General features: G+C 42.8%; 2 protein-coding genes across 3 annotated transcripts in view; both read right to left on the reverse strand.

The window, feature by feature from the left end:
- Nucleotides 1–2,295, reverse strand: part of GRB10 (growth factor receptor bound protein 10) — a 106,801-nt gene extending 104,506 nt beyond the window's left edge. For both annotated transcript variants that reach the window (XM_075271133.1, XM_075271134.1), the window contains exon 1: nucleotides 1,999–2,295. The gene's annotated coding sequence lies outside the window, so the exon portion shown is untranslated. The remainder of the gene's footprint in view (nucleotides 1–1,998) is intronic.
- A 209,212-nt stretch (nucleotides 2,296–211,507) lies between these two features.
- COBL (cordon-bleu WH2 repeat protein) lies at nucleotides 211,508–452,856 on the reverse strand. Its single transcript, XM_075271170.1, has 16 exons — nucleotides 452,712–452,856; nucleotides 450,673–450,821; nucleotides 356,733–356,933; nucleotides 342,929–343,139; nucleotides 335,918–336,146; nucleotides 306,291–306,385; nucleotides 302,594–302,677; nucleotides 282,876–283,070; nucleotides 266,463–266,583; nucleotides 261,018–261,191; nucleotides 240,955–241,222; nucleotides 229,007–229,116; nucleotides 222,397–224,510; nucleotides 221,664–221,771; nucleotides 221,206–221,463; nucleotides 211,508–212,030 (listed from the first exon to the last, which is right to left on the reverse strand). The coding sequence occupies exons 2-16, from the start codon at nucleotides 450,699–450,701 to the stop codon at nucleotides 212,004–212,006; spliced, it is 4,224 nt and encodes a 1,407-aa protein (XP_075127271.1). The 5' UTR covers nucleotides 450,702–450,821; nucleotides 452,712–452,856; the 3' UTR covers nucleotides 211,508–212,003.
- Nucleotides 452,857–455,007: the final 2,151 nt, after the last annotated feature.

Raw genomic sequence — 455,007 nt, forward strand, 5'->3', positions numbered from 1 at the left:
TCATTGCCACAGACAGATCTGCACTTAGTGATGTTCTGTGATCCACACACCAGAGGCCAACGACCCCATGCACCATATGTATTCCATAAGTTTCTTTAGATAAGATAACTTAGCAGAATTGGCAATATGGTTTGTCACAATGATTGTCCACAGACATCACTTATGTTGGTTGCTGGATATGTTAACAATGGACACCTGTCACACCTTACAGATTTTATTGACCTTTAGCAGGGTCTGTCAGATTCTGAATAAGACTGGGTTCACACCAGTGCTTGAAGTCCATTTGAGGTTTCCATCCCTGAACCCACTTCAAAAAAATAAATAAAAAAAATAAAAAAAATGGAGAGAAAAGCATTGCAACACTGGGTTCACACCAGCGCCCGATCTCCGTAGTCAGGTTTCTGTCTTCTGCCACAGCTGGACAATTTTCAAATGAATGGATTTGAAAAATGACTGCAAGTTTCCATCTCCTGTCCAGTTTCAGGCAGGAATCAGAAACCTGCACAATGGAGACCAGGGTGCAGATGTGCCCTAAACAGCACTTCCCTCCGCATTCCCCCCCCCCCCCTTTCGGACAGAAACCTGCCAGATTCCATTATAGTCTATAGGATCCACAGGTAACTAGTTTAAGCAAGTTAGGTTTCTGTTCAGGGGCTCCCCAAACGTACCCCTGAATACAAGTGTGAACTAAGCATTCGTGCATCACATTCCAATGAAAATGGGTTCTACATTTGCATCAGAGACCGCATTCACACGTGTGTACCCCTGAATCCATATAAGACATTCCACTGGCTCCTGCTTGTACTCCTCAGCATCACAAGCTTTTATTTGGGGTATCGCTCACTTCAACATGCGACTAGGCCCACATTGTTGACCCCACCACCACCTTTCAAAAAAAGCCACCATGCGCCTTCATTTAAGTTAACACAACTACAGGATGAGTAAAGCAAATTGCAGGTGGAACATATCAATATATAAAGCTATCCTCCAGGCAACATCGAGTTACATAGTCCAATAACGCCACATTTCTAGGATATTGGCAGAGACGCCCGCTCCCAGCACTGCTTACGAGGTTTTGTTACTTGACACCATGGTTGTGCATTTGGGGACTACTATATGTCACCATATCAAGTATTTCTATGTAAGCGGATTGTCAGTAGCCTAAAGGACCAGAATAGGTGGTCGCCAGGAGCATGGAGGGCACAGCTGGGCCAGTCACACTTGTTTTGAGCCTCGCCTTTCACGTGCTGCTTGTATATTTCATGGCACCAGATCCTGCAGCCTGTGCCCTCCTCTCTCCCCTCCCTGTGTACAAGACTTGGCAGCCGGGACAGCCATTGAATTTCCTTAAAATAAACCATTCGAGCTGAGGAGACTCCCACTAGTCTTCCCTTCCTCTATAAAATTCATGACAAAAATTCTACAACCTCGGCCCACTGGTGACTCAGGGAGGGAGGAGGAGAATGGGAGAACGTGAGAGGGGCTGCTAGGTCAGGTTCAGCCAAAAGAAGAGTGTAAACAAGTGAACTTCATTCTCCCCTCCACCCCCCAATGACACAGCCAACAGCCTGCGCTCCCGCCTCCCCATTCCTCAGCTCACATTGCAGGAGTCGTACAGGGGGGCAGTGTACGGCTGTGTGGAGAGCGCCACACGGTAAGGACACGGCAGCACCGACTGCTCATCACGCCTAGTCCTCAGCGGGACCGCACACGTGGAGAGGGCTGTGCCGTTATAGCAGCAGCTGCTACACGGACTTTTCCTAAAAAGCAGGAGCTGGCAGCTGAATCCATCCGCTCTTCCGCCCACGGGATAAGTGACACCAAGTAATGCCCGTACTGAGGAGACGCGAGCGCCAGGCGCCGTGTGTGAGGAGAACGGCACGTCCACACCGAGTAAAGCCACTCAGTGACCGGCCTAGAGCCAGGCGACTCCAGGACGCGTGATGAGCGCAGGACTCCCGAGCCCAGAACTTGAGCACACACCGTTATGTACAGTACCTGCTGGAAGGCTTGTGTCCGCCAGCTCGGGGATCCTGAAAGAGTCTTTGCCTTAAGCTCTTCCAACACTTTACACTTCTTGTGCCCAACTCCAGCTAGTGCCAGTAGCTCCCAAGCAATGAGCCCACTGGGCAGCACGTCCCGACAGAACCCGAGGAGTGATGTAGTGGCGCCACGCTGCCCGTCACCTCAATCCGTACCACGAGAGGTCGTGTGTATATTATCTCATGAAATCCGCGCCGCACAACGCTGTGCTCTGCTGCTCCACTCAGCTGACTCCCGTCCTCAGGATGCAAAGCCTGCCACCTCCCCCCGCTCTCAGCCCGGGGCCTTATAAACCCTCCCTCTCAGCTCACTACTAAATCGGGAGCGAGCAAGGGGGTGGGAAGTTCAGTGCACAAGACTGGGCAAGGAGAGTGAGGAGAAGCTGCCAGCGTCTGGAAGGACAGGACATATTGTAAATACAGGGACGAGTGAGGAGGAGAGCATCACATGCTGGAGATTAGGAAAGAGCTGCACACACCTTACACTGGGCTGCATGTACATCATTCTTATTACTATACAACTGCATGCAATGTTTAATAGCAGGAATGAGTAGCAGATGTCACTATATACCGTATTTCATTATATGTCATATTTCACTATATACCGTATTTCACTATCATATTTCACTATATACCGTATTTCATTATATGTCATATTTCACTATATACCGTATTTCATTATATGTCATATTTCACTATACACCGTATTTCACCTGCATGCTAACAGCCAATAAATGCAACACCTCTGTTGTACTGGTCTAGTAACACCGTGCTACTTACTACTACACTTCAAGCTTTTTAAAGCGGTTGAAATGTATTTTTTCTGTTCAGGACTACCCATGTCTTCAACGGAAGCTGAACTTCAGTAGTGGCATCTATCCGCTTATACAGGGATTGCAGCCAAGTGTTTCCTGCTCCTCTACTGTGTATAATACAGGTTTGGAAGTAGCCCCAAACAGCTAATCCATTTGTGGACTGCCTGTCACCCAACACTGAAATCGTGCAGCTGCTGAAACGGGGAGCCAGTTGTAACTACAACTGGAGCTCCCATAGAGAAGGCAGGGAAGGTTTATTACCGTCCCTGCCTTTCCCATCGCTGTGTACACAGCACTCAATGAGCGCTGTATACACCGTTATGGGCTCCGCCCCCTCTGACCCGCCAGTCACATGATCTGCCGGGATCAGATGCTGTAAGAGCACATATACATATAAAGGACCCAGATCAGCTTTGTAGGTATGGGCAGGACACTGTGTTTCTTCTCCAACCGGGGCTAAATGTACCAGCCCCAATTATGGGGGAAATCAGCCTCCCGCAGCCAAAAAAATTGTGATCAGATGTCCCCAAAGGTCTATTATGACCTTATGGGGATACAATGTAAAAAAAAATGTAAATAAAATAATTAAACAGTACATAAATCAATTAATCAATTACAAACCCTTATTACAGGTTTTAACTCCACCCCGACGACACCATTCAAAATGAAAACACATTCAAACAACATAAAAAAAAGCTCTACGTGTCACCAAAAAAAGATACAGAAATTAGTTGAATAACCAAAATGATAAAAATGTCCCTCAAAATGGAACATACAAAAAAAAAAATTATGTTTCTGGTCCTGAACCACAAATTGGCCTGGTATTGAAGTGTTTAAGTAAAAAAAAAAAAAAAGCATCATGCAAACCCTGCCTTACACTATGGTCACAAAATTGTAAAAGTAAAATGTCCATGGCGGATCGTTAAAATGTTCTTTTAAAAAGACAAATATGTGAACTGCCTGATGTATTCAATCTGATAGACTTGTTATACTAACTAAAATAAAAACTAATTTAGTTGCATATAACAACCAATCACACACACAGCTTTCATTACTGTTTTTAAAAAAAAGCCTCATTGTGATTGGCTGCTATAAGAAATAGTTTAATAAATCGTCCCCAATGTGTTATTGAAACAGCAATCACACAACCATTTTTTGAAAATTCGGTTTTATTCATTCTTAAAGTATTAACACATAATAACCACAACAATGGGAGGCACAGCTCCCCATTAAGGATCTGAAAAACTATGACTCACATGGGTACGAGGAGAAAAGGAATGGGAAAAGTCCAAAAACCAACAGTGCAAAATGCACCATCATATACAGTGGGTACGGAAAGTATTCAGACCCCTTTAAATTTTTCACTCTTTGTTTCATTGCATCCATTTGCTAAATTAAAAAAAGTTCATTTTAATTCTCATTAATGTACACAGCACCCTATCGTGACAGAAAAAACAGAAATGTAGATATTTTTGCAAATTTTATTAGAAAAGAAAAACTGAAATATCACATGGTCATAAGTATTCAGACCCTTTGCTCAGTATTGAGTGAAAGCACCCTTTTGAGGTAGTACAGCCATGAGTCTTCTTGGGAATGATGCAAGAAGTTTTTCACATCTGGATTTGGGGGATCCTCTGCCATTCTTCCTTGCAGATCCTCTCCAGTTCTGTCAGGTTGGACGGTGATAGATATTTTTGCAAATTTATTAAAAAAGTAAAAATGAAATATCACATGGTCATAAGTATTCAGACCCTTTGCTGTGACACTTGTATTTAACTCACATGCTGTCCATTTTCTTCTAATCCTCCTTGAGATGGTTCTACTCCTTCATTGGAGCTCAGCTATGTTTAACCCCTTCCCAACATCCGCCGTAATAGTACGGCGCATGCCCAGTGTGTAACTATGGCGACCGCCCCGGAGCCAGGTGGCCGCCATAGCCATCGGGTGTCTACTGCTTTAAGCAGTAGACAACCGGCGCTAATGTCTTCGATCGGTCCCTGGACTGATCGGAAGCATTAACCCCTCCGGCGCCATGGTCGGAGGCGCCATTTTCCCGGCGGCGCATGGGCGACGGCATTTTGCTGGTGATCGCCGGCTCCTGGAGCAAGCTCCAGGGCTGACGTCACGTTGCCATACCAGCCGGGAGCCTTGTTAAAGGCTCCCGGACGGTCTGCAATCTCTTTCTTTTGCAGGCTAGTCTATGCAGCCTGCAAAAGAAATGATGATTTTTTGCACTGCATTAGCATTGCATTAGTGATCTAATAAATGCAAAAAAAAAAAATTAGTGATCTAATAAATGCAAAAAAAAAATTTAAAAAAGTAAAAAAATTTTTTTTAAAAAGTATAAAAAATTCAAATCACCCCCCTTTCGCTAGAACACATATAAAAGTAGTTAAATACAGTGAAACACATACATGTTAGGTATCCCCGTGTCCGAAATCGCCCGCTCTACAAATCTATAAAAATATTTTTCCTCTTCGGTAAACTCCGCAATGGGAAAAATAGTCAAAAGTGCCAAACCGCCGTTTTTTCACTGTTTTGATTCTGATAAAAATTTGAATAAAAAGTGATCAAAGCAATAGCATTTCCCGAAAATGGTAGAACTAAAAAGTACACCTGGTCCCGCAAAAAAGACGCCCTATGCATCCCCGTAAATGGATGTATAAAAAAGTTACGGATGTCAGAATATTGCGACTTAGAAAAAAAAAAAAAATTTAACACAGTTTTGGATTTTTTTTAAGGGGTCAAAATGTAAATAAAACCATATAAATTTGGTATTCCTGGAATCGTACCAAAACACAGAATACAGGGGACATGTCATTTTGGCTGCACAGTGAATGCTGTACAACCGAAGCCCGTAAGAATGTCCCAGAAATGCATTTTTTCTTCAAATCCACCCCATTCTGAATTTTTTTCCAGCTTCCCAGTACATTATACAGAATAATTAATCGTGGCATCATGAAGAAAAATTTGTCCCGCAAAGATTAAGACCAATATGGCTCTGGGAGCGGAGAAATAAAAAAGTTATGGGGTTTAGAAGGAGGGGAGTCAAAAACGAAAATCAAAAAATGCCATCGGCGGGAAGGGGTTAATTAAACTGATTGGACTTGATTAGGAAAGGCACACACCTCTCTATATACAGTAAGACATCACAGCTCACAGTGCATGTCAGAGCAAATGAGAATCATGAGGTCAATGGAACTGCCCAAGGAGCTGAGAGACAGAATTGTGGCAAAGCACAGATCTGGCTAATATTACAAAAGAAGTTCTGCAGCACTCAAGGTTCCTAAGAGCACAGTGTCCTCCATAATCTTTAAATGGAAGAAGTTTCAGACGACCAGAAATCTTCCTAGACCTGGCCTTGCAGCCAAACTGAGCAATCGTGGAAGAAGAGCCTTGGTGAGAGATGTAAAGAAGAACCCAAAGATCACTGTGGATGAGCTCCAGAGATGCAGTAGGGAGATGGGAGAAAGTTTCACAAAGTCAACTATCACTGCAGCCCTCCACCAGTCGGTGGTTTATAGCAGAGTGGCCCGAAGGAAGCCTCTCCTCAGTGCAAGACATATGAAAGCCCGCATAGAGTTTGCCAAAAAACACATGAAAGACTTCCAGACTATGAGAAATAAGAATCCCTGGTCTGAGGAGATGAAAATTGAACTTTTTGGTGTTAATTCTAAGCGGTATGTGTGGAGATAACCAGGCACTGCTCATCACCTGCCCAATACAATCCTAAACAGTGAAACGTGGTGGTGGCAGCATCATGCTATGGGGGGTGTTTTTCAGCTGCAGGGACAGGACGACTGGTTGCAATTGAAGGAAAGATGAATACGGCCAAGTACAGAGATATCATGGTAGAAAACATCTAGAGTGCTCTGGACCTCAGACTGGGCCAAAGGTTCACCTTCCAACAAGACAATGACCCTAACCAGGAGTGGCTGGAACAACTCTGTGACCATTCTTGACTGACCCTGCCAGAGCCCTGACCTAAATCCAATTAATCATGTTTCTAGAGACCTGAAAATGGCTATCCACCAACGTTCACCATCCAACTTGATGGAACTGGAGAGGATCTGCAAGGAAGAATGGCAGAGGATCCCCCAAATCCAGATGTGAAAAACTTCTTGCGTCATTCCCAAGAAGACTCATTGCTGTACTACCTCAAAAGGGTGCTTTCACTCAATACTGAGCAAAGGGTCTGAATACTTATGACTAGAGATGAGCGAGTACTGTTCGGATCAGCCAATCCGAACAGCACGCATGCATTGAAATGAATGGACGTAGCCGGCACGCGGGGGGTTAAGCGACCAGCCGGCGTCAAAGCGGAAGTACTAGGTGCTTCCATTCATTTCAATGCGTGTGTGCTGTTCGGATCGGCTGATCCGAACAGTACTCGCTCATCTCTACTTATGACCATGTGATATTTCAGTTTTTCTATTTTAATAAATTTCCAAAAATATCTACATTTCTGGAGGTTTTTTTTGTCAAGATGGGGTACTGAGTGTACATTAATGAGAAATAAAATGACCTTTTTTGATTTTTAGCAAATGTCTGCAATGAAACAAAGAGTGAAAAATTTAAAGGGGTCTGAATACTTTCCGTACCCACTGTATATCATATCATACAGTGGCTTGCAAAAGTATTCATACCCCTTGAATGTTTTCACTTTACAACCCCAGTCTTAAAGAGATTCATAATTTTTCAGGTTATATCACGTCGAAATAGCCTTCAGAAAGGCTGTTCGCCCCCTACCTTTATATTTCTGCTCTGTGCCGCTGTTAAATTGATATACCATTTTTTCCTGGTATGCAAATGAGTATCCAGACAGCACAGGTGGCATTTCCCCTGTGGTCAAACAGCAAAGGGGGCATCCCCTATGCTGTCTTAAGACACCTCCACCTTCTACATTTGCATTTCTCAGCCGCGTCCTTCGTGTAGTTTTCTTCCCGTGAGCCTGCATTCGGAATGTTGCAGCTCAGTAGTAGATTCTGCATACTTGTAGTTTGATGAAGCTGGTCCCATAAATGTTCATTTAGCCATAAATCTGGCAACTGAGCTGGCCAAGGAAGTGTTGCCATCCGGCAGAGACATTCCCGTTAAATTCTTGCTGTGTGAGGGTTAACCTATTGTTCAGTTGAAAATGCTAGTTGGAAGTACTGCAATGAGATGTAACCTACAGGTGCATCTAATAAATTAGAATATTATCAAAAGTTATATTTTTTTAGTAATTCAATTGAAAAAGTGAACCCCATATATTATATTGAGTCATTACAAACAGAGTGAACTTTTACAAGTGTTTATTTCTGTTAATGTTGATGATTATGGCTTACAGCCAAGGAAAACCCAAAAGTCATTATCTCAGAAAATTAGAATTTTATATAAGACCATCTGTAAAAAGATTATTTAACACATAAATGTTGGCCAAATGAAAAGTCTGTCCAGTAAATGCCCTCAATACTTGGTCAGGGCTCCTTTTGCATGAATGACGGCATCAATGTGGCATGGAGGCGATCAGTCTGTGGCACTGCAGAAGTGTTATGGAAGCCCAAGTTGCTTTGATAGCAGCCATCAGCTTGTCTGTATTGTTGAGTCTGGTGTCTCTAATCTTCCTCTTGACAATACCATAGATTCTCTATGTGGTTAAGGTCAGGAGAGTTTGCTGGCCAATCAAGCACAGTGATACTGTGGTTAGTAGACCAGGTCTTTGTACTTTTGGCAGTGTGGATAGGTGTCAAGTCCTGTTGGAAAATGAAAATCCATCTCCAAATACCTTGTGGGCAGAGGGAAGCATGAAGTGCTCTAGAATTTCCCGGTGGACGGCTGCACTGACTTTGGTCTTGATAAAACACAGTGGACCTACACCAGCAGATGACAGGGCACCAAAACCATCAGTGATTGTGGAAACTTCACACTAGACCTCAAGCAGCTTGGATTGTGCTCAGCCTCTCCACTCTTCCTCCAGACTCTGGGACCGCGATTTCCAAATGAAATGCAAAATTTACTTTCATCTGAAAACACTTTTGACCACTGAGCAGCAGTCCAGAACTTTTTAATAATATTCTAATTTATTGAGATACACTAGTATATACAGCCATAACTGCAGTCATATTAAGATGGCCAAGGACCCCAAAAGTCAAACAAAGATACCAGGAAACTGCATACCTACAGGTTTTGCCAATGAAGGCTTCCTCAGGAATTGTAACATGACAGAGGCAGATGCAAAATATATATAGGGGATATACAGTAGATGAGGTAAGCAATACGCACCTGAGATTATGGCGTCCCGGGAGTTGAATCGTGCCGGTCACATGATTGCAATGACGTGACCAGATCACATCGCAGGAGCATACATCTCATCAAAAAGATAAGTATGGATGGGAGGATCTTGGGGATGCTTTGACAAACAATGGAGTAATTGAAAGGTTACATAGGCTATTATCGGCACACTGAATACCAATTAAACTGGGCATAAATAGAAAGGGAATATCAATGACAAAAAAGCCCATATAAAGACAAACAGGCACAATAAATCCAATAAAGATTGGCCAATAATACTGAAAAATTATCGATATTACATAGTATGATAATTAAACTGACATATAGCGAATGGCCCTTATAGAAATAAGTTAGCATAATAGATAGTACATAGAACCCCAAGCAATATATAGAAACTCATTCAATATAATTAACTGGATGATATAAGGAATAGCAATAAATCAAATATTCAAATGAAGATGGAAATAAAAAAAAATATTAAAATATTAATAGAAATAAAAAATAAAAAGCAAAAGAAATCTAAAAATTGAAAATATATAAATCTAATAGTGAAAAAAAATATAATAATAAGCAAAGTGAATGTGAATAGTACACACAGATAAAAAAAACTGTGAAAAGTTAAAAATATACCAAGAAAAAATTCATGTAAAAATTATATAATAACTACAATTAAGACAGTAAAAATACTGAAACAGTGATTAAAATGTGACAGAACACAAGTGAATATATATATATATATATATATATATATATATATATATATATATAAAGAGAGAGAGAGAGGAAGTGAAAACCTCAATTGAAAAAATAAAAATACTGAACACAATATAAAATAAAAAAATTTATTTTTAAATATGTCCAATATCTTTCCGAGTTCTGATGGTCTTCAATTTCTTACAGCCACGAGTTCCATAGTCGGCATGACATCCATTAGCTGTAGAACAGCACCCAAGGAATGCCAGGAAAAACAAAAACTATAAAGAATACATAACAAAATCAATAAGTATCACAAACATAAAAAAAAACCCAAAGAGACACAAACTGCTGTATAAAACAAAAGGAACCTGATAATATCTGGTTTATAAAAAACGAACCGAAACATACCACTTTGTTCAAACCATGCAGGGACGCAGTATGCAGAGTAACAATCCATCGTGTTTCTTTTTGTAGTAATGCTCTCTTAAGATCACCAACACGTGAACCAAGATGGTTAGGAGAACTGACTTTTGTGATTCTACAGGTCACAACATTACATGCAACACCTCGGGCATTATTTATTATGCCACGTATCCATGTGGCCTGATATACATTGGCATGATAACTAGGGTCCTGAAAGTTCGCATATCGGAGCATGTCAGCAGGATTAAAGCTGCGGCCTCATCTATGGAGCTGGGGAAACTACAGCGCAATCCAAGACACTTTAGTGAATTTCATAATTGCAACCCAAAGGGATTCAAAGTGTATGTGATTGATCTCGTCAATTTATGTGATAGCAACATGTAAATGGTTGTCCTCTGACTTTCTTTGACTCGTGTGGGGAAGGTAGCTCAGTATGAATCAGTGGTGCGGACCCAATCAGTCATATACAGGGACACAAATCTTGCTGCATCTTTATTTCAAGCACAAAAATTAGCAAAATAAAATACGGCCTTAACTTTAGGTAAAATAACGTCAAACAAAAACCTGCTCATCTGAGCACTAACTAAACAGAAAATACTAACTTACAACCAGCCACACAAATCAACCAAAACAACACTGTACCATAAACACAAGTGTTAGGGAATTGCTAGGACAGCAATTCCCAGTAACTGCTTAAACCCTAGGATGGGGCACAAGGGACAGTGAGCCCTAAGCTGAAGCCCCCCCTCTTTCCCTTCCTATTGCCAGACCCTATCCTAGGTAATAGGCAACAACCACGAAGACAGTCCCTCCCTGAATACGTGAAACACAAAACGCAGACAAGATAAACAACAACAAAGGGAGGTCAGCTAGCCAGGGTTCGGATACAAGAGAGCGATGCAGTGCCAAATCAGAGTCCAAAATAATTGTCAGTAGGGAATCCAGAGGTGAAGGATTGGAATACAAGTAATTAAACAGCAAGAGATACCAGAAAGCAAGAGGCAATAATCAGCACCAGTGTGACTGTGAGCCAAGACTAAATAGGGGAGGAAGAACCTGCCCTGAACCTGATAGGAAGGAAAGCTGTCAATCACAGGGCAAGGTCAGATTAACCATTAGAGGGTCAGAGCAAACTGAAGGTGAAGGAGATGGGTGTGGTGTAAAATCAATTACAGAACTAGAGCTGAGTTCACACAGTGCGGCTAAAAACTTTAAGCAGATTATCAAACTGCACACGCCTCCTGCGCAGCAGCACGCGAGCAGAGGGCGGCGCAGAGGCCCGAACAGGCAGAGATGTTACAGTACCCCCCCTTTTATGAGGGGCCACCGGACCCTCACCAGACCAACCAGTTCTAGAGGGATTCTGAGTTTTCCCTGCCTTGTATTTTGGTTCTGCTTGAACCACAGACGCTTGAGAACCAGGCAAATATTTTCTATTCATCCGGCGTTTCTGATACCACCAGGTTTTAATACCGGAGGGGCGTTCCCAACTTTTAGTAGCTGAGATCTTCTCCTCAGTGACACAATCTACAGATTGTAAAGCCATACAGTGGGATGAGCACTGATCTCCCCACTTTACCAACTCCTTTTTACCCCAATCCAAAATAGGGTTATGGAGCTTCAGCCAGGGGAACCCCAAAATAACATCAGCAGAGAGATTCTCCATAACAAAAAGGCTTATGACCTCTGAATGTGTAGAACCCACTTGCAAAGAGATTAAGGGGGTTTTAAAACTGACTTTACCCCTGGCCAGTGGAGTAGAATCCGCTCCAGTAACAGACATAGGTGTATCAAGTGGCAAAAGCTCAATGCCCAAAGATTCAACAACTGAATATTTAATAAAATTTGCTGCAGACCCAGAGTCAACTAGGGCCTTGCCAGAAACAGATCTGTCCCCAGAGGACAAAGACACAGATAACATCATCTTATAGTTATTTCCACCAAATACCTGGTTGCCTGAGTGGTTCTTCTGATTACCACTCAGGCACTGAAGTCTTTTCGCAGGTGACAAGGGTCTGATAGAGCAGTCTCGGATGACATGACCGGGGGAACCACAGTACAGGCACAGGTTATTCCTGAGACGATGTTCTCGTCGTGTTCTGGCGTCCACAGCTCCCAGTTGCATGGGTTCCTCACCAGAAGTGATGGGAGGAAAGGTAGTTTTTTCGGAGGAGAGAGAGGAAGAGACAGAAAACTTGGAGGCAACAGGCCCTGCTCTCTCTTTTAAATTTTCTCGGATCTTACGGTCAATACGGACCGCCAAAGTCATGGCCTTCTCAAGAGTCGGGGGATCTGGGTGACCAACCCAGAGCTCCTTAACACGGTCACACAAGCCTTGCTTAAAGTGAGCTTTTAGCGCTGACTCACACTAACCTGCCGTTACACTGTACTTACGGAACTCAGAGCACGACTCCAGCACTCTGCCTGTCACCTTCTCACACTTTAAATGAAAAATTAAGTTTAACGAAGAGCATTGTTAATATATTTTTTCTACATTGTTATTGCATGTCAAGGATTCCTCTCAGGTTAAATTCACACCTGCACTGGGATAGCCATACTGCTAAAACTATAATGGGGTCCGTTGGTTTTCCACAGTTTGTGTGGTAGAGTCTCTAACGCAGATGTGAACCTAGGCTCAGTGTTAATATCTGGTTTTCTGGAAACAATATACCATAGCTCTGCTTCATATTGGCATCACCTTTTAGTTGTCTTTTTATTTATTTTGGACATTAGAATGCTTACTAATGTAACTGCAATTTTCCAGGTTTAGGGTGCATTCACACTACGGAACGCCAGCGTGTATCACAGCCGTACACGCCGGCGTTACAGCAGGGCTGCCGGACACTTCCCATTCATTTCTATGGGAGCCGGCATGCGAGTGCTCCCCATAGAAATGAATGGAAAAAAGCAGTCCATTCATTTCTATGGGGAGCGCTCGCATGCCGGCTCCCATAGAAATGAATGGGAAGTGTCCGGCAGCCCTGCTGTAACGCCGGCGTGTACGGCTGTGATACACGCTGGCGTTCCGTAGTGTGAATGCACCCTTACAAGAAAATTTCCCAAAATAATTTTTAGTGACCACTTCAGTTCTAGTAGCCCTCATAAATAACTTAATTATCAAAACTACACCTTTCAAATAATTCAAAACAGCGTTTGGGAAGTTTGATAGCTCTTTAAGACTTTCACAAGAATTAAAACAATGTGAAGGTGATATTTAGACATTTACTATTTTTCAATACTACTGTACATTCATTTAGCCCTACAATTAACACATTCATAAAGGGTTAAAGGAGAAAATGTATCTCACAGTTTGTTATGCAATTTTTCCCAAGCACAGAAATACCCCACATGTGGGTATAAATTGATGTTTGGGCAGACGGCCCTGTGTGGAAGGGAAAGAGTGCCACAGGGCGTTTCAAAAGCAGATTTTACAGGAATATTTTTCAGGTGCCATATCTCATTTGCAGAGCCCATAGAGTACCAAAACAATGGAATCCCCCAAAAACTGACCCCATTTTAGAAACTACACCCCTGGCAGAATGTATCAAGGCGAACAGTGAGCATTTTGACTCCACAGCCATATCACAGATTTTATTAACATTGGGATGTGTAAATGAAAAATTACTTAAAAGTCACTTTATCCCCAAATTTTTCATTTTCATAAGAAGATAAAGGAGAAAAAGTTCCTCAAAGTTCATTGTACAATTTCTTCTGAGCATGGGAATACTCCATGTGTGGTTGTAAACTAATGTATGGTTACATGGTGGGGCTCAGAATGGAAAGAGCACTATTTTGCTTTTGGAGGGCAAATCTTGCAGGAATAGTTTTCAGGTGCCATGTCGCATTTGTAGAGCCTCTAAAGTACCAGTACAATGGAAATCCTTCAGAGTGACACCATTTTAGAAACTACACCCCTTCAACAAATTTCTCAAAGGGTATTATCATTTTGAGCCAAAGAATGCTTCCGAAAAAATAATCTACAAATTGAAAATTTTAATTTTAAAGAAATATGCAGTTTCAGTGCCCAATACGTTGTGCCCAGTTAATATCATGTCAACTGCTGCTTGGGCACACAGCAGGGCTCAGTCGGGAAGGATCAACGTGCTTTTTAGCTTTTGGAGTATAGATTTAGAGGGACTTTCTGGATGCCACATTGTTTTTGCAGAGCCCTGGAGGTGCCAGTAAATTGGAGTTCCCCAAGAAGTGACCCTATTTTGTATAATTCATTGAAAAAGGAGGAAGTGACTATACAGTAAAACTTAACCTTTAAGTATAATATTATTATTATTATTATTATTATTATTATTATCATTAAAATTAGGAAACCCAAAATGAAAAACCCTAAAATAAGACAATAGTGACTAGTGCCATTACTTGATGATAATATTCTTTGATCAATATAGTCACTAATGAGGGATTGATTGGCATCCAAGTATAAAATGGATGGCAATAATGTAGGACAAGTATAATAAATTCCCAAACATACATCCAAAAAATATATGTTCATATAGATAGTTTCCACACAACTGATGTTTGGTATGGACAAAAAACAAACTATAATCAGTGTCTGCAGATAGTACATTAATGTGTATACAGGATGTATAGATAGATAACACTAATTTCAAACGTATTGTGCTGGTAAAGCACAATATACAGTACAGACTAGAGATGAGCGAAAAGTGTTCTATCGAACTCATGTTCGATCGGATATTAGGCTGTTCGGCATGTTCGAATCGAATCGAACACCGCGTGGTAAAGTGCGCCATTACTCGATTCCCCTCCCACCTTCCCTGGCGCCTTTTTTGCTCCAATAACAGCGCAGGGTAGGTGGGACAGGAACTACGACACCGGTGACGTTGAGAAAAGTAGGCAAAACCCATTGGCTGCCGAAAACATGTGACCTCTAATTTAAAAGAACAGCGCCGCCCAGGTTCGCGTCATTCTGAGCTTGCAATTCACCGAGGACGGAGGTTTCCGTCCAGTTAGCTAGGGCTTAGATTCTGGGTAGGCAGGGACAGGCTAGGATAGGAAGGAGAAGACAACCACAACAGCTCTTGTAAGAGCTAAATTCCAGGGAGAAGCTTGTCAGTGTAACGTGGCACTGACGGGCTCAATCGCCGCAACCCAGCTTTCCCAGGATCCTGAATGGAATACACTGTCAGTGTATTCCCGTATACCCGATATATACCCCGATACCCGTTCCAACGGTGTGCCCCCCCACCTTCACCCCAGAAATACCCTGCAAGTCCCCTAGCAATAGAATTGGGGCTATATACACCCACAATTTTTACTACTGGTATACAGTGCCATTGTCTGACTGGGAATTCAAAGAATATATTGGGGTTATAAATACCCTCATTTCTTGCTACTGCCATATAGTGCCAGTTTCTGACTGGTAATTCAAAGAATATATTGTGGTTACGTGCACCCACAATTTTTACTACTGGTATACAGTGCCATTGTCTGACTGGGAATTCAAAGAATATATTGGGAATACAAATACCCTCATTTCTTGCTACTGCCATATAGTGCCAGTGTCTGACTGGGAATTCAAAGAATATATTGGGGTTACGTGCACCCACAATTTTTACTACTGGTATACAGTGCCATTGTCTGACTGGGAATTCAAAGAATATATTGGGGTTATAAATACCCTCATTTCTTGCTACTGCCATATAGTGCCAGTGTCTGACTGGGAATTCAAAGAATATATTGGGGTTACGTGCACCCACAATTTTTACTACTGGTATACAGTGCCATTGTCTGACTGGGAATTCAAAGAATATATTGGGAATACAAATACCCTCATTTCTTGCTACTGCCATATAGTGCCAGTGTCTGACTGGGAATTCAAAGAATATATTGGGGTTACGTGCACCCACAATTTTTACTACTGGTATACAGTGCCATTGTCTGACTGGGAATTCAAAGAATATATTGGGAATACAAATACCCTAATTTCTTGCTACTGCCATATAGTGCCAGTTTCTGACTGGTAATTCAAAGAATATATTGGGGTTACGTGCACCCACAATTTTTACTACTGGTATACAGTGCCATTGTCTGACTGGGAATTCAAAGAATATATTGGGAATACAAATACCCTCATTTCTTGCTACTGCCATATAGTGCCAGTGTCTGACTGGGAATTCAAAGAATATATTGGGGTTACGTGCACCCACAATTTTTACTACTGGTATACAGTGCCATTGTCTGACTGGGAATTCAAAGAATATATTGGGAATACAAATACCCTCATTTCTTGCTACTGCCATATAGTGCCAGTGTCTGACTGGGAATTCAAAGAATATATTGGGGTTACGTGCACCCACAATTTTTACTACTGGTATACAGTGCCATTGTCTGACTGGGAATTCAAAGAATATATTGGGAATACAAATACCCTCATTTCTTGCTACTGCCATATAGTGCCAGTTTCTGACTGGTAATTCAAAGAATATATTGGGGTTACGTGCACCCACAATTTTTACTACTGGTATACAGTGCCATTGTCTGACTGGGAATTCAAAGAATATATTGGGAATACAAATACCCTCATTTCTTGCTACTGCCATATAGTGCCAGTGTCTGACTGGGAATTCAAAGAATATATTGGGGTTACGTGCACCCACAATTTTTACTACTGGTATACAGTGCCATTGTCTGACTGGGAATTCAAAGAATATATTGGGGTTATAAATACCCTCATTTCTTGCTACTGCCATATAGTGCCAGTTTCTGACTGGTAATTCAAAGAATATATTGTGGTTACGTGCACCCACAATTTTTACTACTGGTATACAGTGCCATTGTCTGACTGGGAATTCAAAGAATATATTGGGAATACAAATACCCTCATTTCTTGCTACTGCCATATAGTGCCAGTTTCTGACTGGTAATTCAAAGAATATATTGGGGTTACGTGCACCCACAATTTTTACTACTGGTATACAGTGCCATTGTCTGACTGGGAATTCAAAGAATATATTGGGAATACAAATACCCTCATTTCTTGCTACTGCCATATAGTGCCAGTGTCTGACTGGGAATTCAAAGAATATATTGGGGTTACGTGCACCCACAATTTTTACTACTGGTATACAGTGCCATTGTCTGACTGGGAATTCAAAGAATATATTGGGGTTATAAATACCCTCATTTCTTGCTACTGCCATATAGTGCCAGTTTCTGACTGGTAATTCAAAGAATATATTGGGGTTACGTGCACCCACAATTTTTACTACTGGTATACAGTGCCATTGTCTGACTGGGAATTCAAAGAATATATTGGGAATACAAATACCCTCATTTCTTGCTACTGCCATATAGTGCCAGTGTCTGACTGGGAATTCAAAGAATATATTGGGGTTACGTGCACCCACAATTTTTACTACTGGTATACAGTGCCATTGTCTGACTGGGAATTCAAAGAATATATTGGGAATACAAATACCCTCATTTCTTGCTACTGCCATATAGTGCCAGTGTCTGACTGGGAATTCAAAGAATATATTGGGGTTACGTGCACCCACAATTTTTACTACTGGTATACAGTGCCATTGTCTGACTGGGAATTCAAAGAATATATTGGGAATACAAATACCCTCATTTCTTGCTACTGCCATATAGTGCCAGTGTCTGACTGGTAATTCAAAGAATATATTGGGGTTACGTGCACCCACAATTTTTACTACTGGTATACAGTGCCATTGTCTGACTGGGAATTCAAAGAATATATTGGGAATACAAATACCCTCATTTCTTGCTACTGCCATATAGTGCCAGTTTCTGACTGGTAATTCAAAGAATATATTGGGGTTACGTGCACCCACAATTTTTACTACTGGTATACAGTGCCATTGTCTGACTGGGAATTCAAAGAATATATTGGGGTTATAAATACCCTCATTTCTTGCTACTGCCATATAGTGCCAGTGTCTGACTGGGAATTCAAAGAATATATTGGGGTTACGTGCACCCACAATTTTTACTACTGGTATACAGTGCCATTGTCTGACTGGGAATTCAAAGAATATATTGGGAATACAAATACCCTCATTTCTTGCTACTGCCATATAGTGCCAGTTTCTGACTGGTAATTCAAAGAATATATTGGGGTTACGTGCACCCACAATTTTTACTACTGGTATACAGTGCCATTGTCTGACTGGGAATTCAAAGAATATATTGGGAATACAAATACCCTCATTTCTTGCTACTGCCATATAGTGCCAGTGTCTGACTGGGAATTCAAAGAATATATTGGGGTTACGTGCACCCACAATTTTTACTACTGGTATACAGTGCCATTGTCTGACTGGGAATTCAAAGAATATATTGGGAATACAAATACCCTCATTTCTTGCTACTGCCATATAGTGCCAGTTTCTGACTGGTAATTCAAAGAATATATTGGGGTTACGTGCACCCACAATTTTTACTACTGGTATACAGTGCCATTGTCTGACTGGGAATTCAAAGAATATATTGGGAATACAAATACCCTCATTTCTTGCTACTGCCATATAGTGCCAGTGTCTGACTGGGAATTCAAAGAATATATTGGGGTTACGTGCACCCACAATTTTTACTACTGGTATACAGTGCCATTGTCTGACTGGGAATTCAAAGAATATATTGGGGTTATAAATACCCTCATTTCTTGCTACTGCCATATAGTGCCAGTTTCTGACTGGTAATTCAAAGAATATATTGTGGTTACGTGCACCCACAATTTTTACTACTGGTATACAGTGCCATTGTCTGACTGGGAATTCAAAGAATATATTGGGAATACAAATACCCTCATTTCTTGCTACTGCCATATAGTGCCAGTTTCTGACTGGTAATTCAAAGAATATATTGGGGTTACGTGCACCCACAATTTTTACTACTGGTATACAGTGCCATTGTCTGACTGGGAATTCAAAGAATATATTGGGAATACAAATACCCTCATTTCTTGCTACTGCCATATAGTGCCAGTGTCTGACTGGGAATTCAAAGAATATATTGGGGTTACGTGCACCCACAATTTTTACTACTGGTATACAGTGCCATTGTCTGACTGGGAATTCAAAGAATATATTGGGGTTATAAATACCCTCATTTCTTGCTACTGCCATATAGTGCCAGTTTCTGACTGGTAATTCAAAGAATATATTGGGGTTACGTGCACCCACAATTTTTACTACTGGTATACAGTGCCATTGTCTGACTGGGAATTCAAAGAATATATTGGGAATACAAATACCCTCATTTCTTGCTACTGCCATATAGTGCCAGTGTCTGACTGGGAATTCAAAGAATATATTGGGGTTACGTGCACCCACAATTTTTACTACTGGTATACAGTGCCATTGTCTGACTGGGAATTCAAAGAATATATTGGGAATACAAATACCCTCATTTCTTGCTACTGCCATATAGTGCCAGTGTCTGACTGGGAATTCAAAGAATATATTGGGGTTACGTGCACCCACAATTTTTACTACTGGTATACAGTGCCATTGTCTGACTGGGAATTCAAAGAATATATTGGGAATACAAATACCCTCATTTCTTGCTACTGCCATATAGTGCCAGTGTCTGACTGGTAATTCAAAGAATATATTGGGGTTATGTGCACCCACAATTTTTACTACTGGTATACAGTGCCATTGTCTGACTGGGAATTCAAAGAATATATTGGGAATACAAATACCCTCATTTCTTGCTACTGCCATATAGTGCCAGTTTCTGACTGGTAATTCAAAGAATATATTGGGGTTACGTGCACCCACAATTTTTACTACTGGTATACAGTGCCATTGTCTGACTGGGAATTCAAAGAATATATTGGGGTTATAAATACCCTCATTTCTTGCTACTGCCATATAGTGCCAGTGTCTGACTGGGAATTCAAAGAATATATTGGGGTTACGTGCACCCACAATTTTTACTACTGGTATACAGTGCCATTGTCTGACTGGGAATTCAAAGAATATATTGGGGTTATAAATACCCTCATTTCTTGCTACTGCCATATAGTGCCAGTGTCTGACTGGGAATTCAAAGAATATATTGGGGTTACGTGCACCCACAATTTTTACTACTGGTATACAGTGCCATTGTCTGACTGGGAATTCAAAGAATATATTGGGAATACAAATACCCTCATTTCTTGCTACTGCCATATAGTGCCAGTTTCTGACTGGTAATTCAAAGAATATATTGGGGTTACGTGCACCCACAATTTTTACTACTGGTATACAGTGCCATTGTCTGACTGGGAATTCAAAGAATATATTGGGAATACAAATACCCTCATTTCTTGCTACTGCCATATAGTGCCAGTGTCTGACTGGGAATTCAAAGAATATATTGGGGTTACGTGCACCCACAATTTTTACTACTGGTATACAGTGCCATTGTCTGACTGGGAATTCAAAGAATATATTGGGGTTATAAATACCCTCATTTCTTGCTACTGCCATATAGTGCCAGTTTCTGACTGGTAATTCAAAGAATATATTGGGGTTACGTGCACCCACAATTTTTACTACTGGTATACAGTGCCATTGTCTGACTGGGAATTCAAAGAATATATTGGGAATACAAATACCCTCATTTCTTGCTACTGCCATATAGTGCCAGTGTCTGACTGGGAATTCAAAGAATATATTGGGGTTACGTGCACCCACAATTTTTACTACTGGTATACAGTGCCATTGTCTGACTGGGAATTCAAAGAATATATTGGGAATACAAATACCCTCATTTCTTGCTACTGCCATCTAGTGCCAGTGTCTGACTGGGAATTCAAAGAATATATTGGGGTTACGTGCACCCACAATTTTTACTACTGGTATACAGTGCCATTGTCTGACTGGGAATTCAAAGAATATATTGGGGTTATAAATACCCTCATTTCTTGCTACTGCCATATAGTGCCAGTTTCTGACTGGTAATTCAAAGAATATATTGTGGTTACGTGCACCCACAATTTTTACTACTGGTATACAGTGCCATTGTCTGACTGGGAATTCAAAGAATATATTGGGAATACAAATACCCTCATTTCTTGCTACTGCCATATAGTGCCAGTGTCTGACTGGGAATTCAAAGAATATATTGGGGTTACGTGCACCCACAATTTTTACTACTGGTATACAGTGCCATTGTCTGACTGGGAATTCAAAGAATATATTGGGAATACAAATACCCTCATTTCTTGCTACTGCCATATAGTGCCAGTTTCTGACTGGTAATTCAAAGAATATATTGGGGTTACGTGCACCCACAATTTTTACTACTGGTATACAGTGCCATTGTCTGACTGGGAATTCAAAGAATATATTGGGAATACAAATACCCTCATTTCTTGCTACTGCCATATAGTGCCAGTTTCTGACTGGTAATTCAAAGAATATATTGGGGTTACGTGCACCCACAATTTTTACTACTGGTATACAGTGCCATTGTCTGACTGGGAATTCAAAGAATATATTGGGAATACAAATACCCTCATTTCTTGCTACTGCCATATAGTGCCAGTGTCTGACTGGGAATTCAAAGAATATATTGGGGTTACGTGCACCCACAATTTTTACTACTGGTATACAGTGCCATTGTCTGACTGGGAATTCAAAGAATATATTGGGAATACAAATACCCTCATTTCTTGCTACTGCCATATAGTGCCAGTTTCTGACTGGGAATTCAAAGAATATATTGGGGTTACGTGCACCCATAATTTTTACTACTGGTATACAGTGCCATTGTCTGACTGGGAATTCAAAGAATATATTGGGGTTATAAATACCCTCATTTCTTGCTACTGCCATATAGTGCCAGTTTCTGACTGGTAATTCAAAGAATATATTGTGGTTACGTGCACCCACAATTTTTACTACTGGTATACAGTGCCATTGTCTGACTGGGAATTCAAAGAATATATTGGGAATACAAATACCCTCATTTCTTGCTACTGCCATATAGTGCCAGTGTCTGACTGGGAATTCAAAGAATATATTGGGGTTACGTGCACCCACAATTTTTACTACTGGTATACAGTGCCATTGTCTGACTGGGAATTCAAAGAATATATTGGGAATACAAATACCCTCATTTCTTGCTACTGCCATATAGTGCCAGTTTCTGACTGGTAATTCAAAGAATATATTGGGGTTACGTGCACCCACAATTTTTACTACTGGTATACAGTGCCATTGTCTGACTGGGAATTCAAAGAATATATTGGGAATACAAATACCCTCATTTCTTGCTACTGCCATATAGTGCCAGTTTCTGACTGGTAATTCAAAGAATATATTGGGGTTACGTGCACCCACAATTTTTACTACTGGTATACAGTGCCATTGTCTGACTGGGAATTCAAAGAATATATTGGGAATACAAATACCCTCATTTCTTGCTACTGCCATATAGTGCCAGTGTCTGACTGGGAATTCAAAGAATATATTGGGGTTACGTGCACCCACAATTTTTACTACTGGTATACAGTGCCATTGTCTGACTGGGAATTCAAAGAATATATTGGGAATACAAATACCCTCATTTCTTGCTACTGCCATATAGTGCCAGTGTCTGACTGGGAATTCAAAGAATATATTGGGGTTACGTGCACCCACAATTTTTACTACTGGTATACAGTGCCATTGTCTGACTGGGAATTCAAAGAATATATTGGGAATACAAATACCCTCATTTCTTGCTACTGCCATATAGTGCCAGTTTCTGACTGGTAATTCAAAGAATATATTGGGGTTACGTGCACCCACAATTTTTACTACTGGTATACAGTGCCATTGTCTGACTGGGAATTCAAAGAATATATTGGGAATACAAATACCCTCATTTCTTGCTACTGCCATATAGTGCCAGTGTCTGACTGGGAATTCAAAGAATATATTGGGGTTACGTGCACCCACAATTTTTACTACTGGTATACAGTGCCATTGTCTGACTGGGAATTCAAAGAATATATTGGGGTTATAAATACCCTCATTTCTTGCTACTGCCATATAGTGCCAGTTTCTGACTGGTAATTCAAAGAATATATTGGGGTTACGTGCACCCACAATTTTTACTACTGGTATACAGTGCCATTGTCTGACTGGGAATTCAAAGAATATATTGGGAATACAAATACCCTCATTTCTTGCTACTGCCATATAGTGCCAGTGTCTGACTGGGAATTCAAAGAATATATTGGGGTTACGTGCACCCACAATTTTTACTACTGGTATACAGTGGCATTGTCTGACTGGGAATTCAAAGAATATATTGGGGTTATAAATACCCTCATTTCTTGCTACTGCCATATAGTGCCAGTTTCTGACTGGTAATTCAAAGAATATATTGGGGTTACGTGCACCCACAATTTTTACTACTGGTATACAGTGCCATTGTCTGACTGGGAATTCAAAGAATATATTGGGAATACAAATACCCTCATTTCTTGCTACTGCCATATAGTGCCAGTGTCTGACTGGGAATTCAAAGAATATATTGGGGTTACGTGCACCCACAATTTTTACTACTGGTATACAGTGCCATTGTCTGACTGGGAATTCAAAGAATATATTGGGAAGACAAATACCCTCATTTCTTGCTACTGCCATATAGTGCCAGTGTCTGACTGGTAATTCAAAGAATATATTGGGGTTACGTGCACCCACAATTTTTACTACTGGTATACAGTGCCATTGTCTGACTGGGAATTCAAAGAATATATTGGGAATACAAATACCCTCATTTCTTGCTACTGCCATATAGTGCCAGTTTCTGACTGGTAATTCAAAGAATATATTGGGGTTACGTGCACCCACAATTTTTACTACTGGTATACAGTGCCATTGTCTGACTGGGAATTCAAAGAATATATTGGGGTTATAAATACCCTCATTTCTTGCTACTGCCATATAGTGCCAGTGTCTGACTGGGAATTCAAAGAATATATTGGGGTTACGTGCACCCACAATTTTTACTACTGGTATACAGTGCCATTGTCTGACTGGGAATTCAAAGAATATATTGGGAATACAAATACCCTCATTTCTTGCTACTGCCATATAGTGCCAGTGTCTGACTGGGAATTCAAAGAATATATTGGGGTTACGTGCACCCACAATTTTTACTACTGGTATACAGTGCCATTGTCTGACTGGGAATTCAAAGAATATATTGGGAATACAAATACCCTCATTTCTTGCTACTGCCATATAGTGCCAGTTTCTGACTGGTAATTCAAAGAATATATTGGGGTTACGTGCACCCACAATTTTTACTACTGGTATACAGTGCCATTGTCTGACTGGGAATTCAAAGAATATATTGGGAATACAAATACCCTCATTTCTTGCTACTGCCATATAGTGCCAGTGTCTGACTGGGAATTCAAAGAATATATTGGGGTTACGTGCACCCACAATTTTTACTACTGGTATACAGTGCCATTGTCTGACTGGGAATTCAAAGAATATATTGGGAATACAAATACCCTCATTTCTTGCTACTGCCATATAGTGCCAGTTTCTGACTGGTAATTCAAAGAATATATTGGGGTTACGTGCACCCACAATTTTTACTACTGGTATACAGTGCCATTGTCTGACTGGGAATTCAAAGAATATATTGGGAATACAAATACCCTCATTTCTTGCTACTGCCATATAGTGCCAGTGTCTGACTGGGAATTCAAAGAATATATTGGGGTTACGTGCACCCACAATTTTTACTACTGGTATACAGTGCCATTGTCTGACTGGGAATTCAAAGAATATATTGGGGTTATAAATACCCTCATTTCTTGCTACTGCCATATAGTGCCAGTTTCTGACTGGTAATTCAAAGAATATATTGTGGTTACGTGCACCCGCAATTTTTACTACTGGTATACAGTGCCATTGTCTGACTGGGAATTCAAAGAATATATTGGGAATACAAATACCCTCATTTCTTGCTACTGCCATATAGTGCCAGTTTCTGACTGGTAATTCAAAGAATATATTGGGGTTACGTGCACCCACAATTTTTACTACTGGTATACAGTGCCATTGTCTGACTGGGAATTCAAAGAATATATTGGGAATACAAATACCCTCATTTCTTGCTACTGCCATATAGTGCCAGTGTCTGACTGGGAATTCAAAGAATATATTGGGGTTACGTGCACCCACAATTTTTACTACTGGTATACAGTGCCATTGTCTGACTGGGAATTCAAAGAATATATTGGGGTTATAAATACCCTCATTTCTTGCTACTGCCATATAGTGCCAGTTTCTGACTGGTAATTCAAAGAATATATTGGGGTTACGTGCACCCACAATTTTTACTACTGGTATACAGTGCCATTGTCTGACTGGGAATTCAAAGAATATATTGGGAATACAAATACCCTCATTTCTTGCTACTGCCATATAGTGCCAGTGTCTGACTGGGAATTCAAAGAATATATTGGGGTTACGTGCACCCACAATTTTTACTACTGGTATACAGTGCCATTGTCTGACTGGGAATTCAAAGAATATATTGGGAATACAAATACCCTCATTTCTTGCTACTGCCATATAGTGCCAGTGTCTGACTGGTAATTCAAAGAATATATTGGGGTTACGTGCACCCACAATTTTTACTACTGGTATACAGTGCCATTGTCTGACTGGGAATTCAAAGAATATATTGGGAATACAAATACCCTCATTTCTTGCTACTGCCATATAGTGCCAGTTTCTGACTGGTAATTCAAAGAATATATTGGGGTTACGTGCACCCACAATTTTTACTACTGGTATACAGTGCCATTGTCTGACTGGGAATTCAAAGAATATATTGGGGTTATAAATACCCTCATTTCTTGCTACTGCCATATAGTGCCAGTGTCTGACTGGGAATTCAAAGAATATATTGGGGTTACGTGCACCCACAATTTTTACTACTGGTATACAGTGCCATTGTCTGACTGGGAATTCAAAGAATATATTGGGGTTATAAATACCCTCATTTCTTGCTACTGCCATATAGTGCCAGTGTCTGACTGGGAATTCAAAGAATATATTGGGGTTACGTGCACCCACAATTTTTACTACTGGTATACAGTGCCATTGTCTGACTGGGAATTCAAAGAATATATTGGGAATACAAATACCCTCATTTCTTGCTACTGCCATATAGTGCCAGTTTCTGACTGGTAATTCAAAGAATATATTGGGGTTACGTGCACCCACAATTTTTACTACTGGTATACAGTGCCATTGTCTGACTGGGAATTCAAAGAATATATTGGGAATACAAATACCCTCATTTCTTGCTACTGCCATATAGTGCCAGTGTCTGACTGGGAATTCAAAGAATATATTGGGGTTACGTGCACCCACAATTTTTACTACTGGTATACAGTGCCATTGTCTGACTGGGAATTCAAAGAATATATTGGGGTTATAAATACCCTCATTTCTTGCTACTGCCATATAGTGCCAGTTTCTGACTGGTAATTCAAAGAATATATTGGGGTTACGTGCACCCACAATTTTTACTACTGGTATACAGTGCCATTGTCTGACTGGGAATTCAAAGAATATATTGGGAATACAAATACCCTCATTTCTTGCTACTGCCATATAGTGCCAGTGTCTGACTGGGAATTCAAAGAATATATTGGGGTTACGTGCACCCACAATTTTTACTACTGTTATACAGTGCCATTGTCTGACTGGGAATTCAAAGAATATATTGGGAATACAAATACCCTCATTTCTTGCTACTGCCATATAGTGCCAGTGTCTGACTGGGAATTCAAAGAATATATTGGGGTTACGTGCACCCACAATTTTTACTACTGGTATACAGTGCCATTGTCTGACTGGGAATTCAAAGAATATATTGGGGTTATAAATACCCTCATTTCTTGCTACTGCCATATAGTGCCAGTTTCTGACTGGTAATTCAAAGAATATATTGTGGTTACGTGCACCCACAATTTTTACTACTGGTATACAGTGCCATTGTCTGACTGGGAATTCAAAGAATATATTGGGAATACAAATACCCTCATTTCTTGCTACTGCCATATAGTGCCAGTGTCTGACTGGGAATTCAAAGAATATATTGGGGTTACGTGCACCCACAATTTTTACTACTGGTATACAGTGCCATTGTCTGACTGGGAATTCAAAGAATATATTGGGAATACAAATACCCTCATTTCTTGCTACTGCCATATAGTGCCAGTTTCTGACTGGTAATTCAAAGAATATATTGGGGTTACGTGCACCCACAATTTTTACTACTGGTATACAGTGCCATTGTCTGACTGGGAATTCAAAGAATATATTGGGAATACAAATACCCTCATTTCTTGCTACTGCCATATAGTGCCAGTTTCTGACTGGTAATTCAAAGAATATATTGGGGTTACGTGCACCCACAATTTTTACTACTGGTATACAGTGCCATTGTCTGACTGGGAATTCAAAGAATATATTGGGAATACAAATACCCTCATTTCTTGCTACTGCCATATAGTGCCAGTGTCTGACTGGGAATTCAAAGAATATATTGGGGTTACGTGCACCCACAATTTTTACTACTGGTATACAGTGCCATTGTCTGACTGGGAATTCAAAGAATATATTGGGAATACAAATACCCTCATTTCTTGCTACTGCCATATAGTGCCAGTGTCTGACTGGGAATTCAAAGAATATATTGGGGTTACGTGCACCCACAATTTTTACTACTGGTATACAGTGCCATTGTCTGACTGGGAATTCAAAGAATATATTGGGGTTATAAATACCCTCATTTCTTGCTACTGCCATATAGTGCCAGTTTCTGACTGGTAATTCAAAGAATATATTGTGGTTACGTGCACCCACAATTTTTACTACTGGTATACAGTGCCATTGTCTGACTGGGAATTCAAAGAATATATTGGGAATACAAATACCCTCATTTCTTGCTACTGCCATATAGTGCCAGTGTCTGACTGGGAATTCAAAGAATATATTGGGGTTACGTGCACCCACAATTTTTACTACTGGTATACAGTGCCATTGTCTGACTGGGAATTCAAAGAATATATTGGGAATACAAATACCCTCATTTCTTGCTACTGCCATATAGTGCCAGTTTCTGACTGGTAATTCAAAGAATATATTGGGGTTACGTGCACCCACAATTTTTACTACTGGTATACAGTGCCATTGTCTGACTGGGAATTCAAAGAATATATTGGGAATATAAATACCCTCATTTCTTGCTACTGCCATATAGTGCCAGTTTCTGACTGGTAATTCAAAGAATATATTGGGGTTACGTGCACCCACAATTTTTACTACTGGTATACAGTGCCATTGTCTGACTGGGAATTCAAAGAATATATTGGGAATACAAATACCCTCATTTCTTGCTACTGCCATATAGTGCCAGTGTCTGACTGGGAATTCAAAGAATATATTGGGGTTACGTGCACCCACAATTTTTACTACTGGTATACAGTGCCATTGTCTGACTGGGAATTCAAAGAATATATTGGGAATACAAATACCCTCATTTCTTGCTACTGCCATATAGTGCCAGTGTCTGACTGGGAATTCAAAGAATATATTGGGGTTACGTGCACCCACAATTTTTACTACTGGTATACAGTGCCATTGTCTGACTGGGAATTCAAAGAATATATTGGGAATACAAATACCCTCATTTCTTGCTACTGCCATATAGTGCCAGTTTCTGACTGGTAATTCAAAGAATATATTGGGGTTACGTGCACCCACAATTTTTACTACTGGTATACAGTGCCATTGTCTGACTGGGAATTCAAAGAATATATTGGGAATACAAATACCCTCATTTCTTGCTACTGCCATATAGTGCCAGTTTCTGACTGGTAATTCAAAGAATATATTGGGGTTACGTGCACCCACAATTTTTACTACTGGTATACAGTGCCATTGTCTGACTGGGAATTCAAAGGATATATTGGGAATACAAATACCCTCATTTCTTGCTACTGCCATATAGTGCCAGTGTCTGACTGGGAATTCAAAGAATATATTGGGGTTACGTGCACCCACAATTTTTACTACTGGTATACAGTGCCATTGTCTGACTGGGAATTCAAAGAATATATTGGGAATACAAATACCCTCATTTCTTGCTACTGCCATATAGTGCCAGTGTCTGACTGGGAATTCAAAGAATATATTGGGGTTACGTGCACCCACAATTTTTACTACTGGTATACAGTGCCATTGTCTGACTGGGAATTCAAAGAATATATTGGGGTTATAAATACCCTCATTTCTTGCTACTGCCATATAGTGCCAGTTTCTGACTGGTAATTCAAAGAATATATTGTGGTTACGTGCACCCACAATTTTTACTACTGGTATACAGTGCCATTGTCTGACTGGGAATTCAAAGAATATATTGGGAATACAAATACCCTCATTTCTTGCTACTGCCATATAGTGCCAGTGTCTGACTGGGAATTCAAAGAATATATTGGGGTTACGTGCACCCACAATTTTTACTACTGGTATACAGTGCCATTGTCTGACTGGGAATTCAAAGAATATATTGGGAATACAAATACCCTCATTTCTTGCTACTGCCATATAGTGCCAGTTTCTGACTGGTAATTCAAAGAATATATTGGGGTTACGTGCACCCACAATTTTTACTACTGGTATACAGTGCCATTGTCTGACTGGGAATTCAAAGAATATATTGGGAATACAAATACCCTCATTTCTTGCTACTGCCATATAGTGCCAGTTTCTGACTGGTAATTCAAAGAATATATTGGGGTTACGTGCACCCACAATTTTTACTACTGGTATACAGTGCCAATTTTTAACTAGGAATTCAAAATGCGCAAGGCTCCCGGAAAGGGACGTGGACGAGGCCGTGGGCGAGGTCGGGGGAATGGTTCTGGGGAGCAAGGTAGCAGTGAAGCCACAGGGCGTCCCGTGCCTACTCCTGTGGGGCAGCAAGCATTGCGCCACTCCACAGTGCCAGGGTTGCTTGCCACATTAACTAAACTGCAGGGTACAAACCTTAGTAGGCCCGAGAACCAGGAACAGGTCTTGCAATGGCTGTCAGAGAACGCTTACAGCACATTGTCCAGCAGCCAGTCAGACTCTGCCTCCTCTCCTCCTATTACCCAACAGTCTTGTCTTCCTTCCTCCCAAAATTCCGAAGCTTTACAGAACAATAACCCAAACTGTCCCTGCTCCCCAGAGCTGTTCTCCGCTCCTTTCATTGTCCCTCAACCTGCCTCTCCACGTCACGATTCCACGAACCTAACAGAGGAGCATCTGTGTCCAGATGCTCAAACACTAGAGTCTCCTCCATCTCCGTTCGATTTGGTGGTGGATGACCAGCAACCCACCCTCATCGACGATGATGTGACGCAGTTGCCGTCAGGGCATCCAGTTGACCGGCGCATTGTGCGGGAGGAGGAGATGAGACAGGAGTTGGAAGAGGAAGTGGTGGATGATGAGGACACTGACCTGACCTGGACAGGGGGGATGTCAAGCGGGGAAAGTAGTGTGGATGTTGAGGCAGGTGCAGCACCAAAAAGGGTAGCTAGAGGCAGAGGCAGAGGTCAGCAGCTTAGGCGAAGCCAGGCCACACCCGGAATCTCCCAAGATGTTCCAGTTCGTACCCAGCCCCGAAAAACTCCCACCTCGAGGGCACGTTTCTCGAAGGTGTGGAGTTTTTTCAAGGAATGCGCCGAGGACAGATATAGTGTTGTCTGCACAATTTGCCTCTCGAAATTGATTAGGGGCTCTGAGAAGAGCAACCTGTCCACCACTTCAATGCGCCGTCATTTGGAATCCAAGCACTGGAATCAGTGGCAGGCAGCAACGGCAGGACAAAGGCCGCCTGCCGTTCACGCCACTGCCACTGCCTCTGCCACTGCCTCTGCCTCTGCCACTGCCACTGCTGACTGTGCTGGCGATGCACTCCAGAGGACGAGCCAGGACACCACTTCATCTGCCTCCGCCACTTTGTTGACTTCTACCTCATCCTCCCCTGGTCCTGTCTTATCTCCTTCTCCTGCACCATCAAAGGCACCATCAGGCGTTTCTTTACAACAACCCACCATCTCTCAGACATTGGAGCGGCGGCAGAAATACACTGCTAACCACCCACACGCGCAAGCCTTGAACGCCAACATCGCTAAACTGCTGGCCCAGGAGATGTTGGCGTTCCGGCTTGTTGAAACTCCCGTCTTCCTGGACCTGATGGCAACTGCGGCACCTCGCTATGCCGTCCCTAGCCGTCACTACTTCTCCCGGTGTGCCGTCCCCGCCTTGCACCAGCACGTGTCACTCAACATCAGGCGGGCCCTTAGTTCCGCGCTTTGCACAAAGGTCCACTTGACCACCGACGCGTGGACAAGTGCATGCGGACAGGGACGCTACATTTCACTGACGGCACACTGGGTGAATGTAGTTGAGGCTGGGACTGCTTCCCAAACTGGCCCGGTGTACCTCGTCTCCCCGCCTAACATTCCTGGCAGGGACACGAGAAGAACACCCCCCTCCTCCTCCTCCTCTACCGCCTCCTCCTCCGCCACCGCCTCCTCCTCCGCTGTTAGATTGACCCCAGCTACGAGTTGGAAACGTTGCAGCACTGGCGTTGGTAGACGTCAGCAGGCTGTGCTGAAGCTGATCAGCTTGGGGGACAGACAGCACACTGCCTCCGAGGTGAGGGATGCCCTCCTCGATGAGACGGCAATATGGTTTGAGCCGCTGCACCTGGGCCCAGGCATGGTCGTTTGTGATAACGGCCGGAACCTGGTAGCAGCTCTGGAGCTTGCCGGACTCCAACATGTTCCATGCCTGGCCCACGTCTTCAACCTAGTGGTGCAACGTTTCCTAAAGAGCTACCCCAATGTACCAGAGCTACTGGTGAAAGTGCGGCGCATGTGCGCCCACTTTCGCAAGTCGACAGTAGCCGCTGCTAGCTTAAAATCTCTCCAGCAACGCCTGCATGTGCCACAACACCGGCTTTTGTGCGACGTCCCCACACGCTGGAACTCAACGTTTCAGATGTTGAATAGAGTGGTTGAGCAGCAGAGACCTTTGATGGAATACCAGCTACAAAACCCTAGGGTGCCACAAAGTCAGCTGCCTCAGTTTCACATCCATGAGTGGCCATGGATGAGAGACCTTTGTGACATCCTACGGGTCTTTGAGGAGTCCACAAGGAGGGTGAGCTCTGAGGATGCGATGGTGAGCCTTACAATCCCGCTCTTGTGTGTTCTGAGAGAATCCCTGATTGACATCAGGGATAACTCAGATCACACAGAGGAGTTAGGGATAGCATCCGATCCGTCACAGCTGGAGAGTAGGTCCACACATCTGTCCGCTTCACTGCGTTTAATGGAGGAGGAGGAGGAGGAGGAAGAAGAGTTGTCCGATGATGTGATGGTGATACAGGAGGCTTCCGGGCAACTTCGAATCGTCCCATTGTTGCAGCGCGGATGGGTAGACATGGAGGATGAGGAGGAAATGGAGATTGAACTTTCCGGTGGGGCCAGAGGAGTCATGCCAACTAACACTGTGGCAGACATGGCTGAGTTCATGTTGGGGTGCTTTACAACCGACAAGCGTATTGTCAAAATCATGGAGGACAACCAGTACTGGATCTTTGCTATCCTTGACCCCCGGTATAAAAACAACATCTCGTCTTTTATTCCGGTAGAGGGGAGGGCCAATCGCATCAATGCTTGCCACAGGCAATTGGTGCAGAATATGATGGAGATGTTTCCAGCATGTGACGTTGGCGGCAGGGAGGGCAGTTCCTCCAGTAGGCAACCAAGTTCTCACCGGTCCACACAAACGAGGGGCACACTGTCTAAGGTCTGGGACACCTTGATGGCACCCCCTCGCCAAAGTGCCGCCACGGAGGGTCCTAGTGTCACCAGGCGTGAGAAGTATAGGCGCATGTTGCGGGAATACCTTTCCGACCACAGCCCTGTCCTCTCCGACCCCTCTGCGCCCTACACGTATTGGGTGTCGAAGTTGGACCTGTGGCTTGAACTTGCCCTATATGCCTTGGAGGTGCTGTCCTGTCCTGCCGCCAGCGTCCTATCTGAGAGGGTGTTCAGTGCAGCCGGTGGCATCATCACTGACAAGCGCACCCGTCTGTCAGCTGAGAGTGCCGACCGGCTCACTTTGATAAAAATGAACCACCACTGGATAGAGCCTTCATTTTTGTGCCCACCTGTGTAAAGCACCCCAACATGAAACTCCATGTCTGTACTCAACCTCTCCAATTCCTCCGCATCCTCATACTCATCCACCATAAGCGTTGCACAATTCTGCTAATACTAGGCTCCCTCCAACATGATTTCCCCCAACTCTGCTGGTTAGAGGCTCCCTCCACCCTGATTTCCACCAACTCTGCTGGTTAGAGGCTCCCTCCACCCTGCTTTCCCACAACTCTGCTGGTTAGAGGCTCCCTCCACCATGAATTTGCCCAAACTGGGCTGGTTAGAGGCTCCCTCCACCATGAATTGGTCCAAACTGGGGTTTTTAGAGGCTCCCTCCACCATGAATTTGCCAAAACTGGGCTGTTTAGAGGCTCCCTCCACCATGAATTGGTCCAAATTGGGGTTTTTAGAGGCTCCCTCCACCATGAATTTGCCCAAACTGGGCTGGTTAGAGGCTCCCTCCACCATGAATTGGTCCAAACTGGGCTGGTTAGAGGCTCCCTCCACCATGAATTGGTCCAAATTGGGGTTTTTAGAGGCTCCCTCCACCATGAATTGGTCCAAACTGGGCTGGTTAGAGGCTCCCTCCACCATGAATTGGTCCAAACTGGGTTTTTTAGAGACTCCCTCCACCATGAATTGGTCCAAACTGGGGTTTTTAGAGGCTCCCTCCACCATGAATTGGTCCAAACTGGGGTTTTTAGAGGCTCCCTCCACCATGAATTGGTCCAAACTGGGGTTTTTAGAGGCTCCCTCCACCATGAATTTGCCCAAACTGGGCTGTTTAGAGGCTCCCTCCACCATGAATTGGTCCAAACTGGGTTTTTTAGAGGCTCCCTCCACCATGAATTGGTCCAAACTGGGGTTTTTAGAGGCTCCCTCCACCATGAATTGGTCCAAACTGGGGTTTTTAGAGGCTCCCTCCACCATGAATTTGCCCAAACTGGGCTGTTTAGAGGCTCCCTCCACCATGAATTTGCCCAAACTGGGCTGTTTAGAGGCTCCCTCCACCATGAATTTGCCCAAACTGGGCTGGTTAGAGGCTCCCTCCACCATGAATTGGTCCAAACTGGGGTTTTTAGAGGCTCCCTCCACCATGAATTGGTCCAAACTTGGCTGTTTAGAGGCTCCCTCCACCATGAATTGGTCCAAACTGGGTTTTTTAGAGGCTCCCTCCACCATGAATTGGTCCAAACTGGGGTTTTTAGAGGCTCCCTCCACCATGAATTGGTCCAAACTGGGCTGTTTAGTGGCTCCCTCCACCATTAATTGGTCCAAACTGGGCTGGTTAGAGGCTCCCTCCACCATGAATTTGCCCAAACTGGGCTGTTTAGAGGCTCCCTCCACCATGAATTTGCCCAAACTGGGCTGGTTAGAGGCTCCCTCCACCATGAATTGGTCCAAACTGGGGTTTTTAGAGGCTCCCTCCACCATGAATTGGTCCAAACTTGGCTGTTTAGAGGCTCCCTCCACCATGAATTGGTCCAAACTGGGGTGGTTAGAGGCTCCCTCCACCATTAATTGGTCCAAACTGGGCTGGTTAGAGGCTCCCTCCACCATTAATTGGTCCAAACTGGGCTGGTTAGAGGCTCCCTCCACCATTAATTGGTCCAAACTGGGCTGGTTAGAGGCTCCCTCCACCATTAATTGGTCCAAACTGGGCTGGTTAGAGGCTCCCTCCACCATGAATTTGCCCAAACTGGGCTGTTTAGAGGCTCCCTCCACCATGAATTTGCCCAAACTGGGCTGGTTAGAGGCTCCCTCCACCATGAATTGGTCCAAACTGGGTTTTTTAGAGGCTCCCTCCACCATGAATTTGCCCAAACTGGGCTGGTTAGAGGCTCCCTCCACCATGAATTGGTCCAAACTGGGTTTTTTAGAGGCTCCCTCCACCATGAATTTGCCCACACTGGGCTGGTTAGAGGCTCCCTCCACCATGAATTGGTCCAAACTGGGGTTTTTAGAGGCTCCCTCCACCATGAATTTGCCCAAACTGGGGTGTTTAGAGGCTCCCTCCACCATGAATTTGCCCAAACTCTGCTGGTTAGAGGCTCAATCCACCCTGATTTTCAAAACAAATGTTGGTGCCAACCTCAACTTACTACAAGGGCCAAATTCACTGCTGGTGACAAGCTCTCCTCACTGCAAGTGCCAAATATACATGTTTCAAGGTGTTTTCCTACTGTCAGAGATGTGGTATTGAGTGTGTAAAGTGTGTAGTTGTTAGGCTGTGATGTTGGGGTAATAGAGGGTCTTTGGTGTGTTAGATGCCCCCAGACATGCTTCCCCTGCTGTCCCAGTGTCATTCCAGAGGTGTTGGCATCATTTCCTGGGGTGTCATAGTGGACTTGGTGACCCTCCAGACACGGATTTGGGTTTCCCCCTTAACGAGTATCTGTTCCCCATAGACTATAATGGGGTTCGAAACCCATTCGAACACACGAACATTGAGCGGCTGTTCGAATCGAATTTCGAACCTCGAACATTTTAGTGTTCGCTCATCTCTAGTACAGACCAAAAGTTTGGACACACCTTCTCATTCAAAGAGTTTTCTGTATTTTCATGACTATGAAAATTGTAGATTCACACTGAAGGCATCAAAACTATGAATTATCACATGTGGAATTATATACTTAACAAAAAAGTGTAAAACAACTGAAAATATGTCCTATATTCTAGGTTCTTCAAAGTAGCCACCTTTTGCTGCTTTGCACTCTCTTGGCAATCTCTTGATGAACTTCAAGAGGTAGTCACCGGAAATGGTTCTCACTTCACAGGTGTGCCCTGTCAGGTTTAATAAGTGAGATTTCATGCCTTATAAATGGGGTTGGGACCATCAGTTGTGTTGTGCAGAAGTCAGGTGGATACACAGCTGATAGTCCTACTCAATAGACTGTTAGAATTTGTATTATAGCAAGAAAAAAGCATCTAAATAAAGAAAAATGAGTGGCCATCATTACTTTAAGAAAGGAAGGTCAGTCAGTCCGAAAAATTGGGAAAACTTTGAAAGTGTCCCCAAATGCAGTTGCAAAAACCATCAAGCGCTACAAAGAAACTGGCTCACATGAGGACTGCCCCAGGAAAGGAAGACCAAGAGTCACCTCTGCTGCGGAGGATAAGTTCATTCGAGTCACCAGCCTCAGAAATTGCAGGTTAACAGCAGCTCAGATTAGAGACCAGGTCAATGCCACACAGAGTTCTAGCAGCAGACACATCTCTACAACAACTGTTAAGAGGAGACTTTGTGCAGCAGACCTTCATGATAATATAGCTGCTAGAAAACGACTGCTAAGGACAGGCAACAAGCAGAAGAGACTTGTTTGGGCTAAACAACACAAGGAATGGACATTAGACCAGTGGAAATCTGTGCTTTGGTCTGATGAGTCCAAATTTGAGATCTTTGGTTCCAACCACTGTGTCTTTGTGCGACGCAGAAAAGGTGAATGGATAGACTCTACATGCCTGGTTCCCACCGTGAAGCATGGAGGAGGTGGTGTGATGGTGTGGGGGTGCTTTGCTGGTGACACTGTTGGGGATTTATTCAAAATTGAAGGCATACTGAACCAGCATGGCTACCACAACATCTTGCAGTGGCATGCTATTCCATCCGGTTTGCATTTAACTGGACCATCATTTATTTATCAATAGGACATTGACCCCAAACACACTTCCAGGCTGTGTAAGGGCTATTTGACCAAGAAGGAGAGTGATGGGGTGCTACGCCAAATGACCTGGCCTCCACAGTCACCAGACCCGAACCCAAGTGAGATGGTTTGGGGTGAGCTGGACCGCAGAGTGAAGGCAAAAGGTCCAACAAGTGCTAAGCATCTCTGGGGACTCCTTCAAGACTGTTGGCAGATCATTTCAGGTGACTACCTCTTGAAGCTCATCAAGAGATTGCCAAGAGTGTGCAAAGCAGGAATCAAAGCAAAAGGTGGCTACTTTGAAGAACCGAGAATATAAGACATATTTTCAGTTGTTTCACACTTTTTTGTTAAGTATATAATTCCACATGTGTTACTTCATAGTTTTGATGCCTTCAGTGTGAATCTACAATTGTCATAGTCATGAAAATACAGCAAACTCTTTGAATGAGAAGGTGTGTCCAAACTTTTGGTCTGTACTGTAAGTAGATAGGAGAGCTGTGGAGTGTATGATAAATGATGAGAAAAATATATAGCAACTATAATAACAAATTTTCTCCTTTAAGATAAATCAGAGGATTCAGCAACACTTTCAATTTATATAACTGTGTCTGTAAATATAAGTCACAGATCCTTAAAATACCATAACGGTAGATCAACCTTCCCTATATGGTAGTTTTCTGACCAAGATACCCTGACTTCATCAGCTGTGCTAGCCCTCACAAGTAACAATTTCAGTGAATAAGAATGAGCAGTATTATCTACATGTAAGATATAAAAATTCTCAACATTATAATGGCCATGTGGTTTCCACTCGATTTCCTCACGAAACATGCAGAAGAAAAGTCCTGCAAGCAGCATTTTTCTCTCTGCATGTTTCATGCAGAAACTGAGCAGAAACCACATGGACGCCATTATAGTCTATGGGGTCCACAGGTTTCCTTCAGGTAACCGCTTTTTAACCCCTTCCCGCCGATGACATTTTTTGATTTTCGTTTTTCGTTTTTGACTCCCCTCCTTCTAAACCCCATAACTTTTTTATTTCTCCGCTCCCAGAGCCATATGAGGTCTTAATTTTTGCGGGACAAATTTTTCTTCATGATGCCACCATTAATTATTCTATATAATGTACTGGGAAGCAGGAAAAAAATTCAGAATGGGGTGGATTTGAAGAAAAAATGCATTTCATGCATGCGTTCCAGACATAACAAATTTATATGGTTTTATTTACATTTTGACCCCTTAAAAAAAAATCCAAAACCGTGTTAAAATTTTTTTTTTCTAAAAGTCGCCATTTTCCGACAGCTGTAACTTTTTTATACGTAAGTGTACGGGGATGCATAGGCCTCTTTTTTTTGCGGGGCCGGGTGTACTTTTTAGTTCTACCATTTTCGGGAAATGTTATTGCTTTGATCACTTTTTATTCAAATTTTTATCAGAATCAAAACAGTGAAAAAAAACGGCGGTTTGGCACTTTTGACTATTTTTCCCGCTACGGCGTTTACCAAACAGGAAAAATATTTTTATAGATTTGTAGAACGGGCGATTTCGGACACGGAGATACCTAACATGTATATGTTTCACAGTTTTTAACTACTTTTATATCTGTTCTAGGGAAAGGGGGGTGATTTGAACTTTTAATACTTTTTATATTTTTTTATATTTTTTTTTACTTTTTTTTTTTGCATTTATTAGACCCCCTAGGGGTGTTGAACCCCAGGGGGTCTGATCTCTAATGTAATGCATTACAATGCTAATGCATTGCAAAAAATCATACTTTCTTTTGCAGGCTGCATAGACCAGCCTGCAAAAGAGAGAATTTGCAGACAAGCCTGGGAGCCTTGTAAAGGCTCCCGGCTGTCATGGCAACGTGACATCAGCCCTGGAGCATGCTCCAGGAGCCGGCGATCCTGGGCAAAATGGCGGCGCCCATGCGCCGCCGGGAAAATGGTGACTCCGGCGCCTTTGACCGCGGCGCCGGAGGGGTTAATGCCTCCGATCGGTCCGGGGACCGATCAGAGGCATTAGAGCCAGTTGTCTACTGCTTAAAGCAGTAGACACCCGGCGGCTATGGCGGCCGCCTGGCTCCCGGGTGGTCGCCATAGTTACAGACCCGACATGCACCATAGTATTATGGCGCATGTCGGGAAGGGGTTAATGCATATAGGTTTCTATTCAGGGGGTTCCCAAGCAGACTCCCCGAACGCAGATGTCAACCGGGCATTACGCATGCTCATACCAGAGTTGGGTTAAGATTAATCAAGTCATTCCATTAAAAAGCAGTATGTCATCTTACAATTTCAGCACTTAGAAATTCAGTCAAATAAAATGAGCTAAAACGCATAAAGAAAAGCAGGTAAAAAAAAGTAAGCAAAAAAACCCCCCTCAAAAGTATTTAAATATATACATGAAAAAAAACAAGGTCAGAACAGGTAGGTGACCTAAGTTGGGATACTAAACAGTTTCATGATCTCTGTATACATAGAAGAACAGGGAGTATTTGGTATAGGTGTCACCATTGTGAGTAATATATCAAATAATATATAAACTAGATAAACATAGAAATGGTCCTAGTTAAGCTAAACAAATTAAAGGTGAGCAAGTCTCCGGGTCCATACGAGTTACACCCACAAGTACTAAGATTCTCTAATGACTGATATAGTACTTTTTGTTTTGGTAACCACAGCATTTCAACTGTGCGTATTTTTCTGCATTGTGTGGGTGATATTCGCTAGAATCCCATCCTCTTTGCACTGACTGTAAAACACAGTTTACTTCATATGGGTCCCCGGTGTAAATACACACATTACCCAGGTAGGAAAACCTAGAGCAGGGGGTGGAGGATACAATCAGCTGCTTGTGTAGCTCCAGGTGCAATCCACCAAGTTGAAACCACTTAACAAAGTGTAATCTTTCACCCATTTAGGTTAATTTACTAGCAGGGCCAGTTTTAGATAAACTGTGACCCTGGGAAAGAATTAAAAGTGGGGCCCCCAATGGATGATATACCAACAACGCCATCATATTTCCAGTGGCAGCCCATTAATGACGCCCCCTTTCTGTTCCCAAAACAGTAACAACCACTCCTCCATATGCCTACACACAAATCCAGTAACCACCTTTGTACCACCTAATAGATTTTTGCACCCCCTCATCAGTTATTGTAGTGCCTCATTATAAATAATAGTTCCTGAATATAAACAGTGCACCATATCAGTAATAGTTCTCCCTTGGGCCACACGGTGGCTCAGTGGTTAGCACTGCAGCCTTGCAGCGCTGGGTCCTGGTGTTCAAATCCCACCAAGGGCATAAAACCATCTGCAAGGAGTTTGTATGTTCTCCCCGTGTTTGCATGGATTTCCATCCCATATTCCAAAAAAAAGACATACTGATAGGGAAAAATGTACATTGTGAGCTCTATGTGGGGCTCACAATCTACATTTAAAAAAAAAAAAGTAATAGTTCTCCCTTATCAGTAATAGTTACTCCATAAATAATAATGCTCCAATAGAAGTAGTCTCCCTTATTAATATAATATATTATTATAGTCCTCTTATAAATAATAGTTCACCTTAGTAATAATAGCCCCTTTAACAATACCCTCCTTATAAAGTTTTCCTCATATAAATAAATGCGACCATATTATAATAGCTGGATATTTATATAACATATATAATAATAATAATAATAATAATAATTGTTGATAAGAACTTCTCTCCTTTTCCTATTTATTAGAATAAACTGTTGGCGTTCGGTTAGCCCACGTGGCGTAACTAGCGCAGTATAGCAAAAGCCGTAAACTTTTCCATTCCCTGTAAAGTGGATGAGATTCTAGCTAATCTCATCCACAGTTTGCAGAAGAATATACACAGTTGAAATGCGTGACATTTTGGGAATTGTAATGTCAATTATACCTATGGAAACACTGGCGGTTTCGCTATTGGTATAATTAAAGCAGAAAGTCCACAGAGGAAAACTCTGTGGACTTTCTGTGAAAAGCGCTGCTGGAAAAACTGCGATGTGTTTCTGCCGTGGGTATTCCCACAGCACTTTTTTGCTGTTCCGCTAAGGTGGATTGATTTTTAAGAACTCTTAACGACTGGTGGTTTGAAAAAAATGTTTGCTGGGATTTGATTTCTGTCATACAAATTCTTGCATCTATTGGAATGGATTTTGTGCATACTGTGGGAAAGGTAGCTCAATAGCAGCAATGGTGTGGACCCAACCAAGGAAAGGAACATAAATGTCTGGTGCAAACAGGTTTATTTGGGAAAAACAGCAAAATAAATAAACCTTCACTTCAGGTACAGAATAAGCAAAACAAAATACAGCCTTAACTTCAAGCAAAACGGTAAACAAAACCCTGCTCGTCTGAGCACTAACTAAACAGTATAATACTAACTATATGTGTGGCTTACTACCAACCACATAAACAAACAAAATAGCAAAGTACGGTCTCACCAAGTGGCGTAATTAGGAATGGCGGGGCCCTGTGGCGAACTTTTGACATGGGCCCCACCCCACTGATGGCGAAAACCCTGACTGACCCCCCCCCCCCCCACTCATTCCTGCGTGCTCTATTATGCCCCATAGTGGCCCTTGCATACCCTATTATGCCCCATAGTGGCCCCTGCACACATTATTACGACCCATAGTGGCCCCTGCACACAGTAGTATGACCCATAGTGGCCCCTGCACATACTATTATGTCCCAAAGTGGCCCCTGTACACACTATTACGCCCCATAGTGGCCCCTGCACATACTATTACGCCCCATAGTGGCCCCTGCACTTAATATTATGCCCCATTGTGAACAACTCTGAACAATTATTATACTCTGGGGTCTTTTCAGGCCCCAGAGTATAATAATCGGAGACCGGGGGAGGGGGGAACCAACATTAAAAAAACACTATCACTTACCTATCTCCGGCTCCGCTGCACTCCTCAGTGGTGCCGGCCATCTTCAATGACGTCCGGGACATCACATGACCTGGGACGCAGGTCCCGGTCATATGACGTCATGGACATCACACAACTAGGCTTGAAGCCTGCCCGAAGAGGTAAGTAAACACCATTTTTTATGTTCCCTTACCTCTTCCGGGCCTCCGATCATTATACTCGTGGGTCTGAAAACACCCCCGAGTATAATAATAGTGTTTGTGGGGCCCACGGCGTAACTTACAGATCCCAGTCGCTGCCAGGATCGATAAGTAAATAGGGCCCGTTACCGGCTGGAGTAACTCCAGTAGGTAACGGCCTATTAAGAAGAAAAAAATGCAGTGGTAGCGGCCGTCGCCGGGCCCCTAATGTCCTGGGCCCTGTGGCAGCCGCTACCCCTGCGACCCCAGTAGTTACGCCCCTGATCTCACCAGACTCTCAGCATTTCAGGACAGAACCCAGGTGCTTCCTCTCACTCCCAGGATCTGCCCTGAGGTGTAGGCTCTGCAGCCTTTTATGGTCCAGTAATGAGCCCATGACCCACACCTGGGGTTGAGGCCTATTCAAGACCCAAACTGTACCACACATATGTCAGGAATCTGGGGGAGATATGCTCGGACTCCAGCACTGTGCCTGTCTTCTTCTCCCAATGCATTTACAATTAAAGATCCCATCTTTAGTGCCAATGACTTTAGTAGGAAAAGTAGTCAATGTGATTCACTTGTAAAACAAAATTACTAGTTTCAAACTCAGCTGGTGCAAAGTAAAGAAAAAGATTGAGTTTGGATCTGGGAGTTCAATGATTCAAACAGAATAGAAAATATTGGTTGATTTTTCAGGATGTATTTCCAGCTTTAGTTATAATGAACCTAGCTGTATGGGCCCAAATAAGAGACTGGCCAAGATAAATCGTTATGTTACTGTAAAAAATCTGATCATTTGTTTTCTAAGAATTGCTTAATCTGTATAAAAACAGAAGACTAGATTTTAAAAATAAATTCTAAAAATGCTCCTGATTGTTTACAATATTCTCTCTAGGAATTGCAGAGTGCACTCTGTATCTTTTATGGCAGTCATTCACGCTTTTTATTTTTAGGGAACTGAAAACTAAAACAGATGTGAGAGAGTTCTTTTTGTTTTGAAATCTGTTTTTATCCTGTCATTAAACAATGTTTTTTTTATGAACTGTTGGATAGTGTTTTAGCTAACTCAGGCCCCCTGTATGCATGTATACTGTTCTAGCTGAATAAACAGCTGCCAGACATCTTTCATACCGATTATCTCCCTGCAACACAAAGAACTTGACAGTTGAAATCTAAAATGACTAAGGCCTTTTGCACGCGACAGTGATGTTTTTGATGGGTCTAATATCCATTAACCCCTTCCCGCCGATGGCATTTTTTGATTTTCGTTTTTCGTTTTTGACTCCCCTCCTTCTAAACCCCATAACTTTTTTATTTCTCCGCTCCCAGAGTCATATGAGGTCTTAATTTTTGCGGGACAAATTTTTCTTCATGATGCCACCATTAATTATTCTATATAATGTACTGGGAAGCAGGAAAAAAATTCAGAATGGGGTGGATTTGAAGAAAAAATGCATTTCTGCGACTTTCTTACGGGCTTTGGTTTTACGGCGTTCACTGTGCAGCCAAAATGACATGTCCCCTATATTCTGTGTTTCGGTACGGTTCCAGGGATACCAAATTTATATGGTTTTATTTACATTTTGACCCCTAAAAAAAATTCCAAAACGGTGTTAAAAATTTTTTTTTCTAAAAGTCGCCATATTCCGACGGCCGTAACTTTTTTATACATAGGTGTACGGGGATGCATAGGGCGTCTTTTTTTGCGGGGCCGGGTGTACTTTTTAGTTCTACCGTTTTCGGGAAATGTTATTGCTTTGATCACTTTTTATTCAAATTTTTAGCAGAAAAAAAACGGCGGATTGCCACTTTTGACTATTTTTCCTGCTACGGCGTTTACCGAACAGGAAAAATATTTGTATAGATTTGTAGAGCGGGCGATTTCGGACGCGGGGATACCTAACATGTATATGTTTCACAGTTTTTAACTACTTTTATATCTGTTCTAGGGAAAGGGGGGTGATTTGAACTTTTAATACTTTTTATATTTTTTTATATTTTTTTTTACTTTTTTTAAATTTTTTTTTTTGCATTTATTAGACCCCCTAGGGGTGTTGAACCCCAGGGGGTCTGATCACTAATGCAATGCATTACAATGCTAATGCATTGCAATGCATTGCAAAAAAGCATCATCTCTTTTGCAGGCTGTATACACCAGCCTGCAAAAGAGAGAATTTGCAGACTGGCTGGGAGCCCTTAACAAGGCTCCCGGCTGTCATGGCAACGGGGGTCGGCCCTGGAGCATGCTCCAGGAGCCGGCGATCCCTGCCAAAATGGCGGCGCCCATGCGCCGCCGGGAAGATGGCGCCTCCGGCGCCTTTGACAGCAGCGCCGGAGGGGTTAATGCCTCCGATCGGTCTTGATAAAACACAGTGGACCTACACCAGCAGATGAAATGGCTCCCCACACCATCATGATTGTGGAATTTTCACAGTAGACCTGAAGCAACTTGGATTGTGCACAGCCTTTCCACTCTTCCTCTGGGACCTTGATTTCCAAATGAAATGCAAAATTTACTTTCATCTGAAAAAACACCTTTGACCACCGAGCAACAGTTTAGTTTTTTCTCTCCTTGGCCCAGTTAAGATGCTTCTGGCGTTGTCTTTAGTCATGAGTGGCTTGACACATGGAATGCGACATTTGTGGCCCATGTCCTGGATACGTCTGTGTGGTGGCTCTTGAAGTACGGTAATGACTTCAGCAGCAGTCCACTACTTGTGAATCTCCCCCAAATATTTGAGTGGCCTTTTCTTAACAATCCTGTCAAGTCTGCAGTTATCCCTGTTGCTTGTGCACCTTTTTCTACCACACTTTTTCCATTAATATGCTTTGATACAGCACTCTGTGAACAGCCAGCTTCATTAGCAATTACCCTTTTGTTGCTTACCTTCCTTGTTGAGTATGTCAATGACTGCCTTCTGGACATCTGTTAAGTCAGCACTCTTCCCCATGATTCATCAGTCAGCCCTAGAGTTGGAGTTGGAGTCTGGTAAAAAATAATATTTTGGTGGTGGTCCTCCTAGAAGAGGTGAGGGAGGGGTATTATTGACTATTATTATTTTTCTAGTAAAAAAACAGAGGGGTCTTTCAGAACTATTATAAACGTGAGGAGGCTAAATCACTTCTTCGTCCCCAAAAAGTTCAAGATGGAAACGTTCAGGTTAGGTATACAATTATTGTTCCCCAATTGTTGGATGGCAGTAGTTGATTTGAAAGACGCCTATTACCATGTCCAGATTTCTTTGTCTCATCAGAAATTCCCGAGGGTAGCATTGGAAATAAAAAGGGGGAGGGGGTCTGTCACTTCCTGTACCTTGCACTTCCATTTGGGATATCTATGGCCCCCAGGGTTTTCATTAAATTAGTGGCAGAGATGGCATCGCATATCAGGGAGAAGGATATCATCTATATCCCTTACCTGGACGATATCCTGATTGTAGCAAGGAAGAGGTTGAAGCAAATTTGTCCCATTTAATCCACAGATCCAAAAAGCGATCAGACTTCTCAATAATATTTAAAGGGAGTCTATCGTTGCCCACAGATACTATAAACCGCTCCCATAGTGCTGTAGATGCTGTTAGCAGAGTAAACACCATACCTTTCTTATGTTTCAAAGCCTCAGGGTGATGTAGAAATAGCACTTTTATTCTATATTCAAATCCTGCATTCAGCTCCTCCCCCTGGGCAGTGTGAGAAGCAACTGACACTAGGAGGATCAAATCCCACTGCCCAGAGGGAGGAGCTGAACGCAGGATGGGTGAGTTTAGTGATGATGCAGCAGTGCTCACTAATCGAAGAAAACTCCCCCTGTGATCCAAGATTCTGATTTTAATAAAGAATAAAAGTCTTTTTCTCCACATCCTAGGGACTCTGAAACTTAAGAAAGGTATGGTTTATATTAAGCTAAAAGCATCTACAGCACTATGAGAGTGGTTTAAAGTAACTTGGGACAATGCTAGACTCCATTTAACATTCTTGTGAGAGAATCTTTTCTTGTAGCGACAAACAACAGAACGTTGTGTGGACAATATTATTTTTCCTTCTTTCTCTCTTTTTACTCACTATAATTCCTTACACATCCTTTGATGTTCTCAAGGCAATAGCCAATGGTTCTAAAAACATTACAAGAAAAATAGTGATATTAGAATTCTTCATCTGTCACCTCTAGAGACGGCAAATGAGTCAGACATTTATTCATTTATTCAGATCTTAGCGATGGGGTTGTTGAAGCCAAGTCTTTGTGTCAGGATTCGGGGACGCCGTGGCATTCCTGCTATGCGGCGCATGCCCCGGAGGCGTGTCAGTGACTCCTCTGGCTGTTTTTAGTGCACTAAGGGGTTAAGTTGCCTCCTTAGTGTCAGTTTGACTGGCAGGCTGTCTGGCCAGTCATTCCCATCTGTGAAGGGTGGGGTTTGTGATGTTGTTATAAGTATGTTCTGTATGTTCTGTTCTGCTTACTTATTCTGCTTTGTCTGCCTAGCAACAGTGAGGTAGTAATGGAGGAGGAGCTGAGCTTAGGGGGAGGAGTTGTTAGACAGGGAGCCATGATGGAGCATGGAATAAAGTGTTCTGATCTACAAGAGTAACCATCTCATAGTGGACTTATTCCAGAAGACCTCCATCCTCACTACAACACTACAGGGTTGTATCCCTGTTCCTATTTAACTCCACTCACCCATCTTCATTTGCCTGCTATAGGTTCTATATAGTTTGGTATTTCCAGTTTCTGTATACTTGTACACTTGCTACAAACACTTAATCTTTGTTTTCCCTTCCTGTTCCTTGCCTGTTTAGTTTTCCTGTTTATTTCAGTACTCTACTTCTTTCCTATACCTACTACTGGTCTAGCTTGAACTCTGTACTGCTATTGTTCTCTGTTACCTGCCGCTACTAGTAATTCTCTGTTTACATCTCAGCCCACTGGTAGGGTAATTATAGGGAATCTATTTAGGTTCCTGTGAGGGGCGCCCTTGTAAGGACGTTACTCTGACGCTAGGCAGGTTCAGTCAGGGGTTCTTATAGGGAAAGTTTCCCAACCTGCTTCCACCCACGTTCCAGGACTTGCACCCAGCCGTCACCAATCCAGGTCAGTGTCTTACACTTTGCATAGTTTTCCCATTCTACTGTATCAAAAGTTGTGACTGCATCCATAGCCAAAAGTGAATTGTAACTGCTAGCACAGGCTTTGGGTCTGTATGGCAACAGGCTGCTACTGCTACCATAAGGCTTTGGGCCTGTATGATAATGCTCCAGACGTCTGGTTTCTCCCACGGATGTCCCGTCTAGCGGCATTCAGGGACTTGTTTTGGCAGAAGTCCTAACGACATGTGACCACTGAGACCATTCAGCGGCCTAAGGAAAGGACACAGGACCTCACAGGTGACATATGTGAGTGTTATCCCACTCCCTTTCCTAAGGGTAAGTTCACAAAGGGTTTTTTGGTCCGGAACCAAAATACGGGTAGCCACGACTGAATGCTAGTGCACTGCATCTGCATCCAGTCGCGCACTCCACTCCGGAATAGGCCCAATGAAGTTGCCTAGTAGGGAGAGGCTTCAAGCCGAATCGTGAGGTAAAATGGCCTAAAGACTGAGCATCTCGCTTCTTTTTCAGGGAGCCGGAACAAACCGGCTCCCGGAAAGTAGACCTGAGCAGCTCCCATTGATTTCAATGGGAGCCGTCTTTTTGGTTAGGATTTTGAGACAGATACGGCCTCAAAATCCTGACCAAAAAACCCAGTGTGAACTTACCCTTAGGCTGTTGAGGCCACTGATTGGCCTCAGTGGTTACATATGGCGAGCACTGCAGCTAGAACATGCCCCAGGGAGCTGAAAGACCAGTCAGGGGACAAGTGAGTGTAGATTTTAATTTTCACCTTCCTCAGCCTCCTTACAGAAGACTGTAATTCCTGGACAACCCCTTTTAAAGATTAAGCCCAACACAGTGAAAACACAGCTAAAAAATACTGGAGAAAAAAGCAAAAATGTTGGGGGGGTTTTCCACACTGTTTTTCATTGAGCTTTGAGGCATTTTACGCTGCATTTTCTTCCCCTATTAAATATATGTGGAAATGCTCACAGTTCTGCAGCTAAAATTAACGTTCTGTGGATGAGATTAAATGATGGCATTTTATTCGCTTTGCTGGCTTATGTAGGATTTAGCTGTCCGCTTGAAAAATCTCAAAAAGAAAAGAAAAGAGACACTGAGCAACCCATAGTGCAGATCGTACTAATAGTGATAATTTCAGATGACAAAAAACAGGCTCACCTTTTAGGTTGTGTGTATACACAACTGTTTTGGTGATGATGGGATCACTTGGCCCAGGATCTCTCTTAGGATTGGACACAGCTGCAGGGTACCTCACACCTCACGCTTGAAAAATCGGACATCTTTGTAAATGGACACTTAAGGACACTCACGGACAGTAAAGGACACTACATGATATCCCATTTAAAATAATTCAAATTGTAACGGACACAGCTAGTGTCCGATGCTAAAATCTTGCGCGGACATTAGCATTGGACATTAGCTGTCGGACACTGACGCTAGTGTGAACGCCCCCTTACAAGTTACAAGTAATACAAGTCATTTTCAGCTCATAGTTAACGCGACCGCAAACATGCACCATCAAAATCGCAGCGCAAACATCCCGTAAACGCGGCACATTGCATGCCGCGTTTACTCCGTGTGAATAGGCCCTAAGGGCTAAAAATATACAAAATCTTTATAAAATAATTAAAATTCAAGTTTAAAAAGTGCTCCCAAAGAATAGAGGAACAATTAGATCACCATCACCAAGAACTTTATTTTGTCATTGTGATGGTAATGCTATTTATTGAGGGCAGGTCAGCAACAAAGGTGTATATCTAAAAGTAACCTCTATATCCTCTATGGTGCAGATAGGGTATTCCCCCACTACTGCTTCGATGCTAATAGAGTTGTAATAGAATACCATTAAACTGTCACTTTTCTTTTTATGAATACACTATACCGCCTTTGTGCTATTCATATCGTACTATGCGGGGCATTCATTTACACCATCCCCCCTCATTAGCTTCTAATTCACCATTTAGGAGAGTGGCCTGCCTGAATAACTCTGAACGCTCTCTCAGACAGAGTATAGTTTGATACCAAAGATACCATATTAAAGTAGCTCACATAGACGCTCACTTATAGAAGCGTCAGTGCTTAACTCTTTAGGCACCTTTGCGAGGGAATACCTATATATGTCCCATTCTATTTGTAGACATGAAAAGAACAAAAACAAATCAGACAAATATAGACACCAAAATAAAACAACAAAATGACAAAATGAAACTAAAAATGACAGACAAACACTGGGAATTATAGGAAAGGTTTGCAGCTTACTGCCTCATTGAGGGCAAAGGGAGAGGCAACAATCCACCTGTCTTTAGGCAAGAGAGCTTTTTTTACATCCCCCCTCTTACCCCTAATTGTACTCTTTACTTTGGGTTAAAATTATGAAATTCTCTAAAGTGTCAGGAATTGGTTGCAGTTTTTCTAGGTCTGGAACTGATGCTGCTGACAGGATCTTAGTCACGTGTTCAGATACACAAGTGTTGAGGGGTCTAGTGGTCATCCCTATATAGATGATACCATGAGGACAAGTGCAATAATAAATTACAGCCAGTGTTTTACATTTGATATTATGTGATATCCTAAAGTTCTTATCTCCTGAAGAGTCACATAAGTGTCTGGATCTTGACATATAGCAACACATGCTGCACTTCCCACATGGAAAAAAGCCCCATTTATGACCTCTTCTTCCAAACTAGTTAGTTTATTGTTCAGGGACACCATGACTGCTAGTCATAATATCTTAAAGATTCTTAGATCTCCTCCAGGTATTACGCAGGTACTCATTTAGAAAATGAACAATATCACTGTTTGTCATCAATATTGACCAGTGCATTTGCAGAACTCTGTATATCACGCCATCTTGAGTTGTACATGGTAATAAACCTGAGGTAAGTATAATTCTTATTATATGATTTCCTATTATTCCGACTTAACAGGAGGTTTTCTCATGTTTTCAATTAAACCGGCTGATAAGTGAAAAAGCTGAAGATAGACAGCACAGTAATCCCAGAACTCTCACCTCCTTCTCCCCTATATGAGGAGCTCTGTTGCTTGTCAGCCCCTCCCTCTCACCCTGAGAGCAGGCAGCTACAATACTTGACAAATGAGCAGATAATCTCAAGGGCCAGTGTCAACAATGAAGTGAATACATTAAGATAGCGGCCAAACAAAGCAGTTTTGATAAAGCAATGTATTTAGGAAAAGTCTTATATCCACATAAACTAGCAGTATAGATAGGATCCTTGTTATGGGACAACCCTTTTAAGGAAAAATGTTGACGCTCATACTCTGTGGTCATCTTTAAAATGATACCAAGGTTTTTATGATAGAATTTATAGTTTTGGAGCAATTCACTGTTGAAACACAGTTGGGAATTGAGATCTGCAGTTGGGTCTCAATGCCAAATAGTGTTTTCAACAGTGAATTGCTCCAAAACTATAAATTCTATCATGAAGTCCTTGCTATCATTTTCATCTCATCTTTAAAATTAATGTTAAAGCATCAAGATATCTTAATGCAGTCCAGAGATATCAGCATTAGTAGGGAGGACATTTTAGCTACATCCTCTGCTACTGAAGTGCCACTCTGGGAGGACGTAGAGCTGACATCCTCGGCCAGAAAAGGGTTAAACGGATCCTATCATTCAAACTCATTTTTTTCTCACTAACACATTGGAATAGCCTTAAGAAAGGCTATTTTTCTCCTACCTTTTGATGTCTTCTCCGTGCCGCCATTCACTTGAAATTCCGTTTTTTTGTCGGTCTGCAAATGAGTTCTCTCGCAGCACTGGGGCGTCCCCAACGTTGCGAGAGAACTCCATCTTCTTCAGCAACGGCCTCTTCACGCGTCTTCTTCTGGTGCACGAGGGTGTGTCAAAATTCAACGCATGCGCAGCTCTGTCAGCAGAGCTGACTTCACATGCCAGTGGCCATTTTTTGTGGCCGCTTACGTGAGCATGCACAGTACGCTCCTGTAGTTCTATGGCTGCCCACATGTGAAGTTGGCTCTGCCCCGAGGCCTGCTGGCAGAGCCAACTTGCGCATGCATTGAATTTTGACCCCCCACGCGCCGGAAGAAGACACATTAAGAGGCCATTGCTGAAGAAGATGGAGACGGCACTGGAGAGAGTTCTCTCACAGCAAGGTAATTACACAATGTCTCCTGAACACGGGAATATCTCATATGTGGTTGTAAACTTTTGCAGGGTACAACAGGGCTAGTAATGAAAAGAGGACTGTTTGGCTTTTTTAGGGCAGATTTTGCTGAAATAGTTTTCAGGTGCCATGTTATATTTGGAGAGCCCCTAGAGTACCAATACAATGGAAACCCCCAAAAGTGACCCAATTTTAGAAAATACACCCCTCAAGGAATTTCTCAAGGGGTATTATCATTTTGAGCCCAATAGTACACTCCAAAAATGAATGTGCAAAGTAAAAAATGTAATTTTTAAAGAAATATGCCATTTTAGTATCCAGGATATTGTGTCCAGTTTGTATAATCAGAGACATGTAGAGACTAAAACTATACAAAGAAGTTGTATATGTGGGTGTAAACTGCTGTTTAGTCAGGGAATGGAAGGAGCACTATGCTTTTGGAGTATAGATTTAGAAGGACTTTTTGGATGCCATGTTGTTTTTGACTTGTCACCAAATACAAAGCTGTACCAATAATAAATGCACTGCAGCAGAAACTAACACAGAATCCACTAAAACTAACACAAAAATGAGGAGACAAGAGAAGATGTACAATCACAGGTCAAAACCAGGAGGGAATGCAATATACAAAATTGGGAGAGAAGAACAAAATACAGGAAACAAGGTAATAGCCACAAATCCAAATGGCACATCAAAGGAGAATTAGGAGGTACACAGGAAATCCAGGGAGCAAGACAGAGGTCAGTAAGTAAACAGATACCGTATACACAGACAAGATGGAGAGCCAAACTAGGAAACAAACAAATTAATCAGCACTTGTGTTATGTTATGTGTTGATGACTTTATAAGTATTTAACATTATTCTAGAGGGATTTTTTTTCCAGAGTTGCTCCAGTTTGTTAGTTTGTTGAGGTTTGCATGTATATGTTTATGCCCAATTTTCTTAGCCCTGTAAGGACACCACCTACAACTAGCTTAAGGACATGGTCTTATTTTTCAAATCTGAAAATAACTTTGAGATGCTTTATCTTACCCAAGTGAAAGTGATTTTGGGAATGTTTTTCATGGGACATTGTACTTCATATTAGTGATAAAAATTGATAAATATTTTTTGCATTCATGTAAAAAAAATTTAAATGTGAATTGCTCTGCTTTTTAGAAAGATAGTCATAGCACCCAAATGTGTTAATAAATATTATCTACCATATCTCTGCCTGCTTTATATTGACATATTTTAGACATTAGAAGTCTTACAAATCTAACAGTGATTTTCCAGATTTACAAGAAAATTTGCCAACCCCAATTGTTAAGGACCACCTCAGTTCTGGAGGGAAGTGAATTTTAAAAGACTATATATTATAAATCCCAATAAGTCACCCAATTTTCAAAACTGCACCCCTCAAATTATTCAAAACTACATTTTTAAAGTTAGTTAATCCTTTACGCATTCACAGGAATGAAAACAGTATGAAGGGGAAATACAGTGCATTGCAAAAGCATTCATATCCCTTGAACTTTAGTGTAATTGAGATTTTAAGTGATAGACCAATACAACGTAGGACATAATTGTGAAATGGAATAAAAATGATACATGGTTTTCAAAATAAAAAAAAAAAAGAATCTGAAAAGTCTGACGTGCCAAAGTATTCAAAAGTATTAAGCCCCCTGTACTTTGATACCCCTAAATAAAATCCAACGCAATCAATTTCCTTCAGAAGTCACTTAATTAGTTAATAGAGTCCAGCTGTGTGTAATTTAGTTTCAGTAAAAGTACACCAGACAGGTCAGACATAAAGTTGTGGGGAAGTTTAAAGCAGGATTAGGGGGCATTCACACGGAGTAACGCCGGGCGTGTATCACAGCCGTACACGCCGGCGCTACGGCAGGCTGTTGAACACTTCCCATTCACTTCAATGGGGCTGCTCGTAACGGCAGCATTACGAGCGCTCCCATTGAAGTGAATGGGAAGTGTATGGCAGTCTGCCATAGCACCGGCATGTACGGCTGTGATACACGCCCGGCGTTACTCCGTGTGAATGCCCCCTTAGGTTATAAAAAGATAACCCAAACTTTGAGCATCCCAAGGAGTACTGCTCAATCTATCATTCAAAAATAGAAAAAGTATTCTACAACTGCAAACCTACTAAGACATGGTCGTCTACTAAACTGACAGATCGAGCAAGGAGAGCATTGGTTAGAAAGCAGCCAAGAGGCCCATTGTCACTCTGGAGGAGCTGCATAAAGCCACAGCTCAAATGGGAGAATCAGTCCACAGGCGAACTATGTCGTGCACTCCACAAACTTGGCCTTTATGGAAGAGTGGCAAGAAGAAAATCATTTTTGAAAGCCATAAGAAGGGCCGTTTGCAGTTTGCCACAAGCCATATAGGGGATACAGGTGCTCTGGTCAGATGAGGCCAAAGTTGAACTTTTTGGCATAAATGCAAAGCGCCATATGTAGCAGAAAAGTAACACTGCTCATCACCCTGAGCACACCATTCCCACTGTGAAACATGGTGGTAGCAACATCATGCTGTGGGGAGGCTTTTCTTCAGCAGGAACAGGGAAACTGGTCAGAGTTCATGGGAAGGTGGATGGAGCTACATACAGGACAATCCTCGAAGAAAACCTGTTGGAGGCTGCAAAAGACTTGAGACTGGGAAGGAGATTCTACCTTCCAGCAAGACAATGTCCATAAACATATAGCCAGAGCTACAGTAGAATGGTATAGATCAAATAATATTCATCTGCTAGAATGGGCCAGTCAAAAGTCCAGACCTAAATTTCATTGAACATCTGTGGCAAGACATGAAAATTGCTTATCACAGACACTCTCCATCCAGTCTGTGTGAGCTTGAGCTATTCTGCAAAGTAGAAAAAGCTACTTTGTCTTGGTCCATGACTATAAATCTCAATTAAAGGGGCGCGTGGCCAGGACCCCAATGGAGTAGGATGCACAGCCGGGGAGCTCCTACCCTGCCTGCTATATTCCGGGACCTTCTGCTACACCAGACCTTCTGATGGGTAAGAAACCCCTCAAACCAGCGGCCTCCTCCATTCCTACGTCCCCTGGTCAGCCCGGCCAGTCTACCCTGTCCTACCTTTATCCTGGGCAGTCTGCTCTGCGCTCCTCCAAGAGGCAGCGGCCATTTTCTTCCTCAGCGCAACTTCCCTCCAGCGCTACAACGGCACCCCGACCTCCTCTGCAGGCCTCTCCACTCCTCATCGGTGTCTGTAGGTGGGAACAGCACTTGCAACACCTCAGCTGCTCCACAGCTCTCACTCCAGTGCTTTCCGCCCTAACAATCCATGGACTCATGGAGCGCAGGCTCTACAGCAATGGCGGACCCTTCCCCGCTCCCCAATTGCACCTCTCCTCCATCAGCAGGCATGCATCAGCACAGGGCTTTCTCTGCTACTCTGGGGCCTGTTGCCTCCCCCCCCCCCCCAGCAGAGACACAGGATGCTGCCAGCTCTCACTGTGCTCCAGAAGGACCCTGGCCACACTCTCTGGTGCCTCCTGCCTCTGGCCTGGACTTATCCTCTTCACAACATCACCTGCCTGGGGAAACTGATATTGGGGCAACGCCATCACTGTCCCCCTATGTGGACCTCACACAGCCTTCTCCTCCCCCATTGCCTCAATCTCCTGGTGTTACCGCTAACCCGCCAACATGGTTGGAATTTCTTGCTCACCTGCCTTCCAAAGAGGACTTTGCCTCCCTGGTTACTACAGTTACAGAGGCTTGCAGTGCAGAAATACGTACGGAAATCTCTACCTTGAGGCAAGACTTTCAACACATTGCACAACGGGTCGATACCCTTGAGGACGACTATGACCAGACCCGCTCTTATGTCTCCCAGCTTCAGGATACGGTCCTCTCCCACTTCCACGTGGTTAACGACATGCAGTGCCACCTAGAGGACTTGGATAATTGAGGCAGGCACAATAATATGAGAATTAGAAGGCTGCCAGAGGCGTCGCAGGAAGAGAACTTGCATACTGTCTTGGAGGGGATCTTTAACACTATTCTGCAGGAACCTCCTTCACATAGGATCAAATTGGATAGGGCTCATAGGGCCCTGCACCCTAAAAGCACTGGGTCCAGCCCACGTGATGTTATTTGCTGTGTGCATAATTTTGCGTTGAAGGAGACCATCCTTGCTAAAGCCCAGAGGCTCAAGGACATAGATTTTGGTGACGCTAAGACTCAGCTTTACCAGGATCTCTCCTGGATTACACTACAGAAACGGAGCCATCTCCACTCTCTTCTTCAGGTTCTTCGAGATCACCAGGTGCCCTATCGTTGGGGGTTCCCTTTCGCATTGACAGCTAGATCTAATGGCTGCTCAGCTACCCTACGTGTATATGCTGATTTGGAATCCTTCTGCTCTGCCTTGGATATTCCTACTCCGGACCTGCCAGATTGGGAGCTCCCTGCCCCACCGCCACCACTTCCTCCAGTCTGGACTGTCCAGGGGCCTAAGAGGCATCAATTGCCCTCCCCCACTGCTCTCTCCATTAGGCAGAGGATGGACCCTCCTCCTCCCTGACAGCTTTTCCTTTCCTATCTAAGCTAGGATTGGTCCTGCGGCCTTTCCCTTTGATATTGAGGGTCTCTACTATTATTATTGTAACTTCATGGCATTTATTGATTTGTTCCTTGTGTTGCATTTTGGTCTCTTTCCCCTACAAGTGTTGTTATATGTTTACCTCCGATATTGCTCTGGAGTCTCTGCCTCGTTTCCCCTCCTCTGCCTACGACCGGCTGCTCTCCCTCCCTTTGGGAATCCAGCTGGTGCCTTTTGGAGTGGGTGAGTCAATGGTTAAGTGTGTGACGATAAATGTTAAGGGCCTGGGCTCCAATGCTAAGCAACACCTTGTTCTTAGGGAGCTCCGCAACCTACGTGCTGATGTGGCGTTTCTGCAGGAGACTCACTTTGACCATATGGGGACGTTTAACTTTGCCAAGCATTACTTCCCTTTGCATATTCTTCCTTCTATGACTTTGAAGATGAACTTGTAGCCTTGAGATTGCTCATGCTTCCTCACAATTTTGCTTCTCAAGTCCTCAGACAGTTCTTTGGTCAACTTTAATCCATTTCAACTGGCTGCAAGTGTGATTTAGTTATTGCCACCACCTGTTAGGTGCCTCAGGTAAGTAATAGGTGCTGTTAATTACACAAATTAGAGAAGCATCACATGATTTTTCAAACAGTGCCAATACCTTTGTCCACCCCCTTTTTATGTTTGGTGTGGAATTATATCCAATTTGGCTTTTTGACAATTCTTTTTGTGGTTTTCCATTGAAGACAAATTAAATGAATATAATAATACCAAAGAATTTGTGATTGCAATAATTTTCTGGAAGAAAATTAGTATTATCTGATAGAATTGCAGGGGTGCCAATACTTTTGGCCAACACTATACATCAGGATACACCTCAAATTTAGAGCTTACAAGAGAAAAGACACCAGAAGTGATCCCCAGTGTGCCCTCTACCCCACAATCATAGGAGCTACTATGGATATAGTAGAGAATTTGGTATTCCCAATGTACTCCACACAGCTTACATATTGACTGTTCACCATCATGCAGTCACATCTGGGATACTAATGCCCACTACAGCCCTTGATAAGTTCTTTGAGGGATGCAGTTTTCAAAATGGGATAATTCCCTAGGGGATTCCACTTTACTGGTACTTTAGAGGCTCTGCAAACATGACATGTCGTCCAGATACCAAACATCTAAATATACACTTCAAAAGACACGTAGTGCTCCTTCCCTTCTGCGTCATGCTGTGTGCACAAACTGCAGTTTATGCCCACATACTGTATATGACACTTTTGTACCCAGGATAATGTACTTAATGTCATATGTGGTTATAAAGTGCTGTTTTGGTCTTTTCCCACAGGTATGCAGGTGGTACTGGGCCAAATAATTTTAGCAGCCAGATCCATGATAGTGAAGCAATGGAAATTTGTGCCCTGCTTGACGGTAGGCGAACTAATTCACCATGTAGACTTGACCTTTACCCTCGCTCCAGATGGGCTCTTTGGTCCTCCTTTATGGAGAACAGGAAGGGTGCCGTAGCCCAGGCCCCACGTCCTCCCCCTGACACAACTCCCTTCGCACGCTGGTTCATTATTACCCTAATAGTCTCAAGCGTTTGCTTATTCCTCTGTGCGTTGCTTGTCATGCCAAATTTAGAATGGTATCACCTTGTCCTGAGTACGCGGTACCTTACATACATATAGAGTCACTGGTTTACTTATGTTATTTGTGTGTTTTGGTTTTTTGTTTCTTTCCCTACATCCTATACCCTTTTCTGTCTCATTTCTCTCATTCCCGCCCCCCCTCCCCGCCCTGTCCTAGGCTCGGCTCTATCTGACGTTGGACGGCGTTTGTGAATCGATACAGTCGATATTTTCATACATTGTACTTAATGCTTGTACTCTTTTTTTTGTTTATGTTATTCTGACAGCTGGTCGTGAATTTGCTCCCTGTTCTTTTCTTTTGTATGGTCTGACCGGGCCACTGTTTCTGCACCCTTATTTTGTTGTTGGACTTTATACGTTGAAAAATTTTTCTCAATAAAAATCTAATTTAAAATAAAGTGTTGTTTTGGCAGATCCAGGTACAGAAGGAAAGGAGTACTATTTTGGTTTTCAGAGCACAGATTTAGACAGTTTTGTTTTGGGATGCCATTATACTTTTGCAGAATCTTGAAATGCCAATAAAGTGGAATCCCTGACATGTTACCCCATTTTGGAAACTACACCATTGAAAGAATTTATCCATGAGTACAGTGGGCATGTTTAATCCCCAAGTGTTGCATTAATTAATTTTCCAGAAATTAATATACAGCTGATGGTGAAAGGTGAAAATGACAATTTTTCCAGGAATACTTCATTTTAGTGTGTAATATGTTGTGCCCGGCTTGTATCAGAAATGAATGCTCCAAAAGCTGTTGTGTCCGGGATACCTGCTCAACAGTTCTTGAAGTGTGTGTCTGCCGATACAAGTTCAGCACAACATATCGGACACTGAAATGGTGTGTATATATATATATATATATATATATATAGAAAAATTGCGATTTTTCACTTATTATCAGCTGTATATTATTTTCTGGAAAATTAATTAATTCAACGCTCAAGGGTTAAAAATGCTCACTACCTCACTTGATAAATCCCTGGAGGAGTGTACTTTTCAGAATGGAGTTATGTATCTGCAGGTTCTATTTATTACCAATTCAGGAGTAATGCAAATGTGGCATAATGTCCAAAAACTAAACTGTGCTCCAAAAACCAAAATAGCGCTCCTTCCCTTCTGTGCTCGGCTGTTCCCAAAAAACAGTTTATACATATGACATTAAGTATGTCATCCTGTGTACAACTGTATCCTACATGTGGGCACAAACTGCTGTTTTGGCACACAGAAGGGCACAGATGTCTAGGAGATCTATGTGTTTTGGACCACTAATTTAGATTGTTGTTTTTTGTTCATGTCACCTTACACCTTCACCTTACAAAATGGGGTATTCCAGTTTACTGGCACCTCCAGGGCTCTGTAAAAAAAATATGGCTTCCAGAAAATCCCCCTAAATTTGTACTCCAAAAGCCAAAAAGCACATTGCTCCTTCCCTTCTGAGCCCTGCTATGTGCCCAAGCAGCAGTTTATACCCATATATACCGTAATAAATAAACAATAATAATAATAATAATAACAACAACAACAACTTTATTTATACAGCACCAACATATTCCGTAGCACTTTACAACTTCTTTATTCTTTGGATATCCCACTTAATAGTTTTAGGACTGTATGTCACAAACTGGGGGCAATGTATTGGACACTGAAATGGCATATTTCTTTAAAAATTTAAGTTTTCATTTTGTACATTAATTTTCAGGAAGCTCTCTTGGGCTCAAAATAATAATACCCCTTGATAAATTCCTTGAGGGGTCACTTTTTTGGGTTTTTTCGTTGAATTGGTACTTTAGGTGCACTGCAAATGCGACATGGGACCTGAAAACTATTCTAGCAAAACCTGCCCTCCAAAAGCCAAATAGCATTCTTTCCATTCCACCATGTACCATACAGCAGTTTACAACTACATATGGGGTATTGCTGCTTTAGGAGTAATTGTGTAACATACTTTCGGGAGCTATTTCTCCTTTATCCTCTTGTAAAAATAAAAAATTTGGGTCTAAATTGTAGGTTTATTGGAAAAAAAAAGTAATTTTTCATTTTCATGTCCCAATGTTAATAAAACCTGTGTAACAGCTGTAAGGTCTAACTGCTTAAAAAATTGGGGAGTAAATTGTCTGTTTACTGGGAAAAAAAAGTAATTTTTAATTTTCACGTCCCAATGTTAGTAACATCTGTGACCCTGTAGGGTCAAACTGCTCACTATATGATAAGTTCTGTAAGGCATGTAGTTTCCAAAACGGGGTTACTTTTGGGGCTTTCCATTGTGTTGGTATTCTCTTGAGCGTCTCTTCCCCTTCATTACTTTTCATAGTAGAAGAGAGGAACAAAACAAGACTAGTTAACGCATTCACTGTTATACCCAGGAAAAAAAGAAAGGAGGCAGAATTAAAAAAAACTTCACGTTATGGAAAATCTAATTACCGATAAGTAGTTATCATTTTTTGTGTCTCTGAAAACCAGCTTGATTAAACACAAACCCCCATACAGTAGGGGCTCTGCAAATGCAACATGGCACCTGAAAACTATTACAGCAAAATCTGTGCCGTGTTAAAACTACTAACACAATTTAAATCCCTTTATTTTTCGTTTGCTTGCACCTAATTGAGGGGAGGGGTTATTGTGCCCAGATGCTTTAAATAGAAGCAAAGAACTTACTGGGTTTACTCCATTGAGTAGAGTTAAAAAGCAGGAATGAACATTTCTCTGAGTAACTTAATTTAACTACTTTACTGTTTATTGTAATTTGGTTAATGGCTAGCAAGACTGGCTATTAACTTAAGTGCATAGTCAGTTATACAGTATGTATGCACTACTGGAGCAAGAGTTCCAAGGTGAATAGCACATGTTGCTCATCTGGAAGTTCGAATTAGAGATCTCAAAGAGCAGAATGCAACACTGAGGGCGATTAACAATCTTAAGCAGAGCATGCTGCTCACAGAGAATGCAGTCAGTGGGTCAGATATGGAGAATGGAGAGCTGGGGGGATATCAGGAAGACCAGGCAAGCTGGGTTAATGCAGAGAAGGGATAGAAGAGGATCAAAGAATAGAAAGGCCACTTCTGTTTCTGTTCATCCAAACAAAATTCCCAAAGTCGGGTGATGATGTGAGGATATCAGTGTCAGAAATGGTAGCTCTAGCGAATGCTGCTCGCTCTTACAGCTGGGAGGGTAGTCCAGCTAGTAGTGGGAGGGTGACGGTAGTGTAGGTAGAGGAAGGAAGTTAGTGGTTTAACTGGATTCTATAATCAGGAAGATGGATAAAATAATTTGTCATTAGGACTGCCTCAACCAAATGGCTTGCTGTCTTCCTGGTGCTAGGATTCGGCATGTGGTGGAATGGGTGGACAAATTGTTGGGTGGAGTTGGGCAGAACCCAGCTGTCGTGGTTCATGTGGGTACCAATGACAGAATAAATGGTAAGTGGAGGCTACTTAAGAATAATTTTAAAGAAGTAGGCTCCAAGCCTTGGAGGGAAGGACCTCCAAGGTTGTATTCTCTGGAATACTGTCTGTGCTATGAATTACACAGGAAAGGAAGTGGGAGCTTAGAGAGTCAAATGAATGGCTGAAGTCTTGGTGCAGGAAAGAGGGGATTGGATTCCTAGAGCACTGGACTGACGTTTCATTGGGTACAAACTGTTTTCCACTTGCATCTGAATGGAAGGAGGATCTTCTGGAGGAGGGACACGGGGGGGGGGGGGAGACAAACAGATATAAGGGTAGATAGGTGTTAGGATTGTGCAGTAACTGCGGCCATGATCTGGGTGTCGCTGTCTGTTCCTCACAGTCCAGGGTTGCAGGGGTTAACCTGCCTTGCAACAGCCGGGTGTGGTCGAGTCTTTGATGGACTGGTGTGTCGACCAATGGACGCTCGGATTGGGCAGCTGGGCTATCTGCTGGTGACTGCCCCTTGCCTATATAAGGGGGCTGGTCTGGACACTTGGTGCTCTATGATCACATTCTAAAGTGTGTGTGTGTGTGTGTGTGTGTGTGTGTGTGTGTGTGTGTGTGTGTGTGTGTGTGTGTGTGTGTGTGTGTGTGTGTGTGTGTGTGTGTGTGTGTGTGTGTGTGTGTGTGTGTGTGTGTGTGTGTGTGTGTGTGTGTGTGTGTGTGTGTGTGTGTGTGTGTGTGTGTGTAAAACAAAAAACAGGTATTTAAAATATATAGATCCAAAGGGTCAGCTGCAGCCTTTGACAATTACAAGGCACTTAATAAAATCTTTAAAAGGTAAATAAAATCAGCTAAAATACATAATGAAAGGCAGGTGGCTATAGAAAGAAAAACTAACTAAAAAAAACTAAATAAAAAATTCTTTAACTATATAAATGCAAAAAAATAAGGACAGAACAAGTAGGTCCCCTAAATAATGGTAATGTAGAGTTGGTCACCAAGGATCAAGAAAAAGCAGATCTACTAAATGAGTTCTTTGGCTCTATGTATCCAGAATAAGGCTAGTTGCAGACTACCTTGGGTATTTTACAGTCAGCAAACTAGTAATATGTGTTCAGTTTTTGCAGACAGAATGTCTTCAGTGTGTTTTCAGCATTGTGCCATCAGTGTATGATCCTAGTTTGCGGATCCACCATAAAAAAACACAGGAGACATCTAATGATGTGAAAATGGACAACACACTGATGACACATGGAGTACATCAGTGTTCCGTCCTAGGTTTTTTGTCTCCTGGTTCACATCCTGATTAATGAAAAACATGGTCGTGTGCATGTACCAATTGAAATGAATGGGTCAGTGTGCTGTTCGTAAAAACATGGAAAGCACACGGCTCTCGCCCACGATCGTCTGCAAGGGGCCTAACATGGGATAGTTGATGTAGGTGTCACCAATGCTGGTACTGCATAAACATGGAAATGGTCCAAGCCAAGCTAAATAAAATAAACGTGAGCAAAGCTCAGGGTCCAGATGGATTACACCCAAGGGTAGTTAAACAACTTAGTCCATTCATTGCTGTACTCCTATTCTTAATTTTTAGGGATTCTCTGGTGAATGGTACATTGCCAAATGTAAAGTTATGCATCTGGGTAAAAATAATCCACATGCAATTTACGTCCTAGGGGGAGTAAAGCTGGGAGAGTCACTGGTAGAAAAGGACCTGGGAGTACTTGTAGGTCATAGATTAAATTACAGCATGCAATGTCAATCAGCTACTTCTAAGGCCAGAAGGATACTGTTATGTACTTAAAGGGATAAGGAGTCACGGGACAGGAATGTAATATTACATATTATATATAAATCATTGGTGCGGTCCCTTCTGGATTTTGCAATTTAGTTCTGGGCACCAGTTCATAGAAAGGATGTCATAGAGTTGGAAAAGGTTTAACAGAGGGCCACAAAACTGATAAGGGTAATGGGGGACCTCAGTTATGAGGAAAGAGTAAAGAAATTAAATCTGTTTAGTCTGTAGAAGAGACATATAAGAGGAGATATGATAAACCTATGAAAAACTGTTCCATGTAAAATCTTCTGGAAGGACAAGGGGACACTCCCTCTGTCTGAAGAAAAAAAGGTTTAGTCCGGGTTCACACAGGAGTTTTTTGGACCGGATTTTGACGCGGAGGCCGCCTCAGAATCCAATTCAAAAAGCAGCTAGCTGCGACTGGATGCCGCTGCAGTGCATACAATGCACCGGCATCTAGTCACTGCATTGCGCTCCGGATTAGGCCTAAATAAATGGGCCTAGTCAGGAGGAAGTGTCTGACAAGGTTTTTCCACTGTAAGCACTGTGAATCTGTGGAATAGCCTAACACAGGAACCCAGGAATTGATCATGGCAATCACAGTTGACAGCTTGCCTTTTTAGATCAAAATAGCATTGATGATTATGTATAGACTGTCATGACGTTTCCCATGCCCTAGTTTAACTTGATGGACGTGTCTTTTTTTAGCCATACTAATTATGTAACTATTGCAATATATAGATGATATGCACTTGTGTATTGCAGTGACTTTATTTTCTCTCGGCACAATCAACTAGGTATGTGGCACAGGCAGGAACAGGGCCACTGGTCAGACACCAGGCTGCCCAAGATGGGTATCTGCTCCAGCTGAACTTGCTGTGCAGGATCCGATGGGGACCATAAATCTGAAATCTGGAATCCTCTTAGTCATGTTTGACCACGCATCTAAGGGTGCATTCACCTGGAGGAAAATGGTGAGGAATTTGGTGTGGAATTTTTTCATGTGGAATAAAAAGCCTCTCATTGATTTCAATGGGTTCTGCTAGCTTTTTTTTCCCACTAGTGGAATTTTCTGCTAGTGGAAAATATTGGACCTCCCCTATTACCCTCCTAGAAACCCTTCCAAACAAGTTAGGGCCCCTTCACACGGCGTAAGCGCTCAGCTCATTCTGAGCCATACACGTGAGCACTTCTAAACACTTCCCATTCACTTCAATTGGAGCGCGCGTAAAGCCGGGTTTACGAGCGCTCTCATTCAAGTGAATGGGAAGTGTTTAGAAGCACTCGCGTGTACGGCTCAGAATGAGCCGAGCGCTTATGCCGTGTGAAGGGGCCCTTACGCTTGTTTAGTCTTTTTGTAACTGTACTGTCATGAGACTGAATATTTAATGTACTATTTCTGCCCTGTAGATGTTGCTCTTTGGCTGTTTGCAAGTTCTCTGAACATTGCATGGTCTGACTTTGAAATGGATACGTTGAAACATTCACTCCTGGGAAGATTATCATATGTCTTGAATGTTTTTCCACTCGTGATTAATCTTTCTCACTGTAGAATAATGGATTTCATATTGTATGGAAATGGCTTAGTAACACTCCCCAGATTGATGGGCAACAACAATTGCTTCCCTAAGATCATTTCTGTTATCTTTCTCCTTTAATGAGTTAACACAGACATGAATGCTCCAGGAAACTAACACAACATCTGCGTTTATAGAGGTGATCAATGATCGATTAATAAAGGGCATTTGATAAACAGCAGATGACTATGTTTTTAATTAATATATAGACTGAGTTTGTACAACACTTTTTTACTGCATCCAGTTTTAATTGCAGTTATTAGTAGCACATGCTACTAGTCCAGTAAGGCAGGGGTGAACCTGCCACTTTTGCTGCCCGAAGCGAACGACAGAAAGCCGCCCCCCCACCGGGGGAGGAGGGGGCGTGATGGAGCGGAGGGGGCAGGGCTTAGTGAAGGGGAAGGGATTAGCGCAGTTCGCAGGCAGAGAGCAGGCACGGAGAAGACCTGCTCTCTGCCTGAGCGTGAGGGGAGGCTGCTGGAGCAGCGCTGCTCCAGTGGCCTCCCCAATCCACCGCTCCGTGCTAAGGTAAGAAAAAATGCCGCCCTCCCTGGGGCCCTGGCATAGCGCCGCCTGAAGCGGTCGCTTCAGGTCGCCTCATGGGAGGTGCGGTGCTGCAGTAAGGCTGCATTCACATCTGCACTTGCATCCCATTCAGGGATTCTGTCCCCCATTCTGCTTGAAAAGTGCTGAGAGAAAAGTGCTGCATTTTTCAGGTGGAAACTGGGTAAAAACTTGACAGACGCAATTATAGTCTATGGCAGGGGAAGGGAACCTTCGGCTCTCCAGCTGCTGTGAAACTACAACTCTCAGCATGCTCCATTCACTTCCATGGGAGTTCCCAGAACAGCAGAGCCAGTATGCATGCTGGGAGTTGTAGTTTTGCAACAGCTGGAGAGCCGTACGTTCCCTACCCCTGGTCTATGGGGTTTGTGAGTTTTGGCGGGTAACTGCTTTTTAAGCGGATTGGGTTTCCACTTTTTGGGTCCCCAAGCGGATCTGAAGAACGGAAACCGCTGGAAAATATATGCAGCGGACATGCTGTGATTTCCAAAACCATTACAGTTTTGGAAATTACACATGTCAATGTGAAATGCGGACTTTCTGTGAAAAGCACCGAGGGAAAAACCGTAATGAGTTGGCGCTGTGGTTTTTCCCATACAGTTTTGTTTGTTGTGACCTGCTATGTGGGGCTTTAGCCTCAAGCAGTTAAGATATACTTAATTTATAACCGCTTCTGTATTTTGGTCTAGTTTTTGTTATATATGCGAAAGGGGTTTTCCAGGCAAAAAAATTTTTAGTTTTTTTTTTTTTTTTTTAAAGGTCTGTTAGTGCTATTAATGGGTTAATAAAAGCACCCATATACAGGGCCGCTGATAGGCCAGTACTACTGGTACTGGCGTCAGGGGCCCGGCAAAATTGAAAAATGGAGGGGGCCCGGTTTTGGCCCGCCACCGTGTGCTGGCGCCCGCAGCAGTCATTCAGGGCCGGCGTCAGCACAGGGCATAGTCGGGCAAGTGCCGGGGTCCACAGAGCCTCTGGGGGCCCCCCGGCACTTGCCCGCCCCAGCACTTGCCGGTCCCGATTTACATACGCGATTAAAGCAGGAGCTGTGACAGCTCAGCTCCTGCTTTAAACGCTGCTGCCCAGCTCAGCGTGTGTAGGCGCGATGACGTCATCACATCGCGCCTACAATTATGTCAGTGGAGTGAGCAGAGAGAGGAGCGTCAGGGGAGCGATGGAAGAGGTAAGTGTAAGTGTTTGTTTTGTGTTTAACATTAAGATGGAACATAATGAAGGGGCCCATGAAACTGTGGGGCAAATGAAGGGGAGGGGGGGAACGGCATGACACTGTGGAAGATGAAGGGGGGGAATGGCATGACACTGGGGCAGATGAAGGGGGGGGGAGAATAGCATGACACTGGGGCAGATGAAGGGGGGGGAGAATGGCATTACACTGAGGCAGATGAAGGGGGTGGGAAGAGAACGGCATGATACTGGGGCAGATGAAGGGGGTGGGGAGAGAACGGCATGACACTGGGGCAGATGAAGGGGGTGGGGAGAGAACGGCATGACACTGGGGCAGATGAAGGGGGTGGAGAGAGAACGGCATGACACTGGGGCAGATGAAGGGGTGGGGAGAGAACGGCATGACACTGGGGCAGATGAAGGGGGTGGGGAGAGAACGGCATGACACTGAGGCAGATGAAGGGGGTGGGGAGAGAACGGCATGACACTGGGGCAGATGAAGGGGGTGGGGAGAGAACGGCATGACACTGGGGCAGATGAAGATGGGGAATGGCATGACACTGGGGCAGATGAAGGGGGGAATGGCACGACACTGAGGCAGATGAAGGGGTAACGGCATGACACTGGGGCAGAATGGCATGACACTGAGGAAGATGAAGGGGGGAATGGCATGACACTGGGGCAGATGAAGGGGGTGGGGAGAGAACGGCATGACACTGGGGCAGATGAAGGGGGGGGAGAATGGCATGATACTGGGGCAGATGAAGGGGGTGGGGAGAGAACGGCATGACACTGGGGCAGATGAAGGGGGTGGGGAGAGAACGGCATGACACTGGGGCAGATGAAGGGGTGGGGAGAGAACGGCATGACACTGAGGCAGATGAAGGGGGTGGGGAGAGAACGGCATGACACTGGGGCAGATGAAGGGGGTGGGGAGAGAACGGCATGACACTGGGGCAGATGAAGAGGGGGAATGGCATGACACTGGGGCAGATGAAGGGGGGAATGGCACGACACTGAGGCAGATGAAAGGGTAACGGCATGACACTGGGGCAGAATGGCATGACACTGAGGAAGATGAAGGGGGGAGAATGGCATGACACTGGGGCAGATGAGGGGGGGAACGGCATGACAATGGGGCAGAGACGGGGGGACATGAAACTGTGTGCAGTTGAAAGGGGGAGAACAGCATGAAACTGGGGACAGAGATGGAAGGGGGGCATATAATTTACGGGTGACTGTAGGAGGATTATACTGTGTGGGAGCACATGAAAAGTGAATGAGAATGGGCGGAGTCAACAGAAAAGTAGGCGGGGCTAAATTTTGTTGCGGCGCGCAGAGCACATTTTCTCCCTCTTTCTCCTCTTCAAAAGTTGGGAGGTAATACATAATTGGTATGTCATAAAATAAAGTAGTTTTAAAATGGGGGGGGGGGGGGCAGACACTTGGGCCGTATGGGGCCCCAAAATTCCTGATGGCGGCCCTGCCCATATACCTTTAGCCGTGTTTCTGGCTGTCTCTGGGAGCTCCTGCTATCTTCTACATTTGTTTACTTGGTTTAGCTTCCTGCTATGTAACTTCCATGCTAGCTACCTCTCACCTCACTCCCTCTCCCCTTCCTCTCTCCCTCTCTCCCTCCCTCCCATAACCCCCTCCCTGTGTCTCTAGCTATTCAGCTCCCAACTACTAGCCCTTCTCTACCTACTTAGCTCAACCTCCGACCCCATTATATACTTACCTCTCTTCCTTCCAGTCTTCCTCCTGCGGGACGCTCATCCTTCTTTTCTGACTGCTATAGACCCAGCGCTGCTCTGTGGCCAACGATCCACCTCTGCTGTGCAGGTCGTTGATTCTGCTCCCACCAATGCACAGTAGAGAGAGATAATCGACTGCATAGAGCAGCGCTGGGTCTATAGCGCGGGCAGATGCCACAAAAGGAGGAGGAGCCGTAGTGCAGGATGAAGTCTGGGAAGAAGAAGATAGGTAAGTATGATAGACTGGATTTGGGGGGGAGTAGTAGTGACGTTCTGTTTCCGGAAACGGGAAAACGAATCATCACCGGATAACCAGTAAATATCCCTGAGGCAGACACATGACCACCCCAGGGATATGGGTAAATATACATTAATAATTAATTATGGGTAAATTAATTATGTTATTTAGAAATTAGGAGAGGGAGGATGTTTAGATTAGTGTTGGGATTTCCATGTTTATTGGAAATCCTGCATCGCTTTGAACAGAAAGTTCACAGAGTTTTCCTCTGACTCGGACTTTCTGTTATCATTATATCTACGGGAAAGCCGCCAGCGTTTCCATAGATATAATTGACATGCTGCGATTTCCAAAACCATGCTGGAGTCCGTGCTGTGTTATTAAACGCAAAGTGGGCATGGGATTCCTATAAATCCCATCCACTTTGCAGATACTGTAAACGCTGCGATTTTTCCCGTGGCGTTTGTACCGCAGGAAAATTGCAGCGTTTCCGACCCATGGGGCCCCGACCTTAAGGACCACATGTTTAACCCCTTCCCAACATCTGTCGTAATAATACAGCGATGCTGGGAAGGATTTCCTACAAGTCACTGTACTATTATGGTGATTTTACAGGGTATCCCACTTGGGAGCACAACTGTAAAAATGCGAATTACTCAAGAACGCGTGAACGTAAAGGTGAGCTGTAAGAATTGAATACCTTTGTATTTAGTGGAAAACAAGTCCACATAAAAAAGCTGCTGAAACTGTCCTCCCCCAACGTCCACGCACAAGGAAATGTATTGCTCCATATTTGAGAATGTCCTCTGCAACATGTCACTATTGATGGCAACACTTCAGATGTGATGCGGTATGACTTGATTTCCCCTTTCTTGGCAGCTCGTTGACAGGTCGACTTTGAATACCCGGTTTCTTGACCTAACCGACGTAATGATTTTGTTTGGGAATTTTTCAAATGGTCCGTAACATCTTGCACAGTCTCATCCGACATCTGAGGTTGTCATCCAGAATGCTGATCAACCAGGCTTCACGTCACCTTCAACTTTTTGGGCAATTTTGTGATGGTTTTGAAGGTTTTCCTTCTGACACTGTTTTGCCGACCCGGTGACCGAGTAGGTCTCCACAATGAACACTCTTTGTGGTACAGTATACTGCATGCTTGCTTTCTCCACTCTGGATCGCCATAGCAGCGCCAGTTATATAGTGCCCGCCTCTTTATGACACAGATTCAAATCTTCATTAAATTAGGAATATTTTGGACCTTGTTGCATGATAATACATGCACACCTTGCAGAGTAATTCGCTTTTTTAAAGTTGTACTCCCGAGTGGGACACCCTGTATAAACAATATGTGGCTGTTTATGTGAAAAGGGCCCACATTGTCGATATGGAGTTCTTGGTATCATTGTAACGGTTATGGTGTAACATTGTCCGAAACAGCAAAAAAAAATTTATTGAAAGCACAATTGACATATTTTTAAATAAAATTTTTGCATAAAACAAAATTGTGATTTTTTTTGCCCAAATATGTTTTGGACTATTTTCTCTATAATTAGTATCGACGATCTGGGCCCTTTTCACGTAAACAGCCACATATGTGGTGCCCAACTTGTATCAGAGATGAATACCCCAAAGCCTGTTATACCTAGGATAACCCACTTAACAGTTTTTTCTTTGTGTATTTCTGTTCCTACAAGCTAAACACACTATACCTGGCACCAAATTTATGTATATCTGTAAAAATTTAAATTTCAACTTACTGTACATCACTGTACATTTATTTCTGGAACTTAAAATAATGCAATACTCGAGTGGTAAAAATGCTCGCTATGCCCCTTGACAGGGCCAACTGCAGGTTTGCATCGGCCCTTGGGCTACAGAGCCCCAGTGGGCCCTTTTGGAGTAACTCATGTACACTGCAGGAAAAAAAAACTATTTAAATTGTGTGTTTTTTGCTGAGGGAGATCTACTGGAGTGCAGTGTAATATAGTCAACTCCATACAAGTAGCTACAACCTGTTTGGACATTGGAAAGTAAAGAGGAATTTGAGGAGGACATCTGCCTCAGATTCTTCTTTATTTTCTGCCCTCGGCTCACGGTGCAGAGAATCAGCATTCTGTTGTTGCTTTCCACCACTGATTAGGCCCAAATGAATGAGTCTGACCAGTGGGGAGTCTCAAGTCGTGGCCTCTGAATCAGCAGAATCTGGGGCAAGATCCAACAGGACGCTTTTTTTTTCCAGCTTCCTGCTCCAATTAGTTTCAATAGGAGGCAGAATGAGGGAGGAATCTGCTGCTGATTTAGGTGCGAAATCCGCTGCAAAATCAGTGCCAGATTTCACCGTGTGAACAGGATACAGTTAATAGTGCCACTTCTCCGTGGCCCCTACACAGTATTATATGCTGCATAGTGTCCCCCAGACATTATGTGCTCCATAGTGGCCTCCAGACAGCATTATGTGCTCCACTGTGGCCCCCCACACAGTATTATGTGCTCCACCGTGACCACAACTCAGTATTATGTGCGCATCAGTGGCTTCCAGACAGCATTATGTGCTCCGCCATGGCCCCCACACAGTATTATGTGCTCCACCGTGACCCCCACACAGTATTATGTGCTCTGCTGTGACCCCAACAAAGTATTATGTGCTCCACCTTTGTCCCCATACAGTATTATGTGCACCGCTGTGGTCCCCACACAGCATTACATGCTCCAGACTGACCCCCACACAGTATTACGTGCTCAGCAGTGGCCCCCATACAGTATTATATGCTCCAGAGTGACCCCCACACAGCATTATATGCTCCGCAGTGGCCCTCACACAGCATTATATGCTTTACAGTGGCCCCTACACAGCATTATGTGCTCTGTAGTGGCCCCCACAGCATTATATGCTCCGCAGTGGCCCTCACACAGTATTATATGTTACACAGTGCCCCCCCACATAATATTATATACTGCACAGTGGCCTCTACGCATTATTATATGCTCCACAGTGGCCCTCACACAGTATTATATGCTGCACAGTGGGCCCCCACACGGTATTATATTCTCCCAAGAGACTCCCACCCCAGAGCCGGTATTATTATTATACACTGAGCTCTCCTCAGACCTCAGAGTATAATAATCAGAGGCCTAGGGGAAGTGATTAAAAATAACAAACACATACTTACCTTACCTCTCCTGGGTATGTGAAGTTTATAATCATGTAATGTATAAAAAACATTGTTATCCTTAAAAGCTGAATGCTAAATATAGTTGCTTATGCTTGGAACTGGGATATAGTGATATGTTGAGAAGAAGCTGGCACCTGCAAGAAAAAAACAAATGCTTGGCTTGCCACCAGAAGACATCTCCCAAGGTTACCACGCAGGATCGGGAGCAGCTGGCTATATATGGAACTGCTTAAACTTTCTTTTTCTATTTGATTGAGATGTACTGTACAAATCAGGAATGAATATTAAAATTTATGCTGTTGTTATCTCTGCTATTATTTAAGCCCCGTGGTCTCAATAAAAAAGTGCGTCAGCACACATTCTTTTGCTGAGAGAAGAATGAATACCAACACAGAGTGGTGTGATTTTTTTTTACCACCTGGCACTCAGCCTAATTAATTAGGACGACGACAGTTACCCGGGATTATTGGTCAATTAGTCATAAACAAGACTCTGACCTTATCAGGTATCCTTGCTCCTCTTCAGCCTTAGGGTATGTTCACACATCAGTATGCCATCCGTTTGAATTCAGTTTGACACTTCAAAATGGACTGATACACATACTGATTGTATACTGACACCTTTTTATGCTGATAGCAAACATTCTCCATCCCCTAGAGGAGAGATAAGGGGATTAAAAGTAGCAATTGTAAACAGAGTAGAGATAAGGAGGACACAGGGACATTTATTATATGTCCTTATCTCTACTTTGTTTACAATTGCTACTTTTAATCCCCTTATCTGTCCTCTAGGGGACCCACAGCGTTTGCTATTAGCATATAAAGGTCTCAGTATACAATCAGTATGTGTATCAGTCCGTTTTGAAGTGTCAAACTGAATTCAAATGGACGGATGGCATACTGATGTGTGAACACAGCATAAGCTCTTCAGGCTGATGACTGAGGTCCTGCTCCCCAGGCCTTATTGCTGGGGCCTGTGATTGGGCCTCAGGTCACATGGGGCATGATGATGAGTTTCAGAGTGGATACTGAGCACAGGACAGGTGAGTACAAGTATTTTTTAAATTTTAATCACCTCCCCTGGGCTGCAATATATTGGAAAGGGGCCCAGCAATGTCCACTCCCCTCTCTATTAGCAGTATGTATAACAATCAGGGAACCAGGCTCATGGTGGTTTCCCTTTTTAGTTGGCCACGGGCCCCATACCCTGCACCACTGCTGAGTGGGCCCCTTCAGCAAAAGATTAGGGTCACATGTAGGGCGCTTCCAAAATCAGGAAACAAAGCATAATAAATAAGGAGCTGACTTTTCACAGTGCCATGCGATGGGCATGACATATTGGGCACCATTTGGAAAAATGGAAATTTTTCATTTTGCACCATCTGCTGCGTACTTTTTGGAAAGCATCTCTGGAGTCAAAATGATCACTATACCCTTTTAAGGGGTGCAGTTTCCAAAATGATACTTTCCACTGCATTAGAACCTTATGGGCAAATGTGTCATGGCACCTAAAAATGATTCAAAAGCCTAATGGCACTTCCTGCCTTCTGTTTCCTGCCGTGTGCCAATACAGCAGTTTTCCTCCACATCTGGGGTATTGCTATAGTCAGGAGAAATTGCGTAACTAATTGAATACATTTTCTCCCTTAAAATAATTATTATGGCTAAAGCAACATTTTATTACAAAAAATATAGCTTTTCAGTGCCCCTGGCATTTTAGGGGTTTGCAAATGTGACATAGCACTCAAAGACACTTCTAGAAAGATTTGTATTCTAAAAGCCAAACAGTGGTCTTTCCATTCCAAACTCCGGCATGTACTCATACAGTAGTTTACAACCACATATAGAGTATTGCCATGTTGAAGGGAAATTGTGTAACAAACTTAGAGATGAGTTTTCTCCTTTTACATTTTGTGATAATGAGAAATTTGGGTCTAACATGACATTAAAAAAAAAAAGTGATTCTTCATTTTCACATCCCGTTGGTAGTAATTTTCAGTGAAAAAGCTGTGGATACAAAATTCTGACTATACCCTCAATAAATTCCTTGACGGGTCTAGTTTCCAAAATGAGGTCATTTGTTGGGGTTTTCCACAGTGCTGATACCTCTGCAAATGTGACATGGCTCCTGAAATCAATTCCAGCAAAATCTGCCTTCTGAAAACCTCAGTGGTGCTCCTTTCCTGCTGTGTGCCAACACAGAAATATATATCCATCCATGGGCATTTCTATAGTCAAGAGAAACTGCTTAGCAAATTATGGGGTGCATTGCTCCTCTAATGCCTTTTTAGGAGGCATTAACACGATGTAACGTGGCGTTGATTCTGGCACGTAAACTCATGTCAGAATCAGCGCTGCCAAACATAATCCCATTGACTTCAATGGGTTCCGTTTATCGCGCGTAACACATTGAAATCAATGGGTTAAAAAGCCTCCCTTAGACCGTGCATCGGAAGTGTCTGTGTGCACTGTCTGCTTTGTGTATATATAGCAGAGGCTGCTGTGCTGATGACTCATCTTTGCTGTACATACATATAGAACAGACAGTGCACACAGACACTTCTGATGCACGGTCTAAGCTCATTAGCATATGAACAAAAACGGACTTATTCAAAATCTGCTGAGGCAATTTACATACTAAAGGTATGTGTGAAATAGCGTTCCTAAAGGCTATGCAAGGATGTGCTTATCTAAAAATGACTTTTCCCAATGATAGAGCCACTTTAAGACCTGGTCTAGGGATTAAGGGTTGCCCTTCATAGACAGGGATGGGGGAAACTGTTAAGTGCATCCCCCATACTTTGGAACTCCTTACCAAGACACATAAGACTGACCCCCACAATCACAAGCTTCAAGAAGGCCCTGAAGACTCACTTATTTAGGAAGGCCTACAACCCCCACAGACTGTAAGCTCTTGCGTCAGGGCCCTCTATCCCACTGTGCCAGCCGGTCATTGTTAGTATTATATTTGTTTGTATATTTTGGGTACTGCATGTAAACCCTCAAATGTAAAGCACCATGGAATTAATGGTGCTATATAAATAACTAATAATAATAATAATATCTGTACTCATGCCTCCCCTACTTGTATCTATCGTTTTTTTCATTACAACATGTAAAAACTGCCTGGCTTATTCTGGTCCTGAAAAAAAACACTTCCTAATTAGGAATCTTTTTTTTTTACCTTGAGGCGTTTTTTTGGAGCGTTTTCTGGAGCAGTTTTTGGTAAAAACTGCTTCAGAAAAAGCAAGGCGGTGTTCACCTCCCCTAAAGTGAATGGACTGTAAAAAAACGCTAGGCATTTTTCACCTCCCATTCACTTCTATTGCTTTCCTCAGGCGGAATCCGCCTGAAGAAAGGTCATGTTGCTTCTTTTTTCTGCTAGCAGCAAAAAACTGCTAGCAGAAAAATGAAAGCTAGCGGTCTCCATAGACCACCATTGTATGGAGGCAGATTTTGAGACAAAATCTGCTGTCAAAATCTGCCTCACTGCCCCCATGTGAACTAGCCCTAAGGTTGCTATACCTATCAGTCAAACCAGGGGTGAACCTGCCCCTTTCGCCGCCTGAGGCGAAGTGCAGAAAGCCGCCCCCCCCGGAGGGGTGTGGCTTAGCGGAGGGGGCGTTGCTTAGCGGAGGGGGCATGGCTTAGCACCGTTTGCCAGCAGAGAGCAGGCCCGGAGACTGCCTGCGCTCTGCCTGAGCGTGCGGGGAGGCTGCTGGAGCAGCGCTGCTCCAGTGGCCTCCCCAAACCACTACTCCGTGCTAAGCCAGTCCAGGACAGCTTGTCCTGGACTGGCTTAGGTTAGCAAAAATGCCGCCCTCCCTGAGGCCCTGGCATAGCGCCGCCTGAAGCACTCGCTTCAGGTCGCCTCATGGGAGGTGCGGCGCTGAGTCAAACTCTGGCTTGCTCAGTGGGGTATTTAAACCTTGCTCTGTCACTCCTTTTTTACCCGTAAACTATGTTAATTTTTTGGCTCTGTGCTCTTGAACTCCCAGGATAGGTTATCAGTTTTTGATCTGTCAGGGTCTGACACCAAAACCCCAAACAAATGAGCTGTTCCAGTGGATAGGTCTTCAGTATGAAAAATCATTTTGGGGGTCAGACAATCCCTTTAAGCACAATTTATAAAAATGAGCATGAGGTTCTCAGCATACCAAATGTCTAGGTTGAGCTCAAACCTATGGGCAAATGCACATGTTTTGCATTAGCTGCAAATTTTCAGAGTGAATTCATTGATGGAAATTCCTCAGGAAAAAACAATATCTGTAGAGATGAGCGAACCAATGCATAACAAGCTAGAAGTATAATGGGAGGGGAGGTGCAGAAAATAATAAACACTCACTTATCTACACCTTCCTTGTTATCCATGAGGTTCATAATGTTTGTATCAAAATCATATACACACTGCAGAAATTTTCTGAGCATATACTGACATGCAGTGCAAATTTTAAAATCCACAGATTGTAAATTTATTTCTGGAAATGCAGTGTGAATTTCAACCAATTTTCCACAGTTTTGCAGTGGTATACTCCACGTATGTTTGGTGGCCATAGGCATTATTTACACAACAGTGGCGTTTTCACTGACCTAATGTCTCCTAAGCCGGCCTCTCTTGGGCTGGTTTGGTAGCCCTTGAAGAGAATAGGGAAAAGGGGCAGAGACTGTTGGGGATGGATTTTTTGGGGCAAAGTTGTCAGACATCTTGGTTTTTTCTATGCCTAATGCACCTCACCTCTTCCTTCCGCTTTCTCGGGTGCTTCGCGCCCTTTTTGCAAGGTGAAGGCGTGGGGGAGGCGGAGTTGGGGCAGTGCTAAGAGGTGGAGCTTATTCTATATAACATGTGTACGTGGGCGGAGCCAGCCACCTTCAGCCAGATCGTGGTAGGAAGAACTCCCTCCCACCCTACCCATGCGGTTTTGGTTTGGATTTTTTGTTGCACTTTTTGTTTTTTCCCTTTTGCTGTTTTTCTTTTTCTTGTTTGCAGTTTTGTCACAGCGTGGCGGAAGTTACATGCCCCGCTCCAGGATGATATTAGCCCACATGACTGATGTCTGCAGTGGGCTGGATTTGCCAGAAGTTTGAAAGAAACGGGCGGGTCATGCAAGGGTTAAATTTCATAAAGTATTTGTTTACATTGTTAATTTATTATTAAATATGCTGTGGCCATCCCCAGTTTAACCATACGAAGGTTTTCTGTGTTTATTTCCAAAGGTGTCTGAAGGTTAAGTTTTATAACAGGTAAAATTCCCAATAGTCTAGGCTAAATTAATAGCAAAAATGCCGCCCCTGATAGTGCAGCGTGAGTTGGCTGCCTCGCTTCTCCTCAATAGGGGTGTGCCCCTGACTCAGGTGGTTTCTGATGGCTCCCAGTTCACCTCACCTCACTTAGCCAGTGTTTTACCTCCTCTGGGAGTGTCACAAGTGTCCGGAGGAGTAAAAACAGCAGCAGCCGCCAGGCCCTTGAAGTATCTGGAAATTGATGAACAGGGAATTTTTCAGCCCAACTGGAGCCACAACAGGTAACTTATTCCCACTGGCCGCACCAACAGGTACAGTTGTACCTAGAGTGCACCTATAGTCCAGCAGATACAGTTGTGCTAAAAAGTTTACATACCCTGACAGTTTTTTTTTTGTTTTTTTTGGCCTTTTTTTCAGAGAATATGAATGATAATACAAAACCTTTTCCTCCACTCATGGTTACTGGTTGGGTGAAGCCATTTATTGTCAAACTTCTGTGTATTCTCTTTTTAAGTCATAATGATAACCAAAAACATCAAAATGACCCTGTTCAAAAGTTCATTTAAAAAAAACGGAGGTTCTTCAAGAAACAGCATTAACAAAAAGAACATATTCCTGATTTTCTCTTATGGGGGATGTGCTCAGATTCCGCATAACAGCAAATCAATATTGTGTCTTGCAATACATAGTAAAACATCCTCGCTCATGATCATATCATGAATGGTTTTAAGAGGAGATTGTATAATTTATGAGACTTCTGTGCCTTTGCCTTTTAAGATATGGTGTATCTTGAGACATGAAAGGCATGTTAGTACTTGATAGTGATGTCTATATAGTCACAAGGTGAAATTCACTTTTTTAATCATTTTCCCATGCTACAATTTTGCTTGCAGCAAAACACATTAGAGAACTGTATTTGTTATTGTAGTTGTGGATTTTTTAATTATATTACACATTGAATGGGTTGATAGGTGAGACAGAGTAACAAAAAAGTTCAGTAAAAAAATTGAGGACTTGTATTTAGCTCATGCACAGCGTTTTATCCCACAAAATGAAGAGTTTTTCAAGCTCTTCTCTATTGCCATCTTCTATACGTCATTTAGAATTACCCCGTCTGCATCTTCTGTTCTTTAAAATACTGGCTTTGCAAATGTTATTGAGGCACTTATATCCTGCACCCTACTTTTACCTCTTTCTTGAAATTTTCATTTACCTGCCCCATTGACATATAAAATAAAATCATCTTTGCAGTTTGTCTTTCCAATTGGTCTCTAGTATCTACGACCTCTGCACTTATCCACGGTATCCAATTTGTTTTATCCACCCCACCATTGCCTGAAGAAATACGTCTACACAAGGACTGTGAACTGTATTATTGCTCTACACAACACTTATACCTAGTGTATGTGAAGCCAACTCTGCTGTAGCTATTGCCTAGGAAGATAAATGTAATGTATCTGTGGTTTTTGTAGGCCAAAGAACACACTCTCAGTCTTTAACCACTTCAGTACTGGGCCAATTTGTGGTCCAGGACCAGACACATTTTCAGGTTTTTTTGTATGTGCGGTTTTGAGGGCTGTAACATTTTTCTTGCATGTCTCAGTCAACTAATTTTTGTGTCTTTTTTTCGGGGACACATAGGGCTTTATTTTTTATGTTGTTTTTATTTTCGAATGTGTTTTCATTTTTTTTTTTATATCCGGGAAAATATAAACATAATAGGAAGGAAATTGTGTCTGGTTTTCAATTTATTCATTTATTTTATATTTAATAACACAAAGTGTCACTGAAAAACTTTATAAAATAGTTTTTCCTCTCCATTACGGTAATTTTTATTTTGTATGGTGTTGTTGGCGGTGGGGCTATAACCTTTAATAACGGCGTTTTATTAGCGTATTTTTGACATTATTTTATTTACATTTTTTAAAAAACTTTATTACATTTTTATTTTTTTTCAGATTGTGTCCCCATAAGGTCATAAGAGACCTTTGGGGACATCTGATCACTTTTTTTTTTTTTGTTACAGAGGCTGATTTCCCCTGAAACTGGGGCTGGTACATTTAGCCCCAGTTGTAGGAGGAATATAGCCTCCTGCACGCTGTATACACAGTATACAGAGCTGATCTGGGTCCTGTAGGACCCAGCAGCTCTTGCAAGATGCTGCTCCTGGCGGATTACGTGACCGCTGGGTCAGAGGGCGGCCGCATTGTGTCAGCGCCCATAGCTGTGTATACAGCGCTCATTGAGCGCTGTATACACAGTGATCGAGATAGCAGGGAAGGGAATAAACCTTCCCTGCCATCTCTCTGAGAGCTCCGGCTGAAGTTACAGCCGGCTCCCAGCTTCAGTAGCTGCACGATCTCCGTGCAGCTACTGTGTTCTGACTGGACATACCAGTACGTCCTGTCAAAACTAAGCAACCACTATCCGGACGTATAAAGTCTATGGGCGGTCCGGAAGTGGTTAAAGCAAACTTTTATTACTGAGACATGTTTCGGCAATACAATGGCAAGTATTCTTTCCTGAGACATTAGTTATTTCATTCAGTTCATAAGTTAAGACTTGGTTCACACATCAGTATGCCATCCGTCCGTTTGAATTCAGTTTGAGATTTTAAAACAGACTGATACACATACTGATTGGATACTGACACCTTTTTATGCTGATAGCAAACACTGTCCGTGCCCTAGAGAACAGATGACGCTAGGTTCACACTAGCGTTCGGGTCTCCATTCTCAGCTTTCCGTCTTCTGCCGGCAGAAGACGGAAAGCTGTCAGACCGGGTCCGGCCGTGAGCGGTGGTGAGCATTTTATGCTCTCCGATGTGAAACCTTTTTTTTTTAAAACCGGACACAGAGTACTGCATGTTCGATTTAAAAATAAACGGTTTCGTGGCAGAGAGCATAAAACGCTCACCGCCGCTCACGGCCAGACATCTTTCAAACCCATTCAAATGAATGAGTATGAAAAAGGCCTGCAGGTTTCCGTATCCTGCCTCTGTTTTGTGCAGGAACCGGAAACCAGCAGAACGGAGACCGGGCGCAGATGTGAACGAGCCCTAAGAGGATTAAAAGTAGCAATTGTAAACAGAGTAGAGATAAGGACATATAATAAATGTCCTTATGTCCTCCTTATCTCTACTCTGTTTACAAATTTCTACTTTTAATCCCCTTATCTGTCCTCTAGGGGACGGACAGGTTTACTATCAGCATAAAAAGGTGTCAGTATACAATCAGTATGTGTATCAGTCCGTTTTAAAGTCTCAAATGGACGGATGGCATACTGATGTGTGAACCAAGCATAAGTATGTTACCGTATTTTCCGGACTATAAGGCGCACATAAAAACCTACAATTTCCTCAGAAATCGTAAGTGCGGCTTATAGTCCGGTGCGGCTTATATATGGATGGAAGCGGCGGCAAAGTCTGCGTGCCGCTTCCATACATACATAAAAGGCACCGTAAGGGTGCATTCACACTACCGAACGCCGGCGTGTATCACAGCAGTACACGCCGGCGTTACAGCAGGGCTGCCGGACACTTCCTATTCATTTCTATGGGAGCCGGCATGCGAGCGCTCCCCATAGAAATGAATGGACAGACACTTCCCATTCATTTCTATGGGAGCCGGCATGCAAGCGCTCCCCATAGAAATGAATGGAAAAAAGCAGTCCATTCATTTCTATGGGGAGCGCTCGCATGCCGGCTCCCATAGAAATGAATAGGAAGTGTCCGGCAGCCCTGCTGTCACGCTGAAACAGAACGTGAAACTTACCGAGCGGTGCAGGGCGGGCGGGCATTCAGGCCTCCTCTTCCTCCGATGTCCTGACCACTTCCTCCGGCACTCGCGAACTAATGGCCTGGGCGCATGCGCAATATCATAATGCTTCTACTACTGCGCATGCGCCCAGGCCATTATCAGCGAGCGGCGGAGGAGGAGGACGGAACATCGGAGGAAGAGGAGGCCTGAATGCCCGCCCACCCTGCACCGCTCAGTAAGTTTCACAACATTACGGTTGGGCTCTATCAGCATGATTTTGCTGATAGAGCCCCTCGTTGCCTGCCGAGCGCTTCCAATAGAAGCGGCTGGCACGCGGGGGGTTAAGCGGCCGCTGGCAAAGTCTGCCTGCCGCCGCTTTCAATAACATATAATGCGCACCGGACTGCGGCTTATAGTCCGGTGCGCCTTATATATGAACCGAGACGGACTATAAGGCGCTCATGGGCAATGCGGCTTATAGTCCAGTGCGCCTTATAGTCCGTAAAATACGGTACTTTTGTTGATTTGGAAAAAAACAACTTTGCAGTCTTATGAAAATGAGGCAGTTGGTGCAATGGGGGACAGGCTTTCATCTCCCTGGAGCATTGCTCTTACCACTCAGACCCATACCACCTCCTGCCTTTACTACCCCAGGACTGAAGACCCACCTCCAGTGCACAGCTACCTAATTTACATAAGACTTCTAAGTTGCTTTTCTAAATCTATAAAAGTGCCATACATAATACAAAAAAATCTACAAAAGTGACATAACTGCTTATATAAATTACTTGTGCACTGAATGTAATAACTAATCTCTCAGTTGCGGATACCCCCTATAGGGTGTTAATCTTTCTCTGACTCTCTATGATCCATTGTCTATACTTTGGAAGATGGCAAAGAGGGCTGTGAATTGTAACACCACTGGTCTCGATCTCCCAAAGTGGCATGCAAGCACTTCTACCTATAGAGTGGCCTTACCCAGCATAAAGCAGTAGCTATGAACCACAGAACATACCGTATATACTCGAGTATAAGCCGACCCGAATATAAGCCAAGACCCCTAATTTTACCACAAAAAACTGGGAAAACTTATTGACTCGACTATAAGCCTAGGGGGAAATATGCAGCAGCTACTGGAAAATTTCAAAAATTAAAATGGCCAGAATTTTTGGGTGCAGTAGGTGCTGGGGAAGGGGAGGGGGTGTTTTGGTTGTCTGTTTGCCCCTTCCTTGAGCTTGAGGACTGGGGTTTTTTCCCCCTACTTGGAATTCAGCCTGGCTGAATATAGCGCACCTGCAGAGCTCCTATTAACCCCTTCCCGATGGAATAGGAGCACTGCAGATACACTATATTCAGTAGACCGGGCACTTTCAGATACAAGGATACCTAATGTGTATGTTTCACAGTAATTTTCTACTTTGAGGGCAGGTTTACACCTGCGATCGATCTCCGTTATGCAGGTTTCCATTTCCTGCCCGAGAAACTGGGCAGGAGACGGAAATCGGCAGGCAGTTTTCAAACCCATTCATGGGTTTGAAAAGTGTCCGACGGTTAGCGTCTTCTGTTCTCTGCAACGAAACCGTTTTTTTTTTAACCGGACACAAAGTCGGACATGCAAAAAAGAAAAACCGGTTTTGCCACGGAGAGCAGAAGATGCTCGCCGGCGGACAGTGAATGTTGGTTTCCGTCTTCTGCCGACAGAAAACAGAAACCTGCATAACAGAGATCGTGTGCTGGTGTGAACCCGCCCTTATATGTATTCTAGAGAAAGGCGTGATTTAGAACTTTTATTTATTATATTTTTTTAAACTTGTTTTTTTCATTAGGCTCCTGGCTGTCATCAGAATAGGTCGTCGCGCAGGAGCCGGTCTGCAACTTTTAAGGTATGGGGTCGGTGGGGACCGGTCCCGGGGCTAATTTTAAACTTGGAGGGGAGGGAGGACATCTCCAGAGGGCACCTCCGCTGTAACTCTTATAGCGGAGATGCCGAAGCAGCTCCTGCATTTACAGCGGCAGTGCTGGTTTCTATGGCGACCGCTCTGCAGCGGCACCATTACGCTTATGCCCAATTCACACATGCTGATGTGTTCCATCCGTAAGGGTTCACATGAGGACCCCTACGGACAGAACACAAGCGAAACTGCAAGCGTTGTGCAGTTCAAGCGCATGGGCCCCATAGACTATAATGGGGTCCGTGGGCTTGCCGCGCACTGCCCGAACAAATCGTTCATGCAGGCAGTGCACGGAAAACCCACGGAACCCATTATAGTCTATGGGCTTGTGCACTTGAACTGCAAAGCGTTGCAGTTGTGCTTGTATTCCGTCCGGGAGGGTCCTCATGCAGACTCCTTACAGACGGAACACATCAGCATACAGACACCGGGGCGGGTGCCGGGGCCGTAATATCACCACGCTACTGACCGGAGCATGGTGCTGCTGTACATTTCAAACTGCAGAAGTACTTACGGTACTTCTGCTAGCACGCTAGGAAGCAGACACGCCGGGTGCGGGCCTGAGCTTACGTCACCACGCCACCTGGCATGTGATGGAGCAGTGTGTGTGGGGGGTCTGTGTTTCTGGCCTGCTAGCAGAAAATTACTGTAATGACTCTAGTATTAGCCGAGGAGCACTTTTTCAGCACAAAAACTGTGCTGAAAAACTCGGCTTATACTCGAGTATATTCGGTAATCTAGTAAATCCTGTCCGAAGTACAATGCTCAGCTGTCATAAAGGTACTACTTCTCCTAATGCTAAACTTCTGACTACAAGACAAAAAAAATAACGTACCAAGGGGTTACTGGAAGAAAACTTTATATATGTGAATATAATGATGATATATGTGCATGAGTACAATATTAGAGTGAAAGGTTAATTCTATTGGGGAACACTGCATAGGTGAAAGGAGATTCCACGCATGTCTATCTCTAGCCAAGGTCCATGCTTAGTATGACTATGTCCAAGAAGGGACAGAAGCAACACAATACATAAAATGACAATTTTTATTAAGTGATAATAAATATGAAAACATAAATTACACATAAACAACAGGGGGTAAATGCTTCACAAAGAGGCGGGTGGTGTGTGGTAATAAATAGTATATAGGTCTAGGGTGAAAAAAGTATGTACATCACAGTCAAATAATAAGGGTTCACATGTTGTTGCAAGTGTGGCAGTTCCAAAGCAGATAGAAATATACCATACACAGGACGCGGTACGAGTGGTAGGTACTTTATATTATAACTATGGTCCTAGGCTTTGTGCTTTACCTTCTATGTATATAATTTTCACATATGTCTCTCTGTTGTGCATTCTTACCTATGGGATATTTCTATCTGCTTTGGAACTGCCACACTTGCAACAACATGTGAACCCTGATTATGTCCCTTCTTGGACATAGTCATACGTAGTTTATTTTTGAAGCAGTTGCTTTTTTGTGTGCCTTGTGTTGCAAAATTTTTGTATTTAAGGTCCATGCTTGATAAACACACTTCATTGGGGTTCTCCGCTTGCTGAATCTGCTCTTCCCACAGAAGCTTGGTCAAAAAGCTCCCTCTTGGCTGTGTCCCTCTAGCTTTATTTTTAAATTTATTATTTATTGTGCATAGTAGTAAAATTTATTGACGCATTATTTCTACAGCACAGGGAATATTATGGGAAAAATTGCAGAATTTCAGTTTTTTTTAAATTCCCTCCCAAGTTAGTAAAATGTTTTCAATACATCCTGCAAGCACGGCCCTCAGTCGCATTGTGTGAAGTGACTGTTTGTTTCGTAATGTATCTTTTTAGTCTGTACTTGAACCCTGCAAATTGTACAGTGCTGAGGAATATGTTTTTGCTATATAAATAAAATATATTATTATTACATAATGTTTTCAGTACATTGTGATTCCATAAAAAAATACAAATGTTATGCCCCTCAGAAAACGGTGATGAAAAAGCTAAGAAATACAGCTTTTTATTGCTGCATATGAGTGTCCAAATATAGGCTTAAAGGGGTATTCCCATGTACATAATCATATCTATATTTGTAGATAATTAAAAGTTAAACGTTTTTGCAAATATAAGTAATTAAAAATTCTGCAGAGTTTTAAAGATTTTCTCTAACTTTCTTAGTCGTGACAGTCTTTTATCTTGATTAGTTGCAGGGGCGTAACTACCGTGGTAGCAGCAGTAGCAGCTGCCACAGGGCCCGGGCCATTAGGGGGCCCGGTGACAGCCGCTACCGCTGCGTTTTTTTTTTTTTTTTTTTTTAAGTCCGTTACGGGCCCTATTCACTTGCCGATCCTGGCTGGGCCGAGATCGGCAAGTGACACCGCGGGGCCCACAGAGGCTATCATTATACTCGGGGGTCTTTGCAGACCCCGAGTATAATGATCGGTGGACCGGAGAGGTAAGGTAACATAAAAAACACTGTTACTTACCTCTCCACGATCCTGCCAGGCCTCCGTCATTCGTGTCTGACATCTCTGACGTTACATGACCCAGGCCAGCTTCCCGGGTCATGTGACGTCTGACGTCATTAAAGCTGGACAAGAGCGGCGGCCGACAGGAACAGGTAAGCAACTGTCTCTGTTCTTTTAATGGTTTTAATCCCCCGGGTCTCCGATTATTATACTCTGGGGTCTTTTCAGACCCCAGAGTATAATAAATGTTTATAGGTGTCCACAGTGGGACATATGGGGACACTATTGGGGATAATACTGTGTGTGCAGGGGACACTATAGGGGTTAATACTGTGTGCAGGGGCCACTATTGGGGTTAATACTGTGTGCAGGGGCCACTATAGGGGTTAATACTGTGTGCATTGGACACTATAGGGGTTAATACTGTGTGTGCAGGGGACACTATAGGGGTTAATACTGTGTGCATTGGACACTATGGGGGATAATACTGTGTGCATTGGACACTATGGGGGATAATACTGTGTGCAGGGGACACTATAGGGGTTAATACTGTGTGCATTGGACACTATAGGGGTTAATACTGTGTGCATTGGACACTATAGGGGTTAATACTGTGTGCATTGGACACTATAGGGGTTAATAATGTGTGCATTGGACACTATGGGGGATAATACTGTGTGCATTGGACACTATGGGGGATAATACTGTGTGCAGGGGACACTATAGGGGTTAATACTGTGTGCATTGGACACTATAGGGGTTAATACTGTGTGCATTGGACACTATGGGGGATAATACTGTGTGCATTGGACACTATGGGGGATAATACTGTGTGCAGGGGACACTATAGGGGTTAATACTGTGTGCATTGGACACTATAGGGGTTAATACTGTGTGCATTGGACACTATAGGGGTTAATACTGTGTGCATTGGACACTATAGGGGTTAATAATGTGTGTGCAGGGGACACTATAGGGGTTAATACTGTGTGTGCAGGGGACACTATAGGGGTTAATACTGTGTGCAGGGGACACTATTGGGATAATACTGTGTGTGCAGGGGACACTATAGGGGTTAATACTGTGTGTGCAGGGGACACTATAGGGGTTAATACTGTGTGTGCAGGGGACACTATTGGGGTTAATACTGTGTGCAGGGGACACTATTGGGGTTAATACTGTGTGTGCATTGGACACTATAGGGGTTAATACTGTGTGTGCAGGGGACACTATAGGGGTTAATACTGTGTGTGCAGGGGACACTATGGGGGATAATACTGTGTGCATTGGACAATATAGGGGTTAATACTGTGTGTGCAGGGGACACTATAGGGGTTAATACTGTGTGCATTGGACACTATGGGGGATAATACTGTGTGCATTGGACACTATGGGGGATAATACTGTGTGCAGGGGACACTATAGGGGTTAATACTGTGTGCATTGGACACTATAGGGGTTAATACTGTGTGCATTGGACACTATAGGGGTTAATACTGTGTGTGCATTGGACACTATAGGGGTTAATACTGTGTGTGCAGGGGACACTATAGGGGTTAATACTGTGTGTGCAGGGGACACTATGGGGGATAATACTGTGTGCATTGGACAATATAGGGGTTAATACTGTGTGTGCAGGGGACACTATGGGGGATAATACTGTGTGCATTGGACAATATAGGGGTTAATACTGTGTGTGCAGGGGCCACTAATGGACATAACTGTGTGCAGGGCTTACTAAGGGACATAATAGAGTGCGGAGGAGGGGGTCAGTCGAGATCTTTGGCATCGGTTTGGGGAGGGGGGCCCCATGTCAAAAGTTCGCCACGGGGCCCCGCTATTCCTAGTTATGCCACTGATCAGTTGCCAATGGTTACAACCACTAATGAAGAAACTTTCTATGGTCTGGGACTTGTCAGGAACCCAGCTATGATTTTCTTATTGTAGCTGGGTTATCATGCGGGGACACTACATGTATGAGAAGATATCCCGGCCACAATAAAGAAATCATGGCTGATTTTCTGACCGTAGAAAGTTTCTGCATTGGTGGTTGTATCCATGGCAACCGATCAAGATAACAGACTGTCACCACTAAGAAAGTTAGAGAAAATCTTTAAAACTCTGCAGAATTTTTAATTACCTACATTTGCAAAAATGTTTTACTTTTAATCATCTACAAATTAAAAAAATAATTATGTAGATGGGAATACCCCTTTAACTGAAAAAGTAACACTATGAAACATGGTGGTGGCAGCATCATGATGTGGGGAGGCTTTTCTTCAGCAGGGACAGGGAAGCTTGGCCGGAGTTGATGGGAAGATGGATGTAGCTAAATACAGGACAATCCTAGAAGAAAACCTGTTAGAGGCAGCAAAAGACTTGAGACTGGGAAGGAGATTCACCTTCCAGCAAGACAATGACCCTAAACATACAGCCAGAGCTACAGTGGAATGGTTTACATCACAGAATATTCATGTGTTAGAATGGGCCAGTCATAGTCCAGACCTAAATCCCATTGAGCATCTGTGGCAAGACATGAAAATTGCTGTTCACAGCCGCTCTCCATCCAATTTGGCTGAGCTTGAGTTATTTGGCAAAGAAGAATGGGCAAAAATCTCAGTCTCTAGATGTGCAAAGCTGGTAGAGACATACCCCAGAAGACTTCCAGCTGGAATCGCAGTGAAAGGTGGCACTATAAAGTATTGATATAGGGGGACTGAATACTTTTGTACATCACACTTTTCAGATTTTATTTGATTAAAATTTTGAAATCCATGTATCAGTTTCCTTTCACTTCACAATTATCTGCTACTTTGTCTTGATCCATCACTTAAAATCTCAATAAAATACATTTACAGTAAGTTTTTGGTTATAGGGTGATAAAATGTGAAAAGGTTCAAGGGGTATCTATACTTTTGTAGGGCACTATACAGTTATATACAAACTGCTTCATGATGTTATAATATTTACCAAATATAAAATTTGCCCTGCACAAATCTTAAAAAAAACATTAAGGAAGGTCAAGTTGTTTATTTTCCTCTCCAGTCTGGTCTGATACATGCAGAGTGTGAAGGAGCATTTTTGTTAATCTGAACAAAATATTCTAAATGTTTCTACATATGTGCACATATGTAATTCTAGCTAAATGTCACACTTGGTATAGTAGTAGTGGGGCCCGTGGTTCTCTAGTAGTGCTTCTCCGTTATTTCAGTATTTTTTTGGTGTGTGATCACCCAGTAGAGTCTAGCCTGCACTAATTTACCATTATTTCAGTTGTATTTATTGGTTAATAATTAATCCCTTCATGTCGGAGGAATTTTTTTCATTTCAATTTTTGTTTTTGATTTCCCGTCTTCCAAACCCTATGACTTTGCTATTTTTCCGTTCACAAAGCCATATGAAGGCTTAATGTTTGTGGGACAAATTGTTCTTCATATTGATCACATTTATTATTCTGTACAATGTACTGGGAGGCTGTAAAAAAAAATTCAGAATGGGGTGGAATTGAAGAAAAATTGCATTTGTTTGACCTTCTTACGTGCTTCGTTTTTATGGCGCTCACTCTGAAGCCAAAATGACATGCCAGCTGTAGCCTATACCGATAATATAGCAATTTTGCCATCCTTTGGAAAGAAGGGAAGAGTTCCCCAATTTTAGCTTTATAGCAAGGGTCTAAAAGCACAATTATGCAGTACTCATCTCTTTGCTTCATACTAATAATATGCATGTCATTATGTAGGAAATGAAGCTTGCAGTCTGTCATGCTTGCAAGTGTATGCATGGACTCTGTTGCATGGAATGTTTGGCATTCTTAGCCAGCATTGTTGTTGTCATCGTCACCATCATACAAATAAGGGTCAGCCTCCTGCCCTGGCTGTGAAATATCAAGGTCCCCCTCTGGATCCATTTGAATGTTTTCATCATCCTCTTCCAGTCTAGGAATCCCAGGTCCTCCACCACTTCCATTGTAATACTGTAGTGTACTAGTGTTTCTACAGATCAGGGATTTTTTAAAATGTCTCAGCAAATCTGAAAAAGAAGAGTGTAGGACCTAGCATAGATCCCAAGGGGTAAAAAATTGTACCTACAACCGAGAAGATAGCTAGTCCGCTTAATCCAGTCTGTGACGTGACAAGCCATGTTGTAACCAGACAAACCTGGCAGATTAATGCTCCCTTTCTCCCTAGTAGCCAAAGCCAAATTAAAGATGGTGAAAGTCCCTGGGCAAAATATATGGTTTGAGCTCCTGTAATTTTTTTTAATTTTTTTTTAACCCTAGGCACACGAGGACTTACAGTTACGTGCTGGTACGCTGAAAAAAAACATGGTGACCGCTCTGAAAAAGAGCAGCAGCACTAGCTGCCGTGTCTGCCAGGTTTCATACAGCAGGGACCGGGCAGCTTTGCCAATGATTAGAGATGAATAACTCCCTTCTAATTATACCATTCCACCGTCGAAGTAGATGGAGGTCTGAGCCTGCAGCTCCGTCTTCAAAGCAGCCTTACCCCGACCCTACAGCTTCCACACGCTCTGAAATGGGCAAGCAGAACCGGGATCGCGGTGGTGACCTACCTGGTACGCCGAATCGTAGGTCCAGCTCCACAGAACTTCATAAATTCTTTAAAAAGAAGGCGCCTCAGTCTCCAGTGATGGCGCGCAAGATGGCGCCCGACGACGCTCACTCCGGGGACGCGGCTGAGGAGTCGGACGCAGAGAGCCTGTCTGGAGCCGACACACAAGGTACGGACACTCGCCCTATTACACAGGCCTTCCTCATGAAAGCCCTCGCCCAAACAATAGCTCCGGTCATGACCGAGCTAACGGAGATGAGAACCGAGCTCCAACACATGGGAGGCCGCGTGGATACACTAGAATCAGCTCAAAGAGATATTACGCACCATGCTAATACAGCAGTACAGCACATCTCAAACCATCACAACCACTTAAACCGTCTGCATGACATGATTGAGGACTTGGAAAATAGAAATAGGAGAAGGAACATCAGACTGAAGGGTCTCCCTGAGTCCTTCTCCCCAGACTCCCTGAGGGAAGTAATGTCCGCCATTTTCTCAGACCTCCTGGGCTCAGAGAGGGCCTCTACTGTCCAAATTGAGAGAGTGCACCGCTCCATTAGAGCTAAACCTGCTTCTACAGATCCCCCTAGGGACATAATTTGTGGTCTATTGACATCTGTGGACACAACGGAAATTTTATTAGCGTCCAGAGACAAAAGACCCCTACTATATGAGGGCCATGAAATACAACTATACCAGGATTTGGCGCCCTCCACGCTTGCAAAGAGGAGACTCCTCAAACCCCTACTCGCAGTTCTGAGAGATAAGGGCTTACAATACGCGTGGCTATTCCCGTTTGGCCTCTCCATAATGAGCAGAGGTCGCAGAGTGTATATACGTTCTCCAGAAGACCTCACCGCAGCGTGGCCGCAACTGGGCATCGATCCCATACCTATTCCGTCCTGGGCCATGCTCCCAGAGGACATTCATGATTGGCCTCCCTTACCCACCCTAGAGAAACAAGCACCCCTCCGCAAGCTGAGATCCCCAAAAAGGAAGAAGTCGGTCGTCAGGGGCCTCATCAGCGAATGAATACTTTTTCTCCCTGGTTTTCATGCCTTACTGAGCCTTCTATAATCTCTGGTAGCTGTTTACCTTCAGTACTTCTCTTCTCTCACGGACATATATAGCTCCTGTTCCCTTCCTGTATGGACCGTGCCCTACGCTCATATACAACTTATTCTCCAGATGGGCTGAGGTTAATCCTGACTAAAATGGTCATGACCTTTTTCTCTCATAGCTGCACTTAATGAGACTTTCATTCATGATGGCGTATTATTCTTCTAAATCTCCGTTTGCAGATGAGTCTTCCCCTATACTTGTGACAGCTTACACAAGCAACGAGGGTCTTTTCCTTTGCTCCCGCCCACGGGGTCCAGACTCGGGGCCCGGTGGTCGGGGACGACGGAGTCCCCTCATTCATCTCCTTCCCCCTCCCCCCCCTTGGTCTCTAGGTTTCATTGAACCAGCTCCAGGGCTCCTCCGACTTACTTAGTAGCCCACTCTAAGTCACATCATTCAGCTGCATTGTTCTCTAGTATTAGACATCTATACTGACCCGATTTTTATGCTGTTATTGTTTCCGTAGATGTTTACCTGTTTACCTATGTGACGTATGTTACTCGGAAATGTGTGCTTCTTCTTGATGATACCTTTTATTTCCCCACTTTTTCCTCTTACGTATTCACCCCCCCCTCCACCTCTCATTATTCCTTCCCCCTTTTTCCCCTCCTTTCCCCCCCCTCCTCTGTAAAAGCTTTACTCTACTTTCCGCTACCTCTCTCACCTGCGCAGTATTTTCTACAACTCTCTCTCCTTAATTTCAGACCATTATCTCCTCCCCTCTCTCATGTCAGATCCTGATATTACGATGTTATGCTGTTACTGTTACTGGCATTGATTCACTTTGATACATCTGCCTTCCGCTCCCTGGTTACTAACAGAGGTTGCTTCTATTATTACTGGTTGTTATTGTTATATCCAAAATTGCACTAAACTGCTTTCCTCCTTAGGTCCTTGACCCACAGCCTGTCACCTCTGGGGAATTTCTCCAGAAGTCCCAATCACCATCCAGGTCAACATTTTCCCCCCTCCACTCCTCTTTCCCCCCCCCCCCCTTCCCCCCCATTTCCCCTTCAGTACTCTTCGTCTCCTCACTACCTCCCCCTCCTTCCCGATTCACTCTCTAACATTCGCATTCCCTCCCATTTTTCCCCACTACACCTTCTCCTGGGTCGTCCGGTGGGCTGCAACGATTAGGACCCTAACTCCGCTTCCCTTTTCCCAACTATCCAGATACGGATAGATCTGGACAAACTATTCCACTGCCCTGAGGCGAGTTTTCAGGCACACTCGCCAACTAATTTCCGATCTTATATACTTTTGGTTTCAGTTGACACTGTCAGATATTGTTCTCTCCAAATTTATAACCCTTAATCCTTAACTCCCCTAAAAACCCATCTAGATTCCTCCTTAGCCTATTTTCCAATCCCAACTCTCATCCCCCAATCCTAATTCCCGCTTGATCCTCTTCCCCCCCCCCCTATCTCTCCTTCTCCTTCTTCTTTACTCCCACTCCCACCCCCCACCACCCCCTCCTTCCCGCTTTCACGTTACCTGTCTGGCTGCGGCCCTGACTTGAACACCCATTATGTCCGAACAAATTCTTACCTCCTTTAATGTACACGGGCTAAACTCCCCCAACAAGCGATCACAAATACTCACTGTCTTTAAAAAACTCCGCACTAAAATCGCGTTTCTACAGGAAACACATTATAAAACTGGAAAGATCCCACGCTTCCCGACTAAACAATTCCCACTCTCTTTTCACTCCACAAACCCCTCGGCACACACTAAAGGGGTTTCTATCCTTTTCCACCACTCTGTCCCCTTCCAACATACGCAGACGTATGCGGACTCGGAGGGCAGACTCTTATTTCTTAAGGGCTCAATCGCTTCCCAGAAATACACGTTCGTAAATTTGTACGCCCCCAATAAAGATCAAATCCGTTGGCTAATAGAGGCCCTCAAGAAACTAGAACTCTTTGCAGAAGGCCCAATTATCTTGGCAGGTGACCTTAACCTCGCACTAGACCCCTCTATAGACACGTCCACTGGCACCTCTTCCATATCACAAAAAGCTAGGGGCAGATTACAACAGGATCTCAGCGACTTAAAGCTGATAGACATATGGAGAGCTTTGAACCCTACTACTAAAGACTTCTCCTTCTATTCCAACCCCAACCACTCCTACCAACGCCTAGACTACTTCTTCGTCTCCTCTGACTTACTCCCCCTTGTTTCTAGAGCCAAAATAGACGTGATATCGGTCTCCGACCACGCTCCGGTATGGCTCCAAATAAACTTCTCCCAACTTCCGAGAAAAGATTGGAACTGGAGGCTTAATGAATCGCTCCTGGACAGAGTAGAAGTCACTGACTCGATTAAAAAGCAACTAGAAACATACTTTAGCATCAACGCAAACGCAGACACTTGCCCCACTATTACGTGGGAAGCCCACAAACCGGTGATAAGAGGGGTATTCATCTCTATCGCATCTAAACTCAAAAAAGAGTCTCAATCTGAACTAGACACCATCCTCTCCAACATCTCAAAAATTGAGAGGCTTCGCAAAGCCTCTCTTAGAACTGACTCGGACACGGAACTGCGCTCCCTCAGAGAAAAGTTGAAAGATATCATAAACTCACGCACTGCAAAACAATTTTTACATTTTCAACATAAAGTGTATGCTCACGGAGACAGAAGCGGTAAACTTATGTCCTCCATGATTAAAAAACAAAAAGAGAAATGTTTCATCTCTGAGATAAAAGATCACCTGGGAAACACCAAACGTTCCACTAAAGATATCTCTCATGCATTCCACAAATTCTATACAGATCTTTACAACCTGACCTTACACCGCTCCGCAGCGGACACATCCCTACATACAGAAAAAATATCTGAATTTCTGTCCTCTGTCGACCTTCCCTCCTTAAAGGAGGAAGACCTCCCTTCTCTCCTTGACCCCATCTCTCACGAAGAAATAAAACAGGTTCTAAATAGCTTCCCTAAAGGCAAAAGCCCTGGTCCAGATGGCTTTCCCCTACAATATTATAAATCCTTTCTCTCTACGCTCATGCCCCATTTTGCCCTCTCCTGTAACGCCCTACTTACTGGAAAGGCGCTTCCAAAGCATGCTCAGGAAGCCCATATCACCATACTACCTAAAGAGGGGAAAGATTCTACCGCATGCGGTAGCTACAGGCCGATATCACTGTTAAACGTGGATCTAAAACTATGGGCAAAGATCTTAGCTTATAGAATTAAATCACTCGTCCCTAAACTCCTCCACTCGGATCAAGCAGGCTTTGTTCTTGGAAGGGAGGGTAAAGACAACTCTCATCGCCTACTCCACGCTATAGCCCACGCGAAGAAAACTCACTCAGACTTGATATTATTAGGCCTAGACGCCGAAAAGGCCTTTGATCGCGTAGACTGGCTCTTCATGAAAGCTACCCTTTTGAAATTCGGATTCCCCCCGGAGTTTATCTCTGCTATTTTTTCCCTGTATGATACCCCTTATGCTAAACTCAAAATCAATGGAACCTTGTCTACCCCCTTTCATATCACAAATGGTACTAGACAGGGCTGCCCCTTGTCCCCCTCACTATTTATCCTGACCCTAGAACCCCTTTTACAGCAATTTAGATCCAACCCAGACATCCAAGGCATCAAAATAGGAAAACACATCTTACACACAGCCGCTTTTGCGGATGACGTCCTCATCCTGATTTCGAACCCCGAACTTGCTCTTGCGGATGACGTCCTCATCCTGATTTCGAACCCCGAACTTGCTCTTCCAACTATCACAAAGTTATTGGACTCCTATGGCATTGTATCGGGCTATAAAGCTAACCTCGATAAATCCGAAGTCCTCAATATCACTATCCCCCGTAACCGTGCTTCTTTATTAGCCTCCTCCTCCTCCCTGAAATGGACATCAAAAAAGATTAAATATCTAGGCATTTACTCAACACCAGACGTCAAAGACCTCTATGAAGTTAACTTTCTCCCTCTCTTAGCAGACATTAGGAAAATGTTATTGTCTTATCAAGGTATGCCCTTCTCTTGGTTTGGCAGACGCAACCTCCTCCAGTCATACGCCCTTCCCAAAATACTTTACAGGCTCCACATGCTTCCGATCCGGCTCCCTCCCCAATTTTTCAAATCATTGAAAACCCTCTTCTCCTCCTTTCTTTGGAGAGGAAAATCCCCGAGACTCGCTATGTCTCTCCTGCTAAAAAAGAAACAAGCTGGAGGAATAGGCCTCCCTAACATATTGAACTACTACAAAGCTGTCCAATTGAAACGTTGGATGGACCTCACATACAACTCTCCAAACTCTCTGATAGCAGATCTGGCCCGATCCACCTTCGGCCATCCCGTCCTCTCCGACCTTTGGCTTTCAGGCCACCCTAGCCAAAAAAGCAACGTTACGCACCCATTACTTCAGGGAGCTTGCGAAACGTGGCGACATCTGAGAGACACCCTGGCTCCCCATCCCTCCCCTCTTTTCACACTAGGCATTTTACCGGAGCTTGTTGGTAAGTCGAGTACAGCGAACTTAACGGTATGGTCTCACCTGATACACAAGTATCTTTTTGACGTTATTGGTCCTGACAGAAAATTCGATCCTGAGATCTTTCAATCTCTCCTACCAGACGCTCCTTCCCCCTCTTTTCTTCATACCCTCCATATGGATGGAGTGCTTAAACAAGTACTTGCTCTCGGTAACATCAGGACCTCTTTGACCACCTTCGAACGCTCGGTCATGGCAAAGCAAAAACTCCTCCAAAAAACATCATATGTTCTCTCCACATATATCGACCCACTAGCGATCCAAAAACCTACCTTCCTATCAGCTTGGGAGGAAGACCTCTGCATCACGTTCTCTGATGATCAAGTACAACAAATTCTATCCCACTCACATGGGTTCTCCCCCTGCGTCCGTTTACAGGAATCTCATTACAAACTGCTTACCAGATGGTACCACACACCCGCCTGGCTTCACAAACACAACTTAGCAGATACTTCGACTTGCTGGAGATGTGGATCCCAAGATGGATCCCTCCTTCACATCTGGTGGTCGTGTCCTAAGATTCAGACCTATTGGAACTCGGTTCAAGAAATCATCCGTAGGCTCACCACTCCCTCATTTGAACTGGTGGACACTATGGTTCTATTAGCCCTCCAAACTTCCACCTACAAACCTTCCCGTGCCAATCTTCTCTCTTTCTTAATACTGGCCGCAAACTCCCTGATACCTTTGAAATGGCTCTCCCCCGATCCCCCTTCCAAGGTAGAATGGATTGAAAAGGTAAACCAAATCTCCAGATTCGAAGAACTGTCATCCTGGAAAAACAGAACGCACCATAAATTTGTAAAGATGTGGACTCCATGGAGGCTACTCTGGTCGTAGGCCGCAGTCCAGACAGGTACCTACCCCCCCCCCCCTTCTTTCTTTACGTCCCTCCCTGCTTTTACCCTTTCTCCTTACTCCCCTCTCATCCCTCCCTCCACGCAATCCTACTCCCCCCCTGCTCCCCCTAGCTCTTCTTAGTTTCTCTCTCCCTTTTCTCACATTCCCCCCTTGACACCAGCTCTCTTTCTTTTTACCCCCTCTTCCTTCCCCCCCCTGCTTCTGCTTCCACATCTCGTACCCCCCTTTCATACTCTAAATTTCTCTTCCTCTTGCCCTCCACTACCTCTTGTAGATTGCATGTCTGACAATTGCTAACTGAAACGCCCTCCCCCCCTTCTTCCCCCCCCCCCTTTTTTCTACTAATAATGGTTAGTGGTCATCCCACTCCATAACCTTCTTCTTCTCCATTTCTCAAACCCCCTCCCTCACTCCCTCGACAATTAGCGTCTTGGCTTACGTTCCTTTCCCCACAAAACAGAATCCCCTTCACCCAACTTCTTTCCAAATTCATACCTGCCCCTTCTCACAACTCCTTCTTACCCCCCTCAATATCGACAAGTATGTCAACACCCACCTCTATGTAAAGGTGATTTGCTCTCTAACTATATTGTCAATTCCAAATATTCGCTTCGGTTATTGTTTTACTCCTTTGACATAGATTGTTTTTGATTTGTACCTATTAATGCGTTCATTTACTTTTTGTACCCACTTCCCCCCCCCTAAATATGTTTAATTATGTTCTTATTGCATAATGTATTTTATGTTGAAAACTTCAATAAAAATATTATAAAAAAAAAAAAAAAAAAATTATACCATTCCATAATTTACAAGCAAATGGCAATTTTGGGAAGGTTGGTGGGCAGCTTACTGAAGACTGCGCTCACGAGGTCAAAGAGAAACCCTTTCCTGATACCTATCAGACATTGGTCCCAGCAGAGGCCAATCACAGGCCATCACTGGCACTAAAACAGCTGCCCATCTACCAAAAGGTTAAGAATTAGGTAGGTGACCAATGGGTGTCATTAAATGCATGGGTCTCCTTCCTAAAGATTTAGGTAACACCATTCTTTTTTTCTTCTCTATCTAGTCCAGAACACCATGGTGACTTGACATCTCTTCCCTGGAGAATTTAAAAGGTGTTTCCACAGGACTCCTGCAGATAAGCTGTTGGAAGGGGCAGCACTTCTGCGTCACAGGCAAATGCAATGTACACTGTCTACCAATAAGTATTTGGACACCCAGTAAAGTTCTGCGGAGGTGGAGTTATGGTCTGGGGGTGATTCTCCTGGTATGGACTGGGACCCTTGGTACCAGTGCATGGTAAACTCAACACCGACGCCTAGTAGGGAGGGAGTGTCTTCAGGCAGATAGAGCGAGGTGAAATGGCCCGAAGAATGAGCATCTCGCTTCTTTTTCCAGGAGCCGGAACAAACGGGAGCTGTGTGAATTTACCCTTAGGCTGGGGCCCCACGGACTGGAAATGTTGCAACTTGCCTGCTGCGGAAACGCCACGGGAAAAATCGCGACGTTTTACAGTACTTGCAAAGTGGATGGGATTCATGCAAATCCCATTCCCACTTTGCGGAAAAAATCGCAGCACGGATACGCTGCGATTTCCAAAACCGTTGTGGTTTTGGAAATCGCAGCATGTAAATTATATCTATGGAAACGCAGGCAGCGTCCCCGTAGACATAATTGTAACAGAAAGTCCATGGAGGAAAACTCAGTGAACTTTCTGTTCTAAGCGCTGCGGGAAAAACCGCAATGCGTTCACGCCGCAGTTGTTCCGGCAGCGCTTTAGCACTGTGTTTCCAGTCCCTGCTTTAAAGTGATAGCAAATGCAAGATGTATTGGGAACTGCAGAAAAAAAGCCTCCCATTCATTTCAATGGGTTTGGCTAGCTTTTTTTTCCACTCACGTAATTTTCCGCTAGCTGAAAATTCAGCACCAAATACAGCACCATTTTCCTTTTTTGGCACTGATTTTGATGCTGAATCAGCGTCAGAATCCACGTGGAAAAAACACCTCCTCATAGAGTTCTATGGGTTCCACTCACCTTATTTTTCCACTTGTGAAGAAAAAAGCTTCCTTCAGGCGGATTCCGTCTGCAAAAACCAACGCAGTCAATGGGTGGCGTAAAATCCACGTCGGGCGCAGAATTGGCAAAAACCGCACAGAAAAAAACGCTAGCGGTTTTTTTTTTTTGAGGGTCCATGCATTGTGCTGAAAGAAAAAAAAACAAAAACAAAAAAGACTCAAAAAATGCTCCAAAAACCACTTAAAAAAAACATTCTTACTTCCTGAAGCGGAATTTTTCCTCATCAAAAAACTCGTTCTAGCAGAAAAAAAAACATTGAAGTCAATGGGAGGCTTTTTTTCAGTGCTAAAATTCAACACCAAATTCCTCACCATTTTCCTCCGTGTAAATGGACTCATACTATGACCTGAAGGAGCTGACATCTCAGTAATGAAAACCGCCTCACAGGCAGACTTGTGGAGTTGCCCATAGCCAGGGCCGGCGTCAGCGCACGGCATAGTCGGGCAAGTGCCGGGGCCCACAGAGCCTCTGGGGGCCCCCCGGCACTTGCCTGTCACGATTCCAGCTCATCGGCGTCCGTCCGCCGATGAGCTGGAATACATACGCGATTAAAGCAGGAGCTGTGAGTTCAGCTCCTACTTTAAAGCTCCGGCCCGGCTTGCGTGTGTAGGCGCGATGACGTCATCACGCCTACACACGCAAGCCGGGCCACAGCTAAGCAGGAGCTGAACTCACAGCTCCTGCTTTAATCGCGTATGTGACTGGAGAGAGGAGCGTCGGGGGATCGATGGAAGGTGAGTGTAAGTGTTTGTTTTGTATTAAATATAAAGGTGGAACATAATGAAGGGGGCCCATGAAACTGGGGGGCAAATGAAGGGGAGGGGGGAACGGCATGACACTGGGGAAGATGAAGGGGGTGGGGAGAGAACGGCATGAAACTGGGGACAAAGATGGAGGGGGCCCAATGAAACTGGGGGGCAAATGAAGGGGAGGGGGGAACAGCATGACACTGGAGAACATGAAGGTGGTGGGGAGAGAACGGCATGAAACTGGGGACAAAGATGGAGGGGGCCCAATGAAACTGGGGGGCAAATGAAGGGGAGGGGGGAACGGCATGACACTGGGGCAGATGAAGGGGGTGAGGAGAGAACGGCATGACACTGGGGCAGAGACGGGGGACATGAAACTGTGGGCAGATGAAGGGGGAGAACGTGATGAAACTGGGGACAGAGATGGAGGGGGGACATGAAACTGGGGGCAAAGGAAGGGTGTATATGAAACTGGGGGAGAGATGGAGGGGGGCCATATAATTTACGGGTGACTGTAGGAGGATTGTACTGTGTGGGAGCACATGATAAATGAATGAGAATGGGTGGAATCAACAAAAGTGGGTGGAGCCAAATTTGCTGCAGCGCGCAGAGCGCGCCGCACATTTTGCTCCTCTTCCTTCTCTTTAATAATTGGGAGGTATGGCGTTGGTGACGCCACACTCCTGCATGACGTCATTTGCTTCATCTGCGACGCACAGTGTCTCGACTCCCCCGCCTCCTTTACAAGGGGGCCCACTGAGGCTCTGTCGCCCAAGGGCCCATAAAAACCTGGAGCCGGCCCTGCCCATAGCAACCAATCAGAGCTCAGCTTTCACTTTTACCTCAGTAGCTTCAGTGATGAAAGCTCCTGTATAGTAAGCAATAATGACAATCTTACTATGAGGCAAATTTCGCCTGACCAATATTGCTGCTCAGTAAAGCTGCTTACACACTACAGGAATTTTCACGGGTCTCTGGGCCGTGGATTCTGCAGCTCCATAGACTTCTATGGAGCTGCAAAATTCACAGCTTTGTGCACAAAGAAGTCTATGGAACTGCAAAATCCATGGCCTGGAGGCCCGTGAAAAATACTGTAGTATGCAAGCAGCCACTAAGGATACCAGACGTGTTTTGTCAGTGCGTGTGTGTGTGTGCACATGTGTGGTCAGCGTGTGTCTCTGTGCATGCGTGTGATCCATGGGTATGTATGCGTGTGTGCATGCATGTGTGTGGTCCATGTATATGTATGCATATAGGTGTGCGTGTGATCCATTTGTTTGTGCGTGTGCAGTGCAAGTGTCTATGCATGCAGTAGTTGTGTGTGCTCTGTTCGTCCGTGTGTATAGTGTGCATCCATCCAAGTGTGTTTGCGTGCATGTGGTATTTATGGGGTGGTTTTTTGGTATTTGTGGGGTGGTATTTGTGTTGTGTGTGTCTAGAGTGGTCTGGTGTTTGTGTGGTGTTGTGCTTGTGGGTTGGTGTATGTGCGTTGTGTGTGTATATATGGTGTTTGTGTGTTGTGTGTGGTGGTGCGGCCCCTTTAGCAGTGACTTCATTGCTATAATCCGTCCCTGTCAGTCACAACTGTTGTTTTCCCCTCAGCGCTTTCACGTTCACATTTCCCCATTATATGTATAGGGCCTAACTTCGGGGGCCCCAATCTCATGGCGGGGGATGCTAGCGAGATGTAACGTACGCAGTATTCTGCTCCTGTGCGTGGAGAGGGGATGTGTGCCAAATTTCACCAAAATCGGTCGAGAACTGCGGAGTTAGAAAGATTATGAATGATAATCTGTTTTCCCTTAGCCCAAACAGCAGCACAACTGGGGTATTCCTGCCCCTATGAGCTGTTAGGACAGGTGGAATTTTTAATTACCTAACAGCTTTTGACCCCTATAAGAGGCCGGAAGACTTGCTCCTCCCTTGTGTTAGTAACAAGTATGATATACAGAGAGCAATCTATGCCAAGAGCTACACACATATACACAAAATCTGTACAATAGCACCTCTTAGGGAGGGAGCCTTGTGCTGCTGTTTGGGCTAAGGGAAAACAGATTATCATTCATAATCTTTCTTTCCCCCTACGCCCAACAGCAGCACAACTGGGGATTTAGCAAGTATTATCTCCCCTAGGGCGGGACCTCCTGGCAGGCTGATGCCAAAACGGAGTGCCCAAATGCTGTAGCATCGGCCGTACGCCAGTCCAATCTGTAGTGTTTGGCAAAAGTCAGCTGTGAGCTCCAAGAGGCTGCAGCACATATCTGTTCTAGCGAGAGGAACCGTGTCTCTGCCCATGATGTCGCCACTGATCGGGTGGCATGGGCTCGTAGGAAATCTGGAACAGGAAGATTCTGAGCCCGTAGCTTCTCTGATCCATCTAGACAGGGTTACCTTTGATGCTTTAGCGCCTCTATTGTGGCCAAACACATTAACCAGAAGATTCTCTGATCTTCGGAACGGTGCTGTACGATCCAGGTAGATACGTAGTGCTCTTACCAGATCCAGTGTGTGTAGCTTCTCCTCCTGCTCAGTGGCAGGGGAGGGAAAGAACCCCGGTAGGGTGATCACCTGATTGGTGTTCTGAAGTGTGGGTACCTTTGGCAAGAATCCTGGGACGAACCTTAGCTGTACTCTGTCAGGGAAGAAAGTTATGAAAGGTTCGGAGGCTGCTAGAGCCTGCAATTCGCCAACCCTCTTGGCGGAGGTTATTGCCAACAGAAAGGTCACTTTAAATGACAGGTACTTCCAGTCCACTTCAGATAATGGTTCGAAGGGGGGCACACATAGCCCTTGTAGAACCGCGGCCAGGTCCCACCTGGGGACAGGGGGCCGTACCTGGGGGCGGAGCCTGGCAGCCCCCCTAAGAAACTGTTTGACAAGAGGATCTTGTGATAACCGTGTCTCCAGGAGAGCAGATAGAGCTGACACTTGAACCTTGAGGGTGGCAGGTGCTAGTCCTCTCTCCAGGCCGTTCTGTAAGAACTCTAGGACTGCATCTCTGCCTGGATCGCGGTGGCTGCCTGTACACCAATCTCGGAATATCCGGGCGATCCTTTGGTAGCTCTGATTGGTTGCCTCTGCTCTTGAATGGGCTAAGGTACTTAGCACTCCCTGGGACAATCCTCTGTCTGCGCGTATGGCGCGGTTAGCCTCCAGGCAGTGAGGTTGAATTTGTCTAGGCCCAGGCACGGCCGACTGTTCAGTGACACCAGGTTCCTGACTGGTGGAAGCCTCCAGTAGTTCCCCCGACTCATAAGGATCGGTCGGGGGAAGGTCGGTGAACCATGCCCTTTTTGGCCAGAATGGCATGATCACTATTGCCGAAGTCTGGTCCTGCCTGAGTTTCGCCAATACCTTCGGTATCATCGGGATGGGAGGGAACACGTATGCCAGTTCGAACCTCCATGGTATTGACAGGGCATCCACAGCCAAAGGGTTGTCTTCCCGGTACAGGGAGCAAAACCTTTCTACTTTGGCATTGTGTTGGGTGGCCATCAGATCCACCTCGGGGAGACCCCACCTCCTGGTCAGGTAGTGGAAGATGTCCTGATTCAGGGACCATTCGCCTGCGGTCGGCCGGCCTCTGCTGAGTTGGTCCGCTAGAATGTTCAGGCGGCCCTGGATATGTACCGCGGCCAGCTGGGAGAGGTTTCGTTCTGCCCAGGAGAAGATCAGGTTGGTGACTTGCATGAGCGAGGGGGACCTGGTTCCTCCCTGCTTGTTGATATAGTGGACTGTCGTCAGATTGTCTGATCTTACTTTGACCGCTTTCCCTCGTAGAAGTGGTGCAAATGACAGAAGGGCTCGATGAACTGCGGTAAGCTCGCGCCAGTTGGATGAGTGCGTCCTCTCCCGCTGATTCCATGGGGTCTCCCCCAGATGAGCTCCCCAGCCTGTGAGGGAGGCATCTGTAGTCAACAGGGTCCAGGCGGGCTGGACCGAGGACTTCCCATCTCGCAGATGGGTCCACCGGGGCAAGGTTTGCCGGGTGCTGATGGTTAACTGGATTGGCTTCTGTAAACCTGAAGGACTGTGATTCCAGACTCTCAAGATCTCGTTCTGTAGAGGGCGCATATGCCATAGGGCCCAAGGAACTGCATCTAGGGCAGCGGACATCAATCCAAGGACCTTCATCGCCGTCCTGATGGTGACCTTCTGTGTGGAAGACAAATGATGTGCTGCCCCAGCAATTTTCCTTTTGAGAGGAGAGGGTAGAGAGACCGTCATGTTGAGAGAGTCTAGAATAAGTCCCAGGAACTGAACTCGTGTTGATGGCACCATCACTGACTTCTGCCAGTTTACCAGCCACCCCAGCTTGTCTAGTAGAGCTACGACGGTCTGCACCTGCGTGGTAAGAACCTCCTTTGAATGAGCCTTCAGAAGCCAGTCGTCCAGGTACGGGACTATGAATATGCCTTGAAGGCGCAGGGTGGCAGCGACCGGAGCTATGACCTTTGTGAAGGTGTGGGGGGCGGAGGATATGCCGAACGGGAGGGCTGCGAACTGGAAGTGTGCCTCTTTCCCCTGTATGTCTACGGCAATCCTTAGGAACTTTCAGTGTGCCAGAAAGATGGGTACGTGGAGGTAGGCGTCCTTCAGGTCCAGAGTGACGAAGTGATCTCCAGGGTGCATGAAAGGTAGTACTGACCTTATGGTTTCCATGCAAAACCGCAGCCTGCGGATGAAGTGATTCAGATACCTGAGATCGATGATCATATGCCACTCGCCTGATGGCTTGGGGACCAAGAAGACTGGAGAGTAGACGCCTGTGCCTTGTTCTGCGCGAGGAACCATCTCTAGCGCGGCCTTGTCCACGTACTCCTGAATCAATCTCTCCAGATGAAGTTGTTTGGGGCCCTGAAGAGGGCGGGTTCTTACCATCTTCTCTGGTGGCTGGGAAACAAAATTAATTTTATAGCCTTCCTGGATCGTCTGGATGACCCAGGGGTCCCAAATATTCTGCCGCCAGGCCTCCACATAGTGGGAAAGACGACTGCCCACCCCAGGGGAGGGGGGGGGGAGTAGGAAGGGGGGGGTACTGAGAGGGAATTAGAAGGGGGCATTCTTACGGCCACGAGATGAGCCCCGACCTCTTCCTTTCCCGGATCGCCGCTGGCCTCTGGTGCCTCTTCGAGTGCCTCTTCCTCGAAAGGAGGTACTCCGACCTTCAAGGGGCTGTGGCAGGTTCTTGCCCTTGGAGTCGGCCCAGCCTTCCATGATGTGGTCGAGCTCCCTTCCGAACAGCCGTCCGGGCTCAAAGGGGAGACCACAGAGGCTATTTTTGGAAGTAAGGTCAGCCTTCCAGGGCTTCAGCCATAGGGGTCGGCGAGCCACAGTAGCCAGTGCCATGGATCTAGCCGCCAGATGGGTCTGAAAATGGGTAGCCTCTGTCAGGTGATCCACCAACAGCGTGATGTCGGACACTGCCGCGAGGAGATCATCACGATCCACGCCGGAATCAATGTCCTTGGCCAGGGATGACAGTTCTGCGCGTAAGCCAGTTGCTACCTCATTCGCGACCATGCCCAAAGAGGCCTGGGCAGAGGCGGACGAATATACACGCCTCAAAGATCCTTCGACTCGGCGATCCATGGGGTCCCTGAGGCCCGAGCCGTCCTCTGATGGAAGGATGGAGCGCCTTGATAACTTGGCCATGGCGACGTCCACCTTTGGCGGGGGACCCCATGCCTTTAGTTGACTCTCAGACATGGGAAAAAGTGCCTTGAAGCGTGTGGATGGCGCAAAGGATCTCTCTGGGTGCCTCCATTTGCCCTCCATCAGGCGGAGCATCTCCGAAGAGGGCCTGAAGGTACGAGACCTACGGCTAGAGCCTTCCTCGCCTTCCCGGTCTCTGATTCTTAGGGTCTTGAATACTCTGGACATTTTGACCAGGGGAAAAATCTCCTTCTCCTCCTCCGTACTAGAAGACGACTCCACATCCCTGAGGCACAGCTTTTCCAGAGGCGGCAGGGACAATTCACAATCCAGCCGTGGTCTCTTGGCCAGGGAGACGGCTTCCATTCTTTTCATGGAGTCCTGGACGTACCCCTTCACCCAGGACACCATCTCTCGCATGGGAGTTGTTTCAACTGCACCCCTGACAGAAGCAATATTGGGAGTCACCAGGCAGCGGCACTCTACAAGAAGCGCACGTCAGATGCTTCCTTTTGGAAGCAGCCTTCCTTCTAGGCGGAACAGTGGAGGAAGAAGAAGACATTCTGAGGAGGAAGAAAAAGGATACACTAACTACTTACTGCACTCAGGGATGCAACTCCCTAACCTCCCCCCCCCCCCCCGGCCATGTCCACCAAACCTTAGTCAATGAAGACAGTTCTCCAGCACAGAAATTGACCAGGGAGCTTCACCAACTGATGTGCTTGCAACCGGAGCGACAAGCACTAACTGAAGCTCTAAGGGGACTTAAATAGGCCAGGGGGCGGGGTTTTGCCCGGAGCCCCGCCCAAGGGGCAGGGGCTACAACGGAGCCAGAATCTCCATGAAAAAAGGGGAGGGGGGAAGACAGGGGGAGGGGGATCTGACTCAGGTATGGTCCCAAGGACCGGGGGACCCCCCTCCCGAACTACCACGGCAATGCTCGTGTCTAGGGGTTGTTCTCTTCCCGTCCGCCGCGAGACCCGCGCACTGCGCATGCGCGGCGGACCCTGTTAGACGGCGGACCGGAGGAACCTGAGAAAGGTTCCTAGGTCTAGCGTTCCTATACCCGGGGAAAGCCCCGACCCGGTGCGCCAGCCGGACAGGAGCGCGCACGAGCCGGCAGGGTCCCCGCCGGGAGAAGGGGACCTCTGCTGAAAAAAAAAAAGAGGATGTCCAGGAAAAAGATCTTCCGCTGTCAGGTACCGGTGGGGGAGAGTAGTGGACCCCTATAGGAGGTCAGAACACCTGCTCCCCCCCTGACCACCTGTCCTGTCCCACAGGACAGAAAAAAACACAAGGGAGGAGCAAGTCTTCCGGCCTCTTATAGGGGTCAAAAGCTGTTAGGTAATTAAAAATTCCACCTGTCCTAACAGCTCATAGGGGCAGGAATACCCCAGTTGTGCTGCTGTTGGGCGTAGGGGGAAATATAGAGCAGACTACTACAGAATTTGAGTTTTATATATATAGAAGATTGTCATAATTGTCCATCGTAGATAGATGGAGCTGCAGAAACTTCAGTGTTTACGCTATTACTGATCCAGCCCCTTTTTATGAAAGAAGCCTTTACTGATTTATATAAAAAATATACAGAATGTGGATGGATCGAGAAATAAAAAGCAGACTGTGCCTAGAAAACACTATTTTACTGTGAAAAAGTTTTTTGCCACTTACAGATTTCATGATTTATTTATTTATTTATTTTTTTACATTAAGAATTTTATTGAAGTTGTGCAATAAAGGTGAACAAACAAACAACAATCAAAAACATTATACTGTATATCAGAATATGGGGAAAGGGACAAGAAAATGGGATGTAGAGTGACACTGGGGGGACAACAATGGGGTAAAAAGTACAAGAGGAGGAGGGAATAAACAAAATGCTCTGTCACAGAGTCAGGCAGCAAAGTGAAACAACAAAAACACAGACAATTATGAATTAATGTCTCAGAAAGGTGGTGTTATGCTAACTGATACAGTTCTGAGCCAAAGTGAGAACCAATACTAGATACACTGATCAGTATGGCACCATGTGTCTAACACCCTCCGGGTCGAACCAATTCTAACTCCACAATGGTGTGCACCAGAGTCCCAGATGGTGGGGATGAACTTGGCGGCACTGCTGAGCAGAACGGTATGGGTTGGGAAACGCCAAACACACAGCGCACCACAAATCACAGTAAACCAGACCCTGAGAACTCTTACCAGCAGATGTCTTGAATTGCAGTACAGGTCCAGGGAACCAGAAGTCTGTGGCGGGTGGTCAATGAGTAGCAGCAGAGAGTCAAACGAGTTCATCAACAAGAGGGCAACGCAATACAGTGGGAAATCCAAAGAAGATCAGGCAGGCTGAGTCGGTAACAGAAGTGGTGGAGAAGTACAAAATCGGTGTTCAGTGAAAAGACATCTAAAGGTAACCCGGGGTCATAAACAGGAGCATGCACAGTGCAAAAATGAGGCGGCAAAGGCAAGGTTAGAGGTCAAGGCAAAGGGTCAGAGCACAGGCCGTCAGATGCAGGAGAGAAACGCTTACTATCAGGAACACTAGCAAACACTGAATAGCCAGCAGCAGTCAGAGCCCTCCTTAAAGGGGTTGCTCCATCTCATCCTTTCAGCCAGGCTATATGCAGTGTCTGCTTCTCACTTCCTGTATTTCTCCACTCTCCTCCCTCCTGCTGAATGGGACACACAATCCATCCGCAGGTCAGATAATATGTAGATTCTTGTACAGACTTGACTCAGTGTTATCTGAGTGCTAACTTAAAGGGGCTCTATCAGCAAAATTATGCTAATAGAGCCCCACTATTCAGCACCGTAAATGTTATATAAAATCCCGGTCCCGTTTTTAAATAAAAGCATTAAAACATACAGTGGGGCAAAAAAGTATTTAGTCAGTCACCAATAGTGCAAGTTCCACCACTTAAAAAGATGAGGCATCTGTAATTTACATCATAGGTAGACCTCAACTATGAGAGACAAAATGAGAAAACAAATCCAGAAAATCACATTGTCTGATTTTGTAAGAATTTTTTTTCAAATTATGGTGGAAAATAAGTATTTGGTCACCTACAAACAATCAAGATTTCTGGCTCTCACAGACCTGTAACTTCTTCTTTAAGAGTCTCCTCTTTCCTCCACTCATTACCTGTAGTAATGGCACCTGTTTAAACTTGTTATCAGTATAAAAAGACACCTGCGCACACCCTCAAACAGTCAGATTCCAAACTCCACTATGGTGAAGACCAAAGAGCTGTCAAAGGACACCAGAAACAAAATTGTAGCCCTGCACCAGGCTGGGAAGACTGAATCTGCAATAGGCAACCAGCTTGGATTGAAGAAATCAACTGTGGGAGCAATAATTAGAAAATGGAAGACATACAAGACCACTGATAATCTCCCTCGATCTGGGGCTCCACGCAAAATCTCACCCCGTGGGGTCAAAATGATCACAAGAATGGTGAGCAAAAATCCCAGAACCACGTGGGGGGACCTAGTGAATGAACTGCAGAGAACTGGGACCAATGTAACAAAGCCTACCATCAGTAACACACTACGCTGCCAGGGACTCAGATCCTGCAGTGCCAGACGTGCCACTGCTTAAGCCAGTACATGTCCGGGCCCGTCTGAAGTTTGCTAGAGAGCATTTGGATGATCCAGAAGAGTATTGGGAGAATGTCCTATGGTCTGATGAAACCAAACTGGAACTGTTTGGTAGAAACACAACTTTTCGTGTTTGGAGGAAAAAGAATACTGAGTTGCATCCATCAAACACCATACCTACTGTAAAGCATGGGGGTGGAAACATCATGCTTTGGGGCTGTTTCTCTGCAAAGGGGCCAGGACGACTGATCCGGGTACATGAAAGAATGAATGGGGCCATGTATCGTGAGATTTTGAGTGCAAACCTCCTTCCATCAGCAAGGGCATTGAAGATGAAACGTGGCTGGGTCTTTCAACATGACAATGATCCAAAGCACACCTCCAGGGCAACGAAGGAGTGGCTTTGTAAGAAGCATTTCAAGGTCCTGGAGTGGCCTAGCCAGTCTCCAGATCTCAACCCTATAGAAAACCTTTGGAGGGAGTTGAAAGTCCGTGTTGCCAAGCAACAGCCCCAAAACATCACTGCTCTAGAGGAGATCTGCATGGAGGAATGGGCCAACATACCAACAACAGTGTGTGCCAACCTTGTGAAGACTTACAGAAAACGTTTGACCTCTGTCATTGCCAACAAAGGATATATAACAAAGTATTGAGATGAAATTTTGTTACTGACCAAATACTTATTTTCCACCATAATTTGCAAATAAATTCTTACAAAATCAGACAATGTGATTTTCTGGATTTGTTTTCTCATTTTGTCTCTCATAGTTGAGGTCTACCTATGATGTAAATTACAGACGCCTCTCATCTTTTTAAGTGGTGGAACTTGCACTATTGGTGACTGACTAAATACTTTTTTGCCCCACTGTATATGCAAAACTTACCAAACGTGCACCATGGGCGGGGATAAACGATGCAACGTCAGCTTCGGGCACGCCTGCCTCTTCTGTCTTCTTGGAGCGACGCCCTCTGATTCCGTGTCTTCTGGCTTCTTCTCTTCAAATCCCGTGCCTGCGTAGTAGCGCTTCCCTCTGAAGCGCTACTGCACAGGCTCACTCGCCATTTTACTTAATGGCAGTTTGTGAGTGAGCCTGCACAGTAGCGCTTTGGAGGGAAGCGTTACTACGCAGGCGTGGGATTTGAAGAGAAGAAGCTGGAGGAAGACACGGAACCAGAGGGCGTCACTACAAGAAGACAGAAGAGGCAGGCGTGCCCGAAGCTGACGTCGCATCGTTTATCCCCACCCATAGTGCACGATAGGTAAGTTTTGCATATATGTTTTAATGCTTTTATTTAAAAACAGGACCAGGATTTAATATAACATTTATGGTGCCTGAATAGCCTTTTTAAAGGCTATTCACGCATATGTGGGCCTCTATTAGCATAATTCTGCTGATAGAGCCCCTTTAAAGAGATAACAGACTGGTCTTTATTAGCAAAACTGCAATTAGCTGAAGCCGGCAAGAACACTGAGTAAGTGACTTCACTTGTCCTCTAGGTCCGTGGTTATAGAAACACAGTGTAAACAGTGGGAGGAATAAGGTCACTTACCAGGCAAACAAAGCAGAATTTCTAAAGCAATATATTTAGAAAAAGGCTTCAATTTACATAAGCTATCAGCATAGATAAGATCCTTGATATGGGACAACCCCTTTAACCCCTTACTGATCGGCCTGTTTTGGACCTTAATGACCATGTTTTGGACCTTTAATTACCATGTGTGAATTTATCAGTGAATAAATCTGTAACATTATAGCACATCCAGCAGCATGTTTTACTTTACTGAGAAGGTAAAATTTAGACTGATGTAACTTGTGTAAATTTATTAAAAAACTCGCAAATGCTGAAAATTTTTCAATTTTTTTCCATTTTCAGCTGCGATATCTCACATATACACAATAATACAGGGCAAAAAAGATAGTAGTTATATATTTGCAAATGTTCCTTTTGTCTTTCAAGCATATTTGAAATCATTTTAGCATATTTGAGTAATTTAGACAATTTACAAGTTTATAAGCAAATTTTGAAAATTTTGACTGTGTGATTTTTTTTTTCCTGTACCAAACTGTTTGCAGACAGGAATAGGTGGCATAATGACAGAACTTCCCATTAAATGACCCAATTTGGAAAACTAGACAGGTAATCTTGGAGGGGTATAGTGAATATTTTGATCAAACAAATATTGTTTTGCAAGATTTATTACAAATTACAAAAAAAATTTAATTTTCATTTTCTTCAAATTTGTGTCATTTTAAAGGCAGTTTTTTTTGCACACAACAAAGAAGAAACACACACCAAAACATATCACCCCACTTCTCCCGTGTTTAAAAAATTGTACACTTTGAATTGTACCTTAAGGTATTCATTGAGGGATATAGTGCCCCATACCCCATAGGTTTTGAAAAAATTTGCATCAAACAAAGAAATTTCATATTTTTTACACAAAAGTGTCATTTTAAAGGCAGGGGTTTTTTTTGCACACAACACATGAAAATGAAGAAAAACTACCTAAAATAGATGAACCCATTTCTCACGTGTTCAAAAATGTACATTTTGTGACCTTAATCCTATGTACGGTAGGGCCTAAAAAAAAAGGGAGCACCAACTGGATTTCAAGACGCAATTTTTGCTTCAAAATGTTTCAGGCCCATTGCACATTCAAACAAGATTTGAGTTGCAAAAGCAATTGAAAACCCCCATAAATGACACCATTTTATAAACTAGAGCCGTTTCACAGATTTTACTAACATTGGGATGTGTAGGTTAAAAGTTACTAAAATGTCCCTTTATCCTCAAAGTTTTCATTTTCACAAGGGATTAAAGGAGAAGAAGCCCCCCACAGTTTGTTAGACAATTGCTCATGAATACGGCAATACCCCATATGTGGTCATAATCTGCTATATGGGAACATAGTGGAAAGAGCACTATTTGGATTATGGAGGGCAGATTTTGCTGGAATAGTTTTCAGGTGCCATGGCGCATTTGCAAAGCCCCAAAATATCAATACAATGGAAACCCCTCAGAAGTGACCCTGCTTTAAAAACTGCACCCATCAATGAATGTACCAAGAGGTATTATCATTTTAAGCCTAAAAATGCTTCCCAAAAATTAATATACAAAATGAAAATTGAAATTTTTAAAGAAATATGCCATTTTGGTGCCCAATATGTTGCACCTACTTTGTGTTGTCAGAGACCTGCACTCCTAAAATTATTAAGTGGGCCAACCCGAGGGGCAAAAAAATTATATATGTAGGTGTAAACTGCTGCTTGGGGACACAGCAGGGCTCAGAAGGGAAGGTACACTGCGGTTTTTAGCTTTTGGGTTACAGATTTAGAGGGACTTTCTGGGAACCATGTTGTTTTCGCACAGGCCTGGAGGTGACAATAAACTGGAATTTCCCAAGAACTGACCCCATTTTGTAGGGGCAATTTTAGGGTCTTTGCAAATGTGACATGGTGTCCAAAAACCAACAATCTAAATCTGCACTCCAAAAGCACATATTGCTCCTTCACATCTGCACCCTACTGTGTACCCAAATGGCAGTGTATGCCCACATGTATGACACTGGTGTACCCCAGATAACGTACTTAATGCCATATGTGGGTAGCAACGGCAGTTTGGGCACAGCCAGACACAGAAGGGAAGGAGCGCTATTTTGGTTTTTGGAGCACAGTTTGGTTTTTGGACATCATGCCACTTTTGCAAAGCCCCTGAATTGCCAATAAAGTGGAATCCGCAGACATGTCAGCCCATTTTGGACACTATTTTTAACCCTTCAGTGTTGCATTTAGTTAGTTTCCGGAAATGAAATCACAGCTGATAATTAGAGATGAGCGAACAGTAAAATATTCAATATTCGTTTCAAATAGCCACTCAATATTCGACTTTTCGAACGAATATCGAATTCATTATAGTCTATGGGGAAAAATGCGTTGTTTCAGGGGAACCCACAATTCGACTGAGGAGAGTCACCAAGTCCACTATGACACCTCAGGAAATGATGCCAACACCTCTGCAATGCAACTGGGACAGCAGTGGAAGCATGCCTGGGGGCATCTAACAAGTCCAAGCCACAGTTGTACCCCACCATCACAGCCCATCAACTACACACTTTCCACACACAAAAAAACCTCTATCAAAGTGGGAAAATACCTGGAAACCTTCTTTCCTCCCCAATTGGATGGACAGAAACCCAAATTTGACGCTAAAGAAACATTTCCAAGCACACCTTTAACTCACGCTGCCCATGACAACCACAGATGGAATAGGCAATTGGAAATCCAATAGTACCCACCCTTAACTGTCATTGTGGATGTGTGTGTGTGTGTGTGTGTGATGTGGTCCATAAGCTGAGCTACCAGCAGAGTTTGAGGGCCTTTAGGTGACTTCAGCCTCTTACCAGCAGAGTTTTAGGCCCTTTAACTTAGTTCAGCCTTGCACCAGCAGAGTTTTTTGCCCTTTAGGTGAGTAGAGCCTTGCACCAGCAGAGTGTTAGCCCCTTTAAAATTGTTAGCCCCTTTAAAATTGTTAGCCCCTAAAACGGTGGTTCCAGAACCATCACTCTCATTGTGTTGGATTGATGCAGCGGATTGGAGTGAGGACCCAGACCTTGACCTTGATTGTGATTGTGAAATTGATAACATTTTGGCATCAAGTCCTGGGGGTAAATTTTATTTAGAGGACCGCAAAGGTGGAGAATTGGCTGGAACCATTACTACCGTTAATGGTCCTTTAATATTGGACTCTACATTACCTCTACAGGGTTCTGATCAGGTGTTAATAGTCCAAACAACATGCTCCAGTACTTCACATGTAGATCAGAAACCACTTTCCATTCCGACACCAGATTTTAACCAAGCTTCATCATCATCATCATCATCATCATAATCATCATCCTGCTGAGATGGAGCCACTAAAGGAAACCTTGCCTTCCAAGGCATGTTTTGGAGCTGTGACTGAGCCAAATCTAAACACAGAGTCCTTTCAAACTGAGCAAAATTCACCAGCAGTGTTTTTGGCCCTTAGGGTGCATTCACACGGAGTAACGTGCTGCGTGATGTGGCACGTATACGGCGTGTGAGACTTTGCACGCCGTAAAAGCTCCCATTGATTTCAACGGGAGCCTGGATCGTATACGCTGCATTATTTTGCAGCCGTGATTTTGCTGCTGATTTTGTAGATGTGGAGGCCCAAATACTGGAGAATCCGCCATTTCCTACCAATTTTGTGGTTGTGGACCCGCAACCGGCGTTTCTGGGTCTCAGTGATGATGACGAGACACAGTTGCCATCAGGGAAAGCTGTGGTTATGTTTGGTTTGCAGTAAAGGGAGAGTCAGCAATTGGAAGAGGAGTTGTGGACGACGAGGCCACCAACCCGACATGGACAGGGGTGATGTCTAGTGGGGAAAGCAGTGTAGATGTGGAGGCAAGCTAAGCAGGAAAAAAGGTGGCTAGAGGCAGAGGCATGTCCAGAGTCAGCAAGGCCAAAGATTTTCCATGTACTAGCCACTCGTGCAAAACTCGCCCATGTTGGCAGACGTATGCGAGATCTCTCCGTGTCTTTGAGGAGTCCACCAAGAAGGTTAGCTGTGATGACGCACTCGTGAGTGTAACAATCCCGTACCTGTGTGTGATGCACGAATCCCTCCTCGCCATCAGGAATAACGCATTGTACGCTGAGGAATCGGGCATAGGAGCAGAACCATCCCAGCAGGATAGTCAGTGCACACTCCTGTCTGCTTCACAGCGTATGTTGATTTAGGAGGAGGAGGATGACGAAGTGGCAGATGATCTCATTGTCACTCAGGAGGCTAGCGGCACCCTCTGGCTAAACTACCACCACTGAGGGGCCTAGTGTCACCAGGCGCATGTTGCAGTAGTACCTGGCCGACACCAGCCCTGTCCTCTCCGATCCCTCTGCGCCCTACACTTATTGGGTCTCCAAGTTGGATTTGTGGCTGGAACTTGCGCTATACACCTTGGAGGTCCTTTCCTGCCCTGACGCCAGTGTGCTATCAGAAAGTGTCTTCAGCGCAGCTGGCTGTCAGCTGACAGTGCTGACCGGCTGACTTTCATCAAAATCAACAGCCAATGGATAGACCCATCATTTACATGTCAGTTACATGACAAATTTAGTGCGGTTTGCACACTTTGCAAGTCTAAACTGAGTAGGGGCTCTGAAAAGAGCAACCTTACAACCACTGGCATGTGCCATCATTTGGAAGGCAAGCACTGGGCTCAGTGGCAGAGAGCAAACGCAGGACAATCCTGACCTGACCAGTCCTGACCAGCAGCCAGGAAACCTCCACATGTGCCTCCACCACTTTGGAGACTTCTCCCTCATCCTCCCCTTTTCCTGGCATGCGCTGTCATTTGGAAGGCAAGCCTTGGGATGAATGGGAGAGAGCAAACGCAGGACAATTGTCGCCGGGCGTTGTCAACACTGCCTCTTCAACTGTTTACAGTGCTGGTGCTGCAGCCCAGACCACCAGCCTGGACACCTACACATCTGTCTCAGACACTTTGGGGAGTTCACCCCCATCCGCCCTTTTTGCCTGCACTATCATGCGCTTCTTCCCAGCCACTCCCCATCTCCCAGGCATTTCATTGCAGGAAGAAGTACAGCACAAGCCACCCACATGCCCAAGCCTTCAACGGCCTCATCTAAAAACTGCTGGCCCTGGAGATGTTGGCGTTTATGCTTCTGGATACTCAGGCCTTTTGTCACCAGATAACAGCTGTGGCACCTCGCTATGCTGGGCCTAGCCATTACTACTTCTCTTGGTGTGCTGTCTCCGCCTTGCCCCTGCACGTGTCCCATAACATCAGTCGGGCCCGGAGTTCCACGCTTTGCTGCAAGGTCCACTTGACCACCAACGCATCGACAAGCACCTGCGGTCAGGGATGCTGCTTCTCTTTAATGACAGGCCGGGTGAATGTAGTGGAATCTAGGCCCAGGGTGCAAACTGGGGTGGCCTATCTCCTCTACCAGCCCAAAATTCATGGCAGGGGTTCTCTGAAAGCCTACTCCTGCGCTGCAATCTTGACCCCAGCTACGAGCTGGAAACGCTGTAACACTGGCGTGGGGAGATGTCAGCAGGACATGCTGAAGCTCATCAGCATACATAGCCGGACTGATTTTCTGTGTCTCCAGCCTAGGTTTTGGGGTTACACACCGTGAAAAATTGGATTGAGTGTACATGGCCTGACTGCATTTCTGTGTCTCCCACCTAGGTTTTGGGGGTACACACCATGGATATCTGGATTGAGTGTACATAGCCAGACTGAATTTCTGTGTCTCCCACCTAGGTTTTTGGGGTACACACCGTGGATATCTGGATTGAGCGTACATAGCTGGACCTAATTGCTCTGTATCCCTTTTTTGGGGGGCACCGCCTGGAAAGCTGGGTTGAGCGTATAGAACTGGACTGAATTGCTCTGTATCCCTGTTAGGTGTTTGGGTGGACACCGCCTGCAAAGCTGGGTTGAGCGTATAGAACTGGACTGAATTGCTCTGTATCCCTGTTAGGTGTATGGGGGGACACCCCGTGGAAAGCAGGGTTGAATGTATAGAACTGGACTGAATTGCTCTGTATCACTGTTAGGTGTTTGGCGGGACACCCCGTGGAAAGCTGGGTTGAGGGTATAGAACTGGACTGAACTGCTCTGTATACCTGTTAGGTGTTTGGGGTGACACCCCGTGGAAAGTTGGGTTGAGGGTATAGAACTGAACTGAATTGCTCTGTATCCCTGTTAGGTGTTTAGGTGGACACAGCCTGCAAAGCTAGGTTGAGGGTATAGAACTGGACTGAATCGCTCTGTATCCCTGTTAGGTGTTTGGGGGGGACACTGCCTGCAAATCTGGGTTGAGCGTATAGAACTGGACTGAATTGCTCTGAATTCCTGTTTTGGGGGAACACCCCGTGGAAAGCTCATCTCCTCTCCCTGCAGTATAGCTCTGAAAAGAGCTGTTGTTTTTCTTCAGTTTTTCCTTGCCTACTGGAAGCTAATCCTCTCTATCCCTCAGCAGCACATCTGTCCCTACGTCTACAAGCCTCAAATTGGCTGGCTATTCTTATAAATGGGAGGTCACGTTTTCGGCAGCCAATGGGTTTTTTCAATTTTTTTCAATGCCTCCGTTGTCGTAGTTCCTGTCCCACCTCCCCTGCACAGTTTTTGGTTCAAAAAACGCACCAGGGAAGGTGGGAGGGGATACGAATCTTTACTGCGTATGCCGCGTGGTATTCAATTGGAAACTAACACCTCAAACGGCCTGATATTCGATCGAACGGTGTTCACTCATCTCTACTGATAATAAGAAGTTAAAAATGAAAATTTTCCAGAGATTCACCATTTCAGTGCCCGATATGTTGTGCCCAACTTATGTCAGTAGAGATACACTCCAAAAATTGTTAAGCGGGTATCCCGGGCACAACAGCTTTTAGAGCGTTCATCTCTGATACAAATAGGGCACTGAAATTATGTATTCCTGGAGAAATTGTCATTTTCACCTTTCACAATCAGCTTCATATTACTTTATGGATAATAATTTAAAGTAACACTTGGGGGTTAAAAATGCTCTCTGTACCCCTGGATAAATCCTACAGGGGTGTAGTTTCCAAAATAAGGTCATATCAGCTCATATCAGGGGATTCCACTTTACTGGCGTTTCAGCTCTGCAAAAGTGTCATGGCATCCAAAAATCAAACTGTCTTTGGTCCAAAAACCAAATAACCCTTCTTCCCTTCTGTGTCCGCCTGTGCCCTAATATCAGTTTATACCCACATATGACATTACGTGCATTATCCTTGGTACACCAGTGTCATACATGTGGCATAAACTGCAGTTTGGGCACACAGCACAGCGCAGAAGGGAAGGACCACTATGCAGCTTTTGGAATACAGATTCAGATGTTTGGTATCTGAACGCCATGTCATGTTTGTAGAGCCTGTAAGGTACCAAAAAAGTGGATTCCCCAAAGGAGTGACCCCATTTTGAAAACTGCACACCTCAAAGAATTTATCAGTGAGTGTAGTGAGTATTAGTATCCCAGACATGACTGCACAGCGGATGGTGAAGAGGGAATATATAAGCGGTGCGGAGTACCTTGCAAACACCAAATTTCCTACTATGTTCCAGTAGCTCCTATGATTGGGGGAGTCACTCTGGGGTCACTTTGGGGATCACTTCTGGTGTCTTTTTCCTCATAAGCTCTAAATCTGGGGTGTCCGCTAATATCAGCTCACACAGCTTATATTCTCCCTTCCTGCAGCAGCCAGTTGTGTTCTAATGATTTGGCAATTTTGGGGGTTGTTGTCTCATGTTGTGCAAGCTATATTTTCTTTATTTTTCTGTTGATGTGGCCATATAATGACCTGTTTTTTGTGGGATGAGATGCATTTTGTAATGACAACATTTTTGGGTGCCTACAACTTATTGAATACATTTTATTAACTCTTTTTTTTTTTTTGCCTTGCAGCGTACAGTACTAACATGTTACCTTTATTCTATGGGTTGGTAGGATTGGTAGGATTACGGCGATACCTCATTTATATAATTTTTTTATGCAATACTAATTCTGCAGAACAAAAACACATTTGGAGACAAAAATCAATGTTTTTTGCATCACCATCTTCTGAGAAGTGTAACATTTTTATTTTTTGGTTGACAGTGTTGGTTGTGGGTTGCATATGACTTTTTGATCGCTTTTTATAGCATATTTTGTAAGGTGAGACGGCGAAAAATCACTACTTCTGACAGGTTTTTCTTCCGACGTTCACTGTATACATTAAATATTGTTTCAGTTTTAGTGTACAGGTTGTTGAAGAGGTGACAATACCAAATATGCATTGTTTTTATCAATTTTTAGATTTTTTTTATATAATTCATTTCTTTAGAAAAAGGGAAATTTGGTGGGCTTTATAATTTTATTAATTTTTTTCAAACACTTTATTTTTTTTTTTCACTTTTTAATACAATAATAATTTAATTTAATCAATATTATAGGCTGGGAGACAAAGGCTGCATGTGTCTCCCAGCCTATAGAGGAAGACAGACGATGCACACGCATTACCTGGCAGGATCAAACAGGTAACGGGGACTCAGGGCAGCCTGGGGTCACTGACCAGACCCCAGGCTGTATGTTTTAGATACCAGCACCCCCCAATCTCGCTGCAGGGGGTGCTGATCTGCACAGCCACATTGTGCAACCAGTTGGGTGCGCAATCATAGTTGATTGCAGCACCCAAGGGGTTAAAACCCCTTTAGGGTTAAGGAGCGGGTGTCAGCTGACAGATAGAGCTAACACCCGCTCCATTTACGTCGGCACTACCAGGGAAAGCTTCCCTGACTGTCTGACGTAATTTTACTATAGGGCAGTCAGGAAGGACCTGTCATTGCTGACGTAATTTTACTATGGGCCGGTCATTAAGGGGTTAAATTGGCTCCAGCCCGCCGCTACACTGAATGGGAAGTCACCCATCCGGCTCAGGAGGAGACCGGCAACCCCTCAACATCACTGAGGAGGTTCCTAACTGCCTCCCAATACCCAGAAGCAGGGCACAACAGATGGAAGAGAGGTGGGGGATATCTACCTACCACATTCCAACAAAAATGTGGGGGCAGGGAGGGAAGCAAAGCAGGAAGGAAAGAGAGTACCAGAAACAGAATAGGAAAAGAGGTCAACAGAATAGGTATAGAGATTAGGAAGGTGGAGGAGGGAGGTAGACTGAAAATTGTCAAAATAATAAAAGGTATTCCAGAGGACTCAAGTTTGCCGGTGAGCCCTGTCATCCTGCTTCACTTCTGTTAGTAGGTTTTCCATGCTATGTATGTGGAGGATCTCCTGCAGCCCAGACATCAAAGGGGCAGATAATGAAGACTTCCACAACATAGGTATTACATTTCTAGTCATAACTAGCAGAAATCCAAGTATTTTACATGTGTACTTTTTGAATTTACAAGGGAAAATAGAGAAGAGAAAGGGGCAGGATCATCCTCCAGTGCAATATCTATAACCAGGGTCGAACTGGCCCACCGGGGAACCGGTGAATCACCCGGTGGGCCCTGAGCTCCGTCCTCATTATATGCATTGGTCAGGGGCCGATCGGGATAGTCAGGGGCTGGACCCCTGACTAATGCAGTCAGTGGGAGGTATATCCCGGTTTCAACTCATCTACGTCCTCATCTGCGTCCTACAGTGTTGGAGGAAGCAGGAGCTGTCGGCACAGCTCCCGCTTCAGCGCTGTACTCCGACTCCAGGCGCAATGTGATGACATCACTCACATAGCGCCCGCAGCTTTCCAGAAACTGCAGACAGGGGATCGAAGACAGGTGGGTATCGGTGTTTTTATGTTAAACTTTGAAAAAAAATTGAGGAGGAACAGTAACCTTGGGGCAGAAATGGAAGGGGAATGTTATCCTCGGGGTGGAGATGGAAGGGGAACATTATACTGGGTGCAGAGATGAAAGGGAAACATTATTCTGGGGGCAGAGATGAGGGGGAGCATGAAACTGGGGGCAGAGATTATGGGGGCGTGAAACTGGGGACAGAGATGAGAGGGGGGCATGAAACTTGGGGAAGAGATGAGGGGGGAACATTATACTGGGGGCAAAGATGGAGGGGGGACAATAAATGGGGCAGAGATGAGGGGGCATGAAACTGGGGGCAGAGATGAGGGGGGAACATTATACTGGGCCCCCATCACTGCTCCCACACAATACAATGGCCCCATCACTGTTCTCCTTACAAGTATGGGGGACCAGTGAAAAGGCCATAAAAAATTTGGCCCAGACACTTAAAAGAGGTTGTCTATAAACTGGAGTGATAACTGTGATGGCCACCAGGGAGGTGTAAAAAAAAAAAGTATACTCACTTATCCCCAGCACCCCATTGTCCCGCGCCTGTGTCTGTTTGGTCTCATGGCGGCACCTCATTTCTGGAAATCCTGTACCTAATTGGTCTTTGCAGTCACATGAGTTGCAAGACTGAATGGACATTGAGATCGGACAACAGTGTGCCGGGGACAGATGAGTATTAGAGATGAGCGAACACTAAAATGTTCGAGGTTCGAAATTCGATTCGAACAGCCGCTCAATGTTCGTGTGTTCGAACGGGTTTCGAACCCCATTATAGTCTATGGGGAACAGATACTCGTTAAGGGGGAAACCCAAATCCGTGTCTGGAGGGTCACCAAGTCCACTATGACACCCCAGGAAATGATGCCAACACCTCTGGAATGACACTGGGACAGCAGGGGAAGCATGCCTGGGGGCATCTAACACACCAAAGACCCTCTATTACCCCAACATCACTGCCTAACAACTACACACTTTCCACATTCAAAAAAACCTCTATCAAAGTGGGAAAATACCTGGAAACCTTCTTTACTCCCCAAATGGATGGACACAAACCCCAATTTAAGCTCAACAAACAGTAACAACCATCCCTTTAAATCACGTTCCCCATGACAACCACAAATGGAATAGGCAATGGGAATTCCAAAAGCCCTCACCCTTAACTGTCATTTTGAGTGTGTGTGTGTGTGTGTGTGTGTGTGTGTGTGTGTGTGTGTGTGTGTGTTTGATGTGGTAAGACCTTCCAAAATTCACTTTTCTAGCCCTTAACATGAGCCCTTCCAAACAAAGTTACATGACCTTAAGCTGAGCTACCAGCAGAGATTGAGGCCCTTGGCATGAGTAGAGCCTTGCACCAGCAGTGTTTTTGGCACTTAGGGTGAGTTGAGCCTTGTACCAGCGTGTGTCCCTTAACATCAGGCGGGCCCTAAGTTCTGCGCTTTGCACAAAAGTTCCACATTAACTAGGCTGAATGGTACAAAGATTAGTAGGCCCGAGAACCAGGAACAGGTCTTGCAATGGCTGTCGGATAACGCTTAAAGCACATTGTCCACCAGCCAGTCAGCCTCTACCTCCTCTTACCCAACAGTCTTGTCCTCCTTCCACCCAAAATTCCCAATCTTCTCAGAACAATAACCCCAACTGTCCCTGCTCCCCAGAGCTGTTCTCCCTTCCTTTGACTGTACCGCAACCTGCCCCTCCATTTCGCGATTCCACGGACCTAACAGACGAGTATCTGTGTCCAGATGCTCAAACACTAGAGTCTCCTCCATTCCATCTCCGGTCGATTTGGTGGCGGATGACCAGCAACCCACCCTCATCGACGACGATGAGACGCAGTTGCTGTCAGGGCAGCCAGTTGACATGCGCATTGTGCAGGAGGAGGAGGCGAGACAGGAGTTGGAAGAGGAGGTGGTGGACGACGAGGACACCGACCCCACCTGGACAAGGCAGATGTCAAGCTGGGAAAGTAGTGTGGATGTTGAGGCAGGTGCAGCACCAAAAAGGGTAGCTAGAGGCAGAGACATGTCCAGAGGCAGAGGTCAGCTGCTTTGCCGAAGCCAGGCCAGACCCGGAATGTCCGAAGATGTTCCCTTTTGTACCCAGCCCAGAAAAACTCCCCCATCGAGGGCACGTTTCTTGAAGGTGTAGAGTTTTTTCAAGGAATGCGCCGAGGACAGATATAGTGTCGTCTACACAATTTGCCTCTCGAAATCGAGTAGGGGCCCTGAGAAGAGCAACCTGTCCACCACTTCAATGCACCGTCATTTGGAATCCAAGCAATGGAATCAGTGGCAGGCAGCAACGGCAGGACAAACGTCGCCCGCCGTTCATGCCACTGCCTCTGCTCACAGTGCTGGCGATGCACTCCAGAGGACGAGCCAGGACATCACTTCATCTGCCTCCGCCACTTTGTTGACTTCTCCCTCATCCTCCCCTGTTTCTGTCTTATCTCCTTCTCCTGCACCATCAAAGGCACCATCAGGCGCTTCTTTACAACAACCCACCATCTCTCAGACATTGGAGCGCTGGCAGAAATACACCGCTAACCACCCACCCACGCAAGCCTAGAACGCCAACATCGCTAAACTGCTGGCCCAGGAGAGGTTGGCGTTCCGGCTTGTTGAAACTCCCGCCTTCCCGGACCTGATGGCAACTGTGGCACCTCACTATGCCGTCCCTAGCCGTCTCAACTTCTCCCGGTGTGGCGTCCCCGCCTTGCACCAGCACGTGTCACTCAACATCAGGTGGGCCCTTAGTTCCGCGCTTTGCTGCAAGGTCCACTTGACCACCGACACTTGGACAAGCGCCTGTGGTCAGGGATGCTGCAGTGCTTATCTTTAATGACAGGCAGGGTGAATGTGGTGGAGTCTGTTCCCCGGGTGCAAACTGGGGTGGCCTATCTCCTCTCCCAGGCCAAAATTCATGGCAGGAGTAGACTGAAACCCTACGACGCTGCAACCTCCACCACAGCTACTAGCGGCAAACGCTAAAACACTGGTGTGGGGAGACGTCAGCAGGCGGTGCTGAAGCTCATCAGCTTGGGGGACAGACAGCACAGTGCCTCCGAGGTCAGGGATGCCATCCTGGCTGAGATGGCATTTTTTTTTCCCTGCTACACCTGGGGCCTGGCATTTTTACGCCTGTGATAATGGCTGGAACCTGGTAGCGGCTCTGGAGCTTGCCAGCCTCCAACACGTTCCATGTTTGGCCCACGTCTAACCTAGTGGTGCAAAGTTTTTTAAAAACATACCCAAATGTACCGAAGCTACTGTTGAAAATGCGGCGCTTGTGCGCCCACTTTTGCAAGTGCACAGGAGTCGCTGCTAGCCTAAAAACACTCTAGCAAGGCCTACATCTGTCCAAACACAGGCTGTTGTCCGTCATTCACACACGCTGAAACCCTACAATACCATATCTTGAGCAGGGTGTGTGAGCTGCACAGACCTTTGATGGAGTTCCATCTACAAAACCCAAGGGTTCCTCAAAGTCAGCAACCAAAGTTTCTGCACCATGAGTTTCCAGGGGTGGCAGAGTTATGGCTAGGGGTAGAGGCATGGATAGGGATGATGTCTAGGGGCAAAAGCAGTGTGGATGTGGAGGCAAGCTAAGCAGGAAAAACTGGGGGTACAAGCTAAGGCATGGACTGGGGTGATGTCTAGGGGCAAAAGCAGTGTGGATGTGGAGGCAAGCTAAGCAGGAAAAACTGGGGATACAAGCTAAGGCATGGACTGGGGTGATGTCTAGGGGCAAAAGCAGTGTGGATGTGGAGGCAAGCTAAGCAGGAAAAACTGGGGGTACAAGCTAAGGCATGGACTGGGGTGATGTCTAGGGGCAAAAGCAGTGTGGATTTGGAGGCAAGCAAAGCAGGGAAAATGGTGGCTAGAGGCAAAGGGATGTCCATAGGCAGCAAGGGCAAAGATGCAAAACTCTCCCGTTTCAAGAATTTTCCTGACTTGTTTCCCCACAAAACATTCCTGGGAGGAGGGCTGAAACACCACCCTCCTCCTCCTCCGCTGTTAGATTTACCCCAGCTACGAGCTGAAAACGCTGCAACACTGGTGTGGGGAGACGTCAGCAGGCTGGGCTGAAGCTCATCAGCTTGGGAGACGGACAGCACACTGCCTCTGAGGTCAGGGATGCCATCCTGGATGAGATGGCAATTTGTTTATCCCCGCTGCCCCTGGGGCCAGGTTTTTTAGCTTGTTGGAGGGCTCTGGAGCTTGCCAGCCTCCAACACGTTCCATGCCTGGCCCACATGTTCAATGTAGTGGTGCAATGATCTTTAAAAACATACCCCAAATTAGCTGAGCTAAGGGTGAAAGTGCGGCACTTGGACACCCACTTTCCCAAGTCTACAGTACCTGGAGCTAGCCGCAATACACTCCAGCAAGGCCTACATCTGCCTGAAGCACCTACTGTTGTGCGAGGTCACCACACGCTCTAACCCTAGATACCGTATGTTCAGCAGGGTGTGTGAGCAGCAGAGACCTTTGATGGAGTACCAGCTACAAAACCCAAGGGTTCCTCAGAGTCAGCTCCCTCACTTTCTGCACCATGAGTTTCCATGGGTGGCAGACTTATGGCTAGAGGCACAGGCATGGATAGGGGTGATGTGTAGGGGCAAAAGCAGTGTGGATGTGGAGGCAAGCTAAGCAGCAAAAACTGGGGGTACAAGCAGCCGGTGACATCATCACTGACAAGCACAGCTGTCTGTCAGCTGACAGGCTGACTTTCACCAAAATGAACAGACAATGGATAGACTCATCATATACATGTCAGTTACATGACAAATTTAGTGCAATTTGCAAGTCCAAGATGGTTTGGAGATCTGCGGAGAGGAATCTCACCACCTCTTGCGGGTGCCATCATTTGGAAGGCAAGCCCTGGGCTCAGTGGGTGAGAGCAAGCGCAGGATAATCGTCGTTTGGCCTGGCGGCCACTGCCTCTTCCACTGTTGACAGGGCTGGCGCTGCAGTCCAGACCAGGAGCCAGGACACCTCCACATCTGCCTCTGACACTTTGGGGAGTTCACCCTTATCCTCACCTTTTCCTGCCATTTCTCCTTTTGCCCGCGCCATCATGCGCCTCTTCCCAGCAACTCCCCATCTCCCAAGCCTTTCATTTCATGCTAAAGTACAGCGCAACCCACCCACATGCCCAAGGCTTCAACGGCCTCATCTCAAGAAATCTGGCCCAGGAGATGTTGGAATCCCGGCTGGGGGACACTCTGCCCTTTTTGGGCAGAGTGTCTACTGCGCCACCGCACTGTGCCGTCCACACCAGCACTTTCCCCCAAACATGAGGCGGTCCCTAAATTCAGCGCTTAGCCCTAAAGTTCCATGTGACCAGTTACGAATGGACAAGTGCATGCGGACAGGGACGCTACCTTTCAATTTGGGCACAGTGGTTGAATGTAGTTGAGGCGTGGACCGGGTCGCAAAATGTGGTGGCCTGACTTGTCTCCCCACACAACATTCCTGGGAGGAGGGCTGAAACACCACCCTCCTCCGCTGTTAAATTGACCCCAGCTACGAGCTGGAAACGCTGCAACACTGGTGTGGGGAGACGTCAGCGGGCCGTGCTGAAGCTCATCAGCTTGGGGGCCAGACAGCACACTGCCTACAAAGTGAGTCATGCCATCCTCGATGAGACGGCAATGTGGTTTTTGCCACTGCACCTGGGCCCAGGCATGTTGTCATGTGTGATAATGGCCGTAACCTGGGATTGGCTCTGTAGCTTGGCAGCCTGCAACATATTCCATGCCTGGGCCACGTTTTTAACTCATTGCTGCTAATCTTTTGAAAAAGGTACCCCAATGTTCCTGAGCTACTGGTGAAAGTGTGGCGCTTGTGCGGATAGTTTTTAAAGTGTATAGTTGCCGCTGCTAGCCTCTATGCACTCCTACAACGCCTGTACCTGCTGGAACAACGGCTGTTGTGCGACGTCTCCACACTGCTGGCACTAAACATATCATGTGTTGAGCAGAGTGTGTGAGCAGCACAGACCTTTGATGTAGTTCCAACTCCAAAACCCTCGGGTTCGTCAAAGTCAACTCCCTCAGTTGCTCAACCATGAGTGGCCATGGGTGGCAGACTTATGTGAAATCCCATCCCATCCATTGCACTGGACACGAAACATTAGCATGCGCTCAGCACAACTTCGGATATGGCAGATGCGTTAAGCAGGGTGCAGGGTACAACACAGACCAGGCCCGAGCACCAGGAACAGGTGTTAGAAATACTGCAGCATCTGCCATTTCCTTCCAATTTTGGGGTTTTGGACCCGCCACCGACTTGTCTGGACCTAAGTGGGGATCATGAGACACAGTTGCCATCAAGGCAAGCTGTGGTCATGTGCGGTTTGCAGTAAGGGGGCAGTGCGCAATTGGAAGAGGAGTTGGTGGATGACGAGGCCACCGACCCCACATGGACAGGGGTGATGTCTAGGGGCTAAAGCAGTGTAGATGTAGAGGGAAGCTAAATCAACAAAAAACCTGGGTAGAAGCAAAGGCATAAACTGGGGTGATGTTTAGGGGTGAAAGCAGAGTAGATGTGGAGGGAAGCTAAGCAGCAAAAACAGTTGGTAGAAGCAAAGGCATGCAAAACTCTACCCTGTTGGAAGACTTATTCCTAGGTCTGGAACACGTTAATGGCCCCCCTGGACAAATTACTGCCACTCAGGGGCCTAGTGTCACCAGGAGGGACAAGTATAGGCGCATGTTGTGGGAATACCTGGCCGACACCAGCTCTGTCCTCTCCGATCCCTCTGTGCTCTACAGCCTAAACTTATTTTCTCATCTTTTTTTCTGAACTGCACATCTCTTGCCTGCTTCCTTTGGGATCTTAGAAATGGTGGTCCACTTCCACAGATGGTAACTTCAATAGACAGTGTAACGGGAGTAGCTGAGGGATCGCTGTCTTAACCACTTTTTGGCACAAAATTAACTTCCAAAGCCAAATATGGTGCAAGTATATGATGCAAGGACACCTACACACCTATCTCTGACACATTGGGGAGTTCACCCTCATGCGCCCTTTTGGCCTGCACCATCATGCGCCTCTTCCCAGCCACTCCACATTTCCCAAGCTTTTCATTGCAGGCAGAAGTACAATACAACCCACCCCCATGCCCAAGCCTGTAACAGCCTCATCGATAAACTGCTGGCCCTGGAGATGTTGGTGTTTGTTTATGCTTCTGGAGACCCAGGCCTTCCGTCAGCAGATGGCAGCTGGGGCACCTCCCTATGCTGGGCCTAGCCGTTACTACTTCTCTTGGTGTGCTGTCTCTGCCTTGCGCCTGCATGTGTCCCATAACATCAGTCGGGCCCAGAGCTCTGCGCTTTGCTGCAAGGTCCACTTGACCACCGACACATGGACAAGCGCCTGTGGTCAGGGATGCTGCAGTGCTTATCTTTAATGACAGGCAGGGTGAATGTGGTGGAGTCTGTTCCCCGGGTGCAAACTGGGGTGGCCTATCTCCTCTCCCAGGCCAAAATTCATGGCAGGAGTAGACTGAAACCCTACGAAGCTGCAACCTCCACCCCAGCTACTAGCGGAAAACACTGTAACACTGGCATGGGGAGATGTCAGTAGGCCGTGCTGAAACTGATCAGCTTGGGGGACAGACAGCACAGTGCCTCCGAGGTCAGGGATGCCATCCTGGCTGAGATGGCATTTTTTTTTCCCTGCTACACCTGGGGCCTGGCATTTTTGCGCCTGTGATAATGGCTGGAACCTGGTAGCAGATCTGGAGCTTGCCAGACTCAAACACGGTCCACGCATGGCCCACGTTTTCCAACTTGTTGGTGCCATGTTTCTTTGAAACCTACACCATTGTGCCTGATATACAGGTCAAAGTGGGGCCATTTTCGTAAGTGAGAACTAGCCTCTGCTAGGCAGAAAACATTCAGAGCACACTCCTCTCATCTTCGCACCGTTGGCTGGCGGAGGAAGACGAGGGGGTTGGAGTGGCATCTGATGTCCCTATCCCACACGAGGCTAGAGGGTGCACTTCAGTGCATCCCATTGCTTCACCACAAATGGTGTGAAGGGGAGTGGAAAATGGAGGAAATGGAGAGTGACCCTTACAGTTGGGGCCAGCAAAGGCATGCCAAGTAACACACTGGCACACATGGCTGACTTCATCTTGGGTTGCTTTTCAACACATATTTCACATCATGAAGAACAAATAATACTGGATTTTTTCAAGCCTCGAACCCCGGTCTAGGTCTAATGTCTGTTCCTTTCTTATATTAGGGGAGAGGGAAAAAAAATTACTTCAGTGATACGTTTAGCGTACATAGACTGACTATTAATGTGTATCCCACTTAGTGTTGTTAGGGTTACACACTGTCACAACCTGGCTAAAGCTTCTATAGCTGTTAATAAAGTCAACATAACTTTACGGTATCCAAAAAGACAGCTGGTACCGACAGAGAGCAAGACAAATGTCACCCAAAGCTGTGAGCTCTGAACACCCACAGTGACTTTGGCGTCATCATCATTATAAGGGAGTGGGTGGTAATAAATAACTTGGCAGTGCCTAAAACCCAAAAAGCTTATACAACTATATTTACATTAAGATACACAAATGAAACTTTTCAGTAGCATGTCATGAGACAAGCTGATAAGCTCTTCCTTTGTGCAGTGCTATTTGAAAGTTAAACGCTGCCTTTATTTTAATTCTGGAGAAGGTGCAGACATTAGATTTAGAACATGTTGTCTTCATTGTCCAAATCCTCTATATAGGTAACGCGTTTTTCGGGCCGAGCTGTCTGGGAACGAGCTGGTGCAGCACTGACAAACTGGGTGAATATGGCAAGAGCCTGAGATGTAGGGTGAATGAATCCCCAAATTATTTGTGGAATTCCCAGTGAGACAATGGCACTGTATACCAGTATTAAAAATTGTGGGTGCACATAACCCCCATATATTCTTTGAATTCCCAGTCAGACAATGGCACTGTATACCAGTATTAAAAATTGTGGGTGCACATAACCCCCATATATTCTTTGAATTCCCAGTCAGACAATGGCACTGTATACCAGTATTAAAAATTGTGGGTGCACATAACCCCCATATATTCTTTGAATTCCCAGTCAGACAATGGCACTGTATAGCAGTATTAAAAATTGTGGGTGCACGTAACCCCCATATATTCTTTGAATTCCCAGTCAGACAATGGCACTATATACCAGTATTAAAAATTGTGGGTGCACATAACCCCCATATATTCTTTGAATTCCCAGTCAGACAATGGCACTGTATACCAGTAGTAAAAATTGTGGGTGCACGTCACCCCAATATATTCTTTGAATTCCCAGTTAGACAATGGCACTGTATACCAGTAGTAAAAATTGTGGGTGCACATAACCCCCATATATTCTTTGAATTCCCAGTCAGACAATGGCACTGTATACCAGTATTAAAAATTGTGGGTGCACATAACCCCCATATATTCTTTGAATTCCCAGTCAGACAATGGCACTGTATACCAGTATTAAAAATTGTGGGTGCACATAACCCCCATATATTCTTTGAATTCCCAGTCAGACAATGGCACTGTATACCAGTATTAAAAATTGTGGGTGCACGTAACCCCCATATATTCTTTGAATTCCCAGTCAGACAATGGCACTGTATACCAGTATTAAAAATTGTGCGTGCACATAACCCCCATATATTCTTTGAATTCCCAGTCAGACAATGGCACTGTATACCAGTATTAAAAATTGTGGGTGCACATAACCCCCATATATTCTTTGAATTCCCAGTCAGACAATGGCACTGTATACCAGTAGTAAAAATTGTGGGTGCACGTCACCCCAATATATTCTTTGAATTCCCAGTTAGACAATGGCACTGTATACCAGTAGTAAAAATTGTGGGTGCACATAACCCCCATATATTCTTTGAATTCCCAGTCAGACAATGGCACTGTATACCAGTATTAAAAATTGTGGGTGCACATAACCCCCATATATTCTTTGAATTCCCAGTCAGACAATGGCACTGTATACCAGTATTAAAAATTGTGGGTGCACATAACCCCCATATATTCTTTGAATTCCCAGTGAGACAATGGAACTGTATAGCAGTAGCAAAAATTGTGGGTGCACGTAACCCCCATATATTCTTTGAATTCCCAGTCAGACAATGGCACTATATACCAGTATTAAAAATTGTGGGTGCACATAACCCCCATATATTCTTTGAATTCCCAGTCAGACAATGGCACTGTATACCAGTAGTAAAAATTGTGGGTGCACGTCACCCCAATATATTCTTTGAATTCCCAGTTAGACAATGGCACTGTATACCAGTAGTAAAAATTGTGGGTGCACATAACCCCCATATATTCTTTGAATTCCCAGTCAGACAATGGCACTGTATACCAGTATTAAAAATTGTGGGTGCACATAACCCCCATATATTCTTTGAATTCCCAGTCAGACAATGGCACTGTATACCAGTATTAAAAATTGTGGGTGCACATAACCCCCATATATTCTTTGAATTCCCAGTGAGACAATGGAACTGTATAGCAGTAGCAAAAATTGTGGGTGCACGTCACCCCAATATATTCTTTGAATTCCCAGTTAGACAATGGCACTGTATACCAGTAGTAAAAATTGTGGGTGCACATAACCCCCATATATTCTTTGAATTCCCAGTCAGACAATGGAACTGTATAGCAGTAGCAAAAATTGTGGGTGCACGTCACCCCAATATATTCTTTGAATTCCCAGTTAGACAATGGCACTGTATACCAGTAGTAAAAATTGTGGGTGCACATAACCCCCATATATTCTTTGAATTCCCAGTGAGACAATGGAACTGTATAGCAGTAGCAAAAATTGTGGGTGCACGTCACCCCAATATATTCTTTGAATTCCCAGTTAGACAATGGCACTGTATACCAGTAGTAAAAATTGTGGGTGCACATAACCCCCATATATTCTTTGAATTCCCAGTCAGACAATGGCACTGTATACCAGTATTAAAAATTGTGGGTGCACATAACCCCCATATATTCTTTGAATTCCCAGTCAGACAATGGCACTGTATACCAGTATTAAAAATTGTGGGTGCACGTAACCCCCATATATTCTTTGAATTCCCAGTCAGACAATGGCACTATATACCAGTATTAAAAATTGTGGGTGCACATAACCCCCATATATTCTTTGAATTCCCAGTCAGACAATGGCACTGTATACCAGTATTAAAAATTGTGGGTGCACATAACCCCCATATATTCTTTGAATTCCCAGTCAGACAATGGCACTGTATACCAGTATTAAAAATTGTGGGTGCACGTAACCCCCATATATTCTTTGAATTCCCAGTCAGACAATGGCACTATATACCAGTATTAAAAATTGTGGGTGCACATAACCCCCATATATTCTTTGAATTCCCAGTCAGACAATGGCACTGTATACCAGTATTAAAAATTGTGGGTGCACATAACCCCCATATATTCTTTGAATTCCCAGTGAGACAATGGAACTGTATAGCAGTAGCAAAAATTGTGGGTGCACGTCACCCCAATATATTCTTTGAATTCCCAGTTAGACAATGGCACTGTATACCAGTAGTAAAAATTGTGGGTGCACATAACCCCCATATATTCTTTGAATTCCCAGTCAGACAATGGCACTGTATACCAGTATTAAAAATTGTGGGTGCACATAACCCCCATATATTCTTTGAATTCCCAGTCAGACAATGGCACTGTATACCAGTATTAAAAATTGTGGGTGCACATAACCCCCATATATTCTTTGAATTCCCAGTGAGACAATGGAACTGTATAGCAGTAGCAAAAATTGTGGGTGCACGTCACCCCAATATATTCTTTGAATTCCCAGTTAGACAATGGCACTGTATACCAGTAGTAAAAATTGTGGGTGCACATAACCCCCATATATTCTTTGAATTCCCAGTCAGACAATGGCACTGTATACCAGTATTAAAAATTGTGGGTGCACATAACCCCCATATATTCTTTGAATTCCCAGTCAGACAATGGCACTGTATACCAGTATTAAAAATTGTGGGTGCACATAACCCCCATATATTCTTTGAATTCCCAGTCAGACAATGGCACTGTATACCAGTATTAAAAATTGTGGGTGCACATAACCCCCATATATTCTTTGAATTCCCAGTCAGACAATGGCACTGTATAGCAGTATTAAAAATTGTGGGTGCACGTAACCCCCATATATTCTTTGATTTCCCAGTCAGACAATGGCACTATATACCAGTATTAAAAATTGTGGGTGCACATAACCCCCATATATTCTTTGAATTCCCAGTCAGACAATGGCACTGTATACCAGTATTAAAAATTGTGGGTGCACATAACCCCCATATATTCTTTGAATTCCCAGTCAGACAATGGCACTATATACCAGTATTAAAAATTGTGGGTGCACATAACCCCCATATATTCTTTGAATTCCCAGTCAGACAATGGAACTGTATAGCAGTAGCAAAAATTGTGGGTGCACGTCACCCCAATATATTCTTTGAATTCCCAGTCAGACAATGGCACTGTATACCAGTAGTAAAAATTGTGGGTGCACATAACCCCCATATATTCTTTGAATTCCCAGTCAGACAATGGCACTGTATAGCAGTATTAAAAATTGTGGGTGCACGTAACCCCCATATATTCTTTGAATTCCCAGTCAGACAATGGCACTGTATACCAGTATTAAAAATTGTGGGTGCACGTAACCCCCATATATTCTTTGAATTCCCAGTCAGACAATGGCACTATATACCAGTATTAAAAATTGTGGGTGCACATAACCCCCATATATTCTTTGAATTCCCAGTCAGACAATGGCACTGTATAGCAGTATTAAAAATTGTGGGTGCACATAACCCCCATATATTCTTTGAATTCCCAGTGAGACAATGGCACTGTATACCAGTAGCAAAAATTGTGGGTGTATATAGCCCCAATTCTATTGCTAGGGGACTTGCAGGGTATTTCTGAGGTGAAGGTGGGGGGGCACACCGTTGGAACGGGGATTTGGGGTGTATATATGGGGTATACGGGAATACACTGTCAGTGTGTTCCATTCAGGATCCTGGGAAAGCTGGGTTGCGGCGATTGAGCCCGTCAGTGCCACGTTACACTGACAAGCTTCTCCCTGGAATTGAAGTTATATGTAAGCCCAATATATTCTTTGAATTCCCAGTGAGACAATGGCACTATATGGCAGTAGCAAAAATAGTGGGTGTATATAGCCCCAATTCTATTGCTAGGGGACTTGCAGGGTATTTCTGGGGTGAAGGTGGGGGGGCACACCGTTGGAACGGGTATCGGGGGTATATATCGGGTATACGGGAATACACTGACAGTGTATTCCATTCAGGATCCTGGGAAAGCTGGGTTGCGGCGATTGAGCCCGTCAGTGCCACGTTACACTGACAAGCTTCTCCCTGGAATTTAACTCTTATAAGAGCTGTTGGTTGTCTTCTCCTTCCTATCCTAGCCTGTCCCTGCCTACCCAGAATCTAACCCCTAGCTAACTGGACGGAAACCTCCGTCCTCGGTGAATTGCAAGCTCAGAATGACGCGAAGCTGGGCGGCGCTGTTCTTTTAAATTAGAGGTCACATGTTTTCGGCAGCCAATGGGTTTTGCCTACTTTTTTCAACGTCACCGGTGTCGTAGTTCCTGTCCCACCTACCCTGCGCTGTTATTGGAGCAAAAAAGGCGCCAGGGAAGGTGGGAGGGGAATCGAGTAATGGCGCACTTTACCACGCGGTGTTCGATTCGATTCGAACATGCCGAACAGCCTAATATCCGATCGAACATGAGTTCGATAGAACACTGTTCGCTCATCTCTAATGAGTATGCTTTTTTATTTTTTTATTTTTCACCTCATGCCCGCCACATCAATTGCTCTTCTGCAGATAAGCTTTTTCAGGACAGAGCAGCTACAGGTAATGGTAACAATTCTAGGAGCTATGCTGTTCACTTGCCATCCAGGGTGTAGCAGTAGGTTTGGGTAGTGTGTTGATGCACATGGTATAACAGGTGAGCAGCATGGCTCCCGACATGTTATTACTTTTAGCCGCCCTGTCTTGGTACCAATGGTTTGCAGGAGTTCTGATGGAGGGACCCTAGAAACAATTCCACTGGTAGGCCCTAGATATCCCAGTCCGACACTGCCTGTAACTGTCCTAATGATGCGAAGGGCAATGGTCCAGAAAGGGGGTAGGATCATGCATCCCCACCAAATGTGTAACATCGTACTCCGGTCAGTAGTGCATCTCCAACATCAGTTCAAGGTGGAGGGATAGATCTCAGGAAGGACAGAGGGAACTATGTATCAACGAGAAAAGATTGTTTGCTTTTTACAAGATATAGAGAACTTGTGGCATGACTGGAAAGCCAAGGACTACTTGTCTGGGTAAAACAAGACCCCCAGCTCCTGTTTCCAGCTCCCTGTGTATGCTGGCAATCCATAGGTAGAATCCTCCAACAGCATGCTATAGATGACCAAGATGGAAAAGGTAGAGGCTATGGAAGAGACAAAAGCATTCAAAAGGCAATAGTGCCCTATGATGATGTGATTTCTTAAGAGAAGCATAGAAATGAGAAACTCCTTTAAGCCCTAGTTACTAACTTCAGTAAGCAGCTGCCTTTTTGGAGATGGAGAATAAGGAAAAGCACAACCCTCTCATCTGCTTGTTTCCACCATGTCTGCTATTGTTCAGATACTGTCTAGAAGTACAGACAGTGATGGGTGCATATAGGTAAGAAGCTGACTCAGCTCTCATGGATATTCTTGCTCCTAATGTAGTTTGGAGAGCACAGAGAGGCTCTCATGTTTAATAATGCAACTCATGGTGCTCATGTTCTGGGCTTGGCTGCTGCAGGTCATAATGTCTCTCTCCATAGGGAGCATGGCTCAGAGCTCACATATTGCATACTACTGTATAATTGCAACTTGCTGTTCCAGTGCTGCATTATATACTCAGTGTCATTCAGCTCATAAAAGGAATAATACACACACCATCTGCCTCATGCTGCGGGCTGCCCTCCTCCAGGGAAAGCTCCCATGGTCCAGGGGTTTATACACTATATTTACTAGGGTTGGGGAGTCAGTAGACCAAACCACCAACTCTGACTTCTCTCTTTTACCACAGACCAACTCAGACTTTTTCACAAATGTCAAACATACATAGTCAAAAATAAAATGATATAAAAAATAAGTCCTATGTATCACCAAAAAAGATACAATAAATTATAACCCAAAAGAAAAAATAATGTTAAAGCTCGTAAAAGGACATGAGCTAAAAATCCTAAAGATGTCATAAAGCAGGGAAAGTATTTGGTCATTAAGTGGTTAATAAGCTGTCTTTTCCTTGTTTTTCGCTATAATTTACAGCTTCAGTTTCACTTTTTGCATTGCTTGTATTTGCAATTCTGTAAGTTCATGCCGTCTACTCATGTTAATACACTATCTACCAATAAGTATTTGGACACCCAGTAAAATTCGGCTGAGGTAGAGTTATGGTCTGGGGGTGATTCTCCTGGTATGGACCCTTGGTCCCAGTGCATGGTAAACTCAATGCCGACACCTATTGCACTATTTTAGATAACAGTGTGCTTCCTACATTATGGCGGCTCTATGGGACAGACCAATGTTACTTCCAGGATGACAATGCCAGCTGTCATGTAGCGAGGTCTACCATGGCTTGGTTCAGTGACAGTCAGGTTAACCTACTGGACTGGCCTGGATAGACCCCAGACTTGAACCCTATCGTGCACCTCTGGGACGAGTTGGATCGCTGAACTAAGGGGTGCAGCAGCCAACCAAAATCGGTGAAAGAACGTACCTGTCTTTTCCAAGCTGAATGGAATAAAATACCACCTAGCCGTCATACAAAGACTTGTGGAAAGCATGCCCTGGAGGATTGAGGCTGTAATTGCCGCTCTTGACGCTCAGAACACTGGTGTCCAAATACCGTATATACTCGAGTATAAGCAGAATTTTTCAGTTTCAGCTGAAAAAGCCCCCCTCGGCTTATACTCGAGTCAGCAAAAAAAAAAAAAAAAAAAAATTTTTTTTTTTTTTTTTTTTTTTAGGAGGGAGGGTCTATGACCAGGCACAATATTAATGTACAGAATCTCCCATAAAATAGTGCAAAAGAAAAAAAAAAGATTTTAAAAACATAAAAGTTCTAAAACACTCCTTTTCCTAGAATACATACAAAAGTAGAAAATGACTGTGAAACACATACACATTAGGTATCCCTGTGTCTGAAAGTGCCCGGTCTACTGAATATAGGGTACTAGAGGGAGGACCCGGCTTCGCACGGGTATATTACATTTTATGTGTAGTGTTTAGACGCAAGTATCTAATCCTTGTTGGTGTGGTACTGTGTGCAGATGCACATATCTAGTCCTCCGGCGTGTGGTACTGTGTGCAGATGCGTATATCTAATCCTCCCCCGTGTGGCATTGTGTGAAGAGGCACGTATCTAATCCTCCGGTAAGTGAAACTGTGTGCGGACGTGCATATCTAATCTTACGGCATGTGGTACTATGTGCAGATGCACGTATCTAATCCTCTGGCATGTGGTACTGTGTGCAGACAGGTGTATCTAATCCTCTGGCATGAGGTACTGTGTGCAGAGGCGCTTATCTAATCCTACGGCGTGTGGAACTGTGTGTAGACGTGCGTATCTAATCCACTGGCATGTGGTACTGTGTGAAGATGCACATATCTAATCGTCTGGCATGTGGAACTGTAAGCAGACAAGCTTATCTAATCCTACGGCATGTGGTACTGAGTGCAGATGTGCATATCTAATCCTCTGGTGTGTTGTACTGTGTGCAGATGCACATATCTAATCCTCCCCTGTGTGGTATTGTGTGATGAGGCGCGTATCTAATCCTACGGAATGTGGTACTGTCTGCAGATGCGCATATCTAATCCTCTGGCATGTGGTACTGTGTGCTGAGACGCGTATCTAATTCTCTGGCTTGTGGTACTGTGTGCAGAGGCATGTATCTAATCCTACAAAGTGTGGTACTGTGTGCAGACACACGTATCTAATCCTCCCCTGTGTGGTATTGTGTGAAGAGGCGCATATCTAATCCTACAACGTGTGGAACTGTGTGTAGACGCGCGTATCTAATCCTCTGGCTTGTGGTACTGTGTGCTGATCTGTGTATCTAATCCTCTGATGTATGTATCTCAGTTTGGATATCAGTGTTGTATTGTGCATGTGGAGTGACCGTGTGTATTGCAGTTGGAATATGAGTGAAAGTCTTGCAGGTTTGTATTGGCTAAGGGGGGGGGCATTGTGTTTGGAATGCTGTATCTCAGCAACGGTACGTCCGAGCGAGTTGGAGTCTCGTCTTAAACCTTCCCGGATATCTGAAGTATCTCTGTACCAAATTTGGTGAAGATCGGTCCAGTCGTTTGGTTCGCATTAGAGAACAGACAGACGGACAGACAGACAGACAGACAGACAAGAATTCATTTTTATAATATAGGGAGATATGCCAGTGGCGGATCCAGGGTTTGCGGGGCCCTGGGCAATTGACTTTGGCGGGGCCCTACTCACTGGGGGGTCTCGCACTTCTAACCTGTACTTCCCAACTGTTGAAGACTAGAAAGAGGGAACAAAACGCAGCAAGTTAGGCCCCACCCACTTTTATGTTGACTCCATCCATTCTCATTCAATTTTCATGTGATTCCACACAGTATAATCCTCCTACAGTCACCCGTAAATTATATGTCCCCCCTCCATCTCTCCCCCATTTTCATATACACCCTTCATCTACCCCTAGTTTCATGTCCCCTCCCTCTATCTCTGTCCCCAGTTTCATGCCATTCTCCCCCTTTATCTGCCCACAGTTTCATTTCCCCCGTCTCTGCCCCAGTGTCATGCCGTTCTCCCCCCTTCATCTGCCCCAGTGTCATGCCGTTCTCCCCCCTTCATCTGCCCCAGTGTCATGCCATTCTCCCCCCCCTTCATCTTCCCCAGTGTCATGCCATTCCCCCCCCTTCATCTGCCCCAGTGTCATGCTGTTCTCTCCCCTTCATTTGCCCCAGTGTCATGCTGTTCTCTCCCCTTCGTTTGCCCCAGTGTCATGCTGTTCTCCCCCCCTTCATCTGCCCCAGTGTCATGCCGTTCTCCCCCCTCCATCTGCCCCAGTGTCATGCTGTTCTCTCCCCCTCTATCTGTCCCAGTGCCATGCCGTTCTCCCCCCTCCATCTGCCCCAGTGTCATGCCGTTCTCCCCCCCTCCATCTGCCCCAGTGTCATGCCGTTCTCCCCCCTCCATCTGCCCCAGTGTCATGCCATTCTCCCCCCTCCATGTGCCCCAGTGTCATGCCGTTCTCCCCCCTCCATCTGCCCCAGTGTCCTGCCGTTCTCCCCCCTCCATCTGCCCCAGTGCCATGCCGTTCTCCCCCCTCCATCTGCCCCAGTGTCATGCTGTTCTCTCCCCCTTCATCTGCCCCAGTGTCATGCTGTTCTCTCCCCCTCCATCTGCCCCAGTGTCATGCCGTTCTCACACACACACACTCACCATTCCTCGTTCCCTCGCAGCTCTCTCCCTCATACACATATTGTAGCCGCGATGTGATGACGTCATCACATCGCGGCTACAAATGCCGGAGCTCAGCGTTAAAGTAGGAGCTGAGCTGTGACAGCTCCTGCTTTAAACGCCTATGTATTCAGCTCAGGACGCCGATGAGCTGAAAACATAGGCGTTTAAAGCAGGAGCTGTCAGCTCCTGCTTTAACGCTGAGCTCAGTTGGAATGGGGACATGCTGACCGGGACCATTTTGTTAGGTCCCGGCCGCGCCACGGGGCCCCGCTAAGCGCAGGGCCCTGGGCGGTTGCCCGGCTCGCCCGGCCCTGGATCCGCCCCTGGTATCTGCAGTGCTCCTGTTCCGTCGGGAAGGGGTTAATAGAAGCACTGCAGATACCCTATATTCAGCCAGACTGAATTCCAAGTGGGGGAAGAAAAAACCCAGTCCTCAAGCTCAGGGAAGGGGCAGACAGACAACCAAAACAGCCCCTCCCCTTCTCCAGCATCTACTGCACCCAAAAACTCTAATTTTAATCAAAAACCATTTTAATTTTTGATATTTTCCAGTAGCTGCTGCATTTCCCCCCCATGGCTTATACTCGAGTCAATAAGTTTTCCCAGTTTTTTGTGGTAAAATTAGGGGGGGTCGGCTTATATTTGGGTCGGCTTATACTCGAGTATATACGGTACTTATTGGTAGACAGTGTAGTTCTCTGCAAAGTCAGGTATGGCACCAGTCTTCATTTTTGTGTTTTCGTTTTTTACTCCCTACATTCCAAAAGCCATAACTTTCTTATTTTTCTGTCTATGTTGTCCGATGAGGGTTTGATTTTTACGTGACAAGTTGTACTTCAAAATGGTCCTATTTATTATTTTCTACAATGTACAGAGAAGCGAGAAAAATTTTCAGAATGAGATAGAATTGAGAAAAAAAATGCAGTACTGCTGTTTTCTGATGGGTTTTGTTTTTATTGCTTCTCTCTGCGGTAAAAATACTATGTTAGCTTTATTCTGCAGGTCAGTACGATCACAGTGATATCAAATTTATTTTGGTTTTTTCATGTTTTAATAACTTTATAAAAATTCTAAATTAGAAAGAAAAACTAATTCTTTGAATCACCATATTCTGACACCTGTAACTTTTTTATATTTCAGTATATGGAGCTTTGTAAGGCGTCTTTTTTTTTGCAGAACAATATGTAGTTTTTATTAATACCATGATGGGGAAAGAATGTTGCTTGATCACAATTCATGCCATCTTTTTAGGAAGGTAATTTGACAAAAAAAAAAAGCCAAATCAGTCATTTTGATTCTTTTTCTTGCTACACTGTTTACCATATGGGACAAATGTTTTTAGATTTTAATAGTTTGGGCATTTTCAGACTTGGGGATGCCTAATGTATTTATGTTTACGTTTATATGGTTATATTTATATATGATCTAGGGGAATGGAGGTGATTAAAACTTTTAGATTTATTTAAATTGTTTAAAAAATTTTTTTTTTCTTTTAACACTTTTTTTTAGCCCCCCCTAGGGGGCTTGAACATGTGATCCTTAGATCACCTGTGCCATAGACTGCAATATAACTGTATTGCAGTCTATGGCAAATTTCCTATAGAACTATTGAAGCCTGCTGCACACAGGCTTCAGTAGTTACAAAACTATGGCAGCGCTGAGAGCCTCCAGGCTGCCATGGTAATGGGAATCCTGCTGTGATTGTGCCGCGGAGAGGGACGTCCTGTTACCAAGAAGCAAAGAAAAAGCGAAAGTAACCACTCAGATGCCGAATTCACATTTGACTACGGCATCTGAGTGGCTAAATGTCCATGATCAGAGTCAGCTCTGAGCACAGGCAAAGCTGCCGGGTTTCTGCTGTATGAAATAGCGCAGACCTGGCAGCTAGTGCTGTCACTCTGTTTCAAAGCAGCTGCCATGTTTTTTCACGTGCACTAGGAAATAGCTGTCCATCCTGGTGCGCCTAAGGGTTAAAGGGTATTGTCCATGACCCAGGAAAACTGGATACTCAGTATAGGTCATTGTGATCCAACTTATTTCCTTTTTCCATGGAAAATGGAATAATCTGTGTGACTAATTAGGTGACTGTAATTGGGGGATACAACAGGATACGACCAAACAACAGTATGGGTACGCTCTCCCTTAGAGAAGACAGCCGGGATTAGGTTTATATATGAACAAGGACTTTATTGAAGATAGAAGATGATGCATTTCAGAGTCTTAGCAAAAAAAAAAAAACAACCCTTCATGAGATCTTTGTTGCTGGTGAAGTCAGACGTGTGAATCTCTTGGAAAAAAAAACAACCCCTTCATCAGATCTGTGTTGCTGGTCAGTCTGACTTCACCAGCAACACAGATCTGATGAAGACCCCGAAACGTGTCATCTTCTATATAAGCCTAGTCCTGGCTGTCTTCTCTAAGGCAGAGTGCACCCATACTGTTGTTTGGTGGTATCCTATGGATCATACCAGTCCAGTTCTGCTTTTCGCATCACAGAGTATGAGCTGTTGTAAGGAGCAGATTTATGAAACTGTCTGAAACTTTGGTGCCTATAGCAACCAATCACAGCCCATCTTTCATTTTATATTTTGCCTTTGAAAAATGAAAGTTGTGCTGTTATTGGCTGCTAAGAGGAACAAAGACACAACTTTTTCTTTAGACATTTTCATAAATCTGCCGCATTACATTTTTTCCCCATCTCTGAGCATAATGTTGCTATCCTTGCCATATTGCTTCCCCTGGGATATCAATGTCCATTTAACTGTCAGGATTTTTAATAGTCTATGGAACTGGAAAGTTGTTGGTAGCCTTTTTCTGTCCTCCTGCGTGTCTTATTAATAAATGATCAGATAATTATTTTTTTCCAAATATATTTTTATTGCCTTTTTTTTAATTTTTCAGACGAGAAAATAAAAACTTAGGGGATGCAGAAAGCAAACGTTACAACAGTTCCCTAAAGCAGGGAGAACAGATGGAAACAATGGGGGAAATTTATCATGCTTTGTGCGCTAGTTTTCTGCCATGCAAAGTAAAAAAAAAGTCACGAGTCAGGGAATTACACAAGCATTTGCAATTTTTTCTCTTTCACACTGCCCTTACCACTTTCCTGATATGAGGCGTGACAAGGGGATTTGTCAGATTTTTCATCGTTTAAGCCAGATTACTGGCATACACCACATTCCAAATCATTATGCAAATGATATTTCTCTCTGATTTTCCTAAATGAGCGATGCAAATGACAGTATGTTCAATTCTTTTTTTTTTTTTTTTTTTTTTTTTTTTTTTTTAAATGTAGATTGTGAGCCCCACATAGAGCTCATAATGTACATTTTTTCCCTATCAGTATGTCTTTGGAATATGGGCAGGATGTTAGAATAGCCAGAGCTGCTGTTTCATGTGAACTGCCACCCACTCTCATAGAGCTTTTGCTTGAGGATACTCCAGAGGTTCTCAATAGGGATTAGGTCAGGAGAGAACGGATGACGACACCATGGATGGCTACTTTTATGCCCTTAACAGCCAATGACTCACAGGTATTCTTTGCTGCATGAGATGGTGCATTGTCATGTATGAAGATGATTTTGCTACGGAAGGCGTGGTTCTTCTCTTTGTATCATGGAAGAAAGTGGTCAGTAAGAAACTTTATATACCTTGCAAAGGTCATTTTCACATATTCATGGAACCTAAAAGGGACCTAGCAACTCATTGCCCCTGATTTTGGCCCAAAACATGACTCTGTTTCCGCATTGTGGGGCCTTAGCCTTAATGAGGACCTTTCGTGTCCTCATAGATGTGCAGTGTTATATACTGATACTAAGTCGTCAGTACTCTAAATTCATCCCGCTGTTAGCTTTACTGGTATGAGCCCCACTGCAGAAGATATTGGTGCCACTGCTCAGCATTACTGCTCAGCATCACTGCTCAGCATCATCACTGGGTGGTAGGCAATGACCCCCTGACACTACAAGTCTATGGAAGTGTTTTGTCAACTTTCTAGCGGTATATAATACTGCACTTATATGAAGACATTAAAGGTTCTTTTTATGCTAAGGCCACACGCAGCAAATCAATGAAAAAAATGTTGCGGAAAAGCTCACTGTGGAAATGTATTGTGGTTTATATTGCTTCATTTTTCTTTCCTCTATTTTACCTATATGCAAAGGGCCATAATTTCCATAGGGATAAATGACATGCTGCAATTTACAAAAACACATGCATTTTTGAAATCATAGCATTTCCACTGTAGATTTTTTTTATCCTACAAAGTATGGATGGGATTATCCAGAATCCCATCCACTTTGCAGGTAATGTAAAAAACAGCATTTTTTGCTGCAATGTGGGGTCCCATCCTTAAGTAGGTTTCCTTTGATTGGCCTCACTTACCAAAATATTTAAAGTAAAATACCAAAAAGTAAAATATTAGTTGTGGGGGATCAGTAAAGGGGAAATATACTCTAGGCATCAGTAAAGAGGGCAATATACTATGTGGCAGGGGTGTAACTTGAGAGGGTCCACAGGGTGCAGTCGCAATGGGGCCCAGGAACCTTAGGGGGCCCATCAGCACTGACATCAGATTTGAGATTGCAACTTTCATCTGCCCATAAGCCAAGGAGACCCACAGATTACCCTAACCACACTAAGGTTGATAAAACTCCTTAGCACTTGTAACCATCACTATCAAAAATTCGCTGTAGGGATGAGGTAGGGGGCCCCTGACAAAAGATTGCAACGGGACCCACAAGACATTAGTTACGCCTCTGCTGTGTGGGGTTTAATAAAGGGGGCAACCTATTATGTGATGGTCAGTAAAAAGGGTGTCAAAAACAGCATGATGGCATAATAGTTCATTTGTGTGAAAGAAGGGGAATGGAGGGGAGTGTCCTAAAAATGTAACTGAGCAGGCCTATTCGAACCAAAGATTGCTAGGTCGGGATGGGGGGCCTTTTTTTTTTTTTAGGTCAACTCAGATAGCAGTGATGCTAGGTCACCGAATAATCAGATATTTATGGCCTATCCAAAAGAAAAGCCATAAAAAAAAGTTATCCTGGAAAACCCCTTTAAGTGTAAGTGGGTAGTCACTCTCACTCAAAAGCCCATATATGTCAGTTATGAAGCCTTTGGAGGAAGGTCCTTGTAAGCTGATTCATTCAAGTTATGTAATGTGGGGGACAGGAAGGATTCCCAATGTAGTCCTGCAGTAGTGTATTATCAAAGAATCACGTTTTTTACTTTTTTTTCCCTGGCAGTAGAACTTCTAAAACAACAGAGCCCGTACCACCAGACTCCATGTTTCCTGAATCCAAGTCAATACATGTATAACTCATTGTAATATTTATTTATTTTTATTGTGAAGTGGACTATGCTAAAAGGTGGTTATATAAGGGAGGATGTGGGGACTTGGGTGGGAGGGTGATTGTTATACTTTACTTATTCCTAGGCGCCTTGAAATTTATATACATCATCATACTGTAGTGTGATTGTAACTGCATACATCATACTATTGCACTTTGTGACTATCACTGCCATCTACATGTTTCAATATTGTCCAACATGGTGGGGGAGTAGAAAGGAATAAAGGAAGAAAAGTTAAATGGCCACAGTAAGATACTCAGTGAGATTCCCTCACATCTGGATACCCAAGCTTGTTATGCTCATGAATGTACTTTGATGAACCCAAGAAACCCAAGAAACACTTTAGAACAGACTGTAGTCTGGCTTATTAATATTTATGGACATTTTCTGCTGCATTTTGAAAGAAAACACGTGTTCAATAGGACCCCATTTTCAACACTTATGGACATTCCAGGGATAGTGACACAGGATGTGATTGTCTTTAATATATAACTACTGGGTGAAATTACAGTATACAGGGGGCCACACGGTGGCTCAGTGGTTAGCACTGCAGCCTTGCAGCGCCAGAGTCCTGGTGTTCAAATCCCACCAAGGGCAAAAAAAACCATCTGCAAGGAGTTTGTATGTTCCCCCACGTGTTTGCATGGATTTCCATCCCATATTCCAAAGACTTACTGATAGGGAAATAATGTACATTGTGAGCTCTATGTGGGGCTCACAATCTACTGTAAAAAAAAATTACAGTATACAGATGTCAACAGAACTGAACTCATCAGAAAGTGAATTGGTCTGTGACTGAGGTATGATTTCAGTTGGGCTGCACTGTGGGTACTTTATTGTAACTGAGTTGTAGTATTATTAGGATTTTATACTGACATTAATTCAAATATTTTTTTATAAAGGGCAATATGAAGACTGACTGTGATGGCAGTTTGAGACTGTCACCATTAATTTTACCACTTAACCCTCAGCCCGGTCCGGTATGAATATGAAATGTACTTTTTAGCTTTCCCCCTGTTATATTAAATATGTATGATATATGATTTACCTATACAAATAAGGTCTGGTTCACATCTGCATCGGTAATGTGTTCAGGGGAGTCCGCATGGGGATCCTCCTGAATGGACTACTGAACGCATTGGCAAGCAGTGTGCAGTGAGAGCACAAGGACCCCATAGAGTATAATGAGGTCCGTGTACTTTCCACACGGTCTCCACACGAGTCATGCAGACAGGAAAGCAGATCATGAACTACTTTTCTGTCCGCATGCTCCGTACGGTAAGCACACGGACCCCATTATAGTCTATGTGCTCTCACACCACTTGCCAATGTGTTCAGTAGCCTGTTCAGGAGGGTCCCTATGAGGACTTCCCCAAACGGATTACCAACGCAGATGTGAACCAGGCCTAACCTGTGCAAATTAGCTGAAAAGAGTCCCATTCACCTGTTTTCTGAGGAGATGACTCACGAGGAGAGGCTTGACGGGAAATAACTTCAGTTACCAATATGTTGGTCTCTGTATCACGTACATAAACACTAGCAAATAATATTATCGTGTACAGAACAGACTGCATGTACCCATGTAATAGAAAGAATGTACTTGTCATACAGTGCTCTTAAAAACGTTCCTAATTCTGCTTGTACAGATGTATTAAAAAGCCAGTTCTTTAGGGGTTAAGAACCCAGCCTTCCAGTGCTTTTAATGAGTGCTGGCGCAGCGCCATAAAGTGCATCTGTCTGTGAGTAGTGCTTGTAAAATGAAGATCTACAGCCACTACTGCAGACACAAGTTCAGTCACCAGGGAAAGAAATAGAAGTTTCAGAGAAATTTCCAGAAATTGCAGCCTGATCATGTAACACCATCCTCTAGTTGCACAATGCCATAATGAGATTGATATCATAAATCACGTGGCTTGCTGGGAAATGTTCCTGGTGTCGCTTAATCATACTGTTAGATTTATGTTATTGATTATTGCTGGATAATGTTTTGACACATCAGCTGTTAGTCAGTCTTTGTGGAATTCAGAATATAAGCAGCGTTACTACAGTATTTAACCCTTTAACTACTATGACGTTCCAATAGTTTTACCTCAATCTTACTATAAGTATTGTTTCCATCATTGTGTCACAGCTTAGACCAGGCTATCCTTGTCTGACCTCTCAGTCTAAGGCCTAATGCACCTCCTCTGGTCCTACCGTGCTCCATGACATCAGAACAGAATGCATCTGAAGCCCCCATAGAGGTAAGTACATCATGGAATGCACTCCAATGACTTCTCAGTCCGATTGCTCTTCTGGGTCCTTTCCACTACTAACTCAGCCCCACATCGGACAGCACACTCAGTTGTGTGCATGGAACCTAAAGCCTTATTCACATGACAGTGATGTTTTTTTCTATCAATAGTTTTTTATTTCTTTGAATGAATACAATACAGGAAGTCAAAACAAGAAACACAGGATACATTCATGGCTTCACAATCAACGTGCACAAAAAAGAGTACAGAATACTCGAGATACTACAGCATAAACAAAGATACATAATGAAATAATATTTAAACCCAGTCATTCTTATGTAGCCAAGTATAGCAGAGTAGTATGAAGAAGTCCTAGCCATGAGGGGGAGGGGAGAAATCAGAACAAGTGGGAAAAGTGAACAGGCATAAGGCCTTGTTCACATCTGCATTGGACTTCCGTTCAGGGGAGTCCGCATGGTGACCCCCCCCCCCCCCCCCCCCGAAAAGATTACCGAACACATTTGCAAGCAGTGTGCAGTGAAAGCACACGGATCCCCATAGACTATAATGGGCTCCGTGTGCTTGCCGCCAGATATCAGGAGGGAACATGCGGACAGGAAAGTAGTACACAATCTACTTTCCTGATAACATGACTAGTGCGGGCAGCGCATGGCAAGCACACAGACCCCATTATAGCCTATGAGATCCGTTTGCTTTCACTGCACACCACTTGCAAAAGCGTCGGTAGTCCGTTCAGGGGGTCTCCATGCAGACTCTCCGAATGGATTACCAAATGAAGATGTGAACCAAGCATAAGGAGCAAAATGGAATCAGACCACTCTATAACGACCCGTAAGGCTGATGGTCTGCCACATAGACAACTGGGCTCACCTTCTACCGTTATAAAGAACAAAAACTTAGAAATAGTTTAAAGAGTATTCTAACATTATTTAGATAAAGCGTCCCATAGGTGATTAAGAAGCTGTATTCCAACAGTATTAGAAATGGTCAAGACGTATGGTCTGTCAATGGCACCCAATGGGGAAAATAATATTTGACCATATCTCCCAATTTTTTTTAACTTGTCTAGGTTTCCACCATTACATGCATACATTTGTTCAAATTGGTAATTCAACAACACCACAGAGATCAGCTACATCAATGTCGGACAGGAGGTAGATTTCCTTCTGCGCGCAATAAGTATTATATCAATAATATCAATATCAATAATATCGATAAAATATATATCAATAATGACAGTTCTATAGCTACTCAGTGTCATGTGAATGTCCAGCTGGTGCAGCGCCATCTCAGCTGTAGATCCTACCCCACTGCCACACAGTTTATTTATCAATGAAGAAACAGATAGCTAAAATGGCTGGATGAGTGGGCAGTGCCAAAACACTGAGAACAATGAGCAAGTTCCTCTGTAGCCTCTCCAAGATCAAGAGGGTCAAGAAAGATAGAGCTTAGCCAGATGAAGGGGAGGGTAGTATCAGCGTAACAGCAATTTACTATATTGCTCCCAATGTGAGGCGCACACTGTAGATTGCTTAAATCACCTAACCGCCTCCCACCAACAGTCAACCTCTAAATCTTCTCCCCAGAGACACGTGTTTGTTTTTCTGAAAAGTGCAATCTAAGTTCAAAGTACAATACAGAGTTTTAGTATTATATGTGGCTGGAGAAGTCATTGGATACAAGAGGTCGAGGCTGGCTGCGGCAAGCGTAGATGAGTAGATATGCTGTGGATGGAATACTTTTGCGTTGGTCAATTTAGAAAAAATAAACAGAATTTTGGATGTAATTCTTGCCATCTTGACTCGTGCCATTAATTTAATTGCTTTGTTATACGACCTACAGTAAGAGGCCTTCAATCGTTTGAAGAGTTTTTCAAAATGTTGGGAACTCAGGTGGTCTCTAGCTTTCTGCAAAGCAGCCAATAAGGTGGGGTTAGGGTCAGTCTTATGTTGCTGATCTAGAGTCGCAAGGAAAGTAAGTAGCTTCTTCATTGTTTGTAATCTCTTGCACTTAAAGTGGGAGGTATGCTGTATCAATAGTTCCCTGATAAACGCCTTGTGGGGTTTCCAAAGGCAAAACTTATCATCTACTGAAGAGGTATTAATGTTGAAAAATTCGGTAATATCGATAGTCAATTTTTCAGTTACCGATTTCAGGGACATACCATATATATTATTGTGCCATGACACAGGAGGGGCTACAGTAGCACTAGAGCGGATTGTTAGAATAATAGGCGTGTGGTCGGAGCATGTCAGTTTGGACCAGAAACGTCTATTTGTCACGATATGAAGACTTGTAATAAAATTGTGTGTTTTGCTGGTGGAGTTTGGTCAGGGTTTTGATCCACTGGTCTGGGGTCTTCTGGTTTCCTTGCCATTGGGCCATCTGTTTGGGCACTGAGCATTGGCCTTCAGAATTTACTTGAGGTTTTCAGGATCGAACCTCAGGTGTTGGTTGTTACCATTATCCTATGGGACGATTCTGGGGCCTTTATTAGGAGGAGGGCTGGCTTCACTAGTTGAAGGTTTTCGTTGTTACCAACTGGGATTCGTGGCTCTAGGAGGAGTATTGTTTTGTGGAATTACAACTAACTAGGAAGTGGTGTGAGTGTTGCCTTGTGTGTGAGTCTGGTTTGTCCCTCCACACTTCTACTCTACCCTGTCCTTCAGTTCTGTTTGCCTGGCACTATCTGGTTGTTTGTGAGGTTTGGGTTCCAGTTTGTTTTGCCCCAGTCCTGTGTTAACCCTTTCTTCACCTCTCCACTGTACCTTTCTTCATTCTCTTGTTGCGTATTGTGTTGTGTTGTGTGTCTGTTGTCCAGCACATCCTATCCTGTTTGTTTTGTCTGCAGCTGCACCTTGGTTTCTGTAGGGGTGACCACCTTAGCATCCCCAGTCCCTAGCTCTCTTGTAGCTCTTGCCCTATCTGTCGGCTAGGCCTTCGTGTTAGAGAGTCAGGAGTTGTCGGGGCCAAGGATAGCTTGGGAACAGCTGACCACCACCCGCAGGCAGGGCCTAGCTAGCCGCTGTAGCGTCAGGGAAAGTCTCCTTCCCCTGTTCCCTTAGCAGTGCAGTCTGCAGTCCAGATTCTGGGTCTGGACATAGACACGAACGTAACACTATTCTGGAATAGGAGTGATGCCTGGCACAATAATATGTAAAGTCTCTCGGAGGAATGAAAACACCGTATTCTCGCCACGATAAGTAGAATCAGCAGCATTAGTCTATGAATTAACATTAGTCTATGACTAAGGAGCCCTGGGCTCTGGGCAGTCACCCAAACCACTCACATATAATCCACCATTGTATTTAAATTGGGCTTCTAGGAATCCATGTGTTTGCTGTAAAAAGTTCTGCAATAAATATGCTACATATATAAATCCTTGTTTTTAGTTTGTGTAATTTTTCAGTAAGCTAAACTTGAAATTATATAGCAATATTTATTGAATTATAGTTAACACTTTGGCCCTTACATTTCATAAATTGTTGCCAAAACAAATAGTTCAATTATTGTTGTTTTTATACAGCATCTACTTTAAATATGCAATAATGGACTCCCTGCTGCCCTCGGCCCTTTTCAGTGTTTCCACAGACATCATGTGGGCCAGGCTGGTGTTGTGACTAGAGATGAGCGAGTAGTGAAATATTTGATATTCAATATTCGTTTCGAGTAGCCCCTCAATATTCGACCGAATAACGAATCTCATTATAGTCTATGGGGAAAAAATGCTTGTTTCAGGGGAAGCCCAAATTCGACTGAGAGTCACCAAGTCCACAATGACACCCCAAGAAATCATGCCAACACCTCTAGAATGCAACTGGGACAGCAGGGGAAGCATGCCTGGGGGCATCTAACACGCCCAAGTCCCAGGATTACCCCACTATCACAGTTTATCAACTAGACACTTTCCACACTCAATAGAACCTCTATGGAAAGTAGGAAAATACTTGGAAACCTTCTTTCCTCTACATTAATATTGACAGAAACCCAAATTGAAACCTAAAGAAACATTAGCATGCGCTCATCACAGTTCCTGACTTGACAGCTGCATTAAGCAGTGTGCATGGTACAACGCTGGCGAGGCCCGAGCACCAGGAACAGGTATTACAAGGGCTAGCGGATAATGCTTCCAGCGGCTTTTCCACCAGCCAGTCAACCACTACCTCCAGTCGTGTTCATACCCAAGAGTCTACCCCTCCTTCCTCCCAACATGCCCAATCTTCCCAGCAGAGTCATTCCACCCTTGCCCCCTCCCAGGAGCTACCAGAATAATTTCTTTGTCCTGATGCCCAGGAAATCCAGCTGGGGGCCCAGGCCGAGGTCAAGCTACTGTGGATGCAATGCCTACTGGTGAGGGACAGCCAGCACTGTGCTCATCCACAATCCCTGGCTTGATGGCAATGTTAAGCAGGGTGCAGGGTACAATGCTGATAAGGCACGAGCACCAGGAACAGGTGTTACAAGGGCTAGCAAATAATGCTTCCAGCTGCTTTTCCACCAGCTAGTCAGCCACTACCTCCAGTCGTGTTCATACCCAAGAGTCTACCCCTCCTTCCTCCCAACATGCCCAATCTTCCCAGCAGAGTCATCCCACCCTTGCCCCCTCCCAGGAGTTTTTTTTGGATCCTTTTCCACTCTGTTCAACCACTTCACGAATCCAAGGTGGTAACAGATGAATTTCTCTGTCCTAATGCCCAAACACTGGAGCATCCGCCTTCTCCTGCCGATTTTGTGGTTGTGGCCTCGCAACAATCGTTTCTCGGCCTCAGTGATGATGACGAGACACAGTTGTCATCAGGGTGGGCTGTGGTTATGTGCGGTTTGCAGTAAAAGGACAGTGAGCAATTGGAAGAGGAGGTGGTGGAGGACGAGGTCACCAACCCAACCTGGACAGGAGTGATGTGTAGCGTGTGTAGACAGCAGTGTAGATGTGGAGGCAAGTGCAGCACCAAAAAAGGTGGCTAGAGGCAGAGGCATGTCCAGAGGGACAGGACAGCTGCTTCACAGAAGCCAGGCCACAGCAAGCAAGGCCCAAGATGTTCCCTGTACTAGCCACTCGCCCAAAAGTTACCCATCGAGGCCATGTCCCTCGATGGTGTGTAGATTTTTTAATGTATGCGCGGAGGACAAACTGAGTGCAATTTGCACACTGTGCAACTCAAAACTGAATAGGGGCTTTGAGAAAAGAAACCTGACCACTTCAGCCATGTGCCATCATTTGGAAGGCAAGCACTGGGCTCAGTGAGAGAGAGCAAACACAGGACAATCGTCGGCCGGCGTTGCTGACACTGACTCTTCCACTGTTTCCAGTGCTGGTGCTGCAGTCCAGACCAGGACACTTCCACATATTCCTCTGACACTTTGAGGACTTCACCCTCATCCTCCCCTTTTCCTGCCTCTGCTCCTTTTGCCTGTACCATCATGCTCCTCTTCCCAGCAAATCTCCATCTCCCAGGGGTTTGATAGCAGGCAGAAGTACATCGCAACCCACCCACATGCCCAAGTCTTAAATGGCCACATCTCAAAACTGCTGGCCCTGGAGATGTTGGCATTTCTGCTTGTGGAGACTCAGGCCTGATGGCAGCTGCAGCACCTCGCTATGCTGCCCCTAGCTGTCACTACTTCTCTTGGGTGCCGTCCCCGCCTTGCACAAGCACGTGTCCCATAACATCAGGCAGGCCCTGAGTTCTGTGCATTGCTCTAAGGTCCACTTGACCACCGACACCTGGGCAAGCACATGCGGACAGGGATGCTGCATCTGTGTAACGACATGCTGGGTGAATGTAGTGGAGGCTGCGACAGGCTGCCCCAGTTTGCGACTCGATCTCCTCTCCCTGCCCAAGATTCCTGGCAGGGGTTCTCATAAAGCCTCCTCCTCCACCGTAACATCAACCCCACCTGCGAGCTGTAAACACTGCAGTACTGGCATGTGGAGATGTCAGCAGGTCATGCTGAAGCTCAGCTTGGCCGACAGAAAACACACGGCCCCCGAGGTGAGGGATGCCATTCCTAGATGAAACGGCAATGTCCTTCTTGCCGATGCACCTGGGCCCAGGCATGATCGTGTGTGATAATGGCCGGAACCTGGTAGCATCTCTGGACCTTGCCAGACTCAAACATGGTCCACACATGGCCCACATTTTCAACTTGTTGGTGCAAAGGTTTTTAAAAACCTACCCCATTGTGCCTGATATACTGGTGAAAGTGTGGTAATTTTCATAAGTCTAAAGTAGCCGCTGCTAGCCAGAAAACATTCAGAGCACACTCCTGTCATCTTCTCACGTTGGATGATGGAGGAAGAGGAGGAGGATGAAGTGGCATTTGATGTCATTGTCCCACATGAGGCTAGCGGGGAAGTTCAGTGCATCCCAATGCTTCAGCGCGGATGGTGTGAAGGGGAGTTGAAAGTGGAGGAAATGGAGAGTGACCCTTCCGGTGGGGACAGCAAAGTCATGCCAAATAACACTCTGGCACACATGGCTGACTTCATGTTGGGCTACTTTTCCAGAGACAAAGGCATTGATCACATCATGGAGAGCAACCAATACTCGGTTTTTGCAATCCTCGACCCCCGGTATAAAAATAACATCTCGTCTTTCGTTCTGGTAGGGGAGATGAACAATCGCATAAATGATTGCCACAAGCACCTGGTGCAGAATATGATGGAAATGTTTCCATCAACCCTCGCTGGCGGCAGAGAGGAGATTTCCTCCAAGAGGCTAACAACTGCCATCCAGTCCACAACCACCAGGGGAACACTCTCCAAGGTGCGGGACACGTAATGTAGAAGTTAGACCAGTGACCCTTGGGGTGACTGGAGGCTTCCCCCAGCTGAGGTTTAGTTGAGCTTGGGGAGGGGGTGCAAGTATGCCCCCCAGTTAGCCTTTTTGGTGGCATAGAGCGTACATAATGAACCCTTACTGTCACTTGCTGAGCCACTCTTCTACTTGTAACATCATGATAAAACCTGCGTGTCTATGCTTTCTTTTGAGTTATAGATAGATTGGGGCACCTTCATTTTAAGTTTAAGCCCCATTCTGTTGCTTCAGGCCACAAGCAGAGATTTTTTTTCCTCCAATTCAGCCCTGCCACCCCCAGTAATAATTCTTTCACCCCTTTCTTTGAATTGTGACTTGCCCCAGCAGCGTTTACAGTGTCAGCCCCATTCTGTTGCTTCAGCCCTGATATATACTGTATATCAGTGGTAAGGAATTTCAGCCATAAAAAGTGGTTTTGAGAAATTTCTGCAGGATGAGCCTATAAGCTGATGGTGTTTATAGGCTCATCAAGCAGTGTTGCTGTTTTCCTGCCTAGCAGAAGCTAATATCAAATCCACTGATGAAAAGTGAGATAACTGAACCGCCTGAGGCTAAGGCACCACATAGCGGGCTGGGCTGCAGCAAAAAAACGCTGCGGGAAAAACCATGGAGCCAATTCATCACGGTTTGGCGCTATATAAATAAAATGTATTATTATTATTATTATTTCCCGCAGTGCTTTTCACAGAAATCTCATAGTAGTTTCCTCTATGGATTTTCTGCTTCCATTATACCTAGAGGGAAACCACCAGCGTTTACGTAGGTATAATTGACATGCTGAGAATTCCAAAATTGCAATGTTTTTTTTCAGCAAGGTGTAGATGGGGTTAGGTAGAATCCACCTTGCAGTGATTGTAAAACGCTGCATTTTGTGTGGCATTTACGTTATGGCCTAAATCAGGAAATTTGTCTTTTGTGAATTTTTGTCTATATATGGTGACATGCAAAATAATAAAAAAAAAAGATTAATTTTTAAAAACTGTTCTACCTAAAAATGGTGTAAATAATATGTAATATTTTAATGACATATTCACTATATGATAGTTACATAGTTAGAAAGGTTCTAAATTAAGAGCATTCAAAACAAGAGACCTGTCATTTGGTCTTAGATTTCTCAAGGCCCCGAAGAAAGTGATATCGAAGGAATGACCTGAAAATCTTCCATCTGTCATAGCATTATCATAGTAACAAACACCTTGAGAGTTCTACTTGTGAGTCCTTTCTGGAATGATTCCCATTGGAAGAATACAAGGTATTTCTATAGATGACATACTGGCATTCAATATCCAGGAAGAAAACTTAGATCAGATTTTTTCAGATGTCTTATTTGTGGATAGTTTATGGCCAGAATAAAAATAGTATGAATAACAGAACAAGCTATTGCCCTCTATTCTAGACCTTCTAGAAACCATGCTGAAAAGTGACGTCTGGACAAGTGTGGATGGAGCAGATTTTTTTAAAACCAGCAGATCAGGGAACTGAGCTAGTGGCAATGTTCCTTGTTCACCAGTTGAAACAACAGAGGGAACAAGGCCTGTGCAACTAAAATAGATCAGGATACAAGGTTGATTGTTCCAGAAGAAACTTCTGGAGAACCTTCTAAGTGACTGCCAGAGGTGGAAATATGAGCAAAATTGAGGAAGTTGAACACAGCCATCATACCTACTTCTGGAACTTCTCACCCATTTGTACATGCAGGGCCGGCGTTGGGGGGAGGGCAAACTGGGCAATTGCTCAGGGCCCCATTACTATTAAGGCCCCCTACAGTGGGATACTACTCCTACTGTGGATATAGTATATCCAAAAGATGGGACACAAGCAGCAGCTGCAACATATGACTATATGACATAGGACAAGATCCTAGGAATCCCCCTGGAAGCGCCAAAGATCAGCAGTACAGCACACTGAATTGACAGAATGTGATGGTGTGGTAGGTGCAAAATGTTAGCATTTGAGGACCCACTTTTTCATTTTGCCCAGATCCACACTTTGTCTAAAACTGGCTCTGTGTCCAGGCGGAGATGAAAGTATTTTTGATTCAAGTCCCATTCTGAAGGTCTGAATGTCTTCCTGCTCAGAAGATTTGCTCTGGTTTTCAAGGATCCTTTGAGAATGCAGAGCTTCCAAGTCTAAAAGAACTGGTTCTACCTACTGAACAATCTTCTCGCACTCTGTTGAGAGGCTTGCTTCTGTTTCTGCCCACTTTGTTCAAATAATAAGCTGAAGCCATGTTGTCTGACCTAGGACAGCCTTGTCCTTGATGGAAGGTTGAAAATGCTGGAGAAACATCCTGATGCCCTTAAATTCTTGAACCTGTTTTGACTGATCTACAACCCTTGAACCCAAAGACTCCTAAAGAGTCTGTAGCTACCACTGTTGCAACTGTGAATTGAAATTTCTTCCCCTCTTCTTAGATTTTCCAAGTTGAGGCACCAAGCCAGGTCTTGTTTGGTTTGCGACCTGAGGGTCACCTTTTTGTAGAGATTTTTGGGATTCCATTCCCAAAATTACAGCATATTCTGTTAAACTTCTGTTATATGAACCTTATCCCAAGGTACTGTCATCAATAAATCAAGAGTCTTCATAATGTTGTGGACACTGGTATGTAGCGCTATTATAATAGATATTACGGCTTGAATGAATTTTAAAGATTTTGACATCTGGTAGAAACAATGTCTGAGTGTGAGAGTCTATTCAGAACTCGAGGAACTAAATAGATATTGATGGAAAAATATGCAACTTCTCCCAAATGATGAGAAAGTCGAGCTTCTGGAGATAAAGAGCAGCCACTACTATAATAGCTACTTGCATAGAAGGAGCTTTATTTAAAAACAGAAAATAAAGAATGGCAACTCTCGGGAAATTTCTGCAAGACTTGTGAATCAGAATGAGTAAATTATATGTCCATTAGATCATGTGAAAGAGCACCTGTTACAGTTCATATGTTACAGTTCTGGATGCCTTTTTTGAAGAGAACAATATTACGGGTTATGGACTCTAGATTTTATGGACACGTTGATCCAGGGTTTTTATACTGACTGTCAGATTGGAGTCAGGAAGGATTTTTTCCCCCTGAAATGGGGCAATTGGCATGAGTCTCGTGTTTTTTTTTTTTTGCGTTCCTCTGGATCAACACTATAGCAGATTGTAGAGTTATAGGTTGGACTTGATGGACTGATGTCTTCACCCAACCTCATCTACTTTGTAACTAAATGGATATCAAATTTTCTTTATTAAACAATTCAAGAAACCTAATTATTATTAGTCTTCATTTGCCTCCTAGCTTAGGGACTGGAATAGTCTTGAATAAACACCTTATCCTACTTCACATTCTGGTACCTTCTTTAGTGCACCTTTGTCTATGAACTCCTAAACTAAAAGCATGACACATGGATTGTGATGGTCATTTCAAATGAAACAATTCTGAGACTTGAGATGGAATTCTAGAGAATAACCTAGACATATTAACTGTAACCCCCATCTGTCTGACGGAATTTCTGACTAGACAGGAAAAAATCTTTGTAAGTATCCTCCCACCAATGGCATCTTTCTTTGAAGGTTCTGACTCATCCTATTTCTTCTTAGAATTCTCACAGAGAGAGAACTTGAATTTCTGGTAAGGTCTTCCTTAGTCTGACTTTCTACCTTTTCCTCTATGAGAATAAGAATCGGTTCTCTTCTTGTAATGAGAACACTTGCAAAGTTTTGTTTGCCTTCCACTTTTATTTATTTCATGAAGTTGATCTAGGTGATGCCAAACAGTTTCACGAGCGAGCAGAAAAAGGAACCCATTGAAGTCAATGGGAGGCTTTTTTTCCACACGGATTCTGACGCGGATTCCACGTCAGAATCTGTGCCCGAAAACTACATGTGCATTGACCCTTAGATAGAACAGACGCTCTGTGCACCAGACAGGAGCCTGAATCTCATAATGAGGTACTCATTTGTGTTAAAGGTTGTTTTCTGCTTGTTACTATCATGGATGTGGATGAAATCGTAAATGCCACACAGCTTCAACTTGGTAATGACTTCCTTTCAAAGGGCACTGAAATCAATGACAGGGTCAAAGAAGAATCTGACTCACTCTCTCAAAGAAGGATCAGACTTTGTAATCAGCCCTCTGTCCAAGTTTCCCTTGATGTACAAAGGCATGGCTTGGGTTTGGGCAGGGGCAGGTAATAAATCCTTTTACGAGAGGAGGGCGACACAAGAAGATATTCCACTGGGCAGTCATAGGGTTTATGTCGTGGCAGGGTCTTAGTTTTTTTTTTTTTTTTTACTGAAGGCACCAGTTTATGAGTCATAATGAAGGGGGCTTGTTAAGTTGTGTAGTGCAGTGGACAAAAATTCTGGATTAATCTTCAAAATACAACTGGAGCGGCATACGTAAATCTGTTCGCCATTAACACTGCATACATCTCTATCACTCATATCCTCATCCTTCTGTTCTGCCAGCCAAACACTACAATAAAAATCTTAATAGAGGCTGAATGAGACAAGGTCCCTAAATTTGGAACTTCTCAGTAAAGACACCTCAAAAACATTTCAATCCCTGGTTCTCTAGTAGTGCAAAACGTCAATAAAGAAAATTATATCAGTCAACAGATTTCCTCCATTACTCCAAGTTCATGTTGAAATCATACAACTTTTCTCTTAACCTTGCCAAACAAGCCTATTCCACCGTGCTTATCTCTCTATGCTGTAACTGAAATTACTCTTTCATACTTTCAATCCCTACTTGCTACAAAAATACGGACATCTATAACAGACCTCTAACCTCTATGATAAAATTACCACGAAATAGGTTCCTCTTCTTTTCACCTACTACCTGCATTAGTGACGCTGTTTCCTCACACCTCTTCTGTCTGTACTATTCCTAGAGCACAGGGGCAGCTGCATAGAAATATCCCAATCTTGACAGGGTTTTCAACCAGTGATATCTCTGGAAATAAAATTTCATATGAAATCGGAAGCAAGTTTCTAAGTTTTATAAAGCCTGAGATATAACTGAAGTGATGTCCTGACCCTCATTTTCTCTTCATTACACAAAATAGCTCAGAATATAGAATACAGACTCAAGATACAAATCTCATAGAGAAGCAAAGGAAAGCATACAGAAGTGCAGGATTTCATAGAAAAGAGACAAAACTTGCTCATAAAATATATTACAGAATATACTAATGACACAAATTCTGCCAGAAAATCAAAAGTTGTTTGAAAGTTTATTTATGTTTCTACATTAACCCTGTACTCCATTCAGATCCTCATAGGGACCCAAAAGAAAGAGACCCTATTCGGTTAAAAAGCCTATAATGGGGTCCGCCGGGTTTCTGCCTGGTTTCAGTATAAAATCAGTGGAGAGAAGAATCCTCCTTGCAGGACTTTTCCCTCCACCATCTTTAAGCAGAATGTGTAACAGAGTCTCCATAGGAAACTCCAGCCCAGATGTGAATCTAGCCTTACTTGAGTTGATGATTAATTTAATACTCTATAGTTATTATTATTATTCCTTTTCCTTCCTAGAAAACTCAAAATAAAAAACTACTAGGATCTGCGTTCCTCACAGAAGATATTCAAGGCTCATCAGATGGATTACAATTAAAGTGTTTATGAAATGTCTCAGATAACACGTTTCGGGTGTGTTGCATTGAACAAAGTGCATCCCTTCCTCAGATCAAATGGACATGAACAACACTTAGTACATATAAATAGTTCATATAAATAGCCCCACCTATCAGAGTCAAACATCCTGATTGGTTAGGGGTTGGATCTAAAATGCTTGATATAAGGCAGTGCTTGCTTAAAACATTACATTGTCCACACATTCCAGTCACATTAATGTGACCACCAGAATAACCACCTTTGGCAGAGCGGACCGCTGAGAGACGTGCAGGAAGAGAGGGGATGTTGTGATGATGTTCACTGGGATGTTGAGCCATGCTGACTCCAGTACTGTGTCCAGCTGTGCTAGGTTACGCAGTTGAGCATCCATGGCGCGAACAACCCGATCGAGGTGGTCCCACAAAGTCTCAATTGGGTTCAAGTCCAGGGAATTTGCTGGCCAAGGGAGTACGGCAAACTCATCCTGGTTCTCCTCGAACCACGCACGTACACTGCGAGCCTTATGACATGACGCATTGTCCTGCTGGTAGATGCCATCATCCTGAGAAAAAACAATTAGCATGTAGGGGTGAATGTGGTTCGCAAGGATAGATGCATACTTGTGTTGATCCATCTTGCCTTCCACAATGATGAGTGCAACCAGATGGCCGATGACACATGCCTTCTGCGATTGGTTATTTAATGTTGATGTCAAAAGTAGACAGTGGTCACATTAATATGACTGGAATGTGTATATTTCAGATAGACATGTTCATGCATCAGATAAAAATTGAACACACAACTGCTCAGATGATGGAAAACTGTTCTCTACAAGCGGTGCCAAACAGAAGGCGGGGGATCCATTTGTACACGGACGCCCACACAGGTGCACTCGGAGTGATAGTGAGCGCCCATGCCTCTCATCACCTGTGTTATGGTGTCTTGTTCGATATAGACGTCCGTGCATGCATAAAGAGAACTCTCACATGAGCTGTACAGACTGTTAGTGTCCGGCTACTGTACTACACCCTGAATGATTAAAACTAGCGCAGTATCGGGTATGAGCGCTATGTCAGAAATTCAGTTACAAAATTACAATACATCTTTGAACTGACTAAACGGGACGTTCAGTTTCCATTTTTTAAAATATGGAAGAAAAGGACCAGCCTCCAAAGGAAAAGCCAAAGACCAGCGCTCGCCCATATACAATAAAGGACTTTATTAAGCACGACGCGTTCCGGGCCAGGATGCCCTTTCTCAAGTGCAGATAAATGGCATGACGTGGACACAGGACAGTGGAAAACACAACAAAAAACCGCCTACGCGTTTCAAGGCCGAAGCCCCTTACTCATGGCGATGCATCCACAGTCATTGATGATATGGGGCTGCATGTCAGGTAAAGGTATTGGGGAGATGGCTGTCATTAAATCTTCAATAATTGCACAGGTTTACATTGAAATGGTGAACACTTTTCTTATCCCATCTATTGAAAAGATGTTTGGGAATGATGAAATCATTTTTGAAGATGATAATGCATCTTGCCATAGAGCAAAAACTGTGAAAACATTCCTTGAAGAAAGACATAAGGTCAATGTCATGGCCTGCAAACAGTCCGGATCTCAATCCAATTGAAAATCTGTGGTGGAAGTTAAAGAAAATGGTCCATGACAAGACTCCAACTTGCAAAGCTGATCTGGCAACAGCAATGAGAGAAGGCTGGAGCCAGATTGATGAAGAGTACTGTTTATCACTCATGAAGTCAATGCCTCAGAGACTGCAAGCAGTTATAAAAGCCAGAGGTGGTGCAACAAAGTACTAGTGATTAGAGATGGGCGAATACCATTCGATCGAGTAGGTATTCGATCGAATATTAGAGTATTCGACATATTCGATTCAGATACCATGCGGTAAACACAGTAAAAATTTGTATGCCCTCCCACCTTCCCTGGCGCTTTTTTTGCACCAATAACTGTGCAGGGAAGGTGGCACAGGAAGCAGGAAAACATAGGCATAAAAAAAAAATATATAGGAAAAAGTCATTGGCTGACTAAATCAGGTGACCTCGGATTTATAGAATAGTGTCAGGCATATTCGTGTCAGATGCGTTTTGGTGAGATGGGGAGAGACGTTGTACTGAGGATGAGATAGAGTTTAGCCACTGCTAGGCAGGAAAAATTCAACAGCTCTTTTCAGAGCTAAACTGCAGGAACAATGTATATACACTGAACCTGCCAAAGATGCGTCAGAGTAGCATCAAGAGACGGGAATGAGGACGTGGACATGGAAGTCCACCTGGGGATCCAGTCCACAGTCCAGCTACTGGAGAGGGGCAGCCAGCAGTGCCCCTCGTTATTAGCACACGAGGACAGGGACGTGGACGTGGAAATCCAGCTGGGGATCTAGGCCGCAGTAGCTCAACTGCGGATCCAATTAGCTACTGGAGAGGGGCAGCCAGCAGTGCCACAACGTCAAGCGGACGCAGATCTGAGTTGAACACATACGTGGCTGAAGCAAGGAGCTGACACAGGTCAGCTCCTCGCTTCGCCGCTGCGCGCCTCTCTCGCTGACACATATGCGGCTGAAGCGAGGAGCTGACCTGTGTCAGCTCCTCGCTTCGCCGCTGCGGCCTCTCTCGCTGACACATATGCGGCTGGCTCAGCCGGCTACCCGGCAGTGTAGACGCGATGTGATGACGTCACATCGCGTCTACTACTGTGCGCCAGTAAGAGAGAGAGGCGCGCAGAGAGCAGCGGGGCAACGAGGAAAAGGTAAGTGTAATGTGGATTATGTGGAACGTGAAACTGGGGGCAGATGAAGGAGAGGACGGCATGACACTGGGGGCAGAGATGGAGGGACATGAATCTGGGGGCAGAGATGGAGAGGACGGCATGACACTGGGGGCAGAGATGGAGGGACATGAGTCTGAGGGCAGAGATGGAGGGGACATGAATCTGGGGGCAGAGATGGAGGGGACATGAATCTGGGGGCAGAGATGGGGGCATGAATCTGGGGGCAGAGATGTGGAGACATGAATCTGGGGGCAGAGATGGGGGGACATGAATCTGGGGGCAGAGATGGAGGGACATGAATCTGGGCGCAGAGATGGAGGGACATGAATCTGGGGGCAGAGATGGAGGGGACATGAATCTGGGGGCAGAGATGGAGGGGACATGAATCTGGGGGCAGAGATGGAGGGACATGAATCTGGGGGCAGAGATGGAGTGGACATGAATCTGGGGGCAGAGATGTGGGGACATGAATCTGTGGGCAGAAATGGAGGGGACATGGATCTGGGGGCAGAGATGGAGGGGACATGAATCTGGGGGCAGAGATGGAGGGGACATGAATCTGGGGGCAGAGATGGGGGACATGAATCTGGGGGCAGAGATGTGGGGACATGAATCTGTGGGCAGAAATGGAGGGGACATGAATCTGGGGGCAGAGATGGGGGACATGAATCTGGGGGCAGAGATGGGGGACATGAATCTGGGGGCAGAGATGTGGGGACATGAATCTGTGGGCAGAAATGGAGGGGACATGAATCTGGGGGCAGAGATGGAGGGGACATGAATCTGGGGGCAGATGAAGGATGTATATGAAGCTGGGGGAGAGACGGAGGGGGGACATATAATTTACGGGTGACTGTAGGAGGATTATACAGTGTGCGGGCACATGAAAAATTAGTGAGTGGGCGGAGTCAACATAACAGTGGGTGGGGCTAAATTTCCCGCGGCGCGCAAAGCGCACCGCACATTTTATCCCCCTTTTGGTTCTTCAAAAGTTGAGAGGTATGGGTACAGAGGGCAATGGAAAGATGTTAGAAGGTGCACGGGGGGGGGGGGGGATTGTTGGGACATCGGGTGTGCGGCACTACGGAGAGGGAACTGGGGCTATAATATATAAGTTTTTAGCTGGAGAATAATAATGATGTAGGCTGATATGCTACTATCATAGCAGCCTGTTTGGGTGTGGGACTTTCACTTTAAAGGAGTATTCACGTTGCGTTTTTGGCCTCCCTTGCCAGGATACATTGGTAACCAGTCACAATCAGCTACCCACTTATCCCTGCACGGAGAACTGCAGGCTCCCCTTTTTTTTAATGGCCAGTTCTTCGTGCAGGGATAAGTTGACATCTGATTCTGACTGGTTACCAACGGATCCCGGCAAGGGAGGCCAAAAATGCAATGTGAAAAAGCCCTGAGGATTTATTAGGAGGGCTCTTATAGATGGTGCTGGCTTTCTATAGGGGCTGTCACAGGTAGCAGATTTTACCTGCAAATAGAATCTGATTAAGCCTTGTAATGCTGCTAAATAAAGGGAAATGTAATACATAATTGGTGTGTCGCAAAATAAGGTCGTTTTAAAATGGCGGGGGAGGGGGGGCCCAGACACTTAGGCTGTATGGGGCCCCAAAATTCCTGATGGCGGCCCTGTTTCTATGACCACAGGGTTATATGCTCAGTCCCCAAGTGACGTAGCTGCCTGCTCTCAGGGGGGGAGGGAGGGGCTGAGTGCTAGGAGCAGCTCTGAGCTGTGTATGTCTCTGCCACAGACAAGCAACAGAGCTCCTCAGATAGTGGAGTGGGGAGGTGAGAGCTCCGGGATTTCTGAGCTGTTATCTCCTGCTCTTCCGCTTATCAGTCGGTTTAATTTGGCTGATAAGGGCTGAGATAGGGAGTCCAGTACCTCTGTATGTATTGCAAACTGACTCAAATCCAGCTCTCAGTAATTCATTTACAACCAATCCCTCATTACTGACTGCAAACATAGCAGATATCAAAGCAAGTGAAACCCGGCCCACCAAGGTGTCCAGAGAAAACCAGGAAGTGAAGAGAGCACACAAGTGTGATGGGAATACCCCTTTAAGGGCCTCTAACTTAATTTGGAAGGGCTCACGTGACGGGCCAGAAAAGTAATTTTTGGAGGTCTCACCACATCACACATACATAAACAATGACAGATAAGGGTGGGGGCTGTTGCATTTCCCATTGCCTATGCCATCTGTGGTTGTCATGGGCAACATGATTTAAAGGGGTGCATGCTAATGTTTCTTTACCTTTAAATTTGTGTTTCTGGCCATACTATTGTGGAGGAAAGAAGGTTTCCAAGTATTTTTCCACTTTCCATATTGAGTTTGGAGTGTCTAGTTGATAGGCTGTGATAGTGGGGTAATCCTGGGACTTGGGCATGTTAGATGCCCCCAGGCATGCTTCACTTGCTGTCCCAGTTGCATTCCAGATGTGTTGTCATCATTTGTTGGAGTGTCATTGTGGACTTGGTGACTCTCCTTAGTCGAATTGTGGTTTCCCCTAAAACGAGCATTTTTTTCTCCATAAACTATAATGGGATTCGATATTCGGTTAAATATTGAGGGGCTACTCAAAATGAATATTGAATATTTCACTACTCGCTCATCTCTACTACTCATGTGGAGTGTTATTTTGTTTTATTATTATTATTATTATTGTTTATTTATATAGCACCATTAATTCCATGGTGCTTTATATTTGGGGGTTACATACAGTACACAAAATATACAGGTAGATATAAAACTAATAATGACCGACTGGCACAGTGGGGTAGAGTTGTTTTTCATGATTCCATAATTTTTTCCTCAGAATTGAGTGATTCCATAATTTATTTCCTGTGCTTGCTCTAAAAATCGAACTGTTACTAGCTACCACAATTATTTTTCTTGATTTCTTTTAGTGTTTCTTAAAGCCAGAAAGTTGCCATTTGAAAAGCTGTTCATTTTTTGTCATGGCTGTGATCTGTTTTTTTTTCTACAAAATTAAACAACTGAAGGAACATCCTCAGGGACTGGTGATTCCATAATTTTTGCTAGAGGTTGTATAGTGCCATTCTTAGAGATTTTATTATCAAAAGTTCTTTTTTTATTCAAAACACCATTATCTTTCTCAATAAGGGTGTTATATTCAATAATTTGTTTATTGTGGGGTCTACTGCAAGCATAGTATAATATTCGGTATCCAACAAAATCCTCTTCTATATCTTTGAACAATCTTGCAGAACAATTCATTCTCCCTTATCAGCATTATGGATTACTAAATCAATGTTACGTGATAGATTGGTTAGGGCCTTGCTTTCAGACTGTGTCAAATCACTCTTGTATCCTATAGACGGGTGTTGAAAATTAATCTTTCTAAAAGCATCCGCCACTACAGAGAAAAATGTATCAATATAGTTGCCTCTGTGTTGGACAGGAAAAAAATTTGATTTTGGCCTAATATCAGTTTGTCTTGGGATTGGAGAATTGCGATATTGTAGTTGAAATTTTTCTAGTTGTGTGTTGGGCATGTCAGTCTTTGCCCTTGAGGTAGTAGTTTTTTGGAGTAATTCAAAATGTCTTTTTAAAGGGATTCTGTCATTAGAATCCCATATTATACTACTATCACGTAGGAATAGCCTTAACAAAGGCTATTCTTCTCCGACCTTTAGAAATCTTCGCATCGCCATTCCGTTTTTTTGCGTATTGAAATAAGTCTCCAGACAGCACAAGGGACAGTCAGCCTGAAGACTCTTCAGTGATGCCTTTCTTCTTCTGCAGCCCATGTGTCCTCCTGCGTCTTCTTCCGGTGACTACCTTCACCTGGCTGTGCGCATGTTTTGTCGGCCATTTTTCTGTGGCCACTATACGAAGGGCTATCCTAGGCTACATAGATTATATAAAATCCTAGATAATAATCTCATTTGAGAAAACAGCTGTGTGTCTGATATTGAGAGCATCCATCTGATTTCTGATTTCTTGTATGAGACTGTGTCCATTTTCATATAAAATTTTAAGTAATCCCTTGGCACGGTTATGTAAATGATCTTCCCACTTTGTTATAAATCCAGGATCATTATTGAATTTTGAATCATTTTTAAATCTCAGTCTTAAACCTCTACAGTAGGTTTATTATTATTATTATTATTATTATTATTATTATTATTATTATTATTATGTATTTATTTAACCTCTAGACTTACTCTTCACCATAGCTCTAACATATTTGGGTCTGTAGAGATTATTATACATTCTGGATTTGTAATTCTTTTTTTTTCTCTAAAAATTCTATTAAAAATTCTGAACAAAATTGCAATGTTCCCTAATCCCTAAAATGCACATACATTCATACCAGTCTGTATGTGTCTCAGGGCTATGCTTCTGAGAAAAGGGGTCCTGATATACCTGACCTGACCTGATATAGTAAATGAGGTAATGTACTATTCTTACTGTTATAATACTATAAACAATGCTTTACATGTACAGTATAGATATCAGTGTATAATTCACATGCAATCATGTATTGAAACAAATAGTACAGTATAGTATCTCTTATAGAAAATGAAATCCTATCTGTTGCAGAAAAACATCCATGTAAATGTGGAGATGTATAATATAGCCCATGGAGAGCCACTCAATATGCATCCGTACATATGTATACATATTACATGGAGGGATATGCACATGTGGAGGAGAATATAGCATGGTAAACTATGTAGGGTCCAATTGCATAATCAATATCCCAGCACAAGCAGTATCTAGGCATGAACAGTGTGAGCATCTAAATACACTGGACAACAAAGATTTTGCTTTTGAGTGTTTCTTTTGTAATTTGAGCTGCAGATTATAAAAATCATCTCAAAACTTTCCAATTAAGTACTGTTTTTTTTTTAGAAATCTTCTGTTTTTCCATTTTTTTCTTCATATTTTCAGGCTGTTCAAGTATTATCCACAATATATGTGCTGCACTGGTACATAATTTATAGGCAAGCAAAGGTGTGAATTCCTTGCATATCATTGAAGTTGTGAAACTTCAGTGGAATTGTTACAGACTAGGCACACCTACACACATCGAGACATGTCTGGTTGCTGTCTACAGAGGCTGTAATAGCTGCTTACAAAGATTGTGCAAGTTATTTAAAATCTGAGCAACTATTAACGACCCCAGTACAATCTTATATAGCTAAAATGTCTCGTCAGTGTCAGAACCTTCTGTTACATTTGTGGTTCTCTGATTGGATTTATAGGTGTATACTCAGCTGCCAAGCTCATAATCTATATGTCTGGATCTCTGGATTCTTTCAAGGCTGCTAGATATCTGTATCTGTAATATAAGCATAGTAACAGAGTTTTCTGATATTTAAAGAAAAAATGATGCTAAGGGGAAATGAGTAGAGATGAGCGAACACTAAAATGTTCGAGGTTCGAAATTCGATTCGAACAGCCGCTCACTGTTCGAGTGTTCGAATGGGTTTCGAACCCCATTATAGTCTATGGGGAACATAAACTCGTTAAGGGGGAAACCCAAATTCGTGTCTGGAGGGTCACCAAGTCCACTATGACACCCCAGGAAATGATACCAACACCCTGGAATGACACTGGGACAGCAGGGGAAGCATGTCTGGGGGCATAAAAGTCACTTTATTTCATGGAAATCCCTGTCAGTTTGCGATTTTCGCAAGCTAACTTTTCCCCATAGAAATGCATTGGCCAGTGCTGATTGGCCAGAGTACGGAACTCGACCAATCAGCGCTGGCTCTGCTGGAGGAGGCGGAGTCTAAGATAGCTCCACACCAGTCTCCATTCAGGTCCGACCTTAGACTCCGCCTCCTCCGGCAGAGCCAGCGCTGATTGGCCGAAGGCTGGCCAATGCATTCCTATGCGAATGCAGACTTAGCAGTGCTGAGTCAGTTTTGCTCAACTACACATCTGATGCACACTCGGCACTGCTACATCAGATGTAGCAATCTGATGTAGCAGAGCCGAGGGTGCACTAGAACCCCTGTGCAAACTCAGTTCACGCTAATAGAATGCATTGGCCAGCGCTGATTGGCCAATGCATTCTATTAGCCCGATGAAGTAGAGCTGAATGTGTGTGCTAAGCACACACATTCAGCACTGCTTCATCAAGCCAATACAATGCATTAGCCAGTGCTGATTGGCCAGAGTACGGAATTCGGCCAATCAGCGCTGGCTCTGCTGGAGGAGGCGGAGTCTAAGGTCGCTCCACACCAGTCTCCATTCAGGTCCGACCTTAGACTCCGCCTCCTCCGGCAGAGCCAGCGCTGATTGGCCGAAGGCTGGCCAATGCATTCCTATGCGAATGCAGACTTAGCAGTGCTGAGTCAGTTTTGCTCAACTACACATCTGATGCACACTCGGCACTGCTACATCAGATGTAGCAATCTGATGTAGCAGAGCCGAGGGTGCACTAGAACCCCTGTGCAAACTCAGTTCACGCTAATAGAATGCATTGGCCAGCGCTGATTGGCCAATGCATTCTATTAGCCCGATGAAGTAGAGCTGAATGTGTGTGCTAAGCACACACATTCAGCACTGCTTCATCAAGCCAATACAATGCATTAGCCAGTGCTGATTGGCCAGAGTACGGAATTCGGCCAATCAGCGCTGGCCAATGCATTCTATTAGCCCGATGAAGTAGAGCTGAATGTGTGTGCTAAGCACACACATTCAGCTCTACTTCATCGGGCTAATAGAATGCATTGGCCAGCGCTGATTGGCCAGAGTACGGAACTCGACCAATCAGCGCTGGCTCTGCTGGAGGAGGCGGAGTCTAAGGTCGGACCTGAATGGAGACTGGTGTGGAGCGATCTTAGACTCCGCCTCCTCCAGCAGAGCCAGCGCTGATTGGCCGAATTCCGTACTCTGGCCAATCAGCACTGGCTAATGCATTGTATTGGCGTGATGAAGCAGTGCTGAATGTGTGTGCTTAGCACACACATTCAGCTCTACTTCATCGGGCTAATAGAATGCATTGGCCAGCGCTGATTGGCCGAATTCCGTACTCTGGCCAATCAGTGCTGGCCAATGCATTCTATTAGCTTGATGAAGCAGAGTGTGCACAAGGGTTCAAGCGCACCCTCGGCTCTGATGTAGGAGAGCCGAGGGTGCACTTGAACCCTTGTGCACCCTCAGCTCTGCTACATCAGAGCCGAGGGTGCGCTTGAACCCTTGTGCACACTCTGCTTCATCAAGCTAATAGAATGCATTGGCCAGCGCTGATTGGCCAATGTATTCTATTAGCCTGATGAAGTAGAGCTGAATGTGTGTGCTAAGCACACACATTCAGCTCTACTTCATCGGGCTAATAGAATGCATTGGCCAGCGCTGATTGGCCAGAGTACGGAACTCGACCAATCAGCGCTGGCTCTGCTGGAGGAGGCGGAGTCTAAGATCGTTCCACACCAGTCTCCATTCAGGTCCGACCTTAGACTCCGCCTCCTCCAGCAGAGCCAGCGCTGATTGGCCGAATTCCGTACTCTGGCCAATCAGCACTGGCTAATGCATTGTATTGGCTTGATGAAGCAGTGCTGAATGTGTGTGCTTAGCACACACATTCAGCTCTACTTCATCGGGCTAATAGAATGCATTGGCCAATCAGCGCTGGCCAATGCATTCTATTAGCGTGAACTGAGTTTGCACAGGGGTTCTAGTGCACCCTCGGCTCTGCTACATCAGATTGCTACATCTGATGTAGCAGTGCCGAGTGTGCATCAGATGTGTAGTTGAGCAAAACTGACTCAGCACTGCTAAGTATGCATTCGCATAGGAATGCATTGGCCAGCCTTCGGCCAATCAGCGCTGGCTCTGCCGGAGGAGGCGGAGTCTAAGGTCGGACCTGAATGGAGACTGGTGTGGAGCGACCTTAGACTCCGCCTCCTCCAGCAGAGCCAGCGCTGATTGGCCGAATTCCGTACTCTGGCCAATCAGCACTGGCTAATGCATTGTATTGGCTTGATGAAGCAGTGCTGAATGTGTGTGCTTAGCACACACATTCAGCTCTACTTCATCGGGCTAATAGAATGCATTGGCCAATCAGCGCTGGCCAATGCATTCTATTAGCGTGAACTGAGTTTGCACAGGGGTTCTAGTGCACCCTCGGCTCTGCTACATCAGATTGCTACATCTGATGTAGCAGTGCCGAGTGTGCATCAGATGTGTAGTTGAGCAAAACTGACTCAGCACTGCTAAGTATGCATTCGCATAGGAATGCATTGGCCAGCCTTCGGCCAATCAGCGCTGGCTCTGCCGGAGGAGGCGGAGTCTAAGGTCGGACCTGAATGGAGACTGGTGTGGAGCGACCTTAGACTCCGCCTCCTCCAGCAGAGCCAGCGCTGATTGGCCGAATTCCGTACTCTGGCCAATCAGCACTGGCTAATGCATTGTATTGGCTTGATGAAGCAGTGCTGAATGTGTGTGCTTAGCACACACATTCAGCTCTACTTCATCGGGCTAATAGAATGCATTGGCCAATCAGCGCTGGCCAATGCATTCTATTAGCGTGAACTGAGTTTGCACAGGGGTTCTAGTGCACCCTCGGCTCTGCTACATCAGATTGCTACATCTGATGTAGCAGTGCCGAGTGTGCATCAGATGTGTAGTTGAGCAAAACTGACTCAGCACTGCTAAGTCTCTGCATTCGCATAGGAATGCATTGGCCAGCCTTCGGCCAATCAGCGCTGGCTCTGCCGGAGGAGGCGGAGTCTAAGGTCGGACCTGAATGGAGACTGGTGTGGAGCGATCTTAGACTCCGCCTCCTCCAGCAGAGCCAGCGCTGATTGGTCGAGTTCCGTACTCTGGCCAATCAGCGCTGGCCAATGCATTCTATTAGCCCGATGAAGTAGAGCTGAATGTGTGTGCTTAGCACACACATTCAGCTCTACTTCATCAGGCTAATAGAATACATTGGCCAATCAGCGCTGGCCAATGCATTCTATTAGCTTGATGAAGCAGAGTGTGCACAAGGGTTCAAGCGCACCCTCGGCTCTGATGTAGCAGAGCTGAGGGTGCACAAGGGTTCAAGTGCACCCTCGGCTCTCCTACATCAGAGCCGAGGGTGCGCTTGAACCCTTGTGCAGCCTCGGCTCTGCTACATCAGAGCCGAGGGTGCGCTTGAACCCTTGTGCACACTCTGCTTCATCAAGCTAATAGAATGCATTGGCCAGCACTGATTGGCCAGAGTACGGAATTCGGCCAATCAGCGCTGGCCAATGCATCCCTATGGGAAAAAGTTTATCTCACAAAAATCACAATTAAACACCCGATAGAGCCCCAAAAAGTTATTTTTAATAACATTCCCCCCTAAATAAAGGTTATCCCTAGCTATCCCTGCCTGTACAGCTATCCCTGTCTCATAGTCACAAAGTTCACATTCTCATATGACCCGGATTTGAAATCCACTATTCGTCTAAAATGGAGGTCACCTGATTTCGGCAGCCAATGACTTTTTCCAATTTTTTTCAATGCCCCCAGTGTCGTAGTTCCTGTCCCACCTCCCCTGCGCTGTTATTGGTGCAAAAAAGGCGCCAGGGAAGGTGGGAGGGGAATCGAATTTTGGCGCACTTTACCACGTGGTGTTCGATTCGATTCGAACATGGCGAACACCCTGATATCCGATCGAACATGTGTTCGATAGAACACTGTTCGCTCATCTCTAGAAATGAGGAATAAAATCAGAAAAGACCTGTGAAATCCTCTGCTGTTCAAGCCCAGCCACTGTGTATTCCCCATTGGTCTTAGTTTGCTTGATATAAACTGCTATTTGGGCACATTACAAAGTGCACATGTGGAGCACTATGTGGTTTTTGTAGCACATATTTAGATTGTTGGGTTTTGGAGGCCATGTTTCCTTATCAGAGACTCTAAAATTTTTCCCATAAAACGAGGTCACTTCTTTGGGAATTCCAATTTACTGACACCTCTGAGGCTCTGCAAGAACAACATGGCATCCAGAAACTAGTCCCTCTAAATCTATGCTCCAGAAGCTAAAAAGAGCAGTGCTCCTTCCCTTTTTATCCGGGATAACCCACTTCACAGTTTTAGGAGTGCATGTCTCTTGACAAAAAGTGGGCACATCATATTGGGCACTGAAATGGTATACTTTCAATTTTCACTTTGCATATTAATTTTTGGGAAGCACTCTTGGACTCAAAATGATAATACTACCCCTTGATAAATTCCTTGTGTAGCTTCTAAAATGGCGCCATATTTTGGGGTGACTGATTTATTTGATCTAAGGGCCTCTGCAAAAGCCTCCCAATGAAGTGCAAATATCCAAATTAAGCATTAGATGTGCAAGGTGCTCTTTCACCTCTAATCCATGTGCTATTTCCAGGCAAGAGATTACAGCCACATTTAGAGTGTTTCCAAAATCAGGAGCAAAGCATAGCAACCAGAGAGCTCACCTTTCTCAGAGCCACAAGCCGAGCTTCACATATCAGGCACTGAAATAGCATACATCTGGGAACATTTCCGTTTTCATTTGGCATCATCCACTGCACATTTCTTTTTGGAAACCATGTTTTGAATCATTTATAAAGTCTGTGAGGGGTGTAGTTTCTAAAACTGGGTCAGCTTTTGGGGATTCACATTGCACTGATACTTTAGAGGCTCTACAAATGTGACATGGCACCCAAAAACTATTCCAGCAAAATCTGCCTTTCAAAAGTCATCTAGGGCTCTTTCCATTCTGAGCCCGACCATGTTCCCATACAACATTGGGCGATTTATTGGAAAGAAAAAGTATTTTTTCATTTTCAAGTCCCAATGCTAATAAAACCTCTGAAACAGCTGTAAGGTCACAATGCTCACTATAATAATCGATACATTTTGTGAGGGCCCTATCGTGTAGCCATACAGCAGTTTACAACCATAAATGTAGGGTCAAAATGATCTCTGTACCCCTTGATAGATTTCCTGAGGAGCGTAGTTTCCAAAGCAGCACTTTTCTTTCCACATGTTTCATGCGGAAACCAAGGGGAAACCACACGGACCCCATTAGGCCAGGTTCAAACTGTTTTTTTTTTTTTGGTCCGGAATTTGATGCGGAGGTCGCCTCAGATTCCGGTCCAGAAAATGGCTAGCCATGACTGGATGCCGATGCAGTGCACTGGCATCCAGTTGCGGCATTCCGCTCCGGATTAGGCCCAAATAACTGGGCCTAGTCGGGAGGGAGGTCTCGCGAGGTGGATGTCGCAAGGCGAATCCACCTGAAGAAAGAGTATGTTGCTTCTTTTTTCTATGAATGGGAACAAACCACTCGTGGAAAAAGGAAATGACCAGCTCCCATTGATTTCAATGGGAGGCGTTTTTTTTTTAGCTGGATTCTGATGCAGATTCTGTGTCAACATCTGGCCCAAAAACACCCATGTGAACCCAGCCTTATAGTCTATGGCAGGGGTGGGCAATTAATTTTCCCATGAGGCCGCATAAGAAATTGACACTATGCTAGAGGGCTGTGCCACGGCAAATTTAGCTCCACCCACTTCTACGTTGACTCCGCCCATTCCCAATCATCTTTCCATGTGCCCCCACAAAGTATAATCTTCCTACAGTCACCCGTACATTATATGCCCCCACATTATAATGTTCCCTTCCAACTGCCCCATTAAACAGTGGGGGTAGTTGGAGGAGGGCAATAAATTGACAGCTGGAGCGGGACATGAAACTGGGGGCAACTAGAGGGGGGAGGAAGGAAGGAATCATGTGTACCTTTGTGAATGTTTGGAGCTTGGTGACTCATCTAGTTGCCAATCTTCTGTTTACCTTGGTTGCTGGGATAATGTGTCCTTATTATACATGGTGTCATCTCCAACTAGGGGAGTATGTATTTAGTAAAGGGCACGCGTCTAATGTCTGTTGATGTATTGCAAGTGTACTACTGTACTACATTCACTGCTAGTATGCTATCCTATATCCTATATTTTCATGTGCAGCTACTGAACATTGTTTTCGTACTTGTCCTTTCTTAGTTCCCATAAAATGACTGCAATAAACAAAATGTCTGACCATGTTTATTGTGACAATATCTTTAACCCGTAAAGGGTGCAGGGTAGTTTGTACATTAATGTTCTGCAACTTTTTGCATATTTTCCCTTCCCATCTTCCAAAATACGTACCTTTTTTATTCTTCTGTCCACATAGCTATGTAAGGGTTTACTCTTTGCATGACAAGTTGTAATTTCAATTACCACTATTTGGGGGTACAAATAAGTTTTTAGTTTAGTTTTGATTACCTTTTATTTACGTTTTTTGGGTGTCCATGTGAAATAACACATAATTCTATCATATTTTTTGCATTTTGTTTTTACGGCCTTCATGCTGCATTAATAATGACATGGAAGCTTTGTCCGGTGGGTAATTACAATTACAGCGATACCATATTTATATAGGTTTTTATTACATTTTATAGCTTTTACAAATAGTCACTTTTTGGAAATTGAACAATTTTCCTGGGGTCATCATATTCTGACTCCTATAACTTTTTTACTATACTGTTGACATGTATCAGGGCTCTTTATTTGTGGGTCAAGTAGTACTTTCTATTGGTACCAATGTTTGATATGTATGACTTTTTGATCACTTTTTAATGTTATTTTTTAGGGAAAGAAAAGTGATCACAATACATTAATTTGTACATTACGGTATATTTTTTTGACAGACTTGAAGCTAGTATCTCAGATCCCCTATCTAATGCCCTACAATGCATAGTATTGAAGAACATTAACTCCTGTAGGAACTATGCATAGACACTCAGGAGGCCATGGTAACCCCTCATAACCCGCAATCTTATCGCATGGGGTCCGAGGGATGATGGTGGGGTCAATCTTGCCCCCGGACCCCCCGTATGCTGTGATTGCTATTGACCACGGCATCCAGGGGGTTTATCCAACACAGCCGAGAAAAGGAAGTATTGCCACTCAGCTTCTGTGCCTGCGGCATTACGGCACCGAAACCTATCTGTCCAATTTCTAAGGCAAACACAGCCAAAGTCATATCAAAATGAATGTCATATATATGTCTATGGAAAAATTAATGGTAAACAGAGGATACAAACTCAGAATTTCATCCTTAAACTGCTCTAACAGTATAAGGAAAGCTGCTTGTCTCAATATTTTTTAGTCACAAACTGGTTGCAGTCGTGGCAGTGGTGACAGGCACTAGGCAGCTGTGGCATCATGTGGGGTAGGGCATAATATAAATGACCAGGCCACAAAACATGTCTGACTGAGTGGTGGCAATGTTGGTAGGCCCTAGACAGCTGTGACTACATATGTGACAGTGTATAATGTGATGGCCTGGGCCAGGCCACAGGACGTCTACCTGACTAGTGGCAGAGGTGGTAAGCAGCTGTGGAAACATGTTTGGCAGTGCAACAGTGCATAATATGATGGATCAGGTCATAAGGCATGATTGATTGAGTGGTGGCAGTGGTGGCAGGCACTAGTCAGCTGTGGAAATATGTGAGGCAGTCTGGCAGGGGATAATATGATGGACTAGGCTGAAGGATATACAAGTATGTGTGTCATGCACTGAGCAACTGGATAGTGGTTAAACCGGAGCCACCCATGGGGAATCCCTTTCTAAGGGTATGCTCCTCTTACGTTGGTTGGATATAAGGTCAGCAGCAGCTACCTCCACTAACTGCCGGAGCGTGTTAGTGTGGAATATAGTATTACTGGCAGCCAAAGCGACAACTTAATCCGTGACTGGACCTGTTTTGCCAAAATGTACTGCACTAAGTCTGACTTGTAGAAACATATGCTTTATTGAAAACACACCGTACATGACACTTGTCAGAGCGTTTATGGGAATCGCACTTCTTTCTCAAGTGGTAATTACAGAGAAACAGACAAAGGATCCTAAGAAAGAACATATATAGAATCCGTTTTGGATAACTTCAACAAGCAGTAAATTAGAAGATAGGCAATTCATACGAAAATGTGTAGCCCGAAATGACAAATACAAAATACAAAAATACATGGTCCAAAATAGAAAATACATAATGCGACATACATTTCAATAAAAACATATACAATATATATATATATATATATATATATATATATATATATATATATATATCTTGTAAGCTGATGGCTGGTTAGGTAATGGAGGGGGTGTACATCTCACCCAGACTACTCAGGTGGGTGAGATGAGAAAACTCCAGAAAGAACGTTTCTCAGCAGATAACTATTGTATGCTGAGGGTTATTTCAGAGTTCCGGTTACTGGGCTGGATTTTTAGGAATGGCAGGTTGGTTGGTAGTGGGACCTGTCATTCCACCCCCCTCCAGTCCATACTTTGGGGATGTTCTGGCAGCGACTCAGCTGCAGAGAATCTGCTCATCAAGGGAGGCTTAAGAAGTCAGCTCCAGCAGCAGACTTTGGGCAGAGCTTGGCTGGAGAGCCAACAGAGAGGTCATATTTTTGGAGCTGTGTCCTGAATGATTCTACTGGCTTTTGATTTCTGCTATTATAGGTGAGATAACCTATTCTATGTTTAGTTAGAGCCTAGCCGGGCAGGTAATTATTTTTGTATTGTTTCCTTTTGTTGCTGCACTACCTTTATGAGTGAAAATAAACTCTACCTTTGCTTTGGTATAAAGAAACTAGACTTTTGTGTCTATGCCACCCCACCTAGCAACCCCAGACCCTGACTATATATATATATATATATATATATATATATATATATATATATATATATATATGTAAAGCCATGCATGAATATCAAAAATGAAAAAAACTTAAATGAAGTCATTGAGGCATAAAAGATACATTCAACATGTGGGTAACAATCCATCAATCGATTAATAAATAGATACGAGTCTGAAAACCATCGTTAGTAAACAATTTGTATGACAACAATCCATGTATAAGTAAAAAATAGATAAATAAAGAATCAGTGTCCCAACTCAAAAAAGGGGGGGGGGGGTGTATATTTGAGGTATACTGTCAGGGCTCATAAGAAGGCTATATATTATGAAGACTATATACAGTAGGGCTAGGTATTATGTATACTATGTGTATATTGTACATGTATGTAGGTATACTCACAGTAGGCTTTTACTTTCGTATGATAAGCATAAAATAGAGTTTTGATTACCTGTTCATTGGAGCTGGTGTGCCTCCAGCCACTCTCTAGTGTGTAGACTCTATTTCCCACGTGTGGCAGGGCTATATAGAGAAGTTTTGGCACATGGGGAGAGTATAGGTCCATTCACACAGAGGAAAATGGTGAAGAATTTGGTGTGGAATTACAATGCTGAAAAAAAAAGCCTCCCATTGACTTCAATGTTACAAGGTATCAGGGCGCTAGTGTATTTATTGCCTTCATAGACATCACAGCTCTGCAACTCACAACACACAATCTCATACCAAGCATGTTAAACATAGTCTCTCTAGAGACAAGGGATAAAAAATATGCAAATCTAGTCTCCTGGATGGAATTAGGAGAACAGAGTGCACTCTGTACACCACCCTATAGAGGGCAGCATCCTTAACATCATGAACGACTCAGTTATAAAGTCTTTTAATCATAATGGGGATTTAATTGCTAAATCAGTATTTCTGTCCCAAAAGGAACAGATTCCCAACTATGGACAGCGCTGTTTCGGCCTATTGGGCCATCCTCAGCATAGTGTAGGGATACTGATTTAGCATGGTGAGAGACTATAGACCAGGGTATGGGGGCACTCGTCCACATTAGGGAGAGTGTTCGCCTACATAGGCAGTATGGAGACTTACAAGTCATTCCTGCTCTGCTAGGGATTATGGGTAAAAAATATGCAAATCTAGTCTCCTGGATGGAATTAGGAGAACAGAGTGCACTCTGTACATCACCCTATAGAGGGCAGCATCCTTAACATCATGAACGACTCAGTTATAAAGTCTTTTAATCATAATGGGGATTTAATTGCTAAATCAGTATTTCTGTCCCAAAAGGAACAGATTCCCAACTATGGACAGCGCTGTTTCGGCCTATTGGGTCATCCTCAGCATAGTGTAGGGATACTGATTTAGCATGGTGAGAGACTGTAGACCAGGGTATGGGGGCACTCGTCCCCATTAGGGAGAGTGTTCGCCTACATAGGCAGTACGGAGACTTACAAGTCATTCCTGCTCCGCTAGGGATTATGGGTAAAAAATATGCAAATCTAGTCTCCTGGATGGAATTAGGAGAACAGAGTGCACTGGTGAGAGACTATAGACCAGGGTATGGGGGCACTCGTCTTTAGATGGAGAAATAATTTTTTAGGAACTACTATTCACTGGAATAATGATTCCAAATAATAAAGTGTCTACTGTGGTCAATGTATCAATGTCTTTTATAGACCAGTGTAATTGGCCAGTGTAAATGTAAGAGTGCAAGCAATAACCCGACAACCAGGCAAAATGCTTAAATGTCAGGTGGTTGCATTACTTATGTAAAATATATATTATCAGCAGCACAATATCCCGTCAAAAAGGCAATAAATGCAAACTATAGGGATGAATATTTTTTTTCATCCCAATGCAGTGCTGATGATCTGCTACATTTAAATGGGGAACGAGCATTCCAGAATAATGTCCATTCATGATCATTGCCGCAGAGACAGTCCTTGTAAAAGGACCTTAGGAAGTAGGGGGTTTATGATGATGGAGATATATAGGTCTCCGTATTAACTGGTGAACTGGTGGCTAAACAATCATTCGATTAAGAAAGTTATTAATTCATTGCAGACAGACAACGAATTAGCATGTAGCTGACAAGTGGCTTTGTATGGGGGACAGGTGAGATATCCCAACAGAATGGTTAGATCTAGGAATCCTGAATGACCGAAACTCTGTACATTGGACAAAGGGAAAAAACCAAAAAGGCATATAGGTCATAATTCATATATCACTTGCGTACATGTGGTTGTTGACTTTTAATAGTCTAAAAATGGGCAAAACATCCTGACAGAGTCCTGAGTATCTGAAAACTAGGCTCGGCTGAAATACTTCTGTCGGACACCTCTATTGCTCCTACTGGCACGAAAAAGCAGATGTATCTCAGAGATGAATCAGACTTTCTTCATGTCTCAGGGGCTATCTCTGGATGAAAGCTGGATACTCAAGAGACGCACCAAATAATTCCCTATCTCAGGAACTGTCTCTGGAACGAACCTGGAACAAGAAGACTCCCTCCTAGGTGCTGGACTGGTGTCTGCTGGATTCCTGAGTTCTCCCCCTGCCTCTGCACTGCAGGGCACATGTCTCGATGGCTGCAACAGCTACTCTGTACTGGACTGGACTGTGACTCCTAACAGGGAAATACAGTCCTATGAAAAAGTTTGGGCACCCCTATTAATCTTAATCATTTTTAGTTCTAAATATTTTGGTGTTTGCAACAGCCATTTCAGTTTGATATATCTAATAACTGATGGACACAGTAATATTTCAGGATTGAAATGAGGTTTATTGTACTAACAGAAAATGCGCAATATGCATTAAACCAAAATTTGACCGGTGCAAAAATATGGGCACCTCAACAGAAAAGTGACATTAATATTTAGTACATCCTCCTTTTGCAAAGATAACAGCCTCTAGTTGCTTCCTGTAGCTTTTAATCAGTTCCTGGATCCTGGATGAAGGTATTTTGGACCATTTCTTTCTACAAAACAATTCAAGTTCAGTTAAGTTTGATGGTCGCCGAACATGGACAGCCCACTCTCAAATGATCTGAAAACAAAGATTGTTCAACATAGTTGTTCAGGGGAAGGACACAAAAAGTTGTCTCAGAGATTTAACCTGTCAGTTTCCACTGTGAGGAACATAGTAAGGAGATGGAAGACCACAGGGACAGTTCTTGTTAAGCCCAGAAGTGGCAGGCCAAGAAAAATATCAGAAAGGCAGAGAAGAAGAATGGTGAGAACAGTCAAGGACAATCCACAGACCACCTCCAAAGAGCTGCAGCATCATCTTGCTGCAGATGGTGTCACTGTGCATCGGTCAACTATACAGCGCACTTTGCACAAATAGAAGCTGTATGGGAGAGTGATGAGAAAGAAGCCGTTTCTGCACGTACGCCACAAATAGAGTTGCCTGAGGTATGAAAAAGCACATTTGGACAAGGCAGCTTCATTTTGGAAACAAAAATTGAGTTGTTTGGTTATAAAAAAAAAGGCGTTATGCATGGCGTCCAAAAAGAAACAGCATTCCAAGAAAAACACATGCTACCCACTGTAAAATTTGGTGGAGGTTCCATCATGCTTTGGGGCTGTGTGGCCAATGCCGGCATCGGGAATCTTGTTAAAGTTGAGGGTCGCATGGATTCCACTCAGTATCAGCAGATTCTTGAGAATAATGTTCAAGAATCAGTGACGAAGTTGAAGTTACGCCGGGGATGGATATTTCAGCAAGACAATGATCCAAAACACCGCTTCAAATCCTCAGGCATTCATGCAGAGGAACAATTACAATGTTCTGGAATGGCCATCCCAGTCCCCAGACCTGAATATCATTGAACATCTGTGGGATGATTTGAAGCGGGCTGTCCATGCTCGGCGACCATCTAACTTAACTGAACTTGAATTGTTTGTCCAAAATACCTTTATCCAGGTTCCAGGAACTGAATAAAAGCTACAGGAAGCGACTAGAGGCTGTTATCTTTGCAAAAGGAGGATGTACTAAATATTAATGTCACTTTTCTGTTGAGGTGCCCATACTTTTGCACCGGTCAAATTTTGGTTTAATGCATATTGCGCATTTTCTGTTAGTACAATAAACCTCATTTCAATCCTGAAATATTACTGTGTCCATCAGTTATTAGATATATCAAACTGAAATGGCTGTTGCAAATACCAAAATATTTAGAACTAAAAATGATTAAGATTAATAGGGGTGCCCAAACTTTTTCATAGGACTGTATATACCCTCTCTTCAACCCCACCCAGTGGTCTGTGATTGGCCATGAGGTAGTACAGCATTATTCAAACAGCAGAAAGTGCAAATACTCCAGAAATAAGTGCTAATATTCAAGAAATGGCATATTTTTCACATTTCACACAAAACACAGAAGACAGGACAAACACATACCTCCCAACTTTCGAAGAACAGAAAGAGGGACAAAATGTGAAGCATGCATAGGGCGCCGCGACAAATTTAGCTCCACCCATTTTTTATGTTGACTCCGCCCATTCTCAGTCATTTTTCATGTGCTCCCACACAGTATAATCTTCCTACAGTCACCCATACATTATATGCCCCCCCTTCATCTCTCCCCAGTTTCATGTCCCCCTCCATCTCTGTCCCCAGTTTCATGTCCACCCCATCTCTGCCCACAGTTTCATGTCCTCCCATCTCTGCCCACAGTTTCATGTCCTCCCATCTCTGCCCACAGTTTCATGTCCCCCCCATCTCTGCCCCCAGTTTCAGACTTGTAGGCATGATGTGAGTGATGTCATCACATCGCGCCTACACATCCACTAGCCGTAGCACAGCAGTAAAGCAGGTGCTGAGCTGTGACAGTGCCTGCTTTGCTCGCGTATGTGCTTAACTCATCTGTGTCTGGAGGACGCAAATGAGTTAAAACCGGGACATACCTCCCGCCGACCGGGACTGCGGGACAGGACACCAAATCCATGAATGTCCCACAGAATCTGACAAACACAAAACATATAGCAGCTTGCTCTGGGATATTGCAATACAACCTGGGCTTCTATAACATCTCTGCGGTGCCACAGGCTGATCGCCTCCACGTCACATTGATGCAGTCATTCACACAAAAGGAGCCCCGACCAAGTATTGAGGGCATTTACTGGACAGACTTTTCATGTGGCCAACATTTCTGTAGTACATAAACTTTTTATAGTTGGTCATATAAGATTCTAATTTTCTGAGATAATGACTTTGGGGTTTTCCTTGGCTGTAAGCCATAGTCATCAACATTAACAGAAAGACACTATTGAAAATGTTCACTCTGTAATGACCCAATATAATATATGGATTTCAGTTTTTCAATTAAATTACTAAAAAAAATAAATCCCTTTTTGATGATATTCTAATTTACTGAGATGCACTAGTACATTTCTGTAGAGTTTACATAAACTCCTATGGGGCAGACAAATGTAAAGTATCATTTTACATTCCCATGGCTATTTTGCATCTAGATACCTGTTAGTTTTTTCTGTTTTGTTTTTTTGAAGTTCTAACAAAATAATAGACACAAACACTTCAAACTGGAATCTGCAACATTTTATGGTTTTATTAGCAGACAGTATCATACATATGATTATATGTTTAGAAATGTTTGTACAGAATACTTTAGAAAACACAGCATATAATAAAGGAAAATACATTTTTTTGGCTGATCCATCAATGTGTTTGTGATGCTGGGCAGTAGACTTATGTTTGCGAAGTTCACAAATTTTGAGTGGCCAGCTGACCAATCTTATGTGTATTAGGCCCTCCTGTCTCTCCCCTGATGGAAGATGTTGGGCAGATAAGTCACTACCAGAGGTGTCCCACCACTCTCTCTGTACACCTACACTTCAAACCAGATGGTTGTCCGATAAACAAGTGCTTACCCTTATCTAAGGTATATGGTCATTTATAGAATTTATAAAACCAGTGAGAAGCCGAGTAAGCTTTTTATTGTTAGCATCTTGTACCCAGGCATAGATTAATATGAATGCAAACACGCAGTAAGGATTTCAAGCGATAGTGGTATGATCAGCAATCTGTTCTAAATAGAGTTGGATTAATAGCCAATTTACAGGTTCAGGATATAGAATGATCTCTAATTAAGAATCTTGCTTCATTTCCATGTACATTGCCTTTGTTGGATTAGTCAAGAATGGCTAGACAGTCTCTGCTTAAATTTGTATAGCTGTTTATTCATGTCTTTACTTTCCTTTTTCTTTGAAACTCCACAAAGAATATAAGAAGACTTTCTTAGGTTTTTAATTAAACATTGAACTCTATTCACTAACTTGCGCTCAATGCCCCAATACTTTTCTGCTTATCCATTTAGTGGAGGAACTATCCAGACAGGCTGGCCTGTGAATGAAAGCTCTGTGTATGTTTCAGGAGGGGCTCTCAACATAGTAACCTGTCCACTTAGTACAGTACATTTCAATCTATTGTTTTCTGATTACTTAGGCGCCTTGCCAACTAATGCTGACAAAATGGACTGATTCGACCTGAATCACGCAGAGTTTTAAGAGGGTCAAACCAGGCAAAGAGGTCATAATTCCTTACAAAAAGATAAAATCTCATATGTCTTTCTTTCTTTCTCTTTAATTGTAAGAAGGAAAGAAAGGGAGAGAATAGTACATTGCTGATTTCCATACACATTGTTCTTTTATTATGCTATAAAGAATTATAGCTACTTTATACAAAACTCATGAAAGATAAACTAAAATGCATTTCTAAATGCTTGTAAAATCTTTAATTCCTTAACAATTGCCAATTGACTTTTTTCTAGTGTGCCACCTTTTTATAGCATCTCTTCAGAAGATTGGCCTGCTATGCATGCTCCGATCTCTGGAACGTTTTCTAGAAACCACACCCTGGGTCCTCTGATACTTGTAAATGATGCCTGTGTATGCCATGGTAAATGGTATATATAAAGTATGAGGAGAGTAGGTAAGAAGGATTTAAAAAAAAAAAAAACGATGCAGGCTTTCTGATCTGCTTTCTCTTAAAATTTGTAAACCTAGAGTTCTGATCCTGCAAGAATCCAAGGTAATATCCTGACACAAATGCAACCCTACAAGAACCTCACCGCTCTATCCAAGGCATTTCAGTAGTGCACCTAGAACTTCCTTCGAGCAGTGGTGAACCTAGCCTCCATGCTGCCTGAGGCTGACGATCGGGGGGAGTGATAGTGGTAACATTACAGTGAATACTGTGCAGTAACATTTTGTGACTCACAGGAGACTTCTCTGACTGATCGCTCACTTATCCCGTCTCTTCCCTTTGGACCGCCATGACCACTTCTTCCAACTGGGACTTGTCTCTGTAAAGTTTACAATAAGGAAAATGCCGTTTTTATACCGTGTTATCCAGTGGGTAGGAAATATAAAAAAAAAACAACTTGAAAGTCTTCAGTAGATGATACCTTTTTTAATGGCTAACTCATAATGATGACAGATTATAACATTCCGAAGCTCCCGGCTTCTTCTGCAGATATATCTGAAGAAGAAGCTGGGAGCTTCGAAACGTTATAATACTAAGACTACTGAAGACTTTCAAGTTTTTTGGTTTTTTTTAAAATTTACAACACAGACATCTTTGTCTCCTCACTTCTCCACGCACCTAATATATTTTTACATTCTTGAACTTTTAGGTTTCTGCCTAACAGTTTATTTTTGGATAGTTTTGCACCCTCATGTATTTATGTTAGTAGATTTTTTTCTTCTTCCATTATATTTGGGGATTTGAAACAAACCCCTAAAAGTATTTTATTATTCTTTATTTCTCCCATTATTTCTCCCCATAAGGACTCCACATATTACTGTTCCTCCCAGGTGTCCTTATGCAGAATTGGCTTAAGGTAAGATTTTACATACAAGCAAACCCCTCCCCCTTTCCTATTTATATGCTCTATTCTAAGCATGTTGTACCCCACATATTTATTCTAGTTCCCTGATCTTGTTAGTGAGACTTCTGGCATTAGGGTACTTGCATTTTATGTATTTACCCCTATACCTTCTCTTCCTCTGCCTACTGACTGTGGTCACCCACCTGCCGTGCTCCCCCCCCCCCTTCTCCTTTACGTTGCTTAGTCCTCAGTCCATCTACATTCTTATTGCCCTTCCTCCAATCAGCTGTTTAAATGCTTTCCTACCCATTAGGCATCTCCCCCCCAGCCCTTTCCATTGAGGTGCAGCCCATCTCTACCATAGAACCTGTAGTCCACAACAAAGTCTGCCCAGTTCTCCAAGAACCCAAATCCCTACTTCCCACTCCAGCTCTTGAGCCACTTGTTTACCTCCGTAGTCTTCCACTGCCTTTCCTCTGTAGCTCATGGTACAAGTAGTATTTCAGAAAATACCACTTTGCCTTCAGCTTGCTTAGGCACTTAAAATAATTTTAAGGACCTTCCATCTACCTCTTGCTTTGTCATTTATGCCAATGTGCACCATGGCCACTAGGTCCTCACCAGCCCCTCCTAATAATCTATCAACCTGATCCGTGTCGCACTCAAGCACCAGGAAAGCAACATACCATTTGATGATCTTGGTCTTTGTGACAGATTGTTATGTTTGTTCCCCTAATAATTGAATCCCCCACTACCAGCACCTGTCTAGCCTGCTCTGCTCTGCTATTCCCCTTGTTGTCAGAGGAAGTGTGTTTCTGCAGCAGTATTACCCCTGTACTAATGTAAAACCGCAGCTAATCCCATCCACACATTGCAGAAAAATATTCACAGCAAACAAAAACATTGTGTTTTTGTAAATCGCAGCATGTCAATTATACCTACGGAAATGCTGTTGTTTTGCCGTATAGGTATGATTGAAGTAGAAAGTCTAGTTCACATCTGCATCGGTAATCCGTTCGGGGGAGTCCACATGGGGACCCCCCCCAAATGTACTACTGAACACATTTGCAAGCAGTGTACAGTGAAAGCATACGGACCTCATAGACTATAATGGAAAGCACACGGACCCCATTATAGTCTACGGGGTCCGTGTGTTTTCACTGCACACCGCTTGCCAATGCGTTCGGTAGTCCATTCAGGGGGATCCCCATGTGGATTCCCACGAACGCCCTAAAAAGATGTGAACCAGGCCTTAGTGTTATACCATTTTGTCTAGAACAAATATGAACAGGGCGTTAGGTCTGCTGACTGGAGATATTCTAACAGTTTTTGCACCTCTAAGCATGACATACCTGAAATCACAGTAACAGGATTTTGAATGTTTTAGTAAGATTGTATTTCTGAAGACTCTAGTGTTAAGAGATTTATGAGAAGAAAATACTAAAGCAGCCAACGGTTAAACCAGGTCACCAAGTAACAACGTGCCAAAATAAGAAATTACTGTTAAATTGAAGTAGAACAAAGCTATTGACTAAAACAACCATTGACTATTTTATTGCTGGCAGGAACTTTGATTGATTGTAGGTTAATAAATTAAGCCAGGGAATGTACCAGGATCGGTACCAAATTTTTATTAACACCCATTAGAGTCAAATCCAAAGTTTCTATTCCAACTAGAATACAACTTTGCATTACTAGATTTATAGATAAACCTGTTTATACAGTAAAAGATATTTCATAGATTTATTCAAGTAACCAAGTATGATATAAAAAGATACAGTTAACTGGCATTTTAAAAGGTTTGTGACTTGTCTATGCTAGAAATCTGGCGTATATTCAATAATAGATCTGGCCTACAGTGTTGGCCAAAAGTATTGGCACCCCTGCAATTCTGTCAGATAATGCTCGTGTTCTTCCAGAAAATGATTGCAAGCACAAACTCTTTGGTATTAATATCTTCATTTATTTTGCTTGCAATGAAAAAACACAAAAGAGAATGAAAAAAAAAAGTCAAATCATTGATCATTTTACACAAAACTCCAAAAATGGGCTGGACAAAAGTATTGGCACCCTCAGCCTAATACTTGGTATCACAACCTTTAAACAAAATAACTGCGAACAACCGCTTCCGGTAACCATCAATGAGTTTCTTACAATGCTCTGCTGGAATTTTAGACCATTCTTCTTTGGCAAACTGCTCCAGGTCCCTGAGATGTGAAGGGTGCCTTCTCCAAACTGCCATTTTGAGATCTCTCCACAGGTGTTCTATGGGATTCAGGTCTGGACTCATTGCTGGCCACTTTAGAAGTCTCCAGTGCTTTCTATCACCACCATTTTCTAGTGCTTTTTGAAGTGTGTTTTGGGTCATTGTCCTGCTGGAAGACCCATGACCTCTGAGGGAGACCCAGCTTTCTCACACTGGGCCCTACATTATGCTGCAAAATTTGTTGGTAGTCTTCAGACTTCATAATGCCATGCACACGGTCAAGCAGTCCAGTGCCAGAGGCAGCAAAGCAACCCCAAAACATCAGGGAACCTCCGCCATGTTTGACTGTAGGGACCGTGTTCTTTTCTTTGAAGGCCTCTTTTTTTTTCCTGTAAACTCTATGTTGATGCCTTTTCCCAAAAAGCTCTACTTTTGTCTCATCTGACCAGAGAACATTCTTCCAAATCATTTTTGGCTTTCTCAGGTAAGTTTTGGCAAACTCCAGCCTGGCTTTTTATGTCTCTGGGTAAGAAGTGGGGTCTTCCTGGGTATCCTACCATACAGTCCCTTTTCATTCAGACGCCGATGGATAGTACGGGTTGACACTGTTGTACCCTCGGACTGCAGGGCAGCTTGAACTTGTTTGGATGTTAGTCGAGGTTCTTTATCCACCATCCGCACAATCTTACGTTGAAATCTCTCGTCAATTTTTCTTTTCCGTCCACATCTAGGGAAGTTAGCCACAGTGCCATGGGCTTTAAACTTCTTGATGACACTGCGCACAGTAGACACAGGAACATTCAGGACTTTGGAGATGGACTTGTAGCCTTGAGATTGCTCATGCTTCCTCACAATTTTGCGTCTCAAGTCCTCAGACAGTTCTTTGGTCTTCTTTCTTTTCTCCATGCTCAAAGTGGGACACACAAGGACACAGGACAGAGGTTGAGTCAATTTAAATTCATTTCAACTGGCTGCAAGTGTGATTTAGTTATTGCCACCACCTGTTAGATGCCTCAGGTAAGTAACAGGTGCTGTTAATTACACAAATTAGAGAAGCATCACATGATTTTTCAAACAGTGCCAATACTTTTGTCCACCCCCTTTTTTATGTTTGCTGTGGAATTATATCCAATTTGGCTTTTTGACAATTCTTTTTGTGGTTTTCCATTGAAGACAAATTAAATGAAGATAATAATACCAAAGAATTTGTGATTGCAATCATTTTCTGGAAGAAAATGAGTATTATCTGACAGAATTGCAGGGGTGCCAATACTTTTGGCCAACACTGTATATAGGTGATGAAACACAAAAGGTTATGAAACACAAAAATCGAGTATTGGAGATGTTACAGTACACCACAGCACCATGTGAACAAGGTTAGATGACACCAGCCTTGATGACAGATTGGTATTATTACACTCAGGACAAACGCACAAAACCAACAAATAAGAACAAGTCAACATAAGATGTACCTTATCTTTACCTTGGAGCAAAAAATGAAGACTGTTGGCGAAAGATGGTATGAAGGGGTTCAGACAATTCCCTTTGGAACAGTCTGTGGTCTCCTATTTTGGTGTTCTGTCAACAGTACCAGTACCATTCCAGGCACCTACTCCATATACAATGGAACGCAGCATTTTCCAGACTTTACAGGAACAAGTGGACTCATCAAATCCCTCTATGATGGTATTGTCAGGATACGGAGTTGCCGCGGTCTTCTTGCTGCGCGGCGTCTCCCTGGGAGACGTGTTAGGAGTTCTATTGGGTGTGCTTAGGTCATTAAGGGTTAATCTTTTCCTTGCTCTCAGTCTCCATGCCGTTAGCCATCAGGTGTGTTCTCTGCTGCTATTTAAACCCCACCCAGGCATGGATCCTTGCCAGCCATTCACTTTGGGTTTCCTGGTCCCCCTGCTCAGTCTGTTTCCCTGTCTGTTTGTATTCCATATGTTTCTTGGTTTTTTTGACCCGGCTTGTATTTTTGACTATCCCTTGTCTTTTGATTCGGTACCTTTATTATATCTCCTGGCTCGACCTCTTGCTCGTCTGACCTCGCCTTCTCTTCTGTGTCTTGCTGGGACTTGTGGTCCTCCCTGGTTCCATGCTGTTTAGTCTTTTGTTTTGCATTGCAGTTACACTTTGCTTTCTGTTTAGGTGTGACCCCTGTGACTCCAGTCCCTAGGACTTTCAGGGCCTCCTCTCCCCTTATCCTAGCCGCCGGGATAGAAGCGTAAGGAGTCGTGGTAGGCGCACTTCAATTAGGAAGTGCATGGGTCTGCCTCATCTCAGATACTACAGCATAGTCATAGCCGCAGGGCCTACGACCCCTTTTGTCATTAGTTGCACAGTGTTGCTTTCCCAGCTGTGTCACTTTGCACTGCCTGACCCTGACTCCAATCCTTACAGGTATTGTTCACACAGTGGAATTTGACTTGGATTTGGGGGGCTATTCTGCCCTTGAATTCATGGCAGATTCTGCCCAGAATTTGCCTCCCATTGTTTTCAATAGGAGGCTGAGATCGCAGCAAGACAATGAAAAAATAAGCATACTACTGGATCTTGCCATGGATTCCGCAGCTCATGACTCCCTGTGGATTATTCCTATTCATTTGGACCTAATCAGCAACGGAAAGACGTAACTGAATGTTGATATCCTGCATCGGCTTCTCACCAGAGGTAGCCTAAAGTAGCCGAATAGAGCAGCAGAAAATGAAGGGGAATTTTTCTACATTTTCCACCATGTGAAAGTAGCCTAATACTCCTCCAATAATTGTGAGCCACAAAACGTATTCAATTAGTCACTTACATGAAATCTTATCACTCGTAGGTGGCCACTTTGAACATGGTAGAGGTCCACTTACTATTTTTGCATCCTGTTTAGTTACACAGCTGCGCAGCATGTATGTCCTCCCCTGGGGATCTACTGATAGTACAAAGTCAATGGTCTGCAGAATGAATGATTCCATAGGCTGTGTATGTTCTGTGATATGGTGCCTTTATCACGCACATTATTCTCCTTTACATACAATTTTTTTAGGCTGTCGCCCCACATAGCGTAAACACTGTCCCTTTTACATCTACTTTTACAGTCCAAATGCTGTGATTTCCAAAAACTGTTGCGGAAACAGAAAAACCCGCAGTTTTGCCCACAGCACTTTTGGTTTCGGCTTGCTACGTGGGGCCTTAGCCTTAGAGTGGAATACCTTTGTAACACATTACATACTATAGGACTGTATATCACTGTGATTTACTCCCAGAATTAGAATAGATACAGATATATGAATTAGGTCACAGACTTACTATATCTCAGCCCATCCCAGGGTTTCACCATACTGGCCAGCTTTCTTTTTATTATTGAAGCAAAGATGAGACTGGAATTTGTATTTTTTTGTGCTTGACAGAGAAAAATGTACATAATTTAGTTTATTTTTTTCCATTTAGTTTACGGGCGGTTGACTTTACTTTTGTTAGATTTGGGGCTATGGGATCCTATCACATTTCTAGCCAAATATGTTGAGGGATTTTTCTGATGTATATGCCAACAGTAGTGGTGAGAAGTGAGCCTTTCTTATTGATGTTCTGCTGAGCTGAAGCTACAGAAACTTTACTTAGGAATATATATCTGTGAATCTGACACCTGGGGCTTCATCTTCAGATTTGACCAATTGCATTCTATTCCCTCATATAATGCAGAATATTTATTATATCATAACATAATTCATGACTTCATGTTTTTGCTCCATGGATCTCTTCACATTACACAATATAATGTTTTGTCAAAATCCACATTGTATTTGGCTTCAGTTATAATATTTATATTTGTCCTTGAGTTACAGATGTTTTTATAGGCAAATATCATGATGAGGATTATCTACGAAATATGTCTTTAATTGTTATATTGGACAGTATATACTTATGGGCATTGGGGGTAGCTCTCATAACACCTGTATGTTCAGCCATGGAAACCTATGAAATCTATGAAGCTCCCAACAAGTAATTGTTATGCTGATAGTGGTCATTCTACAAACCAGCCATTCAGTTCAGCAACTAGAATTTAACATACTATACCCACAGCAGAACATGGTACCAATTCCAACCCCATAGAAAAAATTATGTGGATAGGTTACAAAAATCTAATGTATACTGCAAAAAAAATATACCTTCTTAAAACTTAGCTTCCATTATCTTCTATAAAGTATCAGGCCAGTAAATGATAAAATGGATTCAAATTGATGTATTTCACAGATCAAATCTTATAAATGGTGTGAAAGTATCCAAAACTGGGCATGCCTAATTTTCTCCCTATCACGTAAAGGGGTATTCCCATGAACATAATCATATCTATATTTGTAGATAATTAAAAGTTAAACATTTTTGCAAATATAAGTAATTAATAGAGATGAGCGAACACTAAAATGTTCGAGGTTCGAAATTCGATTCGAACAGCCGCTCAATGTTCGTGTGTTCGAACGGGTTTCGAACCCCATTATAGTCTATGGGGAACAGATACTCGTTAAGGGGGAAACCCAAATCCGTGTCTGGAGGGTCACCAAGTCCACTATGACACCCCAGGAAATGATGCCAACATCTCTGGAATGACACTGGGACAGCAGGGGAAGCATGTCTGGGGGCATCTAACACACCAAAGACCCTCTATTACCCCAACATCACTGCCTAACAACTACACACTTTCCACATTCAAAAAAAACCTCTATCAAAGTGGGAAAATACCTGGAAACCTTCTTTACTCCCCAAATGGATGGACACAAACCCCAATTTAAGCTCAACAAACAGTAACAACCACCCCTTTAAATCACGTTCCCCATGACAACCACAAATGGAATAGGCAATGGGAATTCCAAAAGCCCTCACCCTTAACTGTCATTTTGAGTGTGTGTGTGTGTGTGTGATGTGGTAAGACCTTCCAAAATTCACTTTTCTAGCCCTTAACATGAGCCCTTCCAAACAAAGTTACAGGACCTTAAGCTGAGCTACCAGCAGAGATTGAGGCCCTTGGCATGAGTAGAGCCTTGCACCAGCAGTGTTTTTGGCACTTAGGGTGAGTTGAGCCTTGTACCAGCGTGTGTCCCTTAACATCAGGCGGGCCCTAAGTTCTGCGCTTTGCACAAAAGTTCCACATTAACTAGGCTGAATGGTACAAAGATTAGTAGGCCCGAGAACCAGGAACAGGTCTTGCAATGGCTGTCGGATAACGCTTAAAGCACATTGTCCACCAGCCAGGCAGCCTCTACCTCCTCTTACCCAACAGTCTTGTCCTCCTTCCACCCAAAATCCCCAATCTTCCCAGAACAATAACCCCAACTGTCCCTGCTCCCCAGAGCTGTTCTCCCTTCCTTTGACTGTACCGCAACCTGCCCCTCCATTTCGCGATTCCACGGACCTAACAGACGAGTATCTGTGTCCAGATGCTCAAACACTAGAGTCTCCTCCATTCCATCTCCGGTCGATTTGGTGGCGGATGACCAGCAACCCACCCTCATCGACGACGATGAGACGCAGTTGCTGTCAGGGCAGCCAGTTGACATGCGCATTGTGCAGGAGGAGGAGGCGAGACAGGAGTTGGAAGAGGAGGTGGTGGACGACGAGGACACAGACCCCACCTGGACAAGGCAGATGTCAAGCTGGGAAAGTAGTGTGGATGTTGAGGCAGGTGCAGCACCAAAAAGGGTAGCTAGAGGCAGAGACATGTCCAGAGGCAGAGGTCAGCTGCTTTGCCGAAGCCAGGCCAGACCCGGAATGTCCGAAGATGTTCCCTTTTGTACCCAGCCCAGAAAAACTCCCCCATCGAGGGCACGTTTCTTGAAGGTGTAGAGTTTTTTCAAGGAATGCGCCGAGGACAGATATAGTGTCGTCTACACAATTTGCCTCTCGAAATCGAGTAGGGGCCCTGAGAAGAGCAACCTGTCCACCACTTCAATGCACCGTCATTTGGAATCCAAGCAATGGAATCAGTGGCAGGCAGCAACGGCAGGACAAACGTCGCCCGCCGTTCATGCCACTGCCTCTGCTCACAGTGCTGGCGATGCACTCCAGAGGACGAGCCAGGACATCACTTCATCTGCCTCCGCCACTTTGTTGACTTCTCCCTCATCCTCCCCTGTTTCTGTCTTATCTCCTTCTCCTGCACCATCAAAGGCACCATCAGGCGCTTCTTTACAACAACCCACCATCTCTCAGACATTGGAGCGCCGGCAGAAATACACCGCTAACCACCCACCCACGCAAGCCTAGAACGCCAACATCGCTAAACTGCTGGCCCAGGAGAGGTTGGCGTTCCGGCTTGTTGAAACTCCCGCCTTCCCGGACCTGATGGCAACTGTGGCACCTCACTATGCCGTCCCTAGCCGTCTCAACTTCTCCCGGTGTGGCGTCCCCGCCTTGCACCAGCACGTGTCACTCAACATCAGGTGGGCCCTTAGTTCCGCGCTTTGCTGCAAGGTCCACTTGACCACCGACACATGGACAAGCGCCTGTGGTCAGGGATGCTGCAGTGCTTATCTTTAATGACAGGCAGGGTGAATGTGGTGGAGTCTGTTCCCCGGGTGCAAACTGGGGTGGCCTATCTCCTCTCCCTGGCCAAAATTCATGGCAGGAGTAGACTGAAACCCTACGACGCTGCAACCTCCACCACAGCTACTAGCGGCAAACGCTAAAACACTGGTGTGGGGAGACGTCAGCAGGCGGTGCTGAAGCTCATCAGCTTGGGGGATAGACAGCACAGTGCCTCCGAGGTCAGGGATGCCATCCTGGCTGAGATGGCATTTTTTTTTCCCTGCTACACCTGGGGCCTGGCATTTTTACGCCTGTGATAATGGCTGGAACCTGGTAGCGGCTCTGGAGCTTGCCAGCCTCCAACACGTTCCATGTTTGGCCCACGTCTAACCTAGTGGTGCAAAGTTTTTTAAAAACATACCCAAATGTACCGAAGCTACTGTTGAAAATGCGGCGCTTGTGCGCCCACTTTTGCAAGTGCACAGGAGTCGCTGCTAGCCTAAAAACACTCTAGCAAGGCCTACATCTGTCCAAACACAGGCTGTTGTCCGTCATTCACACACGCTGAAACCCTACAATACCATATCTTGAGCAGGGTGTGTGAGCTGCACAGACCTTTGATGGAGTTCCATCTACAAAACCCAAGGGTTCCTCAAAGTCAGCAACCAAAGTTTCTGCACCATGAGTTTCCAGGGGTGGCAGAGTTATGGCTAGGGGTAGAGGCATGGATAGGGATGATGTCTAGGGGCAAAAGCAGTGTGGATGTGGAGGCAAGCTAAGCAGGAAAAACTGGGGGTACAAGCTAAGGCATGGACTGGGGTGATGTCTAGGGACAAAAGCAGTGTGGATGTGGAGGCAAGCTAAGCAGGAAAAACTGGGGGTACAAGCTAAGGCATGGACTGGGGTGATGTCTAGGGGCAAAAGCAGTGTGGATGTGGAGGCAAGCAAAGCAGGGAAAATGGTGGCTAGAGGCAAAGGGATGTCCATAGGCAGCAAGGGCAAAGATGCAAAACTCTCCCGTTTCAAGAATTTTCCTGACTTGTCTCCCCACAAAACATTCCTGGGAGGAGGGCTGAAAAACCACCCTCCTCCTCCTCCGCTGTTAGGGTAAGTTCACACGGAGTAAAATGGAGTGTATTTTGGAGTGTAATGTTACACGTGTAAAAAATTTACACGCGTATTTTGGAGCGTTTTTTTACACGTGGCGTTTACGGAGCGTTTACGGAGAGTTTTTTTGAGCGTTTACGGAAGCGTGTTTTTTTACACGCGTAAACGCTCCAAAAAACGCTCCGTAAACGCCACGTGTAAAAAAACGCTCCAAAATACGCGTGTAAATTTTTTTACACGTGTAAAATTACACTCCAAAATACACTCCATTTTACTCCGTGTGAACTTACCCTTAGATTGACCCCAGCTACGAGCTGAAAACGCTGCAACACTGGTGTGGGGAGACGTCAGCAGGCTGGGCTGAAGCTCATCAGCTTGGGAGACGGACAGCACACTGCCTCTGAGGTCAGGGATGCCATCCTGGATGAGATGGCAATTTGTTTATCCCCGCTGCCCCTGGGGCCAGGCTTTTTTGTCTTGTTGGAGGGCTCTGGAGCTTGCCAGCCTCCAACACGTTCCATGCCTGGCCCACGTGTTCAATGTAGTGGTGCAATGATTTTTAAAAACATACCCCAAATTACCTGAGCTAAGGGTGAAAGTGCGGCACTTGGACACCCACTTTCCCAAGTCTACAGTACCTGGAGCTAGCCGCAATACACTCCAGAAAGGCCTACATCTGCCTGAAGCACCTACTGTTGTGCGAGGTCACCACACGCTCTAACCCTAGATACCGTATGTTCAGCAGGGTGTGTGAGCAGCAGAGACCTTTGATGGAGTACCAGCTACAAAACCCAAGGGTTCCTCAGAGTCAGCTCCCTCACTTTCTGCACCATGAGTTTCCATGGGTGGCAGACTTATGGCTAGAGGCACAGGCATGGATAGGGGTGATGTGTAGGGGCAAAAGCAGTGTGGATGTGGAGGCAAGCTAAGCAGCAAAAACTGGGGGTACAAGCAGCTGGTGGCATCATCACTGACAAGCACAGCTGTCTGTCAGCTGACAGGCTGACTTTCACCAAAATGAACAGACAATGGATAGACTCATCGTATACATGTCAGTTACATGACAAATTTAGTGCAATTTGCAAGTCCAAGATGGTTTGGAGATCTGCGGAGAGGAATCTCACCACCTCTTGCGGGTGCCATCATTTGGAAGGCAAGCCCTGGGCTCAGTGGGTGAGAGCAAGCGCAGGATAATCGTCGTTTGGCCTGGCGGCCACTGCCTCTCCCACTGTTGACAGGGCTGGCGCTGCAGTCCAGACCAGCAGCCAGGACACCTCCACATCTGCCTCTGACACTTTGGGGAGTTCACCCTTATCCTCACCTTTTCCTGCCATTTCTCCTTTTGCCCGCGCCATCATGCGCCTCTTCCCAGCAACTCCCCATCTCCCAAGCCTTTCATTTCATGCTAAAGTACAGCGCAACCCACCCACATGCCCAAGGCTTCAACGGCCTCATCTCAAGAAATCTGGCCCAGGAGATGTTGGAATCCCGGCTGGGGGATCTACTGCGACACCGCACTGTGCCGTCCACACCAGCACTTTCCCCCAAACATGAGGCGGTCCCTAAATTCAGCGCTTAGCCCTAAAGTTCCATGTGACCAGTTACGAATGGACAAGTGCATGCGGACAGGGACGCTACCTTTCAATTTGGGCACAGTGGTTGAATGTAGTTGAGGCGTGGACCGGGTCGCAAAATGTGGTGGCCTGACTTGTCTCCCCACACAACATTCCTGGGAGGAGGGCTGAAACACCACCCTCCTCCGCTGTTAAATTGACCCCAGCTACGAGCTGGAAACGCTGCAACACTGGTGTGGGGAGACGTCAGCGGGCCGTGCTGAAGCTCATCAGCTTGGGGGCCAGACAGCACACTGCCTACAAAGTGAGTCATGCCATCCTCGATGAGACGGCAATGTGGTTTTTGCCACTGCACCTGGGCCCAGGCATGTTGTCATGTGTGATAATGGCCGTAACCTGGGATTGGCTCTGTAGCTTGGCAGCCTGCAACATATTCCATGCCTGGGCCACGTTTTTAACTCATTGCTGCTAATCTTTTGAAAAAGGTACCCCAATGTTCCTGAGCTACTGGTGAAAGTGTGGCGCTTGTGCGGATAGTTTTTAAAGTCTATAGTTGCCGCTGCTAGCCTCTATGCACTCCTACAACGCCTGTACCTGCTGGAACAACGGCTGTTGTGCGACGTCTCCACACTGCTGGCACTAAACATATCATGTGTTGAGCAGAGTGTGTGAGCAGCACAGACCTTTGATGTAGTTCCAACTCCAAAACCCTCGGGTTCGTCAAAGTCAACTCCCTCAGTTGCTCAACCATGAGTGGCCATGGGTGGCAGACTTATGTGAAATCCCATCCCATCCATTGCACTGGACACGAAACATTAGCATGCGCTCAGCACAACTTCGGATATGACAGCTGCGTTAAGCAGGGTGCAGGGTACAACACAGACCAGGCCCGAGCACCAGGAACAGGTGTTAGAAATACTGCAGCATCTGCCATTTCCTTCCAATTTTGGGGTTTTGGACCCGCCACCGACTTGTCTGGACCTAAGTGGGGATCATGAGACACAGTTGCCATCAAGGCAAGCTGTGGTCATGTGCGGTTTGCAGTAAGGGGGCAGTGCGCAATTGGAAGAGGAGTTGGTGGATGACGAGGCCACCGACCCCACATGGACAGGGGTGATGTCTAGGGGCTAAAGCAGTGTAGATGTAGAGGGAAGCTAAATCAACAAAAAACCTGGGTAGAAGCAAAGGCATAAACTGGGGTGATGTTTAGGGGCTAAAGCAGTGTAGATGTGGAGGGAAGCTAATTCAAAAGAAAAAAAAGGGTAGAAGCAAAGGCATAAACTGGGGTGATGTTTAGGGGCTAAAGCAGTGTAGATGTGGAGGGAAGCTAATTCAACAAAAAAAAGGGTAGAAGCAAAGGCATAAACTGGGGTGATGTTTAGGGGCTAAAGCAGTGTAGATGTGGAGGGAAGCTAATTCAACAAAAAAAAAGGGTAGAAGCAAAGGCATAAACTGGGGTGATGTTTAGGGGTGAAAGCAGTGTAGATGTGGAGGGAAGCTAAGCAGCAAAAACAGTGGGTAGAAGCAAAGGCATGCAAAACTCTACCCTGTTGGAAGACTTATTCCTAGGTCTGGAACACGTTAATGGCCCCCCCTGGACAAATTACTGCCACTCAGGGGCCTAGTGTCACCAGGAGGGACAAGTATAGGCGCATGTTGTGGGAATACCTGGCCGACACCTGCTCTGTCCTCTCCGATCCCTCTGTGCTCTACAGCCTACACTTATTTTCTCATCTTTTTTTCTGAACTGCACATCTCTTGCCTGCTTCCTTTGGGATCTTAGAAATGGTGGTCCACTTCCACAGATGGTAACTTCAATAGACAGTGTAACAGGAGTAGCTGAGGGATCGCTGTCTTAACCACTTTTTGGCACAAAATTAACTTCCAAAGCCAAATATGGTGCAAGTATATGATGCAAGGACACCTACACACCTATCTCTGACACATTGGGGAGTTCACCCTCATGCGCCCTTTTGGCCTGCACCATCATGCGCCTCTTCCCAGCCACTCCACATTTCCCAAGCTTTTCATTGCAGGCAGAAGTACAACACAACCCACCCCCATGCCCAAGCCTTTAACAGCCTCATCGATAAACTGCTGGCCCTGGAGATGTTGGTGTTTGTTTATGCTCCTGGAGACCCAGGCCTTCTGTCAGCAGATGGCAGCTGGGGCACCTCCCTATGCTGGGCCTAGCCGTTACTACTTCTCTTGGTGTGCTGTCTCTGCCTTGCGCCTGCATGTGTCCCATAACATCAGTCGGGCCCAGAGCTCTGCGCTTTGCTGCAAGGTCCACTTGACCACCGACACATGGACAAGCGCCTGTGGTCAGGGATGCTGCAGTGCTTATCTTTAATGACAGGCAGGGTGAATGTGGTGGAGTCTGTTCCCCGGGTGCAAACTGGGGTGGCCTATCTCCTCTCCCAGGCCAAAATTCATGGCAGGAGTAGACTGAAACCCTACGAAGCTGCAACCTCCACCCCAGCTACTAGCGGAAAACACTGTAACACTGGCATGGGGAGATGTCAGCAGGCCGTGCTGAAACTGATCAGCTTGGGGGACAGACAGCACAGTGCCTCCGAGGTCAGGGATGCCATCCTGGCTGAGATGGCATTTTTTTTTCCCTGCTACACCTGGGGCCTGGCATTTTTGCGCCTGTGATAATGGCTGGAACCTGGTAGCAGATCTGGAGCTTGCCAGACTCAAACACGGTCCACGCATGGCCCACGTTTTCCAACTTGTTGGTGCCATGTTTCTTTGAAACCTACACCATTGTGCCTGATATACAGGTCAAAGTGGGGCCATTTTTGTAAGTGAGAACTAGCCTCTGCTAGGCAGAAAACATTCAGAGCACACTCCTCTCATCTTCGCACCGTTGGCTGGTGGAGGAAGACGAGGGGGTTGGAGTGGCATCTGATGTCCCTATCCCACACGAGGCTAGAGGGTGCACTTCAGTGCATCCCATTGCTTCACCACAAATGGTGTGAAGGGGAGTGGAAAATGGAGGAAATGGAGAGTGACCCTTACAGTTGGGGCCAGCAAAGGCATGCCAAGTAACACACTGGCACACATGGCTGACTTCATCTTGGGTTGCTTTTCAACACATATTTCACATCATGAAGAACAAATAATACTGGATTTTTACAAGCCTCGAACCCCGGTCTAGGTCTAATGTCTGTTCCTTTCTTATATTAGGGGAGAGGGAAAAAAAATTACTTCAGTGATACGTTTAGCGTACATAGACTGACTATTAATGTGTATCCCACTTAGTGTTGTTAGGGTTACACACCGTCACAACCTGGCTAAAGCTTCTATAGCTGTTAATAAAGTCAACATAACTTTACGGTATCCAAAAAGACAGCTGGTACCGACAGAGAGCAAGACAAATGTCACCCAAAGCTGTGAGCTCTGAACACCCACAGTGACTTTGGCGTCATCATCATTATAAGGGAGCGGGTGGTAATAAATAACTTGGCAGTGCCTAAAACCCAAAAAGCTTATACAACTATATTTACATTAAGATACACAAATGACACTTTTCAGTAGCATGTCATGAGACAAGCTGATAAGCTCTTCCTTTGTGCAGTGCTATTTGAAAGTTAAACGCTGCCTTTATTTTAATTCTGGAGAAGGTGCAGACATTAGATTTAGAACATGTTGTCTTCATTGTCCAAATCCTCTATATAGGTAACGTGTTTTTCGGGCCGAGCTGTCTGGGAACGAGCTGGTGCAGCACTGACAACCTGGGTGAATATGGCAAGAGCCTGAGATGTAGGGTGAATGAATCCCCAAATTATTTGTGGAATTCCCAGTGAGACAATGGCACTATCTACCAGTAGCAAAAATTGTGGGTGCACGTAACCCCAATATATTCTTTGAATTACCAGTCAGAAACTGGCACTATATGGCAGTAGCAAGAAATGAGGGTATTTGTAACCCCAATATATTCTTTGAATTCCCAGTTAGACAATGGCACTGTATACCAGTAGTAAAAATTGTGGGTGCACGTAACCCCCATATATTCTTTGAATTCCCAGTGAGACAATGGCACTGTATACCAGTAGTAAAAATTGTGGGTGCACATAACCCCAATATATTCTTTGAATTCCCAGTGAGACAATGGCACTGTATAGCAGTAGCAAAAATTGTGGGTGCACGTAACCCCCATATATTCTTTGAATTCCCAGTGAGACAATGGCACTGTATACCAGTAGTAAAAATTGTGGGTGCACATAACCCCAATATATTCTTTGAATTCCCAGTGAGACAATGGCACTGTATAGCAGTAGCAAAAATTGTGGGTGCACGTAACCCCCATATATTCTTTGAATTCCCAGTGAGACAATGGCACTGTATACCAGTAGTAAAAATTGTGGGTGCACATAACCCCAATATATTCTTTGAATTCCCAGTGAGACAATGGCACTGTATAGCAGTAGCAAAAATTGTGGGTGCACGTAACCCTCATATATTCTTTGAATTCCCAGTCAGACAATGGCACTATATACCAGTAGCAAAAATTGTGGGTGCACGTAACCCCAATATATTCTTTGAATTACCAGTCATAAACTGGCACTATATAGCAGTAGCAAAAATTGTGGGTGCACATAACCCCAATATAATCTTTGAATTCCCAGTGAGACAATGGCACTGTATAGCAGTAGCAAAAATTGTGGGTGCACGTAACCCCAATATATTCTTTGAATTCCCAGTCAGACAATGGCACTGTATACCAGTAGTAAAAATTGTGGGTGCACGTAACCCCAATATATTCTTTGAATTCCCAGTGAGACAATGGCACTGTATAGCAGTAGCAAAAATTGTGGGTGCACGTAACCCCCATATATTCTTTGAATTCCCAGTTAGACAATGGCACTGTATACCAGTAGTAAAAATTGTGGGTGCACATAACCCCAATATATTCTTTGAATTCCCAGTGAGACAATGGCACTGTATAGCAGTAGCAAAAATTGTGGGTGCACGTAACCCCCATATATTCTTTGAATTCCCAGTGAGACAATGGCACTGTATACCAGTAGTAAAAATTGTGGGTGCACATAACCCCAATATATTCTTTGAATTCCCAGTGAGACAATGGCACTGTATAGCAGTAGCAAAAATTGTGGGTGCACGTAACCCCCATATATTCTTTGAATTCCCAGTCAGACAATGGCACTATATACCAGTAGCAAAAATTGTGGGTGCACGTAACCCCAATATATTCTTTGAATTACCAGTCATAAACTGGCACTATATAGCAGTAGCAAAAATTGTGGGTGCACATAACCCCAAAATAATCTTTGAATTCCCAGTGAGACAATGGCACTGTATAGCAGTAGCAAAAATTGTGGGTGCACGTAACCCCAATATATTCTTTGAATTCCCAGTCAGACAATGGCACTGTATACCAGTAGTAAAAATTGTGGGTGCACGTAACCCCAATATATTCTTTGAATTCCCAGTGAGACAATGGCACTGTATAGCAGTAGCAAAAATTGTGGGTGCACGTAACCCCCATATATTCTTTGAATTCCCAGTCAGACAATGGCACTGTATACCAGTAGTAAAAATTGTGGGTGCACATAACCCCAATATATTCTTTGAATTCCCAGTGAGACAATGGCACTGTATAGCAGTAGCAAAAATTGTGGGTGCACGTAACCCCCATATATTCTTTTAATTCCCAGTCAGACAATGGCACTGTATACCAGTAGTAAAAATTGTGGGTGCACATAACCCCAATATATTCTTTGAATTCCCAGTGAGACAATGGCACGGTATAGCAGTAGCAAAAATTGTGGGTGCACGTAACCCCAATATATTCTTTGAATTCCCAGTCAGACAATGGCACTGTATACCAGTAGTAAAAATTGTGGGTGCACGTAACCCCAATATATTCTTTGAATTCCCAGTGAGACAATGGCACTGTATAGCAGTAGCAAAAATTGTGGGTGCACGTAACCCCCATATATTCTTTGAATTCCCAGTTAGACAATGGCACTGTATACCAGTAGTAAAAATTGTGGGTGCACATAACCCCATTATAATCTTTGAATTCCCAGTGAGACAATGGCACTGTATAGCAGTAGCAAAAATTGTGGGTGCACGTAACCCCCATATATTCTTTGAATTCCCAGTGAGACAATGGCACTGTATACCAGTAGTAAAAATTGTGGGTGCACATAACCCCAATATATTCTTTGAATTCCCAGTGAGACAATGGCACTGTATAGCAGTAGCAAAAATTGTGGGTGCACGTAACCCCAATATATTCTTTGAATTCCCAGTCAGACAATGGCACTATATACCAGTAGCAAAAATTGTGGGTGTATATAGCCCCAATTCTATTGCTAGGGGACTTGCAGGGTATTTCTGAGGTGAAGGTGGGGGGGCACACCGTTGGAACGGTGATTTGGGGTGTATATATGGGGTATACGGGAATACACTGTCAGTGTGTTCTATTCAGGATCCTGGGAAAGCTGGGTTGCGGCGATTGAGCCCGTCAGTGCCACGTTACACTGACAAGCTTCTCCCTGGAATTGAAGTTATATGTAAGCCCAATATATTCTTTGAATTCCCAGTGAGACAATGGCACTATATGGCAGTAGCAAAAATAGTGGGTGTATATAGCCCCAATTCTATTGCTAGGGGACTTGCAGGGTATTTCTGGGGTGAAGGTGGGGGGGCACACCGTTGGAACGGGTATCGGGGGTATATATCGGGTATACGGGAATACACTGACAGTGTATTCCATTCAGGATCCTGGGAAAGCTGGGTTGCGGCGATTGAGCCCGTCAGTGCCACGTTACACTGACAAGCTTCTCCCTGGAATTTAGCTCTTACAAGAGCTGTTGGTTGTCTTCTCCTTCCTATCCTAGCCTGTCCCTGCCTACCCAGAATCTAAGCCCTAGCTAGCTGGACGGAAACCTCCGTCCTCGGTGAATTGCAAGCTCAGAATGACGCGAACCTGGGCGTCGCTGTTCTTTTAAATTAGAGGTCACATGTTTTCGGCAGCCAATGGGTTTTGCCTACTTTTCTCAACGTCACCGGTGTCGTAGTTCCTGTCCCACCTACCCTGCGCTGTTATTGGAGCAAAAAAGGCGCCAGGGAAGGTGGGAGGGGAATCGAGTAATGGCGCACTTTACCACGCGGTGTTCGATTCGATTCGAACATGCCGAACAGCCTAATATCCGATCGAACATGAGTTCGATAGAACACTGTTCGCTCATCTCTAGTAATTAACAATTTCTCTAACCATCTTAGTGGTTTCATCTGTTGTCTTGATCAGTTGCCAGTGGATAAAACCACAAATGCAGAAACTTTCTATGGTCTGGAACTTGTCAAAAACCCAGTCATGATTTTCTTATTGTAGCCGGGTTATCAGGCAGAGACACTACATGTATGAGAAAATATACACAATAAGAACATAATGGCTGATTTTCAGACCTGCATTCATGGTCATATCTAATGGCAACCCATCAAGACAACAGACAAGATATTTAGAGAAAATCTTTAGAAAAAAACCTCTGCAAAATTTTTAATGACTTATATTTGCAAAAATGTTTAACTTTTAATTATCTACAAATTTAAAAATGGGAAGAAAAACTATGCCAAAGCAGAAACACCAAATGTATAAAAAATATGAAAATGTTTTATTTGAAAATACATTAAAAAAAACATATAATCACATTAGAGATGAGCGAGTAGTATTCAATTGAATACGACTATTCGATCGAATTCTCGTATCGGTCGAATACCACGCAGGAAAAATCCATTGAATTCAATGCAAAAACCTCCTCGTGCTCCTCACCCTGCTACTTCTGGAACTTGGAGGATCCAAGGTGTCGAACTTTGGTTTCCATGGAAACCGGAACAACATTCCCGTTTTTTCCCATAGACTATAATAGGATTCGATATTCGAACAAATACTACTCGCTCATCTCTAAATCGCATCAAAAGACATATAATTTAGAAAGTAAAAAAAAAAGTCCTTTTAATTCTTACTGAAGAGGCTGCGTGGTTAGGGTGCATTCACACTGAGTAAACGCTAGCTTATTTTGTAGAGTAAAATTACACTTGTAAATTTTGCTATACCATTGACTTCAATGACATTTTACAGGCGTATTTTTACAGGCGTATTTTTTACAGGCGTATTTTTTACAGGCGTATTTTTACACTTGTAAAAAAATATCATTGAAGTCAATGGGATAGCAAAATTTACAAGTGTAATTTTACTCTACAAAATAAGCTAGCGTTTACTCAGTGTGAATGCACCCTTAGATGTCCATCTGAATCATTCTGATGGTATAGCAGAGCAATTCCCAACTGGGCTGCCACGACACCCAGAGGTGCTGTAGAGGCCCAGCAACAATCTGGTGGGGAAATGGCCACACATCCTTAATATGCCGATGTAGTTGAATAAATTGTTGCAGCAGGAAGACTTCAGCTTCCTGCTCTATTACACATGCATCAGCTAGTGATGCCTGCTGAAGACCTGCTGCATCGATAGGCAGAGAACAAGCAGAAGGACCTCAGAGCTTTGGGAGCTGAGTGTGGGTGTTGTTTTTAATTTTTATTTATATAGCACAACTATAGTGTGGGGCAACTGGAGGACATTATTAGGTGACTGGGGAGACATTATTACTTGTCTGGGGGCCACTGCACTAGGGGAAACTATTAGTTACCTGGGGGTCAGTGCGGGACATTTTTACTTGCGGTGGGTCCACTCCACTGTGAGGACACTATCAGTTGCCTGGCGGTCACTAGAGGGACATTATTACTTGTCTGTCGATGAGGACCAGAAATTAAAGGGGATCACCGCGCTCAGCCAAACGTCAAAATAGGTAATCTTTATTTATGTTGAAAGAGACACTACGCGTTTCGGGCTCTCCGCCCTTTCTCAAGTGTATAGGCTACATCATAAAAACAAAATACAAATATCAAATGCATCACAGCAAAATTACCCACCATATAGGTCTCATGTGGTGTATAGTCATTGTATAAGCACAACATATATAACAATTATTACTTGTCTGGGAGCCATTGGGGGGACATTATTATTTTCTGGGGGCCACTGGGGGGCGGTATTTTTGGTCTAGGGGCCACTGTAGGAGGAGTAGTATTATTTGTCTTTGGGCCACTGTGGGGCAATATTACTTGTCTGGGGGACAGTATTAGTTGCCTTGAAACTATTGGGAGTCAGTATTAGTTGTTTGGAGGCCCCTGAGGGACATTATTAGTTGCCTGGGGGTCATTATTACTTGCCTGGGGACAATGAGGGGACATTATTAGTTGACTGGCAGCCACTAGGGAACATTAGTAGTCTGCAGGGGACTAAAGAGCCTTATTAGGTGCCTGGGGGCCACTATGGGACAGTAGTAATTGCCTCTGGGACACTGGAGGACAATATTAATTACCTGGAGTCCACTGAGGTACTTTATTAGGTACTTAGGACCACTAAGGGACATTATTGCTTGCCTGGGGGCTACTGGAGAACATTGGTACTTGTCAGAGGGCCACTGGAGATAAATACTACTTGCTCATGGGCCACTGGGGAGCATTATTAGGTATGTAGGAACCATTGGGGAGTATTAAGTGTCTGAGAGCCACTGGGGAGCATATACTGCATGTTGGGCCATTAAGGGAGCTTGGTGATGGTAAAAGGGGAATTTTTGTATGTGTTGGGTGGAAAATATAGAATGGTGTAGCTTTGAGGGTGCATTCACATGATGCAGTTACAACTGACTGAAAACTGCAATGGGAAAATTCAAGCAGATTTCATTTTGCTGTTGAAGAGGTTTCCTCTTTGTTCTGCCAGTGATCTTAGACTTGTATGCTCTGTTATCTAAAAATCTCACTCACATTTCCAAGTCTTCTCTAGCTGCTTCAGTGCTTTGGAATGCTCTACCCTGGACCAAACATGACCTAAAGACAAATCTTTTTAGACTTATCACAAGACCTAATAACATTGTTCTAGGCTTCCTCACACTGAGCTAATGTTTCATATTCTAAGTAGAGATGAGCGAGTAGTATTTGATCGAGTAGGTATTCGATCGAATACTATGGCATTCGAAATACTCGTACTCGGTCGAATGCCACGCGGTAATTGCAGTAAAAATTTGATTCTCCTCCCACCTTCCCTGGCGCTTTTTTTACACCAATAACTATGCACGGGAGGTGGTACAGGAACTAGGACAACGTAAGCATTGGAAAAATACATATACAGTCATTGGCTGGCTAAATTATCAGCAGCAATAATAATAATACTGGGACTTGGGCGTGTTAGATGCCCCCAGACATGCTTCCCCTGCTGTCCCAGTTGCATTCCAGAGGTGTTGGCATCATTTCCTGAAGTGTCATTGTGGACTTGGTGACTCCAATTGGTCAAATTTTGGTTTCCCTGAAACGAGCAGGTTTTTCCCATAGACTATAATGGGATTTGATATTCGAACGAATAGTCGAATATTGAGGTCTACTCGAATCGAATTTTCGAATATTTCACTACTCACTCATGTCCAATCCTAAGCTATACTTTCTACATTATTCCTGACCCGTCCATCCTTAAAGAGGACCTTTCATGGTCCGGGCCACAGGCAGTTCTATATACTGCTGGAAAGCCGACAGTGCGCTGAATTCAGCGCACTGTCGGCTTTCCTGATCTGTGCCCCGGGTAAAGAGCTATTGGTCCCGGTACCATAGCTTTTTACAGTCAGAAGGGCGTTCCTGACAGCCAGTTGGGTACGTCCTTCTGCACAGCAGCGCCTGTTGTGCTGTACAGTGTGAGCGGTAAGTAAAAATATTACATAACAAAAAAGTGACAATAAGAAAAAAATGACGGAACCCTCCACCATAAAACACGCTACTGAGAAAGAGATGCTTTTAGAAAGAGATGTGTCTTGAAACGCGTCAGTAGCGTTTTATGGTGGGGTTTCCGTCATTTTTTTCTTTTTGTCACTTTTTTGTTATGTAATATTTTTACTTATTTAAATTAAAAGTTATATTTTAATTACCTTCGGAGAGCTGCTGGTTTTTTCTATTTGTTGCATCACTCTACTCTCCTAAGTACAGAGTATCCGTGCACCCCGAAGATTCAACGCCTGGGATCCAACATTATAGAAGGTGAGCCTCAGTGTATTTTTTTCTACCTATATTTCACCACTCTAAACACTTAGAAAACCTCTGCTCTCAAAGAAAAATGTTTCAAATTGCAGCTCTTCTGTGGAATTCAGATTTGTGAAGCTCCCTTCGAACAGTTTTTGTGGAAACTGGGTTCTGTACGTGTCTATTGAGCTCTGCAGTGATTTTAGGAGTTGTGGTCTTGCGAACCACTCAAGTAATTTGCTTTAGAGTCTGACGGTCTCTCTCAGACAACTTCGACTTTTGACCAGACCTGTGCTTGGTTGAGGACGTTTTCTCTTCTCTTTCAAAAGCAGTCATTACTTTTGTGACATTACTTCTTGAAACGTCAAATATTCGGGCACTTTCTGTTACACTAGCGCCTGCAATTTGAGCACCAATAATTTGGCCTGTTTGAAAGTCTGAGAGGTCTGCCATGTCTAGAAGGCTATAACCAATTTCCTTAAATTTCAGTAAAAAAAAGTAGTTTCAAAAGACATATCAAATAAAAGAATTAAAAAACAAACAAAAAATTTTTTCAAGTTTTGATTGATTTGAACATGTTCAAACATTATGATGCCAAAAAGTCAAGTGTTTCCGTTTTTTTTGTCCAGCCCCTGGTTGCACTATATATGAAAATTTTAAGTTTTGATGAAAAAAGATCAACTCTAGAAAAAAAAATTCAATTTTCACTTTTTGTGCACATTTAAAGGGCTGTTAGGAAAAAATTACTTACAGATATATTAGAGTTACCACATTTATTTTAGAATACCTATTATTTGGTATGTTCTTGGCACGAAAAAAAATATTTTCCGTTTTTTTTCTTTAAAGCTTGGTTAACACCTGTGCTGGGCACGCCACTGTTTGGGTCTGCCGGAGGTGAGCTGCATTTGCAAAACAGTGGTTACCTACGGTTTCAGTATAACAAACGCCAGACATCTAGCAGAACCCATTGTAGTCTACGGGATTCACAGGTAACCACTGTTTTAACAGTCTGGCTCTCCATCATTTGGGTCCCCTGGCGGAGCCAAACGACAGGAAGCCCAGTGCATGTGTACAGGACTTTTCTCTCTGCCGATTATCGACGGTTTCTGCATTGGAGACTCCAAACCAGAGGTGAACCTAGCCTTAAAAGGTACTATTCTTAGCAGTTTTCTATCTAGCTATATCTGTCTTTGGAGGTGAGTCACTTAGCAGCTTTCTTTCATACCATGCAGCATTTTCGTGTAGTCCCATAATAGCCTTCCTTTTATCAATCTATAGTAAAATACCACTGTGAAAAAAGACAAGTCCAGTTCATAGGTTAATTTCTGATTCGTTTATTGTGGCACAATACAAATTAAATTATTATTTTCCTAGATTTGGCTCATACATTTTTTTCCAGTTCACAACTTTTGCAGTACAGATATTACATCTAAAAATAATCTGTAAGAAATAATTGCATAAAAATATATATAATATATATATATTTATAGACATATATTGCCAGATCTCTTTTATCTAGTATTTTAGTGTAACAAAAATAAGTCATATTAACATTTAAGTTCTAATTTTAATTTAACGCATTTAAATATACACATCTCTGTGAGCGGATTAATACAGCTAACAACACCAAATACTGTTAAACAATTCCTAGTATACAGTATAGTCTACAGAAGAATGAGTGGACAGTTAAATACAATGATTGCATGAATACATTCTTAGGTCAGGAGCACTGCTTTTGTATACGAGATATATAGATGGTGTGTTAAACTATTTCATGTGAATTGTGGCACAGTAGAGACACATGCATGATCATCATAGAATTAATTCTAAAATGACATTTTTTGCCAGTTTTTATGTGTTGGAATAAAGGAACTTGCAGAAGCAAACCTCTAATACAACTGAGAAGCAGAACGTCTCTTGCTGGTAGCTAAACCGATTATATAATTCTATGATAACTTTTCATAAATGAATAGTACAAGTGAATAGAAGAAACTTTGTTATATATGTTATGAAAGAAAAATGCTTAGTTAGACTTAGTTACAGATACTTCTGACCAAACAGTGCATGAAAGAGGGGAGAAGGCTGCGGGAAAAGACATATAAATACTGGGGTGCTAAGCTCACCTACTAAGGTAGCTTTTTGACTCTACTATACCTACTAAGATAATGCTTTACAACTGTACAGAAGAAGAAAGCCCCCCCCCATACCGGCTCTCCTACACATATAATCTAATACCTGCTTCCCCCTCAGTTATCAATACATATTCCATGGAAATGAAGTGTTATACTCACCTAATCCAGTTTCCACAAAGCAGCCTGTATGCTATAGAGACATCTATATCACCAGCCAAAGCCTCAATAGCTCTATTGCCTGGAACAGCACCCAAAATGCTGGACTGTAATGCTCGATCTATGTTGGCTGAGGGCCCCCCCACTACCATAGGGCCTGATGCAGATGTCTCATTTGCCCTTTGGTGAAAGTGGCCCTGTGTGTGTGGTGCGATATGGCTACAAGTGCTGCTAGCGATAAGAGTTTGAAAAAAGGGAAAGAAGAGGAAAGTCTGATAAATAGAGAATAAAAGTATTCTTTAATAAGATATACACAAAGTCTCCGACTATTCATTTATTTTCTTTAACAATGCATACCTGTAGTTACTATGTTACCTTGTGCTCATGAGAACACAGGAGACTGACTTAGCTTGAACTAACTCAGAATCTTCACCAGCATCTTTATGTAAATGTTCATGTTGCGATATTATGTTATGTTGTAAATGGCAAAGGCAGATGTGCTCCATTGAGAAACTCAGCATGAGTAAGTAGAGAGTTCTAACCAAAGAAATTATTCGGTATTTTTTATAATTTTATATTCCCTAAGTATTCATTAAAGCAATCATAAGAATAAAGAACAAGGCAGAAGTCAGCAAGTCATATCTTGTGATATGAGAATACTTCATTTTCCCCCTTAACAAATATGCACAGCATGTAAGTATATATCACATAAGGCATTTAAGCATAGGTCTTGTTTTAATACTAGGTAGATTTGTATTAGTTTTATATAGTGTCATGGTGTTTTAGTTATTTTTTTTTGTGTGTGGTTTTTACCAGTTTCCTTTTACCAGTTTATTTAATGGGCTTCTACATACAGTCTTAGAAAAAGCTGTCACGTCAGTGGCAATTGGGAAGAAATGTATTGCCCTTCAGAAATCAACCTACACACAACTATCACAAACTCTGCATGGGGTGAAGATGCAGGTGCGTAGCTATTATGGTGGAGTTATTCTATCATTTCACAGACTAGCACTATATTTTGTTGCCCCACCTCATCCATAATAGTTGACTTGTATTTTTTGTGTGGCCTTTTTTAGCTATCTTTATTAAAAGTTATGTTTTAGGTTACTCCTACAGTGAATATATTCTACAACATAGAAGCCTCTGCAAAAGTATTTTCTTGAGATGTCCAGGACTTACTATCCTACATGTGGACTCCTACTCTGGTCAACCAAGAGCAAAGGAGCCATGTTGGAATGTTGTGCCCTATTCTAACTGCTCCCTATGGACTTGTTATTAAAATAAAATGGGTTCCCTTTTAGAGAATATATAACCTTTATGTACTATAAGAAATAATGAAAACTAAATATAACAGGTAAGAATCCAAGCTTTACATATGACATAAATCCAAGTCTATGACTGCTGAACTGACAGTAAACTATAAAATGAAACCTCTGGAAGAGGAATTGGAAAAGAGACATGTTATCTCCATAAAAAGAAATACTATAAATAGGCAAGCTTCACTATGATTTTTATTACTTCAATGTTGAACTGTCTATAAAAATGGTGAAAGCCCTAAATAGGCGCTGCTGTTTCCACAAGCTTTGAATAAAGAAACAATAAAGGCAATTTTAAGAAATTCTGTAATATATCTTATCGGAGAGAAATCCTTCTTTCTGCTCTTATCAAGCTGTTTTTCTGATTTACTTTTAAATGGAATTTTACTCTATCACTGCTATATCCATCTTAAGATGGACTTCAGGTCACAGGATTCAGATGACTCAAGTCTATAGAAGTATATGGAGCGATAAGAGAAAAAAGATAGGCCTATGCTAGGGTCACACCTGTGTTCTGCTTTCCATTTCTTGGGGCTGCTTGGGGACCTGAGAAATGGAAACCCAATCCACTTAAAAACCGGTTACCCGTGGAAACCTGTGGACCCCATAGACTATAATGGGGTCTGTCTGGTTGCCGCCCATAAAATGTGGAGAGAAAATTCCTGCTTGGTGAACAATTAGTCTGATGGCAGAGCTACTTATACTTTCTATGTGAAACAAATCTTTTTACTCACATAAGGAGAACTTAGTACTTCTCTATATTTGTCCTGCGTGGTTTTGGGACTGTTTTGGAGTGAGGGCCACTTATAGAGCAGATTCTCCTTTACTTATTATCCCCAATATATGGCAGCCATTCTCCTCCCACCAGCTCAGAGAATGCAAACTACAGATAACGCCTGCAGAGAGGAAACTGCTAAATATAACATAAAATAAATATAAGAATAGTGTTATCCCTCATTTACACATATAACAGCTAGTCATGAAAAGTCACCTGAAGCAGAATGGATGCTATAAATGATGTCATGGTATAATAACAGCCAAAGATCCGTATTATATGAATGTAATTCAATGCTTGCTATATGGGATTACTATTATTAATCTTACGTCAATTTGCACATTATGAAAGATCCACCTAGAATCTTGATACTGGAAATTATATTTGGAAGATAACCTGGTCAGTGCTATTAGAAAAAAATATTTCTACGGTTAAACTCTGAAAACAATGTTTGTTTGTTTTTTCTTGTGGATTTATCTTTTTCTCAATGATGTGTCAGCAGATACAAACCTAGGAATATTAAGATTAATGAAAAACCTGTTTTGAACTGACTATAAGAACAAGTGACATTCATTCATGTTCACCTACATTTTCTATAAAATAATAAAAGAACAGATTCAGTAAGGAGATACGAGGTTGTGCCCCTTTCCTACCCGATGGTTAAACATGCCATGGACTACCAATTACATTGGGCTCTATAGTGAATACTGAGGGAATACAATTCTTCTGTTGGCATGTGTTTCTTGGCTAAGAGGAGTTAGATACCTATTAATAGTGACCAGTGTAGGGTTAGCATCATTCTGAAAAGTCAATAGAATTATTAAAAATGATAACGCACACTTTGGTAGATAATGCTTTCTGAAACATGTACTTCTACTCTTATACATTAGGGAATTAAACATCACTGAGTGAGGACAGCCCACGACTCCTAAGCCCAGAGGGCAGAGGATATATTAAATCTTTACCCATAAGCTCATACATCTCTACAGCATGCGGCCTGTACACTAGGCTATATTTTCCCGTGGCAGGTTCTCTTTAAGGTGTCCTGAGTTTGGGATTTTTTGTGATAATATCAACAATAACAACTCACCTAAACCATACAGAATTCTGGAAGAGCAACTTATCATAGACTAAACCATATACCCAGCATGATATACAAATATTCGTGTTATTTTTATTGTATAAGATTCAAGTAAAGCCACTACGGGTTATCAAAGCTAGTTGTTAAATTCAGTGATATATTGGATTTATCAGTTGATATTCCTCAGGGGTGCTGCTGTTTTTCCTGGCCTAATGCAGTGACATCCTCTTACACAGAGACTTCTTGCTGGAAATATTGCAATAGCCAATAATGTTACAGTAATCCTGAATGACTGGTGTCTATAGTACAGAATATATTTATTAGACCTTGTACTCTTTACTAAAGTTGGCAGTAAAACACTTTACCTGTTAGGTATCATACACCTCAATAATTCCATTTTAATACAGAATATACAGCTGAATCTCAAGTGTAAATATTTAGAAACTGTCTTACATTTCTTATTTTTTTTAAGACGTTGCTGACAAGATGAAGACAGTCGCCAGTCTTGGTATAAGAAAATCATTATAACTGCATTGCTTTCGGCAAAAGGTGTATTGTTTAATTTCTGGGATTTATCTTGCCAACAAGAATATTTTATTGGCGATCACTGAATGCATTTCAAGGCAAAACACATTTTCCTTGGCACATATGTTGTGCAGCATAGCAATACATTATTTTTCCTTTTGAACCATTATTTTGAAACAGCAAAGTAAGTAAAAAAAAGTTGGCCAAGTGACAAAATAATCAAGACAGACTGGCTGTTCTGGACTTCTCAAGTGTGTCGTTGTCTAGGCATTGCAGAAGGTACAGCCTCATTCTTCAATTATTTTGTCCTACAATGTACGCACTGAAGCAGGGACCTGGAACAAAGGATATGCACAATTAAATCAACATGTTATATTTAAGGTGAAACCAGTATCTCTTAACATAGACTAGTGAGAATGTAAGCTTCCTAAAAAAATTCAATTTACCCTACAGAAAATGAGTCACCCGTTGTGTCATGAAATTATTAGAAATATATTAACTACCTGACTGTGTGTGTATTTACATGGCTATCTGTCTCTACGTGAGTTGCTGTCACACTATCGGTGAGTTTACAGGCCACGTTCAAACATCAGAAATTGAAGAAGAATTTCTGTCTCGGATTCCTTTTCATTTTTCCGCTACGGTTCCCTGCTGCAGATTAGGCCCAGATGAATCCTTATCTGTTTTGCTCCTGAATATATTACCATTTATCTGTTTACTGAACAAGTAGCTGCCTTGTATTCGTCATCATTAGGTGTGATCCTAAGTTCAAAACCCAGATAATGCCAAATGAAATAATAAATAGGATAACGAATAACTTACTTTCTGTGAATAAATGCAACAACATTTTTGAGCATTTTTAGCATACAGTATGACATCTGAAGCTCTGACATATCCATTCTGTTAAGCTTCACCCCTCTGTTGGAGGGGATACAAAAAATGTCTACATGTGTAAATTGCCATACTCTGTTATATTTTTATAAGTAAATATGCCCCAATGACTGATTTATTGATATACTTCTCCGTTAGGACACTACCAAATGCAATCCCACATTAGAGTTGTGTCGTAGCACAACCCTAACAGTTGAATGCAATAGCTTACTTTTTTTTTTGTTGCTCCTTCCCCTGGGACTTGAACCTGCATTATACCGTAAGCTAAAATACTACTGTACTGTAGCCTATGGTAATATAAGTGTATTACTATTGAGGACATTGTGAAGCGCAGGAGCCATTCATAATGCCAAAACAAAAGTGAAAGTAAAAAGCCCCTCTGTGATTGCATCTGACCAAGGCATTTGAAGGGTTAAATGCCCACCAATGTCTCTGTGGGAATTGCTGCCACATCTTAACTGTGTAAAACAGTGAGCTTCATGCTTAAATCCCCCGCCCCTTATTAATCATAAGTGCTAAACCATAATTTCTCCGCTTCTGATAAAATATTTAATATAAAGTGACCAAAAGCAATAGACATTTCCCAAACTAGTATAACTAAAATGTTAAAAAAAGTTGCCCCATGTATCCCCCAGCAATCTGGAAAATGGGGGACTAAAAGTACCCCTGCATGCTCCCTGTGAATAAAGCACCAGGGATAGGGAACAAGTGACTGTATTGGGACAAGGCTTTAACTGGAATTCAAGGAATAGGTTGAAGAGCTGTTTTTTCCATTTCAGGGTAGGGATTGGGCCTCACCTCCTTGTTAACAGTAAACACAGCAGAACAAAAACATATTTTTACAATAGGAGAAATCGTGGACACTAGAGATGAGCGAGTACTGTTTGGATCAGCCGATCCGAACAGCACGCATGCATTGAAATGAATGGAAGCACCTGGTACTTCCGCTTTGACGCCGGCCGCTTAACCCCCCGCGTGCCGGCTACGTCCATTCATTTCAATGCGTGCGTGCTGTTCGGATCGGCTGATCCGAACAGTACTCGCTCATCTCTAGTGGACACCATTTTCCTCTAGTAAACTGTCAAACATTTAATACTGTTTTTATAATGTTAAGCACTTAAGAGTCAATATTTAGTGTTAGAAACATTCCCTTTGACATTTCTCAAAGTCAAAAGGAAAATGACTAATCTGTTTCCACCTAGAAGGGGTTATTATATGATGGAAATAACATTGTTAAATATCACTAAGAAATGTAACATATCATATATCCTTTTCATATTCTTTTCACACTACATTCATATGGACGTTTTGGTGCTTAAGTTTACATTTATTAAACAAAAACAAAAAGTTTTTGCTGACCGTAAGCAATGCCCGTGATCAGAGTGGACCCTGACTGTCGGCATTAGCTCCACATCTCCGCTGTACATTACTGCAAAGTGGCCACCATCTTCAAAGACCTGACATCTGCCGTAATTGTATGTCAGGAAAGGGTTAAAGCAAACAACCTTTCTCTCTACTTATTTGCCACTTTGTGCCACTGCACAAATCTGTACAATAGAAATCTATGGAGAGGCAGCTTTCTTTTACAACACTGCTGAGTTGTCAAGAGTTACCATCCAGCATTCTCCTGACGGATATGATTCTATTCTGTAGATAGCCTCATATTTCCCCCTCCCTTCTTCATAGACTTCATTATAAACTGATCTGCTTACGTAAGGAGCACGGGATCAAATCACACAGATAAGGAGGAAAGAGGGAACCGTAACAGTAAAAGGCACAGACACTTTTGTTTAGTGAAGCAAATTGAAAAGTTTGTTTCCTTCTCTGAAAAAAAGTTACTTCTATTTTACACTTTCACACAAAAGTATATGACGTTAGCCTGGCATTCGGCACGGATTATAGAAAATACTAAGGAACATCCAAAATAAAAGTATGTCACCAGGCAGAAACCAATTATGGACACAGGTTTTTAGTTCTGCTTTTTCATTACAGCATTTGAAGAGGAATAACTTTCATTTTCCCATTGACATAACTGTGTAGGCTTTTTTTTTTTTGCAGGATGAGTGGTATTTTCCCACCAAATTGGGATACACATATTGGGGAAACTTTACTAATTCATCTGGCACAGATAAGTGCAAATACTGCGTGTGGCCCTTGGACTGTGGCCCTTTTTTGCCCCAAAGATGTACCACAAAGTAGTGTGAGTTATACCTGATATCTAAGTCAGTGATTGATGTAGATTTCAATTCTGATACACCGGAGTATCTTAATAACTCAGGCTGAATTAAAGACAGATGTGGAGTGGATTAAGAAAGGCATATAGAACGCCAGTCTTAATAAAATCTCTCCATTGTATTGACAATATTTATTGACTTTTTTGGGAGAAGAATGGAAAAAACTGTTATACTGAACTGCAAAATCAAAAAGTAAAAGTTACAGGTTACCTTTATTACATTGTCATTCCATAGATACCAAATTTAGGACAGGTTCACACCTGAGCCCTGGTCTCCTCTTCGTGGGTTCCCATCTTCTGCTGACAGGAGCCAGAAACCCTGCATTCTGTGTCTGCCGGTGAGCTGGGCTCCATGGCGAAATAAGCTTTTTTTTAACTGCACACAAAGTCCTGCATGTCCGACTTTGTGTCCAGTTAAAAAAAAACGTTCCACTATGGAGAACAGAAGACGCTTATGGGCGCTCATGGGCAGACACTTTTCAAACCCATTCAAATGAATGGGTTTGAAAACTGACTGCTGGTTTCTGTCTCCTGTCCAGTTTCTCGGACAGAAGACAGAAATCTGAAAGCGGAGACCATGGCGCAGGTGTGAACCCACCTTTATATAGTTTTTTTGTCTTTACGTTTTGCACTGTTTAAAAAAATGTTGGTTTTGTTCTGTCATATTCTGAGAGCAATATCTTTTTTAATGGTCAATTAAGCTTTATAAGGGCTTTTTTTTTTGGAAGAATGTTGTAGTTTTCACAGGTACTATTTTTGGGTACATACAATTTACTAATTCAATTTTATTCCTTTTTAAGAAAGTAAGGATAAAGAACAGCAATTATGCAATAGTTGTTTTTTTACTATCAAATAGTAAATTGGAAATGTTGGTAAAACAATTGTTACATATTCACAGCTGAAGTTACAAAGTTATAGGATTTGTCAAAGCCCAATAAGTAACTTCAAAGCAATTAACAGTTTGATTCCTCATGCAAGCTAAAAATCTAAATAAAACAAGTTCAAGGTCAGCGTACAGCTCAGTACCAAAAGAAACATAATGAATATGCTCCTCCATACACTGTGGTCCTGCTTTAAAGCAAAAACATCTACAGTCCCTGACAAAAGTTCTGTCGCTTATCCATGTTGTGGAATCAAAAGTTTATAAACTGACTTTAAATTCATCCATTGGTTTTAGAAGTGACTCCTTTGAAAGCTGAAACCCTCCCAAATGTGTTTTTATCAAGAAAATAAATTGGCTTCACTGGCGAAATATTGATCATTTAATGAACACAGAAAGGGCAGATTTTGGTAAGACAAAAGTTTTGTCGCCTTGACATATAATGCACCCAATCCTAGTGTACAGCCTCGCTGGTGCTCACTAATTGATCGGTTAATTAGTAGGTGTGTATAAAAAGAACTCCAGCACCCCAAACCTTATACTTAAACTGCAGCTTCACCTCTGACAACATGCCAAAAATCAACCCTGTGACCAAAGCCTTGCTTATCAAGAGGCTGAAGACCAGGTCCACTGCAGAGGTGGCCGCACCTTTAATGTGTCTCAGCGTCAAGTACAAAGAATTAAAGAAAATATTTGAACAGACTGGAGATGTTTTTGACAAGCCCAAGTACGGCAGATCCCGCAAGACAATGGCTCAGGAGGAACGTTAGAAAATCACAGCCAGCCCCTCTTCCACTGCAGCAGAGCTCCAACAGGCCTGGTCAGCTCAAGTCCCTGTGTCAACTAGAACAGTTTGTAGGATTCTGCCTCAAAATGACGTCCATGGTCGAATTAGTGCCCAGAAGCCATCACTAAACAAAAGGCAATTAAAGGCCCACAGTCTACTAAACGGATGGACACTGGGAAAGTGGCAGAAGGTGGATTTCTCAGATGAATCTTCAGTTGAATTACACCCCAGCTGCAGCAAATACTGAAGGAGACCTACTGGAGCCCGTATGGATCCAAGATACACCCAGAAAACAGTTAAGTTTGGTGTTGGTAAGATCATGGTCTGGTGTTACATTCAGTATGGTGATGTGCGAAACATTTGCAAGGAGGAAGGCAATATCAATAGTCTAAAATATCAATAAGTATTAGCTTCCTCTTACATTCCCAATCATAAAAGGGGTCATATTTTGCAGCAGGATGGTGCTCCATCTCATACATCCATCTCTACATTAAAGTTCCTCAAGGCAAAGAAGATGAAGATGCTCCAGCACTGGCCAGCCCAGTCACCAGACATGATCATCATTGAGCATGTTCGGGGTAGGATGAAAGAGGAAGCTTGGCAGACAACTCTGGGAGGCTGTAAGACTGCATTCTGTGCTATTACTGATGACTTCATCAATAAATTGTATGAATCATTGTTGAAACGCATGGATGCCGTCCTTCAAGTTCATGGAAGTCACACAAAATATTAAATATGGCTCTAATAATAATAATAATAATAATAAATTTTATTTATATAGCGCCAACATATTCTGCAGCGCTGTACAATTTGTAGGGTGCAAATCCAGACAGAAAGATACATTACAAAGAAAATCATTTCACACAATGGGACTGAGGGCCCTGCTCGCCAGAGCTTACAATCTATAAGGTAGAGGGGGTGACACAAGAGGTAGCAGGGGCGGCATTGCTTATGCAGAGGTCAGACACTTTTGTAATAGAGGTGACTGTCATTGCATAAACATAAGACTTTATGAGCAGTTGACAGTCGTGTCCTGTAACATGTGGATGGAGCTTGGACAGATAAAGTTATCCTTAGATGACATCATATCATGTGGGGTAATGTGGGAGCGGAGACAGAGGAGGGTTAAGGGTTTATGTTAGACATTGTGATAGGCCTGTCTGAAAAGATGCGTCTTTAGTTTGCGTTTGAAACTGTAGAAATTGGGAGTTAATCTGATTGTCTGGGGTAGAGCATTCCAGAGAAGTGGTGCAGCTCGGGAGGAGTCTTGTATACGAGCGTGGGAGGTTCTGATAATAGAGGATGTAAGTGTTAGGTCATTGAGTGAGCGGAGAGCACGGGTTGGGCGATAGACAGAGATGAGGGAGGAAATGTAGGGAGGGGCAGCATTATGGAGAGCTTTGTGGATGAGTGTGATAACTTTATATTTTATTCTATAATGAATAGGCAGCCAGTGTAGTGACTGGCACAGACCAGAGGCATCGCTGTAGCGTCTAGCCTGATAGATGAGCCTGGCCGCTGCATTCAGAATAGATTGTAGAGGGGAGAGTTTAGTGAGGGGAAGACCGATTGGTAAGGAGTTACAGTAGTCAAGGCGAGAATGAATCAGAGAGACAATAAGTGTCTTTAGTGTATCTCTGGTAAGGAAAGGGCATATTCTGGAGATGTTTTTGAGGTGGAGGTGACATGAACGTGCGAGTGATTCAATATGAGGGGTGAAGGAAAAGTCTGCATCAAACATGACCCCGAGGCAGCGGGCCTGCTGCCTAGGAGTTATAGTAAGGCCTGAGACTGCAATGGATATATCAGGGACAGATCTATTAGATGGTGGAAACAGTAGTAGCTCAGTCTTGGAGAGATTTAGTTTCAGATAGAGTGAGGACATGATATTTGAGACAGCAGAGAGACAGTTGCTGGTGTTCTGTATGAGTGCAGGGGTGATGTCCCGGGAAGATGTGTATAATTGGGTGTCATCAGCATAAAGATGGTACCTGAAGCCAAATCTGGCGATGGTTTGTCCAATGGGGGCTGTGTAGAGAGAAAAGAGCAGGGGGCCTAGGACCGAGCCCTGAGGAACCCCAACAGCAAGGGAAAGCGGGGAGGAAACAGAGCCCGCAAATGATACACTGAAAGTGCGGTCTGAGAGATAAGAGGAGAACCAGGAGAGCGCAGTGTCATTGAGGCCAACTGAGCGGAGCATAGTGAGGAGGAGATGATGGTCAACAGTGTCAAAGGCTGCAGAGAGGTCCAGTAGAATAAGAAGAGAGAAGTCACCATTGGATTTAGCCATTAGGAGATCATTGGAGACTTTTGTGAGAGCCGTTTCAGTAGAGTGCAGAGCACGGAAACCAGATTGTAAGAGGTCAAGCAGAGAGTTAGCAGAGAGATAGCGGATTAGACGAGAATAGACCAGGCGTTCCAAGAGTTTAGAGATGAAGGGGAGGTTAGAGACGGGTCGATAGTTAGCAGCACAGGATGGGTCCAGGGAGGGTTTTTTCAACAGCGGAGTTATAACAGCATGCTTGAAGGAGGATGGGAAGATTCCAGAAGAGAGAGAGAGGTTAAATATTTTAGTAAGGTAAGTTGTGACAGCAGGGGACAGAGATTGGAGAAGGTGTGAGGGGAAGGGATCACTACTACAGGTTGTAGGGCGAGATGAAGAAAGTAGTTGGGAGACTTCCTCTTCTGTAACAGGTTCAAAAGATGAGAATGGACAGGCTGAAGTGCGGTTGATGAGGTTATCAATGCCACCTGGGGCTTGGGCAGTAATTTCCTGACGGATCTTATCAATTTTATCATGGAAAAAAGTGGCAAGGTCATCGGCACTAAGGTCTGTGAATGGCGTCTGCACCTTTGGTGTGAGTAAGGAGTGAAAAGTTTCAAAAAGCCTTTTAGGGTTGTTGGAGAGAGAAGAGATGAGGGCGGTGAAATAGTCTTGTTTGGCGAGGTAAAGGGCAGAACTATATGTTTTAAGCATAAATATGAAGTGGAGGAAATCTGCAGGTGAACGTGATTTTCTCCAGAGACGTTCGGCACACCTAGAGCACCGCTGAAGAAATCGTGTCTGTGGCGTGTGCCAGGGCTGCTGCCTCCTATGTGGGACTTTACGAGTGGAGGGGGGAGCCACCTCATCCAATGCATTTTTAAGGGTTTCATTATAGTGACTGGTGGCCAGATTGGGACAGGAGATTGAGGAGATAGGGGACAGAGAGGACTGTAGAGTATCTGAGAGGTGCTGGGTGTCGATAGCACGTAAGTTCCTATATGTGTGTTGGGTAGGTGCATCTTGTGAAGGGGAGAGGGCGCTGATGGTGAGAGACAGAAGATTATGATCAGAGAGGGGCAGAGCAGAGTTAGTAAATTTAGAGACTGTGAGGAGTCGATGGAAGACAAGATCAATCGTGTTTCCACCTACATGTGTGGCAGAAGAGGAACATAGTGAAAGACCAAGAGAAGTGGTTAATGAGAGAAACTGTGAGGCAGCTGGGGAGTGAGGGGAGTCAATAGGGATGTTAAAGTCACCCATGATGAGGGTAGGAATGTCACTGGATAAAAAGTGGGGAAGCCAAGAAGCAAAGTGGTCCAAAAATTGGTAGGGTGAGCCAGGTGGACGGTAGATCACAGCTACACGTAAGGAGAGTGGGCGGAAAAGTCTGATAGCATGGACTTCAAATGAGGAGAATAGCACCACAACTTCATTCACCAATGTAAAGAAACATATCTTTGTATTGGAACTGAATTATTGGTTTGATTTTCACATTACTTTGTGTGTGACAAAACTTTTGTCTTGCCAAAATCTGACCTTTCTGTGTTCATTAAATGATCAATATTTCAGCGGTGAAGCCAACTTATTTTCTTAACAAAAAAAACCAAACAAACATTTGGGAGGGTTTCAGCTTTTATATAAGTCATTTCTAAAACCAATGGATGAATTTAAAGTCAGGTTATAAACTTTTGATTCCACAACATGGATAAGCGACAGAACTTCTGTCAGGGACTGTAACTTATAGCTAAATATATGCATCTTTTATATTAAAGTATAGAAGTCCTTCTGTACAATGAAAGCATAACAGTGCTATGGATGAGAGATTTTTACGAAAACACCTATTATCAGATCTTTCCACAGTAGTGGGTTAAAATCAGATAAACCACTGTCTGCATAAACCTGCTAAGCAGAATAAATCCCAGATTTATCACAGTGACTGATGATGGAATGATATGGCAGAATTCTTGTCTGTCTAGCCTAATTTTACATCACCTGTAAAAAAAAAACAAAAAACCTTGGTGTTCCACAGCTAAAATTAGCATGCTGCGGCTTTTCTACAACTCTTTATTTCACAATGTGTGGAAGGGATTAAAGATATCTCATTCGCTTTGCTGATACTCTAAAATACAACATTTTTTTATGCTAAGTTTCTACAAAAGCCAAAAATGGTGTGGTTTCGCAAAGTTGGGCCATAGCCTAAGCCCGCTAATATATGTAGTGTAAAGCATGTCCAACAATGTTGTATTTTTTTGTTCAATTCTTTTTCTTTCTATCATAAATTCATCCCAGTATCTCTTGATTAACCAGAATTACTTCTACCTATTTGTAAACTTGCAAACCTCTTTAGTAAAAGGACTACATGGAGCTAAAGGAAGGACTTCATACTGTTAAGTCCAGTGAATATACAGTGTCAGGTGGCTACACAATGCACAATGTGTATACAGTATATTTACCTTTTTCAATCTGGAAGCCCCTGCTCCTGAACGAATGGCTTCCAATAAAGCTTCTCGTGCATCTGCCGAACTGTTTGAAGAGACTGGTAGTGATTTTGGTGCTGCGTTTATTACAAGTGGTGGTGGTGGTGGAGGTGGAGGAGGTGGTGACAAAGGTGAGGAAGGAACTGATGTTTTCGTTATTACAGTTTCATTGTCTTTCTGCAACATTTCTTTACTTCTTAATATCTGGAGTTCATTGGAAGCAGCAGAAGATATCTGCCAAACAAAATAACATTCGTTTAATGGATATCTCATCAATAAAAAGAGTCAGACAATCCCTTTAATTGTTTCTTTATTTTATTATGACTGTCCTTGTTATGTATGACGTTCTGCAGGTATACAGCTGATGTAAAAAGTATTTGCATGAATGCTGAATATTGCTGGATACTCATTGGACGTAACAACTTTACACTTGCCTTTTTCAACCTTGAGGTGCCATCATGTGCTCGAATAGCTGAGAGTAATGCAGACCTTTCATTCTCTGGCTCGGTGAACTTCTTTTCACATCCATCTGTTGGTGAGCTCTAATATAACATAAAACAATTTGTCATAAATGGATGTTTATAAGAAACTCATAAATAATGTAGATCGGTCACAATAAAATTGTATGTGAACGATATTTGCAGAGCAACACACAAGAAAAACTAAGTTGAATACAATTTTAAAAATCAAGGCAAATTAAAATTTCTTTGACTGCATAGTGGGCCTTATGTGAAAAAAAGGTGTTTTCAACAGCTAGCATACATTCAGATTCACTTTAACTATTTAATTTTCATGGAATTTATAATAGATGTTGTGCAACTGGTGGCTATATACAAAAATGATAGACATGTAAAATTCCAGCCAGTACGATCCTTGCCTCCGATATTCTGGCAATGCCTATGGAAACTTTTAAGTTCATCCTTCATTTAGTAATAATCTTTACCCATATTCATTTTCTTAGCCAATACAGTTAACAGCTGAAGAGTGAGCAAGGCCACAAAGGTTTGGTAAGCTTAAATCTGAAATTTAGTAATAATATAACTTGATACCACTGGATTCCATATAACTGACTAGACTATTGAATCTCATATACATTTCAACAAATTATTTTCACAATTGTGATATATATTAAATTAAACATGACACAGAAGACAACATTCAGTTTACCTGAATTTTTCGAAGCTTCTCTTTACCTTCCCCAGACTGTATAGCCCCCATTAGGGCACTATGGATAGAGGAATCCTTCTGCATAGGCTTCTGCACAACTGGTCGAAATCTTGCCTTTGGTCCAAAGACATTACCACTGCTTGTACTGTCTGGTTCATCTATTACTGTTGACGGTATAATATCAATATCATGTTTCTCTTCTTTCTCATGGATTACTACAGTGGTAGGTGTTGTTTTTAGGGGGGTAATTGCATTGGCTTGTTCTATTTTAACAGACTTTTCCCTAACAGCTTTTAAGAAGGCATTTGATGGCAGAGCAGATATTGGTCGAGACGCATAGGAAGATTCAGTTTGAGCAGAAGACTTTATGTTTGTCCTTTTAGTTACATTTGTATTTCCCAAAATACTTTGGAATCCACTGAAACCATTCTGTTCAGACAATGGCGTTTCTTTTTGCTCACAATTAGAATTTATTTTTGATGTTGGTTCCATTTCGAGATTTTTATTCACTACTTGACCATTACTGCTGCTGAGATTTTTCCTGAAATCTACACTTGTTTCTTGCTTATTTACAGCTTTAATTTCTACATTTGGCTCTTTTGTTGGAAAGTTTCTATTGCTTTTTAAAGTGCCGTTCCCATTATCACAGTTTGTATTCAGTTTGGCCTCTGAAGTTTGTAAGGATTTTTTATCAACAGGCTCTGTATACCTGGATATCGCAGATGCAACATATTGGCTAGATGTCCGCTTGGAAGATTTGAGAAATGGCAAATCTTTTCTCTCTGTGTTTGGTTGCTCAATAATGATTACTTTTTCTTGCAAAGCTGCTGGCGGCTGAACTAGTTTGGTCTGCTGAGATCCATTAGGCCTGCTAACCGCAGTTCGTTGATCAGTTTTTCCCTTAATAGTGTTTTCAATAATGGTTATATTTTCATTTGGACCTTGTGTAGCTTTTGTCTGCTGTATTCCGTTAAATCTGTTATGAACATTAGGTTTTCCAAGTGACACTTCTGTTCTCCCCTTGCTTGTATTTTCAATTATTATCATCCTTTCCTGTGGAGTTGCCGATTTTGTCTGCAGCATCCGATTATCGGTATCATTGAATTTCTTACCAGGCACCTGTTGGATTAAACCCACAACTGGTGGAGAGTTGACTTTATTTTCTGGTGCTTGATTTGGCTTATAACTTTTGCTAGGGTGCGGGGCAAACTTTCTGACAGCATGTTCCTTTATTTCCACAGCCTGTGATTCTGTAGAATTTGATCTCCAGAACTCTTTTGCTTTTTCCAAAAGAGGCTTCTCAACAAGAGGCCCCTCTTTTTCACTAGCTAAAGTATCTTTCACATCTTTTTTACGCAATGAAGACTGGGGATTTACTAGGTTCCCTAGTTCATCTATCTTAATAGCACTGGCTGAAAGGGAAACCTCTCTGTCATATTTCTTTATATCTGGTTTGGGTGGAACGACTATAAAAGTAGTCATGCCTACTTTTGGTTCATATGTTTGCTGCCGCCACAGTACTGGTTTAGAGGACTCACTTGGCTTATTATAAACCTTATGTACAGCAGAGTTCTCTTTTATCTCTACTTTCTCTTTTTGTTCAGACATCATCTCAGTTCTTTCCTTTCTTGGTCTGGTTTCTTGAGATTCTTTGATGGAAGGAGCAGAAGTTGCTATATTAGATGATGGACTTTCTTCAGAGTATTGCTTTTGAGATGTATTGAGCTTAGATTTATTTATAGATGGATATGATGTATAGTTAGTTTCCACAGGTTTAGCATTTTCAGCTTTAGATTTCCCTTCTTGTGAATTAGATTGATGAGGTCTGTATATTGTACTATTTTTATTTTCGGATTTGTCTACTTCTGGAACCACAGCAATCGTATGGTTGTCAGTGAGGTCAGACGATTGTTGCATATTATTGCTTTCTTTTACTTCCATAATGTTGTGTGGATTGTATTTTAAAGTGTTAATTTCTGGAACTTCATCTATAACAGTGACAGGAACAGCAGCAATATGTTCACCGTAGTCATTAGAATAGCTTGACTCTTGACCTACAGGACTTGTTCTAGTACCAATATGATTGCTCTCTCCAATGTCTACTTCATCCATGTCTGTAAAGTAAATATCATTTACTAATCAGCATTAGATAATAAAACTTGGTTAAAGTCAAAAGCATCTAACCTGTTACTCACCTCTCTTGGGCTATTTTGCGACTCCCTGTTGTCTTTGGGCCTCTTCAGTGATATCACATGTGGGTTACACAGGGATCATTATGTGTTGTGATGCTGGCTTGACCGATGTTACGTCATTGAAGAGGCCTGAAGATAGCGGGGAGTCGTGCTGGAGCCCAGGAGCGGTAAGTAACACTGTTTTTATGTTTGATCACCTTCCCTAGTCCTCCAATCATTATACTCCAGTGACTGAAAAATGAAACAACCAAACGGACCTCATTTTCCCAAAAAAACACTCTTTTAGCAGGCCAGCGGACTTACATACCAATCTGTGCTTCTGCCCATGGTCTCCTTTGGTCCTCTAGGGGGCCCTGATGTGATATGGGACCCCCTGGAGAAGTGGAGGCAGCCATGAACAGGATCGGGGATCAGTAAGTAAATGGAGACCGTTACCTGCTGGAGTAACCAGATCTGTTTCAAAAACAAACAGCAGGAGCCCATCAGGCCGCCTAAGGTAGTGAACTTGTAGGCTCCCTAGCACCCGCTAGGCCAAGGGTAGGCAAACTTCGGCACTCCAGCTGTCGTGAAACTGCAATTCCCAACATGCTCCATTTGCTACCATGGGAGTTCCAAGAACAGCAGAGCAAGTATGCATGCTGGGAGATGTAGTTTTACAATAGCTGGAGTATCCCTGCGCTAGGTGGTAACTCTGACACTGATTTGGGGGGAGATAAAGTGAGGCAGTCAGCACCAGGGAGCCGAGTGGGCCCCCTCAGGAGCTTGGGATCCACGGCACATGCATTGGTTTTGCTAGATGTTGACGCCGTCCCTGATAATTTTCTTTGTACACTATATAAGAAAAACAAGCTTAAATTACTTATGATGAGGCATCATACCCATGAACTACTCCATAAAGCCAATCCCAGCCATTCTTATATATGCTGATAATACAGCTTTGAGGTAGGCTCCCACAGTTTTTGGCAAAGTCTCCAAATTATCCCTTTCTGGATCAATCATTATGTTTTGCCCTTTTTGACTCCATAATCATTTATGACTCAATCACTTAGATTTTGCAAGTTCTTCCCAAAATCTTCAGTAAAAGAGTTGTCTAGCTGCTCCTTCACATTTTTACTGCTTCCAAATGCAGACCTCAATTCTAGGATACTGAATCTGCATAATACAGAACATTTAATTGCACAACTACGGTAAAAGGATAGGCTCAAACAAACTTGGTTCCTATGGGATTCATGCAATGCTCAACTTGGACTTTTGTCTGGCACTCTTTCCTCATCTTTCCCATTTTGTTCCTTAGGCCATGCTGTAAAGTTTTGCTCTGTGTCAATAATTTTGCTATTGGTGACTTTGGAACTATATTGAAAACTTTATTTACTGGTATTTTTATATGAGCATTGGGAGCCATGCATGGTACTATCATGCAGATGTTCTATGCATTGTTGTTATGTGTGCAATGCATGCACTATTTTGGGCATGGTATAATGACATTATAAGGAAATATCTAGTATTATTTATGCACTTAACAAAAATAAGGAGGACAAGAAACTTGGCAGCTTGCTCTTTATAAATACATACAACCTGCATTGCAATATGATTAGTTATGTGCACTGTATGGGACTAGTGAGTTTTACAGCATTAAAGAATGGCGCATGGAACAGCCACTCTTCCCCTTGATTCAGAAAACTTAAATAGGAGTACAAAAGCAGGTGTAAGAGTAATAATGGGCACTACATGGAAGCATTATCTTGCCACCAGGGCCGCCATCAGGAATTTTGGGGCCCCATACAGCCTAAGTGTCTGCCCCCCCCCCCCCCCCGCCGCCATTTTAAAACTACTTTAATTTGCGACATACCCATTATGTATTACATTTCCCTTTATTTAGCAGCATTACAAGGCTTCATCAGATTCTATTTGCAGGTACAATCTGCTACGTGTGACAGCGCCTATAGAGAGCCAACACCATCTATAAGAGCCCTCCTAATAAATCCTCAGGGCTTATTCACATTGCATTTTTAGCCTCCCTTGCCGGGATCCGTTGGTAACCAGTCAGAATCAGCTGTCAACTTATCCCTGCACGAAGAACTGGCCATTAAAAAAAAGGGGGGCCTGCAGTTCTCTGTGCAGGGATAAGTGGGGAGCTGATTGTGACTGGTTACCAACGTATCCCGGCAAGGGAGGCCAAAAACACAATGTGAACACTCCTTTAAAGTGAAAGTCCCACCCCCAAACAGGCTGCTATGCAAGTAACATAGCAGCCTACATCATTATTAATACAAAGCACACATACCTTTGGAGCTATTGTGTGCTTTGTAGTTCTCCAGCTAAAAACTTATATATTATATATTATTGCCCCAGACGTTCCCTCTCCGCAGTGCCGCACACCCGATGCCCCAACAATCCTCCTTCCCCCCCGTCCACCTTCTAACATCTTTCCACTGCCCCCTGTACCCATACCTCCCAACTTTTGAAGAACCAAAATTTAGCCCCACCCACTGTTATGTTGACTCCACCCATTCTCATTAATTTTTCATGTGCCCACACACAGTATAATCCTCCTACAGTCACCCGTACATTATATGTCCCCCCTCTATCTCTCCCCCAGCTTCATATACACCCTTCATCTGCCCCCAGTTTCATGTCTCCCACCCAATCTCTGCCCCCAGATTCATGTCCGCCCATCCATTTCTGCCACCAGTTTCATGTCCCCCCCTCCATCTCTGCCCCCAGTTTCATGTCCCTCCATCTCTGCCCCCATATTCATGTCCCCTCCATCTCTGCCCCCATATTCATGTCCCCTCCATCTCTGCCCCCATATTCATGTCCCCTCCATCTCTGCCCTCAGATTCATGTCCCCTCCATCTCTGCCCCCATATTCATGTCCCCTCCATCTCTGCCCCCATATTCATGTCCCCTCCATCTCTGCCCCCATATTCATGTCCCTTCCATCTCTGCCCCCATATTCATGTCCCCTCCATCTCTGCCCCCATATTCATGTCCCCTCCATCTCTGCCCCCATATTCACGTCCCCTCCATCTCTGCCCCCATATTCACGTCCCCTCCATCTCTGCCCCCAGATTCATGTCCCCTCCATCTCTGCCCCCAGATTCATGTCCCCTCCATCTCTGCCCCCAGATTCATGTCCCCTCCATCTCTGCCCCCAGATTCATGTCCCCTCCATCTCTGCTCCCAGATTCATGTCCCCTCCATCTCTGCTCCCATTGTCATGCCGTCCTCTCCATCTCTGCCCCCATATTCATGTCCCCTCCATCTCTGCCCCCATATTCATGTCCCCTCCATCTCTGCCCCCATATTCCTGTCCCTCCATCTCTGCCCCCATTGTCATGCCATCCTCTCCATCTCTGCCCCCATATTCATGTCCCTCCATCTCTGCCCCCATTGTCATGCCGTCCTCTCCATCTCTGCCCCCATATTCATGTCCCCTCCATCTCTGCCCCCATATTCATGTCCCTCCATCTCTGCCCCCATTGTCATGCCGTCCTCTCCATCTCTGCCCCCATATTCATGTCCCTCCACCTCTGCCCCCATTGTCATGCCGTCCTCTCCATCTCTGCCCCCAGTGTCATGCTGTCCTCTCTCTGCCCCCAGTTTCACGTTCCACATTACACTGACTGACTTACCTTCTCCTTCGTTCCCCCGCAGCTCTCTGTGCGCCTCTCTCTCACTGGCGCACAGTTATAGACGCGATGTGACGTCATCACATCGCGTCTACAAGCCAGTAGCGGAGGCGGCGAAGCGAGGAGCTGACACAGGTCAGCTCCTCGCTTCAGCCGCATATGTGACAGTGAGAGAGGCGCACAGCGGCGAAGCAAGGAGCTGACCTGTGTCAGCTCCTCGCTTCGCTGCTGCCGCCGGCTACTGGCTTTTAGACGCGATGTGATCACATGGCGTCTACAAGCCAGTAGCAGCGGCGGCGGCGAAGCGAGGAGCTGACACATGTCAGCTCCTCGCTTCAGCCGCATATGTGTCAGCGAGAGAGGCACGCAGCGGCGAAGCGAGGAGCTGACCTGTGTCAGCTCCTTGCTTCAGCCGCATATGTCTTCAACTCAGATCTGCATCCTCTGGATGCAGATCTGAGTTGAAATAGGACATACACAATGACTGCTACGGGCGCCAGGGGGCCGGCACACAGTGGCGGGCCAAAACCGAGCCCCCCCCATTTTTCAATTTGGCCGGGCCCCTGACGCCAGTACCAGTAGTACTGCCCTATCGGCGGCCCTGCTTGCCACAATTAATAATCCCTGGGCAACAGTGCATGTTAGAGTTTGAGTTCTACCCTTAGCGAAGGCAAGACTAAATAACCTATATGTTTTCATTTAACTGCTTAAATAAATTACTGTAAATATATTAAAATTATATCATGACTGCTGTAATATTAGTGGTAGCATTAAGCAAAGACGTACCTTCTGAGTCTTCATCAAGCTCAGCCAGTGACTCCTGGAACTGCGCAGCTATAAAATATTCTTCGTCTCCATTTTTAACTAAAGCCACTTCATCGTCTGCTCTTATAGCACTGCAAAACAGTTGAGTTAACTTTAGTTTAATGTATAGTAGCTGGAACGCAAAATTATGTATATATATATATATATATATATATATATATATATATATATATATTATATACACACACACACAAACATCTATTACAAAAAAAAATAATAGCATTTTCTTTTGAACCAAAACATGGTTAAAAACTAAACAACATCAACTATACAGGGGCAAAAAGTCAATAAATTAATATCTATTTTTTTTTACTATGCATACGCACAGCAATAACATCCACAATGCTGAAAATATGATAACCATCCAAAGCATGTATAAAGTATATAAAGACAACAGAGAATTACAGGAGATAACCCAGCACTGGGACCTTTTCAATATCCTTCACCGCATATTTAGCCCGTATACATCAAGCTTTCTCAAGATACAAGTGTGTATGTACATGGGGCACAGTACAGCACAAGGCTTATATTTATACAAGTCCTATAGATACCATTCGAGGGGGTCTTGTTTTCACAAACACAATGTTTCTAATAATGTGGGTTTTTTTTTTCAATATAATGTGCCATGGTTTTTATTTATTTTATGTGCATTATCTGCAGATTTTTTTAACCCAAAAGTGGTTCAAGTTGATATAAAATTTTATAGAATAGAATTGTACCCTATGTGTAAAACTGGGCAGCTCCTCTATCTGCTGTAACAAAGTGTAACTTTTTTGTAACTTTTTTTGTTTGCGTAGGGAAGGAGTTGTTGAACATTTTTGCAATGTATTTTATCTTACTGTATTTTTTTTTTTTGAGCAGAACAAAAGTTCTCCCTAACAACTAAGTTATATCACTTTATCTCCGGTTTTATACCAAGTGCTTCTGGTGTCATGTGAAAGCTCAGCGTCTCAGCTTCATAAGCTACCAATATATGCTACACCAAAAACAGAGAAATCACTGGTAAAGAATAATTTTTACATGCTGCTGCATAGAAACAAAAGTTACGCTTTAACTGTGCTATTTGCAAAGAACAAATGTGAATATTTTCTCAGCTTGCTCATGTTCTAGTTCTGTATTTTTGGTGGAGCTGGATAATATGAGAACTTGTAACATGTAGAAATGTACAAAACATTTCTGACATTTCTGAAAAGCTCAAAATAGAAATAAGATAAATCATAGGAACGGATTTCACATCAGACTGTGCATAAACATTTTCTCATGTGTCAAGCACACAAGGAAGGATAAGGAAGCATTTCTTTCCGATAATGAATTCCTGACATGCTGGACATTTTTCTGAGCAAAATGTTTAAACACTGGAGTTAATTGTATTGTTGCCAATATCTGCACTTTCACTGCAGGATACTCACTGGAAATCTTGGGTAAAGTGGTTTGTCAAGGAAATAGTGGCTACAGTGTGAAAGTATGATGGCTGGCGCTACAGATTAACTTCTTTATTTCTATTGCCAGTGCACTACATAAAGCTTTGGCTAAATTAACCTAATAACTAATTCATACAATTTGCTTGTATTCATTCTCAATAGATTTTTACTATTTCTTTTAACCCTCATACAAAGCAGGTTATTAAAATATATTTACTGTAATGCACAGCTCACATTGTGGAGTTGCCCTTCTTTAAAAACACAACCACCCCCCCCCCCCAAAAAAAAAACAAAAACTAAAAAACTAAATACAATTAAGCCATGTCTGCATGATGGCATTTTCCTAATGTTAGCACCTCTTAGTTTGTGTCTTACAAAGCATAGCAGAGATAATATGTTATTATGATTATAGTTTTATTGCTTTTTACAAATTTTAACATAGAATTGATTGAAAAATCAGGAGTTTTGCATCTATGTCTTCTAAAGTCATAAATTGTTATAATTCAACAGCATTAGTTTAGGGCTTATGTTTTGCTGGACGAGCTGTACCATTCTGCCATACATGTAGCTTTTGATCATTTTTACTCCATTTTTGGAGCTAAGGTGACCAAAAAAATGGTGCTCCTTTTTTTAGCTTTTGTTATGACATTCGCTAAGTGGGATATATAATATTTTTATGAGTGTGTTTTATTGCTTTACATACTGAAGGAATTAGAGATGGGAAAAATGGGAATGTTAGTTTATAGTTATATTTTTTTACATTTTCAAATATTTTATTTTTTACTTTTGTTTAGTCCCAGGAGGAGATTACACTGTAATTGTGATTAATTATTCAACACTAATGTGCTGAATGATGTTGACAGCAATGCTATTAGGCCTAGTTCTCTGACAGGGCCTAAAATAGGGCTAATGGCAGATCCAGGACCCTTAATCAGGTCCCCAACTGCTATCACAACATATTGGCGCCCCAAAAATCTCGGTGATCAGGGGGCCACGGAAAAAAAAACAACTTAGATGTGACAGTCAAGATTGACCACCCATCACATCAGATGTAGTGAAGGGGTTGAAGGGAACCCCTGAAAATACAGTCCAGTCTACAGACAGCATATTATAGAGCAGGAGGTTTGATAAACAGTTTGATATTTAGTGTTGGTGAAAAATATTTGTATAAATTGTCGTTTATGCATATAATTCTCTGCTTATTCTGGGATTAGTTGTCAGTGTGAGTGCTCCTTTTCAACAAGTTAAGAACTAGTCCAGAATGAGCAGGGATTTCAAAGCATGACAGAACTATTAAGCTAAGTAGCCAGAGTGAAAATTGCAGAATATAGTATTATTAAAATATTGATGTATAGCTGTAGTGATGATGAAAATGAAAAATAAAATCTATAAAAATTCTTGGTTTAAAAAATAGGCCATTTTTGATCACTTGCCTTTAAGTAAGTTCTGACATTCTGACTATACTTGAGCAAAGCATTGTTTTGGCTTCAAATTTCAGCACATTTCATAAACACAATTTAACATTCCATTTCATGCAAGTCTGGGCTTACATGAAAACCACAGAAAAGTATGTTTTTCTTCTAAGCAGAACACTTTGCAGTGGTTATCTTTGTTGACAGTTCATTGCTGGTTTGCTCTCAGGAATAATATGGGCTTTATTCCTCTATCAGGTTCAAGGTATGAAATAGCAGAGACTACATCTAAATCATTAACTCCAATGAGATTACACATTCTAAAATTACATTTGACAAATTTCTCTGAAATTCATTTTCCTTAGCTAATCAGCAAAGCTGGAATTTAGGGCATGAGACACCTTTTTCCTGGGGCTCCATCTCCCCAAAGCCTACTTCATAAAATGGAATTATTGCCATAAGCCAATTACAGACCGGAACAGTGGAAAGGTCAGATTTGGTTCCAACAATGATGTGGCCGTATGGTTAACCCATTACCTACAATAGTGTGCAGACTTATTCTGTAAGTACAGTGAAGGGAATAATTATTTGATCCCTTGCTGATTTTGTAAATTTGCCCACTGACAAAGACATGAACAGTCTATAATTTTAAGGGTATGATAATATTAACAGTGAAAGATAGAATATCAAAAATAAAAATCCAGAAAATCACATTGTATGAATTTTATAAATGTATTTGCATTTTGGATAGAGAAATAAATATTTGATCCTTCTGGTAAAAAAGACTTAATACTTGTTGCCAAACCCTTGTTGGCGCGCACAGCAGTCAGACATTTTTTGTAGTCGATGGTGAGGTTTGCGCACATGTCAGGAGGAATTTGGGTCCACTCCTCTTTGCAGAACATCTCTAAATCATTAAGCTTCAGCTCCCTCCATAAGTTTTCTATGGAATTAAGGTCTTGAGACTGGCTAGGCCACTCCATGACCTTAATGTGCTTCTTTTTGAGCCACTCCTTCATTGCCTTGGCTGTATGTTTGGGGGCATTGTCCTGCTGGAAGACTCAGCCACGACCCATTTTTAATGTTCTGGAGGAGGGAAGGAGGTTGTCACTCAGGATTTTATGGTACATGGCTCCATTCATTCTCCCATTGATGCTGTGAAGTAGTCCCGTGCCCTTAGCAGAGAAACACCCCAAAAACATAATGTTTCCACCTACATGCTTGACAGTGGGGATGTTTTTTTTTTTTTTCATAGGTAGCATTTCTCTTCCTTGAAACCCGCCAAGTTGAGTTAATGCCAATGAGCTCAATTTTTGTCTCATCTAACCACAGCACCTTCTCTCAATCACTCTCAGAATCCTCCAGATCGGTCAGATGAAACGATTGTGTAAACAGTACTATTTGCCTTCGGTAACTAAAACTGGGACTAAAAATGGGATCTAAAACTTTACTTCATTGTACTGCGAGTATTTATGACCTATTATATACATTCTCTTCTATGAAATAATACGCCCAGCATATTCCTTTAACTATAATGGAATTCATTGGTTGTCCTTTTTTTCCTTTAAGGGTGAGTTCACACGGAGGAAAGTGGAGCGCAATCTGGCACATATACACGGAGCTTTTGCGGAGCGCAATCTGCCGACACGTGTATACGTGCCAGATTGCGCTCCACTTTCCTCCGTGTGAACTCACCCTAAAAGTGAAACAGTTGGACAAAGAAGTCGATCTTGCAGGACTTTTTTACGTGGCGATTTTGGATGAACACTGTGACTAAGTCTCCAAATGAAGACTCCAACACAGATGTGAATAGAGCCAAAAACTGATTCTATGATTTTAAGCAATATTGGGACTTTTTCTAGATCTTCAACTATTTGACATTTAAATTACAAAAAGGTGAAAGCCACAGCGAGTCGTCTAGAAACATCTCTGACCTCTCTTCCGGCCACCATCCCAAAAGGAGTCTCTGATCCACACAAGACCTCCTAGTCCACTCTCATCTTATCCACTCCTCTCCAACTGCCTACAAGATTTCTCCAATGAATCCCCTATACTCTGGAACTCACTACCACAATACATCAGACCTCACAATGAAGCCTTCAAATGCAACCAGAAGAACTGCCTCCATAGAATAATTTACAAATCATAGTATCCCAGCTGCCATTATGCCACCATATCCACTCGTATCCAACCTTCACCTGTAGTTTGTCAACTACATAAAGCTAGGGCCCAATTTCCCATTTATACTTGGTCAGTCATCTAGTTAACGTTTATATTTATTGTACTTGTTGTTGTAAATGTTCTAGCACTATCTATGTAAATCCCCTTCTCAAATGAACAACACTAGAGAATTAGCATGGCTATACAAGTAAGTAATTCTATTAATAATGTTACCCCTAACAGATGGCTCATGTCTCAACAGTAATCTCCTGAGTTTGACAAGAATCTGTAAAAGCATTCTCTCTCTCTGTAAAGGTTCTATTGATAAGAGTTGACTAGAAAGACAAAGACAACCACTCTGTGTCTTGCCAACCACTCTGTGCTTGTTATATCAAGTCCATCATTAAACATGGTGGTTCCAGAATGTGTACTTGGAGCAATGTTTTTACCTTCACTTTATACATTTTCCTCATACACTAAGTGTTAACAAGGATTTTTTTATAACCCTTGCTTGTACTCTATTTTAAGAATATAGCTTAGTCACTAAAGAGTAACTTTCATGTCCTCGGAGATCGTCAGTATTATACATCGCTAAAAGGATGATAGTACAATAGATTCAGAATACTGTCAACTTTGCCGATCTGTTGCCAGAGATATTGGTGGTGTTAGTCAGAAGGATGGACCTTACAACCTAGGGTCAACGCTAGGCTGTGAGGAAAGCCCCCCATGACAGTGCAAAGCTAGGAAGAAACTGTTGTGGGGACCTCAGTGATGGCGCTAGGCTGTGAGGAACGCCCTTCTGATATTGGAGGAATTATATTTCTGGAACCCAGTGTGCTGCATTCAGCACACTGTCATCATTCTAGTATATAATATGGTCAATATCTCCTACTCATGTATTGGTACCACACCTCTGCCTTTGCTTCATTCTCTTAACCCCAGCATTCCCACTCATTTCTGATGCTGCCAAGCGGGGGTGGCTACACTATACCATGTTTTCTGGGCGTGCCCACTTATTATGTCCTTTTGGAAGGAGGTCAAACTCCTTACAGATGCTCTTTTTATACAAGGTGTGCCCCTAGACCTCCTCATTTACTTACTTAATCTTCCCCCTAAACATTTGGGTGAAAAAAACCTCTAAATTATTTTTGTTCATATGTACTGCTGCCAAAAAGTTAATTGCTCTTCATTGGAGGAAAACGTCCCCTCCCACTGGTTCTGGGCTCATTGCACTCATGAAGTACATCCATAGCATGGGGATCCTGGCTGCCATAAAGTGAAGGCCTTCCGTGCTGGGTGGTCAGCCTGAAATACGTATTGCACTCTACATGGTCTTTGACTCTCTCCCTTTCCCTTCCACTCTCCCCTTCTCCTTCTTTCCTTTGTCATCCCCCCCTTTTCACTTCTTTAGAGTTATTCATTATCTTTTATTTGTACAGTTCTTCCTACATGGTTTGGTTTGCTGGCCACAGGTTGTGGTAGTTTGCTTTTGGCTGTTTATTCTGCATTTTGTTTCCCTTATCTGTTTTGACAAAGTTGATTGTATTGTATCTTCAAGCGAAGGAATTTCATGCACTACTTGGCATCCTATTATAGTACCACACTTGCATCTTGTACTTGTAAAGGCAGTTTATGTGGTTATTGTAGGTGCTTGAATTTATACACCTGAAACAATAGGACTTAATTCCTTCAACTTGCTTCCTATAGCCACCATAAGTTGGACATTCATGTTTCAAATAGGTTTCTAATACATAGATCCTTTATGTAGTACCCTTTACTGACAAGTTCATCTGAACTCCTATGTATGACAGGATGCAGGTAGAGATGAGCAAACACTATTCGAAACTCTAGTTTCGAATACCTCGCTCCCATAGCAATGAATGGGAGCGGGCGAATTGCAAGGAGTTAAGCGCCGGCTGGCACGTGGCCGCTCCCATTCATTCCTATGGAGCGAGGTATTTGAAATTGCAGTTTCGAATACTATTCGCTCATCTCTAGATGCAGGTAATTTGCAGGTGCTCATCTTGTTATTATTTAAATGAGAGTGAAATGAAGATTTTTGCCCAGCATATTAAGACATTTCAGCACAACTAGTACCTAGATTAGTAATCTTGCAGGAGCAGATCATAGTCTCTGTTTACTAGTGCGTAGCTTGGGTTAGAGCCAAAATTGGCACCACGCCAATGATTATGGTCTGCTACAGTGTTTGATAAAACTTTTCCTTAGAAGAGTTACTTCATAAGTGAATGTGTATAAAGATTGTGGTATCATGTATTCAACAGCAACTCATTTCTTTGCGGCAGGATATAGCAATAAGGAGTGTAATAATTCTATGGCTTCATTTTAAAAGCAGATCAGAGTTTTTACAATATTGGCATCGCAGCATAGTAAAATAACAGTTAATCTCTGTATTTGACAAATTAAAACTTAAAACTGACTTAAAAAAAAGAAATCTTACATTTATTGTAACTCATGCAGAAAGCTAAGCTCCTAATTTTCCTCGAGTGTCAAGATCCTGAACTTCCCTCTAACAATCTGTGAAAAAATAAAGTTCACCTGATTTTTTAGTGGAGGAACTGGCAAGCAGGGAAAACTAGAACAGGGCTTTGTATCTAGAAACCTGGTGTCCATTGTTGACCTTCACACAGTTGGCAGTATACCAATGATGTTAAAAATATTACTACACTAAGGAACATGGCCTGACATGCCCGAGGCCGGCTGTGCTTGAAGAAAGCTCCTGACCGGACCTCTGCAAACGGGTGTTTCTGAGAATGATCCACTGGGCAAGACCAAAGCCATGAAGGTCATAGTGGTTCCTCTACCCCAGCTCAGGCACTCCCGCAGTTTAGCCAGCAGTGATGCAGCTACCTCCCCACCCTGCATTGGCAACTCACCTCCTCTGGCTCCTCCGCAGTCTGCTCCAACTTCTACTGATTGTCTTCCGACATTGCAGTCCCTAGCCTGCTCACCTGCTACCTAAAACGGGCAGAGTGCTCTGGGAAGAGTCTTCCTCCTGCTCCACGATGCAAAATGCAAGAAGCTGGCAGCCATCTTCCTCAGCACCATCCGCATCAAAGATGGCACCCACACAGTACACACTGGCAGAAATGCCAGATGAACCATGCTGCGATGGCTATATGACTAATATAATATACAATAGATAAAACATAACATTTATTGCGTCTCAATAAAAAACAACCCCATAATCAACAAAAAATAATGGAACATTCTTACCATTTCCAATTGGTAATGTAGCATCACACACTAGGGTCACTCAGCTTATCAGCAGCAAGGGAAACACACTGGGTACAGGAGAACAGTACTGAAACACCCTGTCACCCCAAAGATAGCTCCCAGCCTAACAAGGGTAGTCCTAAAACTGACCCTAAAGTCCTATTCATGTCTCCTCCCAACACATTTCGCATAAGTGCTCATCAGGGGACATTTAGAAGAAGGACCTAGTGATCCAAGCTGCAGAACTTCAAGCCCTGAGCACAGGGGAGCTCACACCTCACAGTGTTTACCACAGTGGTTACTTTATGTCAGTTTCCTGCCATTAGATAATGAACTCCATCTCATTTTATTTTGGGCCATATCATTTCCAGTTATGGTCCCAAATTTTATGTTTTAGATTTTAATAAATTTTGGCATGAATATCCGGTGAAGAGAAGCAAAGGAGCAGTTGAGCATAGAAGAAGCAGCCGGTGGGGAGCACCCTGCTGATAAGGGGTACATTATTGGGCCTGGCATGATGACAGTGCTGTGAGAACAGCATATGATAATATATATATATACGAAAGTCATATGGTATCACTATTTAGCTCTGAAACGTGAGTTTGATGTAAGTTTTTATCTTTCAGTTGCTCATAGGGAACAGAAAAGAATGAGGAAAAATCTTAATTTAAAAAAAAATGTTTTCAAAGTATGATTGAAATAAAATAATCCAGATTTATTTCCACATCCATGGCCAGTTACGTACAGCAGCCCTGCCTGCATATTTAAGGGTGCGGTGCTGTCCGTGGTTCAAAAGTAGAAGAAATACAAAAAGAAAACGAAATATAATCATCTGATTTATGGAGCTGCAGGTCAGGATCAAGAGCATGTTGTTCAAGTTCTTAAGATATGATGTTCTCTTTCATTCTGTAGTTCTTTTTTTACATTTACGTTATTGACTGCCAGAAACTGGACAGTCAGAGAGAATTATGTTCCAGACGAAGGCTTCACTAGGACAAGGAGTGTATGTACCGATTTCTACAGTGTACAACTAGTAAATGTGTTATGTCAGGAGAACATTCTCTATCTGGGCAGGAAACAACTAATCGGTCAGTTCTGCTCTTCAAAATACAGTTCGTCATGATGAAGTTATTGCCTGAGACGAACAGTACATTAAAGTATCTTATAAACTTTGTGTTTCATGTCAATTCCTAATTAAATATTTTATGTACACTGAGTGAAACATAACCAGGCCGGGGCCCCATGTTGCGAAAACACAGCATTTTACAGTGCCAGCAAAGTGGATGTGATTCTGACTAATTCCCTTCCACACACTACAGAGAATAATCCGCAGTGGAAATGCCACGATTTGAAAAATCGCTTGAGTTTTCACAAATCGCAGCATGTCAATTATATCTATGAAAATGCTGGTGGTTTCCATATAGGTAATAGAAGCAGAATGTCCGCAGAAACTCTGAAGACTTTCTGAGAAAAGTGCTGCAGGAGAAACCACAATGCATTTCCGCTGCCTTTTTTCCAGTAGCACTTTTTGGCTGTGCCTCATTACTTGGGGCATTGGCCTTACTTGCCATACATGCCTATACATTACCACTACCACACCTACACTGAGTTCTGACATCTCAGCTATTGCACTGTATTGATATTATGTAACATATATGCTCACTTATTTCAGATGGCTTTTTTGACCTGAATAAAGTTTATATATTTCACACTGAAATAGCCCATTCAAAAATAGAAATGAACATGGTTTTTATTTAATAATAAAAAAGATATTTGGTGACTTTTTCATATTTTCATATGATCTCCCCCCTAACACTTCCTCTTTATGTGACAGGCCATTACGAATACAGAAACATCAGATTTATATTGTTATAATTATTTTTTATTACGTTTACTAAATAAAACACCATTTTTTGAAATGAGAAAATTTGTCTGGATCAACACTATAGGGGACTGTAAGTTTACAGGTTGGACTTGATGGACTGATGTCTTCATCCAACCTCATCTACTATGTAACTATGCCAGGGATCACCATATAGTCTGACATCTATAGCTTTATTTTAACAGTTTTTATTGGCAGAGCTGCAAGGACTCTATTGTGGCCCAACAAGTTGTAGATTCTATTGGTACCAATATTTGGTATGATAACATTTATTGATATTTTTGGGGAGGTAATTTGTCCAACTCGTATTAATTTGGGCATTGTAGTATATATTTTTCTATGGCATGCACCATATAGGGTAAAAAATAAGTTATGTTTTGGACAGTGTGTGCTTATTTGCACACAGGGATACCGAGTATAATTGTTTGCTTCACTTGTTTTACTTTGGATTATTTATTTGTTTTTGTACATTCTTTTCCCTTTTTTTTTTTTACACTTTTTTTTTATGTTTTGCCTATCCCACAAGGCAGGGCAAACTACAAAGAGCCCCCACCCTCCCCAAAAAAGAATATCCAAGACAGCTATCTTTGATTGAGTGATGAGGCCATCCTAATTAGGGCACGTCCCCACATTGGCAGATTAAAAAAATCACCTTATTTCACCCCCTACACAGTATAGCCCATCACATAATAAATGACCTTTTTTTTCGGGCCCCCTAAATGGTGCCTAAATGCAATTTTGATTTAAAATGTATGTTTTATATAAAAATGCAAATAGATTTGTTTACTAAAAGTTTAACAAAATAGTTATATGCACTACACCTGCTAAAAATAAGCTGCTAGTGATGCCTGCTGCATAGATCTACAAAGGAGGAAGATCACATAGCTCCAGGGACCGAAAATGCATGGTGAGGAATTTGGTGTGAAATTTTCCACGTGGAAAAAAAGCCTCCCTTTGATTTCAATGGGTTCTGCTAGCTTTTTTCCACTAGTGGACGCCGCCATTTTGCCGGTAATCTCCGGTACCTGGAGCAAGCCAGGGCCGATGTCACGTTGGCATGTAAAGGCTACCAGGCCTGCCTGCAGTGATTTTTTTTGCAGGCTGCTCTATGCATTTGCATTGTAATGTATTGCATTATTGATCAGACCCCTAAGGGGTCGAATAAATGCCAAAAAAAGTAAAAAAAAAAAAATATTAAAAAAATTAAAAAGTATAAAAAAATTCTAAATCACCCCCTTTCCCTAGAACACATATAAAAGTACTTAAATACTGTGAAACACATACACATGAGGTACCCCTGTGTCCGAAAATGCCCGCTCTACAAATCCATTAAAATATTTTTCCCATACAGTAAACGTCACAGCAGGAAGAAAAGTCAAAAGTGCCAAACCGCCATTTTTTCACTGTTTTGTCTCTGATAAAAATTTGAATAAAAAAATGATCAAAGCAAAAGCAATTCCCCAAAATTATATAACTAAAAAGAACACCTGACCCCGCAAAAAAAGACACCCTATACATCTCCGTACACTGAAGTATAAAAAATTTACGGGTGTCAGAATATGGCGACTTTTAGAAAAAAAATTTGTTTAGAAAAGATTTTTGTTAAGGGGTTAAAATGTACAGAAAAATTCTGCAAAAACTCGTTTTCAATGCATTTTTTTCACACAGTTTTTTTTTTTTTTAGATGAATTTTGCTACATTGAGCCTTAGCCTAGGTGACTTTTTCTTTAGCAAATTGTTAAAATGCACAAAAATCCCTTTTTTTGACCATGAGACATATATAATGAATATTATACATACCTTGTATTTTGGCTCCACAAGTTCTCGCTATTAAAAGATTGAGCTCTGGCAGGCTGCATATTATTGTCTGTAGCTTTATATTCATCCACTTGGATCTCAGCTTTCTCTTTTCGTTTACTGCTATAATTTTGCAGATCCAGAGAGGTGCTATCCGATGGGGAACTCACAATGCCGGAATCCTCTGTGTAACTATTTACAGATCCAGCATCATCAGTTGTCAAAACTTCCTCGGATGAAACACTGTTGCATCGAATTAGGCGCTTCTCACCTGCATGTTAAAGTCACCAGAAGTAAATGTTAGTAATGCAGATTAACACAGCGTATGTAACATGAAGAAAATATTGTACATGGAGAATACAGCAATTAGAAATAGTAGAATTGTGGAAAGACATGTGTTAACTCCTTATTACTGTTTAACAGCTTAAAAACATGAAATCATTTTATACTTTTCAAAGCCCCTTCAGAAAACTCAGAGCTTACAGACCTTAGGTTGTGTTCACACACTATCACTAGTTAAAGAGGTTGCCAGGAGTAATTTTTTTTCAAACTTAGACCAGAGTAGGTAAAAAACCCCAAAAACCATACTCACCTAACCCGGATGCCTAACAGCACAGTGCGGTCCTGTTGCTGCGCTGTCCTCTTTTGCTAGAAATCCTTCCTGGCTGTGATGTTCCATACCCCTTTAGTTAGGCCGCTGAGGCCACATGACCACTGATGTCAATCATCGGCCTCAGCAGCTTAAGGAAAGGACACAAGATGTCACAGGAAGTGATGTCCCATGTCCTTCCCTGAGGCCGCTGATTGTCACATGGGGATTTCACCTAGAAGGGTTTTCATTTTTTCCACCTTCCCCAGCCTAAAATCAAAATAGAATATTATCCTGCACAACCCCTTTAAGTCCACTGTGATTGTGTAGAACAATTTGGTTTCCTATCATGGATTGTCCGCCATGTTAGTGCATGAATTAGCCAGATTGTGACTTTATGGAGCTAATTCACTCTCTCTTTTAGCGTAGAATCTGTGGGAATATTGGATATGTTCTGTATTTTAAAATGTATAATCTTTCATTATTCCATGAGACATTATCCACAGCATGTAAATAAGGTATACAAAAAAAAAAAACATTCACATTGTTGGCAGAATGTCAGCAGATTCTGTCAGTAGGCAAAGTAGATATTGTCTTGATCAGCATTGGTACAAATGTATAGAGTATTATAGGGGTTGTTTAATGAGACAATCCCTTTAAGGCTAAGACCCTACGTAGTGAAAGGCAGCATTTTCCATTGCGTTTTTGCTGTGTATTTTCTACTCCTATTAAATATATAGGGAACCCGCAACTAAAATGAACATTGAGAAAGTTATACAAGGTGCTTATGAGCTAGTTATTAAGTGACTGAATTTAGAAAACCATTGCTGTGTTCTCCTTGGTACATAAGCAAAGTACAAAATCAATTTCATGGTCACAATTCATGTCATATTATGAAATGCACATAAGTAAATATACATAACTATTCTATTTTACTTTTCATATTCACCTGTACAAACCAGTGCAGAACCTACTGAGTGTTACATGTGATCTGTAGTCTTTATACTGCAGTTGTTACATTAATTAAATTATGTGGCCAGTGACGTTAGGATCACACTTGTGTTCGGAGACTCTGTCCCTCATTCTGCTTAAAATAGGCAGAGAGAAAAGTCCTGCAAGAACCACAAGCAAACCCGAAGTACAGAAACTTGAATGCTAGTGTGACGCTAACGTTACAGATACTTCAGAGCAGTAGTTTTACGCATTCTGGGGAACTGTATTAGGGATTAATGCTGAATGGATCTGCAATATGGTGTTTTATACAAGGATCCACATGGGTTATATGAAACCCATAAAAAATTGATGTATGCTTGAGTGCATGTCACATTATGCTGTTACTTTGTGCTAGATATATTGCTTCCAGGATAGGATATGGCAACTCAACCGGCATCTCATGGCGGCATACAGATCCTGTGAGATTCCACAGCTGATGTACTTGTAATTATATGCACACAGCTTTGTGGTGTCTATGAGGCCTTAGCTTGAACACATTTACAGAAATTTGTTTCACCGTGTATAATATGACAAAAGATACAATCTCTGGCTTTATTTTGTAAAAAATAAAATAAATAAATGCTCATCTCCTGTTATTCGAGCCAAGTAATGACAAATACCAGCAGGGAATATAAAAACAACATCTGTATACTGACTGTGCAAATAGGTTGTTTTTTTTGTATCATCCATGAAACACTTTGTAAAACATGTGGTCATAATGTACAATCTATGTAAAGAAAGTATTATACTCAATGTAAATAATATGGGAATTTTAATATAATAGGCAGAAAATTTAGCAGAGTTTACATATTGTTTTTGGCAGCAAATTTGTTTGGCTGACAGACATCGATATAAATCACTAAGAAAATAAGGCAATTTCCACTGTGACTCTGGTTGCTAGAAGAGGTTTTTAAATAGGGGTAAATTCCAGTTTTGGACTGAACTGCCTAGGGCCTACCAAAGGAACTTGTTCTGGGGGCCCACTCAAATGCTTCCTGGTAATAGACTACATCACATCTTCTGTGAAATCTTGCATAAGTGCACATTATGTTTCCTATATTGTCATCCCCTATAGTACTGTACCCAATAGCTCCATGGCTGGTTCATGCACAGTACTGTATTTTGGGGCTCCATGCTGGCAAGATTTGTGGTCTCCCCTTCTCTCCAATGTACTTACAGTTTCCTGTCCTGTGGCCCTCATACAGTATAAAACTAATGTTCCACAGTGTTCCCTGCATAGTATAAAGCTTCTCACCCCCCACCATATAATGCTCCACATGGTATATAATTCTTTATAGTGGCCCCATATGGTATAAAATACTCCTAAGAGCTCTCCCCCACAGTATAATGTTCCACAGTGACTCTACACAGTATAATATACTCTGCAGAGGCTCTCCAGTATATTACTCCACAGTAGGCCCCACAGTATAATGCTCCACAGTGACCCAAAAGTATAAAATGTCTCAAAAGACCCCCCCCCCCCCACACACACACACACACATTATTATATGCTCTGGAAGCCTAAAGCCGCTTCAGGTGAACTCAGTTTCAAAGAATTTTAGCTCATTTACCCTGATCAGACTTCTATTGGAAAGGGACCCAGTGGTATGTACACACGTCACATGTTGCCAAGAGTCTGGGATCGTTTCCATCAGTGATGTGTTTTGGCACCAGCCCTGTCTGTGCCCAGCAGAGAATCTTCTAAACCGCCAGTGGGCCAGCCCTATGCAGGTCATTTCAGAACCCTTGTGAGTCATTGTGACAAGTGAGAATGAGATAAAAAGCATATAAAATGTATAACTTACGGGAATTCAAAATGAGGAAACTGGTCTGCATTTGTTCCATAAACAACCATAAATGTGGGAACTTTCTATGGTTTGGCATTTGTTTAACTTTTAACTGTCTACAAATTTACATATGGTTAAATTAATGGGATCACTTCATAGATCCCCTGCTGCTGCCATTTCTACTTCTTTTGACAGACGGACCACTCCAGACCTTCAACTCTGCAAAAAGGTGTCAGTCTACTACAAATGGGCTAAGAAAAAAATTAAAATGTTTAGACTCATCTTAGAGATTTCCTGGTGCTGCTATGTTACCTGGGATCCCACTGTGCTTTACTTCTGCTCCTGTTTTGACACAGCAGGAAATGACTTGGCCAATCACGGAGATGGGTCACTGTTGCAGCCAGCGATTGCATTCCCAGCCATTTCCTGCAGAGTTGGGATTGGAACAGGAAGTGGAGTTCAGTGGGCACACAGAAACCATTGAAATGGCAGCAGCAGGGGATCTATGGAGTGAGTATAATCACTTAATTTTTTTTAACCCATTAGCAATCCATTAACCTAGGTTCTACCAACAGTGTAAGTCACAAACAATAAAAACATTTGGTCTTAGCTGGTGTTCTTTCCTTCATGACAATATCTCTGCTAGCCCCAAACACTGAAAATCTCATGCATCAATAGTACATGTTGGTGTAAGGGACTAACCATCACCTGTACTAAAAGGAGAACAGACTCTAAACTCCTGAAGGTTGATATCCGTGTCTGGAATCTCTATAGAGTATTATTTAAGTCCCATTTAGATAACAGCAAATATTGGCTGTAATGTACATATGGTTATGGAGAAGTAGTATGTATATTACATATATTTATTATAGGCACACGTTTTGGTTCCATTTAGGAATGCACCATGGACTTCTCACCAGTACTTCTTCCCATCTGTCGAGTTCAATGGTGAAATGTAATTTGTCTTGGCCTTAGATGAACTGCAGGATACTCAATTGGTCACCATCTCTTAGCGTCCACCAACAGAATGAACTATCAAGTTCCCTCTTTGTGTTTCTCCAGTAATTCACTGTAGTAAAACAGTTTAACACTTTCTCTTACTTTAATGATAGAAGTGAATCATTTTAATAGGTTTTACTGTGCTGGAAATGTAAACTCATTCTTTCCATTAGGTTCTAATAAGGATTCTTGTTTGTTTGACTATTTTATTACACACAGTGGCATTGTAACTGTTCTGGGAATAAGAAAATATTCAGTAACGTTTGTCTAGTTTATCTTCTATTTAAGGAAACCATTCTTATTAAGTATAGTAAATACTTGTTTTGCTACTCATCAAAACAACTATAAAGGAATAAACAGTATGGTTTAGTAAAAACCTTGCATAGAATCCATTATTGTTTTTTCGTACCTGACTCATAATACCTTGGAAGTTTTTACTGATTATGGCCATGTTTACATGTTGAGAATTCTGACGATTTATTGACACATTCTGTTGTTAAAAAGAACCTTTCACCACCTCCAGCAATTCAAGTTCTTAGCATCTGTGAATAGGTGGCGCTCCACAATGGAGCCTATCTGCGGGTAGATAAATGTGCCAATTGCAACCTGCTATAAATTATCTTCAGTATCCAATGGGAAGAGAACTATGTAAATATACACTAACCATCTGAGCTACAGTTACATTGTTTTCTCCTGCTTCTGGGTGCACTGTTACATTTAAAGCTGGTTTTATATTGTATGTCTTATATTGTATACCTGAGATACAACCAGTTCTGATTCTTTATCGTTAATCTGGTCACTGGTTACATTAAATCCCAGAGATGTTTTTCTTTTTTTTTTTTTCTTTTTATTTGACTTTCCAGTATTGTGATGAACCTTGTATAAGCTTAAAGAGGATCTTTCACCACCTCCAACAAGTCCAGCCTTTACTGATTTCAGCACAGTTGGAATTCTTTTCTGTAGCCCCCACCGTTCCCAAGTAATCAATACTGTTAGTTTTGGTGTGATAGGCTATTTGGTTCTGTACTGTCAGGATGGCGGTGTCAGGCAGGAGCAGGTAAGGGGTGTGATTCTGAGCTCTAACACTGTCTACCTCTGATTGGAGCTCTGAAAGCCTCCTATCTGACACTGCCTTCTCACATTAGAGCGCTTAACCCCTCAAGGACACAGCATAAGGATGGATGGAAAGTGGATGGGATTCTGGCTAGTCCCATCCACATATTGCAGAAAAATATCCTCAATGGAAATGCTGTGATTTCAAAAATCGTTGCGTTTTTGTAAATTGCAGCAAGTTGATTATAACTATATAAACACTGACGTTTCCACATTGTTTTTTGGCTGTTCGCTATGTGAGGTTTTGGCCAAAATCAAATCTGACGTGTCACTTTAAGGGCCCGTTCTCACGAAGTAATGCGATGCTTATTCTGACATGTAAACAAGTGTCAGAGCGAACGCTTCAAAACAGAATCCCATTTACTTCAATGGGTGCCGTCTTATGCACGCTACACATTGAAATCAATGGGAGGCTTTTTAACCCATTGATTTCAATGTGTAGCACGTGCAAGATGGCACTATTGAAGTCCATGGGATTCTGTTTTGAAGCGCTCTGACATGTGTTTACGTGTCAGAATGAGCCGCGCGTTACTTTGTGAGAACAGGTCCTAAGTGGTAATAACTTTGAGACATTTTAACTTAAAGTGATTCTAAATCTGATTTTTGTGACACTTTGTACTTTGGTCGATAAGTTTTGTCTTTAATTACAAAAAAAATGGAAATATGGTGAAAATTTAGAAAAACAGCAGTTTTCAATATCTGAAATTGCATTTTTTATAGAAAGTCATACTACCCAAATTACTTTATAAATATAATTTACCATATCTCTGCTTTATGTTGCAATAAAACGTTAATCACCATTTCTTTTTTTTTCCAGATATTATAAGGCTTACATGTCAAACAATTTTCCAAATTTTCAAGAATATTTCCAAAACCCATTTTTCATGGGGCAACACAGTGGCTCAGTGGTTAGCACTGCAGCCTTGCAGTGCTGGAGTCCTGGGCTCAAATCCCGCCAGGAACAACATCTGCAAGGAGTTTGTATGTTCTCCCAGTGTTAGTGCGGATTTCCTCCCATTCTACAAAGACATACTGATAGGAAAAAAAATGTACATAACAATCTACATTAAAAAAAAAAATAAAAATCATCCGTTTTTCAAGGAACTAGAAATACCTCATTCTCTAAACTACACTCCTGAAAAAAACAGAATTTAGAAAGTTTTTTAACTTTTTCAATTTGTCCCAAATATTCCTTTAGCCAGTGGCGTAACTACCGTTACCAGCCGGTAATGGGCCCTATATACTTACCGATCCTAGCAGGAGCTGGGATCGGTAACTGATGGAGCGGGCCCCACAAGCACTATTAGGGAGCATTCACACGGCGTAATGTCCCGCGAGATTTGGCACGTGTACGCCGCGTGACCCTTTGCGTGCCGTACACGCTCCCATTCATTTCAATGGGAGCGGGGAGCGTATGCGCCGCGCTAGTTTGCGGCCGTGAATAAATGCACGGCCGCAAACTATCGCGGCGCATACGCTCCCCGCTCCCATTGAAATGAATGGGAGCGTGTACGGCACGCAAAGGGTCACGCGGCGTACACGTGCCAAATCTCGCGGCACGTAACTCCGTGTGAATGCTCCCTTATACTCGGGGGTCTTTTTGGACCCCCGAGTATAACAATCTGAGGCCTGAGAGAGGTAAGATAATCTAAAAAAAACTGTGTTACTTACCTCTCTTGGCAGGCTTCAGCCTACTTGCGTGACATCATATGACCCGCGACACAGGGCCCCAGTCACATGACGCCCCGGAAGATGGCCGACAGCGACGGAGAATGCAGGGGAGTCTGGAGATAGGTAAGTAACAGTATTTTGTTATGTTTATATCCCTCTGGGTCTTCGATTATTATACTCTGGGGTCTGAAAAGACCCCAGAGTATAATAATTGTTCATGTGTGTCCACAATGGGACATAATACTGTGTACTGGGGCCAGTATGGGGACATAATACTGTGTGCAGGGGCAACAATGGGACATAATACTGTGTACTGGGGCTAGTATGGGGACATAATCCTGTGTACTGGGGCCACTATGGGACATAATACTGTGTACTGGGGCCAGTATGGGGACATAATACTGTGTGCAGGGGCCAGTATGGAGACATAATACTCTGTGCAGGGGCAACAATGGCACATAATACTGTGTACTGGGGCCACTATAGGACATAATACTGTGTACTGGGGCCAGTATGGGACATAATACTGTGTACTGGGGCCACTATGGGACATAGTACTGTGTGCAGGGGCCAATATGGGGTATTATAGTGTGCGCAGAAATGCGCATCGGTAGGGGGGGGGAGGGGGCATGTCAAAAGTTTGCCACTTTGTGCTATTAGATAAAAAAAAGAAGAGAAAAGTGAAAAACAGACATGTTTTCCCTCCTATTTTGTTTATATTCCCTGGATATAAAATAAATAAAAGAACATGCAAAAACAAAAACAACATAAAACTAAAACCCTATGTGTCACCGAAAAAAGATGAAGAAATTAGTTGAATAACCCAAATGATAAAAATGTTATAGCCCTCAAAACCGAACGTACAAAAAAAATCTCAAAATGCGTCTGATCCTGGACCAGAAATTGGCTCTGTACTGAAGTGGTTAATACATGCAATACTGCTGTCTCCAGGACACCCATTAGGTTAAAAGGCATCCAGCTGCTCTCTTATCTTTTAAACCACAAATCACTTCAGCCTTGCTGTTTTACAAGATGCCAAGATCATAGACAAGAGGTCTGCTTCTCTGCACAGGCGGGCGTGATGATGTCATAGCATTGCATCTCCTATGTTGAGACACAGACGTCCTGTACATGGTCATAGTGCATACAGCATGGCTCTCAAAGAGGAGGTGGTGGGTCGGCTCTGTCCCAGTCCATCAAGGAATGATTGCAAACAGTTTTAGTACAATTTTTATTTATTTTTTTACAGTGCACCTGTGGGCCTTTTAATAGTATAAGCGAGGTCATTTATATAAAAGGTAATTATGGGGCATTATGACTATAAAGAAGAGGAACAGTTAAATAAGGGCTCATTAGAACACATTACAAACATAAGTGGGTATCATTTCAATAAGGGGCCATTATGAATAGAAGGGAGCGTCATTTATATAAGGAGTCATTAGGAGTGGCAATGAAATGTGTGGCAAATGAAAGTACAAGTTGTGACGCAAAGAATAGCTCTGTCAACAGAAAAATAAAAATGTTGTACATTTTGGATGATGGGGAGGGAAAATATGAAACAAGTCACCAAGCATTAATATACAAACTACCCTGTATCCTTCAGAGCTTAAGGTGAAAAGTAACATGACAGATAAAGTGAAGAGCTTATACAAGCTCACAGAATTATCAGCAGATTCCGTGACAAAGCCTTTCACCAAACAAGAGTGTATTTTTAGTTGTTTCACATCAGGTGGTGTTGACTTTTTTTCTTTATGGACTGGGGTTTAGTGTCCCAAATCACCCTGTAATTATGTCATTCATGTCCGCAATAAAAATAAAAAGTTTTATACTTACCCTGCTGCTGTACTCCCCAAGCAGGAACGGTTCTTCACTGAAGCCATAGGAGTACCTCATTGTGCTTTGACCCACCATTTCAGTGCACATGCCCTGTACCTCCAGCACCTGCGGGTGTACATCCTCAGGTTCACTGAAGAACCACACAATTGCCAGGAGAACCAGGGGATGAGTCGGTTGAGACTCAACAGACTCATCTCTAGGTAAGTATAAAGGTTTATAATTGCAGGCATGGTTGGTTTTAAAACAGGGCGATTTGGGACACTAAACCTCCCGTCTATAAGGATCTGTGGGTTGTTTAGTGTCACAAATTGACCTGACAGGTTAACTTTAAAATATACTGAAGCTCCAGAGTTCTCTACTATCTCACAGCTCATATAACAATTGTTATCCTGAACTTTCACTTTTAGTGGAAATATAACTGAAGGATAATACTTTGTAAAAGAACATTATTTCAGATTCAAGACATGTTCAACATCTTCACTTCATTGAACTGTCTTTAGAGATGGTATGATGCTCTGGAAAGAATGCCAGCGTAGCAATAGACCTTAAAAAGCTGTTAGATGATAAGAAGTAGCTGAAAGCTAAAAACTTGGACAGTTTTCGATTTTTATGTCTTTCTGAAACTTCTTGCCTTACTTTGTGATAGTTGGAAAGACTGTTCTTTTTCTAATAAAATGACAAACAGTATAGAGACAACTAGCTATCTATTGTAGACTATTCCAATTATTGCTGGTGAAAGATGAAACTATCAGGTTATGTTCACATCCGTGCGGAGTCTCCGTTTGGAGTGTCTGTCAGAAATCACCAGACGAAAAAGTGCTGCAAAGCTGATGTTTTCATCAGGTGATTACAGTTATAAAAAGCCAGACACGTGATGGACCCCCCTACAGTCAATGGGGATCCTCTGGCGTTGTTCTTATCTGCTATTTTTTTCACATGTAATGTAAACGTTCACATGGTAAAAGAAGAAAAGTGGGGGCCTCACCAAGGCTGAAGATTATTTAAAAATGAGACCTTTATTCAAAGAAATCATAAAAACTTAGGGAGAAATTGATGACAGCTGGACAAAAGAACAGGCAACAGCCGTTTTGCGCACTTAGCGCTTTCTCACGACTACAGACTACAGTAAAGAATCAGCGCTGAAAAACTGACTCCCATTGAATTCAATGGGAGTCAGTTTTTCAGCGCTGATTCTTTACTTTTGGCAAAATCAGCATCACAAAACTCTGTGTGAATGCACCCTAATTTTTCAGACTGGCACCTCAGTCTTTCACCTCCCACTCTGTTCACCATGCAATCTTAATACATAAACATGGGTAGTATGAACTGCAGTGAAGAGTGCAGTGACTATAAACATGGCACTTTTATAGGATGCCATCATTGGAAGCATCTACGGGGCCTCAAGTACTAATAGTACTAGTACGAATTCATGTAGCATGTAAAAATGACAAATATTATGTTGCATCACTCACTGCATCTTCTTAAAATATTTGTAAATCTTTATTTCAAAAAGATATTTATTTCACCATCTTCATCGGCTTCAACTCTTTTAATCCAAAATTAGTTGCAGGGCTCACGGCCAGCTGGAAATTGCTGGGGCCAGGGACCATCATGATAGTGGTCAGGGAAACCCTTCTTCCCTGACTGCTATACATATTGTTAATGGAAAGGGGACCGATTGTCCATTAAATGCCAGCCCAAGAGAGGCATATAAAAATTACTTACACTCATCTGTCCTGGGCTTAGCATCCGCTCCGCGGCTCTTCCTGTGGTATATGCTAAATCCTAGTGGACTAAACGACCTTTGATGTCATCCTGACCATGTGATCAGACTTGTGTGGGTGGAGCTATTCTGGATTGTACAGGACAGTGTGATGTTACACAAGAAGAGGAAGCTGCTGGGAAGGGATACTGAGGGAAGGTAAGGAGGAGAAAAGAGAACACGTGCGAACAACAGGGGGACAAGGGAGTGTAGGCTGTGTGTGAGCAAGAGGAGGGAACGCTGGTGCAGGCTGTGTGTGAGCAAGTGGATGGAATGGGGTGCAGGCTGTATGTGAGCAGGAGGGTAACATGGGGGTGCATGCTGTGCATGGGCAAGAGGGGTATATGGGGGTGTAGGCTGTGTGTGAGCAAGAGGGGAGATGGGGCGTTCAGACTCTGGGGGGACACTATGAGCACATAATACTGTGTGGAGGCCACTGGTGAGCACATAATACTGTGTGGAGGCCACTGGTGAGCACATAATACTGTGTGTGGACCACTGTGAACATATAATACTGTGTGGGGGCCACTGTGAGCATTTAATTATTTGTGGGGGCCACTGTGGAGCATATAATACTATTTGTGGGCCACTAGTGAGCACATAATACTGTGTGTAGACCACTGTGAGCATAAAATACTGTGAGGGGGCACTAGTGAGCACATAATACTGTGTGGGGACCACTGTGCAGCATATAATACTGTGTGGGGTCCACTGAGGAGCACATAATACTCCGAGGGGTCTACTGTGGAGCACATAATACTGCATGGCCACTATCGAGCATATAATAATGTGTGGGGACCACTGTGGAGCATATAATACTGTGTGTGGTTCACTGCAGAGCATGTAATGCTGTCCAAGTATTGTTTACATGTCGGGTGCTGAACCGTTCACTCACCGTGTTCTTGATAACTGCAGTTGTGGGTAATAAAGCTGTACCCCTTTCAAGTATCTTAGATATCACTTCAGCGCCCTTAAGTGCCCCTATCAATAATTTACTTTAGGAAGGGGGTAGAGGGCTCCTTGACAAAAGTTTGCACCCGGGCGCACAAGACTTTAGTTACGCCATTGGTTGGGAGGTATGGTAACAGCTTGTGTGTATGTGTGTGTGTGGGGGGGGGAGGTGAAGGAAATTAGCTGTAGGGGGGACTATTAGGCCACTATTACAGTAATAGTACCCATTTACACTTAATAATATTACCTGTGTGTGGGGAGGTAGACTATTACCTGTAGGGGGACACTATTACTGTTATAGCGCCCCCCTGTTAATACAAGTTCCCCCACACACCATATATTTAATAACTGAGGTGGCACTATTACTGTAATATTGCCAAAGTAGTGCTTCCTACAAGTAATAATCACACACACACACACACACGTAAGTGATGGTCCCCCCCCCTGCCCTACATATTCTTTATTAAGGGAACTCCATCCATATCACTCCTAATTAAGTGATGGCCCCCGCCCTAGCCATACTTGTATTAAGGGAGCTGTCCATATCATCAATAAATTAAAAATGATATGGAGAGAGATCTCCTGTAATAAAGTATATTATTATTATTTATTTATATAGCACCATTAATTCCATGGTGCTTTACATTTGGGGGTTACATACAATACACAGAATGTACAGGTAGATATAATGCTAACAATGACCGACTGGCACAGTGGGGTAGAGGGCCCTGCCCACGAGGGCTTACAATCTATGAGGGAAGGGGGGTAGAGACAGAAGGAGAGGGGGAAACTGTACAGATGGTGGTGCGGTGATAGTGTTATTGGAGGTTGTAGGCCTTCCTGAATAGATGAGTCTTCAGGGCCTTCTTGAAGCCTGTGATTGTGGGGGTCAGTCTTATGTGTCTTGGTAAGGAGTTCCAGAGTATGGGGGATGCACGAGAGAAATCTTGGAGACGGTTGTGTGAGGAGCGGATGAGAGCAGAGCGGAGTATGAGGTCATTGGAGGATCTGAGGTTACGTGTGGGCAGGTAGCGGGAGATTAGTTCAGAGATGTATGGAGGGGCCAGGTTGTGGGTGGCTTTGTATGTTAGTGTTAGTAGCTTGAACTCAATTTGCTGGGCAATAGGTAGCCAGTGGAGGGACTGGCAGAGGGGAGCAGCTGATGAAGATCGGGGCATGAGGTGGATTAAGCGAGCAGCGCAGTTTAAGGTGGACTAGAGGGGGGCGAGGGTGTTAGCTGGGAGTCCATGGAGAAGGGTGTTGCAGTAGTCTAGGCGGGAGATTATGAGGGCCTGGACAAGCATCTTGGTAGTCTCCTGGTTGAGGAAGGGGCGAATTCGGTGGATGTTCTTGAGCTGGAGGTGGCAGGAGGTGTTGAGGGCTTGAATATGTGGCTTGAAGGATAGGTCAGAGTCCAGGGTTACCCCAAGGCATCGGGCCTGTGGGACAGGGGTAATTGTGGTTCCATTAACTTTGATAGATGGGTCAGGTGGAGAGGCCATACAGGATGGGCTGAAGATGATAAACTCTGTTTTCTCCATGTTGAGTTTGAGAAAGCGGGAGGAGAGGAAGGAGGCTACGGCCACTAAACAATCTGGAACTCTGGCCAGCAGGGAGGTAATGTCTGGTTCAGAGATGTATATTTGGGTGTCATCGGCATAGCAGTGGTACTGAAAGCCATGAGATTCTATGAGTTGGCCCAGGCCAAGGGTGTAGATGGAGAACAGGAGGGGTCCTAGGACAGAGCCCTGGGGGACACCTACAGAGAAAGGGCGTGGTGAGGAGGTGGTGTGCGAGTGGGAGACGCTGAATGTGCGGTCGGTGAGGTATGAGGAGATCCAGGAATGGGCCAGGTCTGAGATACCAAGGGATGAGAGAATTTCTAACAGGAGGGAGTGGTCAACTGTGTCAAAGGCAGAGGAGAGGTCGAGGAGGAGGAGGACAGAGTAGTGGCGCTTGGCTTTGGCGGTTAGCAGGTCATTAGTGACTTTTGATAGGGCAGTTTCAGTGGAGTGCCGGGGTCTGAAGCCTGACTGAAGTCTGTCAAAGAGCAGGTTGGATGAGAGATAGGGGGAGAGTTCGGAGTGGACATGCTGCTCAAGAAGTTTTGAGGCGTACGGGAGCAGTGAGATGGGACGATAGTTGGCAGGAGAGGACGGGTCGAGGGACGGTTTCTTAAGTATAGGAGTGACAGTGGCGTGTTTGAAGGCTGAGGGGAAGGATCCATTGGTTAGGGATAGATTGAAAAGATGGGTTAGGGCTGGAGTAATGACTTCAGCGAGTTTGGGATGGGGTGTGACTGGATCGGGTCGAGCACGCTGGAGGTGAGGTGGGATTTGGAGATTAGGGAGGAGAGTTTTTCGTCAGTTATGTAGGAGAAACAGGTCAGGGATGAGGAACAGTAAATAGTTGGGTAGAGGGGTTGTCGGGGGAGTAGGGTGAGACTGTCTCTGATGGTGTCAATTTTAGTTTTAAAGTAAGCGGCAAAGTCGTCAGCTGAGATAAGTGATGTCGGAGGGGGGGCGGGAGGACGGAGGAGGGAGTTGAAGGTGGAGAAGAGCTGTTTGGGGTTGCGAGAGAGTGCAGATATGAGTGTGGTGAAGTAGACCTGCTTTGCAGAGGTGAGTGCGTTCTTAAATGAGAGAACTGCTTCTTTGTACCTGAGGAAATCCTTTTGGGAGTGGCTTTTCTTCCAGAAGCGTTCTGCAACCCGCGAGGCACGTCTCAGTTTTTTAGTCAGGTCAGTGTGCCAGGGTTGTCTATTGATCGGTCGAGCTCTGGTGTATGTGTAGGGGGCCACAGAATCAAGGGCTGAGGTAATGGTGTTGTTATAGAAGGCAGCAGCGGCATCTGTGTCCTGGAGTGAGGATATGTCAGCGAGTGGTAGGAGAGAGTCTGAGAGGGTGCAGGTGTCAAGGCGGTTGAGGTTCCTGCGGGGGCGCGTTGGTTTAGAGGTTGGGGTGTCTATTGGAGAGGAGAGGGCAGAGAATGTCAGCAGGTTGTGGTCAGAGAGCGTGGATGGAGAGTTAGAGAGGTTGCATATGGAGCAGAGGCGGGTGAATATTAGGTCTAGTGTGCCCCCTTTTATGTGGGTGGCAGAGGAGGACCATTGGGAGAGACCAAAGGAGGCGGTGAGGGATAGGAGACTGGAGGCGGAGGGGTGGTCTGTGTTAATGGGGATGTTGAAGTCACCCATGATGATGGTGGGGGTGTCTGTGGATAGGAAGTGTGTAAGCCAGGTGGTGAAGTGGTCGATAAAGGCAGCGGTAGGTCCCGGCGGTCGATATATGACAGCCAGTTGGAGGTTGGAGGGTGAGTAGATACGAACAGCGTGCACTTCAAAGGATGGGGGGGTGAGGGCAGGTAGTGCCTGGATAGGGGCAAATGAGGACTTGTCTGACAGGAGGATGCCTACACCTCCACCAGGTTTGTTGTTGGGGCGGGGGGTATGTGAGAAGGGCAGACCTCCATAGGAGAGGGCGGCGGGGGAGGCTGTGTCTGAGGGGGTCATCCATGTTTCTGTGAGACAGAGAAATGTAAGTTTATTAAGAATAAAAAGGTCGTTGATGTAGGCAAGTTTATTACATACGGAGCGGGCATTCCATAGTGCACCAGGGAGGGCAGGGGGAGGGGAAGGAGTGAGTGTGATTGGTTTGAGATTTCGGAGGTTCCATGTGCTAGCGCCAGGTGTGGGGATTTGCTGGGGAGGTCCAGGATTAGGAGATATGTCGCCAGAAGTAAGGAGGAGTAGGGAGAGTGACAGCAGGTGTAGGTAGGAGAGGCTGCGGGGGGGTTGTATGTGTCTGGGGCGGAAAGCCTGCAGGTTTGTGAGGAGCTGTGCAGAGAAAGTTATATGGTGGGGTAGGAGAGAGGGAGAGATGAGGATTTCTTTACTGACCAGGCTGGTTTGGGGTGGAAAAGTGGTTTTTACAAGGATTGGGAGTACAACAGTGATTAAAGTGAGAAACATTTCTGTTAGACAAGTGAGCAGTTTACAAGTATGCACTTTATTGTTTTGTTTTTTTATGAACTGACAAATTGGCCCACTGGAATACAAGCCCCAAAGCCTGCCCCTCACCAGGCCATGGGAAATTTTGCTTACATGAAAGTACATCCTTGTTTGGATTTATTTGACATTATGGTGAGGTGGTTCTCTACCTTGAGGCTGGGCATCGACTTTGCAGGCTTTTTTCGTTTTACAGCGCCACTTTACATTTCATTTTTAGTTCAAAATATGTTTGAAAGGAGATGGTCTATAGAATCTATAGAATCTAATTGGTAACACTTGTATGATATACCAAAATGTGCAATAAAAGGTTACAGAATTGAGAAATTGCAAAACAGGTCGAATTAACTCCATCAACCATATTTATTATTTTATTAGTTTTAGAATAAAATTCCTGGCAGAACAACAACATAAGCACTTTGCAGTGAGGAAAACAATAATTGGCACCTAAAGCAAATAACTTTACTTAGTCACTCAATCCTTTAGACACAGCAATAAGAAAATCATCATATACTGTGAAATAAAAAAAAAATCCTCATGGTATTTGACCTGGTAAATACATTTCAGAGATTTTACAGTACAAAAGAAATAGAGGAAAGTGTGATATAAAGAAAGGACACATTCGTTTCATGAGGTGCTTTGAAGTCCACCAAACTAAAAGAAAGTACAGGAACAGTGAAGATCAGATGAGACCAGACATGGGAAATGTATGAACAGAGCCTGTTCAGTAGCGCTTGGTATGTGAAGGGAATGATGCACAACAGTAAACTGTAGAGAAGAGAAACAAAAAAGAAGAAGAAGAAGAAGAAGAAGAATGCAGAATGAGTAAGTGTAGCTGTAAGGGTCACATCAGGCCATGGTTACCACTCTGCCCTCAGGAAACCAAGCTATGCAATCACAAAACAAAAACTTCTCAGCAAACCACCGATGGTTAGTTGGGCTTTGGTATAAAAATCACAGCATTCCAAAAAAGCACAAAATGAGTTACAGGAACTGAAACACATGCATCAACCTTACAAAAGCAAGCACAAAAGGAAATCATTATCACAGAGAAACTGGGATCACACTAATCCTCTTACAAGTCCAGAGAGCAGTAGCCAAGAATCTTAAAACATACTGTGGTGCCAAATCAGGAACGCTTATGACCTCTGACTTGCAGCAGAGCCGGTGGCACTTTCTCATTTTGTGTTTCTCTGGGACTGTGGCCACATGAACAGTACGTTTTGTTCTGACATCGAAGTGTTTTTGGTAAAGTTAGTCAGAAAAATGAAAGTATTGGTAAAACAAATATCACAAAGTTCTCTACATATTACAAAACTTCTAGTGAAATTATGCTTTTTCTTCATAGTAGAGAACTGTTGTACTGATGCAACCTTTTTATTTGATCTATTAGCTGACTCATATTTGCTTTGTTTTTGTGACGTTCTTTTGTGTGTCTGTCATTCATTGTGCAATGAAAAGTTACACAATATTTCGCTACAGTGTGGGTATTTCTAACAGTTTTTTCAAGCTATCTGCTTGCACTCATTTATTAAAAAGCTTCATTATTTACTTCCAGTAGATAATAATATCTGTATTGGTCATTTGATAGGCATATAGGCGTGTGGTTCATTCCAAACACAGCTCTTGTAAGTGAGCTGTAATGGTAAGAAGCCGAGCAACTGTGGGAACATATAACAAAAGATGTCTTTCTGTACAGAAGGTGTCATGCCAGTTTGGAAGGTACCATGGCAAAATCTAGGTTTGGGCAGATGCTTGTTGTGTAATGATGAAAAAAAATCTTTATATTATTAGTATTGTAGCCATTGTACACTTACTTTTTCAGTCTTCATCTACTGTATCTTCATCTTATCTGCAGGACAGAAGTTGCTATACATTTTTTGGAAAACTCATATGCTAACCCCAGACACAGGAAGTAATTGTATAACATTGACATCTCTGCAGTAGGGAACTGGATAGTACAATACCAATGCATCCATCTTTTGTCTCATTATTGGCTCATATGGAGTAGTGAGGAGATACATAAATGTACAGTCGCTGTTGAAGAAGTGTACAGACCTTAGTTTATCCAGCCGATAGTTACCTGTTTCCAGATTCCACTGCGTTAAGAAAACTACTAAATGAGAACAAGGTACTGTGACCAAATTATCCAATATGGAAAGAGAGAATGTGGCGTGGTTAACTTTTTATGAATGCTATACTTTAAACGGTCACTAACTTTTCAGATAACATATACTCTCCCATCTAGTAGAGCATGTGATCCTGCACCAAAACGTAATGCACTTAATTATAAAATGTGATCTTTTCTGCCTGAATACCTCTCTAAAATCTCTTAACACCAGGTGTCTTCCATCTTCCTCATTTGCTGTTCACTGCTTATTAGAAGTCTGTCTTTAGAAACCAACAGACTCAAGATGGAACCCAGATAGTAGAGAAGGGAGTTCTCTCATCACAGCCTCTGCATATTTTCATACAGCTATGATGCTCTGAACTCCCTGCCATTGCTCAGAGAGGAGTCTGAAGCTTATGACATCTAAAGGTAAGTGTACGGGCAAGAGGGGGCGGATTTTGACACTGAATCCACGTCATAATCCGCCCCCTCACAATAGAGGTCTATGTAGACCGCTAGCGTAATTTTTTCCGTGAGTGGCAAGTTGGTAAAAAGAAGCGAGCTGCCCTTTCTTCAGGCAGATTCTGCAACGGATTCAGCCACACCTCGGCGTCCACCTCGCGGCAGCAGCCTCTGGACTAGGCCCTTTCATTTGTGCCTACTCCGGTGCGGGAAGCCGTGACTGTCGTGAGCCGCGACAGTCGTGGCAGGTGCATTTTGGCCCTATTCTGACACGGCTTCCTGCATCAAAATCAGGACCAAAATACGCATAACCGTGCCCCGTGTGAACTAGCCCCAAGTCTAACTACTTCTGACCAGCGGCTTGTGCTACTGCTGATGTTAGAGCTCTCCTGGTTTCCTCTTTTTCTGTGTCAAGGAGCTTTTTGGCTGCATCATGCCATGTATTTGCAGTCCAGTGTCCCTGGATACCCTACAGCAGGGGTCCTCAAACTGCGACCCGCGGGCCACATGCGGCCCGCCAAGTACTTCTGTCTGGCCCCGCCGACAACGCCGGCAGGCGTGCATTTATAATGAAGCCCCTGGGGAGCTCGGGCCAAGCCATGGAGCGCACTTCACTTTACCTATTGGAGGGCACCGCTCCCGATGTCTGTGCGACCTGCTCTGCCTCCGGCCCACTGTTTAAAAAGTTTGAGGACCCCTGCCCTATAGTATGTTCATTCTTATAGTATGTTCAGGCTTTTCTCAATTATTTATTTTCTGTTTTACACTGCAGCAATTTAACCAAGTGAAAAAGCTTGGGTTAAAAAGTTTGAGGACCCCTGCCCTATAGTATGTTCATTCTTATAGTATGTTCAGACTTTTCTCAATTATTTATTTTCTGTTTTACACTGCAGCAATTTAACCAAGTGAAAAAGCTTGGGTTAAATCTGTTATGTCTGTGTATATACAGTAGTTACACACATATATATATATATATATATATATATATATATATATATATATTCATTCAGTTTTATAGGCTTTCATTAGGTTTTCTGGAAAATATGCATTGATGAAAATCAATGTGTGACTGGTCCCAATCGATCCTAAAAATAAGCAGGAAGCAACAGCAGTACTAGACACACCTACATATACAGATCTGTCAGTGTGCCTGGAATATATGGGGCCAAAGGTGGATGGCATCTTTGTGTGGATTTTATAACCGGTAAAGAACAATAACTGAGGCAACCATAACAGATCAATTCTCTATTTGAGACAGCATGTTTTGTACCAGGTACATTCTCTAATTAATATTTCCGTATCTTTCTTTTTAATATAAATTGACAAGCCAAGAGGATTAGAAGACCTTTGCAAGGAATAAGACTAATCTTAATTGTTCCAGTAGCTCAGACTTTTCTTAGCTACATTTCTTTAAAATGGACATAATACCCTACAATATTTAGCATTCCAAATAACACTATACATGGTACCACACAATATTTTTTTTTAAGGAAAGTGTACAGGAGAAAGGAATATAAATAGCAAAAGTGACACCAAAGAATAGACTGTAAACCCAGATAGTCATTAAAGATCACTGCTTGGGCTATGGGCATTTTACTTTAGAGATGACAAAGCAATCTGTTTCTCTTTTCTATAAAGAATTTCAGTGATCTGTTAAGACCCCAGAGAGAGAGAATGTGAGGGGAAAGGACAGGACCAAAGAGACTTAGAGGGAAGGTGAATCATATAGAAGTAAAATTGCGGAGCTGATAGGAGCATATAGAAATATAGACTTGCTTGGAACCTACGTTTAGCAGGTATTGGTCTAGTGGTTTCTTTTAGAGCAGCTCCATTTTCAAAGACTGGTGGGTCCGCAATGTCATTATCTGGAGGTGGGTACGGAGGGGGTGGGGGTATCATTAACTGGGGTGGGCTTCGGGAGTTTCCTCTTGGGGGCTTTTGTGGTACCTGCCGTCCATCACCTATATGAAGATAAACATGTTATTTCCTCTTGGCTTTACTGTGATATGATGCAGAATCTATTAAATAATTGTATATTATTATACATATATTATTATATACTATTATTATAGTAATTGTATATTGCTAGCATACTGTATAAGGCAAACAGATTAGAAAACTTATATTAATATAACTATAACAATTTTTTTTTTATGAAGTGGTTACTATTAGAGTTGTAGTCAGCAAATCTAATAATCAAAACTCCAAGGGTTCTCATCTATATTAAGAATGTTTATCCAGTGCAGTCAATGTACTGTAAAAAATAAAATCTCCCCCCATGACCCCATACTAGGAGGCCAATAGTTTTGGTAGTGTATGTGTAAATAGAAAGCTGGCAGTAGCATATGCATATGTGGAACTTTGTTTCATGTCTGATGAACCAAAACATGATGTCAAAATAAGGGTATATTATATAAGACCCAGTAAGTGAAGTAAATGAATGAGCGTATAAACCATTGTGAAAATATCGATAAAACAGAATATTTCAACATTAAAATGAAGACACTGCTCATTTGCTTACACAAATCTCACATATAGCTTACCCTTTTAATAGATTCTAATTGCTTTTATTGCTTTTCCATTTTCATCTTCTCCAAAGGCAAGATTATGGTAAGAAGCAATTGTGTTTTTAAGGTTTATATATTCTAGAAATCCAGTGAAGAAAACCCAATATGCCTAGTCCTTACCCTCCAAAAAATAAAAATGCACAAAAGTAGGCCACTGCTTACATTAGCATCATAGATGGATTCAATGTATAACAAAAATATCAAGATTTCACTGGTATTTTTGACTGCAAGAATAATGCTAAAATAACAATGTATTATTATTGTCATAATAAAACTGAAAATGGTGGTTTATTTTGAGTCACTTTTTTTCCACACAATTACAATAGTCACAGACGCGCTCCAGTACATGGGCAGCAAAAAACGTTCTCCTCAAGTCAGACTGCATTGGAATCCCAATTCGAGGGTGACTTTTAAGAAAGAGAGCATTTCTTAATATATAAGGCACACATAATGACCAGATGAAAATACGGTGCAAGTGAAAATAAGTACATAAAATTGCACAATTGAGAAGTAACCCTCATTGTGTGTCAGTGTTCCAGTAAATGGATCAATAGCACGTGACTTGTCCTTACAAATGTCTCCGACTGACCATTCAGTCCTCACTACCGTTTCAGTTTTTCCTTGTTAAGACCTAGATAATTTGCAAATGATGTACAAAGGGATATATATGTAACTAACAAGTTAGAAGTCACCAAATTTACCACATTTCACAAGATGATTTAACAATGAGTGGCTCTCATATTCTGTTCTAATGAATATATTTGGTTGGTGTTTGTGAAAAGCAGGTCAACTAAGGATAGTAAGGATAATGTAATTTAATATCCAGATAATAATTATCTGAATCTACAGTGCAAACTATGCTTCTATTTGTAGCTACTCCATTTACCTAAGTAGGTCAGGGTTGTTTAGGGCCATACATACTGTATTCATCAACTACACAAATATACAGAGATATAACTGGCAGATGCCTGCTCCATGTATATCTATGTCTGCATACTAGAGGAGTTGTCTCCCTAGAGCTCCCTTTAGTTCACCTAGAAACTCTGAATATCTAGAAAAGCCAGCTTCCATCTGGTTAACTCTTACATAGCACAATCCAAGTTTTAAAGCTATTCTGCATCTTTAAGGATACTAATAACTAGGATACAACAAAAAGCTTTATTTTTAAAAGACTATTCCCATCTTAAGGAACATTTTCAGACTTGTAGCTTAAAAGGGTTGTCCAGGATAACCTGTCTTAGAACATTTTTAGTTAGAATGCATTTACACACATAACAATGGACAATGAAACTTAAATTACCCCAGTTAAATAAGCAAGTGTGAATAAAAGAAAGAGAAAATAACAGACAGAGCATAATCAAAATGCAAAAACGGGCAAAAGAAATAAAACATTAAGCTACGCAAAACAAGAAATACAAAAAGAACAAGAAATAAAGTAAACTAAAGTGGCACTTGGTGAGAGGACTGTTGGAATAAGGTATCCTAACCTAGCGTAAAGGGCACCGACTGGCCTAGCAACTATTGAGTCCACCAGACATGGAGAGTATCCTGCATACTCTGACTGCCTCAAAAACAGAGAGGCGACCATGGGATAAATAAAATATAGCTAGGGTGGGACCATATATGCAATATTTTCAATGAGTGTCACTCCATAAGGGTGAGTAGCCAGTTTCCTTTGCTAGCATGTATACAACGGTCATGCCATTGAGCTAAGGTCATAGATGTCCCCAGGTCACTCTCCCAGTTTAGTAGTACTTGGTAGGGAATTGAACTCACTATATATATATATATATATATATATATATATATATATATATATAAAGGCCTCTATCTGCCTCCCTGTACAGTCTTTCAAAGTTGGTAACTTGATTGGCCGTTGTGTTGGGGACCAATGCCTGAAAAAAGTGAAATATCTATGGGTCCTGAAGACTTCCAATGGAGAGGGGTGTGAATACTAGTGGAGTATTCTTTGAATACCATGCATCGGTGAACAAGGAAATTCCCAAGAAGCCTAAATCTAGCATGTCTCCACCGCGCAAAGTTCTCCTAAGAAAGTTTCAAAGGAAAAAGAAGGTTACAAAAAAGTGGAAGTAAGGGTGATATGAGTTTCTGTAGAGAACATTGAAATACCACCTTCTGGCACAGCTGGAGCATAAAGCAGGTTAACTTGGCAGCCAGAGGAAGTAGGCAAGTTGACAATTGTGGGCACCAGAGTAGGACTTCCAATGAAGCTGGAGCCGCAAGAGACGAATCCAATGTCACCCATTGCAGGCTTTCACTAGAATTAGGAATTGAAAGAAATTTGGGATAACCTAGTTGAAATGCAGTACTTATAGACATTAGGCACGGGTATGCCTTCTACTCGTTTATGGAGGTATGTTATGTGTCTATCTTTCGGAGACCTTCTATATGCCTAATTTTAATAGAAAGTTTCTCATTTGCAACCTTGCAAGAGAAGAAGATGCCACTGCAAGGGCAAAGATGGAGAAACCCTGGCAAGTGCCTTGAGGAATACTAATAGAGATCGGGGAGTCCACAGGGAGCTTAAGGTACGCCACAATAAAGTGCACATAGGCCTCTTTGGAATTGGCCTGTAATGCCCATGAACCCGAGCACCTAAGCAAGGTAGCCCCATGACAGACTATCAAAAGCCTTTTCGATGTCAAAGGCCAGAAGTGAAACAGGCTGATGGTATCCGTCACGACAATGTATGAAGTTGCTAAGTTTTCATACGCTATATGAGGCATGTCTACTGGGTATAAAGCCAACCTGTTCAAAATGAAGTAAAGATGGGAGTAAGCAATTCCGGCAGGAAGGAAGAGGAGGAAAAAAAGATATTTAAGTTTAAGAGTGATATCGGTCTATAGTTAGCTAAGGGGGTATTATTATTGGGCTTGGGGATTACCGTTACTGAACATCTACAGAAGATGTGGTGTAAATCTTTCTTTTATATTCCTTATAATATAAAGAGTAAAAGTCGTCAGGTCTTGGGGCCTTGCCAGTTTAAGGAGCCTATATTCGAGATCAGTCTGCACTTTAGTTCGTTCCCTTTTTAATCGGGAAGCTTCTGCAATAATAACTCTTCTGATGGTAGTTTTGTCGCTTGCCCAAGAGGTAGCTGGGTTAGTATCAGATGCTTTGTTATACAGAATGAATTCGTCTAGAGCTTTCAATATGCATTATTTGATACCAGGATTTGTAAGGTTGAATTCACTCTAGTGTTGGATTTTCTGTAGGAGACTACGCTGCAGAATCTGCTTAAAATCAGCAGACAGGACCTGCAAGGAAGACTTTTCTTTCAGCAGATTTCAGTATAAAATTGGCGAAAACCTTGCAGACTCCATTATAATCTATGGGTCCACGAGTTTCCACATTTAACCACTTTTTTAAGTGGACAGGGTTTCCGTCTTTTGGGTCCCCATACAGACTCCCCATACAGAGGACAGAAACCCAAATGCTAGTATGAAGCTAGTGTAAGAAGAGATTCATTCACATACCAAAAAGAAGGCCCTTTGGTATGGTCTTGAAGAAAGAAATCTACCCTCATGAGGTCATGATCCAGTGGCAAGAATCCAGTCTATCCTAGTATATTGATGGTGAACTGTGGAAAAGTACATATGGACCCTTTTATGCCTGTAAAATTCTCGGCAGTGGTCTGCTATATGAAGAACTTGGAGAGCATGGCAGATCTCACTTTTAGCTTCAGAGTAAAGTCTATCTGTGGAAGGGAGGAGCGGTATAGCATTGCATTAAAGGAAAAGTTTAAGTCCCCACACCAAACTAACATGGCGTAAGAAAGTTGCTCAAGAATGTCACATAACTCATGGAAAAAGAAATACCCAAAATACACACGGGGACAGAAGTAGAGCTCCATTCTCTATGTAGTGATCATTGCTGTAATTTAATAGAATTGCCCTTTCTCAGCTGCAGCAGGAGCCGGGGCTGTAGTCTTCCATCACTGGGAGAAGCCGCAGCTCATACATATCAGGACTACACGATGACATAACCATAGTAATGTGTGGACTACATTCTCAGTACTTTAATTATAATGCCTAAGGATTTACACATTCTGGATAAACTGCACCCGAGATGCAGCTGAAAAATGCACCCACATGGAAAGCAGCATGGTTTTTCAGCCATTCATTCCTCACAGACTGCAAGCTCAAACCAGGTGAACTGAAAAAAACTACAGGTTCCATCTTATCTTGAGAAACAGCCAAAGATACCCTATGCAATCATATGCAAACCTATGCATACTTTTCCTGTTTACTGTGAATAATGGCATACTCAGCAACACATTTTCAGACATCATCATGAGTAAAAATGGAAAAAAAAAACAAAACACTTGTAAGGCATATGCTGAGTCTTCTGTGATGTGACAGCTGCTTTTTTGTAGACATCAGAGTGCAGACATTGGGTATAGAGTGTACAGACCACAGACAGTCTGCGACGCCACTGGACACTGAACTAAGTTTAACTTAAAGGGAGTCTGTCACCAAGACAGTCCCTATTGAACTATAAGTACAGTCAAATAGTTGGAGGTTACGTAGCAAACACTGCAGTCCAGGCAGGTTAATGTTCTGCTTGCTGTATTAGTTTAAGGTAAAGCACAACACAACACATGCCAATTGTTATAACATGCCTTCTGCACAACTTATTACTTACCAGCGGAGCTTTTCCTATTCTCCAAATTTTCTTCTTTCTCATTTGGCATCTGAGAGGTTGGCGGTGGTGGTGGTGCTCTTCTTTTCTTTTTCTGCTGTTCTTTCTGTACTGTAGTGTATAGCTGAAAAGAGAAATCCCGGTTAATACTTACAATGCATTTAATTCTAGATTTACAATTTGTTTTCAAGAAAAATGTAAAAAAAAAAAAAGAAAAAAAAAAAAAAAGAGCAATGTTTCAGATCAATGACAAATAGTTTGAGTCTGTTACATTTCGCAGTGGTCTGGATAATCTACTGCATATACAGTATATTGGACATAAATGTCTGAATACACAGATCTCCAGAAACTAGAACAGAGTTTTACTGACTCATGTCACTGGATTTAAATTAGCATTGACTTCAAAGGGAATTGCAGTGCACATACATGAAAAACATGTCAATAGAACCCAAATCTGACACTGTAGAAAGGGAGACAGAGTTGGTAGCCAGGATGATATAATAGTATTTATGGCAGAAATCTTGTTAGTATTAATGTGTCTATTCACGTGATTATGTTTTTGCTTTATCTTTGTCTGTCAAAATGGACTTAGATAGAGCTATGTGAGTAAACCCGTAGACGTTCACGAGTTTTTAACTTGAACAGGCCGACAAGGTTGTTTTTCACGGCATTAACCACTTTGCTTGTGACAACTCATATGTTCCTTCAGCCAAAAATGTCTTTAGTAATTGCTATTAGGGGTTGTGGGCACTATACAAACACATTTTGTCTAATTACAAGTGACTTAAAATAACTTCTTAATAATAAATTATTAAATTGATTTTGAACTTGGTTTGCATATACATGACCATGTTGCATTAGCCAAGCCAAGAAGCCAAACCCCAGAACACTTTAAAAATGTTTGATTCCATTTACAAGTTAAAGTCCTTTCAGACTATTGTGATTTATTTCTGAAATAACACGACACTTGGCAGTACAAATTAATAACACAACACCCCCATAGTTGAGACACGTAGAAGTTAAAGTTTAGGACAACAAGGAACCACAACATATTTTGGCTCACGTTAACAGCAGTAATAACGTAGTGCATTTCACTTACAGAAATAATATTTAACTCATTCACCAACTATATGTATGCTTTATTGTATAAAAATATTGTAAGAAATTATAAAACAAACATATAGCCGATTCAGGCCAACAACCGCAACATTTGTGCATTCACTGTAAAGTGGACAGGATTCTAGCGAATCCCATCCACACATTGCTGAAAAATAAACGCAGCGAACATGCTGCGATTTCTCCCAAAAAAAGTCCGCAGAGGTTACCTTCTGAGAAAATTGCTGAGGCAATGCAGCACTTTTTTTTTTTGCTGCGACCCATACGTGGGGTCTTCTTAGCCTAAGTCCACAAAGCTGAAGCAAAATGTACAGTAAATGTCATTGCATTATGTATGACCCTTTTCTTCATTTTCATTAACACAGTCATATCCAGCTTTGTCATATTCACTGACAGGGCACACCCTGTTACTTTGGTTTAGCTGGCAGTGACACTAACTGCCAGCCTGTATTCACACTTGGGTGTTTTGCAGTCAGAGTCCAGAGGGCTCCACAGGATATTATTTCTTTTAGTTTTTTTTTTTAATATATCCTGCTGACCGTAACAACCATCCTGCCTCCCTCAGTGCAATGAGGTGCTCAAAGTTTGTCAGCTGGGCAATTTCTTAAGAGTGGCATGCTCAGTAGTCTCCAAACTCTTACCAAGAGATACACTATTCCAAAGTAGCTTCTGAGAGTTATTTTATAAAGGCAGCAGGTGACAGGGGCGCATCTTCCATGAAGTGATGACCTCATAGCTTCTCATGGAATAAACAGGGGAGCGGCATTCTTTTTTTAATCGGCTGCTACAAAATAAATGGGGTTATATACCTTGTAGGGGCCAAAAAAAGGATGTGTAATACTATGTGGGAGCCAAAAAAGGGGATTTTTTATACGCAAATGGAGGGCGTGTTCTACAATTTTAATTAGTTAAATTAATTTGTTTGGGGAGGATAGCGCCTTTCTATAGCTCACCTCAGGCCGCAGAGAGGCTAGGTTTACCCCTGGCAGGTGATGCACTTTTACACCATTTTGTGGCAAAACCCATTACATATCTGCCTAAGACACAACTGCCAAGCTCTGTAGCAATCCAACATTTCTATCTGGGTGCATTATTTTTTTTCTTTGTCAATGAGTATTTCATCTCCACTGATGGCAGAGATGTGTCATTAATGCTTGACAAACCTCAACTGTTTCTAAATTCATACCACCCCTTTTATTTGTATTGGCAATGATTTTTACTTCTTATGCGAATTCCAATAAGCCACTAATATCCTTAGACCATCTTGGTAATAAAATAACACTTTCTAGTGTTTTGCATTCTCTTTCTCTTTATAAATTATGTACATATTAGTGTGTAGGAGCTGCTTTAATCCGGTGTATACTATAATTATCTGTATTAAATACTTGATACACCTTCCTGTATCTCTATGCTAAAATTATCTTCATGTAGTAAATAGGCTTGCTTCACTGCTTGATACAATAACTGCACCTTTCCATCTCTGCTAGAAAGTTTTTACCACTTCAAAACAGATATAACTCCCATCCAATTATATTTTCTAATCCAGTGTGGCCTATGAAACAATGGATATAAAACACAGCCTAGCATTTGGTCTTTTACTGTATGCTTCTGTTATGTTAATAAGGGCAAATAAGACCATGAGAGATTGTAACCTGTGAGAGGAAGTGATGTAGAAGGGGCGCACCATGGAGTACAGCGGACAACTTCTAAGTGACTGGATGACCACCACAAGTGTGGCAGATGGAACTCCGCAGAAACCCATAGGGGGACAAGATGTGTAGCCTACATTTACACTTTATTGCAACCAACCTGTAGAGGATAAAATACTCCACCCTGGTTATGGACTGAACTGTACAGTCATGCCATGTGTTTCATGCCATCTAGTGACATACATACATACATATAAATACACACCCAAACCAATATTCACAGTTACAATTAAAATTATTCAACCAACATTGTAAATTAGGATTATTTGGAAAATTTTGAAACTTTTAGAAGTTTGTAATAAACCAATCAAACAAGAACAATATGCATAACGCAATAAAACTTATAATTGGGTGCTCACCCTGATAATAAAACACGGAATCTGCCAAGGGTATTAGGTTATCAGCTCAGCATCCAAACATTATGAAAATAAAACAGAACTAATGACAAAGTCTCAAGGCTTTTTGTGGATGACAGCCAATGTAGAAATAAATTATTTTAAAAGAATACAAGAACATAAAACTCCACCATAATACATAATAATAATGCAATAATGAAATCACTCAAGGGCATGTGACCACCGGCCTAATCAGGATAGATTAATCTTTCTACCATGTCTAGGTAGTGTAGATAACTATGAACATGTGAACTATTAGAGATGAGCGAACAGTAAAATGTTCTAGGTTCGATATTCATTTCGAGTAGCCCCTCAATATTCGACTACTCGAATCGAATATCGAACCCCATTATAGTCTATGGGGGATAAATGCTCGTTTCAGGGATAGGCAACATTCGATCAAATTATACTTACCAAGTCCACGAGTGAGGGTCGGGCTGGATCCTCCGAGAAGTCTTCTCCGTGCAGCGTCCCCGCGGCATCTTCCAGCTCTGAATTCACTCTGCCAGGCATCGGGCCTGGGGAGAGCCGACTGCGCATGCCCGCACTACAAGCGAACATGCGCAGTCGGCTCTGCCCAGGCCCGATGCCTGGCAGAGTGAATTCAGAGCCGGAAGACGCCGCGGGGAAGCTGCACGAAGAAGACTTCTAAAGGTAGGAGAAGAACCAGCGTTGATTGGCTGACTCTATAGCATTCGGTCAATCAATGCTGGTTCTGCATCGAACTTTTACATTCGAATAGCGAGTGGTACTCGATCGAGTACGAGTATTTCGAATACCGTAGTATTTGATCAAATACCTACTCGATCGAGTACTACTTGCTCATCTCTATGAACTATGCCTCAGCTGTATCTATATGAATATCCAGTGCCTTTTTATATTGTTTTCTTGTGCAAGCCAATGATTGGGACCACACACTTGACATGCAGTCAAATGTCGCAGTCAACAAAGTCCAGGTATTTGATATGTTTTATCTCAGCTAATTAATATCAGATTAATTGCATCATGTCTGCATCTTGGCTAGATTCACACAATGCTTTCTTACTGTACCAGTACACCAAAGGTGTTCAGTTTAATAGCTGTTAATATACAGATGAAATCTATAGTGACATCTGCTACTCATTACTGCAATTACACACTGCAAGCAGTTCTATAATAGACAGGGGTGTGTAAAGCAAACCTTATGAGGGATCCAAGGTTTTATTCTGATTGATGGAGCAAGTGGCATCAGCTCATCCTCTGGATCAACACTGTAGGGTTATAGGTTAGACTTGCTGGACCTGTGTCCTCAACCATTCTCATGTACAATGTTACTGTTATGTATGTTACTATTCAGTGGGTTAAATCATTGACACTGCAGTAGCCTTTAAGGTGGAATTTTGTGTTGGATTTGGAAACGATTTGTTATGGAGGTTGATTACTTTTCATGGCAACTGTAATCACTCACATATGAGAAGCATATAAACTCATTTTACAGGAAAGCACTTTTCTACATTGAGCACACTGAGGTTGTGTTCCTAAATCCAATCCCTATGTGCCCAAGTATGCCCTCTGCTGTACAAGCCTTTAACCACATTGGTACATTTTGTTCCAAGAATTGTATTATTTTCCATGGATTTACATGACAGCTATTACATTTATGCTAACTGTAAGAGGACTTTTAACTCTAGTAAGATAAATAAGGTCCAAATGTAAAACTTTAGTATGACAGCAAATGCTGCAGAGCATTCTAGCTCTGTAGAAAAAAAGTACTGGGAACGACGGAACTGAATGGCTTCACATATCCATGTCTATCCAAATCAACCTTATGATTCACAGCCTGTGGAAGGCAAGTAGAGGTTCTTTCAGTAGCTGGCTGCTGCAACCTGATAACATCTTATATATGCAGTCAAAACAAAACCTGAAATAAATATGTTTTCACCCTGGCCTTGAAAAACCCCAGACTTCATGGAGCAGTGGAGGCCCAGGACAAACTTAACTGTAATGTTAAACACTGTACAATATCAGAAGAATATTTTTGTCTATGTTCCCAATTTAGCAGATTAATTTCCCTTTCATTTGATACACAAGGTACTTAGATATGTAAGGTTTATTTATACATATCTATTGGGGGAATAAAATGCTGTCTACTCACAATTAACCCCCTTTCAGAAGGGCAATCCCTGCTTTTAGATCAACCTTTCTGTCCCTATTTTGCCAATATATGTCCCTCTTTTAGATCTGATTATTAGATTAGCATTAATATGTTTACTATGTTTCTCGAAAAAGTGTCTCTGGTTCCTATGTGAATTTACATTTCAAAATATACATTAATTCATTTGTTGCCAATTGGGCTTTAAATGTTCAATAACTTAACAAACTTTAGATAAATGAATAGTGCAGGTGATTTTATGAAACCGTAATATATCTTGTTAGAGAAAAATACTTATATCCATTCTAATTAGCCTGCATTGTTGCCCCTCCTAAAAAAAAACAAAAAAAAAAAACCTTTCAATCTGAGAACCTCTGCTATATTCATTTTTAGATGGACTGGTGGTCATATTACCTAGATCACATTAGGGTTTAGGAGTGAACAGGAACAGACAGTGAAATACAAGATTGTCTGATGCTGGAGCTAAATAGGAGCATTCACAACCTAAGTACGTTATTCACAAACACAGGGCAGAATTTCTTTGTATTTGTTCTGCATGGTCCTGGGGCTGTTTTTCAGTGTGAGATTTACAACAGATGTGACTCTACTTACTGTGAGCAGTGTATGGCAGGTAGTTTCCACCCACCAGCCCACAAAGGAATGCAAACTACAGATTGAGCATACAGGAAAAATTGCTAAAACTACAAAATACAACTGATGTAATTGGCAAATATAGTGCTACTCCTTTCATACACCCTCTATACCACTAGCTTATGTATAGTTTACTGAAATGTTAGGTAAACAACAATTTTACTAGAGATGAGCGAACAGTAAAATGTTCGATATTCGATATTCATTACGAATAGCATCTCAATATTCGATTATTTGAATGAATATCGAACCCCATTATAGTCTATGGGAGAAAATGCTTTGCCACAGGGGATCCTACCATTCGACTCAGGAGAGTCACCAAGTCCACTAAGACACCCCAGAAAATGATGCCAACACCCTGGAAAGCAACTGGGACAGCAGGGGAAGCATGTCTGGGGGAATCAAGTACCTTTATAATGTCGGGATCCCCTGTCAGCTTGCGATATGCCGGAGCTGACTTTTTCCCATAGGAATGCATTGACCAGCGTTGATTGGCCAGTCTACGACATTCGGCCAATCAATGCTGGGTCTGCCTGAGGAGGCGGAGTCTAAGAGCCGTCCACAGCAGTTTCCATTCTAGTCCAATTTTAGACTCCGCCTCCTCCGGCAGAACCAGCGTTGATTGGCCGAATGCTGTAAGACTGGCCAATCAACGCTGGTCAATGCATACCTATGGCGAAATGAAGCAGAGCCAGCCGTGCGCTCAGCTTGGCTATTCCTCCTGTCACACACATCTCTGGTGTAACATAGCTCAGCACACACTCAGGTCTGCTACATCTCTACACTTTGTTATAGAGATGTAGTAAAGCTGAGTGTGCGCTGAGCTATGCTACACATGAGATGTGTGTGACAGGAGGAGTAGATGGAGGGTTGGTTGGGTGTAATGCAGAGCTGCTACACCAGAGATGTAGCAGAGCTGGCCGATGTTAGCAGAGCTGAGTGTGTTAGTCTGCTGCATATCTGCCAGCTCTCCTACATCTACATCTCCTACACACTCAGCTCACCTACATCGGACACTACACGCTCAGATTATCAGTATAGCTGAGCTGAGTTTGTAGTATTGGACACTACTGTTTGTTGATTGAGCAGAGCTGGGATTGTAACGACTATCCTATTCACTACACAGCATGTACCCCACGCTGTGTAGTGATTAACCCCTTCCCCCCACCCCCACCGGTGTCCGCTTACCTGCAGCTCTTTGCTCTTGGTCCACTTCGATCCACGGTCCCGGTTTCAGAGCGGCCTGCCCCCTCTCCCCGACTATTATTATAGAGAAGGCGGGGCTTAGGAGAATGTGGGCACACTCTTAAGCCCCGCCCCTCTCCCGACTAGTATTATAGATAAGGCGGGGCTTAGGAGAGTGTGGGCGGTGAGTCTCCCCGCCCAGTACCCGCCCACACTCTCCTAAGCCCCACCTTCTCTATAATAATAGTCAGGGAGAGGGGGGTAGGGCGCTCTGAAACCGGGACCATGGACCTAAGTGGACCAAGAGCAAAGAGCTGCAGGTAAGCGGACACCGGGGGGAGGGGATTAATCACTACACAGCGTGGGATACATGCTGTGTAGTGAATAGGATAATCTCCCACACTGCACACTCAGCTGGCTATTCCTTAGTAGTACTAACACTCTCAGCTCAGCTATTCCTTTAGTAGTTCCGAGCCATAGGAATGCATTGACCAGCGTTGATTGACCACTGTACGGGCATTCGGCCAATCAACGCTGGTTAACGCATCCCTATGGGAAAAAAGTCAGCTTGCGCATATCGTAAGCTGACAGGTATCCCGACAAGATAGAGCCCCAAAGAGCTAGGTGAGTGACATTCCCCCCTAAATAAAGGTTATCCCTAGCTAACCCTGCCTGTAGATCTGTCCCTGTGTCACATTCATGTAGTTCAAAGTCCCAAATTAGTCGATTGGTAAATCCACCATTCGTTTAAATTGGAGGTTATCTGTTTCCGGCCGCCAATTCCTTTTTCCGATTTTTTTTCACTGCCTACCTTGCAGTATTTCTTGTCCCACCTCCCCTGCACAGCTATTGATGCAAAAAACGAGCCAGGGAAGGTGGGAGGGGAATCAAATTTTTAGTGAGTTTGTCACGTGGTGTTTGATTGGAATCGAACAACTCGAACGGTCTGATATTCGATCGAATATCAATTCGATCGAACGCCGTTCGCTCATCTCTAAATTTTACATATTTAACTTCAATCGTTATCTACTTTCTAATATCCTTAGGACTAGCCATCAATATTAGATCTGTGAGATCCAGGACATTACAGTAGTGTTTACATGGGGCTGCGCTTCTCACTCACTGTACAATCTGTAGCTGCAGTTACTGCAGCAGTGTTCATTGAAGTGTATGGTGCTCCAATGCAGTACTAAAAGCACAAGCTACAGTAAGAAGAGCAAGTGAGCAGTGTTGGTCCTGGCATGTAAACGTTACCGAGAACAATACTTTCCTGATTTCTGGGGGCTACTGGATTTCGGACCAGCACAGAACTAATATTGATGGCCTATCCTAAACAAGCCAGCAATATAAGAAAGTGGTTAACCCCGGGCCCTTTATAGGAAGTCTGTCAACAGTAAATTGGTTATAAACTTAAAGGGATTCAATAATTAAAATGCTATTTTTTGTCCCTAACATTCTAGTACCTCTTTTTAACCAGGTCTTTGGGTTCATCTGTTCCCCTGTATTGTATTTTCGTGACTTTTTCAGATATTTATTTTAACCCCTTCCCGCCGATGGCACTTTTTGACTTCCTGGCCAAGCTCGATTTTTCAAAACTGACATGTCACTTTATGTGGCAATAACTTTGGAACCCTTTAACTTACCAAAGTGATTTTGAGATTGTTTTTTCGTAACACATTATACTTCATGTTAGTGGTAAATTTTGGTTGTTATGTTTTGTGTTTAATTATGAAAAAATAGGAAATTTGGTGGAAATTTTGAAAAATATGCATTTTATAAAGTTTGAAATGATGTGCATTGCATACAGATAGTCAGACCGCCAAAATTATATCATAAATCTCATGTCCCAGATCTCTGCTTTATGTTGACATCAAACTTTAGTCACCCTTTTATTTTTTACGGATATTATAAGATTTACAAGTGAAACAACAATATTCAAAATTTTCAAGAAATTTCTAAAACCCATTTTTTAAGGGACTAATCCAGTTATGAAGGGGTTTTGAAAGACCCTTGTATTAAAAACCCCCCATAAATCACCTCATTTTCAAAACTGCACCCCTTAAAGGGATTCTACCATTAAACTACCTTTTTTCTAATGAACACGTCGGAATAGCCTTAAGAAAGGCTATTCGTCTCCTACCTTTAGACGTGGTCTCCGCCGCGCCGTTCCGTAGAAATACCGGTTTTAACCGGTATGCAAATGAGCATAGAGAGGCCACCCCAAAATGGCCACCGTCCGGCTCCTGTATTGAACTGCAAGAGCGGCCACCCAAAAATGGCCGCCGGCCAATCTTGGGTAGCCGCTCTTGCAGTTCAATACAGGAGCTGGCCGGCGGCCATTTTGGGGTGGCCTCTCTATGCTCCTGTATAGAACTACAAGAGCAAGAGAAGCCAGAAGAGGCAGAGTTGCTGCAGAAGAAGGAGGCGGCGCAGGAAAAAGCTCTCGGGCAGCAATGGGGATGCGCTCATTGGCCTTTCAGCGCTGGGGCCCGCCATCATTGCTGCGGAGAGCTCATTTGCATACCGGTTAAAACCGGTATTTCTACAGAACGGCGCGGCGGAGACCACATCTAAAGGTAGGAGACGAATAGCCTTTCTTAAGGCTATTCCGACGTGTTCATTAGAAAAAAAAAGTAGTTTAATAGTAGAATCCCTTTAAATAAGCCAAAACAACATATACCTAGTATTTCAACCCTATAAGTGCTTAACAGGAATTAATACAAAATGGAGGTGAAATTTTCAAATTTGATTTTATTTTACTAATATTTTTGTTTAGCCCTAGAATTTGCACATTCACAAGGGGTTAAAGGAGAAAACGCACCCTACAATTTGTTATGCAAGTTCTCCGGATTACCATAGTACCCCACTTGTAGGTGTAAACTAATATATGGACACACAGCGAGACGCAGAAGGGAAGGTTCCCCCAAGGAGCTTTTAGAGGGCAGATCTGGCTGTTATGTTTCAGGAACCATGTCGCATTTACAAAGCCCTTGAGGTGTCAAAACATTATCTCTCATAAGCTCTAAATATGGGGTGTCCCCTGAAAACACTCGCACAGATTATACTTTTCCTTCTAGTCGCAGCCACTTATGTCCTAATGATTTGGCAACTTTTGGGGTTTTTGTCTTCACATTGTACAAACTAGATTTTTATTTTTATTTTCTGGCAATGTGGCCATATGAGGGCTTGGTGTTTGCGGTATTAGATTTACTTTTCAATGCAACTATTTTGGGGTGCCTGTAACTTATTGACTACATTTTATTAACTATTTTCAGGGTGGGATATAAAAGGAAACATCAATTCTAGCATTGCCTTTAGCATTTTTTTTCCCGTGCAGCATACAGCATAAGTAACATGTACTTGAGGTTTCCATTTCCTGGCTAAAACAGAGGCAGGAGACGGAAACCTGCAGGAGTCTCTCTCACCCATTCATTTGAATGGGTGAGAGAGATGTCCGGCCGTGAGCGGCGGTGAGCGTTTTGCGCTCTCTGCCGCGAAACCGGGTTTTATAATCCGGACAAAGAGTCGGTTGGGGCGCGTACTGGTGTATGACATACATACAAGGTAATGTTATTTATTTCAATATGCTTATTCATGTGTCTGCAATATTGTATGAAGATGCTGTTGTTTCTCAGCAATTGTTAGACATTTTAGGTCTCTCCATGTAAAAATTTAAAAACAGCAAGTTCCGACCGCGGGTGTTGCAGGACACTCGCAGGGCCTGGTGGGCCTCACAGTGGTCACAACATTGATTGAATTTAGATTTCTTTTCTGTACATTCACTGCGTTTGAGGTGGCATCCGCCTCAAAATCAGTGCCAAATTCATCCATATGAATTTAACCTAACATGCATATGTCTTATGCGTAATACTTGTTGTGAACCACTGCTCAATTTCTTTCTATAGGAATGCTACAGATCACCATGCCAGAAAAGGCCAATCTTCTATTCACATGGAGTATTTATTGACCCCCATTCTCCTTATTTATGATGGTCCCAGCAGTTAGAAGCGCTTGAAAGATGGGGTTCTAATTATCTATATTGGGAAAACCCTTACAGATATATATTACAACTTTGAACGTAAAATAAAATTTGTTTTAGTTTTTTTTTTTTTTTTTTTTGGTATTGTTACATTTCTGTAACATATAAAATATAGCCTAAAGGAGAGAACACAATGGTGGCAAAAAAATGTACCTATTTGTTGTATACAAACCATGAATGGCCTCATATTCTGGTGCTGGGTCCAATGTAGATCTGTTCTCAGTATCTAACACTCTCTGATACATAGTAGCAGTGAGAAGTCTAGTATTGACCTTGTGGGTCTCAATTGTCTAAATATAGTGCCTCATGTCTGGGATTCTCTCTCTCCATATTGCACAAATCACATTCCTCTAATATTTTGGCTAGTGCTGTAGGAGATGCATCAGAGAGTATTCTACCAGTATGTTTTTTATCCAGGTAAGGTGATAGATTGTTGAAGTTCCAATATCGTAAGTAATAAAGGCAAATATCCTTTGCAAAGGTTGGTGTGAAAACTGTGGTGGAATATACGAGTATATCTCCATAGTAATATATCACAAGTAAATTCAGCAGTGCAGGAACACAAATCTACCAAGGTCTGAGTCCAGCAAATAGGAAATACATTTAAATGGTATAGGCTTACCAATACAAATACTCATGACCTTGGCATGTGTAATGTAGAATGGTATTCATGGGACATATATGCTCTATGGAACACTGACATCCCCCTTCACCATGTGGGTCTCTGCCAGGTACAATATAGCCGGTTGGTATTGTTGGAATATACGGCATATCTCTTTGCTGTATCTCCAGTGCATTGTACATTCTATTAACACGCTGCATGACAACTGTACCTGGGAACATATGCTAGATAGTGGTGGAAACTTTAATAGTAAGTAGTGTATTCTCCTTTCTGACACATAAAAGAGAACTGAAAGGTGTATGTGCAGCTAAGCAAAACCACACACAAGCTCCGAACAAATCCTATAACTATTATTCTGAATAACAAACACCCCCACAATCACATGTTTACATACTGTTCTAGCCTTGGCCTTTACCATGTCAGTCCCCACCTCACTATCAGCGTATAAATAAAGGGAAAGGTTCATTTCCTTTAGTCACAAATGTTCTCATTCCACGTACTCTTGCTGAAATGTCAAGGTCAGTGGCAGTTAAACATTAATAAAAGCAGAACCTTTATCAAACAATTCATCAAGTTCAACTGGATGTGTCAGGTAGGAAGTTACCCATAAACAAGACAAGGCTATTAAATGTCTAAAATAGCTGAGATTTCCTATACTTCATGTGTCCCACTATTTCCTCGCTGCCTCCATTCAGTCGAGGAAGTCGGTCTGGCCAGTGCTCTCACATCCTTGTCGACAAGAAGTCATGAATGTTTGTTTTGACAACTATCTTGGCTTCCTTTCACGTTCCCATTACAATGAATTTAGCTTTTTTTTCACCTGTCTCATAACCTTTCACAAACAATCATTGTGTGCTTTAGAAGAAGGGCAGAAATAGTCAGAAATACAGCTATGTTGAAATTTTTTATAATAAACTGTTTCATACAGAAAGTAATAATCTGCAGAATTGTTCACCTTTATCCTTTACATTGGTTGTCCAGATGTGGGTTTTAGTTTATTAGGATTTCATTTGACAGAGAATAAAAAGGAAAGCAACAGCATCAGCCGTACAGAAGTAATATTCATTTTCTTCTCTTCTATAGATGATGGTTGTGTGGTTAACTGCCTGTCCGCTTCAGTTTGCCTTTACACATTTCTAAGGTTAGATAATAATCTAAGAATAGGATAACTGTCTCTTCTGCAGATTTAGATGGACTATAGAAAATAATGAATGCCACTTAAATATACAAATTATGAGGATTTATGTATTATCACTATAATCACTGTAAAACGTTGGCAAAGCTTCCAGTAATGCTTTATCTTTGTATATCAGGAGGCTATTAATAGAGATTACATCATGGTGGCCAATGGCGCTGATCTCATAAAAGAGTGGATATATCTGTGCTGGGAATCATTTGTCCTACACTCAAGGATGCAAGTTTTTTAGAAATGCAATGTGCAGGACAACATGGTGGAACATGACCTTTCAGAGCAGCTGTCTCAATAAAGTGCATACAGCCAAGGGATGTTATAAGAGCTATGAAATGTTAATAAGATTTGGGGTAATAACATTACTGCTCCAGGCTCCATGCTTTGTGGAAGGCAATACAAGCACAGGTCAGGCTACTTCCACGAAGTTACATCAAACTATTTTAAGGTAGCTAACCTATTGAGTAACTTTACAGAATAAGCTGCTATATTGAAAAGCACATGAGGAATAACCATACCTGCCAATATATGACAGGCGTCCTCTTGGAGAAAAGTGTGTGAGCATAACATCCATAACATGCCCATCACATATGAAATAACAGAGAATTCTCTCAGGCCTGATAGATTTGCCCACTTCTCCAGGAATCCAGGAGGTCTCTCTTCTATTCAGAAGCCACTCAGATGTTCTCGGAGAGTTGGCAAGTAAGTTTGGGAGTAACAAGCGTTCTGTTCATTAAATGACATTGCATTCTGTAAATTCTATTTTTATTATTCTCTCTGCATACTATGTTTCTAACTGAGCCATTGGGTAGAGACTAACTGCTATGAAGTCTCCACTAAGACCCCATGCACACACCTGAGTATGCATCCGATGTGGGGCCGAGTTTGCAGCTGAATGCCCTTGGATGACACTCAGAGTGACATCCGATTACACTGCATTATCCAGTCACATCTATGGTGACTTCCATTACATTCTGTTCTAATGACATGTTGCAGCATAGGATCTGCTCTATCATCATCCATGGCATTAGAATGAAATGAATCCAAAGCCACCATAGACGTGAATTCATAACAGAATGCACTCAGATGACACTTGGCTGTCAGTCTGGTATAATCTGCCACAAAGACACTTTTATGACTTGTACAAGACTCTATACAGTGGATAGGGCTGTAGCTCTTCTCCTATTACTTGAATACCATCAGATGCATAGCAGCTAATCTGTGCACAATCTTGGTGTTGGGCGCCACAGATCAGATACTGGTGATCTATCCTGTACATAGGTCATTATGGGCTGGAAATTCCCCTTTAAATATTAAAATATCTTTGAGCTTAGTAACAAAGCCAATCTAGTAACTTTCTATGCACAACAGTTTAAAGGAGTAACATATTGTCTCATCTCATTTCTCTGATGAATCTGCAAAGCCTCTCATGTGAACAAGACCTTACCCAGTGCATAATGCAATGCACCACCAGTCTGACTCTGGCAATAAGCTGCAATCGGGTTCTCTAGCTATGCATGCACCATACTGCAAACTAACTTTTATATATACAAACTGGGAATACCAGTCTGGGAACATTTTGTATCTTTTTGCTTTTAAGAGAAGAAACAACAAGAATCTCTTGACCTTGAAAAAGCTGGCTTTTCTCATGCGTCATTACAAATATAAACTAGCTGCTCTCCTACAGGATTTTCCTGTTAGCAACCCTTACTGTAGCAGTAAAATGTCCTAAACAAACATGTTATCTTTTTAAGGAAGCTCCACTAATGAGGAATTGACGTTCTTCCCTACTGATAAAAAAAAACAAAAAAAAAAAAACATTTGACTTCCTATAAATCAAATGCTAAAGTGGGAATCCACATGAACATATTTTTCAATGCAAAAAAAAAAATTTAAAATTTGAAATGTTGCTATATAATCATTTCGTAGGCGATCCACTCACTATAAAGAGTGTATTAATAAATAATTGTGGCTAATATAACAAATGTTCCTACAGTTTTCTAGGAGGTAGAACATATGAATACTTCAATGAGTGTGAGTACTTGTTTTTAGAAACTTTATTCTAAAGCTCCAAGTAGTGAAACACAGTTGCTTGTTTTATGCAGTGCGTTTTAGGCTAAGCCCCACGTGGCGTCCTGCAGCAAAAAAGCACTGCAGGAAAAGCCACGGCGGCAACGCATTGCAGTTCTTCCGACAGCACTTTGCACAGAAAGTTCACAGAGGTTTCATTTGCAGACCTCCTTAAATTATATCTATAGGGAAACCACCAGCGTTTCTGTAGATATAATTGACATGTTGCATTTTCCAAAACTGCGACAGCTGTGGAATTCGCCACGTGTCCACACCGCATATATTCCCACAAAGTGGGGATGGGATTCGTCAGACAACTAATAATGTCCCTCAGTGGCCCTATGACAACTAATAATTCACCCAGTGACACCACACTGTAGCTGTGCTATATAAATAAAAAACAACACTTACCCATTCTTGGTCCCCAGATCTCAGAGATCCTCTTACTCTGCAGATCAATGCAGCAGGCATCATTAGCTGATGCCTGAGAAACAGAGCAGTAAGCTGAAGCCTTATTATTATTATTTAGTACACATTTTTTATAGCGCCATCATATTCCGCGGTGCTTTACAGACATTGACAGTTACTGTCCCATATAGGGCTCACAATCTATATTCCCTATCAGTATGTCTTTGAAGTGTGGGAGGAAACCGGAGTACCCGGAGGAAACCCACGCAAACACGGGGAGAACATACTCCTTGCAGATGTTGTCCTTGGCAGGATTTGAACCCAAGACTCCAGCGCTGCAAGGTTTAGATATATATCTTGTACTCATCAATTTTTCTCTTTGCAGGTTCCTTCTGTGATTGTTAGCTGTGCCTGAGCTCAGTTTCATAATAGACGGGAAACTAATACTACACACAGAGAAAATAAAATCATGTTCCCTTATCTTTCAGGAGCATACTGTCAGAAGCAGCAGCATGGAGGACATTGTACAGCAATACTGAGCAGGGTTGCTGTGAATGCAACAGTGAATCTGCAGTGAGACAGCGAACATTTAATAGACGCTGCATCTGTGTGTTTGCTTTACTGCCTCAAATCTGTGCATTTCTTTCTACCCATCTAATCTCTTCCATTATTGACTTTTATGGGTGCCATATGAGCAGTCTCCTCAATGAGCTGACAGTTTGTCTGATCTCTCAAGAAGGATTTTAGGTGTGGATTCAAAGTTAATGTACTGTACAGTACAAGTGGGAGGGATAGAAAAAGATGTGGCAAAATATATTTATACTTCATTTATGCAAAATTTTAAACACTTTGCCTATTTCATAATTATCAATAAACAACTCTATACTAAATAATAGCATACCGTCTCACTTGACATGTCTTCAGGAGATTTATCAGCAGCAATAACTGGAGCAACTGGTTTTGGAGGAGGAGGTGCTCTACGTTTCTTCACCTCGGGTCTATCACCGATCCCAGAAATATTGCTAAGTGACAATGATGCACCCAGTGCAATAGGACGTGAATTCACAGAAGGGGAGCTTGGAGCAGTTGAAAAGCCCTGTAGAGGAAATACAGGAGTATGTAAGTATGACATAGACTATTTATCACTCTAGATGACATACAATTCATTATAAAATACTCTGCAAATTCATATAAACACACAAACTCAAAAGACTATAAAGTTTGTATACATTATTGCATTCTCTCTCAATGCAGTCTATTTTTAATTATTTAAAGTGGTTATCCAGGGGAAAAAAAGCTTACTAGTGCATTCCCTGCACTGGATAAGCTTTCTCACTAATATATACCCGCAGGTCCCCAGAGGCCTGAGAATTCAATTTACAGAGCGCAGCGAGGTGCCAGAAGACCCTGAGTTCAGCTTTCCCTGCTGCATCAATGGCTCTCTATGAGTAAATCAGAGACAGTCAAGTGACCAAAAGTCAAATTTCCGGACTCCCCCCTCTTTGCAGAGCTGATTATTGGTGTTCCAGAGAACCCGTGATAACAGTGTTGCAGTACATAGTTTTTAATAAACATACTCTTAATTTATATTATATTTTCCTTGGTGGCTACTGTTTTGCAAATATTGCAGCAAATGTTTAAATTTCTTTTTTAAACAACATTTTAATAAACTTAAAGAAACACTGGAAGAAAGCTGATTCACTGTGTTTAGGCCGGGGCCCACGTGGCGTAAACGCCGCTGATTATTTATAGTGAATCCCATCCCTACTTTGTGGTAAAATATGCGCAATGGACACGCTGCGATTTCCAAAACTATCACAGTTTTGTAACTTGCAGCAAGTCAATTATATCTAAGGAAATGCCGGCAGTTTCCCTGTAGGTATAATTGAATCAGAAAGTCCTCAGAGGAAATCTCTGTGAACATTTTGTGCAAAGTGCTGTGGGAAGAACCGTGATGCAATAAATTTCCTTCATCTGGATTCATCCTTATCAAGGATACAACCTCTAGAACAAATGGTGCTCTTTATTACTCTGAAATATGAGGATTGTAAACACAGGATATCCCGTTATTAAAGGGGCATTTCCATCTTATACATTTATGCTATATCTCAGATGTACAATAGATACAGGTCCTACACTGTCTAAAGTTCATCATTCCTGTACAGTAGCCTAAAATTACGGCTACTGACTTGCTCAATGCCAGTTAAACATTCTGTAGGTAGTGTTACATACATGTTGTTGAATTATCTGTACTCCATATTTTCTATATAATATAAATTATAAGTCCTTTCTGGTAAAGATTACCCAAGCTGATGTGAGGATGCCCTGTTGCTTATTCTGTTAGAAGTACAGTACAGCTCAGTGAATATGAAGCCCAATCTACAACCTCATCATAGTGTTTTGTACTCACATCAATATTCCTACATGAGCTTCAGTGGGTTGACAGTACAGACAATGTCCGATTACATCACTAGCCAAGATCTGTTCCCAGATCATTGTTTGCTTTAGGCAAAAACAGTATATTATAAAGCCAAAGGATATTGTAAAGTGCAAAGATCTGGAGAGATCTCTGCTGGAATCCAAATGTTATTTAGCTACTTCCAGAGGCAACATTGAACTCAAGATACCGTATATACTCGAGTATAAGCCGACTTTTTCAGCAGAGTTTTTCTGATGAAAAAGCCCCCCTTGGCTTATACTCGAGTCATGGTCGCACTGTCAAGGACCTGCATAAATTAAATGAAGGGGGAGGTCCTTTAGTGCTACAGAAATGATATAGGACACTCCCCCTTCTCTAGCAAGAAAGATGAAAGCTCGGGAGGCCAATGTTGCTGTCCTGCATCAAGTAGAGGAAGCTAGGTTAAAGTGGAAGTAAAAAAACACAGGTACATGCTGGGGTTACAATTCCTATTATTGTTAAGCATTTGGGGTTATTAATTTAGTTTCAGTAATTCCATGTGCCTCACATTAATAGCAATTAACCCCATCATGTCCCTCATATTAACCCCTGTGTGCCCCATATAAGGATTACTAATATGTGAGACGCATAGGGGTAATAATAAAAGACCTTAATTATGATGATACCTCATTATTACCTCCATATGTCCCACATATCAGCAACTTTTATGTGAGGCACACAGGGGGTTAATGTGAGGGACATGATGGGGTTAACTGCTATTACTACGAGGCACATGGAGTTACTAAACTGTAATGCACATGACCAAAGACATAACCTGTCTTGAGAGAATACTATATCTACTACAGCTTCAATTTTATTGTATATCTTCAGAAACCATTACAATAGGAATGCAAAATATATAGGAACTATTTACACTTCTGCCTTCTGCACAATTCACTCCTAGCTTTGGCCTAAAAATGCAACAAAATGTACAAAAAAAAAGCTGCATTTTTGCAATGTGGGGCCTCAGCCTAACACCAGAATGAGTGACTGATGGTAGAATAATTGCTGCTAATATGGAGAAGGATTAAGAGAGGAGAAAGAAATGTATAACCTTTTTACAGAGCTGGACATATAAGTATTCTAATGCAATCTCACAAAAGCTGCTCACTCTCCCAGTTGCTGCAGAATCTCATATTACATTTCTCATCTGCTGCAGCACATCATACAGGGAAGAGACCAAGAAAAGAGAATAAAACAGAAAACTACAAGGGAGAACTTCATCTTCTAGCCTTTCCCTGACTGCAAGATCTCATACAAATGCTAACAACATACAGATAAGGATAAAAGAGTCGAACAGATTTATTATGCCTTATTATGGCATGAAAACGTTTTTTGCAGAGAAGTTTATGCCGCCTCACTACATTCCTGTCCAATTTATGATCTTGTACGCCAGTTTAATGGTGTAAAATGCATGCTGGTGTAAATATCAGTGTGTAGGCACACAACACAGTAAATAGGGGTGGGTATAAATGGGGTGTAAAGACTGGTGCTGAAAACTCAAGTCTTCATAAATCTACCTCATTGACTCATTCAGAACAGGAGTTCCAGCCTCTTACATCAGCATCACAGGTTCTATAAACTTCTCCCTCCCCAAAGAGGTGAACCTGGGCAAGCCCTTCACAGGGTAATTTACAAACGGAAAAAATGGGAGTGGTCTTTTAAAGGGGAGTGGCCTTTAATAATAGGGCACAGTTACATTTATCCAGACCCACATAGTAATATTAGACCCTAGCTTGTTAGTGGTTAATTAAAATAAACATTTTTTTTATTTGTGCCATTTAGTGATCACTTTAAATATATGTTGGTGATACAGAATATAATAACTATGATTACTTAATAAAAATTTCTAAAGTTAATTTTAGTTACATTTTCCTTCAGGCAGACAATGTACTGACAATACATTATGTAGGCACAATACAATACCATTGCAGCTTGGTATAAGAAGAAAAACCTCTATTAAAACTAATAGAATTTGTGGCTCTTCGGTGGCCTTAGTGGTCTCATGAAACAAGGACTATCGCCAGCACAAGTACAAGACAGCGGCGGTGGACATCAGAGCGTCGGGGGCAAATGAGTATGTCTCACATTGCCCAGACTCCTGGCTCAGTACTGAAATTCCTAGACAACCCCTTTAAACTTTGCCATGTAATGTTATTGCAGTTTCATTGCATTTGCTTTTATGGAACAATGTTGGAATTACATTGCACGGTTGCTATAAGACAACATGCGATGTAAACAGTGAAGCTGTGATCTTGTGCAGCTGCTGTGCTCTGCTTGGATGTACTGGTATGTCCTGTCAGAACAAGGCAACCACTTTCTGGACCTATATAGTCTATGGGCGGTCCGGAAGTGGTTAAAATTTGTAATGGCAAATCACGAATTACTGATTCTATCTAATCGTAAAATATGCAAGGACAATATAAAGAAATAAAAAGCTGCGACTTACAGAATAAAATATTCATCAGTTTGCAGGTAAGTTTTAGCATTGCTGACTTCTGAAAGCATCATAATGTCTAAATTATCCTATTAATAGTTTGTGGGTTTGTGTGTTTGGATGTTTGTTCCTCAATCATGCAAAACCCTGCTCAACCGATTTGGCTGAAAGTTTCCACAAACATAGTTAATACACCCGATTGCGCAATAGGCTACTTTTCGTCACAATAGCACACATACGTTTGTGCCAGGACCCCCACAAAACCCAAACTCACATCACCATCTCTGCAACCGCACACACTTTGGACCATAGCAAGCCCCAAAATTCATATTGCCCTCTACAGCTTAGCCCCTAACCCCATACAATCTCATATACATATACTTTACCACTTTGCCCCTCACCTTAACGATACTCCAGGAGGCTCTCTTTAACGCTCCGGAGCAGCCATGTTTGCCGACCCCTACCGCTCTGACAATCCGCGACACCGCCCACCCATGTCAATACCCCTAGGCGGTCTAATAAATGCAAAAACAAAAAAAAAAAAAAAAAAAGGAAAAAAAATAAAATAAAAAATAAGTATTACAAATTCAAATCCCCCCCCCCCTTTCCCTAGAACACATATAAAAATAGTTAAATACTGTGAAACACATACATGTCAGGTATCCCTGTGTCTGAAATCGCCCGCTCTTCAAAGCTATACAAATATTTTGCCTGGACGCTTAACGCCGTAGCAACAAACATACTGAAAAGTCCAAAACCGCAGTTTTTTCACTATTTTCATTATCATACAAATATCAATCAAAAGTGATCAAACCAATAGCATTTCCCGAAAATGCAACAACTAAAAACTACACCTGGCCCCGCAAAAAAGACATCCCCTGACACAGACACATAAAAAAGTGACTGCTGTCAGAATATGGCAACTTTTAAAAACAAAAAAATGTCAACACACTACTGGCAGAAAATAACAAAGCATACAATGTTGTATATCGAGGTATATTAACTTCAAATACCTCTGTCCCAAAGACACTATGTACAGATTCTCACCGTATAGCAGCTCAAATACAAATTAACTTCAACACAAAAGTCTCATGTATTCTCTGAATTACAGCAAAAACAAGATACACAGTTACATTCCATATCCCATCCCTTATACACAGTACGAAACCCTTACCCACTTCTACAATCACCGCAGACGAAGTAAATTATTTAGTTATTTCACATCAACTAAAACATAAGAGATATTTATCATTTAAAGGGGTTTTACAGAGTTAAAAATATTAACAGCCTACCCAACTGACAGATAATTGATATCAGACAGGTAGGAATTTCACACCATGCAACCTATCAAAGAGCTGTTCTCAGCATTTGATGCACATAGAATGGAACATGAAGCAACAGCTCCATCCTCTGTGTAGTGGTCAGACTAGCTTACTGCACATCAGCTCCCATTTACTTGAGTGAGAGCTAAGCTGCAGTAACTTGTTTCCACCACTACACAGAGAGATGTCGGCTTCCTGCTCCATTCTCTGTATCCACTGCTGAGAACAGCTGGACTCCCACCAATCTGATATTGATGATTTATCCTTAGAGAGGTCACCATTATTTTTACTCCAGGAAACCCCCATAAGCTGCCTGCCATATTCTTATATTTTGAGCAAAAATACAAAAAAACAACATGTAATGTGATGGTCCAGTCAACTCCTGTAGTAATTAGACACTTTGTGTACTGGATGATATTCCTTTGGCCCATTAGATGTATTGCTTGAAATGCGTCCCAGTAGTAAAGGTCAGGGATGTAGCTTAATGTAAATAATGCTGACATAAAGAGAGTTTCTTCTAACGTTCATATTACAGTCGAACAGACATTTCAGGTATATTCTGAGATGTTATTGGATTATCTGAAATCCAATCGTATCACGTTTCCCTACATTCTATGAAATGATACAGCAGTGAATATTACTAACTGTGTCAAGCTGACAATGGAGAAATGCAGTGTGCACTGATCTTTTACAGTATTTTGATGTTTGAATAAATACATTCTAAACATATACCATCAAGTCAGGGCTGGCAAGTGCAGGGGCTACAAGCTCCTGAGGGAGCCCACTTAGCATTGGAGTTGGGTACGGGGCCCTGAATCAACATGATAGTGGTGAGGGAAAGCCTGGTTCCCTGACTGCTATACATACTGCTAATGGAGAGGGGCCTGGTGGTCCCTGGGTCCCTGTCTATTAGATGTCAGCTGAGGAGAGGTTATTAAAAAAAAATAAAAAATACTTATACGCACCAGTTCTTGGCTCATCATCCACTCTGGATCTCTTCTGGCTGCTGACTAATGTCCTGCCCCTCCAGGCCTGTGATTGGGCCCCAACAGTCACATGCAGCGCGCTGATGTAATAACGTCATGTGCCCCATGTGACTGCTGCAGTCCAATCACAGGCCCCAGCAGGACCTCAGTCAATGGCCTGAAAAGCTCAGTCGCCAGGAAGAAGAGGAGTAAGAAAGGAGCGAGGATGCCCCAAAGAGGTAAGGTAATGTAATTATAAGTGTTTGTTATTTTTAATCACTTCCCCAGGGTCTCTGATTATTATATTTTGGGGTCTGAGGAGACCCCACAGTATAATAATAACACCAGCTCTAAGGGGGAGGGGGTTTTGGGAGCATATAATACTGTGGGGGGGACCACTATGGGCATATAATGCTGTGTGGGGGCCACTGTGGAATAGTGCTATTGACAGTATCAGGCCTTGCTCATATAGTGGAATCTGGCACTGATTTTGCACCTATATCAGCAGCAGATTCCTCCCTCATTCTGCCTCCTATTGAAACTAATTGGAGCAGGAAGCTGGGAAAAAAAAACGTCCTGCTGGATTTTGCCGCAGATTCTTCAGCTGATTCGGAGGCCACGACTTGATATTCTCCACTGGTTAGAGTCATTCATTTGGGCCTAATCAGTGGTGGAAAACCACAACAGAATGATGATTTTCTGCTCCGTGGGCCGGGGAAGAAAATGAAGAATCTGAGGCAGATGTCCACCTCAAATTCTTCTTTACTTTTTGATGTCCGAACAGGTTGTATCTACTTTTACTGGAGTGGACTGTAATACAGTCCATTCTATACATCTCCCTCAGAAAAAAAAAAACCAATTTAGATAGTTTTTTGTTTTTTTTTGCTGCAGTGTGTATGAGTTACTCCAAAAGGGGCCCACACAAACCTGGAGACAGCCCTGCATAAAGTACACCAGCCTTTTACATGGAGAACCTAAAGGCTCCAGATTTCAACTGGGAAGAGACTCTAAAGAAGTTTTACTTCAGCATTTTATACAGTACTGTATTAGGCATCAAAGTACTCTTTACATCAGACCTACTGCCACCAAACCATGAAAACATGCCATGAATATCTTTCTCTGACCCCCTCAATCTGTAGACACTTGAAGATTGCACCCAATAATTAGGTATGTCATACGTTTGCTAGACAACTGCGGACACAAGGCTTTCCACAAGATTTTGCACCAACTTGTGGCCATGCAGGCAACAGAGGATTTGTAAGCTAGGCACAGTTTTTGAATGAGATGGCCTGACTCACTATTGACATTCTGAGGCCCTGTATAGGCAGTTCCTCCATTAGACTTTCATTCATCATTAGAGAACATGTTTCCTTCTCCAGAGCCCAATAGCAGGGGTTTTATACCATTCAAACTGCTCTGCTATGAAAACCCATTTCATGAAGCTGCTCATATACTCCAGACCCATCACCTCCAGAGTGATGCAACAGTGCAGAGGCAAATTGTATGCACCATGCACTTCAGCAAGCAGCAAATGACTACTGCTATGGTACAGGGAACACCATAGGCCAACATGGAGTGTGGGAGAACCACTGTAGCTCCAACAGAAGTGTGCATTTGTGTTAACACCTTCATCATCTCCTATCCTCATTAGCATCACCATATACACCACTCAATCCTCCTAGGTGCTGCGAATAAATATATAAATACAGTGTAATATGTATCCATTTTTACAAAAGATACAGTCGAACAAATCAAGTTTGTATTTTGGGAAACAAATCCAGATAAACTGTAGTCTTCTCATATTGTACTAGGTCTTTTTAAACTTGTATAATGTAATTTTTATATGTTGTTTGATAATTAATTTATTAATTGTAAAGAACAGTCTGTCAAAATATTATCCCATGCAGTATTAAATTCTTCATTGTATATCGTGGTAGAATTTTTTTTTTATTCTTAGACCTTGGCTAATCATTAAACCATAATTTAGAAAGTTTTTGTAAACGTTCCTTGCATTCATTGCCTCCATTATTTATTACATGTCCATTATCATAGTCTCTTAAAGGGATGATATCATTAAAATGCAATTTTTGTGACTAACACATAGGAATAACCTTAAGAAAGGCTATTCTTCTCCTACCTTTAGATGTCTTCTCCACCCTGCCGTTCGGTAGAAATTCCAGTTTTCTTCGGCATGCAAATGAGTTTTCTCGCAGCACTGGGGGAGTCCCCAGTGAGAACTCTCCAGCGATGCCTTCATCTTCTTCCAGAACGGCCTCTTCATGCGTCTTCTTCAGGCCTTGGCTTGAAACTTCTACGCATGCGCAAGTTGGCTCTACCGTCGGGCCTCAGGCAGAGCCGACTGCGCATGCCCACCTGGTATAAGTGGCCATTTTCCGCTTACACCAGGTGGGCATGCGATGTCAGCTCTGCCCAAGGCCCGATGGCAGAGCCGGATTGCGCATGCCGTACTGTCTCAAGCCAAGGCCGGAAGAAGACACATGAAGAGGCTGCTCCAGAAGAAGAATGCTGGAGAGTTCTGTGATGCCCCCAGTGCTGTTTGAGCGCTAGGGACCGCCCCCAGTGCTGCAAGAAAATCAAAGAAAATCAGGATTTCTACCGAATGGCGGAGCGGAGAAAACATCTAAAGGTAGGAGAAGAATAGCCTTTCCTCAGACTATTCCTATGTGTTAGTCACAAAAAATTGTATTTGAATGATAGCATCCCTTTAAATCTTTCACCACTAATGTTCATGGACATCCAGTGACATTTTTCAAAAAAATATTTTTTTTTAAACAAATATGAAAACTATACAGCAAAATCAAAAATATATATGTAGCCCTTAATCAGATGCCTGGACCTTGTAGCATGTGTTATAGGATACATTTTAATTGACAAAAAGAGAGTGAAAAGGGATGACACATTGAAAACCGAAATGAAAACCAGCAAAAGAAATGAAATGTGTACCACACATACCCAAATAGCCATGTTCAACATTCATGTTACTTCACAGATTCCAGATAGAGAGTCAACTGATTTGCTCTTGAGAGTATACAGTATTATTTACAAAAAAAACAGACATGCAACTTTCTGGTAACTTTTTCAGTAGGACAAAACTACTCTTATGGTTAACAACAACAGGGTCAGCAACATGGATCTGGTCAATAAAGGATCAGCTTTTACAGCAGGATGGCAGAGCCCATGTGCACATTAAGTTTTAAGTCAGCACCTAAATTTATCTTAAGAGTCACTGCAAGTATGACAGTCATGCTTCTGAACAAACAAAAAACCTGAGTGCATATAAGGTCTCAGAATAAGGAAGAGACCTTACATGACTCCAGAACGAGGTTACTCCAGTATTTGTAGCTGGCCTAATACACTGAACCTGGCATATGGGTATGAAAACAAACTGATTGTGACCTGATTTATGAGTACCCACTTGTGCAAAGTGACGCCATATTTCCTAAGGCATGGAGCTTAGAAAATATTTTACTCACACCGACTCTGCTTAATAACTTCTCATAACATAGCATTTTATACTGCATATAGTCTCTAGCCTGCAATGAAGTACATTCATTTTACTGTTTAGTTCAGGGGTCCTCAAACTTTTTAAACAGTGGGCCGGAAGCAGAGCAGGTCACACAGACATCGGGAGCGGTGCCCTCCAATACATAAAGTGAAGTGCGCTCCATGGCCTGGCCCGAGCTCCCCAGGAGCTTCATTATAAATGCACGCCTGCCGGCGTTGTCGGCGGGGCCAGACAGAAGTGCTTGGCGGGCCGCATGTGTCCCTCGGGCCGCAGTTTGAGGACCACTGGTTTAGTTGATGCATATTTCCTGAGATATACTGCCATGTATGGTGGCATAATGCTAAGGAATCACAGGGATTCTGTTCTGATCACGTACCCATCACCTATGTTCCCTCCAGGCTATAGAAATTACGTTCTTTCTTCAGTTCCTGCCATTCAACATTAGGATGTGAAAAGACAGTGCAGCTGCCCCACAGATACCGCCTCAGGAGCTCCCTATAGCTCATACTGTATACCTCTCAGTACCATCATCAGTTGCCTCAGCAAAACAATTGCAAGGTGCCAATGTGTTTGAGGCTGAGGACCCTCGTTGCAGAAATTTTGTTGCAGATATTGCCTCAGATTTTTTGAGCCAAAACAAGGAGTGGATTTAGCAGAAGGTAGAAGTACAAGTATTTTCTATACATATTTCCCATTCCTTTTGTAGCCGTTATTGCCTTTGACAAAAAAAAAAAAAAAAAACACCTGTAAAAACTGCGACAAAAAAGCTTTGCTTCCATAACACAGGGCTTCAGCTATAGGGTGCATTCACATGGAGGAAAATGGTGAGGAATTTGGTGTGGAATTTCAGCGCTGAAAAAAAGCCTCCCATTGAAAAAGGAACACATTGAAGTCAATGGGAGGCTTTTTTTTTTTCAGTGCTGAAATTCCACACCAAATTCCACACCAAGTTCCTCACCATTTTCTTCTGAATGGACCCTTAACATCAGTCAGGCTCTGTTTAAGTCTTGGCCCACAATGCAAATACGCAGTGTATTGGCCATGGTGGAAACGTTTCCACCACAGCAAAAAAAATGCTGCATATTACATTGTCTGCAAAGTGGATGAGATTAGCTAGAATTCCATCCACTTTGTAGACAATGTAATATGCAGAAATAAATCCGCACTGTCACAGGTTTGTAAACCACAGCATATCAATACTTAACTTAACTGATGTTTTCTGTATACGTGAAACAGGGACAGAGACGTTTTCCTCTGTGGAGGTTAATATAGAATTACACATAAAAAAGAACTAAAATACCCATCTACACAATAGACATAAAAGCCACTTACACTTTAAAATATCATATTTCCTGAAATGGACTAGAAGACTAACCCTTCTGAAAGACGTGGAATATACTGCATAACACTCCAGTCCCCGCCATTGTCTATAAATCAAGGGAATAGTGTCTGGGGTTATAGTCTTCTCATGTAAGCCAATAATGAAAGGTGGCAATTTCTTAATATACTAAATGGCAAACCACTTCATATAGTCTCTCATACTCCTAACATCCACAATAAAAATTCACATATTCCACCACAGTAGCACTACTTTGTGGTCATGTCTCAGGATCACAAATTATGGAAACAAGAAGGTGCTCAGCAGTTCACATACAGTGCTGGGGTCCTGGATTCAAGTCCAACTAAGGGCAAAATCTGCAGGAAGTTTGTATGTGTTCCCCATTTTTGCAAGGGTTTTCTCCACGTAGTTTGGTTTCCTCCCACAATCCTAAGACATACAGAAGAAGAACTGAGGGCCCGTTCACACGGAGCAAACGTGCGTGTATTTTGGTAAAATACACGTGTAAAAAATAAACGTGTAAAAATAAGACTCCCATTGACTTCAATGACATTTTAGGGCTCGTTCACATCTGCGTTGTCCTCTCCGTAATGCAGGTTTCCGTTTCCTGCATAAAACGGAGCAGGAGACGGAAACCTGCAGGAGTCTTTCATACCCATTCATTTGAATGGGTGAGAAAGATGTCCATGAGCGGCGGTGAGCGTTTTGCGCTCTCCGCCGCGAAACCGGGTTTTTTAATCCGGACACAGAGTCAGACATGCAGTACTCTGTGTCCAGATTAAAAAATCCGGTTTCGCGGCGGAGAGCATAAAACACTCACCGCCGCTCACGGCCGGACCCGGTCTGTGCTTTCCGTCTTCTGGCATGCAGAAGACGGAAAGCACAGAACGGAGAGTAGAACACAGGTGCGTTACACATGTATTTTGATGTGTATTTTGACGTGTTTTTTGACATGTGTAAAAGAATGTCATTGAAGTCAATGGGAGTCTTATTTTTACACGTGTATTTTTTACACGTGTATTTTGCCAAAATACACACGCGTTTACTGCATGTGAAAGGGCCCTCAGATTGTAAAATCTACTGGGGGCAGTGAGTAATGCCAATGTCCGTGTAAGTGCTGCATAATATGCTAAAGCTTTACAAGGAAGAAAAATAGGCTAACTTTATATGTCCAGGCACCCTCTGCGCGTTAAAGGACACGACTGGGACGGCTCATACAGTTTTGTTTGTGTAATGACAGTAACCTCTATTACAAAATTGTCTGACCACTGTATAAGTAATGCTACCTCGTGTCACCCCCTCTACCTCATAGATTGTAAGCTCCTGCGAGCAGGGCCCTCAGTCCTATTGTGTGAAATGACTATTTCTTTGTAATGTATCTCTTTGTCTGTATTTGAACCCTACAAATTATATAGTGCTGTGGAATATGTTGGTGCTATATAAATAAAATGCATTATTATTAATATTCAGTAAATAAAGTCAGTCAGGGAAACAAGGAAGCCCTGCCACAGGAGGGCATGAGATTGGAAAGGTTTTACTCCTTTTGTTATTTTATAGTATTGTACAGACTTTGTAAAATATTTCATGGGGCTGGACAATCCTTTTAACTGATTAGCCATGTATGACCCCTGACCTATAGTGAAACCAGGGCTAAATGTAAATTGCAATTAATGGAGATAATAAATCTGGTGCCTTAGGTTTTCCATTACTATAATGGACAGCAATAAGTTGTCTATTCCCAAGACCTACAGAAAACTGCATTCGATTCTATGCAATTGCTGGAAGATGAATAAGACTGTATTGCTATATAATACAATATGTACTGCATTTGCTGACTTTAGAATACTTTAGTAGCTGACAATAACACAAAAATCATTAGGATCTAGAATTATTTTCTTACAGTTTAGCTTATGGTTTGCAAAATATGTGAAAGTATTCCCTACTTGTCAGCCCTGCAGCAAAGGAACATTTCCATGATGAACGATTTATAGGTTAATAAATAAAAGTCAAAATTATGTGATATTTGTCCTACAATACTGCATAGCACATCTAGGTCAGTTATTCATTGGTATGAGGGTTTTTCTTTTTTTTTATAAACAGCTATAACCAGTGTTCACTGTAAGCAGGAAAGTAAAGAGTTAAAACAATTTACTAATGAGGTCAACAAACTGTATAGTTGCTATACTTGTCTTGGTTTATGATTTCCAGTGTGTCCACAGTAGAGGGAACAATGGCTATAACCTGAATCACTGAATATACTAATGGTGATATTGAACAAAGAAAACCTGAGCAAGCACACCTAAATATATAAAAATGTTATTGAATGCCAATTACCTTTTATAGCTATATGGGGGGTAGTATGGCTACATGGGGTTGTACATATATGTAAAATCAAACCAAAACACACATACAGTATGGTCATCAACATATAGTGATACTATAAGAGGTAATGGTCACAGTTTGATAAACCACTGTGCTATACTCAAGCCCATATAATCTGCTATATTACAGAACAGCTTAATAGTTCTATGGCCCCCTAAGTATGAATACGTATGAATCAGACCACAATAAAGGCAGCCATAAACCAACATAGCTATTGACCGAATGGACCAAAGGTCTCCCTAAACTGCTGATGGAGGGATTGGCACAGCCCTACTGTAATCTGCAGCTTCTGACAACTTCGCTTTTATGTAAGGTATACTGGAACCTTAAAGGGAATGTGTCATGAGAAAATTACATTTTTGCAAACCAAGCTTTATTATTATTATTATTATTATTTATTTATTATGCTTACTTATATAGTGTCAACATATTCCGCAGCGCTTTACAGATATTGTCAGTCACTGTCCCATATAGGGTTGCCAATCTACATTCCCTATCAGTATGTCTTTGGTGTGTTTCTATTACACATATTTTTAAATATATTTTTTTTTTATTGTAAATGGGTTTTTTTAGCTATATTTAAAAATAAACCCTGTAGTTCTGGCTTACATTTCAGGCATCATTTGCATTAGAGAAAATAGATATCAGTTATAACAGCACAATATAAGATGCGCACATTATAATCTCCACATAGGTGAAATAACTGATATTTCTAGTTAACAAGCTACAACATATACCTCATGTATGTTTTAGGAACATAAGGACTAGAACAAGGGCTTGTATAATTCCAGTTGCTGATCATTAACCAATTACAGTTGAAGCAATGACAAAATCTACATCATCGTGTATGATGAATATCTGATGCCAAGAGACAACAGTAAATGAAGACGAGACGGATTATTGAACAGCTGACGATGACATCATCCTTCACCGAAAAGAAAATGCCTTTTTTTCCCAGAGTTGTAAATGTTAACTGCACCTCATCACTATATTACAGGCATCAAGCAGGTCCATTTTAATCCTGATGTGACTCATGGCACCACAGGCTACTTTATATGCTGGCCAAGGACCCCATTGACATAAATCTAATCTCATTTATGCAAACTGCACTGAGTCTACTTTAGGCTTTTTAATCAAATATGTGATAGACTTATGCGGTGAAACCTCTGCAGACTGGTTGATTATTGTATTATTCCCCTCTATATACTATTTATAAATATTAATAAAGAAGCATCAAGCTTCAAAGTGATACCTACACGTTCCCGTCACAAAGCCATAGAAAGCCTTTTTTTTTGCTTACAGCGTAACTAAACTTTCAAACAGCTTTTGGTTTTCATTTGTGTCATTAATCATTTTGTAATCTTTCATATACAACACCAGAAGCACCGTCCTATCTTTTAAAATTCTTGACATATAGTTTGGATTTTTTTTACACCTAATGTACAGATTTCAGCTCTCAATAGGGAAACTATGGAAAAATAAAGAAATGCAGGACTTCACAGAAAGGACACGAAATTTGTTGAGAGAGCATATTACAAAGTGTATGAATGACACAAATGTTGCCTGAAAATCATGGAATTTATTACATATCTTATAGCTGGTTTGTGTTTTGTGTTAGTTACTTTATATTTCTGTTTCAAATGACCTACTCTATACTACATTGTAATTGGTTTTGTATTACATTAATCCCTTCCCACTGGTGGTTTTTTTTCTATTTTTCACTTTTGACTTATTGCCTTCCAAACCCAATAATTTTATTTTTTTTCCATTCACAGAGCCATATGGGGTCTTAATATTGTCCTTTATAATGGTACCATTAATTATTCTGTGCAATGTACTAGGAAGCTGTAAAAAAAATTAAGAATGGGGTAAAATTGGAGAAAAAGCACAACTAGTATTATATTGGGGAGGCCCCCAGTGCTGTTTGAGCACTGGGAACCGCCCCCAGTGCTGCGAGAAAACTCATTTGCATACCAAAGAAAACCTGGATTTCTACCGAACGGCAGCAAGGAGAAGACTTCTAAAGGTAAGAGAAGAATAGTCTTTCTTAAGGCTATTCCTACGTATCAGTCAGAAAAAAGGGTATCCAATGATAGGATCCCTTTAAGTTGTGCAAACTTTTGTAAATAAATTTCTACTGATAATTTTTTTCAGTTATGCTTTTGATTATAGTTTTCATTTACCTGACAGTGCCTACTTATGTTCTTACACCACATACTGTCAGCTAAATGGCTGTATGAAAACATTTCATTTGTGTCTATTACTACACTAATACAAGAGAAAACTTTCTATCGTGCTTAAATATGCCTGTGATCTCGTATTCTGTATGATGTGATACTTTAGTGCCCTCTGATGGTAGGATAACAGAAATGAAGAATTGTAAATATTTTTATTCACTGGAAATCCAGTTACACAAAATAGTACAGAATTCTAAGATACCTTTAATAAATCCAACTTCCATTTCACCCAAAAATGATTCTGAATCCATCACCATGAATGACCCCACAACCCAGGTAACTGTTTCTCAAAAGTTATAATTGAGAAGAAACATATGCAGATGACATGGACCACATCCAGCCTCAAACTGGTACACAGGGGAGCAGGAGTAGGTCACAGCCCCCTTACCCCCTGCACAAACAGTCTATGGTTCTCTATATATTTGCTGGGTTGCTAGGTTGATGATTTAACAAACTACCAAGTTTAATATTACATAAAAACTAGGGATAGGCCACGATGTGCACTCACCTCATACTCTGGCTCTGACCATTTCTGCGTTCAACAAGTCACCCATTTTATGAGCACACTCAATAGTACTAACTGACATTTTGTAAAAAACAAAACAAAAACAAAAACAAAAAACCAACATTTTTTTCCAGAAAACCCCTTTAAGACCTCTCAGCCACACATTGCATAAAGACACCAGAATAATTCAGAGGAAATCAACACAAGCGCAGGGAAAACGGAAAACCGCAGTGCCGCTAGACAACAGTGCTTACCGCTGAGTCACCATGATACGCATTTGTATAGAATTGGCTTCACAATAATCTATAGGACAGCTCTGGCCATATCAGATCAAGTATAGTAAGCAGATTTCAGACAGGTCATAGTATTATATTCCTGGAAGTGCACCACTACTAGTTCAGTAGCATAACCATAAACACTTGACACTGAGTATCCAGTCACAGTGGTTTTGGCTTCTGTCATAGAAGTACAAACCAAAATAACTGGCTGAATAAGTAGCTCTATTGATTTATGGCACAAGCCTCAATGTCAGAGATATATACAGTTCTAGTAAACTTTCACATTACTGATAATCTTGCTTGTATGCACCTTTTATGTATTCTTCTAGAATATACAGTAATATACTGCAGTCAATCATAAGGCTGTTTCTAAACACAGATATCCCTCTTGTGGCAAAGCTTATAAATATAATATCTGAACACATTGAAAGAAAAATAAGAACACTCAAAATTTAAGGAGACTGTATCAATTTCCCCAAGCAGATTCAATATTCACCATCGTGTCACAGAGCGCACCATAATGATAAACATTCTACCTTTCTTATGTACCGTATGTCACTCCAGCTTCAGCTGTCTGGAGCACTGGTCTTCTACGTTGTTTTCCTCCAAATCCACAGAAAAGACATACATATCAAAGGAATATTAATTTCCACTGTAATGTGCTATGGGGGCAGGCCTTACAGCATAGCATCACTGCTGGACTGTGAGAAATGTTCCCCCGTCCCCCACAGTACAAGGCTATGGAAAACTATGTAATACGGCACATCTCTGATTTTCACGGATAGCATATGGATGGGAGAGGACCTGCTCTCTGCCTGAGTGTGAGGGGAGGCTGCTCCAGCGGCCTCCCCAATCCACCGCTTGGTGCTAAGCCAGTCCAGGACAGCTTGTCCTGGACTGGCTTAGGCAAGCAAAAATGCCACCCTCCCTGGGACCCTGGCATAGCGCCGCCTGAAGCGGTCGCTTCAGGTCGCCTCATGGGTGGTGCGGCGCGGCACCCGTCCATTGGCTATTTACATCTGGGCATTGTCATCTGTCGATGCAAGGATAAACCTGTATGGTAGGGTTCACACTACCGTTGGTGTCCATTCAGAAGGTGTCCATTTAAAAAAAAAAAAACCCAGAGAGATATCATAATGGGCACAAATGAACAGTAACTAATGGCTATCAGTTACTGTCTGTTATATGTCCGTTGCCCATAGACCTCAATGTTTAAAAAAAAAATGGACACTTACTGTCCGTTTTTTCAAACGGACAGAAAATAGGTCACACTAAAGGTCACAAACGGACACTAAAGGACACAAGATAAAAACCCATTGAAATGAATGGAAGTTGCAAATGCACCAGCTAGTGTCCATTGCTAAAATCTTGTACGGACAATAGCCACAGACAGTGCTGAGCAGACAGCAACGGTAGTGTGAACGACCCCTAAGTTCTTACAGAAATCATCAACTGCAAAACCAGTTTTGGTTCTTACAACAGTCAGACATCCCATAGAGAAGGCAAATCAAAAGAAAAATGGACACGCACTTAATACATTGGTGGAATTATTAAAAAATTTGCAAAATCAGTAAAAATACACTGCAAAACCTGGCCTAAAAGCAGTGATAAATTAGCCTCAATGTTTCTATGTGAGAAAAATCTTCATACATAAGAAGTCCAAACAAGCATGAGATCATTATTTCTGTCTGACTGTGATGTGTGACACTAGGTTCACACCTGCATCGGAGTGTCCATTGGAGGACCAATACAATGTACAAACGGACCTTCAAAATAGTGGACATTTACCAATTCTCCAAATTTCACTATTTAGCTCAGTCTTATGCTAGGTTCACACCACCCTTGTCCTATCTGTTGTCCTGGTCTGTTGGAGGACAAGAGAAGTCACATATGGAGCTTTATCGACATCACATATGGAGCTTTATGGACATCATATATGGAGCTTTATGGACATCATATATGGAGCCTTATGGACCCCATTAACCATAACAGGAGGTCAATTTGGTTTCTGTGTTTTTAAGCTGAACTGGTACGGTGATATTAGGCAGACACTGCAACAGATGTGAACATAGCCTGATCCAACAGAAATATTATTTAATGATTGTCAGAAAAGAGATACTGGTATGCTTTTGGCCTCATCCATATATTTTTTATCTTCAGTGTTCTGTTTTTTTCTACTAAAGTTTTCATTATATAAACAAGCACCATATTGTCCCCAAGAAGCAATGCTTAAATACAACATCTGATGAAATATGATACAAGAGAAAGCAACTGCATGGCTCTGTATGAAATTGCATTTAGAGAGCCATAAAAGGGTTGTGCAGGACTCCAAAACATGACTGCTTTCTTTTTCTTAGGAAGTGACATCATGTCCATTGGTCACATGGCCATGATGCAGCTCATTATAATGGGATGGAGAAGTGGCCAAAGAACATGATGTCACTTCCGCGATAGAAGAAAAGAAATGGCTATTTATTTGATACAGTTTTATGCAGACATCTATTACGTATCATCTAGATACTGCAGTTTTCACATCTGAACCAATCTCAATGAACAGGTATTAACTGATGTAAAATCAAAATTCATAATGTAAATGAACTAATGTTTCTAGCAATGTTTAGCAATGACATCTATAAACTACAGCAGAAATTTAACTAGGGGCTACAAATGCTTCTTCAGGTCTGAGATTCTTTATATCTTGCTAGTATTTATACATTTCTTGAGTCATTCATGAAACCATATAACAAACTAAAACCATGCACATAATGTTCTCATAATATATTATGGGGGAAATGTATCTATGTATCTGTGTTGTATGTAGTAAATGGGAATCTCTTCTAAACCAGTTATAATATTGTACAAAAATTTTAAGACAGGTGTGGAAAAATGCAAAGTATAGTGGAAGCAGAAAGTCCACAAAGGAAAACTCTGCAGACTTTCTGCGAAAAACGCTGTGGGAAAACCACAATGCGTTTCTGCCATGGTTTTTCCCGCAGAGCTTTATGGCTGCGGTCCGCTACATGGGGTCTTAGCCTTACATAAACACATATTCACTTTGCGACTAACAAACAGCATATAAGTCATTTTATTTTATTTTATTATGCAATTATTTATTGCTTGTTTAAGACATTTCTTACAGTTTTTAGTTTTGGGTCATTTGTTATATTTACCTCATATCTGTTACCACTGGTAGCTGCCGTTCTGAAAACCTCCTCGTAATCATCACCATCAACGTTTGCTACGCTTCCCTCATTCTGAAAAAACAAGTGCATATATTTTTTAATATTTGTATTGCCAAAATAGAATTACAATCTAAAATAAGAGGCTATTTCACATTTTGCAGAAAAGAATTGTAGAACATACTTAGTTCTCTTAGACTCTATTCACACTGACATGTCTCAACATTATTCCATTATTTAAAAAGAATTGCTGTGCCCATGAGCTTTGGATTTCTTGTAATGCAGACTGGCTGCTTGCGGCAACAGCTGCCATCTCTATGCTTGTAAAGCCTCGCCTATGCTGCCCCCTTGACTGACATTCCTTCCCATCTACATCCCTACATCCCTTGTTATTTTACACTTCGTAGGAACATTACTAGTATCATAGTGAACATGGAGTTAGGATAGATATAAGGGGTAGTAATATAAAGGGGCATTAGTAAAATGGTTGTATGGTATTTTTATAGGATTCATTAGGGGCCATCATTTAAAAGGGTTGTCTGAGATTTATTTTTATGCCCGTGACTTCGTCTACGTGTTGTTGGCGTAGATGATCCGCCTATATTCAGCAAATTGCTGCCGTCGATGGTTTGCCTGCTCTGGCATTTTGGCAGCTCCTAAGCTGTCCTTATGCTGAACTTGTTCCTCACGCCATGCCTGTGATTGTTCTGGCATCTCAGCAGCTCACTGGGACGTTATATAATGAGCGTGTTTTTCCGCCTGCTCTGGTGTTTCAGCAGCTGTCAAGCTGGCCTGCTACTGAACTCGCTCCTTGTGCTGTGCCAGTGATTGTTCGGGCATCTCAGCACCTCGCTGGGAAGCCATATAATGAGCATGTTGTTGGAGTTGATGATCAACATGCTCCGGCGTTTCAGCAGCTCTTTATGGATTATCCTTAGGATGGGGGTATTATTAAAGGGATCCTATCATTAAAACTAATTTTATTCTGCCCAACATGTAGGAATAGCCTTAAGAAATATGTCTTCTCCGGGCCGCTGTTCGGTATATAATTTGGTTTTCTGGCCAAGTCTTCAAACTTCTAGGCCTCAGGCCTAGTGCAAAGCCGACTGCGCATGCCCGTAGCCACAAGAAAATGGCCGCTTGCACAGTATTGTAAGCGGCCATTTTCTTGTGGCCGGCAGGCATGCGCAGTTGGCTGCTCGAGGCCTAGAAGTTTGAAGCCTCCGCCGAAAGAAGACGATTTACATACTAAAGGTAGGTGTGGCGTGGCCTTTCTAAAGACTATGCAAAGGATGTGTTTAGTTAAAAATGACTTTAACCAATGAAAGAGCCTATTCCTATGTGTTAGGCAGAAAAAAATGATTTTTAATGATAGGATCCCTTTAATGTTGGAGAAATTGGACAGTATTAATATAATGTAACAATCAGGTGTATTATTAATTTAAGGTAGCTTACAGGGGTAGTATTGATTTAAATATGCACACAACTGTTATTATTCATCTCCAGGGGATTTTTAACATGTATATTTTATAACTGAAGTAGCAACAGGTTGCGGAGTTTGTGGAAGTGAGTAGGTTAGAAAAGTGAGGAGTCAAAGATGTCTGTTTTGCAAACATTACAGAGACAAGTCACACCCGGAAGAAGTGGTCATGGCGTTCTATTTGGAAGGGAACAATTACAGTCATAAATGTCATAGGTAACTCACTATATTTTTCCTGTAATAATTTAACCCCTTGCTGCTGCAGGCCTTTTTCCCATGTATGGAGATGTGATGTCAGATATACATTTTAGTTATATCATTTTGGTGAATGTCTTTTGCTTTCATCACTTTTTTTCTATTTTTAATGTAGATTGTGAGCCCCATATAGGGATCGAAATGTACATTTTTTTTTCCTATCAGTATGTCTTTGTAGAATGGGAGGAAATCCACGCAAACACAGGGAGAACATACAGGGAGAACTTCTCGCAGATGTTGTTCCTGGCAGGATTCGAACACAGGACTCCAGCGCTGCAGTGCTAACCACTGAGCCACCGTGTTGCCCGCTTTGATCACTTTTTATTCATATTTTTATGCTAGACCAAACAGTAAACAATAGGCGGAAATTAATTGGGTTTGACTTTCTTAAAATAAAGTATTTTCTGTTATACACTTACTATGAAATTATTTGTCCTTGTGTAAAGGAAGTGCTAGCGAAGGAATGCTGTTAAGGTGAGAAATAACAAAGACACTCCTTACTGTTACCATAAATATCATTTACTAGACAATTATGTTATCTCCTTCCTGTTATATATACAATTTCCTTAAAATGTATCTTTTTAATGCAGCATAAAGAGATATGACGACCTGCCCATCTACACACGACTGCTGCCGTCACTGGAGTGGCAGCTCTGTAACAGTAGGGGATGTATTAGGTGAGTATAGGGTCTGTTACTAACTTATGCTATCTCCCCCTTGGCTAGATTTTGCTCAAATCTTAAAATCTCAATTTAATCTATTTAGTGTTAGAAAGCAATCTGTTCAACATACAATAAACTAGCAGACACAGTTGATCATGCAGAGTATTGCAACAAATGCATCAGTCTTATCATTACAACTAAACAAGAGTAGTTCTCAATAAAACATAACTTGTAATAAAATGAGGTAAAATTGTCAATATCAAAATGTGCATAGGAACCCAACTATATACTATATAATTGGCCCACTGAAACAACACATGCAGGAGAATAAATGCGTCCTCTCCATCCCCAAAAAACTGACACAAGGCTATCTCTACCTAGCACTGATCATTCCATCAACTAGTATAGAAACAGATTATATCCTACAAACATACATGATATCCATCATTCTTACCCCTTCTGGTGAGGACATTTAGTACAGGTGTTCACACTTTCGAGGTGGATACTTGCTCTTACACACAAGATTCAGGCTTTAGGGTAAGCATAAACCTATATTAATGGCTGTCTATTAATAATTCTGGGTCCCTAGGATAACTACAGGTATACATTTTGGCCTGCTTCCCCTAGCCTACCTTTACGCTATACAAAGCTAACCAATGACTCTGGATCCTGCGTACAAGAGCTACATGGAAAGCAAGGACACCTGCACTGAATATTCTCACCAGAAGAGGTAAGTACAGTGGATATCTTTGTATGTTCGTAATATATGATCAGTTTATTTACCTGTTGTTGATATGATCAGTGCTAGGAAGTGCTAGCCTTGCGTCAGTTTCCGTCATGGAGAGAACGCATTTATATTCATGCATACATTTATTTTTTCAGTGGGTGTATTATTTCTTGTTGGGTCACTATGCACTTTTGAGTGACCATTTTAACCTATTTTTGTATTAAAAATGATATTTTATTACAGGGCTCTATATATGATTCGTTGCATCTTATCCTGTGGTGACTTTGCATGATAATATCCATACAGGCTGCCACTTATTTTGTATTTCAGTCTCATCATTACCAGCCTGTGTTGATACGCCAGTGTCTGGTCCTAATAAGTAGTAGTACTAATATTTACCACATACAGTAGTAGACGCCTCCAGCATTACATACAGTATATTAGGAAAACCAACAGAAATCAATAAGAATCAATATCCTACCTGGTCAGACAGTTTATGACAGCATGAAATCTCACATAATGCCTAGGGGGAAGTTAAGGAAAAAACATGGAAAATTGATTTACCTTATTTCCTTTCTTATAACTTCGGAAAAATCCAAAAATTCCCTTTTTCTCCTTTTCTGTTGTGTCGCTGTTTGAGGAAAAGTTGCGATTCTTTTCTGTAAAGAGAAATAGTAGTGTCAGCAGTGACGTATACCAATAGATCACACAACTTTACAAATGGACTGTGTATTTCTGAAACTAATGTTGGTGGTTGAGGACTAGAATGTATTTTTGCAATATACCTGGAAACTCTTACCTACCCATAACCTACCTACCTACCTGTGCAACTTAAACCTTTCCTATGAACAACTATGAGAAAAAAGGGATCTCATGGAGAACTTGTGCTTGTACTTTTACAACGCGGACTTTGTAAGAAAGATTAACTACAATTGGTGTCATTTCTAAGTGCTAAGTGCAAGGTCCCTTGTGATAATATAAGAGATTACAGGTTCTGTTTATGGTCACAGCAGGTTTTATATTCACTGTATGGTAAAGATGACAGCTAACATTTTCTAAAACAGTTTTATGAAGGTTTAGAAAAATCGCTGCAAAGTAGGAATTCTTTAAAAAATGTCAGTGTTAAAGAGGACCTCTCAGCACCTCCGCCATTTCAAGTTCTTAACATCTGAGAACAGATGCCGCTCCACTGATTCTAATGCACTTGGAATTTTTTTCTCAAGTCCCCATGGTTCCCAAGCAAATATTCCAACTGAGTGTAACAGAATTTTTTGTTGAGCAATTCCCCAGTGCTGCTGCTGAAACCAAGGAGGAAGGGGAAGACAGAGACAGGGAGTCCTAAGCTAGGTACACTTGCACAGTTTTTGAAGGAACTCTGTAGGAAGTTTGTTCCAAACATCTTGGAGAACTACAGCGATGCCTCTGGTCTGTGCCAGTCACTACACTGGCTGCCTATTCATTATAGAATAAAATTTAAAGTTAACACCCTCATCCACAAGGCTCTCCATAATGCCGCACCTCCCTACATTTCTTCCCTCATCTCTGTCTACCGCCCAACCCGTGTTCTCCGCTCACTCAATCCTCTATTATCAGAACCTCCCACGCTTGTATACAAGACTTCTCCCGAGCTGCACCACTTCTCTGGAATGCTCTACCCCGGACAATAAGATTAACTCCCAACTTCTACAGTTTCAAACGCAAACTAAAGACACATCTTTTCAGACAAGCCTATCACAATTCCTAATGCTAACCCTTCCATTCTTGATGCCTTTTCAGCCTAACATAGTTGTCCAAGTTCTATCCACATGTTAAAGGACACGACTAGTGACGGCTCACAAAGTTTTGTTTGTGTAATGACTGTAACCTTTATTACAAAATTGTCTGAACACTTTATAAGCAATGCCGCCCCTGCTACCTCTCGTGTCACCCCCTCTACCTCATAGATTGTAAGCTCTTTTGAGCAGGGCCCTCAGTCCCATTGTGTGAAATGACGTTCTTTGTTATGTATGTCTGTATCTGAACCCTATAAATTGTACAGTGCTGCGGAATATGTTGGCGCTATATAAATAAAATGTATTATTATTATTATTATTATTAACTAACCACAGATCTTCTCAAGTCTTGCTCAAATCTATCCCTTAAAGAGGACCTTTCATCAGATTGGGCACAGGCAGTTCTATATACTGCTGGAAAGCTGACAGTGCGCTGAATTCAGCGCACTGTCGGCTTTCCTGATCTGTGCCCCGGGTAAAGCGCTATCGGTCCCGGTACCATAGCGCTTTACAGTCAGAAGGGCGTTTCTGACAGTTAGCCAGGGACGCCCTTCTGCCCAGCAGTGTACGCCCCCTCCCTCTGCTCACACAGCTCGTCCATAGACGAGTATTATCAGGAGAGGGAGGGGGGAGTTCCTCCCCGCTCCACAGCACAGCGCGATAGGCGCTGCTGGGCAGAAGGGCATCCCTGGCTAACTGTCAGAAATGCCCTTCTGACTGTAAAGCGCTACGGTACCAGGACTGATAGCGCTTTACCCGGGGCACAGATCGGGAAAGCCGACATTGCGCTGAACTCAGTGCACTGTCAGCTTTCCAGCAGTATATGGAACTGCCTGTGCCCAATCTGATCAAAGGTCCTCTTTAATGTAATCCCAGACTTTATGATTATGTGATCAGAGCTCTGGGGAGTCATATCATCACTTCAAGGGCGGTCACACAAAATATTGATGTGATTTAGATTTCTCTTTTGTTCACTGATGTCGTTTTATTAATTTGATAAAAATAAATTAGTGAGAGTCAGATCACACAAGCATTCAGGGACTCTGCTTGAAATAAGAGAGAAAAATCCTGCATGCATGACTTTTCTCACCACTGATTTCTGGCAAAAACTAGACGGACACCATTATAGTCTAGGGGGCAACGAGCAACCCGAGCACTAGTGTAACACCTCTACCTTTGAATGCATTCTTACTTTGCTGCATTTTTTCCACAACAGCCTAAACCTTTTGCACAGTCTTATATATTTCAGAGACTTGAAGTTAATCATTAATGCCAAGTTCAGACATAATTACATAACCAAGCAATAGCTAGGAATGAAATGATAGGCTAAATGAGTCACACAAAGTCATGACTATATCCCATACATTTATCTTATTTATAGGGCAATAAATAAGCAACACTGTGCATATATGGTTATAACTACAAATTAGCAACAACAGGTTCACATACATTTTATTATAGGCAGTATGGATGAGCAAAACATTAAAACTTCTTATCACTTAAGGATTTCTGAGCCTCTGGTGAAACTTGTGACAACCATTAGTCATATTCCCCAAAGAAATGAATTGACTTATTGATATTTTAGACCTTATTAATGTATATGGCTAGAATACTAAGCAATGCTCAATGGAAGCTAAAATAGTGAGCTATGACAAAGATCTGTGATAGAGAATTAGAAGTAGATCTGCAGTCACTTACAAGTCATGCAAGCATGACCCAAGTAACTCTAAGGGTAAGTTCACACAGGGTTTTTAGGACCGGAACCTGAGGCGGAGGCTGCCTCAGGTTCCAGTCCAAAATATGGGTAGCTGCGACTAGATGCCGGTGCTCCGGCATCCAGTTGCGGCACTCTGATCCGGATTAGGACCAAATGAATGGGCCTAGCCGGGAGGGAGTGTCTTCAGTGTCTTCTACGTGTGAACTCAGCCTTAAAGGTTTATACTTGCAGCAACAGATGACAACTGCCCAGACATAAATAGGCAAGGGGCATACTGTATCTGGTTAACCAGTTCTGCCTGAAAGAATCAGTATGTTGCTTCTTTTTCTGGGAGCTGGAACAAACGGCCGTATCCGCCTCAAAATCCTGACCAAAAAGAAGGCTCCCTTTGATTTCAATGGGAGCCGGTCAGTTCTTTTTTCCAGGAGCCGTTTGTTCCGGCTGTCGGAAAAAGAAGAGAGATGCTCATTCTTTTAGGCGGAGTCGCCTCATGACATCTGCCTGAAGACACTCCCTCCCGACTAGGCCCATTCATTAGGGCCTAATCCAGATCGGAGTGCGCGACACGGCATCCAGTCACAGCTACCCGCATTTTGGAGGCCGCCTCAGGTTCCGGTCCAAAAAACCCTGTGTGAACTTTCCCTTAGGGTATGTTCACAGAGTTTTTTTGCAGGCTAAAAAAAATCTGCTACAGAAATTAGGGAACTTTTTTTTATATACAATGCGGTTTTTGGTGCATTTTTTTTAAAAAAAAAAACAAAAAAAACAGACAACGTGGCAAAAAATGCATCATGTTTTTTTCTGCCTTCCATTGTCTGTGTTTTTTTTTTTTTTTTAAGTGGATAGGATAAGATGGAAATTAGCTAGATGAAACGGTTAGCTAGGGAAACTGAGGAGGTGTGTGTGGAAAGGGAGGAGAAGTGAGGCATCATGGAACTTGTAGGAAACAAACCACCGAAAGTTAAGCATGTAAAAAAATGCAGAGGATGCCAAGAGTTCATTGAGAACACCAGAAATCACTCAAAACACTACCTAAAATATTTGGCTGTACTTATTAATTCATTAATAGCACTAAGACGTTTTTGTAAAAATGATTTTTTTTTTTGGCCCAGAAAACCCCTTTAAACGAGTCATTGTGCAGGGGGCCCAAGGTGAATTTTTTTTACCACAACTAATGAATTCTTTAGCTATACTACTGGTTTAACTTATACAATGGGAAATGTCTTAGAGTACATACAATTTATCAGTGACTCCCATTTACCCAGACATTCTTTTGACCTTTGACAGGACAGTATACATAGTATGGCAATGCAGCTATTGAATTGGCTGGCTTGATGGAGTTAGAAGAAAAGTGCAGCTTTCACTCCATAAAGCAGGATAGTCCAAGGTTTCCCAGGCAGAAAATCTTTTTATTATAAAAGGTTTGTTAGGGCTAGTGATGGGTTAATAAATACACCCATATACCTTTAGCAGTTATTGGAGTGATTTCTGGGTGTCTAGTTGCTGCTGCATCCTCTGTGTGTTTGTTTACCTGCCTGCTGTGCAGACTTCCTGTTTAGCTGCTGCACTAACTCCCTCTCACTCAGCCCCCCTCACTCTGTTACAAAACCCTCCCTGTCTCACTAACCTAACCCCTCCCACCCTCACTGACTAGCGGTCCCACCCATTACTCGGGGGGGACAAGTGATGGTGACATTCCGTTTCGGCGAAATGGTACATCACCAGATTATCAGAAAGTGTCCCTGGAGTGGTCACATGACTGCTTTAGGGATATGGGTTGGGGGGGGGGTATTTAGTTTACAGGATAATTATCAGTTTATCCTGGACAACCCCTTAAATGAACCTCATAAGGTGTTAGCTATTCAGACATCAATGGCTCTGGAGAAGACAGGCTGATCCAACGGCCTGGAGAGCCACAACCAAAAGTTGTGGTATGAACATAGTTTTTTTTTTTTTTTTTAAATTCTAGGTGGTAGGCCTACAGCCTGATAGTAAGGGACACTGTAATGTGTATTTGTTGGCAGACAACTAGGACTTCTTTTATTGTGTGAAACCTGTATTGTATATCTCCACACTGTGGCTAGAGAAATAAAATCGGTGACGTCTGTTTTGAACCTAAAGGCCTGAGTGGAACTAAAGTTCTTGGATGGTAACCATCTTAAGCTGGAGATGGTCATCCCTTGAGCTGAATAACCCCCAGACTGTCACATATGGTGGAGAATGTCGGCATAAAATAGAACATGGACTTTGTTGCTGCACTGATGGAATAGTAGTCAGTGGAATCCAACTGTTGGCCATCATATGGTTTCTGAAGAGTTGGCCAGAAGCTGGTATGACAAATCTGAATGAATTTGAAACTTGCATTGAGGCTGTAAGACACGTTCTTATAAAACGTCCAGTACTAGATGTGGGATTCACACTGAGCAGGCACTTATTTTTTCTGGAAGTTGTGGGGTGGTATTCCAGATATCACTAGAAGATGCTATTCCTGGGAAAATGCCCTAAAGAGGGCGCCTGCCAGCTGCACAGGAGTCGCATATGAAAGTTCCCAACATGGTGATGGGCAGAGACTTTCTGACTATAAGGATAGGTCAGAACTGCACCCAGATATGCTGTCATCTTAAGAAGGAGAGTCCTGAGAGAGGCGAAACTGCTCTAAACCCTGGAGAGACTGGACATAGGTCAGATGATAATAAAAAAATTAAAAAAAGTTATGAATAACAGAAGTAGCACAAAATCGGTTCAAGGGAATACCAAAGCTGAGCTGGCTGTGAAGGAGACAGTCGCCAGGGTCATTTCAAAGGTAGCGAAGTGAACCACTAGAGGATCTGATTAATAATGGCGAGAATAGGTGAACTCATAAAAATATAAGTCCAGAGCCAAAAGATGTGAGTGCTGTTACTACAGGTAACCTAGTGACTAATGATGTCTTGCCTGTTACTTGTGAAAGAGAATTTTAGATCCCCAGTGTATGGAGAGTATTACAAGCATAACAGGATTTGCTGAAAAGCAGTTATATCAAACAACTGATATGAGTTGTGTGCCAAACATGTGTTTTCAGGAGAATGCAGAGTGTGTACATACTGCTAAAGAAACTGCAGCTGAAGAAGAAACTAGGGCTTAGCTCAAGAATGCTCATGCCCCTAGTGGTCAGGACTGTCAATAATGAGAGTGTCTTATGTGCTGTTTATAACACTGAAATAAATATGGTTACTAATGCCACTCAGATGTCTACTCTACCTAGAGTTTACAAAATGTCATTCAAGATGGCTGTTGGCAAGACTGTGAGCTTGAGGTATGACAGATAGGGGGCAAATAGTGACTGTGGTCCACTTGTTGTGCACAAACTTGCTTTTGAGGGGGGGTTATATGAAACAGGATATTTTCTTTATATGACACTAAGTTTGCAGTGCTATCTATATTATTTCCAGAGATATCATGGAAAAAACAGATTAGTATATTTATACAGTGCCTTGCAAAAGTATTCATACCCCTTGAACTTGTTCACATTTTATCACCTTACAACGGCAAATTTAAATATATTTTATTGAGATTTTAAGTGCTAGACCAACGCAAAGTAGCAGGTAATTGTGAAGTGGAAGGAAAATGATACAAGGTTTGCAAAATTTTAATCAAATAAAAATCTGAAAAGTGTGATGTGCAAATGTATTCAAATTGTGAAAAAGTTCAGGGGATATGAATACTTTTGCAAGCCACTGTATATTATGCAGCCGCATATAAATATCCTAATAGAACACCAAAATAGTGTTGAGCGAGTAGTATTCGATTGAATACCTCGCTGGCATAGGAATGTGTGTAATCGGCTGAACACCAAGGTGTTAAACGCTTTGAATATTCAATGCATTTAACCCCTTTGTGTTCGGCCGATTACACGCCTTCCTATGCCAGCGAGGTATTCGATCGAATACTACACCAAAAGCAAATTTGAATGTTTTTCTGTCTGAGACTTAAATATTTGAGGTGACCCTCCCCTCACTTTCTCTACATATTACACAGCCCATACGCCATGCACAGTAACATTCAGTGAGAGGCAGGAACAGCTCTCTATACAGAAGTAAGGTGAAAAATAAAGAAATGTAGGGTTTTACAGAAAGGAGACAAAATTTGTTAATGTTAGAGTTAAGTCCTCCATCTTTGTATTTTGGCAGCCATCTTGTGCTCTTTCACATATAAACTGATTTTTCTGCTTAAGTCAAGGAGGCCCTTTGTTAGACTTTAAGGAATGTGATAATGAACGTTAATGCAGAGGTTGCTAATCCTTATCTCTCAAGGGCCTCATTTTGAGAAGATGCAGCTGACTTTGTATATCTCTTACCTCCTTTACATGATGTATGGACATATAACCAACAAAAGTATTAATCTTATGGTATCTGGGCACTCTGTCATATTTTATGGTTTATGAAGGTCACTTAGAGTTTGTATAGACAGAATCTATGTAGCTAATTGTTAATTAAGTTGCAACATGTCATCTTATCTCTTTTGCCATGATATATACATATAGATAGTCTGGGATGTTAGCTCACACATAAGTATTTTGAATCCTTCTTTGTTTCATGGGAAAGTCCATCCCAGTTTGGAAAATTATAATGAGATGCAGATTATAATGAGCCTCAGCCAATAGCCATGTGCCAGGCTTGTCTTATATCTCTATAACCAATCGTGTTGTACCTGATTAGAATAGCCAAGCCAGCTCTTTGTCTGTAATGTATTTAAACTACCTTTTTCTTATAATAAAATCAGAACTTTTTTGATACACTACCATCTTGTGTCTTTAATCAGTTCTCCAGGCTTAAAAGAGAAAATGGCTGCAGGCCATCTAGGCCTGTTAATTAATTATCTAATTTGGAACTCTGCAACATACTCTTATGAGGACACTTTAATGTCCCCAACAGTTAATAAAGTATATCTCAAAATTTATGAATGACAAATACTGCCAGAAAATCAAAATTCGTCCAAAAGTTTTGTTACGCTATAAATGGCACATGTAGCAAATACAGTACATGACAGAGTTCTGACATGCAAATCTAACATGTTAACATATCTGTACATATAGTGTGCAGAACTACTTGCTGTCCTTCCATATCCCTCAACCTCCTGAAAAATATCATTTTAAATAGAGAAATATAAAAAAAAAAATTTTCTTTAGACCTGACTTCTTTAAAGCATTCAATTGTTTTTCATGCTTGTATTCCAGTGTATTCATATGTTTTTTGCCAGCATGGACATTATTCAATATGGACAGCAGAGGGCAACAAAATCCCAGCAGTCACCACTCCTGCTTGGCATATAATATTCTTATTTACTACACATGACATTAGAGTTGTGTTAGGTTTGTAGAGACTCAATATTTATTTAGTGGGTATGTCCGCTCAGTATAAGCAATGCAAATGATGTGTTGGTGTCATGCTAGTGAATGTAACCTGCAATTGCTTTGCATATCCTGTCTAGGATGAGCTACTACCTGAAGGTGCTGTGCTACTCTGTTTTCCCGAAAATAAGACATGTTCCTATAATTAATTAGCTAACGAAATATATGACCTTTCTTATTTTCGGGGGATGTTTTATGCAGCGGCTGGAGCGGGGAACAATCAGCAAACAAAGCAGGGAACAATTAGCGGAGTGCCGGCATGACTGCCGGTTGTATGTGATCCAGAAGGTGAAGGGGGGGGGTGTCTTATTTTCGGGGAAACAGGGTAAGTGTGCAACCTGGCTTTTGCTGGGGGTTCACACAAATATGCTGCTCTATTCAAGTCTATGGGACTCTCACAGAGAAGACGAGTACAGTACTTGTCAATTGGACATTTATCTTGGGGGTAGAGGATGAACTCTGTGATATTAGGCCGGCTCAGCCCGTTTTGTTGTGTTGCCAGTGAGCAGGAATGGGGACAAACAAGTGAAAATTATTCCATCTCCACTTCACTTTTAGCCTCCAGGGGGCTCTGTACAAAACATTGACGTCCTGACATTTGAACATGAGGATTTTAAATGCAACAAAATGCTGAAAGAGGAAGTAAGAAGCAGAGAACAGAAGGAATGGATAAATGAATACAGGCCATTATCTCCTGGAGTAATACAGTAGGTATGGGCTAAAGTCACGATGAGGGGGCCCTTACTGTATGGGGGCCTGTAAAGGGGAAATATACTATAGGGAGCAGTAAAGGAGTAATAACTCTGTGGGGCCTATAAAGGGGCAGTATAGGAGACATTTACTGTGTGTATTCTGTATATGGGCCAATAAATGAGGCAATATACAGTACTATTTGTGGAGTCCATAAAAGTGATGACGAGGCGGGTTGAGGGCAGTCATAATCTTGCTATGTGACCCTGTTGATCCAAATTACACCACTGTATGAACTGTAAACTTGGCCCAATCCCTTTAATATCACATTTATAAGTTTCATTATTGTATGTCAAATTACACCAGGAAGTAAGGTTATTGATTGTAATTTCTGAATTATCTTTACAAAAACTGATGGCAAATAATCCCAATTAGGGCTTGGTCACATCTGCGCCCCGGTCTCCGTTTTGCAGGTTTCCATTACCTGGCCAAAACTGGACAGGAGACGGAAACCTGCAGTCATTTTTCAAACCCATTCATTTTGTGCTCTCCGCAGCGAAACCGTTTTTTTTTTTTAACTGGGCACATTGTCTGCAGAAGACAGAAACCTGAAAACGGAGATCGGGTACTGGTGTGAACCCAGTGTAATAAAGTAGAATTACCAAAATATGGCTACTACTCTGAGGCCTGGTTCACCATTGCATTCGGTATTCCATTTGGGGAGTCCACTTGGGCACCCCCCAAATGGAATGCCGAAAGCATTGACAAAGTGAGCACACGGACCATAGACTATAATGGGGCCTGTGTGTTTTCCGTGCGGTGTCTGCACAGAACATTCAGCGAGAAAAGTACTTCAAGAACTACTTTTCTCTCCGCATGACTCATTAGTACACCACACGGAAAACACACAGAACAGAATACCGAACGCAGATGAGAACCAGGCCTAAGGAAGGGTTCACACCTGCGCCCAGTCCGCTTTAAGGTTTCTGTCTTCTGCCGAGAGAAACTGGACAGTCACTTGAATGGCTTTGCAAAGTGACTGCCCGTGAGCGTCTTGTGCCTCTCTTGTGCCTCTTGTGGCGAAACTGTTTTTTGTAACTAGACACAAAGTCGGACATACAGAATGCAGGTGCATTTATGGGGAAGGCTCAGATGAGGATTTATAGATTTTCATCACATGTTTGAATCAGAATGAATGCAATATTAAGTTCACATTAGAATACAGATTCCCTTTCTGGAACCAATTATTAAAATCAACTTTAGTGGCAATATATAAACAGATCAGAAGAAGACTGCCACTTACAGCCTTCTGGATGCCTATAACGCCCATGTCTCCTGAACTATTAGAGTCATCTAAAGAGGTGAGTTTATGCACCGCCACAGGAGCTGCGCAACACTGGAGGATTACAAGAAAGGATTATCAGAACTAAAAATATGCCTTAAAGAAAGTAACTATCCAGGATGTGTCATCAAGCAAGCCTACAATCAAGCTTTAAGGATCAACAGATCCACCCTTTTACAATCCAAAGAGAGGAGTGAACCCAATGCTAAATTAATGTTCATCACAACATTACAAGGTTGATGGAAGGATATGATGATTACAATGAACCATCATTGGCGTGCACTGACCCTGGATACTGATTTTACTAAATATATCAATTTTATATGTTCTATAGAAAAGGCAATACTATTGCAGCATCCCAGAGTGAGCTGCTAGATTTTTTGTGTTTGTCCTTGTACCTGAAGGTTGTCTTGGTTTGTCCTGTCGTATGTATTCAATGTTAAATGTAATGTGAAATCCTACTTTCTTGATATCCCCCCCCCCCCATATACAGTTCAAACTGTTGCCTTGGTGTTCCCTAGCCAATCACAGGCCACTGGCCGGGGTTGTAGTGAGTTTATAGTCTCCTGATAGCCGTTACAGAATCAGTCCAGTGTAGTGTTTGCAGTTGTGTGTCTCAGCCTAGTGTCTGCAGTCTAGGAGAAGCAGCCATCCTGCACATGTCATGCTGTTCTGTGCAGAAGGAGAACTTAGTCAGAATTCCATCAAACACCAGTTCAGCCCCTAAGAGGAAGTCTTCTTGTCCCAGGTTCATCCGGAAGCAGCCCCTGAGACAGGGAGAAAATTTGGTGCGTGTCTGAGAGACATATGCCAGCCGTGCCAGTAGGAGTAAAAGGGGACCCTGACAGGAGTAGTTTGTTCGGGCCTAGTTTCCAGGTACCCAGCTCCATATTAGGTCTCTTTGGCCCGCTACAAACCCTATCTACTTATGCTGGGAGTGGAGGAGTAATGGAAGTATTTCAGCAGAGTCTGTGTTATCCCTGGCAACCCTCCTATGACCAAGGCTATGGGGACTGAAGTGTATTTTTAACTCATCTGCAAGCTGCTGGTACAACTGTTGAAGCTGTTCAATAAAATGTTCTTTGGTTTACCCTGCAACACCGGACTCCTGAGTCGTGCCTGCATCACCATCAAGGACCCTTCTGAGCATTATCACACCGGCCTAGTAGGTGGCACAGCCAGTGTCACTAAGTCTCCCATCGTCCGATCTCCTCTACTGGGTCGCTGCACTATTGCCATCCATCTGGTGTGGAGCCATTTTGTTACAGAGGGCCTTCAGGGGAAACCTTGGACTCACAAATATCCTGGCTTTTTTGTGTGTGGTACCTGCACTGCCTGGTTTTGATCTTCAAAAAACTTTTTGAGGATCAGGTCAAGATGTCTGGATACAGGAACAAATAACTTATACTACTACAGGTGTAGCCAATGTTCTGAGATACCCCTGCAATTTACATTATGCGGGCAAGACTTATTGAGCATTGAAAGAAAGTATCAAGGAGAATATCCTGAACATTAAGAAGGATACGAAATTAGAGGTTTAGGCGGGGAAAGCCAAAGACCCTTCCAGCCTTTCCCTGTTGCTGAAAAAGGAAGACCCAAGGTCATGGACAGTACCTCTGCGCTCACTGGTTCAAACACACGACACAGTCAAGTAAACCTTGATTAACCTCTTTATTAGCAGAACAGGACGACGCGTTTTGGGCTAAACTTGCCAGATGCAATTTGCCCCGGTTGCTGGACATTTTGCAAGGAAACACAATCAAAACTATAAATTGCTGTCAGGATGGGAAAACAGACTAGATAACATACAACCACAAGAAAAGAGTAGGTAGAGCTATAGGATGGACTTACTCAGTCCCAGAGGGATGAATGTGTGCTATAATTTGTTATGTTTTCTTTGATAAATAATTGGACTTGTCACCTGCCTATATACCTTGATCAAAGACATTGTTCATTGACTATCCCTTTCATTCAACTCTGCTATACTTTTCCACTTGAGCCCTTCTATGATCACAGGACATTTAAATCCGGAATCAGAGGAAAATCCTGCCTCGGACTGCATTTGGCGTATTTCTATATCATGTCTTTCCTCTCCCCTCCCTCCACTTCTACGTCAAAAAAAATCTGATACAAACATTCTAGCATTTATTGTAACCATTATACACCAGTAATTATACCAATGGAGTATCTGATGTTAGGGACACTACATATAGTGCTCCCTGCTTGTACTTACTACTTACCTGCCCTTTCCTTATTACCTTTGCTACACACTTTTAATCATTTTATACTTCTAATACTAAGAGGTGAGTTGATATTAATGTCACATGCAAAAGTTATGTTTTAAAACTTTTAAACAGATTATACTCTCCTTTGTCTACCTCTTTTCCCTCTCATTCCCTTACCCTTGACTTATTTTGACTATTTCAAGGTTGTGCACATTGTCAATTATATTAAATATATGTAATTATATAATTACTCACAGAGCTGTAATTCTTTTTCCTGTGACGTTTCTTATCTTTAATGGTTGCCTAGGTATTAGACCACCTCTGCTATCTAGCTGCAGTGGTCACACTAGTCCCTTTTCCCAGTCACCTCTGTTTTCTTCACTTCATTGTGATTGACAGCTAATAAACTGGTTTATCAGCTCTGCAAAATGCCTTTAGCTGAGGAACCTGTGACAGACTAGAATAGGGCTTTTTTAGTGTCTGTTATCTTTAAAAGTAAATCCAGACATAACAGTGTCCAGCTCAGGACAAGCACAGTCCGTCCACTTACTGGATATTCAATGACACAAATGTAGGATTATAAGGAGGTGGCATCTCTATGTTTAGCTATAAGTATCTTTCCATCTCAAATCTGAAATTAGCCAATCCTAATTGTCTTCATACAAAACATCATAGGTCATAATGCTCTAAACCTGCAGCTGCAATTTTGCCACTACTAGTACAGTTTTGCCAAATACTGAGGCAAAAATGAGAAAATCCTAAGAATCGAAACAAATTAGACTTCTCAGAACATATGTTGAAAGTAGCTCTTGAAAGAAGTTCTTCCCACAGTGCTTTGCACAGATAGTTCGCAGAGGCTTCCTCTGTGGACTTTCTGCTTCAGTTATATCTATAGGTAAACTGCTGGTATTTGAGTAAATATAATTGACATTCTGCAATTTCCAAAACAATATATATGTGTGTAATGTTCAATATATACAACTGGACTTTATAAGGAAACTTACAAATGATGGAGAGCCCTCACCAAGTTATTTGCTCAGAGGCCTCCATCAACCTTAATTGGGCCCAAGCTACAAGCAACATACTGGAAGGCCTCCAGACCGCCATCTTTACCAGAAATGATTAACAATGTACACAATAATTGCCTATACAGTGAAGGAAATCATTATTTGATCCCTTGCTGTTTTTCTAAGTTTGTCCACTGACAAAGACATGAACAGTCTATAATTTTAAGGGTAGGTTAATTTTAACAGTGAGATAGAATATCAAAAATAAAATCCAGAAAATCACATTCTATAAACTTTATAAATTTATTTGCATTTTGCATAGAGAAATACGTATTTGATCCCTCTGGCAAACAAGACTTAATACTTGGAGACAAAAATTGAGCTCTTTGGCATTGATGAACGGCCTCTCTTCAAGTCTTCTTCCGGCGGTGGCTTCAAACTTCTAGGCATAGAAGTTTACAGTATTGTAAGCGGCCATTTTCTTGTGGCCGGCAGCTATGCACAGTTGGCTGCCATAGGCCTAGAAGTTTGAAGCCACTGCCGGAAGAAGACGCAAAAAAGACCCGTTCCTGAAGAAGATGGAGGCGGCGCTGGAGAGTTCTCTCACAGCATTGGGGATGCCCCCAGTTCTGTTTGAGCACTGGGAACCGCCCCCAGCGCTGCAAGACAACTAATTTGCATACCGACAAAAACTGGATTATTTACCGAACAGCGGCCTGGAGAAGACATCTAAAGGTAGGAGAAGAATAGCCTTTCTTAAGGCTATTCTGACGTGTTAGGGACAAAAGAAATTTTGTTTTAATCATAGGATCCCTTTAAGTTATGATATTTTCAATATATTCCAGAAATACAGACATAACCATTGCACAAAAAACATCATTAAAAAAAATAAGCTGTCAGAAAAGGGCCATTAAAAATACCCTCATGATAAATTGTCAGCTCTGGATATTGAAAAAACAAAACACAAAAGAGAAATAGGAAAGCTAAAGATCAAAGATCTCAGTAGTGAGACACTCATATTAACTCTTCACATGCAGCCGTGTCCTCCACCTCTATCAGACTAACTCTTTATAAAAAGTTAGATGAGAAAATTCTATAAAGTTTATACTCCTAATGGGATATGACTGATATGCATTTGTCTCATGTCTTGGGTGGATAGCTCAGAGTTCACAAAGGATTTATGGTGCATTTTAAAGCTAAGATCCCACATGTGAAATTAGCTCGGTAGAAGCAGTGCTACAGACGCAAACAGTTAAGATAGGGACACAAAATAAGCAGCTAGGGAGCGTTCACACTACCGTCGGTGTCCGACATGTAGTGTCCGCTCCTAGTGTCCGCTCAAAATCTGTCACGGACACTAGGAGCGGACACTAGATGTGTCCGTGACACCTGTCATTCACTTGAATGGGCATCGGGTGCGTTCTTTTACACTCCGTGCCCGTCCTTCCCTGTCCGCAAGAGAAGATGTCCGACTTCTCAAGCGGACAGAAAAACCCTGCATGCAGGGTTCTTCTGTCCGCTTGAGAAGGACGGGCACGGAGTGCAAAAGAACGCACCCGATGCCCATTCAAGTGAATGACAGGTGTCACGGATACATCTAGTGTCCGCTCCTAGTGTCCGTGACAGATTTTGAGCAGACACTAGGAGCGGACACTACATGTCGGACACCGACGGTAGTGTGAACGCCCCTTTACTTAGGAAAAAATCAGGAAAATAAATAAACCTTGACTTCAAGCTAGATATGAGAGCAGTTGTACAGCAATGGGTTAACCACGCCCACATTAAATCACTAGGGCGAGTTTATGGACTGCCAAAATCATGGCTCATCGAACACACTCAGGGCTCGTTCACATCTGCGGCCCGGCACTCCGTACTTAGGTTTCTGTTTCCTGCCTAAAACACAGGCAGGATACGGAAACCTGCAGGAGTCTCATTCATTTGAATGGGTGAGAGAGATGTCCGGCCGTGCGCGGCGGTGAGCGGTTTAGGCTCTCCGCCGCCAAACCGGGTCTTATAATCCGGACACAGAGTCGGACATGCAGTACTCTGTGTCCGGATAAAAAAATCCGGTTTCGCGGCGGAGAGCCTAAAACGCTCACCGCCGCGCACGGCCGGACGCGGTCTATGGTTTCTGTCTTCTGGCATGCAGAAGACGGAAACCATAGAACGGAGACCCCAAACGCAGGTGTGAACCCAGCGTCAACTGGTAAAATGTGGTCCAATTGATGACCACGGCCACTAGCTGTTCCGACCTCTGCCTCCTTGCTGCAATAATGACACTGACAGAGGTCCAGACATGTCCCATCTTCTGTCCCTTTTGCACAGTAGTGGCAGCAGAGATACTGTAATGCTACCGTAATGCCTCACTGCAAAAGGGACAGAAGTTAGGCGAACAGTGTTTCTCATGACTGCTATCAAGTGTCATTATTTAGCAGCAAGAATAGTAGACCCTATACCCTATACCTCTAATGTGGTACTATGGCACTGTACCGTATGAGGAAATATGGAAAATGTATTCTATAAGGGGGCTCTAAAGTATCATTTTACTGTTATGTATACACACACTTAAACAGTTTGTTACATCCATGAAGAGCTGAAGAATATTTATGGATGTATTTATTACAGCTTTACTTTATCAAGGACCCGCCAGCCCTCCTCACATGTCTCTCTTAGTAAATACTTGTATTTCTTATGAAATAACAATTTTGGTTCATCTTTTCATATAATCAAAGCTGCATTGTTACTTTTATTCCTCCTGGAAATTTATGAATACATACGTTACCATTTGGGAGCGGATCTCTACTCACACTGTCCACTTATTGCTGCCAGGGTGACACTATGTAGGAACCCATTGACAATAATAATAGGAATACTGTTCAGTGTATTGATACATATTCAGCAGGCACAACAGAGCGACAGCACAACAGTGAGTGATAAGAAAACATTTCTCATCTTATGGGGATAAGAATATTTACTAAAAAAGACTTCAGGAGAGGTGACAGGACAGGTCCTCTTTAAATACCACATTATAGATTTAGCATTACAAGATCCCATTGCAAAGTAATATCTTTCAGATAATCTATCCCATAGCTGCAGAAAACTGAGTACTGTTGTCTTGGCAAGCTGCTTTATGTTTACAGAGCGGCCGCAAAATGGCAAGAACTCTGACAGCTGATGTGGCATGTGCGCAATAAACAAATATCATACATATAATGTGAACCAGCTTGACAAAGGAATGCATAGAAAGCACTCAGTACCCACAAAGCAATTCTTGTGCTGCTAGGATTAGAATTTCTTTATTACATAAGATACATACAGTAAGAAGCTGAACTGAAAATTAATACAATGCTTTTTTAGTAAATAAGGCTAGGTTCACACCCAGTCTCCACTCAGGGATTTCGTTCCCCATTCCGCAAGCAGGACTTTTCTCTCTGCAGTTTTCTGCCCTTTCTGGCCAGAAACCCAACAGACCCCATTATAGTCTATGGGGTCCGTGGCTTTCTATGGTTAACCGCTTTTTTAAGGTGTGAACCTAGCATAATACATTACTTGATCTAAAACCACATGTACAGACCTGCGAGTCAAACAAAAGAACTTACGCTAGGTTCACATCATGTTTTTACAATACACAAAGAGCATCCGTTGGCATCTATTTTACATAAATTTCAATGATTTTTTTTTTTTTTTTTTTTTAAAGTGTACATCTGACCATTTTTTTGCAGGGTATGGGGGCACTCGTCCACATTAGGGAGAGTGCTCTGTTCCTTTTGGGACAGAAATACTGATTTAGCAATTAATTCCACATTATGATTAAAAGACTTTATAACTGAGTCGTTCATGATGTTAAGGATGCTGCCCTCTATAGGGTGATGTACAGAGTGCACTCTGTTCTCCTAATTCCATCCAGGAGATTAGATTTGCATATTTTCTACCCATAATCCCTAGCGGAGCAGGAATGACTTGTAAGTCTCCGTACTGCCTATGTAGGCGAACACTCTCCCTAATGTGGACGAGTGCCCCCATACCCTGGTCTATAGTCTCTCACTCTGCTAAATCAGTATCCCTACACTATGCTGAGGATGGCCCAATAGGCCGAAACAGCGCTGTCCATAGTTGGGAATCTGTTCCTTTTGGGACAGAAATACTGATTTAGCAATTAAATCCCCATTATGATTAAAAGACTTTATAACTGAGTCGTTCATGATGTTAAGGATGCTGCCCTCTATAGGGTGATGTACAGAGTGCACTCTGTTCTCCTAATTCCATCCAGGAGATTAGATTTGCATATTTTTTACCCATAATCCCTAGCGGAGCAGGAATGACTTGTAAGTCTCCGTACTGCCTATCTAGGCGAACGCTCTCCCTAATGTGGACGAGTGCCCCCATACCCTGGTCTATAGTCTCTCACTCTGCTAAATCAGTATCCCTACACTATGCTGAGGATGGCCCAATAGGCCGAAACAGCGCTGTCCATAGTTGGGAATCTGTTCCTTTTGGGACAGAAATACTGATTTAGCAATTAATTCCACATTATGATTAAAAGACTTTATAACTGAGTTGTTCATGATGTTAAGGATGCCGCCCTCTATAGGGTGGTGTACAGAGTGCACTCTGTTCTCCTAATTCCATCCAGGAGATTAGATTTGCATATTTTCTACCCATTTTTTTGCAGTACAGACAAGAGTATTATGCTATGCTATTCTGTCGTGCTAAAAATGGACAAAGATGTATTTTTTTTATTTTTTTATCACTGAAGTCTATTAGTTTCTTTGGAATACCAATTTTTCCAAAACAGAGGCATAAACTGGATTGTAAAAACATTAGCTATTGGTTGCTATGATGACACAATAACTTCAACCATCACACCATCTATGTGTACACTTTACTGTATATGTACACGGATATTGATGGTAATGCTCATATAATAAAGATGAAGTTACAGATCTATAATGAACATCAGTCCTGGAATTAAAAACATTGCTAAAATTAACAAATGAGGGAGTAATTTATGTCCTATATTTATTACTAACCTGACAATTATTCTAATAACCCGGCACTGCATCCTAAAAATATCTCTACTTATAATAATAATGTACTGTTCCATTGCTAAGTATTTACATCTCTATTTTCTTTAATTGCTAGATTGTATCTTTCGCAACCATAATATGAATAATTTTCCATTAATCTATTACATATTCATCTTTGTATGCAATACTTCTCTTTCTCTTATGTAACTAGAAACTAAACCCATTTTTCTACATTTACAGTTATGTAATTGCATATTTATCTCATCAGATTTCATTTTACTTGCACAAAGGCCTAGTTCACATCTGTGTTCAGTATCCCAGTTGGGGAGTCTGCTTGGGGACCCCCCTGAACGTAATACCGAATGCATTAAAAAGCGGTTAGCAAAGCAAGCACACAGACCCCATAGACACACATCATGCGGAGAGAAAAGTGCTGCTTGCAGTTAGCTAACCGCTTTTTAATGTGTTTGATATTCCGTTCGGGGGGTCCCCAAGTAGATTCCCCGAACGCAGACGTGAACCAGGCCTAAATGTAGTATTTGCTTTTTTAACTCTAGGTGTCTGATTTACCTTTTTAAAAGTAAGACAGCACAATCCTAGGGGGAATGTATTATGTCATTAGTGCCATTATTCTGGAGTCATTTGACATCTTTCACATTTATTAAACCCTTTGTCATAATTCATTTCACCCATGAACAAAAGCAAAAAGTATGCCTCATCCTGAAGGCCAAAATAAGCCATGTCATGAACCCTTCCCACTCCGTATAGTTAAAGCTCAGCGTCATAATAGTACAGCAATAATGTGGCGGACACAGAATCTGTGTCTGCAGCATTACCTCCGGAAATCAGGTCTGTTGAACAAACGAGGCCTGGGACTAGCCGGCGAAGTCAGAAGATAACAACAGATAAACTCCTTGGATAATAACTATCAAAGATCAATAAGTATCACAGTATCCAGTGGGTTTGGGGGCAAGATCGACCCCCGCCAAATAAACTAACATGCTATGTATCCCCATGTGCGTATAAGTCCCCACTATCCCAAAACAGCATTATTTATCCTGTATGGTGACCGCAGTACAGAATTATATACTGCAGCGCACAAAATAACGTATTTTGGTCACCTTACTTTCCCCATAAAATAGCAATAAAAACTGAACAAAAAGTCATACATATCAAACTTACAACTTTCCCCAAGAATAAAGATCCATTACATATCTGTCTCAAGACAATAGTAGAAAAAATTAAAGACATCAGAATACGGTGACCCCAAGAACCATTTACAATATAGCATCGCTGTAATCGTAATGACCCGCTCGACAAATGGCATGTAATTTCTAATACAGTGAAAGCTGCAAAAAATTATGATATAATTGGAAGTTTTCCACATGGACCCCCCCCATCCCAAAAAGTTAATAAAAGCTAATCAAACACCACAAGATGAAAGCACAATGCGCAAAGAATAAGCCTGCACTTAGCAATGTTGAAAGAAAAAGAAAAAAGTTATGAATTTTGAAAGGCAAGAAATAAAAATATGAAGAAGTCACAGACCATTAACATACTAACTACGCTGCTTCCCAGGGTTAAAGAGGACCTTTCACCATGTCCACCATTTCAAGTTCTTAGCAACTGTGAATATATACCGATCCACTGATTCCAGCACAGTTGGAATTTTTTTCTCTAGCCACCACCATTCCTGAGGTGGCAAGTACACATAATTTAGATGCCTAATGTGTGATTTAAGCTCTGCAATGTCAGAAGGGCAATGTCAGGCAAGTGGTGAGAGTTAGAGCTGTGATCAGAGAGGCAGCCAGTGTTACAGCTCAGAATTACACCCTTTACCTTCTCCTGCCTGACACCACCCTGCTTACAGTACTGAGCCTAAGTAGCATATCAGGCACCAAAGCTTACAGCATTGATTGCTTGGGAATGGTGGGGGCTACAGAAAAATCCAACAGTTTCAGAATCAGTGGAGCAGAGCTGGACTTAATGGATGTGGTAAAATGTCCTCTTTGAGGGGTTGGTGAAGTTAGACAATGTTTATCAGGCATTTACACCATTTCTGAGTTTATTTACAACAAACCTAACATTTTCCCATTTCCCAGACTTAGTGGGTGTGGCTTAGGTGTTGGTAATAAGTTAACACAAATTTATAACCGATTTTTAAAAAAAGTTGTAAAAATGGTTACAATTTCACAATTCCCTTATAAACAGCCCTATTGGCAGTGCTTAGAAGCAGAGAACAAGGAAGGCTGGAAGCAGGAACCATCTTCAGGTGAGTATAAAGCCCTGGGGCAGTACTTAATTGTGTTTTAACTCTTCTGCCTTAGTAATGGTGCTATATGACTGACAGATTTCAATTACTTTATTGAAACTGGCTATTTTGGCGGACAATCGGTTCTGAAATTTGTGACAGCTAAAAGCAGACTGTACTGTATGTGCTCTGTTTTTCTTTAACTACTAAACTGCTCCCTTGATCGGGCAATTTTGTTGTTAATTTTCCTGGTGGGAACGTTCATAGGAACGTCCCCATCATTGACTGGATGACTGGTCAAAATCTAATGTGAATGAATAACTTTAGTCTTAACCAGACATAAGGCTAACGCTAACCCCCAGCGGTGCCAGGAAGAGTTGAGTATCACCAAATCTGAGCCATCTAAATTGATGGCAGATTCCTGAAGTGGCCATAGGCTGGTATTTTTAGGCTGGAAATGGACAATAATCATGGACTTTCCCACTCTGATAATACCAGCACACAGTGGCTGATTTTGACCTTAGCAGAGGTACCCCAAATATTTTTTTTTTCAATGAATTATTTCTGATCATTAAAAAGAAACAATATTCCAACATAGACCAACATATCCAATCGGGTTCACAGGGTCAGAAGGGGTACAAAGTTTCCTTAGAGAGATTTCTATGAACTGTGATTACAGCCAAAACAGAACTTATCTCCTATTATCTCCTTATCTCCCATTTGCAGACAGTCCTCAGTATGAAGTCGTTTACTGGCTTGACTAGTTGAGAGGTCATAAATGGGGGTCAGAAGGTGGTACTATATCTCTGCAGAAAAACTGTGTTGCATTTAAGCAATGCCCCTTTTTCGGGCAAGACACACAAAGAATGAGAAAGTCTGACACAGTTGATAAAATTGGTGTAAAGCAATGTACGCCATCTTTTTGGTGCAAACTGTATCCAGATTCTGGTGGATTTTTAACAGTAAATTTGCCCCAGCATTTCTGTTACTATGTCATTCAAGCTTTACTGCTTCTGACTGACCATGGCTGTCAGCCCTTTATATAGCAACACAATATACTGTTGTCTCAGCTAGCCCTGCTTGTTAGTATTCCATATGCCTTGTATGTGATACGTGATAAGATCATTGATTTCTCCTGTAGTTCCAATCCTATTGCTTCCACTGTCTAAACCTGAAATGTGAGAGTACCAAGATTAACTAGTTTGTGTTCCCAGGCTCTTATTAATATTTACATAACCTTCTTAAATGCGGTGTACTTTCTTCTATGCACCATATTAAAGGATCATGAAAGAAAGTCTATCACATGTAGGGAGTATATATTCTGTTTACTTTTTAGCATTGTTTTCATGTTCATGTGCACAGGAAATATATCAGATTCTAAAAGGTTATATTGTATGTTACAAGCAATTATCATTCAAGCCAACAAAATCAATTAAATTCAATAAGAAAACATATAGGATATTAAATCTGAGAGAACGATTGCTAGCTGGATAGATACAGTAGATAGATAATATTGCTATTACTATCACTTCCACGCTACAAAGTAAAAAAAAAAAACTGCAGGAATCTGCCGACACTCCTTAGGGAGACACCCAGGGAGGCTCAGCGTGTTGGCTGCCGTATACTGACACACCTCATATACAAAGTCCAGGGCACATTTCATTAACAGCTGTCGCCTACGCTGGCTGCATGCCTTACGTGTCACGTTTATTTGCAAACAAAAAGGAATTACATCTGCTAGTATTCATAATACACTGTAGCTATTACATCCATTACTTTCTTTGTGAACATGTAGAGTCACTTTAGAAATAATCCTACAACACTTTCCTATATTTATGCCTCTTATAAACAACTTTACAGTATGAGCCATCCCAATCCTCCTGCACTGGATGAACACAAATGTTCCCAAATAGAAAATATCCATATACTGTAAATTGGAGGCTAGGCTTATATGTGGCAAAATCTCTTCCCACCCAACCAAGTACAAGTTTGAAATGGCAAGCGAAGGCTACAAACATGCAAGCCATTCCACATTTTAGCCACTGAAAGAACGTAAGCAGCTTAAGAAATTTTCTAAGAAATTTGTCTTCTTAGATGTTTAAATTAGAGCATATATCCAATGAACTTATGACTAGAGATGAGCGAGTAGTACTCGATCGAGTAGGTATTTGATCGAATACTACGGTATTCGAAATACTCGTACTCGATCGAGTACCACTCGCCATTCGAATGTAAAAGTTTGATGCAGAACCAGCATTGATTGGCCGAATGCTATACAGTCGGCCAATCAACGCTGGTTCTTCTCCTACCTTTAGAAGTCTTCTCCGTGGAGCTTCCCCGTGGCATCTTCCGGCTCTGAATTCACTCTGCCAGGCATCGGGCCTGGGCAGAGCCGACTGCGCATGTCTGCTTGTAGTGCGGGCATGCGCAGTCGGCTCTGCCCAGGCCCGATGCCTGGCAGAGTGAACTCAGAGCCGGAAGATGCCGTGGGGACGCTGCAAGGAGAAGACTTCTCGGAGGATCAAGCCTGACCCTCACCCGTTGACTTGGTAAGTATAATTTGACCGAACATTGCCTACCCCTGAAACGAGCATTTTCCCCCCATAGACTATAATAGCGTTCGATATTCGATTCAAGTAGTCGAATATTGAGGGGTTACTCGAAACGAATATCGAACCTCGAACATTTTACTGTTCGCTCATCTCTATTTATGACCTTTCCCATATACACTGTGCTTTCTAGTAAAGGAGTTAGGCCTTATTTACATGACAATGGACCATGTGACAACTGCTTTTAGTCATACGGCCATTTTTAAACCATGAAAGCCTATGGGTCTATTTGCAATGTCTGTTTTTTGCACAGACTGGTTTTCACAGCCTTCAAAAAACTGAAATGCTCTATCTTTGTCTGTTTTAACGGACATAAAGATAGCCATGTGAATAGAGCCATAGATTTTCATAGGTGTGATGGACATGGTCATGTGAATAAGCCCTTTTAGGCCGGGCCCCACATGGTGCAAATGCCGCAGAAAAAAATGTGACATTTTACAGTCAGAGCAAAGTAGATGGGATTCTAGTGAATACCATGTCCACTTTGCGGTAGAAACTGTGCTGTGGACACATGGCAACATGTCAATTACTAGAGATGAGCGAGTAGTATTCGATCGAATACCTCCCTTTGCATAGTTATTGGTGTACTCGGTCAAATACCACGTGGTAAACATTCGATTCCCCTCCCACCTTTCCTGGCGCTTTTTTTTTTTTTACACCAAAAACTATGCAGGGGAAGCATTCGATCGAGTATTCTCGCTCATCTCTATCAATTACACCTATGGAAATGCTGGTGATTTCCGCATAGATACAGCTCTGGAGAAAATTAAGAGACTACTGCTAAATTTTAAGTTTTTCTTATCATTGGTATATTTTTGATTAAAATGTACATTGGTTTTTTATTATATAAACTACTGACATGTCTCCGAAATTCAACATTGCCTGAGCAGAAGGAAGCAAATTTTTTTCCAGGATAACCTTGTATGCTTTTGATTTTGGACAATGAGGAGTATAGAAGAGGCTGCCTAGAAATATTAAAAGATACTTCCACCTATAGAAAACTTGACAGTAACCCGACAGCTATTATTACTGAAGTTTTAAAAAACTGGTGGATAAAGGAGTAGATTTGGGCATATTTACAGCCTCACAGGCCAAACACTTAATACCTGAGCATCCGACTGTCGCTATTTTCCATGGGATACCTAAAACGCACAAGAAGGTGAATCCAGTGCCCTTTCGTCCTATTGTGGCAGGGGTGGGTGCGTTAAATGAACAGCTATGTACATGGGTTGACAATTTACTTAAACCTATGGTGGCACGGTGTCCTGGCTTTATTAAAGATACCAAGATGTTATTAAATCAAATACAAAATATACAATGGAGAACAGAATTTTCATGGGTCTCTATGGACATCGTTGCCTTATATTCAAATATTCCACACCATATGGCCATCAGGGCATTAACCCATAATTTAGCAAAATATAGCAGGTTCTCTGATGTTTTATGTGAGTACATCTTAGACGTAACACTTTATTTGCTGACGAACAATTTTTTTCTATTTGATAACGAATTCTACATGCAAATTGAGGGTGCCCCGATGGGGGCCCCTTTCTCCCCCTCCATCGCCAATTTGACTCTCTCATGGTGGGAGGAGGAGTGCGTTTTTTCTCCAGTCAATCCCTTTATGGACAACATATTCTGGTACGGGCGCTATATTGATGATGTCCTCATGATTTGGAGGGGACCTATAGCGCCCGTACCAGAATGGATTAAATATCTTAACTCTAATCCTATAGGATTGTCTTTCACTTTTACACAACATGATATTTATATTTCGTTCTTAGATGTGATTTTGAGGGGAAATGTGCTGACAGGTGCTATTGATTCCCAAATTTATAGAAAAGATACTGCAGGGAATACATTGTTACGTGCTAATAGTCACCATCCAAGTCACACCCTGAAATCCATCCCTGTAGGGGAGCTTATGCGAACACGACGCAATTGTTCTACAGAAGAAAGTTACTCAGTGGAAAGTGAAGTAACCCTACAGAGGTTACGAGACAGGGGTTACCCTGAATGGGCATTGAACAGAGCAGTCAATATTGTTAATCCTATATCTAGGCATGAGTTACTTAAGGATATCTCTAGAAAACGTCTAAAAACGAAAGCAGATCATACTATTGTTTTTTCTACTCCTTATAGTAACCAGTTTAAATCAATCAAAAATATTTTGTATCGCAATTTACCCATTCTTAATCAGGATACAGCTACTAAACGCATTTTACAGGATGGGATTAGAGTGGTAGCCAGAAGAGGTTGCACTATAGGCAATAAAATATCTCCTAGTCTATATGAAAGAGTAAAATCTAGTTCAGACACATGGCTATCTATTAGAGGATGTTATAATTGTGGTTTACCACGGTGTAATTCATGCAGATTCATCAAAAAGTCTAAAGAATTTCACAATTCAGATGGAAGTAAGACGTATAGTATGAAAACTTTCATGAATTGCAATAGTCAATATGTGGTATATGTACTGCATGTAAATTGCTATACGTAGGATGTACAAAACGTAAATTCAAAAATCGCATCTCAGAGCATGTGTCTGATAGTGCTAAAAATGTGGAAAATATGTCCAATTTGTCACGTCATTTTTCCATTATACATGGAGGGATAGTGGAGTCATTGAGATTTTACGCAATAGAGCAGGTTTCTAGGCCCATTAGGGGAGGAGATTGGCGAAAAAAGTTATTACGGAGGGAGGCGTTTTGGATCATGAAATTAGACACACGGGTTCCCATAGGTCTTAATGTACACTCGGATCTGGCTTATATATATTAGGGATGTTTAGTATGAGTATAGTTAGATGCAATTATACAAATAGTGTTAGGTTACATATAGTCCCGGTGATGTATATTATTGTTGTGGAAAGTGTATACAATCTTTATGGTTTAGTGAAGAAATTATAAGCATAGTATGAAACTAGGCATTACATTTAGGCATCATTCCGTAATATATATGTGTGCTAGAAGTTTTTCAGTGTAAATATTTTTCTTTATTAATTAAACTTACTGGAGAATTGAGTACAGAGAAAGAAGGGATTTTCTTAGATCATGTATTAACATCTTCTACCTAGGTCTCGCGATGATATGACTTAAACGTAGAAACACATGTAGCGCTCATGTGATTTCTAGTCACATGATCGGGTAGGAGATAGTTACTTATCGCTGGGACCAGGTTTCAAGCCTGAAACAGGATTTAGGTCAATATAATGGATTTCAGCTGCAAATCGGGTCAGTGTAATGTAAATATACTTTAATAGCAATTTAAAGATGTTTATAAGGTAATTGTATTCAGTGTATTTTTGAATGTATTGTGCAGCACGGTAGATAAAGTGTGATCACGATTTTAAGGGTTAATTAAGGGTTAATTGGTAAGTGTACACACCCCCTATGGAGTGTTTTTAACTGAGGTGTTCAGTAGTTTATGTCATGCCATGAGGAAGGAACTATGTTCCGAAACGCGTAGCAGAGTTCACCAGTGATACGCTTTGTCTGCTGGTGCAGCACCTTCATGAACATGGACTGTCATTTTATTGTATGAAGAAATAAAACATGGAAGTTTTTAAGCTACTTTGAGTCCGGAGAGTGCTGGATTTATCTACGTAAACCTTGTATGCGGCTTGATTCATATGTCCTTCACAAAGATTAACCTGCCCTATTCCAGCCTTGCTGAAGCATACCCAGATCATCACAGATCCTCCACCAAATTTCACAGTAGGTGCAAGACACTATGGCTTGTAAACCTCTCCAGGTCTCCGTCTAACCATTAGATGACCTGGTGTTGGGCAAAGCTGAAAATTAGACTCATCAGAGAAGATTACCTTATAACCAGTCCTCTATGGTCCAATCCTTATTGTCTTTAGCAAACTTCAGCCTGGCTCTCCTTTGCTCATCATTGATGAAAGGCTTCCTTTGGCTCACGCAATGTTCCCCAACTCTGAGGACTGGTTTTTCCAGCAGGACAATGTGCCATGCCACACAGCTAGGTCAATCAATGTTTGGATGAAGGAGCACCACATCGAGACCCTGTCATGCCAGCCCAATCTCCAGACCTGAACCCCATTGAAAACCTCTGGAATGTAATCAAGAGGAAGATGGATAGTCACAAGCCATCCAACGAAGAAGAACTGCTTAAATTTTTGTGGCAGGAGTGGCATAAGGTCACCCAAAAACAGTGTGAAAGACTGGTGGAAAAAAATACCAAGACACATGAAAGCTGTGATTAAAACTCATGGTTATTCCCCCAAATATTGATTTCTGAATTCCTCCCTGAGTTACAACATTAGTATTGTTGTTTCTAAATGAATATGAACTTGTTTTCTTTACATTATTTGAGGTCTGCCAGCACTGCTTCTTTTCTATTATTTTGACAATTTCTCATCAAATACAAAATTTTTTGCTTTGAATTTCGGAGACATGTTGTCAGTAGTATATATATACCGGTAATAAAAAAAAAAATGTACATGTTACTCAAAAATATACCAATGTAGAGAAAAATCAGAGAAACTGAAAATTTTGCAGTGGTTTCTTAATTTTTTCCAGAGCTGTATAACTGAAACAGAAAGTCCCTAGAGTTATCCTCTGCCAGGAATGGACTGAGCAGAAGGTAGAAGTACAAGAACTTCCTATATTTCTCCCATTCCCTTTGTAACCATTCTTGACTTTGGTTCAAATTATCACAGTAAAATTTGCAACAACAAAAAAGCTGCGTTTCCAAAATGTGGGGCCTCAGCCTAGAATCAATGATGGAATTATTTTTTTTTTAAACTCGTTTTGTTGAAGATTGTATTTCAAATACAAAATAAAAGCAAAACATGTAACAGTGCACACAAAGAGCAATTTAATACATAAACACATAAGATGCCACAACACCACCCCAAGTAGGCCACAGCCCACCCACCATACAGATTACACAAGGTAGACCTATCAAATAGGCATAATAAAAGGGGACATATATGTAGAACATAGATAATACAGTACAATCAGATTATCAAATAAGAAAAAAACATGCTAATAAAGGCATCAAGAAAAAACACGTCACAGAAGTATGAGAGGCTGTGGATACTCCAGGCGTAAGTGAATGTAAGGCAGCTCGCAATGAGGGAGACGATATTGAGTTACAGAGGAGCTACACTATGTCCCCCACACCGTATGAAACTTCTGAGGACACCCCCTTCCTTTATATACAATTTGATTAACTGGAAGAACAGAGTTAACGATTTAATTCCACAGAGATACTGATGAGGGTGTCGGACCCATCCAACACAGTGCGATGGCCTTTCTGGCATAAAATAAAAATTCTCTTAGGAGGAGTCTAACATGGTGCAGCCATAGTTCCTCATCTAATATGCCAAAGAGGCAGACCTCTGGAGTAAATAAAATAGGCACAGTCAGAACTTCCACCAGGAGATCAGAATTAAATTATTTTTAAACTAAACAATAAATCTTATGAAGTGAAAAAATATAAAATAATGGATCTTAAAACATTTCACCCAGTAATGTCTTCATAAAAAAATTCTTTAAAAATGCTAGCTCTCAGGAGGCAAAACAGAAATATGCTGTGTCCACAAGGCAAAAATAAGCTGCAGAAAAACCAATTTTTCAAGTAAATTTTTCATTTTTGCTTTTTCACATTCCATCTACAGCTACAGTAGACAGCTACTGTAAGCTTTTTAAGCAGGTATGAGTGATATTATTTTGGTATAATTTTCAGGTACATAAATTGTAATATTTAATTTACAAAATATACAAAAAAGCAATGATGTAGTAGTTTTTTGTATAGCATTCCCTGTCTACTTATAGCATTGTTACATTGTTATATAACTTCTAATTAAAAAAAAAAAAAAAGCATTGTATTTTTTATTATGCTTCAAAGGCTCAAAGTAGAAAGTGCTATTGGCAATGTTGAGGCATGCAGGTATGAATAGTGCATACCACCCGATTGTAAATATTATGCATCGCCATTATCCTTCAGTCACCATCTATAATCTTTCTAGACAATAAAGGCAGAAGGTTCAGATCTCTAATATTCTGCTTTTCTTCCAAATATAAAGTACATAGCTCTTACAGCTTCAGGAAGGTGATCCACCAGCAACAATAAAATAAGACTATATATTCATTTGCAGTTAAATAAGGTAAAGGATGAAAAATTGGTGGTTACCTTGCTTGCCGCTCCAGGCGTAGAGCTCTTTAATACCCAGCTCATTTAGTGACCGGGACATGTCTAGCTCTTCTTTGCTGATTCCGTCTCTTAAGAGTGTCACATTATCGAGGTTAAGTTCACATTTCTCACACACAGCTGGAAGGATGCTCCGCAAGGGCACAGCGGGATTGACTCGCACAACCGCCTTCTGCGTACCAAGGAAGTTCACAACAAGCCGAACAGTTTTCTGGGGAAGACAAACATGACAGGGCAAACCATTGGAATCTGTTCTCTTTGCCAAGTCTTTGCTAGCGCGCAGTGTAATGGAACGCAGAATGGGCTTCCTAGTTTCACCTGATCCCTCTCACACAGGTCCAGTGACTCATTAGCATCTAGCTTTGAAAAGGGGATAGACCAGGTGACTTGTAAAAGTAGATGACTTACTCAGCACGCCAAGCAGCTAGGTGCTCAGCAAACACATGAAAAGTACAATCACACCTGAATTTCTTAACTTGTCGGGTATGGCAGATGTAGACAAAGGGTTTAGGAAGAGGATTCATCTGAGTGGAAGTGAAGCTTATCAAGATAAAGGGTTCACTGATCATGAAGAATATTTTATAATATAAAGCACAAGACTGTCTGGACAGTGGCAGTGAAGCTGAATGGAAGAGAGTAGTAACAGTAACAGGGTCACAGGCCAGCCTGTTCTGCTCACCATGTGAGTACCAAAGGGAATATCGCCCCTGACAACGTTATGACAGCCTTTTCTAAGGAGATACAGTGAAGCCTTTCCAGAAGGCCACTCCTTTGAGAAGACCCCCGTTATCATTAAAGTTTTTTCGGTGACTCTTTTTCGATTTTCTCCCAGTCTACTCTATGGAAACTACCTTTATGTATGCAGACCACCACCTTATCCATCTAAAAAACACCTTTTTGAGAAAATTTTTCAGTGAAATGAAAAGACCACACAATGCATTTAAGTAACCCATGAGACCAATATGGAAGTAGCCCTGTGCTACACCGCATTACCGGACTGCAGCGGGCAAGAGACTTGAAAGTGACATTGGGGAATAAAGTGGCCACTGGGCTGGTTTTAGACAATCTGGGGCCCTGGTCAAAATTTAAAATGGGGCCCCAAATGCTGATATATGAACAATGCCAACATTTTTTCAGTAGCAGCCTATTCATAACACCCCCTTATCTGCCCCCAAATCATTAACAATCACCCCCTTATGACCACACACAAGTCAAATAACCACCTTTGGTTACTGCCTAATAGATTTTTGCACCCCCTCATCAGTTATTATAGCACCACCTTATAAATAATTGTCCATGCTTATAAACAGTTATCAGTATTAGTTCCCCCTTAACAGTAATAGCCCCCCTCATAAATAATAGCCCCCTTTCCCTCTTAGAAAAGCTGTCTATAAATCTCTCTTTCTATATATATATATATATATATATATATATATATTATGTCCCTCTTATTATAGGCCTATTATAAATAGTTCTTCCTTTATAAATAATAGCCCCCCTTATATATAATTTCCTCTTATAATAGACCCCTTATATTTAAGTCTCCCCCTTATAACAATCCACTTTATATATAATAGCTCCTCTCCTATCGTAGCCCCCCTTATATATAATGCCCCCCCCTTTATAATAGCCCTTTTATACTTACTAGACCCCTTATAACAACCCCCTTACATATAATAGTTCCTCTCCTATACTAGCCCCCTTACATTAACAGTTACCCCTTATAATAGCCCCCTTATACATAACTCCTCTCTTATAGCGCTCCTTATATATAATGTGCAGCACGCCGATACAGCTGTGGAGCTCCCGAGGCTAAAGGCCTAATGCTGTGAATTCTGTTGCCCAGTTTGCCCCCCCACACACACACACACTATGAGATGTCGGCAAGTATCATCAAAGTTATGAATCAACGAATGAAACAGGAGCCCTGCTAGGAACCAGGAATGAGATGGGCACCTATACTGGGGTCCAGAAGGAACACCGTGTTGAAGACCAAGATTTAAAGGGATATCATTGTGGGCACTACAAATCAGAGGAGAACACTGCTAAAAACCACAATTTTAAGGGATACCATGCTTGCCAATTTGAGTGGTTCGTTAAAAGAGGATTCACTGTATATGAAAATATAATTTTATTTTTTTTTTAGCATACTGGTTTTATATTTGTCCATAGAAAGTGCATAAAAAAAGTGACAATAAAACAAGTGTTCATCCTAATAATAATATTGTAAATGTAAACAACAAAATATCTGAGACTCCTCAATGATACGGTATAAATATTTCTTTGAGATCTTTTCAACTTGACTACTTAGACAGTCATGGTAAACTGAATGGTGCATGTCCAATTGCTGCTAATATTCTTTGTTTGGCTACTTCAGTTGCTCCTGTGCTAGTAATGAACACTAAGACATTATCCATGTCTTTAATCAAAGATACACATTATATCACTCTGTCATCTCTAAAAGAAGAAAGTCAGAACTTCATGTTCATTACGCACATTTCAAATAGCTATTTAGGGATTTGGGAAGATGAAATAGCACAATATACAGTAGTTCAAGATAAAGGTTTGCAAAATGAATACATTAGAGTAAATCGCCAGTGTAAAGCGTCGTTTTCATAGGTGCTGCCCAATTCTCTTATTGGATCAGTGTCCCAAATATCACTAAATTGCCATCGCCATTACCATAACTTCTCTGAGAGGTTACTCTGTCTCTTCCTGTGATGATTTAGCACCATTTAGGGTGCTAAGGAAACGCATAAGGACCTTTTTTTATTATAGCTACTTTACTTGAGGGATAGTTGGTGTCAGTCTAAGACAAATCTGCTGTTTAGTTGTGAGGGGTCAGACTAAAACTCTTTAAAGAACGCATTTGTCACAATTGTACACTGCCTGCCTTCTGCGTTAGCTTACTGGGGCTCTGACACGTCAGTATCAGCTGACTGCGTGTTTAGTGCCCCATTTATCCTCTCCCACTCAATCACAAGGAGTATAGTTTTATGCTTGTAGGGGTCCTTTCTGAATCACCATCTGTTGAGCTCAGGTCATATGTTTAGAGAGAGATTTTATCTTAAAGAGGTCCTTTCATGTCCTCAGGCACATGTGGTTTTATATACTGCTAGAAAGCCAAATTCAGCGCACTGTTGGCTTTCCAGTTATGTGCCCCAGGACTGGAGATATTGCTGCCATTAATTCTGCCACCGATCTCTGCACACTGTCAGAAGGACGTTCTTGACAGTACTCATCTATAGCCCTGTACTGTCAAAGGTGGCATTCCTTACCACCCACCGAACCGATAATGCTGAGCTGTGAGGAACCCCCTCCCACAGTACAAGTCTATGGACAACTACTGTAGTTCGGGGCGTTGCTCACAGCCCAGCGATAATGCTGTCAGGAACGCCCTTCTGACATTGTGGAGATATCAGTTCCTGAAACTAACGGCACCAATAATTCCAGCCCCAGGGCACATGACGGGAAAATCGGCTTTCTAGAGGTATATAAAAACGCATGTGCCTGAGGACACGAAAGGTCCAATTAATTCATCCTAACAATTTTTAGGAGGTTGAAATAGTTCTATCTGCAGCCTCTGAACATATGCATTTGTTATTGTGCCTTTTAACTAAGAGTTTGGGTGATGATTTAGACTCTAACATCCACTTCAGCAGATCATGAATTGTACGAGACCTCCATAAGTGGACACTACATGTCATATAGTGTGTTCAGTACTGACTAAGGGTATGTTCACACATCAGTACGCCATCCTTCCGTTTGAATTCAGTTTGACACTTTAAAATGGACTGATGCACATACTGATGGTATACTGACACCTTTTTATGCTGATAGCAAATGCTGTCCATCCCCTAGAGGACAGATAAGGGGATTAAAAGTAGCAATTGTAAACAGAGTAGAGATAAGGAGGACATAAGGACATTTGTTATATCTCCTTATCTCTACTTTGTTTACAATTGCTACTTTTAATCCTCTTATCTGTCCTCTAGGGGACAGATAAAAAGGTGTCAGTATGCAATCAGTATGTGTATCAGTCCGTTTTGAAGTGTCAAACTGAATTCAAACGGACTGATGGCATACTGATGTGTGAACACAGCATAATACAGACAACCTCTGACACAATAAGATTACAGAGTCCTCTCCCCCTACATGGTGTATTCCTAGAGTATCTTGTTACGCCTGGTTCACTTCTGCGTTTGGCCATTCCGTTCATAATCAGTATTTGACATCTTCAAAAACTAATGTCAAACAGTCCTATTCATTTCAATGGGTTTTAAAAGTAAAGGCAGGTTCACACCTGCCCCAGGTCTCTGCTTTAGGGGGGACGGAAATCTGGCAGTCAGTTTTCAAACCCATTCACTTGAATGGGTTTGCAAAGTGACCGCCCGTGAGCGCCTTGTGCCTCTCTGTGGCGAAACAGTTTGTTTTGCATGTCCGACTTTGTGACCGGGTTAAAAAAAATGGTTTCGCCACGGTGAGGCACAAGATGCTCAGTCTAGTCTATGGGTATCCGTCTTCTTTTACTGCACAGAGCTTGCAATTGAGTTTGGGCGGGGAGGGGCGGGGTTCCATGCAGATGTGAATGAGGGGTTACTCTGCATGGATTTACATTTTTTTTAACATAGACAATAAAAGAAAAGTTTTATTTATTTTCATTTCTGTCACTTTGCTATATCTACAAAGCCCTATCCAATAGCTGAACTAATACCAAATATCACTAAGTTACGCCTGTCTGTGTGGGCGATAAAGAAAAAAAAAATGTTTTCCAAGGATTTCTCCCAGTGCTTGCTAAGTTCTCCAAAGAAGCAAGAACAGTACATATTGGATTCACTACTCATGTTCCCACAACTGGGGCATGCGTAATAAAGCTAAGGAATATTTCACAGAGTTCACTGCAGAACTGGGCATATACTGAGAGCAGGAGATTAAATCATCTGTAGATATAGAGGTTTTTTAACCCCTATATGAAAAAGCAGTATTTTGGACATTAAACCACCTGTTGGTTTAGTGCCTAAAATTTGAGAAATTCCCTTTAAGAGTCAGCATTGCAAGACCATAACTGTAGCTAGATCTAAACCAGTGGCGTACCTACCGCCATAGCAGCAGAGGCAGCTGCCACAGGGCCTGTGACATTAGGGGCCTGGCGACAGCCGCTACCGCTGCGTTTTGTTTTTTTTTTCTTAATAGGCCGTTACCGGCTGGAGTTACTCCAGCCGGTAACGGGCCCTATTTACTTACCGAACCTGGCAGGGCCGGGAACGGTAAGTGACACCGCGGGCCCCACAAACACTATCATTATACTCGGGAGTCTTTTCAGACCCCCGAGTATAATGATCGGAGGCCCAGGAGAGGTAAGAAACATAAAAAACACTGTTACTTACTTCTTCACGATCCGGGCAGGCTTCAGGCCTAATCGTCTGACATCTCATGAACCCGGCCTGCATCCCGGGTCATGTGACGTCTGACGTCATTGAAGATGGACTACAGCGGAGGCCGACAGCGGAGGACTGCAGCAGAGCCGGGAGATAGGTGAGTAAGTGTTTTTTTTATGTTTTTCTCCCCCTGGGTCTCTGATTATTATACTCTGGGGTCTGAAAAGTGGGGCATAATACTGTGTGTAGGGATTGGGAAAGGGCACGGCAATTTATACATTTCCATAAACATCAAAGTATCAATTGCCCCTTGTATTTTGAGGGGATTTTACATGGAACAGTTCTACAGTAAAAAAAAAAAAAAAAAAAAAAAATGTGCTGTGTAAACCCAAGCTTACTGGCCACATTGTAACAGCAAAAAATACGCAGCCAGTAACAACAAAACAACATGGCACCTGTGGCCCATGCACTGAGTGCAGCTATAATGGTGTTCAGAATACAGTGTGGCACTCACAGCCAACATCATTATCCAGCATCATCTCCATGTGTAACACATAATTACATTGCCTCCAACCACTTATATGAAGCAGAAAGGATGAGCCACTCAAAAACTGTCCGGACATACCTCTTTGTACACAATGTTGTGATCCCTACTAAGTCACCAGCATGGGCAGTGAACATTGAGGAATGCAGCAAATATGGGGAAGAAGATTGCCTGGAACGTTGTCCCGTCAATCAGCAAGCTGGTTGGAAAGTAATTGCACTGAACACATGAAGATGATGGCTTTAAGTGGATAATGAAATTGCATATATAAGACTGAGTCTACACAGCACTTAGGTGCTGAAGAACAGAATGCGGAATCTGGATAAACATATAGCTGGGATGATTTAGGAAGACCTGCACTCGCAGGGGGTTGGACCCGATGGCCCTTGAGGTCCCTTCCAACTCTACCAAAAAAAAAAAAAGTAAAGAATGCAGTATTTAGCTGCTGTAATGCCAAGAATGCAAAGTGTTTATGTGGGAAAAAAGCAACCAGGAACATGAACGCAGTTCTTTTGGTGAAAAAGCAACATGTAAACCCAGTTTAAGACTGAAGCCCCATGTTGTGAAAACGCAATGTTTGTGCCACAGTGAAAACGATGCAGCAAAAAAAACACTGCATTTTACAGTACCTGCAAAGTGAATGGGATTCTGGCTAATCCCATCCACACATTGCAGAAAAAAATCTGCAACAGAAAAGCAGCATGTCAATTATACAGGATGTGTTTTCCGTATAAGTATGATCAGGGCAAAAAATCTTCAGAGGAAAACTTTTTTTTTCTGCAGCATTTTTTCTGCTATGTGGGGCGTTAGCCTTAGGGTGCCCCAGGGGTCAGACAAAACTTCTTTTTGTTATGGTGCTGGAACTAATAAAAAGATGACCGACTTCTATGTTTTTCTGATTGTAGCCCTTTGTGGCATCTGTAACAACTAATCACATGGCACATAAGAAATGAAAGCTGCACTGTGATTGGTTACTACGGACAACAAACAGGTTTTCTTTTGCCCCTACAGGGTCTGTGAGGATCTACCACAGAAATATTTACAGTTACTAACAATTTTCCATTGACTAACCTCAGGAATCTTCGGAGCTGGCTTTCGGACTTTTACTTCAGTGGCTTTCTCCTTCAGAAAAATTGTTTCTACATCTAAAGTTCCAATGAGAGTATTTGGCCTTAAAATCAAGGGTTGCTGAGATACTCCAGAGCGCACCTCAAGGATATGGTGAGCAGGATTCAGGTGATTTTGGCTGCACAGATCCACCAAAAAGTCCATCACTGCTTTACTATAAAATACAAAAAAAAAAAAAAAGTCAGCTATTTGTCAAGTAAAAATACAATATATCAAAGTATAACTTATTAAAAAGGTTATATCTGAATCCTATTGACTTTGAGTTATATGTCATTTGTCATATTTGTCACATGTATTATAAGACTTCTATACTGATGGGTCTTCAATATGTGATAGCTGGGGGTCCAATAATCAGGGCCCCTGCAGCTCAGCTCATTGAAAAGTCTGCAGTGCTTGTGTGAGTGCTGCAGTCCCCACACTGAATCCATCCATACACCGTGTAGTGGTTCTGATTGATGTTGCAGTTTACTTAAATGGAAACGAGCTGCTACTGTAACATGTGACAAATCATCAAAATCGGATAGAAGCCGCAGAATTCACTCTCCAAAAGTCCATTGGCAAAGGTCTGTCTGTCAGACAGCCACCAATCACATATTAATGACCTATCTCCAGGACTGGCCATATGTATATAGTTCCAGAAAACCGCTTTAGACTAAGGCCCCACAGACCGTATCTACAGCACTAAAACGCTGCGGGAAGAACTGCTGCGTGAACGCATTGCGGTTCTTTCCACAGCACTTTTAAGAGAAAGTTCCCAGAGTTTTCCTCTGCGGACTTTCTCTTAACATTATATCAATGGGAAAGCCACCGGCGTTTCCGTAGAAATAATTGACATGCTGCAATTGGCAAAGCCGCAACGCGCTGCAATCTTTTCTGCAAAGTGGGGATGGGATTTGCATGAATCCCATCCACTTTGCCTGCACTGTACAATGCCACGATTTTTGCTGCAGTGTCTCCGCTGCGGGCAAATCGCAGCGTTTCCGGTCCGTGGCGCCCCGGCCTTAGGCTGAGGCCCCATTTTGCAGAAACACAGCTTTTTTTGTTGCAGATTTCGCTGCGATTTTTTGAGCCAAAGCCAAGAATGGCTACAAAATGAATGGGAAATATATAGGAAGTTCTTATACTTCTACCTTCTATTCAATCCACTCCTGGCTTTGGCTCAAAAAACCACAGCAAAATCTGCAACCAAAGAAGCTGCATTTCCGCAACGTGGGGCTTTATCCTTAGGCTAAGGGTCCATTCACACAGAGTAAACGCGCGCTCATTTTGGCAAGATACACGTGTAAAGAATACACATCTAAAAATAAGACTCCCATTGACTTCAGTGACATTTTACACGTGTATTCTGACGTGTTTTTTTTTTATACGTGTAAAAAATGTAATTGAAGTCAATGGGAGTCTTATTTTTACATGTGTATTTTGCCAAAATGAGCGCGCGTTTACTCTGTGTGAATGGACCCTTAGGCCCCACATTGTGGAAATGCAGCTTTTTGTTGCAGATTTTAGGGTCCGTTCTCACGGAGTAATGCGACGCTCATTTAGACACGTAAACACGTGTCAGAGCGAGGCGCTTCAAAACAGATCCCATTGATTTCAATGGGTGTCGGCTTACGCGCGCTACACATTGAAATCAATGGGAGGCTTTATAACCCATTGATTTCAATGGGTAGCGCGCGTAAGACGGCTTCCATTGAAATCAATGGGATCTGTTTTGAAGCGCCTCGCTCTAACATGTGTTTACCTGTCTAAGGGTGCATTCACACTGAGTAAACGCTAGCTTATTCTGAACGTAAAACACGTTCAGAATAAGCGGCGTCTAAAGCAGCTCCATTCATTTCTATGGGAGCGGGGATACGAGCGCTCCCCATAGAAATGAATGGGCTGCTTCTTTCACTCCGTGCAGTCCCATTGAAGTGAATGGGGAGTGCCGACGTATACGGCAAGCTCTGCTCATGCCGGAGCGTACACGCCGGCACTCCCCATTCACTTCAATGGGACTGCACGGAGTGAAAGAAGCAGCCCATTCATTTCTATGGGGAGCGCTCGTATCCCCGCTCCCATAGAAATGAATGGAGCTGCTTTAGACGCCGCTTATTCTGAACGTGTTTTACGTTCAGAATAAGCTAGCGTTTACTCAGTGTGAATGCACCCTAAATGAGCGGTGCGTTACTCCGTGGGAACGGAGCCTTAAGGTCCATTCACACGGAGTAACACGAGGCGTTTTTTGTGCTTATTTTGTGCTTATTTTTACGACCGTAAAAAGACGTTTCCATTGAGCTATATAGTAAAATACGCCTGTATTTTTACGTCCGTAATTTTATGTCCGTAAAATAACGGACGTAAAATTACGGACATAAAAATACAGGCGTATTTTACTATAGAACTCAATGGAAATGTCTTTTTACGGCCGTAAAAATAAGCACAAAATAAGCACAAAAAACACCTCGCGTTACTCCGTGTGAATGAACCCTAGACTGTGTTTTTTTTGAGCCACAGTGAGTAGTGGATCGAGCAGAAGGTAGAAGTATAAGAACTTTCTATAGATTTCCCATTCTTTTGTAGTCATTCTTGACTTTGGCTCAAAAACTGCTGCAAAATCTGCAACAAAAAAAGCTGTGTTTCTGCAATGTGGGTCCTCAGCCTTAGGCCGGGGCACTTTGTGTTAAAATATACACAGCAGACATGCAACTGTTTTGGAAATTGCAGCATGTCAATTATACCTACAGAAACACCAGCAGTTTTCTTGTATGTATTATTGAAGCAGAAAGCTCGGAGAGGAAACATCTGCGATCTTTCTATGCAAAGCACTGCAGAAAGAACCACAATGCATTTTCGCCGCAGTTTTTCCCACAGCACTTTTTTACTGTGGGACGCTATGTGGGGGCTTAGCCTTAACAGCAAGATAGCACTGCAAATTTCAAAGCATAGAGAAACCCACCAGAAAGAGTATGCCAGTAGTGTAAACTAAACCGATGCTCAAGCTAAACAGATACCAAATGTATTATCTTTATATACTTGTTTATGTTCTGAACTGCTGCAGATAATAAGGTGGGAGGTAAAATGGTATTGTGTTTTTTTACTTTATCTCTAATACCACCTGCAATGCACAAAACTGCTTTCAATCACATGACCGGGGTGGTGACATTGCTGGAACCCTCAGGTCCATCATCAGCAAGACCAGGTAAGTCAATTACGACTCCCAGACCATACTTTTAGGGTCCATTCACACGGAGGAAAATGGTGAGCAATTTACTGTGGAATTTCAGCGCTGAAAAAAAAGCCTCCCATTGAATCACAGTGATCACACCCCCTGGGGTTCAAAATCCCTAGGCAATCTAATAAATGCATAAAAAAAATTAAAAAGTAAAAAAATACATACAATAAAAAATAATAAAAGTTTAAATCATCCCACTTTACCTAGAACACATATAAAAGTACTTAAATACTGTGAAAAAGATACACATTAGGTATTCCTGTGTCCGAAAACGCCCGGTCTACAAATCTATAAAAATATTTTTCCTGTAGAGTGAACACCACAGTGGGGAAAAAAAGCCAAAAGTGCCGAACCGCTGTTTTTCACAGTTTGGCCTCTGATAAAAATTTGAATAAGAGGTGATCAAAGCAATAGCAATTCCCCAAAATGGTATAACTAAAAAGTACACTTTGTCTCGCAAAAAAAGATGTCCTATATATCTCTGTATACAGAAATGTGAAAAAACTTACCGATGTCTGAATATGGCAAATTTTAGGAAAAAAACATTTTGGCACAGTTTAGGATTTAAACTTAAGGGGTTAAAATGTAAATCAATCCATATAAATTTGGTATCCCCGAAACATAGAATACAGGGGACATGTCATTTTGGCTGCACAGTGAGCACCGTAAAAACAAAGCCCATAAGAAAGTCGCACAAATGCACTTTTTCTTAAAATCCATCCCATTCAGATTTTTTTTCTAGATTCCCAGTACATTGTAATGATAACATCATGAAGAAAAATTTGTTCTGCAAAAATTAAGACCTCATATGGCTGTAAGAGTAGCAAATTAAGAAAATGATGGGGTTTGGAGGGGGGGGGATTCAAAAATGAAAAATGAGAATTGAAAAATGCAGGCATTAACAATACTCTATAGGGAAAATGTTAAAGGGGCTCTATCAGCAAAATCATGCTGATAGAGCCCCACATATGCGTGAATAGCCTTTAAATAGGCTATTCAGGCACAGTAAATGTTATATTAAACTACCCCCCCCCCCCCCCCCCCCGTTTTAAAATAATACCCTAAAAAAGAATGTGACCTACTTACGCATCGTGCACGCTGGGCAGGCATTCAGGGTGCGCCGTCTTCTTCATCCACGCCTCCTCTTCCTCCGATGTCCTCGGGTCCCGTCTTCCTCCGGCGCTCGTGAACTGACATTGATTTAAAAAAATGGCTTGGGCGCATGCGCAGTAGCATGCGGCTTCTACTACGGCTACTGCGAATGCGCCCAGGCCATTTTTTTAAATCAATGTCAGTTCGCAAGCGCCGGAGGAGGACGGGACCCGAGGACATCGGAGGAAGAGGAGGCGTGAAAGAAGAAGAAGACACACCCTGAATGCCCGCCCAGCGTGCACGATGTGTAAGTAGATCATTCTTTTCTAGGTTTTGCTGATAGAGCCCCTTTAACAATTCCGCAGCTAAAATTAACATGCTACTGCTGAGAAACTCCAACAAAAAGTTATTGATAGTATATGTGGCTCTGCACATTAGTGAATTACAGGGTGTATATTTTCATATAAACTATATGGCAAGAAGGATGTGGACACACCCATTACTAACTCAGACATGACTCCCTCACCCGGTCACCGGCTCATTAGTATGCACTACAGTACCAGTACAATCATCACTATTGAAGCCTTAGATCAGAAAAATTCATCTACTAAAAGTGGCTAAATCTGTGGAAATACAGTAATACACTTTATTAAATGGCAGAACATAGTAGATGAATATGTATATGAATACTCGGTATTGCCGTAACCGTTGCGAGCTATACAATAAAATGAACACGATATTTATAGTGATGCTTACCTAGTGTAAATAAAAATGGTATAATAGTTTTTTTTTATTTAACCTGTAAAAATCTGGGTGTGATATTACTAAATGGGATCTGAATATATTTAGCTTCATACATGCCACACCCATTGAGAAAGCTGTTATGCCCTTTTTTCCATTGAAGGGTAATGTTATTGCCACATCATTATGGCCCCCAATTATATGCTTCCAATATTAGTTCTTTCACTTCAAACTAGTAATACAGAGTTTTCCTCTGGTGACTTTCTGCTTCCATTATACCTAAATGGAAACCGCCAGCATTTCCGCAGGTGTATTTGACATGCCACAATTTGTAAAAACGCAAGCATTTCCACAGCATATTTGTGGATGGGATTAGCCAGAATTCCATCCACTTTGTAGTTAATGTAAAACGCAGCGGTTTACGCTACATGTGGTCCCAGCCTCAACCTTTCTTTTTCTTGTCCAAGCCATACATAAACACACACACATGACAAAATTGTTGGTACCCCTCGTTTAACCACTTCAGTACCGGGCCAATTTGTGGTCCAGGACCAGACACATTTTTTTTCTGTATGTGCGGTTTTGAGGGCTATAACATTTTTCTCGTATGTATCATGCAACTAATTTTTGCGTCTTTTTTTCGGGGACACAGAGGGCTTTATTTTTATGTTGTTTTTATTTTTGAATGTGTTTTAATTTTTTTTATATCCAGGAAAATATAAACATAATAGGAGGGAAATTGTGTCTGGTTTTCACTTTACTATTATTTTTTTTTTTTTATTTAATAACACAAAGTGCTACTGAAAAACTTTATAAAATAGTTTTTCCTCTCCGTTACGGTAATTTTTATTTTGTATGGTGTTGTCGGGGGTGGGGCTATAACCTTCAATAACGGCGTTTTATTAGCATATATTTTTATTATTATTATTTTATTTTCATTTTTTTAAACTTTTTTTTTTTTTTTTTCAGGTGGTGTCCCCATAAGGTCATAAGAGACCTTTGGTGACATCGGATCACTTTTTTCTTTGTTAGGGAGGCTGATTTCCAATATATATGGGGCTGGTACATTTAGCCTCAGTTGCAGGAGGAATCCAGCCTCCTGCACACTGTTCTTTACACTTACAGAGCTGAGCTGGGTCCTGGACCCAGTAGCTCTTGTAAGACACTGAGTTCGATGGATCACCTTACCACTGGGTCAGAGGGCGGCCGCATCATGGCGGCGCCCATAGTCGTGTATGCAGTCGTGTTTTATTTTTTATAAAGATTACATGGGGCTGGAGTTTTATACAATCACATTATTTTTTATAAAGAATACATGGGGCTGGAGTTTATACAATCGCATTATTTACACCAGTTAACTGGGACAAATGATATTAAATATGGTGAGGTCAATAGCAACATTCCTATTTCCTGCACGATATCGCCACACCACCTTTTTCAAGAAAGTATCAAGGATGATGGAAATGAAAAATCAGATTTACATAAAATAATTGCAACTTTTTATACAAGACATTATAAATCTGTCCTATTGTGTTTTAAAAGTATAGTTCCACCCAACAATGAAAATGTAGTACTATAGTGGTATTTCAGCTTTCTGCAGTCCAGTTCTATTCAAGTAAATATTACTGAGTGGAAATATCAGGCAGGTATGGCAGTGGATGCGACCGCGACTGTACCTGAAAGGATATGTTGCCAACTTGAAATGCCTGGGGCCATGATAGCATTGTAGAAAACCTACTTCCCTGACTGTTATGTATGTTGTTAAGTTGCCTGGTGATCGGACAGGGGCGTGACTAAAAATAAAAACTATACGCAACTCTCCTGGGCTCAGCATCCCCTCCAGTGCTCTTCCGGCCTGTGCCTGTGGTCACGCGAGAGACGCTAGCATAATGATGTCCTCGTGTCCTACATGACCTCTGAGGCCCAATCACAGGCCCCAGAAGTGACGCCTGGGGTGACCACAGTCACCAGACAAAGGAGGACCAAAGAAGATACTGAAAACAACCAGACAGAGCGAGGATGCCAGGAGAATTGAGACAAAGTGGGTATAAGGGTTTGTGACTTTTAATCACTTCACCTGCGCCACTACTTATTATACTCTGAGGTCTGAAGTGACCCCAGAGAATAATATTAGCAACATCTAGGGGAGCTCTTGGGAGCATATTATACTGTATGGGGGCTCTTGGAAGCATATAATACTGTATTGGGGCCACTGTGGAGCATATAGTACTGTGTAGGGGCCACTGTGGAGCATATAATACTGTGTGGGGGCTACTGTGTTGAGCATATAATACTGTGTTGGTCCACTGTGGAGCATATAATACTGTGTTGGTCCACTGTGGAGCATATAATACTGTGTGGGGACTACTGTGGAGCATATAATACTGTTCCAGGACCATTGTAGAGCATATTATTCTGCCCCAGTATTGTTCACATGCCGGCGCTGCGCTGCTCACTCACCATATTCTTGATAACTGAAGTTGTGGGTACTAAAAACTCATAGTGCTTTTTGGCTGCAGCCCACTACATGTGGCCTCAGAGTTTTTTTTCTTGCTAGAGGAAAAATTCTGCCACTGAATCCATTTAAAATGAATGAGAGAGAGACTGGTGTTTTTTGAGGATGAATTTGCCTCATAATCTGCCTGCAAAACACTCAGTGTGAATATTCTCTAACATTTAAAGACTGCGAGCCACAACATAACAACTGCATAGCCGCACATAGATATAAACGGGATATCACATTGCGATTCAACAGCTTGAAATAATATTGCCCTGAAAAGTTAATCTAATGACACACATAGGTGGGCATGTCCTGGTAATTGGAAAGGTAAGGAATGACCCATATGTGCTTCTTTTAACTTTCACTGAACAATGCTACAGACTAGAAGAGGAACCACATGATTAAAATCTTGATCTGTCTGCCAGCTATTCTTAGCTATTTTTAGCACGGTTCTGTAATCGGCCTCTGAGCTCTGCTTCCATTATTTACAGGGTGATACTTAAAACTCAGACTGGAAATGAAGAGCTGGCTGCAAAAATCATACCATAAGGCCAATGATCTGCTATATAAAGTATGGGATTCATTTTTATTGAATTATCAATTTCTTAAAATGTGCATTTTCTCAAAACTAAGCAGAAAACTTGAAATGTTAATAAGAACTATCATTTGAAAATGAAAGCATCATAAAAGAAACTTCACATCTTAAACTGTAAAAAACTGGGAAAGAAGCCAGAAGTATTGAACAAAGGAAGATACAGCTGATATTTCTGCCAAGTCAAAAGCCGAGCTGAAAAGGAAGCATTCCCCGATCCTGCCTGAATGATGTCCACTAAATGCAAAGATGCAAATGTGTAATTATTTGCATTGGTTCAATTAACCTATTAACAAAGTATTGCTCATTTTTCACTTATTTGTTTACTAAAGATTTAACTCTTTTATTGCTTTTATTGGATGTGCATGGACCAATACCCTGATATCTCATATTTGCATGCTCCCAACATTTCTTCAAAACCACTAAAACTTTGGCACCAATGCAATTTTGGACAAAAAATATAAACATAATTTCTATCTAAAATAGCTACAAATCAACAAATCAATACAGATAAATACATTTATATGAGGAAATTCATTATCTAAAAAAATAAATTAAAAACCACATGCGAGAAACGTGATTATATTGTACATCCAACACTTATTATGTAGAAAATATTATCAGAACTGCATCTATAGAAATAAAGATAATTGTAGTATCCCATGTAACAACTATGGATGACTTACTATCCTATCCTACTAATATTATAAATGGATGTTTGTTCCTCAACCACGCAAAAACCGCTCAACCGATTTGGCTCAAATTTTCAGCAAACATAGTTCCTAGGCAGGATTGAACGATAGGCTACTTTTCATCACAATCGCAGACATACATTTTTGCCAGGACCCCCACAAAACCACAACTCATACTACCAGCTCTGCAATCCCACACACTTTTTAGCATAGCAAGCCACAAACTCCCTATTGCCCTCTCGGGCCTAGCTCCTAACCCCAGGCAGGGGAGGAGGCCGAGGCCGGGGTTGCGGGGGTGGGTGCAAAGGGGTTAGGGGGGAAGAGGGGTTGGAAAGGGGACGCAATGACACCTAGACAGGAGAACGGATTTGGCTGAAATTGCACACATACATACCTTGGTTTCCGGATTGAACGATAGGCTACATGGAATTCCCGTACACCACCGCAATTCACTCCCGTGACCGGTGCTTTTCACTTTTGAATTCGCTGCAGGACCTGGAACGCTGTAGGACCTGGGATGATGTCATCCCAGCCCCATCAGCAGCTCACCTGGATGGGTGCCGCTTCTCTATGTGGGCGGAGATATCGGCCGGCCAGGGTCCACAAGAATATGGCGGCTCTCAGAGGTCCAGAGCGTCCTGAACCAGCGCCCGTACTCTGGGGCAGCGAGAAGTGCGTACGCTGCCCCGCCTGTGTGGGCTTACCACAGGACCACAGTGCTCTGCCGCGTCCGGAAAGGGGGTCGCCTGCGCCGTGGTCTGGAACGCCGGTTCCGCCTGCTGTCCCGTGGCGGCTGCAGCCTCTGGACTCTGCATGTCCGTCGGGGATGTCGCCGATGTCTGCTCAGGGCTATCTACAGTGTCATTCGGCCGCGGGAGAAGGGTTGTGACGACAGGTGAGTTAGGGGACTTTGAGAAGGGAGAGGGGTGGGGTGTTGGGAGTGAGGAGGTTCCCGGTGCAGTGGGGGACGCGGGAATGGGGAGGCCTGGGCAGGTAAACCCGGGGGCCCCTGGAAGGGGGACGGGGACAGGGCGGGGCACAGGATAGGAGAAAGAATTGAGCACATGAGGGAGTTGGTAGGAAAAAAGGGGGTTGGCGGGCGCCAGGGGGTAGATGAGGAAAAGGGAGCCGCTGTGGACACAAGGCAAAGGAAGAAGCCTGCGCGGCGCTACAGGTGGGTCGCGCAGGGGATCAGGGTTCCGCGGACGAAGTCGCGGGTACTGGTAGTGGGTAAATATTTCTGGAAGTGCAGTGAATAAATCTTAAATAATATGTCTATATAATACACTTAAAATGGAAACATCCCGAAATTTCCCAGCTTTATTTATGTCCTGGGTGTGGTACATGGCGGGGTATCATGGCAACATAAAACTAATTAACCAGTAGGCACCATTTCCAGAGAGACATTCTGTTTCTTTGCCAAACATACTGTACAGTACTGACGACTGCCTAGTGTGCCAGGACATGACATGCCCATTATTGTCTGAGCTACCAAATTAGACTGGGGTTTACATAACAGCAATCCATGGAACACTGCAGTCTGACGACTGAATGTACATTGTGTTTGCACATACCTGGAGCACATTATGTTAAATTAGGAAACAAGGTGTGGTATTGTGGCACCCATGATCAAGCTATGGAAGCAACTAATGAAATAAAACTTCTCTTCAACTGTACTCCACATGCCACATGTTTACAAGTCATATTGAGTGGAACAAGGTGGAAAATGATGAATAACTAAAAAAAAAACAGATTCCATAACAAACTGTGTTTTTTCTTTTACTTCTTTAGGCTAAAGCGTAGCGAGCCACAGCAAAAAAGCTTGTTGAAAAAAAGTTGCGGCAGCAACGCATCACGGTTTTTCCTGCATCACTTTTCACAGAAAGCCCACAGAGGTTTCCTTTGTGGGTTTTCTGATTCCTTTATACCTGTAGGGAAGCCACCAGCCTCCATATTTAAATACCTGATATCAGGAAGGGGTTAATAGGTGCTATACAGCTGGAATTTTCTCTCTACCTCCCACTGCCCAGGCTTTGTACTGTGGGAAGAGCAGGTAAAGGGGATTAATACTGAGCTTTTTCAGACCATGTCAGAGTTCAAAATCACTTGCCCCCTTATCTCCTGGTGACAGAGAGCAATGGTGGGGGTAAGAGAAAATATTCCTACTGCACCAGAATGGACATAGTGAAAGGTTCTCTTTAAGGCTAAGTGCCCATGCAGTGAATCACTGGAAAACAAAATGCTGTGCAAAAATAAAACCTCACCCAGACACTTCAGTGTCTGACACTGCATTCTGGTCCTGCTGTTTCGGTGTTTACTACCTTAGAGGTCACGTGCGGAGCTGCAGGACTGGACTGTGCTGTTAGACCCCGGAGTGTCTGGGTGAGTATTTGGTTTTTTTAGTTCACACTCCAAAGGTTCTCAGTAGGGATGAGGTCAGGGAAGGCTGGTGGTCACACCATGAGTTTCTCTCCATTTATGCCCATAGCAGCCAATGACTCACAGGTATTCTTTAGTACTTGAGGTGGTGTATTGACATGCATGAGATGATTTTGCTATGGAAGGCACGGTTCTTTTTTTTATCATGGAAGAAAGTGGTCTCTCAGAAACTCTATATACTTTGCAAAGGTCATTTTACAAAAATTCATGGGCCTTAAAGGGGCTTACCAGCTGTCTCCCCATGATCTTGACCCAAAACATGACTCTGCCACCTCTTTGCTGATGTCACAGCCTTGTTTGAATATGATGACCATCCACCAACCATCCACTACTTCCTCCATCTGGAATATCCAGGATTGCACGGCACTCATCGGCAAACATGACTGTTTCAAAAATTAGTCTTCATGTATATCTGAGCCTAGTGCAATTGTTTCTGCTTGATAGAAAAAACCTACATGTCGGGTTTTTCTGTCTGCTTGAAAAATCGGACATCTTTAGGAACGGACACTTAAGGACAGGCACGGAGTGTAAAACAACGCACCCGATCTTCATTTAAATGAATGAAAAATGTCACAGACACAGCTAGTGTCCGCTGCTAATGTCCGTGCCAGATTTTGAACGGACATTAGCAGTGGACACTACCTGTCGGACACCGATGGTAGTGTGAACGCTCCCTAAGGTTTGAAATAACTAGCCTTATTTGTTAAATAAGTTTAATATTTCTTTCACTAGAAGTAGAAGAATGGTGCAAAATGTGAAAAAATATAAATGTTGTTTCTTTTACCTAGAACAAAATTGTATTGTACAAAAACATATCAAAATTAGATTTTCTAGTTTTTCTGACTAGAGAAGCTATACATGTATATAGTTTTTCAACCAAAAATTAGGTTTTATATGGTTTTATATTCAGCATGGCTAATTTTTGAACTCCTGATCCATGTGTAAATTAACCAGTGGTTTAGTATAGTAGAGGGCTGTAAACTGCTTGTGTTATCTCTAGCTAGAGAGCAGACCTAGGGGAAGAAGGTGAAGGGGAGGGGATGGCAAGGAAACAAGTTCTGTTGGCAGAATGTGAATGGAAATGCTTTTTCACTCTACTTTAGTCACCATAAAGTTACATTTTGTTGATAAAAGTGATGATAAAAGTCGTAAAAGCTTCCCTTATCACAGTGTAACATGGAACATGATCTCCATAGCCTCAGCATGGAGATGCCGCCCTTATCACTCCTACAGGAGCAGTTGTATATCACAGGTGTTTGACTTTAACTAACATGACTGCAGCCCCGAGTATCAGAGTGATGTAATTAGCCAGACTAATGACGTCTAGGGGTTTATTAATGTGGAACGTCCATGTTGTTTCCGCATCCCATGTTGCAAAAATGCTGCGTTTTACAGTATCTGCATTCTGGCTAATCCCATCCACACATTGCAGAAAAAAATCTGCAGTGGAAATACAGTGTTTTCACAAATGCTTCTGATTTTGAAAATCGATTATACCTATGTAAATGATAACATTTTCCGTAAACGTATAATAATAGATACAGAAAGTTTCACTTTCTTTGAAAAACACTGTGGTAAAAACCGCCATGTGTTTCCGCCGCAGTCTTTTCTGCAGCTTTTTTTGGCTGAAGCTCGCTACTTGAGGCCTTAGCATTAAGTAGGTTTCCTTTAATTGGGCTCATCTGGAAAACTAAATGTCAGAGGTGCTTGAAATTGATTTCAGTGATCCAGAGACACATAATACCATCCATGGGTTTAATTGAAATATTGCATGATAATTTGGAACATGATGTTTAATATGCCATAATAGTATCAAATACAGTATGAACACATTGACAGAATGTACAGTGATAGCAAAAAACATTCATTATTTACTACAAAAATTCTGTTAATCTGGACATAAAAATTTTATCCACATTGCTTACAAAATACACTCTAAATGCCAGCTACCCCTAACTTCTGAAGTTATCCAAACACATACAAAGATTCCATATTACGTTTGCCATTCAAACAGCAACTCTTTAAAAGAAAAGAGACTAAAGCTGTCCATACCCTTTAGATAGCTGTCAGCCAAATATTTGCTCAGCACTCAGGTACTTTGCCATACACATAACTCCTCGGGTAGGCTGAGGGAGAGTCAGGTGGCCCCCACAAATACTAAAAGGTCAGCAGTTCATGTTGGAATCTGTGCGCATCTAATGCATACAGCCAGATTAAGTGTATGTTCACACACAGCAGATTTGTTGCAAACATTATCTAAATACTACTATTTCCAAAACCAAGAGACGCCTCTCCAGAACAGAATTTCTTATTATCTGCAAATGATGGGAAACTATCTTCAATTGAGAAAGCTTTAAATTCCCAAATTGTTTGTGCAAATAATTTGAAAAAAGTCTCATCTTACAAATGGCGTTATTCTAAACAATTCCTGACACAGTGAACAAGAGTCTTGTACCAATAAAGATATTTTTACTTACTTGCCATCAACAGTGACAGGCTTTTCCTGGCCATCCGGTAAACTTATCAGGAGGTTCACCTTCCTATGGAGCAGATTTTCTTTAGACTCTTCTGAGCTCTGGTTTGCAATCCCTTCTGTCTCTGAAGATGTCATGTTCTCCACTCCAAGTTTGGAACTATATAGTGTAGGTGGAGGAGGCGCACGGGGTTTTATTTTCTTACTAGAAAAAAGATGATAATCGGAAAGTTATTACCTATTATATAGTATGCTAAATATCAATTCAGCACTCAGTCAGCCTCTGTTAGAACTCAATGGGGTATACTTAAAGGGGGTGATTGCTTTAAGTTTATTTTCACATAGGTGTATGAAAAATCTCTGTAAACAAATTACTAATATAACATAATGTTATAGAAAGATCTGTGCCTATGTCTCCCATTCAGAAGCACAACCCTTCCCCAGGAAATACAGTATAGTTGGGCTGCACAGAACTCCTATCCTGTAACAGCCATTGAGGTTGGGTCAAGTGACCAGATCTGTCCATCAGCTATCTCCTGTGCCAGTGGAGTAGCTATAGTCTGTTGAGCCCCAGTGCAAACTTCGACCAGTTCCACATACCCAATCTCTATGGTGTATTTGTGATAACGCCAGTAATGGGTGGAGCAATAGTGTCTCATATAGGACATAAAGGGAACAGCTAGAGTACGCAAAACTTCTGTTATACAGTATAGGTATACATTAGGTAAGCACTATAGTGCTTGGCATATAAACGAACTGTGAGCTGCGCAATGTGGGAAACCGCTGATCATCAGGGGTCCTGACAGTCAACCTTGACTATATAAAATTGATAGCCTATATTAATGGTAAGCCATCAATTTTTAAAAGGTGTGTAACACTTTTAAAGGGTTATGCCTGTCTCTTGGTATTGGTTACATAGTGTCAGGATATGTCATCAATAACAGATTGGGAAGGGGGGGAGTACAACAGCTGGGGACACCTGCTGATCAGCTGTTTGAAGAAACTGCAGTGCCTATATGTGCGCCAGGCATGACCCATGACCACAATGACCATGCAATGTAAATACTGACACTACTGTCCCTTCATAAAACAGGTGTTTGAACCCTACTGATCTCTTATTGATGACCTATCCTGAAGATAGTTCATCAATAGCAGATAACTGGAATACCGCTTTAGAGGAGTTATCCACTATGGGGTTGCTGATAACCTGACTGTTGTCTCTCTTAAGGGGATATTGTCACTCCTTAGGGAGAGACCACCATGTAGGTTTGTGGAGTCTTATTAAGCCATTTACGCTCCACAGTGAGGGATCATGGGAAGAATATGCAAATCTGTCTCCCGAGATGTAAATAGGAGAGACAGTGCCTCAGTCATGCTGCCCACTAGGGGGAGCTCCCTTTAACATCATGCCGGACCTTCCCAGAGGCCTTTGCTGAAGAGATCCAATCAGATCGAAACAGCTGTCCTCGGCTGAGAGACTAACTTAGTAAAATCCCACATCATTGCAGCAATGGCCTCTAGGAAGGTTAGGCATGATGTTAAAGGGAGCTCCCCCTAGTGGGCAGCATGACTGAGGCACTGTCTCCCCTATTTACATCCTGGGAGACATTTGCATATTCTTCCCATGTTGTCTCTCTTGTAAAGATAATACATTACAGACAGAAGAGATTTGCACTCATCTCTACTGCCTGGAGTATTCAGTGCAGAGACTTCCAAAGAGATCAATGCTGATCTCAGCTGCCAGATGTGCACAAATGAAGTGGCTTTTGGCAAATTAGTCTTTCGCCAACTGCTATCATGATGCTGCGGGGCACCAGCCATCTATAGCTGACCAGGGGGCCCGTGCCCTTCTGGGCCAGTGATCATTATAACCCTGAACTGCTATACAAAAACTACTGCATGTATAGGGTGGAGTGGCTGATGGATGTGTCCAGTCACTTGACCCTCTGCGTTTCTGCTGTGGTTTTTCCTGCAGAGCTACGTGGGGACTTAGCCTTAATCAACAAATCTTAGCAAATTAATGGAGGTACTGATACACAAGTGGAAAACACAGTTTAATTTAGGTGACCCTATCCATCTGCGGCCCTGTTTGATATGCTGGGTTCTAGTGACAGACACTTTTTATACAGACATGTTTAAATAGACAACACCGTAACTATTAGTACATGCTATATGTATTGTTGTACCATATTCTTCTATTTTAGTTATTTGCATTGTGTCTACTGTTTCACTGAGCTAAATTACTGGTTTTAATTTAGGGATTCTTATTTTTTGAATGAGGATACGTACAGTAACGGTGGAGGGTCACAAATAAGACACTTGCTAAAAGGTGGGTTTTGTGTTTGAGAAGCACTGATATGTTATATTCACTCCATGTGCAATGTTTTTATTACTAAAAATTTAAAAAGGGCATGACAATAATTTTGTCTGATTTAAAGGGATTCTACCACTAAAACACTTTTTTTTCTAGTTACCACGTCGGAATAGCCTTTAAAAAGGCTATTCGTCTCTTACCTGTAGAAGTGCTCTCCGCCGCGCCGTTCGTTCAAAATACCGGTTTGTACCGGTATGCTAATGAGTTCTCTCGCAGCGATGGGGGCGTCCCCATCGCAGGAGCAGCGATGGGGGCGTCCCCATTGCAGCTCGAAAACTCACCGCAGCGCCGCCTCTCCGGTCTTCGGTGTCCTCCCCTTGCCTCTTCAGCGTCTGTCAGACGCCTGCGCAGTATGCTCTCTGTTCGACGAAGATTGCCGAACGTACTGCGCATGCGCGAAAGTTCGGTGCCCGCACTATGGCTGGGATCGCAATTTCGCGCATGCGCAGTACGTTCGGCAATCTTCGTTGAACAGAGAGCATACTGCGCAGGCGTCTGACAGACGCTGAAGAGGCAAGGGGAGGACACCGAAGACCGGAGAGGCGGCGCTGCGGTGAGTTTTCGAGCTGCAATGGGGACGCCCCCATCGCTGCTCCTGCGATGGGGACGCCCCCATCGCTGCGAGAGAACTCATTAGCATACCGGTACAAACCGGTATTTTGAACGAACGGCGCGGCGGAGAGCACTTCTACAGGTAAGAGACGAATAGCCTTTTTAAAGGCTATTCCGACGTGGTAACTAGAAAAAAAAGTGTTTTAGTGGTAGAATCCCTTTAAGTTTAATACTCAGCAATAAAATTCATAAGTGCACATGACTGCAATATACAGTAATTATTTGTACTATTCTACTCTAGTACACTAATAATAATAATAATAATAAAAATAATATTACAATAACAATAATAACAACAATAATACATTTTATTTATATAGCACCAACATATTCCACAGCACTGTACAACTTGTAGGGTTCAAGTACAGACAAAAAGATACATTACAAAGAAATAGTCACTTCACACACTGGGACTGAGGGCCCTGCTCGCAAGAGCTTACAATCTATGTGGTAGAGGGGGTGACGCAAGAGGTATCAGGGGCGGCATCGGTGGTAGCATTACTTATACAGTGTTCAGACAATTTTGTAATAGAGGTTATTGTCATTATGCAAACATAAAACTGTATGAGCCATCACTAGTCATGTCCTTTAACATGCAGATGGTGCTGGGCATATAAAGTTAGCCTGAAATTGGTGTCATATCACGTGGGGTAATGTGGGAGCAAGAACAGAGGAGGGTTAATTTTAGGAATTCTAATTACGGTATGGAAGGGTTTACATTAGGAATTGTGATAGGCCTGTCTGAAAAGATGTGTCTTTAGTATGTGCTTGAAGCTGTGGAAATTGGGAGTTAATCTGGTTGTCTGGGATAGAGCCTTCCAGAGAAGTGGTGCTGCTCGGGAGAAGTCTTGTATACGAGCGTGAGAGGTTCTCATAATGGCTGTTAGTCTTATGTCATTGAGTGAACAGAGAGCATGGGTTTTAGCGGTAGACAGAGATGAGGGAGGAAATGTAAGGAGGTGCAGTATTATGGAAAGCCTTGTGAATAAGAATGATACCACTACCGTGTTATAATAATGTACAGTAAATTATATTCCTGCTTTGTATGAAATAAGAAAAAAGTTAACTTTTTTTCAGAAATATGCATCCATGGGTACATTTAGCCCCTTTCTATACAGGACATGGGGTTTAAGTAATTCAGAATGTTCCTGAGTGGCTAGCGTGTTTTAACCGGTTAAGGACCAGGCCCAAAAGTATGTTAAAGACCAGGCCTCTTTTTTCAAAACTGACATGTGTCACTTTAAATGGCAATAACTTTGAGACGCTTTAACTTACACAAATGAATTTGAGATTTTTTTCTCGTAACACATTATACTTCATGTTAGTGGTAAACACTAATCAATATTTTTGCATTTATTTATAAAAAAAAACTAGGAAATTTGATGGAAATTTGAAAAAAATTGCAATTTTCAAAATGTGAAATTCTCTGCTTTTCAGGCAGATAGTCATACCATTCAAATACATGAATAAATATTATCTCCCATATCTCTGCTTTATATTGGCATCATCTTTTGATTGTCTTTTAATTTATTTTGGACGTCACAAGGCTTACAAATGTAACAGCAATTTTCCAGATTTACAAGAAAATTCTCCAAACCAATTTTTTAGGGACCACTTCAGTTCTGAAAGTAATTATAAAGGCCTGTATAATAGAAACCCCCATAAATTACCCCATTTTCAAAACTGCATCCCTCAAATTATTCAAAACAGCATTTGGGATGTTTGTTAACCCTTTAAGCATTTCATAAGAATAAAAATAATATGGCAGTGAAATTTAGACATTTCATTTTTTTTCACTAATACATTCATTTAGACCCAAAATTAACACATTCACAAAGGGTTGAAGGAGAAAATGCATCTCACAGTTTATTGTGCAATTTCTCCCGTGCACAGAAATACCCCACATGTGGGTGTAAACTGATTTTTGGGCACACGGCAGTGCATGGAAGGGAAGGAGCGACACTGGGTGTTTGAACAGCAGATTTTGCTGGAATAATTTTCAGCGCCATGCCTTATTTGCAGAGACCCTAGAGTACCAAAACAATGGAAACCCCCCAAAAGTGACCCCATTTTAGAATCCACACCCCTCACAGAATTCATCAAGGGGTATAGTCAGCATTTAGACCCTACAGTTGTTTCACAGATTTTACTAACATTGGGATGTGTAAATGAAAAATTACTAAAATGTCACTTTATCTCCAAAGTTTTCATTTTCACAAGGGGTTAAAGGAGTAAAAGCCCCCCACAGTTTGTTAAACAATTTCTCCTGAACACGGCAATACCCAATGTGTGGCCATATTCTGCTGTATGGGTACATGGCGGGGCTCAGAATGGAAGGAGCGCTATTTGGCTTTTGGATGGCAGATTTTGCTGGAATAATTTTAGGTGCCATGTCGCATTAGCAGAGCCCCTAGAGTACCAATACAGTGGAAACCCCCTAAAAGTGACCCCATTTGGGAAACTACACCCCCCACAGAACATATTAAAGGGTAGAGTGAGCATTTTGACCCTACAGCTGTTTCACAGATTTTATTAACATTGGGCCATGAAAATGAAAAATTACTTTTTTTCCAACAAACTGTCAATTTAGCCCCAAATTTTTAATTTTCACAAGAGGATAAAGGAGAAAAAGCTCCCTAAAGTTCGTTACACAAATTCTGCTGAACACAGAAATGCCCCATATGTGGTCATAATCTGCTGTATGGGAACATGGCGGGGCTCAGAATGGAAAGAGGGCTATTTGGCTTTTGGAGGGCAGATTTTGCTGGAATATTTTTCAGGTCCCATGTCGCATTTGCAGAGCCCCTAAAGTACCAATACAGTGGAAACCCCCTATAAGTGACCCCATTTTGGAAACTACACCCCTCATAGAATTTGTCTAGGGGTAGAGTGAGTATTTTGGCCTCACAGGTGTTTCACAGATTTTATTAACATTGGGACGTGAAAATGAAAAATTACTTTTTTTCCCAATAAATCGTCCATTTAGCGCCATAGTTTTAATTTTGCAAATAGTTTAAGAATTAAAAGCCCCCCACAGTTTGTTACACAATTTCTTCTGAACACGGCAATACCCCATATGTGGCCAAAATCTGCTGTATGGGTACATGCTGGGGCTCAGAATGGAAAGAGCGCTATTTGGATTTTGGAGGGCAGATGTTGCTGGAATAGTTTTCAGGGGCCATGTCGCATTTGCAGAGCCCCTAAAGTATCAATACAATGGAAACCCCTCAAAAGTGACCCCATTTTAGAAACTACACCTGTCAAGGAATGTATCAAGGGGTATTATCATTTTGAGCCTAAAATGCTTCCCAAAAATTAATGTACAAAATGAAAATTGAAATTTTTAAAAATATGCCATTTCGGTGCCCAATACGTTGCACCCACTTTGTGTTGTCAGAGACCTGCACTCCTAAAACTATTAAGTGGGCCATCCCGGGGGTCAAAAAATTATATATGTGGGTGTAAACTGCTGCTTGGGCACACAGCAGGGCTCAGAAGGGAAGGACCACTGTGCGTTTTAGCTTTTGGGGTACAGATTTAGAGGGACCCTCTGGGCGCCATGATGTTTTTTCAGAGCCCTGGAGGTTCCAGTAAACTGGAATTCACCAAGAAGTGACCCCATTTTGTAGGGGCAATTTTAGGGTCTCTGCAAATGTGACATGGTGTCCAAAAACGAAGAATCTAAATCTGCACTCCAAAAGCACATATTGCTCCTTCACATCTGCACCCTGCTGGGTACCCAAATAGCAGTGTATGCCCACATGTATGACACTGGTGTACCCCGGATAACGTACTTAATGCCATATGTGGGTAGAAATGGCTGTTTGGGCACAGCCGGGGACAGAAGGGAAGGAGCGCTATTTTGGTTTTTGGGGCACAGTTTGGTTTTTGGACGTCATGCCACTTTTGCAAAGCCCCTGAATTGCCAATAAAGTGGAATCCGCAGACATGTCACCCTATTTTGGACACTACCCCACTGATGGGATTTATCAAGTGGTGTAGCGAGAATTTTTAACCCTTGAGTGTTGCATTTATTTAGTTTCCAGAAATGAAATCGCAACTGATAGAGAAGTTAAAAATGAAAATTTTACAGATTTGCCATTTCAGTGTGCAACATGTTGTGCCCGACTTATGTCAGCAGAGACACTCCAAAAACTGTTAAACGGGTATCCCAGGCACAACAGCTTTTAGAGCGTTCATCTCTGATACAAGCCAGGCATAACATATTACGCACTGAAAGGACGTATTCCTGGAAAAATGGTCATTTTCACCTCTCACAATCCACTACAGTTATAGTTATATATATAAAGTTATAGCAACACTTGGGGGTTAAAAATGCTGTCTGTACCCCTGGATAAATCCTTCAGGGGTGTAGTTTCCAAAATAAGGTAATTTATCAGGGGATTCCAAATTACTGGCGCTTCAGCTCTACAAAAGTGTCATGGCATCCAAAAACCAAACCGTCTGTGCTCCAAAAACCAAATGACCCTTCTTCCCTTCTGTGTCCGGCTGTGCCCTAATATCAGTTTATACCCACATATGACATTATGTCCGTTATCCGGGGTACACCAGTGTCATACATGTGTCATACATGTGTCATAAACTGCAGTTTGGACGTACAGCAGGGCGCAGAAGTGAAGGAGCGCTATGCGGCTTTTGGAGTACAGATTCAGATGTTTGGTATCTGGGCGCCATGTCATGTTTGTAGAGCCTGTAAGGTACCAGAAAAGTGGATTCCATGGGGTACCAGGAGTGACCCCATTTTGAAAACTGCACCCCTCAAAGAATTTATCAGGGGGTGTAGTGAGTATTAGTATCCCGGACGTGACTGCACAGCGGATGGCGAAGAGGGAATGTATAAGCTGTGCGGAGGACATTGTAGACACCAAATTCCCTACTATGTCCCCGTAGCTCCTATGATTGGGGGAGTCACTCTGGGGGTCACTTTAGGGGTCACTTCTGGTGTCTGTTCCCTCATAAGCTGTAAATCTGGGGTGTCCCCTGATATCCGCTCACACAGCTTATATATTCCCTACATGAAGCACCCAGTTGTGTTCTAATAATTTGGCGATTTTTGAGGGTTTTTGTCTTCACATTGTGAGATGCTATATTTTCTTTATTTTTCTGGTGACGCAGCCATATAAGGGCTTATTCTTTGCGGGATGAGATGCATTTCGTAATGACACCATTTTTGGGTGTCTACATCTTATTGAATACATTTTATTAACCCTTTTTTGCTGGATTTAAAAAAAAAAAATCAATCCTGGCATTGAGTTTTACTTTTTTAATTTTACACCATGCAGCGTACAGTATAAGTAACATGTTCCCTTTATTCTGCGGGTCGGTACGGTTACGGCGATACCTCATTTATTGCATTTTTTTATGTGTTACTAGTTCTGCAGAGGAAAAACACATTTGGGGACATAAATCAATGTTTTTTGCATCGCATCTTCTAAGAGGCGTAACATTTTTATTTTTCGGTTGACAGAGTTGGTTGAGGGCTTATTTTTTGCGGGACAACCTGCGCTTTTTATTGGTACTGTTGTCGGATGCATATGACTTTTTGATCACTTTTTATAGCATATTTTGTATGGTGAGATGGCGAAAAATCATTACTTCCGGCGAGTTTTTTCCGTTTTTTTTTTCCGGAGTTCGCCGTGTACATTAAATATTATTTCAGTTTTATTGCAAAGATTGTTACGGACGCGACAATACCAAATATGCATTGTTTTTATTACTTTTTAGTTCTTTTTTTATATAATTCATTTTCTATTGAGAAAAAGGGATTTTTGGGCTTTATAACTTTATTAATTTTTTTCATACACTTCATTTTATTTTTTTTACATTTTTTTTAACTTTTTCATGTGTCCATTTAGGACACTTCAATCAGCAATACTTTGCTGATATAGAATGCCATGTGAGACACAGCATGCAGGTGTCCCACATGGCATTCCGTAGCAGGATGTCAGGCTGTGTAGACGCACAGCCTGACATCAGAAGGTCCTGGCAGGATCACCAGGTATGTGGGGGCTCCGGGCAGTCTGGGGTCACTGGCCAGACCCCAGACTACCTTTTACTGCTATCGGCACCCTCCGATCTCGCCGCGGGGGGTGCCGATCAGCTTCAATTGTCGGCGGATGACTTTCGATCGCGCCGTGATGTTTCACGGCGCAATCGAAAGGGTTAAAACGTCCAGTCGGACTCAGTTCCGACTGGACGTTATTGAGGAAGGGGTTAGGTGTTAGTAACACCTAACCCCCGTCCTCCCCGCACCCCTCCCCCCGCGAAATAGGTACCTAAAGACAGGACGTATTTTTACAATAGTCCGGTCTTTAGGTACCTGGACCGCAGGCCGTAAATTTACGTACGGCGGTCCTTAACCGGTTAATGTGTGACTGCTTTTTCACTTTGTTTTTACTATTGTGTGGGGAGGGGTATTGTGCTTTCTGTTTAGCAGAAATAAAGTTGTAAAGTTCTCTCCAGCAAAATAATAACTGAGTGCTGGTAGGATGGTCCATCCTGTGCTGCTACTCTTACAGCAGCCGCACCAGCACGCATGGCCTGCTGACAAGGGCATCACTGATCTAGGCTAAGACCTCACATAGCAAAAAAAACAACTAAATAAATGCAGCAGGAAAAATTGTGGCTGCAATTTTCTCTGTGTTGTTTCTTCCCTTGTTAAATCTATGGGGAAAATGCCCATGCTTCCATAACTAAAACCGACATGCTGCTGACAAGCATGCGTTTTTGACAACGTAGCTCTTCCACGGTGCTATTTTACCTTAATTTGTGAATGGGATTAAATGTTACCAGCCCTCAAAACCGCACATACAAAAAAAACGAAAATTTGTCTGGTCCTGGACCAGAAATTGGCCCGGTACTGAAGTGGTTAAAGACGTTCTGCAAGCTGTGGCAACCTGTAAATCTACTCTGGCTAACATGAAGGGGGCCTGGCTGCAGAATACTAAAGGCAAAGACTCCCTCTGTCCCTTTTTCACAATTGAGGGCCCACAGGGATCCAGCATACCCATTTCTCGCTTTTGTACCAACCTTGTCTTTCTTGATAAAGCTCCTGCACATCAAGTTCCTTGATATCAAAGGTAGACTACTTGTTCTACAAATACCCTAATCTATGTTTTATCCAGCACAACTAAGGGCTCGTTCACATCTGTGCCCGGTCTCCGTTCATACAGGTTTCCGTTTCCTGCACAAAACAGAGCAGGAGATGGAAAGCTGCAGGACTCTTTCAAACCCATTCATTTTAATTGAAAGATGTCTGGCCAGGAGCGCTGGCGAGCGTTTTATGCTCTCCGCTGCGAAACCGTTTTTTTTTTAAACCGGACACAGAGTTGGACATGCCCGACAGGTCCTGTCTGACAGGTTTTCTGCATGCAGAAGACGGAAACCTGAAAACTGAGTCTGGGCGCTAGTGTGAACCCAGTGTAAATGTAGAGGCATTGGAACGACCCTTTTTTAAATTTTTTTTTTGATTGCCCAAGTGATGCCTTAGCCAGGCCAGATATGATCAGAGGCACCCTGCAGGCTGAAAATAGACCTTCTCCTCTTTATTAAAGGGGTAGTCCCATCAATGTGATAATAGCTATATTTGTAGATAATTAAAAGTTAAGCATTTCTTCAAATATAAGTAGTTAAAAATTCTGCAAAGTTTTAAAGATTTTCTCTTTCTTAGTGATGACAGTCTGTTGTCTTAACCGGTTGCCAATGGATATGACCACAAATGCAGAAATTTTCTGTGATCTGGAACTTGACAGGAAACCAGCCATGATTTTCTTATTGTAGCTGGGTTATCAGGCAGGGACACTACATGTATCAGAAGATATCCCGGCCACAATAAAGAAATCATGGCTGATTCTCTGACCTTAGAAAGGTCCTGCATTCATGGTCGTATCCACTGGCAACCGATCAAGACAACAAGACTGTGACCACAAGATATTTAGAGAATATATTTAAAACTCTGCAAAATGTTTAATTACTTGTATTTGCAAAAATGTTTAACTTTTACTTATCTGCAAATTTTAAAATAATGTTTGTGGCAATACCCCTTTAAAATTGAGATTTTAATCAATAAGAAGCTGAGCACCTGATTTTGCCCTACTTCTCTTTGATTCCAATATATTGTGGTAAATGCTAGTAGCCTACCTTTTTCTTGTCCCCCTGGTGAGTGCTTTCTACAATTAGCTGCTGGATATAGTACAATGGTGAGTGCCGTGTGCGAGCTTAAGACTCTGTTATGTCCAAATCCCTCTTGTAAAGGGGACATATCATTTGTATGTGTGTTGTTTTTGCAATACTTGGTCTTTAGGTAATGGGTAACATATTGTGCAGTGACAGGTTCAATGGTGTGTGTTAATGCTAGTGTCAGCATATTGCTATGTATATTACAAGGTGCAATGTTGATATTATTGCATGGAATGTGCAGGGCATGGGTGATGTACTCTAGTTACATGACTGCAAACCTATTAGCCAGCTAAAGAATGGTGTACCACCTATGCTATGACTTATTATCTAGAAATCAGACAGGCGGCACCCTCATGGAAGGAGGTGTTGGGTATTCCAAGGAGGTCTGGTCATGCTCCTTCAAAGTCAATTGTAACATAGAAGAAGGATGGTTTTCCAGATCTTGTTTATTTTATTAACATACTACCATCATCAGAATCAATGTGAAGCATAAAACCACATAATCATAGGATTTCAGCATTAAAATAATACCATCATAAGAATTTACATGAAGCATAAAGCAACATAGTACATATAGCATAATCATGGGATTGAGCAACATTTATGGCTATGGGAACATTCATCAGGCCATGAAAGGTGCTGGTGGTCGAGGAATCGCAGCTGCTTATGATATGATATGTACTGTCCCAGGTTGAATATGAGACGGACCTTTCTAGTAACGCTTGGCTATTATATTGCTAGAGGGAACTTGTAAATCCAGACATTTTTGAACTTTGGTAATCCCAACATTTTTGTCATTTAAATAAATGTCATTAGAATAAAACAGTAATCACTATAAAAACAAGAACAAAAGAAAATAAAGAATAATATTTACTAAATTAATAAACAACATTAGAATATAGCAATCAGTATCATGCAGAAATAATAAGTGTATGAAATACATAACCTATAGACAAATACCTGGAAGTGACAATATAGGTTCCTAAAGTAACCCCTATATCTCGTGTCGTCTTTGTGTCCTTAGTCAAGTCTCCCAGTGATAAAGAAAGTTTTTTAGATCCAGGTAATCCAGGCAAAGCGGAATCTGAATAAACATAGTCCTGCGCAGGCTGCCACCGTACAACACATGACATTTCAGCAGATTGTTGTGTTAGGGAAGTCAAAGTCCTCTGAAGAGTTGTGTCAGAGAGTTACTCATTAATGCCGACTTTTAAATGATGTTACTGCATCCCTCCTCATCCTCAGGCGGTAGCACAGCTCTTATGTAACAGCAGATGAGTAATTTGTTTAATTCTAATTATTATAATTACATTGAAGGACATAAAGTTTTTCAGCCCAGAGTTTCTCATGAGTAAATGATAGTGTGCAATAGAAAGCCATTTAGTTATTGACCTTGTTATAAGACAGGAACTAAGACTATGGCAACAATTGTCACTGTCCAAGAGACTGGTAAAGCCAGAGGTTTTTTTGTAAAGACAAATTTTTAAAAAAATAGATTTGGTTATAAAATTGCCCTTGGAGGGGGGTCAAATCAAGAATTCAGATTAACTGAATTTACAAGTTTAGTAACTGGTACTTGAGAAATTATGGAAATTCGTCAGCAGAGATGTCCCATGGGAACGCAATGCTATAGAATATATTAAAGCTACATAACATACATCAGTAATAGAGATGAGCGAGTACTATTTGAAACTCCAGTTTCAGTAACAATTTCCTTAATATTTAACAGAGTATCTCAATAGTAAACTATAAAGTGCAGACTCGATAATGTCTAAGTTTGTTGGGATACTGTCTTTTGGTTCAAAATTGCTATTTAAAAATTCCAAACATTTGTATGTCACATAATTGTAACTAAACCCCTCTAGGAGGCGCACCACCAGTGGATTTACAAGGGTTGTCCAGTCTAAGCAAACAAAATGTTGTTTGTATAATGAAAATCTACACAATTTTCCAATATGCTTTATGTAGAGATTCCTCATGGTTTTCTAGATCTTTGCAGATATTACATCGACTTACATTGTTTATTTATAGTGGAAAAAAATGAGTCCATGGTTATGTGACGGACAGTCCACATGTGATGACAGACGTTATGTATTATTACCAAATCATATTAGTCATAGATCTATCCTTAGTGAATGTTTTAGTTATGTTTGTGTTATCAATCCACCGCATATATCCACCGTATATATACAGTCCTATGAAAAAGTTTGGGCACCCCTATTAATCTTAATCATTTTTTGTTCTAAATATTTTGGTGTTTGCAACAGCCATTTCAGTTTGATATATCTAATAACTGATGGACACAGTAATATTTCAGGACTGAAATGAGGTTTATTGTACTAACAGAAAATGTGCAATATGCATTAAACCAAAATTTGACCGGTGCAAAAGTATGGGCACCCTTATCATTTTATTGATTTGAATTCCCCTAACTACTTTTTACTGACTTACTGAAGCACAAAATTGGTTTTGTAACCTCAGTGAGCTTTGAACTTCATAGCCAGATGTATCCAATCATAAGAAAAGGTATTTAAGGTGGCCAATTGCAAGTTGATCTCCTATTTGAATCTCCTCTGAAGAGTGGCATCATGGGCTACTCAAAACAACTCTCAAATGATCTGAAAACAAAGATTGTTCAACATAGTTGTTCAGGGGAAGGATACAAAAAGTTGTCTCAGAGATTTAACCTGTCAGTTTCCACTGTGAGGAACATAGTAAGGAAATGGAAGACCACAGGGACAGTTCTTGTTAAGCCCAGAAGTGGCAGGCCAAGAAAAATATCAGAAAGGCAGAGAAGAAGAATGGTGAGAACAGTCAAGGACAATCCACAGACCACCTCCAAAGAGCTGCAGCATCATCTTGCTGCAGATGGTGTCACTGTGCATCGGTCAACTATACAGCGCACTTTGCACAAATAGAAGCTGTATGGGAGAGTGATGAGAAAGAAGCCGTTTCTGCACGTACGCCACAAATAGAGTTGCCTGAGGTATGAAAAAGCACATTTGGACAAGGCAGCTTCATTTTGGAAACAAAAATTGAGTTGTTTGGTTATAAAAAAAGGCGTTATGCATGGCGTCCAAAAAGAAACAGCATTCCAAGAAAAACACATGCTACCCACTGTAAAATTTGGTGGAGGTTCCATCATGCTTTGGGGCTGTGTGGCCAATGCCGGCATCGGGAATCTTGTTAAAGTTGAGAGTCGCATGGATTCCACTCAGTATCAGCAGATTCTTGAGAATAATGTTCAAGAATCAGTGACGAAGTTGAAGTTACGCCGGGGATGGATATTTCAGCAAGACAATGATCCAAAACACCGATGCAAATCCTCAGGCATTCATGCAGAGGAACAATTACAATGTTCTGGAATGGCCATCCCAGTCCCCAGACCTGAATATCATTGAACATCTGTGGGATGATTTGAAGCGGGCTGTCCATGCTCGGCGACCATCTAACTTAACTGAACTTGAATTGTTTGTCCAAAATACCTTTATCCAGGATCCAGGAACTGATTAAAAGCTACAGGAAGCGACTAGAGGCTGTTATCTTTGCAAAAGGAGGATCTACTAAATATTAATGTCACTTTTCTGTTGAGGTGCCCATACTTTTGCACCGGTCAAATTTTGGTTTAATGCATATTGCACATTTTCTGTTAGTACAATAAACCTAATTTCAATCCTGAAATATTACTGTGTCCATCAGTTATTAGATATATCAAACTGAAATGGCTGTTATAAACACCAAAATATTTAGAACTAAAAATGATTAAGATTAATAGGGGTGCCCAAACTTTTTCATAGGACTGTATAGAAGGGGGAGGGGGTCAGAGGGAGAGGGCTTTTCTCTGGCTGTACACAACCAGACCTCCAGTTTTATTGCTTTATAAATGTCATGGTCCAGCAAGAAGAGGAAGGAGTTTAGTGATCCTGAGAGAGGAAGGAGAGTGCCCTGGACTGACCTCTAGAGCCAGAAGACACCACAGCTTTATCTGGTAAAGAAGAATTTATTTCTTTACCTGGTAAAGATTAGTTAGAACTGATTTCACATCTGTGGAGCCAGCTAAGAGAGCTGGATGTGTTAATTTAATTGCAGAGGATTTTCCAAGCTTCTGGAATCAAAGACATAAAGGGGTTGCCCAGGCAAAAATGGACACTGAAATATTTTTTTAAATTGTCCTGGGGCAGTGAAAAAAAGAAGAAAAATATCATACTCCCTTTTGCACAGTGCCTCCTAGCACAGTCCAGTCCTCCTGGTCTGTTGTAGTCTTCCGGCAGAAGTCCTCCGCCTCACGTGACCGATGAGGCAATTGATGTCACTACCTGTGAGATCCCAAGGTCTCTTCATTGATTGGCTTCAGTGGTCAAGTGTTTGTTTCTGACTGTTGGAGAGATGCATGTACATGTGGGTGAGGTTTCCACTGAGCCAACTCAGCTTCGGTGGCAGCGTGTATTTGGTGTGCATGGACTGTGTTGCAATTTACGCTAAATTTGAGTGAGTGAAGTGCGTTGACCTGACATCCGCACTCATGTCACGTGTTAGGACAGCCCTTACGTGACACCGCGGTCATGTGATGGACACAAACCTCATAACCGGACAGAGTTCTAATTATTGTACTGTGACTTTAACCATCTGTGTACACTACATGACCAGGAACTATCCATTACATGATCATGGACTGGTTTCTATCCACTACAAGTAAGCAAACAATGACAGTAAGTAGAAATCTAGAAAATCAGGAGTAGTTTACAGCTTCGGCTTCTAAAAATTCATTAGCAAGCTATGCAAATCCAAATGGATTTAAACCCTTCTATTAAGCTGTGCCAAAGGCAAAAGTTGTCTAGCTGGTTTCTATCATGTGAGCAAGAGTATTTAAGACATTGCAAAGGTATATGTAAAAGTATGCAATATATATTTACTACAACAGGATTTAAAATAATTATTGCCAATGAAAAATATAGCTATAGACTAAATGATAAACCTGCCTACCTATTCCAATCAAAAAATTGTCAAGAGCCTACTGACTATAAACCAAATAAATGTAAAACACCACAATTTACCAAAGCATTAACAAAACAGTATTACAGCATCAGAAAGTGAATGAGACTCTGGTGTAAGCCAATGGCTGGTCAGGTAATGGAGGGGGTGTACATCTCACCCAGACTACTAAGGTGGGTGAGATGAGAAAAATCCAGAAGGAATGGATTTTTAGGAATGGCAGGTAGGTTGGTAGTGGGACCTGTCATTCCACCCCCCTCCAGTCTACACTTTGGGGATGTTCCGGCAGCGACTCAGCTGCAGAGAGTCTGCTCATCAAGGGAGGCTTAAGAAGTCAGCTCCAGCAGCAGACTGTGCCAGAGCTTGGCTGGAGAGCCAACAGAGAGGTCATATTTTTGGAGCTGTGTCCTGAATGATTCTACTGGCTTTTGGATTTCTGTTATCCTAGGTGAGGTAACCTATTCAACGTTTAGTTAGAGCCTAGCCGGGCAGGTATTTATTTTTGTATTGTTTCCTTTGTTGCTGCACTACCTTTTTGAGTGAAAATAAACTCTACCCTTGTTTTGGACTAAAGAATCTGGACTTTTGTCTCTATGCCACCCCACCTAGCAACCCCAGACCCTGACACTGGCTAATCCCATTCACACATTGCAGGCAAAAAAAAAAAAAAAACAAAGCACTGGAAAAGCTGGATTTTTAAAAACAAATGTATGGCCCACGGCACAGGTTGAGGCCCCACGTTGTGGAAACTGAGTTTTTTACAGTACCAGCAGCATGAATTAATTTAATCCCATTCACATACACTGCACACACAAAAATGCTAAGGAAAAGCAGCAGATTCAAAAATGCACGTGTATTTGAAAAACGCTGTAAAAAACGCTGAATGAAAAATGCTGCTGAAAAAAACTGTTGCAAGAAGCACTTTCCTCTCCGCATGACTCACACGTAAACCACATGGACCCCATTATAGTATATGGGGTTCGTGTGGTTTCTTAGCTAACTGCTTTTTAATGCATTTGGTATTCCGTTCGGGGGTCCCACAATTGGACTCCCCGAATAGATTACCAAACGCAGATGTGAACCGGGTCTTAGGCATCACCAATGGTGTCTGGAAGTGAGTTATTCCTCTATTCCCCATGAGAACCCATACACATTCAGGGGGTCAGGATAAATATTGATATAAGAGGCAAGTGAAGCACAAGACCCTGTGTGCTCAATGTAAGGCTAGTAAGACTTCACTAATAGAATAACAATCATGTTACAGGAGGAAAACACGTACCATATAAGCTGACTTTTTCAGCACATTTTTCATGGTGAAAAAGCTCTCTTCGGCTTATACACGAGTCAGGATCCAAGGAGCACAGAAAACTGCAAGGACCTGGAAGGGGGAGGTCCTTTAGTGCTACTGCTCTGTGATTGGCTTGTCATAAGGTCACGTGACTGTGATGTCATCAAAGGTCCTGTAGCCACTGGTATGTAACATCTGCAGATAAGGTTGAATCTAAATCCAAGTAGCTCCGCCCACACCAGAGTCCGATCACATGGTCATGACGGCATCAGAGGTCCTTTAGCACACTAGGATTTAGCATCTACCCTGCAGATGAGTGGCCAGGATTCATTGTGTCTTATGGAAGATGTCTGTTGTATGGAGGAGAGGAAGCTGCAGTAAAGTGACACACACAAGGACCTTCCTTTAGCTACTCTGCCTATTAATGTCAGGCATTTGGGGTTATTAATTTAGTTTCAGTAACTCCATGTGCCTCACATAAATGGCAGTTAACCCCATCATGTCCCTCATATTAACCCCTGCGTGCCCTATATATAAGGCTTACGAATATGTGAGACACACGGGGGGACTAATGAAGGACCTTAATTATGAAGATACCTAATTATTACCTCCATATGTCCCACATATCAGTAACTCTCATGTGGGGCACACAGGGGGTTAATGTGAGGGACATGATGGGGTTAACCGCTATTACTATGATCCCCGTGGAGTTACTAAGCTGCAATGCACATGACCAGACTTTTTATTTGCAATGGTGGAGTTCCCCCCTCAGCTTATAAATGAGTCAATAAGTTTTCCCAGTTTTTTTGTGGTAAAATTAGGGGTCTCGACTTATATTCGGGTCGGCTTATACTCGAGTATATACGGTATATAGTTTTAAAAAATTTAAATGGCACTTACACTTTAATCAAGCCATTTATATTGGTAGGAGCAGATTATTTTGTACACAAAAGTTAGAAAGAATGCCCGAATGCTATTACATCAGATGCCAGGTCTGTAAAGATGATGCTCTGATGCTGAGCAGTTGACATAGCTACTGGGTCTTCGCCGTAATGTACAGCGGAGACCCAGAGCTAATGCCCGTGATCAGAGTCCACTCTGATCGTGGGCATTACTACCTTTAAGCCGCCCAGACATTATTAAATCTGTCCTTGGGCCCAGTGGTACCTTTCTTGTTGCTTTTTTTGGAGGCAGCATCAAAATCAGTGCCAAAAAACTCTGAATGCACTGACTCTCAGGGTATGTTCACACAGAGTTTTTTGGCAGCAGAAAAAATCTTCTTTAGGAGATAGGAAATGGGGTTTTTTTTAAGCATTTTTTAACATGAAACGTGGAACTTTTTTTAAAGTATTTCATAGTTTTTTGGGGGGTTTTTGCTCCAGCACAGTGCATGAACCTGTTGCAGTCCCCACCCCCCCATTGACTTCAATGGGCTTTTCCAGGCATAATCTGCCTGAAGGTAGGTCAAGTCGCTTTTTTTCCCCGCTAGCCGAAAAACGCTAGCGGAAAAAAAAGCTAGAGGCTCCCATTGAAATGAATGGGAGGCGTTTTTGCAGGCGGATTTTGAGGCAGATTCCTCGTCAAAATCCGATGGCAGAAAACTCTGTGTGCACATAGATAAGTGTCCCCTGGGCAGGCAACTGTCCTATGAATTTAGAGGCAGTCCTTCCAGGTGTACAGTCAGAAATGTCATTCACACATAAATAAAACAAGTTGCTGCCAGGGTTGCTTCATAAATGGAAACACAATGGACACTTCTAAGGTAAATTGTGTATGCCGCAGGAGTTGTTAAAATTTCCTTTTCAAAGATGTGCTTTATTAGTATAGGTAAGCAAAGATTTAAAGGGGTTGTCCCATCTCAAAGATCCTATCTATACTGGTAGATTATGTAAATTGTAGCCTTTTTCTAGAAATTCTGCTTTGTTTCCCTGCTATGTGAATTTATTCCTCCCATTGTTTACACTGCGTTGCTATAACCACAGACCTGGGAGATAGGACAAGTGACGTCACTCACTCAGAGCCAGCAGGGCAATCTGTTCAGCTAACTGCAGTTTGCTGATAAAGCCGAGTCTGTTATCTCTCTATGTAAACACATAGATAACATGGAGTTCCTTCTGTACAAGATTCTGTAGATTATCTGATCTGCAGAAGTGTTGTTTGTCCCGTTCAGCAGGAGGGAGGAGGGGGAGAGAAATACAGGAAGGGAGAAGCAGACATTGCATACAGTCTGGCTGAAAGACAGATAGGAGAACCCCTTTAATATGGCTCCAGTCCTTATATACAGTAGTTTTTGCAGTTTAGAAGGGGTCTTAACTCAAGACAGCTTCCTTTTCGGCTGAAACTCCACATTGTAAAACGCAGCGTTTTTGCCATAGTGCTGCAGCAAAAAAAGCCGCATTTTACGGTACCTGCGAAGTGAATGCAGTTTTTGCTAATCCAATCTGCACATTGCAAAACAAAATCTAAAGAAGAAAAGTTGTGTTTTAGAAGACACCTACATATCTGAAAATCGCAGGAGGTCAATTATACCTACGGAAACTCTGGTGTTTTCCATATAGGTATGAAAGGGGCACAAAGTCTACAGAGGAAAACTTAGCAAAAACACTGAGGAAAAAAAACACAATGCCTTTCCTCTGCAGTTTTTTCAGTCTATGTTTTGCTACGTGGGGCCTTAGCTTTAAGGTGTTTTTGGAGCTGTTTTAGATCAATAACATGTGCCAGGGAATGCAGTGAAGCATGTGAAATAACCTGGCACCATGTCAGCTTGTGAAGCTCAGTGCAGATCTACGGCAATCTGCATTCCTTCTTGAGCAACAGATAAACAATGTTGGTATTACAGTTTAATATGAGAGGGTAAGTATGTGCAAGCAAGCTTTAAATACACATTACACAAATGCTTAACATTGCACATATGTACATTACACAAATTTTATTTATTTATTTTTTACAGAACAGCTATGTAGATCAGGCCTTGTTTGCACATGTGGTTAATGCACTTAGGGTCAACACACTTTTGCCCCAACCCAAGTTCACATCTTGATTTAGCTACTTAGCTAATACCAATGCACTGGCTCAGATTACTAATAGTTAATGTAAATTTAGACAGGCAGTCTGAAAATGCACCAGATTTATCACAGTGGCTGATGATGGATGATAAATCTGGGTTATCTTTAGGGTGTGCGGTCTAAGTTTATGCCACCTTTGAGCTGATATACTCTGAGACAGAGTTTTATGACCATGTCACATGCCTAGCAAGTCAGAAACATTTTAACGCAGACTAGATGCACCAAGATATGCCCAAGATGTCCCACATTTACTCCAGTGTCTAGTCGTGACCACAATAGTAAATCGGGGCAACTGTCGGACACCGAAGCTAGTGTGAACCCTACTTAAGAAGCTCTGTCCTCCTTAAGATCCAACCATGGCTGCTGTCCATTATTACTCAGCTGCAGTCCAGATAGACAGTAATCCGTGTATATAAGTAAGAAGTTATATTAGCCTTTTAGTTATCTTCTTGTTCCTAATCCATGGGGATTGAAGAGCACAGAGGAGCTCCCATATTTAACCCCTTCACGCAAAATCACGCACATGTACATGACTAGGTATGAAAGGGTGTATGGAGAGGGCTCAGGAGCTTAGCCTTGTCTATACACGGCAAATGCCAACTATATAATACAGCCAGCACCCGCAGCTAACATCTGCGATCACTATGGGCCCTGCCAATAAAAATGCCATCTTGTCCCACATAAAAAAACACTATACCCAGCTCCATACTCATAAATATAAAAAGTTACAGGTGTCACAATATGTACTACAGGTTTGTGTACCTGCAGCTAAGGCCCAGTTCACATCTGCTTTCGGGTTTCAGGGAGTCTGTTTGGGGACGCCCCCTCCAAACGGAAACCTAATCCACATAAAAAAGCGGTTACCTCAGTAAACCAACGGACCCCATAGACTATAATGGGGTCCGTATGGTTTCCGCATTAAAAACGTGGAGAGAAAAGCACAGCTTGCAGGTCTTAGAGAAAAAGGAATGGCCTGAACACAGATGTGAACCGTGCCTTAAATACATTGCCCTTACATAGGATAGCTTCTTGCACTGACAGATCTGACTTTATGAAGACTTTTAACCTGGCTTGTGATGAATATAAATAATAATATAAATTTTGTATCATTATATTTGGGAGAGTTAGGTAGGGTTCACACTATTGTTAGTGTCCGCTCAGAAGGTGTCCATTTTAAAAACAAAACAAAAACAGACTGCTATCATAATGGACACAAACTGACAGTAATGGGGCCACATGGTGGCTCAGTGGTTAGCACTGCAGCCTTGTAGCACTGGAGTCCTGGTGTTCAAATCCCGCCAAGGGCAAAAAAACCATCTGCAAGGAGTTTGTATGTTCTCCCCGTGTTTGCATGGATTTCCATCCCATATTCTAAAAAGACATACTGATAGGGAAAAATGTACATTGTGAACTCTATGTGGGGCTCACAATCTACATAAAAAAACAAAAAAAACAAACAGACAGTAACTGATGGCTGATAGTTACTGTCTGTTAGAAGTCCGTTGCCCATTGACTTCAATGTTAAAAATATAACAGACACATGCTGTCCATTTTTTCAAACGGACAGAAAAGTCCTTCATGTAGGAATTTTTTGTCCACTTGAAAAAACGGACATGGGTGTAAAATGACACAAAAGGACACAAAAGGACACTAAAAGACACTAATAGACATTAACAGACACAAGATAAAATCCCATTGAAATGAATGGAAATTTCAGACGAACCAGCTAGTGTCTGTTGCTAAAATCTTGTACGGACAATAGCCACGGACATTGCTGAGCGGACACCAACTGTAGTGTGAATGCCCCTTAGAGATTTTATTATATTAATTTAATTGCTTATACCAAACTAAATAGTGAACAAAGTGATAGATTCAAGAATAATTGCATATCTACTGATTTCGGTCTGTCATTATACTGCAATATTTTTCTTTTATAAAATAGGCAAAGACTCTATCCCGATTTTGACTTATCCGAAAGGGGATCTGGCACAATGATACTATTTTATGCAGATATTAATAGTCATGCTGGAAATTGGGCATATTCTAATCATAAACAGAGTAAAAAAATATATCACACACCCAAGATATTTTAATACACTGTGAGATCATGCAGGAATATGATCCTCATATACAGCACATATAAAACATTCTTTGAATTGCTGGTATCAGTTTCCACTGAAATAATACATGCTCTGTATTTTATTAGATGCTGCACATAGTAGGGTGATGAGAGATTTGAGATGGTTGAAGTATGAATCAGAGCCCTTCAATTCCTTGCCATATCACTTTATAGCTGCGGGTGTGACTGCAAGTGCCGCAGAGTGATCTTCAAGTACAGCAATTCTACAGCGCTGCAGTGAGTCATGGACAGTCCTTCCAGATGAATAAAATAATAGGCATAGCTCTGAATTAATGAAAGATCTAATCTCTAGGGATATATATAAACATTTTTTTCACATGTGGAATTTGTGCCACTGTGTCATTGACAAATGCAAAGGTAGTTGGGCCAAGGTGTTTCAGGGGCATAAGGGGACAGACTACAAAGATCAGATTAGCGTTGGAGGGCTACTTTCCATATTTTGCCTCAGGATTCTGGGGATCATATTAACTAAAGATATAAAATATGATAAAATCAGGATAGTAAATAAAACACTATCTGGCTTTACTGAGCCAGTAAGTAGAAGAATCTTACACCCTTGTGCTTGTCCACCCACTGCCATCTACAGATTGTAGGCAGCAGGGTAACACTGGCAAAAAAGCTAATAATTGGCCGAAATGTCGTTAACTTTAGATATAAATTATGAGAACAATTTCATAACACATACACGTGAACACATAGTTGAATTACATGGTGGCTTGTAGTTGAACAACATAAGTTTGCAATGTCACCACTACAATACTGCACCATATGATAGTGAACATGAGGCAACCCACAACATACGGTAACCACAACCCAAAAGCTGTAATCCAGCTCTGCTGTGTGATTATATACATTCCCCTGCGCCAAACAGCAGCACAACATATGCGGTATTCCTGCCCCCTGTGAGCAATTTAGGACAGGTGGAATTTTTAATTACATCAGCCTTCCCCCTATAAGAAGGACAGAGGACCTCCCCCCCATTGTGTTTTTTTCTGTCCTGTGGGACAGGACAGGTGGAGGAGGCTGTGCCTCCTCTATGGTTTAGAATAAGGTGTCTTAGATCCTTTTTTCTCTTTCCCTTTCTTTCTAAGAGAAAGATCTATGTTTATACTGCGGTCTTGTGTCTTACCTGTCTTGTGCAGGTTACTGACTTTTTTCAGCTGCAGTTCATTTATTGCCCTGCAGTAAGGTAAGCCGTGTCCTCTTTCAGCTTTCCCTCGGTGGTCACTGCAGAGACTAAAAGCACTAATTTCTATTGCTATGGACACTCTGTCAACTTCACAACATGGAAGTCGATTCACCACCATTATGGTAAGATCCAACCAATATTGTTATGTCTTGCGGTTTTTCAATGTATCCATACAAAAAGTAGTTTGTCCACAGCCACCGCAATCAATGGTCTTGTATATGCCGATGCAAGAATCCGCCCTCCGGACCGGGCAATAAAGCAATATTCACAATGAGAAAAGAGATCCAGCACCGGAAAGTAACTGAATTAAAACATGGCTTTTATTCTAAATTGCTAAAAAAAAACATAGCGTGAACACCAAAGTGCATAGAGAATATATATATATAAAAATTGTATATGTCATACCAGTCCACGAAGACAAAAAAACATCAGACGAGACCTACATAACACATGGCTGCCGCTGACGCGTTTCGAGGTAGTGTAACCTCTTAGTCATAGCGATATATATATTCTCTATGCACTTTGGTGTTCACGCTATGTTTTTTTAGCCATTTAGAATAAAAGCCATGTTTTAATTCAGTTACTTTCCGGTGCTGGATCTCTTTTCTCATTGTGAATACTGGTTTTTCAATGTGCCATTTAATTCTTAAAAGAATGGTGCATGGAGGTGGGCGGGTGCTGTTCGGATCGGCCAGTCTGGGCGGCGCGCGCGCATTGAGATGAATGGGGGCACCTGGTGCTTCCGGTTTGACGGCGGCCGGCCGCTTAGCCCCCCGCGTGCATTGGTTTCGGTGCGTGCGTGCTGTTCGGGTCGGCTGGTCCGGGCGGTGCTCGCTCGGCTCTAATGGTGCATATACCTATGTACTATCATTACTTAGGTGCATATTTGCTTATTGCCCACATGATGGGGGGTGCTCTAAGGCTTTTTTCTGTAGATCTGAACTGCTGTCAGTATGGGGTCCTCCAGCTAGGAGCCCTCCATGTATGTTGTCATCTCCTGAGTAAAGGAGTGCATACAGATTTCTAGTAATTCCCTCTCCCAGTTTCATAGAGGTCTGGCTTAGGAAGGGAAGCCCTAGTGGCTCAGTCTGTAGGGTTACAGCCTTGTATGCCTGAATCCACAGTATCCTGGGTTCAATCCCAGTTGCACTCTTTCATTTGTGATATGAAAAAAAAAAAAAAAAAGTTGCAGTCCCTTGGGCCATAGAGCACATGCAACCTACAGAAGGTAAGTCTGAGGCCTGGAATTACAACCCTCGGGGCCTGGAGGGGCCTCATCTCAAGGGCTGGGTGTCCATGGTCCAGATAGTCTGGACCCTGTGGACCACAGATACAGCCCTCTCCGGTGGAGAGCGTATCTACAGGAGATTCCCATAGGGGCAATGAGGAATTGTGCACCATAGGCTATGGCATTATCTACGGCTGCAAGACCCCGCTGTGGCTAAAGCCCTGGAGGGCAGATAATATGTCTAAATTCAACTTTTGCGCACTTCCGTTTGAACCGAGCAGGCTCTTTGAGAATCCTGGGTTCGAAGCCTGCCAGGAACAACATCTGCAAGGAGCTTGTGTGTTCTCCTAGTGATTGCTTGGAGTTCCTCCCATTAAAGGGGGCAACGCGGTGGCTCAGTGGTTGGCACTGTAGCCTTGCAGTGCTGAAAGGAGCTGGATACCATCATGAAACAGTTAGCAAGGGGAAGAGTCTTCCCCAGAGCTCTAGGGGGAGGGCTGGTCTTTCATAGAGGAGGAAGATTCTCCAGATCATGTGGGTCCAGAGGCTCTTTTTAGAGGCGCCTTGGAGGTTAAGGCAGAGGGGCGAATTGACGCACCCGAGAGGTAGAAAATGACCTTCAGACGACCGCTCTCCCCTCCCCCCATGTCCAACCGCCTTTTGGGAGGTCGGCTCTCCCACTTCGCAGCGGCGTGGAGCCGTCACATTCAGGACCCAGGGGTCCTCCAGCTTGTGTAGCTGAGCTACAAAATGAAGTTCACTTCACCCACCCGACAAGTTTGTGAAAACCCGCGTCTTATTTGATCTCAAGCAGGTTCTTCTATAGAACGCCGTTCTATAGAAGCTATAGGAGCTCCTGGAGAAAGGCGCTCTAGAACCGGTGCCTCGGGCAGAGCAATCAACCGGTGTATACTCTCCAGTGTTTCTAGTATCCATAGCATTGGGAGACTGGAGAATGGGCCCAAACAGATGACCCAATGACAAGGAAACCACCAGAAGACCCCAGACCTCCAGAAAGACACACAAGTCTTCAGGTCGTGACATATACCTATGAAACATTGTCGGAAAGCATTTTCCATATGGGTATGGTGGAAGCAGAAAGTGCTGTGGATGAGCACTGCAGGAAAGAAACGCAACGCGTTTACGCTGTGGTTTCTCCCGGGCTTTTATAAATGGCCGATTTAAGATCTCTCAACCACTATGTCCTCAAGACCCGTTTCCGGATGGAGACTATCAGGTCGGTGATACCTTTTCTGCACTGAGGAGACAGGTTTGTCACCCTAGATTTAAGGGACGCATATCTACACGTCCCGATTTTTCCGCCACACAGAAGGTTCTTGAGGATCGGGGTTGTGCTGAGCGGTACTCTGTGTCATCTGCAGTTCACAGCTCTTCCGTTCGGAATATTCTCGGCCCCCCACACCTTTACAAAGGTCGTGGGCCCCGGTCGTTGTAGCTCTTCGGCTCCAAGGTATATTCATCGTACCGTACCTAGATGATTGGCTGTTAAAGGCCCACTCAACAGAGGTTCTCGCGGCCCACCTAAGGACCACCATCACCTTCCTAGAAGAGTTAGGCTGGCTTATCAATTGGCAAAGTCAGTGGTCATCCCCACCACCAGAATCCAGTTCTTAGGATTCATTGTGGACTCTCAGAGGATGGAGAGATCTCTTCCTCACAATCGGAAGGAGAAGATTTGTCGGGCGGTACAACATCTGGCGGTTACGCGGGAGGTTCAGGTGAAAACCACAATGAAGGTCCTAGTTTGGATGTCAGTCGCTGCGGATGCAGTTCCATGGGCACTATGGCATATGCGACCACTACAGAGTGAGATCCTCAAGGTATGGAGCCGCAGCCCCTTAGGGCTGATGAAGCCTATCCAGTTGTCCATCAGTACCCGTCAATCACTGCAATGGTGGTACCAACCAAAGGACGAGAGATCCACGGTCCAGCCTGACTGGACCCTGTTGACCACGGATGCTTTCCTCCACGGATGGAGGGAGCATCTGGGAAAACCCTGGCACGAGGGACATGGAATCATCAGGAAAGTTCCCAGTCGTCCAATTGGCGCGAGCTGTGCGCAATTCACCGGGCCCTGCTGCACTTCTCCCATCTCCTGCGCGGCAAGGCAGTGGAGATCAGGACGGACAACACTATGGTGGTCCTTCATATAAACAAACAGGTAGGTACGAGGTCGCCTCCTCTTCGCAGGCTGACGGATCGGATCTTCACACGGGCAGAAGTGAATTTAAGCCACCTCAAAGCGGTGCACATAAAGGGACACTTGAACATACTGGCAGACGAGCTCAGCAGAGGCCTCAAAGTTTCTGGCGAATGGTCCCTAAACCGGGATGTCTTCCTGCGTCTGACACGGATATGGGGTCTCACCGAGGTGGATCTGATGGCCACCCAGTACAATGCCAAGGTGGAGAAGTTTTGCTCCCTCTATCGGGAAGACAATCCCTTGGCAGTAGATGCCCTCTCAATACCTTGGAGGTTCAGGCTGGCATACATCTTCCCTCCGGTCCTCATGATAGCGAAGGTATTGGCGAAGATCAAACAGGACCAGGTATCGGTGATTGCCATCATACCGTTCTGGCCAAAGAGGGCATGGTTTACCCACCTCATGCAGATGAGTCGAGGGAACTACTGGAGGCTTCCGATTCTCCACAACCTGGTAACCCAAGGCAACCGGCTCTGCCAGGACCTGGAGAGGTTCAACCTGACAGCCTGGAGGTTGAACGCACCCTATACGGACATGGAGGATTATCCCAGGCCGTTCTGTCAACACTGGCCTGTTCAAGAGCAGAGTCCACGAACAGGAGCTACCTAAGGATTGGTAGAATCTATCGCCAATGGTGCTTGGTGAACCACCGGATGAGTACATCTTCGGATTCGGTTCTAGAATTCTTACAGAGTGGCCTGGAGAGGGGCCTAACTCCTGCTACACTAAAGGTACACGTGGCTGCTCTCTCTGCCGTATTAGGGATCAGATTGTCTCAGAATCTGCTGATTGGCCAATTCTTGAAGGGGGCCGCGAGGCTTCGGCCTTCCATCCAAGCCCCAGTTCCGCAATGGGACTTGGCTACGGTACTTCAGGGGCTGTGTGTAGCCCCATTCAAACCTCTGGAGGAGGTGGACCTAAGGTTTGTATGTTATAAAGTGGCCTTTCTATTAGCAGTGACCTCAGCAAAGAGGACTGGAGAACTGCAGGCCTTGGCGGCCTCAGGGCCTTACTTGCAATTTTTCTCTGATAGAGTACAATTGAGATATCTTCCTGGCTTTGTTCCTGAGGTCCCGTCGGACCGTAATATTAGTCATGTGATCTCCTTGCCTACCTTTTTTCCCCTCCCTTTCCTCCTGGGAGGAGGAAAGGTGGGACATATTGGATCTGGTCAGATGCCTAGGGGTCTACCTAGAACGAACCAGACCCTAGAGGAAAGCGGAGAATTTATTTATAAATTTTTCTGGTAGGTATAAGGGAGAAAAAAGCATCTAAAGCCTCCATATCAAGGTGGATTAAGGAGGCCATCTACCATACCTTTCATACGCAGGGGTTATCCCCTCCGGAATTTGTTTGCGCCCACTCCACTGGGGCGGTCGCTGCTACTTGTGCAGAAAGGTGTTCGGTCTCGCTGGACCAAATATGTTCAGCCGTGACCCAGAGCTCACATTTAACATTTATCAGACATTACAAGCTAGATTGGCGCTCCACGGAAACTGTAGCTTTCGGGCGCTCTGTATTATCATCAGTATGCCAGGAGGTCCCTCCCTGGGGGGGGGGTTTACTTGCTACCTCCCCATACGTTGTGCTGCTGTTTGGCGCAGGGGAATGGAAGATTATGTAGATAATCTGTTTTCCCATAGTCCAAACAGCAGCACAAGGCTCCCTCCCTTTTGTTTTTCTTTTTGGAAGGTCCTTCGGGGATACTTTGGGACTGACACAATGGGGGGGGGGAGGTCCTCTGTCCTTCTTATAGGGGGAAGGCTGATGTAATTAAAAATTCCACCTGTCCTAAATTGCTCACAGGGGGCAGGAATACCCCATACGTTGTGCTGCTGTTTGGACTATGGGAAAACAGATTATCTACATAATCTTCCATTATCATTAGGTGTGACTGGCAGCGTCACATTGGTGATCTACCATAAATGTTATGCAGCCATACGCGCTATGTAGCAATCACCTGAAACAAAACATGACAATTCACCCAACAAAGCACTAGTACACAGAAAAGTTGCTGATATCTGAGGTATTTAGGTTGTAAAAGACACACCCACCAAATGAACAGATGTCTTAAAGACGAACTTTCGCTACCTACACCAACTCTTTGCATTCTTCTCTAGGTGTCACTGCGGCACAGTTGACATTTTCCTCTAACCTTTACTGAAGCAGTTAGTTTCAGCACCTAATATGCTTTTTATTGTAAGTTCACACTGATATTTTTGGTCAGGATTTTGAGGCCGTATCAGCTTCAAAATCCTGACCAAGAAGATGGCTCCCATTGAAATCCATTTTTTCCGGGCGCCAGCTTGTTGCAGCTCCCAGACAAAGAAGCGAAGTGCTCATTGTTCAGGCCATTTTGCCTCGCAATTCGGTCTAAGGGGGCATTCGCATGGGGCAAAAAGGCATGGATTCTTAATTAAGAGGCTTTTTAACCGCGCGGATTCTGGCAGCAATCCTGCATGGAATTTGTGCAAACATCTCGTGAATTCCACGTGGAGTCGCGCCAGAATCCGAGCCATTTTACCCCATGTGAATGCCCCCTAAAGACACTCCCTCCTCCCAACATTCATTGGGCCTAATCCGGAGTGAAGTGCGTGACTGGATGCCAGTGCAGTGCACCGGCATTCAGTCGCGACTACCCCTATTTTGGATTGGAACCGTAGGCGGTCTCCGCCTCAAGTTCCAGTCCAAAATACCCCGTGTGAACTTACCCTTAGGCTCTCTACTGTCAGCTCGCTGGTTGTGAGCTGCATAAGGCAATCTGGAACCACCCACTTGACCATAAAGAGCACAATTATTGGGTGTTGGAACTAAGGGAGGGGGGTGACACCATGTAGTGAATGCAGTGAAACCTACACACAATTCTGGGATCACAAGTGCTTTACCTTATAAGTGACACACTGATTAATTCCAGGCCATATCTTATTACTGACTGTGAAGTTTTACTGTCAATGAGGCCAGTAATGAGGATTAGCTTTCAATTGATCATTGTGTCACTTACTTATTAGTGACATCACCTATGGCCCCAGTACTGAACTAGTTATACCTGCATCTAGGTACATAGTGGGTCATCACCCTAACTGCACTGACTGCAGGGTGGGATGCATAAATTATAACATTTTACTTTTACTAGTAAGGCTGGGATCACATCGGTGTTGGTGTCACCTCCGTTAATACAATTTTTTTTATCCTACAAAATATAAAAACTGATTACAACAGGTCGTTTATAAAAAAAAAAAAAAAACAACCAAATAACTGTTGATTTCAATGGGTTTTTAACCCTTTCCTGCACCATGATTAAATAGTAGGATATGGAAAAAGTGTTCCTTCCTGCATCATGACATACTATACATAAAAAAAAGCTGACACCTGCCTGTAACACCCGCGGCATCTAAGGATCAGTGCGCACAGAGTTTTTTGGCACTGATTTTGACACTGAATCCGCCTTAAAATCAGAGAGTTCTATTGGGAGGCTTTATTTGGAGGCTGATTTTGGGGTGCAAAAAAACTCTGTGTGCACTGACCCTTAGGGGTTGCCCTAGCATCCCGATACCTGCACAGTCCTTCCCCATGCCATCTTTGGGATGACTCAGAAGATTGTGATGCAAAAATAGATTTTTTTTTTTTATCCAAATGGATTTTTAGTTTACAAAATTAGTAATGCATACAAAAACTATATTAGGCTAATCAAACCAACCCATACATTCATTGGGTCACCTTTTATTTCATTTGGTTTACATTTTGGGGGTTTCCATTGTAATAGTATTTTAGGGGTTCTGCAAATACAACATGGCACCTGAAAAACTATTCCAGCAAAAACTGCACTCCAAAAGCCAAATAGAGATTTTTCCATTCCAAACCTCTCCATACACCAAAATAACAGTTCACTACCAAATATGGGGTATTGCAGTGTTCAGGAGATATTAACAAATGGGAACCTGGAGAACAATGTAGAATGAGGTAGAATTGGAGAAAAAGTGCATTTGTGTGACTTACTTATGGGCTTCGTTTTTACAGCATTGCCTGTGCAGCTAAAATGACATGTCACCTGTATTCTATGTTTTGGTACGATTCTGGGGATACCAAATGTATATAGTTTTATTTACAGTTTAACCCCTTAACAAACCCCTTAACTTTTTTTTTATATTTCTGTACACGAGGCTCCTTTTTTTCCGTTTTTAGGACCAGGTGTACTTTTTAGTTATACCATTTTGGGGAATGTCTATTTCTTTGATCCCTTTTTGTTAAAAAATGTTATCAGAGTCGAAACAGCGAAAAAATAGAAGTTTATCAAAGTTTGATTTTTTTTTTCTTACTAAGGTGATCACCATATGGAAAAAAGCTTTTAGAAGTTTGTAGACTGGGCATTTTCAGACACAGGAATACCTAATGTGCATGTGTTTCACAGTATTTTTTTTTTTTGTTTTAAATGTATTCTAGGAGTGGCTTAAAAAGGAATGGAAAATATAAAAAGAAGCACTTAGACATTCACCTTCAGTTTTATCCACTCATGACTGGCTTAAAAAACCGCAGCAAATCTGCAACATAAAACGCTGCATTTCTGCAGCATGAGGCCTTAGCCTAAGACAAACACAATAGCACATACATCAATACATTATCTTTGGTCTAGTCAGCCACAATTTAGATCTTACGTGGGGGATTTGGGCTGAGTGAGCGCAGAGCTTTCTGGCTCTTTTTAGGCTGGCGGCCCATGGGATGGAAACACCGCAATTTGCCCGCAGTGGAAATGCTGTGGGAAATATTTCAGCATTTTACAGTAAGAGAAAGAAGGAAGATTTACCACTTTGTGGTAAAAACCGTGGTATGGACACGCTGTGATTTCCAAAACCGGTGCAGTTTTGGAAATCGCAGCATGTCAAGTATACCTGCAGAAATGCCGACGGTTTCCCCATAGTTATAATTGTAACAGAAAATACACGGAGGAAAACTCTGTGAACCTTCTATCTAAAGCGCTGCGGGAGGAACTGCGATGCATTGCCGCCGTGGTTTATTGCTGCGGGATGTCCTGTGGGGCCTTGTCTACATTCACTCTCCTTTAGACCCAACAGAAAAAAGCCCTCCCACCCTTTCTATCACGGGCAGTGACACAAAGCTGATTTTCATCATAGGTATCTGTGACTTTTTATGGGAAAGTTGGAGGAATATAAACCTAAAATTAAACAAAACAGGAGAAACTTTAATAAGCCTCTCATCATTGCTAATAGGAAAAAAGAAACAGATATGGAGACTGGTCCTTGATAAGAGATATTCCTTTTAATAGTCCCACAGTGGGGAAATTTCAGCATGTTACAGCAGCATAGTAAAACAGATACAGGATAATACACAGTAATATGTTACAGAAGTAGACACACACATGCTGAGAAGAGAAGATATACAAGGAGTCCATAGCAGCTAAGGAACAGAAGAAGAAAGAAGGAAGACTTCATAGTCATAATCATTAGTTTCCTGTACGGAGTGATCTTCGCTTGGACTGATGTAGATTATACAGCCTGGTCGCAGTTGGAAGGAAGGACCTACGATAACACTCCTTCTCACACTTGGGGTGAAGCAGACGGTCACTTATAGTGCTGCCAAGTCCCATCAAGGTCCCATACATGGGGTGGGATTTGTTCTCCCGCATGGAGGTCACCGCAGACAGTATCCTTCTGTCACCCACCACCTGTACTGGATGCATTCAAGCATATGTTATAGGCGCTATGCCGGGGCCCCGGGGGAGGGCGGCATTTTTGCTGACCTAAGTCAGTCCAGGACAAGCTGTCCTGGACTGGCTTAGCGTCACCGTCTCGGCAGCCCGACACGGGAAGCGAGTGGTGGATTGGGGCAGCCCTGTGGACGCAGCGCTGCTCCAGCGGCCGCCCCTCACGCTTAACAGAGAGCAGGTCCTCTCCCTGCCTGCTCTCTGCCTGCTAACACCGTCCCCTCCGCTCCGCCCCTCCTCTCGGCCCCACCCTGCCCCCTCCGCTCGGCCCCATCCCCTCCTCCCGTGGAGAGGGGGGGGGGCGGCTTTCTGACGTGCACCTCAGGCGGCACAAACCCTAGGTTTTCCCCTGGTTATATGATGCTGGGAACAGTGTCCCACATCCTATATAATAAAAATATAATGTGGAGAAAAGTTTACTTACAACCTCTGCTATTTCTTTCACACAGTAGAAGCTGGATAAAGGTGGTCTGTCCATTCCCCCTCTGGTTTATTTAGAGCCCTAGCATATGACTATATATTTCGTTTCTACAGCTGTTTTGTGAGGATTGTGTACCAAGTAGCACTAGTGTAAACACCATTGACATGTCTAAACAGTACTGTATACGTTAGCATAGTTGCATTCAATTGTCTCTGTGTTAACTTGAAGTCACTCAGCACTGGCACTACAACTGGTATATTAAATGATTGTCTCAGAAAGTGGCACAAACAACAACGTCTAAACCATTTCTGCTTTCAAATTGTCACTGTCATAGTGTGTGTTACAACCACTCGTACTATTGACAATACACAGAAATCTATTGTCTCGTGTGTAGCTTTTCTGGCTTTAATGTTTGCAATAATATCCATAGTACAAAGAAGCTATGCAGTAATAACTAATCCGTATATGCATATCAGGTTATATCAACAAAAAAAGTGATACATAAGGAAAATAAAAGCAAGAAAAAAAGGAGTGAAATATAGGAAGCTATAACTGCATAGTAAAAATGTTTGCAATGAACAAAATGAAACAAGTAAAAGGTAACAGCACTGTTGTCTACGGTATAATCTGGATTGTGGAAGGTGTCGGAGTTTTCTCACTCACAAACAAGATTTATAATTGAAAGCAGTATGGCAGTACAGGGACGGTCGATCTACTAATCTGTGGCCAGGTATAATTTATAACAGCATTTCGAAACATGATAGTCAACACAGTTAAAGCCGTAGTAGAAGCCGCGTGCTACTGCGCATGCGCCAGGGCTATTGTTTTTTTGTCAGTGTCTGCGAGCAAGCGCCAGAGGAGGACGGGACCCGAAGACGTCAGAGGAAGAAGAGGCGGGGAAGAAGAAGACGGCGCACCCTGAATGCCCGCCCAGCGTGCACCTTCAGTAAGTAGATCACATTCTTTTTTAAGTTATTATTTTAAAACGGCGGGGTAGTTTAATTTAACTTTTACAGTGCCTGAATAGCCTTTAAAAAGGCTATGCACGCATATGTGGGGCTCTATCAGCATGATTTTGCTGATAGAGCCCCTTTAAATGATTTCTGAGACAGAGGTTTGGTGACTTCCATTTAGATTCAATATGAATCTTGGCGGACATCAAAGATGTTTTGGAACAGCCTAAAAACTGCAAACTGGAGGCCTGTAGATATAAGGACTAACAGGAAGACAGCTGCTGTGAATTGCACCATGGAGCCCAGTAATCATTGAATTGATTGCCAGAAATTATGTACTATGGTGCAAGTCCACCAAATGCGGAGAGTCTCCCCATTGCTATTGCAACCCCTAAAACATGGGGCAAGTCGAGTCAAGCAGACAGGCAAGTAGATTGTGAACTACTTTTCTGTCCGTATGTTCCGTGCGTAGACCATGCGGAAAGCAAACGAACCCTATTATATTCTATTCTATTCTATTATATGAGGTCCATGTGCTTTCACTGCACTCTGCTTGTCAATGCGTTTGGTAGTCCATTCGGTGGGTCCCCATGCAGACTCCCTTGAATGGATTACTGATGCAGATGTGAACGAGCCTAAGGAGATAGTACCTGTAGAGATTCGGGACTAAGAGGCCTCTTATGCGTTTATGGTGGCGCCTAATGCTGAAACCACAACCTATTGTAGGCCAAATATAACAGAAAATTTCTCACTGCAACCCTGCGAGAGAAGATGAAGTTACTGGGGTCAGCAATGTACAAAAATGATATAGTAATTAATTGTAGTAGCCCAAAAAATGGAGCAATAGTGCTAAGTGATAGCAATATTCAGAAGCTTTGGGATCAAAGTGGCATAATTCCATTTAAAATAACTGTCAAGGAAATTGCACAGGTTAAAGAGAACCTTTCACCACCTCCACCAATTCTAGCTCTTAGTATTTGTTAATAGTTTCTGCTTCACTGATTCCAGTGCAGTTGGAATGGCTCCACCGTTCCTGCGCTACAAGCAAGGTTAGTTTTGATGCCTGATCTACTATTTCAGCTCTGAAGTGTCAGAAGTGCAGTATCAGGCAGGGGGGGTGATTCAGAGCTCCACTCAGAGGCAGATGGTGTCTGATCTCAGAATCACCCCCCTTGCCTGCTCCTGCCTGACATCACCCTCCTGACACTACAGAGTCTAAATAGCACATCAAGCACCAAAACTAACTAACTTGGATATGGTGAGTACAAACTGTACAAGTGAGTGTAGGTATTGCAGCGCTGCCCCATTGAAATCCATGGGGTAAACTTAAAGTAGAATGCACAAATCCAAATAACTTGGCTGACCTGACAAAAAAAAAAAAATTAAGTAGTGGACTAAATGACCTGACTAAAAAAAAGGTTTTTTTGACCTGTCACGTACAGACTGTTGAAAAGCTATGTTTTGAAAAAAATGCTGCAGAAAAACACGCTTCTTTTTAGCAGCATTTTTTATTCAGTGTTTTTTCTTCCCTTATAAATCTTTAGATAAAATGTGCGCAGCATGTCAGTTATATCTACAGAAACGCCAGAGGCTTTCCCATAGATATAATTGTAACAGAAAGTCAGCGGAGGAAAACTCTATGAACTTTCTGTTCAAAGCGCTGTGGGAAGCACCACGATGCGTTCACTTTGCGGTTGTTCCTGCAGTGCTTTAGCGCGGCATTTCTGGCCCAGGGGTCTTAGCCTTACACAGGTAAAATTTACATTTTTTACAAAATGTGTGAATGGGATTAGCCAGAATCTGATTCACTTTCTGATGCTGTAATACTGTTTTGTAAATGCTTTGGTAAATTGTGGTGTTTTAGGGTCCATTCACAAAGAGGAAAATGGTGAGGAATTTGGTGTGGAATTTTCCACGCTGAAAATAAAGCTTCCCATGGATTTCAATGAGTTCTGCTAGATTTTGTTTCCATATAAGACATTTTCCAAAATGGTACAAATAAAAAGTATATCTGGCCTGCAAAAATAGATGCCTTATACAACCCTATATATGGAAATATAAAAAAAAATGTGTAATTGTCAGAATATAAAGAAAAACTATATCAATTTGGAATTGCCATAATAGCAACCAAAAATATAGGTGAAATCTTATATTAACTGCATAGTGAACAAAGTGGAAAAGTGACAAATGAGGTTTGTCACTTTGTAAACCAGCTTTCTGGCATAAATTGGTTAATAAATCCACACACATATATAATTTTATTAATGTTAAGAGCACACATAATACAAATATTTTAATACTCATATATATATATATATATATATATATATATATATATATATATAATGTAGAATAATGAATGTAGAATAAATAAGCATCTAAGAAGCTTATGTGATTGGTCTATAACTAGGACATAGAATATCTATTCTTCTGAACTCACTGCCCAAAAACAAAGGGACTCTTGTTTGTAAGAAATGTGATGAGCAGAATATGTAATGAATCTACAGGCCAGGAAAAACTTCAGTACACCATCACATATGCATGAATGAAATAAGATGGCCTTTTACTCTCAGAGGTTTATATGAGAGTATACAACTAGACATGTAACATAACGTTATGTGATTTGATACTGACATGGGTACAGGCACATGTCTCAACTTACATATTGTTATTTATGGATTTTCCTTAAAAAATATATATATTTTTAGAACTGTTAAATCCCACAAGTCAGCACCCTAAGTTACAAGTCACATTCTGCAGGATTCTTTACAAGACTTAAAATAGACTGCATAGAATTAAAATGTCTTATATTAATATAAGCCTCTTAACAGCCAGGGAAATTGTGATTTTAGTCATTTAATTTTTAATTTTTATTATGCCATAAAAAAGGAATTTATACAACTCCAAAACTATAAGAATTCACATGGCATCAGTCATCACATTGCAGTCGATTCTTTGTATTATATAGCATGACTATGAAGATTTGTGTCTATTCATCCTTAACACCTTTTTAGATGTCAGGCAGTGGTGCTGGGAAATAACAGCTTGTGTGTAAGTAAACTTCTTAAACGGTACCTAAGATTTAATCAAATGTTATCCTTTCTCTGGCTATATAACCTTTCATACATTGTGTTCTATAATTTTTTTCTGTTGCTAATATCCTCATAATGTCTGTCCACTCTTCCCCCATCCATTATTACTTCTACCTGCCCTTCCCCCTCCACTTCCTGTGCTTCCTCTTAAGTCTGCTGATTTCTATAACTGAAACGCTGCGGCAAAAAACGCTGCATTTTACAGTACCTGTAAGTGAATGAGATTCTGGCTAATCCCATGCACCCATTCCACATATTTGAAAATGGCAACATGTCAATTATACCTGTGGAAAGACTGCGGAAATGCTGCGATTTCAAAAACACTTGGGTTTTAATAAGTTACAGCAAGTGAACGCCAGCGTTTACTGTATAGGTGTAATAAAGGCAGAAAGTCCACACAGGAAAACTCTGTGGATTGTCTATGAAAACCGCTGCAGGAAAAGAAAAAGCAATGTGTTTCTGTCACAGTCTTTTCCATAGCATTTTGTTGCAGTAATTCGCTGTGTGGATTCTTAGCCTAAAGCCAGTTGCACACAACCGTGTGCTAATCGGCTGCCATTAATGAAAGGAACAGGCGGCGCGCAGGCGACATACAGACATCATCCATGTGCCACCTGTGCACCGGCCGTGCTTATGGGGCCCCTTTCACTTAAGGACCGCAAAATTGGACCTGTTCCATATTTTGCGGCCCGGACTGTCTGCCCGCACACGTGACCATGTCATGCATGGTCATGTGTACAGGCCCATAGAGATTAGAGATGAGCGAACAGTGTTCTATCGAACTCATGTTCGATCGGATATTAGGCTGTTCGGCATGTTCGAATCGAATCGAACACCGCGTGGTAAAGTGCGCCATTACTCGATTCCCCTCCCACCTTCCCTGGCGCCTTTTTTGCTCCAATAACAGCGCAGGGTAGGTGGGACAGGAACTACGACACCGGTGACGTTGAAAAAAGTAGGCAAAACCCATTGGCTGCCGAAAACATGTGACCTCTAATTTAAAAGAACAGCGACGCCCAGCTTCGCGTCATTCTGAGCTTGCAATTCACCGAGGACGGAGGTTTCCGTCCAGCTAGCTAGGGCTTAGATTCTGGGTAGGCAGGGACAGGCTAGGATAGGAAGGAGAAGACAACCAACAGCTCTTGTAAGAGCTAAATTCCAGGGAGAAGCTTGTCAGTGTAACGTGGCACTGACGGGCTCAATCGCCGCAACCCAGCTTTCCCAGGATCCTGAATGGAATACACTGTCAGTGTATTCCCGTATACCCGATATATACCCCGATACCTGTTCCAACGGTGTGCCCCCCCACCTTCACCCCAGAAATACCCTGCAAGTCCCCTAGCAATAGAATTGGGGCTATATACACCCACAATTTTTACTACTGGTATACAGTGCCATTGTCTGACTGGGAATTCAAAGAATATATTGGGAATACAAATACCCTCATTTCTTGCTACTGCCATATAGTGCCAGTTTCTGACTGGTAATTCAAAGAATATATTGGGGTTACGTGCACCCACAATTTTTACTACTGGTATACAGTGCCATTGTCTGACTGGGAATTCAAAGAGTATATTGGGAATACAAATACCCTCATTTCTTGCTACTGCCATATAGTGCCAGTTTCTGACTGGTAATTCAAAGAATATATTGGGGTTACGTGCACCCACAATTTTTACTACTGGTATACAGTGCCATTGTCTGACTGGGAATTCAAAGAATATATTGGGAATACAAATACCCTCATTTCTTGCTACTGCCATATAGTGCCAGTGTCTGACTGGGAATTCAAAGAATATATTGGGGTTACGTGCACCCACAATTTTTACTACTGGTATACAGTGCCATTGTCTGACTGGGAATTCAAAGAATATATTGGGAATACAAATACCCTCATTTCTTGCTACTGCCATATAGTGCCAGTGTCTGACTGGGAATTCAAAGAATATATTGGGGTTACGTGCACCCACAATTTTTACTACTGGTATACAGTGCCATTGTCTGACTGGGAATTCAAAGAATATATTGGGAATACAAATACCCTCATTTCTTGCTACTGCCATATAGTGCCAGTGTCTGACTGGGAATTCAAAGAATATATTGGGGTTACGTGCACCCACAATTTTTACTACTGGTATACAGTGCCATTGTCTGACTGGGAATTCAAAGAATATATTGGGAATACAAATACCCTCATTTCTTGCTACTGCCATATAGTGCCAGTGTCTGACTGGGAATTCAAAGAATATATTGGGGTTACGTGCACCCACAATTTTTACTACTGGTATACAGTGCCATTGTCTGACTGGGAATTCAAAGAATATATTGGGAATACAAATACCCTCATTTCTTGCTACTGCCATATAGTGCCAGTGTCTGACTGGGAATTCAAAGAATATATTGGGGTTACGTGCACCCACAATTTTTACTACTGGTATACAGTGCCATTGTCTGACTGGGAATTCAAAGAATATATTGGGAATACAAATACCCTCATTTCTTGCTACTGCCATATAGTGCCAGTGTCTGACTGGGAATTCAAAGAATATATTGGGAATACAAATACCCTCATTTCTTGCTACTGCCATATAGTGCCAGTTTCTGACTGGTAATTCAAAGAATATATTGGGGTTACGTGCACCCACAATTTTTACTACTGGTATACAGTGCCATTGTCTGACTGGGAATTCAAAGAATATATTGGGAATACAAATACCCTCATTTCTTGCTACTGCCATATAGTGCCAGTGTCTGACTGGGAATTCAAAGAATATATTGGGGTTACGTGCACCCACAATTTTTACTACTGGTATACAGTGCCATTGTCTGACTGGGAATTCAAAGAATATATTGGGAATACAAATACCCTCATTTCTTGCTACTGCCATATAGTGCCAGTGTCTGACTGGGAATTCAAAGAATATATTGGGAATACAAATACCCTCATTTCTTGCTACTGCCATATAGTGCCAGTGTCTGACTGGGAATTCAAAGAATATATTGGGGTTACGTGCACCCACAATTTTTACTACTGGTATACAGTGCCATTGTCTGACTGGGAATTCAAAGAATATATTGGGGTTATAAATACCCTCATTTCTTGCTACTGCCATATAGTGCCAGTTTCTGACTGGTAATTCAAAGAATATATTGGGGTTACGTGCACCCACAATTTTTACTACTGGTATACAGTGCCATTGTCTGACTGGGAATTCAAAGAGTATATTGGGAATACAAATACCCTCATTTCTTGCTACTGCCATATAGTGCCAGTTTCTGACTGGTAATTCAAAGAATATATTGGGGTTACGTGCACCCACAATTTTTACTACTGGTATACAGTGCCATTGTCTGACTGGGAATTCAAAGAGTATATTGGGAATACAAATACCCTCATTTCTTGCTACTGCCATATAGTGCCAGTTTCTGACTGGTAATTCAAAGAATATATTGGGGTTACGTGCACCCACAATTTTTACTACTGGTATACAGTGCCATTGTCTGACTGGGAATTCAAAGAATATATTGGGAATACAAATACCCTCATTTCTTGCTACTGCCATATAGTGCCAGTGTCTGACTGGGAATTCAAAGAATATATTGGGGTTACGTGCACCCACAATTTTTACTACTGGTATACAGTGCCATTGTCTGACTGGGAATTCAAAGAGTATATTGGGAATACAAATACCCTCATTTCTTGCTACTGCCATATAGTGCCAGTTTCTGACTGGTAATTCAAAGAATATATTGGGGTTACGTGCACCCACAATTTTTACTACTGGTATACAGTGCCATTGTCTGACTGGGAATTCAAAGAGTATATTGGGAATACAAATACCCTCATTTCTTGCTACTGCCATATAGTGCCAGTTTCTGACTGGTAATTCAAAGAATATATTGGGGTTACGTGCACCCACAATTTTTACTACTGGTATACAGTGCCATTGTCTGACTGGGAATTCAAAGAATATATTGGGAATACAAATACCCTCATTTCTTGCTACTGCCATATAGTGCCAGTGTCTGACTGGGAATTCAAAGAATATATTGGGGTTACGTGCACCCACAATTTTTACTACTGGTATACAGTGCCATTGTCTGACTGGGAATTCAAAGAATATATTGGGAATACAAATACCCTCATTTCTTGCTACTGCCATATAGTGCCAGTGTCTGACTGGGAATTCAAAGAATATATTGGGGTTACGTGCACCCACAATTTTTACTACTGGTATACAGTGCCATTGTCTGACTGGGAATTCAAAATGCGCAAGGCTCCCGGAAAGGGACGTGGACGAGGCCGTGGGCGAGGTCGGGGGAATGGTTCTGGGGAGCAAGGTAGCAGTGAAGCCACAGGGCGTCCCGTGCCTACTCCTGTGGGGCAGCAAGCATTGCGCCACTCCACAGTGCCAGGGTTGCTTGCCACATTAACTAAACTGCAGGGTACAAACCTTAGTAGGCCCGAGAACCAGGAACAGGTCTTGCAATGGCTGTCAGAGAACGCTTACAGCACATTGTCCAGCAGCCAGTCAGACTCTGCCTCCTCTCCTCCTATTACCCAACAGTCTTGTCTTCCTTCCTCCCAAAATTCCGAAGCTTTACAGAACAATAACCCAAACTGTCCCTGCTCCCCAGAGCTGTTCTCCGCTCCTTTCATTGTCCCTCAACCTGCCTCTCCACGTCACGATTCCACGAACCTAACAGAGGAGCATCTGTGTCCAGATGCTCAAACACTAGAGTCTCCTCCATCTCCGTTCGATTTGGTGGTGGATGACCAGCAACCCACCCTCATCGACGATGATGTGACGCAGTTGCCGTCAGGGCATCCAGTTGACTGGCGCATTGTGCGGGAGGAGGAGATGAGACAGGAGTTGGAAGAGGAAGTGGTGGATGATGAGGACACTGACCCGACCTGGACAGGGGGGATGTCAAGCGGGGAAAGTAGTGTGGATGTTGAGGCAGGTGCAGCACCAAAAAGGGTAGCTAGAGGCAGAGGCAGAGGTCAGCAGCTTAGGCGAAGCCAGGCCACACCCGGAATCTCCCAAGATGTTCCAGTTCGTACCCAGCCCCGAAAAACTCCCACCTCGAGGGCACGTTTCTCGAAGGTGTGGAGTTTTTTCAAGGAATGCGCCGAGGACAGATATAGTGTTGTCTGCACAATTTGCCTCTCGAAATTGATTAGGGGCTCTGAGAAGAGCAACCTGTCCACCACTTCAATGCGCCGTCATTTGGAATCCAAGCACTGGAATCAGTGGCAGGCAGCAACGGCAGGACAAAGGCCGCCTGCCGTTCACGCCACTGCCACTGCCTCTGCCTCTGCCACTGCCACTGCTGACTGTGCTGGCGATGCACTCCAGAGGACGAGCCAGGACACCACTTCATCTGCCTCCGCCACTTTGTTGACTTCTACCTCATCCTCCCCTGGTCCTGTCTTATCTCCTTCTCCTGCACCATCAAAGGCACCATCAGGCGTTTCTTTACAACAACCCACCATCTCTCAGACATTGGAGCGGCGGCAGAAATACACTGCTAACCACCCACACGCGCAAGCCTTGAACGCCAACATCGCTAAACTGCTGGCCCAGGAGATGTTGGCGTTCCGGCTTGTTGAAACTCCCGCCTTCCTGGACCTGATGGCAACTGCGGCACCTCGCTATGCCGTCCCTAGCCGTCACTACTTCTCCCGGTGTGCCGTCCCCGCCTTGCACCAGCACGTGTCACTCAACATCAGGCGGGCCCTTAGTTCCGCGCTTTGCACAAAGGTCCACTTGACCACCGACGCGTGGACAAGTGCATGCGGACAGGGACGCTACATTTCACTGACGGCACACTGGGTGAATGTAGTTGAGGCTGGGACTGCTTCCCAAACTGGCCCGGTGTACCTCGTCTCCCCGCCTAACATTCCTGGCAGGGACACGAGAAGAACACCCCCCTCCTCCTCCTCCTCTACCGCCTCCTCCTCCGCCACCGCCTCCTCCTCCGCCACCGCCTCCTCCTCCGCTGTTAGATTGACCCCAGCTACGAGTTGGAAACGTTGCAGCACTGGCGTTGGTAGACGTCAGCAGGCTGTGCTGAAGCTGATCAGCTTGGGGGACAGACAGCACACTGCCTCCGAGGTGAGGGATGCCCTCCTCGATGAGACGGCAATATGGTTTGAGCCGCTGCACCTGGGCCCAGGCATGGTCGTTTGTGATAACGGCCGGAACCTGGTAGCAGCTCTGGAGCTTGCCGGACTCCAACATGTTCCATGCCTGGCCCACGTCTTCAACCTAGTGGTGCAACGTTTCCTAAAGAGCTACCCCAATGTTCCAGAGCTACTGGTGAAAGTGCGGCGCATGTGCGCCCACTTTCGCAAGTCGACAGTAGCCGCTGCTAGCTTAAAATCTCTCCAGCAACGCCTGCATGTGCCACAACACCGGCTTTTGTGCGACGTCCCCACACGCTGGAACTCAACGTTTCAGATGTTGAATAGAGTGGTTGAGCAGCAGAGACCTTTGATGGAATACCAGCTACAAAACCCTAGGGTGCCACAAAGTCAGCTGCCTCAGTTTCACATCCATGAGTGGCCATGGATGAGAGACCTTTGTGACATCCTACGGGTCTTTGAGGAGTCCACAAGGAGGGTGAGCTCTGAGGATGCGATGGTGAGCCTTACAATCCCGCTCTTGTGTGTTCTGAGAGAATCCCTGATTGACATCAGGGATAACTCAGATCACACAGAGGAGTTAGGGATAGCATCCGATCCGTCACAGCTGGAGAGTAGGTCCACACATCTGTCCGCTTCACTGCGTTTAATGGAGGAGGAGGAGGAGGAGGAGGAGGAGGAAGAAGAGTTGTCCGATGATGTGATGGTGATACAGGAGGCTTCCGGGCAACTTCGAATCGTCCCATTGTTGCAGCGCGGATGGGTAGACATGGAGGATGAGGAGGAAATGGAGATTGAACTTTCCGGTGGGGCCAGAGGAGTCATGCCAACTAACACTGTGGCAGACATGGCTGAGTTCATGTTGGGGTGCTTTACAACCGACAAGCGTATTGTCAAAATCATGGAGGACAACCAGTACTGGATCTTTGCTATCCTTGACCCCCGGTATAAAAACAACATCTCGTCTTTTATTCCGGTAGAGGGGAGGGCCAATCGCATCAATGCTTGCCACAGGCAATTGGTGCAGAATATGATGGAGATGTTTCCAGCATGTGACAGTGGCGGCAGGGAGGGCAGTTCCTCCAGTAGGCAACCAAGTTCTCACCGGTCCACACAAACGAGGGGCACACTGTCTAAGGTCTGGGACACCTTGATGGCACCCCCTCGCCAAAGTGCCGCCACGGAGGGTCCTAGTGTCACCAGGCGTGAGAAGTATAGGCGCATGTTGCGGGAATACCTTTCCGACCACAGCCCTGTCCTCTCCGACCCCTCTGCGCCCTACACGTATTGGGTGTCGAAGTTGGACCTGTGGCTTGAACTTGCCCTATATGCCTTGGAGGTGCTGTCCTGTCCTGCCGCCAGCGTCCTATCTGAGAGGGTGTTCAGTGCAGCCGGTGGCATCATCACTGACAAGCGCACCCGTCTGTCAGCTGAGAGTGCCGACCGGCTCACTTTGATAAAAATGAACCACCACTGGGTAGAGCCGTCATTTTTGTGCCCACCTGTGTAAAGCACCCCAACATGAAACTCCATGTCTGTACTCAACCTCTCCAATTCCTCCGCATCCTCATACTCATCCACCATAAGCGTTGCACAATTCTGCTAATACTAGGCTCCCTCCAACATGATTTCCCCCAACTCTGCTGGTTAGAGGCTCCCTCCACCCTGATTTCCACCAACTCTGCTGGTTAGAGGCTCCCTCCACCCTGCTTTCCCACAACTCTGCTGGTTAGAGGCTCCTTCCACCATGAATTTGCCCAAACTGGGCTGTTTAGAGGCTCCCTCCACCATGAATTGGTCCAAACTGGGCTGGTTAGAGGCTCCCTCCACCATTAATTGGTCCAAACTGGGCTGGTTAGAGGCTCCCTCCACAATTAATTGGTCCAAACTGGGCTAATTAGAGGCTCCCTCCACCATGAATTGGTCCAAACTGGGTTTTTTAGAGGCTCCCTCCACCATGAATTGGTCCAAACTGGGCTGGTTAGAGGCTCCCTCCACCATTAATTGGTCCAAACTGGGCTGGTTAGAGGCTCCCTCCACAATTAATTGGTCCAAACTGGGCTAATTAGAGGCTCCCTCCACCATGAATTGGTCCAAACTGGGTTTTTTAGAGGCTCCCTCCACCATGAATTTGCCCAAACTGGGCTGTTTAGAGGCTCCCTCCACCATGAATTGGTCCAAACTGGGCTGGTTAGAGGCTCCCTCCACCATGAATTTCCCAAAACTTGGCTGTTTAGAGGCTCCCTCCACCATTAATTGGTCCAAACTGGGCTGGTTAGAGGCTCCCTCCACCATGAATTGGTCCAAACTGGGCTGGTTAGAGGCTCCCTCCACCATTAATTGGTCCAAACTGGGCTGGTTAGAGGCTCCCTCCACCATGAATTTGCCCAAACTGGGCTGTTTAGAGGCTCCCTCCACCATGAATTGGTCCAAACTGGGCTGGTTAGAGGCTCCCTCCACCATGAATTTCCCAAAACTTGGCTGTTTAGAGGCTCCCTCCACCATTAATTGGTCCAAACTGGGCTGGTTAGAGGCTCCCTCCACCATGAATTGGTCCAAACTGGGCTGGTTAGAGGCTCCCTCCACCATTAATTGGTCCAAACTGGGCTGGTTAGAGGCTCCCTCCACCATGAATTTGCCCAAACTGGGCTGGTTAGAGGCTCCCTCCACCATGAATTGGTCCAAACTGGGCTGGTTAGAGGCTCCCTCCACCATGAATTTGCCCAAACTGGGCTGTTTAGAGGCTCCCTCCACCATTAATTGGTCCAAACTGGGCTGGTTAGAGGCTCCCTCCACCATGAATTTGCCCAAACTGGGCTGTTTAGAGGCTCCCTCCACCATGAATTGGTCCAAACTGGGTTTTTTAGAGGCTCCCTCCACCATGAATTGGTCCAAACTGGGCTGGTTAGAGGCTCCCTCCACCATGAATTTCCCAAAACTTGGCTGTTTAGAGGCTCCCTCCACCATGAATTGGTCCAAACTGGGCTGGTTAGAGGCTCCCTCCACCATTAATTGGTCCAAACTGGGCTGGTTAGAGGCTCCCTCCACCATGAATTTGCCCAAACTGGGCTGGTTAGAGGCTCCCTCCACCATGAATTTGCCCAAACTGGGCTGTTTAGAGGCTCCCTCCACCATGAATTTGCCCAAACTGGGCTGTTTAGAGGCTCCCTCCACCATTAATTGGTCTAAACTGGGCTGGTTAGAGGCTCCCTCCACCATGAATTTGCCCAAACTGGGCTGTTTAGAGGCTCCCTCCACCATGAATTGGTCCAAACTGGGTTTTTTAGAGGCTCCCTCCACCATGAATTGGTCCAAACTGGGCTGGTTAGAGGCTCCCTCCACCATGAATTTCCCAAAACTTGGCTGTTTAGAGGCTCCCTCCACCATGAATTGGTCCAAACTGGGCTGGTTAGAGGCTCCCTCCACCATTAATTGGTCCAAACTGGGCTGGTTAGAGGCTCCCTCCACCATGAATTTGCCCAAACTGGGCTGTTTAGAGGCTCCCTCCACCATGAATTTGCCCAAACTGGGCTGTTTAGAGGCTCCCTCCACCATGAATTGGTCCAAACTGGGTTTTTTAGAGGCTCCCTCCACCATGAATTGGTCCAAACTGGGCTGGTTAGAGGCTCCCTCCACCATGAATTTCCCAAAACTTGGCTGTTTAGAGGCTCCCTCCACCATGAATTGGTCCAAACTGGGCTGGTTAGAGGCTCCCTCCACCATTAATTGGTCCAAACTGGGCTGGTTAGAGGCTCCCTCCACCATGAATTTGCCCAAACTGGGCTGTTTAGAGGCTCCCTCCACCATGAATTTGCCCAAACTGGGCTGTTTAGAGGCTCCCTCCACCATTAATTGGTCCAAACTGGGTTTTTTAGAGGCTCCCTCCACCATGAATTGGTCCAAACTGGGCTGGTTAGAGGCTCCCTCCACCATGAATTTCCCAAAACTTGGCTGTTTAGAGGCTCCCTCCACCATGAATTGGTCCAAACTGGGCTGGTTAGAGGCTCCCTCCACCATTAATTGGTCCAAACTGGGCTGGTTAGAGGCTCCCTCCACCATGAATTTGCCCAAACTGGGCTGGTTAGAGGCTCCCTCCACCATGAATTTGCCCAAACTGGGCTGTTTAGAGGCTCCCTCCACCATGAATTTGCCCAAACTGGGCTGTTTAGAGGCTCCCTCCACCATTAATTGGTCCAAACTGGGCTGGTTAGAGGCTCCCTCCACCATGAATTTGCCCAAACTGGGCTGTTTAGAGGCTCCCTCCACCATGAATTGGTCCAAACTGGGTTTTTTAGAGGCTCCCTCCACCATGAATTGGTCCAAACTGTGCTGGTTAGAGGCTCCCTCCACCATGAATTTCCCAAAACTTGGCTGTTTAGAGGCTCCCTCCACCATGAATTGGTCCAAACTGGGCTGGTTAGAGGCTCCCTCCACCATTAATTGGTCCAAACTGGGCTGGTTAGAGGCTCCCTCCACCATGAATTTGCCCAAACTGGGCTGTTTAGAGGCTCCCTCCACCATGAATTTGCCCAAACTGGGCTGTTTAGAGGCTCCCTCCACCATGAATTGGTCCAAACTGGGTTTTTTAGAGGCTCCCTCCACCATGAATTGGTCCAAACTGGGCTGGTTAGAGGCTCCCTCCACCATGAATTTCCCAAAACTTGGCTGTTTAGAGGCTCCCTCCACCATGAATTGGTCCAAACTGGGCTGGTTAGAGGCTCCCTCCACCATTAATTGGTCCAAACTGGGCTGGTTAGAGGCTCCCTCCACCATGAATTTGCCCAAACTGGGCTGGTTAGAGGCTCCCTCCACCATGAATTTGCCCAAACTGGGCTGTTTAGAGGCTCCCTCCACCATGAATTTGCCCAAACTGGGCTGTTTAGAGGCTCCCTCCACCATTAATTGGTCCAAACTGGGCTGGTTAGAGGCTCCCTCCACCATGAATTTGCCCAAACTGGGCTGTTTAGAGGCTCCCTCCACCATGAATTGGTCCAAACTGGGTTTTTTAGAGGCTCCCTCCACCATGAATTGGTCCAAACTGTGCTGGTTAGAGGCTCCCTCCACCATGAATTTCCCAAAACTTGGCTGTTTAGAGGCTCCCTCCACCATGAATTGGTCCAAACTGGGCTGGTTAGAGGCTCCCTCCACCATTAATTGGTCCAAACTGGGCTGGTTAGAGGCTCCCTCCACCATGAATTTGCCCAAACTGGGCTGTTTAGAGGCTCCCTCCACCATGAATTTGCCCAAACTGGGCTGGTTAGAGGCTCCCTCCACCATGAATTGGTCCAAACGGGTTTTTAGAGGCTCCCTTCACCATGAATTGGTCCAAACTTGGCTGTTTAGAGGCTCCCTCCACCATGAATTGGTCCAAACTGGGGTGGTTAGAGGCTCCCTCCACCATTAATTGGTCCAAACTGGGCTGGTTAGAGGCTCCCTCCACCATGAATTTGCCCAAACTGGGCTGTTTAGAGGCTCCCTCCACCATGAATTTGCCCAAACTGGGCTGGTTAGAGGCTCCCTCCACCATGAATTGGTCCAAACGGGTTTTTAGAGGCTCCCTTCACCATGAATTGGTCCAAACTTGGCTGTTTAGAGGCTCCCTCCACCATGAATTGGTCCAAACTGGGGTGGTTAGAGGCTCCCTCCACCATTAATTGGTCCAAACTGGGCTGGTTAGAGGCTCCCTCCACCATGAATTTGCCCAAACTGGGCTGGTTAGAGGCTCCCTCCACCATGAATTGGTCCAAACTGGGGTGGTTAGAGGCTCCCTCCACCATTAATTGGTCCAAACTGGGCTGGTTAGAGGCTCCCTCCACCATTAATTGGTCCAAACTGGGCTGGTTAGAGGCTCCCTCCACCATGAATTTGCCCAAACTGGGCTGGTTAGAGGCTCCCTCCACCATGAATTGGTCCAAACTGGGTTTTTTAGAGGCTCCCTCCACCATGAATTTGCCCAAACTGGGCTGGTTAGAGGCTCCCTCCACCATGAATTGGTCCAAACTGGGGTTTTTAGAGGCTCCCTCCACCATGAATTTGCCCAAACTCTGCTGGTTAGAGGCTCAATCCACCCTGATTTTCAAAACAAATGTTGGTGCCAACCTCAACTTACTACAAGGGCCAAATTCACTGCTGGTGACAAGCTCTCCTCACTGCAAGTGCCAAATACACATGTTTCAAGGTGTTTTCCTACTGTCAGAGAGGTGGTATTGAGTGTGTAAAGTGTGTAGTTGTTAGGCTGTGATGTTGGGGTAATAGAGGGTCTTTGGTGTGTTAGATGCCCCCAGACATGCTTCCCCTGCTGTCCCAGTGTCATTCCAGAGGTGTTGGCATCATTTCCTGGGGTGTCATAGTGGACTTGGTGACCCTCCAGACACGGATTTGGGTTTCCCCCTTAACGAGTATCTGTTCCCCATAGACTATAATGGGGTTCGAAACCCGTTCGAACACACGAACATTGAGCGGCTGTTCGAATCGAATTTCGAACCTCGAACATTTTAGTGTTCGCTCATCTCTAATAGAGATGAATAAGTCAGTGTACTATGCAGAAAAAACCTAAATAACAAACTGACCAAACACAGAGTCAAGGGGGCTATGATTAAGTTCACACAGAGTTTTTTGGACTGCATTTTGACGCAGAATCCGCCTCAGAATGGGGTCCAAAAAAACGCCTCCCATTGACTTCAATGGTAGACATTCACTTCTTTTTTCCGTGAGCGGTTCTTCCTGCTCACAGAAAAAAAAAAGTGATCCCAGTGTGAACTCACCCTTTCTTGCTGCGGATTCTGCGGCTGAATCAACTGCGGGCATCCACGGCGCGATACTCCCTCCCTACTAGGCCCATTAATTTGGGCCTAATGCGGAGCGGAAAGCCGCGACAGTCTTGGCTAGCCGCGGGAGACGTTTTTTGGATTGGATTCTGAGGCGAATTTCCGGGTCAAAATCCGGCCCAAAAAACCCTGTGTGAACTCACCCTTAAAGGGAAAACAAAAAAAACAGAAAACACTATGTGATTCAGGTGACCCTAACCTATTTATCTAACGTGCTGGGTTGAAGGGCATGGTTCTGGTAAAAATAATTTATTAATTGTTAATTTTATGTCATCTTAACATTCTCATTTGCCTTTCCTTGTCTAGTAGCACATTCTAAATTAGAAGAAAACATTGAACGGAAACCAACAGGGACATTGTGTGTGCTGGGTCTCTCCTGGCTGGGCTGTTTTATTCAGGTTTCAAAAGACTAGCTCAAACGAGAAACCGGTAGCAAAACATAGTAATGATTTGTGTTACATGATCTAAAGCAGATATGCTAAAGGATTCTTGAATTGCTCATATAATCCTTTTGCTTTAGAAGTACATGAATATTGCCATTCTTGGTACATAAAACTCCCCATAGAATTTTTCAAGCAAGATCAGGTTATTCTGAGTATTCAGAGGGATGTAAATCAGTAAGGATATCTGTGACTGTAGTTACATTGTATATCAGAAAGCCATTTGTGATGCTACTGTGTGGTATCCAATTCGTGCCGATTTCTAAGAGAATTGTAATGTGTTTTTATTGCAAAGTTAACGGGGGTTTCTTGGCCCCTAGCCCAATGTTGAAACCAGGGCCTTTTTGGTGCCCAAGGTGAAATGGCACCTACTGCAATTTAAAAAAAAAATATATAAAAAATCCACTGATGTCATTGTCCTTTCCGTTGTGTAGCCAGGGGTAGAGATCCAGGAAAACTAAAACTTAAAATGATATCCCTTATAATATCCCTTATAATGGATACAAATGGAAGACTTTTATCTGTCATAACTGATTTAAATTTTTTAATAAAATGATCCCCTCTCTGATTTTTTTGGGATGGAAAACAAAACAGAGCCAGTGTGTTATTTACTCAATAAAAAAAAATTAAAGCTGAAACATTTTTGTTTGAACACTTAAGAAGGAAGGATTATTTACTGTACTTTCTAATATTGATGGCCTATCTTTGCAAGGGCCAGACTCCCGGGACCCCGGGACCCCCACAAATCAGCTGCCCTAGGATAGTGCAGCTTCTGGTAATGTTTACATGACAGAGCCGTGCTACTTACTCATCATACAGTTGAGCAGCAATACTGAATACCTAAAGCTGTTTCTACACTTTCTATTACAAGTGAGCAATGAGGGTATGGCTACCTGCCTTTTTGGAGCAACATCAAATGTCCAATGAGCTCATGGGCATATTGAAAAAAACAGAAATATCTTGGCAATGAACAAACCTATTCAGGTGACAATAACCTATCTATGTGCAGGGTATGCCGAGATCTGGCCCATGTGTAATATTTTGTCTGGGACCCCTACCTCATCCCTGCAGTGAAATCTTGATAGTGATGGTTACGGGAGCTAAGGAGTTTAATCATCCGTAGTGTGGTTAGGATATTCTGTGGGCTCGTTGTTTATGGACCAGATGAAAGCTGCAATCTCAAAACTGATGCCAGGAGCCCCAAAAGCTTCTGGACCTCCAGTGAGACTGCACCCTCTGTACCCCCTCAAGTTACGCTCCTGGCTAGTAACCTTTAGGGAGCCTTCACACGGGGTATATGCTCCACTCATTCTGAACGTAAAACACCTTCAGAATGAGCGCGTAAAAACCAGCTCCCATTGACTTGAATGGGTGCTGGCATACGTGCGCTCCCCATTGAAATCAATGGGAGGCTTTTACCCCTATTGTTTTCAATGTGATACGCGTGTATGAGAATGAGCTGTTTTTTACATGCTCATTCTGAACGTGTTTTACATTCAGAATGAGCGGAGCGTGTACTCCGTGTGAAGTCTCTCTCAGAAGCTTTTTTTTTTCTTTTTTTTTTTTACACACATTGGTAATATAACCTGGTTTAACCACAGTAGCTATGAATGACATTCACAAGTATGTGTTCATGAGTTTCAGAAGCTTATCGGGAGTGGAACTATTTAAGATAAAATTGTAATAGTCCATTAATCTTATTAACACATACTACAATCTCTCCCAATCTAAACAGCTGTGACCCTGAAAGAGATGAATTCCAACTACTACTGATTCTGTCAAAGCAGGAAGACCTCCAAATCTATATCTCTCAATGATGTGATTAACTTTTATAACATGTTACGTTATTCCATAAAAGCACATGCGGTGTTATATACCGCTGGAAAGCAGACAGTGTGCTGAATTCAGAGCACTGTCGGCTTTCCCGATCTGTGCCCCGGGTGAAGAGCTATCGGTACTGGTACCGTAGCTCTTCACAGTCAGAAGGGCATTCCTCACAGTCTATCAGGAACATCCTTCTTCACCGTAGCTGTACTGTGTGAGTGGGGAGGAACGCCACCTCCCTCTGCTCACAGTGCTCGTCCATAAACAAGTATTATCAGGAGGGGAGGGAGGCGTTCCTCCCCGCTCACACAGTACAGCGCTATAGGTGCTGCTGTGGAGAAGGACATTCTGGAGAAGGATGTTCCTGACAGACTGTCAGGAATGCCCTTCTGACAGTGAAGAGCTATGGTACCAGTACCGATAGCTCTTCACTCGGGGCACAGATCAGGAAAGCCGACAGTGTGCTGAATTCAGATAGGAATGTATTCCTATTGATTGTACAGTAGGTTATTCTAAAGAAGTAGGTTTTCAGGATGTGGTTGTGGGAGACAGTCTGATATGAAGACCATATGGAATAAAGCTCAATGGTGCATACAGAGGATTTCAGGAGCCATTGAGAAAGTATTTAGCTTACATCATAACTCAGTGACTGGTCAATCATACCTTAAAGGGTATGATTAGAACTGTGACTGCGAAAACCCTGTCCTCCGCCAGATGACTAGATAAGGTATATTATCATACAGTATTGGAACTTCTTAAAGGGGTATTCCCATCACGCTTGTTCAGCAGCCTGCAGGCTGTGTGCTCTCTTCACTTCCTGGTTTTCTTGGCACACTGGTGGGCGGGGTTTCACTTGCTATGCTATCTGCTATGTTTGCAGTCAGTAATGAGGGATTGGTTGTAAATGAATTACCACAGTATGAAGCTGATGTAGAGGCTGATGTAGCAGAGCTGGATTTGAGTCAGTTTGTAATACATACAGAGGAACTGGAATCCCTATCTCAGCCCTTATCAACCAAATTCAATTAAACCAACTGATAAGTGGAAGAGCAGGAGATAAGAGCTCAGAAATCCAGAGTTCTCGCCTCCCCCCTCCCCTATCTGAGGAGCTCTGTTGCTTGTCTGTGGCAGAGACATACACAGCTCAGAGCTTCTCCCAGCACTCAGCCCCTCCCTCCCCCCGAGAGCAGGCAGCTACGTCACTTGGGGACTAAGCAGGTAAGCATGTTGTCCGGGGCCCGTGGTCATAGAAATGCATATAAACAGTGAAGTGAATACATTAAGATAGCGGCTAAACAAAGCAGTTTTGATAAAGCAATGTATTAAGAAAAAGTTTTATAGCCACATAAACTAGCAGTATAGATAGGATCCTTGTTATGGGACAACCCATTTAAGCCTTTATAACTTTGAATTTCAAATTTAGCAATCTTAATAAAGTAGGAGTGGTGGGGAAATGACCCAATCCATGCTGGGGCTCATTTGGGGATGAGGAAACACCGGACATGTTCCCATTCACAGTGTCAATATATCAGAATACACTAGTCTGAAACCCAAGCTTAGACATTGTTAAGGCTATACTGTCAGGAAAATCAGGTCTTAATTGAAAAGTAGAAAGAGGAAGTTGGTGAAGAGAAACAGCATTGGTGTCATACTGACTGAGTAACCTCCAAAGCAATCAAGGGATATGCCGTATTGGATCTTTGTATTCCCCTATAAAACTGAGGTTAAATGATTAGGAGCCAGCCAAACTTTTTCTATTCCTTCTACTTATATACATGGCTTGTAGACCAATATGGGAGCTAATGCAGGGCATACTAGGTGTCAATATGGAGTTATGGGTACAATAAAGTCCAAGAAACTTTGATAGTGTTGTATTTTACTACTTAGATAATATCTGTTTCTATTTACATGTGGACAGTAGGCACTTATAGGGGTTATGTGGGTATAGAAAATTTTTCCCAATGCATTCACTGAATAAACTTGCTTACTGCATAGAAAATGGTCCCCAGCTCCCCGATGATTTACTTAGAGCACAGTCTCATTCCTGTAGCTCCCCTGCAAACACTCTAACTCTTTTTCACATGAGCAACTATGATCTATTCTATGGACCTGCCTGCATAGTAGAGCTGGAGATACAAGAGTGCTGTACTTTAGCTATCTCTGGCATTCCCATATAAATGAGTGGGGCAGAGGTGCATCCATTGCCACTGAGTTAAAGTTCTTCCATTCTCAGGATCAGTGGGGTTCTATAAATAGAGAATAATAATGTCTTTATTTATATAAGGCCAATATATTCTGCAACACTTCACAACATGACAAAATTTACATAAACAATAGGACCATGGGAAGAATATGCAAATCTGTCTTCCATGATGTAATTAGGAAGTTTGCTGCTGTTGCCTCAGTGTTGCAAACCAATAGAGGGCGCTCACTAGAATGTGCAAGCCTGTCTTCCCTGATGTGGTTAGGAAGACAGAACTCCAGTGAAATAACCCAATAATGGCTGCTCCCTTTCGCATCATACTCAACCTTCCAAGAGGCCATTATTTTGCAATGACGCTGCGATTATTACCAGGTATATTCTCTCAAACTAGGACGGCCATTTCGATGTACTTGCATCTCATCAGCTCGATGTAGAGAGGACTATAACCTGGTAGAGGTGAGAGGCTTAGACAGGGTTAAAGGGATATTGTCACTCCTTAGGGAGAGACCACCATATAGGTGTGTGGAGACTTATTAAGCCTTTAGCACTCCACTTCGCAAAGGACCATGGGAAGAATATGCAAATCAGTCTTCCATGATGTAATTAGGAAGAGTGAGGGATAGCTTAGGAGGATAGTGTAGTGTGTGGAAGGTTAGTACAATGTGACCAGATCATATGATCATATGGTAAGCCAGCCTAAAAAGATGAAATTTTAAGACAGTTTTGAAGCTGCTGTAGTTGGGTTTTAGTCTGATTGTCCAGAGGGTAAAGCATTTCAGAGCACCAATGAAGCTTGAGAAGTTGGATAATAGAGAATACAAGTCTAATGTCATTGGCAGTAAGGCAAAGATGTAGGGAGGTGCAACGCTATGGAGAAATTTGTGGGTTAATGGATGAGTGTGATAATTTTGTATTGTATCCTTTGATGAATGGGCAACCAGTGCAGCGACTGACACAAGGTGGATGTGTTTGTATTTCAGTTTGACAGAAAGGGGAGTCTGGTGGCTGCATTCATCACCAATTGTAGAGGGGAGAGTTTAGTAAGAGGAAGCCCAATTAGAAATGACTTGGCATAGTCAAGACAAGAGAGAATAATAATTTTTAAAGTGCTTACACGGGGATATAGGTTTTTTTTCTAGCGCATTCACTGCACTATAGAAACTTGCTTACTGTATAGAAGACGTCCCATGACGCCCCATTTATTATCTTTGTAGAGCTCAGCAGGGGAGGCAAGAAATCATCTTCCTTTGCCATTCCTGCTGCAGCTCTGACACTCTGTCATATGACCAACTGAGCTTTAGTCTATGGACCTAAAGCTGGAGCAGAATCAAGTTGGTGATACACATACAGTACAGCTGGTACAGCTGCAGAGCAGACTTATGACACTGTGCTCTGCAAAGGTAATAATTAGTACACTGATGAACTGGCTGTAGATTAGAAATAAAGCTTATGTAATGTGGGGAATGCGCTAGTAAGCTTTATATCTCCCTGCATAACCCTTGTAAGATAATATACATCTAAAAATTAAAGGGGCTCTATCATTGGGAAACATAATTTTTAACTAATCATATCCTTGCATAGCCTTTAGAAATGCTATTCCACATCTACCTTTAGTATATAGATTGCCTCAGTAGTTTCTGAATAAGTCCGTTTTTATTCATATACTAATTAGACTGGGTGCACGATGCCTCGTGCACCCTCTTTGCTATTGTTTCCTATGGGTGTATACAGCACAGGCAACTGCAGATGATGATGATGACTCAGCTTAGTGTTTTCACACACACATAGAAGATAATAGCAGAGTGCTGCTGGAAGCTCATTAGCATATGAATAAAACAGACTTTTTTACATACTAAAGGTAGGTGTGGAATAGCATTTCTAAAGCCTATACAAGGATGTGCTTAGCCAAAAATGACTTTTCCCAATGATAAAGCACCTTTAAAATGTTGTAATCTTGCATCTATTGAAATTGCAAGAGCTGGTTAAAAAAGGCATAGCAGTGGGCGGGCCAGCTAGGGAAACACGGAGAGGGTGTGAGTGAGAAAGAGAGGGGTAAGGAGTGAGAGAGCTAGGAGGGAGGGGGTCAGCTATGAGTAAAGTACAAGGCAACATGGTATTTGTTGGAAAACAGGACAGGAAGCTGCCCATGTAAGCAAATGTAGAAGATGCCAGGAGCTCCCAGAAAAAAACAATCACTCAAAACACTGTTAAAGGTACTTGGTTGAACTTATTAACCTATTAATAGCACTAACTAACCTTTTTTTAAAAAACAAAGAAACAAACCTTTAAATTGATTTCTTCTACAGGGCAAAAATTCTGGCATTTTCAACTACATGAGTAAATATTTGCCATCCTGTTTACAGTAAAAGAATTTTTTGGAATTTTTTCAACCGCAATAAACTAAAAATAAATAACTGTACTCTAGTGGAGAAACAGGTGATAAACTGAAATAAGCTCCAAAGTAAACATGGTCGTATCATGTTATTGACTGCAGTATAAAACATCACTCATAAGGCACTTTAGTTTAGTGAGTGTCAGTATGGGAATTACTAGTATATAATTCTTTTGTTATTAGGGGGTATCTGGCTTGTGTGCACATAATACATTACAAATTGCTACATCCACATCATAAAGTAAATATTGCTTATATATCAATGGGATATTAATATAGACAATTTCAGAACATATTTAGAATTTTTTTTGATCCAGACAAACTATTAACACACTTATAATAATACATTGACATGACTTGTTTAATGCTATTTATTAAGGTATTGTTTATTCATATTTCAGATTCAAAATAGAATAATGAGCATATATTTCTCACTTTTCTTTCGGACGATTAGTTATACCACTGCAAAATCCGTACTTGATTATTTTCTGTATAGCTCTGCATTATGTAATTACCATATATACTTGAGTATAAGCTGAATTTTTCAGCACAGACTTTGTGCTGAAAAAGCCCCCCTCGGCTTATACTCGAGTCAAGCAAAAAAAAAAAAAAATATTTTTTTTTTTTTTTTTTTTTTTTTTTTGGGGGGGGGGTCTATGACCAGCCGCAATAGTAATGTATAGAATCTCCCATAAAATAGTGAAAAAAAAAAACTTTAAAAAATATATAATAAAAAAATAAAGTAAATAAAAGCTCTAAATCACTACTTTCCCTAGAATACATATAAAAGTAGAAAATGACTGTGAAACACATACACATCAGGTATCCCTGTGTCTGAAAGTGCCCTGTCTACTGAATATAGGGTATCTGCAGCGCTCCTGTTCCAGGAAGGGGTTAATAGGAGCGCTGCAGATACCCTATATTCAGCCAGGCTGAATTCCAAAACTCAGTTCTCAAGCTTAGGGAAGGGGCAGACAGACAACCAAAACACCCCCTCCCCTTTCCCAGCACCCAGCAACTACTGCACCTAAAAACTCCGACCATTTTAATTTTTGAAATTTTCCAGTAGCTGCTGCATTTCCCCCTCAGCTTATACTCGCGTCAATACGTTTTCCCAGTTTTTTGTAGTAAAATTAGGGGCCTCGGCTTATATTCGGGTCGGCTTATACTCGAGTATATACGGTACATAAATTCTTGAACCATTGTGTCATGAGTGGTATCGTGACGTTTCTTTTTTGTTACTATCGGCAATTTTACATCATGTGACCTGGACCAAATAAACAGTTGTCGCGAGTCTCTAGCATTTGTGGATATTCCGCATAATGCACATTGAGGGTCAGTTTACAAGACATTATTTTCAATGAATATATGGTAAGTGTTAACCAGAGTTCGATCTTTTTATTGAACTTTTACTTTTTCTTACATTTACACTTTGCTGTGAAATATAATTATTTTGATTATTTTTACTATTTTTATTTTTAAAAAATGATCTCTGAGCTTTATTTAATATCATACTTCTGGAGAGATAGATAAACTCTATATGGCATTATATGGTTAAAATCATTTTACAAGATTTTCATCTAGTATTTATTATATTTAGTTATTATGAGTTTGTGCTTGTAATTGTGCATTCACTAATGACGTCAGTTTTGTGTGTTATGGTTTTATTGATTTGTTGGTGTGTCCTAGATATGTGTGTTGTTTGTTCTCTCAAGTCACACTATGAGTAAGAGCTAACACAGTGTAAGTGGTTTGGAGATCACCATCTTTCGCTTTAATGCTGGATTAAACACCAGTGCTGGATACACTTTCTTGTTTGCAATACATGGCATCCGTGTGCTGGCCGTGTGTCAGTGAGCATGGGCCGCAGAACAGAAGACCACCTGTCCAGATTTTTGCCTCCACTCACAGCTATAGAAATGAATGGGTCAATGTGCTAGCTGTGAAAAACACAGATAGCACACTGATAGTGCACACTTTCTGGTTTTACTTTGAGTCAGAATTATACAACACAATTTTGTGGTATTTTCATGCATCACAGCACATTTAAAGGTGTTTTCTGGGAAGAAAAAAGTTTTATTAAAACATGTCTGTTAGTGCTACTAGTAGATTAATAAATGCACCCATATACCTATATCTGTGTTTTGAGTGATTTCTGGGTGTCTCTGGGATTTGCTGGAATCTCTGCTTTTGTTTACCTGCTTTGCTTCCCACTATCTAACATTCTCACTAAACCTCTCACCTTTCTCCCCCCCAGTGGTGGATCCAGACTTTGCGGGGCCCTGGGCAATTGACTTTGGCGGGACCCTACTTACCGGGGGGTCTGGGAGGTATGGAATAGGTCTGGGGGTCACCCCCCAGGATTTTTTTGAAAAAATTAGCCCTAAAAATGCATTTTTGAGGCGTTTTGTTAACTAGTGACGCTAGGTTCACACTGGCGCCCGGAGTCCGTTCTGAGTTTCCGTCTTCTGCATGCAGAAGACGAAAAGCTGTCAGATCGGGTCAGATCGGGTCCGGCCGTGAGTGCCACTGAGCGTTTTATGCTCTCCACCGCGAAACCGTTTTTTTAAAACCGGACACAGAGTACTGCATGTCCGACTTAAAAAAAAAACGGTTTCGCGGCGGAGAGCACAAAACGCTCACCAGCGTCACAGCCGGACACCTTTCTAACCAATACCTGCCAACTTTTGAAGATTAGAAAGAGGGACTCTGCCTACTTTTATGTTGACCCATTCTCATTCATTTTTCATGCGCTCCCACACAGTATAATCCTCCTACAGTCACCCGTAAATTATATGTCCCCCCTCCATCTCTCCCCCAGTTTCATATATACCCTTCATCTGCCCCTAGTTTCATGTCCCCCCTCCATCTCTACCCCTAGTTTCATGTCCCCCCTCCATCTCTGTCCCCAGTTTCATGTCCCCGTTTCTACCCAGTTTCATGCCATTCTCCCCCCCTTCATCTGCCCCAGTGTCATGCTGTTTCCCCCCCCACCTTCATCTGCCCACAGTTTCATGGCCCCCGTCTCTGCCCCATTGTCATGCCGTTCTCCCTCCCCCTTCATCTGCGCCAGTGTCATGACGTTCTCCCCCCCCCCATCTGCCCCCAGTTTCATGGGCCCCCTACATTATATTCCACCTTAATGTTTCACACAAAAAAACACACTCACCTTCCGTCGCTCCTCCGACGCTCTCTCCGCTCTCTCCCTCATACACATATTGTAGGCGCGATGTGACGTCATCACATCGCGCCTACAAATGCCGCAGCGTTAAAGCAGGAGCTGAGCTGTGACAGCTCCTGCTTTAAACGCATATATATTTAGCTCATTGGCGCTAAAATCGGGACATACCTCCCACCGACCTTTGTGTTAGGTCCGGGCCGCGGGGCTAGCCCGGCCCTGGATCCGCCCCTGCTCCCCCCTCCTTCCTCACTCCCCCCTCCTTTCTCTCTTCCTTACCTGTCTCTCTAACTATCCCACCCTTTCCTACCTACTCAGCCCAACCCCCGACCCATAGTATATACTTACCCCTCCATGCTTCTTCCGGCAAGACGGCCCCTTCTCCTGTACTGCTCCTGTACTCCTTTTCAGCCGCAATGAGACACCTCTACTGCGCATGCGTGGAAGCGTAGTAGAGGTGAATTACAGGCGGCACGCACAATGTAGAAGAGCGCACACCGCACAGAAAGCAGGAGGAGGAGCCGTCTTGCCGGAAAAGCCCATGAACAGGTAAGTATGAGTGGAGTGGATGGGGGGGGGGGAGGTAGTGACAATCCGTTTACGGAAATGGGGATCATCACCAGATAATCAGAAAATGTCCCTCAGATATTCACATGACCGCACCAGAAATATGGGTAACTATACAATTTCGGGTAAAAAATATGCAAAGCTATTCTCCTGGATGGAATTAGGAGAACAGAGTGCACTCTGTACACCACCCTATAGAGGGCAGCATCCTTAACATCATGAACGACTCAGTTATAAAGTCTTTTAATCATAATGTGGATTTAATTGCTAAATCAGTATTTCTGTCCCAAAAGGAACAGATTCCCAGCTATGGACAGCGCTGTTTCGGCCTATTGGGCCATCCTCAGCATAGCGTAGGGATACTGATTTAGCAGAGTGCGAGACTATAGACCAGGGTATGGGGACACTCGTCCACATTAGGGAGAGCGTGTGCCAAATAGGCAGTACGGAGACTTACAAGTCATTCCTGCTCCGCTAGGGATTATGGGTAAAAAATATGCAAATCTATTCTCCTGGATGGAATTAGGAGAACAGAGTGCACTCTGTACACCACCCTATAGAGGGCAGCATCCTTAACATCATGAACGACTCAGTTATAAAGTCTTTTAATCATAATGTATGATACCCTATACAATTTTGATCATTGTTATTTAGAAAGTAGGAGGATGTTTAGAGTAGTGATGCCATGATGATGACATCACAGGCCCTTCAGCCGCCCCATAGGATCATGCTATGTGGTGGGCGGAGCTACACGCTAATTTGGGAGTGGAGCTAAATGGCAGGTTGCATGTGAAACCCCGCCCACCAAATGACACAAGAAACCAGGAAGAAAGATTTTACAGCAGTGAAGACTGGTGAGTATGCGACGTGGGAATACCCCTTTAACTCGTAGAAAACTGAGATTTAATGGTAATTTAATATCTCATCCTACTTGCTTTGTTTAGATGAATACAGGTTAGCACTTCTCCATAATGTCATGGATGACTCTGTTGCTGAAACTCATCTTCTCCTCTACTTTAATGCAGTATATGGGAGATATCACAGTAGTTAGCAAGTTAGCGTTAAATAAAATAAAAACTTCACTGAGTGGTACATAGTGTGGACAGGGGGTAGGACCAACTGGTCTCTTATCTTGTGTTGTTGTGATAAGTCACAACAAAAACTGAATTATATAACAGGTGTAATCTCCGATGAAGCTGCAGGACATCTACCGCCATATGGAGGATCCCAGGTAGTCACCAAGCTATATCAGGTCAGCAATAACCATCAAGAGGAAAAGAAATCTGTGCTCTCCCAATTGTCCAATAGTCCTTTATTAGTGTCCAAATACACAAAGCGTTTCAAGGATATCAAGACATTAAATACATAAAAACCATTAATAGCCACTCCCCCTTGAGGGAGGGTCAAACCTGAGTCAACTATTCCACGGGTTGGAATGGTTTTAAAAGACAAGTTCAAGATTGATAGCATAAAATAGTAACACTATACACAAGTTGAGTAAAATATGATATAACCTTTTAGAAGCCTGTATATGTATATATACATACATAGAACTTTTGCTCTTCCCACCAGCTCAGGGAGAACTGAAAATTAGAGATGAGCTGAGAGATGTAGTGTTACACATAATATCCTCTGAATACCTATTACATTACATATAAATGCTTGAGCTACTGAATTACATATACTCCATATACTGGTCCTGCACTGATCTTACAGTCTAGGGCAGGGGTAGGGAACGTATGGCTCTCCAGCTGTTGCAAAACTACAACTCCCAGCATGCATACTGGCTCTGCTGTTCTGGGAAATCCCATGGAAGTGAATGGAGCATGATGGGAGTTGTAGTTTCACAGCAGCTGGAGAGCCAAAGGTTCCCTAGCCCTGGTCTAGGGCTAGGTTCATATATGTGCCGGAGTTTCTGTCGCAGAAACCCCCTAAGGCTCTGTTCCCACGGAATAATGCGCCGCTCATTTAGACACGTAAACACGTGTCAGAGCGAGACGCTTCAAAACAGATCCCATTGATTTCAATGGGTGCCAGCTTACACGCGCTACACATTGAAATCAATGGGTTATAAAGTCTCCCACTGATTTCAATGTGAAGCGCGTGTAAGCTGGCACCCATTGAAATCAATGGGATCTGTTTTGAAGCGCCGAGCTCTGACACGTGTATACGTGTCTAAATGAGCGGCGTGTTACTCCGTGAGAATGGAGCCTAAGACAAAACTTCAAACTTAATAAATTCCTCCTAATATTTTCACTGTACAATTTTCTGTTTTGTTATTTATTTATTTATTTATTTTAAAGAATCCCATTGTGAAATTCAATAAGGCAACATATGCAAATGTATGACAGAAGTAAAGAGCACTTAAATGGCATTCTTCTGCACACATTGTTCAACCTGCAGTTTTTTGGCCTCAGAATGAGGTGTGAAAGTGTCAGTAAATGAAATATAACTTTTATCTTGTACTCATGGCATTTATCATGTGCTATACTAGCAAGATATGGTTGTCAAACAATAAAGACTGCACTCACACTGATAAAAGCAGGCTGCCACAAGGGAAATCTTTCATCTTGACTACAAGCTTTTCTCTACATGACCTTGCCTTCTTTTCAAAAGAAAAAGAGAAAAAAAATCTTGAAAAAGTAAGTCTGGGTGTAAGCGCTGACTGTAATTACTATATTGTGCATTATTATGTCAATGCCTGGACATGTGTGTGCTAACATAAAAGCAAAAACACTATGAAACTGATGGTGATGTGAAAACAGTTCTGGAAAGCCAGGAAGTCATTGCTTACTCGCTACAGTCTCGAGGAACATTTAAAAAGGTTACCCCTTTTATATAGGACTATAAGATTTAATGTTAGTAGCAGTCACTGTCATACTAAGGCCTGGTTCACATCTGTGTTTGGCAAATCTGTTTGAAATCCGTATTTAACATCTTCAAAAACTGATTTCAAACTGTCCGGATGAAAACTGTGTCAGGGCGGGTTCACATCTGGACCGGGTCGGACATGTGAGGAGGTCACTGACTGCCGGGTTTCCTGTCCAGTTTCTTAGGCAGAAGACGGAAACCCACAAAGCAGAGACCGGGGGCAGGTGTGAACCTGCCCTCAGTTTTTCTTTTCCCCCTACGCCCAAACAGCAGCACAAGATGGGGTATTCCTGCCCCTGTGTACTGTTAGGACAGGTGGAACTTTTATTAAACTAACAAGTTGCCCTCCCATAAAGGCCCAGGAGACCTCCCCCTCCCTGTGTTTTTTTCTGTCCTGTTACCAGGACAGGTGGAGGGAGAGGTCTCCTCTCCCATCTGAATTGGGTGGACCTCCGCTCCCCTTTGGACTTACCTGGGGGTAGTGGAGGTCACCTTCTCAAGGAGTGCAGCCTCTGGTCCCGCGTTGACGGCGCCATTCTGCTCTCCGGCGCCGCTCCCAGCCGCCTAGGAACATAGTTTCCTTTGGGAGGAGGGGGGAGCCTGGCGACGCCTCTGTTGTTCCGGCCGCGGACACTGTGTGTGCGCCGCGGCCTTCCGGCTCTACCGCGCATGCGCGGGAGCCGCTTCGCGCATGCGCGCGGGTCCCGTTTCGTGGCCCGTATCGTGCATGCGCGCCCTTCCGTCCGGCGCATGCGTACCAGTGAGCCGAGGCGCTGGACGGAGAGATTTTTTTAGTTCACAGGTAGGGGCTTGTGGGGGGGAAAGGTTTTCCCCACCTAAGGAGGCCAGGAAGGCTCTCCTTTTTAGTTAGGGGAGCCCAGTGTGCCCCCTGGTTTGTATAGCTAGGCAGAGGTGGTTGGGGGCGTGGTCAAGATTAGGATTTTCAGGATCAGGATTTTGCTCCCTGTATCGGGACGGCAATCCCTTGGCGATCGATGCCCTGTCAATACCCTGGAGCTTCAAACTAGCATACGTTTTTCCTCCGATTCCGATGATTCCCAGGGTATTGGCAAAACTCAGGCAGGACCAGACGTCGGCCATTGTCATCATGCCGTTCTGGCCGAAAAGGGCATGGTTTACCCACCTCATGTTAATGAGTCGAGGGACCTACTGGAGGCTTCCGCGTGTCCAAAACCTGGTAACTCTAAACAGTCAGTTCTGCCAGGATCTGGACAGGTTCAACCTCACTGCCTGGAGGTTGACCGCACCGTACGTGGAGACAGAGGATTGTCCCAGGCCGTCTTAAGGACATTGGCCCACTCTAGAGCGGATTCAACCAATCGCAGTTACCAGAGGATTGCTCAGGTATTTAAGGACTGGGGGGCCAGAAGACAATGCGATACATCATCCATTGAGGCAGTCCTGGAGTTCTTACAGGAAGGATTGGACAAGGGTTTGTCCCCAGCCACTCTAAGGGTGCATGTCTCGGCACTATCCGCTCTATTAGGGACCAGATTGTCGCAGAATCCTCTCATAAGGCAATTCCAAAGAGGGGCCTCCAGGCTCCGACCCCCGGTACGGCCCCCGGCTCCCCAATGGGACCTAGCTGCGGTCCTACAAGGGCTATGTGCCCCACCATTTGAGCCCTTGACAGAGGTAGAGTTCAAATACCTCTCGTGGAAGGTAACCTTTCTGCTGGCAATCACATCCGCCAAGCGAGTAGGGGAGCTTCAGGCCCTGGCGGCCTCGGAACCATATACAACCTTCTTTCTGGACAGAGTCCAGCTCAGATTTATCCAAGGATTTCTGCCGAAGGTTCCCACGATGGAAAATATTAACCAAACAATAACCTTACCAGCATTTTTCCCCTCTCCCTCCTCCGAATGGGAGGAGAGAATGCACAGCCTGGACCTTGTGCGAACACTGCGGATTTGTCTAGATCGGACACGCCCATTCCGCAGAGCAGATAACTTGCTCATTAATTTTTTGGGTCACAATAGGGGAAGTAAGGCATCTAAGACCACACTATCGAGGTGGATTAAAGAAGCTATTTCAGGGGCCCTGCAGGCACAAGGTCTGCCGGTCCCGGAATTTTTGCGGGCCCATGCTACTAGGGCAGTAGCCGCGTCTTGGGCAGAGAGACAATCCCTCTCGGTGGACCAAATCTGTGCGGCTGCATCTTGGTCTTCACATTTAACCTTTGCAAGGCACTACAGACTGGACTTGCACACCACCAAAGCAAAATCCTTTGGTTACTCGATCCTGTCCTCAGCTTGCCAGGATCGCCCTCCCTAGAAGGGGTATTACTCGTTAAATCCCCATCTTGTGCTGCTGTTTGGGCGTAGGGGGAATGGAAGATTATGTAGATAATCTGTTTTCCCTTAGCCCAAACAGCAGCACAAAGCTCCCTCCCTTTTGACTTATGTTGGTTATACACAGCTATATTCTGTATGATGCTTGGAGACTAACACAGGGAGGGGGAGGTCTCCTGGGCCTTTATGGGAGGGCAACTTGTTAGTTTAATAAAAGTTCCACCTGTCCTAACAGTACACAGGGGCAGGAATACCCCATCTTGTGCTGCTGTTTGGGCTAAGGGAAAACAGATTATCTACATAATCTTCCATTTCTTCCCTTCCCTTTCTTTTTCATTCTGAGCATGTGCAAAATGGACAAACTGATTGCTAACAGTAGGTAATTAGTATGTAATCCGTTTTCCATAGACCTCAATGTTAAAACAAAACGGATTGGTTACTGTCCGTCTGAAAGCCTTATTTTCAGTACAGAGACAAACTTCTGCAAGTTCTACTTTTCTTTCCCCACAAAAAGACTGAAAGCAGACGGAATGGCACAAACTGATTACATACTGCTAACTTTTAAAACCCATTAAAATGAATGGGTTCTCATCTAGACGTTTGAAATAAAAATTGAAATGTACAAAATTATACAAATGATCCTTGGTTTACATCTGTGTTTCGTAATCCATTCGGGGAGTCCTCATGGAGACCCCCCGAACGGACTTCCGAATGCATTTGCAAGCAGCGTGCACTGAAAGCACACGGACATAGACTATAATGGGGTCTGTGTGCTTGCAGCGAGACCTCCGCAAGAAACGTGCGGACAGAAAAGTAGATTGTGAAGTACTTTCCAGTCCGCATGTCCCCTGTGGAGATCTCGCGGCAAGAACAAGGACCCCATAGACTATTATAGTTTATGGGCTCCGTGTGCTCTCACTGCACACCGGTTGCCAGAGCGGTTAGTATTCCGTTCTAGGGGTCCCAAGCAGGGGCGGATCCAGGGCCGGGCGAGCCGGGCAACCGCCCGGGGCCCCGCGCTTAGCGGGGCCCCGCGGCCCGGCCCTAACAAAATGGTCCCGGTCAGCTCGGCATAGTCGGATAAGTGCCAGGGGCCACAGAGCCTCTGGGGGCCCCCCGGCACTTGCCTGTTACGATTTCAGCTCATCGGCGTCCGTCCACCGATGAGCTGAATCGCGCTTAAAGCAGGAGCTGTGAGCTCAGCTCCTGCTTTAAAGCTCCGGCCCGGCTTGCGTGTGTAGGCGCGATGACGTCATCACATCACGCTTACACACGCAAGCCGGGCCGCAGCTAAGCAGGAGCTGAGGTCACAGCTCCTGCATCGCGTATGTGACTGGAGTGATAGAGAGGAGCGTCGGGGGAACGATGGAAGGTGAGTGATAGAAGGTGAGTGTAAGTGTTTGTTTTGTATTAAATATTAAGGTGGAACATAATGAAGGGGGCCCATGAAACTGGGGGGCAAATGAAGGGGAGGGGGGGAACGGCATGACACTGGGGAAGATGAAAGGGGTGAGGAGAGAACGGCATGAAACTGGGGACAGAGATGGAGGGGGCCCAAAGAAACTGGGGGGCAAATGAAGGGGAGGGGGCGACCGGCATGACACTGGGGAAGATGAAGGGGGTGGGGAGAGAACGGCATGACACTGGGGACAGAGATGGAGGGGGCCCAAAGAAACTGGGGGGCAAATGAAGGGGAGGGGGAACAGCATGACACTGGGGCAGAGACGGGGGACATTAAACTGTGGGCAGATGAAGGGGGGAGAACGTGATGAAACTGGGGACAGAGATGGAGGGGGGACATGAAACTGGGGACAGAGGAAGGGTGTATATGAAACTGGGGGAGAGATGGAGGGGGGGCATATAATTTACGGGTGACTGTAGGAGGATTATACTGTGTGGGAGCACATGATAAATGAATGAGAATGGGTGGAATCAACATAAAAGTGGGTGGAGCCAGATTTGCTGCGGCGCGCAGAGCTTTCTACTCTTTGAAAATTGGGAGGTATGGCGTTAGTGACGCCACACTCCTGCATGACGTCACTCGCTTCATCTGCAACGCACAGTGTCTCGACTCCCCCCGCCTCCTTTACTGAGGCTCTGTCGCCCAAGGGCCCATAAAAACCTGGAGCCGGTCCTGGGTCAGCATGTCCCTACGGACGCCGATGAGCTGAATACATAGGCGTTTAAAGCAGTAGCTGTCACAGCTCAGCTCCTGTTTTAACACTGAGCTCCGGCATTTGTAGTCGCAATGTGATGACGTCACATCGCGCCTACAATATGTGTATGAGGGAGAGAGCTGCAGGGGAACGAGGAAAGGTGAGTGTGTGTGAGAACAGTATGACGCTGGGGCAGATGGAGGGGGAGAGAACAGTATGACACTGGGGCAGATGAAGGGGGGAGAACAGCATGACACTGGGGCAGATGGAGGGGGGGAGAACAGCATGACACTGGGGCAGATGGAGGGGGGGAGAACAGCATGACACTGGGGCAGATGGAGGGGGGGAGAACAGCATGACACTGGGGCAGATGGAGGGGGGGAGAACAGCATGACACTGGGGCAGATGGAGGGGGGGGAGAACAGCATGACACTGGGGCAGATAGAGGGGGGGAGAACAGCATGACACTGGGGCAGATGAAGGGGGAGAACGGCATGACACTGGGGCAGAGACGGGGGGGGACATGAAACTGTGGGCAGATAAAGGGGGAGAATGGCATGAAACTGGGGACAGAGATAGAGGGGGGGACATGAAACTAGGGGTAGATGAAGGGTGTATATGAAAATGGGGAGAGATGGGGGGGGACATATAATTTACGGGTGACTGTAGGAGGATTATACTGTATGGAATCACATGAAAAATGAATGAGAATGGGCGGAGTCAACATAAAAGTGGGCGGGGCCTAATTTGCTGCGGCGCTTCTCGTAGGGCCCCGCCAAAGTCAATTGCCCAGGGCCCCGCAAACCCTGGATCCGCCACTGGTCCCAAGTGCGGACTCCCCCGAACGGATTACCAACACAGATGTGAACGAGACCAGAAAGTCACAAAAGTAGTGTAGCAAGATTAATAAAAATTACCCCACTGTGTTTGTATATGGAGATGCAGCTTTCAAACTGCTGTTTTCTATTTTCTGCTACTATTCTGCTTAGACAAGTGCTGAACGATGGTATGTGGTTTGTGGCGTGCACAGTTTCTGAAAGACAGGAGCAAGTGCAATAAGTTCTTCCTATATATTTCCTATCCCTTTTGTAGCCATTTTCGTTTTTGGCTCAAAAAAACGCAGCAAAATCTGCAAATAAATAGCTGCTTTTCTGTAACATAGGGCCTCAGCCTAACAGTTTTTTTCTACTTTGTTCCTGAAACGAGTATCCACAACACCTAAGGCTAGACACATGGAATTTTTAATACATGCATAGTTTTTTAATACTTTTCCTTATGTTTGAATCCACACTGCATTACCCCAAAACTATACTGTAATGGCATTTTAGCCATTATCAGTTCGAGTTATAGAACCCTTGGCATTTTCGAAGCATTACACTATAGAAACTAAGGATTCGACCATCACAGGATAAAAGTACATAATGACCATCCTTCAACAGAATACCGTATTTACTTTTACTGTTGTAGTCATGACTAGACACTGGTGTAAATATAGTATATCTTGACACATATCTTTGGTGCATGTTTGTGCATTGTGTTTGAGCTAAAAAATTTCAACTTGCTAGACATGCGGGTATGAATTCTCAGATAAAGGGCGCATGGTTTAAATGCCCTAGGGCATATTCACATGACCTCAAAAGAAAGATGTTTTAGCAACGTCCATGATACATCCATTTTCACAAAACATTAAATTCAATGTGTTTTTTAAAGTTTCAATATTCACAACCATCAAAAAAACTGACATACACTCTCTTTATCCATTAAAACGGACATAGATAGTGGCATGTGAATATACCTGTTGAAAATCATGGTTTGTATATCCCATCCAGAAAATCATAGTTTGTATATCCCATCCACTTTGCAGGTACTGTAAAACTCTGCAGCCAAATTGTGGCATATTTGCAATGTGGGGCCCTGGCCTTATAGTTCTTCTTGTCTGGCTACTAATAGAGGCTATGGCCCAGTGTTGCAGAAAAGCAGGGGGGGGGAGGTTGGTTTGCCGCAGTTTTTTGAGCCAAAACCAAGAGTGGATTGCGTAGAAAGGGAAAGTTATAAATTCTTCCTTTATGTTTCCCATTTCTTTTGTGGCGACTCCTGGGTTTGGCTCAAAAACAAAGCAGCAAAATCTGGAACAAAAATGACAGTGTTTCCACAATGTGGGGCCCCATGCTAAAACACACTAAAAAAAAGTCAGAAAATTTACCTAAAAAAACACCCTAGTGATAAATCAGAACCACTATGTTTATGATTTATTTTGGGGGTGCAGATTTATTTTTTATTTTTTAAAAAAACAAAGCCAGGAGTAAATACACCACATATTCCCCATTCCATTCTAATCCACTCCTGGCTTTGGCTAAAAAAAACTGCAGCAAGAACATCAACAAAAAAACAACTTAGGCTAAGGCCCAATCCTTAGCACTAAAGCGCTGCAGAAAGAACCGCTGCGTGAATGCATTGTGGTTCTTTCTGCAGCGCTTTTAAGAGAAAGGTCACAGAGTTTTCCTCTGCGGACTTTCTTTTAACATTATATTTACGGGAAAGCTGCCAGCGTTTCCGTAGATATAATTGACACGCTGCGATTTGCAAATTGCAGCGTGTCCGCGCTCCGATCTTTTCCGCAAAGTGGGGATGGGATTGAATCACATATCCACTTTGCCTGCACTGTACAACGCCTCGATTTTAACCGCAGCGGAGCAAATCGCGGCGTTTCCGGTCTGTGAGGCCCCGGCCTTAGGGTCCATTCACACGGAGAAAAATGGTGAGGAATTTGGTGTGGAATTTCAGCGCTGGAAAAAAAAAGCCTCTCATTGACTTCAATGGGTTCCTTTTTCTGCTAGTCTTCCTTTTGCAACTACACTATCTATTTCATGCAATTTTGTATTGACATTTAATAGTAAAGAGTACAGAGACAAATATATGTGAAATAATGTAGATTTGCAAAGTCTGTGAGTTGTTACATTTGTAGAGCAGTTCCCCTTTAAGATGAGAAGAAATGACTTTAGTGATCAATTGCTGTGCTATTTTTCACTGTGCGCATTAATGGCATCTGGTCCTGTGCCATGAAACTCAAAAGACGTTTTATAATTTTATGAAAGGGACTCCAGGAAGATTCTGGCTTCCTGTCTATAAAAACAAAATTAAATTTAAAAAGGTTTTTCCTTTGCAGAAAGGCTGGTGGCAACACACCTCTCCACCTGTTGTACCAAACAAGGCTCCTTTATTCCTCTCGCAGAGTATATTCTTGCAGCAACGATACATTTCAATCACTTTGCAACCAATGAATGGGGGTTTTACCATAGCTTTCCATATAGAAACAAGACAAATTCTGAACATAATGTGTTAAGCTATTTTCACACAACAGTGAATAATGGCCATGGGGCATCTATTTTTCACCTGACATCACACAGCAACATTAAAGGGATTCTACCATTAAAAATCTTTTTTCTGTGGCTAACACGTCGGAATAGCCTTTAGAAAGGCTATTCGTTTCTTACCTTTAGATGGGATCTCCGCCACACCGTTCCTTAGTAATACCGGTTTTTACCGGTATGTAAATTAGTTCTCTGGCAGCGATGGGGGCGGGCCTCAGCGCAGAAAATGTGATGAGGGCGTCCCCACCGCTGCCCGAGAACAGGATCCTGCGCCGCCTCTATCTTCTGCTGGATCCTCCCCTTCTTTCTTCGTCTTTCCTCTGACGCCTGCGCAGTTGGCTCTGCCACTGAGACACTAGTAGAGCCGACTGCGCATGCGCGCAATTGCGGCTTCGGAACTATGGCCACGCATGCGCAGTCGGCTCTACTAGTGTCAGAGCCGACAGAGGTGAAGCCGCCGAAGAAAGACGAAGAAAGAAGGGGAGGATGCAGCAGAAGATAGAGGCGGCGCAGGATCCTGTTCTCAGGCAGCGGTGGAGACACCCTCATCGCATTTTCAGCGCTGGGGCCCACCCCCATCGCTGCCAGATAACTAATTTACATACTCGTAAAAACCAGTATTACTAAGGAACGGCGCGGCGGAGATCCCATCTAAAGGTAAGAGACAAATAGCCTTTCTAAAGGCTATTCCGACGTGTTAGCCACAGAAAAAAAATTTTAATGGTAGAATCCCTTTAAATTCAATGTCTGTGAGTAGGAGCTATTCACATGATCATTGTAACGGACCGTCAAACTATAGGTCATGTCCTATTTTTTTTTGTGAAAATCCGTGAGATCCATGAAAATGGGTTTCCCTGGGGTACAAGATGGCCATGAAAAATAGACATGTTTTACGTCCATTATGTACCTTGGTCGTGTGAATGTAGCCTTACACACATTGCATCCAACACATCGTTTATCTTTCCATACACTTCACTGCTATTGATAACATCGCTGCTGCACAGCTCAATGGGGTGCACATGGCATAAAGATGACTAGGAGGCACACACCAAGCTATTACAACCATCTAGACAGGCTCTATTAGAAGTTTAAGCGTCTCAAATTCAGACAGGTCTAGATAATTTAGGAAAATCTGGAACCAACTCATTTAGGAACATCACACCATACAAAATTCTGACATTACCAAAGATTATCTACCAACTACCTATTCCAACTGATCCGAACTATATGATTTATTTCAGAACTACGATTTCCAAGTGAATATTTTGCAATCTGTAAAAACTGAAGATCCTCTTGAACAACAATCAATATAACTTTTGACTGTCGATTTGCTGATACCTGACATTTCCCTTATAAACCTGAGAATTGACAAGTTGGACTATGTATTCCAAAAAACCACTTAGCTTCTCAAGTTCAGCAAGTTCTCAAGTTCTTTCATTTCTCAATTGAGATCCCGAAAAATTGCTTTTCCCGCAACCTAGACAGCTTTTTACACTGATCAAATGAAATCATTGAAAGGAATTTGTACTTTTTTTCACAACATGTTCAGAATAAATGCTGGAGAGACTATGGACAACCAAGAACACTCTACAGTATATTTTGGGACTGCTCTCTACCTTTCGAGTAAGGCCCAGTTCACATCTGCGTTCAGGTTTCCGTTCAGGGAGTCTGCTTGGGGATCCCCGAACGGAAACCTATAAGCAAATGCTTGCAAGACTTTTCTCTCTGCGTTTTGTGCGAAAACCACACGGACGCCATTTTAGTCTATGTGGTCCGCAGGTTTCCCAGGTAATCGCTTATTTATGTGTATAGGTTTCCATTCGGGGTCCCCAAGCGAACTCCCCGAACGGAAACCAGAACACAGTGAATACTGAGCTGATGACCAAGTGAGTGGGTCTGAAAACTGGAGTTGACATTTTTGGAGCACTGCTGTTGAATATATTGGTGCTATGCAAGTGCTACTGACTGGGTATTCTTAGGCCGGGTGACACAGGATTTTTTTGGAACAGATTTTGACGCGGAGGCCGCCTCAGAATCCAGTCCGAAAACGGCTAGCCGCAACTGGATGCCAGTGCAGTGCACCGGCATCCAGTCATGGCATTCCACTCCAGATTAGGCCCAAATGAATGGGCCTAGTCGGGAGGGAATGTCGCGCTGCAGACATCCGCGACTAAATCAGTCGCGGAATCTGCTTGAAGAAAGGGCATGTCGCTTCTTTTTTCTGCTAGCCGGAACAAACCGCTCACGGAAAAAAGAACCCATTGAATTCAATGGGAGGCACGTTTTTGAGCCAGATTTTGACGCGGATTCCGTGTCAAAATCCTGACCAAAAAATCCCATGTGAACCCGGCCTTAGATAAGATAACTAACAGGAAGTAAAGACAAATGGCTGGCCTATATTATCAGAATTGTATAGACCAGAGCAGGAATCCTTAGCTTTTTGGTACGTTCCACCACATATAACAACCACTGGTTGAGAGCTGTGAATGCGAGAAGCCCTGCGTAGCTTTATATAACCCAAGGCAGAATGATGAGGCCTCTCGGAGCTGGGCCCCTCATCTCATAGCAGCTGCAAGGGATTCCTCTCTGATATGTACACCGTTGCCACCACAAGTTCTCATATATCTACATTGCTGAAACTCCCAGAAACATGCACATAGGATATAGAGAATAATATTAGCTCTCATTTTAAATCTTCACCTTTATAACTTTTAACATTTGAGTTTAGCTGCCACTTCGCAAAATATTATTTTCTGACATATTTTAGATACTTTCATCTACTGTATTTTCAGGACTCTGTAACTGCTGTGAATGCTGTAGAATCTATAGCGTGTGTCCTTTCGTAGTGGCTTTGACATACTGGTTCTAAATTTAGTGGAAGCTAAGCACTCACAAATTGTGGAGAGCAGGTGCAACTGGTATGTGCATGCTCCATACAATGACTTATTTGTTTCCTAAAGAGCATCGAGTTATTTTTGTGTCTCTAAAGCACTGGCAATAGTTGTAAAAATGTTAAGAAAACATTCTATTGTATTAAAATCACAACACTGTAATGTGCGAACAGTAAAAGATGCTACCGGAAATGTTTCACAGAATCCATTCAATAATTGTTGGGTATGGCTAGTAGAGAAGTAAGGCTGGTTTAGGGGTAAAGTGTACAGCTCTAAGATGTGCCAGATTCTATACACTGCATTTGCTGGTTAAGCCTGTATGGACATATAAATGCAACTGAGTGAATATAGTTATACTTCTCAACCTGACTCTCTTTAAAATAGTACTGAAAATCACAATCAATAGTAGATGTGGGTCATGGATATTTTCTTGTTCCTTCTGTTTTATTTTCTATTTTCCATAGAATACCATACAGTATGCTTTTGTGCAAAATATCATGCAGACCTTTTGAGACATGAACCTATAGCACTGAACAGTATGCAGTATATTAAAACATACAGGTTTTATATAATGTCAAGGATCTCATTACACAGCATTTACCATCCAATTTAAGAGCTAATGTTATGGCCCAGAAATAGAAAATTATGTATCACTATATATTCCCTATTGAGTAGTTCTTTACACTTTTCAGTTGTTTACAAATAAGTTATTCCAAACCACCTACATATATGACATGATAATAATCTTTAGATGTTTATTGGACCACAGAAGTGGACATCTCCTGAGCATTTTCCAATATATACACCAGGCATACAATGAAGTAAGGTTGTATGCTCCTAAAGGTATAGATTTGCATATGTTTCCATGGTATACATATAGATATCTCTCTTTTCTTTTTCTTTTTCTTTTTTTTTCAACTGTAATTTTTATTGAAAGATTTTTAACATATACAAAAAAAAAAAAAGAACAAGGCAAAGTGCACAAAGGAACAAGGCAAGAATTAAATTAACGGAACAATCAAAATCCAAGGAACTAAAAAAAAAATGTCAGAAACAACGGGGATAGACAAACACAACGAAGGGGTAAGACAAAAGGAAGGAAGGAGGGAGGACAGAAACCATTCAAAATACAGTACACATCCCAAGACGGCCACACTGCTTGGAATATCTTCCAGGGTGTGATTGAGGGAGGCTGTTAGAAACTCCATGCTACATACATCTTTGACTCGAGACACTAAATCAGAGCTGGACAGAGGAGAAGCTCGTTTCCAATGGAGGGCAATAAGTATCTTGGCCGCCGTGCATAAATACAACAATACAACAATAATTTGAATGTCTGTTTACCCAAGTGAGCTGGAGGGAGATTGAGCAAATAAGTAAAAGGATCCAACGGAACGCCCCGAATAAAAAGAGCATCCGTGAGAGCCTTCACCTCCCGCCAAAAGGGACGAATATCAGAACAGTCCCAGAAGATATGGCATAAGGTACCTACTACCACTACACAACGCCAACAATGGGGAGGAATGCTGGGATTAAACAAGTGGAGTAGGTCAGGAGTATGATACCAATGCATGAGCAACTTAATCTGAGTCTCCCGAAAAGTAATACATGTGGAAGACTTAAGCGCACGGGAACAGATGATCTACCACTGAGCCGGCGAGATCTGCCTGTCTAATGCCTGGGACCACTGCTCCATGTATGTATGAGAGGAGAAGCCACTCTAATCCGAAGAGGAGAGAAGCCTATAGATACCAGATATTAGGCCTGCAGTAGAGGTACCTGCCCTAGAAACTCTTTCAAAAGCTGTGGGTAGAGAGACCTTCAGAGAGCCAAATTGGGTGGACAAAAAATGAGCTATCTGCCGGTAATGAAGCCACTCAGTAGCAGGCAAGTGTAATTCAGAAGTAAAGTACTCAAAGGGTCTGAACTCCAAGGATGAGGGGTCAAATAAGTCAGCGATGTGAAAAAGACCTAGCATACTCCACGAGCGTACCATTGTCATGGTAAGACCCTCCGGGAGGAGCGGGTTATAGAGGAATGAAACCATAGAAGAGCACGGGGACGCCAAAGAAAAAAGTTTTGAAAAGTGGTCCAGATGGCCTGCGCGAAGCGGATAGGGCCAAGGAGAGGGATCGGGAGGGAAGGAGGGGAGCGGGACCACAAAAATGCATTAGGGCGAGCAGGGGCTAACCAAAGCTTCTCAATCTCGGCCCACTTTGTAAAAGCCCAAGGAGCTGTCCAAAAAGGAATACAGTGTAAGTGGGATGCCCAATAATAATGTAAAAGATTTGGGAAGTTTCACCACAGCTGAAGGGCACGAATACAGAGCCTTAATCGCTGTGAGAAAGGCCCCTAAAAACCAAATGATCTAAGGGTAGCTAGCATAAAAGATCAGTCTAATCTGTCGAAAGCCTTTTCTGCATCAAGGCTCAAGAGGATAGTGGGAGTGGCAGAGTGGTTGGAAGCATCAATGAGGTCCATCGTCCTTCTGGTGTTGTCTCCCCCCTGTCTGCAAGGGACGAAGCCCACCTGGTCCTTGTGAATCAAAGACGGAAGCCAAGCACTCAACCTGTTGGCCAAAACTTTAGTGAAAAGCTTTAAGTCAGTATTCAAAAGGGCTATGGGGCGGTAGTTGGCACACTCCTGATGATCCTTACGAGGTTTAGGGACCAGAGTGATGTGGGAATGGAGCATGGACTGGGGGATAGGGGCGCCATCGAGGAAGGAGTTGAAAAGGTGACATAAATGCGGGATTAAATCGGAGTGAAACAACTTCTAATATAGGTAAGTGAATCCATCTGGGCCAGGAGCTTTACCATTAGGAAGGGCCTTAATAGTGGAGCTAAGCTCATCCTCAGTAATGGGGGCATTAAGATCAGAAACTGTTGCAGACGTAAGTTTGGGAAGTGGACACATGTCTAGGTAAGAGGGCAGAAGCTCGGGCGGGAGGTTATAAAGCTTGGTATAATATTCCATAAACAGGGAGGCAATTCGGTCTGGGTGATGATGTAGAACCCCATCCGTACCTCGAATGGCATGAGGGACAGAGGAAGCCTGATGATCACGTAAAATCTTGGCCAAGAGGGAGTGAGCCTTGTTACATCTCTCATAGTACTTCTGTCTTCTATATAAAAGAAGACGTTGGATAGCCTGAGTAGCTAAATTACGTAGGTCTGCCCTAGCGGTAACTAAGCTACGGAGCGTAAAGATCGAGGGAGCCTGAGCTAAGTGTTCTGAGAAGAGATGGATTCTAGCTTTTAGGGCATCTTCTCTAATTATTCTGTCCTTTTGAAGTCGAGTGGCCAGAGCTATACAATGGCCCCTCATTACAGTCTTATGGGCTTCCCAGAGAGTAGAAACTGAAGAGACTGAACCGTCATTGATTGCAAAGTAGTCTTGAAGTTGGGATCGAAGAGTAGCACAAGATGATTCAGAATGGAGGAGGGACTCGTTCAGCCACCAGTGACACCTCTTAGTAGGGGGGTAGGTAGAAGACAACGAAAGAAGAATTGGGGCGTGATCAGACCAAGATATGGGACCTATATCAGCACCCATCATGAGTCTAAGAGTTAGGGTATTGCCAAAAAAATAGTCTATCCTACTATGCGTTTTGTGAGGATGGGAGTAAAAAGTATAAGAATGCGCCGAAGGATTATCAACCCGCCATAAATCATACAGAGCCGAAGATCTGATCACCTGCAGGAATTCTCTAGCTAGGCGTAGCTGCGGAGCACTAGGAGCAGCACCAGAGAGAGACAACCTGTCCATGCCCTCTGAGAAAACCATATTAAAGTCCCCTCCAAGCAGGAGAGCCAAACCAGAGAAGGACGTCGAAGGAAGGGAATCTGGGATGAGTTCGGAGAATATACGCTACAAAGGACGATGGGTTTCCCATGGAGAAGGCCTTCAAGAATAACATAACGGCCCCCCAGATCTAGAAAGTAATTAGAAATTGAATTAGGGCATGTCCGGGAGAGCAGAATAGCTACTCCTCACTTCCTACGTGTATCAAAAGCAGAGTAAGAGAAAGGGAAATAGTGACGCGCAAAATTAAAGTTACCCGTGTGGTCAAAGTGGGTTTCCTGTAGGAAAACCACATCCGCCCAGAGGGAGCGGAGCTCACATAGCACCAATCGACATTTAGCGTTGGAGCCCAGACCCTTAACATTCAAAGTGACACACTTAGCCATAATGAGATAAATAGAGTGGGGTCACAGATGTACCTAGGGAGGGAGGGAAAGGGAAGGAAGACAAACAGAAAAACAAGAAACAAACATGGAAAACAATAAACAATTAACATGAGATGTGTCATGGGCAGGACTAAATCTCCTGTCCCATGCTAACATTAGAAACAAAAACAAATAGAGGCGAAGTAACCAAAAGGGTCCTGAATTAAGACCCACAGCTGGACGAAGCCCCCACAGTAAAGACCGTCTGTAGATGGAACTATTATGTACCACAGGGGAGTACCAACAACAAATAACAATGGAGGAGGGGAGCAGTCCCCCACCCTGCCTGCAAGCATAAAATAGAAAAATAAGAAAAAGCACAAAATGAAAATACAAAACGCAATGTCTATGAAGCCTGTTCAGGGGAAGAAGAATAACAGCACATTAGTAATGAATCAAGGATCAACAGAAGCAACCAAGGAGAGGTCATCATCGGAATCACATTGACGAGGAAATAATGAACAATGGTAAGCCACGGGATCAGCGGGAGGGAAGTGGAGGTCCATCCCTTCGGGAAGCAGAGGAGTCTGCAGGGGAGGAGACAGGCCGCTTTTTCGCTTTCACCTGGGACCACACTGGAGGAGGGGGCAGAGGAGGAGCCACCAGTTCCCAGTCAGATAAGTCCGGAGGAGGAGTAATATCCAGAGTCAAGCAAAATGAGGGCAATAGGAGAGTAAGGTAGCGGAACGACCATTAAGCCTGGCAGTGAGAGCAAACGGAAAGCCCCACCTATATAGAATCTGATGCTCATACAGGAGTTGAAGGAGAGGGCGAAGGTGACGACGTCTCTGCAAGGTAATCCAGGAGAGGTCCTGATACAACTGCAGCTTTGCTCCATTAAAATCAATATCTTTCATGGATCTAGCTTTTGACAGGATCGCCTCCTTCAAAGTGAAATCATGAACACAGCAAATAACGTCTCTCGGGGATGTCCTAAGGCACCTGGGGTGTAAGGCACGGTGAGCCCTATCCAACTTAATCTTGTGGGATGGGGGTTCCTGAAGAATAGTATTGAAGATTGACTCTAAGGCAGAGTGGAGGTTTTCTACCCTGGGAGGCCTCAGGGAGCCCCTTAACCCCTATGTTATTTCGCCACCCCCTATTGTCCAGATCTTCCACATGATGCAGGAGGTCAAGGAACAGGTGATGCTGAGACAAAGCAGAGTCCTGCAGCTGGGTAATATAAACTCGGGTATGATCGTGGTCATCCTCAAGCGTATCAACCCCGGAGGCAATGTGACGGATATCTTGTCACAGGGCAGAGATCTCAGCCCTAATTTCTGTGCGAATTTCACTACGGCAGGCCTCAGTAACCTCCGACACCAGAGAGCAAGTAAGGAATTGCAGCCATTCAGGTGTGGGGGGGGGGGGGGCACACCGGGTCAGTCTTATCCAAAATTGAAAGCTGTAAATCAGGCTGGGGTGAGCGTGGGGACATCTCCGCATACAATGACATTGAAGGGGTAGCGCCAACAGGAATGTGCAGGGAAGGTAGCAGCCCTCTGTTGGATATGGGTAATCTGGGAGGAGGATAATGGAGGAGGGAGACCTGCAGTGGAGTCTCCAGGTGCTGGGAGAGGTGCAACAGAATTCACAGCCATGACATCCAGAGGGAGGGGGGAAGTACAGTCCTGTTGGCTCTCAGAAGACAGGTCAGGAGTTCCGAAAGTGGTGGCAGCGGTGTGCGCACGAAAAGGCAGCACGGAGGAGGAGAGTGGAGCCGGAGGGGCCGATGTGGCCTGCAAAGATGGCCACCGTCTAACTGAGGAGTGGGTAGCAGTGGTCCCCGGGACCAGGTAGGAGGCTATGCCGGGCTGGGTGGAGGCAGTAGAGGAGGCAGGGGCCCGTGGAACAGCTCCAGGCAGCATCTTCTTCCCTATTTGGGGCTACAGGCAGTGTATATGCAGCAGAAACAGGCATGCAGGGCAGGAGCAGAAGCGACACACATCTCTACTCCATGTGGTCCTAGGCCACGCCCCCAGATATCTCTCTTTTCAATGCCTTATGATTTGGTTTATGCACTCTGCAGAAACTGCCCATGAAAAAATTTTTTAATTATTTTCTCAATACATCTAATGTTATCTACTGTCTACTCATTCTTCTGGATCTCTCTGCAGTATCTGACACCATATACACCCAACTCTTCCTTACACTGGCCTGAAGGACACTGCTCTCTTGTCATTCTATTCCAATTTTTCTGACTGCGCCTCTTGGTGTATCATTTCTAGCTCCTCAGGGTTCAGTGCTAATTTTTGTTCTCTTTTGTCTTCTCCAACATTTTTTTCTCTATATATAAAACTTAACCCCTTCCCGACATGCGCCGTAATAGTACGGCGCGTGTCGGGTCTGTAACTATGGCGACCGCCCGGGAGCCGGGCGGCCGTCATAGCCGCCGGGTGTCTACTGCTTCAAGCAGTAGACAACCGGCTCTAATGCCTCCGATCGGTCCCCGGACCGATCGGAGGCATTAACCCCTCCGGCGCTGCTGTCAAAGGCGCCGGAGGTGCCATTTTCCCGGCGGCGCATGGGCGCCGCCATTTTGGCAGGGATCGCCGGCTCCTGGAGCATGATCCAGGGCCGACCCCCCGTTGCCATGACAGCCGGGAGCCTTGTTAAAGGCTCCCAACCGGTCTGCAAATTCTCTCTTTTGCAGGCTGGTGTATACAGCCTGCAAAAGAGATGATGCTTTTTTGCAATGCATTGCAATGCATTAGCATTGTAATGCATTGCATTAGTGATCAGGCCCCCTGGGGTTCAACACCCCTAGGGGGTCTAATAAATGCAAAAAAAAAATAAAAAAAAAAGTAAAAAAAAATATAAAAAAATATAAAAAGTATTAAGGGTGCATGCACACTACGTAACGCCGGGCGTGTATGAGAGCCGTACACGCCGGCGTTACAGCAGGGCTGCCGAACACTTCCCATTCACTTCAATGGGAGTGCTCGTAAACGCCGCTGTTACGAGCGCTCCCATTGAAGTGAATGGGAAGTGTTCGGCAGCCCTGCTGTAACGCCGGCGTGTACGGCTCTCATACACGCCCGGCGTTACGTAGTGTGCATGCACCCTAAAAGTTCAAATCACCCCCCTTTCCCTAGAACAGATATAAAAGTAGTTAAAAACTGTGAAACATATACATGTTAGGTATCCCCGCGTCCAAAATCGCCCGCTCTACAAATCTATACAAATATTTTTCCTGTTCGGTAAACGCCGTAGCAGGAAAAATAGTCAAAAGTGCCAAACCGCCGTTTTTTCACTGTTTTAATTCTGATAAAAATTTGAATAAAAAGTGATCAAAGCAATAACATTTCCCGAAAATGGTAGAACTAAAAAGTACACCCGGCCCCGCAAAAAAAAACGCCCTATGCATCCCCGTACACCTATGTATAAAAAAGTTACGGCCGTCGGAATATGGCGACTTTTAGAAAAAAAAATTTTTAACACCGTTTTGGAATTTTTTTTAGGGGTCAAAATGTAAATAAAACCATATAAATTTGGTATCCCTGGAACCGTACCGAAACACAGAATATAGGGGACATGTCATTTTGGCTGCACAGTGAACGCCGTAAAACCAAAGCCCGTAAGAAAGTCGCAGAAATGCATTTTTTCTTCAAATCCACCCCATTCTGAATTTTTTTCCTGCTTTCCAGTACATTATATAGAATAATTAATGGTGGCATCATGAAGAAAAAATTGTCCCGCAAAAATTAAGACCTCATATGACTCTGGGAGCGGAGAAATAAAAAAGTTATGGGGTTTAGAAGGAGGGGAGTCAAAAACGAAAAACGAAAATCAAAAAATGCCATCGGCGGGAAGGGGTTAAAGGGGTTGGCCACTTTCAGACCAATATTGACAAACAAATGTACAATAAAAAGATATACAATTTTCCAATATACTTTCTGTATCAATTCCTCACGGTTTTCTAGATCTCTGCTTGCTGTCATTCATTCTGTTACTTCTAGTGGATATACAGTGCCTACAAGTAGTATTCAACCCCCTGCAGATTTAGCAGGTTTGATAAGATGCAAATAAGTTAGAGCCTTCAAACAAGAGCAGGATTTATTAACAGATGCATAAATCTTACAAACCAAAAAGTTATGTTGCTCAGTTAAATTTTAATACATTTTAAACATAAAAGTGTGGGTCAATTATTATTCAACCCCTAGGTTTAATATTTTGTGGAATAACCCTTGTTTGCAATTACAGCTAATAATTGTCTTTTATAAGACCTGATCAGGCCGGCACAGGTCTCTGGAGTTATCTTGGCCCACTCCTCCATGCAGATCTTCAAGTTATCTAGGTTCTTTGGGTGTCTCATGTGGACTTTAATCGTGAGCTCCTTCCACAAGTTTTCAACTTGTGAACTAACCCTCACACTTACTAAACTCTTCCGCTCTGCAATTTATCCTAAACGGAGCAGCCAGGATCAACTTTCAGCTCAAACACTACACCGATGCCTCCGGCCTCTACAGCGCTGTTCCTTCCTACATCTTCACCCCTTTTATCTCAACACCATAAGTTTGTGTGAGCAGGGACTTTACACTTATTGTCTGAATTGATGCTTAATTTATTACACTGTAATGTCTGATTTTTCTGTATACAAACCCTATGATTTGTAAAGTGCTATGTTTGTGCCATATAAATTTAAAAAAATATTAATAAAGAAAAAAAATTCCAAAAATGTTATCGTACAAAGTAAAGATCTGGCAAACTGATGCCAACTGTGTGCAATCTGTATACCGCTTTAGACAGAACCTTAAAAAAACTATAAAGTTGGCTATTATCAATGTCCGTTATTGATGCAAATGGAGTCCCCTCCATTTGGTGTCCATTTATTCATGTAAAAAACATGATGGAACCTTTCTTCCGTCATGATTTGTACTTTTTAGATGGAAGAAAAATTTATGCATGGAGGTCTTTTTCTTCTGTTGCAAAAGTAAACAAAGATGACGGAAGAAAGTATCTGTAATATTTTTTACCTCAGAGTCAATGGGAACGGATGCAGACGGAAAGGGCTCCATCTATGTCCGTCACTCTAATATCGCTAATGTCGCTGCTCTCATCCTATGATGTATGAGAGCAATGGACCTTCATAAGATTAGTGTGTGATTAGTCCCCACAGTTGTAACATTTTATTTATTGTTGCAATATGTCTTTTTTAAATATCTTTGAAGAAGGAAAAAAGTAGCACATTCCAAGGCTAAATGGCACCTTATCTGTCACCTCACCAAGGTAATATAGTCACACAATCAATAGCAAAGAGCAATTTGATTGCTTAATCACCATAGTATATGACGTAGCCTGTTAAAATTAGTTACATATCTGTACAATGATCATATCACACCTACAATTCATCTGAGAGAAATAGTATTTATTACTGTGACATCAGTTTTCTAAATCCATTGCAATAACCTTTTATCATTACTCTTTTGTTTCTTACACGAGTGTATTGCGAATAAAACTCTAAAAATGCTATAAAGGCTATTCCAACGTAGCTGCAGTTAAAAACATGTTTCTCCAATGATAAACTCCCTTTAAGGATTATATACTAAAGAGGACCTGTCACCTGGTCTGAAAATTCAAAGACATACCTCGCCTGATAAGCACTGTAACTGTATGGTAGGGTTCACACTACCGTTGGTGTCCACTCAGAAGGTGTCTGTTTTAAAAAAAAAAACTAAAAACGGGCACCTATCATAAAGGACATAAAAACAGACAGTAACCGATAGCTTTCAGTTACTATCCGTTATATGTCCATTGCCCATAGACCTCAATGTTAAAAAAAAAAAAAAAAAAAAAAAAAAACGGACACTTACTGTTCATTTTTTCAACCGGGCAGAAAAGTCCTGCATGTAGGATTTTTTTGTCTGCTTGAAAAAACGGACATGGTTGTAAACGGACACTAAAGGACACAAAATAAAATCCCATTGAAATGAATGGAAATTGCAAATGGGCCAGCTAGTGTCTGTTGCTAAAATCTTCCACGGACAACAGCCACAGACACTGCTGAGCAGACACCAACTATAGTGTGAACGCCCCCTATCTTGTGTCCTTTTAGTGCCCATTTGTGTCTTTTAGTGTCTGTTTACAACCATGTCCATTTTTTCAAGTGAACAAAATCCTACATGCAGGACTTGTCTGTACAATTGAAAAAACGGCCAGTAAGTGTCTTTTTTTTTAACATTGAGGTCTAGGTTTACTGTCCGTTTGTGTCCATTATGATAGGTGTCCGGTTTTTTGTTTTTTTTTAAATGGACACTTTCTGAGTGGACACCAACGGTAAGTGTGAACTCTACCTAAGAATTTGGGGATTTTGTTTGTCCAAATCATTGAGCCATTCCAAAGATATAAGTCTTGCCAGTCTTCATGCAAATTATGGTATTCTAGCCAAGTGGGCAGTAACACGTCATAATATGTAGCATACAGAGTCCCTTCCCACCAAGATACCACAGTGCTATCGCCTACCCAATATCTGACATATACTATAGGCCTGTTCCCTGACGTATAGGGGTTAGGTGTTACTGTTAATAAGGACCACTTTTATAGGGATTCACTGTGTGAGGTAATTATACCACATTAGGGTGCCAAGAAGAGTGCTAGAACTATACCCAGCTGATTTATCCTTACCATAGGAATAGTCTTGGCTGTGTCTTTCCTTTAAGTCACCACTATATCAAACAATTGGGCAAATCACCAATATAAAGAGTATGTGCTGGAATGACAACAATGTATATATAGAATAAGCATCAAAGTAATAAAGCTATTAAAATATATATTCATGCAAAAAGATAAAAACACATCGTACAGATGGAAAAGAGCACAGGAAAAAGCAAAAACAACCTTCCTCCAGAAATGCCCAGGTAAATACGTACACAATAGTTATTAAACAAATACAGTCACCTCTATACAAATAATCAAATGATCTAATATTGCAGAGTACAACCACAAAGTAAAAGGACTGCCAACATTGCTGGAAAAGGGAAAGAGAGGACACACCCCGACACACATTTCACCTAAACTTCATCTGGGGAAGGGGGGTGTCCAGGACTGCTTTTCACATAGAAAGTCATATCACCCGAATAAGTTAATCTAATTTACCATATCTCTGATTTAACTTTACACATCCTTTAATATAATATCTTGTTCCAGAGATAAAAAGGCTTACAAGTCAATCAGCGATTTACCACATTTTCAAGAACATTTCCAAAACACATTTTTCAAGGAACTAATTCAGTTCTAAAGGGCCTTGAAAAACCTCTGTACTATAAGGGTGTATTCAAATTCCTCACCATTTTCCTCCATGTGAATGGACCCTAAGGCTAAGTTCACACGGGGTTTTTTGGTCAGGGTTTTGAGGTCGTATTCGCTCAATCAATGGGAGACGGTCAGGTTTTTTTTCCGGGAGTCGGCTTGTTCCAGCTCCTGGGAAAAGAAGCGAGATGCTCATTCTTCAGGCCGTTTTGCCTTGCCATACATTGGGCGAAATCCGTAGCGGAGTGTGCGACTGGATGCCGGTGTGCACCGGCATTCGGTTGCAGCTACCCTTTTATTGGACTCCACCTCAAGTTCCGGTCCAAGAAACCCCGTCTGAACTTACCCTAAGGGTCCATTCACAGGGAAGAAAAAGGTGAGGAATTTGGTGTGGAATTTCAGCGCTGAAAAAAAAGCCTCCCATTGACTTCAATGGACAAAATTCCTCACCATTTTCATCCGTGTGAATGGACCCTTATGGTCCATTCACACAGAGTTTTTTGGCTAGGATTTTGGCAAGGAAAAAATCCGCTTCAGGAATTAGGAAATGTTTTTTTCCTCCAGCACAGTGTATGGACCTTGAAAAAAAACGCTAGCGTTTTTCCACGTGGTTTTTGCCAATTCCACGTAGATTTTCCACCTTCCATTGACTGTGTTGGTTGAATCCACAGGTGGAATCTGCCTGAAGGAAGCTTTTTTTCCGCTAGCGGGGAAAAAAAGCTAGCAGAACCCATAGAACTCTATGGAGAGACTTTTTTTCCACGTGGATTCTGACAGGGATTCAGCGCCAAAATCCTTGCCAAAAACCCTAAATCTGTAAATCACCCCATTTTCAAAACTGCACCAATTACATAAGCATGTTAGAAGTTAGGTAAAATGGTTTTCTGGGGCACACTGCACGCGGAAGTGAAGGAAGCTGGCTTCAGATGTGGACGGTGTGTCATCATCAGACATGCATAGTATAGATAGTACTGTGTGCTGAGGCTGAGGAGATGTCAGTCAACTAGTGGGGCAGAGCTAAGAAGCAGATAGTAAAGCCCATTGATGGAAAGCAACACCCCTAAAGCCCTTTTCTACTCATTTGCATAGGGATTAAAAGGACAATTTTTAAAAGTGACCCCATTTTGGAAAATAGATCGCTCATAGAATTTATCAAGGGGCATATAGTCAGTATTTTAACGCTGGAGGTCTTTCACAGAATTTTACTATGAAAATGGAACATTTTTCATTTTTACATTGTGAAAATGGCCTAAAAATTTATCAAGCTATTTTACCCAACTATGGAAATGCCCCACTTGTGGATTTAAATTTCTGGCACAAAACATGGTAAAGCAGGATAGAAGCAACAGTGAGCTTTTCAGAGGGCAGATTTCGCTTGAATTAGTTTCAGGTGCCATGTTGCATTTCCAGACCCCCTGAAGTACTAGCATAGTGAAAACCCCCAGCAAATGAACCCATTTTGGTAACCAAGTCGTATCAAGAATCTTTATGAAGGGGTACAGTGAATTTGTTGACTCCACAGAATTTACCACCATTGCAAGGTGAAAAAGAACATTTTATTTTTTTCCAATAAAATGTTGCTTTAGCCCCAAATTTCTCATTTTCACAAATGGTTAAAGGAAAAAAAGCACTCCACAGCTCATTACATCATTTCTTCTGAGCTTGGCTATATGCCAGATGTACTTGTAAACTGCTAAACAGATAAATGGCAAAACCTGGAACAAAAAGAGATTTATTTGCTTTTAGAGGGCAAATTTTGCTATAAATAGATTTTAGGTGCCATGCCTCATTTGAAGACTCCTAAAACAGATGTACAACATAACACACAAAAAATGACCTCATTTTGTAAACTACGCCCCTCAAGGAATTTATAAGGGTTATATAGACCATTGTCCCACAGGTGTTTCATAGACTTACAGTAATTAACTTTGGCCTGTGAAAATTTAAACTTCTATTTTTAATTTTCACAAGGGGTTAAAGGGCTCACCCCACAATCCGTTATGCAATTTCTACTGAATACCAAAAAACCCAAGGATTTGGATGCACACACTGATGTTTTGAAAAAAAGGCACAAAGACGGGAAGCACCATTATGCTTTTTAAGGGCATTTGCCCCTAAATTGACTTTATTTTGGAAACCGCACTCCTCAAAACTTTTATCAAAAGGTGTAGAGATCATTTTGTCCTCAGAATGGGGTCCAAATGCTTTCCAGAAAGAAACATGGTGTAAAATGAAAATTGAAATACAACACAAAAAAATACCTGTATCGGAAACCGTTTTATTTTTTGGAAATAACAGCATGTCAATTATACCTATGGAAATGCTGGTGGTAGAAAGTCTGCTGAGAAAAAGTCTGTTTTTTTTGTGAAAAGCACTGCAGGAAAAATTGAAATGTGTTTCTGCTGCGGTTTTCTCTCAGCAATTTATGGCTGTGGCCCACTATGTGGAGCCTTAGGCCGGGGCCCTATGGGATGTAAACACTGCGATTTGCTCGCAGCATAGACGCTGCGGGAAAAATCGTGGCGTTTTACAGTGCAAGCAAAGGGGATGGTATTCATGCGAATCCCATGCCCACTTTGCGGAAGAAATCGCAGCATGTCAATTATATCTTCAAAAACGCCGGCAGATTTCCCGTAGATATAATGTTAAGAGAAAGTCCACAGAGGAAAACTCAGTGAACTTTCTCTGAAAAGCGCTGCGTTGCGATTATGGTCCATGGGGCCTTAGCCTTAAACAGGTTTTCCAGGTATGAAAAAAACTTATGTGAGTGTAAACTGCTATTTGGGCATAAAACAGGACTCAGACGGGAAGTAGCACTGCGCTCTTTGGCTTTTGGATACTAGATTTAGAAGGCCTAGTTTTGCAAGTCATGCTGCTTTTGCAAAGTCCCAGAGGTGCCAGTTAAGAGGAATTCCCCAAGAAGTGATACCTATTATTAAGTTAACCCCCTCAAGATAGTTATCAATGTGGTGTAGTAATTATTTTTACCCCTTGAGTATTTCATTAAGTTAGTTTACAGAAAGGATATGCCATTTCAGAATGTTGATGTATGTATGTATGTATGTATGTATGTATGTATGACGTCTTTCTGGAAAATTTACAATGTCCACTTTGAGCAACTGATGGTGAAATTTTTTTTTGCAAGGCTTGGGGGTGGGGGCAAGACTAAAAATGCTCATTACATTCCTGGATAAATTCCTTGAGATGTAGTTTCTAAAATGGGGAACATCTTAGGGGATTCCATTTTACTGGCATTTCAGGGTATCTGCAAAGATGGCATGGCGTCTAATGACCAAACTATCTAAATCTGTGCTACAGAAAAACAAATAGTGTTCCTATCATTCTGTGCCCTGCTATGTAACAGCAGTTAATATCCACATATGACATTGTTAAGTGGAGTATCCTAGATTCAACAATGGAATATACACTCACCGGCCACTTTATTAGGTACACCTGTCCAACTGCTCGTTAACACTTAATTTCTAATCAGCCAATTACATGGCGGCAACTCAGTGCATTTAGGCATGTAGACATGGTCAAGACAATCTCCTGCAGTTCAAACCGAGCATCAGTATGGGGAAGAAAGGTGATTTGAGTGCCTTTGAACGTGGCATGGTTGTTGGTGCCAGAAGGGCTGGTCTGAGTATTTCAGAAACTGCTGATCTACTGGGATTTTCACGCACAACCATCTCTAGGGTTTACAGAGAATGGTCCGAAAAAGAAAAAACATCCAGTGAGCGGCAGTTCTGTGGGCGGAAATGCGTTGTTGATGCCAGAGGTCAGAGGAGAATGGCCAGACTGGTTCGAGCTGATAGAAAGGCAACAGTGACTCAAATAGCCACCTGTTACAACCAAGGTAGCCAGAAGAGCATCTCTGAACGCACAGTACGTCGAACTTTGAGGCAGATGGTCTACAGCAGCAGAAGACCACACCGGGTGCCACTCCTTTCAGCTAAGAACAGGAAACTGAGGCTACAATTTGCACAAGCTCATCGAAATTGGACAATTGAAGATTGGAAAAACGTTGCCTGGTCTGATGAGTCTCGATTTCTGCTGCGACATTCGGATGGTAGGGTCAGAATTTGGCGTCAACAACATGAAAGCATGGATCCATCCTGCCTTGTATCAACGGTTCAGGCTGGTGGTGGTGGTGTCATGGTGTGGGGAATATTTTCTTGGCACTCTTTGGGCCCCTTGGTACCAATTGAGCATCGTTGCAACGCCAAAGCCTACCTGAGTATTGTTGCTGACCATGTCCATCCCTTTATGACCACAATGTACCCAACATCTGATGGCTACTTTCAGCAGGATAATGCGCCATGTCATAAAGCTGGAATCATCTCAGACTGGTTTCTTGAACATAACAATGAGTTCACTGTACTCCAATGGCCTCCACAGTCACCAGATCTCAATCCAATAGAGCATCTTTGGGATGTGGTGGAACGGGAGATTCGCATCATGGATGTGCAGCCGACAAATCTGCGGCAACTGTGTGATGCCATCATGTCAATATGGACCAAAATCTCTGAGGAATGCTTCCAGCACCTTGTTGAATCTATGCCACGAAGAATTGAGGCAGTTCTGAAGGCAAAAGGGGGTCCAACCCGTTACTAGCATGGTGTACCTAATAAAGTGGCCGGTGAGTGTATGTGGGCTTTAACTGCTGTTTGGGCACATGGCAGGTGGAGAAGTGAAGGAGTGCGGTTAAACTTTTAGATGGTCTGCTTTTTGAATGCTATGTCATGTTTGCAAAGCCTCTTAGGTACCAGCAAAATGGAATCCCCCAGAAAGTAAGCACATTTTGAAAACTACACAGGCTAAGGAATTTATCAAGTTGTGTTGTGAAAATAAGTCTCCCAGAATTTAATTTGTAAGCTATGCGGAGTGCAAGGGGTACACCGGATCCCATGCAAATTTCTTACTAGGCTCCTATTGTGCTATTAAACAAAAAGTAAACAAAGCCAACCATTAACCCAGATAACCAATGTGATTCTGTTCACATTGGTTAATTCGTTAGGGTTATTACAGCATTTGCGAGGTTCTAAGTGCAGTTTCATTTGGACCAAACACATCCAAACTAAAATTGCTATTACTGTACTTTGAGGTCTCTTCAGGCCTCAGCGTATATTAAGCAGAGGCCAGGGGAGGTGAGCGAACATAAAAAACAGTTTTGCTCACTTCTCCTGAGAGCCGGAGCCTAGGAAAGGTGAGTAACTTTTTTTATGTTTGTTCAGTGCCACTGGGCCTCTGCTTATTATACTCTTATATTATACTATTCAGACTCCAAGTATAATAGCAGTTTCGCGCTCAGAGGTTCATCCAAAACATACTCATACTTTAAAAGGGGCACGACCTAAATAATCACTATTAAGGCCCCGTTCCCACGGAGTAAAGCGCTGCTCATTTAGACACGTAAACACGTGTCAGAGTGAGGCGCTTAAAAACAGATCCCATTGACTTCAATGGGTGCCGGGTTATGCGCGCTACACATTGAAATCAATGGATTATAAAGCCTCCCATTGATTTCAATGTGTAGTGCGCGTAAGTCCTATTATGATGCATCTGGGGAGTCAGTTCGTCAGTTCTGGTGTCTTTTCCCTAAGTCTAAGCATAGGTGAACCCTGATGTATGTTCATACAATTCACACATATTCTTTCCTGATGAAGCCTGATTTGTCTTAAAAATGGGGTCACAAATTTTCATGGGGAAAAAGGCATTACATTCAGGCCTGACTTATCTGCCCTGGTGACAGACTCACTTTAAAGAGACTTTCCAGGACTATGATACTTTTGACCTTCCATGCCATTTTATTTTATTTTTTATTGTTTTGTAACGTGGTGTCTGGTGAATTTTTTGGTATTTTTTATATACTGGTTAAGGCTATTATAAGTCAGTACAAAGGTCCTTTTACATCACCCAACATCCACCCCACAAATGAAAGTACACTCATAGGGTGCATTCACACTGAGTAAACGCTAGCTTATTTTGTAGAGTAAAATTACACTTGTAAATTTTGCTATCCCATTGACTTCAATTATATTTTTTTACAAGTGTAAAAATACGCCTGTAAAAAATACGCCTGTAAAAATACGCCTGTAAAATGTCATTGAAGTCAATGGGATAGCAAAATTTACAAACTTTTTACTCTACAAAATAAGCTAGCGTTTACTCAGTGTGAATGCACCCATACACTGTCTACCAATAAGTATTTGGACACCTGTGGTAGAATAGAAAAACAGCATTTATTCCTATTCAATAGTTGGTAGAACCCAGCAGATGCGTCCTTATGGATGGTATTGATTGACACAATACTCCCGGATGCCTGTTGAAACTCCTGGTGTATGTGAGCCATCGGTTGGGTGCGGTTTCTCTGGCCAGCACTCGTCCAGTTTCGTCTGGTTTCGTCTGGCCAGCACTGGGTCTCTATCTCCCAACTCGGGACACATTCCGACAATCACCGTTCACCTTCCACTTTGTAATCACATAGGCCACTGTCGATTTTGGGTAATTCAGTTCGCTTGCTATGTCCATTAAGGATCGACCATTTCTGTGGTAACCGACAATTTCTCGAAATCGGACAACTCTGCACTTTGTGGCATCTTGCATGCAACTGATGCCAATGCTGTTTCCTATTTAACGGGGGAAGGCGTGACGTACATCACGACCGCAGATATCTTCATTTGCATGGGTGTCCAAATACTTGGTAGACAGTGTACTTCTCCCTTAAATCTACTACTACAAAATCTGCATTAAAAAAACAAAGCTTTTCCACACTATGTGGCCTCAGCCTTAGGTTAAGTAACCCAACTTTGTGGACATTTTTTTCATTGGAACTTGGATACAGACACTCACGGAATAGAGTGTTTGCCATGCACCCCGAACTAATGTTTATTACAAAGCCGATGGAATCAAGCATCATGTGGGTGAGCTGAACTTTTTTCTTTATATTTGTGGACATGCTGCATTTTTTGCTGCTGGACAAATGTAGCAGAAAAAAATGCTACTTTTTAAAGGACCTGCAAATTGAATGAGATTACTCGTACAGTACATCGTCATCATATTCCACAACGCTTTACAGACATTGTCAGTCACTGCCCCATACAGGGCTAACAATCTACATTTCCTATAAGTATGCCTTTGGAGTGTGGGAGGGACTGTAAAATCACAAACAATTTCCCTATAAATTGAATAGGCAAGGAATAAACAGAGAAAATGCAGCAAAAAAAAAAGCAAAATGTTTACTCTGTGTTTTTTCCATAGCGTTTTTTTTAGATGCTATTCTTTACATGGGACCGTAGCCTTAAGAGGTTTTATTGAGTTATAGTAAAAACTCTTTTGTAAGACTTCAGGTACAGTACCAATAATGCTGGTGTCACAATATAAAAATACAGCATGTTTTTTCTCGCGGTGCTTTTCACAGAAAGAGCAAACCTCTGCGGACTTTCTGCTTCCATTATAGCTACAGGGAAACCACCAGCGTTTCCATAGGTATAATTGACATGCATCGGTTTTGGAAATTGCAGCGTTCCCACTGCACATATTTTTCTGCAATTTGTGGATGTAATTTGCAGTGACTGTAAAACATCATGTCAGGTAGTATATATTTTTACAGAGGGATATGTTGAAGACTTTGATCAAAGATATATGTTGGTAGATCCTCCAATATAAGCTGGAAATGCACTGTAAAAATAGTTTTTTAGTATTATATTACAGTTCTGTAAACCTAAGCGCAGTTCACAATTGTAGGTCACATGCAATTCATTGCCATGAACACATCGATGTTTTACTCACCTAATGGGTTGCTTGTCTGACATTTCCATGGTGACGGCTTGTAAAATTTTCTTATAAAATCCTCATTCAAATCGAGGTGCATACAATGACCATAGTAATCCTTCCCAGCCGCTGTGTTTTGTTACCTGATACTACGGGACATCCCTGAGCTGAAAATGATGAAGTATAAAGAAGGCTGTGAGGATTGTTACTCTGACAAGTGTTTCATCTTCCAGCAAACAAAGTCACATTCAGTTATATAATCTTTGTCCAAGTTAAAATAGCCAATTTGGCACGCTACATTACCTCCTGCTCTAAACTCAGAATGCCATGACCAGTTATTCTGAATATCACACATCACACGCTTTACCCAAAATAAAGAAACACATGCGATACTCAAGTGTGGCACAACACCATGTGATTCCTTATCTGGCTCAGGAAAACAGACATACCAAGACAGCACAGTCAAGAGACTTCCTAATATGCAGTAATGTGGAAAAAAAAAATCAAAAATACATATTTTAATACCCTAAGGTATTTAGCATTTCATATTGGTGGAGGGGGGTCCATCCGTTAGCTAGAGTAGAAACAGGCTGGCTCTCTCTCCGGAGGATCCAAAAGGTCCATGTCGTGGGCTGCAATGTTGATGGTTATTATGTGGATTTTGTCACGAAAAAATCATAATCAACTATATAAATCTGTTTATACAGAGGTCACTTTCTTTAAGTATATGATTTCTCTACTGCCATCAAAATAGCTTCTAAGGCTACAATCACACAACCCAGGTGCAAAACGGCCATGAAAAACTCAATTTTTCACGACCATCTTGCAGCCGAGGGGAACATGTTTTAGCGGATCCCCTATACATTTAAGTGTATTGAAGGACCTTTGAAAACGTTTAAAAACGAGACATGACCTATATTTCAATGGTCTGCTACAATAGAATATCAAAATAATGGTCATGTATATAGACCCCATTCACTTGGATTGAAATGAATACTGAATGAATGTCACGTGAATATAGTTTAAATCCCTTATATACTTTTGTAGGAGCTGTTTGTGGCACAGTGAATATACCTTTGTGTTGAAGTTCTCTCTTGCTTCTGAGGAAATCAACTTTTAATCCGTATGCAAATGATTTGTTTGCTGCATCTGCGGAAAGGCCGCATTAGCCAAACCAAATTTTTGTGTGTATTTGTTGCACTGCTTAGACTAAGTTCACATCTGTTTCAGAGGCTCCATTATGAACCTCTGATGCAGAATCCGTCAAAAATTGAGGATGAAGACGTCTTGTATGCTGCACACCAGAACAGAAGCCCAACGGACCCTATTACAGATAATGGGATCTTTTGGGCACAGTTGGTGCCCGTCATTGTACACATCTGTCACTTGTTATTCTGCTCCTATAACCAAGGCAGAACAATAGAAGTCGGCGCTGATGTGATCTATTATGTTTATCCACCATTAAAGTTTAATGAGGAAAAACAAACCTATAGAAAGCAGCATAAAAAGTGTAGGATGCCTGCTAAAATGTAGGAACTGCGGAGTATTAAAGCGCATCACAAATACTACATGTAGTGAATTCTTTTATTATTAATAATAATTCCTAATATAATTACCACGTAATGGGGAACAATGTCAAGGTGGCAGCGATATCTGTCCCAGGGCTGGGAGACTCTCATGAATCAGTCACACATGTAGTCGTAGAAGGTTGTGACCACTTTACCTGCACTATCCCGAAACATCATTTGCGTCAGTCACAAAACTACATTAGAAAGTACCCCCCCCCATTATAGAATAGAGGGGAACCTCACATAGTGACAATATAAGAGACAAGAGACATAGTGACAATATAAGAGTCATAGTGACACTATAAATACTATGTATTATCCTGACAGTGTACACATGTACAGTACCTGCCCCCAGCAACCCTGCCAGAGACAACACAAGCACATGGTAACAGGACACCCAGCACAACACACACACGGAGGGGGCACAGCCAGTAACAGGTGGCGCTCCCTGCGCTCTGCCCGCTACAGTCTCATGTGGGTGCAACTTACCTGGCGACTGCAGCAGTAGCCCGGGTGTAAAGGGTTAAGTGGCGGGTCCCGGTACTTAGAAATCCCCTCAGCTTAGCTGTCACCGCTCGGGTGTTGTTATCAGCCCGGCCTCCCCCTCCCTCCTCGTACTGTTGTCTCCCTGTAATCTCCAGAGACTGTATCCCTTCCCCCGCCCCTTGGCAGCAGCTGCCAGCCCTGTGTAAGAGCAGCTTACTTTGCCGAGCCCTCCCCTCTTAGGCTGCTGGCTGTGAGTGTGCTACCCTCCGGCAGGGTGTCAGTCAGATGGGGAGGGTTGTCTATACTGGCTTAGTACTGAGGTGCCGTATCACACAGGGAGACTTCTAGCGCTCGCTATGTACGCGCTAACTTTCTGAGCGCTGCTCTTCTTTCTCCACACCAGGATAGTCCAGCAAGGTGCCACCTCACTGACTGTATATGTACACCCTGACTGTATATGTACACTGTGACTGTATACGTACACTGACTGTATATGTACACTGAGACTGTGTATGTACACTGTGAATGTATATGTAGACCTTGACTGTATATGTACACTGTGACTGTAAATGTACATCGTGACTGTATATGTACACTGTGGCTATATATGTACACCGTGAATGTATATGTACACTATGACTGTATATGTACACTGTGACTGTATATGTACATCCTGACTGTGTATGTACACCGTGACTGTGTATGTACACTGTGAATGTATATGTAGACCTTGACTGTATATGTACACTGTGAATGTATATGTACACTGTGAATGTATATGTAGACCTTGACTGTATATGTACACTGTGACTGTATATGTACATCCTGACTGTGTATGTACACCGTGACTGTGTATGTACACTGTGAATGTATATGTAGACCTTGACTGTATATGTACACTGTGAATGTATATGTACACTGTGAATGTATATGTACACCGTGACTGTATATGTACACTGTGACTGTATATGTAGACCATGACTGTACAATCCTATGAAAAAGTTTGGGCACCCCTTTTAATCTTAATCATTTTTAGTTTTAAATATTTTGGTGTTTGCAGCAGCCATTTCAGTTTGATATATCTAATAACTGATGGACACAGTAATATTTCAGGATTGAAATGAGGTTTATTGTACTAACAGAAAATGTGTAATATGCATTAAACCAAAATTTGACCGGTGCAAAAGTATGGGCACCTCAACAGAAAAGTGACATTAATATTTAGTAGATCCTCCTTTTGCCTCTAGTCGCTTCCTGTAGCTTTTAATCAGTTCCTGGATCCTGGATGAAGGGATTTTGGATCATTCCTCTTTACAAAACAATTCAAGTTCAGTTAAGTTAGATGGTCGCCGAGCATGGACAGCCCGCTTCAAATCGTCCCACAGATGTTCAATGATATTCAGGTCTGGGGACTGGGATGGCCATTCCAGAACATTGTAATTGTTCCTCTGCATGAATGCCTGAGTCGATTTGGAGCGGTGTTTTGGATCATTGTCTTGCTGAAATATCCATCCCCGGCGTAACTTCAACTTCGTCACTGATTCTTGAACATTATTCTCAAGAATCTGCTGATACTGAGTGGAATCCATGCGACCCTCAACTTTAACAAGATTCCCGATGCTGGCATTGGCCACACAGCCCCAAAGCATGATGGAACCTCCACCAAATTTTACAGTGGGTAGCAAGTGTTTTTCTTGGAATGCTGGGGTTTTTTTTGGACGCCATGCATAACACCTTTTTGTATGACCAAACAACTCAATCTTTTTTCATCAGTCCACAGGACCTTCTTCCAAAATGAAGCTGGCTTGTCCAAATGTGCTTTTGCATACCTCAGGCGACTCTGTTTGTGGCGTGCTTGCAGAAACGGCTTCTTTCTCATCACGCTCCCATACAGCTTCTCCTTGTGCAAAGTGCGCTGTATTGTTGACCTCTGCACAGTGACACCATCTGCAGCAAGATGATGCTGCAGCTCTTTGGAGGTGGTCTGTGGATTGTCCTTGACTGTTCTCACCATTCTTCTTCTCTGCCTTTCTGATATTTTTCTTGGCCTGCCACTTCTGGGCTTAACAAGAACTGTCCCTGTGGTCTTCCATTTCCTTACTATGTTCCTCACAGTGGAAACTGACAGGTTAAATCTCTGAGACAACTTTTTGTATCCTTCCCCTGAACAACTATGTTGAACAATCTTTGTTTGCAGATCATTTGAGAGCGGGCTGTCCATGCTCGGCAACCATCAAACTTAACTGAACTTGAATTGTTTTGTAAAGAGGAATGGTCCAAAATACCTTCATCCAGGATC

This window comes from Leptodactylus fuscus, chromosome 4, assembly GCF_031893055.1.
Source record: "Leptodactylus fuscus isolate aLepFus1 chromosome 4, aLepFus1.hap2, whole genome shotgun sequence".
In the NCBI taxonomy this organism is placed as follows: domain Eukaryota; kingdom Metazoa; phylum Chordata; class Amphibia; order Anura; family Leptodactylidae; genus Leptodactylus; species Leptodactylus fuscus.

Bases quoted from the DNA above. Each gene is read 5' to 3' on its own strand.
- COBL (XM_075271170.1), bottom strand. From the start codon at position 450,701: ATGGAAATGTCAGACAAGCAACCCATTAG. The intron at 356,934-450,672 runs GTGAGTAAAACA...TCTTTTTTCTAG, and splicing joins TCAGACAAGCAACCCATTAG to TAAGAAAATAAAACCCCGTG. The intron at 306,386-335,917 runs GTAACCACCAAT...TTCTCTTTACAG, and splicing joins CGCCTGGAGCGGCAAGCAAG to AAAAGAATCGCAACTTTTCC.